Here is a 521861-nt window from a genome sequence, read left to right on the forward strand (position 1 = left end):
GCCCTGCATGCTGACCGACCCACCCACATGGGTTCCATCTTTCCTGCTTGGTCCCTAAGTTCTGGTTTCTGCTGTTATTGTTGTTTGTTTTTGCTTTAACTGCCTTCAGTTTCTTTTCTTTCTCATTCTCCAGTAACTACACACCGATGTTTTCTGTGAAAGGAGATGATTGTGAGTCTTTAGTGTGAAGGAGTGGCTTAACAAGCATGTGTCTGTGACGGGGTCCACAAGGAGGGTGGTGCCTAAGAATGTGTGTGAATGTGACCCTAAAGGGGGCTGAGGTGTTTGTGTGGATTTTCTGAGGAAGGATATCCTTGGAGTAGGCGTGCTGCTATGTGAATGCATGAGATCAAAGAGGGTTTGGAGATGTTAGGTAGTCAGATAAATGGGGGCACTGGGCAGGCAGGTGGAGGAGAGGGAGGAGGGTCCGGAAGATGGCATTAGGCCTGCCTCCAGCATAAAGGGACTTTATTTCTTCTACGTGTGTGCCAGCAAGAAACCGGTTAGAACCCGACAGCCGCAACTGCACGGTAGAGAGAAGAACTTAACTGGACGTGGCCCAGTGCTCATTGTATTACAATTAACAATGCAGTTTAGGCCCCCCACCATGGGTTTCTCTGTGTGTATCATGGGTAAGGACATGTGCAAAGGAAGCAAGCATGACTAAGCATTCCAGGGACAAGAGCATCAGTCACTCAAGAGACCACCTCTGAGCGAGGTCGCAAGAGGAAGGGACAGACAAGACAACTGCTCTTCCCCCTGAGACCAGCCCTCCTGCGGTGCTCGGGGGTGTGCTTTCCTTTTCTAAGTAAGTCCTGTAGAATCTTTCCCCACACACAGCACACTGTCTCCTGTCTATGACCTTATCTTTCAGCTACGACAAGAACTGGGGTCTTTTCCCTTTCCCTTTCTGAAGTAACAGAGAGCTTCTGAATCTTGGACCTTCTCAACCCGAGGACAGGGGAGGACACAGTTCTCATTCAGGCTGGCAATGCTGGCCAGTGAGGTGGGCACTTCTCATTTCAATTTAACTCGTTAAAATTGAATAGCATCATCTGAGTCAGCCTCAGGACGCTGCTGAGAGACAGCCAGCTTGTCCAGGATCACCAGGTTAGAGACCCAGACCATATCCATTCACCCAGCACAGTGGCCTCCTGGGACCAGGCTCTGCACCTGGTCCCACCACACAGCGTGCTCAGTCTGCACAGAGAAGGGTGCACCTGGCAGGATTAAGTGGATGATGGGGGCACGCCCTCAGGAAGAAAGCTCATCTTCAGGAGGAGGGCAAGAGGCAGCCCCAGGTCACACGGAGGAAAATGGAATTTTAAGCTATATTCTAAGGACATTTTTATAACATTTCCTGCTTAATAAAACTTATGAATGACCATCTGGGAAATTTTGGAAATTACAGAAATCTATAATGGAAAAAGCCATAACAATTTCACCACTAAAAGATAATCTTATTACATCATTTTATACTCTTTTTTTGAACATTTTTTTCTTTTTTTTATGGTGGAAGTCATATTGCCTGCACGATACGATTTATTATTTCCACCTTAATATAGTATTATCTTGTCAGTCTCCATTTTATAAACATGAACAGTCACCCTATATTCTACAATATAGACATATCATTCATTTAACTCCAAGAAGTTTACCCATGTGCTCTCACACACAAAGAATGGGCAGAAGGAAACACCAACTCCTGCTGAGCATTTGCTGTGAGCCAGGGACCTTTCCCAGCAAGTTCACACATGTTAATGCTCATTCACTCTATGAGCAATCATGCAGCTCAGGAATGACTGCTATCCCCCTTTTGCAGCTAAAGAAAGCAGGATTGTTTAAAACAGCTTCCTATTGTAAAAAATATATACGCACTTGAAAAATTAACTCAGGAAATTACAAAGACATATCCCTCTATCCAGAGGTGACCACTGTGGCCGTTTTGGACAAGCCCTTACAGGTATGGCTCAGCACATTTACGTACTCATCTCCGACTTGATTAATACCTAATGTCTATTGGTGAAATTTTAGGGTGTTTTACTTTTACTAGAATTTCTAAGGTATATTAGTAAATCTTGCAAAAAAAAAAGGTGTAATTTTAAAATAAGTGATAACATATGCTTTAAGATGCTTTTACTTCACTTCTTTGGGGTTCACGAGGAGAGCAACTCAGTTCAGTCATGGTCACACTGCTCAGCCTCTCCTTCTGGTTCATTCACCTTGTTTTCCACGGAGCTCAGGTAACAGACAACCCGACAGCCAACGGGATGAAAGCTTGTCTCTGCATCAGTTCTAGAAGCAAAGAGCGTGCATTTCACCCTTAATTCTAAACATGATAAATGTGGAGGGTCTGCAGTGATTTACTCACTACAAATGTATTAGATTGACAACTGACAAGCAAAAACTGGGTCAAACTCTTTGAATTGCCCCAGACAAATCCCACTTAGACTCTAAAATACACACACTTCCCCCATGGAAAATGGGCCTAAAACTATGTTAGTTCAAAAATAAATTACACTGCCCGATGGCCTGGGACTTCCAGAATGACTGAGTGAAGAGTTTGGCAAATCCTCTTTCCAAAAAAGAAATGACAAAACTTTAAAAAACAACAATCATTTCAGGACTCTGGAAATGGGCCCACAGGCAGGCAACAAACTGAGAAGCACTTATTCAAGGAACTACTAACCCTTAGACAGAACAGCAGAAATCTGCAGCAGTCAGCCGGTGGCCGCTGCTGTCCACCCAACCCCAGCCGCTCCGCGGTGTGGTAGTTCCACTGGGAAGGGCTAGCTTGATTTGGAGCCGAGTGTTGTCAGGACAACAGCGGCCTCAGAGGTGTCCCGTCAGGGAAGGCCAACATCGCAGCTGCCTGCAGCTGTGCTGCTATTCGGGGCAGATGCAAGCCAGGAGACCAGGTGGCACCTTGGCTGAGAAGGAGGACCAGGTATCACTGGAGTCCAGAGGTTCTTGGGAGTTTCGAAATGCACAAAGCTGCAGGCAAGCTCAGGAGGAGCCAGAGAGGGTCCTGGCTATGCCTTGTTCCTGGATGAACGCGAAGGCTTACAAAGGCTTACACGTGCAGAGAGTGAGGGCCAGGACAGGCCTGTGAGCTGTTGGAACTTTTTACATGGTCTGAAATGACACACAGATCCACTGGCCAAGGAGGAAGCTTCGCTGCCTCGTGGCGTTTCTGTGGACTGAGCTGTGTCCCCAAATGCGTGTGCTGAAGCCCTAACCCCCAGTGGGACTGTTATTGGAGGTGGGCCTCTGAAGAGGTGATTGCAGCTAAGTGAGGTCACAAAAGTGGGGCCCTGATCCCCTTTGACTGGTGTCCTGAGAAGAAGAGGGAGACACTGGGGTTGCAGATAAATGGAGGGAAGGCCATGGAGGACACAGCGAAAAGAGTTCCCACCTCCACCCAGACTGTGAGATGGTAAGTGTCTACTGTTTAAGCCACCCTGTCGGTGGTGTTGGCTACGCAGTCTGAACCAACTGACACAGTGTTTAAGTACAGCTTCCTGACTAATCATTGCCTTGGGCAATTTCAGAAGAAAAACATCTTGTGGAACAAAGGCTTACCCAGTAGACTGTAAGCAGAAGAGAAGGAGATGAATCTGACTTATTTACCTGTATCTGCATGGCACCCAGCACAGAACCCAGTACACGGCAGGTGTTCTGGATATCTGCTGATGATGGGACGCACAAGTGAACCACAGAGCTGAGGTCCAGCCCTGTCTCCACCCACATCAGAACCTCAGAGAGCTCCAAGGGTCAGATGAGGGATCAGAGGGTCCTCTGCTCTGCCCAAGACGATGGCTGGAAGGGCCCTCTGAGGTCAGGCTCGCCCTCTTTGACTGAGCCCAAGGTTCAGAACCTGCGCCCAGGGGAGGGGAGGCCCAGAATCTGCAAGGATGTGCAAGGGTTTGGGGTCGCCAGGTGCAGTCTCAGTGTCCAGACTCCTACAGGGATTGATGCTTGCAGCACATCCTCTTGGTGGTTCTCCAAGACTGAGCTTCTGGAAACAGATGGAGAGATGCAGATTTGTTCACATGATGCTGCAAGGAAAAGCTGGGTTGTGACATGGTTTGGAATAGAAAAAGGGCCAATTTTTCCCAATATATTTTAAAAAATAAAATTTAGGGCCCCATTACCAATGGATAGAGTCGTTATGTAAACTGCTGGCCAGATTGTAGAGCCTGGAGCGAAAGTGCCAGCACCATCAACCTGTAGTTTAAACAACCTGTTCCTCCTCCTCTCTGACTCCCAGAGCCACCTCCCAGCCCTCCTGTCACCTCGACCCGCCAGCCACACTGGCTGCCCTCTCCAGGTCTCTCCTGTCCAGCTCAGCCCATCTCTCTCCACTCTTGCCCCCTCTGGTACATCTGTTTCTGCACCAGAGCCCCTGCGTGAGGAGACGGCTCCAGCATCAGTAGTGTCCCTGAACCGTGTCCATCCCCACCTCACTCCAACTCTCCTCAGTATATAAAGAGAGCCTCATAGTCAGTAACGAAAGGACACAGGTCCCAGTGAAGATGGGCAAAGATCAGACCAGAAAGTCACTCAAGAAGCAGAGGTGTCGGTGAGAAGTGAAAGACACGTCCAGATAGGGGCTTCTTCCATCTTTTCAGGCTCTAAGCCAGCATCCTATCTCCGAAGCACAGTCAGTGGCACATTTATTTGAAACATGCCTTTGCCTGTATACTTGTGACCAAACGTGGGTTATCTATTGTTCATTTTTTCAGATGCAAACGTGAGTTTTGCTTTCATGCTTGAGGAGTGGAAATGTTGGAACTTCTGGGACTCTGAAATTAGGATTTCTCAAAATGTATTTCTTCCCATAGTCAGGTGAAACACAGGCTGACCAGAGGGAGCTGGTCCTGCTGGGACAAGGCCAGAGGGCCTCCCTGTCCAGCTCACGCTGGGCACTCTGGGCCCTTCTTTTGTCCTGCACCCTGAAGTCTGACCAGGATGACCATATTCCTTTTGGAGCAAGTGCTCTGAGCTCAGCCACAGATTACTGCTTAGCATTGAGACACACAGAACAGGCTTTACTCTCTGCCCTGAAAATGTTGCAGGTACGTATGGGCCTGGGAGCAACCCAAAAGCTTTAGAAGACAAGTATTTCAGTTTTCTTTGTAGCTTATTCTATAAAGAATCACTAGGGTCTAAAAATAGTAAAGCAAGAGGCAGAGACCCCAACTCTTGTGTCTGGGAAAATGGTTCTTAGGACAGTTTGCAGAAACATGTACTGGAAACAGGTCTTTTCATCTGATAACTTCAACATGGTGAGGGACATTCTTAGAGAATGCCAGGTGCCTTTGGGAAAACTTCATTTGCCTTAAAATTTCCCACAAGCACCTGGTTTCTGACTTCCTGCCTGAGTCAGAATGACTGGGGCAGGGTGGAGGGTGGGTAGGGTTCTGACATTTGGGAGCAGAGACAGGCATTGACACGGTGTCTTGGAGACCCTGAGGTGTAGAAGCCCCCTTGTCCAGAACACTAAGTCGCCACCTTCAAGGCACTTTCAGAATTGGTAAAAACAAACCACCATGAAGGAAAACCAGTGAACCATTTTCACACCTACATAATTTATAAGTAGGAGCAATACTCAGTGTGCTGTTGAGTTAAATCACCCCCTTTGACCTCCATTCGACAGTCTTTTACCGAAACTAATCATGTCATGACCACATCCAGGGTTTATGTGCTCAAAGGCTGAAGAAAAGAGCAAACCCAGTGACTCCAACAGGGGTCCAAAGAAAATGAGTGTCTTCTCATTTCCACTTCACATTTATCTGCCCATCAGAGGTCTTGCAAGACCTGCCATGAGGCCAGCCTGCCACCTCCACGTGCCAGGCCAGCCCAGCCCTGCCATCAGCCTGGAGCACAGCAGCGCCTGGTGGTGGAGAGGGTCAGGGATGCAGTGCTCAGCCCCTCCCCAACTACGTCTGCGCTGCAGCTCCCAGCACGCAAGGCTGGCGTGAATCCTGGCCCAGGGCCTGTGTCCCCATAAAGCTGAGGCTTCCCCCCCCCTCCCTGGGAGGCCCCATAAGGCAGTGAAACGCACCTCACTGGACCTCCAGTTTTGAGGCCAGACCCCAAGCTGCAGCCCCGCCGCAGGCCTTGATGTAGGTAGGGTTCTGCCCACCAGGAACCACTGCTGGGACTGGCGCCTGTGAGGCCAGGGCCACAACCCCCAAGTCTCCATCCATCCCTTCCTAACTTCCCGAGGCACCACTTCCCCAAGCCTCAGGCCAGCCGTCTGCGGTCTTGTAGGCTTCTGCTTGTGGGTCTAGACCTCCAGGTATGATGTGGGCTGAGCTCAGGCAGAATCACGGCAGCTGTGTTGGACCCAGGGGAACTTTAGAAGGAGGGCTGGGTCTGGAATAGAGAAAATAAAGGCTCTTTCCAAGGTGGGCAGTTAATCGTGTGACTGTGGAGTCCCCCTGTCTTGGGGAGGGGTTGGATGATAAGACAACAGAGTCCTCCCAGCACTCAGGTCCTTTGGCACTCTCTCGGGCCACCTCACTGGGTGTTGGGGAGGCAGTGGGGGCCGGGCTCACAGCTCAGAGATGAGAGAGGACACCCATGCACATCCATGGGCTCCAGCACCCACTTGGTCCCCAAGCCTCACCAGCCCCTTCCTCAGGAAGTGTGTTACAGGAATTAACCAACGAGGCACAAGACGTGCTCAGAGAAGGACCAACCCTGGCTGTAGGAAGAAATCCACATTCCTATCAGGGTGCGGGATAGGGAGCCTGGGGATATGAGACAGGAAGACAAGGAGGCTTGTTCCCCACAAAGAGGGGGAGGTAGTTTGTGGGGTCAGCCTCCATGTTTCATTCCACCTCAGAGAGAGTGCAGAGGGGTGTGTGTGTGCATACATGTGTTTTTGCATGTGCACATGTGTGCTGCGTGTGCATGTGTGTTTCACGGAGGGGGCCGGCTCCCCAGCTTTGGCACATGGCTTCCGGTTGGCTTGGCTGTCCCTGACCTGCAGGGGGTCTGCCCCTCCTGTCCTCTGGGACCAGCCTTGTTGAATTAGGGTCTCCAGAGAGCTGTGCTGCCTCTTCCTTCCTGCAGCCTTGGTTCTCAGCCTGGTGCACCCAGGGACTGGAAGCTCTGTAGGGGCCGGGCAGCCTGGGCCCTGGGGAAGGGGTGGAAGGGGTGGTTTCTGGCCTGGAGGGAGGAACTGGCCTCAGTCCTGCCCATCCAGCTGCCTCACACATGCCTCAGGCCTCACATCTTCAGTCTTGATTTTGCTCTTCCCTCATTGTTCTGTGGCCCTGACGTTTTTCTTACTTTTCCTGCTTCTTCCCCACTGATTTGTTGATTTGCTCTCAGACACCTGTTTTGGGTTTTCCAAGGACTGCTTGTCTGTGGAGTTCTCGTCACAAGAGCTCTGTTCTGTCCTGTCCTGTCTGACCCTCCATGCCCCCTTCATTTAACAACAGTGCCGCCAGATTAGAGCTCACTCAGCCTCCACATGCTTCCTCATTTGATCTTCCCAGAATCCAGGGGTCACTGGCAGGGGTGGTTTTGCCAGCCCCTCTGGCTCTAGTGGCCAGGCCCATCCATCACATGTCCCACTCACTGCAGCGCCCAGTGAACATGGACAGAAAGGAAAGGGACAAGAGAGTGCCCAAGACAGTCACCTCAGGAAGTGTTGGTGGCCAGGCGCAGTGTGGTGAGTTTACCAGGAAGGGGCTGTGGATGGCCAGGCAGCTCCTCTGATGCCGCCCTCCCCCGTGGGCCTCCATGGCCACCCTAGACAAGTGGTGTGGGCGGGACAGCCATGGGGAATCCTGGAGGCCAGCTCTTCTTGTCCAGCTGGGACAGGGTGAGGGGCCCTTTGTTTGTAAGGAAGCGGCTATCCCACAGTGACCAGCTTTAAGGAGGACCAACTCTAAGGCAATAATCCAGGGGCTTAGCACAGCTGCTTTGTCGTGAGAGTAAAAGTTCATTAGATTCCTTATCAGAGTGATTTGCCATGAATTTGACAGGATTAAAATGGCACCACATACTTATGGGTCCACAGTTATTTCCTGGTCACACGGCAGCCCTGGCAGGGGGTCCCCTGGCAGATGGCTCTTTCCTGCAAGTCATTCAGAGACCAGGTGTGCCTTCCAGCCTGTGGCCCTGCCTTCACCTAGGGCCATGCCACCTGTAGCCAGGTGACAAGGGAAGAAGAGCATGGTGGGGGCTTGGCTGGCTCTCCTGAGGGAGAGAGGGAGAGCCAGGGCCTGTGTACCTGCTCTGGAGGAGAGTGGACTTTGGTGGAGAAACCCTAAAACTGTTCATGAGGAGAAGCGCTGAATAATGTTCTGTGTGTAAATGTGACTTTAGTTACAAACATTTGACTATCTGCTATTTAACCATCGGCAGATTGGTCAAAACTAACAACCTAACGTGGTATTTTGCTTCACACATCGAAACTCACGTCTTGCGTGAGGAACTACAAAGTGCTGGAGTCGGTACTGGGACAGCAGACACGAGTGTGTAGGGTGGACGACGCTCCCCCGTGACCTTTTACACTGCTCTGTTACCGAGGCCTGACATTCCACAGAGCACTGCAAGGTTTTCTGAAGACTGGTTCAAAGCTGGGTCCAGACACCTCTGTCCAGGACAAAGAGGCAGGGCCTCCCAAGCCTCAGGAGGACCTTGTGGGAGGGCCTGACTCTGTAGAGGGCTCAGCCTGCAGCCCTTCCCATGAAGCAGCGCGCTGTGGGGACAGCCTGTGAGGTCGCCACTCTGGACCCCTTAGTCTGTGCTCTTTGGAAAGGCCCTCTCCAGCCTGAGGGAGCTCCCTGACCTTGTGCAGGAAGTATCAGGTTAGGAAACTTCAAACTCACCTCCGTGACAGAGCCAGGCTCCCTCCTCATGCCTGGTGGGGGTGCCACAAGGTTGGGCCACTCACCCTGGGGTGCTTTGTCTGAAGCCCACAGACAGCCTTGGTTGAGTGAAGAGAGGCTTTAGGGCAGAAAGAAAAGTGCAGATCAGGAGTGAAAAGGGAGCTGGGCAGGTTGGTCTCCGACTGGGGTAAAGAGGGGAAAATGTGCCAGCAAAGCGCAGAGGGCCAACAGCAGACATAGGTCTTGCAGGGCCAGCAGCCCCAGCCCGCGTCTGCCGGGCCTCCTGGGCCCCGACTGCAGAGGGTGCAGCAGTGAGGGGACACTGGTGTCAGGAACGCGGTGTCTCCTGGAAGCTGTGGCTCAGCGTGCATTCTCTGCCCACTTGGCCAGATTCTTTCCTTCAGGGCACAGAAGGGCCTTTGCTTTCAAGCCCTGAGGCCCTGGGAGCTCCAGTCTCCTTGCTGTGGCTGTACCTGAGGCCCTGGAAACAGGGACCGGGGAGAAGAGCAGTGGGGGAACCGGGAGGAGGCTGAGCCCTCAGGCCTGCCTGCAACTGTGGGCACAGGTCACAGGGAGATACCCGATCAAAGAGGCTCCATCCTGCCTGCCCCACACAGGCCACCCATGGATTTCAGCTGTCCTCAGGAATCCCGGGGAAAGGTGGCTCTTTCTGTCTCTTTGGAACCAAGGTTTCCAGAGTGGAAACAGTCAAGAGTTCAAGAGGGGACATTTTGAAAAGCATTCATGGGAGAGAATTGCCTCCAGCATTACTGCTTTCGGCTCCCAAACAATGTGGGGTTTTTAAATTTTTTTTTTAATTTTAAGATTTCTTTTTATTTTTTAATTTTCAAAACTAAAAAAAATCCTTAATTAATTTTTTCTTTTACTGAACAATGTGGTTTAATGATATTTGTTAACTCATCTTTCATGAATAAAATGGTCGGATTGTAGGAACGCTCAACTCACTGTGCTGACGCTATGTTTTAGTTCACAGAGGCAGACTGAGTTGTCAAGGTAGGTTTCATAAATAACCTCATGGAAATTCTCAGACATCAGCAGGGCAGGTGTCGGTAAGCTCAGGGTGGGGCCCTGGAGTCTGGCGGCAGGAGGGACCCCGCGGGGGGTTGTCGGAAGGAGGCAGGAGGCGGGGGGGGGGGGGGGGGGGGGGGGGGGCGGTGCTCAGCACAGCCTCATACCCAGCTGAGGGTCAGGGTCAAAGGTGGGACTCCAGCCCCTCAGCAGAGCAGGAGGCGGGAATGGGTTAGGTGGCTCTGGCCCGAGGGCCTCTCTGCAGCTTCGGGCTGAGGGCAGTGGTCAATCTGAAGGTCTGCTGGGTCCAGCGCAGGAGCTATGGCCACAGGTGGCAGCCAAGCACTTGAACTGGAGCTCCTTCAAATGGAGAGGAAGAGCAGACCTGACTCCATACTGGGTCTGTTTCTTTCACTTTAACCTTTACATCCCAAGGCTTTTGCTGCGTGTTAATCGCTAAAGGGATGCTGCCTATAGATTAAAGAGTGTGCCTAATGGCGCACCCCCAGGAACCCTGCCTCCCACACTTGAGCCTGAAGCTAAAATACCTTTTCTGAGCTCACAGGAATATTTTGGCCAGGCCTACATTTGAATGTCTTCAAGAACAAAGACTTTAACACATCGCCTCCAGGGTCTGGCAGGCACCAGAAATTTGCAATAACTTTCAACCTTAAGCTCCCACTCTTTGCAGCACAAAACAAACTCACATCCACACCTGGGCAAGATGGTTAGTCCGCCACCTTCTCAGTCCCCTGGCTTTCCAAATAGAAGTGCTATTCCTTGCCTCAACACTTGCCTCTCTTGTGCAGCAAGCAGTACAAGCTTGGATTCGGTGACAAGCATGAGGAACACATAAATTTCCAAGACCAATGCAGAATAAACAAAACATCTCAGTAATTTCTCTATTGTATACATGCAGCCATAGCACTTCGGCTATATTGAGATACATAAAATATGGTATTGAAATACACTTCATCTGTTTAGGTTTATCTCTTTTTACCTTTTTAAATGCAGCTAGCAGAGACTTTCAGACGGCAGCCATGGTTCCCATTCCCCTTCTAGACCCTCGCCAGGGGTGGAGAGCCTGGCTCCCCTCAGCAGGAGTTTGTCACGGTTGCAGGCTTTGAGCTAAGCTGTTCCTGGTTACTGGGATCTTGTGCAGTGTATAGGACAGTGTTGATCATTGTGGTGGGTGACAGAAATTGACTGGGGCCGCCCACCAGAAACTGCTGGCTGCCACGGAAGAGGAATGTGACCCTAACAGCTACCTTCCCCACCCAATCCTGCAGTGAGGACACCAAGCAGGGTCCTCTTGGCTTTGTCTGCCCCATGGGGCTTCTGGTACCTTTTTCCATTCTGATGACCATCTTCCTGGAGCAGCTGCTTTACCTGATAAGGAACTCACAACAATATTGTCATGCTAAAGGAATTACACTGTAGCTGTGTCCTGGGTTTAAAGCCAGGTTTCTGTGGAATCAAGCATCATCACTCTTGGAGCTCTGCAGTTGGTTTGTGGGGGCATCACTGGCAGGTCATCCCCAGCATGTTCCTGACTTCGCTCTGCAGCCAGCCCTTCATCTCTCCTGGCCCTAACCACACCCCCTCCCCTATAGGTTCTAGTGATTCGGGGACAGGGACGGGTGCTGCCCTCCTGGAGCAAAGCCCTATTGGGGAAGGCAGATGTTAGCCAGACAGCTGACAACAGCAGCAGCTGCAGCCTTTGGGAGGGACCCAGCAGTTTGCAGAGGGAGGGATTAAGCTAAGATCTGCAGATGAGCAGGAGTTGGGGTAGGGGTGGTGGGGACAGAGCATTCCAAATGGTGGGAACAGCATGGAGAACAGCATGTGTGAGTCCCTGTGGGCACAGCTGGTCTGTAGGCTCTGTGTGCCCCTCCCAGTCACACTCCACCCAAGGCAGCTCAGACCTGACTCCAGAGCAGTCAACAAACTTCTGTAGCAGCTGATGTCAGGCCTCAGAGCCCTGCAGTGTTCTTAAAGCCCAGCCCAGCCTGGGCCTGCAGCATCTGAGCCCATAGCATGCTTTGTGTTTACATGGGTCCTTCCTGTCCTCCAAGGCAAGTATCCCTGTGTGCTGAGACACACAGAAGGCCCTGCTCTGAAATAACGCCCATTCCAGGGAGGGGGAATATGTCCATTTGTGCTCTGCTGCATTGATGGAACAGTTGTGAGCAGACTCTCCCGCGTGGCCCACTGAGTGCCCTAGAGGGGACAGTAGCTGTGCAGGGTTACAGCAGGTAGATTTCATAATACTTGGTTTTGACTGTTTCTGAACTGAAACAATTTTAGTTTATATGCTGCGTGATGTTCTGCTAGTGATGGATGGTGTAGCTCCCATTTGTTTCTTGGAAGAATTAGCAAATTAACATGGTAGAAACTTCTAACATGTTTAAAAAAATTTTTTTGCAATTACATTAGAGTTTTAATCTTTATTGAAATTTGAAATGCCAATACTTTGAGACAAATACATTAAACATCAAAGCAAAACTTTTAAACAAATGCAGCTCTTTTCTTGTTGTGCTTGAGTAAAACTTTCAGCTGCTTCAGACAGGCACCTGTGGATCGTCTTTGTTTTCCTACTTTGTCCACAGTGAGCAGATGTTTAAGTGCTTTTGGAAAAGCTCAGTCAGGGAACCAGGACATGGGGATTTCCCCTCAGGCTATGTGGACGGGGCTGCCAGGGACACAAACCCTCTCAGCGAATCAACAGCGCCCAGTGTGCGTGGTGACCTACGAACAGGGTCGGCGGCCAGTACCTTGTCACCAGCAGGGCAGACAGAGCGAAAGCCTGGCCTTGGGTCCAAGGAGACTGCGTCTCTCTGCTGCTGTCCCTCAGCTGCTCTTGATGTTTGGTGACTGCGGACATATTTGCTGTGATCTATTGAAACAACAAAGGCCTGAAATAACATGAAGTGAACTTGCCAGTTTTTACATGTGAGGTCTGTGAAACAAAAATTATGAAAAGTTAAAATATTCCACAAACAAGTAAATGAAGAAGCGCAGAGTTCGCAACAAATTCGGGGCACTGAGCATGCTCAAAACGTCTCTTTATTTAAGACTTCTAAATGAACAAAGAACAGAACCTTGAAGTTCAAAAAGTACAAGCTAACAGCAGCTGTGGCCCACAGCCCGCCAGGGTCGTGACTTTTGGTGACAGAGCCTCATAGTCCTCTCAGCAGGGGAGTCCTGTCCCATTTCCAGACACTTCCTATTCCTGCCACTGACAGCCAACAGACAGCCCAGGTCACCCCCCAGGACCAGCCAGAGCCAACGGGACAGCTCAGGTCACCCCCGGGACCACCCAGGGCCAACGGGACAGCTCAGGTCACTCCCGGGACCACCCAGGGCCAACAGACAGCCCAGGTCACCCCCGGGACCACCCAGGGCCAACGGGACAGCTCAGGTCACCCCCGGGACCACCCAGGGCCAATGGGACAGCTCAGGTCACCCCTGGGACCACCCAGGGCCACACTGGCTGTGTCTCCAGCCCCCTCACCCACACACCCCTCGCCAGTTCTGGGGCACACTAGCTCTTTGTGGTCTCAGAGCACACTGTGTTCATCCTGCCTAGAGGCCACCCTGCCTGCTGTTCCCTCTGTGAGGTGGGCTGACCTCTGACCTCTGGGCAGTGAGCCCCTTTCCCCTTTCATCATCTACAGCTGAACCTTGGCCTACTCCCGCTATCTTTCTTCCTCGTGGCGCCCCTCACAGCTTGTTTTGTCTTTTCATTGGCTGAGGCCTCTCTTCCCAGGGTACCGGGGGCCTCTGAGGGCAGGGCTTGCATCTGCCCCTGTGAAGCTCAGAGTCCCGAGCGCAGCAGGTGCCCAGGAGGAGTTACTGGGCCCACAAATGCCTCCTTCATCTCCTTGCTGCTTCCCTAGAAGGTAGACCTCACGGCCACCCTGGGTCGGAGGTTAACAAATGAGCTGCATCCACACCCACTCCACAGACACAGTTCCCTCTGTGCGCAGCCGTCTCACAGGACAGATGGGGCAAGCAGGGAAGGAGGCTGGGCGCAAGGCAGGTGAGTGTGAGCGAGCCCGCAGGGGAAGGGTGGAACCAGGATGGGGCTGGCCGACCACCAAGGTTTGCCGAGGCCCTCCCAGTACCCAGCTCTGCCCAGTGCAGCAGCTGCTCCATGGGGTGCACCCAGGCCTGCCCGCAAGGGCTGCCCTCTGGCCTGTGAGTGGAACTGCCTTGCAGTGAGTCTCCACCACACTCTCTAGGTGTGCAGCCCCGTCAAGGGGCTCCCTGAGCAGGAGGCCTGTGTGGATGGGGGCGGCATAGGCTGCTCCTAATGGAATTCTCATTTGATTCACACTCCATCCATCCTCGGCCTCCCCAAGACACCCACCTGTTTGTTTCGCATGTAATTGTTGTCTGCAGCCAGGACATTTCCCAAGATAATCTCTGATTACAACTTCAAGTGAAAGCAGAGCAAATGCAGAGTAGAATAGAAATTTAAATTTGAAAAGCAATGTGAACCATAAGCCCAGCCCTTGGCAGCTCCCATAGTAGAAACCCCAGACAGTGCACATTGCAACAAGCCTGGTGGTTCCTCATGCAACATCCCACTCAGAGAAAAGGCATCCAGGCCCCAGGGCCCCACAGCCAGATCTGAGCAGACACACAGGGTGCTCCTGGAATAAAACCTGTGTGTCACCTCGCACAGGGCTTTACACTTTAACAGCACGAGAAGTGACGGTAGCAGTCCAGAGCAAGGGGCATTTCTAGGGTTTTTACCTAAACGACACCATGCTGTTCTGGTCCCTTTGTAACTTGCTGTCCTTTCACTCAGCACCGCTTCTGAGGCTTCTCTGTATTCATTCACTTTACGTGCCACTCTCCTTTGCATAAAGGTCACAATTCATATTTTCACCCTCATGTTGATACGCCTGGGGTGTCTCTGAGCTGAGTTCTTTCAGCGCCGTGGGGAGGACTTCAAGCCTCCGCTGCCCAGCGCAGGCGCTCCACTCAGGTGTGTGCCCAGACGCGGTCTGCTGACCAGGAATTCACTGCGTATCCACCAACACTGGGCAAGCACCAAACACTTAGGATGTTTAAACCTCAGTATAGAAAAATATTAAGTATTTTAGCTTTGTGTTACATTTTAGAAAAAACATTTTTAACTTTAAATATTTTAGGCCTTAAGCATTTTGCTAAACGACGGGTATACGATGAGAGCTTGTTCACGCTTGCACTAGAAAGACTGAACATCTTTTGTTTATTGAACATCAGGGTTTAGTAAGAGTTTCAAAACTGACCTTTTGAAATACCAATTTACGACCTGCCTGAGTTCCCATTAGTCTGTCTTTCTTATTGTAAGCTTTTAGGCGCTCTTTATATATTCTGGATTCTGACCATTAGTTGTCCACAAGAGGTCCAAACATCTCCCATTTTGTGGGTCATTTTTAAATTTATCACCCAGAAGTATGAAACTTTAATGCAGTCAGATGTATCAATCATTTTATTCATAGACTGTGCCTTGTGCATCTCATTTATTAAATACTTCCCTATCCCAACTTTCTAATGATCTTCTTTTCTAAGTTTTTGTTTGTCATATTTAGTTCTTCACTCTATTTGCAATTTATTTCTACTGAGGTGAAATTTATGTAACATTCACCATCTTAAAGTGCATAGTCCAGGGGCATTTAGTACATTCAGAATGTCGTGGAACTATCCCCACTACCTGGTTCCAGAGTGCTTTCATCTCTAGAAAAGGAAACCTTCTATTTAGCAATCATTACCATTTCAGCTCCTACTCCCAGCCCCTAGCAAACAATCATTTGCTTTCTGTCCCTGTGGATTGATCTACTTTACGTATTTCATAGATAGAATCATACGATGTGTGGCCTTTTGAATCTGCTTCTTTGAGTTAGCAAAATTTTTTTCAAGGCTCGTCCATGTTGTAGGGTGCATTAGAATTTTACTCCCACCTATGGATGAATGATACTCCATTGTATCATTCATGGACCATATTTTGTTCATCTGTTCATCTGTAGATGGACTTTGGATTTTTTCCACCTTTTGGCTATTGTGAGCAGTGTTACTATGAACATTTGTGTACGGGTTTTCATGTGACCTTACATTTCCATTTCTCTTAAGCGTGTACCTAGGAATGGAATTGCTGGGTTACATACTGACTCTATGTTTAACTTTTTGAGGAAATACCAAACTGTTTTCCACAGAGGCTGAACCACTTCACATTCTCAAGAGCAGTATACAAGGATTCCAATTTCTCCATCTCCTCACCTACATTTACTACCTCTGTAAGTCATCCCAGTGGATGTGAAGTGGGGTCTCATCACGGTTTTGATTTACATTTCCCTAGTGATTGGTGATGCTGAACATCTTGTCATGTACCTGTTGACTGTCTGTATATTTTCCTTGGGGAAATGTCTAAGTCCTTTGCACATTGTAAATGGGTCATTTGTCCCTGTTGTTTCTAGGAGTTCTTTCTATATTCTGGATGTCAATCCCTTACTGAATATATGATTCACAAATATTTTCTCCCATTCTATGAGTCGTTTTTTCATTTTCTTGACAGTGTCTTTTGAAGCACAAAAGTTCTTAATTTGGATGAAGTCCAGTTTATATATATATTTTTTTTCTTCTGTTGTTTGTGCTTTTGGTATCATATTTAATAAACCACTACCAAATTCAAGGCTGTTCAGATTTATCTCTGTTTTCTTCTAAGAATTTTGTATCTTTACACTTAGGTTTTAGACCCTTTTTTAATTAATTTTTTGTATATGGTATGAGATAAAGGTCCACCTTTATTCTTTTGCACGTTGATATCCAGTTTCCCCAGTATCAATTGTTGAAAAGACTGTCCTTTCCCCACTAAATAGTCTTGGATCCCTTGTTGAAAATTATTAGACTATATATGTGATGGTTTATTTCTAGGATCTCTATTCTGTTCCATTGGGGTATGTCTGACCTTATGCCAGTATCATACTGTTTTAATTGCTGTAGCTTTGTAGCAAGTTTCAAATTCAGGTTCTGTGAGTCCTCCAACTTTGTTCTTTTTCAAGATTGTTGTTGCTATCAGTGGCCATTTCCAAGTGGATCTGAGGATCAGCTTTTCAATTTCTGTGAAAAAGGCTGTTGGAATTTTTATAGGCGCTGTCTTGAATCTGTAGATCATTTTGGGTGGTACTGACATCTTGACAATGTGAAGTCTTCCTATACATAAACACCTGATGTCTTCCCATTTATTCAGGTTATCTTTAACTTCTTTCAGCAATGCTTTGCAGTTTTCAACATGCAAATCTTTCACCTCCTTGGTTAGATATATTCCTAAGTATTTCATTCTTTTAGATGCTATGTTATACATGGAATTACTTTCTTAATTTCTCTTTTGGATTGTTCATTGCTGGTGTATAGAAACGTGCCCACACTTAGAGGTCATGAGAATAGATGAGCCTCCTTCTCAAACTCTTCCAAAAAATTGAAGAGGAGAGAATACTTCCCTACTCATTCTCTGAGGCCAGCATTACCCTAATATCAAGGCCAGATAAGACATCACAAGAGAAGAAAATTATAGACCAAGATCCCTGATGAATAAAGATGCAAAAAATCCTCATCAAAATTTTAGCAAACAGAATCCAATAGCATACTGGAAAGATTATTCACCACGAACAGTGAAATTTATCACAGGAATACAAGGGCAGTCCAACATAAGAAAATCAGTTAATGTAGTACATCACATTAACAGAACAAAGGGAAAAAAACATGATCATCTCAACTGATACAGAAAACGTATTTTTAAAATTTCAATACCCTTCATGACAAGAGCTCTCAGAAAACTAGGATTAGAGAGAAAAATTATTCAACAGGTTAAAAAATATTTATGGAAAACCCACAGTTAACATCATACACAATGGTAAAAGACTGAAAGCTCTCTCCTAAAGATCAGGGATCAGCCAAGGATGCATTTTGCTTCTTCTAGTCAACATTGTACTGGAACTTCTAGCCAGAGCCATTACAGACACAAAAAGAAATAAAAGACATTCAAATTGGAAAGTAAGACGTAAAACTATCTCTATTCACAGTGACATGATCCTATATACAGAAAATGCCAAAGAATCCACACACACACACACACACACACACACACAAAAGGTTACTAGAGCTAATAGATAATTGAGCAAAGTTGCAGGATACAAAACTAACACACACAAATCAGCTGTGTTTCTATATACCAGCAATGAACAATCCAAAAAAGAAATTAAGTAATTCCGTGTATAACATAGCATCTAAAATAATGCAATACTTAGGGATATATCTGATCAAGGAGGTGAAAGACTTGTATGCTGAAAACTGCAAAACATTTGCTGAAAGAAATTAATTTCTAACCCTAACCCTAACCGTGGTGCCTCTTCCCTTCTGTCTGCACATTCAGTTCCCTCATCTCTAGACACACCTACGTGTGGATGCTTCCAGGCCGATATTTCCTGACTTCCTCTCGGTGCCAAGCTCTCACAGCAATCCAACCACTCAACATGTCTAACAGCATCTCAGCACTAATGTGTCTTCTCCCAAATCTGCTTCTCCCATCTCAGTAAATGATACCAACTTCCACCTGCTCACCAGGCCTCAAATCCCTGAATCGCTGTCTTAGTGCTGATTCCTAACTGCAGAGAGCAGAATCCACTGCAGCTAATTTAAGCAGTATGGGAAGCTATCAGGTGAGGTATGCCATCTGTGACAGGGTGGGTAACCAGGAACAGCCAGTAACATCAGCAACCTGGAAAAACTCCTGACAAGTCTATAGCATCCTTTTAGGAAAACCCCACGGCCCTGTTCCCTCCTACTCAGCGCTAGCGCTAAGGACAGGCCTTAACTGCCCAGATGAACCAAACACTTCAACCGCCAATTTGCTGAGACAGCCACCACTCCCGTGGTTCCTCCCACACCTTCGGTGGTGCATGTACGAGCACAAGCAGGCACATCTGCACCTCAGATGCAAAGGACCTGGGGCAAGTGGCTTTGCAGTTGCCAGCGTCTGCACTCAGGGAGCATGCACGGTGGCTGACAGGGGCCGAGATCAGCTAGTTCACTGCCTGCCACCTACCTCCTTGGCTTCTTTGTCCCTCACTCTCCAGACAGCTATCAGCCAGTCCTCTCAGCTCTACCTTTAAATGGATCCTGCTTCAATCATTTTTCACACCCTCTGTCATTCCCACCCTAACCAGCCCCCATCGCTCACTCGCCCCAGGATCACGGCAGTCACTTCCTGACTCACCCTGCCTCAACCAGCTGTGGTCTCCACCCTGAGCCAGGGTGAAAGGTTTGGAACATAAATCAGATAACATCACTTCCTGCCCAAAGTCTCTGCACAGTGGTTCCCCATGACACTCAAAATAAAACAAAACTCACCTCTATCACTACATATCCCTGCAGACTTTCCCATCTGGTCTCTTTCACCTGTGCCCTTGTTCACGGTGTCTTAGGTACAATGGTCTTCCCGTTGTTCCTCAAGCACACAGTTCTGTTCCTGCCCACCTCAGGGCCTCTGCACAGGTGGCTCCGTCTGCCTGGAAATCAGCTCCCTCCCAGGTCCCTGCACAGTCTTCCCTGGCTCAGCCATCTGCCTTATTCAGATGCGATTCTCTGTTCTTTGGTTTACTGTTTTGTCTCCCTCCATTGGAATGTCACACCCCCTGACAGGTGTCATACAGTGGCTGGCAGAAAGGAGGTGGTAAGTACCTTCTGAGTAAATCAAACCATTTCAACAGTCCAAGTTTGGGGGGAAATTTCTTAGGAAACATCCCTGTTTCTATGCATACACAGCAAAGGACTCAGATCCCAGGACACTGCAGCTGGAGAGCACATGCGGACTCCCCTGTGCAGGCCCGGCTTTCCTTCTGCACAGCAGAGGTACAGCATCGGTGTGCCCCAGATCTCTAGTTAAAGAGCTGCACCCTGACCAGGCGTCCAGGTCACTGGTGACCTTCGCCTGCTGCCAGCCCCTGGATCCTGGACGACAAAGCCCCCGTTCTGGAGGCATGCCAACAGTCCCGAGTTGTGTCCTGGCAGGACGGCAGAGGTTCACGCAGCGCAGCATGGCTCCTGTTCCTAGAGCGTCAGGCAGGTGAGCAGGTGAGAAGGTGGGGGAGGGGCTGAGGGAGGGGCACCCAGGTACCCAGCACCGAGAGGAATCCGGGAATCCTAGCAGAGGAGCCAGGCAGAGAGCCAGCAGAGGAATTCAAAACCCAGTACTGGGCGAGGGAGCCGAACTCAGGCCGCCACCTCAGCTTCCTTCACCCTATACCTGCCGCCCTTCGGCTCCAACACGACTGAACTTCATCGCTAAGTGACTGGCCTGTTCCGCAGTGGGCGGGCTGAGTCCAGTGCCCCTGCTTCTAGTCCGGACGGCGTGCTGGATGAGACACCGGACGACGGGCGGGTGGCTCTGAGACCCCTGCTTTCCCCGCACACAGCGGGTGCTCCACGAGCCGGAGCCCCCGGCTCGGAGCTACAGGGAAGGAGCTGGCTTCCCGGGGTCGGGGAATACTTCGTTTTCGGAGGTTCTCCGCAAACCTAGGCGTTAGCGTCGCAAACCCAGAGAGAGCGCGTTCAACTCTGGCGCCCGACTCGCGAAGGAGGGGAACGTGGCCGCTCGCTCGAGGCCCAGAAGCGCCCAAGCTCTGTTTACCCCGCAGAGAGCGTCCCGTCCGGCAGGAAGAGAGGCCAGCCCATCCACACCGGCAGAAAGCGGTCCACTCCATCTACCCCAGGGGGAATCGCGTGCTGTTGTCTTCACTAGTCTGTCTACACCGGCGCACGTCAGGTATGAGTCTGCCTACACTGGGGAAAATCACGGTGCGATAGTCTTCACCAGCACAAGTCAGGGTCCGGTCCACCCCCGAGGAAATTAGGTGCAATAATACAGACACTGGTCCGAGAACAAAATGGCAGGTCTCCAGCCCCGTGAGAACAAGAGTAACTGGGAACGCCGCCCCTGTCCGGCCCCCGCCCGGCGCTGGGTGGGGGACGGAGCTCGCCCCCACCCCGCCAGGTGAGGGCGCGGCCCCGGCACCCGCCAGGCCGCGGCCCCGCGAGCCTCCTCTCCCCCAACCCGGCCGCAGCCCCGGCCGCGCCCCGGCTCCTCCTCGGGGCGGGGAGGGGGCGCGGCCCGGGAGGGTCCGCCCCGAGCCCGGCGGGCGGGCGGCCTCGCGGCTCTGTCCTCCCCGCGGCCGGGACAAAGGCGGCGCCACCATGGCTCTCCGCGCGGTGCTCGGCCGAGGCGACCGGGGCTCTGGCGCCCAGGTAGGGACCCCGGGGACGCGGGAGGGTCCCGGGGACGCGGCGGCTGGAGCGGGAGGGCGCTTGCGCTGTCGGTCACTTAAACGAAGGTGTAGCAAACTTTTCGCTTAACCTCATGAATATTTATGAGAGAAATACGCTTGTCAAGACAGATTTGCATTGCTGGAGTTTGAAAGGGGTGCAGGGGGAGGGGCTGTAGGACAAAAAGAGGCCTGTGAAATTGTCGCCGACAAGGAGAATGTTCCTAAGTTGTTCATTACCTCAAAACTGGTAGGGCAAACCAATGAACTTTGTGCACGAAGACAACGAATTTTACTTAAAAAATACCAGGGTAGGCTTTTATACTGGAACAGCCGCTGATTTAGACAACCGACCCTGCCTGGTAAACAAGGCCCTCCGTCCAGGTTCGGCAGAGTGTGGCGGGAGCGGTTTCCTACTTCACCTGATCTGCAAAAAGCGTGTTGGGCGCGTCTTTCCCTTTTTCCTGTGAAACGGGATCACAGAACAGTTTGGTACAGTAATTACACTCTCTTCTGTTACCCAACAGCACTTTCACTTAAGAAGTTTAGCTGGTGCTTTCGGGTGTCTAATTAAGACTTAAAACATATAATTAAAAAATTAAGTTAAACATAACTGAAACTGCATAATTTACAGTGAGTGTCAAGTGAGCCTTGCTGCATCCTGAAGAGAGATTTCAGAGTGGGCAGAGGGGAAGTGAGGGTGGGCTTCCCCTTCTTGACCCTCCCTCGGATTCCCAGGTTCTCTGGGCCAGGAGGAACTTTAGAGACCACTATTTGCTCTCAGTGGACACGTTCAGACTTGGAGACGCTCCTGTTCACGATAGAGCCACATCCCTGTCCTGGAGGGCTGGGTTTCCCCCGCAGAGACCATGCACCCTCTTCTGAGGAGACACCCGGCTTTGATCTCACTGTTTGGTGTCCAGTCTGCAAATAGAAGGGAGGCCTGGGTTGGGTGCACAAGTGGACTGTCCAGGTGGGCCACAGAGGGCAGAGCACTGACCTTCCCAGAGGGCTGGGTACCCAGGTGCAGGTGACCTGTGGTTTCATCCTGTTAGAAGGGCCCCATGTGGGTCTAGTCTGAAATCACCTTTGTGAAAGGTAGGCCTTTATGTCTGTGGTATCTGTTAGTTCACGAGCCTGCTAGTGGTCTCACATGAATACTTTATTACTTGTAAACCATCCCAAATGCTGTGCTAATGAAATAAAGTTGGCCCTGAATTTGCCCTGAGGCTCTCTGAGATATGTGTTCACAGCTTGTATCATCCAAGCAAATACAGAAGACCCCAGATTCCCAGATCTCAGCATTTTTAATGAGAATCGTTCAAGCACAGCTCACATGCCTCCCTCCTCACAAACAGATAATGTGCCCTCTATTTGTGCTTAAACAAAAATCAAGTCACTCAGAGCCTGCTAGCCCTAACAGGAGTCTGCCACGGCAGGCTACCCATTCTGCAGATGGAGGGAGCCAGGCTTCTGCACTTGTCCTGTGGCTCCCAGCCGACAAGCAGCCTGGAAGCGGTGGCTTTCCTCTCCACACTCTGTGTCCTGAAGCAGTGGTGCCTCTGCCCAGTACTTACCCTCCTGCCCTGTAAGAATAGAGCTTCTGTGCCCTGCTCTCCGTGGGAGGGTCACTGGGGATTGCAGACTCCTTATCTGTGTCCCTCTGCCCCTGGCGGGGCCTGGCACTCAGTACACGTGCACAGGCCAGTGCTCACTGGTCCGGACAGAAGAATGAGCCCAGAGAGATGACTGGTCTGACCTTAGAGTCCAACACACTCCTGAGGGGGGAGTGAGGTGGGGGATGGAGGGGTGGGCTGTGAGGTGGTATGTCCTGTCCTCCACCTGTTGATCCTAAGAGGTGCTGGGAATCTGGGGTCCTGTGAGCAGAAGGTGTCCCTCAGTGGCCATTTACCCTACAAGAGGTCCAAGAAGACAGGTGCCCGTGGAGTGGGGAAGAGGCTCCCACCCTGACCCAGATTAGAGGTGCACCCACATTCACCCTCTGTTAGCTGTCGGCCCTGGGCAGGGAGTTCAGCCTCTTGGAGGTTGTCTGTTTGTTTACAGGAAGAACCTGTGCCCCACCCACCTCTTGGAGCTACATAGGCTCTAATTTTAAAATGGATGTGTAGGTGCTTCTTGAAAGGAAACCTAGGTCGTCACTTACCTGAACGTTCCTGAGTTGAGGGCTGCCTCTGTGCTGATGTCTGGGACAACTTTCCAGGTGTCTCAGTTCACACCTGGGCCCAAGCTCTCAAAGACAGAGCTTTCAGATACTTCTAGACATCGTATAACCTTACAGAATTTTCCCCCAAAGTGAGATAATCAGGTTGTGCAAAAGATACTTTGTGGTGAATTTCTTCTATATGACATTAAAACTACGTCTGTTTCTGAGACCTGGGACAGGGATTAAATCTAATGCCAACAATGGTTTGGGACAGGAATTAATTCGAAGTTCTGCACTAGAATTGTTCAAGTCTGCCAGGTAATGAGTATGTGCACCCCCAGGAGGTGAATTCTCTTGGAGAAGTCTCACCTGCCTGCAGCTGCACAACCTGGGACCCCCAACCCTGGTAGGCTTCAGCCTCAGAAAGCCCCCTCTGCAGCATCCCCCCCCTCCCAGGCCCTTCCCTGCCTGGTTTCTCCAGACAGGATTTGAACCCACATCACCTTGTGCCTGACTCCTCAGTTGCCTGTCTCCCCAGGCGGCACTGGCTTTATTTCATTCCCCTGTTTCTCTGGTGCCTAGAATAGTGCACGGCACACAGTAGGTGCTCAACATGGTGACGACCCTGAAGCTCACTCTCACTCCCCCGCCCAGTGCTGGCCTCTGGGGTGGCACTGATGCACAGCTTGCCCTGTGGCCTGAGCTAGCATGATTCCTGAGACTTTTAAGAATAAAGTAGCAGCTTCAGAGGGAGTGCCAGGTTACAGCTGATTCTGGGAAACAACTTGTCCAAGTGTGATATGGAAAATAAGGCCCAGGACGCTTGCAGCAAATGGCTTGGCAAGACCTGGTGTGACATAATGCATGTGCTTTGTGTGTGGTTTTTGAGGTGGGGATGACGATGCCACAGAGCAGAGGAGAAGAAATGCCTGCATTAATTTTCTGGGACTTTATTGCCAAGTGGTTTGATAGAAATGCTCTGACCTGGAATTAGCTGCGGGCCATCAGGTGACCTTGCCCTGGAGAGTGAGGAGGTTGGAATGAGTTTCTGAGAGCTCTTGGGCTCTGTCCCTGGCTAGACTGAGACATCAAGCAGTGTGGACGGAGGCAGAGGGCTCGGTGGTTGGGGATGCAGGCTATGTGGCCAGTGTGGCCTGGGATCAGTCCTGGCTCCCACACTGGGTGGGTGGGCAAGGAAGCCCCTCAACCTCACCATCCTTAGAATGGGGAAGACAATCACATTACAATGTGCTTAGGATAGTGTCTATTATTCTGTGATTCTGTGAGTCTGTGATAGAGAGGAAGAGTTTCATACAAATGGGAGATAAAAAGATTGAGTTACCATTTTTCTGTCAAATCATTTAAGGAAAGATATTTGTGAAGCTGTCTTCAAGATATGCTGATACACAAAGATATCCCCAAGGGAGAGGAATTGCAACTACGATTATGTGCTATTTTAACAATGTATTCGGGTAGTTTTTTAAAGAAATGCTTTGCACAAGTGCCAAAATCAGTATGTCATGAACTCCACTTGAGTTCAAGGGTCCCAGAACTCTCTCTATGGCTTAATCAGAAGGATGAAAGAAGACTTCATTGGAGCAAGCATTTAGCTAGCCCAGAGTACCAGGCCTGGTAACGGAGAGTGTTTAGTTCTCGGACTGATTCTTGCCTGTCCAGAGACACCAACAGTCTGTGACGGCAGCCCAGAGAGTCACGGTGACGTTGGCCTGAGCAGCCCAGCCTTGGAGACCAGTGTGACCTCTCCCAGAGCACATGTTCAAACAGGAAAAGCATGTGGAAGGCTGCTGGGGACAGCGAGCAACAACAGCAACGAATGAGGAGAGAAGTGTCATCCCGATTTCTGGAAGGGGCTGGAACTAATTTTCATTTTAATTTTAATAGGGTTAAATTCACACAACACAAATTTAGCCATTTAAAGCAAACAATTCAGTGGCATTTAATCCATTCACAATATTGTACAGCCATCACGCCTGTCTAGTTCCAGGATTCCAACACCCGAAAGCAAAACCCCACAGCCATGAAGCAGTTTCTTTCATTCCACTCTCTCCCCAGCCCCTGGAAGCACTACTGTGCTCTCTGTCTCTATGGATTTTTCTACTCTGAATATTCCATATAAATGGAATCATAAAATATGGGACCTTTTGTTGTGTTAAAATACGTGTAACATGAAATTTGCCACCTAAGCCATTTTAAGGGTACAGTTCAGTGATGTTAGATACATTCACATTGTTTTGCTACCATCACCACCATCTGTCTCCATGGCTTCTCCAAGTTGTAAATCTGAAACTCTACACCTGCTGAACAACAGCTCCTCACGCTGCCCTGCCCCCAGACCCTGGCAACCACCATTCTGCTTTCTGTCTTTATGACTGTGCTACACTAAGTGCCTCTGTGAATGGGCTCACACAGTATCTGTCGTTTTGCAACTGGGTTACTTCACTGAGCACAAGTCCTCAAGGTTCATCCACATTGCAGCATTATCAGAACTTCATTCCTTTTTGTGGCTGAATAATATTCTGTTGTACGGATGGACCACATTTGGTTTTTTCATTTATCTGTTGATGGACATTTGGACTGTTTCCATCTTTTAGGTTTTGTGAATGGTGCTGCTATGATCATGCGTTTAAAAGTTTTTGACTCTAACTTCTCCCAGCAATGTTTTGTAGGTTTCAGTGTACAAATCATTTATCTCTTTGGTTAAATGTATTTCTTGATATTTATTCTTTTTAGATGCCATTATGTAATGGAAACTATTTTCTTAATTTCATTGCTGGGGTAGAGAAACATAAGTGATTTTTGCATGTTGATCTTGTACCCTGCAACTTTGCTGAATCTACTTATTAGCTCTAGTAGCTTTCTTGTGGATTTTTCTTTGGGATTTTCTATATGTAAGATCATGTCATCTGCAAGTAGAGATAGTTTTACTTCTTCATTTCTAAATTGGGTGCCTTCAATTTTTTTTCCTTGCCTAATTACTCTGGCTAGAACTTTAAGGGCAGTGTTGCATAGCAGTGGAGAAAGTTAGCATCCTTGACTGGTTTCTAATGTTAGAGGAAAACCTTTCAGTCTTTAACCACTGAGTGTGAAGTTAGCTGTGAAGTGCCTTTTTATCATGTTGAGGAAGGTACTTTCTATTCCTAGTTTTCTGAGAGTTTTTTTTTTATCATGAATGAGTGTTGGAGTTTGTCAAATGCTTTTTCTGCATTATTTGAGATGATTATAGGATTTTTTCTCTACGTTCTATTAACATAGAATATTATTTTGATTGGTTGTTGAACTACCCTTGCATTCCTGGGATAAATCCCACTTGGTCATGGTGAATAATCCTTGTAATATGCTGTTAGATTTGGTTTCTTAGTATTTTGTTGAGGATTTGGAACAAATGTTATAACTCTGCTTTTAAATTTCATTATATTATGCAAGAATACTTTTTTCAAGTATATATATATAATTTTAATTGGAGTATAGTTAGTTTACAATGTTGTGTCAGTTTCTGGTGTACAGCATAATGCTTCAGTCATACATGAACATGTATTTATTTTCATACTCTTTTTAACCATAAGTTACCACAAGATATTGAATATAGTTCCCTGTGCTATACTGTATAAACTTGTTGTTTATCTATTTTATATATATTTGTTAGTATCTGTAAATCTCAAACTCCCAATTTATCCCTTCCCACCACCTTCCACCTGGTAACCATGTTAGTTTTCTACCTCTCTGAGTCTGTTTCTGTTTTGTAAATAAGCTCGTTTGTCATTTGTTTTTTCAGATTCCACATATAAGTGATATCTTATGGTATTTTTCTTTCTCTTTCTGGCTTCCTTCACTTAGAATGACAATCTCCAGGTCCATCCATGTTGCTGCAAATGGCATTATTTTATCATTTTTCATGGCTGAGTAGTATTCCATTGTATAAATATACCACAACTTCTTTATCTAGTCATCGGTCAATGGACATTTGGGTTATTTCCATGCCTTGGCTATTGTAAATAGTTCTGCTATGAACAATGGGGTGCATGTATCTTTTTGAATTAAGGTTCCCTCTGGATATATGCCCAGAAATGGGATTGCTGGATCATATGGTAAGTCTATTTTTAGTCTTTTGAGGAATCTCCATACTGTTTTCCATAATGGCTGCACCAAACTACATTCCCACCAGCAGTGTAGGAGGGTTCCCTTTTCTCCACACCCTCTCCAGCATTTATTGTTTGTAGACTTTTGAATGATGGCCATTCTGACAGGTGTGAGGTGATACCTCATTGTAGTTTTGATTTGCATTTCTCTGATAATTAATGATACTGAGCATTTTTTCATGTGCCTATTGGCCATTTGTATGTCTTCATTGGAGAATTGCTTGTTTAGGTCTTCTGTCCATTTTTGGATGGAGTTGTTTGTTTTTTTCTTATTAAGTTGTATGAGTTGTTTATATATTCTGGAAATTAAGCCCTTGTCAGTCTTGCAGATATTTTCTCCTGTCCCATAAGTTGTCTTTTTGTTTTGCTTATGGTTCCCTTTGCTGTGCAAGTAAAAATACATTTTAAGAATGTAAGTTTTGAAATAAGAAGTGACCTCTTTAAAAACAAATTGTTTCAAGGCTGAAACATAAAATTACTAGGAAATCTGCAGAAGTTTAAGACCAATTTTTAAGACTTCAAAATGTAGCAACTGGGAAAAAAGCCACTGGGGAAGGAGTGTTGTGAGGTGAATCCCTGTAAAATGCTTAAGCAGTGTCTAACAGGTACCAGTGCCTGTGGATCCTTGTGAGGATTCAGCAGCCTGGGTCAGGCCTTCTGCACTTGAAACACTGTCATCTGAAGGCACAGATGTCAAATGTTTACCACGGTCTAATTAACCTCCTGAGCCATTGAACGGACATGCAGACCCAGCAGTGACAGCGCTTCAAGTAGAGTCTTGATTAAGTGGGTGTTCAAAATATCCTGAATTGGTTTTAAACAGAATTATAACTGGAAACTACACAAAAAAACCACTCCTCACTCCCCTCCACCCTCGCTCACTTCACTCCACCCCAACCTCCACCCCACCTCAACCCTCACCCACCCCAACCTTTTGTTCGATGGTGTACTCATTAGTGGCACCAATCAAAATGAAGATTCAGGATTAAACTTTGGTTACTTGAGCCGAGAGCTGTCACTTTATGGGCTCAAGGAAACCTATGTTACAAGCAGAGTGGGTCTATCACTTGTTGTCCAAGTTGAAACATTTTGAGGCGAAAAGAGAGCTATTGCCTTAATCACAAGTGAAAACCTGAACTATGTGGGAAGCCCTGGACAGGACTCCGGCCTATGACTTGGGGTATCACTACCTCCTGGAGATGGCTTTCTGAACAATGAGGGTCGCTCTCCACCGTGGATGGGGGACACTTATGGACAGGTGTCTGCCAACTTCCCCCCTGGACCAAGTGTGTGACTCCCAGTGTGAGCACCTCAGCTGGACGGTGTAGACCTGCTGCCTACATGGCCCCCCGTCAGTCCCCAGGGAGCCCCCACGTGGAGCCAGCTGGACCATCAGCAAGCGGGTCTGCACCCTGTCCTCACGAGCCAGCACCCGGCAGCTCTGCCTGGTCAGCTGCCCACACTCTGAGCCTGGCAGCCACTGGTGCTTCTCATTTGCACCGACACTGCTCTCTCCTGTGTTCACCCCTAGGGCTCTCCTCTGTGGACTCCAGGAGTCGTAAGCACCTGCCAGGCCGTTCTGAGTGTGGTTTGGGGCTCCAGGCTCAGCCTCATCACCAGACTCAAGATCCCACCAGTGTCATGTGGCATGTCTTTCTCTGTCCCTCTCTCAGGCCCCCACGTTGGAAACCCACCACCCACTCACATTGCAGCAGCCACACTCACCCACCTGCCTGTGCCTGGGACCTTGTGCTTTGTGGTCACTTTCTTGGGGCTGGGGAGGCAAAAAGCACTACTGAACACTCCAAGTACACTCATCACAGATTTCTCCTTAAACTGTCTGCTTTGCTGTTCTTATCATGCATAAAGGTATTTTGGAGGGGTGGGGGTGCTAATTTTGCTTAACTGTGCCGCCGCTTCCCTCTGCCTTCCTGCATCCCAGTGTCACCTCATGAGCTATCCCTGTAGAGCTTTCCCTGCCAGAACTTCTGCAAACTTAGAGCCTGCACTCCACCTTCTTTCTGAAAACCAAAGGTGCTTCAGCCCAGGCCCAGCACAGATTCCCGACAACCTCAGCCCAGGGTCAGCAGTCAACATATGTCCCACCAAAGCTGAAGATTAAGTCTAAATCACGAGGTCCTTTAGGAAAGCATGGAATCAGGGGTAATTTAAAAGCATATCTGTGGTTTTCCAGTAACACCAGAAATTGTGGGCTTCGTACCTTAATGGTTAATATCAAATTAGGACCTGGAATCAGCCGCCTTCAAGGCACTGTCAGGCAGAGGAGCACTGCCAGGCTGAGAAGCACTTTCCTGGGACTCCTGCACTCCCGTTTGAAGAGCCCACATCAGACTGACCCCGACTTTGCTCACAGCTGTGTCGGGGGTCCCCACTCAGGGATGGTTTGGAAAGATGTTAGTTAACACTTAAAACTAGTAGTGCAAACATAAACTGTCACACTCCCACTTAAACTTTGTATCTGATGCTCTTGTCTGTGGAGGAATGTAATCTGAAAGTGTAAAAAAAAACCAAAAACACAAACTTGTAATTGGTGATTTAGGTGAAGTCTGCTGTCATATCTACAGTTTAGAGAAATTAGTTCCAATCGTCCGTCAAGAGTGTCACTTGGAATTAGCTGTTTCTCCGTGGGAAACATGTGAATGGTGTGGGGAGGCCAGGTGTGCTGGCTGAAGCCAGGATACCAGGCAGACACCGGCCAAGCGGCTGGGCTCAAACAAAAGGAAACTTAATCTGCTTTTGAAGTTGTTCTGGTTTGGCTCAGTTTAACAGTGAGGTGAACGAAAAAGGACGACAAAAACTTGGAGGGGTGAAAATAAGTTTTCATCTTCATGCATGAGAAGCACACATCTAACTGAGCTGAAAAATTTCAGGAGCACTTTTCTCTCCTGCCAAAGGGTTTTCTAGATGCATTAAGCGGGAAAGAAAGGCTGTTACCCATGTTTCTCCGAAAGAACTGTAAGTATGGATGCAGAGACAACAGATGCGCCTTGGCCGAGCAGCCCAAGCTCGCCCACAAGCCTCCTTGCTCACTCACACTCTGCCTGTACTGCATCTGAATGGAGGAACCAGGGTAGGAAAGCTAAGTTTGTTGTCATTAAAACTACAGGAGATATTTTTTTTAGGTTGACACGATCTTTTCTGGTTTAGCCGTGGTTTAGAATAAACAAAACTCTTACTTCCAGCTGAAAGCATATTTCAGCATGGGGACACCAGTCTGTGCTGATGGTGGTTAACATCAGTTTTACACACTTTTTATCGGGCACCTTCAAAGAACTGAAAGAACTAAAGAACTGAGTTCACCCAAACTGCCTTAAAAACCAATATTTCATTGTCAGTTTGCATTTTGTATTAAAAGATAAAAAGCTTTGAAGTCCTTTCAAGATGAAATACACTGTTACCCTTGTGGACTAATTGGTGAGTTAGATTCACAGTAATGTTCCATTGACAAACAAAGAAAGCAGATAAGCAGAAATGTGGGGGCTTTGTGCTGTGCCACCGCTGATAGAGAACTGGTTGACGTTTACATGTGGTGTCCCCCAGCCCTGGCCTCAGCCCAGAGACACAGCCCACCCTGGCTAGCCTCTTCATCCTCTGCACCTCCACACCTGCCCCTTGCTTCCTTTACTTCTTTGGTAGGCCCATTTCCCCTTCACCCTGAGGGCAGGGCCGTGTGTGTTGACCGACCACTGCAGGATCAGCAGGTGAGCAGTAAGGTGGGGTCACTCCCTGGTCACTGCTGGCACAGTGGGCTCCTGAGCCCTGGGAAAGCCTTGATCCGGGACCTTGTGTTTGTAGCTGCTTCTGTCCTGGGTAAAGACCAAGTGAACATGAGCAAGGGCTTCCTGTGTGTATCCATCATTACCTAAAGGTAATGCTGCATGGAAAGCTCCTCCCAGGACTTTTACAGCTCCTGGGTTTTGAGCTCCTTGATGAGGCTATGAAATGCAAGAAAGGATAACTGAGGACTCTGCTTTTAGACGTTTTGCATGCACTTGACCATGAGGAGAAATCAACAAGCCCCCAGAGACAGAGGCAGTGGGTGGCCATCCCCTCAACCTCAGGCTCAGACCACTAACTGCCCAGCCTCCAAGCACAGAGTGAAATAAGGAGGGATTCCATGTCACCGTCAGTCATTTGGAATTTGTGTTGGGTCAGAGAATGGTGGTGTTAACACAGCACTTGCTCCTCCATGTCTTCACCCAGAAGGTAGCTGGGGCCCATGGGACTTGGCTCAGGAGGCAGAGTGGGGCTGCCTTGTCCTCTGTTCTCATGCCCCTCGCAGCCTTGCAGGGGTTCCTTCCCGGAGGTGGGGTCAGCAGGCTTGCAGTGAAGGGCCAGACAGAAAGCAGCTGAGGCTTTGAGGGACCGTTGGGTCTGGGTCCTAACTCCTCGCCTCTGGCTGTGTCACAGCAGTGACCGTGGGCAATACACAGAATGAGGGTTGCTGCATTCCAATGAACTTTACTTATGGCCACTAAATTTGAATTTCAGATAATTTTCACATGTCACTGACTAGTGTTTTTTTCCCCAAGCACTGGTTCCATGGTTTGCCAGCCCCTGAGCATCAGGTAGAGAGCTGGAGGTCACCAGGGTGCCCCCCACACCCCTGGTGACGTCCTGGGTACCCCATCTGCTGGGTGGAGGCTGAGAGGCAGCCTCTGCAGAGAGCACCCAGAGGAAGAGTCTGAGTGCATCTGGTGGAGGGCGACTCACCAGAAGATAAAACAAGCCAATTCTGTGAAGTCGGGCTGACTCAGGGGTAAGAGGGGGGCCACCGTCATGCCTGCAAAATTGATGCGGCCTCCTAGGCCTAGCCTGCAGCAGAAGAAGGTGTGCAGGAAGAGAGGCAGGCAGTCCAGGTGTGCAGCTCCTGTGGGAGAGTGGCCAGCAGGAAATGGCCCCCACCTGCCCACTCGGCTTCCCCACCTCTGAGGGAAGGCGCTCTGATGTTCTGTCCGGGGAGGACTGGTTTTAGAAATGCTTGAGAAGTTATGTTTATTTGATTTTGTTGTCTAACCTAAGGTTGCTTCTGTTTGTGATTTGTTTAATGCCAAGCCTGGATAGGAAAGCAGGCCCCTTAAAACATGATTAAAATGGGGACATGAGATCCTGCTTGAACAGAAAAGGGAATCGTGTTGATAAAAGGCCTGTGGCTTTGGAGCTGAGGGCTGCAGGGCGTGTTGGCGGGGAGGGTGCAGGTCTGCTGCTCGTCCCTGGAAGAGAGCCTCTGGTGGGCCGTCTCAGATGCCCACTTGGCACCTGCGTGGCCAGGCCCCCTCCTGAGGCCCAGCCCTCCGTCCTTGCAGCCACTCTGTGTAACCGCTGAGGGAACGGAGGTGAGACCACGCGAGTGCCGGGCCTCGCCTCTTCCTCACACCTCGGTCCCCCGGACACACGCCAGGGACCTGCGGGGCTCGATGGGCAGGTGGGGGGGGGTCCCGAGTCCTTCCCGCAGAGCAGCCTCTGCCCACCACACTGCCAGCCAGCTAGTCTCAGCGAGTCCCTAAACCTCGCGCTGGTCTGGAGTCTGGGTGGGCCTGAGGAGCGAGGATCAGTTTTAAGGCGAAGTAGGTGGGGTGTAAGCCTTCCTTGCTCAGGGTGGACTCGGGGGTGGACTGGGGCATCTGATGCAGGAGGAGAGTAAAGGAAGTGCAGCCTCTATCTGCTCGGCCCCAGAGAAGCGGCGTACCAGCTCCCCGCTGGCAGAGTGTCCAGCGCTGGTGGATTTCCAGTGATTACACGCCAGCTTTAGAATTATCAGTCAGAGATAGCGTGATGCAGCCTCAGTAAGTCATGTGTAAATTCAGAGAAGACATTTTCAGGGTTTATTTGGAATCATTATTTTCTGGATTCACCTGCAAGGCCTGTTACAGAAAGTACAGCCCTGAAGCTTGAACCCTGAAATAGCTCCTTTGTTTTGGCATCCTCCTAATTTGGCCCCGAAAACCGAAAAGTGTTGGTACCATGAAAAAACAAAGTCTGTGGATGAAGAAACTCTGTGTGGAAATGTTTCTGGAGCACTGTCAGTCCCCCCACCCCTGGAAATACAAACACCTAGAGCCACCAAGCCAACAGGGAGGCTGGAGCCCCGGGTTCTGCTCCCACCCCTCCCCCCAGGCTAAGTCCACCAGAAAGCTCCAGCTCAGGATGCACCCACGTGTCTGCACACAGCTGGTCCTGCAGGTGCACTTATCAGGAGGGCACCTCAGTGTGGGTGTGGCTACCCTCGTGGGAGGGGTCCCAGATGCTGCAGGCACCAATGCCCTGGCTCCCAGAGGGCATCACATCAGCTTCATCTGGGATCTGGGGTGCTGCCCAGCTCGCGGCAGAGGGAGGGGTTCGAGGCGGAGCATGGGTCTGCTTGCAGAGCTTCTGCTCAAACCGTGTGTGCGCTGCCACCACATTTCCTTGCCAGGAGCCACTCCTGATGCCAGTGGGTGGGGGCGTGCCATCCTCCCAGGGAGGCAGGGATCCGTGGATAACTGTCCCCACAGAGGGTGTGCAGTTTCTGCCGGCTCCGTGCCCATGTGGAAGGCAGGTCCTCTCTGTCCAGCACCCTGCAGGACTGGTGTTCCTCAGAAGGGTCTTCCACGTAAATTCAGCTCCTTTAGAGCCTGAGCGTCTTGGTCATAAGATTTGGTTAGGCATTTCCCTGCCTCCCTCTTCTAAAGATGCTGTAGGTGTAACTCAACTCCGTGAACGGTCCGGGCGACCACATGGTGCACTGGCTGGGAGCAGACCCTGGTTTTGGAGACATGGGCCCAGAGGACAGCTAAGCGCTAAGTGAGAGTCTGAGCTTACAAGAGAGCTCTCCTGGGTTAGGGAGGCTGAGAAGTGTCTGTGGAGGGTGTGCAGTGAGCCACTACAGCCTGGGGTCAGTGCCGGGAGCACTGGCCAGAGAGAGAAGACCTCAGCCCAGGAAAGGCCCAAAACTGGAGGCTGGACTGGGTGGTCCAGCTCCTGCCTCCTCAGCCCAGGACAAGCAGGCCACACCAATGTGTATCTTGCCCCTGGGCCCTCCATTCAGAGGCAGCTGCAGCAAGACCATCCTAAACCTCCAGTCCCCTGTAGAACGGACGCCTCCCACCCTTGGGGCCCTTCACACAGGGACGTCACTAGAGCGGCTCCTCTGTGCATCTCGGACGCGGGGACCTGCCGGCATCTAAGACTGGCAGGTGACAGAGGCTGCCAAGGCTGCTTCCAGAGTCTGGCGGTATTTCTGCTCCTTGTTATGAAGCCCCTGCCCTGATTCATAGTTCACTGAATCCTTAGAAACCAACTCCTGGGCATCTGCTCAGAGGAGCCAGAATTTCCCTGGAGACAGCTGCCTTCTGCATCTGTCTGGACACCTGCAATGTGTTTAATTAAAGACCACATCTCTGTTAGGCCTGCTGCTTCCTCCACAGGCCGGTAACCTTAGCAGTGTTGCCATGGCTCACTGACAGCTGTGGCAGGTCTAGTCCAGGAAGGAAGTCACAGATGCAGGAGTCCTGATCAACATCTGCACAAGACCCGTGCTGTTAGTATCAGAAAGGAGAGCAACGAGCTCAGACAACAGGCTCCTTCAGAGGCTCTACTCGCTGCTATGAAATTTACGGACCCTTAGTTTGAATATGGAAGAGCTGGGAATAGCCTAGTCTGCTTCCTTTCCTGAGAAGAACACCGGCGGGGCCCCGTCCAGCACTTGTATTTTCAGATGAAGGTCCTGGTCCTTAGATTGAAATTTTGCTTTTGAGATTTTAAAAACACCTTAGGCTTAAATACAAAGTTGTTTTTTAACATTTGCATGTCTATTTATTTTAACACTTTTTTGTTTTTAGTCTGATAGAAAAAATTGTATGCAGTGTTTAATATCATAATTTAATAACTATGTAGTATTTAATAATGTAGTATTTCATTACACACTGCACTTTTAAAAGTTTCGAGTTAGACAGTATTTTCTCATGACTGTCTCTGCCGTCTCCCTGCGTTTCTGGAGTTCTGTCCAATGGCTCCTCCCACTGCAGAGTGGCCGAGAGCAGCTCTCGATGAAAAACAAGGCTGCAGAAGTGAGAGGTAGAGTCCAGGGAGGTGCACGGCAGGAGTGAGGTAAGTGTGGGCGTGCTGAGTGTGTTTGTGTACATGCCTGTGCTTCATGCTCATATGTGTACACATGTGTGTGCATGTGCATGTGTGCAGGGAGGTGAAGGTGCAGGGCACTGTTTTGTGTGTGTACATGTATGTATGTGTGTGTGCATGTGGGGAGACCGAGGCACAGGGTGCAGTCCGGTCCCCTTGTCCTCCCCTTGGGTTTGCTCAGTGTGCACTGTGGATGGCAGGCTGGAATGTGCGGCTTTCTGGGGCCTGCCCGCCAGGACGTGCTCTCAGGCTGTAGAAGTTAAACACAATGGGCTGATTATCAGTCTGTAAGCCAACTCCAGCTCTGCCTTCTCTTGCTGCTGGAGGAGGGGTGTGCCCAGTGGGACAGCCCCTCGTGCCCCCAGGGCACTTCCTCCCAGGACCTAGCTCACACCGACACCTGCTTAGCCCACTGGGCTCTGCCGGACTTGCTGTTCTCAACTGATTGCCCCCATCCCAGGCACCCAGGCACCCAGTCCCTGGCCCCATCCTGTCCTCCTTGTGGGTTCCTGGACAGCCTCTGGCCATTGCGGGGGATTGAGGGGGCCCTGCAGGAAGGCAGAAGGAATCCCTGGAATGCTTCTTGCCCACATCTGCACTCTGCTTCCATGGTGAGGCCGGCCTGGACCCCAGGCACTGCTATCTGCTGTGCTCCCACCTGCCCTTCCTGCCTGGGGTCTGGCCTTGTTCCCTGGGGTCAGTTTTGAGGGTCCTCTCCACCTCAGATTGTGAGTCAGTGAAAGGCAGGGTCACCTTGAGCAGGGGTTTCTGGGAATGTTGGTGTGGACGGGGGTAGGGAACTAGGCCAGGCGTGGGCATCCTGAGGCTTCAAGCCGGACATGCCTGGTGTGGGAGGGGGCTCTGGCCAGATCACAGGGGTGTCTGTCATGGCTCACCTGGATGCCCCGCAACTTAGTATTCCAGGTGGGGCTGCAGCATGAGACCCAGGTTCCAGGTGGGCCAGGTTTTCTGGGCTTCAGAGAGGACAGGTGTCAGAGGAAAGGCAGAAAGCTGTGCTCTTTCTGCAGTCACCACCCTGGGCTCAGTTACAACTGAGAGGTTTAAAAGGCAACTGTTGAATGGGCTGTGGGGTTGGGAGAGAAGGGGTCTCAGTGACATAGGGCTCCCTGGAGCCCCCTGCCCAGCTGCTGGCACCCAGAGTCTCCCGGAGGCTTCTTGTGCCAGTTTTGGTAGAACAGGGCCAGGAAGCTGTGTGTCAGGGAGCTCGACGTTTGTGGACAAAGCTCTCATCAAGGCCCAAGGTCTCTAAACCCTGTCAGAGAGATTAGGGTGCGTGATTAGGACGCTCTTGGTGATCCCGAACTCTGACCTCTCCCTCCCCGTGCAACTTTGGGCCAAAGGAAGCTCCACCCTTTAGAAGCATCTTCAGCCTCCCCTGCTGGGGTGGGGCAGGGAATCCCTAACGAAGCAGCCTACCAGTGGAGAGCAGGGCCGGTACAGACAGATTGGTTGTAGACAGGCTAGCACGCCAGCCCAGCTGGGAGACTAAGCTTTCCAGACAAGTTTTCTTTGACTCAGAGGTGGCTTCCTGGTCTCCACACACAGGAAACAGAGCCGGCCATCAGTCCCCTTGGGCAGGACACCACGACCATCGCTGGGTGCTTTCAGGAAGAGGCCTCTCTTAAGAGCACCTGAGTGGCTGGAACCAGGTCGGCTGCCCAGAGCAAGTCTCCTGGGGAGTGTGGGTTTCACCCCCACAGGGCTGAGAAAGTGGCTATTGATGGAAAGTGGGCCAGAGCGAGGCCCATTGTGGATGCCCCTCCATGCCTGGGGCCCCTGCTCAGGGGAACTGCAGGAAGGGCTCCAGTGCCCCATGGCGGGTGCCTGCTGCCCCCACATCCTGATTTTTGTGTATAAAATCTGGCCAGAGGCAAAGGCCACAGTGGTGAATTAAACAGTTACCTTGACCTTGTGGGATGGAAGTGCCTAGCTGACGGACCCCCCTCAGATGGTCCCATCCTAGGCTGTCGCCACCAGGGGTATCATGGGGCTGATCAGGGGGCTGCAGGCGGGGCCTTGATGACCACGGCCCCCACCCCACCCACCACTCAGGCCTTGCCGTGTTCTGCTTGCTTTTTGCACCCCAACGTCCGCTCCCTGTGGATTCTCAGGACGAGGTGACTGGCTGGGTCCAGAGAAGCCCCCGCCTAGCTGATGGTTGTGGACAGGACTGTGCCACACAGCTGCCTGGTTCTCCCCTCACCCCATCTGAGACCCCACCCTGTGTCCTAGACACCCCTACTGTCCCTGGGTGCAGTGACCCAGGTATCAAGGGCCCGCCACAAGACTGAGCATCTGGGCTTCTTGGTCACCTGGGGTGGTCACAGGGCAGGCATCCCGAGGTGGCTGTGCTGCTGCCTCTGACATTCTTGCACTTTCTGTCCCCATGGGGACATCGCACCCTGACTGTCCAGCAGTCTGTCGTCTTGGTGCCTTCCCTGGGGCCCTCAGTGAGCTCCTGCAGACCCTCTCCCAATGTGTGGGTCACCCTGCCTGTGGCTGCTGGCGACCAATGGCTCTGTCCTGGGCCCACACCTTTCACTCCCTCTCTGAGACGCTGCACTTGAATTAAAATGAGAGCCCTGAGGGGCAGTCTGGTAGGCTGGGCTCGGCCACGTCTTTCCAGCCAGCCAGGCAGGCCCTAAATGGGTGCCCCATTCAGCTGGCATCGTTTACGTCCTCACACACCTGCAGAGAGAAAACATCCCTTTCCTGTGACATTTAGCTGGTTCTTGCCTCCGGAGGAGAAGCAGTTGTTTCCAGCATGTGTCCTTCCTGCATCTCTACGACAGGCCCCCCACGAGGCTCCCAGCCCCTGTCGTCTCATCGCCAGCACTTGCAAGGTCTAGAGGGTCATGGGGAGGGCCTGTGCACTGAGACCTCGTCCTCTCCCCCAGGCCCTGCGCTGGGAGGAGCCTGCTGAGTCGGGGGCACTGCTGTGACGAGAAACGATAATCGCTCTCGTGTCAGTAAAATTTTACTAAAGTTCACGGGGTAAATACATCCATCATTGAAGAGCGAAGCTTTCAAATGTTTTCCCAGGCATAAATTTCCTGTTGTTAAAATGCAAAGGCAGCTCTGCTGTTGGCCAAATGACGGGAATTCCCAGTGCAGCGGAAGGGAAGTCACATGCTTTTACACCAGCTCTGGGTGAGCTGTCCCACTAACTGTGTCACACTGGTCACAGCCTAAGCCACGGTGAGGTTTATGGTCCAGTAAACAGGCGCAATCCTGAGTCCTGAAGCCGACTTGTGTTCGTGTGAGTGCGTTTGCTTCAAATTGGAACCCTGAGTTACCTCCGGAGAAGTCAGCCCTTTCCTTTCTACCAAGTCACTGGCATCTCTCACTTGGGATATTTTGACAGTTTGCTAGGTTTTGGTGGATGAGTGAGTTACAGCTAACAGAGAGCGGAAGCAGGTGGAAACAGAAGTGCTCGGTGGACATTCTCCCACCCTGTGTCCATGCCCTCCTCATCCTCTGCACCCGAACAATTTTAAGATTTGCCCACACATACTTCTCCTGGGTCAGTACTTATGTACATGCACACATGCACACACACACTCGGCCAAGCAAACATCAGGGAGCTGATGCTAAACAGGAAATATTCCACGTGATGGAAACTTACCCTTGAAGATACTCAAACAACATTCTCTTTTTAAGCATTCTTATGGAAATCTTTCTGAAACATACTGTATACTTTCCTGTTTTCTTAAGTGGAATCGAATATATTCCAGGTAACTTGGTTTTGCTGTGATGTGGTAGTTTTTGCCTCTCTGCCCGCGGGCTCCTGTATGTCTGCTGCTTCCTCATACAATTTGTATGTCCTAAGCACACTAAGTTGTCTGAGTCGTGTGCAGGTGGAAACGGTTTCCTGTACCCATGGCTCCAGCCTGGGGCCGCCCTTCATGCTTCGAGTGGTTTGTATCTGTTCTGGGGTGCAGACCCTAGACGTCTGCTCTGGTCAGGTACCTGGCTTATCCACCAGAACCCCCTCCCAGGGCAGGAAGGGCACCATCCTCAGAGTGACTGGGGGCTCTGTCAGTGTCCTGAGCGCAGCCTCATGTTGCCAGCTCTCCCTGGACAAGAAGTGCCCAGAGAGCAGTGTCAGCAGGAGGGGCTGTGCACGCAGGGGAGGCTGGAGAAGTCGCTCCCTTGGCTTTCCCAGGGATTCCTCGACTTACATGCCCAGAAGTAGCCTCACAGCCGGCAGGCAGCTCCCCTTGGCAGCTCTTGCCCAGCCAGGCTCTGAGTAGGGATGGCCACACACTGCGTGGGGGCTGAGTGTGGGCCCTGACTCAGGCACGGCGGGAACCAAAGGGCAGAAAAAGGCCATGGAGGCCGCCATTGCCCCATAGGTGACCAGGGCTGTGGGATCTCGGTGAGTGGCGGTCCCTCCTCCTCACACTGGGCAGTTTTCAGAAGGTGAGCCGGTGAGACAGAGGCTGGAAGGCTGCTGACCACAGCTAACCTAGAAGCAGACCGGCCCCGTGGGTCTGGGAGAGGAATTGGCCTGGGTTTGGGAAGCTGAGTGGCAGGAAGATATCTCTCCCCAGGAGGGCCCAACATTTGCATTTCAGTTCAAGGGAGGTCCTTCAAGACTGTCCCCAGGATCACATCCCACTTCTTCCTGCCAGTCTCTGTCTCAAGTAAGCATTTGCTTCCAAGGAGGGTGGGTCCTGCCCCTGCTCGGAACCAGCTCTGTTCAGTCCCTGCACTGACGTTTGGTCCTAAATCAGGTGTGATGTGGGCCCTTGGAAGTCAGAGCACATGGGCACTTTTGGGATGCAATAGTGTTTAGAGTATTCCCATGGCCAGAGGAGTGGCCCTGCCTAGTGGGGAGGCAGCCGTGTGGAGAGGGAGCAGACAGGAGGCCTGTGGGAGGGACAGGAGGGAGTGGAGCCGGTCCCAGCAACTGGACTGATCCAGCAACGCATGGCTCCCCAGGTGCTGTGTGGCCTGGCCCACTGGCAGGACAGACGGCTTCTCTACTAGTCCTCATCCACTGCAAACCCAGAGGATTCCTATTTTATTTTCAATTTTCTTGAGATTAGCCATTCAGAAGAGTCTGCGACAGTAACCATTGTTCCTTTAAAAGTTGATTTTGCAATTTTAACCTCTTTGGCTTCTGTTATTTGTGGCCTTGTATGTCTTCTCCAAACGAATGAGCCTGGTGGTATCTCCTCAGGAAATGTTACATCTAAAAATAGAATTAACATTTTTTAAACTAAAAAGCATTCTGTCTCTACATAGAAGCATGTTGCACCAAACATTTAAAGAGGGATTCAGACACCAATGATACTGTTTTCCAAATGGCTGCATGAGCACAATCCTGTGGTTTTGAGGAAGGCTGCCATAATGGTTTCTGTTTAACTTTTTAAAAATCATCAATATAAGTAAAATGTTTCCTGGGATGAAGTTTTCTGACTATAAAATGGGACATGGACCAGCTCTGACCTCCCCCAGGGCCCCGATTCCCTGCGCAGACTAGGAGTGCCGGGGAGAGGGACCAGGGAAGGGAAGGCCCCCAAGAAAGTGCACAGGCTCCCAGAAGAGCCTAAAACGCAACATTTAAGATGCATATTTCAGAATTTGATGGGATGGAACTTAAGTCAAACCTAAACTCACTTGTGCCTTGTGTAATAAGGGACAGTCGTCACTCACAGGTGTTAGATAGGGTTCCCCACTTAGGGACAGGTGTCAGGTGTACCTGTCACGATGTGCTTCTGCTCTGTGATGACGTGAGGACCAACAGCAGGAGCCCTGCTCTGTGCTGGGGGTTCGCCAATACCTTCTTCATTTCACAAAGATGATTCACCTTCCCGGACTTGAGACAGGCGCCTTCAGAGCGGACACTTAAGTGCCAGCCTGGGAGAGTGTCCAGTGCACCTGTTCCTAACTTCCGGAACCTCTCTTTCCTTTCAGGACCTGGAATCCCTTGACACCTGTATTCAGAACACACTCTCTGCCCTCTACCCACCTTTTGAGGCCACGGCAGCCACGGTGCTCTGGCAGCTGTTTAGTGTGGCCGAGAAGCTCTACGGTGGGGACGGGCTGCGCTGCCTCACGGACTTCCTCGTCCCAGCCAAGAGGGCTCTACAACACCTGCAGCAGGAAGCCTGTGTAAGTACCTCCCTTGGGGGTGGAACCCATGAGCCCCTCCCTCAGGGGAGTGGAACCCGTGAGCCCCTCCCTCGGGGGGTGGAACCCGTGAGCCCCTCCCTCGGGGGAGTGGAACCTGTGAGCCCCTCCCTCGGGGGGGTGGAGCCCGTGAGCCCCTCCCTTGGGGTGGAGCCCGGGACCCCTCCCTCGGGTAATACAGCCTATGTGAGATCCTCCAGCGGGGAACCCCTTACATTTTTGACTAGTTTAGAGACAGGCAGTGCTTTATCTGGTACTTGGAGAGCATTTAATCTGAACAGTATGAATTTTAGATCCAAGGAAATATGCTGGTGAAGGGGCAAAGGAGAGTGTGCTTCTGTGCGTTTCAAATTAATCCAGGAATTAAGCAGATGTCATTCAAATGGGCGTTTGTCGTTTCCTTTCAGAAAGAAAGCGGGAGATTATTAAAAAATAAAAATAAATTGTCATCTCAGCCATTTTTTTTTTTTTGTAGCGTTTAAACACGCGACTGGGGAAACCGCCCCATTTCCTCTATTTCGTGGAGTCCACTAGGCACTGGCTCCACCCTCTCCTGGGTTCAAATAACGGTGAAATAGGCGCAGGTCCAGAAACAAGGCTCTTCAGCCTCCAGTGGGTGGGGGCCCGCTGTCGGCAGACCCCTCCGGTTCTCCCAGGCAGCTCCCGTCTAATGGCTGAAGGAGGGAACTGAGTCCCGGCCTGAGCAGTGGTGTCAGGGGTGTTGGAGCAGCTCCAGTTCCTTCACACAGACCCCACTTAATAACTGTCCAATGCACTTAGTTTATTGGGGGATGTTTTTGAGGCAAGTTGAAACTAATGACGGCTAAGTTGTAGATGTGTTGTAGTAGGCTGCTGGAAAGATTCATGGCTAGATCTTAAAAAGTACGATCTTTATTCATCCCCAATATTCCACAGCATACGTGTTAATTTAGGAAATGGTTTCTTGATGTAAACCTGTGCTGCTAATCAGCTGGTACACCTGTTACTGTGACAGATACTGAGCGTGTCTCTTGATGACAAATTGGTCACGAATCATAAAAGACCCTCATCACCTTTGATCCTGTAATCCTAACCCCAGAAAATGATAATTTAAAGGAAGAAAAACTGTCATGAGAATGCTCCCTGCATTTTTTATTTACGGTGGAAATGCACAGAAGCACTGTCAGTTTCTGACAGTAGAGGCACCGCTACGTAGTCATCAGGATGGTAACTGAATAACAGAGAAACGCTTGCTGAGGGTGGCTGCCAACAAGAATACAGAACCTGTCTACATTATTATTGCTTTTAGAATAACTAACAATAGTAATAAATTGTGCATAAGGGCACAGAAAAGTTTAAAATCTCTTTAGATATATTAGGATGAGATTCTCTTTTTTTCATTTTCTCTATTATTGTAATAGTGTTTGTGCAGTAAGTCAGTGCTGGAATAGCGAAATTTGCGCGCACACACAAAAATACCGGAACTAAACCCAAACAGTAGCATGCAGTCCTGTTTCAGAACCTGTAGCTCCAGCTCTGACATGCCAGCGGAGTCCCACCTACCCCTGTTCTCTACCAGCCTGACACCCTCATGCCCCACGAAGACACTGGTTCATCCATTCCTTAAATCGAAACCTTTTCTAGAGCAAGTTCTTCTCAAAGAAGCGCTTAAGGACTCACCCCATAGTCAACAGCTTGGTTGCAAACTTCACTGACCCCTTCAAATAAGCAGAAAGGACCGCTGTTTTGGGTGGGAGCTTGCATGGTGTGGGGTGTCCTGCCCGATCAGTGCGCTCTCACCGTGGCCCCCACACCGTGATTCCAGAGGCAATGCTCTGCTTGGGGGCTGCCTGTAGGTGTCAGGAGCTTCCACCAAGGGCTGCAGGGGCAGATGAGACATCTCAGCCCTGCCCAGGGAGGGACGACTCCTGGGAGGGGCTCACCTCTCGCCCCTGGAGCGAGACTGTGCCAAGGGTGGCTCCTTCACTTGGCTCCCCTTCCCCAGCTATCCAGACCCCCAGGCCCCCAGGAAGAGCTGTCAGAATTAGTTTCTAGCTGCCCTGCTTTCAGTCCTGATGATTCCTTTGGGGTTTTGAGGTGCTGGGAGGCTCAGCCCCCTGCTGGACAGGTTCCGCGTCGGCTGCTAATGTCCCTCCCTCTTGTCCCAGGCCAGGCACACAGGCCTCCTCTTCCTGCATGAAGGCTGGCCACTGTGCGTCCACGAGAAGGTGGTGGTGCAGCTGGCGTCCCTCCGCGGAGTCAAGCTCAGGCCCGGGGACTTCTACCTGCAGATCACAGCGGTGGGGAGGCAGTCAGCCAGACTGGTCTTGAAATGCCTCTCCCGGCTTGGACGAGGCTCGGAGGAAGTTGCTGTACCTGAGGCCCTGTATGGCTGCGTCTTCACGGGAGAGTTTCTGGACCTGGTGAATGAGGAGCGGAACTGTGTCCCCTTGCAAAACTGTTTGCTGACCTCGGGCTCCGAGGTCTACCGCACCCCTTGGAGCAATATCACAGACCCTGTCTTTGTACCCACCACGGGAACTGGCCTGTCTAGCTGCCCCAGCCATCCCAGGCCTCAGCAGCTGCCACCCAGCAGCACCTCGGAGACCTCAGCCCCAGAACCAGCCGTGATAAGCTCCCCTCCTCAGGGGGGCACCCCTTCCAAACACACCGCGACCGTGCCCCACCATGGTGGGCTTCCCGGCAGAGACCAGCACCTCCACCTTCCTTCCTCCCGAAGAGCTGAGTGTGAAAGCCCCAGGAACCTGTCCAGGAGTTCTGACAGAGGCATCTCGGGTGTCAGCCCCTCAGAGCAGGGCCCCTGGGAGCCCCCTGAAAGCCTTGCAGGACCAGGAGGGAGGCTGGACCCCATGGACAAGAATGATGGCCCCCAGGACCTCACCTTCCATGCAGAGGGGGGCAGCCAAAGCTCCAGGAGGCAGCCACCTAGGGCGCCGTCCAGTGTGGAGGCCAGACGCTGGTTCAGGAAGTCCTACATGGAGGCGCTGCAGAACCCCATGCCCCTAGGATCCAGCTGTGAGGAGTCCACTGGGGACGAGGCCTGTGGTTCCCAGATCCAAGGCCACAGAGCCAGGGGAGCCAGGGCAGCGACCAGCCTGATCCAGAAAGAAACAACTGGCCACCGAGGAGACCCCCAGGGGATCCCGAGTCAAGAGAGTGTTTCTGGAGCTACAGGGAGAACCCTTCCCAGGAGGTCTCAGTCCTGGGACAAGTCCCTCAGAAGCTCCCGAGGAGACACCCAGCGGGCCTCCCACCACTCAGCCAGTGCCAGTCCTGGGGGCCTCCTGGGAGGACAAGCTGTGGGGACTAGACTCACAGGGTCCAGCCGTCCAGGCACAGCGGGGAGTCCCAGCTGCACCAGTTGCACCAGAGAGGAAGGTAAATGTCCGCCCATCCTCCCCCTGCCCTCCCCTCTCCTCCCCTCTCCCACCCCTCTCCTCCCCTCTCCCACCCTGTCCCTCCTCTCCCTGAAACTCCACTCACCCCGACTCCCCACCATACACCCTGCACAGCCTCTCTTCCTCCCTCCTCCTGCTCCCACCCTGTCACATTTGGTCACTTGATTGAGTAGAAGCCCGTCCGCGTACCAACTGTTGAGTTTCTGGATCTGGCGAATGGGGAGTAGAACTGTGTCCCCTTCCAAAACTGTCTGCATACTAACTGCTGAAAGCGTTTACATGTATGCGTTTCCTGGAGCCTCCACAACAAAGTACAGCAGACTGGTGGCTCAGGACAACAGAAGTTATTCCTTACAGTTCTGGAGCCAGAAATCCTAGACCAAGATGCCCCAGCACCTCGCTCCCTCCAGAGGCTCCAGGGGAGGGTCCTCTTCCAGCTGCTGGGGCCCCAGGCATCCCCTGGCCACACTCATTGCCCTTCTCTGTGTCTCTCTGTCTCAAACCTCCCTCTCGGTTCCCTTGTATGGACACCTATCATTGGATTTAGGGCCACCCTAAACTTCACTAATTCACTTCTGCAAAGCCCCTTTCCCAAACAAGGCCACATTTACACATTCTGGAGTGGACACCTCCTTTGGGGGTCACCATTCAGCCCACCACATTGCATTAGTACTCCTCCCAAATATATAAATCAGGTGTAATGTTCATTTTTAAATGGGACCAGGCCAGTGAGTTTGTGCTGCTTGAAGGTGTGTAACGTCACTGAGCTGTGCCTCTAAATTCTGGAATTGCTACCTTTCCTTACAGCTCTGGAGGGAGAAGGAGATGATATAACGGCGTGTTTGCAGGGTACAAAGAAAGAGAAAGAGAGAATGACAACGTATTTCTTAAGTCAAATATTTCTCTTTTTTTGTTCTTTTTAAATGTTTTTTAAAATTGAAGTATAGTCAGTTTACAATGTGTCAATTTCTGGTGTACACTATAATGTTTCAGGCATACATATACATACATATATTCGTTTTCATATTATTTTTCATTATAGGTTACTACAAGATATTGAATACACTTTCCTGTGCTATAAAATATTTCCCTTTTTTGAATAAAGAAATGTTCTGTGGAGAAAAAAACAATGCCTTTGGAAGCAGTGAAGGTGTGAAAGTTCCATTGAGTCCCAGGAACCTGATGCGTCAGCTCTTCTCTCTGTGGCTCCCTCACCTGTGAGACCCACACCTGGCTGCCCACCTGGCCCTACCTGGGCTCTGCGGAAACTGCCCCTGGGCTCTGGAGACCCAGAGAGTTTCTTGCAGCTGTGGAGGGCCTCTCACTTCCAAAATTAGGTTGTCTGCTCCGCTTGAAATCCTGACAGAATTCCAAAAGTGCAGAACACACACTGGACTTACTACAAAAATTTTTATAGCAAAATTATTTACTTAGGGTTAACACTTTTAAAATATATTCTATTGCCTCACTGCAATTCAATTAAAATTAAAATAAAAACTGGACAGCTACATGTAAAAGAATGAAATTGGAATGTTCTTTAACAGCACATACAAAAATAAGTTCAAAATGGATTAAAGACCTAAATGTAAGACCAGAAACCATAAAATTCCTAGAGGAAAACATAGACAGAACACTCTCTGACATAAATCACAGCAATATTTTTGAAGATCTGTCTCCTAGAGAAATGGAAACAAAAGGAAAAATAAACAAAGGGGACCTAATTAAATTTAAAAGTTTTGTGCAGCAAAGGAAATCATAAACAAAACGAAAAGACAACTTACAGAATGAGAGAAAATATTTGCAAATGACACGACTGACAAAAGGCTAATTTCTAAAATATACAGCTTATGTAGTTCGATATCAAAAAAAAAAAACAAAAACCAAACAACCCAATCAAAAAGTGGGCAGAAGACCTAAATAGACATTTCTCCAACGAAGATATACAGATGGCCAACAGGCACATGAAAAGATGTTCAACATCGCTAAGTATTAGAGAAATGCAAATCAAAAGTACAATAAGTTATCAACTCACACCTGTCAGAACGGCCACAATTAAAATGTCTACGAATGATAAATGCTGGAGAGGATGTGGAGAAAAAGGAACCCTCCTACACTGCTGGTGGGAATGTAAATTGGTACAGCCATTATGGAAAACAATATGGATATTTCTTCAAAACCTAAAAATAGACTCACCATGTGATCCAGCAATCCCAGTCCTCAGCATGTATTCGGAAGACACAAAAATCTAACACGAAAAGACACATGGACCCCAGTGTTCATACCGGCACCACTTACAATAGCCAAGACTTAGAAGCAACGTAATTGTCCACTGACAGATGACTGGATAAAGAAGATGTGGTATACACTACTAAGCCACTAAAACTGAAATAATGCCATTTGTGACAACATGGGTGGACTAGGGATTATCATACTAAGTGAAGTAAGTCGGACAGAGAGAGATGAATATCATATGATATCACTTATATGTGGAATCTAAAAAATGATACAAGTGAATTTATTTACAAAACAGAGACTCACAGACATAGAAGACAGACTTATGGTTACCAAAGAAGAAAGTGGCAGGGGACAAACTGGGAGTTTGGGATTAACAGATGCACACTATCAACTACATCTATAAAAACAGATAAACAACAAGGCCCTGCTGTACAGCACAGGGAACTACATTCAATACCTTGTAATAATCCATAATGGAAAATAATGTGAAAGAGAATATACACAGTATAACTTGAGTCACTTTGCTGTACACCTGGAAAGTAACACAATATTGTAAATCAGCTATACACCAGCTTCTAAAAAAAAGCTTCGAACAATAAAAATAATTAAAATGAAGCAATAACTCACTGACCATTGTTTCTAGGTCCTGGAAGTTCCTTTATGTCCATTTTCTTTCCTGTTTGTTTTGGACGGAAAACACACACAACCACACCCACAGGATGACGCAGTGAAAACTCATGTCTGCAACTTCTTCATGGCTGGGAGACAGTCTGTCTTCAGCTCCTGCGTCAATATAAACTAAATCCAGCGATTTTCTCTCAAGGGAGACATGCTAGCTGTGCAGGGCTCTCCCCGGCATAGCCCAGCGTCGCAGGCATTGCAGAACCAGGAGGTGGAAGTGGGGCCTTGGCCGGCAATTCCCCTGCGAGGAGCAGACATCTAAGAAACTCGAGGTCTTGTCCTCAGAGATGTCGTGATCTTAAGAAATCACATCTCTTGGCCCCGCGGGCTTTGCCTACACACTAGTCAGAAATTACTTGTGAGTGGACACTGAGGCTGTTGGGTCAGAAGTCTCCCTGCCCAAAGAACCCCTGGGGAGGGGTTCACAGCCTGGGAGAGGCCTCTTCCTGGCTAAACACAAGCTGGCTGTGCAGGACAAAGGAAGACGCTGTGCACGCGCAGAAGCTGCTTCTACCCACGAGGATGTAGGTGGTGGTGCCAGAGGTCTGGTCAGAAGGGCCAGGACCACTGATCACAGATGCAGGAGACCTGCTTCCATCCCTGCTGCCTGGGACCACACACCTGTCCCTGGAGCCCACAGTCCGTGGTGTGGGCCACACCCCATGTGCTCATTCACAAGGAAAGAGCCTCAGAGGGGATCCCCTGCCCCCGCCTGGGTGGGGCCCCATCCTTGAGGGGATGGATGAGGGCGAGACCCCCTCTCTGAGGAGATGGGTGAGGGCAAGACCCCCTCTCTGAGGGGATGGGTGAGGGGTTATGTCATCCTGAGGTTTCACTCTGAGGTGACATTATTCAGTATTAAAATATTTCCCCTTAAGATGTTTTCAGGTGGTGAGGATCTGAGAAGCGACCTCCCTCATTGTCTCCTCTCTGTGTTATTTATTCATGACTTCTCAGGGAAAGCCTGACCCCTAGTCAGGCATGCTGACCTCTCCCACCGTAAAGAGGACAAATTCATAGAACTCTTGGTTTCTTCTTGTGTTTGTAGCTCACTGAGCCTCCTTCTAATCAGAGAAGTGCTTCATTTTCCACCCGGTCTCTTTCCCTCGTGCAGCCCCTGTTGATGCAGAGGCCAGCCCCCTCCGGGGAAGCAGCCTCAGCAGGTATTCAGAGCTGCTTGGAGGACTGCTGTGCCGGGAGAGAGAAGGGCGGACGCCCCACACAGGAGAGCTGCCCAGCCCAGTGCCCAGGCCAGTGCTGGAAATCAACCAGGAACTGCTGCAGTCTGGGGTGGTCACCCTCCCAGGTGAGCACGGCTGTCTAGCCAGCAGAATACACAGAGATTAACAACAGAACTTTGTTTCTCACAGTCCTGGGGCTGGACGTCTATGGTCAAGGTGCAGCACGGTGGGTTCTAGTGACTGAGAATCCTTCCTGGTTCATAGCCAGCGCCTTTTCACTTGTCCTCACGTGGCAGGTGGGCAAGGGACCTCTGTGGGGTCCCTTTCATAAGGGCACTGATCCCATTCATGAGGGCTCCACCCTCAGACCAAAGCACCTCCCAATGTCCCCCATCCAGATTCCATCAGAATTTCAACATGAAAAATATTCAGAGCATGGCGTTGGCCCTCACCCGCCAGGTGAGCACTGGGCTCTCCTCTCCCCCAAATCTCACACTAAGCCAGTAACTCAGCGAACGTTTGCAAACCCTGGCTCTGTAGTCCTCAAGCCTGAAGCCACACGTGTTCCCTTTGGGGTGCCCCTTTCATGACACCCCCTTGTTAGTTTGCAACCTCCTGAGAGCTTCCCAGGTAGAATCTGAAATTGGTCACATTCTCACAGAGGCAGAAAGAGACCTGAGAAATCGGCAGACGCGCCATGTTGGTAGGTGTCAGGATTAATAAGCAGGTAATTTGTGTTGGACGACTGCGGGATTTCTGCCCTTCCCACCAGAATCTTAAAGTTTATGCAGAGGCCTCAACTGGGCTCCATCAGGTCATCATCCACATGGCCTCAACACCACATCATTATCACAAAGCTGCATCCATGGGCAGCTTCTGGGAGCGGGGAAGGCAGAGGAGCACACAGGGCCAGGGTCCAGCTCGGGGGTCAACCTGTGGTCAAATCCTGTCAAGTGACCCTCACCAACCCCTCTCTTTCCACAGGAACCCGAGACCGGCAGGGGAGGGCGGTGGTGCAGGTCTGCACGAGGGGCCCACTCTGGTCCAGTGAACACACATCCAGTGCTGAGCTGACCCGCCTGCTCAAGTACCTCCACAGCATCCCCAGGTGGGACCGTGCCAGCCGCCACCTTTCAGACCCTTTGGGGGTGAACCCACAAGAGGTGTAACCTCGGGGGTTCCTGGGCTCTGCAGTCTGGTGCCACTGCCGCCAGCCCCATCTCCCATCTCCCCCTCATTCTGGGCCCTCGGCTGTCCCCACACACCATTGGACCCCTCTCCTCCCAGTCAGGCTCTGCCACACTCTGGCCTTGAAGTGTGCGTTGCTCTAAGCATCCTTTATTCACATGTTTATACACCACCTCATTCTAAAATAGATTTGAAGTGGCCTTGATTAGAGACATGAGCCGATACAAAGAGAATATTTAGAATAAACGGGAGGAGGTACTTGGTACCAGGAAGCAGGAAGGACCAAATCATGCTAGCTGAGACTGGTGTTTGTCACTGGGCCTCCGAGCAATTAGCAGTGCTACGTGCCAAGAAATCTCAAGAGACACATCTCCCTGGTGTGGAATTCCAGGGGAACTCCTCCTGACCCTGCGTGAGGAAAAGCAGACGTGCAGCCTCCTTCAGGGCTCTCCATGGACCAAGGGTGAAGATGGGGGTAGACAGGAGAACTGAGGTCAAGGATGGTTAAAGTGCATTATTCAGGGCCCCTCAATCCTGTCAGGTGCAGACACGCTTAGACCTCACAGCTGTCAGACCAGGAGCCCCCGTGGTGCTGGGTAGAGGCAGTCCCCAGGGCTCAGTCTTGACCAACTCAGTTCTAGGTCAACTGTCCAGGTTTGAACCCTGGCTCCGAATGACATGGGATGGTGGCAGCTGTCTGTCTCACAGGTGTGCTTCAGGGGTTGGAAATAATCTCCACGCAGTCCCAAGACCAAAGTCACGTGACACACCATCAGGTGACGTGACCTCATGTGAGAGCATGTTGGGTGATGGAGCACATATAGGAACGTGCGACCTGGTTCACCCCCACGTGACGTGAGAGCGTTCCGTGTAACCACACCTCTTCATGGTTTATCGACTTTATGTTGAAATGTCTTCTGAAGTAGCACAGGTATAATCAGTGTGGGAACATGCAGGCAGAAAAGGAATCAAGGTGTTCTCCTAGACTCCTTCACAGAGCAAGGCTCCCCATCATCTGCAGGGCTTGGTTTTACTGCCTTCAGGTGAGCCTAGGATTTGAAACATCCTTCAGCACAGGTTGCAAAATATAATAAAGCATCTCTGAAAAAAATTAGTTTCATCCTTGCATTAGTTCCTGCTCTATAAGCCTCCAGGAAACACCTCCAAAGCCGTGGGATAACGACATTTTCTGTTTACCAGGAGCTCTCCTTCGGCCATGACAGAGAACATCTCCGATTGACAAGGCCTGTTGGGGCCACGCCCTTCCAAACGCTTAGCTTCTGAGCTGTGTGCAGTGCTCTCCGCCTGGCAGTGAAATGCCCAAGATAAAGGAGTGGGACTGCCATGGGGCCTGAGGGGCCAGGGCTCCAGCTGGGGGGCTGGCCCCCCGCTTTTCCACTTTGCCGCAGCCAGTGGAGACCCACCTCCCCTCACCAGCTCATGAAGCGCTGGGAGGAAAACGTCTCTAAAGACTTCAGGAAACTCGTTCTGGAGCCTCAGGGTTTGGCTGACTGTTTCCCCACAAGCGCTGTCACTTTGTTACATCCTGACGATGAGCAGCACCTTGAGAAGCCATGAGGTACCTGGGATGTCAGCGTCTTGGGGAGGTGCATCCTGCAGAGTCTCACTCCCGGCTCCCACAGATGTGTTCTGAGAGCGTGCCTCGGGGACAGACTGCCATGCCAGTCTCGGATATGTGGCGTCTTGGAAAGGGTCTTGGCTGCCACTCATCCAGCCTCCTGTGGGTGCAGGAATTGACCTGTCCGTCCCTCTGCCGACACTTGCTCGGAACACAGAAGCTCTGAAGGAGACACGTGTGTGGACCCAAGTGATCACAGCCCCCAGCGTGAGACAAGCCCACGGAGCTTGGGAGGAGCCGCAGCCACAGCCTGGCTGGACCTCCAAACACGCTCTGCATCCTGGAGGTGGGCAAGTGTTTGCAGACAGAAAGCTCCTGGGCAATCGGCCACTTTCTGAGTCAGGACATGGCCCTGACGCAGGCGGTGAGTGAGGATGAAGGACACTGTAGAGGCAGCAGGCCTTCCTGGGCCAGAACCATGGTGTGCGGCAGCTGGGGGGCCAGTGGTAGCAGGGCAGTTCTGTGGCTTCTGCAGAAACACAGACTGGACGCCCAGGGCTGGTGTGCACAGATGACCAGGGACCCCAGGGGCTAGACTGGGGGAGCCTGCAGGTGGACCAAGACAGGAAGCAGAGGGGCTAAGGAGCCACTCTGTCCACCATGGGGGCAGAGGGGTGGGCAGCAGAACAGAAGCAGATCTGGTCTGGGAGTTCATGGGCAGTTTCCTCCCTTCTAATCCGGTGCCAGCGTGGCTGCAGGAATGAGTAAAGGGTCTGTCTGGGGCGCCCAGGACCAGGGTCTGGCAGCTATCTGACCCAGGAATAGCCCCAGGAAGGGTAGGGTGATCTCTCAGCACAGTCACCAAGCGGACGATTGCGGAGGAGAAGCTGTGGTCCTGCCAGAGGCCTCTTGCTGGACGCAGACTCTGGGGTGCAGTCGACTTTGTGGGTGAAGGAAAACCCCAGGGCTGGGGGCCCACAACAGAGCGAGATCTAGCCGTCCCTGCCCCGAGTAGCACTGGGCCCCCGAGGAAGTGAAGTGTGGTGCCCAGCTCCTGGCAGAACTGACCAGGACTGCAAGGAGAAGGCCTCGGTGCAGGGACTCCGCGCCCACCGCCTGCTCCCACCTGGGCCTCCCAGAGCAGTCAGTGCTGGTGCATCCATCCTTGATCTGCAGCTCCACTTCTGTCCTCAGGAACTGGTCTTCCCCTGGAAACACCCTTCAAAATGTTCTTGAGCACTCATACCCCAAAATGAACACAGCCTGACTCGGGGCAAACAGGGACCCGGCACTAAAAGTCGGTGTGGCTTTGCCGCTTTTGTGTGAGTGGACGTCACGCCCCCGGCTCAGTGAGTGCTGCATGTTCAGTTAAAGACTAGCATCCAGACGTACACCTGAAGTAGAATGCTAACTGATGCTGGAGTCAGGGCTGGAGACAGATCCCGGGGAACACCGAAACCTTTGAAGAGTGAATGTATCAACTGCCAGCCTGTTATTCTTTCCTCCCGAATTTAGAACAGGAGCTTCCGCACACTCACAATAGAGACAAAGCTTTTAAATGGGGATTTCAAAAGCAGGTGGCGAGATGTTTAGTTTCAGGGGCTGCTCTGCAGTCCTGCATCAGCTCTGGGTCAGTGACGCCCCAACAGACAGACTAGTGAAGGAAGCTCTGGAGCCCTGGTCTTCTGACAAAGGCCTGCTTCATCCACCCAGAGCTGCCCCTGGAGGCAGTGCAGTGGGCAAGGGAGATGGTAACCCCGCAGACGTGGCGCTTCCCTGGCCTGGAGATGCGTCCGCTGCAGTGAGTCCTCTCTGCCCTGCCTCCAGCTGATAAGAAGCTGATTCCTCAGGAGCAGAAGGCTGATGTATGAAAAGTCAAGTCCTGAACTTCTGGAGCCAGGATCTGGGAGGGGATGCGTCCCCTCCAGCGATGGAGAAACTTGTTCTGGAAGAGATATAATACCTCCTGCCTTTCTTTCTCCAGGAAAGAGGTACGGGAGCGGGGCCTGGTCATCCTGGTGGACGCACGCAAGAGACTGGCCACCCCTGCCCTCTTGCGGGCCCTGGCAGCACTGCAGGTGAGTCAGTCAGTCCTGTCCTGGGGCCTGAGCCTCTTCAGGTGCAGGGGAACTGCAGCAGAGCTCCCTCTGCCTGGACCTGGAGGTATGGGGAGGGCCTGAGCTCAGAAGGAACAGAGCAGAGAGCCCTCTCCTGTCCCCATCGGACCACGCGCCCCCTCCGGGTCTTGCTGCAAACCTTACCAGCCCAGCTGGCCAGGATCAGTCATGCAGGCTCGTGTCCTGACTTGGCAGGAATGGTAGTGACCTCCCCTTCACAGCATGTCCATGTCTAACGTCTGACTAAGTCGGGGTGCAGGGTGGTCTGTCACCTCCCAGACAGGGACAGAAGCCTGGAGAGGCAGCTGCTGCTCACGGCGGGGAGAGGGCTCTGGACTTTGGTGCCCAGGACTCCTGAGAGCCCTCTGGGATGGGGTCCAGGGAGGTGGTCTAGCAGTGGCCTCAGGGAGCCCCATCCTGGATTCCAGGTCATGAGTAAAATCCAGAGGGAAATGGGAGTCCCTGGAATGGGGAGAGAGGCACCACTGGGATGTCTCAGGGACCCAGAGCCAGACAGGAGCCTGAAAATTTTGTCTCCCTTAGATGTGTGTATAGGGGCCCCTGTGCACCCAGCACGGCGCTGGGGTCTGGGCTCTCACAGGTGCCCAGAAGCCTGTCCAGCTGCTCCACAGGCTCTCTGAGCTCCTCAAGTTCTGTCTCTGCTAGTGGTGCAGACAGCTCACTGTTCTCCCCCCGGTTCCTAAGTTTTGGGAACACTGAACAGGAGTTCTTTCAAGGAAAGATTCAGTGACAAGGTTGGGGCAAATCTGGTCCGCTGGAGATGAAACAGTAGGAACTGGGAGCCCAGCAGACAGGCTGTGCGCAGGGCAGGGGCTGGGTGGGCCTGGCCAGAGAGGCCTGGGGAGACGACCCAAAGTTCCAGGTAGGAGGAGAGGCGTGTGTGCCATGGCATGTGTGTGCTGGTCCGTGTACGTGCTGGTCCGTGTGCATGCTGGGTGTGCTGTGTGCTGGACTGGGAGCAAAGCAGGGCAGCACAAGCAGGAGACGCAGGTGCATGCCCATACCCACACGCTTCCACAGGCATTTCCTGAAGCCGGAGGACTTGGTGGTTTTGCTCCTTTGGCATTCGACAAAAACATGAATATTGGCAATGCCAAGGAGCAAGGAAAATCAAGTGTCCAGCTTCGAACAGAGACGACCGAGTCTTTTGTGGAGAGTCTGCAGCGCTTCCTCACCTGCGCGAGCCCCAGACAGGCCCCACCGTCAGCTGCCGATCTGAGCTCTAGGCAGACTGGACAAATCAGCCCAGAAGCACCTACCTTTCCGCTTACCAGTTTTCCCAGCATTTATTTTGTACAGACTTCCCTTAGATCCTGGGCCCCTTGAGTCCCACGGAGAAGACGAGCCCAGAGAGAGACGGTCCCTGTCCACCTACGTATCTCCCAGAGCAGAAGCTGGGAGCCGGGGAGACATAAGCTACATCATGGACTTCTATCACAAGCAAATAGTCTAAGGAGCTTCGTGACGGGGTGCGAGCCAAAACCCAATTCTTTTCCACATCTGGACAGAACGATTCTTTAAAACTGGCGTTCAGACCTCCCTGAGGACCTTGCGGATGGAGAAGCTGGCCTTGCAGGCCCCCCCCCCACCCCAGTTTGGGCTCTGCCGACAGCAAGATTGTGATCCACACAAGAGAAGGGGTAACAACAAGCTGAAATTTAAGGGTCACGTGTCCATTTTCAGTTTAATTTTTAAGGGATGTAAAAAAGTAAATATTTTTACAGAGGGCAAAAATTTCAACTCTTTTTCACATTTACCTCAAGTAAGTATACTTCAAATTTATTAAATTACTAAAGTTCAGATATGATAAAAGCCTTCCATTTAAAAAAATTTTATTTTTTCTCGGTGGAAAAACATTTTAAGAATTTGCTCATTCCTGCCCCACTCTCAACATAGTGATTGTCACAAAGCACTAACTGTTCTCACTTTTCTGAGAATTAACAGTAATTCTCTTTGCAATAGTAATATCCTAATAGTAAAAATTCACTCAAATAGGAATATATGAGAAATATAAAACAGTTTGCCAAACTGTTTGTAGTTTTAATGCCTGATAACTCAAAATTTTAGCTAAACTGAATGAGAGAAACAGAATATGGCTCTAAAATAAGAAAGCAAGATGGTCTTTCTATGGCTTTTCTATGGCTTATTCATTCAACAGATATTTACAGAGCGTCGTGCACAAGAAGCCACTTAACAAAGATCTAAGTATATACGATGGACTTAATGCAAACAAGACATCAGTTAGTTCTGAGGCCCATCTATTAAGTTCCTTTCAAAACAGGGGATAACAAAAAAGCCTAAAATTTATCACTACAAGAAAGTGTTAAAAAATAAAGCCTTAAGAAATATAAATGAAGAAACTCTGGGTACATAAAAGTATTTTACTGCTGAATGATCTGGCCTCAATATAATCTAGCAAACAGAAACCAAGGAGGTTAGATTAAAGTCATAGACACATCAAAAAATAAGATTTTTTTCAACCAGTAGAGTTGGAACAATTGTACACCTGTATGCAAAAGAAAAGGAAAAAAAAAGAAATCCTCAACACATACCTCATATGATGTACAAAAATTAACTGAAAATGGGTCATAGACCTATATGTAAAATCTAAAACTACAAAGCCACCAGAAGAAAACAGAAAATCTTCATGACCTGGGTTTAGGCAAGTATTTCTTAGCTCAACCACAATAGCATAATCCATAAAAGAAAAAAATGATAAATTGGGCTTCATCAAAATTTAAAACTTCTCCTCAAAAGACACTAACCAAAATGAAAATGCAGAGCCAAGACTGTGATAAAATGTTTGCAAAACATGTATCTGATGGAGGACTTGAACCCAGTATATATAAAGTCTTAACACTCAATAATAAGAAAACAAACAACCCAGTAAAATGTGGGCAAAATATTTAAGCACACTTCACCAAAAAAGATTGATAAACGGCAAGTAAGCACATAAAAATATGCTCAGCATCATCAGTCACTGGAGAAATGCACCTTAAAACCAAAATGAAATCACACACACAACCACCACAAACGTGCCAGAGTAAGAGCTCGGTGTGCTGCTGGCGGAGCGCAGGGCAGCGTGGCCACTCAGGAAGACTGTTTGGCTGTCTCTTCAGAAGCTGAACACACACTTACTTAGCTCCCAGCTAAGTATCCATGGCTGGATGCTTACAGGAAAGAAATGGAAACACAGCATTTACAGCGGCTTTGTTTATGATCGTCAAAAACCAGAAATGTTTGAGATTTACAAATGTTAGGCACTATACATAAAAATGGATTTTAAAAAAAGGTTTCTGTTGTACAGCACAAGGAACTATGTTCAATATTTTGTAATAACCTTTAATGGAAAAAATACAAAAACAAATGTATGTCTGTACATGCATGACTGGGACATTGTGCTGTACACTGGAAATTGACACATGGTAATTGACTTCACTCCAATTAAAAATAGTAATAAAAATGAAAACAAATTTTTTAAAAAGCAAAAAAAAAAACAAAAACAAAAAAACCCTGGAAATGACCCACATGTACTCCATCTGCTGAATGGATGCCTGTGTTTGGTGGGCTACGACCCAGCGGTGGGAGGAATGACCACTGATCTCACAGCAACTTGGATGGACTTCAGGGCACCATGCTAAGTGAGAGAAGCCAGTACTGCATGAGTCTGTTTTATGACATCTGGAAAAGGCAAATTTATTGAGACGGAAAACAGATCGGTGGTTGCCAGGGGCCTGACTACTAAGGTGTGTGAAAAAATTTGGAGGGGGAGCCAAACTGCTGTTTATCTTGATGGTGGTGGTGGTGACATGACTATAAGCTATGTCAAGACTTAGAGAACTGTACACCAAAAAGGATGAATTTTACTTTATGTAAATTATAACCAGTAAACCTGATTACAAATTCGTAAGGGCAAATACTTCACACTCAGAGCAAAAGCAACTACATTTTATGTGTTCTAGCTTCTTTGGGAAAATATCAAAATAGAAGTAGAACCAATTAAAATTGGACAATTCTATTAGCTCAATGAAGTTAAAAATTAGAAAGTGAATCAATATTTCTTTCTAATTTCAGAACACATCTCCTCCCATAATCCATAGTATTTTGCTATTGGTGGATAAAGAATCAGCATTCAGGCCTGACAAGGATGCAATAATTCAGGTAATGGTTTTAGACCCTCAGCATAAGAGGTGGCACTGAGTGATGCATAAAACTGGAAAGTAAGGCACCTGGATGAGATAAAACGTATTGAAGAGTTTCTGTAGGTTCTGGTTGCATCCGTACAGGAGGCTAGAAACCTGTCTCCGATCCCTTGAATTCTTGTGGGTGCCCTGCAGAACATAATAGCAGAAAACTTTTAAATATCTGGTCTTTTTTCTCAACCTCTTTTGTTTTCTTTCCTCCTCTTTCTTCTTGCTTCTTTCTCTTTTATCTGAAAATGTCTTTACTTTGCCTTCATTCTTTTTCCTTTTTAAAGCAGTCTAATTTTATTTATTTATTTTGGTTGGGGGGAAGCAATTAGATTTGTTTACTTATTTATTTAGTGGTGGTACTGGGGATTGAACCCAGGACCTCACGCATGCTAGGCATGTGCTCCACTGCTGAGCTATACCCTCCCCCACTTAGCCTTCGTTCCTGAAGGATATTTTTGCTGGGTGTAGAATTCGGCTTGACAGTAGGTTTTTTGTTTGTTTGCTTGTTTGTTTTTCAGGACTTTAAAGATGTTGTCCTGTTGTCTTCTGGCCTGCATAGTTTCTGATGAAAAGTTCATAGTAAATCAAAAATTACTCATCTATAGGAAACCTACTTCTGAGATTTTCTCTTTCTTTTTAGCAAATGGACTGTAATGTGACTCAGCCTGGTTTCTTCTTACTTATCCTGTTAGGTTTGGCTGAACTTCTTGAACTTTTACTTTTATGCTTATTACCAAATTTAGGAAGTTTTAAGTCATTATTTCTAAAGAGTCTTTTTTGCCTCATTCTCTTTTCTCTTGATTTAAATTACATATACGTTACTGATACTGTCCCATAAACCTTTAAGAATCTGGAGGTTTTTCTTTTTTTAATTTTTTTAAAGTTTCTTTAATATATTTTTATTTATTTATTTATTTATGTTGGTGGGGAGAGGTAGTTAGATTTACTTATTTATTTTTAGAGGAGGTACTGGGGATTGAACCCAGTACCTTTTGTTTGCTAAGCCTGTGCTCTACCACTTGAGCTATACCCTCCCCGCTTTTCACTTTTTTCTTCTCTCTTCTTCAGATCAGATCGTCTCTATTGATGTATCTTCAAGTCTGTCATCTCCATTCAGCTATTAAGCCCATCCAGTGAATTTTTTTAGTTCAGCTATAGTATTTTTCAGCTATAAAATTTTCAGTGGGTTTTAAAATACATTTTCTGTACCTCTGCAAAGATTTCCTATCCTTTCATTAATTTCAAACATTTTTCCTATATATCATCAAGCATAGTTGTAATAGCTGCTTTAAATTTTAAGTCCTTGTCTAGTTTTGACGTCTGTGTCTCTTCTGGGTTGGTCTCTGTCGATCATTTTTTCCCTTCAGAGTGTCACATTTTCCTGGTTCTTTGTACGTCAAGTAATTTTGGATTGTATCCTGGACATTGTCAGCATCCTATTGTAGAAACTGGATCCTGTTACAAACTTTCATAGAATGCTGTTTTAGTGAGCGTTTGCTTGATTAGACTGAAAACGATCAGCTGTGTGGGTCCAGCTACACACGGCTGGAGCTCCCTTCCCCTGCTTTCTCCGCTGTGGAAACTGACCTTCACTTTCTACCCCAGCTCAATCCTCTGGCTGTTCAGGCCAGAAAGATGCCCATTTTCTATCTGAGCTTCAGCCACACCAGTCCCACCATATTGGCCACCTGCCTTCAGACCAAAGCCACAAAAGCGAGGAGCCACCCACGCTGGTCCTTTTACACAGGTTCAGCTGCCTCCACCGTAGCCTGGTTGTGCTCACCCTGCAGAGCTCTCAGATGGGTGTCATGACACTCAGCGGGCGTAATGGGTCTGTGTCAGGAGGGGCAACGTGCCAGACCAGAGGTAGCTCATCTGTGATGTGTCCTCTGCCTTTTCCTGCCAGCATCTTCCTTCTCTTCTTCCCTGATTTCTCCATTCCTTTGGCCTTTCCTTCATTTCTCTTTGCTGCCTTCTCCTTTCACATCTCACCTTCACACCTGTATCCAGTCACATGCCCTCCAGTATTGCTGCCAGCAGGCAGGATAGCTGAACCCCAAACTTGCCTCTCAATGCCCTCATCCCAGGAAGACCAGTTCTCCCAGGAGTGAGCCATTCTAGGGGTTTTCCTGAGAGCTGCCTCTGTGGCCGTGACCAGTGAACGCCTGTCCTTGGCAGTGTGAGCTCGTGGGCTCCCTGAAGGCCCTGCACAGACTCATCGACTGCTCCCAGCTGACTGCAGACCTCGAGGGCTCCCTTCCCTACAGCCACAGTGCCTGGCTCTGCTTCCGTCAGGTAAGATGCAGCTCACAGCTGCTGCCTGGGCCAGTCTCCTGGGCTTCTCCTCGGATGCATGTGTTCACTCAAATCAGAAAAGGCTGTCACCCCCCTGAGTCACAGTCACTATCCACAGTCTGTTTCTGGACAGCCGCACAGTGGCGGGCTCAAGATACCCAGCCCTGGGCAGAGCAGAGGCTTCTGTGGACACTTGGAGGCCACTGGGCGACTGGACAGCAGGCTTTACAACTTGGGAACTCGCTACTGCTGGTTCAGCACCTAACAGAACCTGCATTTCTGTCTCCTGCCTCTCAAACCTCAACAGAAGCTGGACCCTTTCACCACAAACTGCGAGGAGGCCATTGTTTTCCTACAACACTCAGTCCGCTCCCTGAACACCCCCAGGACCCCGAGCACAGCACAGGTAGGTTCTTGTGCATTTTGTTTTATTTGACAGGTGGGTGGGAACACAGAGGTTTGGCCAAAACCATCATTTACAGTGGAAATTTTTGAGCCCGTTTTGACTCTATATCCCTTTCAATTAGCAAAAATCTTCCAAACCACTTCCTCCCCTTTGTGACCATAAAAGTCCCACTCCGCCCAGAAGAGAAACATCACCACTACATTTGCTGATGCGCCGCCAAGGCACAAGTAATTGCTGTTAGGAGTGAGACACAGAGGTGGACTGGTGGGAGGGACCTCGATGGCTTAGGAACCCAGGACCTGGAGACAGCGCCCAGGGTGTGCGGTGAAATCCGCTGGCCTCATCTAAATGCCGGGGTCTCTTGCTGCTGCCTTCAAGCTCTCCTCTTTCTACCTACCCTCAGCTCTTCCTTCCCTTGGCCGAGGGCATCTGAGGCTGTGCTGCCTTCCTGCTGGTCCAGGGTGGCAAGTGTGGATGTGCCCGACCCGCCGCACTTTAAGCTCAGTTGAAGGAGAAGGGACATGGGTCGGAGCCAACATGTCCACGTAGTGCTAGGCTTAAGAGGAGTGGCCTGGAGGAGGAGTTCCATGCGTGTTTCTCCCACCCCGTGCAGGAGGTCGCAGTGTTGATCAGCAGGCACAAGGCAGTGATGAAGCATGTCCTGGAGGACGCAGTGTTGGTGGCCCTCCGGCTGGAAGGTGGCACCGTGCTGGCCCAGCTGAGAAGGGAGGGCTTTGGTGCCAGCCAAGACTGCCGGTGAGTGTCCCCCAGAGCCACGCTGGACTGCAGCCCACCCATGGCAATTCCCAGTGTTCTGCCTGGTCAGGGGAGGCGCATCTCCATCACATGCAGTGTCTCCAAGGAGTTCAAACCTCCATTCCACTGACGGACACTCTGTGACTGACTAGAGCTCAATTCCCTCCAGAACCAAGGGAAAGCCTAGCAGATTCCTCTAGGGCTCAAGTAGAGACAGAATTCATTTCATGGGATTCAGCAGTCTGTCCTAAGCGAGTGCTTCCTCGTCATTCCCTCGTGGTGCTGGGTCCACCCAGCACCCTTCCTCTGCCACCAGTGCAGTGTCTGAGCCCATGGCTGGTGGGGCATCACAGATCACAGTCTGTGGGCCTGCTTGGGCCGTGAGCCTCCTCTGGCTTCCATTTCTGTTAGATGTAGAGAGTGCAGTTGTGTTTGTAACCAGGTGGTCACAACAGACGTTGCTTGGGGACTGGCTGTGAACAAACAGGTGATCAGGACACCACACCGACTGCTGCCTTCTCTTTCCAGAGATGCTATCGAGGCTGCCTCCAGGCTGTACAACCAAGTGGATGAGGAGGTCCACAGGCTGGTCCTTGCATCCAACAGGTGTCTGCAGGAGCTGGAGAGTCTACAGGAAGGAGGTGACCAGGTCAGTGTCCACGGGGAGGCAACCAGTCAGGGATCCAGGAAGTATGGGACCAGGTTGGTCTCTGCCACCTAAAATGACTGGTGTAACACTCAGTATTTTAATCTAGAGTCTTTTCACATACATAGGCATATAAGGCTTTTTAAAAGTTTGTATGTATTTTCAAGTGAAATCTGTATTATTTCATGAAGCACTAAGTCCAAGTTATGAGTGTGTAGCCTGGAGCCCCCGCACAGCCAGCAACATTGGGCGACAGGAAGAGGGACTGGGAGATGCTGGATGCTTGTGGCCTCTGCGTCCCTCTGGTGGCAGCTTGCCATGGGGCAGGCAGGGTAGGAGTCCCCAGGATGGCCAGCAGACCCGGTAGGGTGTGTATGCTGTGTATTTTCCCTCCCTGGTCTCCCCACAAACAACTCCAGCTCCCCGCCATGGGCCAGCAGGGGCCCAGGTGATGGGAGACGGTGACACAGCTTATCCAGGCTTCAGGGAAGGGAACGAGAGACTGCCAGCACCCCTGGGCAGGAGCACAGGTAAGAGCCTGACCAGCTGGCCAAGTCCTGGTGGTGGCCGCCTGGAGTGTGGCTGACTCAGGACACCCCGCCCTGGAGGCGGCCCTGCCTGGGGCTCCTCTGTCCTTGGGAAGTCCTGGAGTGGGGGTCTCCTCTGCCTCCTCCTCCACCCTGTGGGGCCAATTCCCTGTCCTGTAGGGCCTGTTATTTCTTATACATCATGTATTTTATTATAAATATGCTTCAGGGCTTTCTGGAGAAAGACCTGCGTGTCCGATGATATCTTTTCTGGCTTCACATTTCTCAGTAGCTTGTCTTCCCAGTGGTGACTCTGGGTCATTTAACTTCATGGGGTGCCGCCGAGAGCCTGCTCTGCCCTGCTTTTGACTTCGGTCTGCGCCCTGCTTCTCACTGGACGCTCGTCCACCCAGGGCCTCAGAGCACCTCCTTGGCCAACCCCGGCCCCCTGCTCTGGGAACTCTGGGGTTTCCTGGATCCCGCGCTTGCTGCTGGCTCACTCATTTTCCTCCTGTTCCACCTTTGGTGTCGCCAGTCTTCCTCCACCTTCAGCATAGGTTTTCTCGACTTTAGCGTTTACCCCGCTTGAGAGTTCTTCCTTCTTCTCAAACGTTCTTAGTTTCCTTGCAGTTTCTGTTTGCTGGTTCCTCTCAGCGTCCCCTCTTCACAGCACCTGAAATACTGACCGTGGTGTCTGGCCAGCCTCTGCCCCTCCAAGGGGGTTTCTGCAGGCTTGTTCTGGCTTCTCCTTTTCATGCTTGAGGCTCCCTGGTGACCCTGGGCTGCTGCCCAGGTCACTGGTGAGGATGGGCCATTGGAGGCTTTGTGCTGGTCCCTCTTCCTGGGCTGGTCATCCCTCTAGAGGCACCTGCAGGTCAGGGAGGAGATGAGACTGAGTGTCCACTGGCCTCCTGCCTGCCTCATCCTCTGCAGAGAACACCCCAGGCCCTGCAGGGTGGGGTGGGGTGTGCACGTGGGGCTCCTGCCCCTCCACAGCACCCCCAGTCTACGTCGCCTCCCCCTCAGTTTCCCGACCTCTCAAGATGCCCCAGGGGCCCCCACTGCCCCTGCCTTTCCTGGCTGTCTGCTGTCCCCTGTCCCCACCCTTTATACCTTAAAAGAGTTTACTAAAATTTCAGCAGTGCTTCAGGAAGGAGCAAAATTAGTTATGTTTTAATCTGCCATCTCTGCCCAAAACTAAACTCATTTTAACCTAAAAATGAAATCATCCTATATAGCATGTTAAATTGTCTTTTTGACCTGAGAAATGCATGCACACTGTGGAAGAATTAGCAAGGAAATAGGTTTCACCAGAGTGGGCTCGTGCTGCACATGCAGCTCTGCTCGGCCCTGACTGGGGCCGGGGTGGGGGGTGGGTGCTGCAGACTCCAGCGGGAGGTTCCTGGGCTCTGTCCCACTGTTGGCTGTTACAGAAGTCACCCCATGGGCTTCACACCTTGTGAGTGTTTGCAAGTTACTAGGCTGGGATGGCAGGTCAGAGCACGCATTTTCTAAGGTTTTCGCACACCTGTCAGTGGCCCTCTGACCGTGGCCGGCCTGCGCTCTCTGCATCCTTTCAAGGCCCACTTTCTCGTTTGCCAGTCTGACAGGTGAAGATAAAATGGCTCATCACTGTCTGAGTTCAGATTTTTTATGCTACAATTGAATGTTTTTGTCATATGTTTATTGGTTATTTTTATTTATTCTCTAATAAATTGCTTTTTCGTGCATTTGGCCAATTTCTCAACAATTTGCAATAGTTCCACTGTGTTACTTCTAATCCTTTGATTGTGTTGCAAGTATTTGTAATTTGTCCTTTCATCTTACTTATGATTTAAATGGCCTTTCCTACCTTAAGGCTACAGAACGACTAAAGTATTCCATCAAAAGACTTTCATGGTTTGAATTTTTCCATTTAATTCTCCAAACCAACTGGAATTTATTTATTTTGGGACTCCACCGATAAGGTGCCTCTGCTCTGCTGACCCATTCCTCCTTCTCACCTGGCAGTTCCAGAAGCTTCCTCACAAAAAATCTGGGTTCATGGTGTTTTCCATGACTCTGTCCACAAAGAGCACATACACTGGTCTCTCTCCTCTGCTCTTACATCTGAGACCATTGAACACAATTATTCTGGTTGCAGATCTAGCCCGATGGCTCTATTTTTAATAACAAACCTTTTCCTGGGTGAAAACAACCAGATGCCCCTGCATTGCTTTGTGGCAAGAACTGCTCGTGGAAATGAAGGCTTACCTTTGACGCGCTCAGTGTGAGCCCAGTGTTGTTGCCATGGGACTTGTGTCTCTAAAGCAACAACCTTGACCTGGTGGGGCTGCATTGCGGGTGGGCCTGCCATCACCCCTCCATCTCCCAGTGGCCCTCCAGAGTCCCAGCGCCACCAGCCTGAAGAGTATTTCTGGGGTTTGGGTACCATAGTAACAAATTTGAAATGGAAACGTCTGGATCTATTTTTCAATGACCTTAATTTCCTTTTCCAAACAATGAAAATAGTTATAAACTTGAGCTACAGAGATCTGTGGTCATCCCTCCCCAGCCCCATCCACAGACTGAAAAAGCACAAGTGTCAGAACAGTGGTTCCACCTGCAGCTGCGTGGCCTTCGTTGCCATGATTATGTAGGACGCAGTCAGGAGATGTGTCAAGACAAGGTGTATGGCTGTAGGAACCAGGTGTACCAGCCCTGAGGAGGCGTCTGACGCCTCCTGCATCCTCCGAAATCTTAGATCTGGACTCCTTCACATGTATAAAAGTAAACCCTTCTTTTCCTACATAGATCAAATCGTGGCTTGGAAAAGGAGGGGAGGAACTCCTCGGGCCTTTGGAGCTGCTCTCTCTGGGAAGCATGAAGCAAAGGCAGGCGCCCCAGGACAGGCAGATGGTGGGTGCCCCCCAGGATACACGCAGGGATGCCCAGAGGAAGTGCCAGGGCTTGTTCTGATTGTTTGCTTCTTGGGCCGCAGCGGTACTGTCAGAGAGGACTGGGGCCGACGGGAGGGAGCGCTCCAGGCACAGAGGAGGTGACCCAGGACTTGAGAAGGAGTCTAAGCACCACAGCCAGCCAGGCGGAGCAGAGGGAGGGGGAGTTCTGCGAGGAGGTAAGAGCCCCAGCGCAGTCTCTCCTGGGCCCAATGCTTTGCTGCTGGCACTCGCTGAGTGTCGTCTGGGGCCCGAGCAGGCCGGGCTCTGGGATGGCTGCAGCGCCCCTGTCAGACCGCCCCTAGGCTCTCCATAGACCTGTGAAGAGTTTATTTATCGTACCAGACAGATAGGCCACAGGGACACGTGAGCTTTATTTCACGTTTGCCAGTTCAGTGATAAAAGCTTCGAAACCATCACTGCCCATGTCAGGCACCTGCACACTTGCAGTGCCCTAGAATTGCCCACCGTGTAGGCGCCAGGGCCAGAGCCCTCAGGACACAGAATCCAGGGGGCCAGGGCAGGGCAGGAACTCTCTGCCCTGTCTCTGCCCCTCGGGCTCCCACACCAGGCAGAGGTGTGGATTGCTTCATGGTCTCTCCAGCCCTGAGGCCCCCAGTCAAGTCTGGTCAGCAGTTGTCCCTGTGGGCCGAGGGTCTTCCTCTCACTCTGGCCTTTGACTCACCCTGGTCCTTGGTTTGGGCGACCTTGTCAGCAGGACAAGCATGACCTGAGTTTACTCCAGTTGCTTGTTGGCTACAAGCTACTGAGTGGGGCCCACCAGGCCATCTGGGCCATGACCATCCCTCATTGCTCTGACCAGTGCCCTCCTTTGCTGTGCAGGTGAGCAGGTGGACACCGCAGTGCAGTGAGTGCCTGGAACACCTGGTTGCTGAGGATCTGAAGCGTTGTCACCAGGAGACCACAGAGCCACCCATGCAGAGCCTCCCCAGGGCGAGTGTGGCAGTGTCGGGCCTGGGCGGCCAGCAGGCACTGCCTCAGGGGCACACCTCGTGGCTGCAGTGCCAGCAGACCCGACTCCCCTGGCAAGAGGCCTGTGGAGAGGCAGCCCTGGGCCCTAGCACCCCGCCTGTGGTCCAGAGCCCCCCGAATCATGAGCTTGCCCGGGGGCTGGAGGAGCAGCCCCCTGAGCCTGCCTGGACCCTCGTCAGTGACCCTGAGGGCTGCACTGGAGAGTCGTCCCGACGGCTGCCCAGCCGCCCTGGACAGGCTACTCTGTGTGGGCAGGAGGGTGAGCACCTGGGCACAGGTGTGCAGGACCAGAACAGCAGCTCCACAGGCTCCTCTGAGCCCTTCCAGACACCAGCTTCCCAGCCCAGGAGGCACCCCCTGAAGAAAATTATGAGAAAAACACAAAGCTTTGAGATTCCTCCACCTGAGAGTGACCCCAGGGACTCCCACCAGCCAGGCCACAATGAGATCTTTATCAAAGGAGTGGAGGTGACCAGCATCGCGACCTCAGAGAAGCAGCCCCTGCCGAGGCCACGTGCCGAGAGCCCCCTGGTCCCTCGGAACCGGAGTCTGTCCTCTCCCTCCAGGATCCACCCCACTGCAGAGGACAGGCAGGGGCAAGCAGAAAGGTAAGGTTAATTCCCCCCAGCCTGCGAGCCTGGTGGTCAGGGGGACCTAGACCGGCCTGAGGGCCTGGTAGTCATTGGGGACCTAGACCGGCCTGTGGGCCAGGTGGTCAGGGGGGACCTAGAAACCCAAAGCTGTTAAGTGTGCTTCTGCAAGGTGGGAAATCCACAGACACCCTACAGGCCCACCCCATTCAGTCCAGGTAGAAATGCTCAGGTCTGAATTTAAACATGACATTAGTTACCTCCCTGTGCTCAGAACAGAATCCTGAAAACTGCTTCCTTTTCTGGGCATGTGGTGACCTAGTACACCCGCTCTGATGGTTAAACAACCAACCCGAGTTATTTAGAGTCCATTTGTAGAAAATCATAATAAGCGAGTCGAGCCCACAATATGAATAAATTACCTTAAAAACTGCTTTTTAAAAAGTCTCTAAGTATTGAGGTAAGAAGTGTGCTTGTTTATCTGTTGCCCAAAGATGTTTATTTCAGTTTGTTAAATCTATAGGAAGATGTTTGCAGAAAGATACTTTTTGTTAGTTGTTGGGATAAAAAGTGGTCGAGGGCCCCGCCCACCCCAGTGGTGGTCGGCGGCACTGGCCTGGCCTCGCAGCCTCTGAGTTGCTTGTCCCTGTTCACAGTGAGCACTGGGCTGGAGGGGGCGTCCTCCTGGGGGTTTTTTGCTCACATGAAGGGCCCATGTGTGCTTCCTCCAGAAAGCAGCTTGAATCTGAACTGAGATGGTTATAGAATTCTCCTCTGAAACACCTTCTACCTTGTTAAAGGTGGAACCTTGTAGGGGACGAGGAGGTGGCAGGGGTGCATGTTGTGGGCGGCCTGCTGGCTCCTTAAGTTTTCGAGACAGCAGAAGGCAGGAGTTAGCCGGTCCACTCGCAAAGGGCCACACGGTCACCCAGAGTGGATGTCTGGGGTCAGGGAGGGAGCAGGCTTATGAAGCTGTCCTGACTTTGCCGCAGGTGACATGTCCCCCTACACTGTTCACAAGCCTGGAACCCCCAAGCCCAGGTCTGGTCACCAGGACTCCATGCAGCCAGGAAGTCCTCACACACCAGGGCCAGGGCGGGGGCTTCATGTGAACCACCCCATCTTCCCTGGAAATCCAGACCTGCTGCCTGTTGTCCAGAGGGAGCTCCTGTCCCCTGGCCAGCAGTCATTTCCACAGAAATTTCTAGCCCTTATGACCTCGTGAGTCAATGTCCATTTACTTGGTCCAACTCTCCAGACCAACTGGTGTGTGTGTTTTAATTCTGGGTGTTAAAGGACACGTTTTCAGTGAATGTCAACAGGGCCCTCTGGTGTGTGGGGGCATCTCGCACCACAGCTCCAGGACCCTGATGAGCAGAAGGTGCTGTCTTCCCAGAAGCAAAAAGCACCTATAAAGTCTGTTCTGTGCTGTGGAATGGGGCAGCCCGGGTCTGCTGCAAACAGATGAGCTCACAGCATTCTGACCATAGTGCTTTTTTTCCCACCTGAAAAAAAAAAAAAAAAACCTCAAGTAAGGACAAATAATGGCAGAAAACACCTGCCAGCTCCCATTGGTGTCAACAGGGTTGAGCAGTTTAAGAAGGTCACTGGTAGGGTGCCATCACAGGGTAGAGAAGCAATGAGCCTCGTTACTCATGATGGGGCCAGTTCACCAGCGACCACAACTTCAAAGTGCAGTTGGTGGGTGCCATCTGCAGGACAGAAGTGCATAGCTGCATGGACCCCACACCAGCCAGAGCCCAGGGAGCCCTTGCAGGGGGACCCAGCCCAGGCAGGGAGGCGGTGTCTGCTGCTGCCCATCTCTGCCTGCACCATTCCGGGCCTAGGCCGGGTCTCTGTCTTCTGCTCCAGCTGCTTCTCTGCCTCTGGGTTGGATGCCGCTAAGTAAAGCTGACTTGTGTGTGTCAGGAGCCTGTCTTCTCATAAATGTCCACTACAGCCTTCTTGGCAGAGGGCTTGCTGTAGGGGGCCTGTGAATCTTCCTCTTGCCAGAGCTGACCCTCAAAGAGGGTGCAGGGGTCAAACCAGCTGGACCTGGGGGTGACTTTAGGGAGCCTGCGAATCTCCTCCTCAGTTTCCCGAAGGGTTTTCCCTGGAAAAGCGTGGTCACAGCGTGGAAGTGCTTGTACAGCAATGTTCTTCCCGCTATAACCCCTCCATGCTACTGCTTGTATGTACGTATGTACGTACATGCGTATGTATGCATGTACGTATGTATTGTGTATGTACATACGTGCGTATGTATTGTGTGTATGTATGTACTACGTACGTATGTACGTACGTATGTACATATGTATGTATGTACGTATGTGTTGTGTATGTATGTATATATGTACGTATGTATTGTGTGTGTATGTATGTACGTATGTATTGTGTATGTATTATGTATTTTCGCAGCAGAGGGGCAGTAATTAGGTTTATTTACTTGGTTTTTTGATGGAGGTGCTGGGGATTGAAACCAGGACCTCGTGCATGCTAGGTGTGCAACTCTACCACTGAGCTACACCCTCCCCACCCTTTTTAATGTTTTGTTTTTTTTTTTGCTTCTTGTCTTTTCTCATCTCAGAGGAGCAACTCCAGTAACAGATATGCAGCATGCTCAAAGCTATTCGTTGCCAAAGACAGGAAACCTTATGGGAGTCTTTTTTGTGCATCTCTGCTGTGTGTAACCCTGTTAACTTCTCTGGAGTTTCAGCCTCTTCTGTTTCTCATGAGGCAGGAGCCTCATGAGGCCGCCAGCCGCTGGCCTGAGCATTCCCTCCGGCTCTGTCTTCCAGCAGCCGACTGCAGCACATAGTGGCCGAGATGATCTTCACAGAGAGGGAGTACGTGAGGTCCTTAGGATACGTCATCGACAACTACTTTCCAGAAGTGGAGAGGACCGACCTGCCCCAGGACCTGCGAGGGAAGTGTGGTGTCATCTTTGGGAACTGGGAGAAGCTCTACACCTTCCACCGCCAGCACTTCCTCCAGGAGCTGGAGCGCTGCAGGCACTGCCCCTTGGACGTGGGCCGCGGGTTCCTGAGACACGTGAGTACCCCCAGGCCCAGTGTGGGGGCAGCGCAAGGCCAGCCCAGCGCCTCCTGGGAGACACCCACATTTCAAGCGGGTGGATCCCTGCGTCCGGGTCGGGAGACGCGTCCCTAACAGTCACCACCGTCGATAGGCAGAGACCACAGCCCGTAGGTCTCCCAGCTCTGGGCTCTCCACCCCTCGTATCAGTGGATGGCACCCTTGTCAAGAGCCCTGGCACAGGGGCTGCACCTGCGTCATCACACCTAATCTGTCCACAGCCCTGCTGCTCATCACTTGAGGCTGGTTGGCCAAAAGAAAATTCCAAAACCAGTTTGCTCCCTGCATGTAGGAAGCCCACCTAGTCCCTGTCACAGGCCTCCTGTGAGCCCGCCCCGCTCTCCTCCAGGTGGGCCCTAGGACCTGCCTGGCCAGTTCTGGGAGCCACGTGGACGCACAGATTAGTCTGAGATAAGTCTCCTCGCAGTCGTGAATGTTGAGTCTTCAATAAAATCCTTAATTTACTCTGAAAAGAAAGCTCTTTCAACAAGTAGTACCAAGCACCGTTCAGGGCCCTGGGGCAGTGTCTGTGCTGGTTATCATGTGTGAATCACCGTGACCAAATGCCCGTGCTCGAAAGAAACCTCACGTTGTGTCTTTTCAGCCATTTCTTAAGAGCTTTTTGCCATAACGTGCAACTTCCATGTTGTTTTATGTTGACAGCAATCCTGAGAATTTTAAATGTTAATGAATATTGCAGACTATCCACAGGCCTGCACTCTGAGCAGCCCCCTCGCCTCTTCCCCAATGCTCGGTACTTTAAGACCGATTCTAGGACTGTGGCATTGACCCCAGGAGCTCCCACCATGCTTGGGGAGCTGGCAGTGTCTAATGCAGCAGGGTCCCCTCTCCTGACTGCAGGGAGACCTACAGGGCTGGGCGGGCTCGGGTTCTGACCCCGGGCCAGCTCAGGCACCCCGCTCTCCTTTGCAGGAAGAGCAGTTTGGCCTGTACGCACTCTATAGCAAGAACAAGCCAAGGTCGGACGCCCTGCTCTGCACCCACGGCAACGCCTTCTTCAAGGTTGTCCCCTGCCTGTGAGCCTGCGAGCCTCGTGGCCCAGTGCAGCCCAGGCTGACCCTCTGCCCCCTTGCAGGACAAGCAGCGGGAGCTGGGGGACAGGATGGACCTGGCCTCCTACCTGCTGAAGCCAGTGCAGCGTCTGGGCAAGTACGCACTGCTGCTCCGGGACCTGGTCAAGGAGGCCAGCCACTGCCCCATCCCGCGAGCAGGAGCTGGGGGAGCTGCGGGCCGCTGAGGATGTGGTCTGCTTCCAGCTGCGCCACGGCAACGATCTGCTGGCCATGGACGCCCTCCGCGGCTGCGACGTGAGTGCCACGAGCCCCAGTGGGCTAGAGCAGGCCTGCGGGGGAGTGTCCACGCTTAAGACCCCAAAGCCCCACCCGGAGGGGAGGGGAGGGGGCTCCAGGGAGACATGGTGTGGAAGGCAGGATGGCTCTTAATGTACCTCAGCTTGTTGGGCAATTTTTAAATAACTGGATGCCTGAAAATTTGACCTTGGCCTCAAGCTTTGGGCCTGGACCTGCCAGTTCGCCTCCTCTAGAAGCTGGCAGGGAGGGCAGGGGCGAGGCCAGTGCTCAAGACCAGCATGGGACCTCCCTCCCAGGCGGGACAAGCCCAGAACTCTCTGGTCGGAATGGAAACACTAGTACCTTGCTAAAGCAGCATTAAGAGTCTCAAGACACCACAGATTAGCCCCAGGTGGTCACCCCCAGAACCCACAGGCCTGATCTGATTGAGCGATTTGGGAGGGCTCAGCGCCACTAAGGACAGGGCCATCCACGGGAGGGAAATGTGGGAGAGGCTGCTCCCCAGGGCTCAGTCATTCGGGAAGCTTTCCACAGAGAGACGTCAGCCTGACCCCCACCCCAACACAGCCGGCACACGGGCTCCAAGGACCGCCTGGGCGTTAAACACACAGTGAGACTCCAGCAGCATCGACAGGGGGCTTTTGTTAAAGTGGACAAAGCAGCTGTCAGGTGGAAAGTTAAGTAAAATTGAAGAGAAGTTTCCACTGTAACCTCTGCACAGAGAGTGGGGACGTGTGCATGCAGCCCCCACGGATGGATGCAGCACCCACATCCCAGCCAGTCTCAGGCACAGCTGGTGTCCTACAACCAGCCCAGTCTGACACTGTCTCCCCAGAGCTGGCGTCAGACCCCAGGCCAAGGGCTCAGTCACGAGACCACCCCCTGACCCTGCACACACTCCAGACGCCAGTCTGAAGTCAGGCCATGACCTGTGCTTCTGACTGACTGGCTATAAACCAGGGGTTCCCACAAGCCCCCCAGGGTTCAATTAATTTGCGAGCATGGCTCACAGAACTCAGGGAAACACTGACCACAAGGTCGCAGTTCATCTTAAAGGCTATGACTCAGGAACAGCCAGCTGGAAGAGACGCATAGCGCGAGGAGCGGGGAGGGGGCTCAAGCCCTCGCCCTCCACAGGGGTCAGGGCTGGGGTCAGGTCCCACCCTCCCTGAGGGAGGCTCGCTCACCTGCAGGTGGACCTGAGGGAGCAGGGGCGGCTGAGGTGCCAGGACGAGTTCCTCGTTTGCTGTGGGAGGAAGAAGTACCTGAGGCGTGTGTTCCTCTTCGAGGACCTCATCCTGTTCAGCAAGACCCAGAGGGCGGCTGGAGGCGGGGCTGTGTACCTGTACACGCAGTCCTTCAAGGTAGTGCCAGCGGTGTGTGTTGTTTTCTGTGGTTCTTCCACTGAATTCGGAGAGCCTTGGGCCTCCAGCGGCTGCGAGGGGACATTTGTCCTTCCCTGCTCCAAGTGCACATCCCAAATGTCTCCTCAACCAGTGGCTTCATTTTGGGCTTGGGTGAAGGCAAACAGAACACGGAGGAGGCATGGCCCCCACCTGTCCCCCTGCTGGGCCCTGGGGGCGAAGTCTCCTGGGAAGGGCCCCACCCCAAAACCTCACCTGCCGAGCTGGTCAGTGGGGTCCTTAGAGGAGGTGCCAGGGAACTTTTCTGGGGAAGGGATGACTGAGGCCCACGAGGGAGCTGTGCGGTCAGGGCAGGAGTGCGATCATCCAGCCTCGAGCCAACCACTCGGTTTCTGGGGGACGGGACCTCCAGCACTGAGGTGTGGGGTCAGACATCAGCCAGGAAGCAGTTGGTTGTCCAAAGGGAAGAGTCTGAGGTCCCCTTGGTGCTTGTGGCTGCAGACGGCGGAGATTGGGATGACAGAGAACATCGGGGACAGCGGCTTGAGGTTTGAGATCTGGTTCCGCAGGCGGCGGAAACCCCAGGACACCTACGTCCTCCAGGCGAGCTCCGCAGAGGTCAAGACCGCCTGGACGGATGTCATAAGGAGGATACTGTGGCAGCAGGCGCTGCGGAACAGAGGTGGGGCAGGGCGGAGGGGAGGGCCTCTCTGCATGCAGAGCTGGGTATGGGTCATGGGCAGTCCCAGGGCCCCTCAGTCAGCTCATTCACCGGGTAGTGCCTGGATCCACCCCTCAGCACACAACACTTCCTCTTAGAACAATGAATAAGACCCCTGCCCCACACGCTAGAGAAGGATCCCACCCAGGCTCCCAGACGCCCTCAGACCTGCTGAGTTGAGTTTCCTGCCCCACCCTGTTGTCAAGGACCCCTGGTCCCCTGGATGCTGCGCTGATGGCCAGCCTGTGGTCTCCCCGCAGGGAAGGCCCCCCACCCCCGTCCTCTCCTCCCTTTGACTTCATCACTGGGGCACCTCTGTCTACCCCCAGGTGCCCGGCTGCTACAAATACCATTGTCATAGCGACCCCTCCAAGCAGGTGCTCCTCGAGGCTTGACCCCAAGGCCTGAGAAACCTTAACACCCTAGCATCCAAACATGACCACCTGGCCCTCAGGGCCTGCCACCCTGGCCAGAGCCTTGACTTGTCACCAGAGATGCCCCACAGCACCCTCAACTGCTGCCTCCTTCAGCACACCAACATGCACAGACATGCATGTGCTCATACAGAAACATACGTACAGACACGCGTGCGTGCCCACACACACACGGCTGCTGTACTCAGGGCACCCAGTGGCTCCTCAGCCCTCTAGGACTCAGTCAGCCCTCGTGAGGAGCAGGACGCCTAGTCCCTCCACCCTGCCATCCCCTCTGCTCCTGTCTCTCCTTCAGCCCCCCAACCACAGTTGCCGTCTTGTTTCTCTCTGCTTGGTTTTCCAAGCATGAACTCACGCTCAGACTCTCACCTCCTCTCAGTATCAGGCACGTGGACACTTGTTAGTTTGTCTTTCACGTGGCCATGCCCTGCCTGGGGGCCTCTGTCCCCCTCCAAGATGTCCCTTCATCTGCAGACAGGGACTGTCCCCTCCCTCCCTGGTTGGACACCCAGTTTCTTGGCTCACCCCCTTGGGCTCCCTGAAAAAGGCTGGGCCGGCACTGCAGCAGGTGCAGTGTCCCAGCAACACCCAGGAGCAGGGCAGGGAGCAGAGCGTCGTCAGGGTGGAAGTAAACCCAAGGAGTCGCATGGAAAACTACCCCACACGCTCCTGTCTCAGAACTCAGGATGCAGGAGATGGTGTCCATGGGGCTCGGCAGCAAGCCGTTCGTGGACATCATGCCCAGCGACGCAGCCATAAGCCACCGGGCCATCGATTGTACCACAAAGGGAGCAGGTTAGCAGCCGTGGCCCTCTCACTGCACCCTGTCTACCCCGTGGCCACCACCTCGGGCTGGATGGGTGGCGGCCAAAGGATGCCCGATGTGACCGCGGGGGAAGAAACCTGGTCGGTCTTCCAGGTGGCCATCTTGTTCTTAAATCTAGGCTGCACCTCCAGAGTAGAGGCCAGACTTATCTTCTGTTCCCATCCAGAGGGACCAACCCCAGCATGCATAGCTGTGCCCTCCTTCAAGAGACCGCACTCCACCATCTCGGACAGCAGCACCTCCTCCTCCAGCAGCCAGTCCTCCTCTGCCCTGGGGTTTCTGCACCTGCAGGCATCTGCCAGCACAAACCGTGCAAGCCTGCTGAGCCCTGCCTACTGCCCTTGGCCACAGGACATCCATGAGGAGGACGAGCCGGAGCAGGGTTCCGGGAGCCCACCTTCCCTGCGTGAGTGCCCTTGTACACTGGAGCAGCTCGGGTCGGGTGCCAGCTCACGTGTTCAATATTTCACCTAATTTTATACACTGCCAAAAGTTTCCAAACAATGTGGAAATTTTCTTTTATTAAAGCAAAAAAAAGGTCTTCCACTTCCACTCCAGACAAGGTAACTGGAAAAGATTTATAACAAACAAGCAAAAAAACAAAAACGGACAGAACAAATGCCCTCCAAAGCCCCAAATGTGCCACTGCTACCCATAAAATCATCTCTGAGGGTGTCCCCCACCTACCCCAAAGGCATCTCTGTGCCCGGAGGTGCTGGTGCTGGGCATGAGACCCGCTGGGGGAGCCCAGGCGAGCTGCTCCATCGCCTGCCCTGAGCGACCACTCTCCTGGGCGCCTCCTTCATGCTCAGGCTGCAGGTGGCTCCATCTGGACTGCAGGAGGCAGCCTCAGGTCAGGCCTGAGTCTGGATGTGGGGTCTCTCCGGCATGGAGCCCATTTGTAAGACAAGGCAAAGGGTCTGTGCTCGGCCTCCTACCCCCAGCACAGCACGTGGGGAAGCCACCCGACAGCCACTTGCAAGGTTGCTGCTGAGCTCAGGCTGGGGCCCCACTGTGAGGAGCGACCCTGTGGGCCTGGACCCTGCAGCCGAGGCTTCATCTGGGGTGACACGGGACAGGCCCCTGGGAACACACCTCCCATCCAGTCCTAGTCCCGCTTTCTATGGAAGCCACGTGGTCCTTCTTGCCTCACTTCTGGCTTTCCTCCCGTGGACTAGCACTTGGTGCCAAGTGTGAGACTTCTGCTGGCGGAGAGCTCGGCCTGAGCACCTCCCTGCCAGCCTTCCCTGGCCTCCTGATTTCCGAAAAGCGGTCAGAACTCTCTTGTCCACGAGCATCAATGTTGTCTGACCTCTAGTGGTGCCGTCCCTCCTGCTCTGACCGGCCGTGAATCTACACTGTCTCATCCTCCCTTCACAAGGCTCAGGGTCCGAGTGCCGGCCAGTTGGTGGGGGGGCACCGTGGGGCTGGAGGACAGTCCTCACTGGGCCCCTCTTTGCAGAGACTGAGAGCTTTGAGCCTTCACACTGCACGTCGGGGGACGGCGGCCCTGGCCTCCACCGGCCCTCTCAGCGCCCCACAGAGCTGTTCTCTGATGAGGATGCTCACCTGGCCCTTCCCAGGAGGGGCTCACAGCTGCAGCGCGACGGGGGCCAGTTCATCACCACGGTGAGTACCCTCCTCCAAGCCCCCACATGAGAGGCCCAGGTGCTTTGGGGGGTCAGTGCCTGCCCAAGTGATGCTGGGGTGCCCGTGACCACACAGACCACCCCTCACGGGCCACCCTGTGTGTGAATCGGCCCCACACTCCAGCGCCCACTGGCTCCATCCCCAATTCCGAGTTACTTAGAGATTTGCAGGCCTTCTGGGCACCTGGATTCCACCCACCACACAGAGGCTGCACTCGTGCTGTCCAGCACATGCTGGTCCCAGGCTCAGCCAGGCCCACTCCAGGCCTTGCTCGAGCCCCCACAGTCCTGGGTGAGGGAGGACTTGCAGCTGGCCAAGGAGGTTTGTGAAGCCAGTCCCAGATGGGCCAGGGTCAGGGGCTCACCTCCAGCCCCGCCCTCTGACAGGATCGCATCCTGGGCAAGTCACAGTATCTCCTGTGCTGATGCTGGTGTGGGGGTGTCAGGAGGGCCTGACATCTGCCCCAGCCTGGTGCAGAGAGCACGGGAGACCCCAGACACCCTGGTTGCGCACAGGGACCTCAGACCCTGAAAGGGAGAGACTGAGGGGACAACCAGACAGGAAAGCACACATCACCTCTTTCAAAGACCTTTCGTCACCTGGGCCCGGCCGCTGGCTCAGTTCTCTGCAAGCGCGTTCCCCAGCCCTGTCGTGGGCAGCACCGGGAGAGAAGGTCCGATTCTGAGTGTGTGCTGAGCCACAGTCCAGAGAACAGTTTCCTCACAGTGACTGGTGACATCCCTGCCCTCTGCCAGAACAAAACCCCTCATGGGCTGCTCCCCAACCCCTGACTCACTTCCCCTGGAGTCTCGCTGCCTAAACACCCTGGAGCCAGCGTAGCCGCAAGAGGCAGTACGGGTGAGTTCTGACAGCTTAGGCATTTCTCCAACAGCAAGGGGTCAGGCCCCTGGCCCCTGGTGTGGTCCACAGAGGCCCAGTGAGGGGGCCAGCAGAGCCCACCTCCACCCACCCCAGCCTCCAGGGGTGGCTCCTTGGGCCCTCAGCACCTCTCCCTCTGAAAATAGGGGTCTCCCTGACACCCATTCACATCTGCCTGCCCCCCACAGCCCCAGTCCACCTGTCCCCACAGCCCCTCCTCCTCCCACAGCCGGCTGCACTGAGGGCCTTCAGCTGCACACATAGGTCCGGAGCTAATCACAGGTCTACCAGTAACTAAAATAGACTGTTTCCCACAAGCCACATATAAAGTCGTCTAAGTGCTTCTGTTCACACAATCTGCTGCTCGTGACACGTGGACAGACACACACATGTTCTGGGGTCAGAGCAGCAAACACTGAACTGACACCTTTCAGGGCCAGATCCTTTCCCCTTGAAGTCAGATGCCCGGTGATGCTGGCTGGCTGGCTGCTACAGCCCCGCCGCTCACTCCATTGCCCAGACCTGCGAGTGTCAGCCTTGCAGAGAGTGTGTCTGGGTCTGGAGCCCTGTCCCGTCCTTGCCTGGCCCCAGCTGCTTCTTCAAAAGGATGCGTGTCCCCGAGTCTGAGCACACCTCAGGGCAGGAGGTCAGGGGGCCAGGTGGGAGGAGGGGACTTTGGTAACAGTGGTCCTTCTTTTGGCAGCTGTGATGGGTCTGGATGAGAAACAGCACCTCCAGGGAGAACCCCTTGCAGAGCAAAGGAACCTCAACCTGCACATGTGCATGAGGTCACAAGGTCTGGGAATGAGACACTAAAGCTGGGGCTCCTGACCACCCCCTTCTGCCAGTCATGGGGCCCCCGGTCAGCATGCCCCCTGAGGCCTGGGCATCATGTTATGGGCCTCCCCCATCCTGCCTGCACAGATGCCCCAGGATGCCCTGAATACTCGTAAGCAGCGGGAGGCCAGGGCAGGAGCACAGGGACCCCCACATCCAGAGCAGAGGCCCACAGTGGAGGGGGTGCGTCTCAGAGGAGGGGGTGCGTCTCAGAGCAGGGGGCCTCTGGAACCATGTTTCCCCTGCCCTCCAGGCAGCTCAGGCCATGGGCGATGGTCCTCAGGTGCAGCCCCTACGAGGTGTGTCCCAGACGCAGGGGCCGCTTTCCTGAGTGTAATTGGAATCTCGGTCTTGTTTCCTTTTTAACAAGCTGTGTGTGGCTAGTGGCACTAGAGTTAGGCTCCACCTGTGAGTCTGGGATGAGGCCACACCCTGCATCCCAGGTGGACCCCAAGCTGGGGCCGGGGCACAGCAGCTGGACCTGAAGCTCTGACCTAGCCTGTGCTAGGAAGTCCTGTCAGTGTGGGTGGTGCCCCAAGAGGACCCCTCACCACACAGAGGAGAGTCTGGGTAGACACAGCCCTTCAGTGGCTTCCTGCCACAGGTGTACCCCAGATCCCACCCTGGGGCAGTGACGTCGCCCAACGTCAGCCACCCAGCACAGGAGCAGGTGGATGGGCAGGGTCCTCACCTTCAGGATTTGCCGGCTCTGAATTGTTTTCCCTGTCACCAGTCTCGGTGCTGACAGTCCCAGACTTCAGGAACATAAATAAACTGGACATTGTTTTTTCTGCCATGTGGTCATGGTTCTCTTGCTGGGTTCTGTTGTGTTGGGGACGTCACCAGCACGCCTCCCCCAGGGAGCTTGGCCCCTGTGACTTTGAGGGGACAAGGCCCTGGGAGGACCTTCAGCTGGAGTGGGGGAAGCCGCTGCCCACTGTCCTCAGCCTCAGTCCCTCTGATAAAAGAAGGGGGTCCCAGCAGCGTGCAGGCACCTCATGGGGCCATTACTTATCTTCTCTTGAAATCAGGAATCAGGTGTCAGAAGTGCCCTCACATGCCCACTACCATGTCCCTAACTCCAGATGTGGGTCAGAAAGAGGGACTAGGCCCCCAGGGGCCCAAGAAAAGTTTTGTTAGTTCCTCCGACTGTGGGATGGCCCAGGGCTGGGGCAGACCCAGTCCAGGGGAGGGGGAGCAGCCCCCAGGATGGGCCACCCCCACAGTAGACACAGGGAACACTCCCAGGGGCCCAGCCCCCTTTCCCCAGCCAAGCACTGGGCAAGTGTGCTTTCACCAGCTGAGAATCAGTAGGACAGGCTGGCCACCACCAGACACCTCCACAGCCAGAGCCAAACCGGCACCCGGGATGAAAATAGCTGTCAGATGACTAGAGGGCTGGCTCACCACCGTCCAAGCAAGCTGCTCAAAGCAGCTGCAGCTAAAAATAGGCCAGAAAGGGACTGTCTTTGGAGAAGCACAGGGGAGAGCTCTGTCCTGCTTGTGGCCAACACGGGCAGGCACAATGTGGTCGCTACGCTTCATTTCTGCTCAGGCTCTGGTGTCCCACCCCCAGATGGTCCAGCATAGTCTGGGCGGGGTGGCCCACAACATCTACCCATTGCTGTTCAAAGCCAGCTATCTGCTGGAGCAGCCAGAGGTAGTCCGTGCTCTGCTGGAACACTGGCCGCTGGAAGAGTTCCGGCTGGGTGCTCTGCTGGGGCCCAGCACAGAGCACCCCGGGGACCTGCGGGACCGGGCCTGCAGGGCCTGCCTGGAGGCCTGTGTGCGGGGCCTCGCGGACCACGTGCTCCGGGTCAAGGGCCGCAGGCGGCTGCGGCTGGCGGACCTCACTGGCATCCGAGACGTACAGGTGCAGCAGTGCCCCTGCGGGAGGGCGCTGGGCAGGTGGGGCCGCACGGAACTGCTGGCCAGGGTCTGCTGCGAGCTTCAGGCGGAGCACCATGCAGCCTGGAGCCCGGTTGAGGTCCTTGCTGACCTCTTTGTCACCGGGGGTAACTTTGAGATGGTGGTGCAGGCCCTGGGGCCCCCAGGCCATTCCCCACTGCGGGTGCGCTGCATCTCCTTCCGGGCGGACAGCCTGGGCCCCAGCCAGCTGCTGCAGGTGCTGTGTCTGGCTGGGCCTAGCGAGCTGCGCCGGCTTGAGGTGGTGCACAACGTGCGGCTGCACGCCGGCCACGTGCAGCAGCTGCTGGCCCAGGTGGGCTTCCCCCGGCTGGTCTCACTCACCCTGCCCGCCAAGGCCTTCGACGCACCCCCTGCCAGCACTCCAGCCCCAGACGGCAAGGATGCCCTGCTCACCTCCATTGCCAGGGAGCTCAGCCGGATGATGCAGCTCACTGAGCTGAGCGTGGCCTTCTCCACACTGACCGGGAAAATCCAGAACCTGCTCGGGTGAGTCTGGGGTGGCTGGAAGGAGGGCGGCACAGGGGGCGGGTGACCAATGCACCTGCTCAAGCCCCTCAGCCCCAGACAGGGCAACATGGGACCCTCCCTAGAGCCCAGCTTAGGACACCCTGCAAGACTGCAAATCAGACCTGGTTACTTACAAAGCCACAAGCCCCCAGCTTCTTGATTTTTGCCCAGCCCAGAGCAGCAGGAGGGGACAGATAGAGGAGGAGGTGGCCTGGCCGAGGCTGGTGTTGTGTGAAACCTGGGAGCATCAGGACTCAAGGAAGACTGTCTCCAGTTGTAAGAAAAAGGGAAAAGTCCTAATTAGCAAGCAAACAACATAGAAGTAGCTCCATTACCTGTGGTAAACAAATTCACCCAATGCTGGGGCTTATGACAAGACAGGAGCCTGGGGAGGGCAGCTAGGGTCTCCCCTGAAGGCTTGTTGGGGTGGAAAGGTGGGGCCATCTGCTTCCACGCTCAATCACATGGCTGCCGACAGCCTCGGCTCCTCAGCACATGAGCCGCTCCACAGGCCACCGGGAGTCCTCCAGATGGAGGCCAGTCTCCTGTAACCTTCCCTGGAGAGCACCGTGTGGTTGCTTCTGCACATTGTGTGGTGAAGGCCGGTCACCAGGTGAGGGGAGGGCATTACAGGAGGTTTGGAATGTCCAAGGGCTGCAGGGCCACCTTGGCAGCCACCAGCTATGAATATGCTTATAAAAATTTATGGAAAATTAAACTTCCCATTTCTTGAGCCAGTGAGTGTGAAGATGTCTTTTCTGGTTTAGGCTGTCCTTGACTTACAGGAATTTCTCTTTGACTCAGAGGAAACCCGAGGTAGCTGGCCCCAGGTGGCCGGGCCCACGTTTGCCTCCCCTTCCCTGGGGGATACCTGGGCTCTCCCCATCCCTGCTCCTCCACCCCAGCACCCAGTCTCCCACCTTGGGAAAGGTGGCCCTCAAGTCCACACACAAATACAGCTCTGCCACACGGTGACTCCCTGGGACCCTCAGGATGGTCCTGTGTTTGGCTGACCTGGGTCCTCAGCCAGAGGTGCCTGCGCTCTGGGGACATGTGTTCCACCAGCCAGATGACTCTTCACAGGCATGCAGGGCTGTCTTGTTAGCTGGGCCCTGACATCACCCCACATACTCTGACCCTCTGCTCTGCACACCTATGGGCTTCGGTCAGCTGGTTGCTGAGAGCCTGTCCACGGCCCCAGGAAGGTCCAGGCATGGAGTGTGGCAGGCCTAAGTGGCAGGGAGAGCAGTGGGTGGTCTGGATCCCAAGGTGACCTTCGAGCAGAGGCCTGGCACAGTGGGCGGGCAGAGGGCTTGGAGAGGGCATGCTAGGCAGGAACCCCGCGGGTGAAAGGCCTGAGTTGGGGTGAGGCAGGACAGGGGTTGGTCCACAGGGAGAGGACTGGGATCAGGAGCCGGCACGTGAGGGAGGGAGCAGGGAGGGGAGGAAAGGAGGGACAGAAGAGACAGGCCAAGCCCCGGAGGCTCTGAACAGGATGATGTGCGATCAGCTTCATGTTACAAGTGTCACTCTGCTTCCTTGGCCCACACAACAGACTCAGATGAAGGGACAGGCAGACAGAGCAGGACCCCGAAGACCACCCAGGTTTGGTGCGTCCCAGTGAAGACTCTCTGCTGAGATTTATTATAGCAGAAGGACACAGGGCAGAATCCACCAAAGAAAAAGGCTTGTGGAATGGGGTCTGGAGGAGATGGGGCAGGAGTCCAGAGTCTCGTCCCAGTGTGGCCAGTACCCACTGTGATGACATATGGGAGGTTTACATTGGAGACACAGGCCCAGGGGTTTTACCTTGAGTGGTTGGGTGGGCACCCCAGCCTGGCACGCACCAAGATTCCAGACCCCAGAAGGAGAAAGGTGTCAGGCAGGGACCACATTGTGCAAACAGCTCAGGTCAGGGACCCCTCATCAGTTGGGTGAGGGACCCTCCCTAAATCCAAGCTCCCAGATGCAGGTGGGCAGTCAGGCCTGCCCTTTGACCCTTTTCCACACCGGAGGCCCCCCCAAGGGTAGGGAGCAGTGCAGGTGGTGAGAGGGTTCCTTGTGGCTGGATGTGGAAACACTGCCTGCAGCTCAAAGCCTGAGCAGCTGCCTCTGCAGAGCCAGGCCATGGGGCGGGCACTCCGCACACAGAGTACAGGTGCAGGAGGCAGTGGGAACGGCATTCTCAGCAGGCGGGCAGGACAGAGAGCGGGGCCCTATGTCCCCTGGCACTCAGCACTCAGCCAGCTGACCCCGACCCAGGCCCAGCATCCCAGAGGGCAGGTGTGGGTCTGTTCCTGACTTTGAGAACCGCCGGCAGGACAGTGACTCACCCACCCATGCGTTTCCTGATGCCAGCCACCTACACTCCTGGTTCAGAGCGCCAGAGGGGCTTTCAGGTCCCAGGTGATGCTAAGGACGGACCGGATAGCTCCAAGGCGCACTCAGCCCTAAAACCGTGGGCTTTGGCTCTTCATTCAGAGCCAAGCCAGTGTTTCATTTCCTGCCAGTTCACAGCTATCTCACTGCCCCACAATAAGCTTGTGAACACACAACATGCTGACAAAACAGATTTATTACTTTAGTTGCTGAGGACAAAGGCCAGGCCTGTCTTCTTTGGGTAAAGTTAGCTCTTCCTGGACATGACCACACACTGTCTCCATGACCCAGCTCTGCCATCACCCCAAGGCAGCCAACAAGCAGTAGGTCAATGAAAGTTCCTGGCTGTGTTCCAATTACACTTTATTTACGGGCACTGAAACTTGAATTTCATATCACTGTCACATGTCACAAAATATTCTTCCTTTGACTTGTTCAACTATTTAACACGTAAAAACCATTTCAGCTCTCTCACACTGAATGAAGTCAGGGGCTGGTACGTTTGGCGCTCAGGACAGGACTGGCCTAAACAGCCCCAGAGCTCCTGCGGCGGGAGGGGCCCCCTCTCACCGGCGCTGCTTCCCGCCCTGCCCGCAGCCCCCTGAGGACCCCGCTGAGAGTGCTGGACCTGGCCAACTGCTCCCTGAACCATGCGGACATGGCCTTCTTGGCAGACTGCATCCACGCGGCCCACCTGGAGGTGCTGGACCTCAGCGGCCACAGCCTGCTGGACCTGTTCCCCTCGTCCTTCTTCCGGCTGCTGGGCCACGCCGCCCCAACACTGAGGGCCCTCACCCTGGAGGAGTGCAGCATCACAGACCGCCATGTGAGCACGCTGATCCTGGCCCTGAGCCCCTGCCAACGGCTGCGTGAGCTCCGGTTCTTGGGGAACCCACTGTCGGCCCGTGCCCTCAAGCGCCTTTTTGCAGCTCTCTGTGAGCTCCCCAGGCTGCAGTGTGTGGAGTTTCCAGTGCCCAAGGACTGCTACCCCGAGGGCAGCGCCTACCCGCAAGACGAGCTGGCCATGACCAAATTTGACCAGCAGAAATACGACGTGATCGCCGAGGACCTGCGTGCGGTGCTGCTGCGGAACGGCCGGGGCGACATCCAGGTCTCCACGCCCCTCTTCGGAAGTTTCGACCCAGACATTCAAGAAACCAGCAATGAACTTGGAGCTTTCCTGCTGCAAGCTTTCAAAACTGCTCTGGAAAAGTTTTCCAGAGCACTGAAGCAAATGGAGTAGGCCCTGGATGGCCCAAGGCGGGGCTGCTACGTGGCTGGTGCCCTGGGCTCGGCCAGACCACCAGCATCCCAAGCGTCTCTTGTGAAAGCTGCGAGGCGTCCTTTAGGCACTGTCCGAGCAGGATCCTGCCCTCCAGGAGCGGTGGCGGCGACTGTGGGGTGTCCGAGCGCAGTGCAGTCCTGGAGCGGGAAGCTCCGGGGGCGACCACCGCAGCGGTGACAGCAGAGGAGCACCCGACCCCGCGGGCATGGCCAGCCTGGTCCCCATGTGCCTGGACTTCAGTCCGTGTGCGGTGTAGATGAGAGGACACTTCACGGACACAGGATGACAGCAAGCAGCTGAGGCGAGTAAAAGCGAGCTGCAAGGTGGGTCCCTTGAGGCAGTGGCTGGCTCCAGGGGTGCAGGGAGCCCGCAGGGCCGCCCCCAAACTCCAGTCCAGCGAGGATGTGGGCTTTGATCGTTTATGGCTCTGTCCCTGCTCTCTGCCGGTGGGTGGCAGGCCTGGGCTCTGCTGGTGCCAGGCGGAGCCCCCAGCACAGGGCAGCCTCTGACTCGCACTCGAGACTGCGATGTCCCATCAGCTACTGCTCCCACTCCCACCTCCACAGACTCTAGGCCGGGGTGGGTGTGGGGCTCAGACTCCTCTGGGCAGTTGTCTGAGTCCTGGCGCTTGAGGAGTGGTTAATTCCAAAGTCTGGACTTGGTTTCTACCAAGATCTGATTTGTGCAAAGGACTGAGTATTAGAGTAATTAAATACTAATAAAACAGAAGTGTGGCTTGTTCAGATGTGGTTTGCTTTCTTTCTTTTTAAATCTAGTGCATGATAAAACGTCTTGTATTACTGTGTATTTCCCAGACGTTCATGAAGCTGGGCATGTCTCCATATGATTGTTGCCCGTTTGCGGTTTTTTCATGATTTCATTTATTTAAACAAAAACAAAATCAGTTCACCCATTTCTGCCCCATGCGGCCCCCCCAGCTCTGGCAACCACCAGTCTGCTCTCTGTGTCCATAAGCGTGGAGACATGTATCTGTATCTCAGTCCACAAAATACATTCCACATAGAGTGAGATCATACGGTATTTGTCTTTCTTTGACTTACTTCACCTAGCACAATGCCCTCCAGGTTCATGTTGTCACAAATGGCAGAATTTCATTCTTTTTATGGCTGAATAATGTTCCATGGTGTTCCATATACCACACATTTATCCAGTCATCTGTTGATGAACACTTAGGTTGCCCTTGGCTATTGTAAATAATGCTGCAACAAACACAAGGGTGTAGATATCTTTTCAAATAGTGAATTTTTTTTTTTGGGGGGTAAACACTCAGAAGTAGAATTGCTGAATCATATGGTAGTTCTAAGGTTAATTTCTTGAGGAGCCTCTGTACTGTTCTCCATAGTGGCTTCACCAATTTACATTTTCACCAAGAGTGCACAAGGGCTCCCTTTTTCCCACACCCTTTCCAGCACTTGTTATTGCTTGTCGTTTTGATCATGGCCATTCTGACAGGTGTGAAGTGATATCTCATTGTGGTTTTGATTTGCTTTTCTTTGGTGATTAGTGATAATTGAGCATCTTTTCATGTCTCTTCAGATGTTCTGGCCATTTCTTAATTAAACTGTTTACTTTTTTTCCAAATGAGCTGATAAATTATTTATATATTTTGGGCACTAGCCCTTTATCAGGTACATGATTTGCAAATATTTTTTCTCATTCTGTAGTTTGCCCTTTTTTTGTTGATGGTTTTCTTTGCTGTGCAGAAGGTTTTTAGTTTGATATAGTCTCACTTGTTTATTTTTGCTTTTGTGTCTGTTGCTTTAGGTGTTAGATTAAAAAGATCATTTCCAAGACTGATGGCAGGGAGCTTACCAACTATGTTTTATGATTTCAGGTCTTATGGTCAAGTTTGAGTTAATTTTTCATGTGTGTTGGAAGACAGTGGTCCAGTTTCACTCTTGCTTGTGGCTGTTCAGTTTTTCTAGCACTATTTATTGAGGAGACTGCCTTTTCCTCATTGTATATTCTTGCCATAAATTAACTGACTATATATGCATGGGTTTATATCTGAGCTCTTTATTCTGTTCCATTGATCTATGTGTTTTTATGCCAATACCATACTGTTTTAATGACTATTACTTTGTAGTATAGTTTGAAATAAGGGCATGTGATGCCTCCAGCTTTGTTCTTCTTTCTCAAGAGTGCTTTGACCATTTGGGGTCTTTTATGGTTCCACACAAATTTTAGGATTTTTTGTTCTATTTCTGTGAAATATGCCATTGGAATTTTGATAGAGATTGAATTGATTCTGTATATTGCTTTCGGTGGAATGGACATTTTAACAATATTAATTCTTCCAATCCATGAGAATGGAATAGCTTCTTCAGTTTGTTTCATTATCATCTTGTCATTTTCAGCATACAGGTCTTCCACCTTCCTGGTTAAATTTATTCATATTTTTGATGTGATTATAAATGGGATTGTTTTCTTTATTTCTCTTTCTGATAGTGCATTCTTAGTGTATAAAATGCAGCAGATTTTTGTGTATTTATTTTGTATCCTGCAGCTTTACTGAATTTGTTTATTAGTTCTAACAGCTTTTTGATGGTGTCCTTGGGGATTTCTATATATAATATCATGTCATCTGCAAATAGTGACAGTTTTACATCTTCCTTTCCAACTTGGACTCCTTTTATTTCTTTTTCTTGTGTGACTACTGTGGCTAGGGGTTCCAGTGCTGTGTTGAATCAAAGTGGGGAGAGTGGATATCCTTGTTCTATTCCTGATTTTACAGGAAATGTTCTCCAGTTTTCACCACTGGGTATGATGTTAGCCCTGGGCTTGTCTTATATGGCCTTTATTATATTGAGGTACATCCCTCCATACCCACTTTGTTGAAAGTTTTTACCATAAATGGATGTTGAATTTTGTCAAATGCCTTTTGTCAGAGTTGGAAAGGAGAAACAGCTCAAAGGGCAGATTCAATTCTATTTTTGGAAAACCTGCAGAGGGGGTCTCCAGTTAGACTGGAGCCTGTGCTCTGTGTACAGGCTTTGGGAAAGAACTAAGAGTATGAAAATAAAACATTTTATCAAGAGAGAGGCTAGTGTTTGATGTGTGTGTGGCCGAAAGCTCCTCACAACGGAGCTGAGTGCTCAGTGGGGGTCTGAGTCATCGTGTGAGTGGGCTCTGCCCTCTGGTCCAACTCCACGCGGCCCCTCCCCCAGACATGTCCCCCTCCATGTGCTCCTGCGCTGCCCCTCCCCCGGGTGTGTCCCATGCGTTTCTCCCCACAGTGGAGTGAGAGTCATCTCAGGGGTCTGCCTGCTAGGAAGGCAATAACCTTCCTCCTGGGTCTTCAGGAAAGGGCTGATGCCCCTGAGTGGGCAGGAGCAGGGAGGGACGTGGTAACGTCTCACTCCTTGGGCTCCTCAGCTCTGCTTTCTTAGCTGGCCTCTGCGCATCTCCTCAGATGTGTTGTGCTGGTAAAGTCTCATTGGAACCCAATTTCAGCCATATGGACTTTGCTACTGCAAGTTCTTGGAGAGTAGGCATGGGGGAAATTTTTTTTGAAATGATTTGATTCTAACCCTAAAGAGCAGAGTAGCTTCTGCTGATTGTGCCCGTAGAATTTTCTTGACAAGAGACCTGGCCTCTGGGTGGTCAGTGGGTAGAATCCAGCATGTGCATGGCTGAGCCAAGCAGCTGTAGTAGACAAGGGCCCAGAGATGCTGCAGTGGCCTAGGACCTGAAACTTGGGGCAGGAGTGGGCACACAGGTGGAGACTGCTCCTGACAGCCCCCGCCTCACCCTGAGGAATAACCCATTCTTATGAAACCGAAGAGGCTGGGAGGCTCACCTAGAGCAATTCTGAGACACACAGAGCAGCCCAGGCGAGACCCACGCCTCCCACACATCCCAGGGCATGGATGCACTCATTCAGGGGACCTGCTCAGCCCCAGTCCTGAATGTGCCACTTGCAGCCACGATGGGTTTTGCCTGCACCTGCCCAGCCCGAGACTGGTGGCCCTGAGCACGCAGGTGTGATGCTGGCTGTGACGAGGGTGGGGGTTATCTGCCAGGGCCCAGGAGCGCCCCTGTACTTCTTGTGCTGAAGAGGGCAGGGCTCACACACAAGGGCAAACTGAGTGGGACAGAAAATGCACTCAGCAGAGGGCCAAGGATCAAGGAGGTGTGAAAACGCCACAATGAAGCTGGACTGGGGCTCCTCCTGGTGGCCTTGTAGAGGGGGGCTGTCACCTGTTCAAACCCACCTGGTCTTCCGAGGGGCCAGATACTTGAATTGAATGGGAACATTATGGGATCACCATCCTGGGCACATAGGGACTACCAAGATGGGCACCCCTGTCCTGGGCATGTTGGGGCCCTCATCCTGGGCACATGCGGACCACCGTCCTGGGCATGGGGGGACCCCCACCGTTGCCTCCTTCAGCCCCCTGCAGTGGACTCATCACTGCCCTTCCTCCAAGAATCAGAACTGCCTCCTGTTGACCATCCTGGCAAAGAGTGGCACAGATCTGGTGGCTTCCTCTTGTCCTTCCCACCATAACAGTTCTTGCTCCAGACGGTTCTCTTCAATTATATACTTGGAGCTTAGGAGACACCTGCAGACCCAGTGGACTCTGTGCAGTGGCCGTGGCCAAAGACCTGGGGACTTCAGTCTGCAGCCCCCTCGTCAGCTGCCACCCACCAGATCCCAGGAATCCTTCTCTCCACCAGCCGCTGGCAGGCCCCATGGATAAGGGTACTAGGGTCTTGACACCCATCACGGGGTTCGCCTACCTGCCTCCACCAACCCAGGACCCAATTCCATGGTGTCACCTGCGATAGTCAGCCCTGGTCTGCAGGCAGCAGCCACCACTGAGCCACCCCGCAGGAGCTACAGCCCTCATGAGTGGGGCTGGAACTCCCTGTCCTCCCATGGTTAACACCCCCGCCTCCACTGACCATGAGCCCCGAAGGCGCCAGCAGGTCCAGGAGGGAGGTTAAATACAGGGTTGCACATTGACTACCCACAGTGGCACATCCCCCAACCCTAGACCCCCTCCGCCTGGACCCCAAAGCCTGCACTTCCTCCAGGAGCAGAGGCCTGACTTCAACAAGCAGCAGGCGACGAGGGACTGAGCATGGCCTGAGGCAGGCAAGGGCTGACCACCACCGTCCCACTCGGGGCTCTGCATCTAGAGGCATGGCTTTGGCCTAGGAGCCCTCAGGGATGTGGTTCAGGCCCCCTTGCAACCCTACCACCCGGACAAGATCCCTGACTTGCCAGAGGGCCTGCAGGAGGTGAGCTTCCTCCCCCAGGGCTGCCCAAGTTGGTGCCCTGCTTTCTTCTCTCAGCCCCAACTCTCGCTTGCTCGCCACAGTAACGCGCAGCCCACTGTTTCCTGGACTTGGCCACTCGTGGGAGCAGGACAGGTGGCTGCTCTTATTGTGGGATCTGAGCAGAGAAAGCGGGTTTGCAGGGAGAGATTAAACACACACAGAGATCTCAGGCCAAAGGGTCATCACTCCAAGGCCCTTGATGTTTAAGAGCCGTTTCTGGTTCTTCTCTGATGCTTGGCCGACTCTCCATTCTTGCCCTGAGGTTTCATCAGGCAGCCTTAAAACAAGCCCCTTTAACTGGCCAGGCTGGCTTGAACTGATCTCTGTTGCTTGCTGCCAGAGTCCTAATGCAGAGAAACAGAGAGCTATTTCTGTCAAACCGCAGGTGGAAGGCAGAGAAGGGCACTTCTGGCATCGTCCCACATAACCCGCTCAGTTACTCAAAAAGGATCTGGTCTCACGTGGGTCAGAGAGACCTGAGGCCAAGCTGCCTGGGTTCCTTCTGGCTCCAGTACCACAAGTGTGACCGCGCCTCAGTTCCAGGTCCCTCGCCCGCCAAACGGGGTGGTACAGAGCCCTACAGCAGTCTGAGACCGCAGCCCTCTGCTGGCACCTGCACTCCGATAGGAGGGCTCCCTCCACCCATACCCTGCCTACAGCTTGGACTCAGCTCCTGCTTTCTTTGGGGGGTTTGGAATTGGGTCTGTGCCAGGCAGAGGGTGCCGTGCAACCCACCCTCCAAGGAAACCCAGGACACTGTCTGAGGAGCCTCCACGTGGCCATGACCATGGGCAGGACTCAAAGCTGTGCCTGTCCCTCTACCCTTTCTGGCCTTGTACCCTTTCTACATGAGTCTCAGCTGTGCATGCAATCACATGCTGAGTCCTCGTAACTCTCAGCGAGTCACTAAGCCTGGGGAGGTCTCAAGGACTCCACCCCATGGGTAGCAACAGTCCTTCCGCACAGGACTCAGGTCAGGATGACACGGGGGATGTGCCTAAAGCATACAAAAGCCAGTTCATATTAGCTTTGTGGAAAATGGGCCTAAGCTTGCAGTAAAACTTGAGATAACCCCTATAAAAAAACTGCTTTGTAAAGAGTAAGGAATCACACTCATAAAAAGTGGCATTCTTGCTTTTCAATTGCAGGTGTTTTAATTATACATCACGGCTAATAATTTTTTCCTAAAGCTGAAATAGGAGGTTATACTGTTCTGCCTAATAAAATATGGACAGCTTAAAAAGTGCTTCTGAGAATCTGCATCCTTAGCTGCGGAAGGGGATGGAGCAGGAGCCCTGTCTCCCAAGGCCTGCGGTCCTGCTCGGGGGAGGCGGGGCGGAAGAGGTGGCTGTGAGTGCGCAGGCGCAGCCAGGGCGGCACCGGCAGAGGATCAGTCCCAGGGACTGACCCAGCCAGAGGCCCGCCCACCCTCGAGTCACTTCACTCTGGCCTCCTCTTCCAGGATGGCCTTCTCCGCACTCCTGAACTTCTTCAGCTCCACGACCAGTTCCCAGTACTTGAGATACAGCCACATGAGCCTCCCATTCTGGCGCCTGTCGGTGTTCCAGACGTCACCACAGTACGTGTCATGCTTGAATATGTCAACCAGGCCAGCCGCCACCCCCAGGTCCACAGCTACTGGGTCCGTGGATGCTCGGACCAGCCAGCTCTTCTCTAGCTCCAGCCGGCGGCGGCGTGGGAGCAGGAGGCTGCAGTAAATGCCCTGCCTCTCAGTGAGGGCACCTTCCAGCTCCCGCAGCAGGAGCCGGGCCCTCCGCTGCCAGTCCTCCTCCCTGTCCAGGCAGCTCAGGTAGGCCCTCCGCAGGGGCTGTGCATTCTCCCGCAGGACCCGCGCCCGTTCCTGCTCCAGAAGCTTCCTTTCCTCCACCATCCTGCGCCCCTGAGAGATGAGGGCTTCTCGGTAACTAGTCGTCCTATTCTGTTCCTTTTCAAGCTCCAGGGACAACTGGGCCACAGCACGCCGACTCTCTGAGATTGTGGCCTGGTACTTGGCTTCGAGGTCCCGCTGGAAGGCAGCTGTTCTCTGACGACACGCTTCCCTCTCAGCTTCTATTTCTTTCTGGGACTCCCTAGACCAAATCCAACCTGCACAAATGAGTTGGGGGAGGAAAACACACGTAATGAAACATCAGAGCACAAGTTCTATAATCTTTAAAGAAAACATAAAGCTGCTAAGAACAGCATTTCAATAAAATCTTAAGTCCTGAGAGGTACGAGTAAGATAGCATTTCGTATGAAACTACATAATACACAAAGTTCTTAACTTAAAAATCAGATAAGGGCTCCCAAAGACAAGCACGGGACGGCTGCAGAGAATCTGCCTTTCAGCCTCTGAGTTTTTGAGGCTGAGAAAATCTACCACTGCTTTCTTTTGCTCCCAAGCCCATCACCGTTTGTCTGCTCTGGGCACAGAGCTCTCACGTACCACTGGCAAGGTTTAAGAATGAACGTGGGTGAGTATGCTTCAAATACTCTCAGCCAGGTTATTGCAGAACTAAGTTCCAAGTGTGTTCAGCTTTGCCTGCTCATCAGAAGTAAACAGCTGAAGCCCAAGATGTTTGCTTATGTTCCGACAGGGACCACATAAATAAGGAGCTAGGAGTTCAGCCTCAAGACAAGATGAGGCCCCACCATAACCTCACAAACACGGGACAGAAGAGTGCGGAGAGCTGGGGTGGGTAACACCCCGCTTTGCCTCACAAAGTGAGGAGCCACCAGGCACCTGCAGCGTGGAGAAGGCCAAGGTCAGAGAACTGGAGTCTGACGACCACAAAGCCTGGGGCCAGCAGGTGCCTGGCCCTGGGTGTTGTTGCCAACTTGTCCCCATCCCACCAACAATAAGAGGAAGATGGTGTGACGCCTCCACTGGTATAGGATACACTCCTGCCCAGTAATTTCATCAATGTGGGGGCAGCCACGCTGGGTCCTGGCTTTTCACAGTGACAACTCGTCCGGCCAGTACTTGCGAGAAGCAGCAGGGATCTGAGCCCCTTGGAAAACAGCAGGATTGCTCAGCAAACCTTCAAAGGCACCAAGAGGACCACTTAAAGCATCATTTTACACCCAGCCCTCCAAACGCAGCCAGGGGGCTCACACATTTCTCTCCCACTTCCTCTGCCTCCCTGGTGTCCACTCCCCAGTGGAAACTGCTGGAGTGTCCATCAACCGTCGGTTCTCTTTCTGCTCTTGATGGTCCCTCCCCATCAACACCAAGGCGGTGTCCTTGCTGTGCGGCCTGTCCCCTGGTCCCGACGTCACTGTCACCCATGAGGACAGCACTTCCAGGTGCCTCAGAGCCACCTTCATTCTACAACCATGAGACCAAGTGCACCCTTCCTCACTTAAACAGCCTCCAGTCCCTAAAGCTGAGGGGTGGGGCAGGACAGAGCTAGCCCTGCTGTACCAACCCACTCCAAGTCCGATGCCTCAAACATGGAGCCAGCGGAGGCTGATTCATAACATGGCACACACCTGACATCGGAGCACAGAACATAGCTCATCAGGAGGGCCTCCAGAAAGAGGAGGCGACTGGGCAGCTATGGAGACCAAAGTGCAGGATGGAATGGTAGGTGGACACCCTAATTCTGGTCTGGGAGTCCTGCCTCATGACTCTGCAGACACAACTTGGTGGAGCCTCAGTTTCAGAAGGCACATGAAAGAGCTGGGAGTCCTGCTTTTGGGAAAATGGAACACAAGTACTCTCTCCTATTCTTCTTGCTAAGAACAATAAAGCACCCGGACGCTGTACGTAGAACTAACACAAGACGCCCATGGAGGGCGGACAGGAGCAGGCAGGCCGGCGAGGGACCTTGGCACCCAAGGACACCGTGGCAGTGGGTCCCCTGGGGCTTCATTTTGCCTTGTGGTCCCAGATTTGAAGCTGAAATGCCACAGCTAACATTTACTTAATGGTGAAAAGACCGACTGCTTTCCTCCAAGATCAGGAACTATTCAGCAATCCTGGAGGTTCCAGACAATGCAAGAAAGGGTTAGAAAGGAAGACAGAAAACCTGTCTCGCACCTCACAGAAAAATTACTTCCAAATGGATCATGCACTCCATGTAAAACGCAGAGCTAACACTGCAGGGAAGACACAAGAGAGAACCTTCTGGACCCAGGGCCAGGCTAAGAGTCCCCACACTCGGTATATGAAAGCATGAGCCATCAAAGGAAATACTGATAAGCTGGACTTTATCAAAGCGAAAACTTCTGCTTCATGGAAAACTCTGTTAAGAGGCTACAGGCTGGGAGAAGATACCTGAAAACCAGACAGCCAACTAAGTACTAGAAGCTAGAACACAGTAAAAACTGTCCAAACTCAACATGAAAAAACAATCTGATCAGAAAACAGCCAAAAGACAGGAACAGACACTTCAAGAAAGCAGGTAAACCAATGCAAGTAAGTGTGAAAAGATGTCCAGCATCATCAGTCATCAGGGAAATGAGGTCAAAACCACATGGGGTGTCACTGCACGCCCGCAAGAACAGGCAAGGGCAGTGGTGACCACACCAGAAGAGGGGGGAACCCAAGAGACCGGACGAGAGAGCAAAATGGTTCAGCCACTCTGGGGAACATCTGTCACTTTCTCAAAAAACTGAACATTGACTCCCAAGGAGGCTGATGAGCAGGCGGGTTCTGTGATTCAGGGATCTGCAGCCCAACTCCAGCCCTAAGGGCGCTGCTGTTTACAAACTAGCCTGCTAGCTTGCAAAACCCTACCTAACACCCAGAGAGGCTGCCTGTGGCTAGGGCGATGAACTGCTGAGTGACACCACTTACTCAGGTAATAATTAGCTAGTTTTGAGGCTGGGAAAGGCCCAACGGGACTTGTTTTTCCGACTCTCTGGCTTTTATAGCTTGTCTGGTGTGAACAGGACGCCGTGGTTATCAAGCCTTCCCGGGAGCCCTGAAGAATAGACACCAAGCAGGAAAGGGGGAGGCTGACTGCTGCCAAGCCCTCGGCCACAGCAGCGTCCCCAGTAGTGGCGCCTGAGGGGACTCAGGGTAGGGAAGAACAGGACACTGGCCCTGGGCAGCTCAGGTGCACATCGCAGGAGTGATTTCAATGAGCCCAGATGCCTGCGTCTTTCCGTGCGTGGAAGAGTGCTATGTATTTTACACATTGTATTAATGTATTAACACACTGATCGCCACATCACCCAAATCTGGGTGACAGCTGTGCTTCCTCAGGCACACCAGAGCCACAGCGTTAACTCAAGATGCCTGGTTTTCTTTAATTAACAGTAATCTTTAATGTTCCAACCACCTGGTCTTTGTTAACTGTTGAGCAAACTCCTACACATCCTGGCTCCTCCCCTCCCTCTTGGGAGTGGTCCCTCAGAGCATCTGAGAGGCTGCCTCCTCGGGCCTGAAGTCCTCAGAAAGTCTGCCCAATGAAACCACCCTCAACTTTCAGGCTGTGCATTTCTTTTCAGGCGATGATGGTAATCAGCACATTTGAGGTTCCTGCCTGCTTGTCGTTTTGAAATGATACTTTCTGTCCCTCAGAAGGGTTGAAGAATGTTGTACTTTTTCGTCTCGGTTATCTTGCTCAGGGTAATGTGATCAGAGAAAACTTCTAAACTTTGCATTCTTGTATGGATTCTCCAAAAATGTGTTATTACAAGGTTAAGAAATTATATGGAAGACATGAGGGTTTAGTAGCCCCCAGCACAGTCTGAAAGTCACGGCAGACAAATGGAGTGATAAATGCTACTCTTGTCAGCCTCCACTTTCTCGGCTCCAACCTGTGGGAGCCACTCCACGCGTCACGCAACAGAGGGGAGCTCTTGCTGGTCTTCCTCCCAAGTTTTCAGTTTCTCATACTCTTAAGTGCCAACCCAGAACCATGGGAGGTGATACGGGGTAGCAGAATATGCCACCCTCACTATGTCTCTTTGGCATAAGGGTTACTTAAGACTGGTTATTTTCTAAGAAACAGCAGTCATGGGAGAAACTTGGAAAACCAAGCAGGCGTTATCCTTTCGTAAGGAACACTTAAAGTTACAAGGGAGACCTCCATTTGTAAGGGTGTCTCCCTGGCTGAAGCAGGAAGAGGCTGACCAAATCTCTGGAACTCTTACCAAAGGAGAAGGCTGCATAACCACCCCACCCTTGAATACTGCACTCTTCCTGGTCATCTCTGGTAACTAACTCTCCACCCTGAAACCCTCTTTTGTATTCAGTGGGGGATGGTATGCAGGGTGAGGGCTTATGCCCTTCTGGTGAGTTACTCAGTGTTCCTGGGTCTCTCCTACCTGTACATGTTAACAACTTCTGTTTGATTTTCTCCTGTTAGTCTGTCTCATGTCAATTTAATTCTTGCACCAGCCAGAAGAACTCAAAGTGTAGAAAAAAATTTCTTTCTCCCTGACAATAACAAAATATAAAACTAACTCCTGCACATCAGGATATTTATCGGGTGGCAGGGACATAAACTAAGAACTGGAATAATTACGACTGACTGGCGACTGGTAATTTCCCCAGAGTAGACAAAGTCAGTTCAAAGCAGAGAGTTTCTGGCCTGAGCAGAAGTTTCACAGATGAAGCCTCCCGAAGACCAATTTCCTAAACATCACACAGACATCCAAAACAGCTTTTCTTTTCTGCCTGTTTTATTCTTCCTCATAGGTCCTCTTAGGGCAGCTGAAGCAAGAGAGCCCCTTCAGAGCAAAGACGCCTTAAAAGGGTGCAAGCAGTTACTCAACTCACTCCACATGAAATGCCTCCAAATGTCCTGTCTTATTTACCCCTCACAGTGCATGCAGATGACTGGCGGTCAGAGTGGCCAAGGCTCAGAGGGCTAAGTACTTTGCTAAGATACACGTCTGTGATAAAACAAGGCTGTGCACATGCATCTGTGTCAACAAAGACTGCTGTCCAAAACTCCAGTCACAAAAGGGTCAAGCCATCAGCTGCAGCAGCCGCTGACCTATAAGTTCAGCCTGAAAGGCATTTGGGACGAAGGCACTCTGTGTTCTGGATGCATAGGACCCTGCACAGTTAAGACGCACAACTAAGGAAGACTCTCAGTGACCTTCCCTTCAGAGGTAAGCACTAAAATCATTAACTTGCGATACCTGGATTGTTTTGTGACAACTGGTAATCTTTTACCAAGAGGTACGCTTCCCAGCTAAAACATTCACCTGTATCCCAGCTCCTCCCCGGCCTCTTCAGAGCTGTTCCTAAGAACTGTCTGAGAGGCTCCCTCCTGGGCTATACTCCTCAGTAAGACCCTGAATAACACTCAACTTGCAGCTCTCACTTTGGGCATTCCCCCCACCACCCCCAGTCAACAGTTGTCAGGTTCCAAAGCCCAAGATGTTTCGGCTCCACACTTTCAGCCCAGAAAAGTGAAATGTCAGGAAAACCATGACTTACGAAAAGCAGCCAGCCCCAGCATCGGCACCAACAGGGCATAATTCCATCTGCTTCCATCACCACCATCAGCCCTGGAATTAGGCCGGATATTCCAATTTGGAGGGTTATTTAAGTTATTCATGGAGATACACCTTGAAGTAAATAATAACGCACCTTGAAGTAAATAATTAACCATACAAAATGAGTAAAATAACACTGGTCACAATTATGACATCTACATGGCTCAAGAGTCCTTTTTCCCTTCCAAAATTTTTAGATCTAGGTATGTGCTTCACAGCACTGAGTCCTATGGGATTAAAAGGAGAAAAAAAAAACAAGATTTCAGGCAAAAGCCGCTCACAAACCGTAGGGGAGAGAGATGTGTCTCAAATAGCTGAAATACAAATAGAACAAGGTGAATATATGTAAAAGGAACCCAATTCAGCTTTTAAAAACTCTTAATGGGCTTTTCAATAAATACCTGTTAAACACCTAAAGACATAAAATTCTAATTGGCAATAAAGAGACGACCACAAAAAAAGTTTCAGGACTTACTGTTAAGGAGCTTGTAGCGAGCACGGAATAAAAAACTCAGAGGATGAAAAGCACTAAAGCGTGGAACCCCAAGAGGGTAGGTCTGGGAGCAGCTTTCCTTCCCCTCGAACCCCATAAACTACAGGGTCCGGACCCTCCCCCCCGACCCCGCAACCTACGGGGTCCTCCTCCGGAGACGCACAACCCTAGAGCAGCGGAACCCGGCACGCACCGGGCGCCGCGCAGTTAACCCCCGAACGTCGGCCCCGGGGGCGGCCCGTCCAGAACCTGCTCGGCACAGTAACTCCCGCTCCGTCCCGGAGGAAAAAGCGGGCGGAGACCACGTACCAGCGAGCACTGGTTCATTTCAAAAACTCCAATAAACTCAACAAAAACCAAACACCGTGTGGACAGGAGGAGAAACCAGGCGAGTCCGTGAAGACGCCTGACCCCCGACTCGGCCCGGCCCCGCGGGCCCAGACCTCCGGGACACCGACCTACCCCGAGTGGGGAGCTCCGGACCTTGTCCCGGGCGCCGCCGTCTGCGGGTCGTCTCTGCGCAGGCGCGCCGTCGCCCGTTGACCCCGGGCGCGTTGATGTTAAGAACCCGGCGCTGCGATGTGCGCAGGCGCGCCGCTCCTCCCCCACCTGCCCCGCGGCCAACCCCGCGTCGCGGCGACGTGCGCAGGCGCAGTCTGCGCGGGGCTTGCGGACGGCTGCGGAGAGCGGACATGTCGGGCGTCCGGGCGGTGTCGCGGCTGCTGCGCGCCCGGCGCTTGGCGCTGAGCTCCGGGGTGAGTCGGCGCCGTGCGTGGATAGGCGGGCGGGGCGGACGCCGGGCCCGGGCCCCAGCCCGCGGCGGGGCGGGCTGAGGAGGGCCCGCCGGACTCCGCGCCCGCCGGCCGGGCTGCGGCGCGGTGAAGGTCACGGCCCAGGACGCCGGGCCTCGGCGGGCCGGGGCTGGGGTCCGAGCCGAGCCCGGCGCTGGGTTCGGGTCTTCCCTCTGGGGTTCGTGCGCTGACCCTGCGCACTGACCGCAAAGCCACAGGGGCGGGCCCGGGACGCGCGTGCTTTCCTGAGTCCTGGCTGCTGGACCGTGTCCCATGCACTCCTGGCAGGTCTTCAGAGTCGACCCTTTAGGGTTCTGTTGAAGCACTGGACTTAGAGGGTTTAGTTATTTGGCGTTTTTACGTGAACTCGCCCAACCACCTAATTAGTAATTTAATTACAAAGTAAAGGACTTAATGGGAACCAAGGCTTTTAACAACGTTGATTTATGCTTGTAATTGTACCCACAATTTTCTCCTTTTTAAAATACAAGAATTAAAAGTTATGTTAAATGTGAGAAGGTTTAGTCAGACATCCCACCAACCTTTTAAATGCTGGTGCTTTGAGACCCCAGATCTGGGGCTCAAAGACAGTGGTAGCAGGGGACCCCAAGCAGGAAATGGTCGGTAGGGTGCTTTTAGTCAGCCCAGCATGAGCAGACTTGTAAGTGGGCCCTCTTGTCCGGTGAGAGGAGATTGGAGAAGAGCTGACACGTCTGTCTTGACACAGACTGCACCCAGTGTTCCATGTTGCAGCCTGGGAGCTCCCCTCACCCACACCCGCCCTTTGTCAGTTTATGAGAATGTTGATCTAGGCTGGCCTAGAAGGAATTCAGCTCTGAGCTTTTAGCTGAGAGTGAGAGTGCAGTTTGAAGCAGGACTGGTTGGAGTGTAAGCCTCTCCTTTCCTATTGGCTTGGTTGAGCTAGCTGTTAGCTGCCAGCAATTCACTTCATTATCTCCTTGAATCCTCACCACCAACCCGGGCTCAGGTGCTTGTGAACATGGTGGCAAGCTAGCGTTTGCAGAACTGAACCACGGGTCAGGTCTACCAAAGAGATGGGCTTGAGTTTTTAAAGCCTCTTTATCTTGGTTAAGATAGCTGTGGAAATTGTTTCCATCTGTGGAAATGAATTCTGTCCCCAAGCTGTGTTTATTAGAGTTTAAGATTGGTGAGAACAAAAGCATCAAGTTAGCAGAAGGAAAAAAAGAAAGAAATTCTTATCTCCAGCTGAGGAATGTTCGCAGAACGTTGTTGATGAGGGTAATTTGAATAAAGTCCACAGAAATTTTTTCTATATCTCATTTTGTTCAATTTTGTGGTGTTTCCATGTCATTTTATATTTATAACTGCTTTCCAGTTAAAAAGCTATCCAACCTATCTTGACTTTGTCTTTTTTGATTGTCCCAATGCACTGACAAAATTTGCAAACTATTCCAAAGTTGTTAAACCAAAAGGAAAAGTAAAACCAAGGACCTTAAATAGTAGTTGGCTAACTTCTCATTTCAGATGAGATTTTTCAATTTTCAATAAAATATTGTTCTAGAGTAAGCCAATTTCTTTTCTTTGTGTCATTCTGAATATGTTTTAATGGTGTATCTAGATTTACAGTATTTAGGCCACTGTAATAACCTTTTGTTTTGCTTCTTGGGACATTACAATGCCACTAGCATTCAGTTCTGCATTCCATGTGATGTTTTTCCTGGTTGACTTGAAAAATTGTGGCTTGATTTGGGTACATAACCTGTATATTCATCTTAGTTTGGAGTCCCAGAGATTTTTCCCAAGGATCCCTAGTTAGTGGGGAAGTACAGGAGTCAGACCCAGTCCAGACCTCCTGTGTGCTGCAGAGACTTGGTTTCTCTGTGGGGTTAGTGAGGATTTTGTGAGGTAACATGAGAAAGTTTTGTGTGGTGCTCCTCCTCTGTGCAGGGCTCACAGCCTGTGCTTAGTAACTGTGTGAACTTTATTTTAAACATCCCTATTTTTAGAATCTTTAAATTTTTAGTGAAAATAATTACACATAGTAGTTAAAAAAAAAAAAGTCTGTGAGTACAGAAGGCTTTATACATGAAAAGGGCTAAGGCCACCTCCCTCCCCAGACTTGTTCCCCAGGGAAGCAGTGCTGAATTGTGTTGGTGTTGCCCTCAACTGTTTAACCTCCATTTCTCTAGCTAGTATGCAAGTGCATTTTTATCCATTTTAGACACTGGTTTTTGCTGGTGAGTGAGGTTTTCGTTCACTTAACCCTTTCTACTGCCCACATCCTCAGTTCTCTCTAATGTAGTTATGCAACCTCTCAGATCCTTTATTGGCTACTTTTGTAATTGTATAGGTTGTACTTACAAATTACCTCCTTGTTTGTGATTCATAGGTGTATTTTATTAGATGAGGACTCCCCACTTTGCAAGATGAGGATATCGGTGTCTCTACTCTTCGCGCTTTTTTCTCCCTTTTTCCTCCTAATTCAATTACCTGTACTTTTATGCTATTAAGAGCTCTGTGTTCTTTCAATTCTACCTTAGGTAGATTTCCACATTGTTTTTCATGTTACCATCTTGAAAAATGTTTGATAGTTTCTCTTCAAAAAACATTAGACTAATAAGTGACACAAAATGAGTTTTATCTAAAGACAGATGTTGGATTTAAATTGGACTCTCCAAATTCTAAAATTTTTCCCCAAATTGGTTTTAGATGCAAAGAAGTATTGCCATTTTCTGCAGAGAGATAACGTGATAATTTGTTCAAGATTTCTTTACAGTAACTGCCACTTTTTAAGTTAGCTGTGTGTGTGGTATTTGTGTCTCTCTTTATTTAACATGAACATTCTGGAAAGAAGAAATAAATACCTAGGGAATCTGTTTCTACTTTAATTTTCTTTGGTGTCACAAAGTGTGTCTTTCTTATTGGTGCTATTACTTATGTTTATATTGTACTTTATGAAGTTTTCAAGAAAAATTGTATTAAAATTCTTTCAGTGACTTAGTTTTTTTTTAAAATATGGTTTTACCATATTTTATAATATTTAAAAATTAGAATAAAGCTGAAGAGTATTTGTTCTTTTTAATTCATATCTGAAAGAAAAAAATTAAATTGGTTTTGTTGGTAAAAACAAATGTACTTAACATTGCTATTAGAGAATCAAGGATATCTCTCTTAACAGTTCAGATCTACTTAGAAGTCCAAAGAACTACGTTGTGATTGGAGCCATTAAAATAAACTCAAACATCTGTGTCAGCCACCACTCGGCCTCAGGGTTAGAGGGGCTGCCTCTGCCCCTCCTCACAGTGGCCAGGTCCTCCATCCCTGCCTGAGTCCTACATCTTGTCAGGATGTCTGTCCAGTTTAAAACACTCTGTTGAAGTTCATTTTTTGTTGGAAATTCTCCCTGTGACCCCAGCTTGCTTGTCCTGTAGTCATATCTGAAGGCATCTCCCATATCCCCTCTTGTCATTGTCGAATGTACTTATTTCCCAGAACTGTTCTGTCAGTAGTCTGCAGTCAGCAGAAGGGAAAGACGTACTTTCTAAATTGCTGACATTCTTAGCGCATGAAGAATGTTGCCTCTCATGCTGGGCTGCGTTGGGGAAATGGTTACAGGATGGGGCATTGAAGATGGGACTTGGAGAGTTGCAGAGGTTGGCCAGGGACAGGTGTCCAGGTGTCCAGGCAGAGGGCAGCGTAGGTCAGATGAGGGGTGTGGCTGAGCCTAGTGCCCACGTGGAGAGTGGTGAGGCAGGATGGGGAACATCCCTGGGCCTGCGTCTTCACATCTGCAATGAAGGGATGGTACCACTGGTGCCTCAGTGCCACCATGAGGAACAGAGCCTGCTCTGGAGCCTCCACCCCAATGCACTGCTGTATGCTGGTCCCAGGTCCCAGTGAGCTGCAAACCTCCTGGGGCACCAGTGTGAAGAGGGCTGTGATGGGTCCAGGAAAAGCACCTCACTGTTTGCAAAACTCCCACTTAGGCAGTAATACAGACATCCTTCCCATTCTCCACTAAATACCATGATTTGAGAAACTAACGTGAAAGTGTGCCTTTTTCGTTTCCCGAGTCAGTGAGCATCCTGTCTGGAAATATGCTTCATCTGGAAGGGCCTTGCCAGAGTGCTGGGTCCTCGCCTCCTGGGCCTACCTTTGCCTTACCCTTCAGGGTTAAGTGGAAGGTTCCAGGTGAGGTTTCTGGGTGAAGGGGAGCACCTGGGTGCATAGAAGGGTAATGACTTAGAAGGGAAGTTTTAATTACAAGTCCCCTGTTCCTTGAAGACACTGAACTCTCGCCATCTGTGTTTCAGCAGCAGCCAGCAGCATTGCAGACAGGAGCCCGCAGTTTCCACTTCACCATTGATGGCACTAAGAGGTCGTCTGCCAAAGTTTCAGATGCAGTAAGTTCATGGCTCTTTGTTCCGTTATAAGTGATTTCTTGACTTTGTGGAGTGATGTTGCCAGTTTTTAATATATGTGAGTAATACACAGGTCTTACTTGAAATAAAAAATTCTCACTCTAATAATGCTTAAATTGTTTTTAATGTACAAATACTTAATTTTAGTACTAATATAAACATAGGTGTTAACATTTTTGCTGTAGCTTTTATATATCTATAAACCAGGTTAAACTTTAAATCAAGTAAACAGAATGATGAAACAGACGTCAGATGAGTGGCATTTACTGGGGTAGATGGTGGCAGCCATGCTGCTCAGCTGAGCAATGTGTAGCCCCTTCGGCTCTTGAGTTCACTGGGCCCATCTGCTCTCTGTTGGAGGAACTGAAGTTTGCTTATGAGTTCTTTTCTCACAGTCTCACGATCATTACTAAATGCTAGTTGGCACCTTCTCAGACGTAAACACAAAGTGGATCTGGAGTAGCCTTGTGTCCTGGGATCCTGGGTGGTCACCCAGGTGAACTGGGCTCTGCTTACCTAAGTGAAGACAACACTTCAGCATTTTCATGAGCAACTTGTGAATCACAGGCTGAGAATCATGGTCTGTACTACATTGTAAGTTTAGATTTGTATAAGCATATGTATCTGGGTACAGACATAAAAAGAGAAGACAAGTGAAAATGATAATTGGAAAGAAAACCCATAGTTGAAACTGGTATTTTGACTTGTGGTGTTGCTTTCTTTGTGTCTGGTTGCTTGCCCTGGGTTTTTGGCATTTCAGCTAATGGTGAGTGTCCTAGCCCCATGTGATGGGCTCTCTGCTGCTGATAGCTGTTTGGCGGCCCCGTTCAGGGTGAGGGTGAGGGTGTGCCCGCTGCCCACCTGCCGTGACGGCTGTGCTGTGCTCGGTGTTCGGGCCCAGCACCAGGCAGGGCCCTCTGGGCGTGGCAGTTGCCCTTGTGTTACTTCTTTCCCTTCAGGCTCTATCACCGCAGCCACAGTCTCTGTCTGGCCTTGTTGCACCAGTGACTGACAGGTCGATTTTTCTTTTCCAGATTTCTACCCAGTACCCAGTAGTGGATCATGAATTTGATGCAGTGGTGGTCGGCGCTGGAGGGGCAGGCCTACGAGCTGCATTTGGTCTTTCTGAGGCAGGGTTTAACACGGCCTGTGTTACGAAGCTCTTTCCTACCAGGTCACACACTGTCGCAGCCCAGGTAGGAGGAGGGCTCACTCCGTGCCTTCAGTGTCTGCGCGGCGGCACTGCATGGATGGCACTCTGCCAGAGCAGCCTTCACCGCAGGCCACTCTCACCGTGCTCCCTCTGCTCCTGGCACTCACTCGCCAGGTCTTGGGGTCTCTGTCCACACTGCCCCCAGCCCACTGCCAGCAGCCTTTTTGTCACATATTTCTGCTCCAGTCACACCCCTGGTGCCTGCCCCCTGTGTGGTGTGATTTCCTTCCTTGCACCTCCCCGATCTGAACCGGCTTGCTATGGACTTGGTCCCCAGCTGCCAGAACCCTCAGGGCAGCTCTCCAGGGTGGGCCTCCAGGGTACTGCTGGCGAGCTTTCATGGTGGCACAAAGGTGCAGCACAGAAAATGGTGGCCCTTGATGCTCTGAATTGAGGGAAGGAGTGAAGGCATGATGGGAAATCATGTGGTGATTTTATCATTTTGTTTTCTTACTCTAGACACATTAGACAGTGCCTGGCGAGTGTACAGGTCATGTTCTGAAATCACGTTTGCCGTCTTTTCTTGTATTTGAACGCGTCTCCTTGTGGAGACAACAGAGGGTGCGGTGACTTTCTGGGAATGAGTGAAAGCCTCCTAGCCATTACATCTGGAGCAGCTGTGTTCAGGGCGCAGCAGCATTCTTCAGGCACTTAGCTGCCCAGATACTTGTGGTGAAAAGCTCTCCTTTTTAAACTGAAGAATAAGTAATATATATCTTTGGGGGAATTCATTGTCTGGAAGGAAAAAGGGACATAAACAGGTAATTTGGAATGATATTGCAAAATAATACAGCTTTCAGGTAGTGCAATATTAATAAAATAAAAAGAATGAGAAAAGGTGGCTTAACTTGAGTGCTGGTTCTTGAGAAAAGGTTTGAATGGTGGAAGGATGGCAGCATTTATGCAGGTGCCCGGGCCACATGTTTCTGCATTATTTTAAACCAGCTGTCTACTTCTGCTGCTCTGGAACTGAAGATTTTCATCAGGATTGTGTTTGGGTTTGCAGTTGGAGGCGGGAGGGAGGAAGTAACTTGATGGCTCCTGTAGTGTGTCTGTGCTAGGTTCCTTGCTCTGTGCCAGTGCGAAAAGATAACATGGGGAATGAGGCAGTGCTCAGGGCAAGGTTCTGCTTGACTCAGAAGTTCTGAGTGAATAACAATTGGGAAAAAGTGGGAAGTTAGAAAACATGCCTCTACTTGAGAAAAAGAGATAGAGGAGTAACTTGGTTTTAAGGTGTGGGGGGGTGGGTAATGTTTGTCCCTTTGTCCCTGTTCTGTGATCTGTGTGACTGAGGGATGTGTAGTGGGGGTCGGTGGGGAGGCACAGCAGAAGGAAGCGGGGGTTTAGGGAGAGTGGCTCTGAGCCCTTGGCAGGAGGCACTTCTGTCTTTAACACATGCCTGTAATACCCTTGGGAACGCTTGTCACAACATTATTGGGTACAGGTGACGAGTCTGTTCTACATGTGGGCTTGGGAGTAGGAAGTCTTGTCTGAGGAATCTTGGCTACCCTCCAGGAGCTCCCCAAGGAGCTGAGCACCACATCCTACTACAGATGAGGCACTGAGGCTGGGGGCTTCCAGAGCTGGGCCCTGTCTCTAGGTTGGCAGGGAGGGGGCGCCCGTTGGAGTCTGCCAGGTCATGAGATCTCTTTCCTGAGCCTGGACCCAGGGCAGAAGGTGGTAGGGAGGTGGGCCTGGAAGGTGCTGCTGGGTTCCTGTGAGGCTCACGGCAGCTCCTTCCTCCAGGGGGGCATCAACGCTGCACTGGGGAACATGGAGGAGGACAACTGGAGGTGGCACTTCTATGACACTGTGAAGGGCTCCGACTGGCTGGGGGACCAGGATGCCATCCACTACATGACGGAGCAGGCCCCCGCCTCCGTGGTGGAGGTAAGGTCTCGCTGCTGTCCAATGCCCAAGGGATCGTGGTGGGAGCAGTCAGCCGGAGGGATGGCGGTGAGCTGCTGTCATGGGAAATCTTTCTTGGTGCTGACGTCTTCATAGAATGTGTTCATCTTGGGTCTGCAGATTAGTGTTGAAGTCCTAGTGTAACTTAGCCATGAGTGTCTTGACCCCTTTAAGATACTAGGTGTTTGTTTCTGTGTTTCTCAGCTGGAGAACTACGGCATGCCGTTCAGCAGAACCGAGGATGGGAGAATCTACCAGCGCGCCTTTGGAGGACAGAGCCTGAAGTTCGGGAAAGGCGGGCAGGCCCATCGGTGCTGCTGTGTGGCTGACCGCACTGGCCACTCACTGCTGCACACGTTGTATGGAAGGGTGAGGAGCCCTGGGTGCTCAGGGGGGGAGACATGGCCAGGCCAGGCCCGTGGTGACAGGCTGGAAGCGGGCCACCCTGGGGATGGGTCAGCCTGTCAGCCCACGGATCACTTAAAAAGTAGCAGAGTAACTTTGTCATTGTTAACTTGGAAGTATCTGTTTTAGAAAATTCAGTTGATAATCATTCATACCAGGTTTGAACTTGGGGTCTGTCACACTGAAAGTGTGAGAACAGAGTAAGTATTTTGAGGCTCTTTTCCCACCTCCGAGTTCCTCAGCTGATTGATTTGTTTTAATATTTAACTGTTAATACTGGCCTGTGACTTGAGGGACAGTAGTCACTGGTTAATCAGGGCCAGCTTTGCTAAATAATCAATATTCTGAATAATACTGCTTTATCACAGTCAGACAGTCCTGAATTCTCATTCTCCAGCCAGGACAGATCATTGATTTGCAAGTGCTGAGACACTGGCCTCCATGGCTGAGTGTTGGCAGTTGTGTAGCAGGATCTGCCCGTCCCTGGGAATCATGTGTCACTTGTAGGGCTGGTGGCTTGACGGCCGCCCTGTCCATTAAACTGGGGCTGTCAGATCCTGAGCCTGGTGCCAGGGCATTGTTCAGGTTGACCCTCCTGCTGTGTGGAGATGAGCTCAATGTTTTGTTTCCTTGGCCTAAGTGGCCACGTGGCAGCACACCTCCATGGTACAGGCCGGTCCAAGTCGAGGCCCTGTGGTCTGAGGGGAGCTCAGTGCTGCAGGTGGCGCCGCTCCGGGTTGTGTAGAGCTGAGAGCTATGTCCATGTTGCGGCATCCTTTTCTGGGGTGCATCGTTTGTGTGGCAGCACTGTCACATGATGGCTTTGGCACGGTCATCCATGGGCTGCCGTCTGCACCTCTTTCCAGCCTGGTGTTCCCTGAGGGTTTGCCTGCACCAGATCCAGTCTTTAGCCTGTTGGCTTTGACAATGTGATTGCAAATGCCGGATGCCCTTTATTTCTCCCCCTTTCCCAGTCTCTGCGATATGATACCAGCTATTTTGTGGAGTATTTTGCCTTGGATCTCCTGATGGAAGATGGGGAGTGTCGTGGAGTTATTGCCCTGTGCATAGAGGATGGGTCCATCCACCGCATCAGAGCAAAGAACACTGTTGTGGCCACGGGGTAGGGATCTACTTTTGCTGTGTTTAGTTTCTTCACTGTGGTGAAATAGAGGCATCACGGGGTCCTGGCTGAGGCGCAGGCTGCGACTTTACCCAGGGAAGGCAGTCGCTTTGCCAGCCCAGGGGCGACACCAGCACTTGCCTTAGGTGGCAGGCAGGTGTCCTCAGCTCACAGCTGGGGGGACCCTTGAGGAAATAGGCCTGGAGGGTCATGTGATGTTTTCTAGAATAACATCTTTTTTGCTTTAATGGATGTTGTGTTTATACTGATTTCTGGGTAGATAAGTGGTGTTCATTCACATGAGGAAAGTAAGTAAATTCCATCTCATATGCGATTAGTCTGTTGTTTTAACCCTTTTAAGTAGTGAACTCTTAAGTGGTTTTTAATTTCATCAGGAAAGTAACATTAGCTTATCAGGGAAATTCACACAGCATGAAAGTGCCCTAAAGTACAGTGACAGCGCCGCCTCTGCCCCAGGCTCCCTTCCGGCACCCTGGCACCCTGTGCGGTCGGCACCCACAGAGGCGCTGCCTGGGCTGCTCCGTCTGCCCAGGGCCGTGAGAAGGGAGGTCCTGACGGGACGCTGGTGCAGTCAGCTCTGCCGGTCCATCTGTTTTCCAGAGGCTACGGGCGCACCTACTTCAGCTGCACGTCTGCCCACACCAGCACCGGGGATGGCACTGCCATGATCACCAGGGCAGGCCTTCCCTGCCAGGACCTGGAGTTCGTTCAGTTCCACCCCACAGGTAGGGCAGGGCAGGGCTCTCTGTCCTTGGAGCACTGAGTGCCTGCGGGAGCTCCTCTGTGGTTCGTGCAATGCTGCTTTCTGGATCTCAGACCCTGATTGAGACTTGCTCAAGGAGGCTCGGCCCTGTTTCCCCCAAGGCAGTGGAGGTCACCGTTTTACCTCTGCACCCTGTCTTGGCGCGCTTACCCAGCCAGGAAGCGGTGGTTGTCCAGTGTCGTCCTCCTCTGCTAGGGGGCGGGGATGGGTCTGCCTCGTGTCCTGCGTCCCTCGGTGCCCAGCCCGTGGTCAGACCTCAGGCAGTAGAGAATGGTGCAGACTGCAGTTTGCAGAAGGGTGTCCGTCAGGCTGCTGCAGGGAGAGTGTGATGGGGGTCCCTGAGCTGTGGACGAGTGCGGGGACCAGCATGCATGGGAGGGGAGGCTGAGGGGGTGGTTGGCAAATCCTGTCCTGAGCTTTCTGGGTTTTCTGACCTGTCAGCGGAGGAGCTGCCACTGCGCCAAGGAACCAGGTCTGTTTTTCTCTCTGCTCCATCAGTATGTTCTTTCTGAACCCTGGCAGAGATAAGAAGTAAAAAATGTATTATGTGGTCATCTTATTGCTATTTTTAACTAACAAAATGTCTGAGGCTTCTGAGTTCTCTTTATAGTTAGAACTCCAATTCTTTTGCTTCCTTTTCAACATGTGAGAAGTAAACCACTGGAAAAAATACCATCGAAACCAGGAAAACTGGAAGATGAGATGCAGGAATTTGCATCTTATTCTAAAAGCACAGTGATCTTTTGTGCACTGCTTAATGTGCCAGCCCTTCCAGCTGCACTGATGGATGTGTTAACATCCTGCACTGGGCGTCCTTGTCCTCGTTATACTGGGCGACAGTCCAGATAGGGCACAACTCCCCCCCACCCCCACCCATTGGCAGACGTGGATTTGGGCTCTGCCCTTCCCAGTGTCGTTTTGGTGGGCTCATCTCTGAAGATGGGAGCCACCCTGCTGGGACCGTTGTGAGGCGTAGCTTTCACACAGTAGGTGCTGCCTCGTCATCTTGTTACTTTAGAGGCCAGCTTTCCAAGATCCTTAGTCACCACAGTTCCGTGGTGCAAAAGGATGTTCACAAATTAACACAAAAGCTGAGGTATTTAACATACACTTAGTCGTGTTGAGAGTTTAGAACACAGCTGTAATTGGGGTATCGGGCAGAGCTGTGTTGTCCACGCAGCCGACCTTTCTGCGACTTGGTCGTTGCTTGTCGTTGCCAAAGCGTCATGAGTGTCATGCCCTTTGTACACCCTTTCCTCTCTCCCCCCAAATGTTCTCTCTCCCCCCAAAATGTCTTGGGGAAAATATTTGCATTTGAGATGTAGACCCAGCGATTGTCGGGTCATAAATGTTTGATCAGCTCGTTCCTTGCAGGCATATACGGTGCTGGCTGTCTCATCACGGAAGGGTGTCGCGGAGAGGGCGGCATCCTCATTAACAGTCAAGGCGAAAGGTTCATGGAGCGGTACGCCCCTGTCGCAAAGGACCTGGCATCCAGGGACGTTGTGTCCCGGTCCATGACTCTGGAAATCCGTGAAGGAAGGTCTGTCCCCAGAGGGCGTGCACCCCCTGCCCTGATAGCTGTGGTTCGTGTCTGCCTGTCAGCGTGAGCTGGGTGGCTTCTGTGTGAGTGTCGGCCCCCCGCCCGCCCCAGAGCACGTGTGTACTTACCTCTGACTGCCTGGCAGTTTATGATCTCTCTCTGCGTTTTGAGACATCTGGCCAGTTTGCTGTAAGTCTTTCTCAAATCCGTGGAACATAGTTTGTGTGAGTGAGTGTGTGACAGGGGCAGACACTTAGTTGGGGGCAAAGACATACCCCCAACCTGAGGTTAGTGTGTGAGCCTCAAACAGCATGTTGATTTAACCCCCAGACAGTTGGGGCCCTCAGGGTGGGTGGGCTGTTCTTCAGTAAAGCAGCCTGAGGCGTCAGTGCTCTGCACTGTGCCCACTGGTTAAATGCCTGGGGATGTGGCCTCTAGAGGTTTGACATTTGTGCACAAGGAATGAGAAGTCCGATGGCTCCTTGGAGCTTTGGCGTGAAAGGATGTTGTAATGCACTCACCAAGGAGAGCGTGGCAAGTTGTGACCTCCTGACACTTGGGTGGGCTGTTTAGGGCAGGCTGTCCATGGTGTTCACGGCTGCGTCCAGCACCTGGAGTCCACCCTGGTATGTGATGGGAGCCGAGAAGAGGTGCCATGTAAAGGTGGCCTTGGTGAAGAGGACATTTTCTCCGGGACCAAAGAACATGGAGCCTCCTGGATTGCTACTCCTGGCCTCATGCTGTGATGTCCTTTATCCCCAGAGGCTGTGGCCCCTGAGAAGGACCATGTCTACCTGCAGCTGCATCACCTGCCCCCAGAGCAGCTGGCGATGCGCCTGCCAGGCATCTCAGAGACGGCCATGATCTTCGCAGGCGTGGATGTCACCAAGGAGCCAATCCCCGTGCTCCCCACCGTGCACTATAACATGGGCGGCATCCCCACAAACTACAAGGGGCAGGTGATGGCCAAGAGTCCCCTGCAGGCCCTCGCAGATGCCTTCCCGCAGGGTCCTGGGTGGTTGGGCGGGGGCTGTGGTCGCATTCTAATTTCTGCATTCATTTCTTAATTAACTGTGAACAGTTTATAATCTCTGCTTAGTCACAGACACAAGGTCACGTGCAGTTTTTCCAGTGTGTAGTTACATTTTCCTGCGTGGTTGCATGTTGTGAATGGTGAACTGTGTGCTCCTTACAGTCAATACCTTTGTGTGGCCTGTGGTTCACAAAGAGCTTTCTTGCTGTTTTGCTTGAGGTGGGAGGGAATTGCTGGAGGGGTCTGAATCACCGCCCAGGCATCTGCCTCCAGCTAATTATTCCTCCACCCGCCGTGCACCCCTCCTCTGAGTCCACAGTGGGGGTGTGGACCTCTGACCTTGGCTCAGGGTGGGAGGAGGCTGGACGATGCCGGTAGGGTTCCCTGCAGGTGGTGCAGGCCCAGTCTTGACCTCCTCTCCTTTCTCCCACCCCTCGTAGGGAGGGGCATGCAGACCACGCTCCATAACCTTAGTCTTCCGCAGGTTCTGAAGCATGTGAACGGCCAAGATCAGATCGTGCCAGGCCTATACGCGTGTGGGGAGGCCTGCCTGCGCCTCTGTGCATGGCGCCAACCGTCTGGGGGCCAACTCACTCCTAGACCTGGTGGTCTTTGGCCGAGCGTGCGCCCTGAGCATCGCAGAGTCCTGCAGACCCGGTATGTGCTGCCTCCAGTAGCCTGGCTGTTCCAGGAGGCAAGAGGTTACAGTCTCGACTGTGATTGGAAATCTGCTTTGTGGTCATACAGTGTGGGTCTGGATTTTTCCCCTGGAAGTGAGGAAACAGGGATTCCGAGACTTTTGTGGTGATAGACTTGAGACTAGACACAGGCTGTGTGGGGCAGTTAGGAGAGTAACCACTTTTTTTAGTCAGATTTTTTTGCAGTCATTATTACCTGCTCAGGAAAGTCACTACTGGAAAATTGTTATTTCGAGGGGGTTTATCACGTTACTTGCCTGGTATGAATTATCCTCCAAAGAAATGTTTTCAATGGTAGGTATAAATGAATGTACTTACAGAAAGTTAGTAAAATAATAAAAAAAGAATAATCTGTTAGAAGAAAAGGGATGGGTTAATGCAGACAGTAGAAGCCTGGGTCACGGCTCTGCCTTTTCTCTGAGGGAGTGGACTCCGTCAGTGATTCTCTTCTTGTGGTAACTAAATAATTTGCCAATGAAAAAAATACTACGTGTTGGTCTGACGCCAACCCTGGTGCTCACTGCTGTAGTCTCTCAGAGCAGAGCAGGAAATTAGACGTTCCCTTTCATTGACAGTGAGAAAAAGGAAGTTCTGTAAGAATGCTTTATACTTTTCTATCTGAAAAACCAATGCACACTTTAAAAAATTTTATGGAACTCAGCAGTAAAAAGGAGCAAACTACCCACACGTGCAGTAACACGGATGCATCTCCCGTGTGCCAGGCGGTGTGATCCCGAATCAGGAGGCCACACATGTGTGGCTCTGTCTGTGTGGCGTCCTGGAGAAGGGGAGCGAGGGCAGGAGCGAGGGGGCAGGAGCCAGGGGGCGGTCAGCAGGGCTGGGGCTGCGTGTGGTGGGGCTTATGCAGCTCTGCTTGTCAGAACCAGCAAACTGCTCTAAAAGGGATACCATGCTTTAGTTACACTTTAATTTTTAAAAAGAAAAAAAGGAAAGGAAAAATGTTTGTACCACAAATTTTCCGAAAATATGCGTATTTTAAACATTAAGATGCATAAACTGTGTTCTGTGCTCTGATGTTGGCGGTTACAAGAGTCTAGATGTGCGTTAAAATTTATGGAACTGTGCACCTAAGGAAAAACTCAGTTTTATGGAATATTCATTTTTAAAACATTAAAAATAAGAGCTCAGGCACGGCTTGGCCTTGGAGGCCTTTGTTTCACACTGACATGTTTTCTTCTGTAAAAAATAAATCTAAAAACATGCCATCCCAAAGAAAGTTTAAAACCCTCGAAACGTTTATCCTTTTAGAAAGGCGAGAATAGCAAACCTGGAGGTTTGGGTAAGAGCTGGTTCAGGGCCAGGATCAGCAGGAGGCTGTTAAACACCTCCAGCCAGTGAACCCCCCACTCCCCCACCTCCAAGTCTGAGAACTGCTGTTCTGGATAATAGAGCCGTGGTGTAAGGGCTGTTTGCATAAATCTAACTTTTTGCCTTAGGAGATGGTTTCTGTTTTGCTTATTCAGAGGTTACCTATTGGACACCTACTTTTTGCCAGAAATTTTGTCTTTTTGTTTACTTTTTGGTCCCAGGTTAGTAGATACTTTCTCAGGAATAGGCTGATCCAGTGGAGGGTTAGCTCAGGTTATGTGTACATTTTCCAGACTCCCTGGAAGGGTGTAATACACATTTGATGTCATGGAAAATCCATCTGGGTTTTCTCAGTGTTTTACAGAGGTTAAATTCTGGCTTTTTTTTTTTTTTCTTTAAGGAGATAGGGTTCCCTCGATTAAACCAAATGCTGGGGAAGAATCTGTCATGAATCTTGACAAATTGAGATTTGCTAATGGAAGCATAAGAACATCGGAACTGCGACTCAACATGCAGAAGGTAGGAGCCTGGACACTCTGGTGCGGCTCAGGCCTGAGCAAGAGAGAAGTGCGTGTGTTCCGCACTGAAGGCTGGGGGTGGCAGCTCTGGTGTCAGCACTCAGTCTCCTCTCAGATGCACCCAGGTGCTCGGTTCAGCTGCCCTCCTCACACCACCTCTGGCAATCATTCTGTGTCCCAGCCTGAGAAGGGACAGGGGAAAGTCCGGGAAGCTCGGTTCCCAGCTGGGAGCGTCCCCAAGCACAGCGTGTCTCATCTCTGAGGAGCTATCCAGCAGCTCTGGAACTGTCCTCAGACTGGGCCTGTGGATGCCTCTGAATAAATTCAAGGGGTAGTGTGGGAATGTGCAGAGGCCGTGTCTGTACACTGAGTTACTGCCTCCTAGGTCAGCACGTGTGATGGGGCGACCTGTGTTCTGACCACATGTGATCATGGGGCCAGTCTCAGTTTTAGTTCATTTCAACTTAAGCATACATACCTGTGGTTAGTGGCTACTGCACCAGGTAACAGGTTTAGGTTAATTGAAAACATGTAAATCAGCTAGGAATCAATAAAGTTCTTTTAATATAGGGATTCTTGGTCTGTGAATGAGGTATCTGTCCACCTGAAATTATTTACAAGGATTTCTGTGTGGGGTTTTTTTCTGGAAAGAAGCCCCTCACTTTAGTTTCATTCTGAAAGGGTTCCAGTGGCCCCGACACACAGACACCGAAAGGGAAAAGGTGCTTCAGGCTATTCTCGTAGGGCTGTGTGGTTCTGTCTTCAGATGAGGCTGGGCTTCGGAGAGGCCTCATGCGATGTAAGGAAGGTAGCAGGAGTGAAGCAACAGAAGCCTGGGTAAAGGGAGTCGAAAGGTGCAAACCTGCAGACAAATGTAACTGCATCCTGGGGATGTCAGGTGACTAGAGTGAATGTCACCGTACTGTGCATTTGGAATTTGCTTAGAGGGTACATTTTTAAAGTTCTCATGAACAAGCAAACTTCGTTTTAAAATTCAGAGTAACAAACTCATAGTCTGAATTTCCTAGATTTTCTATTTACATAAATATTTTACAGAAAATGAAATGCATCAAAAAAAACACTAAAGGTTACAGGTTCCTGGCATGGCTTTTCCTGATACTTTGTGTTGCAGTCGATGCAGAGCCACGCTGCAGTGTTCCGTGTGGGGAGCGTGCTGCAGGAGGGCTGTGAGAAGATCAGCCAGCTCTACCGCGACCTGCAGCACCTGAGGACGTTTGACCGGGGTGAGCGTCCCGGACCCTGTTCATACTCGCCCTGCTGCATGTGCATGGCTGGCTGCTGTCAGGCCTGGCTCGTCCCATTTAGCTGAGTGAGCCCTGGCTGGACCCTGTTGTCTGACGGGTGCCTTGTGTCCATAGGAATGGTTTGGAACACTGACCTGGTGGAGACCCTGGAGCTGCAGAACCTGATGCTCTGTGCCCTGCAGACCATTTACGGAGCAGAGGCCCGGAAGGAGTCACGGGGCGCTCATGCCAGGGAGGATTTCAAGGTGCGCCGTCATGTGCACCCCTGTCCCCCCAAATTTGTCGCTCAGCCCCTGACCCTGCACTCTGCGTTTCATTTCTCTGCACTTTCTCTGCTTTTCCCAAGAGTAAATTGAGAAGAATGCTTTTTCTCTTCTGATGACTCAGTTCAGTGCTAGTGTGACCTTTTTCTTGCTCTGGATGGGTGTCTGCTGCTGCCGACGGTGGCGTCCCCAAGCCTCACTAGAGCAGGTGTTAGTGCACAGCAGATGCTGTTGCCTGAACATGCTCACGTGCTGACTAGAAACGATGAGTAAATCATTGGTTCACACCTGCCCTCTGGTTTGGGAGAGGGATTATAGAGCCTCATCTTGGGTCACTGTTTTTTTTAATGAACTGATTTTTATGCAGAGCTCACATGTCAGATTCTGCAGAAAAGAGCTCTCGGCATGGGGTAATGGAAGAGGGTGTTTGGGGGCCGGTTGGGTTAAGGATGGAGCACATTTGCTGGACCTTAGCTCCTTTCCCCACAATGGACACACAGGCTTTGGTCCAGGACAGTGTTTGGGTGGCCCAGCTGGAGGCCAAGCAGGAAGAACTAGGTTTTGATCCCCTGTGAGACTTAGTGATCCCGTGCTGATTGGGGCGGGATTAGGTTTGCCGTGTGCGCAGTTAGAGGAGGAGGTTAGTGAGCACACCCGTCTGCACAAAGGACAGAAGCCTCTCCCCAAGGCCTGGGGTTGGTGGTTCATGTGGCTGAGACGTGACAGCGGACATGCAAGGGGAACGTGCTTGCCCTGGGAGGGCTCGTCCCCCACAGGCACAGGTGTAGAGTAGGCAAGTGTGCCCCGCGCCGCGTCGTAAGATTAGCCAAGGGGGTGGGTGTTTTGGGTTTCATGTGAAGAGGCTCGTGTGTCTTATCTGTTACCATGAGTGAGCAAGGTATTCTTTACTAGTGTTCAGCTTCTCTTTAAAAGTTTTTGAAAAATTTAATGTGAATGCCAAAACTACATAAAAATAAAAAGGTCTTAAAGAAAAGTTGAACTCTCCAAGAGTACAGAGCAAAAAGACAGGAAAAATATTTGCACTTTTTAGTGTATAAAAGACCAATTTAATTGCAACATCTGTCCAGTAGCCATAGACAGAAAACGCAGAAGCGGGTTTCTGCTCCTCGCTGTGCTGCAGGCCTGCGGCACAGCTGTGTGGCTCGGAGGCCTGACCTGTTGGAAATGGAGTGAATGAGGGGTGGGGGCCCCAGGCTGGGCCAGCACAGAGGGAGGGGCTTGTCAGTGTGTCTGGAGGACCAACAGCTCATCAGAAAGGGCCCATCGGTAGGTCTACAACACTGACCGCTGGCCGAAGGATCCCAAGTCTCGTTCCCATCCCTGCGTGTGGTGCTGGGCGACGTGTTCTTGCTGTGTAGTCTTCCAGGTCAGACCTGCACACGCAGTTTCAGTGGGAACTGTAGCAGGGACGCAGGTTGGAAACGGACCGGGAAGGTCCTGGCTCTCTGAACAAGGTCTGCGTTGGCGGTGGGGCCCCGCCTGCTGAGTGGGGGTCTGGAGGATTGACGTCAGATCTCTCTGATGAGTTTGCCATGTTTTCTGGTTTTACTGCTCTGCAGAGGAATGAGTTTGGACATGATGGCGGGTTGCGTTCTCTGAAATGAACTTACTTTCTCTGCGGCCTTAGGAGCGGGTTGATGAGTATGATTACTCCAAGCCCATCCAGGGGCAGCAGCAGAAGCCGTTTGAGCAGCACTGGAGGAAGCACACGCTTTCCTACGTTGACATCAAGACAGGGAAGGTACGTGTTGTGCGGTTGAGCATTTGGTGAACTGGGAGAAGCAGCGTGGATTTAAATGGACTGTTGGCAGATTTGAGTCACCACAGAAGACACTATCAGTCAGGCTTCTGCCTGGAAACAGAGCCCAGCACAGGTGGTCAGAAGGGTGCTCCCACAGCACTGGTGCTGGGCAGGTAAGCGCCCGAGGCCTGTAGTAGGGGCAGAGGTGGTGGTTCTGAGCCTGGTGGAGAGGGACAGACAGGAGGACCCCCTCCCCTCCTGTCCCTTTGGCAGGCCACCTGGAAGCAGCCTCAGGGGAGCCCAGGCGATGCCGTGCAGCCTTAGCTTCCCCTGGGCAGGAAGGGGCGGGGCGCCAGGGTCTGGAGACAACCAGCCCAGATGCAGTGGCCCTCAGTCGGTCTTCATCAAAGCATAACGCATCCTTTTGGCATTTCTGCTAAGCATTAAGATTCAGAAATAATTACAGTATTAAGTGTTTATGCCCTTAAGCTTTTCAGAACTTGTAAAGGATAGTCTTAATCTTTTTTGGGATCTACAGCAGTTACCTTGTGCCGTCTCCTCATCACTTCCACAGAGTGCCTGGTGTGTATTTAATCAGGCGGCGATAATTTTCTTAATTTTTCATGTGGGCTGTTTTCTGGCAGTGTCTAGAGTCAGAGTTCCCTCTTAGTACAAGCCAATTTTTGTAACATTGGGTTTTTTTTCTGATTGTAAAAAATATATGCTCAGCTTAGAAAATATAGATAGAAAGAATAAAGTTAACGTTTCTAAGCTCACCAGAGATATGCTTTATTATCATTTTGAAATATTTTCTTCAAATTTTGTGTGTATATAAACTTTGATTTAGAAGTAGAAAAAACTGCAGACAGTTTACACAGACTCACAGGATGACAGTGGACATGGGGCTCCCTACTTTTTGAGCATTTTCCGTGTCAATGTCAGAGCATTGGCAGCTCGGTGCACTGTAATTATAGTTGATGTATCCACCACATGGATTCATAGTCCTGAGTTTGTGGTTGAGAAACACTTCAGTGAATGCCTTTGTGTTTAAGTTCCTGAAGGCTTGTCTGCAAATCTGCTTTTATGGTTGATTTTCCTCAGGCACACAAGGGAGTGTGCTGTTTGTGCATTTTTGTGCGCTGACTCACCACCAACTCTTCTTCTCTAGGTCTCGCTGGAATACAGACCTGTCATCGACAGAACGTTGAACGAGGCTGACTGCGCCACTGTTCCCCCAGCCATCCGCTCCTACTGAGGAGACTGGAGTACCCCGCTCTTGTAATTATGTGTAACAGCTCACACCCGTGTTCGTGTCGTGACCGCCGCCTTCAGCTGAGGACGCATCCGAGGGAGATTGCCTGCAGTGACCAACAGCCAGGAGTGTTCCACTTGTCTTTATCCCTGCTTCATTCTTGGAAAGTAATCAAACTGGGCACGATTCTTAAATGAAGCGAAAGTTACAAACTTGCTTTTACTTCCAAGCTCATTTATAATCTTATACTGTTTGACTTGAGGCATATTGTTGACCTGAAATATGTGCCTGTCTTTTTATTCTGTCACATCAAAGTCAAGAAATTTTGTTGTAATATATGTTTGAGTTAGAAATGAATTTGGGTGCCTGACAGCAAATGCAGAAAACAGACATTTCCTCCTTGTTCTTAGCATATGGTTTGATAGGTGAACATGTGTCCTGAAGTATTTAAATGACCAAATACTAATGGAAGCTGATGTGGCTGTGAATGGATTTCTTCCTTTTCCCACTTCTGTGCAGATGCCGCTTGGGGCCACCTTCTAGGTTCTTGTCTTGGGGCAGTTTTTGTAGAATCCAGTCCTAGGCAGTCAGGTTCATTTGTTTCAGATTCTATTCTTCAAGTTTAAAGATTACCTTTAAGATTTTCAGTTTGTAAATATGTAAAGTGTTTACATGATTCCAAGGCCCGTGTGTTCAGAGCTCACCTCCTTAGTTGTCCCCCCTGCTCCCTACTCCCCTCCATGGCCCCCACTGTGTTTTTTCTTTCTAGTTAGTGTCCTGAGGAAGAAGAAAGGAAATACATGTTTGTATTAATTAGTAAACTGCTCTGCCCCTTGCCTGCACATTCGGGGTCCTTCCTCGTCAGCCGACCTTCCTCCCTCCTCCTTTTGGCTGCTTCGTGCTCCACTGCACGAGTGTTCTGTCCTCTAGCGGGGCGTTTGTTGCCTCAGTGAGTAACTGTGTGGAGTCGTTTTCTTTGCCAGTTTCTCAGAGCGGGAGTCCTAGAAGTAGGATCCCTGGGTCAGAGGGCAAGTACACTTGTTTTGTGAGATGCTGCAGAATTCTCTTCCGTAGGGGCTGTGAAATTCTGCATTGCCACCAGTAGTGCCCGAGTCCCTGTTTCCCACAGCTCTGCAGAGAAAGTATGGTGGTAAACTTCTACCATCCAAACTGTAAAGACTACATCTGATTGAAATAGGTTGAATATATTAAAAACTGAATTCATAATGGTAATTTTAAAAAACCAGAACCAAATAAGAATATAATGAATGACTCTTGGAAGTAACTAGGGCACTGACTGCTAACACTGACAATGGACAATTAAAGGAAAATGATGAAATGACTATCCTGCCTTTTCTCTACAAATTGCAATTCATGATAACCTAGTTGATTAGGGAACTTCACAGAGGGCTTCCTGAGATAGATGAGTGGCACCATTCGGCAGTCCGGGTGCACTTGACTGTATCAGCATCACCTTGTTAGAAAATTCCCAGCCCCACTCCACTCCAGAGCTGATTCTGTAGGTCCTGGGGTTGGGCCTGAGAATCTGCATTTCTAACATGTCCAGGGACCACACTTTGAAAACTACTTGCGTGGAGTGATGTGGTCCGACAAAACGAATGAAGTAATTTCCAGGAGAATATAACAGGCAGAAGGACTGCTGACCACCTCAGACCGCTTCATCCCAGCCAGGAGATATAATGAAGTTTATACCAAAGTGCTTTGTAAACAAGGTGGAAGTGTTACTGCGGGCATTCGAGCAACATTTAAGTGTTAGGACAAGAAATTTAAAGCCAGCACAGGTACCCCTGAGGCATGACAGGATGGTAACAGGAGGGCTGATTCGGTTGCAAAGAAATAACTGATGGGGTGGTTTCCTTATCTCATCTGCTACTTCTGAACCAAAAACAAACTTTCAAACTATTTTCATGAATATTCTGGGACCAAGAAAACCACTGGGAAATGGGTTGTCTGGAAATGTAAGTTTCTACGGGCTCCACGAGGTAAGGAACCACGGGACAGAACATTTCGTACTAGAAATGTTTGTAAAATGTGTGTTCAGGGTTTTAGAGGAACCCATGTGTTTTGGGGGAATTGATGCACCAGGGAAGTAAAAAAGGGAAAAAAAGGTGTTCCAAGCTAAAAAGAAAATTTCATTCTGCCCGGAGAGATGTGGGTAATTTCTAGTGTGGGTCAAAAGAATCAAAAAGGTAAGCTACATAGTAAAATACTCAGACCTGCACTGTTCATAGCAACAGCCACTTGGCTATTTATATTTAAGTTCACTAAAATTATGTAAAATTCCATTCTCCTGTCACCTGGATCCATTTCAAGTGCTTGGTAGCCATGTGTGGCTGGTGGCCATCACACTGGATGGCAGATACAGCAATTCCATCATTGCAGTAAGTTTCAGGGGCCAATGCTAGTGAAGACTTTGGTCATACCTTCTTTTACCTAGCATCGTGTGTTCCATAAATTGACCACTGCTCAGTAAGAAGCCAGAGTTAAATACAAACTGGAAAGTCATTCGCTTTCGTATTGAATTCTGACAAGAATATTTGCTGAAAAGGAAGGAGAGAGCAGGACACAGGCTGTGCCCTGCATTCCGTGCCAAAGGCTGTCAGCAGGGAAGTGACTGGAAAAGGAAAGGTCTCCAGCGTGCAGTTGCCATAGTGGTCCTGCTGAGAAGATAAACACAAGTAATGAACCCGAGTGTCTTGTGAGAAAAGCTGTTGAGGTAGATGATACAAGATGTGTCTGTGAGTGTGTGCATTGACACACGTGTACGTAGGACAGAATGAGGGCATATAACCTACTTGGTCATCCATTTATTTCATGTGTTTATTGAGGGCTTACTATATGCTGAAGACCGATGAACAAGATAGTGGACTGAAAACTGTTAGGAATACTAGCACCTTATGTTTAGAGCCAATGTTTAGAAAAATTCTAAGGATGATAAAAGAGGCATTTTTTCCAATTAGCTCGGAGAAATTAGACCAAAGGAATGACTGGCCCAATATTAGGGAAGAAAGCCATGTCTTCCTGTTCACTTCTCTTCACCCAGAGACATCATCTAAACGGAAGGCTTAGAACAGATCTGGTTAGGAGGGAATTGAATCCCAAGATAGGCGAGGAGATAGTGGCAAGCACATCAATACTTTACTGACTGGTCTGCAGAGCCAGGGGCGGGAGATTGTCTGCCTCTTTCTGTTGGCAGAAGGTGGGCACTGCTCCTGCTGTACATCTTGGCAAGGTGGTGTTGGCGCTCCAGGTGACACCCCCCCCCCCAAATGGATGGCAGCAGTCTGTGGCCAGGACTGTGGGTTAAGTACTGCACTAGGGCATAGCACAGGTGCCACGACCCATGTGCGTGCCTCGATTAGCCTCACAGAGCTTCAGCTCTTGGCCATCAGGGCTGAGGTGAAGGGAGGGACTAGGGCTGCCTAGTTGGCGAACGCGCCAGGCCAGTCTCTGATGAATCCTAGGCTCATTTGTACATATATATGGGTATGCATTGAGGGGTATGATTTTTTTCGTTTAAATCTTCATTTCCTAAATTAATCTCCCTTTTAAGAATAAGCCTTGCCACCGCTGAGGTGGCACAGAAAAGGCACAGACAGACCTGGACTAGAATCTCTTCTGCCTCCGACCTTAGGCCAGCACATTTTTCTTGCCAGTAAAATGGGGGCCTTGATACCTTGCCACAAGGTGCTGGGATGAGGATGACAGGAATATTTAAACATGAAGGTAGATTCAGTAAAAGTGCTTCTTTTGCATGAAGTATTTCCCATCTCTAGACCTACACAGAAAGTGGAATGGAGCACTTCTGGGCCCCACAGACGGTGCTGGCTGTGGCAATCTAGGCTGGAATCTTGGCTGAGGATTGGTGGAGCCCATGACACCGTCTGGAGAGGGAGGCCAAGGCCAGCTGAAGTCGCTGAGAAGTTTCTTGCTGAAGTTGCACAGTACTGGAGAACTTACAAATTCGATCACAAAATCGTACGTATTTATTTTGTGGAGTCCTAGAGAACAAAAAAGGAGCCAGAGATGGGAGATACAAAAAAATAGATTTCAGAAACTACAAAGAGCTGTGGAAAATTGTAGCTAGGGTTAGTCAACAAGTGATGTGAATGTTTTATGAGGATAAAACTAGAAACCACTTGAATTCATTAAGTGATTTAAAAAGCCAAATTGTTGAAGAGGCTTGTAGAGTAAATGATCTGTGTGAATGTCGAAGTTAGAGTATCTTAATCTCTTTGAAGAGTTAAAAAAAACTCTCCAGCATATGGTCTGGTGGGTAAAAGAGAGAAAAGGGACGGAAAACAATACAGCTGGAGAATGACAAGGGGTCAGACACGGAGCCAGAGCCCTGAATAATGGAGTCATGTCCAGGAAAAGTCTCGGGCGCCTCCTCGGTGCTCGACTCCTCAAGCTGTAAGCAGCGGAGGAGGATGAAACACGTCAGCGTGATCTGGAGCAAGAACTCAAACCCCTGAGAGGCTAGAAGGCTAGAAGCTGATACTGGGCTTCCCTGCGCGGGGTGCGCTGCGGTTCAGCGGGGTCCCAGACGCAGGCGGCAGCGTCTCCCACTGGCCGCCTACCACTGCCTGCAGGGGACATCTGGGTCTGGCCACAGGGAGGACGCACTTGCAGGCAGAGCCGGCGGGCAGTGGGCGCTGTCAGATACCGGAGGCGGCGTCGTGCGCTCCCGAGAAGCTGGGGGGGAAGGACGCCGAGACGCGCAGTGGGGTGGGAGGGGCGGAAAGTCCAGAAAAGCACCGGAAGGTTGGGAGCGCTCTTCCCCTCGACCACAGTCCTTCCATGACCTCTACTTGGTGCAAAATGGACCATGCTCTAGGGAGCTATCTCCACCCTGCACGTCCCCTCTGCACTGCCGGGGAAGCGGCTCCCGACGCGCGTCCGCGACCCTGGGGGCAGCCTGGCCTCGGCCACCAGCTCAGCAGCGCCCCAGGTACCGAGACACGCCCGCCGGACGCGCGGGCGTTGCCCGGCAACGGGCCGCGATGGGATTGGCCCCGCCCGCTACCGTGACCGCCCCGGAAGTGGCGTAGGCGCCGGGGCCCGCCCCCAGCCCTGCCCCGGCCGAGGAGGAAGTGGAGCCGCCCCGAGCCGCCCGCGTCCAGCCAGAGTCTCAGCCCAGCCGCGCCTCGGCCCATGGCCGCCTACCCGTACCGCCCGGGCCCCGGGGCCGGCCCTGCCGCGGGCGCCGCGCTGCCGGACCAGAGCTTCCTGTGGAACGTCTTCCAGAGGTGCGGCCGGCCGCGCGGGCGCGTGCGGGCCTCCGCTCGGCTCTCCTCGGCCCCAGCCGCGGGCCTCCTGTCCGGCCTCTTCCTGGACTCCGCCGGCCCTGTCCCGGCCCTCCACCCCCATCCTTGGGCCCCACCGCCTCCGCCTTCTCCTGCCGCCCCGGGGCCCCTCCCGAGCTGCAGAGCGGCCGCCTCCCGGGGATCGCAGTCCGCTGGCCCCTGGGCTGGGCCTCCACCGCGTCCCCTAACCGCGCTGCCCGCTGTTGCCCCCGGGGGGAGGGTCTCCCGGGGATGCTTGTTTAGGGGAGCAGAAATGCCAGCAGCCAGGAAGGAAGCTGGGCCGCGCGGCTGCTGGGCAGGTGACCGCCACCGTGGCGCCTTCTGTCCCTGGTCGTCCTTCCAGCAGATGAATGGCCGAAACTGGAGTAACTCATGGTCAAGGAATGGCTTAATTGTCAGAGAATCTTCTGTTTGTGAAAAAGAGAAAAGCTGATGCGGGTGGAATTCAGACAGGCCGTGGGAGAAAGGTTTGACAAAATGGAGAAGGAGCTCGGACTTTGGCAGGGAGATGGCCTAAGACAGTGAAGGAGGCCGGCTTCCGTGTTCCCCGGTGGGCCAACGTGGGAGTGAGCGGCCAGGGAAGGGACAGCCAGAAAGAGTGCGGGGTGGGTGGAAGAGTTAAACCTTGGTGCTTGCTCTGCTTTGCGTTTCCTGCGAGTTCAGTCTCCAGCTTAACTGCTCTTTAATTCTGTAGGGTTGACAAAGACAGGAGCGGCGTGATATCGGACAACGAGCTTCAACAAGCGCTGTCGAACGGTAGGTGGCACCTGGCTCTCAGGACGTGTAAGCTGCAGGCCTGACCACCCATAGTAAATAACTTCTTTCTCTAATTTATTTTCCAAGTCATTATGACTTAATTATTATTGCTGGCCTGTGGTGGAGGTGCTCCTGGTTGTCCCTGCTGCTCTGAGTGGGTCCTTGCCGAGCTAGTGGGGCAGCGGCGTGGATGAGCACAGGGAAAGCTTGAGAGGCGGCTGGGGTGTGGGTGTCAGGGAGCAGCAGGGAGCCTAGCTCTGTGCAGCAGACGTTCTTCACCTGTATGAAGACCATCGACGTTCTCAGGTAATTGCAACTTGGGCCTCCTCTGGAGAGGAGCATCAAGGTCTCAGAGGCACTGATTGAGAAACGGCTGGGGATACTGGAGGCGCTGGCGGCCAGAGTCCAGGGAGGTGGGCTTGTCAGAGGGGAGATGCTCGTCATTCCCTTGAGGGTGCTGGGGGCTCGCCGTGGAGTTACCTTGGTGCCGGTTTCACTGTGATTAATCTATGGAGGTGCTCACTTCATTAACTACCTGGCTGCGTTACCCTTTTTCAGTCCCTCACACACCACCATCTTTTCTGACTTGTGTCTGTGGTGCCTTGGCAGAGGTGTGCTATCCAAGCTGGAAGAGGGATTGATCTAAGAAGTAACGAAGTTGTTGAAAGGCTCATCTTTACTAAACGGGAGCAAGCTGGTGGTGCAGGAGGCAGAGGCTGCCTCCCAGCCTGGGGTGTGGGTTAGAGGGGAAGCGTGCCCCCACTGTCACACACACCATGGATACTCTGTTGTTACTGCTGGTGGATTTGTATTTACAGGTTGCTACAGGGTCATGTTTTCACTAGAGGGTGTCAGTACTGCCCCGAGTTCAGCTGGTTGTTAAAACATACGGCTCTTCAGTCTTCACAAGCACATAGTCTTGAACCAGGAGCCTGCTGGAGAGAGATAATTTTAACAGAAGTGCCCACGGGATGTTTAGTCCACCATTCCTAAGATCTTTGAAATCAGTACCTGATTGAACCCAACCAATAAGCGTGAATCGGGACCATCTCACAGTGGCCCTTGTGAGTCACTTTTCTTGATTTGCCCTGTGGGATTCCCTCAGCGTCTGTTGAGGACAGGTGAGCACTTGCCCCCTGAAGCCGATAATCGCTTAGCCCCGAGGGTGGCTAACGTTTGGCCGCCACGCCTTCTGTGGGGCGGCCCCCTAGGGAAATGACGGTCTCACTCCTCCCTGGGGTTATGGTGCTGCTTGTGTGGAAGCAACGTTGGTAGCTGTTCTGTATTACTTCATTTGTATCTTACAAATCCTAAATCTTTTAACCAATTGCATTTTCTTCACATTAACTGCTAAAATTTTAAAGTTAAATTTCTTACTTGTCGGTAGCGAGAATTTAAATTTTTAAGAGGTGAGTTTTACTGATAGTCTTAGACCTCTTTCTTTCTTATCCTTTTCTCCTCCAGTCCCACATAACTAGGATTTATTTTGCTCTGTGGTAAATATCTTCATAAATTCTGTTAGGTCCTTTCTGCGGTGAGGTGGGTTATTAATGAATACGGATCTCTGGTTCTGTCACAGCCTCATAGCACTTGGCCCAGCTGCCTGTCCTGCTCTGCAGGTGAGAGCCAGGACTGGAATCCAGCTGTGTGCCTCACAGTTAGGTGCTCACCTGAACCCTGTTCTGTCTCAGCTGCCTCTTCACGTTGGCACCCACTCAGTGCGCAGCTGCAGGGAGCTCTGCTCCTTCCGCCCAGAACACTGGCCTTTCCTGGGGGCGGTGCATGGGTCCTGCCTCCCAACCCTGCAGCACCTTCCTTCTCCTCGTTCCGCTGAAGTCGTTTTTGTAGCCACCTCTGGCTACTGGACGCCGGCTTCCTGGAGGGAGGTGAGGCTCTTGTTCATGGTGGTGTCGTTTGTCCTGGCTTCAGTCACCAGAAGGATGCGAGTCAGTTCTCTTTCATCTCCTCTTTGAATTCCCACAGCTGGTGACTTTTGGTTTTTCCCGCAAGAATGGACTTCTGTTTTCATATTAGGACTAGAAGATGAGGCTATTTCAGGACGTTAGTTTAATTAGTTTGTTACTGGTGAGAAAACTGACGCTACAGAATAGCATGGGTCCCTCCTCAGTTAGGTCTGTGCTCTGTGGCTGTTAGAACCCAAGCAGCCCTGCCCTGGAGAAACACTTGTGGGTCCTGGACACTGAGTCCTTTATGTGGCTTGCTTCCCTAGGAGAGCTTCTAAAGCAGCTGCTCTCAGGGAGGGTGCAGTTAAGAGGTATGAAGAAGGAGGGCTGTGCTGTTCCTTTCTGTTTGAAATAACATGTCACAAACTATCTTCACTTAGGTCCTTTTTTAAAAAAAAAATTTATGCTTTCATATTTTTCCTTGGAACTATGGAAGTTAATTTTGCTTGAGCCCCTTTTTTGCATTTCTGTAGGTTTGGGTTAACGTAACATGTTGATATTGATGTATTTTGAGGAGGCATTTTTTAGCTGGACTTTAAACAATAAGTCATGTATTCTTTTTGAGGTTTTTTTTTTCTTTATCAGAATAGACATCACCTTTTCTGGGGATCCCACATTGAGAAGAAGTGAGAGAAACCAGACCACACAAGCCAACAGTTCCATGCAGACTGTTTATCAGGTCCCCTCACTGCACCCCCTCACAGGCCCAGCTTGGTGAGGCTGCAGAGGGCCTGGTGTTTACCTTCCTGACCTTCCACCTGCCTGCTCAGAGCCCGCGTGTCCCCCAGGTGGGCCTGTGTGACAACAGGCTGCCCCAAGAACATTCGCCCCTTTGCCTGGATAGCTCACACTGACCATGAGACTGTGGCAACCCTGCTCCACCACCCCACTCTCCCCGGGCACCTGGAGCCTCCCTGGCTGACGACATGTGCGAGGTGTGGTCACAGCTCTTGATGGAAGGTGAGGGGTGCCCCCCTGCTACGCCCTGTGCCACACCTGGGAGGCAGCGCCTGGTCTCCCTGCTCCTTTTCCCTCCGCTGATTCAACTCTGTGCCTTTTGCCACAAACTGTACCAGTGAGTTTTGTGAGTCTTAGCGATTCATCACGCCAGGGGTGGTCTCAGGGACCCCTGACATGGCCTGTTGTGTCTTCTCTTCCCAGAAACTTGCACAGTGGAGTTTCAGGTGGAAGCAGAGGAAGGTGGGGTTGCTTTACTCCATGACCATGACCGTGGCAGGTCCCACTCTGGGATGGCTGGAGGGTTAGCCCTCCCCTCCAGCCAAGCCTGTGACCACCAGGTCCGCATTGCCTGGTGCAGAACCGGAGACGCTACTGTATCTGTCAACTGAGTGCACAGTTTTACTATTAGACTCTTAGATTGTTTCTGATCTTCAGGAATGTGCTGTCATAGAACAAGTTTCTAGAAGTGGTGTTTATCAGACCAAAGAGATAGGTGTTGCTAAGGCGGTCGGTAAGTGTTCACGCTGCCTCTAGAAAGGCCGTGTTTCCAGTCATGACTCTTTGAGGCCGTGGTTGAAGGTGCCTGCTGGGTATGGAACTCGGGAACCTGAGAGGCACCAGTGTCCTGGCAGATTCCACATGGGCCTGCAGGACTGTTCACACACCTTCCTATGTGAACTCTCTGGCAGAAACGCCCAGAGGGCTGGGAGTCCCAGGTCTGATGCAGTAAAGTGGAAGGAGATCACCAGTGATGCTGCGAAAAGTCTGATTCTCCCCCCCCAGAGATTCCTGGTGGTCAGGTATTTCCATGTGGGTGTGCTGGGTGCTGTGACGACTCAGCCCTTTGTCTCTTCCTGAAGTCTGAGTTAGTGGTCAGGAGGATACAGTTTCAAGAAGGAAAACCCACTGGAGAATGGAAAGAAAGAATATATTCTCTCAGAGCAGGGTTTCCCCCGTTGAGGAGGGTCGGATGTAAAGTCCTCAGGTCACCTGTGTGCTGAGGGTTAAAGAGGAACATGCTGAGCATCCTGATGTGACTGCTTCCCCCCATGGAACTGTGGCCTATTCGTCCCCAAATTATGGGTGAAAATAGTTCTGTGTACTCCATTTACGTGGAAAATACTGTGTATGTGTCTGTTTTCCTTGGTTCTTGCAGGTGAAATTGAGGCAAGATTTACAGAAGTAACCATGTATTTCCAGGTGGAAGTCTGTCAGGAGATCTTTTGTGAGCTGTAGTTGTGACATTCCCAGGTGTGTTGGTTACTGGGAAAGGCGGGTGAGAATGTGTGACATTGGGGCTGGCCCAGAAAATCTGGGGCAAAGGTCATGGGTGGTGCAGGCTCGTGAAAGCAGTCTTCCTGCTGCCCATCCTGTGAGCCCATGGGCTCCAGCTTCTCTGCAGTGTGGTGCGTGTTCTCACAGACAACGGAAGATTTTCAGGCAGACACTCCAGTGTGTTTAACCCTTGGTATAACTGGACATTAAATGCCTGCCTCATTAGGGGCTGTTAAGCTTTGGTGTTCAGTCTGAGAACCAGGCAGCAGGACTTGGCACGCGATAAACAGTCAGCCAGCTGTTGGCTGTTGTTACTACCATGGTTTCTGTGCAGAGCTGGGCCCCGTTCAGGTGACAAGAAGGACCAGTGGGTGTACCAGGAGCCTGCCTCCACCTCCTGTAGTTCGCCAGCCTGCAGGTCACCTGCCAGACAGGCCACCTCCCTCTGTCCTTGACTCAGCCCAAGACAACCTGTTGGTCTCCTGAGCCTGGGACCCCTGCTGTCCCCAGGGCCACTGGTGCCTCCAGACCACACCTCTCAGCAGGCACCATCTCTACACTCCAGGGGGGCTTGGTGCTTACATGAAAAGTACCTGTGTTTGTGGCATCCTTTAACTGTTTCACTTGTATTGCTTCTATTTAAAACTCGTTTGGCCAAGTCGTTAGCTGATGCGGCCAGTGATGCCCCTGCTCACAGTTGGGAGGGACGGTGCGTGCAGCCTCTGCGTCCAGGGTTGCTGAAGTCGCTCCAGCTCTGCACAGGCAGCTCTGTTCTGTGAACATTCAGGATTCCTCTCCATGTGGCCCCAGCCTATATCAGAGGTGGAGGGAGATGGGAAAGAGTCTCGTGGCTGCATTTGGTTCCTCGGGCTTCTGCTCAGTGGTGGGTTATGTTCTGTGGAAACACCAGTCAGCGTGGGAGGAGCTGGAAAGTGAGAGGTGGGTGAAGAAGCCATTTTCTCCTTGCAGAATGCTCCTCTTCCTGCTGGGTTCTCTGCAGCACGGTTTTCTTTGTGCGCTGGCGTCAGTTATGCTGACCTGTGATGCTGCTGTGCACGACCTCCTGCCTGCTCTCCCCCAGCGTCTGTGAAAACTGTGTGGAGATGCTGGCCCACCGCCCGGGTGCCCTTGAAGGGAGGGCAGCCCCACTTACTAATCAGGGGTCCGCAGGGGAGGGGGAGGGCGCTGGCGGGGCAGATGGAGTGACTTGGGGGCCAGTGTTCGGGGCGCTCAGGAAGGCTCCCCTGAGGAAGCCTGTTACAAACTGAGGCTTAAGGAGAGGCAGAGGTTGGGGTGAAGGTGTGCATGGGTTTGGGGGCCACGCTGGGCGTGGAGAGGAGTGTGTGTAGGGGCCGTGTCTGGTGGTCATGTCGGTGGTACCTTTAGTAGCAGCTGCGGCCAGGTAGGAAGGGGTGTTGCTTTGTGTGGGGTCCGGGGATGGGTTTGTGTGCCACCGAGAGCTGAAACAATTTGTATAGAGAAGAAAAAAGGGGTGTTTTTGTACAAATAGGTGATGGGGTGAGGCACTGCTTTCCCTCCACATAAAAAATGTTTTTACATTCTTTTTCTCACTATTAAAATTGATTAAGGTGTAAGTCACTGTGAAAACAGGTTCCCGGGTATAAAGGTATCTGGTGAACACTCCATCATCACAGCTGATAAATGGTTCTAAATTATCAAGTCTGTCAGATTCAACAGTTCCTTTGTAACAAATATCTGGCAACGTCCCCATTACTATTCTGAAGGGAATCATGGAATAATCTATCCTAACCTTTCACAATTTCAGAGAAAATAGTATGATGCCCAGACTAAGTTTAGGAGAACTTGAAGCATGGTTTTATGGTGTGCTTTTCAGCGTGTTCTGGCAGGACTGCCCGCTCCATATGCAGAGCTGCTGTGAACGCAGTAGCTGCAGGGCGCAGGGTGGGGACCCTGGTTGTGGGAGCAGTAGTGCCCTGGGGGTGGGATTTTGTGAGATGGTAGTTGGCGACATTCCTAACAAAGCTAGGTGCCGCCTTCTGGGCTGCCTGGTGGCTGTATCCTGGAGAGTTTAGTGACTGTTAAAATGGTCGTCTCTGGGTTATACAGGGAAAAGGTGCACTTCCCGGTGCAGGTCTTCAGGAACAGCCCTGAGCTCCTGGCTTGACCTGAGGGACTTGACTGTCTGGGTGGACAGGACCCTGGCTGACCTGTGGCCCAGGGTCTTCATGCTGAAAGCCCGTCACTTACCGTCTCTGGCTCCTGGGTGACTGACTGGGGGCCGGTTCCTTGTCCTCCTTTAACTGCTGCTGTTTGTTTCTCAGGCACGTGGACTCCATTTAACCCAGTGACTGTCCGGTCGATCATATGTGAGTACGGGTACCACTGTCCTGCCTGTGCCCCACCCTGCCCCCAGGACTCTGGCTGCAGGGGCGTGACCCTTTCATCCTGCCTCCCCGGCCCTCGCTGACCTTTCCTTTCAGTTTCTTGACTCTAAAGATGTCACGTACTTCCGGGACCAGTGCGTTCCACACATGGTCCGTGTCTTGCGTGGCTCATGTGACATTTCATTGACCTTTGATGTACCTCTGACCCAACCAGGAACACTCAGACTACCTAAAAAGAGGTCAAATGATTTATTATTTTCTCTGTAGCAGGGATTCAGACTGAGTTTTTATATATACATCTTAAGCCATTTTGTATGCAATTATATATAAATGGAGTTACAAGTTCTTTCCTAGTTGAACTTGGAATTAGGCTGTTTTGTTTTTTGGTTTTTTTTAAAGAAAGGCAGGTCTTACTAAAAAAAAGTATAAAGCCAATAGCCTTTTTCTCAGTGGAGTGGCCTCCCTTGACAGCGGACTCCTCTGAGCCCCAACTTGGGGCCAGGGGTCCTCTGGGGAAGGGAGGGGGCGGCTCCAGGAATCAGGCGGTGTTCCAGGCCCAGAACCGGGAGTGGGAAGGGCCGTGGGAGGGTCGGGACCAGCCCTTCAACCCTTCTGGCCAGGTCTCTTCCTTAAAGTGGCTGTGCTGCAGAGAACCTGCTCGGGTACCGTGTTTTCCTCGTGGCTCTGCCGGGTGTTCGGCCTGCACCTTGCTTCCCTGGGACTGACTGGCTGGGCCTCAGGCCAGGGACGGAAACGGGGCTGCCAGGGAGGGACTGATGCCACCCTCTCTCTCAGCCATGTTTGACCGGGAGAACAAGGCCGGCGTGAACTTCAGCGAGTTCACGGGCGTCTGGAAGTACATCACGGACTGGCAGCACGTCTTCCGCACCTACGACAGGGACAACTCGGGCATGATCGACAGGAACGAGCTCAAGCAAGCCCTCTCAGGTTTTGGTAAAGCGCGGGTCTCCACTGCATAGCTGTTTCACTTTGGAACCTGGGGCCGTGAAGTGGGTCTCTTACTTTGTGCAACTTAATGATTTTTAACACAGTCTATGTGAAAATTTTGTTTGATTGCACAGATTTATATTTTGATATTGTTTATATCATGAAGGCTTATATTTGATTTAGTCTTTGATGCGGTTTTTCATCCAAAATGAGACAAGGGCTATGCAGTAGTTTGTCTTTTGTGAAGTGGAGTGATGTCACAAGCACACTGAGAATGTGACTTCTGAAACAATTCAAAGTGAAGAGGTGACTGTGAAGCGGCGGGGGCAGCTTATGTCTCCTGACAAGTGGAAACCCACAGTAAGAGTGCAAAATGCCCCCCAGAGACGGGCCTGTGAGCTGCACGGAGGCTCCCATTCTCAAGTGCGCGTCGGCACGTGTGCACGTGCCACATGCGAGGCAGGCCTGCCTGTGTGCCCTGCTTGACGTGAGCAGTGTCCACGTGGTGCCTTCCAGAGTGGGTCAGCGGGCCTCCCGGTCCCAGTGCCCTCATGGGCCTGAGGGGCAGTTGGGGTTTCTTATTTGTGGAGGAAGGACTGAAATGGTCAAGACTTGCAGTCATCACCCCAGGATTCTGATTTGTTTGAGAGGATTTCTGTCAGCCGTCTGTTGGCTGGCCCTTCTGTTAGATCACAGTGTAGTTTAGGTGTTTCAGATTTTAATAACATACGGGAATTACATTTTAGTTCCTGTGTGTGCCCCCTCCCCTGCTTTCTCTGGGCGTGTACTTTGTGGCTGTCTTCTGTTTCTCTCCTTTCTCGTCTTAGAGGCCCTGGGCCCCAGGAAGTCTGTGTTGTGAGCTCACCAGGTGTGGGTCAGGATTTGGGCAGGACATTGACCTCAGGTCCTGGAATTAGACCTGGGAGTGCAGCTGGCCTTGCTGCATTGTTGAGGGTTGGGTCGGCCGAGTTGGGGTCCCAGCAGATCCGCAGCAGCCTCTCCCCTTTCTTGAGCCATTGGCTGCATGTAGACACGGGTGGTGCCCCAGTTCCTGACTGGCCTCCGCCTTTTTTCTCCGGCTTGGGTGATGGCGAAGCCATTGCGGCGCCTCGCTAGTTCTTAGGAATCTTTCCTAAGGGCTCACTCTGTCCACCAGGGACGTCTGTTCCCCGGGCTGGCAGGGTTTCCACCCGCCTCGCCCTGATTCTCACTGCTGCTGAGGCGGGGCCCCGCCATCGGTGTTGAGGGGGCAGGCCTGGACCGAGAGCCTCAGTGTCCAGCAGAGCCTCGTCTGGTTCTGGACCTCAGCCTTCCCTGCTGTCATGTCTCGTCTGTCCTTTCCTAGTCTGGACAGGAATCTGTCGCATGGCGATGGCTGGACAGGCACTGCCCCAGTCCTCCTGTCCACATGCTGGATGGACACTGCCCTGTTCCTGTGCCCCAGCCTGGGCCACTGTCTTACTGCCCACAGGTGCAGGTGCTGGGTGTGAGGAGGGGTCCCGTCCAGCACCTGCTGTCTCTCTTTTCTAAGTCAGAGTCCTGTCTCCTACTCAGCTGCAGGGAAGGGGGGTCCTGGATTTAAGGCACAGGATGCATAGAGCACGCTGACCACTTTGGAAAGTACAGTCAGGTGTTTGCATGTTTGACTCTTTTTCAGTAAAGTGATGAAGTGCTCACACAGGTAATTAACTGTGGCATTCACTCAGACAATAGGTGTACATATCCTTGCAAAGATTCCAGCAAGACTGAAAACCAGTAGAAACATTTTGGCACCTGGATCTTGTCTCCTGGATAAGTGAGGATACGGCAGTCACACAGGTGGTGGGATTAGGAGGGAAGGGAGGGGGAGAGTGGTGTCCTCACTTAGAGTGGCCCTGGGCCTCCCGCGTTGCAGCCATCCCCTGCTGGAGGCCTTCTGAGACACTCTGTAAGTTGAATGTGGAGGTGGTGACTCTGCCTGACCTGGGTGACCCTCCAGGGGCTTTGATGTGTGTGAGGCGGCCTTGCTCCTTCCTCGTGCCTTCGATGTCCTGATGTCAGTGTGCTGATGGGTGGGGGTGTCCATCAGCTAAGCTCCTGTTTCCTTTAGTTGACATTGTGTTTAATTGGGAACCTTCGTGAGGGCTTATCTTGTGAGGCGTTCTCTAGTAATGAGTAACCCAGGGCAGCTAAGTTACTCAGAACTTCACATCTTGGTTAGTAACCTGGTAAAACTCATCAGTGAAGGCTTTTAAGAAGGTCAACTCTACTGCATCCCAGAAGACCCTGTAGGGTGACTTGTGGTTGGTGGTGTAGCCCTCAGAGCTGGAGTGAGCTTAGTGGGTTCACGTGGTCGCCCACCAGCTCCCAGCACAGCCTTGGCCTCCGTTTACTCTCGTCCCTCCCAGAAGGGGCTGCTGGTCGCAGTGTGAGACAGATGTCACTGCACAATGACCGTGTGGTTCTCAGTGGAGGAAGAGGCTGGGGTCTGTGGGCAGGGGTGTGGGTGTTGACTCTGCTCTCCCCCTCAAGGGTACCGGCTCTCCGACCAGTTTCACGACATCCTCATTCGCAAGTTCGACAGACAAGGACGAGGTCAGATTGCCTTTGATGACTTCATCCAGGGCTGCATCGTCTTGCAGGTGCGTGACTGCCGGAAGCGGGGCGGGGGTTCCCGCTCTGGACGTGCGACTTCGCAGAGTCAGATGGTGAGACTAGTTCCGGAGCTGGTAGGAGGGAGCGTGCTTTCTGGAGAAGTAACTGTTTCTTCTGTTAAATGGAGACGTAGACAGGGGTGCCCTTTTTCCCCGGAGACGCCCGAGGGACGTCCATTTGAGGGGGCTCCAGTGGGCTGACTGCATGAGCACCGTGGCATTTATTATTTTACCCTGGGAATTGGGTCGTGATCCTCACGGTGTGCTGCCTTCGAGTGTGAGGCCAGCCCCGAAGCTGGGGGCACTGGAGGCTCTGTCTTAGTGTTGGGAACAGCGTCTGGTGGGGCCGGTGGTCTCAGTGGCTGCTGCTTCACACTTTCTGCAGTGCTTCCGTGGTTTCCTTCTGTGGCCTCACGACTTTACCAGACGGGAACTAGTGCAGGGCTGGAATAGGCACCCAGAGGCGCCTCCAGGATGTAGGGCAGGGGTACTCACACCCTCCCTGGCTGTTTCCACACGGACCCTGCTCCTGTTTGTAGGTAGGATCCAAGTTCAGCCCCTGGGTAGCAGGATCTGAGTCCTGTGAGGAGCTCGCTCGGCACCTTTGCAGGCCTGTGGGCTGCTCTCAGACTGGCGCCTGGTCCTGCCACCCCTGGAGAAGGAGCCTACAAGCTGGACAGAGCTGGGGAACTGGAGAGGAAAAGCAAAGCCTCAGACCACACGCAAAAATTCTCAAAAGCGTTTTCCTTCATTTGCCTCTTTCCAAAAAGAAGGCTTTTTGAAAACTATTTTTTACACAGCAGTGTGAAAACTTTTAGAAATCTTGGGAAAATACAATGAAGTATAAAGAAAGGAAGGCCACCCTTGTTCTCCCAGCGGGAGTCCACTGCTGCTGGTGGCTCTGTGGTTTGTTTCACACCCATGTTTCTCACACTAACACCTGCGTGGACCACCACCTGTGTCGGCCCCGTTTATCAACCTGCCCAGCACAGGAAGGGTGGGACCAGGGGCCTGGCGACACAGGGGTGCAGGTGGCACGGCTCCCAGGCCAGGCTCCAGCCTTGCCCTTGGCCCCTTGGCAGTCAGCTGGCCACCAAGGTCGCCATGAGCCTGAGGTGTTGTCTCCTCCTGTGTCGGGACTCTTCAGGGTCTGTTATGGTTGCCCCACATCTGCATTTCCGTGGCACTTACCTGACCGTCCCTGCTGGCAGGTGGCCAGGCTTGTGAACAGACTGAAGTGGAGCCCCTTGGGTGGAGGTGGGAGTCAGGCAGGAGGAGATGGGGCAGGCGGGTTTTGAGCTGTAGGGGGTCGGACGGGGAGGTGGGGCAGGCAGGTCCTGAGCTGGCTCAGAAAGACCCACCCTTCTGGCTCTGGGCTTCCCCTGCTGGGGGGGAAGAGGGGGCAAGTTCTTAAGGAGGAGCCCCAGAGGGGACTGGTTCCCCTTTGTCCTGAGCAGCATGTGTCCAGAGCAGAGTTGAGTGGTCAGGGAAGCCCTCCAGGAGATGGTCTTAGAGTGGGAAGGGAAGGCCCAGGCTCGCCACTGGGGAAACGGCCAGGACCCAGGGCCGGGGTGTGTAGCTGATCTGGGCCTGCAGCCCACACTTGGCCTCTGACCCCTGTCATCCTACCCGACCCCCACATCTTCCTGGTAGAGCGGCCTGGGTTGGGGGTGGTCAGGGGCACTCCCCCCACCCCCTCCAATGCCTTCCTGCGCTGGTCTCAGGATTAGGGGTTGTGAAGATGTGAATGCTTCTGAATTTGGGTTCCTAAATGTCTTTTTACCAAACACGTTTTGTTCCTTCTGTTTAATAAGTATCAGGTCTAAATATCTGTTGTCTTTTCCTCAGAGGTTGACAGATATATTCAGACGCTACGACACGGACCAGGATGGTTGGATTCAGGTGTCGTATGAACAGTACCTCTCCATGGTCTTCAGCATCGTATGACATGGGCCTTCTGCAAGTAACCAACATGGCTTATGGATAAAAGAGACTGAAAATGCCAAATCTCTTAGTTTAACAAAACGAACACGGATGCAGTTAGATACTGTTCCTGTTTTAGGTTTTGTATAATGAATATTTGGGGACCCAACTGTACATATGTGGATAAGCTGGTTAATGTTTCACAACTGTAACAATAGTCGTGTCAGATGTAGACATTTGATTTGAGACTTCACCTGTGCCATGAGGTGAGATGTAATGATGTTTCAGGTCTTCTGCATGCACAGAACTCATCATGTGCTTTTCTAGATAGCTCCCATTCTAGAGTGAAGACACCTTATTAGCCAATAGGAATTTTAAATAATATGGAACTTGCACAGAAGGCTGGTCACGTGCCTTACTTTTTAAAGAGGTTTACTGTATTCACTTGCATTTGCAGCACAAGCAATAAAGCACACAGGCCCTTGTCCCCAGCTGGCTCCTTCTGGTCGGCTGGGCCCCAAGGGTTCCGGCATCTTCCGGGGTAACCCCTGGCTCTGCTTCTGGAAATCCAGAGATTTGCCCGTCCTCCGTGATAGGAGTTGGTCTGTATTTGTACAGCGTTGGGCGCACAGATCCAGATTTGGGTTAGAAGGGGGTGGGATTTCTTTCACTTGCTAACAACGCCCCTGTGCGCCAGTGGCGGTCTGTGAGTTGCGAGCGAGAGGTGCAGCCAGTGCTGTGCCTGCCCCGTGGAATCGCTTCAGGCTCTCCTGTCTCCCTCCCTTCGTGTGCTTCCGCAAACCAGGATTCGGGGCAGAGGCTGTGAGGGACTTGGGGTTCTGGGTGGGTGCCAGGGATCTGTAAATGGGGCTGGGGCACCAAAAACTGGGTGTCTGTGGGGGTTCGTTTTGGGGACCTGTGCTGGGTGGGGAACTGGGGGCTGTGGCTTCCTGTCTGTGGTGTCTGTGATTGGAGGGAACGTCACTGACCACAGTATACTGGGTCGGGGTGAAGAGTCTGTGGCTCAGAGACCGGCCTTCTGAGCTAGGGGGTCGGGGGATTTCCACCCATTTCCATTTGGGGGCCTCTCTGGATTTCAACACACTCGTGAGGGCACCAGCACGTGATCCCAAGTTCTACTCCAGTGAGGTCAGTCACAAAGTTTTTAACTTTGAGAGTCCTTCAGAACCCCAGGCCCCAGACTCCCTGAGGCCTTCATGAATCCAGAACCCAAGTTCCTGACTCCCTGAGACCTGGGACGTCTGGGTGCTCAGGTGGACTCAACATCTTCCAGCTGGTACTCCACCACCTCCATCTCCTCACCCCCAAGGCACCGGTAGCCTGCCTCCCTGTCCCCTGTACACAGCGGTGTCCTTCCTCCCCTGGGGGGCCCTGTGCTTAGCTGTCCCTTGACCTGCGCTGCAAGGTCCCCAAGCTTAGAGTGAGGGCGGTGGGAATCCACCTCGCTGATCTCTGACCCCACAGGCTGCCCTCTCCCCCACCACCACTCCGCAGGCTGGCTCTGCCTTCGTCCTGGATTCCTGGGACCTGGAACCCCTCCAGCTGCTTTCAAGCAATGGTGATTCATGGCCTCGGAGCGGAACCTGCCCAGTGCACAGTCGGCGTTTGATCTCTGCAGGTCATTGGAGGCCAGCTCGCACCTGCGAGTGGCCATGCTCAGGCGCATCCCCTGATTCAGGGACATGAAGGAAGAAGGGGAGACGATTTTGAGAGAAGGTCTGATTGTGGGTGGGTTTTGGTCTCTCAGGGAGTGGCCATGGCACCAGTGAAAATAGTGTGGGCCTGTCAGCACCTCACAGGTGGATGGTTCAGAAGTACTCAGGTGTGAGGGACAGACACAGGTGGTGGTAGAGATACAGGTGTGCCATGCAGATTCGCTCAGGTGTGCGGTGCAGACGCTGCACACCGTCAGTGGAGTCCAGGGTTTTGGCCAGTGAAGGTACGTTGAGAGGCAGGTAGGGGTGTGGGGGGTGGGGACGTGGCTGCCCCCGTGGAAGGCACGAGAGGCAGGTGGCCTTAAGGGTTGGGGGTCCGTCCTGAGCCCCGTTGCTCAGCAGGCTGCAGGAAGGTAAGGACTCCCCTGGATGGGCCATGGCTGCTTGGTCTCGGAGGCCAGTCGGCCACATGGGGGCAGTGCAGTCCCACCCAGAGGGACTCACCTCCCCCAGAACTGGAGCCCTGACCTCAGTGACCAGCCGGCTGGGAATGTACGGAAGCAGCAGTGCCACCAGAGGGCCCCCGGGCTGAGCTGTGAGGACAGCAGCAACTGCCCTAGAAAGTGGCCGTGAAGCACGCAGGATGCTGTGTGGCCAAGATAGTCCCCACAGAATCCCCGCTGGGTCCTCCTCCTGTCGCCCGAATCCCTCTAACCGAGGCCCCCCCACCCACAGGACCAGCCTGCTGCCCTGGGAGGCGGGGACTGGACAGGGGGCTGGGCAGGGTGTGCCCCCCTCACCTCACGCCAGCTGGCAGAGTGGGGCACTGTACTGCTCCGTGGCGTTTACGAGCACCTGTGAGTGTGAGTGTACATGCTTATTTGATCACTGTCTAGAGGCTCCAGGAAGCCAGCCCACGACCACGTCTGCCTCTGAGAGTCGGCACATGTGCACCCCATGGAAAGATAGTTAAAGGTGGAGATTCTTACCTGCTGTGTGTGTCTTAAACTGTGCATAACATAAAATTGCCAATTTTAACCGGTTTTAAGTGTGCTGTTATGCAGTATTAAGTACACTCAGGTGTGCCACCACCATCGCCTCTGTGACTCTTCATCCTGTAAAACTGAGCCTCTGTCCCCCTGAAAAATGCTGCCCACCCCCTTCCCCAGCCCCTGGCCCCCGCCACCCTGCTTACTGTCTCTCTGCACCTGACTCCTCTGGGTCCCTTGCACGAGTGGAATCCTACAGGGTTTGTCCCTTGCGACTGGCTTATCTCACTGAGCGTAGCGTCCTCGAGGTTCACATGTTGCAGCAGGCGTCGCAGTGCCCTTCCTCGGTAAGGCTGGAGAGTCCATTGTGTGAATGGACCACACTGTTTATTCGCTCATCTGCTAATGGACACTTGAGTTGCTTCCACGTTTTGGCTACTGTGAATATGCTGCTGTGGATGTTGGTGTACAGATACCTCAAGACCCTGGTTTTATAGTAACTGTGTTTACTCTCGGGAGGAACTTGCATACTGTTTTCCACAGTGGTTGCACCCCTTTACATTCCTACCAATAGTGCGTAGCAATCCCAGTGTCCCCACATCCTCGCCACCTCTTGCTATGTTTTGGTAGTAGCCATCCCAACAGGTGTGAGGTGGCATCTCATTCGTGGTTTTGATCTGCATTTCCCTAATGATCGGTGATGTTGAGCATCTTTTCATGTGCTTGCTGGCCATTCATTAGTCTTTGGAGAAATGTCTGTTCAAGACCTTTGCCCATTTTAACATTGGTTGTCTCTGATTGTTGAGTTGTAGGGTTTCTTCATATACTCTGGATATGAATTCCTTGTCAGATGAATGATCTGCAACATTTTCTCCCATTCTGTAAGTCGCCTTTTCACTCTATTGATAATGAAAACTGATGCACGAAAGTTCTAAACTTTTAAACATGGTCCTACTGTATAGCACAAGAACTATATTCAGTAACTTGTAATAACCTCTAATGGAAAAGAATACAAAAGAGCGTATACATACGTATGTGTATAACTGAATCACGATGCTGCACACCAGAAACTAACACAACGTTGTATGTCAGTGGTACTTCATTTAAAGAAAGTTCCACATTTTGACCTAGTCTAACTTACCTTACTTTCTTTTGTTGCTTGTGCTTTCGGTGTCATATGCATGAAATCATCACCAGACCCAGTCACGAAGCTTTCCCCCTGTGTTATCTTCTAAGGGCTGTATTTCTACATAGGTCTTCATCCACTTTGAGGTGATTGTTGCACGTGGTGGTAGGTGAGGGTCCAGCTTCAATCTTTTCCATGTGGATGTCCATCTCCCCACCACCATTTGTTGGAAAGAAAGTCCTTTCCCTCCTGAATGATCTCAGCACCCTTGTCAAACATCATTGACCATATGTGTGAGGGTATTTCTAAGCTCTCTTTTCTGTTCCATTGGTCTGTACTTACTTGTTTTATACACAAGAAAGTGAAGGCCCAGGGAGGGCCCATAGCTGGCAGAAGTCCCATGATGAGTGGTGGTTAGGCTGGGATGTGGATGGAAGGTGCCCTGGAACTTGCCCTCTTCACGCTGGGAGGTGGGGAGCATGGGGCACCTCTGGCCCGCCCATTCTTCCCACTAGACAGCACCCAGGACAGCTGCGCAGGGCCTCCTCTTGTTATGTAGGTTCAAACCAGCTGCCAGCAATTCAGAGAAGCTTTAAGATGGCAAAGTTCCCATTGAAATTGCCTTCAAACAATGCAAAGAGCCATAGAGGGAAACACCTGTCCGCAAGCCCCCAAAGGGCAAATTCCAGGGAGGCCGGGAAGATTCAGGACAGCAGTGGCAGCCAAAGGGGTTGAGGGAGGCCTGGGGGCTCCCTGTGGGGCGAGCCCTCTGCCCCTAGGCAGCTCACAGAAACCCACCACCAAGACCATGCCTGAAGACACCCACTGCCCAAGCCCACCACTCCGTCCGTCCAGGGCAGTGCCTCCCTGTCATGTGAAGCACAGGAAGGTCCACCCGACATTTGTACAAGGGGCGAGTCAGGGACTAGAAGAAACACCTTAGAGCCCCTGCAACCTGCAGCTGCTTATCTCAGAGACGGCTGAAGACGCTGCATGCATTAAAAAGGAATCAGTTCTAGGAGAGGGAAGTAGTACAGAATGAGAAATCACTCTTAGAAGTTAAAAATAGAGTATTTGGAAATATCTGGAAGGGAAAAAGTTAAGGACTAGAGAAAACTGTAGGGAGGAAAAATTCAAAACAACAAAGGGGCATTTTCCAGGGCTAAGGCTGGTGAGGTGAATTTGATGGACAGGCAGGGAGGACCACCAAACCCCGGCACAAGGAGGGAGGACACAGGTGCAGGGCATGGGCAAGGGGCCGGAGCTCAGACACGTGGAGGGAAGCGGTTTCCAAGCTGAACGTCCTGGGTGAATCAGGAGATAGTTTCCGATAAATGTTCCTCCCACATTCCGTTCCTTTAACTGGGCGGTTGCTGGAGGGTGTGCTCCAGCACAACGGAGTGAGTGGACCTCGAGGAGGCTGGCTGAGCGGGCAGTGGCCTGGAGGGACCGTCTGTGTGGGGTGTGGGGGCTGAGATGGGCTGACTCATGGAGCTGCCGAAGGATGTGGAGGACAGGCAGGTTCAAAGAAAACCAGGCAAGTGAGTCATTGTTCACTGGGGGCTGGGGTTGTGCAAGAAAGGAAATAACTCTGGGGAGCTGGCCTCTCCCCACTCCTTCCGCCCCCCCCCCCCACTGCCCCCACAGTGGCTGATTCTGGGCTGGGAGGCTGCAGCAGGTACAAGGTGGATGCAAGTTCCTGCACTGCCCTCTCCCCATAGACCCCAAAGTCAGGAAGTGACGGACGTCGGGTGGCTCTGCTTTAAGCTGAAGGAAATGGGAAATGACAAGCCAGATATTCCGGGAAGACTGTTCCAGTCAGAGGCAACAGCACCTGTGAAACCCCTGGGGAGGCCCGGCTGCTTCTGGAGCAGGCAGAAGAGAGGGCAGAGCCTGGAGGGTCTTTGCTGCCCACTCTTCGCAGGCATGGGCTCCCTGCAAACCCTGACCCCGCACATGAGTGCCCCGGGCAAAGCCAGCCTCTGCCTTCCTGGCCACAGCCCCCAGGACCAGCCAGTTCCAGGGAAGGGGGCACCATCCCTCCCCTGCTCCATGCCCCAGGGGCAGTGAATATCCAGGCTCATGGTTTCCCACTGGACCCTCAAGTTGGGTGAGACCCCCAAGGGTCTGCTGAGGGTGGGGACGTGCCCACCACTCCCAGCTCCTGCTGACAGGAGCCTCAGAGGAGCAGATGCCTGCGCAGGGCCAGCCACCTGGTGGGCCTGGGGTCTGCAGGGGCCTCAGGGTGACTGGCGCAGGGCTGCTGGCAGCAGGGTGGGAGTGCTGAGAGGTGCAGGTGAGGGCTGCAGTTAGACCCGGACAGGACCGGCTCTGCCCACCCCCTGAGGGTCTCTTACCTTCTGACACCTCATCTACTCCCGTGCCCATCCACCACAGCCAACACCTCTGGTGTTCAGCAGCAACCCTGGAATCATGTTTTATTGACTCTAATGTCCCGCTGAGCCAGTGGAGTGCCTGGTTCATTTCTGCTTCACTGCCTTGCCAGATACCACGTGGCTTTAATGCAGTCCTGCACCCTGCGCCACACCAGGCCCTTCCCAGATGGACACCCACTAGGGGGCCCCGCCCCTTCCTGGGGCCTCTGTCCCGGGGCCTCCTGGGGGTGGAGGGTTTGGGGAGGTGCCTGGGGCCCCCACTACTGGGCCCTTCTCCACCTGCAGATGGGGACCCTGAGCCCTGCAAGGAGGCTCCTGCAGATGCGAGGGTGCAGGTGCGTGTCGGCCACCCCCCCCCGGGGCCTGTCCTGCCCCTTCCTGCCCCAACCCGGCCGCAGGCCAGGCTGCCCCAAGCTGACAAATCTTGCAGGATCCAAGCTTTTGCCAAGAGTGGGAAGCTCTGCCTGGCTGTCCACCTCCTGCACGGAGGTGACTTCTGATGCAATTGAGGCTGGACAGGGAGGGGGACTCGAGAGCTACCCACAGAGATAACAGCAGGGAGCCACCCAGCGGCTCTGGACAGAATGCTCCACGTCCTCCTCCGGCCTCCAGGGGAAGTGAGGTGGGAGAGAGAAAGCACAGACCTGCACAAGGGCTGCTCAAGTGACAGGCACTAGCTATCCCCGACCAGGAGTGCAGTCTGGCACCTGTGCTGGGCACTGCAGGGTGACAGCACACCTCTGTCTGCCTCTGAGGACGGCCTTGGCTGTCTGGGGAGGGAGGAGGACACTGAACCACTGGGAGAGGGCAGGCGGGCAGGGCCAGGCTGGCAGATCATGCTTATGTGGCTGTCACATCACTGAGCTCCCAGAACGGCCACATCTGGGACACAGACTTGGGGACACAGAAGTGGGCAGTGGGGGCTGGGTGGCACCTGGGGGATTTTGTCTTTTCCCAGCTCTTCCCTGATGGGTGTGGGTCACCCTCCCACCCTGGGAGGACAAATGATCCAGGAAAGAGGAATTGGTCCCCCGCTGGTTGAAATTGTGGGTGGAGCGGGAGGACTCAGCAACTTGGAGCCTGTTTGAAGTGGGGGGTCCTGAGCTGGGAGGGGTCTCTGAGGAGAAGGCTGCCTGAACTGTGGCCACAGAGGGGAGAAATTGCGGGTTGGGGGGTGTGTCCAGCTGTATTTGGATCCATGTGATGGGAGTGGGGGCAGAGTGGTCACCACGGTGAAGACGAAGGGGCATCCAGACATTTGCTGCAGCCTGCTGTGTGTCTGCACGACCTGTATGAGCAGAAAGCCCTGAGTCACGACGCTCCAGTGGGAACGCTGCCCAGGGCTCCCACCAAGGGGGCTCGCCCTGGAATCCTGGGACATCACAGGTGACACCTCCCTGAGAAGGGTTATCCTGTTTGTGTTCAGTCCCGCCAACCCACAGGGTCTGCAGAGCCCACAGGCTTTGGGGACACAGCCGAGGTGGGTGGTTTGAGGGCAGGAAGGGGAAGTGGACACTTTGGTTTTCTCCTGCATGTTGGCTGCATAGCTTGACCTGCCCCCAGGAAGCGGCAGCAAGAAGCAATGAGGAATCTCACTCAGGCTGCTTCCCGATGGGACAGCGTGGGTAACTGGGACTGGTGCCTGGACGGCAACCTAGAAAGGGTGCTCTGAGATATGTAGGTGCTGTCTTTCCATGCAGGGGACATGCTGGCTCTTACAAATCCCCAGATCCTCAGGGTACCCACTCAGGTGTCCTCACCCACCTTCTTGGGTCCGAGGGTCCCCCACAGGCCTTGGATATGACAGGACAGACCCACCTTACCTCTGCCACGCCAAGATGTGGCCCCTGAATGTCACACACATGCTTACTTATTCTCATTAATAAAAAGACAACCTACAGTAAGATACAAAAGCACTCCATGCTCCTTGCAAAATGTTCAGGAGTTGTAGAAATTTTAAAAAGTAAAAAGAAATTAAAGTTCACTTGTAACCTAAGTTATTTGCCCAGAATTTTTCTGTGCATAACGCACTTTACAAAACTTGGATCAAGATTTAACTGTTGATTTTAACAACTTAAAAAATACAGCAAAACAAAAAGACAACCTATGGAACAGGAGAAAATATTTGTAAAAAATGAGACTGACAAGGGCTTAATTTCCAAAATATATTAACAGCTCATACAACTTATTAAAAAAAAAAAACACCCAATCCAAAAATGGGCAGAAGACCTAAACAAGCAATTCTCCAATGAAGACATACAAATGGCCAATAGGCACATGGAAAAATGCTCAATATCACTAATTATCAGAGAAATGAAAATCAAAACTACAATGAGGTATCACCTCACACCAGTCAGAATGGCCATCATTCAAAAGTCCACAAACAATAAATGCTGGAGAAAAGGGAACCCTCCTACACTGCTGGTGGGAATGTAGTTTGGTGCAGCCATTATGGAAAACAGTATGGAGATACCTCAAAAGACTAAAAATTGATTTACCATATGATCCAGTGATCCCACTCCTGGGCATATATCCAGAGAGAACCTTAATTCAAAAAGAAATATGTACCCCAATGTTCATAGCAGAACTATTTACGATAGCCAAGACATGGAAACAACCTAAATGTCCACTGACAGATGACTGGATAAAGAAGATGTGTTATATTTATACAATGGAATACTACTCAGCCATGAAAAATAATAAAATAATGCTACTTGCAGCAACATGGATGAACCTGAAGATTGTCATTCTAAGTGAAGTAAGCCAGAAAGAAAAAGAAAATACCATATGATGTCACTCATATGTGGAATCTAAAAAAAAAAGACAGATGAATTTATTTACAAAACAGAAACAGACTCAGACATAGAAAGTGAACTTATGGTTACCAGGGAGGAAGTGGGTGGGAAGGGATAAACTGGGAGTTTGAAATTTGCAGATATTAATGACTATATATAAAATAGATAAACAACGAGTTTCTACTTTAGAGCACAGGAAACTATATTCAATATCTTGTAGTAACCTGTTATGAAAAGGAATATGAAAATGAATATATGTGTACATATATATACCTGAAACATTATGCTATACACCAGAAATTGACACAACATTGTAAACTGACTATACTTCAATAAAAAATATAAAAATTTTAAAAATAACAGCAATATAGCTGCATGCTGTTTCATATCAAAAAATAATATAAGACTATTTACTCAGCTGACACTTTGAGCCCCGGCTCTGCTGTGTCCTTCCTTGGATAAAGGTGAACAGAACAGACTTGGTGGGTTTACCTGTTAGCAGGAGCAAAGAAACACCTGCTGTCATTTCAGGCAGGAATATGCACTATGAAAGCAGAGCAGGGAAAGGAGATGGACAACGTGGACTTCGATCTGGGGTGGACGTTCTCTCTGAGGACACAAGATCAGGGAGCTGGTCCCGCTGGTGTTTGGAGACGAGCTTTCCATGAGGGCAGCAAGGGGAAAGGTCCTGAGGCACACGTGCTGTCTGTGAGGGTCTGTGAGGTGTGGAGGGAAGCTGGGGCTTTGGGCGGAGGCAGGATTTTGCTCGTAGCCTGGTAGGTGCGGGAGTGACACCCTGGGCTGCTAGTGACTGAGGAGGGGTCGGGGGTGGGCGCTGGAGCGCGGTCGGTAGGGCTTGGATAAGGACAGCAGTTGGTGCTGAGGGAACGCAGGGAACCACGGAGGGGGTAACCGAAGCAGGACCCCGAGTGAGGACAGAGGCGGCAGATCGGTCTGAGATCTCCAGGGGCCCCACAGACATTGGGCGGAGACCCCGGGATGTGAGGCCAGGCTCACAGGGTGTCCCGGGGGCTCCGGTGTCGTCATGCGATGGGAGCCCAGTGAGGGAAGGGAGTGCTTTCAAAGTCAGGATGTGTCCGCCAGACGGTCAGCATGGAAGAGGGGGAAGGAGCAGCCCAGGGATGGGATGGGCCCCGCTGGAGGCCTCGGGAGAAGGGATGGGGGGTTCGGGAGCCCACAGCGCGGGAGGGCGTAGCAGGCGTCCACCGCCGCTCACCCGCCTGGTGCGAACCAGATACGCCGAGACTGAGATTTCGCACATACTGCCCTGTGGCTCCGGGGAAGTTCAGGGTCAAAAGTATTATATTAATGTTTTTAATTGTAAAAATCTTTAGTCCTTTTGATTCTAGTAACAACCCAGTTGGAGCAGGCGGGGCAGGACACGCTACATAATCGAATCCGGGCGCCGGGACCCCGAGGCTAGTGGAGCCTGAGCCTGGCACCTCCGCACTCAGAGGTGCGCGCTCCGCCTCGGCGGGTGCAGGTGGAAGGGGCGGGTGACTAGGGGCGAAGAACAGAGGGCCTGGGGCTCTCGCGGGGATCACGGGGACCTCGAGGGGCGCAGGGCACCCCAGAGCCGACAGACCCTTGGGGAGACCACGAGGACGCGAGAGACGCAGGGCGGGACCCCACCGTGGCGCCCACGGACCATGGACCACCGACCTGGGCGGGGATGCGCGCGCGCGCCCCCTACCGCCTCCCCGGCTCGGTTGGCTCCGGGGCGGGGCGGCTCGCGTGCCGGGGTGGGGCCGTCCTTCCGCGGCTGCAGCCGCCGCCTGGTCCCCGAGATGCGAGTGCCGGCAGTCGAGCCGCCACAGCGCCTGGTCTGGGCCGTCTCCTCCCGCGGGCGCGCCTGAGCCTTCGCGCCCCGCTGGCCGGGTAAGTGTCCTCCGCCGGCCCCGCTCCACGATGGAGACCCCTGCGCAGAGCCCTCTTCCCAAGAATCCCCCTCCCTCCGGCTCCCGTTCTCAAGTCGCCAGGCCAGGGGTCCAAGGGGCAGCAGTCACCTAAGAATAAAAACTGGACTTCTGAGGGAAGCCGGTCCGCTTCCACTGTTCGTGGTCCCCCAGTTTCCCTGCCCGGGAGCGTCAGATCCCACCCGTGTCGGGGGAGATGGGCTCCTGGCCCTTTGCTCTTGGCCCAGTTTCTTTCGGAAACGTTTTGGGCACTTCGAACTGGCCCGCAGAGCTGCCCCAGGGCAGCTGGTGGGGAAGGGCCCCTAGCTGGTATCCCAGAAATGAGGGTGCGCAGCTCGGCCTCCTTCAGGGCAGGGAGCACCAGGCTTGGTTCTCACACTCGGAAAGGGCGGAAGGCGCCTGTTCCAGGAATTCGCTGGGTTTCAGTTAGTGGTACCAATAAAGTTTTTTTCCCTAATGTCTTACTTTGAGTGGTGGAAAATCCCAAATCATGGATACTTTGTGAGAGGTACAGGCCCTCAGGGACCTGCCCTGAGGTTGTTGCTGCTCTGACTCCCACTGGGGAGGGGGCTGCCCAGAGGGCAGGTGACCAGCCCATCAGAGGTCAGAGGCCTTGGGCAATTTGCCCTTGGGTTTCTCCCTCTTTCCTGGTTGGTTTGAAGGACTGGGGCTGGAGGCATCTCCCCACCTTGGAAGGGTCCAGTGGGTCTCCAGCTGTGGCCGCCCCATGACTCATGCAGGGCCTCTGTCCTCCAGGGGCCAGGCGCAGAAGCGGGTGCGTGACTGCGTGCCCTGAGGCATCTGCCCCGAGCTCTGGGTACGAGACAGCTGTGAGCTGGCCCTCTCCCTGCCTGGTCCGCAGCCCAACCCCCCAGGGGCACTCTGCAGGCGGCCTCTGGCGGAGGCGGGCTCCTGAGCCTGGCCAGCCTCCGCCCAGCGTCCGCCATCAAGGCCTCAAGCCTGGCTTCTGGGCCGGAGCCCCATGGTGGTGGCGGAGGTCTCAGGACCCACTCAGTGCGGCCCTGACGGGTCTGTGCCGATGGCCTTAGCCATCCAGCAGCTGTGGCTGGCAGGCTCCCTGTTTCCGGATGAGGACTTCCAGGTGGGCACCGATGGAGTTTCCCTCTTGGTCCCTGTGGAACGGGGACTGGGGAGCACACACCGGGGCGGAACCCGGGCACCGCTGCGGGGCATGGGGCTTCTTTTATTTTTGGTTTTTGCTTATGTGTGTTTTCTAAAATGGAAAACCACAAAAGGTTCTTATAAAAGTTCAGATTTCTCAAGAAACACAGCCTGCTCAGAGCGTCTGTGGAGGCTGGCGCCCATCCTGCCTCAGGGGCACATTTCTGTGGGGAGTTTGGTCCAATCCAATAGGGGCTTCATCTTTTTGAGGGGCGTGCACAAGTATTTGTTAAATGGAGCCTACATTTAGGATTCCTAGGGCAGGACTCGGCCAGAATCGGACCCCAAGCTGTGGCTTTTCCAGGGGACTCTGCTGCCCCTTTGACTTCTCCCCGACCCCAGCAGGGCACCTGGAGAATGTGATCTGCCCAGCTGCTCTTTGCCACAACCAGTGTTGTAGGGCCATTCTGAACGCTGAGCTGGAGACATGAAGGGGACGTGGCTGTGTAGGCCCCTGGGCAGGCGGAGTGCGAGGCTGGGGAGGGGCTGTGCTCTGGAACCTGGGTCCCATCTCAGCTCCTGCCATGGGGAGGGGATTTTGGATGAAGGAAAGCGAGGAGTTGGCACTGCCTCCCCTTCAAGTGTCCCCCCACCCCTCCTCATCTTCTGCGTTGACCCCCACGGCACAGCACCCCTGCTCTGCACCTGGATGGTCTCCTGGGGCTGGGGAGGTCAGCTGCCACCTTTCCCTTTGACCGTGAGGGCTGCCCAGTGGGTTGCTGAGTGCCCAGCTCCTCTCAGGGTGCGGGGAGGCATCCCTGGCCTTCGGCCTGGCCTGGTGCAGGCTATGGCCTCTCCTGTGTGAGTTGAGGAGCCCTGTGGTGCAGGCGGGACGGCCTTGCAGGCGGCTCCATCCACCGAGGGAAGTGCAGGCCGCTTCCGTGGTGGCTGCGGCTCAGGACGAGACCGAGAAAGCTGGACCCTCCCGAAGCATCGGTTCACTCCTTCCTGCTCCAGCCTGCGGCCACCGGGACCGGTCTGGCTTACTTGCCCCAACTCATCTCTCCAGACCTCTCCTGTTTCCTCTGCCACATCCTCCTCAGCAGCTTGAAAACCTGCTTTTGGTCCCCCGGCCCTGCCGCTGCAGCCTATCCCTGCCTGGTGTGCACAGCCCCCCGGAATGCGCACCCCGCCTGGCTGGATGCTCTCTCCTGCCAGCCCCTCCTCCTCACCCCCCAGAAACTTCATTTATATTCATACACACACTTGTGTTCTTTGTCTTTGTTGAGGTAAAATTCACCAAACGCGAAGCTCACCATTTAAGTTTACAGCTCAGTGGTGTTTATTTAGTTTATTGCTGCTGCCCACTCCATCTAATTCCCAAACGTGTTCTTCATCCTGGATGGAAACTCTGTACACATTAGGCAGGCACTCCCCACTCCCTTCTCCTCTGGCCTCAGGCAACCATTCATCCACTTTCTGTCTCCATGGATTTGCCTGTTCTGGACCTTTCACGTAAGTGGAATTAATCTGTGTCCCTTTGTGTCTGCCTTCTCTCATGTGCCATCATGCTTTCAAGCTTTATCCGTGTTGTCAGGTGCATCAGAGCTTCATTCCTTTTTGTGGCTGAATAGTATTCCACTGGATGGATAGACCACATTTTGTTTCTCCATCAGCAGTTGACGGGCATTTGGGTTGTTTCTACTTTTGGACTCTTGTGGATAATGATGCTGTGAGCACCTGTGGGCCAGGCTTTATTTGAATACGTTTCAGTTCTTTTGGGCACACACCTGTGAGTTGAATTGCTGGGTCATATAGTGACTCTATGTTTGACTTTTTGAGGGAATACTGAATTGCTTTCCACAGCAGCTGCACCATTTTCCATCCCCACTAGCAAAGCATAGGGGTCCCATTTTCTCCACATCTTCACCAACACTTACTGTTTTCCATTTAAAAAATGTTTTCCATTTTAGCCATCCTCGTGGGTGTGCAGTGGTGTCTCACTGCAGGTTTCACTTGCATTTCCAGTGGCTAAGGATGTTGAGCACCTTTTCATTCACTCACAATCCATTTGTATACTTTTTTGGGGGAAAAATGTCTGTTCAAATATTTTGCCCGTTTTTGATCGGATTGTTTGTCTCTTGCTGAGTTTTGAGCATCCTTTACGCGGTGTGGACACTACAGCCTTCTTAGATGCACGATTTGCAAGTATCTTCTCCCACCTGTGGGTTGTCTCTTCACTTTCTTGATGGTGTGCTTTGAAGCCCAAGTTTTAAATTCTGATGAAGTTCAACTTACCTAGTTTTTCTTTGCTTTTGGTGACATATGTAAGAATCCATCACCATCTTTAAGATCATGAAGATAGAGCCCTGTGTTTTGTCCAAGAGTTTTATAGCTTTGGCTCTTACACTTAGGTCTTTAGCTAGTTTTGGTTAATTTTTGTAACCAGTGTGAGGTCGAAGTCCAACTTCACTCCTTCCAGGTGGACATCCAGTTGTCTCGCACCTTTTGATGAAGAGCTCAATTCTCTTTCTGCATTGAATGATCTGTTGTTGAAAATGAATTGACCACTGCGTGTTTCTTCCTATACCACATTTCTCTTTTCAATACTTTAAAAAACTTTATTTTGGAAAATTTCAAATTTTTTACAAGAGTGGAGAGAATTCATACTGAGCGTATTCATCAAGCAGCAGGGATGGCCTGCTACCAACAGCGGCTGAGCCGGTGTCACTCACACCCCAGCTGCTCCCTGGATTAGGATCAAGCGAACCGCGGGCAAGTCATTCCCTCCCATGGGTGAGCCTGTGTCCCTAAAATGTGTGGACTTAAAAAAAAAAAACAGCTTTTTATGGTTTTTACTTAATTTTTGGGTTGGACTGAGGGACTTTAATTAATGTAAAGAAGTATTAACTACAACAGTGAAAGGAGGATCTCGGGATTGAGGAAGCACCCCCAGGGGGCACCCCAGATATTGGGTGTTCAGGCCTCGTTGAGAAGGTGTGTTCAGCCCCTGGGATGTGAAGATGGTCACTGAGTTTCCCAGCCTCTGGCCGAGCTGAGCAGGAACAAAGGGACACATTGGAACCTAGGAACCAGAAGCCCTCACTCTGGCAGGTGCCCCGTGCTGGCTGGGAAGGAGAGGAGCTGGAAGGGTCCAGCCTGCCGAGTGGAGCAGGCCTGGACAAGCTGCCTAGACCCCGGCCCGGCCTCCAGTACCGAGCACCAAGTACCGAGCACCAAGTGGCGGGTAACGCTTCGGCCGGAGCTACCGCATCTCCCGCCGAGACTCCTGGACGTCTGGGTGTGTGATGAGCCCCAGACACGTTGTGATCACTGTTGTCTGAACTGTCAATTCTCTTTTAAAGCTATTTCAAGAGTAAGACGAGCCCTGCGTTTCTGCCTCGCAGTAGCCACTTCCTGTGCTTTCTGTTCCGTCGCGTGGACCCATGTGACCATCTGGTATCGTTTTCCTCTGGCCTGAAAGACACTTTTCCACATTTGTTACAGTGGGGTCAGCTGGCAATGAATTCCCTCAGCTTGTGTGTGTCTGCGAAAGTCTCTACTAACTTTCATTTCTAAAAGGTTGTTTCGCAGGATTTGGAATTTCACGTTGAGGTCTTCTCTGCCGGTGCTTTGAGGATGCGACCCGCCGTCCCCTCCTCCGTGTTCCTGGCGTGGCGTCTGCCCTCACACAGGCCTCTGCTCTTTGTGCCCAGTGCTCTTTTCTCTGCGGCTTTTAAGATGATTTTGCTTCTTGCCAGTTGTGGGCAATTTCATTATGATGTGTCTTAGGGTAATTTTCTTCCTGTTTCTGATGCTTGGGGTTCATTGACTTCTTTTTTTTTCTGGATGTAAGTCTATGTTGTTTTATTTTTATTTTTTTTTAATTGAAGTATAGTCAGTTTACAGTGTTGTGTCAATTTCTGGCGCACAGCTTAATGTTTCAGTCATACATGTACATGCATATATTTTCATATTGTTTTTCATTATAGGTTACTACAAGACAGTGAATACAGTTCCCTGTGCTATAGAGTAGGATCTTATTGTTTATCTATTTTATATGTATTAGTTAATATCTGCAAATCGCAAACTCCCAATTTATCCCTTCCCACCCCTTTCCCCTCAAGTAACCAAAAGTTTATTTTCTGTGTCTGCGAGTCTGTTTCTGTTTTGTAAATAACTTCATTGGTCTTTTTTTTTTTTTTTTTTTTTAGATTCCACATATGAGTGATATTATATGGCATTTTTCTTTCTCTTTCTGGCTTCCTTCACTTAAAATGACAACCTCCAGGTCCATCCATGTTGCTGCAAATGACATTATTTTATTTTTTATGGCTGAGTAGTATTCTCTTATGTAAATATAACACAACTTCTTTATCCAGTCATCTACTGATGGACATTTAGGTTGTTTCTATGTCTTGGCTATTGTAAACAGAGCTGCTGTGAACATTGTGGTGCATGTATCTTCATTGACTACTTGAATCTGTAGATTTACAGTTTTCATTAAGTTTGGACATATTTCTGCTATTATTTCTTACATTTTTTTTCTGTGTCACCTCCTTTACCCTCCTATTCTTTAAGTTCCCAGTTACACATGTTAAACCTCTTGAAATACCTAAATATTTAATTTTTATTTTGGTACTATTGTAAATGGTACTGGTTTTTAAAAATCTGTGTTCCAATTTTTCATTGCTAGTGTTTAGAAACACAGTTGACTTTTTCATGTTGTCCTTTTTCCTGTGACCTTGCTGAACTCAATTATTGTAAGTTATAAGAGATTTGTCTTAGCAAAAGTTTGGAATTTTCTGTGTGACCATCACGTTGTCTGTGAACACTAATGGGAAAGGGGACAGAGAACATCTTTGTCTTGTCTGTGATCTCAGGGTTATGTCCGGTCTTTGTCTGGATCACATTAAGTTCACACTAGGTGTGATGTCAGCTGTAGGTTAGGTGTAGATGCCCTTTATCAGGTTGAGTTCCCTTCTATTCTTAGTTTGATAAGATTTTTTTCATTATTATGCATGGATTTGGATTTTATCAAATGCATTTTTATGTGTTGAGATGACCATATGTATTTTTCTTTAGTTTATTAATAAAGTGAATTATAATGATCGATTTCTGGCTGTTGGAGCAGCCTTGAATTCCTTGGGTAAACCCCGCTTGTGATGTATCGTCCTCTTCATGTGTTGCTGGGTTGCATTTGCTAGCATCTAATTGAGGATTTTTATGCCCATGTTCATGAGGGATTTTTGGCTATAGTTTTCTCAAAATGTCTTTGGTTTTGGTATCAGGGTAATGCTGAACCTATAAATGAGTTGGCAATTTTAATTTTTAATTTTAATTTTAATTTTAATTTTTTCGGTAGAGAGTCGATATTATTATTTCTTCTTTGAGTCGGAAGAATTTACCAGCGAGGCCATCTGGGCCTGGGGCTGTTGTTGTCGTGGAGCAGATATAGGACTAAAGATGTCGTCTGTTTTTTCTTGAGTGAGTTTTGGTAGTTCATGTCATTCGAGGAATTGGTCCATTTCATCTAAATTGTTGACTTTGTGGGGATAGTATTTGTGTTACTTTGTTTGGGCTGCCATAACAAAATCCCATGGACCGGGTGGCTGAAACAATAGAAATTTATTTCTCACAGTCTGGAGGCTGGAAGTCCGAGGTCAAGGTGCCTGCTGGTGCGGCTTCTGGTGAGAGCTGTCCTCTTGGCTTGCACATGGCAGAGAGAGAGCTCTCCTGTCTCTTCCTCTTCTTGTCAGGACAACAGTTCCAGCAGGTCAGGGCCTCTCTGACCATGGCCAGCGCCTTAAAGGCCCTGTCTCCAGTACAGTCAAGTGGGGGATTGGCGCTTCATCGTATGACTTTTGTGGGGACACAGCTAAGTTCATGGCGGTGTCTCTCATTGTCCTTCTAACATCTGTGGGATCTGTAGTGATGTCCCTCCTTTTGCTCCTAATATTGGTCATTTGTGTTTCCTCACTCTTGATCAGTCTGGCTAGAGGCCTATTCATTTTGTTAGTCTTCTCAAAGAACCAACTTTCAGTTTCATCAGTTTTTCTTTTTCTATTCCAAGTTTCACTGATTTTTACTCCTTATTGTTTTCATCTTTCTGGCTGATGTGGATTTATTTTCTCTTCTTCTAGTTACTTAAAGTGGAAGCTTAGATTACCCATTTGAAACCTTTATTTTTTTCTAATGTAAACATTTAATGCTGCCAGTGTCCATCAGACCACGCAGTTGTAGCCCATGAAGTTTGATATGTTATATTTTCATTCAGCTCAAAACATTTTTAAGTTTCTCTGAGACTTTCTCTTTGACCCATGGTTACTTAGAAGCAGATTGCTTACCAAATAGTTGGAAGTTTTCCATGTATCTTTCTAGTTTAATTCCATCTTATTAGAAAACATACTTTGTATGGTTATTATTGTCTCAACTTTGTTAAGGGTTGTTTTCGATCCTAGAATGCGGTCTACTTGATGGTTGGGCCATGCACAGAGACCGCGTGCTCTGCTGTTGCTGGACGCTGTGGTCTATACATTTCACTCAGTCTGTGTCTGCTGTTTGAAGAGTCTACATCCTTTGTGACTGGCTGTCTACAAAGTGTGTTTCTTATATTTCAGGTGGGTCCATAACATGTTTCTGACGTTTTCACTGCACTTTCTGAACAGAGTGGAAATTTCGTGTTTGAGTAATGTGCTTCCTTGTCCAGGCTGCATGTGTTTGAGACCAGGGGAGGGGTCCTAACCTCCTCTCCCTGTCTGTTGGCCCAGAGCCTGGCACTGAGTAGTTGCGACTGGTCTGCAGGACATTTGTGAGGGAGCAGACATCCTCACTGCACGGGAAAAACCAAGATTCTGATGGCCTCCTTGAGGTGATGGGTGCGCTGACCAGCTTGGGGCACAGACACTGGATTGCTCCTCGGGGTCAGCTGTCTGCGTCCAGCACTGCTGGTGGAGGCCAGCAGGGGTGGTCAGCAGGGCTCGTGCAGCTGGGAGTTAGTGGCATAAGTGGAAACATTGTGGAGTTAGGAGAGATTTTACGAAGAGAAGAGGAAGTACCGGGCCATAAAGGGGGGCCTCGGAAGGGGCGTGGATGGGGCACAAGCACTGAGAGGATGCACGCGGCCCCACACGCCTGCGCAGACCCTGCCCCAGCACTCAGTCCTCGCTCTGTGGCCGCGTGTCCTGCTCCGGATGCCTGTGGAGTTCCTCTGTCTTCTGGTGGCTCCGGGAGCTTATCTGCCATCGGCTCTGGGAGCACAGGGCTGTTTCTCTATAGGAGGGGGTGGTGTGGGTCCTGGGGCCAGGCTGGGGGCCGTGCTGCTGCCCAGTGAAGGGCTGTGTCCTCGCCAGGCCCTTGGGCATCTTCCTGTCGAGTGGGGGAGGTGTGAGGCTCATGCTGGCCACGCCCTCGGTCATCGCTGCAGGGGACAGAGTCATGCCTTGCCTGGGGCTGGGGCACCTCCACTGACCTTGGCTGCCGTCTGGGTGGTTTGAGAGTGGTGTGGACACGGGGAGCTCTTCAATGGGACCAACTTGATGCTCCCTTCCTTTTTTAGGGCCCAAGACGATGATTCCGCCGGGGGAGTGCTTGTATGCGGGGAGGAAGAGGAGGAAGCCCGTTCAGAAACAGTAAAGTATCATGTCTTCTGTCTCTGCTGCTACTGATGAAAGGGAGGCATTTGTGTTTTCATTGAAGAAAAGTGAATTCTAGGGACAAAGCGAGTGAGGGTGAGCCTCCCTGCGGCAGGGAGGGACCCGGCGACAGCAGGAGTGGGCCTGGGCGGGTGTGCGTGGCTCCCAACAGCTGGAGCCCGCCTGGCCTTTCTTCCTGGGTTGGTGGTGACGAGGGCTCCGGCAGGAAGGTGAGGTCCAGCCTCTTGTGGCCAGAAGCCAACACCGAGGGCTGAGCTGCCTGTTTGGGTGAGCACCGGCCCCTCCCTGCCCTGGGGCCGTCCCCAGCTGGACACACCCGCAGTGCCTCTGGGCTTTGCCCCAAGTGGAAGGAGATGGGGTGAGGGGCTCATCCTCCTGGTCATGGGCCTCCGGGAGGCTGAGTTAGAGAGTAGGGAGGGGACGCCCAGGCCCAGCCTCCACCAGCCCCAGGACACAGCACCACGGCCCGTGGCTGGCACAGGGGAGCTGAGGGCCACAAGGGTGTGGTCCACAGCCGTGGCCGGAATAACCGGGGTGTTGGAACTGCCCTGCTGGGAGGTCAGCAGAGAGTGGCTCCCAGAGCCCACAGGCTGCCTCCGGCTCCTGGAACAGGGGTCCTGCATCACGTCCACTGGTGGCTGGGGCTATGGGTGTGTGTGTGTGTGTGTGTGTGTCTGCACGCGCGCAGTACTGTCTGTGTGTGGGTCAGGGTTTCTGTGACCCAGGCCACCCCCTGGCCTCTGGTGGCTGCAGGGTCCTTTGAGACTTCCGCAGCAATGTGGGCACCACCTGCCCCACAATGGTGACAAAGGCCAGGGAGGCGGGGCCTCAGAAGGTGGTTTGTCACCTGCGTTGGCTGTGTGTAAGGAAACTCAGTCACCCAGAGATGCGACCATGTGCACCGAGATCTTTGGGGCCACATACAGCGTGTTCTGGGGGGGCTTTGTGCCCCACGACCTGGGGGTGCTGTGTACATCAAGTTCTAGGGGACTGTGTACACCACATTCTGGGGTGCCTGCCAGTCCAGGGGCAGAGGAAGGAGCTCCCTCCCTTATTATGTTTTTGTTCCAATGTCAGAGTCTGAGATGAGCTTTTGAGATGCTTTTATGAAACGATAAATTTTATTAACTGACGTTTTGAAGAGGTGAGACTCCGTGTGCTCAGACTCAGAGAGGACGGAGTCTTCCTCCCAGCCCAAGTGCCCCAGACTCCCTGCCTGGATCCCTGCTGAGATTGTTAGTGCATTAGGCCAGGGGTGCGGTGTGGGCGTGTGCACTCCCACCTCTGCAGGAGCGGCCGCGTCCACACACCCCGCCCAGCGCCCTAGACCTTCCACATCAGTCCCTTGTGCGCCTGTGCAGGGTGCCCCCTGACCCGTGGTTTCCAGCCCTCTGCCGGCGCCCCTCAGACCGTCCCGCAGACGTCGCGGCATGAGTGGCTTTGTGCCTGGTGTTGGCACGTGCTCGTTTTTGGAGAGGCCGCCGCCGTGGCCGCGCTGGTACCTTCCCTCTCAGGCCGAGCCGGCTCGTTTGGGGATCACTGTGGAAGTGGTGGATCCCTCTGCTTGGACACAGACCCTGCACCTGCAGCCCCGGCCCAGACCCTCCGCATCCCGCTGGACTTGGGGACCTGGGTCGGTGAGGCAGACAGCGGAGCTCTCGCAGCCCGCCGAGCCGTGAGCAGTCAGCGTCTCCCAGGACCTGTGAACAGCAGCAGTTACCAGCTGGCGAGCAGTAGCGCAAGGCCAGACCCAGCAGGCACGCGCAGGCCCTCGTGATTCCATGGTGTCACCAAACCGGCCGAGTGTGTGCCTCAGACTTCGGTGCCTTTGCATGTTCTTCTCACACGGGAGGCTTGGCAGCCACTGTGCTCCCTTTTCTGTGTTGCTGACTTTTGCTCATTTCTCTGTCTCGTGCTTAAGTCTTTGTGCCTCTCGATTTGTTGGACACTGAGGAGACTAATCCTTGAATGTATTTCAGGTAACTTTCCCCAGTTTTGAGGTTACTTACGGTGTTCTCTGCCATGCAGAAAACATTCAATTTTTATGAAGTTGACTTTATTAATCATTTCCTTTGTGGCTAATTAATTTTATGTCACAATTAGAAAGATCTTCCCTGCTTCAATTTTATGAGAATTTTCCCAATATCTCTTCTAAAATTTTATGGATCCCTTAATATATATATATATTTAAACCTTTTGAACACTTGCAGTTTTCCTGGTATAGCTGTTGGGCCTGAATCTCTTTCCTTTCCCCTCCGGCCACGGGTTGCTCCCAGTTCTCCTACTGAAGAATCAGCGCTTTCCTCACTGAGCATTTGGACTTGTGATTTGAGGGACAGTGAGAGCCAGTGGAGTAACATGGACACAGGGCCCCAGCACATCCCCTCCCCTGGCGGTGCCTGCAGATGCCCCGAGAGACGTGGCCGGGCTGGCTTGTCCGAGCGCTGGCGTCTGTGTGTCATGAAGGCCGGGTGTGTGCATGTGTGCAGGTCACCAGGCCCACAGCCCTTCTGGGTTGTCCCTGCACCCACCACTCCGTGCCCCATGGCCCAGCTGCAGTCCTGGCCTCCTCACCATACCGGGGCCTGTGGGCTGTGGTCTGGCCCCATTCTCCAGGTGGGTGATGGAAGTCCTGGAGCCCTCGATGACCTCGGAGGTGGAGGTCGTCCGTCCTCAGAGCACCTGGCCCCTGGAACCTGCTCCCCGAGGCCCCTCAGGGCTGGACGCTGCGCTGGTGGGAGCCTCTCCCGTGGGGTGTGGGTGCAGCAGTGGGTCCGTGCTCTCCAGGGTCTGCAGCCTGAGCTCACGAGGTGTGAGTGGTGGGGCTGCCCTCTCTTCTTTGCGTTTCCCATCTTTCCTGGGCTGTGACAAAAGCACCCAGGACTGCATCCATTTAAAGTGCACAACTGGATGGGGTTTGGGATGTGTGATCACCTGAGTAACCACTGCTGAAGTCGAGATCAAGACGCTCCCGTACGCCCAGCGTCTCCTTGTGCCTTGTCGTCCTCGCTCTGGTGACCTCGCCTGTGCGCCTGCCCTGGAGACTGGTTTGCAGTTCCTGGGACTTTGTATAAACGGGATCCTGCAGCGTGCTGGGGCTTCTCCCCATGCCATGGGGCTGCTGACTCCTCCCCAGCTCGTGTACGGAGTGTGTCCTCCTTACGCCAAGTGGTGCTCCGTCGTGCGACGAACCGCGTTTGTCTGTTTATCTGCAGGTGGACGTCTGGGTTGCTCCCAGCTTGGGGTGTTGTGAATGAAGCGGCGGCGTCTACGTGTGAGCCTCTGGTTGCGTGTTTTCATTTCTTTGGGGTAAACACCTAGGGGAGTGATTGCTGGGTCCTGCACAGAGTAGATGTGTGTTTGACTTTTTAAGAAAACACCAGACCTGTTTTCAGAGCAGTTGTACCATTTACAGTCCTGGAAGCCGTGGGTGAGGTTTCTAGCTCCTCCACATTCACCGAGGCCTGGGATGGCCAGTCTTGGCTCCAGCAGTCCTGCTGGGGTGTGGTGGTAGCTCACTGTGGTTTTGATTTGCGTTTCCCTGGTGACACCTGGTGTTGTGTCTTCTCATGGGCTTTCCTGATGTCCATATATCTTCTCTGGTGAAGTGTTCGTCTGCGTGCTGTGCCTGCCTTCTTGTTGGGTTCTTTGTCTGCTTGTGGAACTGTAAGATGTTCACATATTCTGGATACAGCCTCTTGTGAATATTTTTATCCAGTCTCTGGCTTCCCTTTTCATTTTCTTAATGGTGACTTTCAAAAGACGTTTTAAAAGGTTTGAAAAAGATTAATTTATCAATTTTTTCTTTTATGATTTTTTAACGTGTCCTTAGAGTCCCAGGACTACTCCAAGGTCTCAAAGATTTTCTCACATATTTTCTGGTAGAGTTCCACGGCATGTCGCAGATTTAGGTCCGTGATCTGTTCTGTAGATCAGTTTTGGGAGTAACGCCGTCTTCACCATGTTGGGTCTTACAGTCAACCAACATGGTGTATCTTTCCATTTGTGTCTTTGTACATTTTTCTCAGCAATGTTTCATGGCTTCAGTTTAGGTGTCTGGGATGTCTTTTGCTAGACTCCTCCGGGTATTTTATGTTTTTGGCTCCTTTTGTCACTCTCCTTCCCCTGAGCTGGCCACGGCTCTTCCTGTGCTCCCATGCAGATGGGCCGGATCCTTGTCCCCTCACCTCCTGCTGAGTCTCCGCCTTGGAGAATTGGAAGTTCCCCCACCTGCCCCTCAACCCCACCCTGCTCACCGGCCTGGCCACGGCCCTGGAACTGGGGAGGGCGATGCCGGGGCTGGAGCTGCATGAAGGGGCAGCCAGGTGTTCTGAGAAGCTGGGAGGAGTACATTTCTCCCGACACCCATCTCTTCAGCCGTTTGCCTCTTCTCCCAGGTGCCCCACGGGGTTGGCGCGGAGGGCAGGTGCGGCTCAGCCGGGTCCTAGGCACAGCCTGTCAGGGGCGGGGGGTGGGCAAGTGGGCGACTGCTCCCTGCAGGTCCGCACAGAGGTGAGATTTGGGCCCAGCCGTCTCCCCTCTTCTCTGACCCCCGCCCCTGCCTGCCGTGCTGACTTGTTTTCTGGGGAAGCTGTGAGTGTCTTTCATTGCTTGGGTGGGCCTCTCCTCTGGCCAGCAAGTGCCAGTCCCCACGGGAGTCTGCTCAGTCCATCCCCAGGCCTCCTGCCTATTTAAATTTTGGCTAGCAGTGTGAGTAATGTTGGTGTAGGTGCCTCATTAAGGGAAAAAACGAAACAGCAGAAAGTGACAGGATAACCAGAGAATGGGAGAACATAATTGCAAATTGTATCTCTGATAAGGATCTAATATCCCAAGTATATAAAGCTTGCCTACAACTCAACAACAGAAAGACAAACAACCCAATTTAAAAATGGGCAAAGGGCTTCAGTAGCTATTTCTCCACAGAAGTTACAGACGTGGCCACCAGCATATGAAAAGATGCTCAACTTCACTGTTTGTTAAGGAAATGGAAATCAAACCACAATGAGACACTGCTTCATGCCTATGAGAACAGCTATTATGAAAAATGAAGGAGAATAGCGAGTGTAGGTGAGGCTGTGAGGTGTGGCTGGTGGAGACATAACGTGGCGTAAAGTTGTGGCCTCAGAGTTCATGGGCCGTGGAATACTACTCAGCTGTGAAAAGGAGTGAAGCTCTGACAAAGGCTGCACCATGGTGAACCTTGAACACATGATCTTAAGTGAAGGAAGCCAGCATGAAAAGCCTTGTGTTGTGTGATTCCATTTACGTGGAATGTCTGAAACAGGAAAGCCCTAGAGATGTGAAGTAGGTTATGGTGGCTGGGGGCTGAGAGGAGGGTAAGATGGAGAGAAATGCTGGTGGGGGTGGGGTCTTACTTGGAGTGATGAAGATATTTTGGGACTTGACAGAGGTGGTGGTTACACAAAACTGTGAATGTTCTAAGTGACACTGAACCGTACACTTCAAAACAATTTTATGTGAATTAATCTCAATTAAAGAGAAAATTTTAAATCAGCCACAAATTTAATCAATCAATCAATCAATCAATCAATCAAATTTAAAAAGAGAAGTAGCTTCTGAGATTGGAGCTGCAGGCTCTTCTGTGGTTTTGTGTGGCCTCAGCCCCTGACAGTACAAAGCAGAGGTTGTCTGTCAGGGCCATTGTGTTGCTCCCACCCCAGAAAGAGTTGGCACAGAGAGGCCAGGAAGCATGCTGGGGTCACACAGCTCTCCTGCTGCCTGGCCCCTGTCTCTCTGTGCTTTCCCCCCAGTACTGCCTTCCAGTGGCTGGCGTGGCTGGTGTGGCTGGTGGTTTCTGAGTTTGTGCATCTTCAGGAATGGGTGCCCTTCCGTACTGCGTGGCACTTTCTTCCTGGCGGTGCTCCATCCTGAAGCTGATTGCTTCTCATAAGGTCACCGCCTGGGACAGGTTTCCACCTGAGGGCGGTGGCTCTGGGTGGGGAGTCTGTGCTTGACTGTGGTCTTTCCCCGCAGGAGGCCTGCCGTGGGGGCTGAGAAGTCAAACCCTTCCAAGCGGCACCGGGACCGCCTCAATGCTGAGCTGGACCACCTGGCCAGCCTGCTGCCACTCCCACCTGACATCATCTCTAAGCTGGACAAGCTCTCGGTCCTGCGTCTAAGTGTCAGTTACCTCAGGGTGAAGAGCTTCTTCCAAGGTAGGACTCAGCTGTGCCCACCTGCATCCAGCTGGCTCTCACGTGGGTCCCACCCAGCGTCGCTGGGTTGGGCCAGTTTGTGCCTCTCGTCCTGGGTAACTACTCGGAGGTGGAGTGCTGAGGCTGGGCAACAGGAGCAGACCTGGTGGGAGGCGTGGACCGGCCCTCACCCTGCTTGGCCTCACTTGCCCCTGGGGCCCTGGGGCCTCCTCCCAACCTTGCCTGTCCTGGGGATGCCGTGAGCTGAGTTCCAGCCGGGCACCAGCCCCTCTGCACAAGGTGGCCCGGTGTGTCAGAGCCTTGCAGTGGCTCTGGGTACCTGCCCTTCCCCAGTGCTCCAGGCCAAGCCTCACTCCCCGCGTGGCCGGGCTGAGTTCCTGAGGAGGAAGTGTGGTTGTCACCACCCATGATCGTGGCCATTACTGGGAATTAGGTCTGAACCTCTCACAAAATCATGATTATTGTGGGTCTTCGGGAGCAGGTAAGATAAAAGTTTAAGGAGGGCAGGTAGGGGCAGTAGGGCATGGTGGGGACTGCGGCAGACTGCTGAGTTCTTGCTCTGTCAAAAGGCAATAGGAGTCAACTGTTGCACGTCCTCACGCTGCCGGAAGACACCTTGGGCTGCAGTGAGGCTGGCCGGCTGGCAAGGCTGAGGCCCTGGAGCAATGTGGACCCGGTCCCGAACCCCTTCCCACCCCTGCTGCCAGGCCTGGGAATCCTGCGAACTCGATGTGTCTGAGGTGTGACTCAGCCACTGCACCTTCTTGGCTTCCTCAGCCCTGGGAGAGGGAGGGCAGCCTGCCTTCACCCCTGGCTCCCCCAGAGACCGCTGAGAGAGACCGGCGTCCCCAGGCGGTTCTGCCCGCTGTGTGCTCCAGCCAGGCCGTCACTTGCCAGCCCTTTCGAAGGGCCCCACCTTGGCCTTCATTTTCCTTCACGAAGCAGGATCCCCAAACCCTTCTGCAACTGCAGGCCTCTGAGAGCCCCCCAGCCCCGTGTGGGAACTCTGATGCAGTTTAGGCTGCCTCTGGCCTCTGTCTGAATGTCCAGGGTCCTGGAGCCCCTCACCTGTGCCCCACTCTGCCCGGAGATGTGGACCCCTTGCTGGCAAAGTAGGTCTGCGTGTGCTGAGATGTCCCATGGAAAGGCCGTCTGTCCCTGAGGGGAGGCGGAGCACACAGGGCTCTGCGTCTGCTGAGTGGGGCTTGGCCCGGGGACATCCCTGCTCCCTGTGACACCTGCTGTGTCTGCCCCACACAGGCCCTGGGAGCACCGCAGGGTGGGGATGGGGGCTGAGCTTTGACGGCCCGGCCTGGCCTGTAGTTCACCCAGCACCCAGCCCAGGTCGGTGCCCCTCGTAGGCTGTGCTCTTTCCCTTTGGACTGGGAGTGTGCCATCTGGGGGTCCATCACCCAGACCCCTGTGGCTGGAGGCACAAGCTTAGGAAACATTTCTGGAAAAGTAAGTTTGGAGGACAGCAGAGGACGGTAGGTGCCGTGGGGGAGGAACTCAGGTAGGTTACCAGGAGGGTTGTGCGGGCTGGTGGCCTTCTAGGAAGAGGTGGTAGGGAGGTGCAGCCTGCAGGCCTCACTGAGGCAGCCCCCTCATCGAGTCGTCTAAGGGCCCCTTGCTGCTGCGTTCCTGCATCTGAAGTGGGGCCTCGTCCGTGCCCCACCATGCTGGCACCAGGACTCTCGCCTGCCCCCTCTTCTCTGTGGGCAGTGACGAAGTCCCTGCGGGTCCTGCCTCTGAATCTCTGCAGCTGCCAAGGGTCCTGTGTTCCCCCATGTGTCCCACTGGCCCTATTCAGCCGGAATTTTGTTTGGGCCCTTCCAGTGCCCACAGTGTCCTGTCGCTCCCCAAAAGCACCTGGCATTTCCTGGATTTTGGGGATGGCTGCCCGGGGACTTGGACCTCTGACGCACCCAGGAAAACCAGGACATCTTTGGATTGTGGGGTACTCTGTGTGACGTGGGCTGGCTTGCTTCCCAGCCCCCACAGCTGCTTGAGCTGCTCAAGTTGAAAGTCAGTGCCAATGGCCAGTGGGGCCTCCGAGTGGGGTCATGGGCACGCAGGTCCAGGTCAGCGTGGGCTCAGTGCCGGAGGCTGGGTCCTCGGGGCTTCAGGGAGACCAGGGGCTGTGGCCAGCTTTCTGACTTGGGGTGGAGGCCCCGTGCAGGCCTCTCACAGCCCCTCTTGTGTCCCTTTAGGGAGAGGGCTTCTGTCCCATGGGGGCCCTGCTGTGGGGATGCTGGGGAGGCCCCTGCGCCTCACCAGTGGAAAGCCCTGTGAGCGCTCAGCATCTCCCCACAGCCCTCTGTGGACCCTGCCCAGCCCCCACCGGAGCTGACACACAAGCTTGTTAGCCTAAGAGGTTATCTCTGAGATGAGGTCGCAGGAGTTTTGTTTTACTTTCCAGGTTTCCAAAGTCAGACTGAAAATGCATTGATTTTTTTAGGTAGGGAAAACTCAAATGTGTAAAACAGCAAAGAAAATCATTTCAGCGCTGCTGTGGTCTTAGGTGGAATCCAGGCTCCTTGACCTAGAGACCCAAGTCTTGCTGGCTGCTGGGTAGACAGCGCGGGTTAATCAAACCACTGCCGAAAGCCCACTAGCTTCTCACGTGAGCGAACGACCACACAAACGCACACAGCCTGAAACAACCATGCCCACGTGCGCCTGGTGCGGCCCAGGGACCCGACTTTGGATAGGGCTGAAGGAGCAGCAGGAATTCTGTCTCATCAGAGACATGCACCTCTGGAAACAAATGAAGTAGGGCTCACAAAAGCCCGGCTGGGGGGCCCGAGGTGGGGAGAGCCCCTCGAAGGGGTGACTAGGAGGCCTCTCAGACGGCCCAGCCTTCAGAAACTCCGGACTCCAGCTCCTGGGGCTGTGTCTCCCCACACCCAGGCCCCATATCCATGCCCAGGGGCCTGCACAGTGACCTGTTTGGACAGCTCAGGCCAGGTTGGGGGCTGCCTAGCTGGGGCTGTCCATTCACCTTCCTCCCACAGACACTCCCACCTGCATCTGGGACTTTGGGAGGGGGGCGGGTCGTTTCCTCTCTGGTCACATCCTCAGGTCCAGCTCTGCCCAGCGAGGCCAGGGTTGGCGGTCTTGGAAAGGCTCTGGTTCTGCTGTTTCCAAGAGTTGGGGCAGCTGTGCGGGTGTCCACCTGAACACCTGGTTCTTCTTAACCAGAAGCAGAGTGACTTCCCCACTTCCCCACGGATCCCACCCCCACCCTGATGCAGATGCCCGGCAGGCCTGCTGAGCCCTGGGCTGCGGGAGGGCCGGCCCCGCCTGTCACGGCCCGGTGAGATAACGACCCTGGTTTCTCCGTCACCCTCTCTTCCCGGGGATTCCCAACTCTGCGACCCCTTCAAACTGTACAATTTAGGGAAAAGTCTAAAACATTTTCCTGAGTTAATTTCCTCTGTGAAGTCAGAAAAAAATCAAGCTATAAAAATTGGATCTTAATCTGTGCTTCCTGACTCAGAAATGGATAAACTACTTTCATCAAAGCTTCCATAAAACGTCAGCTTTGAGAAGGACATGAACTGGAAAGTTCCAACCTCCACGGGCAACAATGACCTGAAAATTTGCTTGTAATGTTTGTGTTAGTGTTGACTTTCATACATTTTTAAAAGGCAGTGGGCTTTTTAAATTAATTTGTTTGGTTTTTGCATCAAATGAGGGCTGGCACTTCTAAGCTGTAAAGAACTTCTGTTTGGTACAAGCAGAGGGATTTTCCACTCTTGCAAATCTCACTGTCCAGAGCCCCAGTGCCTCCTTTGCAGGCCCAGTGGTCAGTCAGCTGGGCTGGCCCTCCCAGAGCAGAAGCTGGGAGACTCACTAGGTCTGAGGGATAAGTGCCCAGAGTGGGGACCTGCACGCAGTGACCTGGTGCCCATGGTCCACCCAGGCCTGGCGTTAGTCAGTAAGCAAAACCAAGAAGGGAAGAGGAAGCTCCTGGGGGAACCTGGAGATGCCCCGTGGCAGCGGTGCTGCGCCCCGACCCCTTCACCGCGCTCGCCTGGGCTGGGGATCTGCTTCACCCCAGCTGGTGGGAAGGTCCAGAAGCCCTCGCTTCGTGAGCCATGTCCCAAGACCCCCTCCCAGGATGCTGTATTTGTTGCCATGTTAGAAGTGAAGGGCTCCTTGAGACTGTTAAAGATCTTGTGACCCGGCAGTGGAGTGTATGTGATTATTAAGCTAAATTGTACCAATTTTCAGCTTTCACTGAAGTTATCCTTCCCTGATGAGCCCTGTGATGGGCAGGTGTTGTCCCCACTGTGGCTAGACCGGAGACGGGGCCTCTAGGCTGTAATCAGGGTGGAAGGAGGTCCTGGAGGATCAGCGTCTGCATAAGAAGAGGCCCCAGGCTCTGACTCTCTCTGTCCTGTGCGCACTGTCCCGGAGGCAGAGTCAGGAGGCGACTGTCTGCAGCCCGGAGAAGAGCCCTGGCTGGGAGCTGAGCTTGGGCATCTGGCCTCCAGGCTGTGAGAAAGTAAGCGGGGTTTTGTCAGAGCAGTCGAGGGCCTAAGAGGCCCTGTGGCGAGGAGGGAGGTTTGGGGCCTGAGTGCCCTCTCTGCATGTGGAGCGTTCGGGGGATCCCTCCCCACTGGGGCTGTGAGGTGGACTGGCGCAGCGTTCACCTTCCAGCTGTTCAGCTGCTGCGGGAGCCCCTTCCCTCATCACTCTCACTTCCTGGAAGACAGCCTCCCCTCCCTGGGCCATTTCCAGCACAGACACACTTGTCCTGGGTCTTGTCAGGGCATTCAGAGCAGGGAGCCGGCCCTGCTGTGTGGACACCTGCCTCCTACCCCGGGCCCCAGGCAGAAAGATCGCCCTGGGTCATTTCGTGCTTGTTTTGTTTCTCCCATCATCTCTTAATTGCTTCCGAGTCTGGCCGGGGAGGGGAAGGCGCTTGGTTCCCTCACTTATTTGTCCACTCTGCTGGTACCAGCGTCCATCAAGGGCACATCTGCTCAAGGCCAACAAAAAGCAGCTTTGGTTTTTCCTCTTGCTGCCCCTGGATGGACTGGAACAGCCCCAGGCTTTTCTGGTACTTTCTGGGTAATTTAGCGTCTTCCAGGCACTGATACCAGTGTGATCAGTCTGGCCAAACAGTTAAAACTCTAAAAGCATTTCAAGTGTGAGCCTTCTGCCCGCCCGCAATGGTGTTCCAGCCGGTGGGGCCGGGGGTGCACTAGGCTGCTCCTCCCTGGGGTCCAGCCTCACTGGCAGCCTTCCTTCCTTAGCCTGGGTGTCATATGGTGCCTCTAGCCTCTTCTGAGGTGCCCTGGCTCCCTCGAGGACCTGGGACACCCCAGGCCAGCGTTTAGACACTGTGGTCCATTTGCTCCACTGGAAATTAGCATATCTGACCCACCATGGTTGGCATGAGGTACTTCCCACGCTCAGCCCAACTTGGGTTTCTTGAGTGTAGAGACACACCAACCTCCAGTGCCCCAGCAGCCTCAGGAGGCACACGGCGGGCCCTTGAGGAGCCATCATGAAGCCCTTCTCACTGGGCACCAGGCAAGGAGGGACCCCCACCCCCTACCCTCCTCCTGATGCACAGCACAGCCCTCCAAGGAAGCCCTCCTCCTGGCCTCGAGCACCTCTCACCTCTGGTGCTTCCTTTGCAGCCTTGCTGAGGTCACTTGGGAGCTCACTTTGGGCCACAGGTGTAGTTGGCACCTGTCATCTTGGGTCCTTGGCTCAGATTCAGACGGAAAAGTTCCATATTAACAACCTGTTATAATGCAAGTAAACAGAAGAGCTGCATGGTTCCCACCTCCTGGAATTTAGAGTCAAGTGGGGAAGATCTGCCACCAAACACACAGTCTCTTCCACTTTCAGCAGGCACAGTGGAGCGCAACCAGTCAGCCTTCCTACCATAGCACCCAAAATACAGGGTAGAAGCTCTGAAACCTTTCAAACGTACCGACCAGCCATCAGGAAACTAAGGAATACTCATAGACCAAAACTAAGTGCAGCTGAGAACCCAAAGAGAACTTATTAAAGGAAATTGTCAAGGATGTACTTCATGCAGAGGAAAGAGAAGATTTAGCTTGCAAGAAGGAATGAGGGAGAAGGTGGTGACTATATGTGTCAATCAAGGTAAACATTGATTGTATAGATCAATAATAATGGCATATTGGAAGAACAAAAAAACAAAAAAACAAAAAAAAAAAGAAAGAAAGAAAAGAAGTTCCTAGCTCTGATAGCACATACATTTGAAGAGGCATGTTTGAGTTAAGATTCCAACAGTTCTTGTATTAATTAATTTTGGAAGTTGATGAGCTAATTCATAATAAAATTTCCGGGATAACCATCAAAACAAGAGAAAGGAGGTTTAACTTTGAAACTTGTGGAGAGAAAAAAGTGGAATGAGAAAATACAACCAGTCGAAAGAAAAACAGACAAGAAAAGAGAAAAAAGAAATGTGAAAGAGTGGATCAAATAAAAAGCACAAAATGCCATGTGTCACTAGTTACAGCAAATGTAAATGGACTAAAGATGCCAACTAAAAGATAAGGGTTATTAGAGTGGATTACTCCGTTACTCTTTTGTTTACAAAAGGCACAAAAAGGTACAATGGAAAAAAACTACTAACTGAAAGAAATCTGATGAAGCTATACTAACGTAAAAAACTGATTTGGGGTGAAAAACATTACTGGAGATCATGAAAGAGTATCATTTAATAATTAGTCATGATGAAAATTTTTATTTCATCAAGCAAATAAAAATCTTAAATTTGTGTGCTTCTAATAACATAACCTCAAAAATATAAAACATCAACAGGACTATAAGGAAAAACATATGAATTCATCATCAGAGAGAAAGATGTTAAACAGTTCTCTCAATATTTAATACATCAAATAAATAAAATTAGTAAATATTATAGAAGATTTGAAGAATACAAAAATGGTTAATCTGATGGACGTACAAAAACACTACACTCTGAAACTCAGAATTCACATCTTTTCAAGCCCATGTGGAACTTGTAAATATACTGGAAACCTATTAGTCAATAAGCAAGTCTCAGTAACTCTCAAAAGACAAAATCATGAAGAACGTCTGATGAGCCCTCAAGGCAGCTAAGCTGGAAATCCATAAAAAAAGATGAATTGAAAACCCTTATATTTAGAAATAAAAACTTTTATAAATAACGTAGATCAAAGAAGAAAACATGATAAAATTTAGAAAATATTTACAAATCAAAATACGTGGGATGCAGCTAATGCAATACTTAGAAATAAATAACCATCAGTGTTTATTTGTAAAAGAAAAAAGGCTGAAACTCAGTGAGCTAAGCATTATGTTTATTAATTTTGATAAAGAAAAGCAAAATAAATAAAAGGAGAGTCAAAGAAAGGAAATAGTAAAGGAGAAGATATTGGTGAAATAGAGGAGAAACATACAACAGAGTTCCTTTAAAATGATAAAACCGCAAAGGCCTGGTGAGACGAGCACGGGAAACAGCAAACGGTATTAAGAATGTGACGGGAACACGATTGCAGAGGCTGCAGGTGTTTAACGATGAGCTTTTTGTGAACAAATTCACACCAATAAACTTGAAAGCATAAATGAATAAGTGCCTAGAAACATAGCTTATTAAAACTGACTGGAGAAGAAATAGAAACCCTCAATAGTCACATGACTGTTGGAGTCAGTGGTTAAAATCCTTCCACGGAGAAGATCCAGGCCAAGATCGTTTTAAAGCAATTTCTACCAAATGCGAAAGGGAAGACTCAGTCTGTCTGTGCTGGACCATGAGGTGTAGGATTGGAACTGGAGGCACTGGTGAACTCACCACTGTGTGCTTCCTGGCGTTGTCCACTGACGGCTCCTCCCACCCCCACAGCAGGCAGCACAGCTCACACTCGGTTTCCAGACGAAAAGGAAGGGCGCTCTTTGGCCTCCTTCCAGAGTCAGAGCAGAGCAGAGACAAGAGCAGCTGCGATGGCGGTGCTGGAGAGCTCTCCGTGCTCAGGCGAGATGGAGACAAGCCTGGGACACAGAGCTGGCCTGTGGGGACCCCCGGCCAGCTCTGGGGCAGTGTCAGCACTGAGGTGGGCAAGGGTGGTGATGGAGTACAAGCCAGCGAGTGAAACAGGATTCCATAAGTCCCCACTGATGTGAATGAATGAATGAACAAATCCAACCAGGAGAGGGGATTCCACACAGCTGACTGAAGAGAGAAGAGGCGGATTATAAAGTCACCAGTTGGTAACCACTGTACTAACAATTCAGGCAAGAAACGTCAGTGGACACTAAAATTAGGGGTGGAAGCGGCATGAGAAAAGGAGCTTTTAAACTTGACCTGCCTCCCAACAAAATATGAATTAACTACAAAGGGAAAAACCATGGAGTAGGGAAACCCAGTGCACACCATCCTAGTGACCAAACGTGACCCCACCACTGTTCCTGGAAGAAACTGACCTCATGTGCCAGCCTGCAGGATGCGTGAGGAGGCGGCTGCCCTTTGTGACGGCCCCGCTGAACATCCTGGCACACCAGCAAACCCAGGCTGAGGGGCAGCTGGCAACATAGCTTGTCCTGTCATGAGTCGAGGAGAGACCAAGGAGCCTCTGGACAGAGGGAAACAGAGCCTTGGGACTGACCTTGGCAGAGAGGAGGCTGTGGGACAGTCGGTGAGGCCCAGTGGAGTCTCTGGGCAGAGGGACCGGTTGTCGTTCTTGTAACTTTCCTGCAAGTTTGACAGTGTCTCAGAATAAAACACAAATGAACAGAGAAAACTGCAAAACTGAGAAGTTGCTAAGGGTGTGAATGGAGGGAGCTCTGGAAGAGCTGGTGGGGAGAGGTGTGGGCAGGGCAGTGGTGGGCGGGGCGGAGGGGACAGCAGGGGGCAGGGCGCGGGAGGGGTGGGCGTGGCCGCTGGGCGGGGCCGCTGTCGGGAGAGCTTGGAGATACTTGAACATCTACAGGCACCGGGCATTTTCAGGGTCACCTGGCACTTTCGGGCACCAGCGCTTTTGCAAGAGGAGTGAGCACAGCGGTGTCTTCTCACAGCCACGTTTCCACCTACTGTTTCACAGACGGGGTGGCGTGGGGGTCAGGCGGGGAGCAGGCAGTGGGATGGAGAGCCGGGAGGGCTGGGAGGGGGCTCCTGGGGGCTGGTGACGACCCACTCACCTGCAGCCTTCTCATGTCCGGCCCTGCTGGTCACTGTTCTCCTGGCGTTTGCTCAAAGTCACCCCCTGAGGAGGCTCCTCTAGCCGCATGGGGACCCTCTACCCGCTGCTGTCCTCAGTGCTGGGCTGTGTCCCCCGCGGTCTCCATGTGCGTGGCCGGGGGCTGAGGAGATGCGTGGCTGCATGGGAGAGTGAATGACCCTGGCTGCAGGAGGCCCCTGGTGCCTGGGCAGCCTGGGGCACTGAGACCTTCCACCTCCTAGTGCTCAGCTCACTGCCTGTGGGCGGTGGGCCAGGCAGGACCTGATCAGAACAGATCACATGTGATTGATTTGTGAGTAAACTGGATGCTGGTGACTGACAGGCAGACAGGCTCCAAGTCCCTTGATGTGCAAACTCAAGGTTACATGCCTGGAGGCTTCTTTAAAGTCTACTTACAAATTCATAACTTACACGTGGATCAGACCCCATGACAGCCACACTGGGGGCTCCTCCCGAGCACAAGACCCCAGGCTTGCCCCCCCTGGAGCTGCCCCTACGACAGGCTGGGCGTGGCCCCTCGAGCTGCATCCACCTGGGGTCCCCAACTCGGTGTCACCGTGCTTATCGTGACACCTGCTGCTGTGAGGTTGCTAAGGGAGGAACTTTTTTTTTTTGGTTTTGTCTGGCTTTACAAAATGTTTCTGCCCCTCAGCCCGACACTGGTGCACTTTCCTTCTGATTGTGGACACTTAACAGGAAGCCCGAATGGTCTACCTTGTCTACAACGAAGAGCACATGGGTCCAGAATGCATGTAAATAAGATCCCTTTTCCTTTTCTCCCTAATGAGCGCTTTCTGGTTGCATCTTGCTCTGCAACCTGAGGATTGAAGGAGACAGCGGTTTCCTCTGCAGGACGCCTGGTGGCATCACCACGGAGCCCTGGGCTCCCAGCCCACCAGACCTTAGAGCAAGGTGAGAAGCACACTCCTGTGACCAGAGAACTGTGGGTGCAGCCGGTGCTGCCTCCCCACCGTCGGGGGCTGGGGAAACGCAGCTATCCTGGTGCTTTTTGAGCCACAGTGAAGTGTGAAACCTCTAAAGCTTGCCAGGTCATTTTGGAAAATAGGGAAGTTATTTCTGTAGAAAATCAACAAGTTGATGAACTACACATCTTGGGGTTGCCTCGTTTTCTAAATATCACCTCCGCACGAGGCGAGCATGCTGTGACGTTTCTTCTTGCCTGACTGAACCTGGGGCTTTGAAAGGCAGTTTTCATCCCTCTCCCCACGAGCCTCAAACGCAGGCTTTGGCAGGACGCACACCCTCACTCGCAGCCGCCTCCCTGGGAGGTTAGAGAAGAGCTTGCTGGTCTGGCTTCTGCAGTCTTATTCGCAAGTGCTTCCTCTCACCTTCCCGTGGGACACCCTAACCCTGGACCCATCAGTTCTCAGCAGCCCAAGTGCAGAGAACAACCTGTTTAGAAGGAGACTGAGAGCCCCGAGTTTCCTCTGCAAACACAGTTTGCAGCCGTCAGGAATCAGCAGGCAGAACTCCCTTCCAGCACGCAGGCCATGTCTGTCTTCCAAACGCAAAACAAGGAGTTTCTTTTTCAGTTCTTGAAAGTAAGGGGAGGAGAGCTTGAAAACTGTGGGGTGATCCATAAATTCGACGCCAAAATTGCAGAGGGTTTGTAGGCACAGCTGGGGTGGGGAGCACGGGTCAGAGGCGAAGCACCAAGCCCTCCCCCTCCCTTCCCTGGAATGCCCTCCCACCACTCCCGCCCTCCTGCCAGGCTGGGTCGCTGAGTCCCCTCCACAGGCTGCCCTCCCTGCAAGGGACCCACAAATAGGCCCAGTCTTCGTGGAGAGAGTGGGTGTCGGGAGAGGTGAGCTGGGGCCCCGCAGGGCTCCTGTCAAGTCCAGGACAAATGTGGCTTCTGGGCCCCCAAGCATTGTCACCAAGGTCACCCGAAGGGGGCCTGGCAGTGGGAGCAGGGGTGAGTGGAGCCAGTTGACATCCTGGCCATTCCGGGTGGACGACCCTCCACGTGCTGGACCTCTCTGTCTCACAGGAGGGCAGGCCAGCCCCCGCTGGTGACAAGAGGGCCCACTAGAAGGTCATGCTCGCCTGGCCCCAGGCCCCGTCTGCATGAAGGGGACGGCCGCCTGCAGCCCATGAGCGGCCAGTGCACAGCCGCCAGGGACCTGGCCCGCAGGTGACTCCCGTCTGTCGGCTCCTCTGCTCCAGGGTCAGGTTCTGGTGAGGACCTGCTTCTGGGCGGTCCTCGCACAGGGGAAGGGGCGAGGCAGCGCCCTGAGGTCTCTGATGACGGCACTAGTGCCATCCATGAGGCTCCCGCCCGCACGACCCAGAGGCCCCTCCTGGCACCATCACTGTGGGGATCAGGTTTCCACACAGGAATCTGGGGGACACGGGCGTGTGTCAACAGGCCACCTCTCGGGGTTGGTGCTGAGCTGGTGACAGTAAGATGCAGGGGTGGACCGTTAGGCCGTGTACCGGGCACCTGCCGCCCAGGCCCTACTCGGGGCTGGCAGGTGTGTGGCCCTCACAACAGCCCAGCCCCATCCTGCAGGGGCACTGATCCCTGCTCTGAGCTGTGCCCCTCTGCTAAGCAGGCCTCTGAGGGGTCTGGGCTGGAAGTGGGCAGAAATGGGAGGCCTCCTGCTCCTTGGGGCCCCCGTAGAGCTCCAAGCTCATTTATGTCCCCTCCACCCTGACCTCTGGGCACAGTGCAGAGGGGAGTAGGTGGTCACGCCAGCCGTCTCCAGAGGACAAGTGTGCATGTCGGCTCTGAACTGAGGGCCTAGGGGCCAGTTTGCTGCTGGAGCAGGGCTGGAAGTGGGTGGCCTAGGTGGCGTTGCCCAGAGCACGGAGGTCAGGACATAGTGCAGAGCCTGGGGTTCTCCACTCGACACTGAAATAGTGCCAGGTTTTACCAGGCATGTGTTCATCCAAAGCAGGGGCTGGACTGTGGACACAGACCTGTCTGCTCCAGGAGCTGCAGCTGGTCAGAATCGGGTTTCACCCAGCCTCCTGTGGTGCTCCTGGCTTCTCTCTCAGTCACCTGGGTAGCAGAAGTCCTGCACCCCAACCCCTGGACATCCCACATTCAGTGCATCCCACAAACTGGGCTCACTTGTCCTGTCCCCTGAGGAGTTGGCTTCACCTGAGCTGGGAGCAAAGTGGCTGCCACCTCCTGGGCATCACAGCACCATCCAGAGGCAGAGACAGTGGCGTCTCCTGGTTCCTCTCCAGAACACTTGGCACCTCTCAATGGCTAGACCTCTGAGCAGCTGCTGGAGGGGCTGGGTCCCTGTGGCACATGGCTCGGCCCAGGTTGGCAACCTGCCCTGAGTCTCCTCTGTGTGAAGGACATGGAGGTCTCTTAGCAAGGAAGTCGGGTACCAGGTTGGGGCTGGCGGGGTGCGGTAGCTTCACTCTGAGCCCCGAAGGGAAGCGGCCTTTCCATTCTCACCCCACCCCTCATGGGTGTGTGAGTAGCGGATGCACGGGGACAGCCACTGTCTCTGTGACAGTGCCTCAGATTCTGTCTGTTCCGAGCGGACCTTTCAGGGGTGCAGGAGTCAGTGAAGTGGGAGAAGGGTTAATTCTGCAGCCAGCTGGTGGATAGTTTAGACTGTACAGGGAGACCCTGCAGTATGGCTGAAGTTCAGGGAGGCGCTGAGGGCTGGGCCCAGGCGGGTCTCAGGGATCAGGCAGGAGCCTGTTCATTTTGGGGCGTGGGCAGCCCTGGCCATGCCTCCTCTTCTGCCTTGTGACCTGAGCTCTGTCTGCAGAGCCAGTGCCCAAAGCCAGCCCCAAGCTCTGCCCAGGGCAAGGACAGCTGCGGTGGGGCCAGGGGTCTTGGCAGCCCCCCACCTCCCACTGCCACTCAGAAGCCAGCTGGGCGGGAAAAGGGCTGGCCGCCCGCAGGGTGTGGCTGGTGGGATATAGGTGCTGGCGGAAGCCCATCTCACCTGGCGTGGCCCCATTCTGGGGACAGCACAGGGTCAGCGGGTGGGGGCAGCAGCTCGCCGGGGCATGAGGCCCTTGGACACGGACGGGCATCTGCTTGCCTGGCTGGACCAGAGCTAATTCCTTGAGCTCTGGGCCTTCGGGGCCCTCTTACCCCTGGAATGCCCCTCCTCTCCAGGCCTTGGGGGCCCCTTTCTCTCTACACTTTTGCAAACTCCCTGATGGACACCCCTGCACCTGCTCCCTGCCAGCTTCTCTCCCTGGCCTGTTAACCACGGGCAACCAGGTGCAGATGGTGGGGGGCCGGGGGCTGAGATGGTGGGCTTGCCCCTTGTCGCAGTGGAGTCCAGGCGGAGAAGCGGTGGGGCTGGGCTCTCTCTCCAGAGGCCTCCTCCACACACAGCCCCCGCCTCCCCACCAGCTCCCCACTCAGGGGGGCTAGACCCTCTTCCAAGTCAGATCCTCAGGTGACGCCCGTGGTCACAGGGAAAGGAGAGAAAGGGTGAGATGCGGTAACAGACCCTGGTGACTGGGCAGAGCTGAGGCCAGACGGCGCTGCGGGGAGCAGCAGGCTGCTTCCCCCATCCCTGGGGCTGTTCCCCTCCAGCTGCCTCCCCACTGGGTGTTTCCCACACCCTCCTGCTCCCCCAGCTGAGCTGCTCCCACCCCACTGCTCCCCCTCCACTGGGCTGCTCCCACCGCCCCTCCTCCCTTGCTGCTCCCACGCTGCCAGCGCTGCTCCCCCAACACTGGGCTGTCCCCATCCCCCCACTACTCTGCTCACCCTCCCTGCTGCTCCTCCCCCTTCTGCCTGGCTGTCTCCCCTACTCCAGGCTGCTCCTCCTCCCTCCCTCCATTCTGTGCCATTGCCACAGTCCACCTGTGAGAGGATTGACACCCCCCAAGCCCGCGAGCCCTGGCTGTGACCCCCACCCCCACTGGAGTTGTTGCCTTGTGTCAACTTCCTTGCACCCCTGAACTGGGCGACCTGGAAGGAGGTGGGGCAGGGCTGTCACTCAGATGGGTTTTCGGGAAGGCTGCCCCCCACCCTGGCTGGGCCTGCAGGACAGCCTCCGAATCACATTCGGTTTCTTCTTGTCTCACCACAGGCCTGGGGGTGGGGCGCGCTGGCGGCCCTGCTTGCACGCGAGGCCCTGGCCGGGGTCCAGGCTGCTGTCACTGCTGTGCTGACGCCCCATCGCGTGACAGGAGCCCGAGGAGGCCCTGCCGGGCGTGCCCTGCGGAATGTGGCTGCGGAGGAGGGAAGTGGGGGTGCCTGGCCGGGGCGCACGCGATGCTGGGGGGCTGGCTCCCCAGTACAGAGAGCCATGCAGGGGTAGGGGGAGGGAGGTTAGAAGGGGACCCCCGTTCCTGCCTCCAGGGAGTGCCCACCATCCCCCACCCAGGCTGCCCCCATGTCCTGTGTGGGCATTGGCCCCTGTGAGTCTGGGAGCACTGTGGCTCTGTGCCTCTCCCAGTGGGGGGCAGAGTCCCAGCAGGGGTCAGTGAACCACATCTGGGATGACATCACCACCTGGGGATCCCCCCAGCTTTCCATCTGGGGGTGGCAGCATCCCCCAGGCAGGTCTGCAGGGGTGAGAGAGAGGAGGGCAGGGACAGCCCAACCCCAAACTCCCCTTCCCCTCAATTCGGGTAGAGGGCTGGCTTGAGCTGGGTCAGTGTGGCGGGGTGGTCCCTGCAATGAATTTGCTGTGAGGGAGGCCTTGGTGGTCTGGGCTGTAGGGGGCGACTGTGGGTGCACTGAGATGGGGGTCCGGGCCCCAGCTCCTCTCCGGGCTCCAGACTCTTCCAGACCTGCTCCAGGCTCTGCCCCACCCACCTGGAAGACGTGGTCTCTGGGTGGTCAGCAGGGCTGGATCCTCTGGGGAGCTGGGAGGCTGGCCCTGGCCTTGTGACGTCACAGGGGGAGGGGTGGGAGTCAGGGAGACCCCGGCCCTCGCTAGTCAGAGTTTTCCCTCCTTTATCTTTCTCGGCCTCTGAGAGCGTGGGGTCTGCGTGACCCTCTGGGACCAGAAGGTTCCCTCGGGGACGTGGCACCTCTCAGCGCCAGCTCCTCTTGGGTCTGCGTGAGGCCTCTGTGCTCCAGGAAGCAGAGCTGTGTGAGTTCGGTGTCTCAAGCCTTTCTGAGTGGAGTGGAGCACAAAATGGATTAAACGTTAAGGCCTCTGGCTTCTCGCTCAGAGCTGTTTCACTGCCTTGAAAACCAGTGCCCTCTCGGGGGACCTGGTGGCTGACAAGTTTCAGTTTGGAAGGGAGTCCTGGGCGTCTGCATCTCTGCCTGGACCCAGGAGTGACTGGACTATTTCCCAGGATACACCTGCTTTCTGGCGAGGAAATGCGTTCTTTTCTTGTTGTCTTTCATGCAGTGAACAGAAGTCCTGCGGGAGAGGAGGGGATGGGGTAAGCTTCTGAGAGAGGTGAGGATGGAGAGGCTGGGGGAGACCAAAGGCCACAGCAGGGCCCCGAGGGCCACCGTCCAGGAGGCTCTGCATGGAGGCCATTGTTCCTGTGGACACCCTGCGCCTGGCAGCAGGGGCGTATATGAAGGGCCGGCTTGGCCTCTGCTGGGATGTGTGTGTACACATACATGTGTGTGCGCGTGTACGTGTATGCGCGCGCGTGTGTACACGTGTGCACGCGTGCATGCGTGTGCATCGGGGGCTCCATCTGCAGTGGTCCGGCCCACTTGAGGGTTGAGGAGGGTTAGACCAAGCATCTCAACCCGGAGAGCTCATCGGGGGCCTACTGGCCTGGGGCTTGGGGCCCTGCACCTCTGACCAGCTCTTGGGGGAGCTGGTGCTGCCCATCAGCCAAGGGCGCAGTCGTGGGGAGCTGGCCAGGGCAGCAGAGCCCCGAGGTCTCCCCGACAGTCGATGACGTGTGAGAGCCAGAACAGCCCAGCGCGCCCCCGAGGAAAAGCCCAGCACAACTTGGTGGTCTCAAAGGAGAAACACTGGAGAGTTTCACGCTTGTTTGTTTTATCCCAAGACCAGAAGGAGGCGAGTGACGGTCTGCAGGGCCCTTGGTGGCACTGACGCCCTTGGAGCTTCCATCTACAAATCCCCAAAATGAGGGGAAACAGAGACATGTCCCACCCGGCCTCCGTGGAGCCACCAGCACCAGGCCCGCTGCTGGCTGGGACCCCCTTTACCTGCCTGTCCCCTCAGCAGCCTTGGGGACCCTGTAATTCCCAGTGTCCAGGAGGATGCTGAGCGTGGACTTGGGGGCCCCCTGCCAGGTGCCAGGGGCTGGGATGAGGACGATGTCCGCCTGTCTGACCTGCAGAGGGTGGCAGCAGAGAACTGTGGAGTGGAAGTTGGGGAAACAGGGGAAATGTGGCCAGGCCCAGGAAGGCTGTAAGTAACTGCTCTCTCCTCCCACAGCCCTGCAGGAGCGGCGCCCACAGCAGCCGGCTGCCAGTGCCCCCCCACCAGGAGACAGAGGTCCGTGCGGAGGGTCCGCCGTGCCGGAGGGAAGGCTGCTGCTGGAGGTGAGCCCCTTCCCCCTCAGATCACACCAGCGCCCGGTGTGCAGGCCTCTCTCCTGGGTCCCCAGATGTGACCTTTTACAACCACGCAGAAGTTAAGGCTCTGGGAAGGGTGGGATGGTGGCGCTCTGGGGGCAGTGCAAGCCGGTGAGCTGGCGGCCCAGGTCTTCAAATCTGAAAATCGTTTTCCAGCCTGCATTTTCTGGTTCTCCCACCTGTCAGTGGGGAAGGGCAGAGGTGGGGAGCCAGCAAGACACCTTTTCTTTTTTAATTTTGTGGGGGCAGTAATTAGGTTTATTTATTTATTTAACGAGGTACTGAGGATTGAACCCAGGACCGTGTGCATGCTAAGCAGGCACCCTCCCTGTAAGACACTTTTCCTGTCCCATCTCAGCCAAGCCCTGAGGTTGGCACCCTCTCCCCACGGCACTTCAACTTGTTAGAAGTTTCAGCTGTTTACAAGGAGGCGAGGGTGGAGTAACCCTAAAAACCTGATGAGCTTTTAGGATGGCTGGGGCCAGTGGCCAGGCTTTGGCCGACTGGTCCTCCTGGTCCCCATCCCTAGGTCTTTGTTCTGCCCATATCTTCTCGGATCCCGTTGCCCAGGATCAGGGCCCTGGTGTCCCCCTCACGCTGCCCCTGCTCATCGTGTGGGCACTGCCCTCTGCTCTCGCACGTGTCCAGCCCCGTCACCCACCGGCCCCACGGCCCCCCAGCTCGCAGCCCCAGCTGGGGGGTCTGGATGTGCTCTGAGGGTCAGTGAGCTTGAGGCCACTTCCTTTCTGTGAGGAGGGCGTTCTCGCAGGCGGCTGGTTCGTGCTGAGTGCGAGCCCCCAGGGTAGTAGCTGCCTCGGAGCCGGTCTGCGCAGAGCTGGGTCTGAGCGAAGTGAGCGTGGGCTGTCCTGCTTTCAGTGGAGGAAACGTCTGACACCCATTACTCGTCGGGTTTTAGGAAGCCAATCTTAAATACTGTGAAGTTTCCTCTGAAACTGCTCTTTTCTGTCAGTGCTGGTAAACCTGGAGCTGAAACACGTCGTGCCAGTTTGAATTGTGTTCTTGGCAAAAGATAAAGATAACTGGCGTTGTTTGCTCTTTTTCATTCATGTTCAAAATTAAAATAACATCTTACCCATAAAATCTTTTTGAAACTTTTGTTCTGAGCTATAAATACAGAAGCGTGTGCACGTAGCTGAGCTCGGGGTGCCGTGCTCACCTCTGCTCCGGGGCCACCGCCCAGGCCACCTCTTCCGGCCCCTCTGGTGGGTGCAGAACGGCAGCCCCGCACGGTGGTCCTGCCTCCCTGGAGAAGCCTTCAGGCATTTCTGCTCTCAACCAAGCCTTGAAGCCTGGACGATCAAGTATTCCCTGGGGCCTCTGGATGCAGACAGCCCTGCGGTCCGGCTGAGGCTGAAGCCAGGCCTGACTCTCTCGTCCCTGCCAGCTCCCTCAGGGCCCAGAAGGGAGGGGAACCAGTGCGTCCATCCTGGCATGTAGAGGTTCTGGGAGCTGCCCTCCGGGTGGACTTTCTGAGAACGAGGTCCCGAGGCTGAGGGGTCGGGGGCCACTGCCCCTCTGCTCTGGGCACTGTGGCTGCCCTGGTGCCCGGCTCCCCGGCCAGGCCAGAGTGGTGCACCCCCAGCTCCGTTTTGGAGAATGAGGTCCAGCAGTTCCAGTCGTGGTTGCCTCTGTGTCCAACAGGAAATTTCTGAAGATTCCCGTTGATTGGAATCGGGGTAGGTTACATGACAAGCGCTCTCCAGAGCATCGCCAGAGCGGAGATTCTCACATTTTGGGATTAGAGTCTATTTTTGAAGTTTAAAAGTATTCCCAAACAGAGCAAAATAAGCAAATCCAGCAACAATAAGAAAAAACTCTCAGCCCTTGTCTCCAAACTTCAGTCTCTTGAAGATAAACTGTCATCAATTCACAGGAGATTCAGGGCTGGTGCAGACTCTTAAAATCACACCTGTGATTTTAAGGTGGAGAAGCCGAGGTTTGGGGCCATTAGGGGCTTGTCGAGGGTCCCCGTTGGGGCTTGGGCTGGACCCCACGTTTCTGGGTCCATGTTAGAAGCTGCGGGCCTCAGGGAAGCCAGGACGCCCACAGAGCTGCCAGCCAGGGAGCATCTTGGTGCGGCACTGGGTACAGGACGGAGGAGGCGGGGAGGTGGGGGGAGGGGGAAGGGAGGCGTGGTCCTGGGCGCACTGACCTTGGCTGTGCAATCAGAGCAGGCCCTGGGCTTCAAACCCCGTCCAAGCTGGGCTGCAAGGCCGTCACGTTTACGCAGATGCAGCGACGTGCCTGCAGGAGCGCTGAGCTCGGACCTGTCCAGCCAGAAGACGCTCTGACCACGTGACCCTCGCTAGAGTTCAGGTGTCCCGTGCTGCTCCAGACATTTTCTAACTTGTATTTTTAAATTTATGCACACTAAAACGCGTTCTTCTTGGCAGTGTGGTGGCCACCCCTGAGCATTCCCTCCGGCCCCACATCTCTGCCCTGCTGTCTGTTTGCTGACAGACGCCTGCCCACCCTGGCTCCGTACTCCATCCTCCACTCCTGAGGGTCTGGCGCCTGCCCACGCAGCCGCTGAGGACGTGGGGGTTGTTTCCAGGATGCGCTGTTTGTGAATCAAGCTATGCTAAACACTCACACACAGGTTTTCTCTGAGCATAGGTTTTCCTTTTGTGTGGATAATACCTGCATGTGTCTGACTTCGTAAGAAATCTGCCTTCCAAAGTGGCCGCGCGCTCGCGGCCCCGCCAGTGTTACGAAGCCTTTTCCATAAGGGCAGACCGGACCCTCACTACAGTTTCACCTGCGTTTCCCTCCTCACTAGTGACGTGGGGTGTCAGTGTGTGTTCGCTTGCTGCGACGGACCCTCCTTGTGAGCTGTCTGCTGGCTGGCTTTCTGTCTGTCTGTCTTCCCTCTTGCTGTTGTGTTCAGAGGCCCTGTGAGCGTCCTGGGAGTGCGTCCCTGCGCGCAGGGTCGGTGAGTCTGTGCCCCCAGCCTGGCCGGCCTGCTCATTCCCTTGACGGGGCCTTGCGGAGAGTGAAGGAATTTAACTTTGACGGAGTCCAGTCTCGATTTTTTTCATAGATCATGATTTTGGTGTCATATCTAAGAACTCTTTATCTGACCTGAGGTGACAGAGGTTATTCTCTGATGCTTGTGCCCAACACTTCATACCTTTACAGTGAGTTTCACATTCAGGCCTGTAATCCTGGTTGGTTAACTGTGGTACGCAGGTCAAGACTGACTGTATCTGCACGTGAGTGTCCAGTTGTTTCAGAGCCGTTTATTCAAAAGGTGGTCCCTTCTCCATTGAATTGCCTTCACACCTTTGTGAAAAGTCAGTTGGCCGTCTTTCTGTGTCTGTCTCTGGACTCTGTCCTGTCCTGTTGGCTGTGTGTCTGGCCTCTCGCAAGTAAGCGCCGTGCTTGCCTGGTTACTACAGCTCCGTAGTAAGTCCTGAAGTCGGGCGCTGCGACTCTTCACTTCTTTATTATTGTCGTTCTTTTTCAGAATTGTTTTGGCTATTCTAGTTTCTCTGTCTTTCCATATACATTTTAGAGTTAATTTGTTGATATCTGCAGAAATTTCGCTGGGATTTGACTGGGGAGAATCAACAGCCTGACACCACCACCCTCCCAATTTATGAACACAGTACCTCCCCATTAATTTAGGTCTTTTATGACTGTCTTCAGCGCTTTGTGGTTTTCAGTATGGAGAACCTGTGTATTTGCTAGATTTACATGTGAGCATTTTATATTTGTGTTGCTATTATAAATGAGCCGTTGTTTAACCTCAGTTTTCATCAGTAGTGTATAGAAATACACTTTATTTTTCAAGGTTGACTTTGTGTCTGCGACCCTGTTGAATTCATTGGCAGTTCTTTGTTATTGTAGACTCTGGGAATTTTTACATCATCATGTTTTCTGAGAAGAGAGACAGTTTTTATCTTCTTTTTCAAACTACACGCTTTGTTTTTCCTGCCTTACTGCACTTCCAGGACTTCTGGGACCAGGTAGAGCAGAAGAGGTGAGGGGACAACCCTGCCTTTTCCTCAGAGTGGGGAGAAACCTTTGATCTTTGCTTTGGTTTTTATAGATGCCTTACATCAGATTAAGAAATTTCCCTCTATTCCTTGTTTTCTGAGAGTTCTTACTATGAGTGGACCCCTGCCCCCCCCCCCCGTTTTATCCGTTTCATCAGTTTTATCAGATGCTTTTTCTGCATCTGTTGAGATGTGATTTTTCTTCCTGAGTCTGTTAATATTGTGAATTGCATTGATTGACAGGCTCAGGACAGATCTTCTTTGTATATTGCTGGACTCAATTTGGTAATACTGTGTGGGGGCTTGTGTTTTTGTTGATGAGAAATATTTCTGTAGTTTTCTTGCAACGTCTCTGTTAGGTTGTGGTATCTCGCTGATGGAGGCTTCGTGGAATTGGTTGAGAGTGTTCCCATCTCTTGCGTTTTCTGAAGGAGATTGTGTAGAATTGCTGTTACCGCCTCCTGAAACGCTTGTTACGATTCCCAGGCAGAAACAGCTAGTCTGAGAGTTTTCTTTGTTAGAAGATTAAAGTATGAATTTAGTTTCTTTGATTGATAAAGGACTATTCAGGTTACCTATTCTAGTGTGAATTTTAGTAGTCTGTGTCTTTCGAGGAGTTGGTCCGTTTTATCTATGTCGTTGATTTTATGGGTACAGTTCAGGTTTTTCCCATGTTGCCCTTTTAATGACTGTGGGTTCTGTAGTCACGTCTCCTTTTTCATTTCATTGGTGATCTGTGTTTTCTCTTATTTTTTCTTAGTCCATTGGGCCAGAGTTTTATTCGTTTTATTGATTTTTCTCAGACACAGTTGCTGGTTTCATTGATTGTTACTATGGACTGAATGCTTGTATTCCAGCCCCCCAATTAATACAATACAGTCAACTTCATGCTAGACTGGGGACCCAACCCCCACTGGGATGGTGTCTGGTGGTGGGTCCATGGGAGGTGATGATGTCATGAGCCCCTCTGAGTGGGACCAGTGCTGTCGTGAAGGAGGTCCCGGAGAGCCCCCAGCCCCTTCTGCCTGTGGGCGCCGCGGGCGCGGCGGGCGCGGTGGGCGCGGCCGGGAGGCGGCCCTTCCCGCAGTGCTGTCCGTGGGGGAGGTGTTCTTCCAAACGTCAGTTCTGTCAAGCTGGTTGATGATGGTGGCTTTTGTGTATCCTTGTTGCTTTTCTATCTGGTCTCAACTTGAAACACAAGTGTTGATGTCGTCTAGTAAAATCGTGGATCTGGGATTTCTCCTTTCAGCTCTGTCAGTCTTCACTCTGTGTACTTTGGGTTCTGCTGTAGGGGGCAGACGTGCCTGGAGTTACTACGTTTTCCTCGGGAACTGACCCTTCTGTCCCGTCCGAGTGCAAGACGCCTCTTCATCCCCGGTTACTTTCCTTGCCTTGAAGTTTACTTTGTTTGACACTAACATGGTCACCCCAGCTCTTTTCAGTGAATGTTTGTTTGGCGTATCCTGCTTCATCTCATTGTTTTTAATCCATTTGTATAGTTATGTTTAAACTGTGTCTTCTGTTGGCAGTATGTATTTGGACCTTTTCTTTGTTGTTCATTTTTTAAGTCCAGTCTGACAGTACCACTTCTAAAGGCCATTTATATTAGGGAAATCATTGATATTGCTGGATTTAAGTCCACCATTGTATAATTTTCCTGCTTTTTGTTTCCCTCTCTCGTGTTTTCTGCCCCTTCTGGCTTTGGCAATATCCATCACTGCTCCAGCTCGGTGCACCCGCGGCTTTCGATGCTCGAGTCCGACGTGACTGGGTTTGTGTTTATTAGATCGTCCTGTTTAGGGCTCACGGGCTTTTTGAACCTGTGTGTTTGTGTCTTTCATCAAACTCAGAAAGTTTTCGGCCGTATTCTTCACACATTTTTTACCGCCCCGTGTCTTTCTCTTCCATTTCAGAAACTGTGCTGACACAGGTGTGAGACCTTGAGGCTGTGTTCACCTTCCCAGTGTTTTCTCTCTCAGGTTGGACGCCTTCCATTGCTCTGTCCTTACTGATTCTTTTTTCTGTCAGCGCCATTCTGCTCTTAAGCCCACCCAGTGGAGCTTCCACTTCCCATATTTTATTTCTCAGTTCTAAAATTCTCATGTGGTTCTTTTCTAATAGTATCTGCTTCTCTTCTGAGACCTGTGACCTGCGTTGCTCTTCCCTCGGGGAGGACAGTCGTGGCAGCTGTGTTAAATCCCTGACGTGGTCATTCCACCATTTTCAGTTCAGAAGTGGCGTCTGTCTCATGTCTTCTCCCTTGAGTGGTATTCTCACATTCTGGTTCTCAGTATATGTGATGATTTGGGGTGATGTGGTAGGCAGAACACTGGTTCCCCAAAGTGTTCCTGTCCGAATTCCCGGAGCCTGTGAGTATGTTACTTTACTTGGAAAAAGGGCTTTGCAAGTGGGCCTGAAGGCTCTGACGTCAGGCTTCCCTGCAGAACTCAACAGCACAGAGGCCGGTGGTGGCGGGGCCTCCTGCCAGCCGACCTGCACCTGCTCCTCAAACCTCGTGCACACGGGCACCTTGGACCCTCCAGCAAAGAGGCTGCTGAGCAAAACACAGGGTCCAGGAGGAACATCAACCTGGAGGGACAGACGTGCGGAGGGGAGACGGCCAGACAGACAGGCTCCTCGGGACGAGGCGAGGGGACACTGGGGAAATGGGCTGCTATGGAAGGGACAACTCAGAGGTTGAAAAGAGCTCACAGAAGCGTGAAAGCAAATCTTGGAAATCCAAGAGTGGTCCAGAGTTAAAGTATCACCACGAGTAAGTGGCAAACAGGCGGCAAATAACAGAGGAAAGTCAGGAAGGCTGCCAGACCCCAGAGGGCCTGCGTGATCAGAGCTCCAGGGAGGTCAGAGGGGAGGAAATCATTCAGGAAGCAGCCCGGAAGGTTTCCCAGAACCCAGGACTGAGTTTCCGGCCCAAGACCCCCACCAGGTGACCAGCACAAAGGATGAGAAGGACAAGGACCAGGTGTTTGCTTCTGAAATTCTACACCCTGAGGGCAGGCAAGACCACGGAGGCTGGACGGCCACCAGGAAGTGCCTGCACAACATTGAGGGGGTTACCTCCATCCTGGGTCCACATGTGCCCCAGACCCCTCGGCATGACCAGGTCCACTTCCCCACGTGGATTCAGGAGGGGCCTCTCCCCACCCAGAACCAGGGCCCTGACCGAGTGGCAGGCGGGGCCTGGGGCCCAAGGCCCTACGGGGAGCAAGTGGAAGGAGAAGTGGGTGGATGAGACGCTGCTGGACGAGGCGTGTTCCCCAGGGACATTGGGGTCGGTCAGTGACTGTGTGGCTGAGTCCTGGGCCCACGGTCGCTGAGGGCAGCGAGGTGTTCGAAACACATCCATGCTCAGCTGAGAAGGGTCAGCGAGCCCACAGGCGTGCGCAGAGCAGCAGGACCGCGCAGCTGGTGTGCAGGCAGAGCGGCGCCCTGGCCGAGGTCGAGATCAGAGCCGCTCCCAGTGCCGGGCTCCAGGCAGCGCGCACAGGGCAGGAAGCCACCGGGTACTCGAGGTCCGTGCGGCTCTCACATCCTGTGCACGGCTCTAACCCTGTCCGCTAAAGGCCGTCTCACCAGACGCGAAGCCCTGCTCTTTGGCGCTCCTCGCACTGGTGGGCTCTCCACCCCCTCGGGTACAGGCCCCTTTCTCGCTCCGCGTCCCCCTTGCAGACGTGCAAGTTTAGCCTGTCCATGTTTCCCGTGATCACGCTTATGGAGGCTATTTCTGCTCTCATGTTTTGTGCTTTCTATTCCTCCACTGTCCTTGGTTTCTTTCTCTTCTCTCTAGCTCCCCATTCGGCAGACCGAGCTTTATCCTGCGGGTTTAAAAGCCCCACATTCTGATTTTGTTCTCACGGGGAAGCCTTCAGAAAGGCCTTTCCAGGTGGGTTTCCCTTCCATCTCCTGGACGTAGCTGGGCTGGCGTCTCTCCAGCAGGGCTGGCATCGGCTCAGCCCTCTGGTCCCCTACACAGATGCAGCAACTTTGTCCAGAAGTTGAATCCTGGACGATGCAGATCTTGCCTGTGTTCCTAACTTTTAGGGACCCCTCGGGAGCTGACCAGGATGTGGGGCCCCTCCTAGCAGTCCCTAGATGTGTTTCTCGTTTTGAGGCCTCCCCGGGGCGTTTTCGTTGTGAGTCTCAGTGTGAAATCTCCCTGGGTCTCCCCACGTGCTTGAGAACGTTATGCCCTCACAGCTGGATGACAGTTTGGCTGAATGTAGAATTGTAAGTTCAAAGTTTTTTCTTCGACCTTCAAAAACGCTTCTCCATCGTCTGCAGTGCCTGTGCTGCTGGTGGGGCCCGACGCCCACTGCAGCGGCTGCTCTGACCCCCCTCTGAGCTGTATGAGTCCACCTTTGGCTTTGGTATTTTTGAATTTCAGCACAACGTGTCTTCCGTCTTGTTTTGCCTACTTGGTGCTCCCGAGTTCTTTCTATCTGAAGTGTTTCTTCTTTAATCTGGACATTTCTTTCCATTGTTGCATCAAACACTGTCCCTCTCCATTACCGGTGCTCCCTCTGGAGCTGCTGTTACCCAGCACTGCTGAGTGACCGCTTCCATCCACGGGCCTCTCTTCTGTCCCCTGGCCTCCCTTCCCTGCCGCCCTCAGGACTGACCCTCCAGCTCTGCAGCCGTCACACTCTTCTTCCCTCCTTGCTTATTAGGCTCACACCTCATAAACAGTTCCCCTTAATTGGCTTGTAATAGTTCTTGTTTCTATTTCTTTTTGCTAATATATTTCTTATCTCCTTATATCTATTTAAATTCATGCTTATCTCATGTTTGGTCTCTGTTCTGTGCTGCCCCACATGCTGGGCATCCCCCAGACTATCTTCTGGCCCCTGTGTGCTCTGCCCCTGAGGAGCCAAGCTGTGTGCTGGGGACAGGTGGGATGGGGCTGGGGGAGGGGCCAGGCCGGATTTGGGTGGGGCTTGCCTCCTTGGGGAAGGTTCCCCTTTAGAAAGGGCCACCTTGGGAGTCCTGGCCTGGGGCTTGCATAGGACAGGAGGGGTGAGTGCTCGGAAGCACAGCTCAGCAGTACGGGCCTCTCCCTGGCTGGCCCTGCACCCTTGCCCCATCACTCCACCAGGCAGACTGTCCCCAGGCAGCTGGGGGAGGGGCCAGAGCAGAGCACAGAAAGAATTTCTTCCAGTGTTCTCTGCTCCCCCAAACCTCCCACCCTGGGCTGCACCCCCCAGCTCCTCCTCACCCTGACCCCAGTCAGCCCTGGGCTCCTTGGGGGTCCCTGAGGCCTTCTGGGGACCACTCCTCCCATTAGGGCACTAGGGGCTGACTTTGGGGAAGGACTGGAGCCTGTGCTGGCTCACCTGTGTGGACATAGACACCATGTGTCCATGTTTAATGGAATAAGCTTTGCCAGATGCCAAACGAAGTCAAAAGCGGCCAACGGGGAGGCACAGACTCGTTTGATTTGTTTGGTTTCTGAGTTCGAGGCTGGAGCAGGATCCGCAGGGGAGGAGGTTGCAGACGGACAGACGTGCTGACTGGCCCCTGAGGTGAGGGGGTTTCACCAGTTCCCACACCAGCCCTCGGCCTGGGACTCACAGAGCCTGGGCTGCCGCCTCGGCTCCAACTCTGGCTCCCTGGGTGCCCGGGCACCGTGGGCTTCGTGGAAGCAGCTGTGAGTGGCCTTGCCTGCCTGGGAGCCTTGAGAGCCAGCCGTCGGCCTGTGCCAGCACGCTGACTTGGTTTCTGGGAAAGCCAGCACAATTCCCGGGACATTCCCAGGAACCGCAAGGGACCCGCCAAGAACTGCAGGCGTGGAGACTTGCGCACCTTCAGGCTGTCACTCTTCTAAAGAAAGACCTAGAGACCCCCTTCCCCTGGTCAGACCCGAAGGCGCTCTGCTGACCGGCAGGGTTGCGGACAGGGCTTCTGCTGTGGTTTCCTCCCTGTGGTGCTGGACGCGTGGGTTCAGGGACCACGGTCCTCCAGAAAGGCAGACGTGAAGCCCCAGAGAGCTCACCACCAAAGCCTGGTGCAGGAAGAGGGGCACCGTGGGAATCGGCCCAGGAGGGCAGGGCAGAGCCGCCAGGGTGGGCAGGGCTGTGTGGCCCAGGAGCAGGGGTCTTGCGTTGGCCGCAGGGGACGGTGGGCTGCAGGAGGGGCCGTCGCACAACAACCCGTCCCTGACTGTTGAAGGGTGGCATGGGAGCCCAGGACGGACACCTGGCAAGGCCGGCAGCTGTGTTTCTGGGGCCCACTGCGGCCGGCCCAGGCTCCCCGCTCCCGCTCGGCTCCCTGAGAGAGCTCCCTGGTGTCCCCGCACCTGGCCGCCCATCCTGGCCTTCCACTGAGCAGTGGCTGCACCTGCAGCTCCCTCTCCAGGGGCTGGGGTTCCCTGCTCGCCCTTCGTTCTTACTGCTCAGAGAAATCGCATTTTCTCACCTTCTGCTATGTCTGCTGGGCCTGTTGTTCCCAAACTCCTTTGACGTAAATAGAAGTGGGAGAAGTTCCATGGCTGCGGCTGGCCTGCGGGTGGACACAGCCCGGGAAGGGCAGCCGGTTCCCCACCCCCAGACAGTCCCCAGGCCCCACCCACCTCATTCCTGCTGTCTCACAGCCTCCGCCTGCCCGACCATGCGCCGGGCGTACCAAGGGCCCCGTCCCCCGGCTTGTGCCATGCCTCGGGCTGTGTCCAGCCACAGCTGCAACGTTGCACCTTCTGCCCACCCAGCGGCCTCCCTGTGGGTCAGAAGTCCACAGCTTCTAGCCCCACCCCAGAGGATAGTTCAGATGTCTGGGGCCTGGGTGGGCTTTTAGGCCCCCATAACTCCCCACTGTGAAACCTTTGACTGTGCACCATAGCCCCTGATCGTCCACCATGAACCCCCAATCGTCCACCATTAGCCCCCCCCCACTGTCCACCATGCACCCCTGACTGCCTGTGGTCACTGAGCTAGGCTCACTGGGTTCCCCTCAGTGGCTAGTGATCACTGTGGTCACTCTGGCCCTGGTTGGCCCCGGGCTCTCCGGGGCTCAGACGCATGTGTCCCAGGCCCTGCCTGTGCTAAACTCACAGTCACGGGGAGGGTCCCTGGCAGATGACTTCAGTACAAGGTGAGGGTCTCAGCTAGCCCCAAGGAGGAGGCGCTGTGGAAGGAGCAGGGTGGTGCTGGGCCATGCTTGGTATTCTGTGTGTTCTAAGTGTGAATCCTGTTCATTCAGCTGCAGCACACTGAGAACCAGCAGCCCTGGTCACCGTGCTGTGTTTTAGTTACTACGTTTGTGAGGAGCTTCAGGTTGGCTCTGGGTCATCCTGGGTTCATGGCAGAGCAGCTGAACCCGGGGGCCTGATGACCTGCCCGTTCCACTCCCTGGGGGATGCGGCCCTGGTGGGACCTCGCTTGGTCCGTCCTGGAGCCTCCCGAGACTCCTCCTTCGGGGAGGGGCCAGCACCTGCGGCGCCGGCCAGGTGGCTGCCACTTCCCTGTGCGATGACAACTTTCTGTCAGGAGGGCTCTGCCCCAGCTCCCAGCACCACCCTTCCCTCCTGCAGGGCCTCCCTTGGGCTTTCTTGGGCACAGAGGGAAGGTCTGGAACTTGTCCAAGGGCAGATTCTGACCCAGAAGGTCTGGAGTGATCCAAGACTGTGAGGCCAAGGCTGGCGGTCCCAGACACACTCGGAGAGAGAGGTCAGAGATTTGGGGGATCAGGGGTGCAGCCCCCAAACACCAGCGCGCTCCGTCAGGGAGGGCCTGCTTCCTTCTCTGTCATAGTCTGCTTGTTGACTGTCCACAGCTGCTTCTCCTGAACGAAACTTCACACCAAGATGTTTGCAATCTGAAAGTCGGTCCCAGTGTTAAAAATAGGCTTTGTTCGCTCTAGAAAACAGTCAACACGCTCGGTGAATCAGAGCCCAGCACAAAACGCTGCGTTCTGATCAGCAGCAGCAATATTAATTCTGGGCTCACTCTGCGGGGCGTGCTTGTTTCACCTCAGAGGCAGTCATTTCTGTCATTCCCGTTTCTCAATGAGGAATCCGAGGCCCAGGGAGGTTAATTAGCTTGTCCAAGATCACACAGCTGAAACGGCAGCCCTTGGTTGAGGTGGTTTTGAAATAGTCGCACTCCCCCAGGGAAGGAAGAGAGTTGTCTGCAGTGGCCATGTCTGTGCCCAGATCTGGGCTTCGCTCCCACCAGGATGTGGGGCCGCAGGCCCAACCTCACCATCCCGCACCTCTGCCGCCCAGGTGTCTGTGCCACAGCGAAGTCACTCACCTGAAAAAAAAGACCTAGAGGGCCCAGGGCGGTGGAAGAGCAGAGCGGGGACCGGGCTGGCTCCCAGGGCCTAGGGGTCCGCACCTGCCTCCCCCCTTGTGGTCCTGCCCCCATCAGCCAGCTGCTTTCAAGTGCCATGGCTGCTTCGTGGCAGGAGCCCCAGGCCGAGTCTACTGTTTGTGGGATCTATAAACAGCCAGCGATCCGCTCCCCGAGCAGGAGCAGCTCGCACGCACGCGGGCCCCACGGCGAGGCCCAGCGAGTGATCTGGCTCCAGCAGGGCCCCGCGGCTGCCCGACACGCCCGGTGCCCCTCGCTCGCTCGCGTGACTGGCGGCCCTGGCCGTGTGTTGCTCTCGGTAACCGCAGCAACGGCTCTCGGGAGGCGCTGCTCCCAACTTCCTTTCATTCCAGGGAGGGGCGATGAGAGGGGCTGCTGGAATTGTTCCTTTTCCCTCTTCTCCTTCCTCCGCCGTGACCTTGACAAGCGATCTTTGAAGTACTTGCTGGCTCTTTTTTCTGCCACGGGCTGGAAGCGATCAGGATACTCAAGGGCTTCCCACACTTCGCCTCTATCCGGGCAGAGGGGCCGGGGGCGCCAGGGCCACTTCGCCTGCGTGGCCCCGCGTCCCCCCAGCGTGGCAGGTGCACGTGCCGTGACTTCTAGTAATTGAACCTACATGTGCTTGTCTCTCCCCTTAAGAAAGCGCGGCCTTCAGCTTGGGGCCAAATTCTTTTTTCCACTTGGAAAAGTGATCTCATTTTCCATGTACCATGTTTAAAAAAACACAAAACTCTTGTAGGATTAAAAAGAGAGGGGGAGAGAAGACAAACAAACGTTTGCGATGCATGTTTGAAAGGCGGCCCCACATGTGTAAAAGTATTTGGCGTGATGGTTCTGGACCAGAGCGTCCATCTGATATTGAATCCATATGACTCGGCAAACTTCATTTTATGGTCCTTTTTGCTTTTTAAAATTTTTGCCTTGTGAGTTAAAATTAAGGTTGCTTTTGGTTGTGACTAATCTCATAAAATCTTTTTTGAGACGGCATTTTATGTACTCAAAGCCTGAGCATTTCTTTGGTCCTTGGACTATGATTAGTGGGATGTCAGGAGTCTGCGCGGCCTCTGAGATGGGGACGCTGTGTGGATTCCCGGCGGCACAGCCGGGCGCCCACCTAGCCCACTCTGGCTGCCTGGGGCCAGATGCTGAGCCTGCGGGAGGAACGAGGCCCTCGCAGTCATCACTGCCTGGCACCGTGGGGCGCCTGGGTTCAGTCACCTGGGCCACTGCCGCCATCAGCTCTCATGATCAGGGGTGTGTCCGGACGACCACCGTCGTCCTGAGTCTGTAAGGAGAATGGACGCCTTGTTTCCTGACCTCCCCATGGTGGACCCAGTGCTGTCCCAGACCTCGGGGGTGGGGCTATAGGGTCCTCCTCCTGGGATGCGGCCGCTGCCTCCGGATAAGGCATGAGGCTGAGGATTCAGGGCAGGCTTTCCTGGCCTGAGTGTCCGGTCACTGCGCACAGCGGGTGGCCTGGAAGCCCGCCACCCTCCGGGGGCGCCAGACCCCACTGGGCCCTGGGTGGGGAGGGAGGAGATGGAATCCAGGCAGCTTCCCAGGTGAGGCACTTGAGGCCCCCCCGGGACTGCCAATGAGCTGCAGGCTGAGAGCCTGGGCTGAGCCTCCTCCTTAGAGACTCCGGGCTCTGAGGGCAGTGGGTTTGACTTCATCACACGCCTCCTTTCTCGCAGGAAGGCTGAAGGGACGCCTCCTTCCTCGCAGGAAGGCTGCAGGGAGAGGAGGCTGTGGAGGTGAGTGCCCATCCTCTCCTTGGGCACCTCCCTTCCTGAGGGTGCTCACTGGTGCCCCAGTGGCTGGGAGCTGGGAGCAGCCCAGACGCCCTGGGGGATGTGGGCCGGCAGTGTGGGCAGCTCATCAGAGGAGTGTTAGTCAGCCTTAAAGAAGAAGGGCTTCTGGCACAGTCTGCAAGGGGGTGACCCTGGGGGTGTTATTCTAGTGAAAAAGCCTGCCACAAAAAGACAGATCCCTGTGAGTCCACTTGTACGTGGCCCTGGGGTGGGGCAGACTCAGAGACAGAAGTAGGACGGGGGGCCGGGGCTGGGGGTCAGCACTCGATGGGGACAGCGCGTCACTTGGGGACGATGAGGAAGTTCTGGCAGTGGTGGGGCCGCACAGCGGTGTGGACGTGTTAATGCCACTGAACCATGTGCTACAGATGGTTAGAAGGTTACCCAGATTCTACCACAATGTGAGGAAACCTGGCACTGCCAAATGCACTGTCTCGGCTGGGTCAGCATCTGAGGGGCACAGCTACAGGGGCCAGCCTCGCCACAGGTCTGGGGACCCAAGTGCTTTAGGAAAACCTCCAGGCCAGTGGAGGTGGGGGGAAGGCTTCACAGCTTTGGGTAAAGTGCCTCTGAAGGACACAGAGACAGTGAGAGGTTTTCCACTACCCCATCCCCAGGCCAACGCACGACTCAGTCCGTGCAGGACGGACTCGCAGGACAAGGCTGTTCACACCGGTCCTCCGGGGTCAGCTCCACGTCCTGGTGAGGGATCCCCTACTGGGAGGAAAGGCGCCTCTTCCTTTCTGCCGGTCACCATACAGGAGAATTTGGTCTTTTGTTAAACAATACAGCAAGCAAATCCCAAAGGACTGTTTCGTAGATCCACCCCCCAACCCAGGGAACACTAGGTGCCCAACAGCAGAGGCATTTGGGGGTGGGGGTTGGGCGCATTCACAAACTCCTGACCAGCCCACTGGGACGAGGTCCAGGCAAACACTGGACTTTGCATCCGGTACTCAAAGATGTGAGGGCAGTGAGTCCAGACACTCCTCCCTGGAGCTGCACAGGAATTATGGACGAATGACAGCCTGTCTGGTTCCTGGAGACGTTCCAGGGGACAGGGGTGTCACACGGGGTCAATTTTCAGTTCACTGGGGCTCAGGGGCAGGTGGCCAGTGACAGGCCTTGTGATGCAATGGTCACTCTGGTGCTAGACCGTCTGAAGCAGAGGTGCAGCGGGGTGCTGTGTGAGGCCTGGGTTTCTTGCTCAGAAAAGTCAGCACAAAGTCTAAATCCTCTTGCAAAGCCACTGCCCTGGCGTTTGCACCTCTGTGTCAGAAAGTCACCCCGAACTTTGAAACAAGGCAGACAGTGGGGCGACACGCCCTTCCAGACCCTGCTCGTGTTACCCAGGGGGCTGCGGCTCCACTCCAAGCGGCAGCCTCATCCTAGCCGCCTGTGAGCGCCCAGCATCTCGGGTTCTCTGCAGACTGTTTAACTCCGGGTGCTTCCTCTTGAGTAAGAGCTCCGTCGAGTGTTGTACACTTTGTGAGTGCTGCGATCTTCTTCTCCAAACTGTGCTTTCGTGGCTGAAGCGTGGCTTTGCAGCAGAACAAGGTTCTGTCTGACAGTCTTACCAGCTTGCTTCTCATTCCCAGGAATATTTAGTGTCGTCGAGTCCTCCTGCCCATCGCCACCCTACTCCGTGTGAGACGGAATCTCACAGTGGTTGTAGGCTGCGGGCTCCTGATGACTGATGACGCTGGGTGTGTTTCCATGTGCATTGTGGGTGTTCTTCTGTCTCCTTCTGTAAAGTGTCTCTTTGAGTTTTTTGCCCAGTTTTAAAGATTGAGTTGTTCTTCTTTTAATTGTTTTTGTAGAAGTTCTTTATGTATCCGGATAAAGTCCTTTGCCGGTGTACTGTATTTTTTCTCAGTCTGTGGCTTGTCTCGTCATTTATTAAAGTCCAGGTCATCACCTGTTCCCCTTAAGTGTTAGTGTTTTGTATCCTGTCCAGATCTGCCTGCCCCAGACTCACGAAGGTGTCTTCCTATACTTTCTTCTACAAGCTCTATGATTCTCAAAGTGTTTTATGTTTGGGTCTAAGGTATCTCTTGAATTAATTTTTGTGTGTGGAATGAGATAAGAGTCAGGGGTGCTTTTGCTTTGCTTTTTTTTTCCTACACAGATAACCAGCTGCCCCAGACACATTTCTTTAGAAGACTCTCCTTCCCCCATTGGCTCGGCCTAGCGCTCGCCTGTCCTCACGCCAACACCCACTGTCGTGATTGGCACAGCTCTGCAATGAGTCGTGAAGTCGGTCAGCATCCGTCCCACAGTTCTGCTCTTCTTTAACAACATTGCTTTGGCAATTCTGGGCCCTTTATTTCCACATAAATATTAGAATTACCTCATCAGTTTCTACAAGAAGAAAACACCCTGCTGTCCCTGTGACTGAGATGACTTTATAGATCGGTTCAAGGAGGCGGGACATCCTGACTCTGCCAAGGTTTTGACCCGGGAGCTTCGACACCTCCTGTTTGTCTGGGTCTTCTCTCTGCACTGCTTCAAGGCTTTCAGTACATAGGCCTTGCTTTTCTTTTCAGATTCAGTCCTGGGCATTGTATGTGTCTTTGATCTGGGCCAGGAGTTTTCTTAGTGGGAAGGCTCTGGCCACAGACTCAGTGTGTTTAATAGCTACTGGGCCACTTAGATTTTCTAGCTTTTCTTGTAACACTTCCGTTAATCTTTTTCAAAGCAGTTTGTCCCTTTCATCTAAGGCACTTAATTTCCTCAGCAGCATTCTTAGTGTCTCCTCGCTGTGTTTAGTGCCTGCAGGGTCTGTCCTGGCGTCTTCTTCAGAGTTCCTGCTGTCGGTAATTTACACTTTTCTTGTTCAGTATTTCTAGGGGTTTATCAATTTTATTAATCTTTTTAAAAAGCCATTTTTTTCACCTTGTTGACAATCTTTATTATTTGACTAAACACTTTTCACTGATTTTTTTCTCTCATTTAAATTTTCCTTCTCCTGATGTTGTATGTGACTGTCTCTGCCGTCTCTAGTTTCTTGAGGAGGGTTATACACCAAATGCACCCAAACTGGAGGGTCTTAGGGGTGAGGCGAACCGAACTGCCAAGGAATACACATCCTCACTGTAAACAAGTGGGTCCAGAAGATGGAAGGAGAGGGCGGGGCTTGACACCGAAATGAGAAGAGTCTATGGGCTGGGCTTCATCAGCTGTGGATGGAGCTTCCTAGGTGAGATGAACCGATTTCAAGAGTGTTAAAAATTACGATCAGATGAGGTCTACCCCATACAGGCAAGAATGCTTCACCATCAAAACGTCTGTCAGTGTAACTCCCCACGTTAACAGACTGAAGAACATCCATGTGATGGTCTCAGTGGATGTGGAAACTCTGTGGAACTCATTTTTTCACGATAAAAATTCTTAGAAAAATCAGAACACAGAAGAGGGTGCACGAATGGGGACGTCCACACGGGTGACACAAAGGTTCCTGTTTTGATTTCTCATCTCATCATGATGCTGTTTACATTTTATAAAACACAAATTTGCTCATCACTAGAAAAAGGAGAACCCAAGTCCTGAGCCTTACAAACCGTGACCGAATCCCCATGTCTCCTGCTAGCCTGGGACCGTCTGCAGAACGGCCATAAATGAACGGAAAGCAGGCCTTCCTGGAGGCTACGAACGAGGACCACACAACTAGGGAGCAGTGGCTGGAAACGCAGGCGGAGTTAACACGTGACTTTTCCGGCTTCGGTGACTCCGCAGACGCGCCTAGGAGCCGACTCAGTTTCTGCTTTTCCTTCCAGTCCCTCCGCGGCTTTGCTCTGGTCGTGAGCGCCGAAGGCGTGATATTCTACGCGTCAGCGACGATCGCGGACTACCTGGGCTTCCACCAGGTAAGCACAGCCGTTCCGTCCGCTGCATGTTCTTTTCTGCTACCTCGTAGGCGCCTGTTGTCCTCCAGGTTTGAATCATCTCCAAGATCAAGCTTTTTAAATCACAGAACTTTTGTCAGATGAGGATTTGCACACCCCAGCCTTGTGACGGCGAGAGGCCTGGCGGGTCCTGGGCGTCCCCAGCCTAAAGGGCAGGGACTTGTGCCAGCTGTGGCCCAGCCTCTTGTGCTCCTCACTGGTGAGAGGCCGGTCAGGGCCGGCTGTGGACCCGTCCTTGCCAGCACGGCGGCGTTCCAGGCCCCAGATACAGGGTGGGCTCTGGAAAGCCGGCGTTGATGTGCAGATAGTTTGCTGGGAACGTTGCTTCAGGCCATCCCAGCTTGTGTGGTTCCAGACCTTGGGGCAGAGAGCCGGGTCAGTCCCACCAAACACTGGGGTCCTGGGAGGGCGGCTCGAAGAAAAGTCCCACCTCCGGCCCAGGAGAGGAGGAGGGGCCTGGTCTGGCCTCTGGGAAGGCAGAGAAGTCTCTCATGGGAAATCCAAGCTGTAGCTGGAAACCCGAACTCGCACCCAGTGAGGCGGTTGTTGAGGACTGAGGAGGAGCCGGCTAGGCTCAGGCACGGCCGCAGCCTGCGCCGCAGACACACCCCCAGAGGGAGTGGACCACACAGTGAATAGCACAGGGGCCTGGCGCTCGCTGAGGAATTCAAGATACAAACAGGCGGACGTAAGAGAGCAGAACAGAACCCGGGAAAAGGAAGAACACAGTGTCTGTCAGGGCCCCATTTGGAGTCAGAAACTGCAGTGCTTCGAGCAGTTTCATACAGAGTTACTGTGAGTTTACTGTAAAGGACTACTACCCAGTGACACAGGACTAGCGGGAAAGGGGCACAGAGAGGGTGGAGGGCAGCCGTGCCCGGGCTGGGGCTGGGCGCCCAGAGGAGCGGTTTGGAGACCCCTTCATCGGCGAGGGCGAGGGCGAGGGCGAGGGCGAGGTGGCGGCCTGGGCGACGGTGAGTCCACTGTGGGCCCCAGGCCAGCTGGCTGGCAGAAGCCCGCCTGCTGCGACATTGGCCTGACCCAGGGAGGGTGCTGGCCTGGAGGCTGCCAGGAGCTGCCCGCTGGGGGCCCCGACGGGCCCGCAGAGCCCAAGTACCTCTGCAGGCGAGGGGAGGTGTCTGCAGCATCTGGGATCAGAGCCAAGTGATGAGACGGGGGTTTGGAGCTGGGAGTTGGGACGTGGAGTTGATAACGAAAATCTCACTGGACGAGCAGAAAGCCAGGTGGTAGGCAGATGCCGAGGGCAGAGGAAGCATGGGGCCCTGACACGCTGAGAATTCTGCTTGGCCTAAGCCCTGGAGGCCACTGGAGCGTTTGATCTAGTTTCCATGACAACCATCATTTTGTGTCACTTCCAAAACCGAAGTGGTTGTCGCTCTGCTGGTGATTCTGAGAAGTGATTCCTCAGTCATTCGGTTGGCTCTCCTGCCACCTGAACCCACACAGAGCAACTGCCACACCCTGTCCTGTCCTGGCCCCGGGACAGTCCCTGTGGCAGGTGGAGGTGTGTCCCTCGTGGAGGACCTGGCTGGTGAGGTGTGGGGGCGGGACCTCCAAGGGACTCCGGGTCAGACCACGGGGGTCAAGCCGGCTCTGCCCCCCTAGGGTTGGGTGACGACTTCCTGCTCCATCCAAGGAGCCACAGCGTGTCCACCCACGGGGCTGCGGCTGAGCCCCTGGGGGCGCTGGGGGCAAGGGGGCCACTGCGGGAGGCGTCCCCATCACCAGCCCCGCCCCGGGGGGGCACCTGAGGCCTCTCCCTCCTTGGCTGCTCCTGACCTGTGAACTATGCCACCTGATCTGTCTCCCATGACGGTTCAGCACCCAGTTAGCCCTGCCGCCTCCCCCCAAGTCTGCCTCCCGCAGGTGCTTCGTCCATCACTCTAGGGAGGCTGTGTGTAGGAGGCGGTGAAGACGAGCCTGGTGGCATAGCTGGGTGGCTGGCTCCCTGGCTCTGGGGTCCCCTCAAGCAGCTCCCACTCACAGTACCGCTGGCTGTGGGCACGGCAGATTCCAACCCCAAATAACGAAGGCTTCCACGTCCTACTGCTGATGTGTGCAGGACGGGGCTCTGCGAAATATGGTTTGGCCTGCCTTCTGCAGGCTCAGAATTTCTTTTAGTTCCAATCACTGTCTCCTGTGTTGCTCTGTGAATTCTCCAGATGCCCAGAGCCATCTGCCTTTGGACAAAATTCGGCCTTATCACTGGGTTTGGCTTCCTGAGAAAGGCAGGTGCCCTGCAGAGGAGACCTGATTCCAGGTCTGAACTTGCTAACTGGATCTTTTGTTTTCTTGGAGCTTGGTTATTTCCTCTAAAGCGTTAGAAGTTAAAAAAAAAAAAAAGTTCTGCCTTATTCTAAAGAAATTGTTTCCAAATGTCATTAAATCATTAGCAGTGCCTCTAGTTTACGCAAAATATTTCATGAACATCTTAGAACAGCTTTGTACTATTGTGAGCTTCTTGGGCAAAATGCTTTACAGAAAGTCAGGAACCAGGTATTTCCTATCACAGCCTGAGTGGTTTCGGTGTCTTCCACTTCAGCACCCCTGAGATGAATAAATAGACTTAGGTGTATATTTTAGTTGCTGTTGACATTTGCTGCCTCAAGAAGCTGTCGGTCCTCTGGGAGGTCAGCAGGCGGGGGAGCAGGTCCCGTGTGAACCGTGCGGATGTCAGGGGCTGCGGGAGGAAGCAGTTAAGCGTCCACAAGCACGGATAACGGATATACGCACTCTCTGCACAGAAGATGGTCACTGCTGGAACGAGCCGCATGTGGAAACGGTTGCACTTTTGTGCTCAGCTCCACAGAAAGGCCAAGATGAGGACACACTGATGGGACCAGAGTCGGGCTGGCTTTTAGCCATCTGAATAATCGTCATGTTCTCTTCCCTCCTTCCTTCGCACGTTCCCCACCATGTATTTTCCCTGACCTTGTTTGTAGGAATCAGACCCTAGGAGATGAGGAAAGACAGAAGGCGGCCACACTAATTAGCACCGAACTTGGTTTCTCACCCCAGAAGAATGTTCGCATTTAACATGTCTTCGAATTTGCCTCTGTCAGTAACACCCCTTCCAGCTCTGTTCGCCCTCCCTCAAGTTAACCTGCCTCCTGTGCTGGTTAAGCCGCAGGCTCACACTGTGTGTCCCTTTTGTTAATTGTCTGAGGGATGTGGAGGCGGTGACTGGGGCAGTGGGGAGCCCCTGGGGTTCTGCGAAGCTTGAGGTCACCCGCTAAAACCCATGAGAGTAACGTGGACAACAGTGCCCGCTCATTAGTTTACTGTGAGGCCCTCGGTGCCCAGAGCTCAGCAGTCAGCACAGCCTTCTCCTTTGTCAAAATCACGGGGGAAATGCTGTCCTTCAACAGCAGGTGGAAAACACTGAACTCCTAGTAACGGGTTAACCAGATGAGACGCAAGACCTCCACACGAAAAACAGAAACCGCCATTCAGAGAAATTAAAGAAGACCCAGGTAAACGGAGGGTGTGTCATATTCACGAATGGGAGGACTCAGCAATGTTCCAAGGATGTCAGAACAAATTGTAGGACTACTGACATCGCCACAAAACTGAGCAGGAAGTCTGGAGGGACATCGACAAGCCAACTGGAAGTGCAGAGGGCGGCGCACATCTAAGGCCACCTGGGGGTGGGGCGGGAGTGCTGATCACTGGTGACGGGCAGTCCGGAGACAAGACCCCGTAGGCTCAGGGGCTGGGATGGGTGGGATCAGTGCAGCCGTGGACAGACAGACCCGGGAGGTGGAACTGGAGGTTCAGAGCAGGTGTGGGCTTCCAACGGAGGCGGCACTGCCCGGAGGTGGGGAGGTGCTGCTCTTGTCAGCAAACGGGGCTGCGTGAGCTGGATCCAAACAGAAGATGACTACTACTCTTACCTCACACCATGCACAGTGGATGGTGGAAGTTTCTAGACGATAACAGGGCAGAGTGAGGTGGAAAGACTTCTTGGGACAAAACCCTGTCCATGAGGAGAGCCTGATGGATCGGCCGAGTCAGATCCATCCAGAGAGCAGAAGGGCAGGCCAGGGAGTGGAGGAGATCTTGCGAAGAAGATACCCTAAAAGGACGTGTGTTCACAGAGGTGAGGAACACTGACAGGTCCGCAGGCACTCAGTGGAAACTCATGAAAAAGACAGAAACAGGCAACACGCTCACCTGCATTTAAGTGAGAAGACGCTCAGTGTCATTAGCCTTGGCGATGTGCTAATTAAAGCCACAGAAAGAAACCATGACACATCCACCACCGAGCCCAAATGAAGAAGGCTGCAGATACCAAACACTGGCCAAAACGTCCAGCAACCGGACGTTCACGCTGCCTCAGCGGAGCCTGGATTCGCGTGTTCGCTTTGCACTACTGGGCATTTTCTACTACAGCTGGGCCCTGCCCACCCCGTGGCCCAGTAACTCCACTCCTGGGTGTGCACCCAACAGCAACGCCCTCAAAACACAGCAGCAGCCCCTGTGTCGGCTCAGATGGGAAACCACGCAGATGTCCCAGCAGTGAGTGGATGCATCAGCTGTGGCTCATCCACGCAGCGAAGGACCGGTCAATGATGAGGGTGAAACATGCCGCCACACACCACGTGGATGAGTCACGGCTGTGACGCGACGCAGAGGACACAGTGCTCCATTTACCCCCAGAAGCGGCCCGGGTGTGGCCGGCACCTTGACTGTCTCTGGGGAGGGTGGATGGAAGGGTTCAGAGCTGCTGTTGGGTCCCACTTCCTTACTGGGTGGTGGAGCTGCATATTTATGGTGTGGGCACTTTGCAGCCTATGTGTTATGCCTGAATCTCTGAAGTTCATTAAGAAAGCATCCTTACGGGAAGTGCACCTGTGACCATAGAGCCCAGGTGAGGGGAGACTCCAGGTAAGAGTAGGGGACTCGGGTGAGTGGGGAGACTCCAGGTGAGGGGGGGACTCCAGGTGGGGAGGGACTCCAGGTGAGAGGGAGACTCCAGGTGAGGGGGAGGGACTGGGTGAGAGGGAGACTCTGGGTGATGGGGAGACTCCAGGTGGCTGAGCACCAGAAGCTGTGGCCAGTGGTGCCAGGTCTCAGCAGGAGGGAAAGCCTGGTGGGTCCACATCACCACGAGTTGGTCCCTGTTCACATCCAGAGCCCCTGACTCTGGACAGCACTGACCAACAACAATAACCTCTTCTGACCTCAGTGTCCACTTCTTTCTTGGAAACAGTGGATGGAGGGGTGCACAGGCGATTAGAGTCCAACCTTTGAATTATGACCACACTCATTTTCCACCTTCCTGAGGTACTGGCTTGACGTCTGGGGGCCAAAGAGCCTCAGCCACGTGTCACAGGTGACTGGGAGGGGCATCTCATCCACTCTGGTGAGGTTACTGGCCACCTCCTAAGAAGGTGACTCGTCTGTGAGGTCTTGAATCTTCAGCACCTTTTCCTCCCTCTAGTTATTATAATGATCCAGTTGAGGAGTGACTGAAACAGAAGCGGGCCGGCCCTGCTGGGGTCCCAGGTGAGAGGGTAATAAGGAAGCATGCAGCGGCCTCGTCACTGCCAACACCCAGGGCGTTTCATCGACAATAGCGACAGTTGTGCCCACGGCGGCCAGTCTCTGTAGCCCACGGTAGTGGCCCTTGTGGCTCAGACCACAATTTCCCAGCATGGACCCAGAGCCCGTAGGGGTCAGCCACTGCATTCAGGGCCCGAGCAGGTGGGAGGACCGGGGGCCAGAGAGAGGGCTGGCGGCTGGCGGGGCCTTATGGTGTCCTGGATGAGGCAACGGTCAGGCCTGGAGGCGCTGGGAAGGGGGAAGTCTTGTCAGGAGGCACTGGCCAGGCCCCAGCTCACCTGGTGGCTCCCTCTCACCTCACAGGGGTGCCTCCCTAAGTAACTTTTGTGGTTCCAGTAATACAGGCTGGGAAGTGACCAAACATGAACGTACAGCTTGATGAGTTCTTCGAGCATGGAGGGTCGAGTCACTTAGAAAAGTGGGTGTCTGAGCCCCAGCTGCCCCCAGGGAGCCGCCTGGCTTGGGGGAGGGGCTGGCGGCCCTGGGGGCACCTCGTGAGCCGGGTGCCGGGCATCTGGGCTATGTGGGCGTGGCCTCCGGGGAGCGAGTCCTCGTGGCCAAGGCCCAGCCCTTTCCGAGAGGCTTTCTCTTCACAGGTGTGACTTGCTTGACAGGTGGACGAGATGTTTTCTCAGTGGTTAACACTGGTATGAAGTGTGGCAGCTCCCTCAGGTAAGCCTAAAGCGACTGTTGCGCTGTTGCAGACAGACGTGATGCACCAGAACATCTACGACTACATCCACGTGGACGACCGCCAGGACTTCCGCCGGCAGCTCCACTGGGCCATGGACCCCCCACCGGCGGCGTGTGGGCAGCCCCTGCTCGCAGAGACAGGTGGGTCTTCCCGGGCCCAGTCCAGCCCAGGCTCAGACGTTAGTGGGAGCACGTGGGCGTCTCTGCAGGGACCCTTCCTCTCCCCGATGCCGCGTCCACTCCCCTCCTCGAAGACCTCCTCCCACGTCCCTCTCCCCGCCTCCAGCCCCACGTGGCTCTCTGGCTGTCTCTGGCCACTTCTCTGTGCTCACCAAGAAGCCACAGTACTTGTCTCCCATCTTCCAGGAAAGTTGTTTGGCCGACATTAGATTTACCTGGAAAAAGCCCGCAAAGGTTGTTGTCTGTTCAGAGACGTTGTCCCTTGTGAGCAGGACCCCTGCGAAGTCCTGGATCTGTGGCCCTTGCCCACTCCACATGCTGGGCAGGCATCCAGGTCCTTGAGGGACAGGGCAGCGTCACCGGGGTCCAGTGCAGGGAAGACAGTCCTGGCCTTTCACACATCTCCCCTGAAGTGGTAACTAATTTGAGAGGGGTTTCCAGCACAACTTCACGCAGCAGCACGATTCACTTTATAACCCTGAGGGGAGCGCAAACTTCAGATGCCGACGCAGGTTTATTTGAAAGCTCAAGACAAAAACAAAAACAAAAACTCAACCACTGATCGCTCATCACACATGCAGTTTTTCTGAAACGCTGTTTTTAAGGGCAAAGGACGATGAAGGGAAAATATGTCAGGGCGGCTGTCTCTAGGGAACTGGGACGCACTGGGCGCTCACGGGAGGGCGACCTGGGGGGCCGCGTGTGCTCTGCGCCCTTACACGCACAACCTTGCTCATCAGAGCATATTCACGGTTTCTCCCTTGGTCACGCTGCCTCTGCCAATGTGGGCAGGAGAGGACGCCATCCTGGGGAGGCTGCTGCGGGCCCAGGAGGGGGGCGCCAGCTCGCCCACGGAGTACTCGGCCTTCTTGACGCGCTGCTTCGTCTGCCGTGTGCGCTGCCTGCTGGACAGCACCTCGGGCTTCCTGGTGAGTGCACGGGGCTGCGGCCTGCAGGGTGGCGGGGCTGTGCCGCAGTGCGGACCAAGAAGCCAAGAAGCGAGGGGCAGTGCCCGAGGTGCTGACTGCCCGTGACTCAGCGGGGAGAGTGTGCAGGCGGTGAGATGAAAATGTGAGGTCAGCTGCCGGTAGAGGCACCACCTAGATGAACTGGAAATCTGCAGAGCGTTTGTGCTTATGTTCAATTTCCCTTTATTTAAAACTCATTAAAAGTGTTTTCCCAGAAAGGACTGAGAAGCACAGGAGAGCCGAATGGCAGCCCTGGCTTCTGGTTTTAATCTCTCCTCCTGCAGAAAGACACTGGGGTTTCCATTTCTCCTCCAGTGCCTCCTTGGAAGGGCTGAGGCGGATGGAGGTGTGTCCTCACGGGCAGCAGAGCAAAGCCCCTGCCCACCCCAAACCTCCATCCCCTGGACCGCATGTATGCTGCTCTCCAGGGGCTCTGCCGCCTCCCCTTGGCCCAGGGTCCCCACAGTCTCTCCCAGGAGCCCAGCGCACCCCATCCCTGTGCTGCCTTGCCCACCTCCACTTCTGACCCCAGGGCCAGTGGGCTTTCCCCATCAGTGACTGGTGCTGAACCCTGAGCCCCAGCTTCCTGCCTCGTCCTGGATGCATGCAGAGCGGCCCCTCCCACGACCCCTGCTCCTCCCCAGCCACACCTTGACTGTGGGGTCCTGGGGGCTCTGTCTCCCTATCCTGGGCTGGGGGGGGGTCCTGTGTAGAGTCTGTCTCCACACCTTGACTGTGGGATCCTGGGGGTCTGTCTCCTCTCCTGGGCTGTGGTCCCCAAGAGGGACAAACAGCAGGTGTTTGGTGTTTGGCAGGACCTCTGAGTGTTAGTCCCTGGGCTGGCCTGACATGTTCCAGGAGGTGCTCAGTGGGTGTCTGTGGGAGGGAAGGAGGGGCAGGGGCAAGCAGGTATTTTTGGATCAGCTTCTAAATGGCTCTGAGGAGAGGGAGCCCTGAGGATGCCCTGCTGACCAGCCTGAGCCCAAGATTGGCTCTTGGCCGTGGATATCCCACCTGCCTGTCTCGGTTCTCAATTCTTGCTGGCTTTCCCTGCCTGGGCCCCGAGCAGTGCCGTGCCACGAGCCTCAGAGGTTTCTTACTGCTTTTGAGAAAATGTCAAACACTACAAATCAGGGCTTTTTTCTCTGGAGAGCTGGATGTTAAACATGTCCCAGCACCACTGCCTTGACTCCCCCACACCAAGCATGTGACCACCATGTGGTAGGTGCTTTGCAAGTATTTGTTCACTCAATCAGTCCATGGACAAATGGATGGATGGACAGATGGAAGGATGGATGGATAGATGGATGGAAGGGTGGATGGATGGATAGATGGATAGATGGACAGACGGAAGGACGGATGGAAGGATGGATGGACATGGAAGAATGGATGGATGGAAGGATGGATAGAAAGCAGGATGGATGAACAGAAGATGGCTAGGGAGAGAGTGCAGCCACATTGTGGGGTCATTTTTCCATCAAGGACAGGAGCACCCTGAAGTCACTTTAAGTAACTCAATTATAGATCAGCTTTTCCATTATAGAGAGATCCTTAATTTTCTTTTATCGCAAACTCCAAAGTTACTTCCTGGATTTTTACTCACACCATGTGCTCCAGATAACCAAGTCAAGCTGTCGCTAAGTTTTATCATCACGAATGAAGCAATACTAATTTGGAAGTGGTGGGTTAATGTGGAAAGTCCTCAGAGATTATCTACCCAAGCAGATCCTACTGGGGGGCTGCCTGGTGGCCCTGCCCCAGTCAGTGCACATGTATGTCCCCGTGCGAGGACTCACACACCCACACACCCACGAGTGCACACACGAGAACATGCCTGAAGGTTGGAGGACATCACGGGGACTCCAGAGCAACCCCGAGCCATTCGAAGGTCATGGGGAACACATGCCCAAGGAGGCCGAGTGTGGAAGAAGTGCTGGTTCATGTCTGCTTAGTGACTCAGGAAAGATCCTCTCCGAGTTTTTTCTGTCCCTGGGAACGTGAATTCTTTGTCCTTTGGCCGTGTCACTAATTCACTCTGTGAACACGGCTTTGTTTCTGTCTTTGAAACACCAGACGATGCAGTTTCAAGGAAAACTAAAATTCCTGTTTGGGCAGAAGAGGAAGGCGCCGTCGGGCGCAGCCCTGCCGCCTCGCCTCTCCCTGTTCTGTGTGGCAGAGCCGGTGCTCCTGCCTTCCGTGGCAGAGATGAAGGTGAAGAGCGTGCTTCTGAGGGTGAAGCACAGAGGGGACATCTCGGCCACGACGGACACCAAGTGAGTAAGGGTCCCCTTGGCGGCTGGTGGGTCAGTCTCCGCACTTCGTATTTTCTGTCTAGTCTTTCCTCCTTTCCAGCCAGCAGTAAAATGGGACGTTTGCTGTTTTCAAAGCTAGTACATTATGTAGGAAGCAACTATTAGAAAAAAAGCTTTCACTGATATTTGTGACTGTGGCACCAAACACTCCTGCGTGTCTGCCTTCCTGTGCCCTCCAGTTACAGCCTCCCAGTCAGCGCCTGGCCTGTGTCCACTGTGGGGATGGGAGGCCAGCGGAGCAGCCCTCCCTGCTGCCTCTGCCATCCCCTCCGTCAGCTCAGCGCTGGGACAAATGCTGGAGATGACGTCCTGGCAGCGGTGACACGGCACACATTCTGTCCACCCAGGGATTTCTCGGCTTTTTGGGAGTACAGAGCACCTTGAATTAGGTTTTCTGGGGGATCCCTGACTATAATCTCCTGGAATGGGCTAGGTCTGTGCTGCAGGGGTCACCTTTCGGAGCGATTAAAACGTTGTGCGTCTGCAACCTGTGCTTCCAGTTGTGCACCTGCGAGGGCGACCCCGGGGAGACGGCAGGGGCCGGCCGAGGTCTGCGTGCCGCCCCCTCCGTACCGCTTACGGGCAAAAGGCCTCCTAGTCCCCAGCCCACTTGTCGGCGCCCCCCCACCCCCGGCACCCGCGGTTCACCTTTGACCCCAGAGCCGTTTGGCCGAGGAGGAAAGCCGGCGACAGCCGCGCTGGAGGGCTCCTGCCGGCCCCTTCCCCGCTCGGGTCTGCGGGGCGGCCGCTGCCGTGACGCACGAGGGCGGCTCCGCGGGACAGGGCCGGCCTCTGGGGCCCCGCCGGCCCGCATGCTGGGCAGCAGTTTTCTGGAGCATTTAAAAATTAAATATGACACGCCCTTTTTAAAGGTAGAAGATGTCACAAAATAGGAGGGAGGAACACAGAACACCCGAGGGAGAAACGCTGTAAAAACAAGCAGCGAAGCGGCTAAAACGCAAGCTGCGCCGAAGCCCCGAAGCTACGCGCGGCCGCACCCACGCGGGTCCTCTGGGGCCGGAGCCTCCGAGCGGCCGCGGGACAGCCCGCCGCCCGCTCCCGCCCCGCCTGGACCGACGCACTCACGCCCCGAAGCACCCTCCGCCTGCGTCTGCTGTCTCAGAGCGCCGTGCGTGAGCTCCCTCGGGCCGACCCCGCAGCGGAGACGAGGAAAACCCGCACTCCGCCCGCTTTCCCGGCGCCCTGCAGCCCTCTGGCGGCCGTGGCGGGAAGCGCAGGCGTGCGCGGCGGCGTCCCCAGCGCAGGGCCGCGCAGGAGCCGCGGGCTTCCGAGCAGGTGCGGCCCCCGAGTCGCCCGCCGCTGCTCGGCCCTGGAGGGCTGGCGAGGGTGAGGGTGCAGTGAGGGTGAGGGGGCTGCACACGTGGTGACAGCGCGGGTACAAGACACACATTGGACGAATGTCGTTGAGACTCGAAAGAGGAAGCCAGGCCCAGCCACAGGGTGTTACTCCCACCCAACATTTTAAGAAGAAGCGCATGACTTCCGTCGGCCTCCGACGTTTCCTGGAACTGATTTCTGCTCTGAACCGAACTCCTCACCAACTCCGACGCTGCATCACGTTCGTTTCCGTCTGAGCTCAGAGCATGTGAGGAGCAGACCCGGAGTCTGGGACCCTGGGAGGGTTGCGCTGGGTGGCACGGGGGGACGGGGTGGTCCCTGAAGACCTTTCAAGCCCTTCACAGGCTTTCCTCAACGGGACTCTGTGACACAGCCTCACTCCTAAATGCGCACCGGTTCTGTGCGTGTGAATCAGCCTACTCGCTGATTGTCCTCCAAACAGCTCGGGGGATTCCCAGTCATCCACGGACGTGAGCCACCTGGGAGGCATTTGAATTGCTCGATGGTAGGATCCCCACCAAGGGCGACGCTCCAGCCTCACGTCTCTGACTCCGTCTCTCCTACAGGGGAGACCAGAAGACGGAGAGGCAGCGCCATGGCAGTGCAGGGAGCTCTGCCTGTGGTGCCGGTCAGAAGGGATTTGAATCCTGTTCCTGCACCTGAAGGACAGGCGACTTCAGACAAGTCACTTAATGCTTCTGAGCCTCATTTTTCCTTGAGCATATCTCCCAGAAGGAGCTGGCTTGGGGTTTGAGACCACACACCCTGTGTCAGTGCCATGGCTCAGTGTCACCGACTTAGTGCTCACGGTGACTTTGTAAACTACTGCAGATCACAGGACTCACCTGACATTCACTCTGACCGTCCGGAAGAAAACCAAAGCGCTGAGATCCGGGCGCATGTCTGCTTCCTGCAGTAGCTTCGCTGGTGCTTCTTTGGCCTGAAAAGTGATGTGAATTGGAATTTTCAGCAAATCTGTAGCTGAGAAAAGGTTTACAATCTTTAAGTTTTTGTTGCGTCCTCTCCTCTTAGGTGTGACAGGGACACCTGTCATGTTGCAATTTCTGCCATTGACACATATTTATTCTGCTTGTTATGTTGCTATTTTTGTCCTTCACAGAGCAAAAGCTACTGGGAGTCTGTGTGAATCAGAATTGTATGGAAAACCCAATCATTTAACAGGTACTTGTTAAAATTCATTGTCTCCTCTTCTTCAAGTGAGTGAAGTGTCTGTGTCCGTGGAGACATGGCGAGTCCCACAGGAATGCTGTCAGGAGGCGCAGGCGTCTGGCTGAGCGGTGGGGGGGGGGGGTTGGAGGCTGCGGTCGCTGCTCACCCACCTTCTCTGACTCCCAACAGGAAGGGGCGATGGGGAAAACAGCATTTCCGTGTTCAGGGCACCAGCGGACGCCTGCTGCTGGGCCCGGGTTCCAGCCCGGGTCCCCTGCCTGTGCCTCAGGGGCCGCCCAGATCTCGTCTTTGACCCCGAGGGGGCTGCAGGGTAAGTGGCTCAGTCACAGCAGTCTGGTGGCCTTGACCACAGCAGCTAAACCTCTCTCTTGGTGGGACATGGTGACATGCAGAGCACACCCACACACGCTTCTTGCCTGGAAGTTGTCATCACACGTGTGGGGATTGGCCAGGGTCACTGGGGACTGTGGCTGTAGCTCTGCCCGTGGCCTGGACCTAGGGTGATTGCCCGCCCCCGCCCCATCCTCCGTCCTCACTTTTGTTCAGAACCCTCTCTTCTCCCTGCCCTCCCACAGCTCCCACCTGCCCCCAACCCTGGGCGCTAGGGAGGCCGTGGGAGGGTCACGTTCAAAAGGGAGGAGGCTGGCCTGGTGTCACAGGGCTGTGGACGGCACAGAGCAGCCCTTGCAGGGTGGCCAGCACCACCCTAATTTAGTGCCTCCCCTTAGGGACTGCACTGGTGGTCCATCACTGTCCTGCTTTGTCTGACGGGCTTCTCTTCCTGCAGGGACGGGGGAGGAGAGGCGCTCGGGGGGCTGCTGAGCGGCTCCTTGGGACTGAGGGAGCAGAGAGACACGTACATGTCCAGCTGCCGCCTAGAGACACTAGGACCCACGAAGCACCTGAACTGGAAATCCAGTCAGGACAGCGGCGCTAAGCTGAAGCTGGAGCCCAGCCAGAGCGACCCGTTCTCTGCACATACCCCGCCCCATGGCGCCTGCCTGCCTCACCCAGGTGTGCAGGGCACCATCCAGGCCAGCAGCGCTGTGGCCTTCAGGAACTGCCCCGGCTCTCACCCCCCAAAACATCCCCCAGGTGCCTGCGCCGGCCGGACCAGCAGAGCCTTGCAGGATGGCCATCAGGGCCAAATGCACCCTCCTGCCAGCTGCCCCTTCCCCCAGGGGAGCCTGGACAATGGGCACCCTCAGCCGGGAGCACAGTGTTTCCCACCAGGTGGCTATCCCACCGAGGACAAGTTGCGAGGTGTCCTGATGCCTATGGGAGCCCTGTGTAACCCCATGTCACTCGATGTGCCCATCAAGATGGAGAGTGACTCTGGGCCCGAGGACGCATCAGATGGCTACTCTGTGTCCCCAGGCCAGGTGTGGCTGGGGGCCGGCGATGTGGCCAAGAGACAGCTGGCCACTTTCCCGAGCAGGATGCACCTGAAAACAGAGCCGGACTCCAGGCACCACCTCTGCAGTCCGCTCCTGGGTCCCGGCATGCTGGGGGCCCACCCTAGGCCCAGCAGGGAGCTGGCCCCATTCCACCCCTCACGCTGCGCCTGCCTGGGGCCTCCAGCCCGCCTCTGTGTGCGGGGCCACCAGCCCCCTGCTCCGGGCTACGATGGCAGAGCTCCTGGGGCCACGCCTGTCGTCAAGCGCGAGCCCTTGGACTCGCCCCCGTGGGCTGCTCCCAGCCAGGGTGGAGCGCCCGGGATGTTCCCCGGCAGTGCCTTGGCGACACGGAAGCCACCCAGAGACTCCATGTGCGCGTTCCTGCCGTAGAGCGGGCGTTTCTGAATGCTGACATCTGTCCAATACAGATTTACCCCCTGGCGGGGACAGCAGGTGCAGGGCAAGAGCCTGTCCTGAGGGAGGCGCTGCAAAGCTGCACTGCAGCAGCTGATTCTGTATCTTGTGAAAAGTCAGCGAAGTTCTGAGATGTGAAGTGGCCTTACGTCTGTGCGAGTCTGGCAGCACTGCACTCTGAGGGTTACAGGTCTTCATAAAGCATCCGAAGTGAGCCGTGCGGCCTGGCCGGCAGAGCTCCCCGTCCCGAGGGCGGCAGCGGGTGCCGGCCTAGCGGGAACCGTGCCCCCGGTGCAGCTCCCCGCCCCCCACATCCACGTCCCAGCTTCCCCGCCTGCGCTGTGAAGGCAGGTTGATGCCCCCATGGTGCGGACCTCAGAGAGCACACACCCTGGGTGTCCCGTGGCCGAGACAGCAAATTAGAAAAAAAGCTCCCTGAGCTGTAGGTGACTGCGTGCCTGCTCCTGGGAGGAACCTAGGAGTTCCAGGCAGAAGAGCCTGTCAGCGCCAGCCCTGCGCTTCATCACAATGTGCAGCGTGTGTCCAGGACGCTGGGGTGAAGGCTGAGGCCGTGCCCAGGGTGAAAATTGGCTGGATAACATCCTGTTTCTGCGGAAGTCTCTCTGGTGTTCTCAGTGGACCCCTGAAATGGTTCACGCTGAGCTGTCGCTCACTACATCACATAACCTCGTTTACAAAGTCTGGATTTGGCGGAACAGAGAAGCACACAATGTAGAGAGAAGCGGCAGCAAGTCCAGCTGCCTTGCTGCCTTGCTGACTGTCTACAGTTTTCAACTGAGATTTCCAGTCATCATCCCAGGAAGAATTATTAGAGAAAAGGCAGACAGGTAATGTTTTATTAAAAAAAAATGTAAAGCCTGACAGATTCTGAGTGTAGGAAATTTGGATTCAAAAGCACAAATCAGAAAGTAAAGGCCACCCACAGTCACCACCGAGAGATGGCTTGTGACTGAGGGCGAAGTTCACACACCTTCTGGGGTGACCCCGCCCCATGGGCGCAGTGAGTCCAGGACATGACAGCAGGGGACAAAACCACCGCCGAGCAGAAGGAGGCTGGTTCGGGGTCCCTTGTGGCTGGGCCCACCTGTGCTGGGGTGGGAGACCCCTCCCCCAACAGAAGGGGCATCTGTCCTCAGTCACCTCCACTGGGGTCTCGGGAGGCGGGAGCGCCAGGGAGGGGGACTTGCGGCTCCACGTGCTTGGCAGGGACTTGGTGTCATCTGTGGCGTTTGGGTGTCAGTGTTCTGCTCCTGGGTCAGTGCTGATGCTGTTTGGTGTGTGCGCGTCTGCCTCGTCAGACCCAGGACCGGGCTGGCGGGACTCGGTCTTCTAGACGCGTAGTTACAGCCCCCGTGCCCCACAGCTGCCTGCTCCGTGGGGGGCAGGCGGGGGCTGCAGGTTTCTCCCCAGGACTGACAGAGGAGCCCCGGGTGGAAGTGGTCCATTTGTCACCTCCTGGGACTCCCAGAGCGTGCTCTTCATGTCTTCCCAGCCCACGGGGGCCAGAGTGACACTGGGGCTGTGCTGTCCCCACCCCAGCCGCCAGTCTCCCCTCACCTGTGGTGACAGCAGCACAGCCTCCTGTCAGGGCCACCTGCTTCCCCCCCTCGCCCCGTGCTCCGCAGCCCTCTCAGTTCCCACACCGAGCACAGCACACTTTCTAGATTCAATCCCTAAGATGAGGGGTGGTGGGTGGAAACCACCTTCCTTCCTTCCTCCCTCCTTCCTTCTTCCTTCCTGCCCCCCTGCCGCCCTCCCTATTCAGACCAAGTGTCCAACTCCTCCTGGGAAGACCCACACCGTCAGTACCCGTCAGCCTCTTTGGAGCTCCGGGGTAAAGACTCCCGCCTGTGTTCTCGCCCTCACCCTCAGCACCAGGCCCAGGCCAGCGCAGGGGCAGGTCGTGGGATGCACCGAGCGTGAGGCCTGCCCTGCCTCATCTCAGGGAGCAGCAGACAGGAGGCACCACGTGTGTGGAACACGTAACCAGGAGAACCCTGGACCGGAAAGACCTGAATAGAGAGACACCATTGAGTGTTTGCACACTGTAGCCAGATCCCAGCGTAACCAAGGAGAGCTGCAGGTGTGAGCCTCATGTGAGGAGAAGCCTTTCTAGGGGGCACACAGCCGTCCCCGCCCGCGGGGGCCACAGCGCCGCACTGTGCTGCCTCCTCCCTCAGGTTCACATGCAGCCGTCTGTGCCCACTCTCCTGGGACCACCTGCACCAAATGAGTCACAGCTGGTGGGCGGCCGGGTCATGCGTTGCTGATGTAGCATCTGGCCACCAGCTCTGCAGGGTCTACATTCTGGAGAGGCCATCATGCTTGGGGCCCAGGTCCTGGCACGCCCTGGTCCCTTCTTCTGCTGGGTCGGTTGCAACAAAACTCACCCCAGTCAGCACTTTTGTTCTCTTACAGCCATACCCCTCCTGAAAAATTGTGTGGGGGAGGAATGCAGAGGGTCAGATGTGGTCATCTCTGTAGATGTGGCCATTTCACTTTAAAATGTCATTATTAGTACTAAGTACAGGCTTATGTTTTTCTGTTGTCTATAGCTTTTGCCTATATAGCTGAAAAAATATTAAATATTATGTAGGAATGGGATGGAAAGGAGATAAGTGCAAATTATATTTTATATTTTTGCAGTTTCTACTGGAAGAAAAAAGTTTTCAATACCCAGACTGACTTGTTGAATTTTTTAAAACGGATACACTATAATGTAACTTTTTGTACTGTATTCTCAGTGCCTTTAGAAAGAGCTTTCAAATTTCTGATGCTAAGGTTTGTATTAAGTTTGCAATATTGATGTAAAATAAATGTTAGTACACGTAAGTGGAAACATCTACTTGATTCTCCAAATGAAATCACTTTATTTCCTTCAAAGTGTGTATGGGCCAGTTAGCACTCTAAGAGCATCCTTCAGCACTAGATGGGGCATTGTGGACACAAAGGAGGCTGACAGCCCCTGGCCACGCCCTCCCAGCAGCACTTTCTCAGGCGCTCTCCCTTTCCCTCCAGCCCCACTCCTGCCCATCACTGAGGGCAGGGGACCCTCCCAGGGGTCTTCAGGACACCCCAGACCCCACTTATCCTGTGAGGAGCAGAGCCTGGCCCTATGTTGTGCGTGTTTTGGGGGGACCCTGTTGGGTCAGCCCCGCCCTGCCCAGGACCTGGTGACAGGTGCATGGGAAGGGGCAGGGGGTCATCAGAGACCCCCTCAAGGCCAAGGGAGTTGTGTTTTGTTTCCTCGGTTTGGTCAAAGAGCACTCCCAAAACTGAATATGTTTCTAGTGCCCTGAGCTCAGACCTGCCCTGCTGCTGCAGGTGGAGCCCTGGCCTCCTTCCTGCAGCCCTGCAGGCCACCACCCTGGTCCTTACTCTGAGACTCTCGTGTCCTTCCCAGGGGAGACCAGGCCAACCTGCCCCCATCTCCTGGGTCTAACCCAGCTGTTACACATCCCGAGTGGCCCCCACCCAGCTTGCCCTCCCCTGCGCCCTCCCTGTCATCTGTGGTCTTCAGAGCCATCTGTGTGGAGACCTGTAGATGGATGTCACTCATTTTTGCTCCGTCACATGACTCTACCACCACCTATCCTGTTACTGCTGATGGCTTGTTCCCCACGCATGTGCACAGTGGATGGGGACAGACAAGTGAACAAAGAACCATGCAAGTTCTGTAAGGCATCAGAAGGGGATGGATGCTGCACAAATGGATTAGCTGGGGTCTTGTAGCCCAGGTGGTGGTTTTGTGGGCGAGGCAGCCTTTGAGCCTTGACAGGAACAGCAGACGGGGTAGGGGTGGAGATGGCCTGTGGGCTGGAGCCAGAGGGTGAGGAGAGGGTGGGGACGGGCAGGTCTGAGTGACAGGGGATCAGGGCAGGGCTTCCAGTGGAAGCAACCCTGGGCTGTGGTTCCAAGGTCTCATGGGCTACAGGGCAGGAGTGGTCCCCGGGGCCTCCCTAAGGACCATGCCAGTGCCGTGGTTCCTTCCTGAGTCTTGGCTGGTCCTCTACTGTCTGTCCTACACTTGTTTGCCCCTTTTTGGTTGAATTGTGGGTGTTACTTTAAAATTAAGGGAAGCAGCATTTCGTTAGTTACAGATTCTCTCTCAGTCTGTGGCTTGTGTTTTCATTTAGTGATTTCTTTAAAAAAGTACCAGTTTAAAATTTTAGCACAGCAAACTATCTTTTTCTTTATGGTTTATGTGTTTTGCATCTTAAAATAACTGACAGCTCCTCTGACTTAAAGCCCATTTTTTCCAGTATGAATATTGCCACACCAGCTTTTTTGAGCCTGGACTAGCCAGTGTGCAAACCCCTTCCACATCTAATCATTCTGTCCATTTATGATTAGGATGTTTTTCTCATAAATAACTGATTGTCTTAAAATCCATTTACTTGTGTTCTGAAAATTGGTATATTTGAACATATTTCTAGCTCTTATTTTGTAGTTACATATGATCCTTGGGCGTTTCTTTTCCTACTGTCCCTATGGGATGCTTGCATTTTTCTCTGCAGATCTAATGAAGTTGAAGCCAGGGCTAATCAATATTCCTGTTCTCCCAGAATAGACAGGATCTCAGGACGCTGTAGAAACACACCACCTCCCTCCTCTCTTTACTCCCACCGAGGCTGGGGGGGCCCTTTCTAGAAATGCTCCTGACTTGCTTCTGCTGAGGGGTTTCAGTGAGAGCTTCCAGGCTGAGGAGGCACTAAACCCAAGTGAAGTGCAGGCCCCCAGCTAGGAGTTCTTGGGGGGCCTTTCCTGACCCAAGGATCCCAGTACCTGGGATAAATTGCTTTTGGGGGATCTTTGTTTTCCCTGGCCCACTCTTGAACTGAGGATGCTTCCAAATGTTCTACAGTTATAATTTCAAACATAATTTTACCTTTTTGTTCACATCCTTCATTGCTCAGTTTGGTACTATTTTCATAAATTACTAGGGACAGATGAGATAATACTGGGATCACCACGCAGAGGGATTAGTAAGGAGCTGGGCCTTGGAAGGTGACCGCCGCTCAGCTGACTGGCAGGCTGTGGTGTGCGCGGAGACAGCAATGGGGGCTCCCACACCTCCACCTCCCCGCCCTGCCCTGTCTGCACGCGTGTGCTCACCCGCACGCTCTCCCAGGTGTGTGGCGTGGGGGTGTGTGTGTACGGGGTCTGTGTATGTTCACGTGGTGTGTGTGTCTGCGTGTCCACGTGTGTTTGTGTGTCCGCTGTGCGCGCTCGCGCCCCTGCCCCTCACCGCGCCGCCGCCCGGCTCTGCTCTCCTCGGGCTCCAGCCCCCCCGCGTCAGCCCCGGGCTCCCCGCTCCCGGGCCCCCCGGGCCCGCGATCTCGCCTACGCTCAGCGGGGACCCGCAGGTGCCGGTGCCAGCAGCCCAGGCCCCGCCCTTCCGGTCGCGAGGCCGGAAGCGGAAGTGCCCTCGGCCGCGAATTTCCGGGCGGCGGCGGCAGCGCGCAGGGTGAGGGGCTTGCCGCGGTCCGGCGGGCGGGTGGGCGGTGCTCGGTGGGGGTCGCTGTCCCCGCCGGCTGTCCCTTCCCCGGGCTCCAGCGGGTGCGGGCGCGGCCCGGAGGCGGCGCGGGCGGCTGTGGGGCTCCAAGGGGAGGCTGACGACGCGCCGAGGGACGGAGGGAAGGAGCAGGTGCAGAGCTGCCTGCGCGGCGACGGGCGAGGGGGCGCGCGGCCGCAGGGGGCCGTCCGGGCGCCGCCTCTGACGGCCGTGTGTCCCGCCCTGCGCGCCGGCGGCCGTGATCAGAGAAGGGAGCGAGGGCAGACGGCGGCCGCACCAGCCCCGTGAGCGCAGAAGGGCACTCGTGTACGGATGGGGGCCCTCTTTCTCGGGACCCTCGGGGTCTCCGACACGTGTGGGAATGGGGAGTGAGAAACGTCTCCGAGAAGCTCTGCGCAGGAAGCATGCGTGGAAGGGGACGTCTGACGGCTGAAGTCAGCCCTCCTCTGCCGGGCGCTCACCGCTCCCCTGTCGCCCTGGTGGGGGTGTCGGCGGAGCTGGCATGAAGGCAGGCTGGCTCGGTATCCGAGCACCTGTGCGCTGTATGCTGTACCTGAGCAGAGTGCCTTTTGCCCTCTCACCTGTGTTTACAATAGGAAATGGAATTTGGGGTAATGCAGACAGTGACGGTGCTGGAACTGAAGCTGGGCGTGGTGAGGTGTGAGCTGTCTCCGTGCTCCTGTGTCCTCACTGAGGCTCCCTGGCAGAGCCGCCCCGCCAGCATATTAAGTGAAGGCTCTGGAAATGAGAAAGTGGACCCATCTGGGGGAGAGAAGTGCCTTGGATACTGATATATTATATGATGAGGGGTCTGGGGTCCACATAGAGACGTCCTCCTTATGTTAATACCTATAGTTACCCTTTGTCCAGATAAAGGTAAAACTGAATTTGAACGTTTGTATTTCTCACCAAGGAGCTCATAATCCGAGTTAAGCTTTCTTTCAGGTTTATTGGATTAATGATCCCAAATGCTCTCCCTGTAGCTCCACGATGAACAGCTGATTGTTGGTGGAGGGGGTGAGTTTTGTACTTAACATTTCTACCTTCCTCATGCATCTTCCCCTCCTGTTCCCTGCCTAGTTGGCACACAGGGCACCTCTAGTATGAGAGGTGCAGGGATTCTGCCTGCTTTGCAACCATGAAGGAGACGGACCGGGAGGCTGTTGCAACAGCGGTCCAGAGGGTTGCTGGGATGCTTCAGCGCCCAGACCAGCTGGACAAAGTGGAGCAGTATCGCAGAAGAGAGGCCCGGAAGAAGGCCTCTGTGGAGGCCAGACTGAAGGTATAAGACCAGAGTGGCCACGGGCACCTGCTTCACTCCCAGGAGGGACAGGGCCTTTTATCTCGCCCTTCAGGTTCCTGCTTAACAGCATCATTGTGAAGATACGAAAAGAGACAGGCTTGAACACTACCTTTACTTAGCACTTTCCTTCCAACAATGTACTGCCAATCAGTAGATTTACAGGGAAGGCGATGGGAGTATTGAGAGCACTGAAGGAACCTTTTTAAGCATGGAAGTATGCATTTCACTTTTTGAAAAGCACTAGAATAATAACAGCTTTTCATATTTATTAAAAGCTCTTCTACCAACGGTCTCCAGAGGGCATTTTGTTTAGATCATTCAGCACACGCAGCAGTAGGCTGACTGTGCCAGGCGCTCTGCGGGCTCCGGGGTAGGAAGGAGGAGAGCTATTCACATTTATTAGAGTGTGTGAGAGTGAGGCAAGAAAGAAAACCAGTCTTTTATGATTTCGATTGGCTTTCAACAATTCATTTGGAGAGATGAGGTTTTATTAAAATAATGCACATCTGATATAGTTATTAAAACGTTAACATAGTAGTCTGCTATAGTGGACTGGCAACACAACAGTCTTGAGGATTTAAGAGATTCCTTTGAGGAAGTTAATTCTCACACGGATATGGCGATGAGGTCACTTCTCTGAAAACATCACATCATTAGCATCCAGGTAATGGCAGGTGTGATGAGACAGGAGGAGGATCCTTCATTTGTGCCAGCGAAGCAATCAAAGACCTGTTCGACTAATTTGAAACAATTTCATATCAATTTAAAAAACAGTTTGGACTTGTTATATTTTTATTCAGAAATTTAATCTGTTTTAGAATCTTGTGGGGTTAACTAACAGTCATCAGTAGTGACTTAGAAACCTTGTGTGGTCTGTTGTTAATTACTTTTAAACACAAATTAACGCTCCTGGGTGAAAGGTGTTCTTGGCTTTGATTGTGCTGCCTGGTCTTTCCTTGCCTGTTCTGTCCACTTGCTGCTGCTCCTTCTTGCCCTCTCCCTTCTGACTCCCTCTCCCTTCTGACTGTGCAGCTCCCCGGGTGGCATTTCCTGGGCCCTCAGTGTGAGTCTGAGTCTCACACGTACCAGTTCTGTGCAGTGGGGCCGGCCATCTTGGGGCTGAGCCTGGTTCTGGCTGAATGGCTGGACACCCCTCTCCCCTCAGGTTGATGAGCAAATCCTGACAGTTTCTCCCTCTAGACAAGACCTGTTAGGAAACCGAGGGTCGCCCGGGAGATCATATTTAGAGTCCTAAGGATGCCATTTCAGGGGCAGCCACCACCTGGGGTGTCCCTACGGTGGTGTCCCACATTTTCAGGCTGAAGGCTAGATGAGGAACTGTGAGATTTTCCCAGCAAAGCTGTGAAAGCCTAGTTCTGTGCTAAGACAGCAATGAAAAAAGAAAAAGTTCCTTGTGACTCAGATCCTTATTGGACTTTACTCTCTGCTCTGGGCATTGACTGTTCCCTGAACTGAAGCGTCTCTTCCCTGCATTTGTCCATGGCTGTCCCAGTTCCGCTTACCCCCGCCCCGCCCTTGTCTTCCCTAGGCTGCAATCCAGTCGCAGCTGGACGGGGTGCGCACAGGCCTGAGCCAGCTCCACAGCGCGCTGAGCGATGTCAAGGACATCCAGCGGTCCCTGGCCGACGTCAGCCAGGACTGGAGGCAGAGCATCAACACCATCGAGAGCCTCAAGGACGTGAAGGACGCCGTCGTGCGGCACAGCCAGCTCGCTGCGGCCGTGGAGAACCTCAAGAACATCTTCTCAGGTAGTGGACTGGGCGGGGCCACTGTGCTCCCCACGGCTCACATGTTTACTTGCTCTGTGGGAGATACGGGGGCGGTGTGTTTGTGGACCTGCTCGGAGTGGGTGAGAGGTGTGATTTTTGCCTGCACAGTCAGGTTCTTGTTTTGAACGGGGGTGGATGGTCAGTTGAGTAGGTAAAGACCAGAAGGCGGCTCGTGGTTCTGGTTTGTTAGGACAGAGGCACCGCCATGGGTAACGGACAGGCGCCGTGTAAGCGGCCTTCCTCAGCTGCAGGGCGGCTCCCCCGGGCCCTGCTGGTGCAGGGGAATAGAGGTGCAGCACACATCTGGGAAGAGCTCGCAGTCTGTGAGAGAAGCAGCGCCGTGTCCGGGCAGAGGGAGGGTGTGCACGGGACAGAGGCAGGAGAGAGAGGGGACACGGGGTGGGGCGTGCCCTGGAGTCTCTGTCATTATTGGAGCAGGCCTGGCGGGGTCCTCCGGCCTGGCTGAGGGGAGGGCCTAGGGGCAGGAGGGCGGGGGAGCGACCTTTGAGAATCAGCAGGAGGAGGAGTGTCCGTGGCCTGTTTGGGATCAGTGTTGGCAGGAATTCCCTTCTGGGGCTCCTGGTTGTGTTCAGCATGGCCCCCTCAGGCTCCACCCCCAGGGTCTGTCCCTCCCCTTGTTCCCTGGCCTCTGCCAGGGTCACCAGCATCCCAGCAAGAAGCCCTGGGATGGTCTAACCCTTGCCTTCCCTTATCTCTTGTCTGGTCTCGGCAGGTTCTCTCTGGCCTTCCCCAGACATGTCTGCACTTCCCCCAGCTCTGCTTGACCCTGAGTGTTCCCCTCCACTTACCACTGCACAGTGGCCTTGCTGCTGCCCCGTCACACTGTGGTAGTCTGCGTTCTGTTCCACCCCGTTCCTCTGGACCCTACGCCTGTGTCTGCCAGCAGCATCGTTGAGTGCATGGCCCCAGTCCCCTGTGCTTGCCCGTCTTCCTGTGGCTGTGTTCCGGGGCCCTTCTCAAGTCCCTCAGGAGTGACACCACTGCTGACTCCGCGGTGGGTGCTCGGGGGCAGCTCCTCTCGGTGACTGTTAGCTGCCTGGACTGGGACCGTCTCCCTGCCAGAGTCTCCTTTGTGACGTCTCACAGCCTTCTTGGCCCACTTCTCTCCTCCTGTCATTCCTGTTGGCCGGCAGCACTTCCTGCAGTTTGTGAAACTGCACAGCACCTGTAATGTGTGCTAAGTGAGGCTGAATGAAGCGAGGTGTGCCTGAGCTTGCTCTGCCCCTTTCTTCCTTTTCTGGGGCTGCACTGGGTCTGCCAGATGGTGTCCCCTGGGTCCCTCAGGCTCCGTCCACTCTTTTTCAGTCCTTTTTTCTTTCTGTTCTTCATACTTGGTCATTTCTCTTGTCCTGTCTTCAAGTTTGCTGATTTTTTTCTTCTGCTTGTTCAAATCTGCCTTTGAATCCCTAAAGTAAGATTTTCACTTGAGTTGTACTTTTTTACCACCAGAAGTTTTCGGTTTCTTTTAAGATTTCTTGTCTTCTCATGGGTATTTCCATTTTGTTCATGTATCCTTTTCTTGACTTCCTCCACATTTTCCTTTTGTTCTTTGAGCATCTTTGAGTTGTTCAGAGATCTTGTTTAGTCCACGGTCTAGTCTTTCTCAGGGATGGTTTCTGTGGGTTTATTTGCCCTTTGAATCTCTGTGCTTCCTTCCGTCTCGTGCGCCTTGTGACGCTCTTGTTGTTAAACACCAGATGTTTGGGTCCAGTATCGTGGTGACTCTGGGAATCAGATTTTCCTCTTTCCCAGGGTATGCTGGCTTTTGATTTTTTGTTTTTGTTTTTGATTGTTGTAGGCTGTCTCTGTTGAGGAACAGGCTGAGATGTAAACTCAAGGTTTTCTTAGGTCTTTTCTGAAGCTGTGCCTTTGCTGGTCATTTGCAGTCACTTTCTGAGCTCCCCTGTAGATGAGGCTGCTTTTGAATGTCTTGGTCTTTAACATCTGGTTTCCAAAAGGGAAAAAGAGAAAAACGAAGGGGAAAAATGGCAGCAGCCCTTTAAACCCCCTGGAAGCCACTTCAGCCAGAGGTGGGTGCGCAGCAGTGGCCCCGCCTCTGTGTCAGCACCTCTGTCACCAGAGCAGCGGTCAGCAGCCGGAGCACAGATCCCCAGCGTTTGGAGGACAGCATCCTTCTTGCCAACCTTGGCCCCCTTATTGCCAACCTTGGCCCCCTTAAGCTGTCTGCAAGCTGCTCCGGGAACACGTGGCAGGGGTGGTGGGGATGAGGGATGGGGGGTGGGTAACTGCTACTGTGCTAAGAGCTGAAATACACCCAGATCGCCCACAATTCACTGTCCAGGCCTCCCCTGGAAGCCTCAAGGGCCCAGTAGACTCCGGAGTTCCGAGTTACTTAGATTCTGTCTGTGCAGGGGTCGTGCAGGTGAGGGCAGACTCCCGGGGCTCCCGTCCCCGCCGTCTGCCCAGAACCTGCATGGTCCCTTGTCTGGGCTTTCTCAGTGCTGTTGTGTCTCTACCCTAGTGCCTGAGATCGTGAGGGAGACGCGGGACCTCATAGAGCAAGGGGCACTCCTGCAGGCCCACCGGAAGCTGATGGACCTGGAGTGCTCCCGGGACGGGCTGCTGCACGAGCAGTACCGCATGGACAGCGGGAACACGCGCGACATGAGCCTCATCCACAGCTACTTCGGGAGCACGCAGGCGCTCTCGGACGAGCTGGCCAAGCAGCTGTGGATGGTGCTGCAGAGGTGCCTGGGCACTGTTCGCCGGGACCCCACCCTGCTGGTCTCAGTCGTCAGAATCATCGAAAGGGAAGAGAAAATCGACAGGCGCATACTTGACCGGAAGAAGCAGACTGGCTTTGTGCCTCCAGGGCGGCCCAAGAACTGGAAGGAGAAGATGTTCACCGTCCTGGACAGAACTGTGACCACGAGGATTGAGGGCACGCAGGCGGGCACCAGGGAGTCCGACAGGATGTGGCTTGTTCGCCACCTGGAGATCATACGGAAGTACGTCCTGGACGACCTCATTGTCGCCAAGAACCTGATGGCCCAGTGCTTCCCTCCCCATTACGAGATGTTCAGCAACCTCCTGCGCATGTACCGCCAGGCCCTGAGCACACGCATGCAGGAGCTTGCGTCAGAAGACCTGGAAGCCAACGAGATCGTGAGCCTGTTGACATGGGTCTTGAACACCTACACGAGGTAACTGCGCCCTCGCACCATGTGCTTCTTGTCTCGTCCAGCTGTGAGACGTGCCGGGTCATCTCGCTCAAGGCGTCTGCTGGCTGATGGGTCTCTCTCCTGGCCTGTCTGCTCCCCAGGCCGGGCCCTGCCCTGCGGGCTCGCGCTTTGGTGTCGGTGGTGCCTAGGCCCTGGACTTCAGCTGTGCTGACGCCGGGTACTCACCGCGCTGACCCGCTTCCTCCTGTGGTAGCACCTGAGCGAGGGGTGGGGGGGTCACCCACTGGTCCCGTGACGCCCCATGACCTGCAGAGTCAGCTGGCTCTGAGGAGACACCAGCTCGCTTCTCCTGGCTCTGACAGCCCTGCGTTTGCTTTTTTCCCGCCGCTGTGCTGGGAAGACCAGTGTCTTTTCTGCATTTCAGCCTTAAGGTTTTGTCGTAAAAGGGGCGTGAGCCACTTTGTGCACGTCTCAGCTTGAGGGAGGGTCTGAAAGGCCCTCCCAGTGGTGGCGGTGCTTGAGGAGGGGCCTGCAGAGAGGAGGACACAGTATCCCAGCCTGTCTTGTTGCTAGTTAGAACTTAAGTAAGCCTCTCATTCTAGCAGTAGCTTTTGGGATATTTCTGTTCGTGTTTTGTTTTTAGGTAACTATTTATAATAAAGGATATGTGCATTTTCCACAGAACATTGTAAAGAAAGGAACCGTGACCACCGTGGTGGTGCGGCTTTACCGTGTGGGGCCCGGGCCTCATTGCCTCCTGCGCTGCCCCCCGTGATCTGGGGTTCCTGCACGCGGGTCCCGGTGGGCCACCCCTGAGGGGCACAGCCACCGTCCCGTGGACTTGAGGGATTTGAGGCACAGGGAGGACCACCCCCGAGGGCGTGCGGCTAGGGCTGGGGAGCAGGTTGGATTCCGGGCTCCGGGCGTGCCTGTGCTCTGGCCCAGCCGCTGGGTGAGTGCTGTGCGCCCGCGCGGTTCACGCGGCACGTCCTAGGTGCTGGTCTGTCCTTGGAAACTTTGACAGCTTCGTGTGGGTCACCACGTTCTGTCACGTGGGACTTCCTCACAAGGAAAGTTGAACTGCTTTCATGCTAGACACATTTTCAGGCTGAATTACAGTTCTTGGGCAAAAATAATCTAGATGGTCAATAGTTTTTTAGCATTTGCAGACGTTCATGCAGAATTTTCTCACTCAGGAGGACCTTAGATTTCTTATGGGTGGTGGACTAGCTGTTAGTACTTTCTTGTGGATAAGGCATGAGTTTTCTGAGCAGTCGGACCTTGGACTTACAGGAACCCAGCCACACCCCTAGGTATTATATGTTTTTTATAAAAGTGTTTTTCTGAGGCTCGGTCCACATCCCCATCTCCCTAGGCACGAGATGCTCTTCCTTGCTGCCTCGTGTGTCGGCACAAACATCACATGCTCTCTGCTCCGGTCCTTGGGTCCTTGTCACCTTGCAGGGATCAGCAGTGCCAACCTTAGTGCTTGTCTGTTGTTCGCTGCTGTCCTGTCAGCCCCTCCCGTCTGCCAGGCCCCCGTCTCCCTGGAGGCGCCCCTGGGGGAGCAGACGCCTCACCCCTGGCCGCCAGGCCTGCCTCCCCTCCCACCGCCTCGGGGGTGGCTGGGCATGTGCACGTCTGAAGTGGCAGCAGAGCGCGCTGTTGGCCTGCAGCAGGTCTGTCTCACCCCTGGTCTTCCCCATAGTGCGGAGATGATGGGCAACGCGGAGCTGGTCCCGGAGGTGGACGCCAGCAACCTGGAGCCTTTGCTTTCTCCGAACGTGGTCTCTGCGCTGCTGGACACGTACATGTCGACGCTGACTGTGAGTGGGAGGCGAGCGTCCCAGGCAGGCGGTGTCTGGTGCACAGACAGCCAGGGGGCAAGGGCAGGCGCCGGACCCTGTCTTGGCATTGACTTCCCAAGCACGTGAGGGCTGTTTCTGGAAAGTGGGTGCGGAGATGTGTGTTTGCCAGTGAGGTGAGGAGAGGAGAGTGGCCCTTCTCTGGCCCTGGATTTAGAAGCTGTCTGGGGCGTCCATCCTGCAAGTGGGAACCTCCTCTGGCTGGAGGATGAGTCTGCCGGTCTCAGTGCTGAGCCTGGGAGTGGGAGGAGGGTAGGCAAGGGATGGAATGCCGCCCGGTGACCTCCAGGTGGCTCCAGAGTAAGATGCCATGGTTGGGGTCTGCTCCTGGGACATGGTGAGCCTGACACCAGCCAGTGCTGACCGGGGCTCTGATGCAGTGCTGGGAAGCAGGGCAGCCCTGTGCTCCTGAGGTGACAGTGGTGGGTCTGGTCTCCAGGGATGGGCCTGCCTCCAGCATGACCGTCGTCCAAAGGGTTAAGTCGACAGAGGCTGGGGGACACCGCCCAGTGGAGGTGGCTCGAGGGGTGGTCCCAACTGGTGTCCCCTTGCTTGGGGACAGAGCTTCCCTCTGCAGCTGCTCCACTGAAGAGCGGCCTACTGACTCCGAGGCCTGTTGTCTTCTCCCTTCCTGGCCCAGTCGAACATCATTGCCTGGCTGCGGAAGGCCCTGGAAACAGACCGGAAGGACTGGGTGAAGGAGACTGAACCCGAAGCTGACCAGGACGGCTACTACCAGACCACACTCCCCGCCATCGTCTTCCAGGTGCGCCCGGCCTTGGCCAGTCCTGCGCGGCCTGGGTTTGCGGGCTCACAACACACAAGCCTGCTTGTGCAGAGACGGCGAGAGCCTGCCGCTCTCCGGATTTGAGGACCCGGGGGCCGGGCTTGCCAGCGCTCCGCAGTCCCATGGTCGCTGTTGCTGTTTTTCTGATGTATTTGGTCTTAAACCAGAACCTAACTATATGTTATGTGTGTGTGGTGCTCAGGTTTGAGTTTGCTTGTTTGTTTCTCGATGTAAATGCCCAGGATTTGTCTTCGTAAATGCTACCTAAGTGAGTAATCTGACGCATCTAGGGACGAGTCCTCTAGATTTCAGCCATCATTATGAGTGTGTTTTCGCAGCTGGCCTGCTTCTCGGTGCCCGGCACCTGCTGGTGTCCCCTGCTTTCCTTCCCCTCCTGGCCGCCCACCTTCCTCTGATAACAGTAGCTGGTGGTGGGTGGGCTGAGTCGACTTGGGATGGTCTCCTTCTGCTGACACGGCTTGGCTGCCCGCTGGGCTCTGGGTGATCCTGCTAGTCAGCGGCACACCGGGCTCCCCCTTCCCCTCATTCTGGGGTGAGCTCTGCCCTCTGGCCCTTCTCCATCTTACCACATCTGGCTCCCCTCAGCTCCTGTGAGTCCTAGTTCTTAGGAAACCCACGTCACAAATGACTGCCCGGCCCCTGGTTCCCACGTGACCCCAGCCACCCCAGCCACCCCGATCCCCAGGCCCCTCGTCTCCTGGTGAGAACGCACACTGCCCCCTTTGTAGGCTAGCCGTTTGCAAGTGATGAGGAAATGATTCACTAGGTTTTACCCAGTGGGAAAGTTTTGTTTGTTTAACTAGCTTTATTGTTTTTCAAGTGGTTTCGTTTTTTTCTCTGAATTTGGATAATCTTAACTACCAGGCAGCAGATGGGGGCTTACATAATGGGAAACTTGCACTCTTGTGAGTTTGTATCAGAATTCATAAGTTCTCCAACTTTTAGATGTTTGAACAGAACCTTCAAGTCGCTTCTCAGATAAGTGAAGATTTGAAAACGAAGGTACTAGTTTTGTGTCTTCAGCAAATGAACTCTTTCTTAAGTAGGTATGTATTCTTGCCAGTGTGCTCATTTAGAGTGTGTGTGTGTGTGTGTGTGTGTTTTAATGAAAAGCAAAAATTTGTATCAAAGAATTCAACCCTGGATTCCCTATAGATACCTCCTTTGTTACGTAGAATTTGAGCCTTTTCCTACTATCTTCCCTTTGAACTGATTCCACATCCCCTGAGGTCCCAGACATGCTTTTGGCGTGGGGGGGCGCTGCCGCAGTGCGGCGTCAGAGCCCCCTTCAGGCAGCGTCCCCGTGTCCTGGTTCCACCACCAGCAGAGCCCGCCCTCCACGGCAACACCTCCTCCCTCGGAATTGTTCCCAAGGAAGGTTTTCCAGTGTACACAAGCTTAGAAAGAAAGGCGTAAAGAACTTACCCCATCATCTTGGTTCAAAAGCCATTCCCTTTGAAGCCACCTCGCCTCTCCTGGTTTCCCTCCCCTCACTCTGCGGAAGTACAGGTGACTTGAATGATGGGTGGGACGCTGACCACCTGGGGCAGCGGGAATGCACGCTCACGGCCCTGCAGCCCTGCCATCGGGGTTCTGCACCCACACTCCACCCGCCTCAGGTGGCGCGGTGCTGTCTTGGGAACCGGCTGTGTGTGAGCGGACCCGCGCAGTTCACACCCATGCTGTTCCAGGGTTGGCTGTCCTTTAGAGCAAATCCCAGACTTTGTGGCCTTTCATCTGCTACCCTAACTACTGTGCCACTGGCCCGTGTGAAACGTGCACAAGCCTTCTGGGGGCCCATCCGGCTGGAGGCCCATCCATCCGGGGGACCCAGCCAAGTTTGTGTTGGGTTTTCCTGCTGATCTCGAGCCTGTCTGCTTATAGCTGTGTGCTCGGACCAGGCTGGCAGAGGCTCTGCCTCGTGGGGCACAGTACAGCAGCCCCCCAGGCCCCTGGTTTGTGGGGACGCACAGGTCATCCTGCACAGCATCTCCTGGCCTGGCCCTCGAGGGGCTGTTTGCCCCCAACCACAGGTTGGCTCTGAAGGCTGTGGGGCTCCTCTGTGCTTACTCACTGCTTTGCAAGGGCCTCACATTATGTCTGTCAGGGGACGCAAGTCCCTTGTCCCTCGTCCTGCTCTGGTGGCTCAGTGCTGACAGCAGGCCCCTCACCTAGAACCCTGTTGGCTGGCCATCCAGGGGGTCAGGGCCTGAACCCCCAAGCCTGTCCGTCCGTAATGGTCGTGGCCTGAGTTAGACACCTTGTTGGAAGAATGAGGTGGGATTTTTCCACAAAGGGGAAGTTTTCCTCATCAGCCTTAGTTGTTTGATTACCTGAGCCCCACTTCGGACAGAAAGGTGGAAAAATGCTTTATCATGTCCCTTCAGTTGCCCATTTTCAGTTTGCTCTTTTCTTAAGATCTACTGTTTTACTGTTCTTCTACCCCACGCATTTGAGAATCCCCATCGTAAGTTCAAAACGAAATATGTGGGTATCTCAGTGGTTTGTATTCTTGACTCCTTAAAGAATCTAAGTTATTTTTAATTTGATTTCTTCAGGGAAAGTTTCAGAAAAGGACATTTGTCTGACACTTGGTAGTGTTCCCAACACTGTTGTATGTGTTTCTAGATGAGTTATATGTCAGACAAAATAAAACTTTCCAAGTTACTTGCATGTATTTCAGAATGTTTCTATAATCAAAATATGAGCCACATTTCAAAGCCTGATGTGAAATTAAATTTTAATCCATGTAAGATGATTAACTTCTCTGTTCTTCTGTTAGTGTAGTTTGCCTCCGCCCTACAAATGTTTTGTTTTTAAAGACTCATCTGGTCAGACATTAGTGATGCAGAATTCATCTGTCAGGCGTAATGTCTGCGTGGTGCCGCAGACCCTCGGGGTTCTTCTGTGCTCTGACGCGGGCTGTGTGTGTCCCCAGGTACCGGGAGGAGGCGCAGGTGTACAAGGAGGAGCACCTGAGGAACCGGCAGCACCCGCACTGCTACGTTCAGTACATGATCGCTGTCATTAACAACTGCCAGACCTTCAAGTGAGGGGCCTGGGGGCGCGCCAGGGTGGGGGCAGGGCCGGATCGAGGTCCCCTCACCCAGCCCTCACTGCTTCCTTGCAGAGAATCCGTAGTCAGTTTGAAGAGGAAGTATCTGAAAAGTGAGGGGGAAGCAAGTGTGTCCCTGAGCCAGCCGAGCATGGACGGGCTTCTGGACGCCATCGCCAAGGAGGGCTGTGGCAGCCTGCTGGAGGAGGTCTTCCTGGACCTGGAGGTGGGCGCTTTCTCCTCCCACCACAGGCGGCCTGAGCCGCGTGCACATTTGTCTGCGGCGGGGGTCAAGCCTGTGCTTCTCTGGGCCGTGGGTGCTGCGTGTGACGCAGGCCCGCATTGGGGGCCCGCTGGCGGGTAATTGGGTAGAGACATCTGGTAAAACTCAGAGACCGAGCTACTCGGTGGAATGCCAAGTAGAAACAAGGCTGATTGTGCTCATTAGCAAATCCTCGATAGAAGAGCCATACTGGGAGCACGTGCCGGCCGCACACACTTCACAAGGCTGGGCTGGGTTTTGAGCCAAGGTGCAGAACACTGTCTGACCAAGTGCGCTCAGATCATGTCAAAGGCACAACACACGATGAACAAGTAAGTGTACTTCAGAAATACAGGAATGGCTCGGCATTGTCTAGAATTGGTGGAAACCAGAATATACTTTAAAAATAGAACCATGATCATCTTGGGTCCTGCTGGGTAGGAACTCTTGGGGTGACTGGTGGGATAATTCTGTCATGTCTGTAATTTTCTCGAAAGTGGTTTAGAAAACAGATGACATGTATGCATTTAAAATTACTTCACAGTATTAGAAAAGACAAAATGAAAGGGAAATAGACAAAAGACACAGAGAACTATTTCACAAAGATTATAAACGTCCTAAAATGAAACAAAACAGTCTTACGTGTCCTCTTCAGAGAAATGCAGATCAAACTGAATATTCCTGTTGCTTAGCAAGACAGCAGGGATTAGGAACATTGCTACCACGTGGGGTTGAGGGCACGAGAAGAGAGACTCGTATTCGCTATAGAACTGTGAATCGGTACAGTGTTTGGAGACAGTTTGGAAACCATTATCGAGGTTTTAGCTGCATACTTTCTGACTGAGCAGTTCCACTTTTAGGAATTTCACCTAAAGGTAGATTCACTGCAGCATTTTTTGTAATTGCAGAATGTGAGAAATTTTAACTGTCTGTCAGAGTTGGTCAGTAACAGAGAATCCACATAATAAATGGATGTAGTCAGTTAAGATAAAATGTGTATGCACCAATACCTACACTGAGTGTAGCGTAAATCTCATGTAGTTAAAGTGTGTATTTGCAGAGTGTTACAGGAGTATTGCTGTCACAGTCGGAAGGAACGTCAGGCAGATGCAGGAAGGTGGGCCCTGTGTGCCACCCTCCCGATGACTCAGTCACGTGGGGACAGTGTCCAGGGGTGTTTTCTGTGGTCTGTGCTTTCAGCAACATCTCAGTGAGCTGATGACGAAGAAGTGGCTGTTAGGCTCGAACGCCGTGGACATCATCTGTGTCACCGTGGAAGACTATTTCAATGATTTTGCCAAAATTAAAAAGCCTTATAAAAAGGTAAGAATGTGGGCACAGTCGTGTGGAGTCCAGCTGGCATCTTGTGTAGAGTTCAGTGTCACTAGTTCTTTGAAGTTCATGGGTGGTTTTATTAACCCAAGGCAGGTCAGAGAGGTCCGTGCCTGAAGATGAGAGAGAGGTGGAGGTGACAGGGCATCTAATAACCTCGCTGCCCCCGACACCCCACTAAAGCCCACACTGACCTGGCTGCAGCCCCAGGATCCTGTGGGTGGTAAGGACCCTCCAAAGGAGGGTGGGGGCAGCGGCCGTGGCTCGGATCAGAGGCCTCTCCATGACCCTGCTCAGCCTACAACGAGGCTGCCGGCCTTTCTCCACCCGGCAGAGGCCTGGGAGCTCCTACCAGGCACAGGGGACACCCGGGGACCATGTGTGGAAGCCGCCTTGGCTGCCTGTCTCCCAAGGTCCTGTTCCCGGCCCATGCTTAGATGGCTTTTCCTGGGGTGTTGGGGGTGTTCTCAGAGCCATGTGTAATTCTGCTGTCTTTGCTTTAAAGTCAGGCTTTCTGTGTGATGCTGGTTTATGGAAGTGAGTGGTATTGGTATATGGAGAACTTTGTGAAACTTTCTCGCTGCCCCAGGACGTGTCTCCAGACCCCTTCAGTTCCCCCGTGGACAGTGGTTTCATCCTCTGGTTCTTACATGCCCGTGTGTGCTCTTCGTCCTGCAGCCCTGGCTTTGTCTGACTTTGACTCGTAATCTTAAAGGAGATTCCTCCAGCCCATCCCCCGGTGGTCCCTGTACAACTGTCAGGGAACCTTTGGTGGTTTAGAGGTCGGTGGGGCCAGCTCTGGTCAGTTTTGAACTTCCTGTTGCTTGTACAACTTTTGGTTCCACCTTTTATTTTTAGATACTGTGGACTGGGATTTAGTAGTTGGTGTCTGATGTGCCTCTGTGTGTCGTCCTTGGGCTTGGGCTTGTGGGCTCAGCCAGCCCCCAGCCTGGGCGGCTGCCTTGGCACACACGGCCCTTCGCCTGGCTCAGCTACGGGTCCCTGCAGCTGCTGGGTGCCGTCTCCCCTTGCCTCGCGTAGAATGCCCCAACTCAGTGCAGGGAGCAGAACCTCTCAGCCTCCCCGCAGACCCGACTCCTGGGCTCTGGGCTCCAGTGCCTCATGTCACATCCTCATAGCTGTGCTGCCATGTTTGGGGTGACTGCCCAGGTCCATCTTCCACTAAGGGTGGGCTCCCCAGAGGAGCGTGGTCTTCTCTGAAGCTGACCTCCACACGTGGGCTCAGGATTCATCTTCCCTGAAGCGCCTGTCCTACCACATCCAGAGGCTGGCAGCTGGTCAGCCTTCCATGCACGAGGTGCAGTGTGTGCTTCCTGCGCATTAGGCCTGTGCGCCCTTCCACCTGTGAGGGGCAGAGCGGGGGCCTGGCCCAGGTCCCGACTTCTCCCACTGAACCCACACTCCGTCCTGGGGGTAGGAAGCTCAGAGACGCGTACAGGACGGCAGAGCGAGGAGGAGTAGACCCGAATCCCTCCGGGCGGCCCGTGAGCACCTGGATGGGTCTCTGCAAAGCAGGTGCCGTGCCAGCGCCCACTCCTCACATGTGGCGGGAAGCCGTCCCGCAGTGAGTCTGAGGGTGACGCGTTGGTGAGGCTGCCAGCCGGCGTCCTTCTGGGAGCGTGATCCTGCTGGCTTTCTGGAACGGACACACACATCTCTGCGTGAAGCAGGACCAGTGGGCACCACCCCGTGAGGCTCGTGGCCAGCCAGTGCGTTTGCCTGTGTTGCAGTCACAACCATTTCCACCTTCCTTTCAGCATTTACTTTACGGAAATACAGTGAATGCTGCTGGGATTTTCTAAAACGGCGATCATAATAAAATCACAGACGTGCTTGTTTTGCTTGATTTGTTCACTCTGAACCGTGTGTCGATGACAAGCGGGAAGGACACGCTGCCTGGTCACGTTGGCTTCTGCCTGACTTAGTGCCCAAGTCTGACCGTGTGTTTGCCCCTCAGAGGATGATCGCCGAGGCGCACCGGCGTGTGGTGGTGGAGTACCTCCGGGCCGTCATGCAGAAGCGCATCTCATTCCGGAGCGCTGACGAGCGCAAGGAGGGTGCCGAGAGGATGGTCCGCGAGGCCGAGCAGCTGCGCTTCCTGTTCCGGAAGCTGGCGTCTGTGAGTGCCGCCCGCCCGCTGCCCATCTCAGGCCCTGGCCAAGTCAGGGCAGTCCCGCCGCCTGTCGGTTTCCATCCTTAGGACCTTTTGGGCCAGTCAGTCAGGATCAGTCACGTCAGGAACCAGCTCACCTGTTGGTTTCTTATTCTGTAAACTGACCCTGTGGTTGAGGGCCAGGCACTGGGGACGGCGGCTCATGAGAGGTGCCTGGCACATCCTGAGCTGCGGGGCTGACTGCAGGGCCCAGTCACAGGCCAGGGTGCTCCCACCCATCTCCCCACCCCATCTCTGCTGGGTCCTCCCGCGAGTGCATCCTGAGGTGTTTCCCTGAAAGAGGTGGGTGCCAGGCTTGCCGGCTAGGTGGCCTCGGCCGGAGAGGGTGTGACAGAGACTTGGGCATGTGTTGTGCTGAGCATGTCCATGCCCTGTCTTGCAGGGGTCTGGGGAGGATGTGGATGGGTACTGTGACACCATCATCGCCGTTGCAGAAGTCATCAAGCTCACGGACCCTTCTCTGCTCTACCTGGAGGTCTCAACTCTGGTCAGCAAGTACCCAGATATCAGGTATGGTGGGGCCCTTTCCGAGATCATGGGGAGGAGGGAGAGCCTCAGGCAGTAGGTGTGAGCCTGGTGGGGTGAGTGTGGCATGTCTGGGCTCCTGCAGGGACCAGCGTGCAGATGCAGTGTGGGTGGAGTGGGCCTGGGACACAGTAATGGTGCAGCTGAGCCGAGGTTCTCACACCTCCTGGTGTCGGACGGAGCCAGCGTCACCGGGCTAGTGCACTGGGGGGAAGCCAGCAGAGCAGAGTGGTTTCGGGAGGCTCACCTTGTGCTGCGCTTGAGGTGGATTCAGAGATGGAAGCCAGGGCCCCTCCGTGTTGGGGGTAAGGAGGGAAGGGCTGTAGGCTTGCTGGCTCCCCACTGCCTCAGCCGGCCCTCTCTCTCTGCCATTGCTCTGGGCTCGTGTTAGTGGAGAGAACTGGTGGCTGTGTGCCTTCCAGGTCCTCCCGCCCTAACTAGGCCATCCATTCAGCAAACATTCAGAGAAGCAACGCTAAAAACCTGTGCAGTTGTAGACTGAAAGAAAGACCAGGGTAAGATGGAAACTCAGTCTTTAGTGCCCCTGGTGTGACAGGGGAGACGCCTTTTCTGGAGCCCTCGGTGGGGGACTAGAGTCAGCTTGGGCTGAGAGGCTGCAGGTGCACCCCTGACGGCCCTTCCCCAGGGACGAACACATCGGTGCCCTGCTGGCCATGCGTGGGGACGCCAGCCGGGACATGAAGCAGACCATCATCGAGACGCTGGAGCAGGGCCCGGCCCAGGCGAGCACAGACTACGTGCCCATCTTCAAGGACATCGTGGTTCCCAGCCTGAATGTGGCCAAGCTCCTCAAGTAGCCAGTTCTGACCCACCTTGGGTGTCGTCCGGGGCAGCCCAGTGAGCAGGGCTCGGGGTGGAATGCCCTCCTCACCTCTGCACTGTGCACACACGTCCGAAACTGCTCAATAAAGAGTAAACTGCAGGGAAACAAGGATGTCTCATTTTAGGTCTTCTTCTTGGCCATGGTTCTGTGACACCCAGAAGCTGCTTTAGGTTGTCAAGACGCATGACCTCTGCCAGGGCCCCGCCTGGGGCCCCCACGTGCCCCTAGAGTTGCAGCCTCTCTTCTGCCCCCCTTGCCTTCTGGGGTCGGCTGGGGTCTGGCGGCCCCCCCGACTCCACGGGGCAGACCTGGCATGGGCGGTGTGGCGGGTGACCCTTGAGCGCCAGGCCTGTGAAAGCGGACATGGATGCAGACGTTTGGTGCGTGTTTCAGGTTCTGCGAGCTGCTGTTCCTGACAGTCCCTGAGCCTCCTTTTCTGTCCCTACACAGCCTCTGCCTCATTTTTCAAATCAGTCGTTACTTTTACACTAAGTTAATTGCAAGGCTGCTTCTGGAGTAAATGTGAGCCCTCCTGGCTCCGGCTGGACAGCTTTGCTCCGCCGGGCTGGGCCTGGGTTGGCGCACGTTGACGGCTCTGGCTGAGGGGTGGAGGAGCTCGCCCCGCTGCTCCTCCGGCAGGTGCCCTGCATCCTGGTTTCAGGAGGGAGAGGCGTCCGTGGTGGACGTGCCGTGTCCTGCCTTCCCCTGTGGGATGTGTGTGCGGTGTTGATGCTGGGTGAATGCTGTGCTCTTATTTCACCCTCAGTAGTTGTGAACATTTCCCAGGCAGGACTTCCTGCCTCCTCCACCGGCCTTGTCTTGAGCCTGCAGAGGTCCGTGCCTTTCCTCCCAGGCTCTAGACCCCGCTGTCTTGGCCCACTTTTTTTCAGCCCCGGGCCCACCTGCTTTGGGCCACTCGGGTGTGGCAGGAGCTTGATCCTCCCACTCTGGCTGGGTGGGGCCTGCCCCTGTGTGCAGTGAGTGGTGTGTGTCCACTGCCTCTACTGGGGAGGGACCAGTTCCCAGGGCCCAGAAGCCTCTTTGTGCAGTCAAGGGGCTGTCACGCGTGCGTGCGCGCACATCCAAGGCAATCTCAGCGCCAGGATGCTGTCTGCATGCAGGAGATGGCTCCTTAAATCCTCCTTGATATGATTTCTCACTTAGAAACAAAGTTTTCACCCCAAAATGCCTTAAAACATTTTTAATAGGCTTTATCAAGCAGTCCTTGTAGGGTCTGTGGTGGCCCCCTGCCCGGACACTGCCAATAGCAAGTGGGGCAGCTCTTTAAGGCACGTTGATTGTGATTAGGGTTACACAGTCTGACTAGATTACATTCACAGAATTAGCATCCACAATTTTCACCCCTCCTAACTTGAAATACATTTCAGTGAAGTTCCTCAAGTCTCCTTTCACAATAGAAGACCAACAGCACAGTTATGTGAGCACTGTTACAAAATTATTTTCAAGAAAATACGGACGTGAGAAATGACTCCTAAATTTGTGTCTACCACAAAGTAGGCCAAAGTTCAGTATTAAATAAATAGGAATTCTTTCCTAATAAAAGAATTGATAATGGTTTTCCTAAGGAAATACATTCATAAGACTTTGTTTACATTGTTTTACAATGCCATGAAACGTATCCACAGCACTAGGGTTTATAACACTGTCACCAGACCAGTCTCAAGCCGAAATGGCCTGGAACCTCCGTTCAGGTATCTGTACTTCGCTGTGCAGGTCAACAAACAGGAAACCTGCCCACCCACCACAGAGGACACCGGCCACAGAACTGGCCCAGGAGAGGTTTGTCACCTGGCGGTTTAGTATCTGCAGCATCCAGGAACCGCCCCGAAGCCGCTTTCCCCGGCTCAGCCTCCGGCCCTGCAGCGGTGAATCAGCCAGCGGTCCAGGGAGTTGTTAAGGCAGCTGGAGGTGCTGGACCAGCCAGGCTGTGGACTCTGGACGACCCACTCCCACCGAGTGTAGGCAGAGCTTGTACCTTCCTCCAGGTTTTGTTGGGCAGACAATGGCTGGATTTTGTGCTCACGGGGTTGCTCAAAGTGGATGTGGGTGTGGGGAACAAGCCCTGGAAAGCACATGTCCCTCCTGTAGTGTGACGACCGGGCCAGTGGTTCCAGGAGAGAGCAGATGCGCCATCAGCCTACAGAGCTGACTGGGTGAACACTGCGCCTTCCCTGCTGTCTAGTGTTTTTCTCAACAGCAAAGTGTAAACTTCCCATAAGAGATCGATGTGCAGCTCTGAAACCACAAACTGCTTGTAATCCTCGCCTGTGACGCAGTGAGAACGCACATCGTGGGAACGTGGTCTCAGCACAGCATGGACGGTTCCCTGAGCAGGGCTGAGCCTGGCTTTAGAGATGCTTCTACGAGTCCACTGTCCCTTTACTGCCCCACAAGCCCTCGTCTGAGGAGGTGAGGGCCACCTCCCTGCGTCACTGCACAGTGCCTTACCTCCCCCCTCCAGAGGACTGGGGGCTCTGTCCAAGTCCCCGTGGCCCCCCAGCAGTGGTGAGATGCCTGAGCAACCATCCGGCCCGGGTCCATTGAAAGACCTGCTGAGATTCTAAACAAGACTGCTGAGCAGAGGCCTCACCCACTCTGCTGGGGCTGTGTGGGCACACCCATGCAGCTGGCACAACCCCCTACCCATCCTGGGCCATCTGCCAGTGTCAGGTAGGACCACTCAGGCCAGATACCAGGTGTCTGGGGACAGGACAGCACCCAATGCCCAGAGGTCACCACACCAAGACTAGGGTGTGCAGGACAAGCCCTGGGGCTGGGCATCTCAGCACAAAAAGGATGCTCAAACAGGATGTTCCTGCAGTTGCACCTGTAGCCCATGTGACAGGTGGCTGAAAGGCCTGGTGAGTGGACATGAAGATACCCCACACCCCGCCCTATGGGGGGGGGGGGCTGTTGCCCTCCCTGGGTGCTTGGAGAGAGGCCAGCCTTGGTCTGGAATCCTGGGTTGGTATCACACTAGGTAAATCTCATTTTGTTTGGGTCTCAGTTTCCCCAGCACTGCTGATGAAAATGGACACGAGGTGGCAAGAACTCAAGCAGAGAATATCCCTGAGTCAGGATGACAATGGAAACAGTAACACACAAGTGCCAGCTCAGTTCAAATACAGGACAGGTGGATAGAGGGACCACAGTGGAGTCTCCTGGCAAGAATGCCCGCACTCAAAAGGTGGAGGAGGCACATGGCCCACTCCCTGGCCCAGAGGGGCCTCTCCATACGGACCCCAAGGAATTCGGAGATTCCAGGCCTTGCAGCACATTTGGTCCCCTGAGAGTCCGGCTCCTGTCCATCCGAGCACTCACCTGGATGGGTGAGTGCCCAGGGCTACTCCAGGCCACCGGAAGACTCCTGGGGAGTGAGGCCATGGAGGGGATGACTCCAGGCAATGACCCAGGGATGACCATGAAGGGATGACCCCAGGTGGGCCCACCCGTGGCGGGTGGAGACCCCTGAGGGCGAGGTCGTGGCGGGGCATTCTGGGGCAGAGAGAGGTCATGTGTGCAAACCCAGGGTGGGGGTATGCATGGTGGGGTGGAGACTCCTGGGAGGCGAGACACTCCCGGGGCGAGGTCGTGGGTGCAGAGCACGGATGGGCTGCCGTCACAGCGGCGTCTCCTCCTGCTCCAGCGCGTGCGGCGGCGCGTGGCACGACGGCTGCAGCGACGCGAGCTTGAGCAGTGCGGGGCGGCGGCGCGCGCGGGGCCGCTGGAACGAGCGCCGGCTGTGCACGCGCCGCGCTGCCGCCGACCGCGCGTGCGCGCCCATCAGCCCGCGGCGCTCTGGCCCCGCCCCCGGCTCGGGGTCGGACGGCGCGGCGGGGACGGGGCTTCGGGCGGTGGGCGGCACCTGTGCGGTGCTGGGCGGGGCCGGTAAGGGGCTGGGCGGGGCTGGGCTTGGGGCACGCACGCGCGGGGGCTTCTCGGTGGCGGGTGGGGCCTCCCGTCCGGTCAGCGGGGCGTCCGAGCCAGTGTCACCTGCGGGAGAAGCGGGCGTGAGCGCGGGGCCGCAGGGCAGTGTCATGCCCCTCCGCCCCCAGAACAGGAGGGACCGAGGACCACATCCCAGTGCAGGGGCAGGTGTGAGCCCGGAGGCGAAGCAGCGGGAAGACGAGCCGAAGAGGCGCCGGACCTCGTGTCCCCGGCTCGTGCCCAGAGGGCGCCCTGCGCTGGGCGGAGGGCAGTCTCTCTGGAACCTGCCTAAGCCAGACTGAGCTGCCGCGGGCCGGCCCTCGGGGACCCCTCCCCGCACCCTCTCCCTGCACTTCTCTCTCTGAGGTCTCTCCTGGACTCATTTGTGTCACGTGGCCTTCCCAGGGCCCCGGGCCTTTAGGGAGAAAGTCAGATGTTCCCCTTCCCACGTAGTCCCCCGCCCAGCCTGTGCCCCGTCCCCTTGAGCTCACATTCTCCTAACCGACAACCTGAAACAGTCAGATCCTCAGACAGCTCTGACCTGCCCCCTTGCCCCCCACCCCCACTCCCATCTAGGTTGGAGAGGCAGGAACTTAGATGGGTCTTTTAAGAAACGTGCGGCTGGAACAAGAAGCTTGTGAGAACAGGCTTAGGAGGATGCAGGACAGCTGCTGGAGAGTCTGCAGAAGCTCAGGTCCAGGGCGTGACAGAGAGACAGGCGCTGGGGAGAGGAGCTGAAGAGAGAGCAGGTGTTAGGCGGCAGAGGGGTGGGAGCCAGTTACATGTGTGTGGACTCCGGCAGGGCCGCGTGGGACTGCTCCTCGGAGCCGTCCGCCAGCAGGAAGGAGTCCACAGACTTGCCGCTGACGCGGAAGGGTGCCAGGCGGTGGAAGTTGCCGGGAGAATGGGGAATCTGCACACGGGCCCTCTGGGAGGGCACCACCGTCTCCCCGGGGGACAGCCAGGGTGGTACCCTGGAAAGGATGCTCGGGTCCTCGTCCGGGCAAAACACGGGGTTGTCAATTCCTAGGAGAAAGGGCAGCAGCTCATCAGCTTTCCAGAACTCAGAAGGGCAAAGAGGGAGGGAGCTGCCCCAGGGATCAGACGTCAGCTTGTGCTGCGGCCACCACCTGGAAGGTCACCTGGAAGGTCAGGGTCACATGCCTTGGGGTTGCTGGCCCTCCACCCACTCTCCCTGCTTTCAGAGCAAAGACCTCGGCTGGCCACCCACAGCTGTGCAGCCTCCTGGACCCAATGCTCCACTGCTTGGTCCTCCCTCCAGTGATGGTTTCTGGGGCAGCAGAAGGCCATCCCACTCTCACCTGAAGGGGAGTCTGTCGCTGTGTCTTGCGTGATGTTTGCCAGAAACTCGATCCCCCCACTCATCTCCTCGGCATCATAGTTGGGGGGTTCCTCAGGGTCCGAAAGTTCCAAATCTGGTGGCAGGGGAGGGCCAGCATGAGGGGAACAGAGTGGCGGTGCTGGTGTCCTGTTCCAGTGCCCTTGACCAACACCCTGGATGGCCTGGCAGGGCCCCTGAGGGTTGTCATCACTGCCAACCCGACCCAGCAGCCCCTGGGCAATTCGGCGGACGTCAGTGCCTGGATGATCACACCAGGACAGGGCTGGGCAAAGAAAACCACACCAGGGATTCCCCTTTCTCCCCTTCCCTGGCTACACTTGGCCTTTTTGAGGAGAGGCCGGCTGCAGAAGAGGGGCTGGGACCACATGGCCACGGGGGAAGGGAGTACAGAGCCCAGCTCGAGGGCGCTGCCGTCCAGAGTGGCGGCAGCCTGCACAGGCGAGTCCTGAGTGCCGAGGGGTAGGGTCTCCCCGGAAGGACAACCCTCTGCACCCACCTGCCCGCCTTCGCGTTTCTCCCGCGGCCGCCGTACCTTTTTCCTTAATGGTGAAATCCTGCAGGGGGCTCACCATCGGCAGTTTCCCGTTGGGAATGCTGCTGTTTCTCTGAGAAACGGAAGACCACTTAAAGTCACAGGTGGTGCGGCCCCGCCCGTCCGACTCCCTGGGAGAGCCCCGCCCCCGCCCCGCCTCCAGGACGCCGGCCCCCGGTGGGGCTCGCCCCGAGCGCCTGCCCGCCCGCCCTCCCTCACCCGCTTCTGAGCACGCTCCCTCTTGTACAGCTTCGCGGCCTTCTTGTGCGGGTTCACCCCCAGCTTGGCCGACTTGAAGGACTCCAAGCGTTTCCGCATGGTCCTGTGGAAGATCTCCTTGTCCTGCTTCTCGTCCTCGTCCGCAGTTAACTCGTGTCGACTGTAGAGATGCTTATACTGGCGGGGGCGGGGGGAACAGCACGGTCACAGCTCGTGCTGCCCGCACCGAATCTCACAGCGAGGCAGACCCCGGACGCGCGAGCCCGGGAACCGAGCCCCGCCGCGCCCTCCACCCCCGTCTCTGCCCCAGCGTTTCTGCGCTAAAGGAGACCCACTTTGTCCCAGGGCGGGGGCGGCGGCAGCGGGGGCCGGGGTCCAGGGAAGCCCCGCCCCAGGCTCTGGTGGGAGGGGCTCCAGGCGCGCCCACCTGCTGCCGGGGCTTGTACAGGTACTGCTGCAGCGTGTGATGAGTGACCATGTCCTCGGTGTCGCGGACGCTCTGCCGCCTCTGCTCCAGGGACTGCATGTCCAGGCGCACAGTGCTGACGTTCTCCCTCCTGCGCGGGGCCTCGGTGAGCTGGTGCCGCCGCCCCACCCTCCTGCCCAGCCCCACACCCCGGGGCACCTGGGAGGCTTCTGCCTCAGGCTCCAGGTGGGCTGACCCCCACGAGGCCCTCCCGGCCTCTATTTAGGGTTGACTTCCGCAGTGCGCCGGCCCTTCCAAAGCCCCAGCTGTAAGCCCCACCTGGGTGCCCATTGCTTCTCCCTAGCACCTGGACACTGACTGGCGAAGCCCAGAACAGCCCTCCGCTGGCCAGAAGCCCCAGCCAAGCAGCCCCGCCCACCCCACAGAGGCAGGAGTCCCGAAATGCAGGACCAGCACACAGGTCTGTCTTTGGGGGTGGTAAACTCAGATGAGGTCTGCAGCACCAATCTGCTGCCCGAGCCTTCCTCCCTCCATCAGTGCAAACACCAGTGAGCTGACATACTACAGGTGACTGGTGCAGGGGCCCAGGGCCTGGTTTCCACACCCCCTCCACTCTATTCTGGGAGCCCCAAGATGCCCACTGGCTGGTGCCTGCAGCTTAGTCAGGGGGCCCCGCCTGCAGCAGCCCAGGTCACGTACAGGAGGTAGGAGACAGAGGCCTCCACAGTTGAGGGGCGCGGGGTGCTGAAGTCCACGTTGACCATGTTGTCAGTGCTGGGGGAGCGGATGAAGGCCAGGGACCCGCGGCGCTCTCCCTGCGAGGAGGAGGCAGGCACATCAGGCACACGGGCACAAGAGGCACTCAGCTGCAGGGAGCTGGGGTGGAGCCAGGGACGCCACAGCTACGGGGTGCTGCTCGACGACCCTGTGCACCTTCCAGCCAAGACCCTAGGACCACAGAGGAGGCCGTACAGGAGCTGGATGGCTCACAGACAGTTGTGTGAAGGACACAGCACCTCACTGACACCTTGAGGAGCATCGGGGAGACACTACGAATCCCCACAGGATTGGGAAGGTGGCCCTGTCCCCACTAGAGACTCCAAACCAATTGCCATGTTTCCCCCAGAAGAGAACCCCCAGGCCACTGGTCTGGAATTGAATCAGATGAGTTTGTTCAGTTACAGACTGAGCAGAGCCTCACGGGAACCAAGTCACAATGGAGAGCTATGGGAGGGATGTGGGGCTATCTGCAGGGGGGCCCCTAGGGGAGAGAGAGGATGACCCTTTGGGAAGGGGCGGAGCTGGGAAGGGCAGCCCGGTGGGGGCCACCTGCTAAGGGAAGAGCTGATGCTGTGGGAGGCTCTGCTAGAGACTGTGGCTGACCAGCACAGCCAAAGTGGACACACCTCTCCCCCCCGAGCCCCTATTCTCCCCAGGAGCACCCCCTCCTCCCTGGAGCACCCCCTCCCCCTAGAATCTTTCCCCTTCTCCTGGACCCCTCTTCTTCTCCTGGGACCCCACTTCCCCTTTTAAATCCCCTCCTCCTGGAATCCTCCTCCTCCCCCTGGGCACCCCTGTCCTCCACCGTGTCCAGACACCCGGTCTGGTCTGAGCAGTGTGGAGCCCACAGGCACCAATGTGGTGGGCAGTGGGTGGAGGGGAGGCTGCCATCCTGCTAGGAGCCTATGTCACTGCTTGGGGGCTGGGGGCCGATGAGGGGGCCCAGGAGAGAGGTTGCAGCCCACAGAGGGGGACAACACCAGGAGAACATCCCCCACCTTCCCAACCCCATTCAGGCTCTGAGGCCCTGAAAGGCACCAGAGTCACAGAGGCTGGGATTCCTACACTGAACTTTCTCAGAGAGGTCAGAATTGCAGGCAACCATCCTTCCAGCAGCTCCCGTCCCATGGCCTCGCCCCTGCTGGAGCCTGGAGCTTGTGTATTTTGGGGGCTGTGATCTCAGACCCACCATCACCAGAGTGGGAGCTGTGACAGGACCCTTTCTCGGGGTGCCTGAGGACCCAGGAGCTCAGCTGAACTTGGGGCCGAGGCATCACAACAGCTCCCACCATCCCTTCCCCTCCCCTCCCTCTCCCCTCCCCTCCCACCCCTCCCCCACCTTACCCCTCCCCTACCCACACCCCCACTGCCACCCCATGGCCTCGGCCCTCCCTGGCCCACTGCCCAGATCCCAGAGACTGTCCACATCCATGTCAGTCTTGTCAGCCACCTCTGAAGTCTGGTACCTCGGCCACGTAGCTGATGGCATCCTTCAAGTTGAGCTCGTGGAAAACATTCAGAATCCGATCCCGGGACTTTTGAGCTGACCTTCTCATGAGGATTTTGCTGAGGAATTTCCGATCAAAATTGGACCACCTGGGGGGTCAAACCAATAGTTGTCAGCACTCGGCGGGCCATGGACAGAGGGGCCCAGGCAGCATTTGGAGGGAGCAGGGGTCCCTCTCCCGCCATCCAAACTCATGATGGACAGTGTCTGGCAGCTGGGGCAGGACACAGAAGGTGCCCCTACTCCTGATTTTCACTTGCTGTAACAACCACACAGTCAGGCTTTAAAATAAATATGCTTCCGTGTCGCCACCTGACACCCAGCTCGCAGTTCTGGTCCTTGTTGCTGCCTTCCTGTCTGAGGGTGGTTGTCACTAGGCTGTGTGTACAGTGTGGATCACGCCTTCTCCTCCAATATGACGATGTCGACAGGCTTCACGTGACTGCCTAGCCCTCCAGAAAGATGGGCTGAGGCCAGGACAGGCCAGCAGGGACAGGGCTCTGGGGCTCAGCTATAGCACGTTTTAGCTGCACGAGGAGCGGGCCACGGGGAAACCCCCGGGCACTCACACTTTGAGAACCAGCCTGCCTGGAAGGAGGCTTTAAATCCAACACAAATAGAATATTGGGGTTATTCAGGTCAGAAGAGGAGGTGGCTGGGCCAGACCTGAAGAGGCCCAGTGGACACGGCGGGGACAGGGGTTCCCAGGGGGAGGAGGAGGGGATTTAAAGGTGGAAGGAGGGTCCCAGGAGAAGAAGAGAGGTCAAGGAGAAGGGGAAAGATTCTAGGGGGAGGGGGCGCTCCAGGGGAGAATGGGGGCTCCAGAGAGGAGGGGCAGGAGAGGGAGGAGAGGGGGCCCAGACAAGTTGGCAAGCAGCTTCTGGCTCCTTTGAAGGTGGTTTTTCTTTGGTCCCTAGGGCTCTGTGGCATATGGTTATGGTGTGGGAGAGTCTCTCTGTAGCCTGTGGGCCCTACAGTCATTGCTGAAAGGAGGAGGGGTACCAGCAGCTGAGACAAATGTCCTCTGAATCTCCCTGCTCCAGTCCAGTCAGGCGTCACTCCAGCCACTTACTTATCTCTGAGGTAGTTGTGTCCAATTTGCCCTGATATGTCCTCGATGGCCGAGAGGATGTGGTCAAAGGCCTTTTGGAGGAAAGACAAGTGGGTCAGGGTCACTTGGATGGCCCTTCTCTCCCTTCCCCTCCTTCCTCCCCTCCACTCCCTCCTCTCCCCTGCCCTTCCCTCCCGCCTCCCCTCCCCTTCCCTCCGACCCCTCCCCCACCCTCCCTCTCCCCTTCCCCCTACCCGGCCATGCAGCTTCTCATTGAGTTTGGGCTCTCGCTGCTCACTCCTCTTCACCTTCAGCCACTGCACCAGGGGCTTGATGGTCAGGCCCTGAAACAGGGTACCCTGACCCTGATGGCTGGGCTCTGGCTCCCCCCACACCCCACTGTGGCCCACCCAGCCAGAACCTACCCACACCCACAGGGGGAGGAAGGGGCCACCCCTTGGCCATGACTTGGGTGGTCTATGCCCACCTCCCGGCAGGAAGGAGGCCCTGCCCCTGAGGGTCACTCGATGCCCTCCTTAGATTAGCCAGAAGCAAGGAGAAGTGGGGCCCTTCCCGGGTGTGTCTGGTCAATGAGACATTAACTGGGGCTTCGTTAACCAGCAACGGCCAAGAAAGGACATTTTTAGGCCAAATTGTGCTGCGTCCCCTGTGGGGCCACATGAAAACCTACAAAAGGCTCCTAGTTACTAAAATTACCAAACCCAACGAGGCCTGGAGCCTGGTGGGTGGGTCCGGCGGGCGGGGTGAGCCGGGCAGGCTCCAGGTACCTGGAAGATGACGGTGAAAAAGATGACGATGAGGGTGGTGCTGACGAACAGGTTCTTCTCCTTGACCTTGTTCTCATCCAGAAGGACCACCAGGGCGTAAGCCACAGCCCCGCGAAGGCCGCCGTAGGACATGACCACCTGGTCTATGATCTCCAGCTGCACCATCCGGTACCGGTTCAGAATCCAGGTCTGCAGTACGACACCTGTGGGGCCCAGCACGCGCTCAGTACTTCCGAGAGGGTTGGGACATGGCCCCTCCATGCTCTCCAGCGTCCCCTCTGTGGCCGCAGCACAGGAGGGGTCATACTGGAAACTCCCTCCTCACTGCTGCCTCCCGCACTTGGGACGGGGAAAGTCACCCCACATCCCTTTGTCCACTTTGGAATCAGGCCTGTGCCCTCTCTGGGCCGCTGGCCAACCTGTGCACACTGTACAGCTCTGCTCCCAGCAGCTCAGGAAATACTCAGGTCTCACTGTGACCCCGGGTATAAACACCTGGGCCTTACGTCTCAGTGCCCCGGCCAGCTCCAGGACTGGATGCCACCCACGTGCGTAGCATCTGCTCTCTGGAGCCCTTAGTCCAGCGACTTCGGGCAGAATGGGTAGTGATCACCCAGACAGCCCCTCGAGCCCCTGGCCCCGGGTCACAGCCCTGGAGGCACCGCACACCAAGGACAGGTGACCACGGTGGAGTGGCGGCAGCAGGGGCTCCTGCCTCTCACGTGCCATGGTCCACTTCCTCAGTGACTGACCCTGTCCCTGAGTGACCACCTTCAGAGGGAGTCAGTGAGAAGCCATGTGGGTTCCCCTGGGTTTCAGAACATTCCACTTTGACCTCCAGGTTGTTCTCATTCACAAGGCAACAAGGCTGTGAGAAGGCTTGTTCCTTCACTGAGGATGACTGATGGCCAGGCCAGTCTGAGGACCCCCAGAGCTCCTGAACCTGCTGTTCACTGGTCTCGGAAGCTGGGGTCAAAGTATGACCCTACCTCCCACAGACTCCCCACAGCCAATCCCTGCCGTCACCCCATCCCCCATCATCCCCCATCCCCCATCATCCTCCATCACTTCCCGTCCCCTATCCCCCCACCCCCATCCCCATCATCCCTCATCATCCCCCATCATCCCCCATCCGCCATCCTCCTCTCATCCTTCATCCCCCTCCCATCCCCAATGGTCCCTATCTCCCTGGACCCCTGTCTTTCCCTTCATAGTCCCCCTCATGCCCCTCACACCCTCACCGATGGCCCGGTACACGGAGATGAAGACCAGTGTCAGGAGAATGAAGGCCGTGTTCCACTTCCAGATGAGGGGGTCCACGGCTGAGATGCCCAAAAACATGAAGATGATGGTCTCGGCCCCGCTGGCCAGCATTTTCATGGTGTACCGCACGGTGGTGGCCGACTGCTCTGAGATATTGGCCTTCACATACTTCTGACAGCAGATGCCACAGAAGGTGATGCTAGGGGACGGGCACTACTGTGAGGTTTCGGGGCCGAGGCTCAGCCCCCACCAGACCCTGTGGGGCTCAGGGCCCATTTCCAAGGCCCTACACCTGCCTCCTAGGGGATTGGTGTGCTGCGCTGGGCACCCCGGCCCCCCAGCCCAACACTGTCCCTGAGCCACGAGGTTGGCTTCCTCAGTTTCTGTCCACACTGAGGGCTGGGCTCCCAGGCTCAGAGCACCTGGGAAGGGCTGGTGTGGGCCCCACCCCATCACTCAGAGCAGGCGCTGCAGCTCCCAGACAGTTCTGTGAAAACGCCAACTCCTTATTTAAAAGGCTAAATAGATCAAATTCTTCGCCCCCACAGGGAATTCCCACCCAGCCTGGGACATGGGCCATGCATGTGGGGCTGGGGACAGGCCAACCCCACGGGCAGGTCTGCAGCCGCCTCAGGGCCCCAGCCCCCAGGCTGTGGCCAGCAGGGGGGACTCACGCCAGGATGGCTGACAGGGACAGCATCTCGGAGGTGAGGTAGGACAGGTAGGAGAGCACGAAGACGAAGCCAGGCTCGATGATGCGCACGTGCTTGGTGAACCGCGTCACCAGCGAGAGCAGGAAGGCGAAGACGACCCCCACCAGCGTGCCCCCCAGGCTCACCACGAAGAAGGACACTGCAGGGCAAGGACACGACGCTGCCCTGAATGGCCCTTTGTGGCCGTGGCGTGGGCCTGCTGGCCTCAGAACCGCTCTTCCTCAAGGCCGCCTGGTGCCCCCCCACCCACCCACAGAGGCACTGGCAGCTCAGGAAACAAGAGGCCGAGTCTCAGGAGGTCGGAGGCAGGCCGGGTGTCAGCCCCAGCCTGGCAGGGGGAGGCTGGGGAGCAGGCTGTCCTGCACCCGCAGGAGGCCCGGCTGCCCCATCACGGAGGCAGCACCGAGACCAGCAGCCCTTGGGTGGGGGTTTGCAGCAAGGGCCGGGGCCCTGGGCTCCCAGCGACAGCTGGGCTCGACCCCCTGAACGCTAGGATCCACATCCTCCTTGCGAGGCTCATGGAGCAGCAACCCTCGCCTCCCAGGGCGACTGGGCCTGACAAAGTCATGTTAGTGAAACACACAGGGAGAGGGGGGACCTGTGGCTGAGACGTTGAAGGGGAAATGCCTTTTGCTGCACAGGCTGTGGTTCCAGCTCTGCAGCCTCACGTCCTGGAGAAGGGACGGGCCCCACACTCCCCTGAGGCACGGACTCGCCAGCTACACACCTATTCCTTTCACACAATCCACGCCAGTCACCTTGTCACCACCCAGCGTCACGAAAGATTCAAACACGTTGTACAGGACCTGGGGGGACAGAGGACACCAGGTCAGCCCTAGGCCAGCACTGACCCCCTCCCTGTCTCAGGCCCCAGGCCTCATGGGACTTGGAGTTGAGAGAGGAGCTGGTGGCGGCTGTGTGTATGGGAACTGAAAACCGCCAGGAGGAAGTCACCCCAGGCAGTCGTGTCAGGAGGAGGCCTGCAGGTGGGATCCGGGAGGCAGGAGAACAATCTGGAAGGAACTAGAACATTTGGGAGGAAACCTGCCCCTTTTCCCGCCCTCGGCAAAGTGGGGTGACACAAAGCTAACCCACCACAGGAGTTCTCAATTTCGTTTCCCAGGACAAACCCAGAGTTTCGTTTCCAGTTACTTTGCAGTGATGTCGCCCCTGACTAGGATGGTGCCCCTGGCGTCGTGGTCTGTTGACACTGAAACCGCGTGTCCTGCCAAGATGTTGGCTGAGTACCCAACACCCTGTCCCAGGCCGCAGAGTGGGGCAGCTGCGTGCTGAGCCTCGCGCTCCTAAACGACGCACTGGCTCCACAGTGGGGGGCCGAGCCGCTGCCCTGGGTGAGCTGCAGGCCCCTTGGGCAGACACTTGTCTCTGTGCCCCTATGTCTGTGCTCTGTGGGGGGAGGACCCCCAAGGGGCAGGTGTACCAAGCTGTATTTACAGAGGGAGACCCCACAGTGGGGGTGCACTGGGATGGGGGCATCCCAGCAACCTGGAAACTGACCACAGCTGTCCTCTTCTTGACGAAAACTTGGATGGGAGGGAGGAAGAAGCCTCCAGCAGCGATGAGGGAAGAGGTTGGCTGCACAGAAGCACGTGTTTCCACGGAGACAGGAAGGCCTTGGGGCTTTCAGAGCCAAGAGGGAACTGCGCTTACTAGGTCTGCAAAATCTATGGGTGGAGGTGCTGGGCGGGCTGGGGCCTGGCCCAGGACAGGTGCACTGACTCCCAGGAGGGAGGCAGCTCTGCGCGCCCTGCAGGAATTCACTTCCCCAGAGCCAGTGGCCCAGTTTAGGTGGGTTTGGAAGACTGCGTGGCCACCTCGCTGACACAGAGACAGTGTCCCCACGTTCTGTGAACCTCACGTTCACTCTACACAGAGCTGACGTGGCCTCGCAGCCTAACCGAGGGTCCCCCAGCCCCACCGGCCCACAGGGGTCCTGGGCACACTGTCCTTGAGGGCTGCTTCCCGCGTGCCTTAATTTCCGTGAGAATGAGATCATCTACCAGTTCTCAGGGGGTCAGGCTGGGGGCCCCAGCTGTGGCCCCAAAGCTGGGAACGGTGGTTGTGTGATTTCAGCAGTGAAGCCACCACCATGAAGGTGCGAAGTGGGTATGAGATTTGTGAAAATAAACAAAGAAGTCTGCTGAAAGTAGCCAGTTAGCAGGCCCTGCAGCAGGAAGGACGGGAGCAGGGGTGCTGGCCTGGCGAGCGTGGTGGGGCCCCTTTCCCGCCCGCCCGCTGCCCATGGGCCCGCACCCCCAGGTGTCAGTGCTCACCACGGTGACAGCGTCATTGAGCAGCGACTCCCCGAAGACGATAATGAACAGCACCTCGTTGACGTGTACCTCCTCAAACACGGCCAGGACAGCCACCGGATCCACAGCCGCGATCAGGCTGCCAAACAGGAGGAAGTCCAGCAGCCCGATGTCCAGGTCTCCTGGAAGATGAGTGGGCTGTGGGGCGGAGCCCTCAGGCCAGCCACAACCCCAGGAGCGTCCTTGGGTTGGCAGCAGCCTGCCCTCCCCCAGGGTGGGACAGTCCACCTCCCACCAGCATGCCAGGAAGGCCTCAGGGACCAGACCATGGGTTCACGGCTGTCGCTGTGTGTTCCAGGATCCCCCTCCACGACGGCCTCACCCACCCGCGGGGCCTCCCGACTGCTCTGAGCTTCTGGGTGCCGGGCTGCCCCACTTGACGCCCACCCACCCCAGGATACCTACTGTCTGGCCTACCTGCAGCTGGCCCAGGCTGACCCTTCCTCAGAGGTGGCGCCCTGGCCTTTGCCCGCACCTCAGAGTGCCCGGAGCCTGGCCACTGGCCTGCAGAGACTCATCCCCACCCTGCAGCTCCACAGGGCCCGGCTCTGGGTGCCCTTGGGCTCTGCTTTGTGACCTTGGCTGAACTCCAGTCTTGGCCAGCTGTGTGCTAAGGGCTGGGCACAGGCTTCAGATAGCTGTGGCCCCTCATGGAGCAGGAGTCCCTGCTCCAAACCTTGAGGTTTCCCCTGAGCCAGGGGCTGGTGGTGGCTAAGTCATCTCGAGCAGCCCAACTACCTAAGGCGTCGGTGATAAACGCAATCTGATCACACCTGCACGGCTCCTGCAGCTTGGGTATCTGGGAGGCCAGGCCAGACGTGTGTGGCCCCACGTCACCCTTGGTGGGTCTCCCGGGGCTGGGCCCAGTGGGTGGTGCCAGCCGGCACTGGGGGCTCGAGGAAGCCTGCATGCTCCCCATGGGGTCAGAACAAAGTCCTGAGGTGACTCCTCCAGACAGGGGAACTTTGGCCCCTGTTTCTCAATGTGTCTCCTTCATCACTGAGATTTCAAGGTAGGTCTTGACCCCCACGGTGGAGTGGGGGGGGCATGCTCTTCCTTCAGTCAGAGGGAGGAGCCATCTGGGCCTGTCCCTGAGCCTGGTTCCCCAGGTGGAACTGTTGGAGGCCAAGGCTGAGCATGGACAGGTGCCCGTGGTGCCGACAGCCACCTGCTCACCTCCCCAGTCGCCTGGAATGCCAGGAACTCAACCAGCAGACCCATGAAGCAAACAGGTGCGGTGTTCAGGGTGCATGGAAGCTGGCACGTGCACGAGGCCTCAGGTGAGCCCTGCCCTCTCTACTTTTTTACCAGGTGGGTGGGGCGCGGCTTGGCGGTATGTCTGGGCTGAATTAAGTAATCACAAGGACAGGAAACTCCGGCAGGGAGAGGAGCTGCAGACACAGGTGGAGTGGTGACAGAGGAGACGCTGGTGTGGCTTTTCCTCGCCCATTTGAGTGGAAACGATACCCAAACCTCCTGCCCAGGTGCAGGTCGACCTGGGCTCACAGTCGTGGGGCTCCAAGGCCAGCCTCTGCCAGAGGGGCTGCCCCTCTTCCCCTGGGGCCCTGGAGGTGGGGAGGGAGGCTGGAGCCCACCTCCCTGCCAAGGGGGAGGGACAGGTGCCATTCCCACTGCCCCACCCACTGGCCGACCTGGTCAGACCGGACTTCACTCGCAAGCAGGACACAGGCCTGAGGATGTGTGTGGACTGGCTGCTGACGGATTTAACAACCCCAAGTGCTGAGTGGCCCATGGACCTTTCCCAATGACCCTACACTTGTAGGTCTGTGTTCTGCGTCCTGAGCTTTCTTAAATGGGCTGCTGGCGCCCACCCCAAGGGGACCCCTCTCCACCTGGCCACGGGCGGTGGTGCCCACTCACCCATCAGGCCGCTGAGGAAGACGCCATAGAGCGACAGGCCGGTGGTGGCCGCGTTCCACACGGTGCCGATGACCGCGTATAGCAGGATGGTGCCCAGGTTCCCGAAGAAGAGCCGGTTGGGCATGAAGTAGCCAGCATCCAGCACGATGGGGGGCAGCAGGTAGAAGAAGAAGAGGGTGGGTGTGAGGGTGAAGGAGGCGATGTGGTCAGCCGCCCAGACGATGCCGCCCAGCACCAGGCCCAGCACGATGAGCAGTGCGCTCTCAGGGACGACACTGGTGACCTTGTGGGACAGATGGAAGCCTGCAGGGGAGGGGCAGGGTCAGGGGGCTGGGACCACACGGTGGGGAGGAGGGGTCCAGGGGCCAGGACCCCATGGAAGAGGGGAGGGATGGGGGGCCGGGACCCCACAGGCGAGGGGAAGGGTTGGGGGACTGGCTGGCACCACAGGACATAGGCCTGGGAAGTGAGGCCCCACGTCTGGGTCTGTGGCCACCTCCCTCTGGCTCCTACTCGTGTGGCCAAGAGGCCCTGCCAGTCCACCTGGCCCCAAGGATGTCTTCCTCAGACATCTCCGGCCTCCTGCTTAGAGAATGGCCCCCACTACCATGGGGAGGCCTCGTGATAAAGTCAGGCCAGAGGGAACTCATGCTTGAGGACGAAGGCCCAGGATGGGTGGCCAGGGCCCCAGGCCCCCAGGTCTCGGTGACCCACTCGGGCCTCGTCCCTTGTGTCACATCTGGTGACTGAGGCCATCACTCTGCTCAAAGCCCAGTTATGTTTCCATCTTCCTTGGAGGGACCCCATGCAGGCTGTCCTCTCTGCCTGGCTCTCCCAGGGTCGGAGCCCCTCGAGAAGACAGCCTTGTAAGGCCAGGGTCTCCAGGGCTCCCTGACAGCACGTAGCCCTGCAGCCTGCATTCACACTATCAGGGCAGCGGGTCCGCAGAGGTCTCCCCACCAACGCCGGCCCCTTGGCTCCCTCAGTCCGTCAACCCTGCCAAGACCTGGAGGGAGGCCCATGCACAGACCACTGGGGCCATTTCTCCTTTGTTCTGTTTTAAGACTCAGGGAGAAAAGTGGCAAGAATCCTGTGTTAAGCCTGATTTCAAAATAGTTGGAACGCTGACAGAGAGGTGGGCTTTCTAGCTGAAGCCACGTTTGAGGTAGTTCTCGTCTCCATTCACTGAAGTTCTTTTTATTGGGAGTCTTTGTGTTCTAAGGAGAGAGTCCTCACGATGCCAGGACCCCAGAGCAGCAGGGAGGAAAGGGGCGCAGAGCACAGGGTGATACTGGGACCCGACAAGGTGTCTGACCAGCGCCAACCCTGCCCCCAGCATCCCAGGGGACGAATCCCGGCTGGGCCTGACATTCTGATCCTGTAGCCCCACACCCGCTCCCTGGCCTGTGTCCTCGTCAGTAACCATGGGACATTTTGGGGGTTAGATGCCAGCTCTCAAGGGGGCTCCCTGAGGAAGGAGGGCCCACGTCATCGCTGTTCTTCCTGGGGACAGTCCTCTCTGAGTCAAAGATACAGTGTGATGGCCCAGGAGCAGTCAGGGTTCAGGGTAGAGGCAGGACGGGTTGACGCTCCCAGGACCCGAGGACCCACTGCAGTGTCCGCCCCCCGAGCCCGCAGGCTCCCGGCCTGAGCTGCACACCTGCTTTCCAGTCAAGGTCCTGCTTCTTCCTCGGTAAGTTTTCACACAGTCAGATGCGGGCAGCATCTCTGCTTCCCCACATGCAGCTGCCCAGGAAGCCGGCACAGGGGACCCGCCTTCATGGAGAAACTCAGCGGCCAGGAGGCTAGTGCCTCAACATTGCCACGTGACTGACAGTTACCAAAGCGTGCTGCCCGTGTGAAGCGTGGCCCCAGGAGGTGGTTCCGTGGAAGTCCTCAGGCCCTGCCCCGCTCGTCAGCAGGAAGGCCTTTGGAGTGTGGCCCCACTGAGGTCCAGGGGCTCATGTGCCCTTGGAGGGGGGAGCCCAGCATGGCAGGGGCCCTGATGTGGGGAGAAAGGCAGGCCCCCAGCACACGACCCGAGAGCCCCGTCCTCAGCAGCACCTGCTTCCCCGGATCCGGGAGCCAGGGCCAGCTCCCAGCAAGGACATAGAGAGACACGTCTCTTCCCAGGACAGCAGCTCCTCTCCCCACCAAGGGCCACATGATGGGGGAGTCCGCCCAGGCTTTGGGAAGGGACCCAGAAGCCTGTGCCCCGCCCCAGTGTCCCAGTCCCAAGGATCGACGCCCTGATGGCCACGCACACAAGAAGCCCTGCAGGTCCCCGGCCCTGCTCCAGACACCAGACTCGGCAGGCCCTGAGCTGGCCCGGGGATGATCTGCACTGGACAGCTCTGCAGGCCCCTCGGGAGCTGTGCTGTGGGTGCTCCGTGGTGGACTTGGGCTCGGGACCCGCCCACTGTGCGGCACAGAGAGGCCTGGGGCACACGCCCCTCCGTCCAAGCCCCCCTTGTTAACTAGTCAAGTCCGGAGACAGCGGGTTTGTCATTTTCTCTTCTTCCTGACGGGCTTGGTGTCCTGGAGCTCTTTTCTAAACAGAGCCAGTGCTCTCCGAAGGTGTCCCCTGTGTCCCTGTCCTTGCTGGGCCATGGGCAAGGGCGCACCTTTCTCTGGGGTGCAGGCAACGTCCTCTTCTGCCCACACAAACTCCCAGGCTGGCCTGAGCAAGCAGCTGGCCCTCGTCCCCATTCCCCAGTCGCTCTTTCCTGTGATCAGTGTGTCTTCTGCTGTTCTCCTGGTCCCCTTGGGCCCCAGCGGGGATCACATTCATGACCACCCGGCACCTGCTCCTCTTCCTACTCAGGGCCACGCGGCAGGTGCCTGTCCAGTGAGCTGAGGGAGGAGGCTGCTGCCTGCTGGTCTGGGGGCCTCCTTGGAGACGGAATCCGGTGACCAGGACAAGGCCGATACCTCAGGTCACTGGGCCCAGGGCCAGGTGTGGGGAGTACGAGTGGCTGCTGACCCCTGGCCAGCCCCCCACAGGGCGGCAGGGGGGACAGCCCAGGGGTGGCTTCCAGTCCTGGGGCTTGTGTTTGGTCTTTCGCCAGATTGCTTCTCAAATGAGAGGTTCACAGTGGGTCCTCCGGTCACTGTGGGTTAGCCTGTGAGCTGCAGGGCGGTGGGCAGGACGGCGCTGGGGAGCCAGGGGGCCCTTGGGAACAGCACTCTGCCCCTCAGGAAGCCGGAGTCCTCGCTGACCCCCTGCCTGATCCTCTACCGCATTCCTGTAAGGCAGCCGGTTACTGGAAAACCTTATTAATTTGGAAAACGGGAGAATAAGAAGCTGACTTCAGGCCAGATGCCCTCATTTGGAAATAAGCCCTGAAAACCCACAGAATAAAGTAACCTGAACTTTTTCCCCATCGAGAACTATATATACACAAACGCAGCGCGGCTGGGCAGACGGCATCACGCGATGCTGGACACACCTCTGTGTAGGTGGTGCCCGCAGGCGGGCAGGGGGCCGCTCGGGGCGCTCCCCTGTGTCCTGCGCGGGCGCGCCCATCACCCGGCCCCCAGCCCCCAGGGAGGGCAGCCATCCCAGGCCGGTGGGAGCAGCCTCCCCGTGGAGTTAGTCTGACTTTCACCTTGCCCGAGGTCGGAGCGTCTTTTCCCACTCGGAGGACGTTTCTCCCTCTTCTGTGGACCGCGTCTCGGTGGCCTTGGCTGCCTGCGTCGCCAGGTTATCTCGCCCTTTCCCGCCGACAGACTCTTCACGCGCTGGTGCAGGCGCAGCCCCACTGTCACTTTCTTCTTGCTTTGCTTATGAAGACGCCTGTGTAGGTAACTTCGTTGCTCTTTTGTCCTGTGGCTTCTGAGTTTTGTGTTGTGCTTGAAACAGCCATTCTCACGCCCACATTTTCTGCTAAACTTTTGACGTTCAATTAACTTTACTTGAATTTAGCAAAGAAAATATTTAAAAATAGTCCTGAAGCGAAAGACCTGCCTGACTCTGGAGAGAGGCTCCCTGAACAGGTGCTGTTCCCGAAGCCCCAGAGTGAGTGCTGGGCCCCCCACCGCGTCCCCGCGGTGTCAGAGGTGCTGTGGCCCCCCCCCCGCCCGCACAGCCCCTCCCGTGCGGTCCCCCCTCGGGCCGGTCATCTTCCCACGTTGGCGGTGTCTGCCCGGCTGGTCCCCGGACCCCCCAGACCTGGAGGAAAGGTCAGACCAGCCTGGCTTTTTCTTAGTTTCTCCCATGCGGTCACTTGTTTGCTCGCTCCTCTGTCCGGTGGCCAGAAGACATTTTTCTGTCTCTGAGGACATCCGTGAAGCAAGGGTGTGTCTTCGCACTGAGTCTCCTCTGCCCTTACGCTGGGCTGCTGTCAGCTGGGCGACTGGTTACTGGCTTGTCTTTCTGGTTTGGGGGAGGGGTCCGTCGGTTCTCCGTCTTCCCCCAGAGTGCTGGGGTCACTGCTTGACGGGGATTTTTCCTGAGCCGCCCCACCAGCCTGGGACTGGTCAGGCCTGCGGGCAGCGCTCCCCTGCTCCCTCCCGTGACCCCCATTCAGACGGCAGTCCGCATTGTAATGAGCTAATTAAATTGAAGACTCGATTGATTTTAAATGGCAATTTGCTACTGGTTCACCCATTAAGTGCGTAATGGGCATTTCAGGGGTCTGAGGGCCACAGGGGCTTGCGCCACTGCCTTGGGCCTCTCGCCTGTTGGAGCCGGTCAGGCCGAGTGCCTGCAGTCCAGACCCTTCCTTCCCCTGGCCTGCGCATTATTAGGATGGGATGGTCCCACGCAGCCACAGGTCATGTGAAACTCTGCCCAATGACAGGTGGGGACAGCAGGCAGCAGCCAAAGCATCCACTCTGGGCCCCCCATCCAAGCCCTCCGTCCGTGCCCACAACCCCAGGGACGAAAGGTGTCTGGGAGACCCTGGGAGGCTGCTCCTCTGGGGCAGCACACGGTGAGGGGGTGGGTGGTGGGAGTTGGGGTGTGAAAGGTGCTGAGGGGCAGCAGGCTGTCCACCCCACTCCTCACCACAGTCCCCCAGTGCCTCGGTCCACGCTGACGGTCCCACCCTCCCTCCCACTCTCCGCTTTCTTTACCTCCAAAGAGAGAAGGGCCCACAGAACAAGTTGGAGCCATAACTTCAGCACCTCGGGCCCCACAGCTCTGGGGCCTCTGCATCTGGCCTGACCCAGAGCCTGGGCCACGATCACAGAAGGGCCGTGTCCAAGGCCACGTGTAGGGGGAGCTCCCTACAGCCACAGGGTGGCTGTGACCTTGGGAAGTGTGTGGCGGCCTTTCCCATCAGGATTCTAAGCCCTTAGGCTGAAAGGGGAGAGGACGCCATGAGGGAGCCATGTGCGTGTGTGTGGAGGCCAGCGCCCAACCATGTGTGCACCCAGGTGCCCGTCCAGGTTGCCCGATCAGACCCAGATGCGCAGGGATACTCTCGGGCAGCAGCTTCCGGGAGACTCTGACTTGACAAATATTTGAGGTGTTGACATGGGCAGGACATGTGACCCAGGCTCCCGGGACCCACCAGACGGGGCGATAGCAGCCGCAGGAGATGGGTGGGAGCCTTCGTGGAGGATGGAATCCCGGTGCCTTGATGGCACAGGCCCCGAGGAGCCAGGTGAGGCCGGCCCAGAGCTGCCCGCTCAGCTGGGCCTCCCAACGGGGAAGATTGCTGCGGCTTCTAAGCCCGCAGGTCACTGATGACCGAGTCTGGAGAGTCACAGCTAATTAAGCACAGACGCACAGCTCAGGACGGTAACGGCAGGAAACACACGCTTTTACTTCTAATTACATACCCTACGACCGGTGGTAAAGGTCGCGAGCGCCGTCTGGCCCGCCAGCCACTTCTAGAGTGGGTCCCAGCAGAGCGGGTGTGGGGGACCCGGGAAGGTCACCACTGATGGTCGTCACTCCCCCTCGGAACGCAGCCAGGGATCTGGGCTTGGCGTCAGGCCCTGCGTGGCCACTGCCACCCCCAGGACCTCTTGGCGAGATCCGGCTGAGTCCACGCGAGTGCAGCAGCACAGTAAATCCCCTGGTTTTACTTTAACAGGTTCGAGGCTTGGACACCAAAGCCTGCTGACAAAATAGACAGGCAAACAGTAAAAACCCTCCAGGTGGAAGAGTGGGAAGTGCAGGGACCCACCTTGCTCAGGAGGATAAGTGGGTCAGAGTTGGACCTGAAACGTCACACACTCAGGAGCAAAGACACCCAGACACATAGACATGCACACACAGACCCACAGACACACAGACACAGACACACACGGAGACACACAACAGACACAGACATACAGACACACACCCACCCTGGTCCAGCCCTAACTCTCCAGCACTCTCTGCAGCTGCAGTGTTGGGTCCCCTCAGCCCCACCCCCACAAGGAGAGGGGCAGGCCCCTCACTCCGGGTTCCATGTCAGTGGCTGAGCTCACCCAGCACCCTGTGGGGACTTGCAGTAAACGTGTCAGCCTCTGAGCCTGGGGCGGAAGGTGAAGATATTTATAGTTTCTGAAAACACTGTCTACTGTCTACTGTCCCCACACCTCCTGCCTGCAACGGTGTTCTGGATCCATGCCCTGAGGTTCCTGTCAGATGGGCAAGGCCCTGGCCTCTCCCTGGGGAGGGCTGTGCTGGGAGCCCCGCTCCCTGGAAGTGGCTGCATCCTGCCCCACAGAGTGATGCAGCCTTTCAGGACCGGCCCGCCTGCTCCCAACCACAGAATGCTTTAAACATTGCATGTTTCTAAAACTCAAGCAAACTGTCAATTTTTAAATTAAGAAGTGAACGTTGTTAGTGGATTCCTAGGGAAGTGGCAGATTCTTCAACTCTGAACCATCATGAACAGCAGACATGACATGAGGACAGAGGACGGCTCAGCCCCTGCAGGACAGAGGCTCAGAGGAGCACTGTTACTTAAAGTACAGTCCTCATTCTGTGTTCAGAGGTGTCCGCCCAGATGCCAGCCCTTGTAGGGCAGGTCGCATACAATTATATACATTAATGATAATGACTACTAAATGCTGTCGAGTGAAGCCAGGAGTGAGTGGCGTGGCCCTGAGCACCAGCTGGGTCTACAGCTGCGGCCTCGCTCTGCATGAAGCGTCCTTCTCCGCAAGCGACTTTTCCTCCAACCTTCTGTGTCTGTCTGCTCCTAAGTGTGCCACATACAAAGGACTTCATGTTTTAACTTTTGCTTTCTTACCATTTCATGTTTGACTCTGCCTCAAAGATTAGGGTACTGCTGGGTAGACCAGCCATCAACAGCTGTCCAGCCAACTGTCCCTTGGGTATAACAGCCATGAACTCTGGAAAAGCATGTGCAACAAGCACAACACTGAGGAAAGACCAAACAGAGGCAGAAGCCAGAGGGTAGGCCTCAGCCAGGGCCATGCCGAGTAGCCAAAACCAGATAGAAACCTGCAATCTTACTGGATTACAAAATCAGAGGCTGGGGGTCAGAGCGACCACAGTAGCTGAAAAGAGAGGGGGCAAATCCCAGAAAGGAAAGTGCCTGAGAGGCTGAACCCCAAATTCTGTGTACGGACTCCTCTAAATGTCTGGCTGATCCTTGAATTACACGTTAGAGAGGCAGGCCCCAAACTGTTAACAGAAGCTAAAAGTCCAGAGGTTTTGGCTGCTGTCACCACACGAGACAGATTTTTGGAGTTTCAGTCCAGTCCTGGCAAAACCACAATATAACAACAACTACAAAAATCATAGAACAGAATGCAGAGTCTCTACGATGTATACACCACAACATCCTGGAAACAACCTACGATGACCAGACCCACAAAGAAACAGGAAAATGGCATCCATAAACCAGTGGTGACCTCAAGATGACCCAGATGCTGGAATTAGCAGGTAAAGATTTAAAAACAGCTATTATAACTATGCTCAAGGATGTAAAGGAAAATATGATTGTAATGAATAAACAAATAGTAAACCTCAGCAGTGGAAGAGAACAGTAGTTAGCAATTTTTTTCCTCAAAGAGCCAGGCAATAAGTCATTTAGGCTTGTGGGCTATTCAGTCTGCTTTTCAATTGCTCAGCTCTGCCACTATAGCACAAAATCAGTCATAACCTATATAAACAGATGGATACCACTGTGTTCCAATAAAACTTTATGTACAAAAACAGGCAGCCAGCCCATGGGCAGAGTCTGCTGACCCCTGAAATAGAAGACATCTAGAAGAACCAAACTGGAATTCTAGAATCAAAGGATTCAGTATCTGATAGGTAGCTGACAGCAGACGGAGATAGACCAGTAGAAGTTACCCAACCTGCAGGACAAAGGTAGAAAGTGAACAGAGCCCCAGTGGCTGCGGGACAATCACAAAACTCCAATAAGAGTGTAATGGGAGCCCCAGGGAGAGGAGAGGAAAGGCGGGGCAGGAAAATCTGGAGAAACAGTGACAAAAACGTCCCTAATTTGGTGAAAGATATATGCTCATGGACTTGGGAAGCACTTCAGAGTAGACGGTTTCTGTTGATCCATCTTGAAGTGAAGCCGTAACAGGTGTGAGAAAAGCTGAGGGTCCTGGGCTGGTGCGTGTGTGTGGGGGAGGGGCCTGAAAGCAGCAGGTCCGAGGTGAGGTGGGCACCCCAGCTTGGGGGTGAGGTGAGCTGGGTGCGGCTGGGGCTGGGGCTGGGCCAGGACCTCCGAAGGGGGAGGGCAGAGGGCCACCCCAGCCCAGCCCCAAGCAGGGCTCCGCGGCAGAGGCCAAGGCACAGGGGGTTCAAGCTGACTGTGTCGATTTAATGACACGCAGGGTGTGACTGCTGAAGGCGGCTGGGAATCGGGCCGCTGAGACCTTCTTTCACAGAATAATTCATTGACCTTGAGCTGTGATGGGGTCGCTGGCTCAAAGAGCAAAGGCAGTAGAAGTAAGGTGTCGGCATCAGAATCCCAGACCCCAGCGCCAGCACCACGCTGACGCCCTGTCTCTGCAGTGGACGTAAAAGGGCCACAGGATGGCATGTACTCAGTGACTCTGCTTTTACAGAATGAGGAAGCCGAGGGCCGGTGGCCCCAGGGGCTGGACAACCTGAAAAGGCATTCTTCGACGTTTAGTCTCAAGAACGGGGGAGGGCATAGCTCAAGTGGCAGAGCACGTGCTTAGCTTACACAGGGTCCTGGGTTCAATCCCAGCACCTCCTCTAAAATAAATAAATAAGTAAATCTCAAGAACAGAAAAAGTTAATCACATCATAGGGAGTGGTGGGAGGAGAAAAGCCTTGACCTCAGCGGGGTGGGTGGTCAGCTGGAGGTTTGGAGGCTGAGTGATCAAATGCACCATGGAATCCGCCGAGGCGAGGATACAGGACACTTCACTTTGGGGTGGGTTTGGGGAATGCCTGCAGGGAGCAAGGTTACAGCTTACTGACCTTCACACCTTCATGCGAAAAATTCCAGCAAGACCATTTTCTCTGAATTTTCATTTATCTTTTGTGCTGATAAAATGTGTGGGCAATGTCCCAAGGTGTCATAAACCACGCCTGGCACTCACGTGGCTGCCGGGACACCACTTCACCGCTATCAGGGCACTCCCAGCACAGTCCCCTGAAGCCAGGACTTTGTCACAGGCCACCACCCAGACACAGAGCAGCAGGGAGCATGGGGACCACTGATTTCTGATAGGAGGCGGCCCTGCAAGAGAACCACAGGCTCCTCAAGGGGGGCGGTCATCCGAGGAGCCCGCTCAGGCGCCAGGTCTCGAGGCCAGCTGGGCCGAGGTGTGTCAGCCATGAGACTAGCCAGGCCGAGGTGTGTCAGCCACCCCTGGGGGCAAAGGCACAGACAACACCCCTCCGGGGACATCGTTCGTTTGCCCCCATCACGGGAGGCTCAGGGCCGAGGGCAGGAGCTGCCCCCCAGGCCCCCTTGCTGGGCCCTGGGCCGGGGCGGCCCTCGGACCAGCACCTGTCAGAAGGCCAAGGGTGATGGTTCCTGCACATCCGAGGCCTCTGTTCTGAGGAAGCTGCTCCCTGGCCAGTTATTGTTTCACCCCTTTGAGATTTGGTTTCCTCATCGTGAGATGACAGCTTAGGCCCTGCTGGGCTGCTGCAAAGAGGAAATCAGATTCCTGCAGGGGAGGTGGGTCAAGTGCTTCCTCCAAGGCCCGATGCAAACAACAGGGGATTGGTGTCATTTATTTTCTTTATTTTTGGTTTTCTGGCGGGGCCAACAGGAAGTGGGGGTCTGGAGACACTGGCATCCTGGCCTCCCCACCCCGATAGCCCACACGCTCCCCGCCGGGCACCGTGCTGTCCAGCTCCCATGTGCGTGGCCCCAGCCCCTCCGGCCACTGGGGGCAGAGGCGGTCTTGGGCCTAAACACCTGTGACCGAAGCAACACCTAAAGCAAGTGACGGAACGCCGCACGCAGGGAGGGCAGGCTTCAACACCACCGTGACGCACACTCAGTACAGGAGCTGCGTCCTTGACTAGAAGGTGCATACAGAGATTTAGAGCCGCTCATTAAACGTGAGAAACTACGACAGTAGAAGCTTAAAACTCAATGGGGACACTGGAAGATGAAGTTAAAGATGCTCTCAGAAGATGGAAGAAAAAGACAGAGACACAAAAGGCAGGAGAGAAAACTCAAGAGGAGAGAGGGTGGCCTGGGGACTCTCGGATGAGCGAGCGAGAGAGACAGGGACAGAGCCACCACGAACGTCTCCCGATGATGGACTTGCGTTTCCAGGGACAGAGCGCAGTGGGAGCAATGACGTCTACCTCAGTGCACACCACTGCTGGGGGGAGGGCACCCCCAGCATGAATCCAGGGCTCACTGGGCTGCTCAGGACAGTCGATGTCACCCTCCACTGCGCAGCCAGTCCCTGAAGGAACAGGGGGAAGTCACGCTGGTGGAGAACGAGTCCACCAAGCAGAGGGCTCCGTGAGACAGAAGGCAAGGCCGGGCCACAGCGGCGGGCAGTGGGGCCGGGCAGCCAGTGCCGCGCTCGGCGGACGGGAGCTTTGGGGCCCAGCACCTCAGGATCAGGCGGGAAGGAGTGCGGGGACATGGAGCGTGGGGCCAGCATGGTGGCTGGCGGTGTTTGGGGCCAAGTTACTAGAGTGCGTCGAAAACAGCACCAACATCTGGTAAACTGAGAGGTGGCTGGGGAGACGGAAGAGAGGCTCTTGCTGTTCCCTGGCTACGTGTGGTGAGAGCTGAAATCTGAAATCTTGGTGGAAACCCCAGAACCTAGAGAGCAAGCGTGTGGGGCAGGGCAGGGCAGGTCCTCGTGTCTTCTCCCGCCTCCGGGAAGCTCACATCACACCTTGCCCAACACATGTCAGGGCAGGTCCCGGCCAAGAGGGCCTGAAATGCCCAGCACTTATCAGCGAAGCCAGGAGCCTCTGGGCCCACACACTGGCCTCGCTGGGCAGGGAGAGGCAGGAACCTTGGTCCCCAGGTGACACGATCATCTGAGTAGGAAATCCCAAAGAATCAACCCCAAACTCCTGGAACTAACGCGTGATGACAGCAGGGCCGTGCCACCGCCTGCTTTCCTGTAAACCAGCAGTGAGCACATAGAATTAGAAGTCTGACGCTGGCACCGAAAAACCACACTCAGCATAAACCTAACAAAATACGTGCAGGACGTATATGAGGAAAACTTCTAAACTTGGATGAAAGAAATCAAAGAAGATCGAAGTAAATGGAGAGGTATCTGCACTCATGAGCAGGAGGACTCAGTGGTCCAGACGTCAGGCCTTCCCAGCACAACCCCTGGATACAACCACTCCCAGTGAAAAACCCCAGCAAGTGATTTTAAGTGAATATCGAGAAACTGATTCTATTTATTATTATTACTGTTTTTTTTGAATGGAGGTACTGGGGATTGAACCCAAGGCCTCCTGCATGCTAAGCATGAGCTCTACCACTGAGCTGCACCCGCCACCACCAAGGAACCGATTCTAAAGTTCACACGGGGAGGAGACAAAAGACCCAGGGCACTGGACACAACACTGAGGGAGAGGAACAGACCTGGAGGACTGACACTGCCCGGCCTCAGGATTGACTGGAGCCACAGCAGTGGGGCCAGGGCGGTGCCGGTGAGAGAACAGACGGGCACAGCGGGACGGAACAGAGAGCCCAGAAGCAGCCCTCTAAGCGAGGACCACTGACCTCCGGCAGAGGAGCGAAGGCGACGCCGCGGGGCAGGGACGGTCCTCCCAGCATGCGGTGCTGGAGGAGCTCACGTCCACGTGCCGGAGACGAACGGAGACTCAGACCTCACCCCCGCCCCCCCAGACAACTCAAAGCGGATCACGGGCCTCAGTGTGAAACGCGGAACTATGAACCTCCCAGAAGACACGATGGGAGAAAGCCGTGGTGGCCCTGGGTCTGGTGGTGAGTTTTCAGACACGGCACCAAAAGCATGCTCTGTGAGAGACAGAACTGATAAGCCAGGGTTTGCTAAAATTACTGAAGTGTCTGTGGAAGCCACTGCTCAGCGAAGGAGCAGACAAGCCAGAAGGGGGAGTTATTTGCAAAACACACATCTGATAAAGGTTTGTATCCAAAATTTACAAAGAACTCTTAAAACTCAATAAGGAAACAACCCAATTAAAAAGGGGGCCAAAATCTAAGCAGACATGTCGCCAGGGAGGATGAACAGACAGCACTCAGCACGGGAAGAGACGCTCACACCAGGTCTCAGTGAACGAGGACAGGCACAGCCAGGCGCCCTCCTCCACCGGGGTCGCCGAAGTCCAGGCACTGGCAGCACCAGTGGCTGGTGAGGAACCCTCGTCACTGCTGCAGGGAGCGCAGAGTTGGGCAGCCCTTCTGGGAGAGCCTGACAGCTTCTCCAAAACCAAATGCCCTCTCGCCATACGATCCCACGATCATGCCCCTTGGTATTTGCCCAAATGAGTCAAAAACTTACAACCACACAAAAACCTGCACACAGAGGACTCTAACGGCTTTGCTCATCCTTGCCAAAACTTGGAAGCAACCAAGATGTCCTTAAGTACCTGGATGGATATATAACCTGTGGTCCATCCAGACAGTGGAATGTTATTCAGCACTAAAAAGAAATGTTATCAAACACTTGAAAAAACATGGGGGAACCTTAAATGCACGTTACTAAGTGAAGGAAGCCCATCTGAAAAGACTCCATCCTGCAGGAGTCTAACTATGCAACACTCTGGGAAAAGCAAAGCTGTGGAGTCAGTAAAAGAACCGGCGGTTGCCAGGGGGTGAAGGGAAGGATGACGGGGGCCACAGGGGGTGTAGGGCAGTGAGACGACCCTGTATGACACCACGATGGGGGACACACGTCATCAGACAGCTGTCCAAACTCACAGACTGCGCTACAGCAAGAGGACTTCAGTGTTAACTACGGATTTCAGTTAATAATAATGTATCACTGCAGGTCCAGCAACTGAAGCAACGACCGGCACAGCGCAGGACGCTAGCAGGGAGCCTGCAGGGGTGGGGAGGGGGCGAGCACAGAGAACTCTCTGGACCGCCTGCTCAGTTACTCTGTAAATCTGCAATGTCACTAAAAATACTCAGCTTACTAACTTTTAAAAATAAAACAGCATCTCTGAGGCTGTAGTATGTGCTCACCTGGAATGTGTGCCTTGCGCTGGGATGTGGCTTTAGGAGCCAGGCCAGGGACAGAAGTGACATATTTAAGGACAGAGGTGGGAGGCTGGCGGGTGGGCAACACCCGCTGTTCAAAGGGAGGGCCTGGCACTGTCAGCCTGTAGCTTCATGCCAGCGTTAACTCTCTGTTCTGATTCTGCTAGGCTGACACTATGGGAAGGTTTTGCCGGATTTAAACAAACAAAAGTCCTACTTTTTACCACGAAGGGTGTTGTTGCCGCTCGCCCACAGGGAAGGGGTCCACTAAACAGAACCCTGAGGCTCAGGGTCCTGGACGCCAGCACGGGAGGGGCAAGGTGCCCATGCAGGAGGAGGAGGCGCAGAGGGCCAGATGCCAAGGGGAGTGCGTGCGGGGGTGAGCGGGGAAGCGCCATCTCTAGAAACTGGCTCTGGCAGCTCCAGCAACGGTCCGCTAGGAAGAGGCCTGAGTGACCCTTCCCTCAGAGTTTCCAGCCTGTGACACACGCTGTGGGGGATCTGGGAGCTTGGTTCCCTTAAGACTTGGGCAGAGAAGACCTCCCTGGGGAGGAAGTCCTGCCTGCAGCACAGCAGCCTGGGCGCCCGTCCTCCCTGCTCTGACACAGCCTCCCCACAGCCGCCCCACCCAAGGCCCTCCAAGGACGGGAGCGCGACGTGAGGAGGGAGCCCTAAGGTCTCCACCAACACTGTGATGCCCCTGCCCCGCCTCGGCGCCCATGCACCCGTCGTGGGCCCCGTCGTGGGCTACAGGAGTGGCTCTGATCCGGGGAGGGTGGGCTCGGGCCCGGGCTGTGGGGGCAGGCACACGCCCCTGATCCCCTGGATGCGGTGGGGCACGGCTGTGAGGCAGAGGACTTTGCTCCTGGAGACCAGACGACTCCTCTCTTCCTCCCGTCTGGCTTTAACCTCCCACAGTCAGGCATAGGGCCGTAGTTCGGGCTCGTGCAGGTGGCGGGGCTGGAACACGATGGCCCCGAGCTCCCTGGGGGCTGCTGCCCTCAGATGTGGCCCCCGCAGGCGCAAGGCTGGGGCCAGGCTTCCGCCAGGACAGAGCACCGGCTGCGCGTCCTTCCTGCTCCTCTCCTGGGCTGCGCCAGGGCCCCTGAGAGTCTGCTCGGTTCTGTTGGCGCCAGCATGACTTGGGGGTAGCAAGCGGCCCGGGAAGGCACTCATCCGGCTTTTAGGCAATAGATTCAGCTCACTTACACTGAAAGGAGTCTTCAGATCTCAAGAAAATCAAGATTATAAACGGAAAGCCGGCTGGAGGTGCTGTTTGCATGCCGGCTTCCTGGGCCGGGCGCCCTCAAGGGCACGGTGGGGGTCAGGGTGGGGGTGGGGGTGCGGCACAGAGACAGATCCTCTGGTCTTCGCCCCTGCACCTGCTGGGGGACCAGGGGAGGTGGGTGTTGGGAAGAGGGTCCCAGAGCACTGGGCCGGGAGCAGCTTTCCTGACCCTGAGCTGGTGGTAGGGGTGGGACTGGCTCTCCTGGTCTGGTGAAAAGAGTGGGTCCGTGTCCCTGGGCAGCCAGCGTCTGCCCATCCTGCACCTGCCAGTGTCCTCCATGGGGGCGCGTGGGTAAGCCAGAGGGGGTGCTGGGCCCGGACACACTCCTCTTAGGCCTCAGGCCCAGAATCGCAGGGCCAGGGGCAGGGTCGGGGCTGAGGGCATGCCGGCCATCGGAACGTTCTTGGTTTTATCGAGTTAATGAGTAAAGGATTTTGACAACAGAGGCCGCGTTCTCAATACCAGGGCCTTCTCAGGAGCTGTAAACTGCCTGCCTTCTTTTCCAGTTTATTCCCAGGAAGACAGGCTGTTTGGGGGGTGGGCGTGGGGAGGGGAACATTGGACATGCCACACGCCTGCACGTGGTGACAGTGTCCACAGGCCACACCTCACACACTGATCCCAGACCTCTGCTCGGTTCACACATTATATTTTTAACTGGTTATCAGATGACCCCCCACCCCCGCCCCTGCAAATCCCAGCAACACAGTACTGGAGCCCCCAGCACGGAAGGGCTCACCCAGCAACTGGGGTTTGAGGCGCCTACGTGGGGCCAACACCAGGTCACAGAGAGGCGGCTCCTCACAGGTCTGGCCAGCTCTGTGCCACGCCCTCTCCAGCTGGGGGCGCAGCAGCAAGAGCCAGTGCCCACCATGATGAGGCTGCGGAACCATCCCACCCAAGGACGGGTGGGGACCAGGAGGAGCAGGTGGCAGGTGTGGGGGCGGGCAGGATGGCCACGTCCTCTCCTTACCAGGCCTTTAAGGACACTGGCCCTGCTCTTACTGGTGCCATGCGGCCCTGGCCCACTCAGTCCACCTCAGACGCAGCGTCTGTAGCGACTGTGTGACTGTCTTGGCATTTTTGTCTTTATCACCTATACTTTGTTGACCTCTTACTAAGGCCGGGCGCTGTGCAGGGTAGTTACCGTGTTCACAGAATGTCTACCAGGCACCTTCCAAGCATGTTCACACACCCCGAGGGAGACGCCGAAACTGGCCGTGTCCCTGCTGAGGAGGACAAGGCCATCGTGAGCCCTCTTAGCCGCAGTCACAGGCCAGGCCCGAGCCAGGGTGTGGGAGGCCCTGAGGGTCCCCAGACTCTGTGAAGCTGCGGGCAGATGGTGCAACGTGACCGGCCCCCAGGAGCCCGGCAGGGCAGTACCTGCTGGGGACGGTGACCACCTCCCCACCTTCTTCCCACCCGGGGACCCACCGGGCCTGGTCCCAGCCTCACCCCAGAAGCTGATTAGAGATGTTGGGGCCGACCATCCAGAGACTGACCTAGACTGAACCCCAGGGGTCTCGCCAGGTGTCTTACAGGCTGAGGAGACTCAGAAGCCAGAGACGTGCCCAGCCCAGGCTACAGGGCTGTGGGTCCCTCATCCGGACTTCCAGCTGAAGGGGCAGAACAAAGGTTTCGCTGCCTCAGGGCGTGAGGGGGCAGCAGTCACATGCGGAAGGCCCCCGGCGCACTCTGTCCGGTTACTGAGTTACCGCTGGGGCACACGGGGTGACACCGCCATCCAGGGAGCCTGGGCCTGGGTGGACTAGCAGAAGGGAGGCTGTGCCCTCTGCAGGGGTGTTGAGTGAGCCTGTCCTCAGGCCTGCTCTGGGGCCCTGTCCTGGGGCTGCCTGGTGGCTTCTTGGGCTGGAAAGGCCTCTGTGACCTCTGTGACCCCAGGACACAGCTCTCAGGGGGCTAGGCCTCCCCCACGTGCAGGCACTTCCCAGCCATCCCCCAGGACCCCAGCTCCTCCTGCTGGGACCGGGTGTGGGGGCCTCCTCACAGCCCTGCATCGAGGAGGACGTGTGTGGGCGTGACGGTAACATGATGGGTCACAAGCCCCCGGAGGCTGCACGTCTCACACACCCGCACCCACCCTGGTCATCAGCATCGGTGTCCCAGGGGCATGTGAGGGGACCTCAGGCCCCCAGGTCCCGGTGTCTGTGGCTACAGGAGGCGTAGTTCTCAGTGCCACAGGTGACAGCCTCGGCCCATGGGAAGCAGCACACAGGCCAGTGCACACACATGCACACATGGGCCTCCTTAGTGGCCCTGCCCCTTTTGGCCCACGTCTAGCCAGCAGGCGGGGGGTGAGCTGCACCAGGCACTCAGCACGTGAGGGCCAAGTTCTAAGGAAAGCAGGTCGGGGAGGATGCAGGCCCAAGCGCCCTGCACCCTGGCGTCCAGGGCTTGCTAAATCCGAGAAGAAATAGAGCCCTGTATTTCCACCCTTCATATTGTTCCAAAACCTGTTAGAAACAGGCATTTCCAACTTTCACATTCTGCCTTTGCAAAAAATCCATTCCCGGGGAGAACTCAAAACCAGTTGGACTTTGGCATGATAGCTCCACAGGTGGTGAATTCAGCTGAGGCCTCTGGACCAGCCCAGGAAGAGATGGAGCCTGGCCCGCCCCCGCCAGCTGGCACTGTCACTCCGTGAGCCCTGGGTGGGCCCTAGAGGATCCTGGTCTGCCCCTGGGCTCAGAGGCTGGAGGTCCAGGCGCACAGGACGTCCTCTCAGAGCTGACATCCAACCAGGGCCACGCCTGTGCCTGGGGCAGAGGGGTCCACTGGGGGCCTCAACCACCTGGATCAACACCCTCCTGGAGCCCACGCCCTCCAGCCTGTCCCCAGTCTCCGCTGTCCAGCCTGAACCACCAAGGTTCCCACGGCCCTGACCCCCTGGGCCTCCACCTGAGCTCCTCCCCCAGCCCGACTCGCTCTGCCTAACCCACCTTGCCCTTCTTTGTGGTCCATCTTGACTGCCCCCCAGATAAGAAACCTGCCCCTGGCCGCCATCTGACCTCTCAACCTGGCCTCTCGCCCTGGTCCAGCAAACCCAGGGGCTCTCCACTCTTTCTGCAATCGATGTGTGAACCTGGGTACAGGTGTGGAGCTGTGCAGCCAGCTCCAAGGAAAGAACCCGGGCGCCTCCTCACCCGGGTGCTGCCCGACCTCAGCCCTGGCCCTACAGGCAGCTCAGGCAGAGCCAGGTCCCCACAGAGGCGGCGAGGTGGCACCTCGTGCCTCCCCCTCTGGACTTGGCTGCCCCACCTCCTGGGTCTGGGCCCTCCTGGGACACTGGGGGCAGAAGCCGGAGCAGAGCTGCTGGTCTGGGCCCTCAGCACCCAGACACCTCGTCCTGCTGGGGACTTTGGAGTCTCCGGAGGGCACATCCTGGACCTCAGTTCAGATCTTGGGGCAGGTATGTGCTGTTTTTCTGTCTTGTTTGTTCTGAACATGTTTTTGGGAAGAAACTTATAAAATCAGAGGGATTTTGCCAACATTACAAATCACCTGTGGCGGCTCAGCTCAGGGGGTGACCAGTCTGAGCTGCCCCCTTCTCTCCCGTGGAGCCTTGTCCCTCCCAGTGTGCACTGGCCCCTGCTCTTACTGGTGCCATGCGGCCCTGGCCCACTCAGTCCACCTCAGACGCAGCGTCTGTAGCGACTGTGTGACTGTCTTGGCATTTTTGTCTTTATCACCTATACTTTGTTGACCTCTTACTAAGGCCGGGCGCTGTGCAGGGTAGTTACCGTGTTCACAGAATGTCTACCAGGCACCTTCCAAGCATGTTCACACACCCCGAGGGAGACGCCGAAACTGGCCGTGTCCCTGCTGAGGAGGACAAGGCCATCGTGAGCCCTCTTAGCCGCAGTCACAGGCCAGGCCCGAGCCAGGGTGTGGGAGGCCCTGAGGGTCCCCAAACTCTGTGAAGCTGCGGGCAGACGGTGCGATGTGACCGGCCCCCAGCGGCCCCACCTGTGTGTTCTAGAATCCGAAGCCTCTGCGGCCCCACTTCCCTGGGACCTGCGTGGCTGGTTGCCTCCTGGCCCCTCTGCTCTCACCTCCCGCCACCTCCACCCCCCCACCCCCGCTGGCTTCTTCAGCTGCTCCTCAAACACACCCAGGCACAGACACCTCAGGGCCTTTGCACAGGCTGTCTGGATTCGGAAAGTGTTCACCCCAATCCACAGGGCTCACTCCACCCCCATGCTGCTCCCTCCCCTCGCTGCTCAGTCCAGCACTTGATGCCTGTATCCCGAGGGACCATCTCATCTGCCCCCAGGGGAACACAACATTCCAGGGAAATTTGGGTCTACTTTGTGGGAAGTGTGTCCCCATGGCCTATGGCAGGCCCATGGCAGCACAAATGTTTGTACGGTGAACGTTAAACTAGTGCTCAGAGCTGTGGCTGCTAAAAATCAGGCATGTTGGCTGCATTAATAAAAGATTACTAAGATAACAAACATTCAAGCCCAGAGTGTTGTCACTGTGCCGTGGGCATGGAGCTGCCTGGGCCCCGAGTCCAAGCCCTGTCCAGGAGGGCACGTGTGCCAGGGCTGTGCCGGCGTCTGCCTGAGGCCTGCGTGTCGGGATGCACAGATTTGTTCTGTTCTGTCTTGCTCCAGAAGGCAGGACTGTGTGTGAACGGGCCGGATCTCAGGCCAGGCCTGGTGCAGGCGAGCGTTGCTTCTCTGGGTCCAGGCCCACCCAGGTGACCTCTGTGTGGGGTGATGCACTCCCCACCCTGCACCCTGACCTGCCCACCATGCTCTGAGCTGATGCTGGCCTTGCCCGCCTGCAGGGTGTGGTCAGCGGGTGTGCCGCTCACCGGAGGCTGTGTGGCAATTTGGGGAAAGAATTTGGCCAGGGAATTTAGGGAGCCTCTTCCCAGCCCAGCCCAGCCTATGGACGGTGTGGACGAAGCTCACACCGTCCGACGTGTTCACTCCTTCACCCGCTAAGTGCTCACCATCCGTGCACCTGAACACCCGCCTGCTCTCCATCTGCACGGGCCCTGCTGGGGACCCCGCAGGGACAAACGGACGCAGAGTTGACCTGGTTGAACCCAAAGAACTCAGTGTAGAGGGGTAACCTCAGGGCCCGGGGGAGTGGGGCTGGAGGGTTCTGAGCTCAGAAGAGGTGGGGGGTGGGGGATAGTGCTGGTGGGTGGGGCTCGAGGCAACTGTGTGACTGGGGGTGGGGTCTGGGCTTCGGCTGGAACCCAGGGAAGCCACAGCCCAGCAGGGCCACAGCCATACACCCAGGGGCATCCCTGCTCCCTGGGCCCAGCCACTCCTTGTTGGCCCTAATGGTGTATCTCCCCCAGCCCCGCCCAAGCCCACAGGCCCCAGGAGCTCAGACCCCCCCAGTCTGGTGGGCTCTGTAGGCAGGGCTTGATGGGGAGGGGCCTCTGCAGGCACCTGGGCTCCTCAAGCAGCCCTCCCTCCCCTGCCCTTTCCAGACAGAGGAGACAGAATTCCAAGGCATGAAGAAGGGATGGAAAAGTGGCAGGGGACAAGGTCAGAGGGCATGGGGCTGGGAGGTCAGAGGGTGGGGCCAGGTGGGAGCGATGGTGCAGGCAGGGGTAGGGGTGGAGAGGGCCCCAGTGAGGCACCCTCCCATCAGCAAAGCACCCAGGCCCCTGCAGGGCTTCCTGGCGCAAAGGACGGGGCCCACAGCTGTGGCCCCCCACCACGCCCAGGAAGGAGCCGCCTCTCTGGGCTCCAGGGTGGAGAGGGCTGGAGAGATGGGCTCTGCTCAGACTCTGCACCCAGGACCTGGCGCCTGAAAGCCGGGGGCTCCGCGCTCAGCGCTGGAGGAGTCCCTTCTCTGAGTGAAGGCGGGGTGAGTGGAGGAGCACCCGGAGCGCCGGCCGGGACCTTACTCACTGCACGCTGAGCCCCTCACCCCAGCCCTGCTGGTGAGACTTCCTGTCAAAAGGGACACGACTCGACTCGGAGAAGGAACAAAGCATGAGGCTGATCCGGCGCCGACTGGGAGAGCCGGAGGCAGGGCTCCGGGACCTCCTGCTGCAGGGGGCCTGCAGTCTTGGCAGCACCGTCCTGAGCTGCTCCCAGAGCAGGAAGTCGGCGGGGTGGGGGGGGGGAGCTCCCTGGGGAGTCCCTTCAGCCCAACAGGCAGGACTGGCGCTATCAGCACCTCCCCACCTTTGCCCGGCTCCCTCAGGACAGCCAGGGAGACACCTTAGCTCCCAATGCCCTGAGATTGTTTTATAGCTCAAGGCCAGTTCTCCCAGGGCATCTCCTGACAATGAGCCGACGCCTTCTGCACGAAGCGTCCCTCCCAGAGAGGCTCTGGGGAGAGGCTCTGGTTCCAGACCTCGGCTCCATCTGACCTTTGGGGTCTGCCAGGGCCCACTGACTCAGCTGCTCCTGGGAGAATGGGATCAGCTAAGGACTCGGCTGCTCACCTGGCCTTTCTAGGTCATCCTCGTCTTACAGATCCTCCCCTGCAATCTCTTCGAGGGGAGTAAGGGAACTTCGGGAGGAGAGCATGGTCGAGGGTGTGCCGGAGTCCAGAGGGAAGAGAGCAGCGGGGCTGGGTGCAGTGATGGGGGTCTGGGTCCTGGGACCAGAGCACATTACATGAAAACCGCAAGCTTCTGGTTTCACCCCAGGAGGTAAACGTCCCCATGGCTTCCCGCACAGCCCAGGAGCACAGCTCGGCAGACACCCAGCACCTGACGGCTGTGCTTCAGAGAACAGCGCCGATGCCTTGGGCTGTCCGACAGAAGTCATACAGCCTGTGGCCCAGGCTCCCCTGAACGCCCTGAGTGTCCCAGCACCCGGGGTCTGTGCCCTCTCCCCTGGTAAGGGCTAGGGCTGGACTGCAACTCTGCTGACCAGATGGGAAGCCACAGTGACAGCGCTCCGCAAGTAACAGGAGTTGGGGTCCAGGAGCACAGGGCCTGGAGATCAGAGTCTGAGCCGATAAGGCAGCTGCTGACCTGTGAGGACAGAGCATGCCTCCAAGGCCAAGCCCCAGCTGGAGCACAGCTGGGAAAAGGAACTGTGTCTCCCAGAGGCGCGGCGCAGGAGCATCCACAGGCCCAGACTCGGGTGGGGCCGGCGCAGATAAGGGCTAGGGCTCTTGCATGTCTTACACCTGACCGGAAAGCCCCTGCTGGTTACGAGAGGCACCTGGCAGACGGGGCAAAGAGGGAGGTGGTGAACAAACACCGAGCAGGACCACCTGCCAAACCCACAAGGGAAGGGGCTGAGGGTCTCAGAGGATCACCACACCTGGGCTGGGCAGGAACGCGCCACCTCACCACCTCGCCACCCACTGAGCCTCCTCTTTTGAGTCTAAGTGGGGCCATCAGGCACTGGGTTCTTCCCTGGGGGTTTCCACCAGGGTGTGGGTAGCTCTCTCCCTCCTTGGGGGTGGGGTCTGAGCTTGGGGTTGACCTCTTAGAGAAAGAGCGGGGACGATGAATTCTGGCCTGCTGCCCTGGCACCCCAGCTCAGAAAGTGAAATCACCACTTCCCAGCAGCTCCAGCCTAAAGTCAGTGGTGCCCCCACCCACCGCCTCGGTGCCAGAGCTCAACCTCCAGAGCACGTCAGATAGCTGTAACCCTCGGGCCTCCCTCTGGCCTCCCACACTCCAGCTGCCCTCCTCCTCCAGGAGTACCTACCCTGGCCACTCTGCCACCTCCAGGTTCTGTCTCTGGAAGCTGCCTGGATCCCCACCCAATGCTGCCCCCGCCTCCCCAGCTCTACATGGCCCATGTGGACCCACTGAGCCCAGTGCTGGCCCAGCTTTTGGCCCCCAAGGGAGGCCGGAGGAGAGAACAGGATAAGGGAACAGGAGTCCAGCCTGGCCAAGGCCCAAAGGGACCCTGGTGTGGGTGGCTGCACTCTTGGGACCCCCACCCCCTGGGGAGCACATGTCCCACCCAGGTCCCCAGGCTGCTCCAGAGGACCCCCTGCACACATGCTCAGGGGCAGACACCGTCCCCCCCGGACAGTCCTCGACCTCTCAGGCCCTGCAGGCTCTACGGTTGCTGTGCGCAGATGCCCTGGCCTCAGCAGCCCTTTCATGCCCCGCGGAATCTCCTAAATATGCAAGAACAGGCAGGAGCCTCAGGAGGCCCAAATGCATCCCCAGATAGGGACCCGGGGTCTGGGGGCTCAGAAGCCACACCTGCTCCTCATCTTCATCTGAGGTGAGGTCCATGCAGGGACACCCGGTGGGCAGCCACGCTCTCAGAACCTTGGCTGGAGGCTGGGGACCCGGGGCACCAGGCAGGTACTTGGAGGTGCTGGGTGTGGGGCAGGGCAGGGAGAGCACCCAGGTGGATGGAGGAGCGGCAGACAAGGGGCAAGGGGGACCGGACAGGGCAGCAGAGGGTGGGGGGACCCTGGAGGGAAGGGCAAAGAGGTGGGGTCACACGAGGCCCAGGCTGAGCCACCTGGAGGGCCTTGGGGACCTGCTTTCCAGGGGACGGGGGCAAGGCTGGGGGGCGCTGAGCATAAGGAGGGGCCCAGACTACTTTCCAAGATGGGGCGTCTGAGCCTGCCTGCAGTGTTGCCCATTCATGGGCAAGACCCCAATGATCTCACAGCTGGAGCCTCCAAATGCAGAAGAACGTCTCAAGCGGTAGGGGCAAGACCTGGCCCAGGGCCAGAGGGCACTCTGAGGAGAGAGCAGTCAGCTCCACAGGCTTCCTCTCACAGCTCTTCATACTTTCTTAGCATTCCCAACCCTCCCAGAGCCACAGGTGGGGCCAGCAAGCCTGGGACTACGGCAGCCTGGGATGTGGTGCTGGCACGGTGGGGCTCTTTGAACGTTCTGCCCTGCCCATGAGACAGAGCTGACTGGAGCAGGCGACCACCCCACCCCAGAGAAGGTCGTCTCAGGAACAGTCCGAGTGCTCCAGAGACCTCTGGCCATGGCTCTTCCTGGGTGAAAACAGACACTGGACTTCCAGATGCAGGCGCCACGTCAGTGCCCAGGGCTAGGCTTGTGCAGAAAGTACACATTCGCTCTGCACAACAAGGGCACTCCACGTCCCTGGCACGGTCCACCCTGTACAGATCACCCTTTCGGGGTTCCCCAGAAGAGGAAAGGTGGCCGAGAAGGACACCCCTCACTCTGCCCCAGAAACCGGTCAGTTCCCAGGGGAGCATCAGGACGGTGCGCTCCCAGAGCTCCAGGGTGAGGCTGGACCTGCTCAGTCAGTGACTGGCAGCAAGCGGCCAGTGTCGGCCATACCTCCGCGGCAGAGGTGCCTGGGGAGACACAGCAGAGGAGACCCCATCTCGATGCTCAGATTTCACTCCTGACATCACAAAACCCCACGGGAAAGCTGGTGGTGGGGGAGACAGCTCTGAGATCAGGCAGGGACAAGGAGGTGAACAGACACCAGAGGGAAAAGGAGGAGGCCAAGGGGCTGGAGAGCTTTTCAGAAACAAAAAGAAGAGAGAGACTTAAAGAGAGATCATTGCCATAGCAGGACGCATGACAGGCAGTGCCATGGGAGAACAAGCTGTGACCGACTGCTGCCAGGTGCCCCCGGTGCCCCAGGTGCCCCAGTGCCCCCAAACCCCAGGTCCAAAGTCCTCTGACCATCTCTCCCCAGAGCCTGTCCCTCCTGGTCCTACTGAGGATGTCAGCCCCCCAAAGCCCTGGAGGAGCCCCCCCCTTCGCCTGGCTCCTCCCCATTCCCAAACCACTGCTGACCCGTCCCTGTCCCTGCTGTCCTGAGGCAGGCGGTGGAGGGGGTGTCCTCAGGACCCCCTCCCTCGACAGGCTCCCCCCACCCTCGACTCCACCTACTGAGTACACTTGCCATCACATCTCTGCCTCCCTGGTGTTGACCAGCAGTTGAAACTTTGGTCCTCACAAGCTCTTAAGAAAGCTGACCTTCCTGTCACCTTGCCCGCAAGTTACCTACAATTCTCACTTTGCTGGCTCACTGGAGCAAGTTAAGAGAAATCTTTGACAGACCAGGATTTTTACAAGAGAAACACTCAATGGAAAACTTGCTCCTATAAATAGGGTTTTACTGGGTTTAATCTTGAGTGGCACGGTTTTTCTTTCTGCATTGGGGACCTAGCACTCCAGGGCTCGAGGCAAGGACATTACCTCTCTCAGTGCATTAACAGCCAGACAAGCCCTACACACAGAAAACCTGGCTGCAGGAGCCCCAGAGCCAAGCAGCCCAACGGGGCAGACGGAGCCCCCAGAGCGCAGACCAGGGAGCCTGGAGCGCGCGGGGCCTCGGAGGCTGTGCCCGCTCCGCCAGAAGCCCAGAAGCCGTTTATCCTCGGCCACCCGCACAGCCGCTCCGGGCCCGGCCAGGCTCGCAGCCCCGAGCCTCGCCCTGCGCGACACAAGGACCCGAATCCCCGGGGCTGGCCGCGGCGATCCTGGACCAGACAGCTGGGCAACTGACGCCGATCGCGCGCCTTACACAGGGAAGACCGCGGAGCCTGCGGAGCCCTGGAAGAAGGCGGTGCGGGCGCCTGACTCTGTCGCCCGAGGGTGCAGGCGCGGGACCTGCAGACCCCGCGGGCGGAAGGGAAGTCGTGGAGGGGCCGGGACTCCGCGCGCGCCAAGCCAGGGGCCGCTTACCGATCTTGGCCAAGCTGGCCACGAGGATCCAGAGCGCGATAATGTACGGGTCCTGGACGTGGTGCCATTCGAAGGTGACCACCTGGAAGCCCTGGGTCTCTCCGTGCGCGCCGCCAGGCTCCTCCTCGACGCCGCGCGCCCGCGGCAGCACGCTCAGCGCTAGCAGCAGCCCCCAAGCGGGGCCCAGGGCCCCGCGCCCCAACATCGCCACCACCGTTCAGCGCCCTGTCCCGACGTTCATGTCGCGTGAGCCTTGCTGCGCTCGGCGGGACGCGCTGCGCCGGGGCCGCTGGATGCGCGGGGCCGACGAGACCAGCGTTGGGCGGCGCGGAGCCGAGCACGCTCTGGGTGCGGGCTGCTGTCCCGGTCCCCGCCCGCCTGGGTGGCCTTTAATCCGGCGGCCCCCTCCCGCCCCGGGGTGGGGCGGGGCCTTCCCACCCCCCACCCCCCACCCCCCCGCGCCGCGCACACGCGAGCACAGAGTCGCACGCTTTCGGCACGCCCGCCCGGCCTTCAGCGCACGCCCATCCGTGCTGGCCGGGCCCCTAGCCTCAACTCCCACCGCCGCGCCCCGCGAGACCCTTATCCTCTACCCCCACTGGCCTGCTCGCTCCCCGCCCTTCCCCCGCGCCCTCCCTCTGGCCAGGTCCTGGACCCTGGGCTGGAGGGCGCAGGCTGGCGACCGCCTCCCTTGGGGGCGGAGTACAGCGCTGGGGGCAGGAGTGCGGGTGGCGAGCAGGGCGGGGGTCCCTGCGGGCTCCGGTGCCTCGGGCGCCCCTCAGTGGCCTTCGCTCAGCTCCTGAGTTGCCTGGAGTAGCTGTGGGCACGCTCACCCGGCGGCGCTCCTTACCCCTAAACACAGGACTGGGGCTGTGCAGACCCAGCTAAGGGCGAGAGTCAGAAGGGGGCCTGGCCTTAAGCCTCCTGCTGCCTTCAGCCCGAATCTGCATTTCATGACAGGATTAACCACCTGTTGGAAACCAGGGCCTCCCCTCCTGAACCTTGGGTGGTACAGCATCTTGGTCCCTCTGCCCTCCCCAACCCAGGATTGCCCCCGTTGCTTCCTGAGGGACCCCTCTGCTCTGACCTGGGAGCCCCAAGTAGACCTCCAGCAGCACCCGTAGACCTCCAGCATGGGGACACCTGTGCCCTTCCTCCCGGAGGGCTTGGCCCCAAGTCATGCCCAGGCCTCAACCCTTCTTGCCAGTGCTGCTGACTGAGTGGACCACCCGGGCACCCTGGACTCTATAAGGCAAACACATCCTTCATCCCAGCCCCCAAACCCACCCTGCGTTCTGGGCAGCATCTCTGTCAGCTGTGCCTCCCCAAACCTAGGAGGCAGGCCCCTGAGTCCGGTCTCTCAGAGTACCTGTCTGCCCTCCCTTCAGGACAGATGAGCCTCGCCTCTGCCCAAAGCCTGCTGCCCACCCCCTTCACCTGCCCGGGCTGCCCCCACAGACCCTCCAAATTAGAGGGAAGCCAAGCCCTCCCAGGACGCAGGCCCCTCCCTGACCTCCGAGCCTCCTTTTGGGAACCTCTGCTTTCTACCCTCAGCTCCCGAGGAGTTCGCTCTCATGTACCCTCCCCTCCTCCATGCCTCCACTGGATTTATTTTCTGGTTGACTGCTGCCTCCATGGGAGCATCTGCTCCGTGAGTGAGGTGCTCCACAAAGCCCATGAGGCTCATGGCCGCATCCCCAGCTCCCGACACACTGCCCGGCACCCAGAGCACTCAGGAGATACTGGCTGGGGGGGTGGACAGACGGATGGACAGATGGGTGGGTGGGCAGGTGGTGAGTGAGTGGGTAGGTGGATGGGTGCATCTCCTAACAGCTGTCTGTGTTGGGGTCCCATGAGGCTGGAGCAGTATGACTGTTCCTCGGGTTTGCTCCCCAGTTTCTTGCTGATGGGAGTGACCATCTGGCATAGTGGAGGGCACGGGTTCAAGTCGGGTTCCGCTGGGCCTCCAGCCTCAAGCGTTGTTGCGAGCACCAGGGTCAGGGGTGGGGGAGGCCACCAGGGATGTGGCCTGGTGCCGTGGTCCATGCTGGGCTCAGCCTGTGTCCAGGTTTCTGCCCCAGCCCCATTCTCAGCCTCCAGTCCTGGAGACAGAGTCAGCGCAACAAGAGCAGGGTTACCTCCAGCTCAGCACAGGGCTCCTGGGTGGAGCCTTTAGGAAGAGTGGCCTCTTTGAAGACTGTGCCCTTGCATTCCACAGGAAGGCCACGTTCCCACCAGAACGGCGTGTACTGGGGCACCCAGTGACCCTCCGGTCACATCACCCTTGGGGATTCTCACCAAGAACCTGTCCTGAGAACTCCCAGCATTTCTCCCTAGAGGAGCTGCTTCCGGGACCCAAGAGGCAGTTCAGAGGGCAGAAGAGCAGAGCGTCATCGTGTGTGCTTACGGATTCAGAAGGAATGCTGACATCACCATTGGCCACTGGGCGGTGTGCTGCAATGGTGAGCACGGGATGCCCAATGGACAGTCAAGGGCATGGTGAGGGCCTGGGGTGACCTCGCAGGGCAGGCATTGCTCCTCCAGCAGGACCTGTGGGCGTTTGTGGGCTGACTGCCTCTCCGGGCAGATGGTGTTGGAGAATGATGTGGTTGTGAGGGTACCTGCTGCCCCGACCAGCCTGGTCAGCTTAGGGGTGTGATGTGCACTGTCTCCTCCCCCCTGACACCCACGGCCCTCGACCCACTTCTCCACAGGGTCACCCCATGTGGATTGGGGCCATGGGCGGGGGCAGCCTCCACGACCTCCTTGTCTCTAACTGGAATGTGGTTTGGCAGGGCTGCAGCACCCTCTACTCCAGAGATACCAATGTGCACCTGCAAGACTTAAGAACAGCGCCCCCTGGAGTTGTGCTCCCTCCATGGCTGGGGACCAGATGTGCCCAGAGGGCTGACTGTGCTTGGGGAGGTGTGGGGGGCATCTTGGGGAGTGTCCTCTGGACTCTGCAGGAGTGTGATGGTCTGAAAACAGCCCCTCTCTTGCCACCACCGGGCCGCCCCGAGCCTCCCCAACCTGGTCCCGCCCCGTGGGTGGCCCGTGGGTTTGTGGGCACACACGCTGTCTCGGTCTGCTTGTGCGGCCAGGACAAAGTGGCAGACTTGAAGCTTAGACGGCAGACCTATTTCCTCACAGAGCTGGAGGCTGCAAGTCCGAGATCAAAGCTGGACAGGGTTGGTTCCGCTTCCGGCGAGAGCCTCTTCCTGGCTTCCAGTCGCTGCCGTCTCCTCAGGCAGCCTTTCCTCAGAGCACAGGCAGGAGGGGAGAGATCTCTCTCCTCCTCTTCTTACAAGGCCGCGGATCCTATTGGCTAGGGCCCCACTCTCGTGCCCTCATTCAGCCCAACTGCCTCCTAACCCCACCACCTCCAAACCCTACCACAGGCCGGGGGGAGCCTCAGCACAGGAGTTCCGGGGGACACGGTTCAGTCCATGACACCCACGGGAAGGCCACAACCATGCAGCGTAATCCAGAAAGTTAAGATAATGCAAGTAATCAGTCCAAAAAGAGCTGCGACCTCCCTCGCTTGCTGGGAACCTCACGTCAAGCAGACAAAAGTGGAAAACCTCGCATCTGGTCCGTCATGCTGGCCTTGGCTATGCGTTTCATTCGCGTGGTTGGTTTGTGAGAAACAGCCTGTGAATAAAGAGGCAAAGGCTTTGGTCTGTCTGTCCTTTTGTTGACAACGCGCGAGGGACGACAGATGTTTTCGTGCGGCTTTAAGTCGGGGGACGCGCACACAGGCTCTCACCCCCCAGCCGAACGGTCGCCCACAAGTTCCTCTGAAGGGGGGAGCGGGGACCCCCAGCAGCCATTCCCACACTCCCTCTTCTGTCTGCTGAGCACCTGCTCTGTGCCTCAGGCGACAGCCTCTCTGGGGGCTGGCCAAAGCCACCATAACTGAACACCTACCACTTCTTGTCTGATTGCTGGAAAAAGTAACGCTTCTCAAACAGGTCATGAGTCCAGCTCCTCTGGTCTGCCGTCAGGCTTTGAGGTCTCGGGCAAGCCTGGAGATTTTGAGGTCCTAAGGCCGCGCTTGCAGGGAAGGGGCCTCTGGACATTCCGGCAGTGGCACCATCCTGTCCCCACCGTCTCCAGGACCACCCCCCAACCCCCCAGCTGTGGGGTCACGGTCACACCCCCCGCCATCCCACCACCAGGATGTCAGGCCAGCGGTCTGAGGCAGGGTCGAGGTACCCGGGGCTGTGGGCTGAGCCGTGGGGGTGGTGAGGCAGCAGGGCCCGGGCTGGGGTTGGGGGCCACCACAGGCAGGGTCTCAGCCCTCCTGTGATGCACAGTATGGGGCCAGATACCCACAGGCCCAGCGCCTAGCAGGTCGGGGACTATGCCTGCGCTCCCGGCCCTTGGGAACGCTGGGGACCCTCCCCGACTCCACTGGCTGGAAGGCCCCACTCCCACCCCTCCATCCACTTTCGTCACTCTGACCCCCACCCATACTTGCAGCCTGGATACAGGGACCCTTGGCAGGACCCCCACTCTCTGGGCCCCGCCCCTTCCCCCAGGGTCCCAGTCCCCATCCTCTTCCTCCTGGGAGAGGCTTCTACCACAGACACAGCCCCTGGCACCTGGTGCCATCCCCCTGCTGGGACTCCTCCGGGATCCAGCCCCTTCCCTGAAAATGGCCCTGGAACCCTTGGCCCGCAGCCCACGCTGCTGGTGCTGAGACACAGTAAAGACCCCTCGGGTGGGGTGTGTGTGGGCCCTGTGTCCAGTGACCTGCCCTCCTGGCCCCCAGGCCCTGCCCCCAGGACACAGCTGGACCCTCCTAAGCCCCGTGGTGCATGGACCCAGGAGAGTTCCGGACTGGCCCTGTGACCAACGACATCACCTGACAGATTCAGGGAAAGTGGGAGCCCATCACGGAGGCAGGAGGAGTGTTTGGGAGAACTGAAAATCCACTTGGGACGAGACAGACAACCAGGAAACGCTCAGCAAACAGAACAGAAGCCGATCTGGTGAACTAACCCGACACACGGAGTCTGCACACACTCGACAATTAGCGAGGAAGCGCCGGGAGGCTGCGCCGAGGCCAGGACGCGCCAAGGCTGCCTCCACGACTCTGCATGAGGGCCGGCGTGCGGGGGCAGAGGGATGGAGGGCGTGGGAGTCGGGGACGGGGCGGAACTCGGCAGGTGACTTCGCTGTCTCGGGTGACGCCCAAAGCCTCAGACAGATTATTGGAGTTATTGCTACAGAACCAGTCCCAGGTCCGTACGCTGCAACACCCCCTCTAGAAAATGAAAGTTAACTTAAAAGTGCTGTTTACCCAGCGTCCAAAACACAGAACACCGAGGGGGAAGCATCTAACGGACGTGCAGGACACGCGGGGAGAATTCTCCAGTGAGGCGGCTCGGCCTGGACTTTTCTGGGTGGAAAAGCTTTGACTTAGGGATTTAATTCTTCAGTGGATGTAAGACTACTCAGACTTTTAATTTCTTTTTGTGTCCATTTTGGTAAATTGAATTTTCAGGGGTTTCGCCCGTTCCATCAGACACGTCGTGCTCATCGCTGCAAAGTCCACAGCAGCGATTCGCGGTACTTCCTGTGTCTGGGAGGCTCTGCTTTCCGTCTTGCTTCGTGGTCAGTGCTGCTGGAGGTCGACTGACGTCAGCGATGTTTTCACAGAACCAGACTTCGGTCCTGCTGACTTTCCCGGCTGTCTTTCTGTCTTCTGGTTCATAGGCTTGTTGTCTCTCTCCTTCCTTCCTGGAATTTCTTGGACATTCTTTTTCTAGTTTCTTGAACTGGAAGCTTAAGTCGTTGACTTTCAGTCTTTCTTCTTTTTTATGTATGACTTTTCCAGTTAGGACTGTAGAATTCCCTCTGATGGCTACTTGCCTGCGTCCCAGTGATTTCAATGCGGTGCATTCTCCTCACTCAGCTCAAAATATTTTCTGATTTCTGTTGTAATTTCTTCTTTGACGTAAGTTACGCAGAACGGTGCTGCTTAGACGCACGATTTCCAAGCATCTGGAGCTCTTTCCTGGTCTCTTTCTGTCAGTGAGAGCTCATATCCCACCGTGACCAGAGAACACACGCTGTGTGAATTCAGTCCTTTTACATGAGTTTAAACTTGCTCTGTGGTTTAGAATCTGGGCTATTTTGGTAAATATTCTGTGTGTTCTTGACAAGAGTGTGTGTTCTGTAGGATGCTGGGCTCTGTCGCTTGTGCGCTGGGTCAGTCTGGTGGTCGTGCTCTTCCCGTCTGTGTTCTCACTGATTTCGGTAACCGAGAGTGAGTTAAAGTCTCCGCCCCGATGGTCCCTTGTCTGTCGCTTGGTTCCTTGGCTTGTGCTGTCTGGGATTTGAGCCATGTTTTGGGGCTGCTGTGGCTTCAGGTTGAACTGGCTCTTTATCACTGTGGAATGTCCTTCTTTATCTCTCATAAACTTCTTACCTCAAGTCTCTGACACTCAGGTAGCCCCTCCAGCTTTCCGCAGGTTAATGTGTGGAAGGAGAAGCATTGTCCGTCCTTCAGTTTTCCATCTGTGTCTTTACATTTAAGGTGCATTTTTTGTTTTCTCGTCAAGTCTGACAAGGTTTATGTCTCTGCAAATGGAGACCCAGAGCCGTCAAGATCTGGGCATGGCCGTTTCTGGGAGCAGCCGCCATCCGACATTCCTGTCACCTACAAGGCCCAGCTGGGGACGCGCTCCCCTCGGTTCTGCCGCTTGCTTGGACGCAGCTGAGATGCCTCCGTGAGCTCAGGCATTTCCTCTGCCTTTTGGGCTCCGTTCTTCTTCCCAGGAGCTCACATTCAGTTCCCTTCAGCAGAGATGTGCGTGGACCACGAGGCCCTGAATGTAGCACGGGTGCCCCAGCTGCCCAGCCCACACATGGGAAGCGGCCCCTCATCCACAAACATCAGAGAACAGCTCTCAGGAGCCCTGATCAGGGCGGAAGCCATCTGAGGGGCAGCGGCCACAAGGACCCCCGCACCTACCCTGGTCCAACCTTGTTCGTCTCTGCCCTGCTGTGTTCCACTGTCATTGTTCACGCAAAATTCAGCTGTCATGGAGTCCCTGAGGCGTTTCACAGGTGAGTGACCATGCAGACCTCCTCCTCCCTTCCTCCCAGGCCCAGGACCCCGCGGACTCTGGGGTGTGTCCCTGCCAGACAGCAGGCTTACTGGGCTGAGCCTTTGGATCTGCCTGTGTTCCAGGGACTCACTCACAGCCGCACTCCCGGTCCTGCTGGACCACCCTCCGGGAGGGCCCAAGCCCCCCCAAAGACAACGCAGCAGCCCTTTAGCCAGACCCCAGGCTGCATGCTGGCCGCAGACCCCTAGAGTGTGAGCTGGGTGCCCATCCTGCCCGCCACCTGGGAGTGCGGGGCATTGCACAGCTCCAATCCCCTGGGTGGGATGCTGACTCCTGGGCTGCGGGGCTGTGCCCACTGTTGAGTGAACGGGAGTTTGGGATGGGCATGGAGGGTGGTGCCTGCTCTCCGACTCTCTGCTCCTCCCCAGCCGGATCCTGCCAGTCTCCGCGGGAGGCAGCGCTGGGCGCGGGTCACCACTCTGCCTACCCACCAAGGCCTCTTCTCTCTGGTTCCGCAGATGTTTCCGCTAGGCGCACCCTCTCCCCATGGGGATGGCCAGGTGAGCCTCACACGTCTACTCTTCATGCTTCCACTGGAACCAGGAGGGCCTGGGAGCCCAGGTATTTCTGGTCAGAAGCCTGAGATGGAAGGTGCCCCCCAGGCCCCCACCTGCCTCGAGCAAGATCTTGTTTATGTCGATGAGACTGAGTTTCCCCGAGTGGCCGGCCACCTGCTGCGGTGCTCGCCTGTGCGCGGCCCAGAGGCTTCGTCTGCAGCCAGTGCTGTGCACTGTGGTGGGTCCCTGCCCCTGAAACTGGCAATGGTCTGGGGCAGGCGGGCCAGCCGCCCTGCTCCTCCGACCTCCCGGGGGCAGTGTGTGCAGGAGCCCCCCCCAGGGCTGCTGGAGATGGGCCAGGTCCCCTTGGGCCCGAAAGCCGTGCTCTCCCAGCCCCGCCCGCAGCCCCACCTCACCAGGAGATCGATAGTATCAGGCCGGGCCCAGAGCAAACAGTCCCCAGGAAGGCCCGGTGACAACAGCCGGACCAGGAGCGCGGGGCAGCAGGGCTTTGCGCAAGGGCTGGCGTGGGGTACGCGCAGACTCGGGAGGCTCGGCGGCCTTGGGCTCGTGCCGCCAGTGTGCGCTGAGACCGCCATCCGCCAGCGGTGCTGGGGGCCGCGGGTGCGCCTGGGATGAGCCCCGTTTACCAGGGTGGACCACCTCTGTTAACACCCCTGAGAGCAGTTCCTCTGAAAAGGATCCAGAGCGGTTTCTCCGGGGATAACCTCAGCTCTCTCGCTTGCGCGCCCTGAAAATTGGCTGCGAGCGTTTCTGTGCCTCTGTCCTTGTATCCTCACTCTCAGGTGCAAGCTGGTCTGGCTGGGAGGCTGAGGTTCACCGCGAATCGGAGGCCTTGACTGAGGCCTGGGTTCACGCCCCCCACGGGTGCTGAGGGGGGCCGTCGTGAGGGACTCGTCCCTGCAGTGGGGATCCCATCCCGGCCCACCTGGCCCACCTCCAGCATCCGCAGAACCTGGAGGAGTGGGGGCTGTGGTGCTGGGGTGCAGATGGCTCTGGGGGCAGAGCTGGACCCGCGGCTGCCTCTGTCACAGCTCAGGTGGGCTGGGTGCTACAGATGGTTCTGGGGCCTGTCAGTGTCCCCTTTGGGACTGTCCCCACTTAGGAAGCCTGCCGCAAATGCCACAGGCCCCTATTTGCAGGAGTTCACACTGGCCCGAGCCAGGGCCCCAAGGCTCTGGTGAGGACTCACAGGCAGAATCAATGATCAGAGTTTGAGTCTCGAAACCCACTGGTGGTGAGGATGCAGCCCCTCCTCCGCTGCCCCCTGAGCCTCAGAGCAGCGAGCACGGCTGCTGCTGGGACCCCAGGCCCTGCGCTCAGGGTAGCTCTGCCCCCGACCTCCCCAACAAAGGCTCTGACCACCTCGTGTGTTGCCTGAACCCAAAGGCAGGGGCATGGAGCCAGGCCCCCAGGACAGCGTGTGGGCCCCCAGCGGGACCAGCGCGCTCACCTGGTGATGGAAAGTTTTCACCTGGAGGAGTGTCTGCGGGCGTGTGTAGTGGGAAGGCACATTCCTCAGCGAGGAGGCCAGGTGAGCAGGGCTCTCATTTGCACAAATTAGCCTTTCAGATGGCAGCACTGCTCATGCAAGACCTGCTTGGCACAGAGCGGCTCCGGGGGGTGCTCGGCGTCCAGGCACAGCCAGGTCCTGCCTGCCCCCACACAGCCTCTTTCCCCAAGGCCCCGGGCAAGAGCTGACCTGCCTTCCTCAGAAGGGCCACGGGGAAGACAGAGGCTCTGTCTGTGCAGGCCGCCAGGACGGGGCGGCCAGCGGGCTCAGCCCTCTCTGGCCTGATGTTTCCGCTGGTGCTTTCGTAAAAGAGACGTTGATCCCCTGCTCAGCGAGGACACTGGGACGCACTGTGCCTGCGCTGTCTGGAGTGACCCCGAATAATCCTGAACCCCCTGTTGAGGGGGCTCAGCATGGGGCACTCATCTGTGTCTGGGCAGGAGGCGGACCCCAGCCCACTGTCCCACCCAGGCAGTTCCACCGTAACTCCCGGGGGCCTCCCTGGGGCCCTGTAGAGCCTCCTGTGGTGGCCGTGCGGGGAGGCAGTGAAGGGGAGGCCATTGTGGGGGGCCCGAGGGAGGGAGGGAGGCTTTCCATCTGGATGCCGCACGGGACAAGTGTTTCACATGTCCCAGGGGATCTCTGGAGCCCAGTCCTGCTGACGTATGTGGCACACCTGCCAAGGGGGCCATCGTGTGCTGGTCCAGACTTGTCTGAGAAACAGCCCGAAAACAGAAATAAGAGCTCTGGAGGAGCTGTCCCCACTGGAGGAAGAGGACCCAAGGAAGGCCGCCTGGTTCCTGAAGACCCTGGTGTTCACTGTCGGCCACCAGCCAGGAGGGCGAAGAGGATGGCCGCTGGCCCCCAGGCAGAGGGCAGGGCGGTCCCTGCAGGTCCAAATGCATGTCTCCAGGCTCCCAGATGCCCCACAGGGACCCTGTCCTTCCACGTACCAGTCGGATCCCACGGGATGAGGAAGCCAAGGATGGGATCCAGCCAGGCCCCTCAGTGGCTCAGCACACCTGCCCACATCCTCAGTATGCGTCTCCCACAGGATCTCCTGAGTGAGGCCACTGGGTGGTGAGGGTGTGCAGATGGCCGGGGCCAGGGGGCCCAGCCGGGCACCACATGCAGGGATGCTCCCACCTGCCATTGCTCCCCTGGCCCAGCCTCTGGGGCCAAAGAAGTCCCGAGATCCTCTCTGCACCTGCACCATTGCCAGGGCCTCTCCAGGGATGCCCCTGCCCCAGCACCCCGGCCAGGGGACACCAGGACTGGGCCTCAGAGCCACACTTTGCCAGGACCAGCATTTGTCCCAGGGACGTCATCGCAGGCCCCTTGGACGCCCTCTGCAGGTCCCGGGCGTCTGGCCTGTCTGCTAGTGGCACTATGTCTGCCCAGCACCATGCCTGCCACGACACAGGCGCTTTCGGGGGAGGGGGACGTGGCCTTTCTGTGACTCAGTTTCCCATCTGTAAAATGAGTGTGAAATAGAAGAAGGGAGAATGGGGGGCTGCACCTCCCTCTTTGGTGGGGAAACGGGCACAGAGGGACAGCATTTTGCCCCAGGCTATGTGACTGAGGGCGCCCTGCCCCGTGCATCATGGGCCTGTCTGTGGGGACTCTGTGGGCAGAAGCCAGCACCACTGGGCTGAGACTCTCACTGGCCAAGGTCCTGTCGGGCAAGGGAGGGCACTGAGCCGTCACCCCGAGAAGCAGCCTGAGAAGGCCTCCCCCCTCCTCAGCTCCAGGCCGGGGTTGCGGGGTCGTGGCGTCGTGGGGCTCCTGGCCCCACCAGCTCCAGGCGGCTCAGACTAGAGCCCCGGGGCTGCCTCCAGAGTCCAGCTGTGCTCCCTCCGGCTTCCATTCCCCCTGCTGGAGAGGACGTGCTCCATCCTGGATGAGCCCTCAGCCTCATACTCACCCATCCTGAGACCTCACAGCGACCTTGCAGGACGGAACCTGCCCAGGGCCATGTGGCGAGGGCACCAGCTGGGACAGGCTGCCCTGGGCTGGCCCTGGCTGGGCCGAGGTCAATTGGGAGCTGTAAAGGAGACACAGCCATGCCAGACATAAACTGGCCTTCTTTCCAGAAATAGGAGTCTCCAGGTTTATTGAGCATAATTCTGAGGAAGAACTGGGAAAGTAGTCTGAGTCACCGTTTAGTGGCCTGAAGCGGGTGTGGAGGCACGTGCCACTCCCCCGGGCTCCGGCAGCCCCCGGCCAGGCCGCAACAGTGGCGACCACAGAGGCTGGGGAGACAGCGTCCAAGTTCAAGTTTTCCCAGTTCAGAGGTGCCTCAATGGGCTCCAGCCAAGCCCCGGATGGACACTGGCACCCAACCTCCGGACGCCCCCGTGGCTGGGCTGCCAGGAAACACCGGCCACAAGCCCAGATTTCAGGAATACGTTTTCAGTGTTAATCTCTCCTGTTCTTGCACTTCAGCCTGTGGAAACAAGGGTGTTGTTCTTGGAGATGCGTGTGTCCCAGCAGGATAGCACATCAGGCCCCCTCCTACACTCACCTCCGCAGAGGCTCGCCTGGCCACTGTCAGCCAGAACCAGCCTCAGAAACAGAGGCGAGTGGACGCCTGCTTGCCGCTTCTCGCACGTGGAAATGTCATCCCAGTGACTGCGATCACATAATGTTGGCCCATGGCTGGCCCCCTGCTTGCCTGCCCGCAGTCCTCGGTGTCTGCTGAGTTACCCTTTGGGTTGGGACCAAGGTCTCCTGTATTTAACCCAACTTTGCGTTTATGAAAACATACAGACAGAACACGCTCCAGGCTCACGTGTGTATGTCCACAATGTGGCCAGCCCAGCCTCACCATTCCCAGCCGCGCTGGCTGCCCCACTGGCTCCAGCTGAGGACGTGGACTGGCTGGCATGCTCACCTGCAAATGAATGCACTCCTTGTTCTGTCTCGAACTTCCCTGTTTAAAGACCAGGAGTTGTATACACAGGAACACAAGAACCCCTGAGTACACCCCTGGACCTCATTCAATACCCATGGGAATCCCGCACAGCCCAGCCCCACATGCCCATCCACACCTGCCTAACCCTGTTTGAAAGCAAAGAAGCTGAAGGCTTTGATCAATCACTACAAATCGTAGGGCCCAGAACCCCCAGCTGCCCTGGCTGCGGACATCCTCCCTGAGGGGCAGCGGTGTGGTGGGTGGGCCGGTGGGGGAATCCTGCCCTCAGGCTGGCTGGCTGTGTTGCCTTTGGGGAGTTACTTAACCTCTCTGTGTAGGACTTCTTCATCTGTCAGATGAGGCAATGGCAACGGCACGCAGTCCGTGGACTCCACGTGGGGGTCCAGCGTCCAGGCCTAGTGATGAGGTGCAGGTAACTGCCCACCTGGTGCAGGAGAAGGGGGCTGTCTGCAGGTGCCCAAGGCCACTTGTGATGGTCCCAGAGACACCACAGCCCGGGCATGGGGTGGACACAGAGGCTGCCAGAGTGAACTACCCCTCTGAGCTGAGCTGGCCGGGGGCTGGTGGGTGGCTGTCTCACCGGAGGGAGAACGTGGTGCTCACAGTGGCTTGGCTGATGAATTTGCCCAGATGGCCCTGGTAATGGGTGTTCTGCCAGTGGGCCGCGTGCTGCTGCCCACGGCGTTGCTCCTTCCCTGGCACAGACCTGCTCAGCTCAGCCTAGAGCCCCCCCTCCGCTCAGTTCACGGCATCGTCACACCAGAGCCTGGAGTCCCCAGCGAGAGAAGCAAGGGGGCTGAGAGGGAGGGCCTGGTAGTGAGGCAGGTGGCGGGCTGGGGTGACCGGGAACCCTGATGAGTCCTTGACCAGCCGGCAGAGCCCGGCACCCAGCAGTTTTCAAGGCACATGCCAAGAACTTAGCTGGGACCCCGCTCAGCCTCATCCATCCTGCAGACAAGGTCACCTCTGGATGCCTCAGGCCTCCTGCACAGGTGTGCTGGGACGTGGGAATGGCTTCTTTGGGGAGAAGGCCTCTCTATTCCCGGTGGGCTGGCCAGGACGCAACTCAATTTTTTGCTGGAGGGCCTGGCAGCTTTTCCATTAATGCCCCAGGGCCCCAGGTCTGCCATGTCCGCATGTGCCGCAGCCACGGCGTGGGTGGCTGGGCGGCGTGTGCGCGCTCGGAGGCCTTCTCCAGGTTGTTCCCAGAGCCCGGCCGTGGAGCTTGTGGAGACGAGGCGGCCAGCACCAGAGTCCGTATCAGGTGGGCACAGCCCCCAGCGTGTCTCCCAAGCAGACACCATCCGCCTGCCCACAGGACAGGAGACAAAGGCAGGGACAGGGTGGGAGACTGACTCACCAAGCACGTTTGTGTGGAAGGCTGTCCTGGAGACCAGGACCAGACGTTTGCAAGAAAGCTGTGTGAGTGCACGTGTGTCCTGACAGCCAGGACAGTGATCTGAATACACATGTTTGAGCAGCTCTCAGAATAGTCCACGGAGTATCCTCGGACAGAGTGTGTGCTCCCTTCCCTGACATGTCAGCTCGTCGGAGAGGAGCTGTGCCTGGAGCGTCGCCTGGGGGATGCCTGCCTGCTGAGACACAGGCGAGGCACAGGGAGGGGAGGGGATGGCGTGTCAGGAGGTGCCCTGACTCGCTCCCCAGAAGTGCCCCTCTGGGTCCCTGGGAGGCCGGTGCCCCACCCCCGGCCCTGCCCTGCCTGGGGAAGGATCATTTTGGGGACCAGCATGTGTGAGCACTTAGTCACCAGCCCCACGTCCCGCCGGCAGCTGGGCCCATAAACAGGCAGGACACGGGCACTGGACTCGGGCCGGGCCGGGCCGGGAGGGGAGCCCAGTTTATGACGCACCACATTACTGCCTTAACCCCCGAAACGCGTGTGTTCTGCCCTGCCCTGCCCGCCACCTGAGCCAGCAGGAAAGGAACTGCCCAACCCCGGATGGTGACTTTTCAGCCACTGGCTCCCTGACCTTGCGTACAGGGCTGCTGTCCATGAGCCAAGGAGGGAGAGCACACGGACACGGGAATGCCTGGGCTCCCCTGGGTGGCCTAGGTGACCTGAGCAACCAGCCCCTGGTTAGCACTGCAGCCTGTGGCAGTGAGAACAGAAAACCTGGAACTTTCAGTGGAGACGGGCACTGAGGCATCACCCCAGAGCCTCCCAAGAGCGGTGCAAACATCTGTCAAGCACCAGGGGTCCCGGACGGTGCCGGGGATTCCCCGTGGTCTGCGCCCTCTCCTCAGGCCCCCTCCTGACCTTGGGGCTGCTCACAATGAGAGAAGGTTCTTATCAAGTGTTTTCCTTCCTTCTCATTACATCCTTATCAAACAATAGCGCTGGTGCTGGCGAGATACCCATGGAGGTGCAGAATTACATATTAACTCATGCTAACTAATGTTTATGGCAGAGGGTGCCTTGGACCACCGTCCATAACAGGACAGCAGCTCCAAGCAGAGGTGGCCGCCAGGCACTCCAGCCTCAGGCCGTAGGGCTGGGTCGGCTAGGGCAGCTGCGTGCCCACAGCAACCCCCGTCTGGCTGGCCCGGCCCGGCCCGGCCCTCTGCTCCCCCACATGGGGAGCTGCCCTGGACACCCTTGGCCCCCCTCTGAGCGCAGCAGGGGTGGCGGAGCAGGGCGTGCCCTCTCTGAGCCTGTCTGCGGGCTCACCCCAAAGGCTCATCTCCCCTGAGTGCAGCGGGAGAAGCAGCCCCAGCCCAGGCCTGGGCTCCGGGTCATGTCCCCGTGTCCCCGAGGCGCCCCTCCTGCGTGGTCCCCTCCCCTCCAGCCCTAGCAACCTGCTCTTCCCTCATGCGGGAGTCTCCAGAGATCAGCTTGACCTCTGCACCTTCCCTTTTCTCCTTGTCCTGCTGCCCCTGCCCCTGAATGGGCTCCTCCAGAGTCCCCTCCCCCCCTTCCCACCACCTGCTTGGAGCCAATTCAGATGGCGTTTCATCCACAGTGACAACAACAGCGTCCGTGCGCATGGGGCGCGGCGCGTGTGGGCCTCACCTCCAGCAACAGGCCCCGCGCTTGGAGCTTCTTTTGGGAGGAGTTTGCCTAGGGGGCCCTGTCCCCGCAGGGCTGCCTGACCTGTGCCCGGCCAAGCACCCGAGCTCAGGGAGCGCACCCGCTGGGCGGCAGACAATGTGCACAAGTTCCCGCTCAGGACTGTCTTGTGGCCCCCAGACCCCAGGCCAGGTGTGAAGGCGAGGGCGCCCAGCGGTGACCAGAACCCGGATGGCCTCCTGCGTCCCCAGGGGCCTGTGTGCGGTGGGGTCAGATGAGGAGACCGGCTCCAGCTGGGGGCCGTAAAGGGAGGGCCCGCTGAGGGTGGGTGTAGGGGGTGCAGTGGTCAGGGTGAGGTTGGAGGAGGCTCAGGCTGGGGCATCCCTGCCTGAGAATCAGCTGGTCAGTGAGACCCCAGGGTCTGGGCTGCCCTGGGTGGAGGGTGGTGCACAGGGTTCCTCAAACCGCCCCTGCGCCAGGCGCATGGCCAGATCCAGTAGGACTCACTGCCTCTGGGCCCTCTGTCTTTCTGTCTGTCTGTCTAGCTGCTCTCAGCTCCCCGCTTCCACGGCCCTCACCCCTGTCCCTCTCTAGTGGAGCTACAAGAGAAGGTGGGGCCTGGGAGGGCCTCGGGGGTGGGGCAGGGGGGCCTGGCGCATTGGTGGTCCTCACTTGAGGCCCCAGTTCAGCTTCAGGCTGATTGAACTTGGGGTGAGTTGTAGGAGATCATGGTGCATTGGTGGAGTTGCAGCCATGCCTCATTTGGGGTTCAAGTGGAAGAGCAGGGTGCCAGGCCCCCCACAAGGGCCTGGGTCCCAGGTCCCAGAAGAGGACCAGGGCCAGCCCGGCTCCCCACTTCTGGGCTGCAGGACAGGCCACTGGCTGAGCTCTGCCCCATGCTTCTAGGATGAGATGGTTGTTAGTACAAGTGACACCCAGCAGCCCCCAGTCTGCCCACCTCTTTAGCCAGGCCGGGTGCACAGGCCAGGTTTCCAAGGCAGGTGCCATCTGGCTGTGGGCAGGCAAGGCCGACACCTTAAACCTGTGGCTTTCCCACCGTGACCACAGACACCTCTCTTGAAAAGCCCAGCTTGAGTTTCACCAAGCACGGTCTGGGCTCCAAGGTGCCCCTTCCCCCCGTCCCCCAGGACCCCTCCAGGATCCTGCTGGAGTTTGAGCAGCACCAGATTCACCCAGGTCTTCTTCTCTGCGGAGGGTAATCTGCATTTCAACAAGGAAGCGAGACACCTTGGTGGATGCACAGCCCTAAGGTTGGAGCGTCCCCCAGGCCCTTGAAGCCACATTTAGTCCCTCCCTGAAGCTCCAGGACCCAGAGCAGGAGGAGGCAGCAGCTGCGCCCAAAAGCACGGCCGGCAGTGCTGCATGGAGAGGGCTCTCGTTCCCGACAGAGACCCCCTCGGATCATGACCCTGCCCGGCGGCCCCGGGCTCTGGCCCCAGTGACTTCTGCAGCAGCCACTCACCCAGCGACCTTACTCAGGAAAGGGGCCTGGGGCAGGGGACAGTCTGACAGTCAGATTTGGCTTCAAAGCAAAATTTGTATTCATTCCCCAGGAAATCCCTGCCAATCACTGACTTGCTCAAGGAAATGCTCAGATGGTTCAGTTTTTCCAGCCCACACTCTGAAGGAGAGTGGTCGTGTGCTGTGGCTGGGGAGGTGGTGGCCAAGCGGTGTTGGCTGGGCGTTACAGCAACCAGGTACAAGCTACATAAGGACTGGGACAAAACGATTCTAAATTTCACACAGGGAGGAGACAAAAGACCCAGGCCACTGGACACAACACTGAGGGAGAGGAACAGACCTGGAGGACTGACACTGCCCGGCCTCAGGATTGACTGGAGCCACAGCAGTGGGGCCAGGGCGGTGCCGGTGAGAGAACAGACGGGCACAGCGGGACGGAACAGAGAGCCCAGAAGCAGCCCTCTAAGCGCGGACCACTGACCTCCGGCAGAGGAGCGAAGGCGACGCCGCGGGGCAGGGACGGTCCTCCCAGCATGCGGTGCTGGAGGAGCTCACGTCCACGTGCCGGAGACGAACGGAGACTCAGACCTCACCCCCGCCCCCCCAGACAACTCAAAGCGGATCACGGGCCTCAGTGTGAAACGTGGAACTATGAACCTCCCAGAAGACACGATGGGAGAAAGCCGTGGTGGCCCTGGGTCTGGTGGTGAGTTTTCAGGCACGACACGCAGACAGGATCCCTGTCGTGATAAGAGTTAATCGGCCAGACTTCATTAAAATTAAAAACATCTACTGTGCAAAATACGGTTCCAAGAAATGAGAAAACAAGCCGCAGACTGGGAGAACGTTCGCAGAAGACACATCTGGAGAAGGACAGGCATCCAGAATACACAAAGAGCTCTTAAAACTCAGCGTTTAGGTAGCAACCCAGTTTAAACAACGGACCTAAGATCGTAACAGGCCTCTCACTAAAGAAGACAAACAGACTCCAACAAGCATGGAAACACGCTCCACTTCACGTGTCCTCAGGGAAACGCAAACGGGAACAACCATGTGATGCCAGAGTGCACCATCCGCGCGGCTGCAGCCGGGGTGACGAGCAGTCGGAGCCCCGCTTGTGGTCGCAGGGGGTGCCCTGGCACAGCTGCCTTGGAAGACAGTCTGGTGGTGTCCCACAAAGCTAAACGTCCTCTTTGCATCCGATCCAGCAGTCACATCACGGCACTTGGGACTTACCCAGAGGAGCAGAAAACAGGTCCACACAAAGACCTGCTCACAGGCATCTACGGCAGCTTCATTTTACAACTGCCAAAACCTGGAAGCTCCCGAGGTGCTCCTCAGCAGGTGAACGCATAAACTGTGGTCCATCCAGACAATGGAATATTATTTGGCTCTTAAAAGAAATGCGCTTCCAAGCCCCAAGAAGACATGGAGGAACCTTAAACGCATGACGCTAAGTGAAGGAAGCCCATCTGAAAAGGCTGCATCCTGTGTGATTCCACCCTCTCGACCTTCTGGAAAAGGGAGACTGCCGAGAGGTAAACAGCAGTGGTTGCTAAAGGCTGGGTGGGAGGGGGCAAGCAGGGGGAGCACAGGGGAATTTGCGGGCAGTGACACTACCCTGAGCGACACTACAATGGTGGATACACGTTCCTGCACTTTTGTCCAGACCCACAGAATGTACAACACCGAGTGAACCTGATGTGGACTGGGCTCTGGGTGGTGATGGTGAGTCCATGCAGGCTCCTCCATCGTAACCAAGTCCCTTCTGGTGGGGAGGCTGATGGCTGGGGGGCCGGGCAGGTGGGGTCACAGGATGTGGGTACCTCTGCACCTTCCTTTCAATTTTTCTCTGAACCTACAACTGCTCTAGAAAAATAAAATCTTGTAAAAATAGGAAGAGAAAACAAAAAGCATGTTGGGTGGAACAATGGAATTTAGTCAGTCCACAGGATGAGCAGGACTTGGCGATGGTTCAGGTGGCCTGAGAGCATGCCATTGGAGGGTCGTGACCTTGGCTGGTGACCCCTTCCTGGTCCAGTCCAGGCCCTTGGCCTGCGGGAGGCCAAGCCAGCCCTTTAGAAGGTGGGCGGGTCATCAGCCCCCTGCTGCCCCTGGAGAAATGGAAGCCCCCTGAGACCTGGCCCTGCACCCACCTCTCCCCCCACTTCCAGCCTCTGTGGGAGCCGCCCTCCCTCCAAAGCCTGTCCTCACTGTCGCTGAGCTGTTCCCACCCGCAGCCTTGAAGACAGCCCCCTCCCTGCACCACTTACGTTTTGTAGCATCTGTCTCCCCGCACTCGGACCCGAGTCAGTGCTGGTCCCCTGGTGCCTACAAGGGGCCTTGCCTGTGGAGGGACACACCAGCACACGAGGCACAAGGCAGGGATGGTGAGGAGTGGATGATGGAGGGCACGGCACCTGCCCACTGCTGCAGTCCCGAGGGAGTCCTGGTCTGGGCCAGCTGCGTGGACGGTGTGGACATGGTATCAGAAGTCAGCTCTGCTTGGTTCGCAAGATCATTCAGGGATGAGGATGCTTCGAGTTTTCTTTATTAGGAAGACCCTGTGCCGATCGCTCAGATGGCCCAGGTGGGTGATGCCTTTGCGCCTTCTGCAAACACAGTCACGATGGGGGGCTGGAAGGGGCTGGAAGGCAGCCAGGAGGCAGGGGCGGAGAAGCGGTGAAGGGCCCTCTCAACAGGACATCCAGCAGCTCTGGGTCCTGGGGGGCTTTGCTCCCTGGGCCTCACGCCCTTCTCTGGGGACAGTCACCAGGGCCTTGTCACCATCAGACATCAGAGTGAGTGTGGTCAGGAGCTTGGTGGACCGAGGACCTCAGCAGGGCCACACTTGTTGGGCTCACTGGGCTTCTGGGGCAGGCAGGAAGTGTGGGTCGGAGGGTCTGGGGTAGCGGCTGGTGATGACTGCCTCCGAGAACACCACCGGCCTGGACACACGTCACATGCCTGCTCGGAGGAGCCCCAGAGTGTCCGCCCTGTGCACGCCCAGCTGTTAGCCTTGTGTGGTTTTACGACACCCTAATCAGCAAAGGAGAAATGATTAACTGTCAGGAGCAATTAATGGGACTGGACGTCCTGCCATTTGAACACAGAGAGCTGCTGGACAGGAATGTGTCAAAGAACAGGACTGTCCCACTGGGCGGCTTCTGATGGCCAGGCAGGGCTCCTGCCTGGATATCGAGGGCCGGAAATCATTTTATGATCAAGTCACCTTTAGCCAACCTCACTCTTGAGAAGGCGAAGGGTCAGTGCCGGAAGCAAACACACTTCTGGCCAAGCACAGGCCCAAGGCGCTGGCCGAGAGCCGTGGGAGAGGCTGGCGCCTGGGATTCCTCACCCTGTGTGATTTTTACACTTCACAATTGTCTGAGCAGAGTGGGGAGGGCGGTGGGGCTTGCGGCTGCTCTGATCAGACACTGGGGTCTCCGGAACGCAGAGCCTGGCTCAGCCATGTGCTGGTCCTCTCCCCGGGAGGTGCCTCCCCGTCTTAGCTGCTGAGAAGCTGCTGAGGGGCCTCTGAGCAGAGCCAGAGCTGTTCCTCAGGAAGGCTTGAGGCAGCCCACGGCCACCCAAGGGTGCCTTCTGCCTACCCTCTGGGCCCGTCCAACCCCCTCACCTTGTCAAGGGCACAGGGACAGGGGATCCTCGGGGCTGCTGCCTCCCCACCCCTCTCAAGGCTTCAAGCCCCCACCCCCAGCACAGAAGAGTCCACAGAATCAGCCCTGGACACCGAGGGGCACAGGGTCAGGACTTCGGTTCCTCTCATTCCTGCAGGCTCAGCCTGTGCACCTTTGGCAGCGCTGGGAGGGTTCTGGGAAGGTGGTGAAGGAAAGTGACTTTGTCTGTCCTGCGAAGGCCAGAGCAGCTGCCAGGCGCTTATCCGGGAAAGCCAGCCCCGTGGTCATGACTGCCATTTTGTGACCCCGCCCTCGACCTTGGGGAGTCCACACTGGGCTTTTCCATGGTAAGTTGCTGCGGGACCTTGAGGCAGGGGCTGGCCTGTGGGGTCTGCCCTGTACCTCGGTGAGGCCTTGCTCTGGGCTGGGACAGCACATACTCAGGGCTTTGAGACGATGGGTGAGTGGGCCCGGGACATGGCCCCTCCTGCCAACAAAGTCCCCGGAGTTAAAGGTGTGGACTCTGTGACACCTCATTACGCCTGCGCTAGGTAGGCCTGCCCATCTGACTCCCTGCTTCAGAGGCAGGGGAGCTGTCTCCATAGCCCAACGCGAGGCCCTGATGCTCAGGAACTGGGTTCCCACCCGCCGCTGCCTCCTGCCCACTCTCGTTAAACTTATGGACCCATCCTGGAGAATCCCCCCAGGCAGGACAGAGGGCCTAGCATGGGCCCCAGGAGCAGAGCGGGTGCTCCAGAGGCTCTGAGGAGCAGGAGGGGCCCGCCAGACCGGGGGTCTCCCGCCTGCCGCCCTGAGCCTGGCTGAGTGAGTACTGTTCCATGGCCACCCTGGCCCAGCCCCCAGGACCCGCTGAGCTGGGAAGGGGGAGCTTTGCCTTCAAGCGGACCAGACATCAGAGGCACTGAAATGGGGGCCCAGCCACCTAGAAGAACTGTTCTCAGCACCCTGGTCGGCCTTGGCATCCCCAGCTCAGCTGCAACACACTGGGCGCAGGGGGCTCCCAGTCAAGCCATCACACAGCCCAGGGGTGCAGTCAGGGGCCCAGGGTCAAGGCTGTTCACATCTGGCACCAGCAAAGGGGGTGAGTCTGAGTCTGGCCCACATGGGTCTGGACTCAGAAGCAGGTGCCATCAGGCAAGCCGCTGGGAGAAGGGCTGGCTAGGCCGTTGTGGGGTCAGTGGGTTGGGGAGCTGCTTCCCCAGGCTGGCCCCGTCCCCAGACCACAGGGGCAGGCTGGCCTTCTGGGAGGGACCCCGTGGGTGCAGCTTGTCAGGGAGGCTGCACATGTTGGGGGCAGTCCCCATCCGCAGGTGGCTGGCCAGGGTCAGCAGACAGAGAGATCCGGTCAGGACAAGGCTCCTGCAATGCTCGTGCCAAAGGGCTCTTTGCTCTGCTCCCCTGAGGCTCAGGCCAGATGGAGAAGGCCCCAGCCCTGCCCAGATCTGCACTGGAGCCAAGTGCTGGCCCCTCAGCCATCGTGCTGGGGCTGGCGTCCTGCCCCTTGGGAGACCTGAGCCCAGGGAACACCCTCCCCGAATACCACGCTGGGCAGCTGTGAAGGACAAATGACCCAGTACCTCTGGGCTGTGGTGTGTGGGTAGCGCCGGGTCGGCCAAGGCCGGCAGATGAGCCCAGCTTTTGCCCGAACAGGCCGGATCTCGCCAGGCAGCGGACCTCATGGCCTCGCCGTTTCCGCAGGTGCCACACCGCTCCAGGGTCCTTTCACAGAAAGTGCACAGTGAATCATTTCCCACTCATGTCAGTGAATAAATATCCCTTCTGTGCCAAGTTTACTCCTGCCATAGTAGTAAGCCTGGTGTTTGGACTGGGCACACTGTATGGAGATACTTCCTCACCAGAAAGGGGAGGGAGCTTTTGATCCGTGCTGGGGGCAGTGGTGGGGGGGCACAGCGTGGGCAGCTCTTCCCGGGGGACAGGCAGGTGTGGGCCTGAAGGGCCAGTGTGCACATGGACACACACTCAGGTCCGTGCCACACGTCTCACGGGCGGCCTAAGCTGGGCCGATGAAACACATGACCGTTTGTCCACATGGTGGGTGTTACGCTGCCTTCACAATTTCAGAGAATTTTAGTGACGTGGGAAACAGTTCCCTATGTGGTGTTAGGAGAGAAGGACATCGAGCCCCTCGCAGGTGCCGTGTGACGGTGACTACAGAGGCCAGGGAGCGTCACACCTGGACGCTGACTGCGCGGAAACGCAGCGAGGTCCCTACGATGCTCTAGGCAGTAGGGCTTGGGCGGTTTGATTTCATTAACTTTTACTTTTCCACAGCTGCCAATCTTTTTACAGTGAACACACGGGGCTTACAAACAAGTAGAAAAGTTATTGTTAAAAGTGGCTGTGGCCTCCCTTCCAGCTAAGATGGAGTAACGGGCACCAGAACACAAACAACACAGAAATAATATATGAAACGAAGGTTTTCAAGACATTGGACATCCGGCAGCAGAGAAAAGGGATTTCTGAGCTGTGGGAAACAAGTCACGATGCATCTGGGACTTGTGAGTTGTGTAGGGCGAGTGCGTGTGAGGGCGGCGTGGGGCCACGCACCTGTGCGGGCCGTCGTTGGTGTCGTATCAGCGGGAGGCAGAGGGTGGTAAACAAAGGTGTCGATCGCAAGCCCCAAAGCAACCAGGAAAACACAGCAAACACAGCGACTCTCAGCCAAGAACCAACAAAGAAGATTATTATTATTTCCTACAGAATGATTTAACAAATGCAATCTGGAAGGAAAAGGGAAGAGAGGAAAAGAGAACAGATGGGGCAAGTAGGAAGCGAATGGGGAGGTGGTGGGTTTGTCATTGTTTAGCCATCGTGCCAAATGTAAGTGGTCCAAATGCCCCGATTAGGCACGCCAAGACACAAATACACAATTCCCACAGGAAACCCACCTGCAATTAAAGCCATGACTACACTAAAAATGCCTGGAGAAAATGAAGCATGCCAAGCCCAAACGAAGGCAGCTGGAGAGACGAAGTCAACGTCCAGACAGAAGCAACGCAGACGGCACGTGCAGCTGGGCACGTGCAGCAGGGGCATCCAGACGGTGCACACACTGCCAGCGGTGAGAGGGGTGAGCCCTTAACACATGCAAAAATGTCCACGAGTCTCAAGATAACCATTCTGAGTGAAATAAGTCAGACCAAAGGCAAGAAAAGTAAGTGCTGTTTTATTACGTTTTTAAAAGTTGCAGAAAATGCCTCCTAGTCAATCTTGGTGGCAGAGAGCTGGTCAGAACTTGCCCGGAGACTCGGGGGATGTGGACTGGGAGGGGTGGAGGGAGCGATCGCAGGGGGCCCGGGAGTCTTTGGGGTGAGGGAGATGCTCCTTATCTTGTTTGTGGTGGTGGTTTCTTGAGTGTAGACTCTTGTCAAAATGGATCGAAGTGATGTTGGTCTGAGTGGCTCCATCCTGTTGCCTCAGCAGAATCGGTGATTGTTCTGCTCTGGAGCAAGGCCCAGACTTGGTAAGAAGCAGAACCGGGGACCCAGGCATGAGCAGATGGAGGAGGGTCTGCCCCAGGGCGGGGGAGGGACGCTTGCACTGGACTCTGCAGGGGCATGTGGGGCCACACCTCGGAAGCAGGGACCTGTCGGGGTGCAGGGGGACCTCTGTAGTGGTTGGTGGCAAGGAGCATCAGAGAGAAGCAAGAGCCGCCCTTCTAGGCGTCTTTCTTGGTGGATCCTTCAGGCAGTCTCTGCCCAGGATCCATCTCACAGACTGAACTCCGGTATCTGTCACACACACCCACGGGAGACGCCAGGAATCAGGCAACCTGAGAGCGGTCAACCCCAGTCCTGTTGCTGCCAGTGTCTCCTCCCCAGTTTGGAGTTTCGAATGCCAGTCACCCAACACTTCCTTCTAAGAAAGCCTTAAGACCACGAGGGCCACGAGGACCACGAGGGCCACGAGGGCCACAAGGGCCGCGAGGGGCGCTCCCGCAGCCGCGTTCGCTGCTGGTCAGGTTTCCCTGCTGGTTGCCATAGCCTGTTTATGACGAGGGAAATAAACGCACCATCACCTTTCACCAAACCACCCGGCTACTTGTTTAGGGTGCACACCCCATCTGCTTCCCAGAGGAACTTCGGGCCAGCTGTAAAATTATGCTCAATGCAGAGCAAGACTGCTATAAATAGAAAACACGCAGAGGTCTCCGGCGCCGGGAGGGGTCCCACGAGAGGCGCCCAGGCGAGCACAGAGGCTGCTGGCGTCCTCCCTGGCGACCTTCCCAGGGTTGCTTAACTTTATGATTCCTTATCCACAGCCCTCCTCACGTTGCTGTCCTGTGAACGATCCGGGTGAGCACCTGGCAGCCAGCTCGCCAGGGCCCTCCTGGGGCCCTTCCCAGAGGAGCCACGGCCCCACTCCCCAGCTGGGGAAGCTCGGGGCCCCGCCTTAAGCTAGGTGGCAGTCCTCATCCAGCGATGGTCACTAAGAACTTGCAGCCATGGGCCCACAAGCTCCCTATGTACCTCTGCCCCTGGGCCTGACCAGGGGCCCTGCCACACAGTAAGTCCTGTCCCTCCCCTCTCTGGAGGCCCACACCCAGCTCCTTTCTGAGAAGAAACCAGCCTGGCCATCAGGCCTAAGTCCTGAGCACAACAAAATGCAGACATACGTCCACGCTGGACCGAATGAAGGGTGACCCAGCTGTTCTGTTCTGCGGGCATTTCCTAGATAAAACATCTGGTATAGAGATAAGAACACAGCCACCAATGTTTGTAGGGAAAAAATAGGCAGAAAATGGACATGAACAGCAGGGCGCTCACTGCCTGCTGGGCAGTCGTGATGCCGGGCCTCGGGCTGTCCCTGGGAGGTATCTTTTCTCTCCAAGGTTCCTGGGCCAGCGGGGGTGTGGGCAAGATGTGGGGTCAGGCAGAGGGAGGCGTGGACCCTCAGGGGCCTGACAGGAAGGACTCGGAGGTGGGACCAGCACAGGTTTTGAGTTCCAGGCCACATGGGCCCACGTCCTGCAGCGCCAGGATGGCTGTGCGCCGAGGACACTTTACTTCTGTCACCTCCACCCCAGCTGTCACCTGTTACCGAGGCTTGGGGGCCAGGCCCACAGGACAGATGATGAGGACTGCTGCAGGAAGTTCTCGCCCGGGGGCTGCCTGTGTCTGTGTTTGCTGGCCCCCCGGCGGGTGAAGAGACCAGCAGACCTTCCTCCTCCTGTTTGTTATGGAGGCGCACCTGTTAATGAGGGCGTAAAGCTGTTGGAAGTGGAGTGTGGAGGGCGTCCCGTTCTGGAAGGTAAGGTGCAGCCTCTTGACTGCCTTGCCGTGGACCTCGGGAGTCTCTCTTCTCTGTGACTGAATTGGAGAAGGGTGGGAAGATTTGGGATTCTGGAGACTAGTGCTGCCCTGGGAAGCCTGGCTTTTGTGTTCCTGGAACTGTTTCCATGGGAGAGGCCAACAGAGGGAGGGCAGAGCGTCAGCTGGGGCCGAGACTCTCAGCAGCAACACCCGGGCCTCCTCCTCCTGTGGGGAGGGGGAGTCTGCCCCCTCCCCACAGGGATGGTGCTGTATTGTCACAGACCTCCTGCTGCCCCACTGAGGAGGGGATGGTGGCCCCCGTGGCAGCTTCCAGGGCCCTGCCGTCTCCAGGAACTTCTCCTGGCGGGGGAGGTTCTCAGGTGTGCTCACTGGATTCTGACCTCCCACCCTTAATTCTGATTAAGTATAAAAACCTTGTGAGAATAAACAAAATGAGCACGTCCACTCCCAAGATACAGGAAAGTGATCAGGATGGCAACGTGCCTGCTGTGCAGTGGGTTGAAAAGGAGAGGAGGAACGAGCAAGGGAGGGGACCTGGGCGGCGGGCGGCCCCAGCAGCCACCTGCTGGACAGCCCTGCTTCCCTGGGCAGAGGCAGAGGCCGAGGGCAAGGCTGGCCAGGAGGAGCAGCAGGATTCTGGACAACGCCCAGTGGCTATGGCCTGGCTGGGATGCCAGACCAGCACCAAAGCTGTTGAAGCCCCTCTTGACAAACAGCTCTGCTGGAGGAAAGGGGCAGGACTTGATGAATCCATGATCATTTCCTCCCCTGTCCAAACTCACCCTGCACGGACCATCCCCACACACAGACCACCCACACACACAGACCACCCACCCTGCACAGACCACACACACACACAGACCACCCCCACACACAGACCACACACACACACACAGACCACCCCCACACATAGACCACTCACCCTGCACGGACCATCCCCACACACAGACCACCCACACACACAGACCACCCACACACACAGACCACACACACACACAGACCACACACACACACAGACCACCCACCCTGCACAGACCACACACACACACAGACCACCCCCACACATAGACCACTCACCCTACACAGACCACCCACACACACAGACCACCCCCACACATAGACCACTCACCCTACACAGACCACCCACACACACAGACCACCCACACACACAGACCACCCACCCTGCACAGACCACCCACACACACACAGAACATCCACTCTGCACAAGGTCTCAGTGTATCTGCTCCTTAAGAAAACTAGGAAGCTGACACAGTGGGACGACACCTGAAGCATGTGCTATTACCTCATCTTAGTAGCTGGGGAGGCAGGAGTATTACTGTGCTACTTCCTGGGCAAAGAAATGCAGCTCAATGCCACCTTTCTGACTGAGCAGTCCTTTCCAAAGGCATGGATGTGGGTGACGCTCCTGCGGGCTCTCGGGAGTGAAGCTAGCAGACTTCTGGGGGCGGGGTTAATCCGGGGTTTCCCAGCCTTCGTATTGTTGGCATTTTACCCCCAAGTCTCTGGTGGTAAAAAACACATAACGTGAAGTTACCATCTTTACCATGCCTAAGCACGTTCACATGGTTGTGCAGCCATCACCACCATCGTCTCCAGAACTTTCTCATCTTCCCAAACCGAAACTCTGTCCCCATTAAACGCTAACTCCCCATCCCCTCCCCCGCCCCTGGAAACCACCATCCTACTTTCTGTTTCTATGAAGGCGACTTCTCTAGGGACCCCATGTAAGTGAAATCAGAGTATTTGGTTGTTTCTTTTTTATTTGTTTGCTTGTTTGTTTGTTTTGTGACTGCTTATTTTACTTAGCCCAAAGTCCTCAAGATTTTACCCGTATTGTAGCATGTGTCAGAAATTCCCTCTTTTTTAAGGCTGAGTAATAATATTCCACTGTGTGGCCACATCACATTTTGCTATCCTCCCTTCATCAGCAAACGCTTAGGTTGCTTCCACATCTCAGCTATTGTGAACAGTGCTGCTGTGAACGTGAGCGAGCAGATCTCTCTTGCAGAGACTGCTTCCCATTCTCATGAGTGTACACCCAGAAGTGAGATTGCGGGATCACATGGTAACTTTACTTTTGACTTTCTGAATGACCTCCCTGCTGTTGTCCATGGAGGCCACACCGATTTATCTCCCCACCAATTGTGTGCAAGGGCTCTGATTTCTCCACATCCTCGCCAATACTATATTCTGGGGTTTTTGATAGAAGCCGCTCTAAAGAGTGTGGAGTGGTGCCTCGCTGTAGTCTTGATTTGTATTTCCCTAATGATTAGTGGTGTGAGTATCTTTTCATGTGCTTTTTGGCTGTTTGTACATTTTCTTTGAAGAAATGTGTATTCAAGTCCTTTACCCATTTTTAATTGTTGTTTTGTTGTTATTAAGTTTGGGGAGTTCTCTATGTATTCTGAATACCAAATCCTTATCAGATACATAATCTGCAAACATTTTCTCCCATTCTGTAGATTGCCATTTTATTCTGTTGATAGTATCTTCTGAAGCACAAAATTTTAAAATTTCCACCAAGTCCAATTTGTCTGTTTTTTCTTATATTGTCTGTGCCTTTGGTGTCACATCCTAGCCACTGCTGACCTTCTACAGGGGCTGCCTTTGGTGGGTGGAGGTGATGCCCATGCGGCCCTCCAGCCACCATCTCAGGGCCCCGGGCACAGATCACCACTGAGCGGTGCTTGGAAAGAGGCGCCCTGGGGAGACGCAACAGCTCAGGTGGAGGTGTGTCTGTGCGGAGCTGACAGCCTACTGGTGCTCAGACACACAATACTTCTATCCTGGGAAGCCTGAAATCCTTGCAGGCGTGCCCACGAACTTGGAGATTCCTGGACTGTCCCCACTCCTCTGCCCCTCACCAGGCCCAGAGGGGACTGGCCCGTGCTAACCCTCACCCCACCGCCATCTCCCTTCCCACACCCAGAGCCTCACCTCCCTCTGCCCTCAGTCCTCCGAACCAGCCCCATTCTGTCCTGCACCTCCATCTGCTTTGCCTCCTGGACCACTCGTGATTCCATGCACTGTGCATCCACGAGGCTCTGCTCACCCCTGGAAGTCTTCCACGGACTCGCGACCACTGTCCCCGCTTCACTAAATACCCAGGTCATCACATGTGACCATCCTTGGCCAGGCCGTCCCCTTCATCTCCCTGGACTTTGGCTCCTGCATCAATGTTAGCCTCTCTGTTTAATCCCTGCCTGCATTTGTCAAGGTTCAAATGCTCTGTGGACAAGAATGGACTCAAACCAGCCAGGAGCTTACACAGGAGGGTCCACAAGGTGAGGAGGAAGGGGGCTCCCACGGAGGGCCACCACAGGCTGGCCCCAGGACCCCGCTGCTGTTTCTGGGGGCTGTGGGCGCTGACTCTGGGTTCCTGCACAGTGCCCACTGGCCAGGCCAGCAGTGCCAGGCGCACAGGCCAGAGCCCCACGCCCATGTGCTGGGCTCACAGTGTACACTGCCCATCTCCACGCTCAAGGTGACCTTGTCTACACAGGGAGCCACCCCCTCCTTCCGGAAAACTCGTCCACCACCGCCTTCCCTCTGCTGACCGCAAGCCCAGTCCTGTCCTGGGCAGCCTGTGACCTGCTGGTTGTCTCCGGATAAGCTCCCGGCTCCTTCCTCGTCCTTGGGTCTGGCCAGCGGGCCTTCCGTGGGGCTGGCTCTCTCCCCACAGGAGTTCAAAGCCTTGGCAGGGACTGTGGCCCACTTCCCTGAGTGGGGAGATAAGGGGCCGGCCCCTCCCCTCAAGAGATTAGTTCTGCCGTCACATATAATAGAAACAGGTGGAGAAATGGGGTTTAATCAGCTCTTTATCAGCTGTTCCCGTCTTGGTTGGAACACCGCCCCCGATGGGGACACCATGGAAGGGGCCACACCCGACAATGTTTCCCGCAGGTCCGGCGCCAGCAGCGTGGTTCCCACCGTGGGGTCTGCTGCCAGGTGTACTAGTCACACAGCCCCCTCACCTTCTTGGGGCTCCTTGGGCTTCAGGGCAGACCCGGGGCCTTTGCTGTTGCCAAGCCCCCTTCCTTCAAGTCAGGCTTAGTCTCATCCAGCCCTCACCTCAGCTGGCTCCCTGCACATCCTCCCACTTACCTGTGTCCAGGTGACCTTGCTTACTGCAGAAGAGGCCCCCGCCCAGAGGCCATGGGTGGGTAGGGCGTCCTGCAAGGTCAGGCCTGAGCACACCAGGCAGATGGCGGTGTGGACGGAGGCCTGGCCTGGCATGTGGGGTTGGAATCCAAGCAGGTGAGGGGCACCTACTTAGGTGACCCTGTGTGGGGCTGTCAGAGCCCAGGTAAGAAGGGTAACTGTGCAGGTAGATACAGCCTCAGCCACGACTGTGACAGTGCAGGTGGACACAAATGTGACCCCGATGGTGGCGGTGCAGGTGGACATGAACTCGACCACAACTGAACAACTGACCCTGTGTGACAACACGCTGTGGGTCAGGCAGTGTCAGTGACAGCAGGAGCCAGTGGTGACAGGCAGAGGGATGTACGTGGTTCCGAAGCTCGTGGTTTGTCTGGACGCCACTTGTAACAGTAACACAGAGGAGCCGATCTCCAGCAGTAGCCTTAAGGAGCCAAATCTACATGAAGAAAATTTTAAAAGGTCACTGGGGGCCCCATAGAGTGTGGGACCCAATGAAAAGGCATGATATTTGTGGATTGAGAGATCTGGTTTCACAAAGATGAAAGTTGTAGCTAAGTAAATACCAAAAGGATATTTTTAGCTATACTGACTCTTTAAAGTTTAAATAAATAAAAATAAGGATTTTCTGGCTGAAAAGGTACCAGCCAGGAAAACTCGGGAGAAAACAGCCGTGAGGTACGACCAGCTCCTTCATATTAAGACAGACTGAAAAGCTTGGATAACCTGTTTCCTGAGGCAGAAACAGACCAGTCCGTAGAGGAGTGAAAGTCTGGCAGAAGACACCCAAACGTGAGGAGAAGGAACACTGTCACGGAGAAAGCTCTGGAAGCACAGGGCACCCAGTAACTGACTGTGTGTCCGAGGGACCTCACAGGAAACCCCCTCTGAATTTTCTACCACATACCTGTGTTTTCTGTTTAAAAAAGTAAAAAAAACATAATTTCAAGCAGCAATATGGTGCCAGTTGCCTGTCTCCCTGCGCAAGAGCTAGGCCCGGCTCCTGGGGGTCCCGTGCCCCGCAGAGCCAGCTAGCCACCCCTCCCGGCCTGTGCTGAGGGGCTTTGCTCGCCCTGGGCCCCGGCTCCTCACAGAAGGCGTCCGGGAGGGAGGCCGGGTTTGCAGGGGATGGGGGCCTCCGCACCCCTCAGACCGCACGGGCCTCCCAGCTGAGCACGCAGCCCCAGCGGACTGGAGGAGATGTGACGCATTACATACATCCTTTGTCTGCTTTTTGTTTTTAAAGAACAGCCTTGCTGAGATATAATTCACAGCACGTAATTAAGCTATCCGAAGCGTCTGTTTTGACGGCGTTTAGTATACTCCTGACGTTAGAATCTTTTTATCCCCAAAGAAACACTATCATCTTGCTGCCACCTCGCAAACCCCCTGCCAGACCCTGGCAGCCACCCACCCACTTCCTGTCTCTGTGGACTTGCCACCTGGGGCGTTTCGTGTGAAAAGTCACGGGCACATGCCCTTTGTGACGGGGTTTTGCCTCTGCGCACTGTGTGCGGCGTGTCAGGGCGCCGCTTCTTCTGCAGCCAGCGGCGCCCCACGGAGTGGGCGGACGCGCTCCCGCGCCCACGGCCCGGCCTGCAGCCCTCTGGCCGCCTCCGCGTCTCGGCGTTTGTAACATCGGCGTGAAGGTCCACCTACAAGCTTTCGTGTGGATGTGCGTTCTCCCTTCTCGGGGGCTTGTACTTAGCGATGGGTACGACGCACGCCGGTCACTTCCGTTCCTCCAAGTTGGGTTTATTCTTCTCAACCACTTTTCCCTTCAGTGTTAAAGGTTCTTGTAAATACACAGAGCATAAAATTGCCCATTTTAACCGGTTTTAAGTGTGCTGTTATGCAGTATTAAGTACACTCAGGTGTGCCACCACCATCGCCTCTGTGACTCTTCATCCTGTAAAACTGAGCCTCTGTCCCCTTGAAAAATGCTGCCCACCCCCTTCCCCAGCCCCTGGCCCCCGCCACCCTGCTTACTGTCTCTCTGCACCTGACTCCTCTGGGTCCCTTGCACGAGTGGAATCCTACAGGGTTTGTCCCTTGCGACTGGCTTATCTCACTGAGCGTAGCGTCCTCGAGGTTCACATGTTGCAGCAGGCGTCGCAGTGCCCTTCCTCGGTAAGGCTGGAGAGGAGTCCATGATGCGTTGCTTTGGTCTCAGCCCGCCGACAGTGACGTGCACTCTAGGAAAGCCTGCAGCCCTCCCCCGGGCTGTCCACCATTGGGCCCCAGAGACACTCCCTGCAGGAGCCCATGCTGGGGCTGGACCAGCCCCTGCGGTTCCTGTTATGACTGAAGGACGCCCTCAGCAACCTCCAGGGGACCTTGTAAACCTGGTTGGTTACTCACAGGTCCTGGAGGGTACACGGCAGTGAGGTCACAGCTGGGTGGTGTGGGGAGTATGGGCCTGGGGCTCCGCCTTTACGGGGGGCGAGGGTGTGGTGGGTTCACTCTTTATCGGTGAATTTAAGGTGTAAGTGTGGGAACTATGGGGCAGGAAGGGGGAAGAGGGGTCACTGAACTGGTCAGTTGTCTGGGCCACCCAGGGGTCCTTAATGGGGGACCCTGTGGGGGGTGGCCTGGCTCCTTACCTGGCGGTTTTGGGGGTGACCGAGTTCATGACTGCAGGGTGTTCGTCTGCAGGTGGACGACTCGCAACCAAAAGCTGAACGTCAGGTTGTTGGCAAAAAATTGATCAATCACTTTAAGAAAAAAATTGAAAATTTTATTCAAGCCAAATTGAAGGTTATAACCCAGAACAGCCTCTCAGAAAGCTCCAGGAACTGTTCCCCCAGTTAGAGGTCAAAGCACAGCCATCTAGGTTTTGAGACAAAGGGCTGGACTTTCGATGATGTGGACAGTCTGCAAGACGCAGGTCTGTAAGTGCAAAGCGGGGGTCGTCGCGGCCCCTCCCAACATCAGGGCGGGGTTACCTTTTAGGGGGTTGGCCTGCTGGTGCTGGGAGGGAGCTGATCTTCGTGGTCGACAGGCGTCTCTGCCGACGGAGAGGTCTGGTTGGTAATAACGCAGACACGCGACGTGTAGCGTGGGGAGAGGAGGCCCAGGGCAGAGGAAGTTTTTATGTTTAAACTTTTCCTCTCTTGCCATAAAATACGAGTTTTATTTTTCAGGCATTACATTATGGTCAAAAAGCATGCTGCCAGGCACTTACGTTACGCTGACTGGAAAAACGCACAACCATGAAGCTGAGAGCTCTGTCTGATTTGGGGATATTACTCAAGCCCGGGGACAGCCTCTCGGGCGGCTCTGAGGAACTGTCCCCAGGAGGTGAGGGAGCAGTCAGGATACGCAGGAGTTTTTGCTAAACAAATAAACAAACAAAAAAGCAAACCATGTAGTCAAACATCAAAAGATGACTGCCAATCACAGACCAGACGTGTCAAGTTGAGGAATTCAGTGCTTGTGTGCGCACGGGAAGATGCAGGCATCGGGCTCGTTGGGATCACCGCTGTGAGGTGCCTGAGCTGCCCAGGCCGGCGTCCTGAGCTCCCCCGGCCTGAGTCTCCTCTGGGCACCGTTGCAGGGCTGCCAGGTCGAGCGCTTGGTGGCGGGAACAGCCTTTGTTACTGTTTTTTTTTCTGTCAACAGTCACAACGTGCAGATCCATTCCTCTGTTTTTTGTGTGTGTATATATATATATTTTATTGAGGTATGGTCAGTTTACAGTGCTCTGGTGTCAGTCTCTGGTGCACAGCACAACGCTTCAGTCACACATGAATGTACATAGATTCGTTTCCATCTTGATGGACATTTTTAACATGTGCTGAATTCATTTCACTGGTGCTTTGTCGAGGATTTTTGCATCAGTGTTCATCAGGGACGTTGGTCTGTAGGCTTCTTGTCTTCTGGTGTCTTTGGTTTTGGCATCAAGGCAGCGATGGCCTTACAGAACAGCAGGGAAGTGTTTCCTTCTCTTCAGTTTTTTGGAAAAGTTGGAGAAGTATTGGTCTTTGTGCTTGAAGTACTTGGTAGAACCCGCGAGGGCCGGGCACGGGGCCCAGGACGTGTCTGACTTTCTGGTCCAGTCTCCCTCTTAGTGTTCTCTTTCTTCGTGCTTTAGTCTTGGTAGGTTTGTGTCTATAGGAATTTGCGCTTCACCTGGGCCACCCAGTCATGGGGTCAGTTGTTCATGACACTTTTCTGTCTGTGGACGGTGGTCACGTCCCTGTTTGCACTTCTGACTCTAGGGTCTGAGTCCTCCCTCCTCCTCGGTCTGTCCAGCTAAGACTTGTCAGCTGTAGATCTTTCCAACAACCGCCCTTAGGCCTGGTTGGTGTTCTCTCTTGTTTTTTTGTTCTCTGTCTGTTTCCCTCTGCTCTGCTCTTCACTATTTCCTTCCTTCTAGCAGCTTGGGGTTTAGCTTCGTCCTTTCCTGGTCCCTTAAGTGTGGAGTTCAGTTGTCGACGTGAGTCTTCTCCTTCCGGGCGTGCGTCTGCAGCCGCTCTCCTCCCTAGAGCTGCTGTGCAGCCTGGCGTGGTGTTTTCATTCTCATTTGTCTCTAAGTGTCTCCTGATTCCCCACGCACTTTCTTCTCTGACCCGTTGACCAGGAACGCGTGGTTTAATTCCCACGAGTCTGTGAGTGCTTATCAGTCTCAGGCTCCCAGCTGTATCCGTTGTGTCAGAGAGGGTCCTCTGCATGATGTTTACCTTTTAGTATCTTTTAAATTAATTTGCGTCCTAACACGTGGCCTCTCCTGGAGGATGTCCCGCCTGCCCTTGAGAGGACTGTGCTGCCGCTTTGGGCAGAGGGCTCTGTGCGTGTCCGTAGACCCCGTTGGTCCGTCGTGTGCAGGCCGTGATGAGAAAGGGCTTGCTCTGCCATCATGCTCGTCTCTTCTCTGTCCTCCATTTCCTGCATCGCTCTCCTCTTCCGTGTTTGGCTGGTTTTCGCAGAGTAACTCCTACATTCCTTTCTCAGTTCCTGTGTGTATATTCTGTGGCTGTGACAGGGGGAAGGCACTGGCCCTTTAAATCCCCTGAAGTGCCTTCAGCCAGAGGGGAGGGGCTGCCACACCGGCCCGCTGTGTGCACCCCTGTGATCAGGAGCAGGGGCTGTGGATGCGCAGACCCCCGGTGTCTGGGGTCAGGGTCCCTTTCCTGCCCTGCTGCACGTGCTGTCTGCAGGCTGCTCCAGGGGGCTGGGGATGGGCCAGAGCAGGTGTTGTCCAGGTGGGGGACAGAGTCCCCGTGCCCCCTCCTCTGCCGTCTCCCGGAGCCCTCCCTCAGCCACTTTTAAGAGAAATGTTTCTCCTGCCACGACGTTTCCTTCATTCTGAAGGGCTGCGCGGTTAACGCTCCTTAACTGCCCCTGTCTCCTCCTCACAAGTGTGCAGCTGTCTCCATTCAGCTGGAGAACAGTGACCAGAAATACTAGGTCGGCTGCGTCTTAGATCTGGTGTGTTAGGTACGTGTGCCCCTAACAGACCCAACTCCCGTGCATGTGGCTTCGGACAGGGAAGGCCAAACCCTGGGCCTGCGGGGTCTGTGCGACTGTGCGCAGGGGCTCCGCATGGCTTAGCCTCCTGGGTCCAGGGAGGCACCTCTCTCCTTGGCTGTGAGGTTCCTCCCAGTGCCCCCTCACCACACGCATCTCGAAGGGAAACAAGAAGAGACCAGCTTCAGGTGTCCCTAAGGAGGAAAGAGTGCTCTGTTACAGACTCCCAGAGGAAAATGCTGAGAGTGACCAGAACTCCTCCTCCTTCTGGGACGGATGCCCAGTTGTCCCCTCCAAGCTTGGCCCCAGGCTGTAGGGCACTCCTCTGTGCCTGCCCGTCACCCCTAGCACCCCTTGCCCAGCCCCTCAGACCCCTCACCTTGGCGGGGCAGGACGAGGGCCTCGGCTCTGTCGCGCGTAGGGGACGACAGGGTGGTGAAACCTTGCTGCCTCTCTTGGTGTCTCGTCTCACTGGAAGGACACAGAATAGACCTCCTGTCTGCTGGGATGTCATCTGAAATTGTGCCATGTCCTAATATGCACAGTCTGTCTGACTTTTTCTCCCAGCGACTTGGGAAGTTTGACTTTCTTGACTGACAAGAGCGTATACTTCAGGAAGTCTTTCCAGGAAGTGTGATATGGCTGCATCTCGGACACTTAGCTATCCGAGGGTGGCAAATGCTGAGGGCAGCAGGTCGGCAGGTGAGGGTGAGAGAACCTGTGCATGCGCGTGGTCTCGGCCACAGAGACGGCAGTGGGGCTGACGGCAGATTTCTCACCCAGCCATGAACGCCCGGGTGCAGCTGAGCACAGCTTCGCCGTGTGAGGGACGCTGCCATCACCACCGAGCTGCCAGGTGTCGTGTTGGAGTGAGAACAAAGCAAAGGCATTTCTGGACATCTAGCACCAAGAGCAGAGTGCAGAACTCATGGACTCTCCCTAAAATGAGCACAAGCATACAGCTCCTCAACAATCAAAGGGAAGAAATGGGCAAATCCTCTTGGTAAACGTGAGCAGTGTCAGTTATTCTAGGAAGAAACCTTTGGGGTGAATAAAAGCAATATGGAGAGCTAAGCTTTGTGAATGGCGGTGTCACTGGTGTCAGAGAAACTCTCCCACAAATAATAACTGTGCACTCTGGGAAAAATGTGAAACACTAGTTGAAGATACTGGAGGGCAACTTAGACCCAGACGACCCTTGAAAGAACGGCACTGCAGCAGGTGGGAGTCACACGGGTACAGCTTCTCACCCGAGGACACGCGGGGCTAGGAGGTGTGGGACTGCTGCGACCCAAGCAGAAGGCTGCAGCCTTGCTGGCTTGAAGAGTCAGGTGCTAGAAAATGAAGGCTAAAATCATAGAAAGACAGGGCTCAAGTCTGTGGGTAAACTCCACCCAAATCTTCTGCTGACCCCTGGCTGCTGTGCGGGGAAGACGCCACAGGTCCCAGTGAAGACAGGCAGCAGCTTGAAGGACCCAGCAGAGGCCGAGGCTGCCATCTGTGGCGGGAGGACAGAGATGGTGGGAGGACAGAGCAGGGGCCTGAGCGCACCAGGCAAGTGACCCACGAGGACAAAAACGAGCACTCTTTAGACGAATATCACATAATTCAGTCCCTACAACATACTGAAACGATGTCAGGTGAACATTTACACAGTTTGTAATAAAGTAAATATAATGTATCAATTAAATATAATGTATAAGTAAAATAAATAAAAATATAAATAAAATAATGAGGAGTTTAATGAACTGAATACTATTACTGACAGTAACTTATTTATTAAAGAAATTGAATTTATTATCGAAAACCTTTTCACAAAGAAAACTCCTGAGCTGGATGGCTTCAAAATGGACCCTATGGAATAGGTAGCAAAGAAATAATGCCAGTATTCCGTACGCTATTCCTAAACCCAGGGGGACGAGGGCACCTCCCAAGTCGTTGCATCAGGCTAGCTGAACTCTGATGTGAAGACCTGGCAAAGACAATGTAGATGTAACAGTTACGACGAACGGCTTCACGAACGAGATGCAAAGATGTGAACAAAACACTAGCAAATTAATCCAGCAAGATAAGGAAAAAGTTATACAGCATAACAAAGTAGGGTTTTTCCAGGAACAGATGCAAGATTAGGGTAGTATTTGAAAATCAAGTCAATAGAATTCACCATGTTGACAAAATAAAGGAGAAAACTGTGTAAATGTCACATCGGAGCAGAAAGAGCCTGGGCCAAATTAAAACCCTGTACATGACGAGAGCTCTCAGCCATCAAAGGCGTCAGTGTAAAACCTACAGCTAACGTCACACAGAGCGGCAGATTATTTAGTGTTTCTCTGAGACCAGGGGCAAGGGAAGAGGGCCTGCTCTAACCACTTCTGCTTCACACTTTACTAGGGGTCCTAGGGGAGTAAAGCAGGATGGAGACAGAAGGAATAACCATCAGGGAGGAAAAAGCAGAACCACCCGGCTCTGTTCACTGACGATGCAGCTGTGAGCATGGGAAACGCTGAGGACCTTCAGATCAAGCGTGAGAAGTGGTGAGAGCGTGGCTGCGTCTCAGGACACAAACCAGCCATACACCCACACGCTAGCAGCAAGCAGCTTGAAAACAAAAGTGTCGAATTACTCAGTTCAATAGCATCGCAACTGTAAAACACGCAGGACTAAATTAACAAAAGGTGTGAGGGATAACTACAAGGCGTGCCGGGAGGAGATAAAGAAGACCAAGCGTGTGCAGAAATGGACGTCGCAGACGGGAGCAGTCGTTACTGACACGCGGTCAGCTCTACGCGCGTTCCCAAGGACACCTCAGCTGTGATCGCAGCCCCGGGGGCGGGGTGCCGAGCAGGCAGAGACCCTGACTTAAGGAGCAGTCCTCCGGGGCCGCCCGGGGCAGGCTCTGTTCCCCCCCTCACAGCCCAGCCCGGGGCCCCGGGAGCTGCTGCTGTCCTCACCCTTACGAAGGGAAACGGAAGCACAGAGAGGCTGCTTGACCATCTGGAGCCACACAGCCACACAGAGGCTGCGCAGGGACTCGGGCTCTGCCTGCCGTGCTCGCGTTGTCCACTGTCATGTTTTTATTTCCTCGTTGCCAACTTGTTCCTCAAAGGACTCAGAGAGGCTTGAAATATTATTTGCAGACAACTGCTTGGGGCTCTCTCTGCGAATTCTCAGGGCCGAGGAAGACTGAGTGATCCTGGCCTGAGCCTTCGCCCTAAAGCACTGGGGTCGGGTGGTGTCTGGGGTGGTGTCTGAGATGGCAGGGCTCCAGTGCCAGGGCAGAGGGCTGGGCTCTGTGCTGGCTGTGGCCCAGTGCCCTCGCAGCCTCGGCTGACGACGCGGGTTTGGCCCCAGCCTCCGTGAGCTCGGGAACATCACGAGGCCGGCTGTGACGAGGACGTCTGATAGATGGCCTCTGAGCTGGTCCTGCCTCAGGCTCCTCAGTGTGGCTGAGCCCTGCCCTGCCCATCGCCGGACGGCGGGTGGACCCACCTCAGCACCGAGAGCCCCGTGTCTGCACGCTGCCTCCCTCTGCGGGATGAGGCCCTTGGACAAAGCTCAGGACCGTGAAAGGGCCAGCGGGGCTTTGTCTGCGTGAGAGCAACGCAGAGCCAGCCGAGTGCGTGAGCAAACACCACAGTCTTCTGCCGTAACCCTTACCTTGGTGGGTTATCCTCCTCTGATAAGCTCTGCCTCGTTTTGAATTTCTTCCACTCTCTGTTTGTGTGTTTTAAGGCTTGATTCACACCTTTCTGCCCCACGCGGGCGGCCATGTGACACCAAGCATAAGGCATTCCCTTCTCTGCTTTTAATCCTTCAACTTCTGCTGATACTTAATATTTCCAAGTCCTGAGCCTTCACACGAGTATCATGCTCTCATTTGCTACAGAATTAAATGCAGGGAGAACCTAAACAAAGCAATGCCTTGAGCACAGAAAGCTCCAGTGGGCCTCACCCTCCGTGCTCCTGCCGGGGCAGCCAGCCGTCTTGTGCCCCAGCCACCTGCGCAGGTGTGGAAGGGGTCACACCTCCAGGCATTTCGAAACAACGCTGAAGGAGCTGGGTGGAGGGTTGGGTCTGAGGAAGCCAAACATGCACCATTTTATAATTGCGATTTTTTAGCAGATTTACAACCCGAGATCACTGTGTGAATTAGTGATATGAGCTTCCTGTTGAGATGACAGGCTGGTTTTTAAGGTAATTTTTCAAGGCATGGACAGAACTCATTTTGACTTTTTGTTGTTGAAGTCACAGATGGAAACGTAGGATGGAAGTCTGCTGTTTTCAGGTTGTGTGGAAAGCAAGCTGCACCACTAGTCAGCACCTCTCTGGCAGACTCTCTAGAGAAGCCACGATGACCTCCTGCCCCAGCTGGGGGGCAGCCCCAGCTCCTTCAGGCACGGCTGCATCCAGGCGCTTAAGTGATAAGTTCACGAGTCTGCCCCAGTCCATCTCTGGGCCGATTTCCTCTCTGTAGCCGTTGTTCTCAGGTGGGCTCTCCCAAGAGAAAGCAGACTGATCCCAGTTCCACAGTCCTAGTATAAACACTGCCTCTTTCCTAAGAGTCAGCAAGTCTTGATTCAGACTGGCACTCAACCACCTTGAGTTGGGCCCTAACCCTGGTGCCCTAGGAAACGTGGATCGGCGAGCAGGAGAGGCAGCCCCAGAGGAAAACCCAAGTTTGGAAGTCAGAACAGGGAGGCTGCACGTGTCCAGCAATGGGTGAGACTGCCCCAGTGTGAGGGGGGACAGAAGAGCCTCTGAAGGGCCAGGAGGGGCGAGGCGGGCGGGGTCCCAGCTGGGAAGGAGGGACGCCTGGCTGGCAGGCGGTGGGCACTAGCTCAGTTTCAACAGGGCATGGCCGTCTTACATGTTGGGGAGGTCGTGCCGGCTGCCCCGGATTCACAGCATCAGAGTTGGTCCAGGGCACGGCTGCATTAACCATGTATGGGTGGGTAGGTGGTGGACGGATGAGGGAGGGGACGAGAGACAAGCGAAAGGGCTGGGCTCTGGGGATAAACAGATCTGGGCTTGAATCCTGGCTCTGCCACCTCATCGTTGTGACCCCCAGGCAGGGCTGCACCCCTCAATCTCAATGAGGCAGGACCCCACACTGGGTCCCCACTCGGGGGTGAAGGCAGGTGCTCTGTCATTACCTGGCAGAGAGGTACCCACTGGGACTGGCACACCTGGATGCACTGGAACAGTGTGGAACAACCAAAGCTCACTGTGCACCGTCAGCAGAAGAAACGCGTGTTACGCGCAGCCTTTTGCGTGAGGTGGGGGATGGGATAGAAATGTGCACGAGCGTTTGTTTACATTTGCATAAATAAATTCTGGACAGACGCACAGGGAAGTGACACACAGACTGTCCTGTGGGGGTGGAGCAGGGCTTATGAGCAACCCTGAGCCTTCTGGGGCCAGAGCAGTTGCCAGGCAGGGCATCGGTGTAGACTGGTGGCTCAGGACCCCAGGAGATGCCTCACTGCATTAGAGCCACTTCTCTCCAGGACATGCAGCCCGAGGTGCTCTGCCCCATGTCCTCCTGATTTCCACCCCGGACGCCCTTTCTGCCCCAGGGGCCTGGCTGCTGCCTGCTCCCTCTTGCAGATCTCGGGCCAGCCCAGGGCCTCCCTGTGCCCTGCCCCGCATCCCGTCCTCTCACCAGGTGGAGAGCCCCGCCGGCCCACACAACAGGTAGCTCGTGGCCAACACAGGCAGACCTCGCTTCACTGCACTTCAAGGACAGCTGAAGGTTTGTGGCAACCCTGTGTTGAGCAAGTCTCTCGGTGTCACCTTCCCAACAGCATTTGCTCACTTGCTGTCTCTGTGTCACATTTTGTTAATTCTCACAATATTTCAAAACCTCCACCAGCAAAAAGATTATGACTCACGGAAGGCTCAGAAGGTGGATAGCAATATTTTAGCGATAAAGCACCTTTGATTAAGGCATGTACATTTTTAAAGACAGAATGCTATCACACACTTAGCAGACTACAGTGCGGAGTAACCCTAGCTTTCACGTGCACCGAGTTCCAGAAACTTCAGACTCTTCATTGTGATGCTCGCTTGGTTGCACTGGTCTGGAACCAAATCTGCAGGACTTCCAAGGTCGCCCGTCTTGTGAAAGAAGAGGAAGTGTGATCTCACAGCTAACCGACCAGCACTGACCTCACTCAGCCCCAGGTCTGTGGAGAGTGGGGTTGAATGTTACGTGAACACTGTATGCTCAGGTGATTGGCCCAAGGTCAGGTCGTGGTGCAGCCAGTGTAAACCTCGGTGTTAGGTCTTTGCCGCTGCCTTCTGACGCCTCCTAATGGCAAGAGTTGTTTCTGCACACTTTGAAAAATTATTAGTTTTTTAGCAGAAACAGTAACTCAAATATCCTTAAGACATACCATCAAATAGAAAATCTGCCACAGATACCACACTGTTTTCCAGGATGTGAAGATAAAGAGGTAACAAAGACAGTCTTTTCTGCACCTGCTTAGTCATTGAGATGGTGCATGCGTCTAAACCCCATGTGCGTGCCCAGACGCAGGGCGTTCTGCATCTGTCGAGGGCGCCAGGTTACAGATTCAAGGGCTTCTGGTCACGAAAAAGCAGAGTGACTGCATGTGGCCCCGGGGACATGAGTTTGCTCCAAGAAGTGGCTGAGCGGTTGAGAGCAAAGTGCTGCGGGCAGGCTCTTAGCGCAGTGGTGGCATGGGGATAAAACACCCGGTACCGAGGCATTTTATATTTTACGGATATTTTCTGTTTTCTTAAATTTGCTGAGACTTGCTTCACGGCCCCGTGTGTGAGCTACCCTGGAGAACGTTCTACGTGCCTTTGAAACGGACAGTGTCGCCTGCTGCTTGCAGGTGGAACGCTCTGTACATGCCAGCGAGTGCCTCTGGTCAGCTGTGCCACTGAACGCCCATGTTCCCTGACTGACACTCTGTTCGGGCGACCTGTCCATTGATGCAGGTCAGGTGTTGACGTTCTAAAGTCCGTTTTGTCTGAGGTAAGTATTGGCACTCTGGCTTTCTTTTTATTTCCGTTTTCTTGGGGTACCTACCTTTTTTCATCTCCTCGCTTTCAATCTGTATGTGTCCCTAGATCTGAGCGGAGTCTTTTGTGGGCAGCATATATGCGGGTCTCGTTTTCGTATTGTATCCATTCGGCCACTCTGTGTCTTTTGATTGGATTATTTAGTCCATTTACATTTAAAGGAATCATTGATAAGTATGCAGCTATCGCCATTTTGTTAATCATTTTGAGGGCTATTTTTGTAGGTCTTTTTTCCCTTTCTTCTTCTTTCGTTCTCTTCCCTCGTGATTTGATGACTAGTTTTAGTGTTAGGTTGGGATTCCTCTCTCTATTTTGTGTATCTATTATAGGTTTTTCATTTGTGGTTACCATGAGGTTTTAATATAACAACCTGTATGTATGGAGTATTTTAGGTTACTGACCCCATAAGTTCAAATGCGTTTTCACAACCCTACGTTTTTACCCGCCCCCCCCCCCCGCCCCCCCAGTTACTGATTGTGCTGTGTGTCCTCACCTGCTTACTGTGGATCTGGACGGTTTCACTGCTGCTGTTTTCACCCTTCCTCCTGGCTGCGCTCACAGCTGTGCGCCGCCTCCACTGCGTGCCCGCCTTGCTGGTGAGACTTAGCAGCTGTGCCGTGTCCTTTTCTCTTAGGGAAGTCCTTGCAGCAATTTTTGTAAAGCTGGTTTGGTGGTGCTGAACTCTCAGCCTTTGCTTTTCTGCCAAACGTTCACTCTCTGCACCAAACCCGAATGAAAGCCTCGTCAGGCGAGTGCTCCTAGCCATGGGTCTGTCCCCGACATCACTGTGAGTCTGTCATGCCACTTCCTTCTGCCCTGCAGAGTTCCTGCTGGAAAGTCAGCTGACGGCCTCCTGGGTCCTCTTGTGTGTAACCGGCTGCTTTCCCCTTGCTGCTTTTAACACTCTCTTTTTGTCTCTGATTTTTGCCACTGTAATTTCTGTGTGTCTCGGTGTGCTTCTGTTTGGGTTAATCCTGTGTGGGACTCCCTTTGCTTCCTGGACTGGGTGTCTGTTTCCATCCCTGGGCTGGGGACACCTTCTGTCTTCCGTTATGTTCTCAGGCCCTCTCTCTCTCCCTTCCCCCTCTGGGACCCCTATAATGTGAATGTTAGCACACTTGCTGTTGTCCCAGAGGTCTCTTAAACCGTCCTCGTTTCTCTTCACTCTTTCCTTCTTCCTGCTCAGCGGCAGTGACTTCCACTACTCCGTCTTCCAGCTCACTGACCCGTTCTTGCGAATCGTCTGGTCCACTGCCGACCCCACACAGGGCGCTTTTCACTTCAGTATTATATTCTATGCCTGTGAGGCTGTACTTCATATTTTCTAAATCTTTGTTAAAACTTCTAACTTCTCACTCGGCATCCGTGCTTCTCCCAAGTTCTTTGATCATCTTTACGACCACTGCCTTGAGCTCCTTCCCAGGTGGACTGCCTAGCCCCACTTCACTTAGCTCTTCTTCTAGGGTTTTACCTTATTCCTTCATTTGGAACGTGTTACTCTGTCCCCTCATTTTGCCTAATTTGCTGTTTTCATTTCCATGTATTTGGTAGGTTGCTTACATTTTCTGACCTTGGAGAAGTGGCCCTTTTGTAGGAGATGTCCTGTGCTTCCCAGCTGCAGATTCCCCTCTGGTCACCAAAGCTGTATGCTCCAGGGGTGCCCCTAAGTGGGCTGTGCAGGTCCTTTTGCTGTGGTGGGCTGACCGCTATGGGTAGTCTTGTAGGCTTGGTTGGCCCCTAGTCCAGTTTGTTGCCAGGCCCTGACTTGTGCAGAGGCTGCTGGCCAGGCCAGGTCATGGGGCAGCTGACTAAGGAGCCCTGAGGGGTCCCCTGGAGCTAGTGCTGCCCACTGGTGGGCAGAGCCGGATGCTGGGGTGGATGTCTGGGAACCTGGGGATTTTAGATCTAGCGTCGGCCTGCTGGTGGGTGAGTTCTGTTCCTGACATGGATGGCTGCAGGGTCCAGGGTGTCCCAAAGCTGGTCCTGGCCCTGGACCTGATGGGTGGGGCTGGATCCCAGAGTGGCTGTCTGAGGGGTCCAAGGGGCCTCAGAGCTGGTGTTGGCCAGCTGGTGGGCAGAGTGGTCCTGGGCTCTCTGGCTGCTGGGCCCTGGGAGTCCTGGGGTTGGTGTGTTGGCCCACTGGTAGTAGGGCTGGGGTTCAGGGGGTCCCAGGGCTGGTGCCTGACCACTGGTGGATGAGGCTGGTCCTGGGGCTAGCAAGAGTCCACTGGTGGGCAGGTTGGGTCTCAGAGCCTCTGGCTGCAGGGTCCAGGGCTCCCGAAGCTGGTGCTGGCCTGCTGGCTTCGGGGCTGGGGTCCACCAGCTGGCCCTAGTGCTGCTGCTGGCCTGCTGGTGGGTGGGGCTGTGTCCTGCCATCGTGGGTTGCAGGGCTGCAGTTGTCCTGGGGCTGGGGTCAGCCCACTGGTGGGTGGAGCTGGGCCCAGGGGTCTCTGGCTGGTGGGCCCTGAGGGTCCCAGGTCTAGTGCCTGCACACTAGTGTGTGGGGCTGGGTCCTGGGCCCTCTGTCTGCAGGGCTGTGTCCAGAAGTGGCTGTGGGCCCTGAGGCTCAAGGCAGTCTGTCTGCTGGTTGGTGGGGCTGTGCCCCCACCAAGTTATTTGCTTGGCCTGCAGCGTCCCAGTCCAGGTGCCAACAGGCTGGTGGGCAGGGATGGGGCTGGGTCCTGAGGGAGGGCTCTGGAACGACACTTGTCGGCTCCAGCATCCACTTGGCAGAACGACCTCCCAGAAATGGCTGCCTCCAGAGTCTGTGTCCCCAGGGGGAGTCCCCGTGGCCTCTGTGTCTCTGGGAGGCACTCCAAGACCAGCAGGTGGGTCTGACCCAGGCTCCTGCCCTGGGCCCCGGAGCGTGTGAGATTTTGCATGAGCCCATTAAGAGTGGAGTCTATCTTCCTGAGCCCTCTGGGTCCCCAGAAAATTCTGAGGGTTCATCTTCCTGGCATAGGGGAGCCTCATGTGGGGCTCAGACCCCTCACCCCTTTAGGGGAACCTCTGCAGTCGTAATTATCCTCCCGTGTGCGGGTCGCCTGCCTGGGGTGTGGGCCCGACCTTCCCGCACTCTGCCCCTCCCAGACATCTCGCTGTGGCTCCGTCTTTATCTCTCTGGCGGTAGAAGGTCTTTTCTGCTAGATTCTCATCTTCCTCATCAACAGTTGCTCTGTCAGAGGCCGTAACTCTGGTGTGCCCGTGGGAGGAGGTGAGCTCAGGCTCCTTCTCCGCCATCTTGGGCCCGCCTAGCACACTTGCACAGGCACGCATACATGTGAGTGCAGACACGCTCTCGTCCTGCCTGCGGTTCTGCTCCATCCGGGACACACTTGCTCTGACGCCTTTCTTTGTGTCCCTCCGCTTGCTTCCTGGGGGGCGACCTCAGGTGATTGGTGCTGTGCACGGTGATAGCCACCTGCCAGGACAGTGCAGGGAACAGGTGAGAAGGGAGTGACTCCTTGGACACCACCCCACGGGCACTGACCAGAGGCAGCTGAGGAGAAAGCCACTCGCTGCCTGGCGTGGGGCTCGCTCACTTCTGCATGACCCTGATTTCAGCTTGTGTGCTTAACTGTCACTTTTGGAAAGAAGACGCAATTGGAGCAAAGTGTGACAAAACACCCTTAACAGCCACCGCTGGCGTCACGTGGGGCGCGGTTTCCAGTGCTGTGTGCGCGTTTGCCCAGGGCCTCCCATGGGGCTCTGCCAGCACGGAGGACACACGACACAGCGATGCGGAGCCACCGGGTCCTCCCTGCTGGTGCCACCTGCTCTGACCGCCTCACCTACCCCGGCCCCAAAGCCTTGGACCCTGCAACTTGCCCTGGACAGTAACTGGGCGTTGAAACCCTGCTGGGATAAGCTGAGGTTCCAAGAGGAAAAGCTGAAGGAAGAGGACAGAGTTAAGACGCCCCGTCGCCGTCTGCTCAGAGCAGGCTCTCTTCATCCCATCGGGGCCTTTCCATCTTCCTCTGTCTTTATTTCTTCCCACCCAGGATAAGACTTCACCAGATTAACCAGACGTCGGGGAAAACGGACACAGACTCGTTTCTACAGCAACCAGCCCATGCAGCCACCTATCTCATTGTCCCCCTGGGACCAATGCCCTTGGGCGTTTGGAGCAAGGACCCCATGTCGGCGAGGCTCGCGTGGAGCAGGGCTGTCATTTCTTTGCTGCAGGGCTTGTCGGACGGGCCCTGGGTGACCGGGAAGGAGCCCTGTGTGCAGCTCCTGGACCTCACTGACCTCGGAACCCACCCCGGCTGCCCTGTTGTTTTGAAGTTTCCTTGACGCCGTCCCTGCCGTTTTTGTAGACAGAGTGGAAAAACATCACCACTGTTCTGTGACCCATTTACATTAGAAATGCTGTGAAGTGTTTGTGGGTATTAGATTCTTAAACAATGGTGATGTTTTCGGTCTATAACCCTGAAATAAAAATGAGTGAGACATCACTCCCACCCCCATCCATGAACGTCCCAGCCGTTTGCAGGGCAGATGTGGGGGCTCATCTCTGGACACCTGACACCAGGGAGGAATGCGGCATGCAGAGGCCTGCGCTGTTCTTGGCACCACCTGGCACCCACAAGTCCCCTCACGAGGGGCCACCTCACAGGTCACGGCTCAGAAGATTCCTGCCAGCAGGAAGAGGGGGTAATTTGGCACGGCAGGCCTAAGCCTTCAGGAAGAGTGCCCAGAAGCAGAGGGCGGGCCCACACTTCTCAGCTACTCCTCAGGACACCAGGATACAGGCCCTGTTTTGAAGTCATGCCACCGCTTTGCAAGTCATCAGTAATGCGCTGGGAACATGCTGTTTTTCCTCTGAAGGAAGACAACTCATAATGAGAGAGGGAAATGGCGCCGTCCAGAGTTCAATCCCCGGCGCTCCATGGTCCACCCAAGCCATCTGTGGAGGAGTGTCAGTTCTGTGTTTCACCCTAAAAAGTAGCAGCTGTAAACAACGATCCCTGTGAACTGGCTCCTGGGTGAAGATGCAGGGGTTTAGCTGGCTGGTCGGCCTCGAGGGCTCTCAGCTGGGGCTCGCCTGAGGCTGGAGGGTCTGCCTCCAAGTCCACACTCATGGCCGGCAAGAGGCACCAGCTCCTCTCCAGACCAGAGATCCACGAAGACACTCGGTGAGAGAACACTGTCCTCACCAGCCAGCTCGGAACCACATCCCTCTAAGGGAGGGTCCTCCTGCCTCTTGCGGGTTCTGGTGGTGCCGGAGCCCTTGGGCCTGTGGCAGCATCACCCTGACCGCTGCCTCTGCCTTCACTTGCTTGTGTTCCTCTGTGCATGTCTGGTCCAAGATTCCCTCTTCCTTCCAGGACACCGCTCACTGGCTTAGGGCCACCTGATTCAGTAGGACTTCTTCTTGACTGAGTTGTACCTGCAAGGGCCCTACTTCCCAATAAAGTCACCTTCATGGGCCTGGGCTCAGCATCTGGACACATCTTTGGGGGACACACTTCGGCCCACGGCAGCGTGTGTTGTCTTCTGCTTAAACTGTGACGGTTCTCTTGCACCTGCACCTGGTGTGGCCTCTCCCAAAGTTCCAGAGGACAAACTGATGGCTCATGCTGATCAGAGAGGGCAACTTCCATCCTCCATCACGCATCTGCTGGACCTCTAGACCAATGGTCTGCTTCCCACCATGCCCAGCAAGAGGCCGGTGGCAGGGGCTCCACAGAGCATTTGCTGAGAAGGGAGCGTTTCTGTGAATTAGTCACTTTCATGACAGGAAGCAGAGAGGAGTGCCACGGTCCCCACAGGGGTGCATCGACTCAGGAGACTGGGGTTGCTCATCAGACTCCATGGAGACCAGAGATGTGGAGGGACATGTTGGAAATACCAGGCCCAAAGGGCCATTGAGCCGAGTTGTCTGTCCCACAAAATCACTCTTCAGAAATGAAGGAAATAGAGACATTTGCCAGTGAAGAAGCACTAAGAGAGCTTGTGGCCAGCTTGTGCCTGCTTTAACGGGGATGCCACGGAGCCCTTCAGGCAGAGGACACGTCCCCGGAACTCGTGCTGCAGGAAGGAAGGAGGGAGGGCGGGAGGGCGGGGTAAGCTCAGTGCATGGTCCCTCCTCCGCACTCCGGCTTTTCTGTTTGTCCAGCATTGACAGGGCTGTGGGACGGGTTTTATTTACTTGATGTTTGTCTGGGGTACCTTTTCCCATTCCTTTATTTATGACTTCCTACATCATTATATTTTAAATTGTAGACAGCTTGTGTCTGTAAACTAAGGATGGCGGTTGGAAGCAGTAATTCTGATGCTGTGCGGTGGGATTTCAGTGCATACGGCTGTGATACGTGTGAGGCCAGAACAGAAAAGGGGAAGTGGGAGAGAGCTGTGTGGTGACAGACTCTCTCCATCCCACTCAAAATGGTAAAATATTAATTCTAGAAGATTGAACATCAGAAGGAAGTTAGTATGTGTATCGTAATCCCTAGAGCGACCACTAAAGAAACTCTGTAAATGGATTTAGTTTAAAAACTAGAAAAAAAACAACAGGTAAACCTAAATTACGAAGTACTAGAAAATATTCCAATAATCCAAAAGAAGGCAGGGAAGGGGGAGAAGAGAAAAAACAGAGGCGACAGAGAACATGGAATAAAATGATGGCTCTAAATTCAAATGTTTCAATAGTTAAAATAAATGCAGATGATCTAAGAACGCAATGAAGACAGAAACTGTCAGACTGGATCTAACTGAAATTTGTAGAACGCTACACCAAACGACATCTAAAATACACACTCTTTTTAAGCACCAATGGAACACTCACCAAGATAGACAACAACATGCCTGACTAAACTTAAAATTAAAAAAAAACCCACAGTAAAATTAAACTGGAAATCAATAACAAAATAATATCTGGAAGATTCCCCAAATACATGGAAATTAAACAAACACTTCTAGACCATCCACATGTCAGGGAGGATGTCTCAGGAAAATTGGAAGTTATTTGAACTGAGTGAAAATAAAGACATAACATATTAAAACTAAACAGTGTTTGGAGGGAAATGCATAGACCTAACTGCATTAATATTAGTAAATGTAAATGGTATCAATCACTTAACTGATCTTTAAATAGAAAGAATAAAGAAAACATTAAAATGGAAGAAATTAGAAACTAACAGTGTAAGCGCCACCTGAGGAGTTAGAAGACGAAGCCCAAGTTAAACTGAAGGCAAGCAGAAGGTAGGACACAGCAAACGCAGGAGAGATCGACGCAACTAGAACAGAGACGGTAAGGGAAAAATCAGTGAGACAAAGCTGGCGCCTGGGGAAGACCAATTAAACTGACAGACAGCTAACCAGACTGCTGAGGGGCAGAGGGGCAGAGGAGACACGGACTGCAGAGAGAGGAGGGAGCCCACGGACACCAAGGCACGGAGAGGATGCGAGGACCAGCATGGCGTGCTTGGGCACACGCACTCGACAGCTTAGATGAAATGGCCGATTATCTGAAAGTCACAAACTACCAAAACTCATCCAAGAAGAAACAAACAACCCAGACAACCCTTCTTGTATGAAAGTAATTGACTACATGGTGGAAAACCTGAAAATGGAAATTCCAGATGCAGACAGTTTCGTTGGTAGTTTTATGAATATTTAAAGAAGAAATACGATCAGATCTACACACTCTCTTCCAGGAGACAGAAGAGGAAAAACTTCCCATCTGATTTCAGAGGCCAGCATCACCTTGGTGGCAAAACCAGGTAAGTGACAGCACAAGAATAAAACTTCATAGAAATATACCTCATAAACCTAGATGCAAAAACACTCAATAGTATATGAGCAAATTGAACTAAACCCATGTAACAATGATGATGTGTTGTGACCAGGCGGGGTGTAAGGCTGGCGAAACATTTGAAATTCAACCAGTTCAATCCACCACATTAACAGAGGAAGAAGAAAAACTATGTGATCATCTCAAATGATGCATAAAAAAAAAAGACAAAATCCAAGACCTGTTCATGAAAGAACCCTCAGCAAACTAGGAACAGAAGGGCGCTTCCTTACCCTGATAGAGGGCATCTATTTAAACATGTACATCTAACGTCTTCCTCAATGGCAAACAATCAACACTTTCCAAGATCTGGATAGAGGAGATGTTCGCTCTCACCACTCATTTTAACGGCATACTGGAAGTCCTGGTGCAACAAAGCTAGATGAAGGCATAGCACGCAGATTGGAAAGGAAGGAATAAAGCCACCTCTGTTTGTAGATGGTATAGTTGTTAATGTGAAAAATCAATTGACAAAACAAAACAAAACACCTAGAGTTAACAAGTGAGTTAGACAAGGTCACAGAACACAAGCTCAACACAGGAAAATCAACTGCAGTTTTATATCCTAACAACAAACATGTGGAGACCAAAATTTACAATGCGGTGCCATCGACAGTAGCTCCAAAGAAAAGAAAATACGTATACACTTAACAAAACATGAACAGGGTCTATAGGCTAAAAATTACAATACGCTGATGAAAGAAATCAAAGAAGATATAACGTGTTCACGGATTGGGAGACTCAACATAGTAAAAAAGTCAGTTCTCCCGAAATTGATCTATAGGTTTAATGCAATTCCAATTCAAAAATTTCAGCAAGATTTTTCTAGATAAAGAGAAGCATGTTCTGAAATTTATATGGAAGGGCAAAGGATGAGATTAGCCAGATCAGTTTTGAAAAGGAGCAAGGTTGGAGGACTGACGTTACCTGATTTAAGAATGACTGTAAAGGTACTATGACAAAGACAGTGTGGTACTGGCAAAAGATAGACACAAATCAATGGGAAAAAAAGGGGAGAAACAGAGAGAAACAGACCCACACAAATATGGCCAATTGATTTTTATCGTGGATGCAAAGGCAATTCAGTGGAGAAAGGATTATCTTTTAGACAAATGATGTTGAAACAGCTGGACATCCACACACACAAAAAATGATCTACATTGATCTATAAAAATTAAATCAAAATAGATAATTAATAAATACAAAGTATAAAACTTTTAGAAGAAAACATAGGAGAAAATGTTTTTGACTTTGGGTTAGAAATGAATTCATAGGTGTAACACCAAAAGCACAAATCATAAAAGAAAAAATGGATAAATTAGACATCACGAAAATCAAAACCTTTGATTGAGAGACTGAAAATCAAGTTACAGACTAAGAGAATATGTTCGTGAGTCCCTTATTTGACAAAGAACTTGTGTCTAGAATGTATAAAGAGATTTCAAACAAACAACCCAATACGTAAAGAGAGACAGACAATTTGAACAGACAGTTCACTGAAGGAGTGCAGACGACAAAGAAGCTCATAAAGGGCATTCAGTACCGTTAGTGTCGAGGGAGATGCAAGCTGAACCACAAAGTGACACTCCTCTGTACTTACCAGAACAGCACGGAAGGAGAAAGAGGAGAAAGGAAGGAAAGGAAAACACGTACATGATCAGATGCTGGTGAGGATGCAGAGCAACGGGACTCCCCTCTGTTGCTGGCGGGAGAGTGAGTGATACAGCGGCTCTGGATCACTCGTAAAGCTCAGCGTCCATTTACCGTGTGATTCAGCAGTCCATCCCTAGACATTCGCCTTGGGAAACGACAGCTTGTTTCACAGAAGAATCTATCCCTGACTATTTATAGTAGATTTATCCACAATCACCAAGAACTAGAAACAACTTAATATCTCTCAACAGGTAAATGGACAAAGCTGTACATCCACACGGTGGAATACCACTCAGTAATAACACGGAACAAAGTATTGATACATACAACAACTTGGATGACTCCAAAGACATCCTGCTGAGCGAAAGATGCCAGCCTCAGTGGTAAATGTATGGGACATTCTGCAAAAGACAAAACTTTAGAGATGGAGAAACAAACGTGTGTCTTCCAGGAGTTCGATGTGAAGGAGGGGTAAGACTTCAAAAAAAAAGGGAAGCCCAGACAAGTGTTTGGGGTGATGGAGCTTTTTCATCTCTTCATCAAGGTGCCATGATAAAAAAAAGTAACGTTTACAATGTGCGGGTAAGGTAATTAACTAAATTAAACTGAGAAGGCAGCAGTATATGTCTCAAGAGTTTAAGAAATACTGTTGATGTCAGCACGCACTGCTGACACTGCACTTCCAAATCCTCACTCTGGGTCTGCTTTCAATTTATTGGTCTAAGTTCTCGGTTCAGAGTTTGGACTACAAGTTCTGTGCTTAGAATCTTGAATCCAAAACTAGATTCCAAATTCTAATCTTAATTCTGATTGCGATCACCAGCCTAATATTGGTGCCTGCCTGGCCCTATTGGTGGTCCGAGCAGAGGCCAGCGAACCCACCGCTCACCGTGGCATCAGGCCCACCAGCTGCTTCTATGAGACCCCAGTAAGAATGGTTTTCATATTTAAAGGGTTACGTAAGAACCTGCCTTTTGCTCAGGGAGCCTAGGAGAGTTACCAGCCATCCCTGTGGGAGAGAGGCTGCTGACTGCCGCTGCTGCGGCCCTCGGGAGGGGCTCCCGACACAAATGGCCCCCCCGGAGTCCTGTGGGCACAGTGCCACTGTTGCCCTTCCAGTCACATGTGAGGTCAGTCTGGCTGGGTTTAGGGCCCCGGCCTATACTCTCTTTCCTTGATCATCTTAAATGTGTCACCTCGTTATCTTCTGGCGAGACGAGGACTCTGATTTTCTTTCCTTTACCAGCGACTCGGTCTTTTTGTCTTGATCACCGAATAAATCCTCTTCTTCTGCAACGTTCACCAGCTTTGCTAATGAAAGCCTCCGTGCTGGTCACTCTGGGCTGTTTTCCCAGAACCCGATGAACTCTTCCAAAACATGTTTTCGGGTGACTCTTCCTCTTCCAGGAAGCTTTCCAGGATCACTTTTTGTCCTCAGAGATGTGTGTCTACGCCCTTTGTCCATCTTCTCTGTCGCCTCGGCTAGAATCCTTGCCTCCCCCTCCTGCAACTTTTAAAGAATATTCTGCATTTCTTTTGTTTCTCTTCAGGCAATATCCACTGTGATTTTTAATAGCTGTGTTGCTTCTTGCTTAATCTTCTTTAAATTTTAAAAATATTTTAAATTCTTTCCTGAGTTTAGTCATCTGTCTTTTCAAATATTCACTTCCTCCAATCACTTCTAAGATTTTCGGTCTCTAGATTGTGCTGTTCTTTCAGTTTCTATCATTTTGTTTCTTTTTAGCTCCCTTTGAATATTATGGTATGGCTTTCATCTGTTTTCTAGTATTTCCTTCTCACATGTTAACTGAATTCAATGACACACAGCCTTTAGCGTGGGTTAGAAATTATCCCATAAACCAGTTCCACATTCACTTCCGCAATTAGAAAATAGAAAATGAACCACTTAAATGAATCCATGAATATTCACCAAAAATAATAAATCAACTTATGAATGTGTAAACAACAAAATTGAGAACTACTAAAAACTGAAAGCTGTTTATGTATTTCCATTATTTGTTTATTCTGCTCCTTTGAATTTCTGCTCCAAATCTTTAATTATTTATTCTTCCAATACCTATGCTATTTCCTTTTTTTTTTTAAATTGAGTTATAGTCGATTTACAATGTTGTGTTAATTTCTGGTGTACAGCATGGTGATTCCATTACACACATACACATACATACTTCTTTTCATATTCTTTTTCATTATAGGTTATTACAAGGTATTGAATATTGTTCCCTGTGCTGTACATTGGACCTTGTTGTTTATCCATTTTATATACAATAGTGTGTATCTGCTGATCCCAAACTCCCTGTTTATCCCTTCCCCTTTTTTCTCCCCAGTAGCCATAAGTTTTTTCTATGTCTGTGATTCTGTCTCTGTTTTGTAAATAACTTCATTTGTGTCCTTTTTTAGATTCCACATATAAAAAGTGTCATATGATGCTTTTCCTTCTCTGTTTGGCTTACTTTGCTTAGAACGATGATCTCCAGGCCCATCCATGTCGCTGCAAAGGGTCTTATTTTGTTCTTTATTTATGGCTGAGTAGCTTATGACTATTTCCATTCAAGTGCATTAAACTAACTATTTAGTTTAATGAATGTTTAAATATTAAATCACTTAAATATCTGATATGACACTTATTTTAAAAAAACTACGTGAAATAAACTTTTGTGTAAACCTGCCGTTTGGTTTTGAATCCTGCAGTTCTGGACAAAAATGGAGAAAGACCAAACGCCCCCGAAGGTTAAGCGGGGAAGTGGGTTTACGGGGTCAGCAGAAAAGTGATTCCAGACAAGAAGTAAGTGGCCGAAAGGGGAGCAAACACTCATTTGGCTTTTGGCTTCAGAGGTGCTGGTGCTGGGGGTGCGGGCCAGCCCGGGAGTGGCCGCCAGCCAGCCCCTCCTCTGCAGCTGCTTCCCTCGTGTGACTGCCACCCTCAGCCCGCGGCTCTTTGCTCAGACAGGCGCCCCCAGTGGAAGCAGTGAGAGCCGCAGCCTCCCTGCAGGTGCCTCCTGCCCGCTCGCCTGTCTCCTTAGCACTTTTAGTCCTTTGGCATCTTTCTCTTCCAGGCAAGTCATGCTGTGCCCCAACCTCAGAGTTCCAGGAAGACGGCACATCACAAGTTACAAGCCCACCTCCAAACGTCCTCCAAGTCGATGAGGATTCAGGTGTGTGTCGTGGGATACGGCCGGTCCCCACCCGAGGCTAGGCGTCGCCGCCCCTGGGGACCTCAATGGTCCCGGGAGGAAAGGGCGTTGGAGTTGCAAACAGGTGAGTCAGCCTCACTGTTTACTATCTGAAAAATCAGTTGGGTCCAAAGTAAAAATATTTATTTAATGAGCAAAAATATGTGGCTAATTGGTTTTTGAAAGGATATTGCTTCCTGTTCCTTGAGACTGAAAAGAAACCTTTGAAGAAAATCATTCACAGGGGTTGAGCTCTGAAAAAGGTCACTCGAGGTTAAATCAGTACAGAAAACAGCTCATATAACCCACAGGAGACAACCTGGTCTTTCCCTTGGGGTCCTGGGGGAGGTGGACACCTTGAGTAACATGGTTCCAGTGTGGAGCCCCCACCAGAATGCGGGCCTTTGGGCCCCACTGCGGCAGGCTGCTGATGGCAGGGCCTCCCTTCCAGGCCAGCATTCCCAGGGTCTTTTTGGGAGCGGTCTCCCTCAGTGGTGAGGAGCTGAGGTGAGGAGTCAGGTCTGGGTGTGGACACTGGGAAGCTGGTGCTCCCTTCCAGCCCCAGATCCCTGCCTGGTAAAACGGGCGTGAACGAGGGTCACCCTCTCCCCAGCGGGATCCTCATGGCCATTGGTCTAGAAAACACCTTTGTGGCTGACGAGGCCAGATCCCTACCTGCCCCTCGGTTCCTCTCGAGATGCCTGGGGTGAGAGGTGGCCGACAGCAGAGTGGGAACAGGGCCTGGCTGGGCCTCCCTGTCCCACCAGGTGCCCAGAGATGTGAGGGACACAGGACTATCCATGGAGCCTCTTCCCAGCTCTCACGTGCTGGTTCACTGTGACCACGTGTACCTGGGAATGTCCTGCAGAGCAGGGGTCCCCCAGATAAAAGCAGCTGGCATCCTTGGGACTTGGTGAGCATGTGACCCCTGTGAGCCCCAGTCTTCTGTACATAAGAGGACAGACCGAGGTGACTGCTGAGGTAGCCCTGTGTTTTGATATGCGACTGAATTTGGAATGTGTGTGTAGGTTTTCTGGGGCGGCCATAACTAGTCTCTACAGACTGGGGGGCCAGAGTTTGGCATCAAGGTGTTGCAGGGGCTAGGAGAGGGTCCTTCCTGCCTTTTCCAGCTGCTGGTGGCTCCAGACATCCCTGGGCTTGTGGCCACAACACCCCAACCTTTGCCTCTGTCATCCTGTGAGGTCCTGAGTGTGTGTGTCTCTCCGAGTCTTCCTTTCTGTCTAAGGACACAGGATTGCGTTTAGGGCCCACCCAGAAAATCCAGGATGCACTCCTCTCCACATCCTTAGGTTAAGCTCATCTTTTGCTGTATAAGGTAACATTCGTAGGGTCCAAGGATTTTGCATGGATTCTTTGGAGGAAAAGGGGCATTTTTCAGTTTCACAAAAGTTTTCCCGAAACAACGTTTCAAGCACACGCTGTGCTATAAACTGTAAGTTTCTTGAAGGCAAACATCTTCCACTTTTGTTTTTCTGATAGCACCTAGGTTCAGTCCGCACTCAGGTTCAGTCAGTAGTCAATGACCAGTTCAGCAGTTGATAGTTACAGATGACAGAGGCAAGAGGGATGGCTATCAGAACTGTCACTCACTTTGTAGTTGGGAAACCAGTTAATTAAGTTCAGGTTCTGTTTGTACTTCACCCTGATCTGCTCTGTCATCTACACCAACTGCCTGGACCCGGCCAGGCTGGACCCACACTTGGAAAAGTATAGGAAAATTCCAAGACATCCCAGGCTGCCAGTGCCTGGGAGGACCCCTCCAGACTGACCCTGTGGTTTGGGGCTCGAGGATGATGGTCTGGAAGCCTCTGCGGAATGCTCTAGAAAGCTGTGGAGGGCTTGAGACTGGGCTGCCTGGCCAGAAGTGACAAGCAGCAGGAGGCAGCAGCCGTGTTTGGTGTGGGCTGGGCCTTGGCCGACTTCTCTGGGGGGCAGTGACACAAACCTTTTGTTTACCTCTGTTTACTTCTAAAAGCCAGGATATTTGCTCACTGTTCCTAGCCTCCTGGTTGCAACAGCTCCACTCAGGGGACACCTGGTTGGTGACTGCATTCCCAGCTTCAGGTGTGCCAGAGTCCCTCCACAGTCCTGTACGAAGCAGAACCCTGGGCAGCATCTGGATGGAAATTTGTTCAGTTACACAGCAATCTTAACTCAAAGTGCTATCGGGTGTTTGCGGGTCTCAACAAGCCACTCGGCACAGGACCCCTTGAGCCTGGCACATCAGTCCTGAGGCTCTGCCCTGCTCATGGGGGGGGTTCTGTGCCCTGATGCACCACCTGCATACACCCCCATACCCCTCCCCTACACCCCTGTCTACCCCCCGTGCTGACATCCTGTCTACACCTCCCCTTCTCCTCTGTGCCCACAGCCCCATCGCCACCCCTCTGTGTCACCACCCAGAAGGTGACACGCTGGAGGATGTTACCAGCAAGCCAGTCAAATGTGGGGTAAGGTGGTAGGGGCACCCCAGACACCAGGAGGCCTGGGAGGGAGGGAGCACCGTAGGGCTTGGGATGCCTGGGGCTGATTTGGGTCTGGAATGGAGGTCTTCCCTAAAGGCCTAGTGGGACGACGGACACTCCGTGAACCCCTTGCTCAGCTGGTGAGTCTCAACTTCAGACTCCAGATTTCATCGCCTGGAAGTTGAGGAAGGGGACAGAGCAGGACCTGCAGCCGCCCAGTGACCGCGGCGGGAGAGCACCGAGACCACATGTAGAGGGGGCCATGGGCAGAACCTGGGGCACCTGGAACGCAGGACACCGGCAAATCTGGAGGTGGGCAGGTTGGGGAGGTCCCCAGGTGGGGCGGGGTCTCCAAGTGGGGCGGGTCCCCAGGAACGACGGGTCCCCAGGAAAGCCGTTGGGCGCGCTCCGACTTTGCATAACCCCTCCTTCCGGAGACCTCACCACTTTCCTGCACCCGACTGCTGTCCTTGGCCCCGCCCCTCAAGCCCGCCCCCGCCCCGAATCTCTGACCACGCCCCCCGCCGCCCCGCGGCCCCTGGCGGCCCTAGTGCGCAGGCGCGGGCAGGTGCGCGCCGTTTGAAAGCATGGCGCCGGCGGGGTGGCTGGTGCTGAGCGAGGAGAAGATCCGGGAGAAGAGCGGCCTGCCGCCTCACTGCGACCTGGGTGCGTGCCGGGCGGCGGGCGGACTGCGCCGACTGAGGCGCGAGGTTCCCGCCGCGGTGCTGGCGGACCCGTCAGGCCAGAGGTGCCGAAGCACAAACTCGCGATTCCCGAACAGCCGCAGGCCTGGGGTTGGGGGCGGGGAGGGGAGCCCGAAGTGAGGGTGGGGGTCCGGCAGGGAGGGAGGGTGGGGTGGGTGGGGGTAGGCTGGGAGGGGAGGGGTCGGAGAGTGAGGGGGCAGGCCTGGGGGCGGGGAGGGGAGCCCGAAGTGGGGGTCGGGGCCGTGCAGGGAGACGGGGTGGAGGTAGGCGGGGAGGGGAGGGGAGGGGGGCGGAAGTGGGGAAGAGGTGGAGGGGGCTGGGGGTTCTGCGCTGAGCCGGAGAAAGATGCGGACCCAGCCCACCCTCGCAGACTGTCTGCAGGGAGCTCCTTACAGGCCTGGTTTGCTTCGCGGTTTTGGCAACGCTTTTTGCATTAGTTGGTAAGACCTAGCGGGTTTTCTTACACCTGTTAATAAGGTGAATGAGATTGGTTCTCAAAAAGCTTGAACCGCCTTCCTTCTTGGAGTGAGGAGCCCGCCCTCCTGTCCTAGGCCTCCTCCAGAGTACTCCCAGACTGCCCCTCCTGTGCTGAGGATCTTTGTACCTATGTGCGTGGGGGAATGTTGGTTGCTAGTTTTGTTTTTCCTGTTTTTGTTTGGCTTTGGCGTCAAGGTAATGCTGAGCTTATGAAATAGTTGGTCGTTGCCTCCTCTTCTGTTTTCTAGCAGATGTTGTGTAAATTGGTGTTCATTTTTCTTTGAGGGAATTTTCCATAGAAACCTTATGGGCCTGGAAATTCCTGTATTTGAAGCTTTTGAGTCACAAATTCAGTTTCTCTACTTGTTACAGAACTATTCCTATTATCATCTTCATCTTAGGTGGCTTATAGTTGTCTGGGATTTTGTGAAACTGACTCATCTTGTTGAATTTATGTGTATAGAGTTTGCGGTATTTTCTTATTAGCTTATAATGTTTGTGTGGACTTCTTCCATCCCTGATACTGGTCATTTTTGTCTTCTCTTCGTTGGCCTTTCTAGAGGTTTATGAATTTTATTAATCTTTTCAATGAGCCAGCTTTTGGTTGGATGGGTTTTTCTCCATTGGTTTACTGGTTTCAGATTTCATTGATTCTATATTATCCTGTATTTTGTATTATGTTCTTCTTTCTGCTGCTTTGCGTTTGTTTTGCTCTTCTTTTTCTTGATTATTGAGATGAAAATTTAGATTACTGATTTGAGGACTTTTTCATATAATATAAACATTTAGTGCTATATATCTCCCTCTAAGCACAACTTTAGCTGCATCCACAAGTTTTGTTATGTTGTGTTTTCATTTCCATTCAGTCTAATGTGGTTTTTTTTAAATTGTAGTCAATTACAGTGTGTCAGTTTCTGGTGTACCCCATAATCAGTATGTTTTGGATTTCCTGTGACTTCCTCTTTGACCTATGGATTGTTCAGAAGTGTGTTTTTTCATTTTCATGTGTTTGGAGTTTTTCTTAGTTTGTTTTTCTTCTTGATTGATTCTGGTGTGATTCCACTATGTTCAGGGAACATACTCTGTATGATTAAGTTGCTTTAAATTTGTTGAGGTTTGTTTTATGGCCTAAGATCTGGTCTATGTTGTTGAGTGTTCCCAGTGCACTTGGAAGGAATATGTACTCTGTCATTGACTGGAGTGTTATGTAAATGTCAGTTTGGTCCTGTTGATTTATGATACTCAGTTCTTTCATAGGTTGCTGATTTTCTGTCTGGTGATTCTGTTAATTACCAGGAGAAGGGTGTTGAAACCCCTAACTGTAATTGTGGATTTGTCTGTTTCTCTTTTCACTTCATCTGGTTTGAAGCTGCGCTGTTTGGTGCATCCACGCTTAGGATTCTATGTCTTCTTGTTGGAGTGACCCTTGTAGCATATGTAGTGTTCCTCCTTCTCCCTGGTAATTGTGGTGAGACATCTGCTTTATCTGATATTAGTGTAGCCACCCCAGTGTTCTTTTGTTTGGTGTTTGCAGGGCGTATCTTTATCCATCTGTTTACAATTTCATCTTTAACCCTACCTATATCATAATATTTGAAATGAGTTTCTTGTAGACAGAGTATACTGTAGATCATTTTTATCCACTCTGTCAGTTTCTGTCTTTTATAATGTATTTAGGCCATTTACATTTAATGTAAATATTAATGTAGCAGAGTGTAAGCATGTCATTTATTATTCTGGTTTTCCCTTTGTTTTTTCTTTGTTTCCCATTTCTCCTGTGGTATTTTTTAATATTCCATTTTGATTTATATATTATATTTCTGAGTATAGCTATTTGTATAACTTTTTTAGTGGTTGCTTTACAAATTAGAGTATGTTTATGTGATTTAACACAGTCTACTTGTGTGGACAGTGTACCGCATAGGTGAATGTAGAAATTTTACCACAATTTAGATTTCATTATTCTCCTACTTTATAATTTAGTTGTCTAGACATTTCCTTTGCGTACTCAAGAACCACAGTAATGATACAACTTTTTTTTTTTACAGTCACCTGACATTTTAAATAGCTTGGGAGGAAACACCCACATGTTTGCTTGTTTCATTATTCTTTCTGCATTTCTGATGTTCCAGGTTTCCTTTTTTTTAATCTTTCCTTAATGTTTGAAGATCTTTCTTTAGCAATTATCTTAGGGCAGGTGTGTTGGTGACAGATTCTCTTAGTGTTTCCTCTTTGAGAATATCTTTATTTTACCTTCGGTCCTGAAGGCTGCTTTTGGTGGATATAGATTCCTGGGTTGAAAGTTCTTTTCTTTCAGCACTTGAAAGGTGTGACAGCACTTCCTTCAGGCTTCCATGGAATTGCTTTCCCTCTGGGTAACACCTTTCTCTCTGGTTGCTCTCAAGATTTTTTCACTGTCTTTAATGTTTAGAAGTTTGATTCTGATGTGTCAGTTTTTACCTTTATTCTGTTTGGGGTTTTCTCATCTTCTTGAATGTGTAGTTTTCTGTGTTTTGCCTAATTTTGGAAGGTTTTGGCCATGATTTAATTAAAAATTTTTAAATTTTAGCCATACTATCATTCTCTTCTTGTTGAAACTCTAATTGGAACTCCCCTGGGACCTCAAAGACATGAATGTTAGATTGCTTTTCCTTCCTGCACGGGCCCCTGAGGCTCTGTGTATAAAGGCTGTTTTCTCTCTGCGGGTCCGATAGGACAACTGTGTTTATCTTTGCATTTATTCTTTGAGTTTTTTACTTTGTCTTTTCCATTCTGTTATTGAACTGCTCCTGTGGTGTTTTCTTTGTTGGTTTCAGTTATTGTATTTTTCATTTCTGAAATTTCTATTTATTTCTTCTTTAGGTTCAATTTTTTTGCCAAGAATTCTTATTTTCTCGTTTGTTTCAAGAGCATTCATAATTGCTCACTGACGTATTTTTCTATCAGTGGCTTTAAAATTCTTGGTGGACAGTTCTGATTTCTGTCATCTCAGTGTTGGTGTCTGTTGATTATTTTCTCTCATTCAAACTGAGATTTTCCTATTCTGGGTCATTTTTGATTGGTCATTTTGATTGGGACTCTGCCTTCTGTTTGAATCTCGTTACTCAGTATGGGCACTGACTGGGTGCTGCCTTGGTGCTGAGGTGGTGGCCAGGCTCCTGTCACACACAGTCTCTGCAGACGCCTGTGGACCAGGAAAATGGGGCACTACCTCATTATAGCAGCCCAAGGCGGTCATCAGGGTCCCCGCACATGGCCCCAGTGCTGGCCACTGTGCAAGGACAGGGGGACAAGGTGCATTTTTTCCTTGGTGTTGGGCTGGAGTGGGGCCGAGGTTGTCAGGAGTCTTTCTGCAAGGCCACCCCCGTCACTCTGACCCTGAGTGGCATGCTCACCCTTACCTTCTGGTCAGTGTCCATCGTGTTTCTGGGCTGCCACCTTCTCTGGCATTCAGACCAGGATGTGTAGGCACGTTTTCTTGAGGTCCCCGGACAGTCGGCCTTCTGTCCCCACCCTTCAGAGTCACCTGGTGTTTGCTTCCCGTGTTGTCCAGGGTTTTTAGGTCTAATAAGTGGGGAGGAACAGGGTAAAATGTGTCTACTCTGTCTTGTCTGGAACTGGAAGCCCCCAAACCAGTTTCAAGTTTAATCAAGACGTGTTTTAAAAATAGATGTTCTTGGGAAAATATTGGTGTACACAGACACAAACTGTCTATTTGATGACAGGAACTTATTTTTGTAATGGCATTTGTTGGGCAGCTGCTTACTGGGTGTGCCATGTGGAGGCACGTGGTGACTGAGCATGCGGTGGGCCCTGACGTGTCATGGCATGTTGAGGGCAGGTTAACTACCAATGGGTTTCAGGTTTAGATCCCTGCACTGGGGCTACATGGGCTGCGGGGCTGAGGACTCAGGCATGGAAGCGGGAACTCCCTAGAGGGCTTCCTGGTGAGAGGGCTTTGGAGGGTGAAGTATGGAGCCTGGGCAGGGCCTGGGCCTGAGACGTGTTGGAGGTCAGTGAGCTCAAACTTCACATGTGGTTCCCGCACTTTAGTGTTGACACTCAGACTTGAAGTGAGGTGTGTTTGTGTTTGTGCCTTTTTCAGATTATGAGGTTGCTTTATCTCACTTTTATTGCAATAACTGATTTCCAATAAAATAATAAAGTTAAAATCTCATAATTTTCTATTCTTAGCTGAACTTCAGTCATTATCTATTCCTGGAACTTACCGAGAAAAGATTACTCACCTAGGAAACTCCTTGATGAATTTAACAGGTCTGAGATCTCTAGATCTGTCACGCAACTCCTTGGTTAGTCTAGAGGTAAGTTTTAGGTTTGTTTCTTAAGAGAAAATTCATTGCTGTCAATAGCAGTGGAGGGTACTTTTATAGTAAGAATGCAGTGTGCTTTGCAACTGTGCTTACAGTGCTTGTAAACTGTACGCTTCACAGTGGTTACAAGCGTTGTGCTGGTTTTCTTATGTTTGCCGTGAGCTGGATTTCTTAGGCATCACATTGCATTTTTGAACTCCTGGGACAACCAGAAGTCACGGCTCTGATGAAGGTGGTTGTATCTTTCAAGGGAACAGGATAAGGCCTGGCAGACGATGTGGGGGTGTCACTCCTTTCGCTTTATCAGCTGCCCTTTCTTCATCCATATGCACTGTGCTCCGGCCCTTGAATGGCTTGTGTGCCTGACACGGGAGGTGCTTGTCCTGGTGGGGTCAGAAGTTGCTCATGGGCGGCGAGTGGGCACGTGTGGGAGCCTTGTGAGAGAGGAGGGCAGGACGTGGCTGCCCTGGACCGCGATGCCTTCAGTCTGGTGTGAGTTCTCCCCGGCAGAGCCCGCCTGGCCCATTTCCCGTCGGGCGTGTCACCGTGTGCGAACTGGGATCTCATGCTCCTCTTCTGTCCCAGGATGGCGCGGGCGGGGTCTCGTGCTGGTGTGAAGTGACCCGCCCCGGCGCCTGTCCCCGCAGGGCATCGAGCACCTGGTCGCGCTGCAGCGCCTCAGCCTCTACTACAACCTCATCTCCTCACCGGCCGAGCTGTTCCGGCTCCGTGTGCTGCCTGCGCTCTCGGACGCGGACTTCCGGCTGAACCCCGTGGTGAAGAGCGAGCCCGGCTACCGCCTCTTCATGGTGCACCTGCTCCCGGGGCTCCGGCGGCTGGGTAGGGCCGGCTGCACGCGCCCTCGCGGGGCTGCCCGGCGCTGCACTCTGGACCTTCGGGAAAGGGAGGCTGATTTCCTCTTCTCGCAGGGGAGCTGCCCGGGGAAGGGGCTGGGGGCAAGCTCCCGTGGGCCAACCCTAGCATTTCGGAGCTTTGAAGGAAGAGGATTGTGGTCGAGTGGAGTCTTCTCGGGCCCAGGGCACACACTGGACAGTTGAAAGTCTTGTTCTAGTCCTGCGGGTTTGAGGATGCAAACCTGCGTGTCAGCCCACCGCTGGGGGTCCTCTCTTGAGTATGTTCAGGGACACTTGTCAGGGGTGCTCAGTGCGGTTTGGGAACCTCACACAGCCCCCAGGACGTGCACTCAGAGGACACGAGGAGGCCTTGCACGTGTGCAAATTTGCACGTTTTTCCTTTCCTGCTTCCAAGGGGCCTGAGGAGCGAGCCTGGTGTGGCCGCCCACCCTCTGGGAATCCGCATTCAGCATCTCTGGGAAACCAGGTGTAGCCTCCAGAGCCCAGCCTTGCTTTACCTGCTTGCCCAGTCCTCTGGGGGATGCAATGGCAGGCTCAGCCCCCAGGGGACAGAAGTCCTTGGAGCAGGGGGTGGCAGTCCTGGTCACGCATTGTGCGGCCAGACAGGTGAGGGACACCGCACTCCCAAGGGGAGGCCGGTAGGTGCACCAGGAGGGTTGGTTGTCGGGCCTAGTGCCCTCCTCATGGCCTTGTCTGCTAGTTTCTCTGTGGTATCCTCCCTCTAGATGACCGCCCTGTGAGGGAGAGTGAGCGGGAAGCATCCCAGCTGCATTTTGCTTCGGAGGAATCGCTGGACTCAAAGCAGAGCTTCCCAACTGCTTTCAGAGTCGAAAGGTATGAGCAGAAGTGGGGTTTGAACATGGAGAGGAGTGTCGAGGTTGATAGAAAGATGTAAACTTCTTTCTGTGCCGAGTGCCCGTCAGAGGGCAGACATGCAGGGGCAGAGGGAAGGAGAGGTGCCGGGTACCACCTGGGGCTCAAGGAGACTGCGGGACAGTCTCTCTCACTGTTGTCCACATTTTCTCTACGTTATTTTGCAGTATCAAAAATGTCTGTTAAAGTAACTCATGTAAAACATGGAGCACAAAAGTCTTCTCCCGAGTCCTGGCCCACTCCTCAGGGGCGGCTGCTTTCCCTCCTGTCATTGTTTCTGCTTCCGGGTTCTGTTTGAGTGACTTTCTCATTTCCAAGCAGTGCAGACGCTTTGCCATTTCTGGATGTGAGGAGCCTCCTCTTCCCGCTCCCGGCCATGGGGGCCTGCGCCCACCTGCTTCTCTCTGCCTCCCGGCTCCTGCATCTTATGTTTGACTTCATTTATTTATTTTTTAAATTTTATTTATTTTTCTTCTTTCTTTCTTTTTTGGAGGAGAGGTAATTAGGTTTGTTTATTTATTTTTAGAGGAAGTACTGGGGATTGAACCCAGGACCTCATGTATGCTAAGCATGCACCCTATCACTTGAGCTGTACCCTCCTCCTATGTTTGACTTTAGATCGTCAGGGTTGGTGGTGTCTGAGCCATAAGAGTCCTCATGTGTATGGGTTGGTTCTAAAGCGTACAAGCCAGTCAGCGGTGTGTACCTGGCTTGTAAGGTGCCAGGATTACGTACTCTTGGATGCCATTTGTTTTGTCTGAAGCTTTCAATAGCTTTCTTTTTCTTGCAGTTTATGGATGCCTTAGCTCATCCATAAATTCCTCTAATGTAGGGGTCAGCTGACTTTTTTGTCAAGGGCTGGAGAGTGCATATTTTAGCTCTGTGGACAATAAGATCTGTGTTTCTGCTCCTCAGCCCTGCCTGTGTGACAGGGAAGCAGCCATAGGCAATACACCGGTGAGTGACTGTGTTCCAGCAGAACTGTTCACACAAGCTGTGGGCTGGATTTGAGCTGTGGTCCATACTGAGCTAGCTTCTATTCTGATGGCTTGTGATCAGTTTCAGATCTCTGGGGTCTGTTCCCGCAGATACCTCCCCTGGTGCCCTCTTCCCTCACTTCCCTCTTTCAGACCAGACTAATTTTGTGTAGAAGTTTGTAGGGCTGATGGTGACAAAGTGCCACAAACATGGCTTAAAATAACAGACCCTTATTGTCTTCCAGTTAAAGCTGTAAGTCTGAAGTTAGGGTGTTGGCAGGGTTGCTCCCTTCTGGAGACTCTGAGGGAGAATCCATCCACGACCCCAGCATCTCTGGTTTGCTCACAGTCTTGGTGCTCCTTGGCTGGTATGTGCGCCCCACTCTGGCCGTTTCACGGAGCTCCCCAAACTGCACATCCGTCCCTGTGGCCGAGTCTCCCCTCTGCAAGGACACCAGTCACACTGGATCAGGGCCCACCCTGACGACCTCGTCTTAACTCCTTTACCGCTTCAAAGACCCTATTTCCAAATAAGGTCATGTTCTGGGGTGTTGGGACTTGCGCATCTGTTTTAGGGGCCACAGTGTGACCCCTGTGCCTTGAATTCTGCGGTCTCTCTGTGATCACGCATTAGTTCCAGGAGTTTTTGTTTGTTGGTTGGTTGTTTCTTGGGGATTTTCTGCGTAGGTGATCAATCACGTCATCTGTGAACAAAGACAGTCTCGCGTCTTCCTTCCCAGCCTGTGTACCCAGTCTGTATTTCCTTTTCTTGTCTCGTTACGTGAGCTGGGACTTGGAGTAGGATGTTGCAAAGCACCCTTGCCTCGTATCTGATCACTTTGAGGAGTTTCCCTTCTGTGCCTGGCTTGCTGACCGCTTTTATCATGAGTGGGTGTTGGGTTTGTTAGTTGCTTTTTCCGCATCTATTGATCTGGTCATATGACTTCTCTTCTTTAGCCTGTTGATGTGATGAATTACATTGATTTTTTTTCCAAATGTTGAACTAGCCACACATTCCTGGAATAAATCCCCCTTGGTCATGGTGCAGAGTTCTTTTTGTATGTTGTTGGGTTCAATTTGCTGATACTTTGTTGAGGATTTTTGCATCTGTGTTTATGGGAGGTACTGCTCTATAGTTTCCTTGTGTGATCTTTGCTGGTTCTGATCAGGGTAATGCTGACCTCTTGGAATGAGCTAGGGTGTATTCCCTCTGCTGCTGCTTCTGTCTTCTGGAAAAGATGGTAGAGAATTGATATAATTTCTTCCTTAAGTGTCTGATAGAATCTACCAGTGAGCCCACCTGGACCTGGTATTTCAGGAGGCTGTTAACTTTTGACTCAATGTCTTTGATAAGCACAAGTCTGTTCAGATTATCTGTTTCTCCTGGTGTGGGTTTTGGTAGATTGTTTCTTTCCAGGAATCGCTCCGTTTCATTTGGGACATATTTGTATTCCTCTTTTATCCTCTCGATGCCCATGGGGTGCCTCTTCTTTCAATTTTGATATTAGTAATTTGTCTTTTTTTTTGGGGGGGGGGTTCACCTGGCATAGAGGTTTTTCAATTTTATTGATCCTTTTTTCAAAGAACGAACCTTGGAGTTTTTTGCTTTTTCTTTTTTGGTTTCCTGTTTGCAGGTTCACTGGTTTCTGCTCTGGTTTTTAGTGTTTGTTTTCTTCTTCCTACACTGGATCTGGTTTGTTTTCTCAGTTTCCTAAGGTAGAAGCTTAGACTGTCGATTTTAGATCTTACTGTTTTCTGATATTTACGTTCAGTGCTGTGAATCTCCCTCTGCACATTGCTTTTACTACATCCTACCCATTTTGATAAGGTGTATTTTCTTTTTCATTTAGTTGAACATATTTATTTTTGTAAATCACTTTTTTTAAATTGAAGTACAGTTGATTTAAGATGTTGTGTTAGTTTCTGGTGTATAGCAAAGTGATTCAGTTTTATATATATATGTGTGTGTGTGTGTGTTCTTTTGCAGGTTCTCTTCGATTGTAGTTTATGACAAACTACTGAATATAGTTCCTGTGCTGTACACTAGGACCCTGTTACTGATCTGTTTATCTAGTTTACGTGCAGTAGTGTGTATCTGCTAATCCCAGGCTCCTAATTTATCCCTCCCACCTACACTTTCCCCTTTGGTAACTGTAAGTGTATTTTCTGTGTCTGTGAGTCTGTTTCTGTTTTGTACATAAATTCATTTGTGTCCGTTTTTTAGATTCTTTGTGTAAGTCATATCATACGGTATTTTTCTTTCTTTCTGACTGACTTTGCTTAATATGATAATCTCTAGGTGCATCCATGTTGCTGCAAATGGCATGATTTTATTCTTTTTTATGGCTGAGTAGAATTCCATTGTATAAATACACCACAACTTGTTTGTCTAGTCATCTGTCGATGGACATTTAGGTTGCTTCTATGTCTTGACTATTGTAAATAGTGCTGCTGTGAACATTAAGGTACGTGTATCTTTTTGAATTAGAGTTTTCATCTTTTCTGGATATATGCCCAAGAGTGGGATTGCTGGTCATAGGGTAGGTCTATCTTTAGTTTTTTAAGGAACCTCCAAACTGTTTTCCATAACAGCTGCACGTATATACATCCCCACCAACAGTGTAGGAGGGTTCCTTTTTCTCTGCACCTTCCAAAAGATTTTTAAGTTTCTTTTGAGATTTCTTTGACTCATGTGTCACTTGGAAATAAGCTGTCTAATCTCTGGGTTTGTTTTTTTTTTTTTTGAGATTTCCCAGTTATCTTCCTGTTATTTATTTTACTACTAGTTCAATTCCACTGTGTCCTGAGAGCAAATATCACGTGACTTAAATTTGTGAAGGTGTGTTTTGTGGCCCAGCATGTGGTCTGTCTTGGTGAGTGTTCCAGGTGAGCTTGGGAAGCCTGTGTGCCCTGCTGCTGTTGGATGAGGTTGCTGTGGATGTCCCTGCATCCAGTTGCTGGGTGGGGAGCTCAGCTGTGTCCTGGAAGGCAGGACATCCCCCTGCTGGCCTGGTCGGCTCTGGTGGAGGCCGTTGAAGTGGCCCGGCCACTTCTCCTCGCTGTTTTGTCAGTTTTCACACCATATAATGTGATGCTGTCTTGAGAGGTGCAGACATGTCAGGGACTGTCGTTGTCTCAGCGAACTGACCCTGCGGTCTACACAGGCCCCTCTTTATCCCGGATCGTGCTCCTTGCTCGGGAGTCAGCTCTTCTGAGAGCAGTGCAGCTTCCACTTGCTTTTGATTACTGTCGGCATGGTCCATTTCTATCTGTTTACCTTTCGTCCCCATGTCTTTATGTTTAAAGTGGGTTTCTTTGGGTCTTGAATCTTGATCCACACTGACAGTCTCTTTCAGTTGGTGCGTTTAGACCAGTGATACTCACAGTGGTTGTCGGTTCAGTTGGGTTAGTGGCTGCCGTGCTTGTCACTGCTTCTGCGCGTTGCCTTGCTCTTTGTTTCCGTTCTTGCTCCTGCTCTCTTTCTCCCTTTGCGGTTTTAAGTGAGCGTTTTACGATCCTGTTTCCTCTCCTTTCTTAGCACGTCAGTCATCCTTACAGTTTTACTTTTCTCGGCCGCAGACTGGAGCCCACGGTCCAGGCAGCCGCGCTCTGCTGAGCTTTGCTTTACTGTGCTTCCTGGGACAGCGTTTTTACAGATCGAAGGGGTACGGCAGCTGTGCATCGAGCAAGTCTGTTGGCACCATTTTTCCAGCACCACATCGTGTCTCTGTCACATTTTTGTTATTCTCATGATATTTCACACTTTTTCATTATGCTTGTCATGGTTATTTCTGGTAGTGAACTCTGATGTTGCTACTACAGCTTGCTGAAGGCTCAGGTGATGGTTAGCATTTTTTAGCAATAAGGTATTTCTTAAGACATGTTCATTGTTTTTTGGCATAAGCGATTGCACACTTAACAGATGGCATTGTAGTGTGAACGTAACTTCTATGTGCACCAGGAAGGCGGACGACCGTGTGGCCCATGTGCTCGCAGTACTCGCTTTACTGAAGTCGCCTGGAGCTGGACGCGCAGTGTCTTCGAGGCCTGCCTGTTGCAGTCACGAGACCCAAGACCACTTTCATACCCTGCCCCGCCTCAGACGGAGCAGGTGCCTCGAGATCACAGAAGACTCCCAAGTCCTCCCCGCCCGCTTCTCTGGGGCCCACGCTGCAATCCTGCGAGGAACACGTGAAGTTACGTGGCCGAGTACGTGTGGTCATTTCAGACAAACTGGTATCTGCCAGGTGGATTAGGAAGGGGAAAAGTGGAGGTTTATCCACCTTCACTCAGTCCTAGAGGCTCTTCCTGCCCTGTCAGTCAGTTTCTGACCTCTCTCGGTCTCCTTCTCCCTGAAGAGCTTCTTTTACACCTCTTACAAGGCAGGACTGCTGGCCACAAATTCCCTCAGTTTTTGATTATCTGAAAAGGTCTTCATTTCTCCTTCACTTTTGAAGGATAATTTTCAGGTACAGAATTCTAGGTTAGTTTTGTTTTTGTTTTTGTTTTTTTTTTTTTTTTGGTCTCAACACTAAATATTTCACTCCATTCTTTTACTGCTCGCATGGTTTCCAAGGAGAAGGTAGATGTAAGTCTTACTCTCTGTAGTAATGAGTCTTTCCTCTGATTCATTTCAAGATTTTTTCCTTTGTCTCAGATTTTCTCCAGTTTGAATATATTCCTTGGTGTGATTTGGGGGCATTAATTCTGCCACTGTTCTCTGAGCTTCCTGGTTCTGTGATTTGGGGTCTGACATTAATTTGAGGAAATTTTAAGTCTTCTTCAAATGTTTTTTTGGTTCCTCTCCCTTTTCTCCTTCTGTGTTCTCATTATGTGTGTGAGACACCTTTTGTATGCCGCATGATTCGTGGGTATTCTGTTCTGGGTCCTTTTTTCCCAGTCCTTTTTTCCTTCGCTTTTCAGTTTTGGAAGTTTCTGTTGATTAATTCTCAAGTTCAGAGATGATTTCCTCAGCTGTGTCCAGTCCACTAGTAAGTCCATCAGAAGCGTTCTTCATTTCTGTTACAGTGTTTTTGACTCTAATGTTTCTTAGAATTTCAGTCTCTCTGCTTATATTCCCCATCTGTTCTTCCATTTTTTCCCAGTGGATCTCTTAGCATTATTGCTCAGAGTTGCTTTAAAACCAGGTCGGATTCAGTCCAACATTTTTGCCATATCCGAGTCTGGTTCTAAGGCTTACTCGTCTTCAAGGTTGTTTTGGCTATTTGGAGTTCATTGAGATTCCACATGCATTTTAGGGTGGGTTTTCCTATTTCTGTAAAAACATCACTGAGGTTTCGATAGGACTGCACTGACTCTGTAGATGGCTTTGAGTGGTATGGGCATTTAAGAGTGTTTGTCTTCCAGTCCATGAATGAGGATGTGTTTCCATTTATTAACATCTCCTTTAATTTCTTTCGTCAAAGTTTTGTAGTTCACCTGTCCTTGATAGTCTCAAGACTGAACGGTCACAGAGTCATGATCTGGCGCAGCGTGCTTATCGCCCAGGGTGGCTGCGGAAAGCCAAGCCCGAAGTCCCCTTCTTCCTGCAGGGCGTCTGGAGGACTTTCCTAGCAGAGAGTGGGGAACGTTTCAGACCTCTCAGAGTCAGACCAGGCGCCACAGGATCAGTATTCATAGTACGTGGTTGAGTGCTGTTTCGAAGAGAGACTTCTCACACTGCCCTGTTGGAAGTGAGGTCCCTCTGAGTGTGTTCGCCTTTCACGGAGGGACGTCCTGTTCTAAGATGCTCACCGTTCAGTTGGTTGGGAAGTGCTTTCACTTAATGCAGAAGCAGGAATCTGGGGCTCCACACCGGGGGCCGTCTGGGTCACACACATCGCCTTGCTGGTGCGTAGGGGGGGATGGGGCAGCAGGGGATGGCCAGGCGGAGCCTTCCAGAATCTCTGTCCTTGAGCAAGCCCCGGTGGCCCCTGCCCGTGCCGGGCTGGTGTGGGGACACGAGACCTTGCTGCCCGTCCCGTGGTCCTGGCTGAGTCCGCTCGGCCTCCTTGCAGCAGACGCCCCGGCGCCACCGCCCAGAGACCTTGTGGCCCTGCTGGCGGCAGAGGCTCCCTCGTGGGGTCGCATGGGCTGCTGCTCCGGCACTGGCTTTGCCTGTCTTTGCCTGTCTTTGCAGACCGCGCCACTCCAGAGCCACGTGCGCCGACCCCTCGGCCGGGAAGTGCTTGGTCATGGACACGGACGACGAGGCGGTCCTGAACCTCATTGCCGAGTGTGAGTGGGACCTGAGCAACCCTCCCGGGAGCACGAGCTCCAGCCAGAAGGAGCGAGAGGTCAGCTTCCAGGGCTCCCAAGGTAGGCTGCTGCTCCACGGAGAATGTCGGCGCGGCCGGCCTGCCCCAGATGTCAGTATCCGCCAGCTTGAGGATGCATGGTGGCATCGAAAACTGACCTTTCGTGCAGCCTCTCCCTGCAGTCTTGGTGCACCAGGAACTACCAGTGACTTGGGTCACGGGTTATAAATGGAGAAGTCAGTGTATCTGAGGTGGGCCGTCATGCTGCATGGCACTCCCAGTTATGGCCCTCCTCAGACCAGTCACAGACAATGAGGAAATATGTCCTGCGCCCAGGGGACTGAGCCCCCACTGGCCACAGGCAGCCCCTCCCAGCTCCTGCTGCACATGGGACTCAGACCCAACGGGGCCGCGGGCATGAGCTCCACGCCCTTCGCTGGGGGCTCTTTTACCAGGACTTGTGTGTGAAAGTCAGCCCTGTGGCTGCCGCCGGCTTCCTGAGAGCTTTCCCTGAAGACGCAGCAGGCTGAGGCCTCCCAGCTACAGGGTCACCTCTGCCCACCGGGACCCTGCTGCTCGTGGGACCGTCGGTCTCCCTCCCACTGGCTCCTGTCCTGGGGGGTACGGCGGTCTCGTGGTGGTTCAAAGTGGCATTTCCTGAAGGCGGGTGATGACCACCTCCTCACGTGCCCACGTCTCTCCCTCAGTTTCTCTCCGTGGCCGTCCCTCCGCGTCTTCTCTTCCGCGTCTTCCTGGAGTTGAGTCACACGAGCTCTTCCTGGTGATTGAATGCGAGCCCTTTCTCAGAATTAGTACTGCAGGGTGTCTCCGTTCCCGCTTGCCTTCCACTTTCCTAACAGTGCTGCAGAGAGAAGGCTTTTGAAGTCAGGGCACCATTCTCTCTCTGGCGGTGCATGCTGCGTGCTGCTGCCTTTGCTCAGGGGCAGGTCTACGTCCTGCAGCTCAGTGCTCAGGCCTGAGCTCCGTCCTGGAGTGAGCTCATGGATGTGCTGTGAGCGTGTGGGTCAAGGTGTCCGTCCCCCATGTGTACCCGGTTGTGCCAGGGCCATTTACTGGAAAGATGGTCTTTTTCTCCCTTAATCACCTTGGCACGCTAGTTAATCCAGTTGGCCGCAGTCCCTTTCTGCATTCTGTTGGCCGTAGCGTCTGCCTTGGTGCCCTGCTGAACGGCTGCTCCTGAGTCGGGCTAGGTCCCTCTCCCCAGGCCGCTGCGGGTTCAGTCGGGACAGCTGGCACTGTCACTCACCCAGCCGTCTCCCTGCTTACCCGATGTAAGGAACACATTTAACAGGTATCATTTACTGTCAGAAACTCAAAAGGTAGTTTTTAATGGAATAAAATTTTAAAAATGTTTTCAATGCAGTAGAGTCGCGGCGTCCGCTGAGCCCACTGTCGGCGCAGCACCAGTGTGGGGACTCCCGGAGGAAGGGCCGCGGGAAGACGAGCGGCACCAGGGGCGTGTTTACGGAGCTGCGGCTTCAGGACCCACGCTGCGGTGAGCCCCCTGCGCAGCCCTTCCCGCCTCGGCCCGGTGAGCACCTCACGTCTGCCGACGCTGTGACGCTCTCCCCCCTCATGATCGTGGGTGGGTGGGTGTGCAACTCTAAGACGTCTCCGCGTCCAGCTCCCTGGTCTGGAGGTGCTTCGGTGCTTTCCTGACACGCTCTCATTCACACGTGTTTTCTTCTCAGTGCACACATGGGCCAGGTTACCATGGCAGCTACATTTTAGAAATTAAAAACATGGGAGATTAGAGGGAGGGTGTAGCTCAGTGGTGGAGCACATGCCTAGTATGCATGAGGTCCTGGGTTCAATCCCCAGTACCTCTGTTAAAAAACTAATTAATAAACCTAATTACCTCCCCCTGCCAAAAAAACAAAAACAAGAAATGTAACACATCACTTCTACTCACAAAAACAAGAAAGAAAAAAAAACAAGGGAAGTTAAATGAGAAGTTCATCACAAGCCCTCGTGGCCCCAGGTTTGCTGGGAAGCCCTGGAGGTGGCCTTGCTCACGGAGAGCCTGAGGGGCTGGGGCGGGACACAGGCTGAGGCTTGAAGAGAGGCCCGGCTCGGGGACAGCCTTGTGGGGCGGATCTCAGACTCTGGTGCCTGCACGGTCCGCGTGTAGGACGGTCCCAGAGCTCCAGCTGAGGGGCTTCAACAGGACCTGCCGGGAGGGGGGGGACCTCCCTGGTTCTTGGGGTGCCTGGGGAGGCGGTTCAGCACCTGGGGGAGGGAGGGTCTTTAGTTTCCTGTAGAAACAAGCTTTTAAATTGACTGTAGTTTGCAAAGTTGTTCACTTGGCCCATCTTTGTTTTACATACTTTTTGCCAGAAAACATAGTGATTGGTCAACTTGTTTGTTGGTTATTGCTTCAGTCCTGTCACCTTTTGATGGATTTTCCGTATTTGTGCATAGGTGTCCACACACACACGCTCGCCGGCACCTGTACACACATCTACAGTCGCGCACATCAGTGCACGCGCGCACGCAGCTGTTGCTGAAGTTGCAGCGCTGGTCCCTGCGCCCAGAGAGCCTGGCGGCGAGGGTGCCGCCCCTTCTTTGTTACAGACTCCGTGGACGACAAGGACCCAGCCCTTTCTCAAAAGTCAAGTTTGTCGACACAGAAGGTGTTAAATCCATTGCCTGCTGCCGAAAAGCACAGGAAGCGAAGAATGCCTGGCGGGAGGTTCCAGGCACCTGCGGACCAGGAGTGTCTGAGCTGCCTGGAGGCACCCGACGGGCCCTCGAGCCCTGAGGAGAGTCTGAGCAGGAGGAATGGTTCTGAGGCGTGGAGCGAGGGGACCTTCTCTCACCCAGTGGCGTTGGGGCCCGGGCAGCAGGGGCCCCCCAGCACAAGTGGCTCTGGAGAGGTGAGCCGGGGTGTGAAGGTGGAGGGGCCGCTGTCCTTGGTAACGCCACGTCGTCTGTCCACGGTGTCCACCGTGGCCCCGAGATGTGTGCAGCCTTTAGACAGCGCTCGCTAGTTTGTGCCTCCCTGTTTCGTTGCAAGTGTGCTCCAGTGCCACCAAGTGCCTTGAGGGGGAGGTGTCGTCACAGAGGGGTGCTTGCTTGCACAGTGTCCTCAGCCAGAGTCACCCGTGGCCCTGTTGTGAGCCACCCACAGGGGTTGTGGCCACTGGCTCCGTGGCCCTGTTGCTGGCAGAGTGGGAGACTGAGAGCCTGTCACGGCTGTGGGCGTGAGTGAAGACCACCTGGTGGACAGGCAGCGGCCAGGCGCCCCTGCCAGACCCCGAGCTTGCGGGGCGGGGGGCGTCCTGCCAGGTCACCCGTTTGGCAGAGACACCAGCGGGCAGAGGAGCAGGAGAGGGACCCCGCCGAGAGGGGCGAAGCACCCTGACGGGACTGTGGCCTGGGGAGGACGGGGGTACAGTGAGGTTGGTGAGGGTGGCTCTGAGGTTGGGCCGGAGCTGGAGTTGGAGAAGAACCCGGGCAGTGGCAGGCACGGGTCCAGCCCTGGCTGCTAGTTGTAGGCGGTGCGTGGCTGCTGGGCCAGCCGCTGCGGGCCGTGGGGCAGGTTCCATTTTAATGACTAGTCTGGCCGGCAGTCGTCCATTGGCATCTTCGGTCTCATAATTGAGGGGAGGAGGGAAACAGGGATTGCCTGAGTCGGGCAGGTGCTCGGGCCTTTCCTGTCCCATCACCCTGTCCCTGGATGGATGCTGCCCCATGCGGGGCTTTGCCTGGTGGACTGGTCCTGCTGTGGGGTTGGGATTTTGAGGGTGGGGGTGTTGCCTGGGGCACCCACTCCGTGTGCTGTGACCTGGTGGTGATCGTCCCCTTGGAGAGGGCAAGTTGCATGCTCAGGTGGAGGGCAGAGGCTGTGGCTGCACCGGGGAGTGGGGTCCAGCCTGGGGGCCTTGGCTGTGCCTCCTGCGCCCAAGACTGAGCGTCCAGGTGCAGCTCCTGATGGGGGAGCTCGCACAGATACTCACTGGGGTGCTCTCAGCCTCAGTCTTCTAGGGCCAGCAGCCAGGCCTTTGCATTACCATGCTGACTTGCTCCCTGGGGTGACCCTGGGCAGAGCAGTGCCCCGTCATGGGCCTGTGTTCCTCATGCTCACAGTGCTCCCGTGGGTGGCAGGGATGGTGGGGGTAGGGGCCATCCCAGCTTGGGCGCAGGTGGCTCCCACACTCCCTGCCGGGTGTCACCGCTGTTGCACACACTATCTGGGAGAAGAGCCCTTTATCTGTCCAGTGGTGGTGAGGGACACCAGGCTGTGCAGGGGGCTTCGTCCCCAGCACTGGCATCACTGGCATTTCCTCCATCCCTCACTCCCTTCCCAAACCCCAGCTTCCAGGAGGTGTTCCCAGGACACTGGGAAGTGGGCGGGAGAGCGGGAACTGTCCCCCTTCTGAGGTAATTCCTTAAACTTGGTAAATAATTTCTAAAGGGAGGAAAAGTGAGCATTGACCTGAGTGCTGGCAGCTCTGGGCCCCGGCGTGGAGCTATGACGGTCCTGCCCGCGTCCCCGAGCCCTACCACCCTGGCCACCCTCCCTCTGGCCCTGTGTGAGGATCTGTCACATTCGGGGCCTTCTGGGCGCGAGTGGCCTTTCAGACTGGGACTAGCTCCACGAGGCCTCTGTCCTCCTGGAATTGTGTTGGCTGGTTCTGGAAGGCCTGGGAAAGCTGCACTGGAACCAGTGGTTTCGTGGCTGTTGGACTCTGGTGACGGGTCAGCCATGCCTCCTGGGTGGGACATCGTCTGCAGGTTGAGGCGTGTGGACAGCCTGTCACGTGTGGGTGGTGGACGGAGCATCAGCAGGATGCACGTGCGGGCGGCGTCAGAAGTCTTGTGTACGTCAAGCCCCGGTGGCGGGAGCATAAAGCCAGGCTGTGGTTTGTCCTGTGCAGGTGTGTCCTAGGCGGCACTTGGCCGCGCCGCCCGGGAAGAAGGCCACCCTGGAGGTACTGGCCCTGGAAGCCCTCCTCGACCTGGTGGACCGATACTGGAGTGGCTGCAGGTCCCTGCACAGCAACAAGGTGTTCCTTGGTGAGTGGGGGGCCGTCGGCCCAGCGCTCTGCGGGCAGGTGCTGGACGCTCGCTGGCGTCACTGCCTCTCTGTGCTGCAGGGAGCATCCTGACGGTCCTCGCAGTGGTGGGGCTCTTGGGGTGGGGACGGACAGACACGGGGCCTCCACGGGGCCTGTGGCTGCTTCCCACCTGCTGGCCACCAGCCTTTCCAGAGGCGCCTTGTCGATGGGGGTGTTGGCGCAGCTCTTCACGGGTGTTTGCCTCCTATTGCTCCGTGTTTACCCGGGGACTTGGAGAGGTTAGACAGCGGCAGCTGTGCTCTCGGATCCTCTGAGCACTTGACGGACTGAGCGCAGGGCCCCGATTTGCTGAGCTTTTGGTGGGAATGACCTGAGGCCCAGGAGGGTGGTCCTTCCCCAGCAAGGACTCGGGGTTGCTTCCGCCCAGTGGCTGGGTGCAGGGCATGCTGGGTACCCGCCTCCAGAGTCGGGAGGTGCTGCATCCCTGGGGCCACCTGTTTCTCTGCAGCCTGAATGCAGCCTTGCGTGTCCCGGGGGAGCAGGTACCTGCCAGCTTAGCCACACCAGGGGCTCCTGAGCCTCCACTCAGAGTTGTGGCCCCTCAGCTTCTCCTGGAATCAGGGCACCGAGCCCGTCAGTCCCCCCTTCTCAGCACTGGTCTGCATTGCAGTCGTGGGACAGAAGGTGCTGTCGAAGAGAACGTCCGACAAGCCACCTCATCCTGGCCTGTCCTGAGGGCCCCTTGCTGTCAGCAGCCCTGTTGCTCTGCTCCTGGGTGTCCCCGCGTGGGCTGGGTGCGAAGAGGCCTCGCAAAGAGGCCTGCACTGTCTGGACCCTTCCACCTGGCCCCATGTCTGTCGGTGCTTCGAGGCGTGGGGCCTGTGTGTTGAAAATGCATTGAATGATCTGTGTATACTCATCCTTTCATCTCGTAATATTCATAATATTTTATTCTTACTCCTAGCTCAGGCAAGACACATTTTGTCATCTGTTCAAGAATTCACAGCCACTCAGGACAGTTCCACAACTGTGAGTGAAGAGATCAGCTACCTGACTCTGGAAAATAAGTCCCTCTATGGCCACCTGGCCGAGCTGCAGCAACAGCACAGCGTGAGGATGCGCGAGGTGGTGTCGGAGCTCGGCGACACTCGGAGGGAGATGGTGAGCCGCCCCCGGTGTGCGTCCCGTGAACTCACAGATGGGGTGGAAACGCCGCTTTGACGGAACAGGCGAGGGTAGCCGCTTGACTCTGCACATCCCCTTCTGGCTGGCGGCTGCAGCACAGGTCCCTCCTGCCCTTCCAGGACACAAACCCCCTCACCCCAGGCTGTCCCCACCCCAGGGACTCCAGCTGCCCCTAGGGTGTTCCCTGACTCTGTCCTCCAAGACTGCATGTGACAGTGATTGCAGATGGCTGCTTCCTGCTCGTCTCTGCGCGGCCCCTCCTGGGCAGCGGCCATCTGTTCTGAGAGAGGCCAAGGGGAGAGGACAAAGGGTGGAGTTGAGCTTAAGGCGGAGCTTCTGTGGCCAGTGTTCCTCGGCCCAGGCTCCCCAGACCACTGATGAGGAGGTCCACTTAGCTGCGTGGCCCTGGGTCCCTGCTGCCGTCCTGCCTGCACCAGCCAGCGGGGGACCCTTGGTGTCCTCTTGGCCCTGTGGGAACCTCGCCACCAGGTGGTGCCCAAGGGCAGCCGGAGCCAGCACCCTGGCTTGGTGGTGGAGCCGCGCCCTGGCCAGGCAGGCGCCTTTCCAGGGCCGACACTCGTAAGTGCCTGCCGTACAAAGAGGAGATCCCAAGTAAGCAACCTAGTGTTACACCTTGAGGAAGTAGAAAAAAGAACAAACCAGACTCGTCACAAACAGAAGGAAGGAAGTAATAAAGATCAGAGCAGAAATCAATGGAGCAGGAAAACAACAGGAAGAAAAGCAGCTAGACCGAGTTGGGTTTTGAAAAGATACAAAGTCAGCAAATCCTTCCTAGGCTCAGAGGACAGACTCAAGATCAGAAACAGCACAGGAGACGCTGCAGTGGAGGATGCCTCAGAAGTGAGGAGGGCCAGAGGATAGGTCACTTGTAGGCACGTGGAGAACCTAGAAAGACACAGGTAAATTCCTGGAAACACGCAGCCCACCGAGACTGCACGGAGAAGAATAAAGCCTGAACGGACAGGAGCACGCAGGGAGACTGAGCAGCGGTCAGCCTCCAGCAGAAAGGCCCGGGACCAGGTGGCTGCTGGCCTAGTTCTCCCAGACATCCAGAGGAGAACTAACACTCACTCTTAAAGTTTCCCAGAAAGCAGCAGTAGAGGGAGCACTTGCAAACTCATTTTATAAAAGTCAGCGTTACCCTGTCACCAAAGCCAGAGTTACCACAAGAAAAGAAACCTACAGGCCACTGTCTCTGGTGAGCAGAGACGTCAAGATGCTCCGCAGAGTGCTCGTGGACCAAGTTCAACAGCACGGCAGAAAGGCTGCGCACCACCACCAGGTGGGGCTTCCCGGGAGCGCTGGCTGGTTGAACACGTGCAGGCGCATCCAGCACGTGGGCCTGTGGAAGGATGGAAACCACACAGGCGCCGCAGCAGACGCAGGCACAGCCATGCATGGTTAAACCAGAAAATAACAAAGTAGGTGTAAAAGAAAATGTCCTCAACACGATAAAGGCCGCTTGTGAAGAGCCCTCAGCCAGCAGGGAGGAGGCTCCTTGGCGCGGCCTCGGCAGTGATGTGGGGTAACACCAGAAACGCAGGCGACGGAAGCAGAAATAAACTAGTAGGACTGCATCGAAGTAGGACACTCCTGCAGAGCCAAGGGAGCCGTGAGCAAAACGAGAAGGCAGCCTGCAGATGGGGAGAAGATATTTGCAAAGCACGTGTCTGATAAAGAGTGTCCAGAATGTGCAAAGAACTCGAAAGAAAAAAACAAGCGTGAATGAATAAAGAGCATGTGGCGTGTGCAGGCGGGACGGATGTTCTCCACTTCACGGGGAGGACATCCTGCCTCTGAGCAGCCCGGACGGACCTGGAAGGCCTGATGCCAAGTGCAGTGACTCAGGCGTGGCAAGGAGCAGACTCACAGGCACAGAGCAGGGCGGGGTCCCCAGCAGCGGGAGGTGGTTCTGCAGGCCTCGGAGCACAGACCACGCTTAGGGAGAGGCCCCGAGTCCAGAAACCTGTGGGAGGGCCAGACGTGCAGACGACAAGGTGCGCCTGAGCTTGACTGAGCGCCGGTCCCTCGGGTGTGTGCCGCGTGTCGCGTCAGTGCGCACCTTGAACGTGCGCAGCCTGCGGCGTGAATACCTGTGCGTGTGGTGACTTGACGTATTTACTCCCTGATCACCGTGGTTGGGTTTTATTGTATGGAAACTATCTATTATTTTACTTTTACTTTTACTTTACAGCAAAAGTAAATCTGATTCACAGAAGTGTTGTTTTGTGGTGAGAACGCACACGGCATCGGGGTTGGGCGCATGGGCTGCGGACTTCGGCTGCCTGGGTGTGGCTCTGGGCCCGAGGCCAGCACCACCCTGCTGAGCAGGCCTCCTGGTCTCTTGTGGCCCTCGAACCTCAGCGTCTCTCCACCCCGCCTTCCGCACGCTGCTGCCACCTGGCACCTGCCACCTGGCACCTGCCTGCGCTCCTCCCTTTGACCCTGCGCGCTCTCCTGCCCCATGAGACTCGGCGCAGCCACCCCACTTTCTTCCACTAGTATTTTTAGACCTTTTTCTGTCCTTCTAGTTTACTGGTGCAGTTACATTTAAAGTGGGTTCCTTTTAGGCAGCGTATAGCTGGATCTCTCTTTTCTGTAATTAACGATCTCTGCCTTTTATTTTCAGTAGCTTTTTAAAAAAATTAATTAAACTGAAAAAAAAAGGTTCACCCATTTCTTCCTTCCTTGACCTCTGCCAACCACCTGTCTCTTCTTTGTATCCATGAGCTTGGTTTGGTTTGGTTTGGTTTTTGATTCAATGTACGAATCTGATCACACGGTGTTGGTGTTTCTCTGACTCACTTCACTTGGCTTAATATTCCAGGTCGAACCATGTTGCTGCAAATGGCATTATTTCACTCTTTTAATGGCTGACTAGTACTCCATCGTATAAACACACAACAGCCTCTTTATCCGGTCATCTGTCGATGGACACTCAGGTTGCTTCCACGTCTTGGCTACTGTAAACAGTGCTGCTGTGAACATTGGGGTGCACGTGTCTCTTTGAGTTAGAGTTTTGGTTTCCTCAGTTAAGTACCCGGGAGTGGGGTTGCTGGGTCATGTCGCAGTGCTGTTGTCGGGTTTCTGAGGAACCGCCAGACCGCTCTCCACGGTGGCTGCAGGGCATGGGGCCCCTCTTCTCTGCGTCCGCACCAGCGTCCGTCACACAGGCCTCCGTGAGCACGGCCGCTCTGCCGGGCGTGAGGAGTCGTCGCGTTCTGGCTTTACTTGCTGTCTAGTAGTGACATCGGGCAGTCTTTCGTGTCCCCGTTGCCCGCCTGTATGTTTTCTTTGGAAAAGTGTCTGTTCACGTTCTCTGTCCATTTTTAAATCAGATTGTTTGGCTTTGGCTGTGGAGCTGTGAGTTTCTTGCGTATCCTGGACAGTGGCTCCGCACCAGACAGCAGTTTGCAGACAGCCCTCCCCGTCTGCAGGCTGCCTTTCGTTGTGTTGACTGGTTTGTGGCGCAGACGCTTTTTGGTTTCTGCTGGGCGGCTGAGAGGATGCGTCGTGAGCTGCCGTGGGTTCTTGCCCCCTGGGCTGGACTGTGTGTTGTGCGGAACGAGTCGCACTTGGAGCGATATCTGTTTACATCGAGTGGTCTCTCCGGGTCAGGCCTGGCGCAGCAGGGCTGCCACATCTGCCTCGGGGCTCCTGGGGCTGCCCAGGCTGTCGCTCAGGCAGCTGTCCACGCTCACCTCGGCGTCCTCGCCGCATGCCACATGGGAGGCCTCACGACCTGGCAGCTGGTGAGGAGAGGCCCCCACAGGCTGTCGTTTGTAAAATGGGAGTGAAAGGAGGACGAGGCTTAATGTTGGTGCTTGTGGTTTTGTCAGGAAAGAGGTCCCACGCAGGCTTCCTTTCAGAGAGAAAAATGACAGTGAATGAGTGGTCTGTGCAGCCAGGGGTGCCAGTGCACACGAGAACTGCAGCCCCCGGCCTGGGCATGGTTGCATGCAATGCATCGTCCCCTGGGAGGTCCAGGACCGCAGGTCCAGACAGATGGGTCCCTGATGCCATCTGCACAGAAGTGTGGTCGTGGTGGGCAGTGTGAGTGGCCCTGTCCCACAGGGTGGCTGGGGGCCACGGGACAGGCCAGCCGAGAGGCCCTGCCATGGATGCTTTACAGAACCATCCACAGCCCCAGAGCCCTGCTCGGCACCTCCTCGGGTCTGCGCTTTGCGGGGAAGCCCCTTAGTTCTGAGGGCCCGTCCTGTGAAGATGGGACTCCGTGGTTGTGCATGTGTGCTGTGTCATGTTCGCGAGGCCCCAGTGCCCAGGGCGCTCTGGAGCCGTCCCAGTGTGGCTCTGAGCAGAAGTGGCCTGTCTGCTGCTTACCACCCTGCTTGGCTGAGATCTTAATCAGGACCTCGGACCCAGTCCCTGTCCCTTTGGAACTCAGCACGTCCCTGGGAGACAGGCCGTCAGATGGCACTGGCCAGGCAGACAAGGGTTGGTGAGCAGGTGGGGTGTCCTGTCGCCTCGAGGCTGAGAGGCTCACTTCTGGTGGAAGCCCTGTGCCTGTTGGGTGGCCTTGGTCCCCTCCTCTCACTCTGCTGTCCATCAGCATCTGGGCGTCCCTTCATTCACCCAGGACAGGGCAGGAGCTTGGGCCGCAGCTCCCCATGATCAGGCAGTGGCTGGTGTGAACCCTGTGTGTGGAGCACAGGTGTGGAGGGCCCACCCTTGACCTGCTCCTGGGTGGGGAGGGGGTGCCAGGCCTGGCTGTGGCAACCAGGGCCTTCCTGGAGGAGGTGGAGCTGAGGCAGCCACCCCTCTGAGGGTCCCCGAGCCCGGCCTGGGGCAGCGTGCTGGCGGGGAGCGGTGCCGTGAGGCAGGCTGACTGCCCTTCCCTCCAGTTTGGCCGTCATGGTGCGTGAATCCACGAGCCCCCCCACCCCCTAGCCCGGTGCTTTTGGTGGATTCGTTGTGCTTCTGTGAGGTGGACTGAGGCGGCCCTGTCTGTTCTGTGCTGGGTCTGCAGGACCACCTGAGGCAGCACCTGGACCGCGCACTGGAGGAGAGCAGCAGCCTGAAGTCGCTCTTGCGCAGCGTGAAGGAGGCGGCGAGAAGCGCCGACCCACCGGCCGCGCTGAGCGTGCATGTCGCGGGTGAGTCGGGGGCGCCTGTGCGTGCTTCTCGGGAGCCAGAACCGCTCCGGGGCAGCGCGGGGAGGCGGTGGTGGCTGGGCTGCAGTGCTTCTCTGGCCCCCGAGAGGCCCTTCTGCTCCTGCTCCTCCCAGACCCTGTCTTCACTGTCTGGGGTGATGTGGGGTGACGTGGGGACACGTGGTCCAGTGGTTCCTGCGTTCTTGCCTCTTGGGGACCTGAAAGACAGATGGTGAGTGTCTGGGGCAGAAGCACAGCCCCGCGAGCCCCTGTGCGGCCACCTGCCCATCGGGTCCCCTCAGCCCCTCGCTGCCCCGTTGGCTGTTTCACTGAGTGCGAGAGTTCTTTCCGGCTTTCTTTCCCCGTTTCTTCGTGACATTGTCTCTCGCGAAGTCGCTCTTTGTTGCTCGAGCCCTGTGGCTGCCTCTGGTTCTCTGATCCGGCGCTGGGCTTCTCTTGTTCCTGGTCTCGTGGAAGCAGTCGGCGGGGCCTGGTGTGTCCTGGGACTGGCTTCCATCGTCTGAAGGGCGCCCCGTGCTTGGTCCACACTGTGTGGGGCTGCCCTCAGCCTCGGCCTCCAGGAGCCCCAGATAAATGCGGCGCCCCCTCGGGGTCATCCAGGCCCTGTCCCCCTCCTCCCCGCTGTCCTGTCCTGCTGGACCCAGCCCCTCACCAGCCGGTCTGCAGTGCGGCCCTGATCCAGGAGCCCTGGCGGGTGGGCCTCAAGGGGTCACCCCGCTCTCCCCGAGCATGCCCCGTGACAGCATGGCTGCCCACTTGGCCTGAGGGGTTTCCCGTGACAGTGGGGACACTGGGCTCTCAGTCCTCAGATCTGCCGGCGCCTGCTCCCCCACAGATGTGGACACCACGCAGGACTCGTGCCTGCCTCGTGTTTGGGGTCTTGAGGCCACCTTGTCACCAGGTGCTGGCCTGTCGTCAGCAGGGTTCTGTTCCTGGTGCCTGACTGACGTGGGGGCTCTGGGCGCCTCCCCCCGTGGGATGCCTGTCATCAGCCCTCAGGTGCGGGTTGGGGTGGGTGCAGACTCTCAGCAGTGTTTTCCCCGCTTAGCGCTTGGAGGACGTGCCCCGTGGCTGCTGAGGACCTGCTGTTGGTGTCAGGTCCCCTCCGCCTGTGACCTCTCCCCGGCTTGCGTTGTTTCTGGTGTGGAGTTGTGCGGTGGCCTGTCTTCCTTCAGAGTTCTACGTGCCCAGCAGCCAACAAGTGTTTCTTCCCCTCTCAGTTGGAAACCCAGAGAGAGACAGGAGACATGTGGACGGGCCCAGGGGCCCCAGGGTCTTCTTACCGCCCCTCCCCAGAGCCGTGGGCCCCGTCAGGCTCTTCCTGGAGGCCCGGCTCCACCAGCAGGCAGATCCGGCTCAGGGACCTCCAGCGGGTGCCAGGCCCACCTCCACCCGCCTGCCCTCTCCGCGCCCCTCAGGGTGTCCGGAGGCAGCGTCCCGTGGCTTTGCCCCAGGAGGGCTGGCGGGGGCTGCTGGGGGAGCGGCTGACTGTGGAAAGGGGGGGTGGGGGCTTCCTGTCCGTGCCTGGTGCCCTTACCAGTGTCCTTCCCTGCGCCCCAGGTGCCCTTTAGACTCTGGAGCGGTTTCAGCTTTCAAGAAGGGAGTGAGTGCCGCTGGACATCACTGTTGTCTCCCTGCAGCGCTGCAGGCGGATGTGAAGAGCCTGTCGGGGGAGGTGCTGGAGCTGAGGCAGCACCTGGAGCACGACGACAGGGTGCAGGAGCTCACGCAGCTGCTCCAGGAGAGCCACAGGTGCTCCCGGGCCCGCTGCCCCCAGCGAGGTGCCGTCCACTTGCCTGTGCCCCAGCTGTGTGTGCGGGCCGCCACAGGGCAGAGCCCCCGTTTATTCAGAGGCCTGTGTGCTGGGAAGTGGGTGGAGGCTGCAGAGGTTAAGCCGGCCTCGAGACGGGCTGTCTGGCTGGGGATGGGGTGCAGGCGTGGGAGCCCTGGTTCTGTGGCCTCAGCGGGAGGTGGGCCTGTGGGCAGCGCTCTGCCCCCCACCTCCCTTTCTCTCTTTTCTCCCCCAACACCCTCTCACTCTTGGAGCTGAGGCCACCACACCCGCCCTGGGGGGGGGGGTGGGTGCAGTCTGGGCACAGGCGGAACCAGGCCATGACCTTACAGGGGTTGAAGGTCACCGCCCCATGGGCCCCTCACAGCACAAGTGACAGAGGGAGGGGCTCCTGGGAGATGACAGCCAAGAGCCAGTCAGGGGAGGGGAGGGAGATGGGACACAGGCAGGGATGGGTGGGCCCCGTGGGCTTGATGTGGACAGGGCAGGGCTCGGAGACTCTGAGGGCAGCGGGTGGGTCCCCCTGGGGGCTCTGCCTGGCCCGGGCTATCCCGGTGGTTCCAGCAAACAGGGTTTGTCGCTGGGGAGACCCGCTCTGTGGACACAGTGGCCCTGCTTTGTCTGTCGCTGATGATGCCATGCGTGTCCCTCAGCTCGTGCTGGCTGGGCCAGTGGGGCAGCCTGGCGAGGACAGGCTGGCAGAGGGCAGCACCACCCCACTCCTAACTCCCCTGCAGGGAAACACGGTTCACGGGCCAGAAAGTCAGAACTCCCAGTTATGCTGTTCCCGTGTCAGAATTACCAAGAGGCTCCTTTATGTTTGAGCAGGAAGTAGAAACAGTTCAGTCTCCAGACCTTTTCTAGAATTGGAACATTGTTTTCTTGCCATAAAGACAGTGGTGTCCTTCTCAGGAAGCCTATGCTGGGCTGTCAGGGGCCTCGTGATTCCATGGTGCTGAGCCGCGCCTGTGGGTGTGTGATGAGCGGGCGGGGTCCCCGGGGGCTGAAGTGCTGCCCCCTGCCTCCCCCAGGTCCCTGGTCAGCACCAACGAGCGCCTCCTGCAGGAGCTGGGCCAGGTGCGGGCGCAGCACCAGGTGGAGGTGGAGCAGCTGCACTGGAGCTACAAGGAGCTCAAGAAGACCCTGGCCCTGTTCCCTGCCGGGGTCGCCAGCCCAGGCCGCCGCTAGCCCTGCGCCCCGCGCTGTGCCCTCGGTGTCTGAGCGCTTGGGGGTGTGTTCAGGGCCTGTGGCTCGGTGCTCTGAAGCATCCTAAGAAGACAGGCTTAATCCAGGCCCTTCACGTTGAGACAAACAGATCAGTCGTTTTTCATCATGCAGCTTGAGATAAAAAATGCTGTGTTTTTCTGCCTGATGTGCAAGAGAGCCATGTGGATGAGAACAAAAGAGCTCATATGGAACAAGCAGTTTTGTTTAATAAACTAACACGTCCTGAAAGGGCGGCTCCTTCATTGTGCCTGAGTTTCTGGTTGAATTCTTCTCTAACGTGCGTTGAGCACCGTGGCTGGTGAGCAGGGGCTCCGAGTTCCAAGACTTAATGAGAAAGTAGCCGTCTGGTTGTGCAGAAGACTGTTGGTGGCGTCAGTGTCCCCGAGAGGACTGTGTGCCCAGCCCCGGCCCCTGTCTTCTTTGCAGTGCATTTCTTAAATTACGTCCTCACAGGGCAGTGGGTTTCAGGAGCAGGCTGCTGGATGAAGGTGCTCTGGAGGCCGGTGGGGGTTGGGGTCCCTGGCCTTCCTGGTGTCCCTGCTGGTCACCTCAGTCATGGCGGTGTTTTTGTAACTTTGCAGGGAAGTGTCATCCCAGTTGTGGCGGGGGTGGGGGTGGGAGGAGGTGGTGGTGGTGGGTTTTTTCATCATCAGATCTTTTTTTAATTTACAGAGTTTCGTATTAATCCATTTTAAGTTCATAGAAACGTAGCACCATGCTGTTTCTCATTTGGATTTTGTTGAGCTTCTTGGACCTGAGTTTCTATTTTTCATCAAATGTGGAAAAGTTTTGGCCACCATTTCTTTGTATTTCTTACGTGACCCAGTCTTCCTGCTCCCCCAGGACCCCAGTGACACCGGTCAGACCCCAGGACTGGTCCCCGCCCTGAACTCGGGTCTTGTCAGGTTCTCTTGGCGCTTCGGGTCGGGTTGCCTCTGTCGCCCTGCTGGAGTTGACTGGTCTTTGCTCCACACACCTGCTCTGCAGCTGGGCCTGTGCAGTGACTCTTTAATTTCAGAAATGATACGTTTCTTAGTTCCAAAGTGACGTTTGCTTCTTTTCTGTCAGCTTTTATTTCCCATGATGTTCATGTTTCATTTCACCCCTTAATTGTATTCCTAACATCTTTACTACAGCTAATTTCAAATCATCTGCAAAGTGGTGATACCAGCTAACCCACCTACTGGCAGGTACATGGGGGCGGGTACGTGGAGTTACCCGCTGGTCTCCGCTTCCAGCACTGAGCGTCACGTTTTTAATCCAGAGGCACCTGCCCCTTGTGGTCTAGGGCTGAGCACCTGTTCAGTGTGTCATCTGCCTGGGTTTCCCAGGCACCTCTTCAGCTTTTCCTGTTTCCCCCGTGGATGCTCTGTTTCTTACTTGTTTGCAGAGCTACTTACAATTCTGAATACTAGTACTTTGTGGATTACATTTGCAAAGACCTTTCCTCGTCTTCACATTTTAATCGTGTCTTGATGAAGAGAAAATTTTAATTTTAATAATAGTATATCAATCTTTTTCATGATTACTAAAGAATTTTAGACCTGAATTTTTGAAGATCTTTCTGTTTGTGGTCATAAAGGTATTCTGCCACGTTATCTTCAAAAAGACTTTAGTTTTGTCTACTTCGAGTTTTAGGTGCACAGTCTGCTGGACTTGACTTCTGTGCGTGTTGTGAGGGTTCTGCCCCGTGACCTCCCCCTTCACTGATGAGCCTCTGTTGTCAGAGATGACGTGTGTCCCTGTCCATCTCTGCAGGGCCACACTCTGCGGCTCGAGCCTCCCACCCCATGTCAGGATGTTTTGGCTGTTTTTGACCGTTTGCATTTCATAAACTTCAGAATCAGCCGGCCAAGCTGGGATTTTGTTGGAGACCGCATCGGTCAGTTGGGGAGGACCTGACTTAACGGGGTTGCACACAGTGTGACGGAGAGCCTGTTCCACGTGTTGGGTCTCCTTCCACGCCCACGGGTTGCAGCTTTATCGTCTTCTCCATGGGGGCTCGTGTGCCTTTTGTATCTATTCCCAGGTTTTCCTTATTTTGTGATGCCATTTCTAAAAGATACATTTTTAAAAATCTGTTTGGATTTCGTTTTTCTATCTGTTCCTAATAATTCACATTTCTAACTATTGGTTGCTTTTATTTGGAAATATAGTTGAATTTTTGTATGTCAATTCTGTACGCTGCAATCCTGTTAAACTCTTAGTCCTAATACTTCGCCTGGAGTTGCACGGGCCTTTCAGGAGGTCGTGTTCCCTGTGAGTAATGTTCTCCGTTTTCTGTGCAGCCCTTTACTCTGGGTGTTTATCTTCTCTTTTCGTTTGTTCTGATTTTGCTTTTCCGTGCTTTCCGTGCTGTGGATTATAGGTGGTGATAGAGTAGGTGTCTGTCTTACTCTGGGTGTGAAATCAAAGGGGGGCTTCCAGTCTCGGCACTGAATTTGCAGTAGGTTTCCTGTGGACGGCCTTCACCCTTCAGTTGTGAATTTGCTGAGAATTTGTCACCTGTGAATGCACACTCTTCTGCCACTACTGAGATGACTGTTTGGCTCTTCTCCCTCGTTCTGTTAATGTGGCTAATCCCAGCACATTTCTGGGGCGGGCACCACTCAGTGAGGATGGACCTCTCCTTGCAGACATGCTGCTGCGCCTGGTCTGGGGGCACCTTGTGCAGGGTTCTGTGTCCCAGGTGTGCCGCTCCCTGCCTCCTCGCTGGAGGGCCTGCTCCCAGGCCGCAGTGAGGGTCGGGTGGCTTGTGACCAGGCAGTCCCGGGACGTGTCGGCTCTGGGGAGGAGCCCAAGGCTCTGTCTCCAGGGGGCGCGGGCCTAGGATCCACCACTGATGCTGCTCTGGTCCGGTTTCTTGCCATCACACTCCCCATCCCTCTGCTCCCTCAGAGAATCTGAAAGGTCCTAACTGTCTCTTCCCTGAGTGTTGGGTGGGGCATCTCAGGAAGTCACTTGGGCCTGGAATTTGACTTCTTACTTGAGTCAGTTGAGTAGTGGTTCTGGGAGGACGTTCTCAGGGACCGTCTGCGTCCTCTCGACAGCTGGCTCAGGCCATGTGACGGGTTCTGACCTCCAGCTACGAGGGAGGCAGGAGGGAAGAGCTGGTGGCCATCCAGAAACTCCCTTTGCCAGCAGCCTGCGGCTGGTCACAGGCCCTGCTGACCCCTGGACTCCGAGCGTTGGCGCCATTGCCCAGGGGTTTGGGCTTCTCGGCCGAGGTTGGCAGTTCCTCAGCGGTCAGGACTGTGCGGCCTCCCCAGTCCTCCTGGAGTTCTGTGTCTCTAGGAATTTGTTCACATTGCCTAATTTTCAGATTTTTGGCACAACACTCAATCTTTCAGTAGTGCTTTAATGGCTCCAGCATTTGCAGGTGTGTCCCTGTGGCAGGGACGTGGAGGGAGGTGTCAGGCTCTGCCTCGGCCCTGGAGCTGGGACCCTTGTCTGCTGCCAAGTGGGCAGGCCCAGGTCCCTCCCGCATCCTCAGGGACGGTGCCGGCCCCAACCCTCCCCGCCCAGCACCGCGGGGCCCAGCTCGCTCTCCGGTCTTCTTCCCCGTCGGGCTGGTCTCTCGCTTTTATCTGCTCATGTAATTGGTACATTTTGGTTCAAATCTGCCATCTTATTTTGTGCTGTTTGTTCTGCTTCTGTGTTTTTTCTCTCTGTTATTGCCATTTTTAACTATTTTCCGTCACCCGTGTTTTCACCTGTGCAAGCCTGAGTGTGAGAGCCCGGTTCCTGGTGTCACCTCCACACCTGTCCTGTCCCGGCACATGCACCTCCTGAGACCGTGTCCCACACGAGCACATGGCCCCGGGCAGCCCTTCTGGCTGACACGGTGGTTTTCACGTGCTGCAGTGAAAGGTGTTGTTTAGGTGAACGGCTGTCCCTGTTTGTTATTTACTGTTCACTGTTTGCACCACTCTCCTGTTCACATCTCAGACTTCCCATCTGTCATCACCTTCTGCACTTAGCATTTCTTTCCTCATCCTCTGGATGAAACCGCCCTGTTACAGTCTAAAAAACGCCCTTGTCTTGGTCATGTCTGTTGGTGTCATTCCTGTCTTTGGGGCTGTAGTGGGTGTTTGGGAAGTGGTTCGTGTCCAGACCCCACTCCAGGCCTCCCCCTCTGCTGGGCACGTCCGTGTTAATGTGGGGCCCATGCAACTGCCCATGCACACAGTGCTCTTGGAGGACACCATACCCACGATTCAACACCTTTATTTGTCACTTGACCAGGATGACACAGTGTTAACAATGGGGACACGCGAGGGGTGGAGACAGACACGAGCTGTTTCGCTGCAGGTTCGCAAGCCAGGCCTGGACAGCAACTCTGAACAGGTGACCCTTTGCCTTGGCCCCACAGATGCCCCCAGAGTTCCTGGTGAGGGTGGGTCTAGGGCACAGCACCCCGACATCAACACAGAGTGATGCCCTCATCGCTCCCGAACAGTAAGAAAACAGTGCAAAAATAGATCGCATGTATATACACACGTTATCTCCCTTTCCTGAAAAAACAGTACAAACGAGTAGCACAGGATCCCTTTCAAGTTTGAGTTACATGCGTTAACGTTGTTTGGCTTGGTTTGGGAAGAGTTAACTAAAGCATCTCAACGTGCAGGGCGACCACCGCCTGGGGCCACCGCCAGCCACACGCCCACGGACCAAGGCCACACCCCTGAACCATGGGATCTCACAGAGTGTTCAGTAGTAAATCAGTGAGGGAAGCTATTCAGGGTCAGACTTGAAAGGACGTTCTAGCCTTGTGGTGACTTCACAGTACAGCTGAATTGTCAGCCTGTGCCGTACGGAACAGGTGATGACGGTGTTCCCGCCTGCATGTGCTGCAGGACAGGGTGTGCCAGCTTGTGCAGGAGGAAGTGACTGGCTGGGTCCTCGGGGCTGGCCAGCACCAGCCGACTTCCTTGCGAGGGGCCAGGTGGTGCCTGTGACTTAGGTTTTAGGTTTCGTGGGCCAAGGCGCCTGTGACTTATCCCCTCCCCATGGCTGACAGAGCTGCAGAAGCAGCCCCAGGCGATGAAGTGCGGGGGGGGGGGGGGGCGTTCAGTGGTTATGACAGCTGGGGACTGAGCAGGCCCAGGTTCGGGGCTGTGAGCCTCTGTCCACTTGGTGCTTCAGGGGGCCGCCCGGCCTGCCCCAAGCGCCCAGCCGTGGGCGTGGGCAGCACAGGCGGGGACCCCTGCGTGCCTCTGCCTGACTCCACGGCACCTGCCTCAAACCTTAAGGCTGAGGGTCTTCGAGGTGTAAAAATACTCCAGTATAAATATAGACCTCTTCCTATAGTGTTCTAAACTTACACAGCTTGAACTTCCGCTCTGGTGAACGAACCCCTGCCTGGAGTCCTACGGTGCCAACAGGATGACTCGGTGTCGTGGGGGTGGCGTGCTCAGACCTCTCCCGCTCTCCTGGCCTGGCTGCACCGCGCCTGCTCCCCGGCCAGCCTGCTGTGCGGTGCCTGTCCTCACGGCAGACATCTCATTTCTAGTTGACTGGGCGGGTTAGTAGAAGCTTGGGGACGGGGCTCAGAGACATGCAGCAAAGACGCGCCGCTGCCGCCCGTGCGGCTGTGGCACCTGAGCCCGGGGAGCCCCGTGAGGCTGGGTACGGAGGCTGCGACGGGCAGCCTCCTGCCCTGCCGGGACGGTGTTCCCAGAGCGACACTTCGACTGAGAAGGAAGCCTGGGAAGGCGCCCCAGCCCCCGGGGCCGCCAGCGCAGGGCAGGGATGATGTCTTGGGGGCCGCTGTGTGCACCCAGCCTCCTTCTCAAACTGCAGGAGAGGTGCTGCGGTGACTGCCAGCAGTGACGCGTCCCAGAGCTCGTTCCAGCCTGCACGGGCGGTGTGGGTGGACTGTGCGAGGATGCGTCCCCCGGACACTGCTTGCCTCCTTTCTTTCGCTTAGGCCCCAGTTTGCACGCGCTTCCTGGCAGGCCGGTCCCCACCCGGCTAGAAGGGCTGAGGAGGCAACAGCCCTCCCTGAGCAGCAGCGTGGGGCCACTCCCTGCCCTTGTGGGCATGCGCGGCTTGGGACTGAGGGCTGGACTCGTGTCCTGCTCTGAGACAGCTGTGACGGTGGGGCCGCGCTACTGGGCAGGCAGGGGAGTAAAGCAGCCTTGGACCAGGAGACTCGCAGCCTCTGGGCAGATGATCGGGCCCCAGGGAGAAGCCCTCTCCAAGACCACAGATGAGGAACTGGCCGGCGCGTGGTCAGCTCACTGTCCAAACACTCCACAGCTTCGGGGTCGTCTTCAGGTGCATTCATACATTACTCTGGTCTCCAGGGGAGGAGAGAAGAGCCAGGTGGGGGCCAGCATCCCACCTGCCTTGCCCCAGCCCTGGGGCCTGCTTCCCGGCTGTGGGGGGGACTAGCCGGGCACCTTAGTGTCCCCAAGTTAGGAACTGCCCAGACAAGAGTGATTCACGCCCTCGAAGTGGCGCGGGAAGCTTGCTACCCCGTCCTTCCCTGGGTTTTGGTGCCACGTGCTGTGGAGCCCCAGAGCCTCGGGACAGAGCTGCCCGTGCAGGCACCACCATCCCCGGGGGCGGCCAGGAAAGGCAGTGCCCCTCAACAGCCTGCCACCCTGGGCGTTTCCCAGGACCACAGGGCCCAGTGGGTCACAGGCCAGGCTGTGGCCATGTTCACACAAATGGGCACGTCGCCGAGGGGCCACTGCAGCTTCTGGCCTCTAGGAGAAACCAAACCCCACAGACATGTCCGGCCTTGGGCCCTTCCCTGGCCTGGTTTCAGCAGGCAGTTTCTGTGCTCGGGGCTGGAGAGGAGGGACAAGGCCCCTCAGGAGACTCCAAAGAGGCTGGAAGGGCTGCAGCAGCGGGAGGAGGAAGGAGGCAGCAGCCAGGTGACCTGCAGCCTCACTAAGGCCCAGAGTCCAGCGCGTCCGCCTGCCCTGCTTGGGAGAGCTGGTCACAGAGATGGGTCTTCTGAGTCCTCCCTGAGCCATTCTGACGATAAACACGCAGTCACTGTTTCTTATTCTTTCTCAGAAAAGCAAAATGAAATGAACTGCCCCAGGTTTCTGTTTTAAAACCTTGTAACTTCACACTTTGAGTCCCCTTTGGTCACTGAGGAGGCTTCTTTTCTTCGTTGACCGGTCATCTGGCTCGGCTCAGGCCTGGTCTGTAGGTGTGCGCGCCTGTGTGTGTGTGTGTGCACATGTGTGCGTGGGTGTGCAAGCGTGTGCCGGCGTGCCCAGCCCCCCACACCTGCACAGGACCCCCCAGACACGGCGGCGTCCTGTTCAGGTTTCCCTCCGCTTTGCTGGTGCTGCCGGCTAGTGCGCTGGCCCGGCTGCCCTCACGGCCCTGGGTCAGCAGGTCAGCACAGCTTCAACCGGGTCTGTCCCACCAGCTCTGTGAAGACGCCCCTTTTGCCTGCACACCAGATGGCCGGTGCAGGCTGGCCCCGGGACACACTTGGGAAAGGGCCGTCTGTCCACTTCCCAGCAGGGACGAGGCAGGTGTGTTAGAAGAGGTGAGTGCTGGGGTCGAGGAAAGCTGGGGTCTGGGCAGGAGGGAGGGCTGGCGCCCCGCATCCACGTTCTGCCCGAGAGCACAGGAATGTAACGAAGTGAGAGGCTGCGGGGACCGGGCGGCGGGAGGAGGCCCCGCCGGCTACTTGCCCCCCTGCACCTTCTGGTCGTAGGTGCCTGCGTGCTTGTAGCCCGGCACGTAGCCCGACTCGTCCACCAGGTCCACGCGGCCCGCCCTGCCCTTGCCCCTGCCAGACGGGTCGAAGCGCTCCTTGTGGGAGCCCGTGAACTTGGTGGTGTCCGTGAGCCGCGACACGGTGGGCGAGGAGATGGCTTTCTGCAAGAGAGCAGGGTGGGAGCGGTTAGTGGAGCCACGGGGAGAGTCAGCCCAAGGGCCCCGCCACGGCCCACGCTTCTGCACTCCGTCCCTGGACCTGCCTGCACCTGCTGCACTCACCGTCACCCCCGAGATGACGGGGGCCTTGCCCTCGATGAGCCGGTGCACCTCGCGGATGGCCTCCTCGCTGCTCTTGTCTTTGAATCTCTTCTTGGCGAGCTCCTCCAGCGCCTCCTTGAACTGCTCGAATGTGATGGTCCGGCAGGACTTACCCCTGCGGGGAGAGGGGCTCAGGGGGCGCCTGCCAGGCCCACACCCCCCACGGTGACGGGCTGCGACCCGATCACCCGGCGACCTGGGGCACCCCCCACTCAGGACCCGGTGGCTTTGGGGGACCCCACCCTGCCTCTCCTGCAGCCAAGAGCATGCCCGTCCCTCCCCGCCCCTGTCTAGCGATTACGCCCGACAGTCGGTCACCACCAGCAGCGGCAGCAAATACAAACTGTCTTGGAAAAAAGCCTAAAGGAAGCATGTCCTTTAAAAATGACTGAACACCCTCGTTTGGTTCTAAGACAGGTGTGTGTGGCCTCGGTCAGAGATGGACATCCAGAGGGAAAGTCGGTGAGAAGCTCGTCAGACTCCAACCGCGCAGGGGCCACCGGCCTGTGCAGGGGTCACCCGTGGGTGGGGGCCTGGTCACCACACAGAAACAGGATGGGGGCCCCCTCCCCGGGACTCGCTGCCCCACCGCTAACGCCGCCGGGGCGACCGGCGCCAGCCCACGGGAGCAGTGCTCACCCAAACATGGTCTGCGGCTGCCCAGAACCCTGGTAAGTCAGCCCCACAATTTCAAAACAGCTCTACACTGGCTCTTCATATCTGATCATTTTAACTGGAAAACAGTTTTGCCACTTTGACCAAATCTTCCCCAGCTAATCCATTCAGTGAGGATTTCACAGTTTTACAGGAAGTGAAGGTGTGGGGAGGCCCCCCAGGGACACTGGGTCATAACCGTTATTGAAGGACTGCCCACAGGAGCCAAGGACTGGAGGACAGCCCGGCGCTGGTGCCCAGAGGGCCCGCGACAGCCAGGGGACGGAGGCACCAGCCTCAAGAGTCTGCAAAGCCGCAGGACAGCCGCCAGGCTGGCGACGGGACGGTCAGAAACGGGCCCACGTCTGGGTTTTCCACAAAGGTGCAGAAGCAGGGGGTGGGGGCCGGCTCTTCACCAGATGAGGCCACAGCAGCCACGTGAGGAAAGGGCTTGTCTGTGCCTCGCACCGCGTGTGACTAGCACCACGTGGCCACGGCCCTGCGCGTAGTGTGGGACCAAACTGGAACTTCCGGAAAGGACACCTGGGAGAGCCTTGGTGACCTTGGCTTAGGCAGACATTTCTTAGAAGCGACACCAAAAAACAGTCCATGAAAGAAAAAACATGAATTGGACTTGACCGGAATTTTTAAGACTGTGCGCCTCAGAAGACACTGTTAGGAGAAGTAACAGACACGCCGCAGACCGAGGAGAGCCCCACCAAGGGCTCTCGTCTGAAGTAAGCACGGAACTCTCACACCCAACAGTGAGGAAAACCTGACTGCAGGCTGGGGGAGGGTCCGGCCCGACACTTCGTCAAAGGAGACCTGTGGGTGCGGCCAGCACATGGAGGGCGCCGGCGTCCCTGTCGTCAGGGAGATCGGGCTAAAGCCGCGGGCAAGGGAGGAGCCTGGGGGTAAACGACGACCCTGGTGTGGAGGCTGCGGGCTGGGCCCCTGGGCCACAACGTGGCGTCCACTGGGAAGGCATTTGGCAGTTTCTTACAAAGGTCGTGCGCACGCCCGGCCCTGCGACCCGACCGGTCTCGTCAAGAGGAGTGAAAGCGAGTTCACACGTGCCCCTGTGCGTGTTCCCACCCCGTCGCTTGTGTTCTGTTGTCACCAGAGCTCAGAACCAGGCCAGGTGTCCACCAGCCGTGAACCAACGAACACACCTCAGTATGACGCCAGCTCACGTGGGCACTCTCTCACACACTGGACACGTCTGGAGACGTGGGGCATGCCGACGTCAGGTAGTTGGGGACACAGCCCACCTGGCTGCAGGGAGGCCCCGCGGGAGAGGAGCAGGGACGGAGCCCATAGGCCTGGATGGCTGTCGGGAGGGACACTTGTCCCACAAGGACCGCAGGCCTCATCAGACCCACTGAGCCTGGCAAAGGCCAGCCTCAGCAGTGCGGGCCGGCTGGGTCCCAGGGCGGACCCTCCCAGGCAGCGTGGCTCAGTCATCACCATGGGCGGGGAACCTGTCAGGCCCCACTGGTCACTGGCCCTCCGCGGCCCTGGCCCATTTGTTTGTCCTGGGTCGTCAAAGACGCTCCTGTCTCTATTCACGGACGCCCGGCCTGACTGCCAGCCCGGTGACCAGCCCAGAACACGCAGCCCTCGCGGGGCGCCGCAGCACCAGGCGCCACCAGTGTGAGTCACTCGGTGGAGGGGGGGGGGGAGACGGCCATGGGGCCTCCATCAGAAGCCACATTCAGATCGAGGGGACATGTGAGCCCAGCACCCTGACCCACCCACTCCACCTAGCCAGCCCTGGTGTCCCCACATGTCCCTGCCATGACCACCAGGCAGGATCTCAGAGCCCAGTCCGGGCTGGCGGGGAGCTCTCACTCGGGGACCTGCCGCCCGCTGCTGAGAGCAGCGACTGGGAAGTTCGCGGGTGACAATGCCGATCTCTTCCCTGAGACACTCGGTCACTTCACACGGCTCTCTGGACACAGGGCGGTCCTGTTCTCCAGAGTCCACACAACTGGAGGGTGTGCCCTCACCAAACCCCCTCCTCTCTCAGCTCAGCGCCAGGGCAGCCAGCACCCTGCTCAGAAGGCTGCTGTTCTGCCCGAAAGCCAATCCCACAGTAACGGGGTCACCGGTCACACACGAGGCCGTGTGAGCAGTGCTTCCCAGGCCCCGTCCCCAGACCTCCAGGCCCAGCTCAGGGCAGGCGGGGTTGGGGCCAGCCACTCTGCAGGTCACCCGGGGACAGTGCAGGCAGCCAGGGGTGCCTGGGGCCCGGGTGGGGGGTCAGCACAGCCCTCCAAGGACAGGCGCCTGTGCCTCCAGGGCCAACACCACAAAGGCCCCTGGACTTTGGCCGACACACCCCAGAATGGAGCAAGGGCCCCTCTGGTCACCATAGATAACCTGCCACTTCGGCAGTCGGAGAGAGCTGACTCTCAGGTCCCCCAACCAGCAGAAGCTGGGACCCGGACAACCCATCCAGAGAGCAGGAAACAGTGTGGAAGGGGAGCCCCGGGCCAGCAGGGGTGAGGGTGGAGGCTGTGGGGAAGCCCAGCCTGGGGAACGTGCCTGCTGCCAGGCCTGGGAGCGGGCAGACACCAGCTTCTTGCTGCGCGGGCGCCCCTCCCTGGCCTTCCCCTACTAGCCCGGAGCCCCAGTGACAGCACTGCTGGGAGCCTGGAAAGAGGCCGCTCCCACTACAGGCCTGGCTGCCGATGGCCCGAGCCGTGATGTGCAGCTGTGACGCTAGCATTCAGTGGCTCTGAGCAGGAAAGCACATCCTGAGCTCCCCCGACCCCTGTGAGCCTCGGGCAGGCTGGGCCTTAGGGGCAGGTGCACCTGAGGTCAGCAAAACCGGCTCTGGGTGTTTGGGGGCGGTCACCCTCTTGTACGACCCGCGTGTGCAGCGTCCAACATGGACATTGACGGGCATTTCCCGATTCCTGCCCCGGCCCTGTCCCCGGCACACACGCCGGGCGCCACCCCCCCTCCCCAAGAAGGACACTGAGACCCAATCCAGCAGTAGGAGCTGGGATCAGGGTCCAAGGGTCCACACACCGCTGCCTTCCCAGTCTGGCACCGGGCACCCAGCAGGTGCCGCCCCAGGCTCCAGGCTGTGGAGACGCATGTCCCACTGGCATGTCTGGGATGACACATGACACAGAGCCCTGCCCACCCCACCTGCCACCCACAGTCGCTCAGGCGGGGCGTCTCCTGTGTGGTGGGTGGTGTCGGCTCCAGGCCTGGGTCTCTGCTGACATCCGAGCTCCCTGCTGCAGCCGTGCCCACACCGAGGCCTGTGTGTCACGAGGGAGCAGCGTCCCCAATGGCCTGCATCCTCCTAACCTGCAACCCGGACGTGGCTGCCGTTCACTCAGCTCCCAGAGAGCCGGCAGGTGCACGGCCAGGAAAGGCCGCCTTTGCCCCCGTCAGAGTGACACTCCTGCTGGTGGGAACAGAGTCTGAGTAATTAGTGTTTCGGGCCGGGAGGCGGGGCGGACGGGGAGCGCCTGTCCTGGAAACAATAGTCTTCAACAAGGCCTCGGGCAGAGCGGCTAGAATTTGTTTAGAACTTCACACATGGTAACATCAAAACAAGCAAGCGCTGCCCTGACGACGGCCAAACAAAGGCTGCAGACACCGGGCGGGCGGGCGGCAGGGCCGCGGAGCCACGGCAACCGCACCAAACAAAACAGCTGCCCTAGTCCGTGCTCCACAGTGCCGCGCTTCTGCCGGGGCTGCCACGTGGAGCAACCAGGGTCCCAGGCCCCACCACCCACCACCGGCCTCAGACCTGGCGCCCCAGGGGACCCCAGCCAGGGCCCAGCCCCCCGTGGCCCCACTCCTGAGGACAAGGGCGTGCATGCAGGTCCCTCACTCCTGCACACCTGGAAGGGCTGGGTACCCTCCCCGCAGACAGGGCTCTCCCAGGCGGGACACAAGGTCACAGGGCCCCCACAGGCAGTCCAGGCTGCAGGAGGGCAGCAGGGAAGTAGCCACGACCCCTCGCTGGACTGGGGCTGCAGATGCCCTCTTCCCCAGATGGTGTCCATGCGGTGAGCTGAGGCAGATGCCGGGGGTCCAGAGCAGTCCAGGGCTCTGCAGCTTGGAGCCCCTTGTGCCTCAGAGTCCAGAGCCAAGCCTCCAGCCTTAAACGTCCACCTTCTGGAGCAGGGCCTGGGCCAGACAGGGCCCCCCTCCCCATGCCCAGTCATGGGGTGCCAGCACCCCCCGGGTCCCGCCACTGCCCGTGACTCCTGCACACGGGGTCTCCGGGGCCTGACCAGAACGTCCATCCTCTGGACGAGCCGCGACCAAGGGTGTGGAGACGTGAGATCTGCATGTGCGCACACGTGAGTGCACGTGTCTGGACGTATCGTGTTCCCAGCAACAAGGGCCTGGCGTCAAGTGGGCTTTCTCGGGTGTGGTCACAGGTGTGGACGGCACGCGAGAGCGCCTGGCGTGCTCCCAGGAGAGGCTGAGCGCGGACAAGCACCCACGCGTGCCACTGAGTCTCCAGGGAGCCAGTGGAGCCCAGGTTGCCACCCTCGCTCTTCCCCCAAGGCTGAGCGAGCGCACAGTGGGTCGGGCTCCCGGCTGCGCCCCAGGCACCCCGCCTCTCAGAGCTGCCCCCCAGCACCCGATGGGCCCCCGCCCCGCTCTGGCGTTTCCTGGTTCAGACTCCCTCCTGGCACCTTCTTCCGAGGGGCTGCGGAGCCCTGCGGCCCCGTGCAGCTGGCGCACGCTTACTTGATCTTGCTGAAGACGATGTCCACGTCGGTGACGGTGACACTCCTGCCGTCGATCACCTGGCAGTCCCTGCACAGCTTGGTCCAGTTCTTGCCGTGCATCTCCCTCCCGCTGGCCCTGGTGTCCCCGTGCACCGCGAACCTCCGGAAGGCCTCCTCCAGGGCGCTGAGCTCCGGGCCCGCAGCGGCCGCCCCCTCACCAGCACCCTCTGACTCCAGCGACAGCCTCTTGGCCGCCTTGTCCTTGGCAGGGTCCCCTGGGGACTTGGGGGGCGTCTTGTTGGCGGGCTTGGCGGGCCTGGGCTTGCCGTCAGCCATCCTGCTGGGAGGAAGGGACAAGCGGTCACCCTCTGCAGCAGCTGCCCAAGGCCCCCCGCTACCACTTGTGGACAGGAGGCCACCAGCGCATGTCACAGCAGAGCCCTCGGGCCCCACAGGGGCAGAGCAACTGCAGGACCGCGGGCTGGTGAGCATCCACCTGCTCTGGACACACGTGGCCCTCCAGCGCCAGCGTCCCCTAAGTCAGAGCCTCAGCCACGGGGCTCGGGGCCCCTCTCTGGTGCTGCCCGGGCACTCCTGCCCTGGGGACTCCCCAGGTGACACCCTTCCCGGCATCCATGGGGTGACACTGTCCTCAGGGAGGGGACCCAGAACAGGTCACACCGCTGTCCCCCGCTCGAGGGCGGAGCCTGCTGACCAGGGCGCCCCCACCCGGACGGCCAAGCTGGGTGCTGGTGGGAGAGAGAGGCCCCAGGCACGGGTGGGGGTCTGTGCAGACCCTGAAGGCTGAGCGCAGCTGTGCCCCAGGCCCAGGGTGGGGGCCTCAGGCCGCGGGGGAGGCTGACATGGGGCCCTCAAGTTGGGAGCTCAGTGAAACCCCAAAGCTGGGTCCCCGTGGGGCTGAGGAGACAGAAACCATCCACCCTGGCAGATTTGGGGAGCCCAGGCTGAGCACCGTGCCCACAGAGTCGCGGCTGGTGGCCGGGGCAGGACCCTGAGAGCCTGACTCACAGGGAGCAGGGGCCTCACTGAGAACCACTGTGGGGTCAGTGGGAGGAGAGACGCAGACCGGCACAAGCTCAGGGCCAGGCTGGGACAGCTTCCCTGGAAGCCCTCAGGTCCAAGTCAGGGTAGAGGAAGCAGGGGGTCCGGAGGGCCGTGCCGGTCGTAGCGCCCACAAGTCCCCCAGCAGTCAGACAGATGACCGTCCACAGGGCCAGGGCGCCTGCTGCTCCCCTCCTCGAGGGCGGGGCAGGCGAGGAGCAGGGCCGTGAGAAAGTCACCCCAGAACCGCCAGGGCTCCTCTCGTCCCCAGGGCGGTGCCGTCACTCAGGGGGCACACCCGCCAGGTCGCAGAGTGCTCTCCAGGGACAGTCACCAAGGCCACCAGCGCCTTGGGTGTCGCCGGAACTGCTCAGGTGTTATCTCGGCTCCATTTCTCTGAAACCAGAGCTGCTGTGGGACTGGCCCTGAGTTCACCTCGGGCATCGGCGCCCGACGCCCAAGTCGCAGATGCTGCTGGGAAATCACTGGAAGCATTAGTGGCTGGTGAGCACGGCACACGGCTGGTGAGGACCACTTTCTGAGCCTCAGATTCGGGGGTCCTCCCATCAGGACGGTGGAGCAGGAGCAGCAGAGGCCGAGAGGCGGGCGCAGGTCAGCTGGGTGGCAGGGAGCTCTGCCCACGATGTCCTCGACTACGCAGATCCTACAAGTGCCGACAGTTAGGACGCAGGGGTCCAGGCCGAGCCTGCGCTCGGGGCGCCCACGGGTCACCTGAGCACCTGGGCGCCAGGGCCCCTGAGAAGAAGGAAGAGAGGGGGCCGCGGGGGACCCCACAAGTGCTTGCGCACCCACAGCCCCCGCTCAGGATGCCCCCAGCTGACAACCCGTGCTCCACGCACAGTTCTAACATGCTTGGCCATCAGCCTCCACCGTAAACAAAGTCAGAAAGACTCAAAGATACCACAAGTTACCCATCCAACACTGGAGCTGGCCTCCTGCTTGGGCACAGGTGATAAATAAGCCAGTAAACAAATGGGTCGGATCGGAAGTGCTCGGAGCAGAAACTCAGGCGGATGAGATCATCTCAGAGGAGGGGGCCGTGGGCCAGGATCTTGGCGATGCCAGGGTCTTGGCCGGAGGTGGGGGGGCAGCACGGAACCACACGGGGTTCACGAGGGGGAGGAGCAGAATCCGCCCAGCCCCAGCCGGGCTCGGCCACTCAGAACCCGCACCCCAGGAGCTGCGGCCTCGGCGCTGACCTGGGCTGCGGGTGGGTCTCCACTTAGGAGTCGCGGGGCGTTGCTTTCAGCACAGCTGAGCTCCTGCCCGGGGCCCTCACCTCCACTGTCAACAGGTGCTACCTTAGCACAACACACTGAATTCTTTTAACAAAAACAGCAGGAGTGAGACCCTACGTCCACGGTCACTCTCGTCCAGGGAAGAGCAGGAGGCGGGTGAGCAGCGAAAGAGGCCCCACACCCGAGCCTCCGCTCTCCGCCCTCCTGCTTCCCACGCCTGAGCTGCTTCACTGAACCCCTGTGCTGTTTCTGTGATGACAGAATAAGCTTAACTGTGAAAGAAATGGGGACTCAGCCAGAGGTTTCTGGGATACGCAGGTGCCCAGAGAGACCCTTCCTCACTGACGTTGGCCTGCTGGGCCCTCCCTCCCAGCTGCCCCTCCGTCTGACTCCTCCCCAGGGAGGCAGCACCCCCCGCCACGTTCCTGCCCCCACAGGTTTGGGGGAAACTCGGGGCGGGCTTGCTCTTGCCCCCCTTCCCACCTGCGCTGCCCCACTTTTGTCAGGAGAAATAAAGTCACTTAGTAGAAGAGGCTGCCAGAGAGACAAAATGCCAGCCCGCCAGGGGCAGTGTTAAAGGGAGGGCCTCCCAGGTGTGGGCTGTGTGCCCTGCACCCCGGGTCTGTGCCCTGCACCAGGTGTCATTCTGGCGGCTGCAGGCACAGTGGCCTGGATGCCCAGCTCCCTCACTGTGAGGGTTGTCGGCAGCCTGGGGAGGCCCCCACAGACTAAATTCACGTTCCAGTTTTCAACACCCAGGTTCCCAGACAAAAACCCAGTCTCTCTCCTGGCCCTCACCCACCTGCTTCCCTGCACAGACCGTGGACTCCTGGGTGTGTGCCTATATGGGAGGGAGGAGGAGGGGCACAGAGGGTGAGGACCCCAGCATGAGGAGGTGGCCAGAGGCCCGGGACGGGCCTGTGAAATGCAGGCGCCAGCCCAGCAGCAGACAGGGGAAGGGGCACCTGCTCTCCGGGCAGGAGGGATGAGCAGGAGAGCGGGTGGACAGACCTGTGAGGTGAGGGGGCCGGCGCAGAGTGCCGCTGGCCAGGTCCTGCTGAGGCACAGCAACCCCAGGGCTCAGGAGGAGAGGCCTGATGAAGTGCTCACAGTGGGTGTATTACTGGATTCGCATTTTCAAAGGAGGCTTGGAGAGGCCAGGGCAGGCCTTGAGGGGGAGTGACAGACCACAGAGCTCCAGGAGCTGCAGGACCTGCGGGCCTAGGGAGCCTGGTCCACAAGTGTCCATCAGGCCCCAGGGACCGTCCTACCCGGGGGCGGGGCTGTCTCAGATGCCACGTGGTCCCCCCCGCCCACCTCTCCCTCATGGGCTGCCTATGCTCCAAAGAGGCACCAGGGTGAGGCCTGTATCAGAATGACTCTCCTGGGCAAGGCCCTTAAGACTTGACTACCTAAAGCCAAACCTATAGAAAAGGTTACCCAGAACAGACCCTACACATCACGGTCACAGCTTCTGCATACACACCAGCACTCTTCCCCCAGAGAGGCCGGAAACCCATGGTAGTGATGTGCTTGCAACAGGGCCAGGTGTGTCTGTGAGCAGGGCCAGGTGTGTCTGTGAGCAGGGCCAGGTGTGTCTGTGAGCCGGGCCAGGTGTGTCTGTGAGCCGGGCCAGGTGTGTCTGTGAGCAGGGCCAGGTGTGTCGGTGAGCAGGGCCAGGTGTGTCGGTGAGCCGGGCCAGGTGTGTCGGTGAGCCGGGCCAGGTGTGTCTGTGAGCCGGGCCAGGTGTGTCTGAGCCGGGCCAGGTGTGTCGGTGAGCAGGGCCAGGTGTGTCGGTGAGCCGGGCCAGGTGTGTCGGTGAGCTGGGCCAGGTGTGTCTGTGAGCAGGGCCAGGTGTGTCTGTGAGCCGGGCCAGGTGTGTCGGTGAGCAGGGCCAGGTGTGTCTGTGAGCCGGGCCAGGTGTGTCTGTGAGCCGGGCCAGGTGTGTCTGTGAGCAGGGCCAGGTGTGTCGGTGAGCCGGGCCAGGTGTGTCGGTGAGCCGGGCCAGGTGTGTCGGTGAGCAGGGCCAGGTGTGTCGGTGAGCCGGGCCAGGTGTGTCTGTGAGCCGGGCCAGGTGTGTCTGAGCCGGGCCAGGTGTGTCGGTGAGCCGGGCCAGGTGTGTCTGAGCCGGGCCAGGTGTGTCGGTGAGCTGGGCCAGGTGTGGTATTAAAGGCAACAACAGCTTCTCCCAGTTCCACTTCCTGGAGCAGAATGTGGGTCTGCCCTGAAAGTAAAGATGGAGTGTTTTCCTCCTTCCACAGGTGTAAATGCCCCTCCACTTCCTGGCTCCCGCAAACCAGCTCTCAGCACCTCGCTCCCAGTGTCCACACAGCCCCCTCACCCTGCCCATAATCTACACTCACCTGTGGGCACTTCTGTAATCCGACCAGGCCAGTGGGGCCCAGCTCCTTGTCCCTTGGGAAGCAGATGCCTTCCAGTTCCCAAGGCCCCTCCATCCTCCAGCCCTCTCACCTCTCCTGTGTCCTCTGTTGCCTCTGCCCGCAGCTGCTGGATGTTACCAGACAGATCCACACACGGCCCTCCCAGGCAGGGCTGGGCACATTCGGATGGCCCAGCCTCACTGGAGGGGGCCTGGCTAAGCTGCGCGAGCACTTGGGTGGGGGGTTAAGGATGGTGTCAGATGTGGCAGGATGAGTGTGTCTGGGCCGGGACCAGAGCAGGGAACCCTCTCCAGCCCTACCACACCACCTCCCCGGGCGCTGTGAGACCCTCCTCCTGCCCCCGCCTCCAGGGAGCCCCTCTGGGAAACACCAGCTGAACCAGCCTCTCTCCCCGTGTGCAGAGGAGGAGCAGGTGTGGGGCCTACAAGCCCCAGGGCAGCCCAGCCTCTGAGATGCGCTGTCAGGGCTTGGTCCCAGGACAGGGGCACAGGGAGGGGGCTGGAGGAACTGTGGAACAGCCCCAAATAAACCCCCCACGGAGGAGGGGGCGCCTGGTCAGCTGGTCCAGGGACACCCCGCCCTACCCCGACCCTTGCGAGGCCCTTCAGGTGCAGGCATTGGCCCCACACCTGGTCCTCTGCAGGGACAGTGACTGCAAAGACCAAGTGGCTGGAAGCCCGGGGGATGGACGCCGACTGCCAGCTTGCTTCCCTGCTCCCCTCCGTCCACAGGGCTCAGGCCCCCAGTGCCTCGGGCTGGCCTCACCCCCGGGGCTGCCCTTGCCGAGGGCACAGCCTCCTCGTAAATGGCCCTAGGGGAACCAGGGCGTCCCAGGCCCATATCCCTGCCTGTCACCCGCCCCGCACCACCAGCTCTTCGTGTCAGTCTTTGGACTACAAGGCAGCCCTCTGGCAATTGTGCACATCTCAGGTCACAACACGGCCACCCACTCCATTGCTGCCCCACACTCGATGTGAATGACCACTCATCCCAGGCAGCGAGGGCCTCCCGAGCAGGCACAAAGCAGCCTCTCTGAATGCGGAGCACAGGCGGTCTCAGGAGTCCATCCGGCGTGGACATGGCCCCGCCACCCCCAGCACCTCCATTCACAGTCCCTGTGGAGATCCCGACAGGATGGGCCGGCCGCGCTGTCTGAGCCGGATGCCACTCAGGTGCTGGCCACGCAGCTTCAGACCACTGGCCGGGAAGGGCCCACAGAGTTGGGACATCCTGCCCCTCAGAGCAGCCTGAGAACCACAATTACAGCCACATGGTTCCCTGTTCCTGGGGCAAAGCCGGCATCTTCCCGAGGCTCCCCCTACACCTGCAGGCAGGCCATGGCCCATCCTCCATCCTGTGTTGTCCTGGGAGCTGCCCTGGGACATGGCTGGGCAGGTGGGGGAGGGGATCAGGACATGGTGGGAGGTGGTGGGGAGAACAAAGGACAGTTTTTCGATCCTCAAAAGGTGGCCTAACCTAGGAGCCTTTCCAGTAAAGGAAAGTGGGGAAGGGGCTGGGGGTTAGGGTGTCTCCAACTGCAGCCACAGGGCCCCCAGGGTCGTCATCCCCGCCCCTCAGGAGAACTGGTTCCTGTTCAACAGCAGGAACATCTCTGGGCCACCACAAAGCTGAGAGTTTTGGGGGGACTCACTCTGCTAAGATGCTTGGCCTCCCATGAGCCACATCTTGGGCCCCAGTCCCCCGGCCACAGAGCCTGGCCTCTACTGTCTGTCAGCGCCTTCCTTACCAACCCCATGAACACAGCAGTGCGGCCAACCTGGGGGTCACGTGGGCCCACACAGGGGCAAGAGTAGTGGGTGAATGGTGGCCCTGGACTAGGTGTGCTCACGCCCTCAGCCCTGAGCCTGTGGACGTGACCTTGTCTGGAAGAAAGGTCTTTGCTGCGTCATCAAGTTAAGGACTTCGGGATGGGACCGCTCCAGATGAGGGTGACCCTAAATCCAACAGTGACCTTGCAAGAGGAGACACAGAGGAGAAGACACGTGAAGACAGAGGCAGAGGTTGGAGGGAGGCGGCCACGAGCTCAGGGGCGCCTGGAGCACCAGGAGCTGGACGAGGCAGGAAGGACCCAGCCTAGAGCCCAGGGAGGGAGTGGCCCAGCCACACCTGGATCTCAGACTTCCAGCCCTAGAACTGGGAGAGGATGAATTCTGTTGTTTTAAGCCAACATTCTATGGTCCTTTGTCACAGTAGCCCCAGGACCCTCCCACAGCAGGGAAACCAGAAGGGGTCCCTCCCCCAGAGAAGAGAGCTCCAGAGGCAGATGAGTGGAGCCCTGGGAGGTGGCACAGAGCCTGGAGGGAGGCCGGGCAGGGGTCTAGGCGGGTGGGTTCCAGAGGCCCCAGAGGAGAGGCTTTCAGGAGGGACCTGCCCCCAAGATGCCCATTGTGGCCTCTGGTTGGAGTGTCTCTACCAGGTGGACACCGAGACTCTCAACAGGAAATCCGTTAATTCGAGAAGTTAAGCTGCACGTGGGTGCCCGTGGCCTCTTCCGGACCGAGGGTGCCCAGCCGCTGCTGCGGGTCTGCACAGCCAGGTTCTGGGGCAGCTGTAGGGCTCTGCTCCCAGGCCCGGACGCTGCCCGAGACCAAACGGACAGAAACAGCCACCGAGGGCCAGCCCCAAGCCTCCCGGACAACAGGGAGTCCGCTCATAGCTGCGGCCAGACCTGGGAGGCTGCCCGGCTGCCCACAGGAACATGGAGGCAGAGGCGCTGCGGAGAAGGGCGGCACCTCCCTGACCTTGGACGCCGCCAACCAGGTCTGACCAGCCTGCAGGTGAGGGGACAGCATCCACCTTCAGGCCTCAAAGCTCCTCCTGCCCCGAGCAGCCCACGAGGGGACAGGCAGACACAGGCAGGACGTGCAAACACCGTCAGTGAGGGGCAGGTGTGGAGGGCATGGGAAACAGCCCCCAGACCAATGAGGAGGCTCTCTGGCCTCCCAGGGTGCAGGCCAGCCCAACACCCCTGGGGAGAGGGGACCCTGGACAGCCCAGCCCTGCTCGCGGGCAAGGACAAGGGCTACGGGGCCCTACGGGCTGAGCCTGCTGGATGGCTGTCCCTGAAGGGCCACCATGTGGGTGAGGGTGGGGACAGGTCAGATCCACTCCTCTGAACCCACAACTTGGATTCAGGGGACCTGGACCGTTGGAGCCCCAAACACGGCAGGACACACACACACACTCCAGCGGAAGAGCTTGCTCCTGGAAACAGAAAACACTGCTATGAACTTCTTCTGATAACAGCATCTACACATGATAAAAAAATAACCAGCCCTTGGGGGGGGGGGGCAGGGAGCACCAGGAACTCGCAGAGACCTCGGGAGACAGAAAGGACCAGAGGTGCTAGTTACTGGCGCTGGATCAGTCATGGAGTTTAAAGTAACTGAGTGCCGGGTGCAGAGAAGCAAGGGGCAGTGCACGCCATGTGCAAAGGAGAAAAGGACAAGGTGAGGAATTCCAGCCAAGAACTGGGAGCTGTAAGAGGCAGCTCTGAAGAAAGAACACCTTAGAAATTCCAGCCCCCAAAGCACAACAATTAAAATTCAGAATTTGGCAGATGGGTTTCACAGCACAGTAGATTCAACACAGCAAAAAGAACGTGTGGGAATTGGAAATATCCCAAGACAACACCTCAACGTGGTGGAAATGTGTGTGCACACACACGTGTGTGTGTGTGTGTATTGTGTACACACATGAAAATCAGGCAGGTCAACTGCCACCTAAGAAGTTAAGAAGAAACCTCAGCAAATTAGGGACAGAAACGACAGAAACAATGAAGATAAAGGTAAAAATTAATAAACCGGAAAACAAATCTACAATACAGAGGCCTACAACCTCAAAAGTTAATGCCATGAAAGCACTGATAAAATTGATAAATTTATCAACTGGGGACGTTAATCAAGAAAAAGAAAGAGAAGGTCAAAACTGCAGCATAGGAATGGAAAATGAGGACGTCCCTGCAAGTTCTATAGATCCTAGAGATTAAAATACAGTAGGAGAATATTATGAACAATTTTAATCCAGTACATTTGATAATGTAAATGAAACACACAGAATTCTAAGAACAAAACGAAAGCCACCTTACCAAAAGGTAACAAGAAGAAATAGATACTCTTATCATTGTTCTTATAATTACTACCAATTCTTATAATTATGAAGGACTCAAATCCTTGTTTAAAACTCTTCTCACAAAGAAAACTCCAGGCCTAGACGGCTTCCCCAGCAGACTCTACCTTATGTTAAAAGAAGAAATGATGTCAGTCTTACACAAATTCTTCCAGAGAAGAGCAGAAGATGAAACACCCCACCTCCCACTCATTTTGGCTAAAATAATCTTGGTACCAAAACCTGGTAAGGGCAGCTCAAGGACAGAAAATTTTATGCCAATCTCGTTTATGAACAAAGATGCAAAAACACTACACAAAATCCTAAAAAGCTGAATCTGGTAAGAGATAAAAAAGATCAACATCTTACAGTCAAGTTGGGCGTATGCCAGGAATGCAAGGTTGGTTTAACATTAATCAATATATTTCATCACATAAGAGAACAGAGACCCAAAATCAGGTCACCGTCTTGATAAATGCAGGCGAAGCATTTGATGGAGTTCAGCATTGATTCACCATCAAACGTCTCAGCAAATTAAAAAAAGAAGGAAATTCCTTAATTTGATACTGAGTGCCTTAAAAAAACTACAAAAATCATCATACTTAACAATAAACTATTGAAAGATTTCGAGCTGGAGTGAGAGGAGGACGCAGGCCCACATCACCACTTCTCCGCACCGTCAGTGACAAGGCAAGGAAAGGAAGTGACGATACAAGCGTAACAGGGGAAGGAATGAAACTCGCATTATCTGCAGTTTCCATGGCTGTGCAATCCCAGGAAGGTTGCTGAAATCAACGTGAGTTTAGCAAGGCCTCTGGATACATGGTCAACACACAAAACTCTATCTTACGTCCTTGTAGCAGCAAAAACAGACAATAAAAGGTATTTAAAAGTACACCACTAAAATATTGTGAGGAAACAGCAATTAGCTACTAAAAAGTGTAACAAAAGAAACAAAAGATGGTTAAGACAGTCGACAAAGAAAACTGAAGCACTGTTGAAAGAATAGTATTACGAATGCTGGTTCATGCGTAACATACAAAGATATCAATTATCTCTAATTCATCCACAGTTTTAATTTAATCCAAATAAAACTTCCAAAACTGCTTATGTCTGGGTATTGAGACAAGCTGAATGTAAAACACATACGAAAAGGCAAAGGGCCATGAATAAACCAGAGATCTTGAAGGAGGGGCAGGTGGAGGGTCTGCCCCTGCTGGGGACTTGCCAGGAGGTCCTGGAAATGAGGACGGCCCGGTGTGTGGTCCCGGTGGAAGGACAGAGAGTAAACCACCAGGCCGGAGAGCCCCAATCCATCCACACACGTGCAGCGACAGGCTTACGACAGGGGTGCCCTGCAGGGACGGGGGGAAGAGATGCTCTCAGTAAATGGGCTGACTGAATAGACACGTGGGGAAAATGAAAACTCATGCAGGTTCAGGTAAACATTCAGGCTGCAGGAAAGGCAACCTCAGGAAGGTGAGGCTTGAGGGTATCTGACGTCCTGGGGGTGGGGAAGGCTCCCTACAAAGGACACAAACCCACCACCTCCTTGGAAAAGGTCCTGGGATGGCACCAGATTAAAATTAAGAACTTCTGTTCACCAAAAAATATCATTGAGGGAGTGAGAAGGTGGGCGGCACGTGGCAACGCTGCTTGTCTCCAGAATCCACAGAGAGCACGGCAGGCAGCAAGAATGACAGCTCTGGAGACGCAGCCAGGGGGCTAGAAGGGCCCCAGCACTCCAGCCGCCCAGCGACGGTGGGGGGTGCGGGGCTCTGCCCCGTAAGCCGGAAACGCAGGCGCCAGCCCGACTTCGGGGAGCTGCCGGCACGTCCGGGCTGGAGAGAGGGACGCCGAGGGCCCCGGCCCTCCACTCCCGGGGTCTGCCCAGCAGAGTCACCTGCACGGTTCTGCAGAGAAAGCGGCCGGAAGGCTCAGCAGCCCCGTGCACAGGAGCCAGAAAACAGGGAGTAACCAAACCCACCACCCACACAGCCGGCCTGGAGACTGCGGCGGGCGGGCTCCCCGCGGGGACGCATCGCGAGGACGGCCAGCACAGCAGAGCTCTGCGATGTCACAGGACTGACGGTCCGGCGCTAAACCGCAGGCCCAGGAAACGCGCTCAGGTGGTAAGCCACAACAAAGGCAGAGCCTCCCCAGGAACAGGGGCGGGCAGCCACCGCATCTGGCAGCCTCTGTGCTGCATCTGAAGGGTCCAGAAGGAGCAGCCTTGGGGACACCTGGGGACCAAGCACCCAGCGAAGCCTGGTGGACATGAGGTGAGGCCCAGGTGAGCTGGGTGAACCGTCTTCCTACAAAAGCGGCTCGGTCTGCAGCCCGCACCTCGCAGGCGCAGAGACTCAGGGGGGCGATGTGTAAGGCCTGGACCAGGTCGCCTGGAGAATGCTGGCTTCTGTGGCATTCTCGCTGGAGTGAGAGCTTCCTAGGGCGGAGGTCGCGCTGGCTCACCTGGGCTGGCTCACCTGGCACTGGGCAGGTGTCAACAAATATCTGTTGAACAAATAGGTGCAACAGGGACACAGGATGAGACCTCAGGAAATGTGGTCCAGGGCAGGAGACAGAGACTAGGGACACACCGGGGACATGCCAAGGGCACAGAGAAGCTGTGCAGAGGGAGTGGAGGGGGGCCGAGAAAGGGCTCCGAGGGGTCTTAACTTCTAGACTGGAAGGGAGGCGAGGGCCGCCCTCCGTTCCACAGCTCTGACTGGAAAAAGGAACCCGGGCATGAGCCGCTCTCCCAGGGCGAGCTCGCACTTCCCCTGCTGAAGGGGTCGCAGAAGACACCCTGGTTCGGTGCCAAAGTCAAAGCACCGCCCTTTCCTTGCGCCCTGTGAAAGACTTTTCACACTTCTTCATCAAAGAAGGTCCTCAGGGTTGGACACTGAGACTTCAGACTCCAGGGAGCCTCGCCGCACGCTGCCGCCCAGTTAGAGGGGAAATCTGGGCCTGGAACCAGTCTTGCCTCCCTATCAGGAAACAAGATTTGGAGACAGTGCGACACGGCCCTGGGGGAGCTGCCCTTCCCCCACACACGCCTCCTGGGGGCTGCGCCCCCTCTGTGACGCCAAAAGGGCCAATCAAAGCCACTTCCAGGAACTAATGTGCAGTTGCCGCTCAGGAAGCTTCCTCTTGAAGAGGGGCTGCTGAGCCATGGTCGGGTGCAGTGGCGGGGATCCCACGGGTTGTGACACACGGCTACCTCTTCACCCGAAGAGGAGGCTAGTCTCGGGGTGGGGGGGTCAACAGTGGAGAGAGACCACGTCAGAGCCCCAGACGCGGCCAGGCCCGCCAGGCAGCTCCGCGCCTGCCCTCCCAGGACACCTCTGTCGCTGGGACAGCGGCAGCGCTGCTCCTCCTGCCTGGTCCCAGGCCCGCCTGGTCCAGGGCTTGTGGGCTTGGGTGGACTCGGCTCAGTGCCCAGCCCCCTCGGTCTGGCCTGCTTTCTGGACAGTGCCAGGCCAGGCTCAGGGCACGGACCTCCCGGCCAAGGAGGACATGACGCTTCAAAGTGCAGGCTTCATGGCCCCAGTAGCCCCAGATGGCATCTCTTGTACATGCTCCTCCAGCCTCACCAGCAACATCACCAGCTATAAATAGGCCTGGCGCTAAGTCAGCACAGCCTCTCCCCGAGGAAGCTTTTAATTCTCAGCCTCTTCTGCAGGGAGTAGCTCCACTGCCCACCAGGGAGGGAAGCCACGTGGACGCTGCCCCGGAGGACAGCTTGGCTGCTCAAAGCTTCCTCTTAAACCTCAATCAGTGGTAAGTGATTTTAATTTTCTTTACGAAATTCTCCTGTGATTTGCACATTTCCCACAACAAGCATCTATAACTTTGTATGTAGCTAAAACAGTTTATTTACTGCAACTTCAAAGGATTCAGAAAGATCAGCCAAACACACCGAGGAGATAAGGAGACGCCAACACAGCTTCCTCTGATCTCCATCACTTCGTGATTCCGAAAAGATGGAGAGGAATTTTCAATATGGTTCTTAAATCATGGTACCTTTCTGAGTCATGGGTCCCTCTGGAAATCACTGAAGCCACAGCCCCTTTCTCCAGAAAAACACAGACTGAGTGACAAGCACTTTGCAGACGCTCCCAAGAGATTCACCAGCAACACCGCCCCCCGCCCCCAGCCATCACCCAGCCCGTTGTCTCCAACTATGTGGTGGGAACAGGGGCTGATGCCCGAGAAGGAATCACGGAGTCCGGTTTAAGGTGCCACAAACCGCCTGTCTCACTGGCCCCTTCTCTCCCCCCATTTCCGGCCTGTTCCAAGCACCCCCCACCTCCAGCCCCATGGCTCCATCCCCGGATGTGGTCCCAGTGCACTTGGAATTCAGGTCAGGGTTTACTGGCCACCTCCTAGGCGGCAGGGGCTGGCCTGGGCTCTGGGGAGGCCCCCACCCCAGCTTGCCCTCCCTGAGAGCCTAGCCATGGGGAGTCCTGGCAGGCTGGCAAGTGGTGGGGGCCATGGGAGCTAGGCCCTTTTATCGGCGTCCCCTGCGGACTCAGCAAGCATCCAATACATGTCAGGCAAATTAGCCAATAAACATGCAGACGGATGACTGCATAGGCAGTTTCTCCTAAAAGGTGTCTCATCTTCAGAGAACACAGCTCGCCTATCAAAACAACAGTCTGGGGAGGGCAGCCAAACGGGGCTTCTTCCCACCTCACTTCAAGGCTTCATTTACGTAACTGAAGCCGCAGAATAAAGGGTTCCTCAGGATCCTCCTTCAAAAGCGGGGCACTGGTCCCCAGAGGGGTGTGGAAAAAATATATTGGCAGCCAACCTCTTTATCTTGATTGCGGGTTCTGTGCCCACACGCGATAAGAAAACATAACACCCCTCCCGGGAAGCTTCTGGATTTGCAAACCGCAGTCTGACACTCTCACCTGCGCCGATCACGAACTGTAAAGCTAATGCCGACTGAGAGGGGCTTGAGACCCTGAGAGGGGCGGCAGAGTCCCCGCCAAAGGAACACGCTCATTCTGGGCCCCTGGACACAAACAGCCCTTCCTGTGGCCCTAGGTCTCCTAAAACTCGGGCCATATGACAATGGCTCATTTCAGACCCTCTAAGCCCTATTTTCCCGCCGCCTGGCTAGCAGCCACCACCCCAGGCCTGGGCGTTGAGGAACAGTGTTTATGTCGGTGGACACGGAGAGGGGAGGGGCTGCAACGGGCGCTCTCCGCCGCGTTACGCACCGACGCGAAGAAAGGCCACAGCGCCTCCTCATTCAGGGCCCAATTATAAACCTGTCCTTTGCACCGACGGCCACTCCCGCCCGCGCTCCTGCGCCCCCAGACCCGCGCCCCGATGCAGCCGCGGAGGCCAGAGCGCCGGGCGAATCGCCTGCAAGCTCCGGGCGCGGGGCGCACAGAGGCACTGGGCCTTGGGGAAGGGGCGCGGGCGCGCTCCGGGAATGAGTGGCGCGCACCGGCCTGCGGGAGCAGGTGGCAGGAGAAGCGGCGGGTCCTGCGCGCCGCTCCCCGAGACCGAGCCCCGCGGCCACTTACCTCGGAGATGCGGCGACTGCAGCGGCGGCGCCTCCGCGACTCGGTCGCGCGCGACCCGGTGCCCGGCCTGCGCTCGCGCCACCGCCCCCAGCCCGTCGGCCCCACCCACAGACCGGCCAGCCCCGCCCCCGGCCTCTAGCCCGCCCCAGACCCGCCAGGCCCCACCACTGGCCCGCCCCGGCTCCCCGCTTCCGCGCCTGAACAGCCCCACGCCCTGCCCGGCCCGCGTTCTCATTGGAGGACGCGGCCTGTTGGCCGGCCCCCACTGGCCCCCACCCGACACGCCCCTCAGGCCCTCCCTGCGCGCTCTGGGCGGCTCCGCCCCGGCCCCTCCCGCCCGGGAGCGCGGGGCGATTGAGGCAGCCGGAGCGCAGCCTCTGCCTTACAAGGCGGGTCGGCGCGGGCCCCGGGGCCAAGCAGCTCCGCGCGGCGCGGGGCGGGGGCGGTGCCTGTGCGGCCCACTTGGCCCCCCGGGACCCCGGACGCGGGTGGGTGGATGGGCTCCCCGATGGGCCTCCCAGGCGGGGCCACCAGGTACTGGCCTCTCCACGGAGACTCGCGGGCCAACACAGGGATTCCGGGTAATGGGGCTCGGCCCCAACGGAGGGGGCTCAGGGTGGGGCGGGAAGTGCGGCCGCTCCCCGAGAGTTTGGTGGACGGCAGGAGCGTGCGGCGAGCGCCTGGGTGGGGTCGGGCCGAGGCGGGGAGGCGGATCCGTGCCGGGCACTAGGCGCGGTGCGCAGCTGGGCCGTCTTCCCCGGAACAAGCGGCGGCTGCGCACCCCCCCCCCCCCCACAGCCCCGCCAACTCCAGCTGGAGGCCTGCAGTCCTGCGTACGACATGGGCCTCCGCGGGTCACCCGTGAGAAAACCGCAGTCCTGTCTCTTCCCTTTTCTCCTCTTTTCTCGGGACACCTGCTGCCCCTCCCCACCAGGCAGGCTCTGCGCCGCGAGGGAGTGTCCCATCCTTGGGCAGGAGGTTGCTCAGCGGAAGGTTCTGGGGCCGGGCTGACGGGAGGGACTGATGCTGAGAGCTGGGACTTGGGGCGCAGGGCCTCCCTCTTTATCCTCCGGGACCCCCTCCAGTGGAGGCTGCCCTCCCCTCCCAGCTGCAGAGCCCACCCACCACCACCAACCCCACAGCATTCTTGCAGGCTCTGTCCTCGGTCCTGGCTGCAGGGACCGGGCCCCCACCCTGTACCTGGCCCTGCTCCCAGATCTCATCTGAATCAGAAGTGCCGGCAGCAGCTCCTGTCTACGCCCAAGATTCCAGCCAAGCCAGGGAGCCCGGCGAAGGCAGCAGAGGAAGCTGGAGAGCTGAACCAGAGAAGGGGCCATGCGTGCTGCTGTCCGTGAGGACGGGTTTTCCTGACTCTTCGGGAACCAAGGATGAGCAGGCTCACCCCACCAACACCAATGTGGTCCTGGTCCCAGTGCCTTCCACTCAACCCCTCTGGCTTCTACTTCTGCACAAAACTGGCTCAAGTTAGGCTTCTAATTCTCGTTCCCTGGAAAGTTGCACACTCCGGAAAGCAGGCAAGTCCACAACTCTAGAGTCGGTGGGGGGAGTGTAGCTCAGTGGCAGAGCACACGCGCAGCATGCAGGAGGTCCTGCGCTCAGTCCCCAGTGCGTCCCCTAAAAATAAACTTAATTACCTCCTCCACCAGAAAAAAAATTTAAAAAACGAACAAAAACAAAACACAAAATCCTCGAGTCGGAAAAACAGGGAAAACACAAAGTCACCTGGGTCCTGCTCCCCATGAGTGGCGGTCCTGACTAGGTCGAAGCTGGGCTGTGCCTTCACTGTCCCACACGGCTCTGAGCAGCACCATTGCCTGGAAGTTACTACTAACAATGCAAATGAAATAACGAGAAATACTGCTCACTGTTAAGTTCCCCTTGTTGTGTTAGCCATGAGGTGAGCGTTTAATCCATTTTTCAAAACCTGTGCAAGGGCACCGCTCCGTAGGAGGGGTGATCAGCTGCAGTCTGAGCTCTGTCCTGGGCTTGCCTACACTTCTCAGCAGCAAGGCACAGAGGCCAGGCTGCATCTCAGACCAATCTTCAAGAAAATGTGTGAGAATATAGAAATACCTAGGGCCTAAGGGTAAATGTGATCACCACATAGTGCATCAGCACTAGTAGGTGTGCAAAGAAGCAAAAAAATAAGACCTATCATGAGAAGATAGTTCTAATTTGAAGCAAACCCAGAACTGACACAGGGCAGTAAGACAGAATTATGACTTATTCCACATGTGCTAAGAGTTAGAGACATGGGAGAGATCGCCGTAGATTAAATCCATGAAGTCAGAGGGCGTGCTTAGCATGCACGAGGTCCCGGGTTCAATCCCCAGGACCTTCTCTAAGACTAAAGAAAGACATAAACTGAATTACCTCCCCCTACGGAAAAAAAATTCATGGAGATGAAAACTACAAGGCTTGAGATGAGAAAAACACACTGACCAGGATGCCTGGCAGATTAGGCACTGAAGCAGCACAGCAATGCAGCTACCCAGAGTGAAGCAGAGAAGAGAATTTTTAAAAAACCATCAGGGATCTGAGGGACAGCTGCCACTGCCTACATGTTTAATCCGAGTCCTCGAAGAGGAGGAGAAAATACTAGGGTTGGGGGTGCAGAAAAAATGCTAGAGGAAACAATGGCCAGAATGTTTCCAAATTTGATGTAAACTGTAAACCACAGGTGCAAGCAGCTCGAGGAACCCTGGACATAAGGACCGTGGGGGACACTCAGCATGGTGTCCCAGCCACCCTGCTCAGCACAGGCTGTGGAAACAGCAAGGGCAGCAGAGCAGGTGCGGGGGACACAGCCCACCTGCGCCCGGACGGCAGGCTTACGCTGGCTCTGCTTTGGGAAATGGCCCCACTCGCGTGCCTGAGGAGAGGGCACACTTCCTAAAAAGGGAGTCCAGTGTCCCGCAGACGCCTGGTGGACCCGGCTCATTCGCTGTGTTGTCCAAATCTGCATTTTCACTCCTTTCCCAGTCCAGGGGCCTGACGCGGGTGAGGGGTGTGTTGAAAGCACTTCTCCAGCGTCCCTGTTGGCTTCTGTCAACGTTTGCTCTGCATCTGTTCCTTCTTGGTTTTTATCTTTGCAAAGTCCCCTTGGTGCAGATTTGTTAGTGGTAAACTCAGCTTTTATTTATCTAAAAATGTGGGGTTTGCTCTTTTCCCTAAAGAGACGTTGCTGGGTACACGTGTCCAGGCTGACAGCTACTTTCTGTCACACGTGCACCGCTCCTTCTGTTTTCACCGTCGAGAAGGCTGCTGTCCGTCGGTCTTCCTCTGTAGGTGATGTTCCCTCTGTCTGATGGCCTTTAAAGTCACACTGTCTGTGGTGTCTGCCTCTCCCTAAAAGATGTGCAGGAGTGGATTTCTTATCTGTGCAGCTGGTTATAGATGAGGCCTTCTGCACCTGCTCGTCATGCCGTGTTATTTCAGGGAAACGCCCACAGCATCTCTTAGAATCCCCCAGACAGTCTCTTGTCTCCCTGGTCTCCAGCCAGACTTGTCTTAGGCCCCATTCTGTCCTCCAGTGCTTAACCTCTCCTTCATGCTGTCCATCTCTCACCCTCTCTCCTGCGTCTGCTTTCTGAGTAATTTCTTAGGATTACTTTCCAGTTTAATCATTCTTTCTTCGGCTGTGTTTAATCTGCTGTTTAATTTAGCTGTTAAGTTTAATTTAACAGGTGTATTTATTCCTGAAAGCTGTTTGGGTCTCTTACGTACCTTCCTGACACGTAGAAAGCCTTCTTGTGGCTCATTCTCGGGGTTTTCCTGCATTTAAATGTATCATGCATCCTATGGAATATTCTGCATTTCCAGTTCCAGACCAGAAGCTTCTGGGCCTAAACCCCCTTTATTGTCGCCTTTGACTCCCACTCACATTGGTGTGTTTTCTTTGTGGCCTTTGTTCGTGAGCTTATTTGGATCGATCTTAAACTCTGAAGCCTAGAAACCTACGCGGTGTAAGCTCTTAGCCTTAGTTCAGCTCGTTTCTGCCCGAGCCCCCGAGTTAGCCTTGGACTCTTGCAGTCAGCCCTGCTTTTGGTTCAAGGCCTGGTTTCCAAGAAGCCCCATCCTTCTGTGTGCTCACGCTTCACCTCCAAGCTCACTTTCTTTCTCTAGTTTCTTGACGATTTTCTTACTTTCTTTAACTGAGGATGCCATAAAGATGCATTTTTTCATCAACAGATGACTGGATGGGGAAGCTGTGGTATATATACACATGGAATCCTACTCAGCCATAAAAAAGAGTAAAGTAATGCCATTTGCAGCAACATGCATGGACCTGGAGATCGTCATTCTAGGTGAAGTGAGCCAGAGAGAGAAAAGTGCCACATGACATCACTATATCTGGAATCTGAAAAAAGGGACACAAATGAACTAATTATTTGTAACTTAAATGACTGATTTCTTGAACATATGAAGCACATCTGACTGTGCTTTATAATTGGATCACCGCATTCTGTTGATCCTTATTTTGTGGTTGGCTTTATTCCTTTGATGACTAAGTAAGTTTAAAAAGCTAAAGATCTAAACTGTTCTTAGAAACAATGAACAGCACATGTATGTAAATGGAAACAAATATGTGCAGTGTGTTGTACACGTGTATTTACATATAATACATTATATATGTGCAAAGTGTAACAATTCTACCTAATAAAACTGAAAAATGAAAAAAAAGCATTTTTTAGCAAGTCTAATTGTTTTGTAGTGAAACCTCCATCCTGCAGCCTGGAAACCCTTTCTTCATGTCTCATTTGCTGGGTCTTAGTTCAAATCCGTGACTCAGGTGGGCATGGGTGTATTGCCCATCCTTTTGGTCAGTGCTTTCCAGCTTCTGAACCTGTTTCCTACTAGGGGGCCGTCTGGCTTCTGGGCTTGAGTGGGAGGCAGAGACCATCCCCCCCGGATGCTGGAGGCTCACCTTTCTTCAGGTCGAGGTCAGGTGAGAGGCTGGGTTCCCCCAGGAGCCCACATGGACTTTCTTACGCGTGCAGCCAAGGCCTCTCCTGTGACCACAATCCAGTCAAGTCACTCGGGTGACAGCAGGTCCACTAGCAGGTCTGGGGGGGACGGGTCTCTGCAGACTTAGGGGGCTGGGGCAGGAGCCAGAGTGCAGCTAGCAGCCCAGAGGGACCCTGCCCCAGTGGAGGAAGGCAGAGGGGGCTGGGGGTGGGCAGGGAGAAGGTGCGGGGTGGGTGCCCCAGGAGGCAGGCAGGAGGGGTCAGCAGCCTCCAGCTTGGAGGCAGGGCCCACTGACCACGTTGATGGGGACAGGGAGGGTGGGGCGTGGCTGCAGGAGGGCTGGCTCACCCTGGAGAGGCCCAAGGGCCCACGGGGGACTTCCTGGTGGTCCCCAAGGGAGAACACGGCTGTCAGGAGGAAGGACCTGGAGACAGACTCAGCGACTGAAGAAGATCATGGGAGTGAGCAGGTGAGGCCAAGGGTCTACTGGTGTTCGACCACGTGTGCTCACCTGACGAGGGACCACACAGGTGGGCCTGCAGGGTCAGGCCTCTGGGAAGCAGACGTCATTACCACGTAGCTCACATAGCCCACGGAGGAGGAAACGGGAATGTTAAGGAGCCTGCCCCAGGGCCACCTGCCCCAGGGCCACCTGCTCCAGGAAGCATGGTCATAGCAAGCGTGACCACGGTGGCACCAGAGTGTGGCTGCCACTGGGCCCACCAGGGCACCGCCTGTGGTGACCCAATGTAGGCGAGAGCCTGGCCAGCTAGGGGGCAGGGAAGTGGCGGTTACGAGGCTGGGGCCGCTCCCACCTGGGGCCTGGCTTGGGCCCAGACCAGGCCTGTTCACGCCGGGCTTCAGAGCCCAGCGCTGGGTGGCTCAGGTGTGGGGGACCCGAGAGCTCTGAGCCCGGCTCACCGGCAGCCCTCCACCGGAAGCAAGGACTTAAAGTCTACCAAGACTGAGTTCAAGCTTATTGCCATTACAATTCAGTTTTATGACTTTCTATAAAACTGACTAAGGAATTCTTTTTTTTTTTTTTGACTAAGGAATTCTGAAGAATTTTCTTCAAAGCTACTTAAATTCATCACCATTATCAACACTGACAATCAATGAAAGTGAAAACACTGCACCCCGCCCGCCTCGAGTCCACCCTCCTTCTGGAACAACAGAGACGTGATTAGGAACCTGCGCTGCCGCTAAAGCACAGCTTCCGAAGCGAGTGAGTCGCAGAGCTCGTTCAGACCTTTCCAAGCGGCCCAAACCGGAGTGGGGCTCTGTTCCCTCCTCTTCCCCTGCTTAGGAAGAGCGTGAGGCCCTGTGCAGGCGGCGTCTGAAGGTGGGCATCAGGTGCCCAGCGTCTCTGCCTCCAAGTGGAAGCCGGGCCAGCTCTGCGGGGGGGGGGGGGGCTTCTTGGGGGTCTTGGGGGATGAACTTGCTCTAAACGCCCGGAGGGGGCCCGTCCCTGGGCTCCTCCGAGTCCTTGGGCATCGTGATCACGGTGAAGGAGGTAGTGTCCCCAGGCTTGGTGGCCCCTTGGAGGGGGCAGCCCTGCTCCAGACGGATGAGAGAGGTCATCTCAATCCCACACTCCCTCTGAGCGGCCCGCAGGCCCTGGGCCGACCGGGTGGCCCACAGAGCCGCCTCCTGCTCAGGCTCTGACTGTCCTCGGGGCGTCTCCTGGATGGCCTGCTCCTCCTCCAGCTTTGGCATATAGATGACGGTGGTCTCCAGCACCCAGCACTCCTGGCGTCCAGGGAGGGCGTCCTGGGGCCTCAGGGGCTGCACATCCTGGTTGCCGTCCTGCAGAGAGTGCGGGAGTGGGAGGTTTTCCAGAGCCGACTCCCCAGACGGGATCTCGGAGGAGAGGGGCTCCTGGATGGGGCACTCGGCCAGTGCAGGACCCTCAGCTCCTGTGGGTAAAGGAACTGTTACCACGGGCACCTAGGAGGGAGGGGCGCAGGGGGCACACAGCATGGAGCCCCCACGGCCACAGCGCACGGCTGGCCTTCCCGTGAAGACTGGCAGGCGCTCCTGCACCTCTTGCTAGGAGGTGGGGCTGGCTCCCGGCTCGGCCCCCAGGAGAGCACCTGGGGGCCCACATGGAGCCCACTCGCAGCTGGGGCTTGGAGCACCCTCCTCCCCAGCCCGGCTCCCCCCGCCCGACCCTAGTCTACAGCAGCCGAGGGTCTCCACGACCCTCATTGCGAAGTATAAAAACTTTCACCACATCAGAGAAAAATGAAGGAGTGACAGCCCAGGTTAGGAGCCCCGGGTGGGGACCCTGTGCGTCCTCTCTGGTCACGTCCCCTCCCACCTCCATGGCCAACAGGTGAGCACGCGGGCAGCCTTCCCTCCGCTGTCACACGCGTCCAGTGCGCCTCGCACACGCAGCCAGGCTCTCTAAACAGCTTTGCTGTCTACCGCCCGTTTTTCACCATCACAGATGAAACCAAAGCCCTCTCCATTTTCCTCCTCCCCAGGGCATGGAGGCCGCGTCAGCCTGTCCGGTGGGCCTGGGTCTGCGACGCTGCCTGCTCTCGGTGAGCGCGACACGGCCCCTCTGGAAAGCACCCCTGAGCTTTGTAACTTCTCCACGGGTCCTGCACGTCTTCTGTCAGAGTTACTCCCAGTGACTCGTTTTCTAGAAGTGCTGTTGTCCATTTTCCCCTAACGCTTGTGACTCACGTGTGGAAACGTCCGTGTGACCCTCACTCTGACCAGGCCCGCTGGTGGGGTGCTGCTGCCGAGGCCCTCCCAGCACGCTCGCTGCTCAAGGTGCGACTCAGCTTTGCTCTGGCCTCCATTAGGATGAGCGAGGTCAGTTCATGAATGACTCCTTGGAAGATAATCTGTCACTAGATATTTTAAAGTATCTTTCCTTTTGTCAGTTTGCTCATGATATGTCTAGAATTTTATTTAATTTTATTTGTATCCTACGACAGGGTTGGCAAATTCTCAGCCATTGTCTCTTTAAAGATTGCCTCTCCCCAACCTTCTCTCTCCTCTCTCTGGGACTCGGCTCGCAGGAAGCACAGCCTTCGCCCTCGGCCGGCCCTCCTCTTCATGTTCGGTGTGTCTTGGTCCCGGTGCACCGACTCCGGCAGGGTCCTCGTCTGCCGTTCTCACCGGGGCTGTTTCCAGCCGTGACTGCTGCGCTGTTGAGTCCATCAGTCAATTTGTACATTTCAGGGATATTTTTTGCATTTCTGTGTGTTTTATTCAGTCCTTTTTCAAAAGTGGTAATTTAAAACATTCTTCTGTTCTCTCCAGATATTCTAAACTTTGCCTTTCATTTCTCTAAAGAAAATCGTCATAGTCACGTTGTGCTTCCATCTGCTGCCTCCGGCCTGAAGTCTCTGTGTGTCTGTTTCTGCTGTGCTTCTGTTGGCCTCACTCAAGGGCTTTGTTTCCATGTGTGGTCAGTCACTTTTTATTGAAGCTGCTCATTCTCTTGCAATTCTGTTTGTGATTCTTGGTGATTCCTCGGACGGGCTCGGCCTGGCTCCCAGGGGCCTGGGCCTGGCTCCCTCTGTGTCAGGTCTCAGCTGGTGGGTCTGTGGGACCACCCGCCTGCCGCAGAGCCGGGGACAGCCTGGAGTTCCCTGCAGTCAGCAGTGAGTGATCTCCTCTTTTCCTCTCACCTCCAAGGTTTGAGAAGGCCAGTTGTTCCTGTGTCCTTTGTGGGTACAGAACTGGGTCCCTCTGGTTCACCTCCACAGTGGGGTACAGCCATTTGGGGGTCCCAGTTTTATAGGACAACTTACCCCATCTTTGGCTCTGAACTGGCCTCCTGTGCATCTGTGAAAACCGAGGGCAGCAGGCTGGCAGGTGCCCTGGGGTTCTCTCTGGGCTTCCTCTTTGCCGCCGTCCCCGGCCTGAGAATCCCTCACTGCCTGGCAGTTCACCATCCCCTCTAGGGAGACTTGCGCCGGGCCCGGCGCTCCCTCCCACACCCCGGCGCTTTGTCCAGAGCGTGAACGTCCCAGTAATCAACTTGCAGACTCCATTGTTCCATCTCTGCTCCTCTCCCTCTCGTTTAAGCCGTCCGTACTTCGTGGCCCTTGTAGTCCACCTTACGTGGACTTACGTCAGAGTCAAGCCCAGTCTCAGTCTCCTTCCCAGCAGTCGGAGTCTTTGAGTCCTACATCGCAGGCGTGCTGAGAAGACGTGCGCCCTCCAGAAGCGCCTTGTGTGCCCTGAAGGAACGTCATCGTCCCGGAGTCCGTTGTTTAAAAGCTGAGTGACACCATCTCAAAAGCAGTCTGGCAGGATGAAGACGTGCCAATGATGAACACTCTGCCTGAAACTACTCGAAGCTCTGGCAGGCGGGCCACGGCGGCGCCGACTCTGAGCACGCGTACTGCACGCTGGACCTCTTGTCTCAACTGAAGGTCAGGCTCCCTTGCTCTGCGTGGTCCCCGTCCCTCATCGGGATCCAGAGCCCAGACTGGTGGCCGGGCGGGAGGACGCCCAGAGCAGCCCTTGGTGAGGTGCAGTCGCCTGCAGGCGGCTGCTTCAGTGGGCGTCCAGCTCCACCTCCTGGGCCCAGCTTCCTGGCACTGGGGGGGGGAGGGGGGGGCGGGGCAGGGCAAACGCGCAGGGCGTCGGGGAGCTGGCTGCTGACCGTCCGGTGGGCTCGAGTGTGTCCTGCACAACACGGAGACAAGCCTCCAGCCCTGACTTTCCACGGTGATTTCTCTCTCTCCTCCTATTTCTTTAGCAAACATCTAACTCTCTAGAGAATCAAACTTGAGCAGCTCTCAAATGACCCAGACTACAGAATGTCTTACCTGAAGCGAACACTTCATTTTCAGCAGCATCTCCAGCTGCCGTCTGCCCTGTTTCCTGTTGTTGATCCCTTGCAACCTACAGAAAGAGGAATAATTGGGAAGATACAATGCGGTTTTCGTCATACGGCCAGAGGGGACGACGTGGCGGCAAGAAGGTGTCGTGGAGAAAGACAGACCTGCCTCTCCCCGACGGGACCCGGGCAGCACCGCACCTCTCAGAACGCCCGTCTCTGTGTGGGGCGAGGACCATGGCTGCACTGGGGGAAGGGTGTCGGCTTTCTGTCTGCATGTGCGTCAGGACAGACACCAGCGCTTCGCCTGGCGTGTAGGTGGGGCACCAAAACGGAGGGAAGTGAGGGTACCTTCTCCACACAGCCGCTTGATGGTGCTGAGTTCTGGCTACCAGGAAGCCCCAGTGTTTCTCACCCACATCTGAAGGCGAGCATTCTGCTCCTTGCCCTGTGCTGCCCTGACCCAGCGGACTGGTGCCTGCTCGTCACAGACAGGAGGGGTGACCAGAGTTCTTGCCAGACTCGCTGAAGGGCCAGGGACGGTACTTCTACTCTCAGTGCTGCGTGTGGCATGAACCAGCGGCTGGGACTATGCAAGGTTTTTCTTTGGAAGTTTTGCAAGACCTAGAGGGAAAAACGTCACTAGGAGACGTCTTTACCAAAACAGCACATTTGCAATACGGTGTGGCTCCCTTCCTTGATCCAATACTTAAGATTTATAGTTGAGAGGTAAACAGATACATAAATGAGTAAAAATATAACTTCAGGGGGAAAGTAGAAGGGAAACCCTTGCTGGGCCAGAAATGACAACTCCCCGAAGAGGAGAAAGAAACGGGCCCAGAGACGTGGTCGGAGGCTGGTGCTGTGGAGGCACGAGAGGCCCTCACGGAGCCCCGGGGCTGGGCGCGGCTCCCGTGGCCAGCGCGCCGGGTCACCTGCGGGCTGAGCAGCGGGGCGCTGGGTGCTGGGACAGGCTTTCTGGATCTGCAGGAGCCACAGAGCGTCTGCCCCCAGAGGAAAGCGGTGGGGCGGTAACCTCGGGGCGGACGTGGGAGGGAAACACACGCAGGAAGGGGGGCTCCAGAAGGAAAGGTGGGCCGAGGCACCGCCACAGAAGCCTGAAGGTTTCTGACGGTGAGGGGAGCGAAGCGTTGCCTCGCGTGGAAGTGGAAGCAGGTGACAAGCCTGGCAGGCGCAGCAGGGAGGCCAGGCAGAAGACGGCGTGCTGAGGGGGTGTGCTCCACGTGCGCCGAATGATGCAGCGCCAGTTTACCTTAGGACAAGGGGTGCGGCGGGCGGCTTCAGAGGCCGGCCCTCCACTGAGCGACCGTGCTGCCTAAAGGAGCAACGACCACTGTATCTCGCTTGGGAGCCCAATCGGTCCTGGAGCATCTGGGGGGACGGAGCCCCTGCCCCGGCCCTCGAGCCCTGCTGCGGCTGCGTGGGGAGCAGCTGGCTGAGGCGACCACTGGGGACTCTGCACTGTGGGGGTTTGAGGCTGTGAGCTTTGGCTGGTCCGGCCTTGCCCCAACGGTGGGCACAGGCGCCTGCCTAGGTTTTGGCCTCCTTGGTGGCAGCAGCTTCCCTCCGTGCCATCTACTTGAATGTGTAAAGAGACAGAATCTTTCCCCCTTCATTTGCAGCCAGACATTTAAGGAAATCTTTGTCAGGTCACTGGCTGACCACAGGGATAATGGAAGAGAAACTTCAGTGACACAAAATACGCATTTTGCCAAAGCAGTTTGGAAAAGTCACAAACACACAGTTCCAGCCCTCAACAGGCAACAATCTGTAACACTTAAGGAGTGAGAGGGTCCGTTACCAGAGCCACCACATTGCCAGACTCAGGATGTCCAGTTACCAACAAAAAGCCATAAAACATACAAAGAGACAGGAAGCCTAGACTTCCAAATTAACAAAGACATTAAATCAGCTTTAGAGTCTTAAACACGCTCGGGAAGCCGGGGGACATCACGGATACAGAGCTAAAGGAAATAAGGAGACTGGAGCATGGACAGAGGAGGGGAGCAGCAAAGAGGCGGGCAGCGTGCAAAGAAGCCAAACCAACCCTGGAGCTGAGAAGCACAAACACTGAAACAAAAAGTTCACTACAAAAGCACAACAGACGTGAGCGGGCAGAAAAGAGGGTCAGAAAACCTGATGACAACGGAAGTCACCCATTCCGTTCTGACCACACAGAGGAAAGAATGGAGGCAGGTGTGCGGAGCCTGGCAGACCCACGGCCTCCACCCAGGGGCGCAGCACACGCATTGTGGGGGTCCCGGGACAGAGCAGAAGAATAGCTGAATAAATAATGGCTGAAAACTTCCCAAATCCGATTTTTAAAAACCATGAATCTACAGATCCAAGAAGCTTAACAAACGCCAAGCAAGACAAACTCAGAAAATCCACACAGATTTGCAACAGCTGGATTCTTACCCTAAAGAGGGGATTCTGAAAGCAGCAAGAGAAGCTGCTAACTCAGGCAGGAGACCTCCGGCGTGACCAACAGCCGACTGCTGGGCAGCTTCCACGGAGGCCGGCAGGCAGGGCATGCCACCGCGGAAGTCCTGGAGGAAAAACGCCCGCCAACCAAGATTCCAGCACCCCAGACAACGATCTTTTAAGAATGATGGAGAAACTCAGTCTCCGGTACACAAAAGCTGAGGGGGCTGACCACCAGCAGACCAGCCCTACAGAGACGCTGAAGGAGCTTGCGCAGCTCACATGGCCCTCCAGAGTCTTCAGGCTGAAATGCAGACACTGGGCGGCAACTCAGAGCCACAGAAGCGGCGGCGAGCCGGGCAAGGTGCCTGCACAGGTCAACACCTAAGCCGGTGGCAGTGTGCTTTTCTCTGGTGACGCCCCCCCCCATGTGACTTACATGCATGGCGCAACTACACGTCTCTGTTCATGGTGCACGGTGTGGCGCTCTCCACGGCAGGAGGGCCAGGTTGTGTGGGGGCAGTGTCTGTGCTGTTGAAACTAAGCCGCTGCTGTTCAGAGCGGCTGCTGTAAATTTAAGATGTTACTTACAAGCCTCAAAGCAACCACTGAGAATGCACAAAAATGCACAGAAAGGGAAAGGAGAAAGGACTCAAAATGGCACGGAACAAAGTTCAGCTAAATACAGAGGGCCAGCAACGCAGGGGCTGAGGAACAGAGAACACACAGAAAACCTCCGGAATACAGACAGCTGTTGGCAGAAGTAAGTCCCTGCTGGTAATTACTTTGAACATAAATGAAGCTGGGCTCACACAGGCCCCCTCGTCTGCGCGGCCCTCGGTGGTCTATGGCGGTGTAAACAAGACAAAAACGAAAAACTCCCCAAAACATAAATGAAGCTGGAAAGGGCAGAAATCCTGTGGGAAGAGGTGAACCTGGACCCCTGCCTCATTTCATACAAATAAACAGCAGAATAAGGACTCTGGTCTCAAAATCAAAAATTTAACACTTTTGGCATAAAGTGTAGAAGTCTCTCTGGTAGATCTTCGGGTGTAAGAGTTATTAACCAAGACCAAACAGCACTATCTCCAAAATGTTTGTAAATGTGGCTGTATCAAAACTCACGGCTCAGGCTCATCAAAGGTCTTGTTCCCTTAAACAGCGAGTCGAGCACATGGCATCTCTGCCCGCCAACTCGCTCACCTGACAGGGCGTCGGGAACCAGGCGCGCCCGCGCACACGCACGCGCACACACACACACACGCACACACACGCGCGCATACGCACGCACACACGCACGCACACACGCACACACGCATACGCACACACGCACGCACACACGCGCATACGCACACACACACGCACACACGACTTCCCGCACTCAGCTTCCCGCCGTCTGAGCGTCGCCCCGCCCGCTCCGCCCCGCTGCGCTGTCACACAGGCCATCCAGCCCTGTCAGCCTCAGGCTTGGAGGGGCCTGACTTTCCTCCGTGGGCCCCACCACGCCCGGCCTTACCTGCAGCGACGGGGAGCCCTCCAGGCTGCGGCTGCTGACGGAGCTCGGGCACCTGGACGGCGACAGGAACTCCTTACGCTTCATTCTGCTGGGGTGGCAGGGGACAAGACCCACGTCAACAGGGAAGCCCCTCCTTGTGGGGGGGCTCTCGCAGGGCTGCTGTGTCCTGCAGTGTTGCCGCCGTGGTCTCCCGCTTGCCTGCACAGCCTCGGATGGTGGTGGGGGGGACTCAGGGGCTCGGGGTTTGTGAGAAACAGGCCCAAGGCTCACATGGGAAGGACATACATGCTGAGAGACCTTCCACCCGCTGGTAGAAAATTAAAGCAAACCGCCTGGTGGGTCCTAGCAGCTGAAGCCCCTTCACCCTTGGACAAGCAGCTCCCGTGCGCAGCGGGCCCTCCGCACTCCTCCGTGCCCTCCACCGGGTCAGCTTCTGCACCAATGTGGCTGCCACTCAGACCGACAGCCCAGAAGCCCCACCCGTCCATCCGCAAGCCTTTGGGAGCGGAGCTCCCCTTCCACTCAGTGTCCCAGGCCCGCATCTTCACACACCAGGCACCACCTGAGGGGGCTTTTTCGGGCCAGGTTGAGCCCAGGGCCCTGGTGTCCAGGGGCAGGGGCTCAGCTGTGCGGTCAGTGTGGTTGGAGTGAGTCTGGCCGCGGCTGTCCAGATGCCAGTTTGTTCACCTGAGCAAATTGCCAGGTTTACCCTAGAAACACTTTGCAGCAAAAAAGGGCCAGACTTGGTTGTGTATCCCGGCCAGGGGATTTGCAAACTTACACCGTGTTAGTGTAACTACTGTTCACACAGGTAACCCTTCCATGAAACAGGGTTAGCTCATTTTCCTGTTGGAGACGTAAAGTCTGGACTGAAGACGACAGAACGCTCCAGCAGAGAGGGAGGGGTGCGTCTCAGAGCTGGAAGGGCCTCCACCCGCCAGCATCCCACCCTGCCCTCCTCCTGGCAGAAGGGTGTTCTCGGCACGGAGGCTTTCAAGGCTGGTCTCCAAAGTCTTGTCCAGGAAGCCTGCGCCTCTGGGCTGCAGGCTGCGGAGACAGGGACGCCGCCAGGGCCGAGGCCCAGGACGCTGGAGCTTCCAGACCAAGACTCAGGAAGGCGGTGGGACTTCCTCGTGGAGCTGGGCTGCTGGGGACACAGCGCTGGTCCCCCCAGAACACGTCCATTAATAAAATGGGGGAGGAGGACGGGTCCCCAGACCCCCGTGCCCGCTGGCCTAGCCTGTCGACGTGAGTGGGTTTGTGAGCGTGCGGAGGGACGGAGAGGTGTTCATGCTCTGTGTGGGCATTGCCCTTGAGGTGGTATTCCGCGGCGGGGGTATTTTTATTTCACACGCTGTTACTGCTGTGTTTAGATGGGTACAACGAACACCTAGTTGGGTACTAAAGACTCAGGCTCCCCTCATCTCAAACCTCATCTCAAAGTCGCCCCGACCCAGGGCTGCCGGCCGGGACGGCTGGAGCCCGCTGGCCCCCGACCCATCATGATGCAGACCTGGCCCCACGCACGTTCACAGGGAGAGGAATGCGTGAGCGCTACTTGTGTCTGCGTGTCAGCCCAGACGTCAGTGCAGGAAGACGCGGAGGAGGAAAGAGGGCCCTTCGAGCCGGGGAGGCGTGGGGGCACACGGAGGAGCCGGCAAGGCGGGGGCGGCCACTAACAGCTTCGTGTTCTGTCCATGCCCTGTGGCCTCTGCGGAGGAATTACTGTCCCGAGGAATCTGAGTTCAGATGGGCTTAGAGCTATTTCTCAGACTCACCTCAGTGCAGGTGAGCTCAGCTGGGCGGCCAGTTCCTGTTGGCGAGAGGGTGGGAACGGTCATCCCTGAGGTTAGGAAGGAGCCCTGCTGACCTGCGCTTGCCTCCCCCCACATTCAAGCCCAGTATCGGTGGATTCGAGTCACGCTACCTCGGGGGCTCCTGGGTCCAGGGAAGGGTCCCTGGTGGCATGGCCCCTCCCCCCACCCCCGAGTTCCGGCCGGAACTGTGTCCCCTCCCATTTCATGTGCTGAAGTCCTGGCCCTGGAGACTTGGAACGTGACCGCATCTGGGGACGGGGCCTCCGCAGAGGCCATGATGTTAAATGTGGCCACGGTGGGGGTGGTCCTGCCCCTTGTGTTCTTGTGCCAAGAGGAGATCAGGGCCGAGCTGCCGGACAGCACGGAGGGCACAGCCAAGGATGGGGCCTCAGAGGACTCCAAACTCAGTGACGCCCTGAACTCAGAGCTTGGCCGCCAGAACCTGAGGACATAAAACCCTGGGCTCTGGCCCTTTGTGATGGCGGCCCCATGTGCCCATCCTCCACTCTCTCAGTAAAGCCGGGCACGGGGTGGCTGGGCCACATGAAAGGACGAATTTGACTCGAGGTGCCGATGGCCTGGCCTCCCCGTGTCTCAGCCCCACGGGGTGTCGGTGCACATTCTGGTTAGAGCCCCGCCGGTGGGGCGTGGCGGCCGTGACCGTGGCTTTAGTCCGTTTCCTCACCGCCTGACGGTGTCGGCGTCTGTCCACGTGCTCACTTGCCACGGGTCCCGCTGGTGAAGTCTGTTCAGATCTAACCTCAACCCTAACTCTAAGTTTTGATGAGGCCCAATGTACCATTGTTTCCTTCTCTTTTCAACTAAAACAATTTAAGTATTACTTAATACATTTTTACTCTAAAAATCATGCAAGCACACATGACACTTTAGCTAACAGTTTCCAAGGTTCAGTCACCCTAATGTGTTTTCACGCATTTCCTGTCAGTCTTTTCTTCCCTAGTCACAGGTTTGGGGTTTGCTCACGTGGCCGCAGCTATGCCGCACGTGTGATCTAGACCCTGCTTTCCCTGCTTACCAGATCACAAGCATGCACGGTTTTATTGCCTCGTTTTCAAAGCCAGAATCCTCATCGTCTATCAGGACTGGGCATCCGGCCTGTTCTACGTAATCGTTCACCTAAATTTGGGTTGTTGGTGACTTCAGGCTTTCGTTATTATAAGCGTGTCACCGTGAGCACCTCTGCAGAGAAGCGCAGTCCGCACTCGTGGCTGGGTCTTTGCTAGTAACAGGCACTCGAGTGCTTCCTGCGTGCGGGGGGCTGTGCCAGGGCGTGGGTTATCTTGTTTAATCTCTACCAGAAAACCTGGAGGCAGATGATTTTGTCACCCTCGGCTCACAGAGGAGGAGACCTGCACAGGCTCCCCACCCGGGGAGCCGGCAGCACTGGGTTGCACCAGGAACCCTTAGGGTCTGTTTTCTTCTCGGGAGGGCAGTTCCTGGGTCGCGAGTTTATTAACGGGTTTGCCCAAAGGAAGCCCTTTTTAAAAATAACCTTGATGTGCTAATGCACATCATGGTGGCGGTACTGGGCATCTAAGAGAGTGGACGGTGTGCATCCGCTGTGTGTCGGATGCTGGGGGTGCCAGCTGAGCAGGCTGTGTAATCGTCTCACATGGTGACAGAGTCATGCTTGTGGTGCCACATCAGGGAAGGCTGTGCCTAACACAGGAGCGCACACGTTCTAGTGTGTGACTTCTTCCAGGAGCACAAAGTCGGGGGAAACACAGTGACAGTGCCGGCGCCCACGGAAGGGCTTCGGCCATTCAGACAGACCGTTACAACCAGGCGGGCCTGGTCCGCACGCGCACCTTTATCATTTGCTTCTTGGAGGCTGAGCGCACTGTCTGGGCCCCTGTGCTGAGTGTGACATCCACCGCATGAGAGGGCAGGGCCAGGCTGGGGCGCCACCAGATGGTCAGTGCCTCTGCCACCGCTGTGCCGGGAGGGGTCACGGGAAGTGGCTGGGGGGGAGGTCATGCCGTAACTGGCCATAGTTTAAGCTGTGACCTCGTCACGGCGTTAAACCGAAGACCCTCAGACTCTACCCCTCTCTGGGCACGGAAGCTGCCTCTGGAGGTCATGCCAGCCCCACTGAGGACCAGCCCCAGTCTCTCCAACTGAACTCTGACCCCGGGCTCCGACGGCTCGGTGATGAATGCAGGGACCTTGTGCCCCTGCTGCCCAGAGACTCTCAGGGCAGCCCTTGTCTGGGATGATAAGTGGCCCGTGGAGACCACGGGGACAGAGTGCTGTCGGGGACACCGGCTGGTTTCACTGCACCAGGCTTGAGCCACACGCTTCCCTGCCTGTTTCTCTGTCTCACACACGGCCCCGCAGTTGAGAATGCTTTGTGTCACTCACTTGATTTTTCTGCTGTTCCTCACCTGGGCAGCCTCCTGGGGCCACCACAGACGCTCAGACAAGCCCATCAGACAAGCAAGCCCGATGCTGGCGTCCTCACCCTGCTCTCGGGGGCGGGACCCCACCCGGCTCCCCCCAGGCCTGAGGCTCACCTGGCTCAGCGAGGAGCTCTCGCTGCAGCTGGTGGTGGAGGGCTGGATGGAGAGTGCAGTGGACGACAGGAGCTCCAGGGACTTCAGGCTGGTGGGGGTGGGCGGGGGAAGGCACATCCATCAGCGAAGCCTGTCTGTGGTGGGGGAGGCTCCGGGGGGCCGCCGAAGGCTGCGGTACCGCCCAGCGCTCAACACTGTGGCTCTGCTTCTCCTGCAGAACCCGGGAAGCCAGCAGTCCCTGGGAAGCTGCGTTTGTGCTCGGGTTCCGGGCCCCGGGGAGGGGAAGGGCAGCAGGGGGAGAAGCCTGGACAGCGGGAGGCTGGTCCATGCGGAGCAGGGCCGGGCTGGGCCGGGCCTGGGTTTGGTGGGAAGGAGTTTCGGGGTCTCTGAGAGGAGCGGTGGTGTGGCTCGGAGGTCGTGGGTCCCTTGGTGAACGTGGACGGGGTAAGTGAGCTGAATAGTGTCCTCCAGAAACTCGTGTCCCCCCACGACCTCCTTATTTCAAATGTGATTAGGGTCCTCGAGGTGTCCTCATCCCAGGACGAGGGTGGGCCCTTGACCCCTGACTCACCGTGTCCTTCCAGGGAGAGGCTGGCCAGGGCTAGCGGGAGGTGCCTCAAGCCTGGGACACAGGGGCCCGGGCCGGCAGCAGCAGGCTCCTCAGAGCTGCGGAACAGCGCCCTGCGACCCCTTGGTTGGGCTTCTGGCCGCCAAGCCGAAAGAGAACGAATTTCTCTCGTGGTAAGCCACGAGGCTGTGGGAGTTTGTGGTGTTAAACCTTAAACTATCACAAGAGAGCTGTGCTGAGTTATCCACGGAGGCCCAGGGCGGTTGGGGTCTGCCTCACCCGGGGGCATGGCTGACTAACCCAAGGTCTGTCCATGCACCGGCACCATGTCCCTGGGCACAAAGAGTGGCACCTGTGTGGGGTGTCTTAAAAGTTGCCCACGATATTTTGGGGGGACGTATAAAATAGGAGGCTGCAGGCTGGCTCGTGCGGCACCACCCGGGCTTCTTGTGGGGCCTGTGTGCAGTGGCAGAAAGCGGCAGCTGCACAGACCTTCCCCCCGAGCTGGCACTGGGGGCGTCGGGGGTGGGGGTTTCACCCACTGCCCTGCCGTTGAAGTCACACCTGAGTGTGTGTCACGGGTTTAATTTTTAAGACTCAGTTAGGTACTATTAGTATTAAAGACCACCTCCTACCGTCCAAATGTGGCCCCCATGGCCCTCCCCATCTCTGAGTGGTCCCATGTGGCCATCGGACCCTGTCAGCAGAGTTTGTAACCTCTGGGGGACTGGGCCAGGGGAGCAGCAGCAGCACCCAGAGTAGGGGTCAGGGCTGTGCCGTGCAGGGTGGGGGTGGGCACCCCACGGGGACCCCGCGTGGCCTCTCTCACACGACTCGGGAGTCAGTGCCCCTGCGGCGCGATGGGAAGGCTGGGAGGGCCTGGAGGGCGTCACCTAAGGGCTGGAGAGGGGCGTTGTGCACACGGGACGGTGCAGGCAAGCGGCTCATTCTTTTTATCTTTTTAAAAACCCATTAGCTAAACACTCGTGAAAAGCGTTTGATAAAAGTAGCTTTGCCCCCGGTTTTACTGTGAAATAATTGGCACATTGTGCAGGTTTAAGGCTCACGATACGATTCGGTTTCGTATGTGCTGCGGAGCTATCAGCACAGCGAGCCAGCGCTCCTCACCTCAGGTAGCTGCAGTTATTTCCCTTGAGGGGAGAACTTCTAAGATCTACTCTCAGAGCCACTCTCCAGCCCATGACCAGTACTGCTCACCTAAAGGTGCACGTTCTCGTTGTGTCCCAGTCAGTCGTGTCTGACTTGGGGGAAGCTGTGATGGGGTGAATTACTTCATGTGTTGGAAGAGGGCAAAGCAACATGGGTTTGAACTGTGTGGGCCCACTTATGTGTGCTTATTTTGGACCCTCCGTGTGCACAGGTTCCACATACGAGGACTCACCCAAGCTTGGATTGAAATTTCCATCTGTGGTTGGTTGAGTCCTCAGATCCAGAACCTGCAGACACGGAGGACTGACCGTGCGACGTGGTCATCTGTGGGTTTTGGTGAATGCAGGGGCTTCTGACACCGACCCCCCAAGGGTACCACGGGACGACTGCATTGCAACCCTAGTTCCTAGGACCTCAGAACGTGACCTTAATTGGAGAGTGGGTCTTTCAGAAGCCATGAACTTAAAATGAGGTCATGAGGGTGGGTACTAATCCAATACCAATGGCAGCCTTATAAAAAGGCGGAGTCTGTCTCCAGAGACAGACAGGCTTGGAGGAAGGACAATGTGGGGAGACACGGAGAAGACCACCACCTACAAGCCACGGACAGGGACTCGGAGCGGGCCCCACGTGCTCAGGAGGACCCCCTCGCTGACACCTTGACTCCAGAATTTCTGCCCTCCAGACAGCGGGAGAATCCGCTTCTGTTTTTAAACCGCCTGCCTGCGGTGCTTTGTCATGGCAGCCCTAGCAAATGGAAGCACCTACTGTAGCACCGAGCACGTTCCCTGTTCTCCACATCCGACGAAGAGATGAGCGCACAGGCTCACCGCGGAGACTGTGCGCACGTCCCCACCGCGGAGACTGTGCGCACGTCCCCGCGATGCTGGCCTTCATAGTGGGCCACTCTCTGCTTTGTGATTTTGAAGGTGGAAAGGCCGTGCGCACTTCGTGTGCGTGTGTGCAGTGTTCCGGGACAGAGAGGTCATTAACTTAGCGTTTGCTAATATGCAACACTGACACAAGGGGCGTAGGCCTGACCCTCAGAGCTTGGATGAGACCAGACGTCATCAAAGGTCATAGAAAGACATTCAGAGCCAGCGGGCCCCTGCTCTCTGACTGGCAGAGGGCGACGGGCATGGCCTGACTTCCGGTCAGTTGTGTGGAGGGACAGAGGCTCTGTCGTTTTGTAAGTGAGGTAAGTTGAGAACGAGCTACAGGCGCGGCCGTCAGTGTTAGTAATGGCAAGCTAGAGCTCTGTCTCCCGTTGCGCTCTCACGCCATCTAAAAGCAGTTCCGTCACCTGAGCTGAGAGGAGAATGTGGCTGTTCCTCAGACAGAGCATCTGGAGGAAGCCCTGACTTACCCCTGCACTGACCAGCTCTTGCTGATGGCAGCTTCCTGTGAGGGGGAATGAAAATGAAGACATTGTAAGAGGAGAAATTGTTGCTACTTAGGGTATTTTGCAGAAAATTCGAACCTATTGTCATTTGACTTCAAGTCACGGCACTGCAGGGACTCCTGAGGTCGGGCAGTGCCTTTCCCCAGCCGTGTTCCGAGCTTGCGAGGACCCGGCAGTGGGACGGCGGGGCCGCACAGAGGGAGCACGGAGGGAAGCACGGAGGGAGCACAGAGGTGTTAGACCCCGCCCACCGCGGCTCGCTGTGCGGCCTGGGAGTCAGACTTCTGAATCACCAGCGCTTGGCACATGGGTCTGTTGTACTTCGGCCCCTCTAGTTCGTGGGCAGCGGTGTCTTCCAGGGCTATAAACTGGCGCCCCCATCCCTGGCGATGCTGCCCACCTTGGCATGTGCTCATTTGCCCCCCAAACACCCGTTTGCTGCAGTTTGTTCAAGGCTTTTGCTCGTTAAAAAAAAATGGGTCATTGGGTTCTGAGAAGTCTTTATATATTCTGGATACAAGTACATGGTTTGGAATATTTATTCCAGTCTGTGACTTACATTTTAATTTTTGTAATGGTGACTTTGAAAGAGCAAATGTTTTTAAGTTTGATAATGCCCAATTTTTCATTTTTTTCTTTAATTGTACTTTTGGTATCATATTAAAGAAAACTTGGCCTAACTCAAGATCACAAAGATTCTCCTCTGTTCTCTTCCTAAAGCTTGTAGTTTAGCTCTTAAAGTTAGCTTCGTGGGTGAGTTTGAGCTATTTGTGTGGGTGCTGTGAAGTGGGGCATTACGTTCATTTTTTTAAATTTTGCATGCGGTTATCCAATTATTCCAGCACTATTTACTGAAAATGTTCACATTTCTCCCCACTGAATTTCCTTGATACCTTGGTTTAAAGTCCATTGGCCAGAAATGTGAAGGTTTTATTTCTGGAGTTTCCATTCTGTCCATTGGTCTGTGTGTCTGTCCTTATGCTGGCGCCGTACTGTCTTGGCTACTATAGCTTCACAGTGAATTTTGAAGTTCTTTTTCCAAATTACTCCTGCTACTCCAAGTCCTCTGAATTCCTATATACATTTTGACATCAACTTGCTCTTTCCTTAAAGAAAAAAACTTCCTGGGAATTCAGCGGGGACCATGGTCAGCCTGTAGATCAGCTGGGGGAAGTTCTTCCTATCGTGACGATACTGGGCGCTCCAGCCCGTGAAGACGGTAAGCCTTTCACCTGGAGGGTGTTTAACTTCTCTTGCAATAGCTCCTGGCTTTACACATACGGGTTTGTACTTGTTTTTGTTATTTTATTATTTTTGATGCTACTGTGAATGAAACAATTTTCTTAATAGCATTTTCAGATTTTTTATTGCTAGTATATAGACGTATGACTGTTTTTAATATTGATTTTGTATCCCACCACCTGGCCAAGCAACCTTATTTCTACGAGCTTTTTTGCAGATTTGTTAGGGTCATGTAGTTAAGTGCAGTTTCACTTTCAAATCTATATGCCTTTAATTTAGTATTCTCTCTCTACTGCACCACCTGGAACTTTAGTAAAATGTCCAGGAGAAGTGTGGAATGGACATTCTTACCTTGGCCCCAGTATCAAGGGGAAAGCGTTTGGTGGGAGCTAATACATGTTCACTGTCAGTGTTGTCAGTCTCTTGGTCAGACTGAGGGTGTTTCTCCCTCTCAGCTGTGAAATTGTTTTTATCATAAATGTGTTATTAGCAAATGCTCTTTCTGATTGACATGTCATGTGTTTATTGTACTTTATTTTCAGGTGTTAAGCCGACCCTGCATTCCTGGAGCAGACCTCTCCTAGCCGTGGTGTGCGACCCTGCATATATGGGACTGCATTTGGTTCGCTAATGTGTTGTTAATGGTATTTGCCTCTATGTCCATGGGTGATACTGGCTTCTGCTAATCTGCTTTTGGTGACATTATCCGGCCTTGGTATTATGTGCTGGCCTCACAGAATGCGTTGGGAAGTGTTTCTTCCTCCTCTATTTTCTGAGAGTTCGTGCATAATTTTTTTTCTTAAAATATCAGGTAGAATTCACCAATAAAGTCATGAGGGTCTGGGATTTTCTTTGTGGGGAATTTAAAATTAGCAGTTCAGTATCTTTACCTGTTATATGTCCATTCAAATTATCTATTTCTTCTTCTCAGTCTGATCATTTGTGTCAATTAAGTAGACTAGTAAGTCCCTTTCTTAAGTGACAAAGTCTATTCCAACTCTTACACAGAGAAAACGAAGTGGCCTGTAACCTTTAGTAATCAGCATAGTCACAAACCCCACTTGAAAATGACCCTCAGAAGCCCCTGGGGCCCCTGGCCTGTGGGTGGCCTTAAAGGTGCCGGCCCTGCTTGCACAAGCCTCTGAAGACAAGGCGTGCTGTGGCACACTCGGACGGCACACTCAGACACACACGGAGCCTGCAATCCCATCCACGTCTGTCACCTACACAGAGTTACTTCCTAACATTTATTTCCAAACATCCAGCGAAGTTGAAAGGATTGTCCAGAACACCCAAACACTCAGCACCTAGGTTCTATTGCTGCTGGCCTTTTTCGGTGTATTCTTGTCGCATCCGTCCTTTTCTGGTGCATTTCCAAGCTGGCGCACGCGGACATCCATTTCCTTCACTGAAGCACTTTTCGTCCTGCATCTCTCGCAGCATGAGCCCCACCCTTAAACAGCAGCTCTGTCCCACGCTCTCTCTTCTCTTCCCCACCCACCTCTGCCCCAACTTGAGGAGCTTTGAGGAGCACCCTGGGTACCACACACATGCTTTGATTCAGTGCAACAAGCAGTTCCAAATGCTGCTCTGTCCTCACTCTTGGAGGCCCCGGTCTGACTCTCGCCGGTGGCCTGGGCTTACCTTCAGCGGCAGCGAGTGGTTCTCCAGTTCTGTGGTCGGGGAGGTGAACTGTTTCAGGTGCCCGGATGAGGGCAGGAACAACTTGCTCTTCTCCCTGCGAGGGTGGGGCATGAGGAAGGGAAGACTGATGTCAGTGAGGGGGGTGCTCGCTTGGCTGGAAAGCACCCCACAGGCACCCTGGTTGTGGTTTCCTCTTATCTGCAGGGCCTCAGAGGAGCGGCCCTGGGAGTTGTTTGTGTGCCGGAGTTGGCTGCATGTGTAAAGCCCTGCGACTGCTTGCCAGGGGGTGCCACAGAGGGACCCTCTGCTCCCGGGCCCCCCGGGGCCATGCACTCAAGTTTGGGTACAGTGCTGCCCGGCTCCTGTACAAACGCGCGGGGACATGCCCCAGGGCCACAGCATCCCCGGGGGCCTGTGCCAACTTCCTGCAGAGGCTCTAGGACTGTCCTCTGTTTCCAGGTAGGAGACTCTGAAGGAGGAGGAGGAAGTCAGAGAGGCCTCGGGCATGAGGAGGACTTGACCCACTGTCACCGACTTGGGGACTGAGGGGCAGCATGGCCGTGGGAGGACATAATAGACTGTCCACGTTCCAGGTCAGCCTGGAAGCAGATTTTTCCCCTAAATCTGCAGAAAAGAATGCTGCCCTGTGAACCCTGACTGCTGTCCTGAGGAGCACTGACCAGAGGCCCCATCGGGCTCACCGGCCTGTGACCCTTGGGGACCACACGGTAGTGAGTCTTGTTTTAAGCCACTAAATTGGTGGACTTTGCTATGTCTGGACGCCAGCTGAAGGGGACCCCTTTAAAACTGGACACAAAGAGTCTCCCTTTCATTTCCATCCTGTCTGGTCAGCCACTGCGGTCGGCTGTGTTCACGGTGCCCCTGCAGGTGAACAGCCCAGAAGAAGTGCTGCCACTCAGTCAGTGTGACACCAGCTACCAGAGACCCACCTTGCGAAGTTCCCCACGGAGATTCCTGCCGAAAACACGCCATCTTACTCCACCGCGTGAGTTTTCTTTCTGGTATTAGCCCAGCACCACGATTTAAACGTGTTCCCACATCTCTAGGCCTGAGTTCTGACGTGCACGGCAAACTTCCCCCCAGATCTGGCTGTGAGCCCCTGTAGGTCGGCCACCAGCCTGACTCTCAGATCACCACAGAGACATTTCTGCCACAAGAAAGGCCACTGGCGTTTCAGTGCCTGCGGGGTCTGGAGGGCTTGTAGACGCGCGTGGTGCTGAGCCACATTCCCCACATAACTAATCCTCTCAGTAAGTAAGTTTCGCTCATTTCCCTGTTGCAAAAGACCAGATTGATAATAAGAAATAATATTCCCCAAATGAGGAATATGGTACTTCCCAAAGATGGAGTAATTTATATTCATAAAAATCTTGTTTTTTCTTTAAACAAGGTTCACAATATATGGAGTTTTTTTTTTTAAAGGCTTCTAAAGAGTTCTACAGTATGATCATAATTTTATAAAACAAAACATTGTGCATATAATGCACGGAAAAATATTTAAAAGGGAGACTTGAAAGATATTAATCAAAACGCCCACAATGGCTGCTGGTGGGCAAGGGAGCAGTTAGGGGTACGCATTTCCACACTGGGAAGTTTGGCAGTTTCCAAATTTTCTATAATGAGCGTGCATTGATTAGACTTAATCTGACAAAAAAAAGGTTTTGGTTTTGTTTAGGTTAGGTTTTAGAGTGTAAGTTACCACCCTGGTTCCAGTTAGTTTTCTATCATTCTTGCCAGAAAGGGGTAAATGAAAAATGTTCTTAGATTTTATTGAAAGGACCACAGTTAAGGAGACTTGAAAGTGAAATTCAAAATGACTTAGGTGTTCATGGTGCTAGTGCCAATCAGGTTTCTAACAAGTTTAGAAGAAAAAACCAGCGGGTTAATTGAAAGGGAATGGTCTTTCCACACTCAACTGTTCTCCTGGATCATTAAACTCAGCAAAGATCTGCAGTAACTCTCAGCTTTTCAGAAACTGACTAATGGGGACTTCTCCCTTTTCTGACTCACAAAGTCTCTTTGCCAATTGGGCTGCAGGGTGGGGAGGAGTGAAGCCCCCGGACCCCAGCCCATCTTCCCCACCAGGATGGCTGGAGCTCCAAGCGCAGTGGGGAGTGTGCGCCTGCACTTCCGGCCCCGCCTGTCACCAGGAGACTGACTTCCTGGCTGGGTCTCTGCAGGATGCTGAGCTGTGGAGGTGGGGAGGCAGGCTGACGCCACCCCCTCTACCTCATAAAGTTGTGCACCTGATGTAACTCCAGCTCAAATTCCAGGTTTCTTGAAACTGCGCAAAATGACTTTCAAGCTTATATGATAAAACAAACATGTGAAAGACTTGTCAAATGTAATGAAAAACAAAAGTCTTAAGGGGGCTTTCTACTGCTAGATAAAAAGAGGCAGCTAAAAGAAGTCCCGCCGGAGCAACAGGGCGTTCCCGCAGGACCCACGGCAGCGGGGCAGACCCACACGTCCACAGTGGGTCTGAGCCCAGAGCCCACGGAGACTCGGGGAATCAGAAAGAGGGCTTTGCAGTTTGATGAGAACAGGGGTATCATTTCTTCAGTGAGGTGCAACCAGTAGTCATGCTGTAATAAAACCCCTTGGCCCCTATCTCAGTGAATACGAAAATAAGTTCAAGATGACTTGAAAGCCAAAATGTAGAGAAAGAAAATAAAAATTAGGAAAATACTAGCAAAGAATGTGGAGGGTAGTCCTTGGAGTAAGAAAGACTCTTTAAGGCAAGCCAGCTAAGGGGTGGGAGGGATATACAGCTCAGTGGTAGACACATGCTTAGTGTGCATAAGGTCCTGGTTCAATCCCCAGTACTTCCATTAACAAGTAACAACAAAATTTAAAGCAAGCCAGTTAAGAAGAGAAATAGCTATTTTCAGACACAAAACTAGTATGATTATGACTTACCCACGTACAGATGAACTCAGGATGTTATGTGCCTTCTGTGGGAATAAATGGAAATTCATAAAGTGAAAAACAAGTGGTAGACACTAGGCTTCTTCTTATTCAAAATTGAAGTTAATTTTAGTTGATTTTGAGCAATGGAACCTCAGATTCTCCTGGGTCCTGGGACAGGATCTCACTGCAGGCAGCTCTCCCCTCAACCCCTGTAACACGCAGATGTGTCTTCACTTTGATAGGAACGGGGAGTGGGCTGGCTGGGTCACATGAGAAATCTGAATTCCCCTCTTTAGAAAATGCCAAACTTCGGTGCAGAGCCGGGCAATTTTACATCCCCACCAGCAATGCAGGTCTCTGGTTCCGGCCACGCTGATGGCTGTGTGGTGGTGTCTCATTGCCCTTTTAATTTGTTTCCTTAGCATTGAATGATGCTGACTGTCTTTTCCTGACCTTATCTGCCACCCACAGATCCTCCTGGGTGAACGGCTTGTTCAAGTCTTTTGCCCTTTTTAGAAAAAAACTGGCCATTTTTCTTGTGACTTAGTTTTGAAAGTTGTATACATAGTCTGGATGCAAGTATATGACTTGCAAATAATTTCTGTCTCTTTCTTAGTGGTGACCTTTGAAGAGTAAATGCTTTTCATTTTGATGCAGATCAGCTGCAGAAATGGGGGGCCTGCAAGAGGTGAGCCCTGTGCTTTGATCCTGTGGTGAGTGAGTGTGGAAACGACAACACACACGTGCACACGAGACGCCAAACACACACGCGTACACACCACACACACGCACTGTGTCACACACACCACACACGCACACACACAGCCACATACATGCACATGCCAACACAGGATTAAGCACTGCGCTGAAGAGGTGCTGGCTGCCAGGTGACCTGGGCCTCCTGCCCGCGTGAGCCTGTGGGGAAGGACAGATGGTGGTACCTGTAGCAATCCCACCTGTGAGGCCTTGTCTCTTGTCTGCGACGCAGCCAAATTGCGCTGTTGACGGCCCCAGATCACGTAATCATATGTGCTCAACTTCTTGTTCACTGGAAGGGAGAGAGGAGCAGGGCAGGTGGCCATCCGTCCACGCACGCTGGCCCACCTGTGCCCGGGGCCCCGCTCAGCCCCGCTGGGGAGAGTCCCCTGCACCCCCTGCCCACACGTGCACATGTGGTGAGTGCTGTGCCTGGCTGGCTCTGGCTGGGGCAGAAGTGCTCAGGTCACTAACAGTGAACGTCAGAACACATCTGTCAGTAGAAACCCTGGTGCTGGAAAGGGTTCTGGGCCTGCTTCAGCCCCGTGCCTTCATAGACGGGCCAAATTTTCCATCTTTCTTTCTCTAAAAACTGACAGACGTGAGAACAGATGGTTTACAATTATTCCTGGGAAGTGAAAAGGGCTGCCCACAGAAGCCTACTTGCAGCCGGAGGAGCAGCGGGGCTGCGGCCCCGACAGCCCATGGACCACGGAGGCTGCCGCCCCACTGGGCCTGCCCTGGGCTCGGAGCCCTCTTGGCCGGCCCCTCCCTGGGGCTTCTCCAAGGCTTTGTTCTGTTTTGGGTTTGGTTTTGGTTTTGGTTTTGTTTGGCTTGACTTATCTCTCTTGATGCCTCCCCCTGCCCCGTCTTCCGTCCCTGTCAGACCCAGCCGGTTTGAGGATGTAAACTCGTACTTGTCTATATTCCAGTGATGAGTGGACATTTGTTCACTCTTTTGCCCGAGTTTGCACAAATGCCATCAGAATCAGGTGTCAGCACGCCCAGAGCTCACCCTCTCCCGAGCGAGTTTCCTGTAACACCTCGTAACCCGATGGGAGTCAGAAATGATTTGCAGACACAGAACTCAGCACCCCACGGGCAGGGGCCGGGGCCGGGGACACTGAGTGAAAGTCGCCTGGTCTTCCCAGGTGGCAGGTGCCCAGGTAGCTGGTAGCTGGGGGTCCCTGACTCCCCCCACACCCTTCAAGGCGTTTTCTCTCCTGTTTGTTCCGTGATTCGGGGTTTCCTCCGACCATCACTGGCTCTCTCTGCGTCCTCACCAAGGGTCTCACGCACACTCAGTGCTGAGGACTTGTCACAATGTCCCTTGCCAAGCGTCACAGTTTGACCCCACTGCTGTCTCAGCAGCCCTGCCTCGGGGCGCTCCCATCCACGTGGTCCCGGCCCCGCCATGCTCTTTTCTCACCATGCCCTGGCCTGAGCCACTCCGGCGTGGGGCGTCCACACGCAGGACAAGGGAGGCCACTGGCCAACAGCTCCTGGGGAGCTAGCCTGGCCAGCAGCCAGGGGTGAGCAGGAAGGGTCGTCCTGACCGAGGCCTCGGGTCAGACCCAGGGCCGGGGGACAGCTAAGCTCTGCTGGACTCCGGACCACAGAAACTGAGGGTCATGGATGCGTGTTTAAAAGGAGCTGCCTTTTAGGGTAATTTAACTATAACTGACCATAACCAACAGCCCGACTTTCTCCTGCAAATCTACTCTTTGATGTTCAAAGACCCTAAAATCGCCCCTTCAGTTCTGAACACAGTGTATCCCGTCCTGAGGGCCTCCTGGGCCCCTTAATCAGTGAGGGCGCACACCTGCCCTCTTGGAGGTTCCTGTCCCTCCATCTCCAGCGGCACTCAGTCCGGAGGATTTTGTTCTCCGGGCTCCCCTCTCGTCCTTGCCGACTCCCCATGTCATCCCCAGTGGCTGCCCCAGCCCCTGGTGCCCGGGGATTCTGTCTGCAAACTGCCTATCGCCCCCGCCCCCGCCAGCTGCGCAGCGAGGAGAGCCTCGCCTGCAGCCTGGGGCGCCCAGTGCTGGTGCTGTGCCCTTCTCTGGCTCAGCCGGGGGCATGCGGCCGGCCCGGCTCCCACGGCCACAGTGGGCCCCCGCCCCTCTCCTGCGAGCCTCTCTTCCAGGGACCGCTTCCCAGGGTGGGGGAGGTCCTGCCACACGCAGCGCCGCAGAGATGCTAGGAAACCGCCCTCCCCTCAGCAGGTCGGTTAGTGGATAACATCTCGCTCGACCACCTTTCAGGTCTCCTTGGACCAGTTTAGCCCTGCTGCCCCTCTCGGGGGTCTCTCCTCTTCCTGTAATTTGTCCTTTGTGCTTTGAGCTGGCTTCTGGTGGAGACTGACCGAGGGACTGCCTGCCCCGGGACACGTGTGAGCACGACGGGGAAAGGCCTGCAGGGGTGGGGGAACGGGGGCGCGTACTCAGGTAGAGGTGGAAGAAGAGCAGATGCCCCAGCAGCAGGAGGTTGGCAGCGTTCAGCAGCAGCATGGACGCCCCTAAGGTCAGCACCACCGGCGTCTTCGTCCTTGTCGGGAACAGTGGGAGGAACAGCACCCACGTGTGCTCGTTGGAGATGCCTGATGGGGACACAGGGTGGGCGCGCCTCCAGCACCTGCTGACGCACAGCGCCTCTCCCCAGGTGGCACCTGCCACAGAACTTGGCAGTGGGGGAGGGAATGCCAGCCTAGGGAGAGCCTCCCCGCCCAGGTGACGGCTGGCTCAGGGCGGGCGGCCCATCACACAGGGCTTTGCAGGCCCTGCCTCCCTCCACGGCGGTCACGGGGGGCAGACCCCACTCTGGGTGCCTGATGCTACTGGAAGCACAGCCTGGAGCCACCACACCAGTGTCCTTGGGTCCCAAACTTGCCCCCTGTGGGCTTGGGAACCTGCTGGGCTGGGGGGTGGGTCCTGGCCTGTGGCCCTTGCAGGGGTGGGGGCGCCAGGCTGCAGTGCCCACCCCACCCACCCAGCCTGGGGCAAGCCAGGCTGACCTCCCCTGGGATGAAGACTTCACTGGGAAGGTAGCGGGGCTGCAGGAGCACGTACTTCGGTAGTGTTGGTCCGCGCGCAGCTCCACAGGGTTGACTACGTACTGGATGAAGATGTACAGCAAGATGCCCGCTACACAGAGCATGCCCACGAAGGCCGAGGCCACGGAGCTGAAGAAGAACCTGCGGGAGAGGCAGAGCCAGGCTCAGCGCCGGGAGACGGCCAGCCGGCGTGCGCACGGATGGGGCCGGCGGCCCCACTAAGCCCACGCCTGACCCTCAGATCTTCCTCCCATCACTCTTTCCTCTGGGCTTTTCTCTCCAGCTCTAGAGGTGACTCCCCCGATCCCTGAGCCGCGCGGCCCCACCTGCCGCGCAGTTTGCACGTGACCTTTCACTCAGTCCACAGGAGGCTGGAGGAGGGTGACCACCCAGTTCACAGCAGGGAAACTGAGGCTCAGAGACAGTGTGACCATCCAAGCAGGACCGCGTTCAGCTCAACCCGGCCCAGCCCAACCCGGGCCAGCCCCTGTGGGGCTCCCTCCTGGCCACGAGTCGCTGGGCCCACCGAGCTCTGAAATCATGGCAGATGAGCCCTGTGGCCCTCAGCCTGGAGCCGGGACTGGTGAACAGAATCCGCACGTGGCCACGTGGTGGGCGTGCGGGCCACCCTGTGGGGAGGGCACGGGCCCACAGGCACAGAAGCCAGCGTGCTGATCTCAGCGCTCGGGAACTGGGCCACTCTGTGCCTAGGGACCACACACCCGCAAGGGCCCTTGGGCTTCGCTATTAGACCCGAACACGTTTCCTGCACAAAGACACAGAGAATGGTCTGTTCATCGAAAACGTAAACTCCGGGCAGCAGCACCCAGAAGGAGCTCTAAGACGCCTTCTTCCAGTCTGTCTGCCACTCGCCCTGAGCGCTTCAGTGCTGAACAAAGTCTCTTGTTCACCTGAAATCTAGTTGGTTCCTCACTCTTTCCTGTCTTTATGTGAGGGCTCAGCCGTGAATGTTGTCCAGGGGCAGGTGGACACCCCACCGGCTCAGGAGGAAGATGTCTGGGGCCTCTCGTCCCCCTGAGTGACCCTTGCTGTAGGCCAGGCCCCGGCCCATCCAGCTGACTCTGCCCAGGGACCCATGCCCTGTCCACGAGGCTTCCTGGCCCCTCTGGGAGTGCCCAGCCCCGCCTGCTCTGTGCTTGGAGCCCCTGTCGGAACCTCCTGTGGGGCCCCTCGGAGCCCGGCCCACCTGGTCCTCTTCATGGTCAGAGCCACACCCTCCCCCCCCCACCCAGGGCAGCCAGACCTCCAGGTGAACAGCCAGCAAGGAAGCCCACCCTGGGGGAGGAGGGACCCAGCCAGAGTGAGGCCGGAGCTCCCCCCAGCCCTGCCGTCCTGGGCTTCCTCCTCTGGGGAGGACGAGAGGGCCCAGCCCTGCCCTCACCAGTAATTCCTGGTCCCTACGCAGTTGTTTAGCCACTTGCAGTGGTGGTCGAAGCCCTCGACACACTTGTTGCAGTAGCTGCAGTGTTTGGCTTTTGCGCTCCTGGAAGGAAGAGTTAGGGGGGAACCTGTCAGCAGGCTGTGCAGTGGGGATGCCGGAGTCCCCATCTGCCCGCAGCGGCGATGCCTCCCCAGTGTGCGCCTGCCATGTGGCAGCCGGGCCTGAGGCTGAGGCCGGAGTCAGATCCCTCTCCCATCACCCACGAGGTCCCCGGGCCCTGACCAGCCTGGGCTGCGACCTGGGTGGGGAGAGGGGTTCATCGGAGAGACCCAAGGCAGAGGGCTCTCCTGCCCCGGATCTGGGGGCCCTGCGCGGCACTCACACGGTGACCTCGCACAGATGGCAATAACGGTTCTGGATCACATGCAGGTATTTGGACCGGTCGAAGGTCGGCACAGGCTCTGCGTAGTTCTTTTTCATGCGGACGTTGGTATCAGCCGGATCGATGGAAACCGCAATCACGTGGACCAAGAAGTGGAACAAGAAAAGCCCACCAGTCACCTGCAGAAGGTGCGTCAAGGAAAGACTCGGCCTGGTCAGCACCCCACCAGGGCCTGCGAGGGGAGGCCCGGTGTCGGGCCCCCCAGCCACCGGGAGCCACCAGAGCCTGGCCAGCGGCAGGGGCCAAGGACACCCCTCCTGCACCCCTGCGGCCAGCAGACCCAGCCCAAATCCTTCTCTCTCAAGGGACAGAGCAGGGCACCCTGGAGGCTGTGGCTCGCCCGCACTTCACTGAGGCAGCGGGAGAGGCCAGCGTGTGCCATGGGCATCGGAGGTGGGGGGATACTTGGGGCAGAGGGGCCACGGTGACCACATGTGTCATCAAGAAAAGGAGGAGGGCCAGAGGGAGGGAGGGTGCAGACTCCCACCCGTGAGCCTCATGGCAAGTGGGCACGAGCTCTGTCTCTGCTTCTGTCTCTGCCTCTGTCTCTCTGTCTCTGTCTCTGTCTGTCTCTCCCCCATTCCAGGACCCTCAGGCTCTCTCCAGCTCCCCCTCCCTCCAGGGCTCCCAGGGTAAAATCAAGCCCTCAGACCCCACCCGCTCCGCCTCCTCTCCAGGGACCAACACACTGTCCCCATGGAAACCAAACAGAAGGGGCCGAAGCGCCAGCCTGGCCTCGCTGTCAGCCCTGCCCTGCTTCCCAGGATGAAGTTTGAGCCAGGAGGGTTCAGGGTTTACAGGCCCGGCTCCTGCGAGGGCGGCCTGGGTGTGGCGGGGAAATGCTCCCCCATCGCCTGCGAGGTGTCCTCTGTGTGGCGGAGTGGGTGCAAAGCTTTGTGGGCTCAGGCCCCAGGGGGGCTGTACAGAGGCCCATGGGCAGCGCAGGCTCTGAGCAGGGCGTCCTCCCTGGGTCCAGGGTCTGCCAGCCTCGCCTGCAACGCTCAGCCTTGCGGAGCAGCCCAGGGGCTCAGGGCTTGTGTTCACAGGCGTGGTGCTGCCTGGGCAAGGCCGGTAGGACACAGCCACAGTGCACAGTGAGACTCAGGGGGAGCTGGTTTGGCCAAAGCTGTGGGTGCAGAAGTGACAGGGCCCAGCTGGGCCTGGCTGGGGACACAGAGACCACCATGAGGGCGAGCGGGAGCTGGGGGCCAGGGTCCAGACGGGAGGCTGGTGCCCAGGCCAAGGGTGGGCAGGCACACAGCCAGCAGGATGTGGAAAGAGGGAGGGAGAGATGGGTGACAACCAGTCAGGCCCGGGGGAGCCCACAGGGGACAGGACTGGCCAGATCCCTCAGTGCCACCCACCAAGGATGCGGTGACACGGAGGCTCCTCCCGTGGCTGCAGGACCCTGCAGGAGGGGCTGTGGGTACAGCCTGGGCCTCTGCTGACGAGCAGACTGAGCTGTGCTCCTGTCCGGGGGGCGGGCCCGTGGGCAGGAGGTCAGTGGCTAGGCCGCACTGTCATAGCGCGTGACCCCAACTCCACCCCAGCATGCTGGTCCCCTGAACCCACCCCCGGAGCTTCCTCTGACGCGCAGCACTGTTTGTGTGGTTACCAGGGCAACGGGAGCGCGGATGGCAGCTGGGACAAGGAGATGCGGCAGGAAGCCCAGGTGCAGCCCCTTCCTCTGGGAAGCTAGAGGGGAGCTGTCGCTGTCAGATGCTGGCAGACAGGGGCCGGAGGTGGATGCAAGGAGGGCAGCAGGTGGGCGGCTGAAGTGTGGCCCAAGCAATCCACCTGCACGTCCACACTCGGCTCCACACGAGGCCAGCACCAGGGAGAGCATGTTGGGACAGTAGCCCTCATGGCGGAGGGCCCGGGTGCCTGACCTGAACCTAGCAGGCAGCTAGCTTCCTGTGCCCCTGACACCTGCTGGTGCCGTGAGCAGGCGTTTCTCAGGGCGCTGCTTCTGGGGGACCCCGAGATCCCAGGGCAGTGTGCTGCCTGGATACAGTGGGAGAAGCAGCCACGGCCTCTGGACATCGGGTGTCCCCTGCAGGCACTGTGACACCCACCTCTGTGAGTGGAGACCAGCCCCCCGTCTGACCCACCAGGTCACCCCAGGAGAGGCGTTGGTGAGCGACAATTGGCTGCATTTGCCCAAGACGACCTGGCCGCTCCTGCCATGGGCCAGGCACCGAGTGGCCGTCGGGGCCCCCGGGTAGAGGGTGCCACAGGGTGCGAGCCACACCCTCAGTTGCCCGCTTTCACTTTTGGCTGTAATTTTATCTCAGGAGAGTCTTAGGTTCAAGTTAGTAATAAAAAGAACCGGGTTCCCAGTCTCACTTCCACCGCGAGGCAGCGGCCCTGGGCGGCCCTGAGGACAAGCCACAGGTCCCCTAGCAACTATCTGCGTTCAGTAAATAAACAGCGCCGGGCGCCAGCCCAGGACACACGTCCGGTCCTGCGGCAGGAGGGCGGGAGCCCGGCGGGCGGAACTCCAGCTGCCCCAGTCACGTCTCATCACAGCGGCGCCCCCTCCCCACCCGAGCGTCCCCACCGCAACACAGGGTCCCCACCACGCCCCAGGCCCTCCCTCCCGCACGCAGCGGGCAGCCGCGCTGCTCCTTCCTGGCTCCCCTGGGCTGCCTGAAGTCCCGCTGCCCTGGCCACGGACCCTGCCTTTCCCAGGGCCCAGCGGTCACCTCCATGCCTGGCCCTGTGGGCACCAAATGACGCCGGTGCCCCACAGTGGCCAGAGAAGGGCACCCCAGTGCAGCTGCCAGGGCCTAAGGGACACCGCTGGGCCAGTGGCGGGTGCCAGGCAGGAAACTGGACTAGGAAAACACGCCCCCCCAGGTAGTCTGAGCTCTGAACAGGCAGGGACGCCATCCTGCACACACCACTTGGGTCAGGCAGGAGGGGCCGTGCAGACTGGGCACCACCAGGGGCCAGTGCTGTCAGGAGAAGGTGCCAGTCCCCATGGGCGGGGACAGCTCCGAGCTCGGCAGAGAGCTGGTGAGAACGTGGAGTGACTGTTCGCAGAGAGAGGGGCCACCACCAAGACCACAAGGCCACTCAGCTAAGCTACAGGTCCAAGGAGGGTGCAGACAGTGGGTCACAGCCCAGCACGTGAGCACCCACTGCTGGGGCCGGACTGTGTCCCCAGAGATGCTGAAGTCCTGACCCCCAGGGCCTGTGAGGATTTTACTTGAAAATGGGGTCTTTGCAGATGATCAAGTTAAGATGAGGTCGTCAGGGGAGGGGTCCTTATAAGGAGAGACCATCAGGACGCAGACACACGCAGAGGGCGGCCTGCGAGGGTGCAGAGAAGCAGCAGCTACAGCCGAGGGGGTCCAGGTCCTGGCACGCTTCGACCTCGGGCCTCTGGGCCCAGAACTGAGAGACAATACGTTTCTCGGTTTAAGCTGCCCTGCTGCGGGCGTAATTACCATCTACGGGAGTTTCAGAGGATGGGAGGGTGGGAGGACAGGACCCCTGCAAGTGCTCCAACCATGGGGAGGGACGGCCCGCCCGCAAGGAGCAGCCTCCCGGGGCGCCAGACTGTGGGGCAGGATGCTGTGCTGGCCTGAGCCCTGACCAGACCCTGGGCTTGACCTCCAAGGAAGCACGTTTTGGGCCATTAGATTACAAGACAGGGTGCCTGAGTGGTCGTACAGTGACTGCTCAGCTCACTGTGACAAGACACAAGTCTTGTGGGGTGACGTGGGGCTGTGACTGTGGCTTCAGAAAGCTGCCCGGCCCAAGTGGACAGGAGGCTGGAGGCACCCAGGACCGGTCGTGCTGCTGTTCGGCTCCTGTGGGTCCAACATTTTCAGGGCCCCAGGAATGGGGGAGGCCGGGCCGAGGGCTCAGACCTCAGGCCAGGGCGGGGTCTGCACAGTGGGGACCCACAGCTCATCACTGAAACAAAGACCTGTCACCTGGGCGTGGGGCGGGGGCAGGGGCAGGGCCTGCGTTTCCCCCATGTGTGTCCAGGGCACCGGATGCCTGCCCACCTGGCTTGGGACTCCCTGGGACCTGGCGCATTAGGAGCCTCTCTGGACGACGGCTTCCTCCCGGGGCCCAGGGGAGCAGGGCTATGCAGGGCATGCTGCCTCACCCTTGCCTGGGCTGCGGTCCTGCCGGCCCAGCAGGCTTGTTCTCTGGCCATCGCAGAGGGCTGGCCCACACGGGCCCGGCTGCCACCTGCAAACAGGATGCTGTTGCAGGAAGGACCGAACGAGGGAACATGGGGGTGAGTGGCTGGAAAGGGGTCCCTTTGTAACTAGTCTCCCCTCAGAACACTCTCCTGGACCCCTGGCAAGCCTCCCCTGCTAACCAGCTGGGCTCGGCCCACTAAAGTCCCACCACCGTGACCCGGGGACCCTGCCCTTCCCAGAGCCCAGGGGTCACCTCCACGCCTGGCCCTATGGGCGCCAAATGACGCTGGTGCCCCCCAGTGGCCAGAGAAGGGCACCCCAGCACCGACAGTGGGGCCTGGTCAGGGCAGCTGGCCCTAGAGACGGAATCGAGTCGGCCAGATGGGATGGTCAAGGAGGACAGAGGAGGCCTCCGTCCCTGCGCCCGTGTGCGTGGCAGTGTGGGCGTACACGGTGTGGCTGGTCTGTGGCTGCGCATCACGTGTGTGTTTGTTTGTGTGTATCTGTGTGTCTGTGGGTCTGAGTGTGCCTGGGCCCAGAGGGTAGTTTACAGCTTTAAGTATAATAAAAAGAAAGAAGGTCTAAAATCAATGATCTAAGCTTCCACCTTGAGAAAGTAGTAAAAGAGCAAATGAAATCCATGGTAATTTGAAAGGGAATCAGTAAAAGTAAAAGCAGAAAATTTTAAAAAGAGAACAGGCAGAGCAGGTCGGTCAGCTCAAACGCTGATTCTTCGGATAATCAGTGAAACTGCCAAACCCTAGGAGGCCTGACGCACCGAGAGCACACACCACGGTGACATCACCACGGCCCCTACAGACTCCGAAGGACAGCTGGAAACCAGTGACTCGCTTTCCTCCAAGAATTTGACAATTTAGATGAAATATTCAAATTTCTTAAAAAACACAGCTGGCCAAAACAGAAGATGAAACAGAAAAGCTGAGAGGCCTTTTCTTTGTTAAGGAAATTGATCCTCGACAACCTTACCACTGAGGATCCGTGGCCTCAGCACCAGCCACAGGCGCGTGAGAGGCAGTCCACGTGGAGGCCGGTCTTCTCTGACCAGCCAAGGCGCGGGCGGCCTGCGCAGCCCACACTTTGCGTGGACTCCTTGAGAAAACGGGGGAACGTCAGTCTGATATTAAGGAATACGTGCGAGCAGCCCATGGGACTTTCTAGGTGGGATAACAGGCTGGTGGTATGGAGACAGAAGTCCCAGACACAGACCGGGAGTCCCACTGAAGGTTCCTGGTGTTTGGGACTTCTAAGGACAGTGTGTGTGTGAGACGGCCACAGGGCGGCAGGGTCTTCACGCTGAGGCCGAGGGCCGAGCCCCTGGGGTCCGCCTCTCTCCTCTGCTTTTTTGAAGCTGGAAGGTGCCGTGGTCAGGCTCGCGTGTCCTTCCCTTTCCCTCTCGCCCACCCACGGCCCCCCTTCTGCACCCCGGGCCCCTCTCCTTGGCCAGCAGTGAGGTCTCCCAGGCCAAGAAGCGGGCAGTGTGGCCATCTCCCTGCTGAGGAGGGCCTGATGCGGGCACAAACACCCTGCTTCTGGAAACTGGTTCCAGTGCCCAGTGGGCAGCAGCACAGCTCGTCCACTGGTGCTAAGGTGTGGCCCCCTCTGTGTGGGCCCAGGTTTCCTGGTCGAGTCTCTCGCTACCCTGATGCCCACCCTGAGGGATCCAAGCAGACATCTCGGCGCCCAGAGCTCTGCCATGGGAGGGGGTCACAAACGTGTGACCTTGGTGGACGGTCTGTGTGGGAGCAGGACTCAGGTGCCTGGTGGAGGGCGGTGGGCACACACACGCCTCAAGTCCCTCCTTGGGGAAACTCACCATTCCTCTTGGACGACACGGACCGACCGCTTCGTCATGGTGGGAAAGCACGTGGCCGGGTCTGTGGACCCCCCCTTGCACCCCTGCCAGAAGGCGCCCCCGTGAAACTCTGACCTGTAGCCAGAAGCCCCAGCCAGCAGGCAGACGGAGGACGGAGAGGGGATTTCAGGCACCATGACACTGGGGGTGCCGGCCGAGAGTGGGAGTGGGTTGGAGGGCAGGGCCGCGCCATCCCTCGCCTTAGATGGCAGCGGTGCCGTGAAAGGATACACCGTAGGCAATGTATCTCCAGTTGGGTGGCAGGAAGGGGATGAAGACGCCGAAGGTAGTGAAGGCCAGGAACAGGAACATGGCCCAGGCTATGGCCTGGAAGAAGTGGAGGGGCCTCGACCAGCCGTTCACCCTGGACAGGCGGGGCGGCAAGGTCTGCGATGCCTTGATGGCTGAGGCCTCCGGGATGACCCGCCGCAAGCTCCTGGCACAGAAGGGCATCTGCAAGACAACGGGAAGCATGGCTGGCCAAGCACTCCTGCCCACGGTGCGTGTGGCCTGGGGAGACCCTGGGGCTGGAGCCACCGCCTAGCATCTCCCAGGGTGGCTTGTGGTGACAGTGTCCCCCGGGCCCCAGGCAGGCAGCTACCATCCCTCAAGGCAGGGGACCACCTCCAGCAGCGAGTCAGGGAGGGTTTACAGGGCACAAGGACTCATCAGAAGACCGTTCAGGTGCAGGGGGTCCACGTCAGAAAGAGGCCCTCCTCCCAGGGCACCAGCAGTTGTGCAGGAAAAGCCAGCTTCCGCTGGTGTGACGCGAACACGTGTCCACCAGGGGCCCTGCACGTTTCCCTGGAGCCAGGGGAGAGGCCACATTTCCAGGGTCCTGCAGTTCTTTCTGCAGGGACGGGGCCTCCGGGCACCTGGGAGTCCCTGGCTGTGGCAGCTGGGAGGGACCATGGCACTTCTGGCCAGTCAGGTGGTCAGGGCTGCCGAGAAGGGGGACCGTGGAGTCAGGGAGACTGTGGGGTGTTTGGGGTGTCGGAGGAGGTGGGTGATGCTACCAGCTGCCATAGGTGGAACTTTGAGGAGTTTTAGAAAACTTTGCCCCATTAGGGCCTGTACGCAGCCTTCACTGTCTCTTTAGCATGAAACACAGAGAAAAAGTAGTTGATAAAAATGTGTTACTTTGGGAAGAGACAGGAATGTTGAGAAGTATGCTTCGCCTCCTCTTCTGTGGGCTGTGAATTGCCCCGGGGAGCGTCCCGAGAGTGGGCTTGAGCGGCCGGCCCCTGCTGTTGGTTGTCCACCCTGGTTCTCTGGATGTGACACTGTGTGGAGACGCAGCCACGTGCGCCTCAGGGAGACGGGCGACTTCAGTTTCATGAAACAAGACCAAGGCATCAGGGGACTAGCGCTCAGGAGGGCCAGCTTGGTTTTCAAACATGAGCCCGAACAGAAACACTCAGATGGAGAAACCACCGGCAGGGGAGGTCCTGCCCAGGCGAACCCTGGGGATCCAGGAGGTCGCGCTGAGGGGCCGGCGCGCGTCTCGGGGCAGACAGCTGGGGGAGCAGTGCCCCTGAGTGAACTCAAGTGCCGTGGACACAACACAGCACTACACAACGTGGACGCTGAGCTGTTAGGGTTTCTGGATGAGGAAATGAAGAGGTTCTAAGAGAAGAAACAAAGAGAAAAAGTGAAGAAATGTCTGTCCTGCGAGGAGACCTCAGGTTTTGGACCTAAGCTGTACACCAAGAATTAGACCATGAACAAAAGAAATCCACCCACGGTGATGAAAGTGTGAACTTGGAGGAAGCAAGGCCTGCGGACGTCCAGGAGTGGGATGGCCCACCACCGGCTCTGACTGGCCTCGGGCTTCGTAACGTCTTCAGTCCTAAACTGGACCAGCCGGGCTGTCCCCAAGGGAGCGGGCGGGAAAGGCCTGGGAGGTGTGGAGACCCAGGTGCACCAACTCAACCTTTCTGAGAGATTTTCTGAAAAGATTTTCTCCATCAAATCTGGCAAAAATTGTGCTGATACAGCAGAGGGCACAGAGACGACTGCGGGTCTGCAGGAAACCCGGCAGAGCTGACCGCTCCCGCTTGGGCCTCGTCTGCCAGCCCCTCGCCAGGCCCACACCACAGTGACCCGACAGGACCCCAGCCAAACGCAGTGGACACAGACCTGGCGGACCACGGCTGGAGGCCTCTCCTTGCTGGACTCAGTGCTGGAGATCTGGGCCAGCGTGGGTTCTTCCAAATCCTGGGAGCTGGGAGGGAGCAGACAGAAGTTTCTCCCTACAGCGCAGGCTGGCACTGCCTCGTCCCACAGCCCCCTCTAGTGAGCACGTGGCCAGGCCTGAGTAGCACCCCCCGCCGTCTCCCTGTGTGGACAAGGGCCCCCCAGAGGACATGGTCAGAGCCACGCCTGGCTTGTGAGGGCTTGTTCACCTCCCTGCACCTCCAGCCACCCCTCCATCCAACATCGTGCAATGTTCACTTGGGGCCAGGCCTTGACCCCAAGATGGACTGTCCCCCACCTGCATCCCTGGGGATGGACACAGTGGTGCATCCTGGTGATGCAGGGTGGCGGAGAGAGGGGTGCCTTGGTGAGGACCCAGGCTGCGGCAGGTGGGCCCGCCTGGCAGAAGGGCCTCAGTGAGCAACAGCAGGCAGTCAGGAGTCCCGCAACCGCCACACAGAACTGGTCAGGGCCAGCAGGGAGAGGCTCCCTTCCGAACCCGGCCTGAGACGCAGCTGCACATAGCTGCTGCCTGTGAACACACACACACACCACACACATGCCACGTCCGTCACACACCTCACACGCCCACACACCCACAACCACACACACACACAGCACACACTACACACACGCACTCTGAGGTTTCTGGGCCCAGTTCTCACTTCTCCACCTTTTCGGAACTATTTCCTGGGCGTGGAAGCTTGGGTCCCCCATCAGCCACCTCCTCCGCCCTCTGGTGCCCTGTCCTGGTGTCACTTCCTCTGGGACACGTCTGACCGGGCTGTGGGAAGACCACTACGTTGGGCTCGGGGATGAGCCCTGTCTGGGGCATGCTGGTGCCTGGGTCCCCTCTTTGCCCCAGTTTGATTCCTGACTCGTTTCCTGTCGACCCTGGGTCTCTGGGCTGTTTGGTGCTGGGGTGACGCTTGAGGTCATTGTCAACTCCATGTGCCCCACACGGCCACGGCCGGGGTCCACAGGCTCCCCACAGGCCCTTGAGCCAGCCATGGTGCCGGCCAGCCAGGGGCAGGTTGTCCCTGTGTCTCCTGTCCACAGTGCGACATGGCTCCGTCCCACCCTGTCCCCATCCTCCCAGGACGAGGTGCCGGGCTGGGCGACACCACGACCCCTTCCTTACCTGTCACGGGGCATAGGTCCCAGCGGCTTCTGGAACTGTGCTGCAGCCATGTCCGATGTGGCTGGCCTCTCCAGAGCGGAAAAGCACAACTACCTTTGCGCAGTCCAGGCGCAAGTGAGAGGGCTGGGCCTCCCGGTGGACACTTGGACAGCACCCAGGAAGCATCATAAAGCTGAGGCCCCGCCCCTGGGGACACATCACAGTCAGTTGCAGGGGCAGAGCGGGGCGGTTGAGGGGGGATGGGCCCAAGAGCTCCTGGGGGAGAGACCCCCACCACCCCCACGGTCCCTCAGTTAACTTCAGCCCTCAGTTAACAGCTGGAGTCTGTTTCGGTGGCTCATGGGGTGGGGGGGAGGGCGGCCAAGGCGTCTGTCCCAACTTTGCTCCTCACGCTTGACCCCATCAGCTGGTTTTGCTCCAGGAGCTGAGATCCAGGCTCTGTCCAGGGTGCGGTGCCTCCGGGTCACCCCGGGTAGTGTGGCACAGACAGTGCCACCCAAGCCTGCTGCCCGGCTGCCCCCTCTGTGGCCACGAAAGGGCAAAAGCAGAAGGCAAGTTGGGGAGCGTGGGGACGTGGACACTGAGCTGAGCGGGCAGCTCAGGCCAGGACGGCCAGCCCACTGGGTCAGGCGTCTCCTGTCTGGGTCTCAGTTCCTAAGCTCAGGAGATCCCTGGCCCCTGCCTGTGGGGTCTGAGGGCTCCTGCCTGAGGGCCTGAATGTGAGTTCATCATCGATGCCCCCCCTTCCCCAGGGGGACAGGGATGGTGGATGGAGGTGTGTCCGCTCTCCCTCCACAGAGGCGTGCCCCACAGGCCCCATCTGCCTGGGCCGTCTCGGAGGTAGAAGGCCGGCCAAGCCGTCTGAAATGTGGTGCTGCAGCCCTGCCGCCTGGTGCCCGTGGCGGCCAGCGGTCGGCCTCCCGAAGGGCAGCTCGGCCTGGCCTGGACGGACAGAGGCACAAGGCGAAGGAAGCCAGCAGATTTCGAGACCCTCTGTGTGGGATCGAGGACCATGAGGGAAGGGGCTTCTCCGTGGGTGGGGCCCAGGGCCTCTCTGCTGGCGGGGAGCCAGGCCCACCGGGCTGGCGCTCCAGGTCAGTCCTGCACCACCCAGCCCGCCCAGCCTCACCGTCCTGCTCACCTGGGGCTCCATTTCCTCAGACCACAGTCGTGCCCTTGGCCCAAGAGCACCGTCCTCAGAGAAAGCCTCCATCAGGACGGCAGGGATGCGTCCCTGGAGGCCATGGCTGGCGTGGGCGGGCAGGAGGAGCTGAGGGCCCAGATGCCTCTGACACCACCAGCCTGGGACCCAAGGAATCAGGGCTGCCTGCTCACAGCACCTGCCTGTGGGCAGGCCTGGGCAGAGCTCAGCTGCGCTGCTCCCCACCCAGAAGCCCCTTCCCAGGAGGTGGGAGCCAGGACAGTATCAGACAGCCTCCAATTCGCCGTTGTCCACGGTGTTGCCCACAATCCAGCCCTGAGAAACGTCCCAGGCCCCGAGAAACCCAGCTGACCATGCAGCAGAGGCCCCAGGCTGTGGGGGAGACCAGAACCAGGCTCTCTGGTAACTGAAAACACAGGCGCCCGCAGAAAGGGCAGCTAACCGCCAGGCGCTGCTCCGACCCCAGCAGACCTGTGTGTCTACATCCTGCACAGAACACGCTTCTCCAGACACATGCAGGGGGTCGATGACCTCAACGCCAGGTGCCCCCCAAGTCCAGCCAGCCCCAGGGCGGCTCCCGCGACTCTGAAGGAGGCCACCAGGAATATACCAAGTCTGCAGAAGGTGCGGGCCTCCCAGCTGACCTGGCGCCCGGTGGCCTCAGCTGCTCACACCTTTGAGAAATGACTGTCCTTCAGGGGTGACCTTGCTCCATGAAAATAACTAGAAGCTACAAAATCAGGGCCTGCTCAGCACGCAAATCTGCGAAGCCATGACCCCCACCCGGGGCGACCAAGCCTTTCCCTGCACTACGTGTGTCCGGGCAGCATCAGACCCACCTACCTGGCTCCCGGGAGCTGCAGTGTGCCCTTCCGTCCCCAGCACAGACCCGCCACCTCGTTCTCAGAGTGACTGAGCAACAGGCCCGGAGTCCAGGTTGCTCACACCTTTCGTTGTAAGTCATGCTCAAGCCTGCTCGGCCACGTCCGAGGTCCAGAAAAAACACTCCTCACTGTGGGGGTCTTCACCGCAGGTGAGGTGCAGGCGGGCAGCAGTGGATGGAGGTGGAGCACAGTCCTGGCGCTCACGCACGCCCTTGCTAGTCTGTTCTCGGTGAGGCGTGGTTTCCACCTCCCGGCACTGCCCTCCTCGGCGAGTCGAGTCCCCTGGGCTGAGGCACCTGAGGGCCTGCTGGGCTGGCCTGAGGCCAACGCCTGGCCAGTGTGGCCCCGAGGCCCCTCCACCCCGGCCACCTGGATAGCCATTCTGATCCCCAGAGTGTCTGTGTGTGGGTGCCGGCTGGGGTCCTGCCGGTGTCCTTAGGAAGATGCCCCACCTCATGGCTGCGACACCCCTCGGGTGTGCCCACGGCTTGCTTGGGTCCAGAGGCAGAAGCCTCTCCCATGCTTGGGTGGGGGGCGTGTCCACTCTGTCTGACGTAGCCCTTAGGGTGGAGCCCACACCCCCGGGGAGTCTGGGCCTCACAGCCCAGCACAGCCCTACCCCCAGTCACGCCAGCACAGACTGGAGAACTCAGGCTGCGGGCCAGGGAGAAGCAGGGCTCCGAAGGGGCCCCAGGACCCATGCCCACAAGGCTGCACTGTGGGGCCCCGCCTTCTGAGTCCGGTGGTGGCAGAGCCACTCTGGACATCACTGCAATGCCAGGAACTGGGCCAGAAGCCGAGAGACGGCAGGAGACACCGGGAGGAAGGAGCACCTCCAACCTACATGATAGGTTTTTACTCAAGTCACTCAAGTGGACACCGAGCGACGCTGTGAATAACCACGTGCAATCACACAGTGAATCTTTTTATTAAGATCTGTATGTATATTCTGCACACACAAACAGGCATCCAGTAAACACATCCAGAACAAAGGGCGTGTTACGGACACCTAACACTTGGTCGTACCCGGCAGGACAGGCCCGTCTTCCCACAGAATGCACTCCTCCCCTCACACGCGGGTTAAAAGGCCACCAGGGGGCGCTGCCCCACCTCCCGTCTGTCCCAGGCTAGGAGGGGTGGCCACCCTCCCTCCCACATAACCCTCGAGACCTGCCTTAGAAATGTGGGGACATGGGAGGACAAAGAACAGGCAGGACCCCCAACGGGACAGAGACAGAACCACCCACGTCTACTTCCTGAGGGCCGCTCACGGAGGGCGTGGGGCAGGACCGGTGCGTCCAGAGGAGGACCTCACCGACCCTGAGGAGCTCGGACACAGACCACACCAGCTTTTCCGAATCTGGTCTCACACCCTTTATGAGTGACCTCCGCAGCTCTCTGCAGGAACACTGCACCCCTGCGTGGCTGACAGGACCTCAGGGACACTCACCACCTCCCCGGGGCTGCTTCCCGCACGCCCAAGGGGACAAAACCAAACTTTTTGTCTCGTGACAAAAACTCTGTACATGCAAATAAAAACTTAAAAAATAAACACTCATCAGTGACCACTACAAGGCTAGTTCTTCGTGGAGGCCGCAGGTTCTGGAGACTGAAGAAATTCGTACGGGTCGTGGGTCACCTCTGGCTGCTCCCCGACACTGAGGCGAGAAGGGCTTCCTGCAATTGTGGGAAGACAGACACTTCACCCCAAGGATCTCCACACGCCCTCGTGGCCCAGGAGGCCCGTGTGTCTGCAGGACCACAGCTGCCAGAGCCCAGGCCAGCAGAGCGTCTCAGCCACAGAGCCACGGCTCCCAGGGTCCAGGCCACCCCTCACTGCTCCCGGGAGGGGCAGAGGGCGTCTCTCCCCAGCAGTGGCCATGGCCACCCTACAGAAAGCACTCTGCCTTGAGCCTCCACACAGCACGGCTGCTGCTTCCGCAGGAACGAGGGCTCCTTGGCCAGGGGCCCTGCAGACAAGTCCGAGCCCTTAGCAGCTCCAGGGTCACTGAGTCCACTAGGATCCTGCAGTCCCCATCCCTGGAGCTGACCCAGGATCACCTGGAAGCTCCTCTGCGTGCCACCTCTCACAAGGGTAACAGGCCCAAAGATGCTGGTCCTTATTCAAACCGTTTTCAGCCAAATCCCTACAGTTGATCATCCACCTCACCCCAAACACGTCAAGATTTACTGTGTGCGAGAGTAGCTGAGCACTTGTGCCTGGGGGCTGAGACAGCGGCTCAGGGACACACCACCAAGCTCATTCACGGGGCCAGGGGACAAGTGTCTGCCGCCCTTCCTGGCGGGGCTGTGACACCCCTGCAGGGGCCTGAAACAGCTGCCCGCCCTCGCTCAGTAACCATGGGGTCCCCAGCCCAGGAAAGGTCATGAGCTCTCCCCAAGAGAGGGTCCTGGAGGAGCACGCCTGTCCACACGATGCTCCAGGACGGAAAGCAGGAACAGCAGAGAGAAACCCACGCTCCCGATGCCCAGCTCCGAGAGGCCGCCGGGCCCACAGCCTCGGCCCTGGACACAACCCACAGACCGCCAGCACCTGGACCCGCACCCGTGCAAGGCTGACTCCATTCGAACCCGCACCTCGGGGCAGCCGTGGTGATCTGCTGTGACCAGGGGCCAGGGCCCTGCCTGCGGACTTGCACCGGGCACCCACAAGAGCCCCGGCTTTCCAGGACCCTCCCGGTGCCCCTCACCCAGGTGGTGCTGGTCCCTGTCGGAGGCGTTGGACAGGGAGCTGAGGTTGGACGACGGCCGGGAGCCCCCGCGCTCCACCTGTGCCTCGTGCAGGTCCTGCAGGAGCTTTGCCGTCTCGTCCAGGTTCAGGTGGCCGTCATCAGGGTCCAGCTCCTTCTTCACCTTCCCTGAAAACATGGGACGACGGCATGGGCCCAGCCTGGCCTGCACTTCCGGTCCACAGCGTGGGCCTCACTGTCACCATGCACCCCGAGTGGAGCCGGGCACGGGGAGAGCCTGGAGGCCGGGCGGCACAGCCCACGATGGGGTGGGCGGCAGCCGCAGCACCACGTCGCATCTAAGCCTCCGGACACAGAGGCGCCGCTCTCCTGTCCTGAGCAGGAGGAAGCAGGGCGGTGAGCAGAGGAGGCCCTGCAGACACCAGGCAGGCACAGGCCCGCCTGGGCGAGCTGGGACCCCTAGGGGCTGGGTTGGGGGGGTCCAAGAGCCCCCAGGAGGGTGCGGCCTGCACTGGACACCGGCTCTGCTCCACCCCGAGAACGCCTCAAACAATAGCTGGACCGGGTCTGGCGTTTCAGGTGCCTAACGGCCTGTCAGGACAGGCCCACTGCACCCAAAGGCGTGCAACCAACCTCACGCCCAACAGGTAGCCCCCGAGTCTGACCCCCGAAAAACCACAACCAGACAGGCGGAGAAGCAGGGATGTGCGGCCCCCCCAGGAAGGAACCTCGCAAACGAGATGTGGGGACAGCACCGGGGACACGTGCCACGTGTTCAAAAAGGCAGAGGACACGTGACGAGGTGAGACGGGGAAGGTGCAGGAAAGCCAGCGGGAGTGGTGTCTGCAGGGGCCCCGGGGGCTGAGCTGGTCACCGTGGAAGGCAGGCCCCGGGCCTGCAGGCCACCGCACGGGGCAAGCAGCAAAGCAGAGAAAAAAAGGCCTGAGGCAAATGGGCAGAGTCAGGGGCCCAGCGGATGAAGAGACGACAGCCAAACCCCCACATCTGACAGAAGCCACAGCCCTCCGGGTCCGACAAGCTCAGCACAATCCAAGAAGAGCAAACCAGGAGAGCAGACTGGGGCCCGCACGACCCAAGCTTCCGGAGACGAGTGGTCAAGAGGAAGACTCAGACGCAGCCAGAGAAAAGGCAGAGTCGGTGAGAAGGCACAGCCGGCCCAAGAGGGGACTCCCACCTGCGCGACTGAGGGGCGGGCTGTGGCCAACCGCCGTGCAGCCCATGTGCGCTGTGCCAGTCACCCGCTGGCACCCCCCGCGTCTGGGCTCGGGGCAGGCCAGGCAGGCGGCGCACCCGCGGACTCCCGCCAACCCACCCCGCAGCCTGTGTTCTCCGCTATTGTAGCCGTGGCCGTGACTACGTGCCGAGTCCCGGGGAGTCACCAAAGCTGGGGTGGTCCCTGGTCAGCTGGGAAAATAGGAGACGACAGGTGGTGACTGGAACCCCACTGGGCCAGTAGCTGCACTGAGCACGGAAGGTCCAAACACTCCCACCCACAGGCGGAGGCTGTCAGGCTGGGTGGTGGCAGGACATGGCCTGTGCCTTCTGAAACGGTCTCACGGACGCCCTGCTGACCGAGGGCGGTCCTCCAACCCTGGCCTCAGTGACCTCTGGCGCTGCCCTGGGGCCTGAGAGTGTTCAGCAACATCTCCGGCTTCTCCCCAGTTGACGCCAGAAGCTCCAGATCCCATGTGACCCCAAAGATGTCTCCAGACAGGCTGTCGGGGAGACCACTGCGGCAGCACACAGCGTGTCCAGCAGGCCTGGGGGGAGGAGGCTGCAGCACGAAAACCCCTGGTCCCCAGGAGTGGGGTGGCTGTGCCAGTGGTGGGCGAGGGGGTCTACGGGGAGCATAGAGGCACCTCCCCCGAGGGGGTCGGCCAGGGACCACACACAACCGTGCCTACGCACAATCCACTGCCCAGTGGATGAGCCCTGAGGACGGGGCCTGAGGTCCCCCGGAGCCACCGGGGAGGGTGGTTCTGAGGACAGGGGGCCAGAAGCAGGGTCGGGCAGCACCCCCACCCCCGGCTGTGCAGAAAGGCAGCACAGGGGCCGCACAGAGCACCCGGCACAACCTACCCAGACAGCCGAGCACGGAGATGTCCAGAGAGACATCCGGATACGACTTCATGGCCATGAAGTCCAGGGCGGAGCCACCGTCCCCTAGAGGGTCTCCAGCCTGCAGGAGAGAGAAGAAAAGGTGTTCCCAAGTCAGCAGGTAATGCGAGCAGGAAGCCCCGCACCCACAGGTAGGACAGGCCTGCGACGGCGTGTCCACGCTGGGGCGCGGGCAGGACCCACCTGTGCCCAGGGCCCTCGGGGCCTCAGCTCAGCAGCGGGCGCCTCTACCTGCATCGACCACGACGGCTGCTGCCTCTGGGGACCTACGGGCGCTGAGGGAACCGGGGGGGGGACACGAGACCTGAAGGGCCCGGGCTCTTCTTCAGGAGCCCCCCAGCAGGCGCGGCGGATTCCAAACCAGCACATTCCCTCCTTCTTTTGTCCGGAGGGTGCGCATCCCTCCAGAGGGTGCACTCTGTGGCTGACTGCGCTCCTGGCCCTCGGCATACCCCTCTCCTCTCTGGAAGCCCTCCTCAACACCCACTCCCGCTCCACGCCGCTCAGGACGGCCGTCTTCTCCGCCACACACACGATCTCCCACCCCGGTGTGCTGCTCTCAGGACGTTAGGATCTTACAGTTGACATGCTGCTAAGTTCGGAGTGAGTCTTCGAGGGGCCGTCTTCAGTACCTTAAGGGAGGGGCACCACCTCACCCTGAGGCCCTCAGTTCTGTCAAGTCACACACATTCGTGCTTCTGCTGAACCCTAAGTCACTGCTGGGAAGTTCCTGTCGAATGACAGTGCCCTCCCCGCGTGACACAGAAGAGCAAACAAGCCCGCACGTCACGACACACACTTAAGGCCACAGGCCTGCCCTCCAGCCCTCTCCTGAGGCTCCACGTCAGACAGGCCCTCTCTGGCCTGCACAGTGGGGACAGGGGTCCACTGCCACCCAGCAAGTCACAGGAACCGCGAAGGAGGGAGCGGAGGCTTCGGCTACACAGCAAGGGGCACCCGGCTGTCCTGGCCTGAGCGGCCTGGGAACTAGCTCGGTTCACTTGGTTCTTGTTCTCCCAAGAGGAACTGTCACAGTGCTGGCTCAGGCCACGGGCAAACAGGCTGAGCTCGCGTCACAGAGCCCACGATGCGCTGGGCCCCTGGGCCGACTGTCACCACCAAGTCCTACAGAACCCACCACCGCCACCGTTTCCTCACCAGAGACTGAGGCTTACAGCTACTAGCTACGCACCCAGGGCAGAGCCAAAGCCCCTGCTCCTCCGACACGGAGGCTACCACTTCACAGCTCGCCTGACGACCCTGAAGCGTGACGCCATCGGGAGCTGGTGAAGACAATCTGGAAAACACTGGTTTGCTCACATCTTATTCGTCAGTAAAAGGGCATTCAGGTCTCCTCAGCACAACAGACAACAGCTAGTGTACACACAGGCACACACGTGTACACATGCACACACAGGCACATGTGTGTGCACACACACGCAGACACGCACACACCCAGGCGCCCTTCAGCCTGTGCTCCCCGGCCGCCTACAGGGAAGTGCCGTGCTCACCTATTCCTTGGCCAGTTCCGCTAACCTGTCACGTGTGAGGACCTACATCCCAAGACGCTGTTGAAAACCTATGCTTCTGAGTGTGTTAAAAATGTTACATCTAACGGGGTGGGAAGGGATAGACTGGGATTTCAAAATGTAGAACAGATAAACAAGATTATACTGTGTAGCAAAGGGAAATATATACAAGATCTTACGGTAGCTCACAGAGAAAGGAATGTGACAATGAATGTACGTTCATGTATAACAGAAAAATTATGCTCTACACTGGAGTTTGACACAGCATTGTAAAATCATTACAAATCAGTAAAAAATGTTTAAAAAAAAAGTTAAATCTAAAAGAACCGTAAACATTGGGATCTCAGGTCATCATGGTTGGGTGGCAGGACCACGAGCTTGCCTCTCCTCATAACTACAACAAACCACAAGTGAAAAAAGACTGGAGCCTAGCAAAAAAGATCTTCTGCAATGGAAACATAAAGAGGGAACCACAGCAGGATGGTAGGAGAAGTATGTTCACAATGTAACTGGGCCCTATATCCCTGGGGGTGGGAGACCCACAAGCTGAAACCAGTTGAGTGTAGAGGCCCTCCCACAGGCATGAGCACTCTGAGCCCCACGTCAGCTCCCCAGCCCGGGCTCTGGCACTGGGAGGAGGAGGAGCCCCCAGGACGTCTGGTTGTGAAGGCCAGGGGGCTTAGCTCCGGGAGCCCCAGGGACTGGGGGAAACAGAGGCTTCATTCCCTTGGGAAGCTCACACAGAGTCTAGTGGGCACCAGGTCCAAGGGCAGAGGCAGTGGTTTCGTAGGAACCTGGGCCAGGCCTGCCTGCTGGATCTGGAGGGTCTCCTGGGGACGTGGGGGACGGCTGCAGCTCACTTAAGGGGACACAGAAGCTGGTGGCAGGCACTCTGGGAATGTTCATCTCCATGAGCTTTCCTGGAGGCTGACATCGTGATTGGATCATTGGCACCAAGACCTAGACCCACCCAACAGCCTGTAGGGAAGCCTCAGGCCAAATGTACTGGGTGGGAGCACAGCCCTACCCGTCAGCAGACCTCCTGAGCCACAAAGGCCACTAGACGCGGCCCTACCCACCAGAGGTCCAGGACCAAGCTCCACCCAGCAGTGAGCAGGCCCCAGCTCCTCCTGCCAGGAACCCTGCATAAGCCTCTAGTCCAGCCTCACCCACTAGGGGAAGATACTAGAAATAAGAAAACAATAATCCCAAAGCCACAAACACAGGCCAGACTCTACACTGGGACCAGCTGGACCCTGGCCCTCGGATGACAAAAGAGGAGTGCACTGCTGGGACGCACAGGCTGTCTCCCACAGAGGGCCACCTCTCCAAGCTCAAGAAATGTAACTAACCTAAAAATACAAATAGAAAGATAGACAATATGAGGCAGCAGAGGAATATCTCCCAGGCCAAGGTACAAGATAAAATCCCAGAAAAAGAAATAAGCGATGAGGAGACAGGCAATTTATCTGAGAATGAGTTTACAGGAATGATGGCAAAGATGTTCAGAGAACTCAAGAGGAGACAAAGAAGGACACTACACAATGCTTAAGGGGTCAATCCAAGAAGATGTGACAACTGTAAATATATATGCACCCAACACAGGAGCACCTCAGTATACACGGCAATTGTTAACAGACATAAAAGGAGAAATAGGCAGTAATGCAGTGATAGTGCGGGACCTTAACACCCTACTCACATCAACAGACAGATCAGCCAGGCAGAAAATCAGTAAGGAAATAGAGGCCATAAATGACAATTTGGCCAGATGGACTTAACTGATAATGTATATAGCATTCCATCTGAAAGCAGAATACACCTTCTTTTCAAGTGTACACAGAACATTCTTCAGAATTGACCACATGCTGGTCCACAAAGCCAGCCTCAGCAAGTTTAACAAAACTGAAATCATACCAAGCATATTTTCTGACCACAATTCTACGAGGTTAGAAATCAATTACAAGAAAGAAAAACTGCCCAAACTGCAAACACGTGGAGGCTAAACAATACGCTACCAAACAACCAGTGGACCACGGAAGAAATCAAAGAGGAACTCAAAAATACCTTGAGACAAATGAAAATAAAACACAATGATCCAAGACCTCTGGGATGCAGCAAAAGCAGTTCTCAGAGGGAAGCTTACAGCGACACAAGCCCACCTCAGGAAACAAGAAAAAGCTCAGGTAAACCACCTAGCCTTACACCTAAAGCCGCTGGAGAAAGAAGAATAAACAAACCCCAAAGTCAGTAGAAGAAAAGAAATCATAAAGATAAGAGCAGAAATAAATGAAATAGAGACTGAAAAAAAAATAGAAAAGATCAATGAAACTAAAAGCTGGTTCTTCAAAAAGAAACAAAATTGATAAACCTTTAGTCAGACACATCAGGAAAAAAAGGCCTAAGAAAATAAAATCAGAAATGAAAAAGGAGAGTTACAACTGACACCACAGAAATGCAAGGGATCGTAAGAGGTCACTACGAGCAACTATACACCAACAAAAAGGACGACACAGAAGAAATGGACAACTTCTTAGAAAGGTACAATTTGCCAAGACTGAATCAGTTAGAAATAGAAACTATGAACAGACCAATTACCAGTAATGAAACTGAATCAGTAATTTAGAAACTCCCAACAAACAAAAAGTCCAGGACCATTTGGCTTCACAGGTGACTTCAACCCAACATTTAGAGAAGAGTTAACACCTATCCTTATGAAACTACTCCAAAAAACTGCAGAGGAAAGAACCCTTCAGAACTCACTCTATGAGACCATCAACATCCTGATACTAAAACCAGACAAAGAGATCACAAAAAAAGTAAATTAGAGGCCAATGTCACTGATGAATATAAATGCAAAAATCCTCAACAAAATACTAGCAAATCAACTCCAACAATGCATTAAAAGGATCGTATACCATGATCAAGTGGGATTTATTACAAGGATGCAGGGGTTTTCAATATCCGCAAATCAATCAATGCGATACACCACATTAACAATTGAAGAATAAAAACCACATGATCATCAACAGATGCAGAAAAAGCTCTTGATAAAACCCAACATCCATTTATCCAGAAAGTGGGCATAGACAGAACACACCGCAACATAATAAAGGCCACATACGACAAACCCACAGCTAACATCTTATCTAACAGGGAAAAGCTGAAAGTATTTCCTCTAAGATCAGAAACAAGATGAGGATGCCTACTCTCGCCACTTTTATTCAACATAGTTTTGGAAGTCCTAGCCATAGCAATCAGAGAAAAAAAATAAATAAAAGGAATCCAAATTGGAAACAAAGAAATAAAACTGTCACTATTTGCAGACGATGATACTATACGTAGAAAACCCTAAAGAATTGACCAGAAAACTATCAGACCTCATCAATGAATATGGTAAAGTTGCAGGATACAAAATTAATATACAGAAATCAGCTGGATTTCTATACACTAACAATGAAATAGCAGAAAGGGAAATTAAGGAGACAATACCATTTACCAAAGCACTACAAAGAATAAAATACCTAGGAATAAACCTACCTGGGGAGGCAAAAGACCTGTACTCTGAAAACTGTAAGACAATGATGAAGGAAACTGCAGATGAAAGAAACAAATGGAAAGATATATCATGTTCTTGGACTAGAAGACTCAGTATCATTAAAATGGCCACACTACCCAAGGCAATATACAGATTCAATGCAATCCTATCAAATTGCCAATGATGCTTTTCACAGAACTGGGGCAAAAGATATTAAAATTTGTATGGTAACACAAGAGACCCCAAATAGCCAAAACAATCTTGAGAAAGAGGAACGGGCCTGACTTCAGACTATACTACAAAGCTACAGTAATCAAAACAGCATGGTACTAGCACAAAAACAGACACACAGATCAGTGGGACAGGATATAAAAAGTCCAGAAATAAACCCACGCACTCATGGTTAACTAATTAAGGAGGCAAGAATATACAATGGAGAAAAGCGCTGCTGGGAAAACTGGACAGCTACCTGTGAAGGACTAAACTAGGACATTCTCTAACACAATATACAAACACACACACACACACACACACACATACAAAAACAAACAAAAAACTCAAAATGGATTAAAGATTTAAATGTAAGACCAGATACTATGAAACTCTTAAAGGAAAACATATGCAGAACACTCTTTGACATAAATCACAGCAATATTTTTTTCAAACCAGCTCCTGCAGTAATGGAAATAAAAGCACAAATAAACAAATGGCATCTAATTAAACTTACAAGCTTTTGCACAGCTAAGAGTATCATCAACAAAATGAAAAGACAACTTACAGAATGGGAGAAAATACTTCCAAATGATGTGACTGACAATGAACTAATTTCCAATATATACAAAAAGATCATACACCTTAATATCAAAAAAACAAACAACCCACTCAAAAAATGGGCAGAAGACCTAAATAGATATTTCTACAAAAAAGACATACAGATGGCCAACAGGCACATGAAAAGATATTCAGTATCACTAATTATTAGAGAAATGCAAATCAAAACTACAACGAGGTATCACTTCACACCAGCCGGAACGGCCATCATTAAAAGTCTACAAACAATAAATGTTGGAGAGGGTGTGGAGAAAAAGGAACCCTCCTACACTGCTGGTGGGAATGTAAATTGGTGCAGCCACTATGGAGGATAGTATGGAGGTTCCTTAAAAAACTAAAAGTAGACTTACTGTATGATCCAGCAATCCCACTCCTGGGTACGTATCCAGAGGGAACTCTAATTTGAAAAGACACATGCATCCCAATGCTCACAGGAGCACTATTTACAATAGCCAAGACATGGAAACAACCTAAATGTCCATCGACAGATGACTGGATAAAGAAGCTGTGGTATATATACAATGGAATAATATTCAGCAATAAAAAAGGATGAAATAATGTCTTTTGCAGCAACATGGATGGACCTGGGATGGTCATTCTAAGTGAAGTAAGTCAGAAAGAGAAAAATACCATATGGTATCACTTATACATGGAATCTGAAAAAAAGACACAAATAAATTTATCTACAAAACAGAAAGAGATTCACAGACACAGAGAACAAACTTACGGTTACCAGGGGGTAAAGACGGTGGGAAGGATAAACTGGGAGTTCGAGATCTGCATCTCTTGGGGAGAGATGGAAATATTAGCTATGTTGATTGTGGTGGTGGTCTTGTGGGTGTATACAGCTATCAAAATTCATCAAAGTGTACATGTGGAATATGTGTAGTTTACTGGACAGGAACCATATCACAATAAAGGTGTTAAAAGAAAAAAATAAAAGCGTCGTGAACACTACATCTGCAGGAAAGGCCTGGGAGCCGAGTGCTGACGGGACAGGCTGCTAGATGCTGTGAGGGCACAGGCGCCGCCAGCTGAGCGAGGCAGAGGCCTCAGCCTCGGCCTGTCGTGTCCACACCAGGCTGCAGCCACATGCAGGAGAAGGCCGAGTGGAGCCGAGGAGAGGGGTGGGCACGGCCAAGGTGACAGGAGCTCCCTCACTGACCTGCAGAGGCCCTGATGCTGGGCAGGGTGTGTGGGTCCCGCTCAAGGCACCTGCAGCCTGTCCCAGCCCTCTGCAGACGGTGCAGGGCTGCGTCACCCAGAGACCCCGGCAGCACCCAGGCCACCTCGCACACCTCACAGGAGACAACCACAGCACCATCCCCGGGTCTCCGTGGCTCAGAGGGCCCCCATCCAGATAAGCACCTGATGCTCTGCCCAGGGTGGGCCCGTCACCGAGGCCTGGTGACCCCGCAGCCTGGGCCTCACGCCCTGCCCAGTGTCCTGGCAACATGGGGCGTGAGCACAGCCAGGTATGGCCATGTACAAAGATGGGTGTGCCCACGTGCGCACATTACTCCAGGGCAGGAGAGGAAACTAAGGCTGGACCACAGAGGACAGTTTCCTCAGATAGGAAGCATGTGTCCAAGGCTTGGGCAAGGCCCCAGGGCCTAGTCTCGCTCCGAGCACACGGTGCACACGCACCGGCCTGGCAGCACCGCAGGCTGGCATCTCCGCCTGCCAGGAGAGCTGGGCGACCCCCGCACCAGAGATGAAGTGCGCCACCTGGCGCGTGGGCCGTCCCTCAAGCACCTTAAACTCCTCTGCCCACACGTGGTACGTGGCTTCACACCCTGACCCCCAGTCATTGCAATTGGGGGTCGGGGGACCACCACATCATCTCGTCAGCAACTTCACCAGTTTCTAACTAAAGCATGAAGCTCTTCTCAAGCACCCCATCTCAAAAGCCAAACACAACCATCCTTATGGAGACCCTGACTACCAGGCTTTTACTAACTGGCCGTGTAACTCACCTTCCCTTCGTCAGGAGGCTTCATCGGGACGTTTCTCCTCTGCAAAGCAAGACAGACAAGAACAAGTTTTCTGAAACAATTTTACAAAGAAGGACAGCCCATCACCCACCTGGCCACAGCTCTGAGCTGTCAAGTCAGATCACGTCATGCTGTGACCCCGGCAGCCCTGCGTGAGACAGTGTGAGGTCACTAACTTGGCCCACAGGGGCCTGGTTCCTGAGACCTGGGAGCTGAGGGCCCACAAGACCACCCTGGGGCGAGGAGATGGAGTGAGAGCACCCCAACCTTGGGTCCACAGCCCTGGGTGGCATAAAACAAAAGAAAAAAATCAGACATGGTTCACTGGTCCCAGGGCAATTCAGGTAAATCACCCGGCCCGGTGGCTTAACCTGGAGGAGGATTAGCCTGGAAGGTGGCATGCATCTGACCACTACTCTGTGACCACAGCCCACTCACTGCACTGAGCTGCTGTCCTGTAACCTGGCAGGAGCCTGTCCTTAACACACCCCTGTTCTGTGAACATACCTAGAACAGTCAGCCCACATGCTTCTGTATCTATGATCTTTTGTTCAAGATAATGTCCCTGAGCTTTGCTTGTGTTAGAAACTTCACAACTTTTAAGTAGAAAAAGTAAACACTAACACTATCTCAACATCTATCTCCTCACACAAGCTCCCGCCAACGTGCACGTGTCAGTACTGGACGTCATTTACGTGACTCTAATGTGGTTCGCGTTCAGAAAAGTGATCAGACTGGAACCTAGGAAGACGGAAGGGGGGTGTGGGCAGAAACTACATCTGAAGAAACAAGGGCTGAAAATCTTCCAGATTTTAGGAAAACTACAAATTGATAGGCCTAAGAAGCTCGGCAAACGTCAAGCAGATCAGACACAAGGACGCACACAGTCACGCACACAGGGACCAACTGCACCGCCAGGCAGGAAGCCAAACACTCAGGAGCAGCCAGAGCAGCGGCCGCGCCTCTTCTCCAAACGGCTGGAGAGCGAACACGTGGGCTTTGCGGCCCCACACCAGCTGCAGCACCTTCTCTTTTTTTTAAATCTTCAAAAAATGTAAAATTATCCTTAGCTTGTGGGCCAGTCTGCCAATCCTCAATCTTCACCAAAAAAGACACGTTACAAGTGGGAGAGAGATAAAAGCAACTGCAGACACGTCCTCAGAAACGATGCAAGTCAGACGTCTTTGTACGCAGAGGAAAAGACGTCCACCTGGACCTCCACGCCCGGGGAAGACGAGCTTCAAAAATGAAGGTAAAATAAAGACTTTCTTCAGATGAAGAAAACCTGAGCCAATCTGTCCTCTGAGAAACAGCAAAGGAAACTTCAAGACGAGGGACAACGACAGCGTCCGGAAGAAGCATGGCTGCACAGTGACAGGAACCCTGTGCGCCCCAGGGGCCTCAGTACTTGTCAGCTTCCTGGAAGGATATCTGACCGTTCACAGTGAAGACAAACGGTAAATGACAGCCAGCGAGGGAGGAGCCCCGACCCGCACCCAGGCTGGACGCTCCTCCCACGGGAGCGCCGGGCACAGCCCACCTGCCGCAGCTGGGACAGCATCCGAGAGTGGTCTCCGCCCGTGATCTGGTCCAGGAGGTCGTCCACCATCTTCCTGCTGTAGCTCCCTGCGCCCTTCACAAACTCCTGCAGGCTGGGGGCCGCGACAAGATGGGGCCGGGGGGGGGGGGTCAGGGCCCCGCATGCCATCCCAGCCGTATGCCCCAGACGTCCCTCCACAGGGGAGCTTCTCCCTGAGCCACAGCCCCCCTAGATGGAGTGGTTTTGGAGAGTGGACAACAGTCCTCACCAGATTTTCAAAGTGGCCCCCGACCCAAAAAACCTATGAACATCTCGGGAAAAACCTGGTAAAAATAAACCCAAGTGAAGAAGAGTGTATTCGCACACAGATGTACCTCATGCTAACCTCACAACAGGAGCGTTTCCACACCTGTTTGTTTTGGTTTTAAAAATGCAAGTAGACTGAGAACACAGTGTGGGGGCCACACGGGGAGGGCAAGGGAGTAAGACCCTCCCCAACACCTCTCAGAGCTGTTCCAACTTCCAAAAAACCAAACTACAACTAACTAGAGCGTTCAGAGAGGACGCGGCAGACAGGCCCTGTCCCAGCCGCGCAGCCAGGGGAAGGCTCCTCCTGTCCCAGCAGCGCAGCCAGGCGAAGGCTCCGAGCGGCTCCCACACAGAGGGAGGGCGGCAGCGCACCCGGGAGCAAAACCAGCCCGGGCGCCTTGGCCGGGAGCTCCTTGGACAAAGCACCCGGGGCGGCCGCTGTCCTGGGGCCACGGCTGGCGGGAGCAGGCACTGCGGTGGGGTGGGGCGGGGTCCCTGGGGCCCTTAAAGAGCCATGAGCAGGTGGCAGGCTCACAGGGAGCAGCAGGAGGACCGTGACGCCATCCTGTCCTTGGGTCTCCACTGTCACCTCTTCTCACACACGGGGCCCAGCCTGGGTTCCGCCCACTGTCAGCGAGCGGCGCACCCCGTGTGTTTCTCAGTCACGTTCTGCACTCTTTTTGGAGTAGGATGCAGATCTAATAAGGACAGACTCCATTTCTTGAAGAGAACAGCAAGGCTGTTACTTTCCCCACAGAAATTACTGCAGCTCTGCAGGAGTGATTCACTTCTACTTTGTCACAGAAAACAATACAAAAGAGTTCCCCAGAAACGCAGTGCTACGTCTATGATCTTAATTTGACACCTTAGCCGGTGAGTTGCTAAACTGTCCCCAAAACTCCCCCAGTGAAGCCCTGACCCCAAGTGCCTCAGGACGTGACCACCCTTGGAGACAAACCCTCTAGGGGTGGTAAGTTAGAATGGTGTCTTTACAGGAAAGAGGTGGGGACAGGGACTCGCGGAGGGACGGCCACACCGGAACCCAGGGAAGACCAGTGCCCTCAGGCCAAGGACCAGGAGATCCAGCCCAGACCCCTAGTCTCAGACTCCAGCCTCCTGGACGGGAGATGGTGACTGTGGTCTGAGCGGCCGGCCGTGGAGCCTTGTCTTGGCGGCCTGAGCAGAGCCACCAGGGCCACCCTGTGTACGACTGTTACTACACATGCCAGCGGGTCACACACGCTCTTCCTCAAGCTGCAGCCTGGGCCACCACCTTCCTGGAACCCACAAACTGGCCCGAACCACCCACAGGAAAACGGCTCCGGCCATGCTGCATGTCCGCCCCGACCCACCTGAGTGCGCACTGCACACCCGTCTCGTCCCCGTAGGCTGAGTACAGCAGCTCCGCCTCGTCGGACTTCAGGTCCCCGAACACCGAGTTGTTGTGTAGGGAGAGTGCAGTGCTGGCGCTGGACAGAAACGTGACTGGGAGAGGGGAGGCACACGTGAGGACACGGTTGCACCCACAGACGCCTCCGCGCACAACCAGCCACAGGCACATCCCCAGGGCTGCCCTTGCCGAGGGGACACGCGGGGACTCAGGGGCCGGAGGGCAGTGTCCTGGGCACAGAAGAGGGAGCAACATCGCTGCCTGACCCACTAGATGCCAGGAGCACCCCAGGGTGACAATCAAAGTGTCCCCAGACATGGCCAAACATCCCTGGGAAGAAGTGCTGTGCAGGCGAGCATGCCAACACAAGACAGAGCCCGGCACCAGCACCCATGCAGCCAAGGCGCCCATGCTGTCCACCCACTCTGGGGAGAGCCTCACGCTCCGGTCTCTCTCTGCTGCCGGCAGCGTCACAAGCCTCCAAGGGGATGAAATGTGATGGTTCGTCGAGGAAATGAAATTTCCACCACCATCTCGGAGGGCGGCCTCTATGCACCAGGAGGAAACCCACCCACCCGAAGGGCTGGGGAGATGGCTTCTCGTCCCGAGACTTCTGATGACCTACTTCTGCGGCCAGTTTCCCAGCCAGGACGTGGGGGCAACCCCGGTGGGCAGGCCGTGGCGCACACTCACCTCTGCTCCTCCGCTCCTCCCGGAAGCCCAGGGTGGTGATGCCTGGGACCAGCTTGCTGGACAGTGAGCTCAGGTCCACTGGGTGGGTCTCCTCCTCTGCAAGCGGACAGGGCCGTGAGCACGTGGTCTCGGAGCCCCCGGCCCAGGGCAGTGCAGTGGGCAGGCGGGCAGCCTGGGGGCTCCCTGGGAAGCCCCTCTGAAGTCAGGCCTGCAGAAGCCGGCTGCCCCCTCAAACCCTAACCGCACTGCAGTTTGACTCTGCAGTCAGTCAGCCCACAGTCCCAGGACACAGCAGACCCCTGCGCCCCCCATGTGCAGTCATAGCAACAGAGAACCTCCACCTCGGACACCCGAGAGCACATTCCTGTGCTGTGGGTGCTGCTTGCATGGGCTGAGTGGGACCCCTCAGTCCCCCAGGGGACCATCCCACGTTCTCCAAGCGTAGACCACCCATCTGCTCTTCTATCGAGAACTTCAGGATCCGTTCCAGCTAAATGTCAAAGTGGTCAGCACGCACCCTCCACACCCATCGTGAACGCCGAGTACACCCACTCATCCGGGTGGGGAACCCCCCCCCCCAACCCCGGGCATGGCCACCCTGTCCGCTGACCACATCCGTGTCCTGCCAAGGGAGCGTGCAGGGGTGGGACACCAGACAGGCATGGGGCCAGGAAAGGGTCCCCCAGGCAGGCTACAGTCTCCAGGTCACGGGACGTGACGGGCAGGAGGATGTGCGTGGGCACCCACCGTCAGCATCCGGCTCAGCTGTGTTGACAACGCTGTACAGCAGGCTCCCGTCCCCGCTCTTCCTCAGGTAGCCCATCTGCGAGGAAGCAGGCCTGAGTCCCGCCCCCGGGCAGCCCTAGGCTCCCGCGGCTGAGCAGAGGCCTGTGAGCGTGGCCTGACTCGGGTAAATCCCGAACGGCCACGGGGTCACTCATTTCCCACAAACAAGACCAAAAGACGCCCCTCACACCTTCCCTGGATTTTAACTGAAGACCCACTTGCACTCATGTGCGATCAAACTCCTCGTGACCCCTCTAAGAGGAGCTCCTGAGACCCCAGAAACAGCCCGGACAGAACAAGTTGGCACGAGACACTGGTCAAGAGGCCCAGACACCCCACCTCCACAGCACGTGGGGACTTACTTCCATTTAACAACCAGCCACCAAACAAGACCAGCCCCTCCTGCACAGGCTCCCGTCAGGAGGGCCCAGGAAGGGGAGGCACTGTGTGTGGGGTGTGGGGTGGCAGGTGTCCAAGTAGGAGCAGCGGCCTGGGAGGGGAACCAGGTCCTGAGCAAGGTGTGCAGGGCATGGGGGTGGGGGGAGATTGGTCACTGTTGATCGAGTAAGTGCATTAAGGGTGACAGATGTCAGGTTTCTCACTGCAGAATTACAAAACTGAAAGAAAAGCAGAGCAGATCTGGAGCAGGTGCTGGACAACGTGGAGGCTACTGTGCAAAACACAGTTGTGGGTGAACGTGAACACGCATGTGCCTGCCCAGCACCCAGGCCTCGGTATCTGGTGCCACCCTCCACCGAGGACCCAGGGCTCCGTGGAGAAACGCTGGTTCCAGGACTGAAGGGCAACAGGGGTGCAGAGCAGAGGGCCCAACAGAGAGAACTCTGACGCAAGCCACACGGGGGCCGCAAACTTTCTAGCAGGCACGGTCAGAAATCAAAAGAAACAGGTGCGGCTAAACTTCATGTGTTTTATACAACCTGCCACATCCAAACTACCATTTTAAAATTTTTACGCACAACCCAGCGTGTACTTCACAGACTCAGCACGAAAAAATACTGTGAGGCCCAGTAAGGTCTCCTGTGGATTGCACGTGAAATAAGACTTTAGATCCATCAGGTCAAATAAAACACACTAGGGTTAATTCCACCCGCATCCTGGTTAACGTGACCTCGAGGAAGTCTGAAACTGTACATGCAGTGACTCACACTACTTCCGTTGTAGGGGCCAATCTAGGACGTCCTCGTGTCAGAGGGCAGGCGCTCAAGGAACGGTGGGGCCTCCTTTTGAGGACCAGCAGCCTCTGGACAGGCTCACGGCTGTCACACCATGGTCAGGCCCGTAAGTGACCGTGGTGGGGCAGAGACATGATACATAGGGAAAGGGGCTCAGCCTCTGCAGTGATGGGGTCAGCACCTCTGCCAGTAGGCACACCACACCCTTCCTGCCCTTGAGGTCCCCCAGTGCTGTCTGCATCCCAAGATGAGCCAGGGAGGACAAGGGCACCCCTGGAACACGGGTTCAGCTCCGACCGGATACTTGTCAAGACCTGACGGTCACCTCTAGAAGGTGACAGCTGTGCCACCGTCCTGGCAGAAAGCCCACAGCCATGCGGGGGTGCTACCTTGCCCCCGGGGACGAGCCGGTTGATCCTGTCCCGGGCCTCGTCGGCCGCGTGCTCCACCAAGGCCAGCACGTGCTCCTCCGCGGTGCTGTCGGTCAGGCTGCAAGCATTTCCTTCCGGCTCAAACACGCAGCTGTGAGGCAGGAATACCACCCAAGTCGCCAGGAGGCGCACAGGCAGCTAACACCTCAGCCCCGGTCAGTCCCTAATGCCCACGCCAGGTCACACCAGAAGGCTGTTGGGGGCAGCGCCAAGCGCACTTTAAATTCCTTCCCGTAACCTCTACCCACAGCAAACGAATGCTTTCACTAAGCTGAGTCAGAGTCAGCGTTTCTGATGAGGCACCTGCCCGCTTCATCGCTTTAAGAGCAAGAGAAAAAATGTGACTCGTCGGGAGCTTCCTGCACTACAGCATCACTCCAGTCACTCCAGGGGCCACCAGCAAAAGTGACAACCACCCCACGCAGGGCTGAGGCCCTGAGGCGGTGGCAGTGGGCTGGGCCAGGGTGGGAGGAGGACCCGGGCGCTAGCCCTGAGGGAGGGCTGCAGGGGTGGGCGGAAGTCCCTGCAAGGCTCCATGGGGCAAGGCCTCCGTGGCGACCTGGAGCCTGTGGCAGGGCCGCCTTCCTGCAGGTCCCGGCTTCACAGCAGCAGGAGCAGAGAGCTTGGGGCGGCGTGCCGAGAGAAGCAACCTCCCCCCCATGATGCATGCTGGCTGCCAACGCGGCACGACTGTGTCCCTGGGACACCCCGCGCAGGTCCTGCATGGAGGGCACTTCCTGGGAGCAGAGGGCCAACGAGTACTCGTTAAACAGCACGCACGTGGAACAGCAGTGAGGTCAGTGGGGGCACTGCGCAGGGCTGACAGATGGGCTTGGCTGCCCACACCTGGGACACAGCGCACACGTGGTGGGGGGCTGTCCCAGCCTTTGCCGCCTATGTCTCTCAGGGGACCCTTCCCAGGACAAGTGACGTGCTGGCTGCAGGATGGTGGTGCACTGGCATGTGGAAAGGTCAACGCCCCGCACAACTAACCTCAGGGCCCAGGTCTCCTGACACCCCGGTGTTAACAGTGACACTCATCACCCGCCCACCACGTCCCTCGCTCACGATCAAGATGGGCGAAGGAGCAGGGCCCCTCTCCTCTGGGCACTGGGTCTGAGCTATGTCCCAGCTGCCTGGCGAGACCTGGGGCTGGCACAGGGACCCAGCTCCTGTGGAGGGCACGCTCCCACCAGGCTGCACGTGTGGCCCAACCACCCATGAGCCACGGCAACACACGGGAGCACCTCCTCGCCCACAGCCCGCGGAGCAGTGGGCCCAGGCGGCCGGCCGTTACCTGATGACTTCTCTGCTCGGCCTCTTAGATTTCTTGGCAGTTTCTACTTGCACAGGCACGACTTCGGGAACAGGCTCCTCGACGGCTGTGTCTTCGCTGCCCAGAAGAGCTGCCTGCTGAGAGAAATCCATGTCCTGCATAAACGACACGCTGCGCTTCAGAGCTAACAGCCGCTCCTAGAATCAGAAAGCACAGAGCAGCAGGGACTTTACCTCTCCCTCCAGCCGAAGCACCGTGACGATGGCATGGGATGGGGCTGGTCTCACCTGGCCTAACCGCTAGCCCTCCACGGTGGGGCAGCCAAAGGGGCAGAGCCAGCAGGGCAGGCACAGGCCAGAGGGCACGAGCCGCGCCTCACCTACAGGTTGCTCAGGCGCAAAGCACTGCCCTGGCCACCTGACGCACGCAGCCCGGCTCACGGGAGAGATCGGGGAGGCTGCTGGGACGGCCAGGACAGCCATCTGGATTCAGAGAGCGGCGCTCAAAGCAAACCTGCAGGGCAGGCTGCGGTCCAGTCAGACCAACAGGTTGGAGCCTTGCACCAACCCTACAGGAGACGGGGTGGCCAGGCCAGCGTGCAGGAGCAGAAGAGGAGGTGCCTGGAGGAGAGGGCGGCTGGGAGGTCTACGCTAGTGTGGAAGGGCCCACGCGGTGGCCAGTGACGCATGGATGGAAGTGTGTCATTTGCTGTGTTTCTGTTTTGGCCTAAAGAAGTGAGGAGGAGCCTGGCAGAGGCCCCTGGCCGTCAGAAGGCATCTTACTTTGCTCATCATCTTAAAGCCGGCGTGGAGGATCTTCTTGGCTAGCTTGTAGTACACGGTGTCTGGTCTGTTGTACGTCATGGCGTTGTCACACATCAGCTTGAAATCGGCCTGAAGGAGAAGGAAAGAACCCGTCATGTCTGAAACATCACACAGGTGACAGCAAAGAGTTGAGAATCCTATCAAAAGAGGCTGAAATGGAGTGGAAAACAATCCGGCTCTTTGATTTAAAAAATAAACCTTTTAGAATTGAAGTACAGCTGACTTACAATACTGTATTTGTAAACAACGTGACCGACAAGGGTGTAATCTACAAAATACACAAACAGCTTATATAACTCAATATCCAAAAGCAAACAACCCAATCCAAAAATGGACAGACCTAAACACACATTTCCCCAAAGAAGACATCCAGGTGGCCAACAGGCACATGAAAAGACGCTCAATATTGCTATTAGAGAAACACAAATCAAAACCACTATGAGGTGTCACCTCACTCCAGCCGGAATAGCCATCAACAAAAAGTCCACAAAGGATAAATGCTGGAGAGGGTGTGGGGAACAGGGACCCTCCTACACTGCTGGTGGGAGTATAAACTGGGCAGCCACTGTGGAGGACAGTAGAGGTTCCCTAAAAAACTAAAACTAGACTTACCCTATGATCCAGCAATCCCACTCCTGGGCACATTATCTGGAGAAAATGAAAACTCGAATTTGAAAAGACACACGCACCCCAGTGTTCACAGCAGCACTATTTACAATAGCCCAGACGTGGAAGCACCTAAATGTCCATCGACAGAAGGCTGGATGAAGAAGTTGTGGTGTATTTATATAATGGAATACTACTCAGCCATAAAAAAGAATGAAATAATGCCATTTGCAGCAACATGGATGGACCTGGAGATCATTATACTAAACAAAGTCACAGAAACACAAATACCATACGGTATCACTTACATGTGGAACCTAAAAAAGTGATACAAGTCAACCTATTTACAAAGCAGAAACAGACTCACTGACAGAGAGCAAACTTATGGTTGGGGGGAAAGGGGGAGGGATAAATCAGGAGTTCAGGACTGGCAGATACACACTATCATACATAAAATAAACAAGGGCCTACTGTATAACACAGGGAACTGTATTCAGTATTGTGTAATAACCTGTAATAAAAATTTGAAAAAGAACACACATATATGCAAAAAATTGGATCACTTTGCCATATATGTGAAACTAACACAACACTTAAATCAACTATATTTCAATTTTAAAAAAACTGCAGGGTGGGAAGGGATAGACTGGGATTTCAAAATGTAGAACAGATAAACAAGATTATACTGTGTAGCACAGGGAACTATATACAAGATCTTACGGTAGCTCACAGAGAAAAACATGTGACAATGACTGTATATATGTTCATGTATAATTGAAAAATTGTGTTCTACACTGGAATTTAACACAACATTGTAAAATTATCACAAATCAATAAAAAATGTTGAAAAAAAACTGCATTTCAGGTACAGCAAAGTTACATATTATATAAATACATATAAGTGATGTCACATAATACTTACCTTTCTCTGTCCGACTGACCTCACTTAATATGGTAATTGCTAGGTCCATCCATGTTGCTGCAAATGGCAGCATTTCATTCTTTTTTATGGCTTAGTAATTAAAGAATAATTTTTAAAAACTTTTTCTGAAAAATTTTCGTAACTGTTGATTGGTCTTTACTTGCATAAAAAGTATTCCAGTGTAAGTGTGCCACAGTCTGTACCTGGTGTTGAGTGTGACACATGCATGTCAGAGGAGTAAAGCGACAGGTCCCTCGCTTCCTTCCCAACAGCCTCCTCCCTCTCTTTGGGAGGAGCTCAGACGTACACAGGAGCGAGAGCCAACACCTGGCTCTTCTAAGCAACAGGGGAGGAGAGGTGGGCATGCCCTCTACCACTGGGGTTTCTCCACAGAATTCAAAACTATGTCTACAGATAGTTACTCTGGTACCGTCAGAAACACACCTTCCCTCTCAGTGAGCAACTTACACTAAAAGCACATTAAACGAAATACCTGTATATCATGCTAACCAAGTCACTTGGCACCCACCTGGCACAGGTGAGTTGGACATCAGGATGGACAATGACCACCGACACCAACCACACTAATGGAGCGGGCGCTACCTGGACCCCTTTCGGGTCGCTGTGCCAGGATCTCCAGGGCTGGGACTGATGCCAGAAAGCCCCCCCCCCCCCGTTACAGGGCCCAACTGTGATGGGTGCAAAACTCTCTTGAGAACGAGGTGGATGCTACTCGCATCTTGGCTTTGTCACTGGGCAAGTGACCACACTGGGGGCTCCCAGGTATGAAAGGTCGAGGATGGCAGGGCACGGATTACTGTTAACTGCCTGCCCGTGGGGGTATTGCCTGATCGGCCTATGGAAACTTTCCTTTTCTCTCACTCTCTCCTCAGTCTGTTGTGTTGTTCCGGCAGGTCAGCAAACCCCCTCAGAAATGCCTCCAATCAGTAAAAACAGAAAAGCCAAGCTTTTGCAAAGTTTACTGAACCAAAGAGAGAAACCGAATGCCCTTTCTAAATGATGCTGTCGTGTGCTGTCAAGCACTCATTTTGATTTTCCCCTGAGTTTCAAAGCCAACAAGCCATACCTTTCACAGCCGCTAATAAAAAAAGAGTTAAGAACATAGTACTCAGAAAATATAAAAATATGTTATCCTAAAAAAAATTAAACTCTCAGATATTACAAGACAAAACTAAGCATCAGGAAAATTATGTTTCTATAAACACCCATTCTGGAGCCAGGCCACACGGAACGTGCCCCTGCTGGGCAGCACGTCTCTCCGCGCCAGCACAGCAGCTTACAGAGCAGCGCGCCTGAAGGGAGCGACATGCGGGCCAGGCCAGCTCCAGACCAAAACACGGAGAAGGCCACAGCCCACCCACCTCCTTGACTGCCGTGCTGGTGCAGCACATACAGACACCTGAGACTGGAAAAGACCGAAGACGCAGGAAGCATCCACTGGACGTGAACACACATGGAGCTTCCTCACGATGATTTCAGGAGCTGAAATTAACGCACCTTAAATTCCGTGACTGACTTGTACTCATTAGCTACAATTTTGTCTTTCATTGTGCCGAAATCCATCGGATGTTTTATTATCATCGAGTATCCAGGAGCTATGGCATCCGTGACAGGAAAAGCAAAAAACCCATGAGGATCTTTCCTGAAAACAGAAAACATCTTTATTTACACTGGAAAACCACTAAAAAACAAAATCTCTCACAGTAAAACATTTGATACAACTGACCAAATTTTAAGGTTGTTTCTTAAAAATAACAAATGGAATTTACGTTCCTTAAAATTGTTTTTGGATACACTAAAAATTCCAAAACTACCATCCTTGGCTCCAGCCGTGACAGCTACATCAGGGCGTCTCTGATACCCCCGTGCTGACTCACGGCAGATGGAGCACGGAGGGGTGCTTGGGTCCCCCAGCTTTGCTCCCAACAGTACGTGCACCCCAGATGGCCTGGACATCCCCAGGAGAGGTGAAGTGATGGGGGGCCAGCCCGCCGCAGAGAGAAGACAGCCCAAACGTCCCTGCACAAGCTCTTTACCTCTGGAGCTGGCGCAGGAAATGCTCGAGCAGCTGCTGAATAGGCGTGCTCTCGTTTTCAGCTGATAGTTTAAAAAGCAGAAAAAAACTGGATTAAAGGACTTCATTATCACTTCACTAGAAAGTGGCTTCCAATTCATGGTACTTATTTACCTACTTCCTGTTTCACACTTTTTTAGGTTCAAATGAGAGTTGGGTATGAAGACAAGCAGACGCGGCCTTGGTCCCCACAAAGCTCGGCTGCACCCCCGGCACTGGTCCCCCAAACCCCTCAGGCTGCCAACATTCCTCAGAACCACCACAGGGAGCTACACTCATCAGCTTGTCCCCGGCCCCTCTCCCTCTTGGCACAGTCCAGACCAGGTGAGGAGGAGCAAGCAAAGGCTGTGGATATAGAAGTTGACCCTGGATGCACCGATACCACTTCACTTGAGAGTTCTAAACTTCTGGTCAGGCCATTGTTCATCTGTAAAATGGGAATAAAGTACACCCCACAGAGGAGCTCCTGTGGAGACTCCTACTGTGAACTCCGCCCCTGGACCCACAGTGTGAAAACATGGTTTTGGGAGATGTAAACCAAGAGGTCAGTATGGGCTTCCTTCTACAAGAGTATGCATGTGTGGTCTTTCTTGGCTCCGTCCACTGGGGTCCACACCCAGCACCCAGATCTCGGTTTCGTCGGGAAGGAGCCAGGGCTCCTTGGAGAAACAGCTCATTCCAGGGCTAAAGGGCAACATGAGTGCAGACTAGCAGGCCCACAAGAGTGACCCCCTGAGAGTGACCAGGATAGGTCCAAGAAAGCATCATGAGATCACTGGCTTTTCCGGAACACTGGGGAAACGCGAGTCGTAGGGCCTCAAACAGGCAGGTAACCAGACTGAGCGCGTAATTACCTGTCACTGCAGTAACTCTGCAGGTGCGCTGCTCTGTGCCTGACCTCTGCTCCCACGGGCCTGAGCGCCACCAGTTCATCACGGGAATGACTCCACATAGGGGTGGGGTGGCATCAGGAAACAACACTCCATGACTGCAATACCTCCCACCTCCCCCAGCAAATCAAAGAAAAGAAATGCCTGGAAAGCAAACCTGCCTCCGACCCAGGCCCTCCTGACCACCCAAGAGCACTGAGGGAAGTGACCAAACACAGGTCACAGGGTCCTGAGCGTTCCGGAAGCCTTCCTCTGCTGGGGGCAGTGCAGCTGCACGTTTCAATGGCCTAAATAACTGACCTCAGCACTAACCTCCCCCTGTTACGATGAACTTCTTCTTAGCTCAGGGACTCAAAAAAAGAAAAGGCAGGACAGGGGTGAGCCAAGGCCAGCTCTAGAAGTTTAAAGAGCCTGAGGTTCAGCTGCTCTGTGTGAGGCCCCAGAAGAGAAGACCCTCCTCCTTCTGTCGAAGGAGAGGAAGCCGACTACTGCATCACAGCGACCAGCTTAAAGCTCCAGGATCTGGAGACACCAGCACTTGCCTGGCTGCGTCCGGCAGGCGCGGACTGGCCGATCGGGGGGCGGTTCCACCTCCACCTTCCTCCCGGGACCGAAATCATCCGCCTCCCCCTCCGTGTCACAGTGCTCCTTCTCCCGTTTCCGCTTCTTCTCCTCCTGTCAGGCAGGGTCAAGGCAGTGAGAGCAACCAAGCAGCTTTAAACACATCTCCTGTTTCTCAGGGGAGCCAAGAGAGAAAGCCCTCTTCCAGACTCCTCTTACTCCAGGGTCCCGCCCTGACAAGCAACCCCCGCCCCCCACAGGGCTCAGGCGACCGCCGCTTCACCAACAGCCAGAACTGAAGCGACTGACTCTGTGGGGTGCGCGCTTGGCTACAGACAGAGCGCCCCTTTCCCAAGGCGGGGAAGCACCTGCGCCTGCCTGCCCCCAGGCCTTCTGGGCGCCCTCCTTCACCTTTCGCTTCCTCCTTTCTTCGTCGTCAAGGTGCTTCTCCTTCTCAGACTTCTTCTTCTTCTTCTTCTTCTTCTCTCTGTGTCTCTCCCGCTCATGGTCCGACCTGTCATCGTAGTAACTGGAGTCGTGGCCTGACCCTGAGAGTTCCGTCACTTCGCTTCCTCCGACTTTGAGGACCAGCTTCAGGGGCTTCTCCAGGGGCTTGTCTGCGTAATCTGTAGGCAGAGGTGGTGCCTTCACCCTGTGTGCTTACGGTGCTTCAAGACACGTACTGCCCAGCCGGGGGCATGGCCGGTCCAAGGTGGGAGTCACAGGAAGAACACCAAGGCCCAGGAAGAGGGGGGCACTGGATGAACTAAGGTGGACCGCAGGCGAACGCCAGAACCATCGGGGAAGATGCCCGGCGAAAGGCAGTGGCAGGGCGCTCCTTCCCCTTCCCTTCCCTCTCCTCAGGCTGTTATCCTCGCGGGAGCCAGGAGGGAGGCCCTCCGTCTCTGTCAGGGAGCGCGCGCCAGACCGCTCTCCTGTCCCCCGGCTCCTGCCCTGCAGCCGCCCCCGTGCGGCGTCCCTGACAGGGGGCCGGGCGCGGCAGGACCAGGGCACAGGCGGGGAAACGGCGGGAGACCTCGGAACACGAGACGCTCAGCGCGCTTCTCCAGGACGCCGCGGGGAGTGGAGCGGCCGGGCGCTCGGGTGCCGCGTCCCCGGGACCCCCGCCCGCGAGCCCGGGAGCCCCGCCGCCGCGAACGCCCGCCCGGCGTCACAAAGCGCGCCCGCGGCCTCACGCCTCACCCTCGTACGACGAGCGCCATTCGGTCTTGTGCTTCTTGTGCTTTTTGCCCATGGTGGCGGCGCCCAGGGCAGCAGCGAGCCTGGCCGGAGCCCCCGCGGCCCCGGCTGGCCGCCCGCCTCGCCCGCGGAGCTCCCTGGGACGCACCGGAAGCGGACGCCGCGGCCGGAAGTGGCCCCGCCCGCCGGCGCCAGCGCTTCCGGGTCAAGGGGCGGCTTGCCGAGCGCGGCAGGTTCGAAGCTCGGGCGCGGCGGGCGCGGCGGGCGCGGCGGTGGCTGAGGCGGCGGTGGCAGCAGCGGTGGCAGCGGTGTGGAGTGAGAGGCGGCGGCGGCCACGCTCCGGCCGGGCCCTCGGGGCTCCCGGCGGCGGCGGCGGCGGCGCCATGGACGAGGCCGTGGGCGACCTGAAGCAGGCGCTGTCCTGCGTGGCCGACGCACCGACTGTCCATGTGGAGGTGCACCAGCGGAGCGGGAGGTGAGCGCGGCCCCGGCCCGGGCCTGGTCCCCACCCTGAGCCCGACCCCGACCTGGCCGGACCTGCCCCGGGCCTAGTCCGCTCCCCGAGCCCCGCCTGACCTGACAGGACCCGACCCACCCGGCCCAGGAAAGCCGGGCGCTTGGACGGTCTCTCCCGGGAGCTCTAAGTGCGGGGACCGTCCGTGGCCCCCCGCCCTGAGCCCCCTCGGCTGCCGGCGGTGGGGCGTGGGACTGGCCCCCGACGCAGTCCAAGGGCTGCAGGGTAGCGGCTGGCCTTGAGCGGGAGCAGGAGGGCCGGGGTTGACCGGAGGGCAGCGGCGGCCGGAGGCGCCAGGCTGAAAGCGGGCTCCGCTGGCGGGGAGTTGGCCAGATGCAGACGCCTGACGGCCGCGGTGCGGGTTCGTTCCCTCCTCGGTCACAGCGAGCGCGCTTCCTGCTGCTCAGAGCGCCCCCCCGTGTGCGGGGCGCTGTCCCCAGCAGGCCAGGCGGGTTGACCACCCCTCAGCGGCACCCAGCGAGCACCAGCTCCAGCTGTCGCCTGCTGCCTTCTGCTGGAGGCTGAGGACAGAGACTCGAGGTAGCTCCCGGTCAGCCGTGCGGCTGCCCGCGGGGGCCGACCGGGTTCCGGCCCCAGGCTGGCCCACTCGGCCCACACCCTTAACTGCTGCACTTTCTCACCTGTGCTCTGGAGTTTTAGACACTTACTACTAAAATGTGCTTTACTTTAAACCTGATTTATGTGTTTCGTTTGTTTTCCTAGCACTGCAAAAAAAGAAGATATAAAGCTGAGTGTCAGAAAGCTACTCAACAGACATAACATCGTGTTTGGTGATTACACGTGGACTGAGTTTGATGAGCCTTTTCTGACCAGAAATGTGCAGTCTGTGTCTATTGTTGACACAGAGCTGAAGGTTAAAGACTCGCAGGTAACTTACTGATTCTCAGTGCCAGGAAACAGCCAGCCCCTAGCTGGTCACAAAGTCGGCACCGTGGTCGTGTGCTTGCTGTTTGGTAGTGTGTTGTCAGAAACTGGTTGGCTCATCTGTTGGTTTGGCCTCAGACAGGTCCTGGCTGTCAGTCAGGAGCCAGGTGCTGGAGAAGACGTGGCCCTGCTGTCAGGATGCTCTTGGTGCAGAAGGAGACAGACCAGAAACTGAGACTGGGAGTGCACCACGATGAAGCAGTGGGCCATGCTAATGAGGCCTCTGTGCCTTCTCTCTTCTCTCAGTCAACAGCTGTTTGTGGGGTGCTCAGCGTGTGTCAGGACCTTCAGAGTTCTGGGGGCTCTTCGTCTAGTCCAGCGTATAGACTGTGTCACCCACCGCCTTACCGAGACTGTGTCAGGTGGGGGGGAGTTAAGACGAGTCTTGTGTGAGAGGCTGAGTGTGACCCAGAATGGCTGCCTCAGGAGGACGCATCACTTATACCTGTACAATTCCTGCCTTACAACAAATCATTTTGGAAGAATTGTTTTGGCGCTAAAATTTGCTGATGAGGTGGGCCTCCCCATTCTTCTGTTAGGACTGATGTTTGTGGCATTGTCAGAGTTTTTCACCCTGAAATCCGATGCCACAGTACTCAATTTTGGCCAGCCTGAAGGGAGCAGGAGAGCCTTCCTACGCTCTTGCAGAAGGGCAGGTTCGCACAGCCTAACTGGAGGTCGTGGGTGTTGGCCACTAAACCTAACCAGGAATGTGAGAGAACTGTACACTGAGAACTATAAAACATCGTATAACTGAATCATTTTGAAGCTAATACATTATTGTAAGTCAATTATAGTTCAATTAAAAAAAACTTAAAGATAAAAAATTAGATATTAATGGTCGAAAATAAAGATTATATAGTATTAAAAAAGTTGTTAGATTGGATGAAAAGACTTACTTTATTTCAAATTTAAGATTAGCTTATTTTAAAATGTTTATTCTTTCCTCCCCTTTTGGGACTCAGAGTCCTTTCTATGAATGTCTCTGAAGATGAGACATACTTGTAGAAGTATCACTATTAGAGTAAAATAATAACTCTGTAAACGACAAAAGAGTTAAAAATGACTGGTTAAAGATCTGATTAGAATGCAATGGAAAAGAAATTAGGTTGTTTTTATGACACACAACACTTTAAGATAATGACTAGAATTATGATCGATAACATTATACCAGGACAGGTTTCCAGGAATGTCACCCTAAGCATAGTTATGTGGGTTTATTTCTGGGCTCTCTATTCTGTTCCATTGACCTGTGTATCTGTTTTTGTGCCAATATTAGGCTGTTTTGATTACTGTAGCTACGTAGTATTTGAAGTCTGGGAGGGTTATGCCTCCAGCTTTGTTCTTTTTCCTCAGGATTGCTTTGGCAATTTTGGGTCTTTTGTTGGTTCCTTACAAACTTTAGGATTACTTATTCTAGTTCTGTGAAAAACGTCATGGGTACTTTGATAGGAATCATGTTAAATCTGTAGGTTGCTTTGGGTTTATGGCCATTTTAACAGTATTTTTCCAACCCAAGAGTAGGGATACTTTCCAGTTCTCTGAATCGTCTTCTGTTTCCTTTATCAGTGTTTTATTGTTCTCAGCATATAGGTTTTTCACCTCCTTGGTTAGGTTTATTCCTAGGTATTTTTTTGGATGCAGTTTTAAACAGGGTTTTTTTGTCTTTTACTTTCTCTTCTGATAGTTCACTGTTAGAGCAAAGAAGTTCTGTATATTAATCTTGTGTCCTGCTACCTTATTGAATTCATTTATTCTAATAATTTTTCTGTGGAATCTTTAGGATTTTCTACATAGAGTATCAAGTCACTTTCATATAATGGCAATTTTACCTCTTTCCTTCCAATCTGGATACCTTTTGTTTCTTTCTCATCTGGTTGCTGTGGCTAGGACTTCCAATGCTATGTTGAATAGAAGTGGGGAGGGTGGGCATCCTTGTCTTGCTCTAGAATTTAGTGGGCAGGCTTTCAGCTTTTCACCATTGAGTATTATATTGGCTATGGGTTTGTCATAAATGGCTTTTACCATGTTGAGATATGTTCCTTCTATACCCGCTTTGGTGAGAGTTTTTATCATAAATGGATGTTCAATTTTATCAAATGCTTTTTCTGCATCTTTTGAGATGGTCATGTGGCTTTCATCTTGTCCTTGTTGACGTGGTGTATCACTTTGATTTGCACATGTTGAACCATTTTTGTGACCTGGAATGAATCCAACTTGATCATGGTGTGTGATCCTCTTTATGTGTTGTTGGATTCAGTTTGGTAATATTTTGTTGAGGATTTTTGCATCTATATTCATCAGAAATATTGGCCTGTAAGTTTTTTTGTAGTGTCTTTGTCTACTTTTGGTATCAGGATGGTGATGGCTTCACAGAATGACTTCAGGAGTCTTCCCTCCTCTTCAGTCTTTTGGAAGAGTTTGAGAAGGATGGGTATAAGTTACTTTTTGTATGTTTGGTAGAATTCCCCAGGGAAGCCATCTGGTCTGGACTTTCCTTTTCAGAGAGGTTGTTTGTTTGTTTATTTTTTAAATAGATCCTTTTCCACTTCTAGTAATTGGTCTGTTCAAATGATCTGTTTCTTTTTGATTCAGTTTTGGCAGGCTGTATGTTTCTAGAAACATGTCCCTTTCCTCTAGGTTGTCCATTTTTTTTGGCATGAAACTATTCATAGTATTTTCTTAGGGTCTTTTGTATTTCTGTGGTATCAGTTGTTATTTCTCCTTTTTCATTTATTTCTTTATTTGGGTCCTCTCTCTTCTTGATAATCCTGGCTGGAGGTTTGTTGATTTTGTTTATCCTTGTGAAAAACCAGCCCTTTGTTTTATAGATTTTTCTATTTTTTTTAATCTATTGTATTTATTTCCCCTCTGTTCTTTGTTATTTTCATCCTTCTGCTGACTTTAGGTTTTGTCTGTTCTTTGTCTAGTTCTTTTAGGTGGTAGATTAGGTGGTTTGAGGTTTTTCTTGTTTTTTGAGGGAGACATCACTATGAACTTCCCTCTTAAGACTGCTTTTGTTGCATCCCACAGATTTTGTATGATTGTGTTTTCATTGTTGTTTGTCTTGATATTTTTTACTTCCTCTTTGATTTTATTGTTGACTTATTGATTTTTTAGTAGCATGTTGTCTAGTCTCCATGTGATCATTTTTTCCTCATTTTTCTTTCTGCGGTTGATTTCTAGTTTCGTGCCATTGTGGTCAGAAAAGATACTCGAAATAATTTCTATCCTCTTAAATTTGCTGAGGCTTATTTTGTGTCCTAGTATGTGGCCTATCCTAAAGTTTGTTCCCATGTGCACTTGAAAGGAATGTGTATTCTGTTTCTTTTGGTTGTAGTGTCCTAGAGATCTCAATTAAGCCCAACTGTTCTCTTGTGTCTTTTAGGATTTCTGTTGCCGTATTGATGTTCTGTCTAGAAAATGTGTCCATTGATGTCAGTGGGGTGTTAAAATCTACTATTATTGAATGCCCATCAATTTCTCCCTTTACGTCTGTTAGTATTTTATGTATTAGGTAATCCTTTACTGGGTGCATATGTTACCAAGTGTAATGTCTTCTTGTATTGATCCTTTTATTGTTATGTTGTGTTCTTCTTTGTTGTTCCTTATGGACTTTGTTTTAAAGTCTGTTTTGTCTAATATGAGTATTGCTACCCATGCTTTCTTGTCATTTCCATTTCCATGAAGTATCTTTTTTTCCATCCCCTCACTGTGTATCCCTTAAGTGGGTCTCTTGTAGGTTCTTGTTTTATTACCGAATATATTTTAGGTTCTTGTTTTATTATCCAGTCTGCCACTCCATGTCTTTTGATTGGAGCATTTAGTCCATTGACATTTAAAGTAACTATTAATAAGTATGTATTTATTGTCATTTTAAACCTTGTTTTCCAGTAGATTTTATATTAATTCTTTGTTCCTTTCTTCTTTTTGTTTTTCCTTTTGTGATTTGATGGTTTTCTTTTGTATTATGCTTGAGTTCCTTTCTTTTTGGTTTTTTTGAATTTATTGGATAGCTCCTAATTTTTATAGCTAGAATTTAAAAGTGAGTTATCTTCAATTTATGTAGATTTATTTGGTTTTTTCTTCTCATTCTCATCACAGCCCATTGATTTGAGCGCATGCACTATTGCACTTCACATCTTCCAGCTAAATGAAGATGGCCCCAGCAGTGAAAATTTGGAGGAAGAGACAGAAAATATAATTGCAGCAAATCATTGGGTTCTGCCTGCAGGTACCTGTGACATTAACAGTAGGTGGAGCATGCCAAATATGGGGGGGGGGGTCAGAAGATGGCACACACCTTGGACTTGCCAAGAAGATTTTGTCTGTCTGTTTTATAGGATTTTAGGGCATTTTATCTGTTATGAACTGGAAAGTATATCGCAAAAGAAGAGAGATTTCCAATATAAGACCATTTGGGTGGGTCACTCATTGAGAATTACAGTGGTGCCCTTCTTTCCTGCCCAGTTGGTCAGTCCTGCGGGCCCACTCCTTCCTCCTTCTCGATGCTTCTCCATGAACTTTGCCAATGGGTTCTAGCAGACAGAATCCTGGGATTAATTCAGTCATCAAGTTTTATGCTTGGCATCCTAACATGTAGACTAGACCTGCCACTCTGTCTTGCCCAAGTGTTAGCTTGTGGGGAGGCTGGTGGGTCTAGGGTGTGTGCTTGTGTCCAGGTGCAGGTCCACAAGGACAGCTGTGCATAATAATACGATGGAAAGGTCACTCCTCTACTGAGTCACATGTGACTATCATTTATTTTGCATCTTTAATTTTAAGAACAATTTAAAAAATTTGAAATCCCTGTGACCAGCATCTTAGACTACCACACGTGGAGCAGTGGGGAGCATCAGCGGCTCAGGGCAGCCCTGACCAGTAGGGGCAAGGCTTGCTTTCCTAAAGTTAGGTTTTTGTTTTTTTCTCTCAGCTGAATTCCATGGGCTTTGGGACAGCCTGGTGTATGATGTGGAAGTCAAATCTCATGTGAGTTGCGCTTTTTTCCCAAAAGGCCCCATTATTTGAAGTAGAATCATTATTGTGCTGCTCTCTGGCACACTTGACTCAGATGGACTTCTGGGAATGCTGCTTACTAGCAGCCCGTGTCCTGATGTCTGTCCTCTGGGATTGCTTCCGAGTGGAGCTGGTCTCTGGGGAGTTCCCGAGGGAGAAGGGGGAGGGTTCAGAGTGTGAAGACCCCTTGCGCTGGGTCACACTCTTAGGAACCCACAGTGCCAAGGGGTGGACAGAGCAGGTGGGCAGGTCTGAGCAAGTTCCACCATGTCTGAACCCCCTCCAAGGGGAAGGGTCCTTCTGCACACTAGGGGGACACTAGAAGTCTGTCCCCACCGCCCTGCTCCACCCCAGGCCACTTGGGGCCGCCACAGCTGACTGCAGAGCCCGGCTGCTGTTCTTTAGTGAACGAGCCATGTGCTCGTCCACTGCCGTGTCGTCCCAGAGGAAGGAGCTTGCTTTTACTTGGTGTGTCCCTCAGTTGTTTTGTTGGTTAGGATTTTAAATAAAAGTGACCTTACAATAGTACCGGGGTCCGGCCGGTGTCTGGTGCTGGCAGTCTTGGAGGACCTCCGTCCCCTCTGCTCACTTAGGGCACGTGTAGTGGGAGCCTTGGCTTTCCTCATACCTTTATCTGAATTTTTCCTTTCTTCACTCAGCTCCTCGATTATGTGATGACAACATTACTGTTTTCAGACAAGAATGTCGACAGCAACCTCATCACCTGGAACCGGGTGGTGCTGCTTCACGGTAAAGCGTCCAGGTTTCACGTGGCGAGAGAAGCTGCACAAAATCAGACTTTTGCTTGGACCTTTGTCCTTCTGTGAGGAGCTGTAGCTCCTCTTACGGTGGACTCAGAATTGCCCTAGAACATTCTCCCCTGTGAAGCCGACTGGGCTCACGCTCTCTGGGCTTTGGTTCCTTGACCCTTCATTTGGCTGCCACCTGATTATGCCTTGTGACTTTTTATACTATTATTAAACTTTCAAGTAACTGCCTGTTTCCCCAGCTGGTCATAGACTCCTGAAGATAGCAGTCACCTCATATTTCTCTGTGACATCCTTAGAGCTTCACTAGATAGGTAGTAAGCCGCAAAGGCCACGCTTTATAGAACCCTGTCTGGTTCTTGGGGAACAGTACCTTTTTGTTTTTTCTTTAAGTCCCCAGAGAGAAAGGAATTGAGAGACAACCCAAAGATTGTAGGCTTGTATACAATTTTAAGAGAGTAGTTAGTGTCTTTTAAATAGCATATATGCTGGCAAGTTGTCTTAATACCAGGGTCAGAGTAGACAATCAACATGTTTTAATTAGGGTGATGAATTATTTTCCATTTAGAATTGGTTGCATATTTTCTCTTGAATTATGAAAAACACTTGCAGAAAGTCAGCATTCCCTCTTGGGTGCATTTTCCACACGGGTCACCCGGGTCCTGCAAGACCTGTTCTGAGTGACACACACGTGGGGCAAGAAGCTGTTTAGTGGGGCGCTGGCCCTCCTGCCCTCCCTGTTTAGTGTGGGCTTTGGCCCATGTGTAAGCAGCTGTAGTGAAAGATGGTGGCCCATGGGCTTCAGAAGTAGCAGACATCCTGGTGGTCATTGAGAAGAGCGCTTGACCATTGAAAGGTGGATTTTCATAATCATTGGGTTTCGTAGAGGACATGGGGCATAAGTGAAGATTCAGACCAGGAAGCCAGAGGGCCTGCGGACAGGAGCACACTGCTGGTGTTTCCTCATCTGCCTGTTTCGTATTCTATTGGTGATGCAACTGTTACTCTGTGGGAAGCCTGGGAGAGCACTGACTTAAAACCACATTTGCTCACATCTTCTTACAGGTCCTCCAGGAACTGGAAAAACGTCCCTGTGTAAAGCTTTAGCCCAGAAGTTGACCATTAGACTCTCAAGCAGGTAACTTCAGTAATTGGAGGGAGGAGATGGCCGAAATGGGATTGCTTGCTCTTCCACTGAGTATTTCAGTTTTCCACAGAAGCTGTTTTTACTTTTTAACCTTTTTGCATGAGTAGTGAGTCCCCCTCTTTCAAAAAAATTAGCGAATTCCTCTGTACTCAGCATAGTCTCGAGTTACTATGTCAGCCTTTCTAAACGTGTTTGAGACCTGCTTTATGACTGCATGGCCTCTCCTGGTGGCTGTCCCATGTTCGCTTAGAGTACCGTGTCTCCGCCCTTGTCGAGGGATGTTCCAGGGACGTCAGCTCAGGGTGCTCGGTGTCCACGCAGACCCCCGGTCTGCTGGTGTGCCGCTGTGGAAGGGCATCCGAGCCTTCAGTGCTGCGTCCGCTTCTCCTTAAGTCCCGTCAGCTGTGGGCTTCACGGTCTCATCACATTTAAAAACTGTTTGGCTAACCCCCTGCTTTCTGCCGCCTTGTCTGGGGGCCACTTACTCCCATGTTAGACGGCCTGACGGTGTCCCACAGGCCACTGATGTGCTCTCTTGTGTTTTCAGGGTTTTGAAAGGTTCTGGGTTTCATTTTGTATAGCTTTCTGCAGTACCTGGCCTGCTTTTAATTCTGTTCAGTGTAATTTTCATCTCTGACAGTGTACTTTTCTTCTCTGGAGGTTCCATTTGGTTCCTTTTACACTTAGATTTCTCATCTCATTATGTTCTTGTTAAAATGCTTGAGGAAGTGTGTGATAGCTGTTTTATGCTCCTGTCTGCTCCTTCCATCACCATCACGCCTGAGTCTTTTTTTTCTGGTTTTGGCTCAGGTGTTTCTGCTTCCTGACGTGTCAGGTAGATTTTGACTAAACATTGTGACTTGAAGCATCTGGATTCTCTTTATTTAACGGCTGCTGAGTTTTGTTCTGCTTTTGCACTTTGGTTACTGATGCTTCAGTGTGATCCTTTCGAGGTTTGTTCTTAAGCTTTGTCAGAGGGGTCTTGGTGTAGTCTAGTCTCACTTCACAGGTGGGGTCTCAGTTCCCTCCACCGTGGCCATCGGGGCCTCGAACGCTCCCGACCTGTGAATGCCAGGGTTTCCCGATTCACACACCTGAGTGTCCAGTAAAGATTCGGGGCCCCAGGATGGTTTCCGGAGATTTATTCCTGTGTGTCTCCCTACCTGGAACTCTGCTTTGTGGCCTCCAGACACCTCAGGCTCCTGAACTCTGACCTCTGACCCCTCGCTCAGCATGACGGCTGTGCTCTTCCTGGGTACCCTCCAGGGTCACGGTTGGAAGGTGCTCTAGGCAGAAAGTCAGGGCAGTTGTGCCCTCATTTCTCTTCTCTTGGGGTCCCGGTCCTCCAACGCCTGTTGTCCACCTACCTCAGGCACTGTTTCGTTTGTTCTGCCCACTCTGAGTTTGTTAAGGCAGAGGGTAAATCTGCTACCTGTTAATCCATATGAGTTTAGAAGAGAAAATCCTATGAGATACACATTTAAATACCTTTTTTTTTTTTTTTTTCCAAAAATGGCTTGTAAGTAGGGAAACTGCTTTATTTCAATCCTTCATGCACGGTAACTTGGCCTTTGTCTTGACATATTGAAATGCATCTGTGTTTAAAGATCTCTAGGGCCAGTTTCCTAAAACACCAGAGAGTGAAGATGTTATATTACGGGAAATAAGACTTTTTCCAGTACAAGAAAGTGGAAATGTGTATTTTGTGGCAAAAAGAAACCTTAGCAAGTCTTGTTGCCCACTTTAGTTAATGATCCAAATGTTTAATACTTAATTTTGTCTAACATTCAGCACAGTCTGCATTTGTTAGGTGGTCTAGCCCCCCCCCCCCCCCCCCCCCCCCCGCCTCCTCTTGTAAATAGAGTTAGTAAATGGTCTTTTTCAATTGCAAAACCAGTGATGCTTTCTGGAAGCAGTTACGTGTTTCCTGTGGGCTTTTGACGTGAAAGAGAAGAGGACTTGGGAGTCGGCTCTCCCCTGCCTCTGTCTCCTGCTTGATTTTAGGAAGAGCTCAGTGCGTCCAGGCCTCTCGCCGCCCCTTGGGTGCCTGGTGGTGAGTGCTGGCTGCAGTCAGTGTGTGTGCAGGCCAGCTTCTGGCCCTCTGAGCCCTCCAGAGCTCTAGGCTTGCAGGAAGTGATCTCGTGCTAGAAAACAAATCGTCGCATTCCTGAGGGTCTTGTGGAAGGAAGGGGAAATGTTCAGCTCTGACCAAAACACTTCTGGTGCTTTTGCTTCGTTTGCTGTATTGGTACCCATGATGCTTTTTAAACATAGAAATGTAAATTACAGGTGCATTAAAAATTAGAGGGATTTTATTCCTGCTTTAATTCAAATGAAAATGCTGTTCAGTTTGAGGAATTTAATTTGCTCCAACTAGAACTATCGATGTCGATGCATCTTGTTGGTTTTCCGTGATTATTCTAGTGTGCTGGTTGCTAGGGACCTCAGTCGCATGATCCCTTTAACCAAGTGTCATTCTCACCCTGCTGGACATTTGAGAGATGTCACGTTGAAGAGGCAGAGGCAGCTGCCGCCCAGGATGCTGTGGGGCTGACTTGTCACAGTTTCCCTGACTCTCTTCTGCTGTCTTAGGTACCGGTACGGCCAGTTAATTGAAATAAACAGCCACAGCCTCTTTTCTAAGTGGTTTTCAGAAGTAAGTATTAATATCAGTTCTAATTCTCTGCATCATCAACCGCGTAGTTGAAAGGTCATCCCGTAGATGAGGCAAACTTTGTCCTCCCAGAGCTTTAGGAGGGAAATAAGTAGAAACAGGAAAGTGAACAAGGGGCTGACTTTGTGGTCAGAGGAAAGTTCCAGAGCTACGCAGTAACTTGGAAATAGTCTGAGCCCCGAGAGGACCCTCTGCCAGTCCCATCCAGACCTTTGACTGGGATAGGCACTCAGTGCTATCTGAGGAGAAAGGGATCTGCACCCCTCAGCTGAGCATGCCCTCGGGGCCCTGAGCCTCATTTGCCATCCGTAAACCAAAGGGCTCGGACCAGGTGATGTCACACCCTTACCTCTGAAGGGCCCTGCCCCGCGCCCATGTCAGGAGGTCCCCAGGTGGATGGTGAGTGGGGACAGGGAGGGCCCGGGAGGGGTGCACCTGGCCAGTTTGCACGTTGGCATGTGTGACCATGCCGTCCTGGTCATGCGGAAAGCTGGGAAGGGAAGATGGGAAGACACCCAGGTGAGCTGAGGCGCAAGTCGTCCAAACCTTGCAGCCCAACGCCAGGGGAGGCCGTCTGGGTTCTCTACAGACCTGGCTTCTCTGGCTCCGGGAGTTTTCTGAGGGGCCTTCAGGAGACTGTGGGCTTGTGGGGCCACCTGGGGTCAGTGAAGCCAGGTGAGGGCAGAGAGCACACGTGTGCTCCGGGCAGCTTGGTGAGTGCACGTTGACAACAAAAGAGTGTTTTGCTTCCAGAGTGGCAAGCTGGTGACTAGGATGTTCCAGAAGATTCAGGACTTGATTGATGATAAAGATGCTCTGGTGTTTGTGCTGATTGACGAGGTAGGTGTGTTTGGACTCTAAACCTGTGGCTGGAGGGAGCTCAAGACGGGGTGACACCACCAGCCCTATGGGCTGCAGCCTCTTCAGGCTCCGTGTCCTGCAGTCCTTGCCCTCGGCCCCCTCACACCAGGCTCCCAGCACAGGTGGGCACGTGCACACCCACACATGTGTTCGTCCTCAGGCTCAGCTGACTGTGCCCCATTGCCCCTCCCCACAGGTGGAGAGCCTCACGGCCGCCCGAAATGCCTGCAGGGCGGGCACCGAGCCTTCAGATGCCATCCGCGTGGTCAACGCTGTCTTGACCCAGATCGATCAGATTAAAAGGTAGCACCCTGATCCGACGGCTTGTGGGAGACGCCCAGGCTCCTCTCGCCCGCACACCCAGCTTTCCTAGCCAAGAACACATCTGGAGTTGGGTGTTGGCTCTGTTGGTTCCATGTTTGAGGCAGCATGTGCTAAATGCACTTTTTAGAAATCAAGTGCATTTTACTTTATTAAAGTATTTAAAGTGTAAAATGAAACTTGGGTGTGGGGAAAACGCACACCTGCCGAGAAGTATAGAACGAAGTGTCCAGCGTTAGTACCAACACAACCCGTCCCTCTGCTCGTCCTTGGTGGGGCCAGATTTCGTGTCTCTGCAGCCCAGTCCTGCAGGTCCAGGGCCTGTGGTCAGGTGCCCATAGCTGATCTGCTCTAGAGGTGGCTCCCACCAACCTGACTCCCGGGGAGGTGATGGACAAGCGAGAACCCCCATCTGTTCTGTGCCGCGCTCCAGCACACCCTCTGCCAGCTCTGAGTGAGCCGGCCGGACAGTAGTGGCTCTCTCGTGGAGTCTGGGCGCTAGAGACTGGAGAGCAGCAGGCGGACGGCATAAGTAGTTGCTATTCACAGCGTGTTGGGGTGATGGGAGCTGCATGATGGGCTGTCGTGTGGCCATGCCCGGGCGGGGTGTGGGTGCAGGGGGTTCAGGAGACGAGGCAGTCAGGGATGCTGACAGAGGTGAGGGCTTCACTGTGGGTGAAGGAGGTGGGGAGCTGTCGAGCAGGGGTCTGGGGTCTGGGAGAGCTTTCCAGGAGGCAGGGCAGCAACCAGAGCAAGGCCCGGAGGGTCTGCTGTGCTGCAGCCAGGAAGACCTGGCAGGACCAGGGGTCAGGCAGGAACTCAGGGTGTGGGAGTGTGGCCGGCTGAGGGGCGCTGGCTGAACGCCTGGGACCCGGGCGGCCCTCTGTCCTGACACCCTCTGTCAGGTCAGGTGTGGTGGCATCCGGGGCAGGGGTGACTGGCCCTCACTCTGCCTGCAGGCACTCCAACGTGGTGATCCTGACCACCTCCAACATCACGGAGAGGATCGACGTGGCCTTCGTGGACAGGGCAGACATCAGGCAGTACATTGGGCCGCCCTCTGCAGCAGCCATCTTCAAAATCTACCTCTCCTGCGTGGAAGAGCTGATGAAGGTGCCTTGATTTCTTTTTTCCTCTCTCCTAATCGATTAGATTCCCCAAATTTTCTTAATTCACCAACGTAGTTTAAAATACCTGGCTCTAATACGGAATGAAGTGCTCCAGTGTGGCATCAGCTGTCTTGTTAGGCTGGACATTGCTGCTGTTGTACCTCACAGGTTGAGCTGATAGCTGAAATCGTGGCCGCTGACTCAGTTTTGCTCTTTTGAGACAAAATGATCCTCATGATTGTTTGAGCTGCCAGTCTGTGGATGACGAGTGGGGGGTGCGGGCACTCCTGGTCCTCACGGCCTTTGCAAGTAGCCTGCTCTCTGGCCTCCATTTCCTCCCCTGAAAGGAGGAGAAGGATGGTGGTCCTGGTCCACGGGGTTGTCCTGACTGGTGGTGACAGCTCACAGGGCGGTCACGGGACTGGGAGGTCACAGCTCACAGGGCGGTCACGGGACTGGGAGGTCACAGCTCACAGGGAGGTCACTGGACTGGGGGTCACAGCTCACAGGGCGGTCACTGGACTGGGGGGGGTCACAGCTCACAGGGCAGTTGTCGGCTTCAGTGTTGGTGTCTCTGTGGCCCCATGTTCTGGCAGCGTCAAGGGCACAGTGGCAGTGACTCAGTCACTTCACAGTCTGTGGGCTCCCACATCCTTGCAAGGATGACAGCCTCTGTTGGGGGAAGGAGCTAGTCTCAGCCCAGGGTGCACTGCCCTGGCGTGCACGCCGCGTCCTTTCCTGTGCCATGGAGAGAAGGGTGGGGCTGGCGGAGCTCTGACGTGATCGGCGGAGATGTTGTAGCGCCGCGCCCGCTGGGGGCGCCAGGCCTCCCCTCCACGCCGCGCACTGTGCTGCGCCTAGAGGGTGTGCTGAGCGGGAGCCATGCGTGCAGGCTTCACCTGGCAGCTGAGCGCGTGGGGTGGGGTCGTTTCTCAGTCTGACGGTTTATAGGGAATTAGACAGCAGGATGTCTTGGTGGAGGCTGGCCGGTCCTGAAGACTGTCGGCCTGTGACTGTGGCCCATGTTCTGCCGGGGCCTGCCGGATGGCTTGTGTCACGAGAGGGGCCATGAGGGCTGTCCGGGGAGGCTGCAGAGGCCTGAGGAGTGTCACTGAGTCAAATGGGAGGTCAGAAGTCCCCTGGCACAAACCCTGTTGCTTAGTTTTCCTTGCAACCGTCACCAAACCTAAACAGGTGCAGAGAAGGCTGCTCCTTCCTCCTCCTCTCCTGGCTCCTGAGCCCACAGCTGTGCTGGATGCATCAGTAGTGGGCAGCATGGGCACCCGGGAGGGCGTCCAGCGTGCAGACACGTGGTCTGTGAGGTGAACTCGAAGACCCGGGTCCGTGTCAGCTGGAGGCTTTCGGTCCCCCAAGTAAGAATCTGAACTGGACAGCAGTGAACAGAGACCCTCCTTGAGAGGCTGGCCAGGTCCCGGCTCCAGGGCCCTCTGCCCGTCCTGAGTTGTGACACGTCACTGGAGCTGGTTACCAGCCCGTGCTCAGCTGCTGAGCTCCTCCTTGCCTGGCTTGTGGTTTGGGCCGCGCGGAAGAGGCTGAGATGCTGTGTTTCTGAGATGCGTTTTGCTCTCCGCATTCTTATCTCTGTTGGAAGCAGCCGCTGGGGTGGAGGTGAGAGCCTGCAGGTCCAGCAGCTCTGTTTGCTTTTCTGAGGCGTGACGAGACGTGTACTTGCCTGCTGAGTGCTGTCCCTGTGGCTGACACGCCCCTGTCCCCACAGTGTCAGATCATATACCCCCGCCAGCAGCTGCTGACCCTCCGTGAGCTGGAGATGATCGGGTTCATCGAGAACAACGTGTCCAAGCTGAGCCTCCTCCTGAGCGAGATCTCGAGGTGTGTGCGGGGCGCCCTCAGTCACTGGGAGGAGCCGTTTGCCTTGGCATCGGGGAGCTGTGACTGCCCATGGCAGCAGGGGTGGTTAGGGGTCACATGACAGGGCTTGGATCCCAGGGCGTCACACACGCATCGAAAGCGCCTGACCTCCAACCCTGCACTCCTGGACCGGAGGGCAGAGGTCAGCACCCTCCCAGAGGTACTGGTGGACAATGAAAAAGTGCCAGCTTGTGTCTGAGAAGATGGGCGTTCAGAGTAAGGCCCTCATGCTGCATTAGGCAGTGTTTGTTAAATTTTTACAAATTGGCAAGAAAGGAAAATGGAATCTTGTAGGGGCGGGTGTAGCTCAGCGGTAGAGGTGCACGCTCAGCGCGCGCGAGGTCCTGGCTTCCATCTCCAGTACCTCCATTAAGTAAATAAATGAACAAGCAAACAACAAACAAATAAAAACAAAGTAAATAAGACTAATTACCCCTGCCCCAAAAAAAGCGTGAAGAAAAAAACCAAGTTAAAAAAAAAGCTCATTAGAAACGGAAGCTGTTGCTTTGATAAGCAGAGTAAACAGTTAAACAGTTAGGGCAGGAGCTTGGTGCTTTGGGGAAGAGGAAAGTGTTTGGTCCTGCTGCTTGGACACAGAGAGACATGTGAGCACCAGGAACCCCAGGTGCATGAGCTCGAGGCCCAGGCTGGTGGCACTTTCAGGCTCTCAGGTGTCCTTGTGATCCACAGGTGGGGAAGGGAAGGCCTGAAATGGAGCAGAGCCTCGAAAGACAGTTAGAATTTGGATAAACTGGAGAGAATTCAGGAAGACCGCGGGCGTTGTGTGTACGGGTGACCTCAGGTGGTGATGCTGGCGGGAGGGGGGGCCTCAGAGGTACTGTCTGTTGAAGAGATTTAAAGTTATTGTGGTGGGACAGAGGACAGCGGTTCAGAGACTTGTGCAAAAATTCTTCGAGACGTTGAACCAGCCTGGTTTCTTGGGGAACCCAAGTGCCAGCTGGGTACCCACCTCATCCTGTGCCGTGCACGGTGTCAGGGCAGCGAGGAGCCTGTCCCTCCTGGAGCAGTGGCTGAGGCCTGCGGGAGACCAGCCCCCCTGTGAGGGGCTGTCAGGGAGGGACATCAGGGACTAGTCACGACACGTGTGGCTGTCCGTGTGGTGTTGACGTCCCCAAGCTGGTTACGTTCACAGGAAGAGCGAAGGCCTCAGCGGTCGGGTCCTGAGAAAACTCCCTTTCCTGGCGCACGCGCTGTACATTCAGGTGAGCCCCCGGCCGCCCTCTGCTCTGGGCCCTGCTTCACCACCGCCTCTTCTGTCCGGCGGGATGTGGCCTCACTGAGGCCCCCTTGCCACCGTTGGGGCTTTGCCTCATTTCATTGTTTCTAACGTGATGGGCTCCTCAGGCCGCGGGAGGCGGGGCCGGGTGCCTGCCCACGTCCTTCGGCACATCGGGGGCTCACGTCCAGGCCTCCCTGCCTCCTCAGGTGCTCGCGCTGGGTGGGCCCCGCCGAGCGCCAGGACCTCCGCGATGCCACCTGTCTTTCCAGGCCCCCACCGTCACCGTCGAGGGCTTCCTCCAGGCCCTGTCTCTGGCAGTGGACAAGCAGTTTGAGGAGAGAAAGAAGCTCTCCTCCTGCATGTGAACCGAGTCCCCGCCCACGTTCTCGGTGAGCTCACAGCTAGGAAGCAGCATGGCTTCCCTCCGGCCCGGCCGCCCTGGGGGCCTCCGAGCCCACGGCTGGGGCCCGCAGGCTGGGACCCGCAGGCCGGGGCGCTCGCGGAGCGTGCTGTATTCTCATAGTTCTAAGTGCACGTCAGCAGACGAGCAGCCTGTCGTTCTGCTGCTTCGAGAGAGGATCACCGAGCTCTCTGTGGAGGACTGTCCCGGATCCCGCCTCCGTGATTGGACCCAGAGTGCTGACAGGTTTTGCTTAGGAAAGATGGCTGATGTCAGGTTTACGCGAGCAGAGGGGAGACTGTGTCGTCCCAGATAAGAGCGTGATCACGGCGTCGAAGCCGTGCACGTCCCGCCAGACGGGGCGGCGGCCCTTCCTCCCGTGAGCGTGTGTGTTCAGTGCAGACGTTTCGGGGGCTGTCTGATGAATAAGAAAAGCCCGTTCCTGTGTTACAGAAATCGAGGAACAAATTCTAGGTCAAGTGTTCTCCGCAGGAAGCAGACGCGGTGCTGTTTGTGGGAGAGCTGCGGCTGGCCTGGGGCGGCCTCCCTGGCGGCCAGCGCGGGAGCATCACGGGGACACCCCGACTTGTTTGTTCAGTGACGGCGGTCTCGGCTCAAATGAAGATGCACCTCGACGGGTGTAGAATAAACTGGTCGATAACTGGTGTGCTCTGCAGAATGTTGTTTTGCTTTTATCTCATGGCAGAATAAATTCCGTATTAGTGTTGTGTACACATTTTTAAAAGAACGTGTTACTGTTTGTTATAGAACTTTTTAAGTATTAAAATTTTTTCCCCAGAGTTTTCAGTTTGATTCTCTTATCTCTCCCAAGTGCTTTGAGCTTTATTTAAGAATTGCTCACACAGTTACTGACTTTAGCATTTTAAGCCTTGAGGTGTAGTGCATCCGGAAGTGACTGTGCAGCCCTGGGGGGCCAGGGTTGGGTACAGGCAGGGAGGACCCGAGGTCCCAAGCCTGGGCCGACAGCCGGCCTTGGCTCCAGTCGGATCCAGGACTGGAGCGACTCCTGCCTTGGAGTCCAGAGCCTGGCTCTGTGGCTTCCTCAGGACCTGGACTGAATTAAGCTGAAAGTGGGGTCTGTGGGCACCGGGGTCAAGGAGAGGGGCGGTGCTCCAGGGTTGGGGCTGGACGGGGCGAGGATCCTGAGCAACTTGGTTTCGCAGGGTTGCTGCTACAGTGCCCAGTGTCCAGGCATCCGGCTGGAAGGAGGAGCCTGGGGAGAGAGGGAGCAGGGGGCCCGGAGCCCAGCCAGTACAGATGAGCAAGGGGCAGGTGTGGCAGGGTCTGCGGGCAGGGACAGATCTGATCCAGGGTCCACCAGACCATCTCCCAGAGCCTGGCCGTTGCCAGTGGGCACCAGAGGGCAGCACTGCTCTGCGGGACGGATGGGAGGGTCTGGGGCTCAGCCAAGACCCCGGGGCAGGAAGAGTCATCAGCAAAGGCGGCCAGCCTTGCCCCGTGTCCCTGTTCAGGCCCTGTGGTCCCCTCTGCGCCCCACGGGCCACGTGTGTCTGCCCACAGGACATCGTGCACATGTGTGTTTGTGGGGAGGGGGACACGGATATTCTCAGCCCATCGTGCCTCCAGGCCTCAGCTCTCTGCACCCACCGCCTTCCAGGGGAGGGCCCTGCTGGAGAGGGGCGGCCTGGGCACCATAAGGGGTCATACCTGGGACCCCAAGCAGAGGATGCAGGCCCGGTCTTCTCGCCCAGGCACAGGCCATCCTGGCACTTTCTGGGCTGTGGCCCAGCTCCCAAGACGTAGGTTGTTGGGCCCCACAGGATGCTCCCACTGACCCAGGCCCAGGATGGAGAAGGGCTGCTCTGCCCACAAGGGGCAGGTTCCTGTTGTGGGCAGCCCACTCCTCGTTGGAGAGGTGGCCAGAGCATGTCCCCAGGAAGCCCGAGGGGCCGTGAGACTCACGATGGTCTTCTGGTCCATCAGCTCTTCTGAGTCCCCCAAATCAGCTGGTGTGAGCTGGGGGTCCTGAAGCCCCCGTGGACCACCGCAGCCACAAGGCCCTGCCTGGTACAGAGGGCAGGACCGGGGCTGGTGGGGCCACGGCTCAGCCACCCCTGAGGGAGTCCACGGTCATCCCAGGGTCATCGGGTGCCACAGGGCCAGGCTGGGTGTGGGTTTTGAAAAATCATCTTGGGGGCAGTTCTGGGGTTTTCCCCTGGCCCTCCCCACTAGGAGGGCTCCCACCTTGCGCAGGTGCCTGGCAACCGCCAGGTGTGTTCACCCCCTTGACGCCTGGGCTGGGGACACCGCCTCCCCCTGGCCACCCACGTCCATCCGCACCAGCTCCATGCAGCCGTGCTGGGGTCTCTGGGCCTCTTCACCCCCGGGTCTTTGTGGGGATGGGGTCCTGTGTCCCGAGAACATGCCTTAAGTTTCTGAATGCTCACAGCCCCTTGGTGACGCCCCAGAGTCTGGCAGGGGCTGCTCCCTCCTGCAGTTCAGCTGGGGTGTGACCTCTTCCCTCCTCCGGGGGGACCGTCAGGTCCCCAGCTGGGCTGTGCTGCTTAATCCCTGTTTGGGGGAGGGGGGGTACTTCCGCAGGCTCAGAGGTTCAGACAGGTCAGGGGGGTTATGTCGGGGCCCTGCTCAGACGTCCTGTTCCTGGGTCACGGTCCAGGGTGCCCCAGGGCCCTGACCTGCCTCTTGGCCGACACTGTGCTGTCTCGAGCTGAGCTGCTCCACCCAGGAATTCTCTGTGTGTCTTCTCTCTGCCGCCCGAGAGGCGCTCCTCTGAGTGTCCAGAGGCTCTCTGGCCCTCACGCTCCTTGGAGGTCAGTTGTTAACCGCTCACAGCTTGTCCTTCTCTGCATGCGGGGCATCCGGGCGACTTAGTATCAGCTTCCGCTCCGCGTCCGTTGCCTCTCCGTTGACTTTCCCGAGCCTTTCACCCATCTCTGGCCAGCACACCCCCACTTTACGGGCCGGCCTCCTCCTGGCCTCGCTGCCTGCCCCTCCCCCCGCCAGGGACGGTGTCCGCCCCCCGCCGTGCAGAGAGTGCTCCAAGCGGGGTAAGCGGGCCTGGGTAGCGGGAGCCATCAGACCACCGCGCGGGCCCCACGGGTTGGACTGTCCGCCCGAGGATGGCGTGTTAGCGGAGCCCGTGCTGGGGGAGGGAGGCCCTGGAAGCACTCAGGCGCTGTCATGAGCACACTGCGTTGTAAACACTGCAGGGAACACGGGGCTCCCGGGTAAAAGATGAAGGTCTTCGTCGTGCACAGCACGGCCTTTGTTCCTTGTGTCCCCACATCCCGTGGGGCCACGGGCAGGGTCCAGGTGGATGCTGGTGGCCGTCAGGGCTGCAGACTGGGCTGGGGAGACCTAGTCTCCTGCCAGTGGGAGGCAAACCTACCCTCTGCTCCATGGGAGGACCGTGGACGTCCCTGACCCGACAGTCAAGATGCACAGAGGAGTGTGGTCCCGCCTGGGGCCACTGGGAGGAAGGTTCCTCTTTGGGCCGGGGTTGGACCTGAGGGGCTAACGGTGGGAGGTGACCACGGCCCTGGCAGTCTGGCGGGGTCTGGTGAGCACAGAAAGCCTGCCCCAGGTTCGACCAGGAGGTGTGAGCCCAGAGAGGCCGGCTGTCTGGGGGAGGTTGGCACTAACTCCTGGAGGGCCCTGGTGGGACACGCAGCACCCTGAGGGACAAGGTGGCGTTAGAGCAGGTGGAGACGCGTGGCAGGACCCCTGCAGTGTGTGTCGGGTCTGGGGAGTGGGAAGGGCAGGGAGGGGCACTGAAGATGGTTGGGAAACTTCCGCCGGAGGACACGAGGACACGGCTGGTGGCACATCTGCATTGGTGGCAGCAAAGAGCCTGGCGGAGGTTGGATGGAGACGTGTGGCTGGGTTTGCGGTGAGCGCGGCCCCGGCCCCAGAGAGACGCAGTCTCCGACTGCAGGAGAGGGCGGCGCAGCCAGGAGTGCAGGCGGGGCCGCGGGGCGTGAGGCTGGCTACCTTCTCTTGGGGTCGCTGAGTCATTTATGCCTGAGACCTTCAGTCCCTGTGACCCAAGCCATCACTGGTGACTGGAACCGTCTCTCGCTGTCACCTGAGCTGCTGCGCTATGACAGGAGCCTTCTTTCCACGTCACCTGAGCTGTTGTTTGTGACTCGAAGCCTTTCTTTCTCTGTCATGTGAGTGACTGTGACTGGAAGCTGCGTCTCTGTGACTTCACTTACCATTTATGACTGGAAACCGTCTCTGTCCTATAAGTTGGTCTGTATAGTTGGAATGTTCTTTTCTTATCACCTGAGTTATAATTTTTGACCAGAAACCTTGCACTTCCTCCCATCTGAGTTGTCACTTACGATGGGAACCCCCGTTTATCCTGCGTCACTGGTTGTAACTGGAAGCGCCCGCCGGCACCCGGTCTCCCTTCACGGCGCGAGGCGTTCTCCTTCGCCTGAATAGTCAGCTGTAAATGGAAAGCTCTTTCCTGCGTCACACTGGTTACATGTGACGAGAGATCTTCTTCCTGCCGCCTGAACTACCATTTATGACAGCGACGTCTCCCCTCTCACCTGAGCTGCGTTTGTGGCTGGAATCCGTTCTTTGCTCTCGTCCGACCTCTCCTTTATGACTGGGCGCCTTCTCTGTGCCACCTGTTGTCGCTCGTGCCTGAAATCCCCATCCTTTCCCGAGTGTGTCATCACTCGCGGCTGGAATTTTTCCTCCTGTCTCTTCACTTGCCTCTTGTAGGACAAAGCCTCCTTCTCTGCCTCCTAACTCGCCATTTGTGACAGGAAACCCTTATTCTCCAGCATCTGCTTGTTGATTCATGGAAACCTTCCTTCCCTCTCACTGAAGTATCACTTACATCCAGAAAACGGCTTCAGTCGCCTACGCTTCTTCTGCGACCGGAACCTTCTCTCCTGTCGCCCGGGCCGTCCTTCATGACTGTCTCCACCATGTGAGCAGCCGTCTGTCTCCACGACCCGCTTGCCCGCGCTCTGACTCGCACCAGGAGGCCTTCCTCTCCCGCCTCCTGACTGTCCACTCAGGGCTGAAGCTGCTCGTTCTCTGCGCCTGTGCCTTGTCATTAGCGACCGGACACCCTCCTTCTCCAGCGCTCGGGTTGTCGGTGTGACAGGAAAATTACTGACCACCTGAGTCGACACTTTCGGTGGGACTTGCTCTCTGTCGTCCGAGCCGTCGTGACTGGCAAAGTTCTTCCCGTCAGCTCCGTTGCCCTCGTCTGGGAACCTTCCCGTGCACACCCGAGCACCTTTGTGACAGGACATCTCACGTGTGATTTGTGACCAGAGCCCCTGGGTCACCGTTTGTGCTTGGAACCCTTCTCTCCGTCTCTGAAATGCTATATACGGCAGCAGCTTTCCCCGGCGCGTGTCTGGACGATCCTTGCTGACGGGCTGTCATTTCTTTCTCTAGCACCTGAGTTGTAGTTTGTGGTTTCAAGCCTCCCTTCCCCGTCTCTGACTGCACACCTTTGCCGTCTGTCCCCTGAGTGCTCACCGGCTGGGACGCCCGCATCCCGACCCCCGAGCTGTTGTCCGCGACAGGACCCTCCGTCCTAGCCCCGGTCGCAGTCTGTGACTGGAGACCCCTTCTCTCACCGCCTTGCCGCTTCTGACTGAAAGCACGTCGGCGTGTGGCTGTGTCCGCTGGGGCGGCCCTCCCTGCGCCCGTGTTCTCCTGCCATTGCTCGGTGGCGATTACGCTCCTCAGCTACGCTCCCCGGCAAGGCCGCTGCCCGTGATCGTGGGCCCCTGAGATTACGCCCCCCGGGGCTGTGCCCCTGGTCACCTGTGCGCCCTCCCACCCGTGAGTGGGGAACCCGCTTTTTCATGTGCAGAAATGCAGCTGCTGCAGCCCAGAGTGGAGCTCCGGTCGTCCCTGCCTGACGACAGCCTGTGTTCGGCTGAGCGACGTGAGCTGCTTGGTTCCACCTGCACAGGGGTCTCCTCAGCCCCAGTTCTCCCGCGGCAGGCTTGCCTCCTGCCCTCTGGCACCGGGCAGGCTGTCAGGGGCCTGACAGCTCCTCAGCAGGACAGGACGGCTCTGCAGCGGGGCCACCCACCCCCGTGGCCAGGCGAGCACTCGGACACCTGGCCTTCTCATTGGCTTTGCCAGGAGAGGCGGGAGAGTGACCGGCGACTGGTAACTGACCGCCCAGATTCCCTGGGAGGAGCCGCAGGCTGGACAAGGGAAGGTGGCCACGAGGGCCTGCCAGCCCAGGCTCTGGACAGGTCCCAGCTTAGGACGCCTTCTGTCCCCAGGTCTGGAAATCGGCGCCAAGGCGGACAGAGCCATGGTCCACACTGACAGGCGAGACCCCTAGCGCCCTCCTTCCCCAAGGAGCAGAGTGGCTGCGAGGACACGGCAGCCACCTCCACACGGCCTTCCCGCCGGGGGAGAAGTGGCGTCAAGGGTGATGGACGAGAGCACAGGGACGTTGATGACCTCCATCCCGGGGCTCGGGAAGAGCCACCAGCCGCGGGAGGCACCTTCCGTGCGGGGATCTAGCCTGGCCCGCCCGCCACGTCCGACTGAGCTGTGTGCTTTCTGCGAGATTCTGGGGGTCACTCAGCCGGAGCGCCCACCAGTTTTATTGCTCTAACATCTGGGACCAGGGACACAGGGCTGGTTCTTAGCAGGACACGCGGACGGACGGGGCTGCCGGTCCCCAGGGGACTTGCTCAGGACCCCTCTGCTTTCTGGCATCAGACCGAGGTTAGGCCTATTTCTTCCCCATCGTGAAGTGAGTATGGGCTCGGTGTAGGAAGCCACCGACCCCCAGCCGTGGTCCAAGGGTGGCCAGTCTAAAACTATCAAAGGCTTTGATTTTAAATTGTGTGTGTGATGGCCAGCGGACCCACATCTCCTCGTTGTGAGAAAGCGGAGGCGTCACCTTGATTGAGGTGCAAAACCTCCGTCGCTGGGACTCAGGGAGCCAGACCCTCGGGGACAGACCAGGGCTCCTGGGTGTCGTGCACACTGACAGCCTGGTCACCAGGTGGGAAGAGGCCTCGTCTGTCCCCAGGGTCCATCGACAGGGCACCGGCCCACCCCACAGGGCCGGAGCATCCAGGGCCCCACGTGGAGCTGGGGGATGGGCAGACACCAGGCTCTCAGTGCCCCTGGCCGGTGCTCCGAGGGGCCGCATTGGCCGTGGAGGCACAGCAGGGAAGGCGGGGAGGGAGGTCGGGGTCGTGCTGGCCCCCAGACTGCACGGGAAGGACAGGGCCCCATCGGACACACGGCCAGGTGTGGCTTCTGTCTCCCTCCCACCCCCAATCCACGCGCATCCCAGTCCGACAGGTGTGAGACAGCAGTGGGCAGAAGCCTGGGTGACATACTCGACACACGACAGCGGAGGAACGTGTGGCTTCTGAGGTGAAATTGCCCATGTGAGGCCGCCAGGCCTGGATCCCCGCTGGGGGAGGTGCCCCGCGGCGAGAAGACTGCTCTCGGTCGGGGCCCCTCGGGCCCCTCCACGTTCCTCCCTGAAAGAGAAGCTCTTCTCCTCCTTTCTGTGATTTGACCCTGGGAGTCTGAGTTCCTGGGGTTGGACGTGCACCCGGGGGACAGCTCCTCCTCCTGTCCAGCTCCCGGACATGGCCACCCCCAGGACAGGGCCGACTCACCGGCCAGCAGCCATCGCCCCGCGTGAGCGCCCAGCAGGCGTCTCCCCTCCTCACACGGCCGGTCCGCGTGGCCCCGTCTCCGGCGAGAGGTCTGGAGTCGGGACCTGGATTTTCTCTGGGTGAAGCACTTCATCTGATTCAGGGGTTTCAGACTTCAAAACCCATGGAACTTCTTTTCAGAAGAAGCCTCACCTGGAAGCCCAGCCTGAGAGTGAAGCGAAGGAGAACTTCCCCACAGGGAGGAGCAGGTGGAGCGCCTGCGCAGGTGGCTCCCCCGCGACCCTGCCCCGGAGGTCTGGGGTGGGGCCCAGGCCTCCCTGCGAGCTGCCTGTAGGGAAGGACGAAGTCCTTCTCTGCCTCGGGTTTTGTGACGGGAAGATGCCACCAGGGGAGGTGGGGCTGGGAGGGCCCTGGTGGGAACAGTTCCCAGAAAACCATTCAGTGATCGGCTTCCCAGAGAGGCCGGTATCTGGGCTCTCAGGAGCTTCTCAACCTTTCCATCACCTCGAGGGGAGAACAGAAGGCGACTGGGGTTGCTGGGGCCTGTGGCCCTGTGCACCTGTCCCCTGGGCAGGCAGGAGCATTTCTACAGCCCAGACCTTGAGACCCTAAGCCCCACACGCTGCACCACCGAGCTCAGGGGCAGAGGCTGTCTCCCAGAGGTGGTGCTGCAGGAAGCTTCCCGAGCCCCGCGGGGAGTTCAGACTCTGGTGTGGGAGGTCCCCAGGGGCCATCGAGTCCACGAGGTGGGACCCTCCCAGCTGGGGCGAAGTCAGAGGGCGGCTGGGCCATGGGGCGGGTCTAGTTCTGCCAGGAGTGGCCGCAGGTGGGCCTGAGCCTGCGAGGACCAGCAGTGACCATGACCTGTCGCCCCAGGGCAGCAGGGGTCCCATTGTGCGGCTGCACCAGGACTGTCAGAGTGGCTCCAGCCAGCACGCACGTGTGACACCAAGGGCGGAGCGCACCGGTCGGGACTAAAGCAGGATTGTTGTCTATGTTTGCCCGACTTCAAATTTTCCTTCCGTAAACGCTGGCCAAAGGCAGAGTTGGAACCCACTTCCATGCTCCTTGCCATCTTGGGGTCACTGACTCGTGTCCAGTACCACTAGGAAGGTGGCCAGGCTGGGCAGGGGCACCCTGAGCCGATGGCCCCTCCCCCTCCTTGGTCTTCCCGAGTCCTGGCCAGGGACCCTCAGAGTGGCCTGGAGGTTCCCTCAGAGTGGAAGGAGGCAGCAGCGTTGCCCCACAGTTAGGCCTTTCTTCTGCAGGTTTTACAAAGCGTTGACTGTGTGAACATGGGCTAAGCCCCTCCCAGGGCTGGGAGCATGAACTCTGGTCTTTTGTGGGTTAGTAGGAATCTCGCCATGTGAAAACAGAGCCAAAGGTCACACGCCAAGACCGCGGTGTGAACTTAGACTCCAGGAAAGCACAGGCTCTGAGCTGGGCATCAGGGACACAGACCTGGGGGCCCAGCTGGGAAGGCAGGGGCTCTGCTGAGGCTGAGAGAGAGGGCTTCACAGACTCTGACCCCCAGCTGCCACCAGGCCACAGGGTGTGTTCCTCAAAGGGCCTGACCAGTCCCTTGTCTGACTCCAAAGCTGGGCATCCACCCCACCTCAACTGGACACACAGCGCGATGTGGGTGGTGGGGTCATGGCGTCATCAACTTAGTCCACGGCCAAGACGCTCCTCAAAGACTGGAGACCATAAGGTGATTCGAGTGGGGCCCGGACAGCTGGCAGCTGAGGCTGGAGCTGACGGGGGGGACGCGGCCCTCGGGGTAGGACGGGATGGGAGGTGCCTGGCCAGTAGGAACCCCAGCACGACCCCGGCCTCGTGGGCACCAGCTCCAGCCCCTGGGGACGGAAAGGGCTTTCTTTCTGGAAATGCGGGCGTGGTGGACCCGGCCCACCAGGAAGCAGGGAGCAGGTCACCCAGCATCGCTGCTGGCGATGCCCCGCCTCGCCCTCCCACAAGGACTGCAAATGCCCAGTACTGGACGGGATCTTCCTCCGCAGTGGGTCACCCCAGAAATGCACCCGGCCACACTCAGGCAGCTCGTGGTCAATTGCAGTGGGAGGCGGGACAGACAGACGGACGAGCTTCAAGTCTGTTTTACTCTGTTCAGCTAGGGCTGCTCCTGCGAGGGAAGGGCCGCTCCCACCCTACAGGGAGGTCCGGCAGGAAGTGTGCTTGTGGTCACACAGCCAGGACAGCATGGACCTGGCCCTGAGGCTCCAGCTCTCTGCATTTTGTGACCTGGAATGCTCTCCGACAAGCCCCAGCTTCGCGGGAGCCCCAGACCCTCCCAACTCTACAGTTTATGACCTTGAGGCCACCATAGTCACACACAATCTTCCCAAAAGTAGCAGGTTAGTCCCGAGGGACAGAGGCGGGCGACCCTGTACAAACTCGAGGGGAGTGGCCTCTGGAAAACGCTCGCCCCGGGCAACCCTCCAGGGCGCCCAGGGAGTAAGACTTGGGGGCACTGGGCGAGGCAGCACCACGCGTAGCCCTGGTCCTTTGGAGGTGCAGACTGAATCCCAGAAGGTTCCACAGGGAAACGTGTGAGGAACGTGCAAACGACAGAGTCGGACAAGCCACAGACACATCGGGGAAGTAGGAGAGGGAGATGCGGGCACAGGATCGGCCGTTCCAGCCCTAGGAGACCCAGGGTGGACGGGGTGGTCCCTGAGGGCCCAGGTGTCTGTCCTGGAACCAGCTTCACTCTGTGCACCCAACAGAATTCGCCCCAGTGCATGTGGGACACCAGAGGAGACACAGCATCTCCGTTCTCAGGGCAGGACGACGCTGTCAGAGGTCACGAGGGCAGGGGCAGTGCACTCCACCCACTCGGACATGGGCTTGGCCTGCCCTGTGTGCGTGGGCACCCAGAGGGGCACACGGAGGAATGAGTGAAGGGATGAATGGATGTGTGATGGACCAGAGGGGGCTGCCAATGTGCCCAGGGCAGGGGCCGCTCCCCCTTCCTGGGACCCAGGGCGGCTGCAGATCCAGGTGCCCTGGGGCCTCTGGTCTGAGGGATCCCAGCTGCCCCTGAGGCCGCCGCCTGAGGAAACCCTCTGTGGAACTGCTGCGGCCGCCGCCGACGGGGCTTCCAGCTGCTGAGCAGGACGTCCGCGTCGCCTGCCTCCTCGTCCTTCGAGCAGAACAGTTAGGTGACCAGGTGATTTTTTTTCTTCCTTTGTGACCAGTAACTTCGTTATTACACGTACAAGCCTGTAACGATATTAAAAACCAGAAGTGTGAAGAACTCACACAACTCAATCTAGAAAACACTACACAACTGAAAAATGGCAGAGGATTGGAAGAGGCGTTTTCCTGAAGACGACGCACAGACAGCCAAGAGGCGTGAGAAGATGCTCGACGCCACTGACTGTGAGGGAGACGCAGGTCAGCACCACGACGAGGCGTCGCCTCACCCACCAGGATGGCTGTTTCTAAAGAGACAATGAATTAGTGTTGGTGAGGACGTGGAGAAAAGGGAACTTCCCTACCAGTGCAAACCGGTGCAGTCACTGTGGAAAACAGCGTGGAGATTCCTCAAAATATTAAAAGTAGAGCTACCGTATGCCCAGCCATTCCATTCCCGGGCGTGCGTCGGAAGAAAACGAAAACACTAACATGAAAAGATCCACGCACCCCAGTATTCACAGCAGGGTTACATGACAGCGGCCAAGATACGGGCACAACCTAGGTGTCCGCCGACGGAAGTGCGTCCGCGCGCACAGCAGAATACCACTCGGCCATGGAAAGGAGCGGGGTCTGCGGCAGCGCGGGCGGGCCCGGAGGGCACCGTGCTCGGTGACAGAACTCAGGCAGAGAGCAGGTGCTCTGAGATACCATTTATATATGGGATCTAAAAGGTAAAACAAAATATAACAAAGCGGAAACAGACTCACAGACAGAGAACAGGCCACAGGGGAGACGCGTGGGGCGCGGCCCCGAGCTACGACGACTGGGTGCAAGAGGGTGACTCACGGCCCGGGGAGTGTGGTCGCTGTCTCGTGCCTTCCATGGAGGGTAATCTGAAAAGTGTCACATCGCTACGTTGTGCACCTGAAGCCAATGCGACTCCGTCCGTCAACCGCATTTCAGTGAAAAAGAAGCGTGAGGTGAGAAATCAGTCCACTTCATAATTAAGTTACCTCAAGGTGTGTTTTTAATTAATTAACTAAAACAAAATTAAAGTGGGAGACCCCTCCACACCTGAAGGCTCAGACACAGTCTCCTGCACCCCCTTCTAACTCACGGTGGCAGCCAGGGCGCTGGCGGAGCCCGGCCTGTCCTTACGTGAGGGCTGGGGGAGGAGCCCGGCCACTTTCCTCTCGTGATAACTACCTTCCCCACGACTTCATGGAAGAGTCTGTCCCCGGTCACCCCCCCGTGACCCCCCGCCCCCAGGACTTGGTCCAGTCCTTGCGCCGAAGCCGGTGGCCCCGCAGCCACGGCCTGGCGGGCAGTCTCGACGCTGACGGGGAGGGCTCCTGCCGGGGGCGTCCCCTCTGGCCCGTCTGTGCAGCTCGTGTGCCCTCGTCCCCGTGAGCTTGCAAGTCGGGTCGCCAGGCTCGGGGCAGAGCCCTCTGGAAGCCGGCGGGTCTCACTGCCCACCCAGACCCGCCGGGAGCTCCCCAGCCTGGCGACCTCCCCAGGAGCTCAGGCCTTGGTCACGTCTCAGCAAAGCTTGCAGCTTTCTCCTCAGGTCCCCTTCATCTTTTGCTGGTTTTCGCACCTTTAGGATGTCTGCTCCGGGGTACAGAAGTGCAGCTGATCCCGCATGCTGGGTTTGCACCCAGCACGCTGGCTGCACCTGGTTACGTCCGATGAGCGCGTGCACGTCACTCTGAAGCTGCTCCCTTCAGTCTTTTACTTCTTGTCTTACTTCTTTCTCATCTTCCCTAATTTCTGTAATATCACTTGTGAAAAATCTGTTTTCCCTTCCAACCGTCTCTCTCTCCCTCCGTCTCTCCGACTCTCTGTCTCCCTCTGCCTGGCTGTGTGTGTCTGTCTCCCCCGTGTCGCTCCCGCATGGATGATGTGACCCGCGCCCCTCTCGGGATGGTAGGAACCAGTGCTTTCGGGAGGCATCCTTGTCGTTCCTGCTCTTAAGGGGAACACTTTCTGTTCAACCGTTTAGTGTTACACTTGCTGAAGGTTTTTGGAAGATGCTTCACCCAGTGAAGGAAATGCCTTTCTGTTCTTAGTCTGCTGAGAGCTGTTGTGGACGACTATGGAGAGCTCGCAGATGTTTCTCTACAAGCCAACCACGTGGCTGCTCTTCTTTACTTGTTAGCATAGCTCTAGGAACTGGAATTTTGTCTGTCTGGGCACTGCAGCATGCCCACTGCCTAGAGCAGGAGCCAGTGACAAAGCACCTCAGCCTCCCCATCTGGAAAATGGGTCCATCGCAGGCACCTAGGACCGGAAATCTGGCTTCTGGAAGCAGACTGTGGCCAAGTCACAGCAGCACCGGCTGGGCCCAGGGCTTGGGCCAGTGGCCGGCGGGAGCCATCGGCGGCTGTCAGACAGGACGGTCATCCAGCTCTGCCCACTCTCCTGGCTCAGGGCACAGCCCAGGACGTGGGGGCCTATCACTTCAGCTTCTCTGGGGTCTCAAACTGGAGAGGTGGCCTTTGGAGGACTGCTCCAGCATGAAGGGGCCACGGGGTCCTTGGACATGCCTATGAAGCCCCCGGTCCTGGGGGTCAACTCCACCGCATCCCAGGGCAGCCAGCTGAGGAGGACTCAGGCGTTGGGGCTCCCGGAGGGACTAGCACGCAGAGGGGTCAAGGCGGAGAGGCCCCTTGGATTTGTCTGGGGCCCAATGAGCAAACATGGTCACTCGCAGCTCCCCCAGCCCGTGAGCACCAGCAGGCCCCGCCACCCCCGTTCTGACACTCTGGTCACAGTTGCTGCACGGGGCTCCCTCTGCCCAGTCTCCTGGGCCAGGCAGCCAGCACCTGCGTGGGTGCGTGTGTGCTGGCACAAGTGGCCTGCCCGGAGCTTCATGAGGGGGACGGGCCCTCTGTGCTGGCATTTCGCGGTTTGTCGACCACGCACCTGCCCACCTCTCAGTGCACAGTGCCCTGAGAGGCCGACCTCACGAGCACCTGGGCCATGTGGCCTCTGTCTATCTTCTCTTCCCTGGGCCCTGCACCCCCCTCTGCCCCGAAGCCCATGTTCGAGGCACCTCCAAGACACCTCTAAGCACGAAAATGGGTCAGTGTGCCTGCGATCTCATCTCAAACCCAGCAACACGTTCTCCACCAGCCTTACGGTAAAACGTCATCCCTGCTGCTCTGAGAATGGCCATTAGGCGGGGGTTTTCCTTTCTCCATCGCTTTTACCCAGTCCTCCCCGACGGCGACTCAGAGTCTCTGCTGAAACTGGAGAGGGGACATGGGTGGCAGAGCTCACTGTGACGGAAATCTCAGCCACGTTCATGGTGGCTGAGGGGCGAGTCTGGTGACGCGTGGAGACGTGTTGCTGCTCTCTGCGATGGGGCCCAGCTGACGCGCCGTCAGCACCTGGGGCCCCGGGGTCCGAATGACCCGCCGCGTGGCTAGGGCCAGAAGCCACTCACAGCAGGTCCCTGACTCACTCCTTTCTCCAGGGAAAGCAGGTGAAGCTCGGGCGAGGACAGAACATGTGCAGGACTTGGGAAAGCTTCACCACAAATGTCAGCTCGCTGTGGTTCTTCGTTACAATGTGTAATAACCACCAGCTGTCAAAATTGTCAAAAACGTGTCAATCCAGTTACAGTTACGGGATGGCTAGTACAAGGAGAGGAGAGCTTCCATGTTTCCAGGGATGAAGGTACAACAGGAGTTTAAGGGGCACAAAAATATTGTTGCTAAACCAAACTTGGGCTCTCCTGCCCACGTTTATTGCAGGCGCCAAACAAGGAGTCTGGGTGTCAAATGCGTAAAAGACCCGAACGCGCCACGGCTCTCAGGGGAGGGTTTAAAGACGGGGGAGGGGGGGCTGTGGGGGCAGGATCACGCATGGACGCTGTTCTGAGTGGTCGGTAGGGAGGTCACCGGGCGTCGGCATCATCCCCCTTCTGGTTCCAGCTGATCTGGGTCCACGTGTGGGGGGGCAGCTCGCAGTCAGCCTCTTCCCCCGGGTGGGGGCCTCGGTGTCTGCAGAACAGCTCAAAGGACGAGGCTCAGAGCATTGCCCACAGCCCCTGAGGAGGAGCTGAGAGTCCTTGACTTTGTTTAGCGGCTGAGCTATGACTAGTTTGTCTTGCTTGACTGTTTTCCTGTGTGTCTGCGTTTTCTCACTTCGCTGATTAAATTTGCTCTTTGGAACTCGGGGAAGCCTGGGAGGCTGAAGCTTTTCTGCAGACAAGAGGGCGGACACGGCGGGGCCCTGCTCGGTCTCACTGTGAGGTTGCAGACAAACTGCAGACCCTTTTCAATTCTTTTTCAAAGAGGTTGACGTGAAAGCCAACTGGAGCCCCTGGCCCTGGGGGCAGGAACGCCGCCGGGAGTGGGGACGCAGTGACCTGACTGCTTATGAGCTGTCGCGGCAGAGCCATGTCAGACTCTACGCTCACTTCAACGTTCTCTCCTCACAAACAAGAACCACGGCAAACGTGGGGAAAGCATGTTAGTAACAACAGTCGCTGAGCGCTGTGCACACAGGAACTGTCTTCCAGCCAGCCCACGTGCGTCAGAACAGTCCGGCCCTCAGCACTGTGAGGGGCGCCGCCTCCTTCCCGCTTACAGGCCTGGACACAGCACCCTCGGGGGCGCCAGCCAGGACGGGCACATCCAGGCAGCTCGTTCCGGATGAGGGGCTCCCTGCGTTCAGGGCCACAAACGTGGAGAGCAGGAGTTACCCCACGGCAGGACGGGGAGAAGTTCCAGGTGCCAGGGAGCCGAGGCCGCCGTCTGCTGCTGGCAGATCCAGTCCTGGGGCACAAGGGGGCCCGCGGGGCTTCCTCCTTCCTGAAGCACCAAAATTCAGAACCTGTCAGCAGTGGTTTCCTCTGGGCGTGGAGTGAAGGCGAGCTGCGGGCTGTCACTTTGCAGCTTTCTTTAAGCACGGGCACCATACTTTTTGTAACTTGTTACTTTGAAAATAATTTTGGAATAGAGAGAAGTTGAGAAACAGTACAGAGAGTTCCCGTGTCCCCTGTGCCCGGCGTCCCCCAGGCCGGCATCTGGCGTAGCCTCGCCGCCATGCTGGGGTTGGGGGCGGGAGCCGATGCGGGTGGAACACAGTCAACTGCACTTTGTCGGGTGTCAGCCTCCATGCGTGCCCCTTCCTGCCCCAGGTCCTGCAGAGGGCCCCGCTGCACTTCCGGTCCTGCTCTTGGTTTCCTTGTGACCATGACACCCACGAAGGTCAGGGGTTTGCCAGACGTCTCTCACCTTGAGCGACTATTATGCATTTCGACTCGACTGCGGTGACGTATCTTTGCAAGAAAACAACAGGAGCGCGGATCCCCCAGTGCCATGTCGGGGCACAGGTGCCAGTGTGCTCTGACCTGGTGGCCCCGGGGAGGTGCGGTCAGCCAAGATCCTCTGCTGAAGTGTCCCTCTTTCCTTTGTAGTCAATAAAGATCTTGGAGAGAGACTTTGAAACTGTGCAAGTATCCATTTCTCCTCAAAACGTTCAGCCTGCCTTGGTGGGTCTTGCTGCAACGACCAGCCCTGCAGTGCTGCACGGTGATTTTCTGTTTCCCCCACTCCTTCCGCATTTAAGACCTGGAGTCTCTCTGGAAGGAAGGGCCGTCCTTCTCCCTCGTTCACTGACACCAGTAAGGGCCGCAGATGCTCACCGTCAGCCTCGGGTCCCGCCCCTGCACAGCCGGAGCGCGCCTGGCGGCTCAGACGCCCAGCTCTGGCTGGCGGGCTCGACCAGCTTGGCTCCTGTAATGTTCGACACACCCCGTGTCTTTCTGAGCACTGTCCTGCTTTCTGGCACAAAAGGATGCTCTGGGCTCATCCCACATTCTCCCCCAGCCCTGGAATCAGCCACTTCTCCAAGGAGCCCTGGTGCCTTTCACTGGACAATGGTGTCAGAGGCCAGCGTCTGGGCACTAGGTGTGCTCGTTGCTGTGGGCGCCATTGCGCAGAGAGATATTAAATAGCGAGCTAGCCTGTAACTAGTGCTAAGTGTTTACTGAATAAATGAACGAAAGAACGAATGAGGGAACTGATTCATCAAAATAGTCAAAAGCGGTTTCTTTTTTATAAGAAATAATTTAAATGTAAATAAGCATACGTTTTACTTGCGCTGCTTTTCCTTCTCATCTCGCTCCTCCTTGCGTCTGGAGAAAAAACCCATGCAGATGTTTTGACTAAATAAATCTGTGGCCCCTTCTCAGCTCCTGTCCAGCTCAGAAACGGCACCTGTCACCGTCCACAGGGATCCCTGGGGCCTTAGTAACATAAACGAACTTCTCAGCCGAAGCAGAGTGATCCCGATGGTGCTTCTTCACCTGAAAGCAAAGGCTTGCACGCTGCCAAGCAAAGGCAGGGAAGGGCGGACACGGCGTGGCCACGAGGCAGGGGCGCCAGCCCCGCCGGGCTCTCTGGAGTGGGGATTGTTCCAGGAGCGCTGGGTGTCCTGCACACCATCAGTGTCTTAGCTGGGGACACCTGCTCCTCCTTCTCGACCTGCATTTACGCTGGATTTTCTTTCCTTTGGTAAGTAGGTTATTCTAGGCGTATTTTCATTGCATCCACAGCAATTACACAAATCTTCCTGTCGCAGCTTTGCTCCGGGCAAGACCAGCCGCCTGTGGCCAGCATCGCCCTGCCCCCGCCGCCGCCAGACTTGACTCCGGGTGAGAGCGCTTGTCACACCACCGCCTGGCTTCCCATTTCCATCGACCGTGGGTGCCGTGGGGGCTGGAGCCTAAGCCTCTGCCTGTGCGCGAGCGGCCGGGAGGCGTTAGAGAGTGAGGGGCACCCGCCACAAGCAGACGGAATGCTGAGCGAAACGAAGTAAAAGTAGAATGGAGGCCTTAGGTGAGGAGCTGGACTTAGGGGAAGCGTTGCACTCGGAGAGCACCTGCCTCCCCACGAAGCCGGCGGGTGCAGTCAGCGTAGTCCGGGCCACGCATTACACCACTTCTGCCCCGGGAACCACCCGGGTACAGAGACAGACAGGCAAGAGGGCCGCAGGCGGAAATGGCCGAGGTCGCTGCCAGGAGTAGGTGCCCAGGTGTTCTGATCCCCCAGCCCCGGGCCAGCCCGCCGGGCTCCCATGTTGCAGTCGCTTGCCCTTCACCCCGAGGATGGACGCTCCGGAGACGTGGCCGCAAGGGAGGGGGGCAGACCTTGGAATCCACCTGCATTGACTGTTTAAAATGATTAATTATCAAGGAGGGGATTAAAGCCAAAAGAAAGTATAAAGAAGGAAGAACCAGCACGAAATATGAAAAATAAACAGGAAGAGTTTTTAAAAGAACAAAATAAAACTTTGATCAGTTCATCTGCTACAACAAAAACGCCACAGCGCAGAGCGTGACGGGCAGACGTGGTCCTCACGGTCCTGGAGGCCAGGGTCTGGGATCAGCAGGGCCGTCCTGGGAGGACGCTGCTGGCCGGAGCCGGCCGTGTTCTCTCAGAAAGGGCGCTGGAGCTCCGTGGGGCCCTGTCATCAGCCCGCCCGCCAGGGGGACCCCGCCCTCACGACCTCATCCCCTCCCAGAGGTGCCGCCTCCTCCACATGGCGCCAGGGTCAGGGGCTCAGCACGTTGCTTGGGGGACACAAACATTCAGTGCAGAATGAACTTCCAAGACCAAAGCATGTTGTTATTTGAAATTAAACCACAAAGAAAGGGACCGGCAACAGAGCCATCGCGACTGAGAGTGACGCTTTGGAGAAATAAGCCACAATGTTCGTTCAGAGAGAAAAAGAGGCGGGGAGAGTGGACGAGAGGGTAAGACACGTGGACGAGAGGGTGAAAGGTCCAGCTGGTTGTTCACGGGAGTTAGAGGAACAGAAGAGAAGCACCTTACGACTGGCAAGGGCAAGAGAAACAGAACCACCCAAAAAGACGCCACGTCTTGCAGTGAGGCTGCAAGACATGGGTGGTGAGAGCAGCTTCAGAGCGTTCTGAGAAACGGCGTGTTTCCTCCAGGCAGCGCTGCGACAGAGGGAGGCCCCCAGGGGGCAGTAGCACCCGCGTGCGCACGCGGGCGCGGGCAAGGGGGACCTGAGGTCCGCGTCCAGCGGTGGGGCGGGGGGCCAGACGTGCCCCCGGTCTCCAACGTGTTGATGGTTTCATAGCAACGTCTGTGGGTCGAAGCTCGCCGTGTTGCACGCTTGAAATATAATCACTTTTTGTATTTTTGGAGGTCAATTATTTCTCCCTAAAGTTGTAAAAACATTTTTTTAAGACAAGTCTTAACAGGCAGGTTTAAAAGCAGGTCAGACCGAGGAGCAGAGAGGATGGGGAGGCTTGACAGGGAGGTGTAGAAACACCTGCACTGAGGACCAGAGAGAAAGCGGCGAACATGCGAGCTCCAGTACGTGTGAGAGGCGACAGTGGCGGGATGGGAGCGGCTAGCACCGTGTGCACTGCAGCCCCAGCCGTGGAGTCGCGGCGCACGGCCACTCCAGCACCAAGGTGGGCGCCCAGGAGCCCAGCAGTGCCAGGTCACAGGAGAATCGCTGGAAACCAGGGGCAAAGGGGCATTTTAAAAGCCAGAGGGAAAGCAGAAATACACTCCACAAGGAGCAATAAAGTAATGGACCCAGGAAAGCGCCCTGACGTCTTCGTGGCCTGAGAGAAAGAGAGCACGTTCTCTTACGCCCACAGTGCAGCCTTCACAGCGCAGGTGGGACAGGCCGCTCCAGACTGAGGACCAGGCTGGCCGTGGCCAGGGACCGGCCGGACGGAGACACCAGCGAGGTCACCCCGGTGGGAGGTGTGTCCCGGGTGGAGGCACGAGGGTGCAGGTGGTGTGAAGACAGTGGAGAGGGCGACCCACCCCTGGCACATCCGAACGGGCGTCGTGAGGACTCAGAGCTGCAGGCTCACAGCACCTCCCATGGGGGGCCGTGTCCTGGGCTCTGACGGACACCCTAGCTGGTGACGTCGAAGTTAACAACCAAAGGTCCACGTGGATGGGTCCACAGTCACCACGGGGACCTTAGCACACGCTTATTAGCAAATGGTAATAAACTGCCAGAAGACAGAGATTTGTAAAACATATTTACGTAATTGACAAATCAGGGAATTCAGTGCATAAAACAAAATTTCAAGAGTAAGCAGGCCATTTAAAGCACTGACCACAAGCTGGCTGTGAAGCGAGTCTCCCAGAACTTAAACGACTGAGGACCTTGAGCGCATCTTGTTGCCAGGGGTGGAGAACAGAACATGATGTCAGAAACCCTCAAGTGTTTGGAAATTAAGCAATCCCCTTTTGGATAATCCGCGGGTCAAAAAGGAATCACAGTGGAAATCAGATCATATTTGAACTCAGTGATAAAAATACACAAACGTGAACCGCGGTACGCAGTGATTTTACAGCCTGAAATGAACATTTAGGGGAAAAGAATTTAAGAACGATGGCCTGGTCACCCACTCTATGGAATTAAAGAAGATTAAAGAAAGGAAAAGCCAGCGAAAGGAGCGGGGAGGGCAGGGCAGGCGCTCACGAAGTACAGACATGCAATAAGGCGTTGTTTTTAAAAAGGTGGCTCTGTGAAAAGACCTGGAGCGCTGATAAAGCCCCGACAGCAGGGGGTGGACAGGAGAGCAGGCCCCGAGGGCCAGCGTCGGAAGCATGCGCGCCGCTGCCGGCCGCTCCGCGGGCGGCAGAGGCTGTGAGAGATTACTTGGGGACGTTTTCTGCCTTTGTATTTGAAAACACAGAGGAAATGGATGAGTTCCCAGATAAACACGATTTTCCAAAACTGACTCAAGAGAAGGAGAAATTTGAATCCCTCGATGAAGTCGATCTGTAATTAGAAGTCTGCCCCAGAGAGAGTTCGGCCTCAGCTGCTTTTCTCATGAACAGTTTCAAACTGGAGGACGCAGACCTGGGAGGCTGCCGCGCTGCCCTCACCCGCCTTCCCCACCCCCGGGGCCTGGCCCAGGCGGGAACGGCCGTGTGCGGGGTCACGGCCTCCCTGCAGCCCCAGCAAGGCCACGACGAGCTGGCTGGGGCCCCTGGAGACCCACCCACTCCTGGCGCCGCGCTTCCTGCGCTGCAGTGGTTTTGGCCCTAGTAAGCAGAGCCTGTGGCCCAGCTTCTGCAGTCCCACCCCGAGCGGTCACGCTGCGAGTCTGCACCAGCCCCACCCCAGCGGCCCTTCCCTTGGACCAGGGCTCCTGGACCAATGGGCTCTGCCCTAATGCTGAAGGGCCTGCATCTCTGGGTGAAGACAGCCCAACCCTGCGGCCACACAGGGTCCCTCGACCCCATGGCTGCCCCGGCGAGGTAGGCTATCAGACTGTGTCCACGTGCACACACTCCCGTGCGCTCGCTCACTCACTCACACAGGGACTTCTGCCTGCAGCCACCTGCACGGCTGGTGCCGTCTTACAGCCAAGCATCGCGTGTCCTCACCGGCGTCTCTGTAGGGACGGTGCCTGACACAGGCAGACATCACGGGACCACAGTCTCACGCACGTGCACTCACAGAACTCGCCCCTCACCCTCCATGGCGCCCAAAGGGACCTGGATGAACCACAAACCCCCTGGCAAAGCGGCAGCGGCTCCAGCAGTGGGGGTCAGTTCAGCCCACGGACGTCCGCACAGGCCGCACTGCGGCAGGGACCCAGCTTCAGCTGCTTCGCACCGGGTGCTCTCTGGGAGTGGAGTAGCATTTGCTAAATTTGCATCTGGGCCCTGTTTTCATGACTTGGTGTCAGTTCTACCAAGATGGCCCTGAGCCCGGCTGCGAGGAACCCCGGCCCCAGATCTGTCTGGAGAAGCGTCCAGACGGGCAGGGAGCGGGGACTCTGGGGAAGACGAGTCTCCAGCGCCCGCTCCACCCCACCGGAGACGCCGCAGGGGAGACCCCAGGAGCCGGGGCGGCTACGGGCACAGGGTCACCCTCCCTCTCAAAGGGCCGCCACCCTGGAACATGCGGATACAGTCAGGGCACCGCCCTCCTCTCTTGGGAGTTGTACCTCCCTCCCTCCCGGCTTCCAGGTCCTTTCACAGCGGGACCTGTCTTCCCTGACGTCCACGTGCCACCTGGCAAACGCTGGTGGAGGGGGCAGAAGGACAGTCAGGGACGGGGTCCAGGAGCCTGGGCCTTGCACAAGCTCCCCCCACTGTGGGCACAGCGGGCTTGGAGCAGACTCGCAGGGCTGCGGGCGTCTGTGAGGGGCCGGAGACAGCTGGGCCTGGCTCACCTGGGCAGGCGACATCGCCCGCCTCTGGGCAGGGCGGGGGGTGATGTCACCACAAGTGCGTCCGTTTCCTGAGACACACACAGGCCACACCTGTGACTCTGGGTTGGCCGAGGAGGCTTCTAGGAGCAAAACGCCATCTCCTGAGCACTAATGAAAACGGGAAGAGAAACACCAGTCTAAACGATTCAAAGGAATGTGGGTTGAGACAGAATGTCTGGGGCCGCAGTGATGTCAAGGCATCCGGCCAACTCAGCCCCTGTGGACTGAACTCGGGGACCAGGGACTCCATTGGTGCCTTAACTGACCTAATGTACTGGTGCCATGGAGACCCTGCAAAGAGTGGCTTCCTGGGGGGAGGGCGCAGCTCAAGTGGCAGAGGCTCGAGGCAGAGGTCCCGGGTTCGATCCCCGGGACCGCCCTGAAAATAAACGAACCTGCTCACCCCCTCAACCAGAGTGAAAAGGAACTGATAACACAGTAACGCCTACACATGGAGAGAGGGGCTTCTGACGGGACTTTCAGGAGAGAGCGGGTCCCCAGGGAGGCCTGCGGTGGGCTCCTCCCCGGAGCTCGGCGCCTCGGGCTCGGGTCTGCTCTGGGAGCCCTCAGCCTGGGAGGCGCAGCCCCCAGGGCCGCCCGCGACGCTGAAAGAAACGCAGCATCTATGTGCACACTTTAAAGGGCCTTCGTGCCTTCCCGAGTCACCGCGAGCTCGCGTCCCGCGGTGGCGGGTCCCTGCGACAAACACTGAGAGGAGCTTGTGCGTTTGGACGCGAGCTGAGGACGGGCCCTCATCGTCTTCACAGACGGGCTTTCGGTTAACGCTCCTCCTGTCTCCCGTTTCCAAAGGCGTTTGGGGAGGCAAGTGTGTCGGCAGCAAGGCCCTGAGCCGAACTTGCCAGAAAAGGGGGTTGTTCCCAAAAGTCAGGTTCCCTAAAGCAGACGTTCGTTCGTTCTAGTGCCGCCTGGCCGGACGCCGGGAAGCGCGTGAGCGCGGCCCGGCCTCCGGACCGCGGCTCCCCGCGTCCGCGGGCGCCCTGCGCGCATCTCGCCAGAGCACCGAGGACAGGCCGTCCCTCTGGGCCCGAGGCTGTGTCGTGCCTGTGGGGCGGAGTGGGCAGGACCGGCCCTCGTTCCAAAGTGTTTCGCAAGCCTTTCCCTCAAGATTAGACCCTGGGCCACTGGTAGGGTTTCAAATCTGAACTGGAAACAGATTTGTTGTTTCTGCTTTGATGAAGTTCTGCTGTTTTGTGGGGCTTTGAAGTTTATTTATTGTCCTCAAATTGCATTAATTATTTTTGTGCTTTGTACTTCTGTTCTTGCCTTTAAGGCTTTGCGAAGGGCCCAACATACCCGTAGAGTCAGACAACTCAAAGGAACGGATCCAACAGTCACTTTTAATTGACAGCAGAATGTGGCATCAGCTTTTGACAAACTTGCACGCTATGGTTTAGAACTAATTTAACCTTCCCTTGAAGCTGGAGTTCAAAGCCTCGCTCACGCTTGACGTGGCATTTTCCTGAGGAGAATGTCTGATTCCTAGTTTGAGACAAGAGCCTGGGTCTTGAGCGAGGCCCCGTATTACTTCCATATGAAGGGGCAGAACTGGAAGGACGGGGCTTCGGACTCCCGGCAGGTTTTCCAAGACCAGTGACAACTGTCTTTGGTTTGTGTCCTCTCCGACTGCCACCTGGCCGGGGGCGTGTGCAGAGCACGCCCCTCACCTGGGTCACAGGGTGGCCATAATGGCAGGCCCCTACCCCAGCGGGGCCGGGTCGGAGCCCAGCACCCCCGCCGCCCTCACTGCGGACGCCTCCCGGGCCTGCACAGAGCAGCCCTCTCGCCCTCTTGCCCTCTCACTCCTCTGTCTGGCTCCTTTCTTTGCTCCTTTCTCAGCGGTTCCTGGGGCGCCTGCTGTGGGGGTGCTTCTTCCAGGCCCTGAGGGCCCAGCAGGCAGATGAAGGCCCTGCCCTCAAGAGGGGCCGTCCTCCGGGCGACACAGTGAGCGCAGACCGTGTCCTGGGTGCTGGCCGAGGCCCACGTGGGCTGGAGGAGGGGAGCAGGGGGTGATCCCCCCACGCAGACCCCAGGACGTACAGGACGTATCCGGGAGGCAGCCCCCGGAAGCAGCAGGGGTCTGTGTGTCCCAGCAAGGACAGGAGGGGGTCTTCATTGTCTCTGCCCTGGGGCCGCTGACCTGCACTTCAGGGCCACGCTGCCCTGGGCCTGGGCACAGCCGTCTGGCGATGCTGAGCATGTCTACGTGTGCGGCGTCTATTCAGCGGCCGGGAAAGCAGGGCCCAGGGGATGGGGTGCATCCACATTACAGCCCCTGAGCAGAAACCGAAGGCCTGTGGGACCCGGCCCGTGGGCTTCTTGGGCAGAGAAGCCCTGTCCCGAGCAGGACCAGCTGGGTGGGCTGGAGGGAGCTGGGGCGGGTGGGCGGCGAGCCAGGGCTGTGAGCCCAGGCTCCAGCTCTTACCGGGAGCGGGGAGGAGCCTCGGGGTTTGGTCGGGGGTGTCTGGGCCTGACTCTTAGTTTTAAGGACCCTTGGCTCCTGTGGAAGACACACTGTGTGGGGGCGTAAGAGCCCAGGGCAGCTGTCGGGGCCTGGAGGGGCTGCAGTGAGGGGCCCGGGCCCGGCAGGGTTCGAAGGCAGAGCTGAGAGGACTGTTGACAGCTTGGATGGAGCGTGAGGGGACGGCCAGGACGACTCCCAGGACGTCGTCTGGAGGGGGAGGCTGCTGCCGCGGGGCGGGGAGACGCGGTGGTGGACATGCTGGGGGGACACCAGGGCGGGTGTCCTGGGAACTCACGTCTGTGGTCCCAGCAAGAGGAGCCAAGGGTGTCACGTGACCTGTGGGCCAGGAGGATGGCACCTGTCCCTGGACGCACCCCCCTACAACCCCAGAGCAAAGGCCTGGGCATGCGGGTGCCACGGCTGGGGACAAGGAGTAGTGGTCAGCAAGGAGGAGGGGAGCGAGAAGAGGGGCGTCCAGCCAGCCCGGGGGCCTGCACCCATCAGCCCCTCAGGTCTTCAGACACTTCCAATGTGTCAGGATGCGTCCTGGCGCCTTTCAGTCGTCCGCTCGCTCCGCCTTCCCCTTCCCTGTCCTCGTGTCTGCCTGCGCTCGCACGGACAGCACACACTCAGCCTGGGCCGACCCTGGTCTGCCCGTCCCAGGCCCCCCCTGTCGACAGCACTGGAGTTTTATCCTGTGTAAGTGTGTGTGTGTGTGTGTTTCTTTTCTTGGCCTTAGTGTTTCCTTAAGACAACAACAAACTTTATCAAGATATAGTTTAAATCTTTCTTTTCTCTCTTCATATCTCACACCTTTTCTTGGGTTTGTTCCTTTTTATTTTGAGGTTTTCACTGTGGGTTTTGTGGGCAAATCTTTTGAAACCTTGTAAGAGCAGTTTCCTTACAGCTTCAAAGCAGTTTGCTCTTTTCAGCCGTTGTGCACCTGCCAGCTCTGCTTTCTTCTTGTTTCTTCTTTTCCCTGTTGGCGATGTCTTCCCTTAATCTGAAGGGCGGCTGTCGTGTTTATTTCAACTACCTTGTCTCCACTAACACCTCTGCCTCAGGTGCTACAAGTGCCCTAGCTTGTGGCTTTTTCTTTGGTGATTTTTAAACTTTCTGGTGTTTAGATTCCTCGACTCAGAGCTCACCTCCCCCGAGAAGTGAAATAAGCAGGCTCTGGAGGAAAACATACCATCGAAAGCCTCAGTCTCCACGCATGGCATCCAGAACACACTCAGAATTTCCAAGGACGAAGCGGCCGAGCGCCAAGAAACAAAGAGGCAGTGTAAACAGAATCAGACGTGAACAGACATCGAGCTTACCAGACATGGGTGTTAAATAAACTGTTTTCAATCCTTCTCTGCCAGTTTTTAACAATTAAATTAACTGGTAATATATATACAGAAATGTGACAAGATGGACAATTTCACAGGAGAACTAAAAAGATTCTTTAACTCAGTGGAAACACTAGAACTAAAATCTGCGTTAACTGAGACTAAGCCCTTGACGGGTGGGTTTGGTGACGGGTCAGGGCGTAGAGCAGAGGCCAGGGGACCAGCAGAGTCAGCAGAAAACACCGCAAACAGTTGAGTGAGCGCTGAAAGGATGGAAACAGGAGTACCTGCACAGAGGGCGCAGGAGAACGGTGCGAAGCTGTGGCACACACAAGGGAGCCCCAGAGAGGAGAGCATGAGGGGCCTGCAGCGCTGGGGGGCGCACTTGCCGAGAAGCTTCCCAAGCCAGGAAAGGACATCAAACTGTCTGTTTGTGAAAACCTACAAACGTGAAGCAAAACAGACACAAAGGAAACGGCACCTGGGCGCCCGGCACCCAAGGGTCAAAAATAAAAGCCGAGGAAAATTGTGAACTAGGTGACAGGCAGCTGACATCCCCACAGAGATGATGGGAGCTGGGAGACAACTGAAGGATCTTTTTTTTTTTTTTTCATTTTTTGGGGGGTTGGTAATTAATTTTATTCATCTACTTATTTAATGGAGGTAGCAGGACTTGATCCCAGGACCTCATGCATGCCAGGCATGCACTCCACCACTGAGCTATACTCCCCACCCCAGTGGATTTATTTAAAATCCTGGGGAAATAACAGCTCACCTAGAATTCTCTGTCCAGTTAAAGTGCTTTTGGAAAGTAAACATGAAGTCAGGTTGTATTCAAATGAACAAAAAAGTGGGAGCATTTGTCAACAGCGATTTTCACCAAAATAAACGTGAGAGAAAACTTTTCAGGCAGAAGATAAATCTTGGTTTTTTAAAGCAAGAAAATGAGGAATAGAGAAAAATAGAAAGGGAAAAGAGTGTGGAGAAACCCAGATGGCTACTGACTGCAACAGTAACAATAAGGCCTCTTACAGAACTCACTGCACCTGAAGCCGTGCTGCAGAGCCACGGCACAGGCCGGCGGGCTCGAGGGCTGACGCCTGCTTGCCTTACCCCGCCCGCGAGTGAGCACTGACGCTCCTGTACCAAGGGCGCGTGTGGAGAGGTGTTAAGAGAATAACAGAAAACAGCTTTGGGGGAAATCATAAGAGATAGCTGATTAGTCAAAGTCTAGCAGAGAGAGGTTTTAGAGGAATAGAGGAGACCACTGGAAAGCCAAGTGTAGCGTGTTAAGTTTGACACAAGTGAGCCATTAGCTACACCAGAATAACGTCCTCGTGATTTCGTTAAGTCAGTACAGTATAGTGATTCTCTAATTAGAAGATGAAGGTTTCAGGCTGAGTTACACACAAAAATCAAACCAACGTTCCTCCAAAAGACATGCACATGTTCACAGACAAACGTGAAAGGACGGGGAACACTGTACCACCAGAGACAAAACCCGGCAGAAATGCTGAGGATTTGAAAAACACAATAAATAGATTTGAGCTGAGTGACAGGCACAGGCCCTGCTTCTAACAGGCGACTGCAGTGTGCACTTTGTTACAAGTGCACAAAACTGTGACAAAAAGATACATGGGGGAAATTTCCAAATGTTTGAAAACAAAGTCGTAAACTTATCAATGATCCATTAGTCTAGGAGACGTCTCAGTGGAAATTAGGAAGTGCTTTGAATTGGATGATGATGAGAATATGAAGTATAACCACTTGTGTGATGTGGTTACAGCTGCACTGAGAAGACAATGTGTGAGTTTCAGTGCTAATATTAGGGGAAGTACTGAATATCAAAGAGCTAAGTACTTGACTCAAGAATCTGGAAAAAGGACAGAAAACTAAACAAGTGCACTCAATAAATTAGAATGAAGTCATGATAAAATCAGTCATTAACAAACTGTAAAGCATACATGAGAAAAAAACCAATAGCCAAAGGCTATTTGTTTGAAATAGAATAATAAAAATAAAATAATAAATTCCTAGAAAGTTTGATCAAGTGGACAATCGGGAGGCACAATTAGCAATGTCACAAATGAGGCTGAGACATCACTAGGCACCCTACAGACACCCAGTCATGGAAGGATACGCTGAACAATTTCTGCCAATAATGGTGACAACTTAGATGCACTGAGCAAATTCTGAAAAATGCAACTTGCCAAAACTAATACAGGAAAAAATTTAAGTCTGAATAATCCTACTAAACACGTTCCCACAAAAACTCCACATCCAGTTGACTTCGCCAGTAAATTCTTCCAAATGTTGTGGAAGAAATGACATCGGTCCTACATGCACTCTTCCGGGGGAGAAGAAAGGAGGTGAGGCTTCACAGCGTGATTTAAGAGAACAGAATGGCCCCAGCACCGACCTCTGTAAGCAGGTGGCAGGGCGGCAGTCTCTGACACGAGCGCGGACACGGATGTGTGCGTGAACTCGGGAGGGCGCAGTCAACAGGGTGGAGAAAGACACTCGAGACTCGCAAGGACAGCAAAGCATCGACGAGTAAACCAGCATAGGCCATGGGCAGTCGGACACAAGCAAGACACGCTGCACGCGGGCGAGCCCCGGGGACATCCCGCCGACACCGTGTGGCCGTGCTGACACGAGCTGCGCAGGGCGTCAGAGCCCCGGAGACGGAAGGCAGGAGGAGGTGTCGGGGGCCGCGGGAGGGGACGGGGACTTACTATGCAATGGAGTCGGGTGTCAGCTTCGCAGGCGGAGGAGAGTTATGGAGATGGATGGTGGTGATTGTTGCCAGCATTTGGAATATACTTAATGCCACTAAATGTACACGTGACATTGTTAAGATGGTAAATTTTGTTATGTGTATTTCACCACGATATTTTTAATCGGAAAAAATAAGGGGAAATAGCTATGGAAGGAGAGGAAATATGTAAAAATCAGGCTTCATTCCTTCTCCATCTAAATCAGTGTAAGCCTCTGTCACGTGGAGACCTTTACAGGAAAGTGTACTTTACCCAAAGGAAATTGAAGACATATAAACTTTAAATAGACTCCTTTCCATAGAAAAATTAGTGGAATTTGTCAAAGACCTGCATCTGAAAAAAGTCACCAGACCTGTTCTTTAAATGGTTTCAGAGCAGAGACTAGGAATAGAAAATTCTGGATTCTCTTTATGAATTGCTTAGAACATCAATGCCAAAACCCAGAATGCACCAAACACAAAGCAACAGGCCAATCTCGCACCATAAACGCTGACGCGGAAGTCTGTCTAACATCTTGGGTGACAGGGTCCAACAGCACGTCAGAGAGCGACAGCTGCCGGCCAGACAGGGCTTTCTCCACGACGACCGGACGTCGGGGCCCGTGAACGCCGTCACACGTGCTCGAGGGCTGGAACCCCGTCTGGCATCTTTCAGGGACAACTTGTGTTTTTTGTAAAAACGGGGGCAGGCTTGTGTTTCCTCGTATGTGACTGAGAAGGACCCCCCCACCTGGAAGCACACACCTGTCGCCTCTGGAAGGCGTGGGCCTGGGAGAGACTGGGGGGGGTTCCACTCTATACCTCTCTGTATATTTGCTAAACCACACGGATATGTTACTTATTCAAAATTGTTACCTAAACAAATAATAGCCACACCGACCTCTGCCGACCGTGCAGCCGAGAAAGCAAAGATTAGACGCCAACACGCTCAAGAACCAAAGTAGAAGAGGGACGTTCCTGGAAAACTAGGGGACGCCAAAATCAGTGCAAGAAGGCACAGGGAACGGAATCGTCCGGGACCTGCCGAGAGCTGGGGCCGCAGCCGGAGCTGGAGCCCTGCAGCCCCAGCCCACCGCCCGGATCAAGTGCCTCTTCTGTGGGACGCCGCACAGAGGCCGCGTGCTCCCGCGGGACCAGGAGGAAAGGCAGGCGGCCCCCATCCCCACCCGGTGCCGAACGGGCTTTGCAGGGTCCTGCCCCCAAAGAGCAGGGCAAGCCGCTGGGAGTGTGTGGACGCGTAGAATCGTCTGCAGAGATGCCTCAGGGTCAGTCGACAAGCTGGCCTCACCCAGGCCAAAGTCAGGCTGACGGTGTGGCCCGCCGCGCCAGCACCAGCCTTTCACCCGCGAGAGAGAGCAGGGAAAGACCGCCCGAACGGACCGGAAGAGGGGTGTCCTCGCTGACACTGCCCCCGCGGCCAGGCGTGGCCCGAGGACGGGGACCAGCCACGTGCCAGAAGGGGGGCGCTGGGCCCCGGGAGCCGTGTGCGAGCTGCTCGGCCTGTCGGTGCCCTCACAGCACCGCAAAGAGGGCCGCGGGGCGAGGTCCACAGGGGTGCACGGTCCTTACAGCTAACACGCCTGAGGGCAAGCCGTGCCTTCTCGCTCTTCCTTCCTAGGGCTTCCCTGACTACTACTGGATACTCTTTTCCAGATAAACTTAAGAATTATGTTTTCACAAGTTTCCAGAAATGACCGCTGGGACTAACTTTATGGGCCAGTTTGAAGGATGCTCAGCTGGACAAAGCGTTCCACCTTCTCCTGTGGCCTCAGGAAAATTTGTCGTGTTTGTCTCACTGAGCGGTTTGTAAAGCTGGGCACCGTGTGCCTTCAAAACCCTTATGACGGGGTCTTCGCTGCGCGTCTGACAAGTCACGTTCCCCCAGGGCCCCATCACACACAAGCGAAGGCCTGTGCGCTGGCCTCTGAGCCTCCTTTCCAGCACCTGGCTCTCCAGGCAGGTGGGCTGGGCCTGCCCCTGTCCCAGACACCACGTCCTCCAAGGGTCAGGGCTGCCCCACGGCTGCCCCCATGGCCCAGGGCTCACCCTCAGCAGGTAGCTGCGTTTCACACTGCGAGGCTGTTCGGGCATCACATCTCTTCGAGACTCTTTGTCCATGAGGTCCCTGGGCCAAGGGCAGGAGGGGACACTAAACTCTCGCTCAGGTTGGCTGGGCACCTGGGTGGTGGTGAGAGGGACTCAGACTCAGAAATGAGGAGCCCACACTCCCCTCTTCGGGAAGCACCTGTCGGTCGCAGGGACCAGGTGTAGCTGTCGGGGCCCCAGCGTGGGGCAGAAGCGGCCTCCCGGGTGGCCAGGCCAAGGCCACAGGCGAGGTTGGCTCAGCTCAGCCGCCCGCGCCTGGTGGACAACGCGGACCAGGTAACAGGCTGCGGGGCCAGACACCATGGACCCCCGGACCCCAGTGCCCATGGGGCCCCACGGGCGGCTCCAGGCAGACTTCTCTCCCGCACTTGCTTATTGCTCACACGGTCATCAATGTGCAGGCGCTGCCTCCCGCGGCGAGTGTGACAGACGCCCGGCTCCGACCCCCGTCCACTTCCCCCGAATGTCTGTCTGCGAGGCGCCGGGGGCGCCTGGCCTGCACGTCTAGCCTCTGCTCTGTGTGGGCGCGGCCCCGGTGCTGCAGGGCCCCAGCCGCCCCCGAAGATGAGACGAGCTGAACGGTCCCGCTTCCTTGACGTGTTTCCTTTTCCTCTTGACTTTTGTAGGAACCGTTTCTTGTGACTGCAGTCGAGATCTAATAAACACCCTCGGCCAAGGGAAAGGCCACTGCTCCCATGGGGCTGCGGCTCTGGGGAGGGAGGTCGTGCCGGACGCATCTGCAGGAGCAGCGAAGTCGGGAACGTCTTCGAATAGAGGATTTGATTGTGTCTCATTTATTTCTCTTGTGCTGCCTTGGCTGGTGAGCCTCGTCAAACGCTTTCCTGGAAAACAATGCATTCTTCTCTCCCAGAGCACTCTGGACGTCCCCGTGGCTCAGAAAGGGCCCTCTGTGGAGCCTGTGGGCGGCGGGCGGGGGTGGGGGCGGGAGGCCGCGGGGGCGGGAGGCCCGCCGGAGGGGCAGCCGCCGGGCCCAGTCTTCCCGGGCTCTCTCACAGACCCCACCAGCCCGTGTGTCTGGCCCTGACTCTCACTGTGCATGGTGGCTGGGTGGCCTGGGCCCTCGGGGCGGCCTCCGGTCCCCGGCACCTTCGGCTCTGCCCGCCTGGGTGGCTGCGGCCGGGCAGCAGGGACAGTGACACGGAACAGAGCACGTGAGGTCTGCAAATAGTGGAGACTTTCCAGTAGCTGGTGCGAATGGTCCCCAGAGTACGCACATGGGAGAGAACGGGAACCCTGACCCGCGCTGCTTGTCAGAAACAAAAATTTAAAGTGGATCACAGGCCTAAATGGGGACTCGAGAAACAAACCTCTGGAGGAAACAGGAACGTGTCCTCATGACCCGGAGGCAGACTTCTCAACCAGGACAGAGGAGCTGTGTTCATGAAAGAAGAGAGGGGTCAACCGGGCCTCAGTAAGGTTGAAAGTGTCTGTCTGTCCATCCGAGACACCAGGGGAAAGTCCAGTCGCAGCCCGGGAGACGTGGCAGGGACACTCGGGTACGACGTGGGGCAGTGCCCGGGGCCGCCAGGGACTCTTGCTCCAGAGCTGGGCAGACAGATGCCGGAAACCGGGCCAAGGGCCCGAACCAGCACTTCCCAAGGGGGCTTTCCAGCGACAGGAAGGGGCTCAGTGGGCTGGTAAGCAGGGAGACACAGCTCAACCTGTGACAGCCGACTCTGCAGAGGCCACGTGGCTGGGGGACCCAAGGGGCGAGGACACAGGGCCGCAGGAGGGAGGGGGAGAGCCGCTCCAGCGGGAGGCTGCCCGGTGGCGTCTGCCCTGCTCCCCGCACGCCCTCCCCTCGGCCCCGCTCCTGCCCACGGCTGGCGGCCTCAGCGGGGAGTTCAGAGGGGGCCCTCAGACCGGCTTGCGGGGTCTGGAAGCAGCACTGACAACAGCGCCAGGCGGAAACTGGAGCGAGAATGCAGGGTGCGTGCGGGGGCAGCAGCACCAAATCTGCGGGGCGCCTGGGCCCCGAGGGGTCTAGTGGGCGCTGGCTGGGAGGGGCCTCCGGGGTGGCTGGCACCGTGGTCCTTCTCAGTTTAATCAAACTGCAGTTGGAGCCCCCTTGCTTCTGAACGTTTACACCACAGTTTCAAAGGATAAACAGACACACATTGTTTGCTGGTCCTTCTCCGATGCGAGTAGCCCATCCATTCCTGGAGCAAAAACCACAGGTGTGTCTGGGTGAGGCTGGTGCCTCACGGAGGACGTGGGCTGCTCCTGGCCCCGATTCACTCCCTCGGGTTAAGAGAGATTGGGAAATAAAACACCAGGCAAAAACGTTCTCAGGGGCACACACTCAACTGCCATTCCCAGATCTTGGCTTCCAGGGACGCAGGTAACCAAGTGCCCAGGTGCCCCAGAGCTCCGTGCAGTGTCCCCGTGTCTGTGCTGAAGGAGCCTTCCGCCGAAGGATGGCTCAGCCCACACGGCCAGCCTGCAGTGGGCCCGCACTGGCCCTCACCACTGTCTCTCCCTCTGACTCTGTCTCTCCCTCTGTCGCTCTGTCTCTTTGTTGCTCTGTCTCTCTGTCGCTCTGTCTCTGCCTCTCCCTCTGTCGCTGTCTCTGACTCTGTCTCTCCAGGACCCGCCTGACCCCTGACTCACCACAGCCACTCACACGCCGTTCTGGAGACGCTGGGCAGGACTGACTGCTCCGGGATCCACAGTGCAGGTGTGGGTGAGGTGAGAACGGGGATGAGGTCCAGCAGGAGGAGCCCCACTCAGGAGAGAGAGGTCTGCTCCCGGCTGATGTCCCAGCAGAGCCCCCTCCCCAGCTCCGTGCGTCTCGGGGGCAGCGCTGGAGCTGGGGCCCGGGTCCAGCCCCCAGCGGTCAGAGAACCAGCCCAGTGCTGGGGGTGCAGCTGCCAGACGGCGGGGTCGACCGGGTGCCCGGCACTGATGAGGAACACCAGCCCTGACCCTCGGACTTCGGCGGAGAAGTCTGGTGCTCACTCCCTTTTACCTCTGAAGCTAAATGAGCGATCAAACCGCACCCCGCCCCCGCCCCCGCCCCCGCCCAGGCCATGCAGCTCAGCTTCCCGGACTAGTCTTTAAAGAACGAGGCCCCTCCAGGCAGCTCCCTGGTGCCCCTCTCCTCGGAGTCCCCCTTTCCTCTGCCCTCCCTGCTGGGGGCTGCCCAGTAGAGCTAGTCAGTTACCTTAGAACCAAAGCGTTGAGGACTAGTTAGCCAGCTAACCAGTCCTGTGGGTGAGACTCTGCTGCCAAGGGACTCTGGTCTGGAATCAACCCTAGGCTGATTTCTTGGAGCCAACGATCCCCGGGGGAGGGGCGCTACCATCCGCCTCCCCTTAAACTTGTACTTTTTAAAAATTTTCCCCATCTATTAAAAAACATGTGTTTATTGTAAAAAAAATTTTTTTTAAGTTCAGAACTGAAAAAAAGCCCCCCATCCTTCTTCTAATAGAAGTAACTTCTGTTAACGATTTAATATGCGTCTTTCCAGACACACCCCACGCAAATCAGATAGAATTACTTTTGTACAAATAGGATCATAGCAAAAATATGTTCTGAAACTGGCTACGTCTTTCTCTCAACAGTAAGTCTGGGGCGGATGTTCTTTCTCCGAGTCTGCTCGGGTCCTGGCCACTTGAAGGCTGCGCGGCGTCCCTCAGGCGGGAGTGGTGACTACTTGTTCCCGCTGGGGCACGTGAGGCTGTTTCCAATTATTTTATCTTTTTAAAAGCAGGGCTGTGATGACGCCACAACCCCCACCATGTGCACACATGCACGCACTCGCACGCACACACACACCTGTGCTCATCCCTGAGGCGTCTGCAGGAAAGGCTCCCATGAGTGGCACACCCACCCCAGGGGACCAGCCCCGGCCTCTCTGTGTTGAGTCTTGGGCCTGACGAGGTCATCGGGTTCCCAATCAAACGTCCCCTGGGACAAGCCCGCCCGCTAAGAGAAGTGGCTGCCGAGCCCAGGGCACCTTCTTTCTCCTTCACGTCTTGTCCGGCACTCAGCCTCACCCACCACCGGCATCCACGGTCGTCAGAGTTCAGAGCCAGGCTGAGGGCGCTGGTCTCCAAGGGGCAGATGAGGGTGAGGCCCAGCCCAGCTCCAGCCAGGGCTCAGATCCCACGGGGCCGATGACTTCGCGACGCCAGCCATCGGACCTCAACCTGCTGGCCAAACTCCATGCAAATTCATTCCGGGCAGCAGGTCCCAGTCTCCGTCAGGATGGCATGGTGACCACGATCACCCTGGCCTGGGATGGACCCAGCAGGTCTCAGGGGCAGGCCCTGGCCACACGGCCAGGTCAGGAGGCTTTGAAATGGGGAGGCTCAGGGCCCTCAGTGGGCCACTCACTGGGAACTCCTCGAAGCGGTGCTGGCAGGCCCCGTTCCTGTGACCATCCAGCAGCCCACGTGGCCTACAGGGTGTGGAGCTGGGCCGCGGCCCGCGCGGACTAGACCGGGTGTCACTTGCCTCCCTGCTGCTCGCAGGAAGGAGAGGGCGGTTCCCGCAGCCTGCTTGTCGGGACATTTTGGCCACGCTGGAATCAGCGCTGCCACTCCAGCCTTGCGGTCATCCCTCCCTCTTTTCTGCCTCTATTTGCAAGTTCTTCCAGGGCAGCCTTGCCCAGTGGTTCCCAGAAACTGGCCCCCAGGCAGGGGGAGCCCATAACCAAGTTGTCCTCCGTCTGCTGAAGACAGGAAAAGGGCCCAGAGGAAGAGGGGCTCCTTGTGAAGGTCCGAGGGCATCACGGAGGCACTGTCCCTCATTCTGAGACAGTTCTACTCTCTCCAGGGCACTGAGTGGCCGCAGCGACTCTGCACCGCACATGGAGGGCGTCCCCGGGGCAGTCCAGGGCATGGGACCCCTGGAGCCTCCACCCACCACGGGGCGGCCTGTCCCTTCCCTTCAACACGGGCATCTGACAGCCTCAGAGGACAGAAGGCAGCACGGGGACCCGCCCGACTTCAGGGCCGGGCCAGGAAAGCCCCACCTCCCCCGGGACACGCCAAGAGCTTCCCCAAAACGTTCTGGTGTCCTGAGGAGGGGACGTGGTACTTGGAGCCCACTCCCCCGGGTCCCTGTGCCGTCAGCCCCGATGGAGAAACGAGCACAGGAGGGCGTGGCTCTGGCCACCCCTTGTGTCTCCTGAGAGAACACGTCAGCCCGTGACTGTCAGAAGCACTTCCCACACGCCTCTCTTCCCCAGAGGCTGACGTCCACTTGCAAATCGCCCGACAGCTCCCTGACATGACTCGAGTGAGCCCAACACGTCCAGTTCCCACCGGGGAGTCACGTGGGGGTACATTCATGATGCGGCAAAAACTCATCTTCTTAGAAGAGCCTCAGGTCCCCTTGGACCAAGGCATCCCTGAGCATTTAAAATATTCAGTTCATAACTCTTCTATTGGCCACATGATATTGACTGAATGTTCCATCCCCCCAAATTTGTACATTGAAGCCCTGCCCCACCGAGCGATGGCATTTAGAGGTCATTCAGGAGCGTGGAGGCTTCATCTGGGGTCAGTGCCTGTGTAAGAGTCACTAGGGCGCCGGGTCCCTTGGCTCTGCTCTCTGCCGGGGGCGGACCCAGTGAGCAGGTGCCGTCTGCTCCTGGAGGAGGCCTCTCCGGAACCCGCCCCAGCCGGCCTCCTGATTTCCGGCTTCCGGCCTCCAGGACTGTGAGAAATAAATGTCCGTCGTGTATAAACTGCCCGGTCTGTGGCTGAGACACACAACCTCCAAGGCTCTGTGTCAGTCTGCAAAGAAGTGATTCTCTGGCTTTCATCTGCAAGGCAAGTTTAGGTGACTCCCCCTGAATTCCCGGGCACTTTTCATTCACTCATTCATCCACGCAGCAAATAATTTCTGAGCAACTGTCCTGTGCCGGGCAGCGGCCCAAGCACTCACATTCCCAGGCTCCAAGGACCTTTGAGTGGCCAGAGGCCATGAACACACACACAGAGGGGAGGACGGCCTCCTGGCGGCCACCTGAGTGAGGACGCGGGGCGGCCAGCGTGTGAGGGGGATGTCCCAGGCCCCCTTGCGAGGCCGGGCCGGCTCGCCTTCCCTCTCCAGGACCTCTGTGTGGCAGTGTCCCACCTCTGGGGGAGGAAGAGGGAGCTTGAGCCCCCAGCCCACTCCCCGCCTGGGCCCAGGAAACCTCCTGCCTCCTTCGCAGGGGTCCTTTGGGGTCAGGGAGCTGGCGGCTCAGTTCCCACCAGGAGGGTTTGGGGGCTGTGGGGAGAAGCCCGCCACTCGCGGGCTGCTCTGAGCAGAGATCCAGCCCACGCTGCCCACTTGAGGGGATGGGAATGAACACCTGTGCACGTCCTGATGTGTGAGGGCAGCGAACGGCAGTTTTGCGTCCGGTTCCGCGGGTTTTGGGAAAAAGCCCATGTCAGCGCTGACTCTGAAAGCCCTCATACCTGCGACTGCCACTGAGGGCAGAGACCACGGGGACACTCCCTGGGGGCCCTGGGGGAGGCACAGGTTGGGGTGCTGGAAGGTGCCGATTGGTGGGGATCCCAGGGCGAGGGCTGGGGTCCTCTCAGCACGTTGGCATCGAGACTTCACAGACTGTGTGGCTTGGGGCTGCTGTCCACCGCGTGGCCTGCACGGGCCCTCCCAACCCATCAGCTGGGTTGCTGGGAGCTGGTGTGACGAGGAGAAGGTGCTTTCAGAGTCTGCCGGGCACGGACTAGTGACTAAAGATGCTTCAACACAGCCCTTCTCTTTGAAAGTGCTGAGAACTGATTTTATCAACAGCAAAACTGTCCTGAAGGCTCCATGACCTGGAAGGGGCCCCCATGGGCCCCACCTCCTGCCGCCTCTGCCCTCCCAGCTCCCTCGGGGCCACCTCGATGCCTGGACGTGCAGGGCGGCAGGAGCCTCCAGGCGGAGCTCAGGGCGCAGCTGCAGGGAGCCTGAGCCAGTCACAGCTTCTGGTAGGTCCCGGCTCCTCCACCTGCAGTGGACAGGACACTGCCAGTGTCCCTGCCTGCACTGGCCCTCCCGGGGGACCAGGACATGGAGAGGGACTGAGCTCAGGAGAGGGAGAGGGGCCTCAGCAGGAAAGTCGAGTCCCGGGCAGAATATCCGCCTTGAAGGCAGGAGGTAAATGGCATCCCACAAGGGCCATGGCCAGGACACGCCAGTTGGTGTCATGTGAGGGGCCACGCAGCCTCACAGGGTCACGTCGCAGCACAGCACTAATGCAGACAGATGCCCACTGCACAAGGCGGGTGACAGGGAGAGGCTGTCCAGAGTGCGGAATGTCCGGGACTAGGGTGTCACAGAGCACCCCCAGCCCATTCCCACCCACAAAATGACAAAGGGGACAAGGCCACGTTGTGTCGTGAGTGGTCACAGTGGGCTCCAGGCTTGAGTCTCGAGAGCGTGCGAGCCAGGGTCTCTGTGGGGCCTGGAGCTGGCGACGACGGGGTCCAGAAGGTCCCCCCTTGGAGGCTGGCCAGGGAGGGGAGGGTCCAGCAGGCACCTCGGGGTCCAGCAGGGATTGGGGTCTCTGCATGCCTGGTCACTTTTGAGCTGGGATTGCAGGCAGGGCTGGGGAAGAGTCTGGACTCAGGTAGGGTGCCCATCCCTCAGGCCCAGGGATCCGGCCCCTCCCCTGGCAGGAGCACCCTTGCCTCTGGGGCCTGGGGAGGAGTGGGCGGGCTCTGGGTCAGAGCCCCACCCCTCCGCCAGCTCTCAGGATTCCTTGCTCACAAGCACGCCCTCTTCAGGGGGAGGAGCCTTTACACCTCGGCAGGGTCGGGGTGTGGCCAGTGCTCAATCAAAGCTGCACCCGCAGCGCAGCGCTGGTCAGACTGGGCACTGCTGCTAATGTGTGCGTTGCAGCTGAGATCACAGGTGAGCATCACCAGGGAGCAACCCAAAGACTCTTAGCTTGGAGGTTCTTCCCGAGAAGTTAAGTGACTGCTGCAAGCTGGGAGCAGAGGACTTGCCTTTCCTGCGTCCGCGCTCCCCACTCCCCAGGGCGGCCGGATGGAGACAAGGCCAGCCGACAGGTGGGTGGAACTCAGCTCGGACCGGCTCCCGACAAAGGGCCCGGGCCCAGCCGGATGGTGGATGCAGCGTTGGCCCCCAGGGCACCGCGGGCACAGTCGCTCAAGCTGGCTGGGAGGGGCGGACCCAGCCCTTTGGGCGGGACGCCGAGGAAGCTGACAAGCTGAGGACCAGGATGGTGCAGTTGGAAGATAAAACCTTCAGTGTTTTTTATGGAGGAAAGGGCTTTGGAGGCCAAAGTGCCAGGTCTGGCTGGTGAGCCTGACAGCTGGACGGATGCCCGCACTTCCCAAGCCGGTGCTCCAGGCCCTCCTTCCTGAGCTCAAGCAGTGAGTGCACCCTGAGATCTGGCAGTCAGGGCTCCGCGGTGAAGGTCCTTCCCCGAGCTCCCTTTCCCTCCCGGCCTCTTCTGGGCTGTTGCTGAGGCCCGGGGGCTTCCTGGACACTCAGAACGCCCTTGACCTTGCATGGATGATGAGGGCTCAGTGGAGTGAAGGGGAGTGCACATTGTGGGGGTCAGACTCACCCGCCTGGGAGGCACCAGGGGGTAGCTGGCACCCGGGTCCCTGAGGCCTGAGCTGAGGTCTGGGGACCCTGCTGCTCCTCGAGGCACCGAGATGCCACCTTGAGCCCAGAGAGCCCAGCAGAGGGGGCTAGTGCCCTGCCCAGGGCAGGCGGACGGTGCAGGGTGCCCGGTAGGGGCACAGCTGCAGCCTTGCCCAGCGGGGAGCACGGTGCCCCAGGCGGCATCTCCAAAGTCAGCACCCCAGACAAGGGATCCTGGGGGACTGTTCAGGGTCTGAATGGGGGCACAGTCTGCTGCCTGTCCTCTCATGGCACTCATCTGTCTGTGCAGCTGATGGCAGCCCGCAGCCGAAGGGAGGGGGTGGCGGTGGCTGTTCTCCGGAAATGTCCATCCATGCCGTTTTTTGTGCCCATGTGGGACACCTGGCGGCCCTGCTCCGTGAGGCTGGGAAGCCACGGGCCACTCTGCATCCAAACAAGACCAAGTGGAGGACTCAGGACATTACAAATAGTCAGCATGTCTGCCTGGCCTCCTTGAAGGTGATTCAGGATTTCTGGTCCGTACTCCTGGGCACAAGACACAGGTGAGGGCACACGGTGCCTCTGTCCTGGCTGAGACCCACGCTGGGTTTGGACTCTGAGGTGGCTGCTGTCCACGTCAACCCAGCACAACCCCCTCTGCCACCGTCCCCCCAAGCACAGGGGTGGACATAGAGCAGGCCGCCCACCACCAAAGAGCTGATCGGACTGTCCTTGCTTCTTCCCCAGTTTCTGGGTGTGGGTGGGGCTGCCAAGGCCATGTCTACACCCGGAGGAAGTCCAGAGTCTCTGGCAGAGAGAGGCCCCAGAGTGTCTTGGTGGGTGAGTCCCCGGTCCAGTTGCCCCAGGCAAGTCCCACCTCTGCCCACCTGGGGCTCCGGTACATGAACCTGTGTGGGGTTCAGTGAGTCTGAGCTGTGTTTCTTGCAGTCAAGAATTCCTGGCACCAATAACCTCGAGGGAGTTCCCAGGACAACTGGCTGTGCCCTGCCTCTTGGCTGCAGCCACATGGGCCGAAAGTCAAAAATTAGGACCCAAAGAAACTAGAGGTATGCCACCAAAAGCACAAATAACCAAAGATAAAACAGACACACTGGAAATATCAAAATTAAATGGACACCATTAAAGAAGTGAAGACAAGCTACAGTATGGAAAAAATATTTGGAAATCATATACCCAATAAGGAACTCGTATCCACAATATGTAAAGAGCTTTAACAGCCAATAATAAAAAGGACAAAGATTTTAATAGACAATTCTTCTGAGAAGGTGAGCAAAAGACAAGGACATGAAAAGACACTGGACATCATCACCCATCAGGGAGATGCAAACCCAGACCACGTGAGACACCACGTCACCCACCAGAATGACCAGAATCAAAACATTCAAGAGCCATGAGAGTCGGCGAGGGCATGGAGCCTCCCATTTGGCTGGCGGGCTGGGACGTGGTGGGGACATGGAGTGGCCACTGGGAAGAGCATCGGGGCCTCAGGGAGGTTGTTCCTCACATGTGAGACAGACGCCCCATGTGACCCAGAACCCCCTGCAGGTGGGAACCCACGAGACTGGAAATCCGTCTACGTGGGTGTGTGCACGAAGGTCCACAGTCGCCTGAGGGTGGAAACCACCCAGATGTCCACCAGCAGATGGACAGAAAAACAAACAGGGTCCCTCCACACCACGGAACTCTATTCAGGCATGAAGACAGTGAAGCAGCGACACTGCGATCTGGTGAACCTGGGGCACCTCACACTGAGCAAAGAAGCCGGACACGAAAGGCCATGCATTACACAAGTCCCGGAAATGTCCAAGCCGGGTGTCTCTCAGAGACTGACCGCAGGCCGTGGCTCCCTGGGACGGGGGTGATGGGAAGGCTAGGGGTGATGGGTTTCTTTTCGAGGCGACAAAGGTGTTCTGAAATCACCAGTGGTGGCTGCACACATCTGTGAGAACCCTAAAAATCATGAACTGAGCATGCCAAGTGGGCGAATGCAGGGCATGTGAACTCAATAAAGAATAAATTTAAAACACTCACAGGTAGGCAGGTCAACGTGGAACATGGGTGAGGTTTCTGCCACCCAGTGCTGTGTGACCGGGTGGACGTGAGGACAGATGCCCAGCAGCTCAGGGCAGGCCAGCCTCACTCTGCTCGCCATCCCAGGACCCTTGCTCTCCTGTCCCCCTTCTCCAGACCTCCTGACATCCGCAGAGCCTCTGCCAGAAGGAATGAGACTCAGCAGTCCGGCCAACACACCTGGACAGGCGTCCCAGCCAACAAGCCCTCTGTGGGGCATGGGGTACCCGGCTTCGCAGCATCTGCACCAGTGAGCACACAGGCGTCTCGCACGGCTGTGTCCAGGAATGTATTCCCACACGGGGTCGCAAGCCCATCGCCGAGTTGCTGCCTGGCGTGGATATAAACAGTGCATTCGGAAGGGCTGTAATCTCCCAGCTGTCACTTTCCATAACGCACAATGGCATTGTTACTATTATTGTCTCAAAAACACGGATAGGACCCAGGAAACCACAAGATGACAAACCATCACATCCTAAATTGGGGGTTAAAGGCCACATGGGGGTTGGAGGTAGCGAGAGAGGGCTGGAAGGGCATGGGAGCATGGCCGGGAGAGAGGGTCTTTGATCTCACCCTGGAGTTGGGTGCCACAGGGAAGGCGGCTGTCCCCAGGGTCAGAGACTGCGCTGGCCGCAGGTCCAGCCAAGACCCCTGCCTCCCAGTGCTGGGAGGTCTGCTTGCCCAGAGTGCCCACAGTGTGGCTGGGTCCTTCAGAAGGGATGGTGGGAAGGGCTGGCAGGCTGGGCTGCCCATAGCACTGTTCCCACGCCGAGTTCACGCCCCTGTGTGCGGCTTGGTTCCAGGCTAGGGGTCAGCACAGGACTCCACCTCAGTCTCCAGTCTGTCACTGACAGCGGTGCACCTGGGGGAATCACATGGCACTTTGGGCAGCAGTAAAATTGACAACAACACCTGCAACTTGATGGCCTGAAAGCTGGACAGATGGTGTGTGTGAATCGCCCGGGTCCCAGACTTGGCTAGACGTGAGCTGTGGGGCTGCGGTGAGCAGGGGAAGCCCAGCTCCAAGGAGGGGAAGGGCCACGCCTGGGTGGGGTGTACCCTCTGCCCAGGCAGCCCACCTCCAGGGCTGCGAGCCATCCAAAGAGCTGGAGATGTGGGAGTGACCACGGGGTCACCGGCACCCGCGGAGTCGAAGCTGCTGCAGGAGATTCAGGTGCGTGTGTGTGTGTGTGGGGTGTTCAGGTGAAGTGAGGGGAGTAGCAAGCTGGGGTTCAAGGAGAAGGTGAGAAGGGGTGGTTTCTCCCAAGGCGATCGGAGAAGGCAAGGGTAGGGGCCATCACAGGGGAAGGAGCCGAGAGGGTGCTGCGGGAGGGGTCGGAGAAGCTGGGCTCCTGGAGGGAGGCAGACGCAGGAAAGGTGCACCTGTCCCTCATGTGGAGGAGGCCGAGGGCAGGTGACCAGGCCTGGGTATCCCAGCTTGGCTGACACCCTCCCCCCACTGCCCAGGAGTTCAGCCAGGTCCAAGAAGATGGGGTGCAGGCGGAAACCCACCCTGGGGCCCCACCCCAGTCCCTTCCTGTCCTTGATTGACGTGAGGTAGAGAGGCTGGAGCTGGACCTTCCAGGAAGGAGCCAGCGGTTCCACGTTAGCCGGACCAGGGCTAGCAGTTGGTTTTTCCCAGAGACCCCCCTCTTCCGTCCTCTGTCCCTCCAGCCGACTCTCCCCCACGGGCCACCTGTGGGCTCCCATCCCCCACCCCCCAGGAGACCCACTACCA

The 521861-nt window shown here is 55.3% G+C and overlaps 14 protein-coding genes and 2 long non-coding RNA genes across 49 annotated transcripts; 10 read left to right on the plus strand and 6 right to left on the minus strand.

The window, feature by feature from the left end:
- Positions 1–12394: 12394 nt before the first annotated feature.
- On the minus strand, positions 12395–20970 carry LOC116660238. The gene is made up of 3 exons (XR_004315655.1): positions 19281–20970; positions 14643–14965; positions 12395–12777 (listed from the first exon to the last, which is right to left on the minus strand). It is a non-coding gene; the product is annotated as an uncharacterized LOC116660238 (long non-coding RNA).
- Positions 20971–21060: 90 nt separating this feature from the next.
- On the plus strand, positions 21061–79490 carry PLEKHG4B (pleckstrin homology and RhoGEF domain containing G4B). The gene is given in 24 exon segments (XM_032469020.1): positions 21061–21173; positions 41594–41791; positions 43957–45187; positions 49238–49429; positions 50289–50412; positions 54056–54149; positions 58284–58370; positions 60581–60697; positions 61005–61103; positions 61717–61859; positions 62388–62508; positions 65826–65930; positions 66013–66147; positions 66812–67569; positions 70350–70602; positions 71578–71667; positions 71741–71871; positions 71873–71972; positions 73169–73339; positions 73841–74021; positions 75173–75289; positions 75487–75726; positions 76783–76949; positions 78553–79490. Coding segments are annotated over 24 exon segments (4911 nt in total). The 5' UTR covers positions 21061–21122; the 3' UTR covers positions 78559–79490.
- A 144-nt stretch (positions 79491–79634) lies between these two features.
- LRRC14B (leucine rich repeat containing 14B) lies at positions 79635–86855 on the plus strand. The gene is made up of 2 exons (XM_006189326.3): positions 79635–81101; positions 84099–86855. Exons 1-2 carry the CDS (start codon positions 80212–80214, stop codon positions 84742–84744), a joined length of 1536 nt encoding a protein of 511 aa, XP_006189388.1. The 5' UTR covers positions 79635–80211; the 3' UTR covers positions 84745–86855.
- Positions 86856–91216: 4361 nt separating this feature from the next.
- On the minus strand, positions 91217–98624 carry CCDC127 (coiled-coil domain containing 127). Of its 5 annotated transcripts, none has more exons than XM_032469052.1 (3): positions 98510–98624; positions 97496–97626; positions 91217–92199 (listed from the first exon to the last, which is right to left on the minus strand). In XM_032469052.1, the coding sequence occupies exons 2-3, from the start codon at positions 97614–97616 to the stop codon at positions 91529–91531; spliced, it is 792 nt and encodes a 263-aa protein (XP_032324943.1). In that variant the 5' UTR covers positions 97617–97626; positions 98510–98624; the 3' UTR covers positions 91217–91528. The 5 variants fall into 5 exon arrangements, with proteins under 5 accessions (XP_032324943.1, XP_032324970.1, XP_032324934.1 ...); XM_032469079.1 differs by having other exon boundaries at positions 98531–98551; XM_032469043.1 differs by having other exon boundaries at positions 98506–98526.
- A 24-nt stretch (positions 98625–98648) lies between these two features.
- On the plus strand, positions 98649–119680 carry SDHA (succinate dehydrogenase complex flavoprotein subunit A). Its single transcript, XM_032469028.1, is given in 17 exon segments — positions 98649–98802; positions 103134–103223; positions 104276–104437; positions 106201–106344; positions 106567–106731; positions 107742–107890; positions 108512–108636; positions 110049–110217; positions 110980–110989; positions 110991–111176; positions 111735–111797; positions 111799–111907; positions 113678–113796; positions 114928–115039; positions 115175–115305; positions 116972–117085; positions 118254–119680. Coding segments are annotated over 17 exon segments (1998 nt in total). The 5' UTR covers positions 98649–98739; the 3' UTR covers positions 118341–119680.
- Positions 119681–123425: 3745 nt separating this feature from the next.
- On the plus strand, positions 123426–137034 carry PDCD6 (programmed cell death 6). 3 transcript variants are annotated; one of them, XM_032469097.1, is made up of 6 exons: positions 123426–123607; positions 124359–124420; positions 130923–130967; positions 131781–131933; positions 134445–134554; positions 136415–137034. In XM_032469097.1, the coding sequence occupies exons 1-6, from the start codon at positions 123513–123515 to the stop codon at positions 136511–136513; spliced, it is 564 nt and encodes a 187-aa protein (XP_032324988.1). In that variant the 5' UTR covers positions 123426–123512; the 3' UTR covers positions 136514–137034. The 3 variants fall into 3 exon arrangements, with proteins under 3 accessions (XP_032324988.1, XP_032324981.1, XP_014418624.1); XM_032469090.1 differs by having other exon boundaries at positions 123429–123607; positions 131781–131939; XM_014563138.2 differs by lacking the exons at positions 123426–123607; positions 124359–124420 and adding an exon at positions 128501–128595 and having other exon boundaries at positions 131781–131939.
- Positions 137035–147015: 9981 nt separating this feature from the next.
- AHRR (aryl-hydrocarbon receptor repressor) lies at positions 147016–212097 on the plus strand. Of its 4 annotated transcripts, XM_032469128.1 has the most exons (12): positions 147276–147370; positions 154992–155150; positions 156089–156161; positions 162183–162364; positions 178914–179020; positions 196987–197076; positions 203406–203535; positions 204367–204503; positions 206616–206815; positions 209334–209395; positions 209573–209714; positions 210192–212097. In XM_032469128.1, the coding sequence occupies exons 3-12, from the start codon at positions 156100–156102 to the stop codon at positions 211189–211191; spliced, it is 2112 nt and encodes a 703-aa protein (XP_032325019.1). In that variant the 5' UTR covers positions 147276–147370; positions 154992–155150; positions 156089–156099; the 3' UTR covers positions 211192–212097. The 4 variants fall into 4 exon arrangements, with proteins under 4 accessions (XP_032325003.1, XP_032325012.1, XP_032325015.1 ...); XM_032469124.1 differs by lacking the exon at positions 154992–155150 and having other exon boundaries at positions 147239–147370; XM_032469112.1 differs by lacking the exons at positions 154992–155150; positions 156089–156161 and having other exon boundaries at positions 147016–147370.
- Positions 212098–216642: 4545 nt separating this feature from the next.
- EXOC3 (exocyst complex component 3) lies at positions 216643–234001 on the plus strand. Of its 2 annotated transcripts, none has more exons than XM_032469167.1 (13): positions 216643–216703; positions 217832–218033; positions 219604–219823; positions 222348–223029; positions 224717–224834; positions 225514–225639; positions 226627–226727; positions 228620–228730; positions 228812–228962; positions 230199–230321; positions 232309–232470; positions 232907–233034; positions 233696–234001. In XM_032469167.1, exons 2-13 carry the CDS (start codon positions 217890–217892, stop codon positions 233865–233867), a joined length of 2238 nt encoding a protein of 745 aa, XP_032325058.1. In that variant the 5' UTR covers positions 216643–216703; positions 217832–217889; the 3' UTR covers positions 233868–234001. The 2 variants fall into 2 exon arrangements, with proteins under 2 accessions (XP_032325058.1, XP_032325065.1); XM_032469174.1 differs by lacking the exon at positions 216643–216703 and adding an exon at positions 216748–216883.
- A 1078-nt stretch (positions 234002–235079) lies between these two features.
- On the minus strand, positions 235080–276579 carry SLC9A3 (solute carrier family 9 member A3). Of its 3 annotated transcripts, none has more exons than XM_032469140.1 (17): positions 276185–276579; positions 250699–251001; positions 248779–248939; positions 247212–247290; positions 246446–246623; positions 245750–245970; positions 244509–244711; positions 243975–244064; positions 243742–243812; positions 242629–242758; positions 241082–241197; positions 240383–240512; positions 239956–240132; positions 239737–239809; positions 239164–239277; positions 238624–238867; positions 235080–237907 (listed from the first exon to the last, which is right to left on the minus strand). In XM_032469140.1, exons 1-17 carry the CDS (start codon positions 276387–276389, stop codon positions 237904–237906), a joined length of 2499 nt encoding a protein of 832 aa, XP_032325031.1. In that variant the 5' UTR covers positions 276390–276579; the 3' UTR covers positions 235080–237903. The 3 variants fall into 3 exon arrangements, with proteins under 3 accessions (XP_032325031.1, XP_032325046.1, XP_032325040.1); XM_032469155.1 differs by having other exon boundaries at positions 250699–250709; positions 276185–276383; XM_032469149.1 differs by lacking the exon at positions 235080–237907 and having other exon boundaries at positions 238620–238867.
- Positions 276580–276766: 187 nt separating this feature from the next.
- LOC116660260 lies at positions 276767–279861 on the plus strand. 2 transcript variants are annotated; one of them, XR_004315683.1, is made up of 2 exons: positions 276767–278646; positions 278980–279861. It is a non-coding gene; the product is annotated as an uncharacterized LOC116660260 (long non-coding RNA). The 2 variants fall into 2 exon arrangements; XR_004315684.1 differs by having other exon boundaries at positions 279583–279861.
- A 54287-nt stretch (positions 279862–334148) lies between these two features.
- CEP72 (centrosomal protein 72) lies at positions 334149–362721 on the plus strand. 6 transcript variants are annotated; one of them, XM_032469220.1, is made up of 12 exons: positions 334149–334247; positions 338957–339084; positions 339741–339933; positions 340694–340802; positions 347958–348136; positions 349463–349627; positions 350671–350972; positions 352977–353115; positions 354082–354278; positions 359311–359437; positions 361096–361207; positions 362279–362721. In XM_032469220.1, the coding sequence occupies exons 1-12, from the start codon at positions 334169–334171 to the stop codon at positions 362433–362435; spliced, it is 1887 nt and encodes a 628-aa protein (XP_032325111.1). In that variant the 5' UTR covers positions 334149–334168; the 3' UTR covers positions 362436–362721. The 6 variants fall into 6 exon arrangements, with proteins under 6 accessions (XP_032325111.1, XP_032325084.1, XP_032325091.1 ...); XM_032469193.1 differs by lacking the exons at positions 361096–361207; positions 362279–362721 and adding an exon at positions 360378–360991 and having other exon boundaries at positions 349460–349627; XM_032469209.1 differs by lacking the exons at positions 338957–339084; positions 361096–361207; positions 362279–362721 and adding exons at positions 340363–340574; positions 360378–360987 and having other exon boundaries at positions 334201–334247; positions 349460–349627.
- A 3964-nt stretch (positions 362722–366685) lies between these two features.
- On the minus strand, positions 366686–390330 carry TPPP (tubulin polymerization promoting protein). Of its 2 annotated transcripts, none has more exons than XM_032469240.1 (4): positions 390242–390330; positions 375867–376184; positions 370446–370599; positions 366686–370325 (listed from the first exon to the last, which is right to left on the minus strand). In XM_032469240.1, the coding sequence occupies exons 2-4, from the start codon at positions 376181–376183 to the stop codon at positions 370131–370133; spliced, it is 666 nt and encodes a 221-aa protein (XP_032325131.1). In that variant the 5' UTR covers position 376184; positions 390242–390330; the 3' UTR covers positions 366686–370130. The 2 variants fall into 2 exon arrangements, with proteins under 2 accessions (XP_032325131.1, XP_006179423.1); XM_006179361.3 differs by lacking the exon at positions 390242–390330 and adding an exon at positions 376877–377868.
- On the plus strand, positions 390148–394446 carry LOC116662832 (translation initiation factor IF-2-like). The gene is made up of 5 exons (XM_032477359.1): positions 390148–390822; positions 391040–391219; positions 391458–391776; positions 392943–393054; positions 393439–394446. The coding sequence occupies exons 1-3, from the start codon at positions 390148–390150 to the stop codon at positions 391728–391730; spliced, it is 1128 nt and encodes a 375-aa protein (XP_032333250.1). The 3' UTR covers positions 391731–391776; positions 392943–393054; positions 393439–394446.
- Positions 394447–394785: 339 nt separating this feature from the next.
- On the minus strand, positions 394786–431180 carry LOC102507678 (probable palmitoyltransferase ZDHHC11). The gene is made up of 15 exons (XM_032469231.1): positions 431134–431180; positions 429226–429447; positions 422899–423077; positions 422517–422618; positions 421131–421255; positions 420506–420661; positions 418263–418354; positions 417316–417350; positions 414376–414469; positions 411454–411488; positions 408350–408437; positions 405777–405811; positions 403999–404086; positions 400027–400102; positions 394786–397146 (listed from the first exon to the last, which is right to left on the minus strand). The coding sequence occupies exons 2-15, from the start codon at positions 429445–429447 to the stop codon at positions 396674–396676; spliced, it is 1800 nt and encodes a 599-aa protein (XP_032325122.1). The 5' UTR covers positions 431134–431180; the 3' UTR covers positions 394786–396673.
- A 4108-nt stretch (positions 431181–435288) lies between these two features.
- Positions 435289–462004, minus strand: BRD9 (bromodomain containing 9). 9 transcript variants are annotated; one of them, XM_032469285.1, is made up of 16 exons: positions 461836–462004; positions 461044–461258; positions 460614–460746; positions 459144–459204; positions 458605–458749; positions 455517–455627; positions 454756–454868; positions 453417–453549; positions 451796–451871; positions 451049–451144; positions 450318–450450; positions 448657–448768; positions 447099–447137; positions 439189–439288; positions 436976–437256; positions 435289–436054 (listed from the first exon to the last, which is right to left on the minus strand). In XM_032469285.1, the coding sequence occupies exons 1-16, from the start codon at positions 461885–461887 to the stop codon at positions 436013–436015; spliced, it is 1842 nt and encodes a 613-aa protein (XP_032325176.1). In that variant the 5' UTR covers positions 461888–462004; the 3' UTR covers positions 435289–436012. The 9 variants fall into 9 exon arrangements, with proteins under 9 accessions (XP_032325176.1, XP_032325168.1, XP_032325158.1 ...); XM_032469277.1 differs by having other exon boundaries at positions 454756–454871; XM_032469267.1 differs by having other exon boundaries at positions 454756–454889.
- Positions 462005–462033: 29 nt separating this feature from the next.
- On the plus strand, positions 462034–479517 carry TRIP13 (thyroid hormone receptor interactor 13). Of its 7 annotated transcripts, none has more exons than XM_032469343.1 (14): positions 462034–462307; positions 463070–463235; positions 467396–467525; positions 468225–468280; positions 468967–469057; positions 470140–470212; positions 472814–472877; positions 473649–473735; positions 473953–474059; positions 475037–475190; positions 476925–477037; positions 478230–478299; positions 478523–478705; positions 479152–479517. In XM_032469343.1, exons 1-13 carry the CDS (start codon positions 462216–462218, stop codon positions 478679–478681), a joined length of 1362 nt encoding a protein of 453 aa, XP_032325234.1. In that variant the 5' UTR covers positions 462034–462215; the 3' UTR covers positions 478682–478705; positions 479152–479517. The 7 variants fall into 7 exon arrangements, with proteins under 7 accessions (XP_032325234.1, XP_032325229.1, XP_032325242.1 ...); XM_032469338.1 differs by having other exon boundaries at positions 479170–479517; XM_032469351.1 differs by having other exon boundaries at positions 479209–479517.
- Positions 479518–521861: the final 42344 nt, after the last annotated feature.

This window comes from Camelus ferus, chromosome 3 (genome assembly GCF_009834535.1).
Source record: "Camelus ferus isolate YT-003-E chromosome 3, BCGSAC_Cfer_1.0, whole genome shotgun sequence".
NCBI classification, from domain to species: domain Eukaryota; kingdom Metazoa; phylum Chordata; class Mammalia; order Artiodactyla; family Camelidae; genus Camelus; species Camelus ferus.

Bases quoted from the DNA above. Each gene is read 5' to 3' on its own strand.
- LRRC14B (XM_006189326.3), top strand. From the start codon at position 80,212: ATGTGGTCGCTACGCTTCATTTCTGCTCAGGCTCTGGTGTCCCACCCC. The intron at 81,102-84,098 runs GTGAGTCTGGGG...CCCTGCCCGCAG, and splicing joins AAAATCCAGAACCTGCTCGG to CCCCCTGAGGACCCCGCTGA.
- CCDC127 (XM_032469052.1), bottom strand. From the start codon at position 97,616: ATGAATAACTTAAATAACCCTCCAAATTGGAATATCCGGCCTAATTCC. The intron at 92,200-97,495 runs GTAAGTCATGGT...TCATTTGTGCAG, and splicing joins GCTGGGGCTGGCTGCTTTTC to GTTGGATTTGGTCTAGGGAG.
- PDCD6 (XM_032469090.1), top strand. From the start codon at position 123,513: ATGGCCGCCTACCCGTACCGCCCGGGCCCCGGGGCCGGCCCTGCCGCG. The intron at 123,608-124,358 runs GTGCGGCCGGCC...TTAATTCTGTAG, and splicing joins CTGTGGAACGTCTTCCAGAG to GGTTGACAAAGACAGGAGCG. The intron at 131,940-134,444 runs GTAAAGCGCGGG...CTCCCCCTCAAG, and splicing joins GCAAGCCCTCTCAGGTTTTG to GGTACCGGCTCTCCGACCAG.
- AHRR (XM_032469112.1), top strand. From the start codon at position 147,165: ATGCGCGCGCGCGCCCCCTACCGCCTCCCCGGCTCGGTTGGCTCCGGG. The intron at 197,077-203,405 runs GTAAGCACAGCC...GCGCTGTTGCAG, and splicing joins ACTACCTGGGCTTCCACCAG to ACAGACGTGATGCACCAGAA. The intron at 206,816-209,333 runs GTGAGTAAGGGT...TGTCCTTCACAG, and splicing joins TCGGCCACGACGGACACCAA to AGCAAAAGCTACTGGGAGTC.
- EXOC3 (XM_032469167.1), top strand. From the start codon at position 217,890: ATGAAGGAGACGGACCGGGAGGCTGTTGCAACAGCGGTCCAGAGGGTT. The intron at 224,835-225,513 runs GTGAGTGGGAGG...TTCCTGGCCCAG, and splicing joins CGTACATGTCGACGCTGACT to TCGAACATCATTGCCTGGCT. The intron at 232,471-232,906 runs GTGAGTGCCGCC...CCTGTCTTGCAG, and splicing joins TGTTCCGGAAGCTGGCGTCT to GGGTCTGGGGAGGATGTGGA.
- SLC9A3 (XM_032469140.1), bottom strand. From the start codon at position 276,389: ATGTTGGGGCGCGGGGCCCTGGGCCCCGCTTGGGGGCTGCTGCTAGCG. The intron at 243,813-243,974 runs GTAGGGGGAAGG...TTCCTCCAAAAG, and splicing joins ATGAGAAGCTGCATGGCCGG to GCCTTTGACCACATCCTCTC. The intron at 239,810-239,955 runs GTGAGGGAGGGC...TCCGTTTCTCAG, and splicing joins GGGAGCGTGCTCAGAAGCGG to AGAAACAGCAGCATTCCCAA.
- CEP72 (XM_032469193.1), top strand. From the start codon at position 334,169: ATGGCGCCGGCGGGGTGGCTGGTGCTGAGCGAGGAGAAGATCCGGGAG. The intron at 348,137-349,459 runs GTAGGCTGCTGC...TTTTCAATGCAG, and splicing joins CAGCTTCCAGGGCTCCCAAG to TAGAGTCGCGGCGTCCGCTG. The intron at 354,279-359,310 runs GTGAGCCGCCCC...CTGGGTCTGCAG, and splicing joins GCGACACTCGGAGGGAGATG to GACCACCTGAGGCAGCACCT.
- TPPP (XM_032469240.1), bottom strand. From the start codon at position 376,183: ATGGCTGACGGCAAGCCCAGGCCCGCCAAGCCCGCCAACAAGACGCCC. The intron at 370,600-375,866 runs GTAAGCGTGCGC...CTCTCCCCGCAG, and splicing joins ATCGTCTTCAGCAAGATCAA to GGGTAAGTCCTGCCGGACCA. The intron at 370,326-370,445 runs GTGAGTGCAGCA...GCTCTCTTGCAG, and splicing joins CCGTCATCTCGGGGGTGACG to AAAGCCATCTCCTCGCCCAC.
- LOC116662832 (XM_032477359.1), top strand. From the start codon at position 390,148: ATGAGTGGCGCGCACCGGCCTGCGGGAGCAGGTGGCAGGAGAAGCGGC. The intron at 390,823-391,039 runs GTAATGGGGCTC...CCCCCCCCACAG, and splicing joins GGCCAACACAGGGATTCCGG to CCCCGCCAACTCCAGCTGGA. The intron at 391,220-391,457 runs GTTGCTCAGCGG...CCCTGCTCCCAG, and splicing joins GTCCCATCCTTGGGCAGGAG to ATCTCATCTGAATCAGAAGT.
- LOC102507678 (XM_032469231.1), bottom strand. From the start codon at position 429,447: ATGCCCTTCTGTGCCAGGAGCTTGCGGCGGGTCATCCCGGAGGCCTCA. The intron at 418,355-420,505 runs GTACGCGCCCCC...TCTCCCTTCCAG, and splicing joins CTTCTTCCACCTCTACCTGA to TGAACAAGAAGTTGAGCACA. The intron at 408,438-411,453 runs GTAAGTCAGGGC...CACCCCCACCAG, and splicing joins AAGAGCTGGTCAGTGCAGGG to CCTGAAGTCCCTGGAGCTCC.
- BRD9 (XM_032469259.1), bottom strand. From the start codon at position 461,887: ATGGGCAAAAAGCACAAGAAGCACAAGACCGAATGGCGCTCGTCGTAC. The intron at 451,872-453,416 runs GTAGCACCCCCG...GCTTCCTCGCAG, and splicing joins GGCTCGTCCCCGGGGGCAAG to ATGGGCTACCTGAGGAAGAG. The intron at 448,769-450,317 runs GTGGGTCGGGGC...CGCGGCCCCCAG, and splicing joins GGTGTGCAGTGCGCACTCAG to CCTGCAGGAGTTTGTGAAGG.
- TRIP13 (XM_032469331.1), top strand. From the start codon at position 462,216: ATGGACGAGGCCGTGGGCGACCTGAAGCAGGCGCTGTCCTGCGTGGCC. The intron at 474,060-475,036 runs GTAGCACCCTGA...CTCTGCCTGCAG, and splicing joins CAGATCGATCAGATTAAAAG to GCACTCCAACGTGGTGATCC. The intron at 477,038-478,229 runs GTGTGTGCGGGG...TTACGTTCACAG, and splicing joins CTCCTGAGCGAGATCTCGAG to GAAGAGCGAAGGCCTCAGCG.